General features: G+C 44.0%; 1 protein-coding gene and 1 pseudogene across 1 annotated transcript; one reads left to right on the top strand and one right to left on the bottom strand.

Moving 5' to 3' along the window:
* Positions 1-108,448: 108,448 nt before the first annotated feature.
* On the bottom strand, positions 108,449-529,383 carry SUCLG2 (succinate-CoA ligase GDP-forming subunit beta). Its single transcript, XM_086939039.1, has 11 exons — positions 529,072-529,383; positions 431,730-431,871; positions 346,214-346,313; positions 327,379-327,469; positions 319,728-319,880; positions 318,266-318,355; positions 306,453-306,549; positions 295,774-295,935; positions 276,622-276,764; positions 142,573-142,693; positions 108,449-110,077 (listed from the first exon to the last, which is right to left on the bottom strand). The coding sequence occupies exons 1-11, from the start codon at positions 529,150-529,152 to the stop codon at positions 109,962-109,964; spliced, it is 1,296 nt and encodes a 431-aa protein (XP_086795165.1). The 5' UTR covers positions 529,153-529,383; the 3' UTR covers positions 108,449-109,961.
* LOC147692819 (annexin A1 pseudogene) lies at positions 484,452-485,452 on the top strand (annotated as a pseudogene).
* Positions 529,384-576,716: the final 47,333 nt, after the last annotated feature.

The following is a 576,716-nucleotide window of genomic DNA, read 5'->3' as shown; positions in this document are numbered from 1 at the left end:
TATCTTCAATGTCTGCATCAACTGAACTGTGAATGGAGCGCAAAAGAACTACCAAGACCAGCATGCTGTGCAGAGTAATTAAGAACCAAGCCAGTCCCACGTATGGCAATTAACAATGGAGCATGCTTTAAAAGAAGCGCAGTTCAGTGGATACAGGAGAACGCCTCTGATGAAGTGGAAATGGACCACAGAAATGCGTCAGGCGAACCTAACTACCCGGATGGTGGGGGCGAGAACATGAAAGCCCTTTGAGGTAGCGCACTGTTGAGTGCACCCTGAAATTCTGAGGCCTTTGAAACAAAAAATATGAACATGGGAGCCTCCTCATGCAGGATGCACTGGCTCAAAAAATCGAGCGGCTGAGGTAGAGGTACTTTCCCACTCGTGCCAGCACAGCACGCGTTGTGTTAAATGACTCGCTCTCACAAATAGGATCCAACTAAGGATTATAATACTATCTCCAATGTCTGCATAAACTGAACTATAAATGGAGCGCAAAAGAACTACCAAGAACAGCATGCTGTGCGGAGTAATTAAGAACCAAGCCAGTCCCACGTATGGCAATTAACAATGGAGCATGCTTTAGAAAGAAGCACAGTTCTGTGGATACAGGAGAACGCCTCTAATGAAGTGGAAATGGACCACCGAAACGTGTCGGATGAATCCTAACTGCCCGGATGGTGGGAGCGAGAACAGGAAAGCCCTTCGAGGTAGCGTGCAGTTGAGTGCACCCTGAAATGCTGAGGCCTTTGAAACAAAAAATATGAACACGGGAGCCTTCCCGTGCAGGATGCACCGGCTCAAAGAATCGAGCGGCTGAGGTAGAGGTATTTTCCCACTCCTGCCAGCACAGCACGCGTTGTGTTAAATGACTCGCTCTTGCGAATCGGATCCTACTAGGGATTATAATACTATCTCCAATATCTGCATCAACTGAACTATGAATGGAGCGCAAAAGAACTACCAAGACCAGCATGCTGTGCGGACTAATTAAGAACCAAGCCAGTCCCACGTATGGCAATTAACAATGGAGCATGCTTTAAAAGAAGCGCAGTTCAGTGGATACAGGAGAACGCCTCTGATGAAGTGGAAATGGACCACAGAAATGCGTCAGGCGAACCTAACTACCCGGATGGTGGGGGCGAGAACATGAAAGCCCTTTGAGGTAGCGCACTGTTGAGTGCACCCTGAAATTCTGAGGCCTTTGAAACAAAAAATATGAACATGGGAGCCTCCTCATGCAGGATGCACTGGCTCAAAAAATCGAGCGGCTGAGGTAGAGGTACTTTCCCACTCGTGCCAGCACAGCACGCGTTGTGTTAAATGACTCGCTCTCACAAATAGGATCCAACTAAGGATTATAATACTATCTCCAATGTCTGCATAAACTGAACTATAAATGGAGCGCAAAAGAACTACCAAGAACAGCATGCTGTGCGGAGTAATTAAGAACCAAGCCAGTCCCACGTATGGCAATTAACAATGGAGCATGCTTTAGAAAGAAGCACAGTTCTGTGGATACAGGAGAACGCCTCTAATGAAGTGGAAATGGACCACCGAAACGTGTCGGATGAATCCTAACTGCCCGGATGGTGGGAGCGAGAACAGGAAAGCCCTTCGAGGTAGCGTGCAGTTGAGTGCACCCTGAAATGCTGAGGCCTTTGAAACAAAAAATATGAACACGGGAGCCTTCCCGTGCAGGATGCACCGGCTCAAAGAATCGAGCGGCTGAGGTAGAGGTATTTTCCCACTCCTGCCAGCACAGCACGCGTTGTGTTAAATGACTCGCTCTTGCGAATCGGATCCTACTAAGGATTATAATACTATCTCCAATATCTGCATCAACTGAACTATGAATGGAGCGCAAAAGAACTACCAAGACCAGCATGCTGTGCGGACTAATTAAGAACCAAGCCAGTCCCACGTATGGCAATTAACAATGGAGCATGCTTTAAAAGAAGCGCAGTTCAGTGGATACAGGAGAACGCCTCTGATGAAGTCGAAATGGACCACAGAAATGCCTCAGGCGAACCTAACTACCCGGGTGGTGGGGGCCAGAACATGAAAGCCCTTCGAGGTAGCGCACTGTTGAGTGCACCCTGAAATGCTGAGGCCTTTGAAACAAAAAATATGAACACGGGAGCCTTCCCGTGCAGGATGCACCAGCTCAAAGAATCGAGCGGCTGAGGTAGAGATACTTTCCCACTCCTGCCAGCACAGCACGCGTTCTGTTAAATGACTCGCTCTCACGAATCGGATCCTACTAAGGATTTTAATACTATCTCCAATGTCTGCATGAACTGAACTGTGAATGGAGCACAAAAGAACTACCAAGATCAGCATGCTGTGCGGGTTAATTTAGAACCAAGCCAGTCCCACGAATGGCAATTAACAAGGGAGCATTCTTTAAAAGAAGCGCAGTTCAGTGGATACAGGAGAACGCCTCTGATGAAGTGGAAATGGACCACAGAAAAGCGTCAGGCAAACCTAACTACCCGGATGGTGGGGGTGAGAACATGAAAGCCCTTCGAGGTAGCGCGCTGTTGAGTGCACCCTGAAATGCTGAGGCCTTTGAAACAAAAAATATGAACACGGGAGCCTTCCTGTGCAGGATGCACCGGCTCAAAGAATCGAGCGGCTGAGGTAGAGGTACTTTCCCACTCCTGCCAGCACAGAACGCGTTGTGTTAAATGACTCGCTCTCACGAATCGCATCCTACTAAGGATTATAATACTATCTCCAATGTCTGCATCAAGTAAACTATGAATGGAGCGCAAAAGAAAACAAAAAAAAATAATATATATATATATATTTTTTTATTTTTTTTGGGGGAATGCTATGTCACAGTGAAAAGAGAGGAATATGTCAAAAGCACCATTGAATATGAGACACTTTTGAATCAATGGAAAAATGAGGGTATGATTAGCCCTGAAGAATTCTCTTTCTTGCACTGTGATTCCCCTACGCTCCCCACATTTTACCATCTGCCAAAAATCCATAAAAATGCCAAAAAAACACCAGGGAGGCCGATTGTGTCGGCAATTGCCAGCCTGTTAGAAAACACTTCTCGCTTCATTGACACTTATCTAGCACCAATTGTGAAGGACTTGCCCTCTTATGTAAGAGACACACAGGATTTCCTGCGCATAATGGACAGTGTTTCTTGGGAAAAGGATATGTTATTAATAACACTTGATGTTGTTAATTTATACACATGCATTGATCATGAGAAAGGCCTATGGGCCACGAAGTGGTTCCTAGAGAGGAAACAAGCCAAATATCGGGCACACAGTGACATGCTTTTGTGTATGATGAGATTTTGTCTCTTTAATAACTTTTTCCTTTTTGCAGGCCAATTGTATAAACAGATCAGGGGCACTTCAAAGGGCTCGTGCTTCTCTCCCAGCTACGCAAATTTATTCGTGGGCTGGTGGGAGAAGCACGAGGCATGGGGAGGCAATAACTAGAAGTGGAATGAGAGAATATTGATGTGGACCAGATACATTGATGATCTGTTTATTGTTTGGCGGGGAGACAGGACCTCGGCTGAGGAATATGTCTCAACACTGAACAATAATGACCTGAATTTGCAATTCACCTGTACAATCAGCGAAAAAAGTGTATGTTACCTAGATCTAGAGGTGTTCGTGGAAAATGACAATCTCCACACCAGACTCTATAGGAAGCCAACGGCAGGAAATGCCGTATTACATGCGGCTAGCCACCACCCCAGGAGTCTGGTTAGGAACGTACCTTATGGTGAATACTTACGACTCAAGAGAAATTGCTCAGGGGAAACTGATTTCAAAGATGCCCAAAAAGAAGCCAGCAATAGATTTCAGGCTAGGGGTTACTCTAGTAGCATCTTACAACAGGCAACCGCAAAAGCAGATACCATCGACAGGAGGGATCTCCTGGTGGTAAAAGAGTCGCAAAAAGATAATGATCAGGTTAGAATGATCACTACATTTAACATTAAATCTGGGGACCTGGTCCAGGCCTTTAAGAAAAACTGGCATATATTGAAAACAGATAACATCTTGAAGAAACATCTATCTGACAGACCTATGATAACATATAGGAGATGTCAGTCACTCTCTGACCACCTGATCCACAGTCATTACTCCCCTGAAATAGTGAACCCGACCACCTATAAGATCAAAGGCTTTTTTCCATGCCTGCGCTGTAAAGCTTGTAAGCATAGTAAAAAAGTCAAGGTATACCCAGGAAGAACAGGAGAGGACAAACCAAACAGAATAATTATGAAACATCTGAGCTGTAACTCAGAATACACAGTTTACTGTTTGGTGTGCCCATGCAAAAAACGCTACATAGGAAGTACCATTAAACCTACCAAAATGAGAATCCTGGAACACATGAGGGCTATCGTGAACAATGACAAGACCTATCCGATAGCCCGTCATTTTGCTGAACACCACCATAGCAACTGGGATCTACTCAGTTATTACTGCATAGATCAGATTTCACGGTCAGAACGTGGTGGGAATAGGGAGAAAGCCCTCCGCATCATGGAATCTAGATATATTATGGACCTCAAAACCATGACACCGTGGGGTCTTAATAATGATGCAGAAATGTGGGTACACCTTTGAAATATCCTGATCTAGAGCACTGACAATAATATTCTGTCAGGTAGCTATAATAACATCCTGGAAGTAAATAGAACCAACAATTGAAGCTGTGTAAATATGTATGTTTGCTCCCCATCAATGCCTTGTAAATATATGAATATGTAAAAAGTGGTACCATACATTCTTTGGTCACTAGCCCATACAGGGCTTCAAAGTAAGAACTGTAATTGAATTGTTCCATTGCTGTGTAGATAATACTTGTAAATATTTGTATAGGACTTATAGGGCTCTATAATGTAATATACTATATATGTAAAAAAATATCTGCACAGACGTCTGTGATAAGAATTAGGGGATACACCCCCACACAACGAATGGGTAGGAACCCAAACGGACTGAACTTATTTGTAAATACATGGTACCGAACATGATATACCAAAAGTGTGCACTCTATGGTAATAATATTTGTTGTTGACAAACACTTTTAATTCTGCACTTAGCACTTTATCTTTCGTCATTTTTGAACACTGTGAAAACTCTTGTATTAACAAACTACAAGATGGCCGCCACGAAAAATGTAATTGACCGTCATCTATTTTGATGATATGAAGGAGGGCGGATAGTTTAAAATGGCGATGAAGTTTGCAAAATACTGACACTGACGAAGCCTGTGAGCGAAACGCGTCTGTCGGGGGTGAAGGGGGTTTGGAAATAAATTAACTTTGGTTCACAACATCGGAGTGCTTGCCGTTTTTCCAGACGAAATAGTTTGGAAGTGCGTGGCGATATATATATGTATATATATATATATATATATATATATATATATATATATATATATATATATATATATATATATATATATATATATATATGTTAATCCAATTGCCCTGAAGCTTGTGGAAGCGCACACGACACCACTCTGCCATTCGGCCATTCACATGCAGTCTGCCTTTTCTGCTCCACTTAACACTCTGTTGCCGACGCGTTTCGAGGTTCGACGACCTCTTCTTCTTGGGCTGAACAAACGGCATTCAAGATGCGCATTGATTTTTTTTCAGGTAATTTATTCATTTGTGTGACTGCCCCCAGTGGGCGTAACCTTTTCGCGGTGATTGTTCAAATGCCTGATGGGACACGGAGTCCCCAATGCAACAATAATTATTCTTATAGTAAGTTTGAAATGTTCCGTTTGTGATTAATTCACCTTGTTACCTATAGTAGGCAGTTTCACAGAAGGCAAACTCAATCCGCATATTGAGTGGTGTGCTGTTTCTCTTCTGGAAGGTACAGAGCGATAGCCTCGTTCAGCTGGTTGTGGGTTTCTCTCTCAGCTGGTCGATGGTGCAGCTTCCCACGGCCAGGCTGCCGTGTTGAAAAATGTTAATCCAATTGCCCTGAAGCTTGTGGAAGCGCACACGACACCACTCTGCCATTCGGCCATTCACATGCAGTCTGCCTTTTCTGCTCCACTTAACACTCTGTTGCCGACGCGTTTCGAGGTTCCACGACCTCTTCTTCTTGGGCTGAACAAACGGCATTCAAGATGCGCATTGATTTTTTTTCAGGTAATTTATTCATTTGTGTGACTGCCCCCAGTGGGCGTAACCTTTTCGCGGTGATTGTTCAAATGCCTGATGGGACACGGAGTCCCCAATGCAACAATAATTATTCTTATAGTAAGTTTGAAATGTTCCGTTTGTGATTAATTCACCTTGTTACCTATAGTAGGCAGTTTCACAGAAGGCAAACTCAATCCGCATATTGAGTGGTGTGCTGTTTCTCTTCTGGAAGGTACAGAGCGATAGCCTCGTTCAGCTGGTTGTGGGTTTCTCTCTCAGCTGGTCGATGGTGCAGCTTCCCACGGCCAGGCTGCCGTATTGAAAAATGTTAATCCAATTGCCCTGAAGCTTGTGGAAGCGCACACGACACCACTCTGCCATTCGGCCATTCACATGCAGTCTGCCTTTTCTGCTCCACTTAACACTCTGTTGCCGACGCGTTTCGAGGTTCCACGACCTCTTCTTCTTGGGCTGAATAAACGGCATTCAAGATGCGCATTGATTTTTTTTCCGGTAATTTATTCAATTGGATTAACATTTTTCAACACGAACAATCACCGCGAAAAGGTTACGCCCACTGGGGGCAGTCACACAAATGAATAAATTACCTGAAAAAAAATCAATGCGCATCTTGAATGCCGTTTGTTCAGCCCAAGAAGAAGAGGTCGTGGAACCTCGAAACGCGTCGGCAACAGAGTGTTAAGTGGAGCAGAAAAGGCAGACTGCATGTGAATGGCCGAATGGCAGAGTGGTGTCGTGTGCGCTTCCACAAGCTTCAGGGCAATTGGATTAACATTTTTCAACACGGCAGCCTGGCCGTGGGAAGCTGCACCATCGACCAGCTGAGAGAGAAACCCACAACCAGCTGAACGAGGCTATCGCTCTGTACCTTCCAGAAGAGAAACAGCACACCACTCAATATGCGGATTGAGTTTGCCTTCTGTGAAACTGCCTACTATAGGTAACAAGGTGAATTAATCACAAACGGAACATTTCAAACTTACTATAAGAATAATTATTGTTGCATTGGGGACTCCGTGTCCCATCAGGCATTTGAACAATCACCGCGAAAAGGTTACGCCCACTGGGGGCAGTCACACAAATGAATAAATTACCTGAAAAAAAATCAATGCGCATCTTGAATGCCGTTTGTTCAGCCCAAGAAGAAGAGGTCGTGGAACCTCGAAACGCGTCGGCAACAGAGTGTTAAGTGGAGCAGAAAAGGCAGACTGCATGTGAATGGCCGAATGGCAGAGTGGTGTCGTGTGCGCTTCCACAAGCTTCAGGGCAATTGGATTAACATTTTTCAACACGGCAGCCTGGCCGTGGGAAGCTGCACCATCGACCAGCTGAGAGAGAAACCCACAACCAGCTGAACGAGGCTATCGCTCTGTACCTTCCAGAAGAGAAACAGCACACCACTCAATATGCGGATTGAGTTTGCCTTCTGTGAAACTGCCTACTATAGGTAACAAGGTGAATTAATCACAAACGGAACATTTCAAACTTACTATAAGAATAATTATTGTTGCATTGGGGACTCCGTGTCCCATCAGGCATTTGAACAATCACCGCGAAAAGGTTACGCCCACTGGGGGCAGTCACACAAATGAATAAATTACCTGAAAAAAAATCAATGCGCATCTTGAATGCCGTTTGTTCAGCCCAAGAAGAAGAGGTCGTCGAACCTCGAAACGCGTCGGCAACAGAGTGTTAAGTGGAGCAGAAAAGGCAGACTGCATGTGAATGGCCGAATGGCAGAGTGGTGTCGTGTGCGCTTCCACAAGCTTCAGGGCAATTGGATTAACATATATATATATATATATATATATATATATATATATATATATATATATATATATATATATATATATATATATATATATATATATATATATATATATATATATATATATATATATATATATATATTCATTGAAAAAAACATAGGTTTCCCACCAGTTATAGTTAGGAATTAGCATTTAAAAAACCTATCAAATTCACTGAAAAAAACATAGGTTTTACACCAGTTATAGTTAGCATAATTTATATTTTTCAATATGTGTTTCATGGGTTACCTTACAGTGAAATTAGGTCTGTCACTCTGTCACAAGGATGGTGTCATCAGTGATGTCATGAGTGATGTCACTGACCATATCATGAGTGATGTAATATGTGACGTCATCAGCAGTGCATTGCACGCGCAAGTTATAGTGAGTCCAACTAACTATAACGTGGGAATTTCAATGGTTTTATGCGAGTAAAACTTCCTGCTAACTATAACTGGTTTGAAACCTATGGTTTTTTTTGCCCTTTTATAGCCCCCACATCAAACCTAGGGGGTCAGGGGTGTCTACTCTGCCCCCTTATGGTCATTTCCCCCTTTGTTTTTGCCACCTCTTGTGTCTCGATCCTACCGAGACACAAGATGGCGGTCGCTCCGGACTGTTTGGAATGTTGAAAGACACCCGAGAGCCAATCAGCTTTCCGCGCGCGAACTCGCGTAGTGCGCTGGTTAGCGCCCCGGTGCGCGTACCGGGGCGCGGCTATAGATATATATATTTTTTGGAACCTAAATTACTCATAATACACTGGAGCACATATCTTGAGACATAGCAAAGGCACCTCAGGCTACCAGTCCCTACAATTTTGCCAAGTTTGGTGGAAATCCATTCAGCCGTTCGGGCTAAAAGTGAGGTCGACCGCCCTATGGAAATTAACATGGGGAAAACACGTTTTGGGACCACCCTTTTATCTTGGCCTCCGCTTTACGAATAGCCCCCAAACGTTCAGGGAAAGACCGGAGCGCCGCGAGGCAAATTTGAGGAAATTTTCAGGCAGATTCCTCAACCGGCGCCAAAGTTATTGACAATAGAATGTTTAGGTTTTGCATTGAAAATAATCCTAACTGTAACTACCTACTGGCGACCGCCATTAAATGATGGGTCTGCAAGGTTTGGAACTGTGCTTAACCTGTCTGCAGCACGAGAAATATAATAAATAAAAGGAACCGGCATGCCTTTCTGAGGCCCACTGGAGGGCTTGAAAAACAACCGGATAATGAACACTGTTTTAAATTTAATCTGCAAGCAAACACACAGACCCCACTGGTGAGGAAGAATTGGGCACAGCACAAAGACTTCCAGCCCCAGAATGCACACGAATTTACACACCTGATAAAGTGAGGCCTCTGGAGAGGTTAATTGATGAAAAAAACGGATTGAAGGCTGGAGAATGTGCTGCGCAGATCTGTGGCTGACAGATTGTGTTTTTCCCTTTTAAAAAGAAGCATGTTGCTTTGAAACGCGTCAGGGAAGGTAATGAACAATAATAAAGCTGAGCCGGTTTAAAAAATAAAGGGTTCTGTGAACTTATTTTTCGTGGAGTGGCGTCCTTAAGCAGAAGGCACTTTTGTTGGAATTTTCATACACGGCAGCCTCACCGTGAAGAATGCACCGCCATTAAATGATGGGTCTGCAAGGTTTGGAACTGTGCTTAACCTGTCTGTAGCACGAGAAATATAATAAATAAAAGGAACCGGCATGCCTTTCTGAGGCCCACTGGAGGGCTTGAAAAACAACCGGATAATGAACACTGTTTTAAATTTCATCTGCAAGCAAACACACAGACCACACTGGTGGGGAAGAATTGGGCACAGCACAAAGACTTCCAGCCCCAGAATGCACACAAATTTACACACCTGATAAAGTGAGGCCTCTGGAGAGGTTAATTGATGAAAAAAACGGATTGAAGGCTGGAGAATGTGCTGCGCAGAGCTGTGGCTGACAGATTGTGTTTTTCCCTTTGAAAAAGAAGCATGTTGCTTTGAAACGCGTCAGGGAAGGTAATGAACAATTGGAAAGCTGAGCCGGTTTAAAAAATAAAGAGTTCTGTGAACTTATTTTTCGTGGAGTGGCGTCCTTAAGCAGAAGGCACTTTTGTTGGAATATATATATATATATATATATATATATATATATATATATATATATATATATATATATATATATATATATATATATATATATATATATATCTCTCCAACACACAGGTCAGCCCACAAGTTGAAATAGAGCCACACAAAGTTTAATCAGCACATTCGGAATTTGCATCCATTTCACCGCTTGCCAGCAGATGCAAAAATACTGGAAGTCTTTCAATAATCGTCTGCCTGACGCGTTTCAGGATTGTCTCATATGGGACGAAGACAAGCAGCGCCATAACAGGATGGTGTGTGTTTGTGGCACTGTTTCACGGCCGAAAGCAAGGCTGACTGCACCATTGGTGATCTTTCTTTCCACTTGGAACTTTATTAGTTGGTACAAAATTGTGAGACTTGTGAAGCTACCCCACTCGGGGAGGACTTTCTGTGTACTGCATTGTCCAGAAGGCTTTGCGCAACACCACGCCCACTGTGGCAGGTGTGGGTAATAACTATTTAAGTGCACGAAAATAAGCTGCTCCACACTCTCCCTACCTATGCCTCTGAAGAAAGGATGAGACGATCCTGAAACGCGTCAGGCAGACGATTATTCAAAGACTTCCAGTGTTTTTGCATCTGCTGGCAAGTGGTGAAATGGATGCAAATTCTGAATGTGCTGATTAAACTTCGTGTGGCTCTATTTCAACTTGTGGGCTGACCTGTGTGTTGGATATATATATATATATATATATATATATATAAATATATATATATATATATATATATATATATATACTCTTTAAGCAAATACTGGGGACTGCAATGGGCACATGCTTTGCCCCCAGTTTCGCTAATATTTTTATAGACCTGTGGGAGCCATTAAAATTCACTTTTTTACACCAGCAATCCTATTGTGTCTGGGTACGTTTTTCATATAACGAAGGCGGTGTGGAACAGAGATTTAGGGCTACCGGTGGCCCCAACTTGGACCATCCTCGAGCTAGCCTGGCAAACACTGGGGACTGCGATGGGCACATGTTTTGCTCCAAGTTTCGCTAATATTTTTCTAGGCCTGTGGGAGGAAAAGATAAGAAACGAAACTGGCTTCTGCCAGTATTTTGACAAAGTCAAAATCTGGTTGCGTTACACTGACGACCTCTTTCTGATATGGGAAGGTAATGAGGAAAAAGCCACAGAGTTCATCCACAAACTGAATACTAACACATATAACATCAAATTAATACATAACATTAACAAGGAAGAAATAGAATTCTTGGACGTCAAAGTCAGAGCCGTCAACAATAGCCTGGAAACCAAGCTATTCTGCAAAGACACAGCAGGCAACGGCATCCTTCACGCTCTCAGCCACCACCCAGACACCCTCAAATGGAGCATAACATACCGAAAGTTGTTGAGAGTGAGTGGAACTGTAGCACTGAGGAAAACTATGAATAACACTACCGTGGATTGGGGGTCAAAAAAGGAACATTTATAGACCAAAAGGTGAAGGTTCCCTATATACTGACAAAACTTACAAAAACACCTACAGTCTTTTTCATTAGTTTACAGATTCACAAAAAATATAGCCCGTACTCTCTCAAAACAACTTCTGCGTCAATTTCATTAAGGGGGGAGACATCCCTTAACCTCTTGGCTGCTAATGACAAGGGTAACTCGTCATGGACTTTCCATTGATTTCAATGGAAAGTATATGGCAATAATAATAATGCCTTAGCAGTAAAGGGGTTAAGGATTAGAACCCTCACTCACCCGAGGGTGACATGCTTCATCATATGGGTCCTCCTTACCAGTGGCGAAACCCTAGTCACCACTGGGAGCTACTACTTCGTAATTAAGGAAGGAGCTCAGAGATGTTTTCAGATTGCTATATGAGGATGGGTGCTATTTCCCATATGTCAGAAAGAGTGTAGTGAGGTTTGCAGCGCTGTGTAAACAGTATAGAATTGTGGGTTAAAACTGTCTAGAGCGGAATCACTAGCACTAGTTTTATTAATGTGTTCCACCTGACAATGGTAAAAATGAAACCGCACAGTGGTATGGATGTGTAACCACTGTCACATTATGGTCGACATGTTTCAGCCTAGTGATCAGAGCTCTGTATCAGCGGCTTTCTTCAGGACCAGGTATTATAGTGATGCTGCTGCTGCAAAATAGTGAATGAAGAAAAAATGTATAATAAAGATATACAACACCGTTATTCCCGTTTTTCCTTTTTTTTTGTCAGGCAATACCCAGGGTATCTGTATTGAAAGACAAAACAAGGAGGAGGGGAAGAAAAGGAGAGAGAGAGAGAGAAGGTGCAAAAATAAATCACATGAGCCACACAAGCATTGTGCATTGTCACAATATCACAAGTAAGTGGGTGCTTCGTAAGTCACATCCATAGGGGACTTACCCTCAACTGTAGGATATCCCTGCCTCACCTCAACCTGACAGACTGCTCAGGAAGGAGGCCCCGCTCTGCGGGAGAAAGAAGGAAGGTGTAATTGGTGTCATAATTTATTTCACCATTTGTACCTTAACCATATTTCTTTGTTAACAAAAGGGGGACCAAATGTCCATTCAGACCAAGTGGATCAAAGAACCACCACTAGTAACCACAGGTTTGCTTAATTGGCACAACCCAGTTCCAAAAGGTCTTCTAGGGGCCCAATATGATGGAATTCCAGGCCCTCCAATTGAGACCATAACATATCACTACCATAGCCACATTATTTAGGCATTCCTACCCAGCCTTCAGATTCAAAGAATATTTAGAGCATATTTTAAAACATATTTTAAAAGGGGTAGCTTACCTGTCCGTCGGTACCTCGTCTCAGTAGAGAGCTAGCCCCGGGAGGTACCGACTCAGACAGTCCCCGCACTTTTATACTGATGCTATCGATAGATTGCAGCTGCGAGGAAAACGGGTTCTTTGTGGCTTAGTTGGCCAACTAATTGCCCGTTTCCTCGTTCGTGCCTGCGTTGCTAAATGGGACACTAATCCTAGATGTTTGTGCGCATGCGCGCTAGAATAGCGTGTTCCCGTTTTCATCGCAGTGTATAATAGTGCCATACTCTTATTTACTGCCTTAGTGGGATCATAACTTACCCAACTAAATGCAGTTATAAGGTAAATGTTCAGAATTACTACTCTAAATCGGCAAAAACCTGTGTCAAAAAACCAGGCACTCCCCACGCATGCGCAGTATGATGTATCACTGCGCATGCGCGAGTGTCAGTACACTGATGTCGAATGTTAAAGATGTATCGGTCACTCGCTACCTTAAAAACGCATCTGACAGGTCTGATATCATGTAAGAAACATCAGATAGTAGCCTTGATTCTTCCCCAGTCTCATACTGCATTGGAAAAAATCACTGTAATTTATATACAGCACTTAGTGCAACAAAAATGTCAGGTCGTGATTACTCAAACCTGATAGGTATGTCATAAGTAATTTAGCATGTTTCCACTCTCATACCATATTGTATACAAGTGCATCATGTGCTAACAAGTGCCTCACAGTCATACAACAATGAGTATTTTTCAGTAAAAAAAGGGGGAACCTTACTAAGTCATATTGCTTTCTATCCCTACTCATAGGTGTAGACACTATTGGGTCTTGTATGTTTCAATAATAGTCAGTGTCCTCGCCAATCTCCTTCCGGAGCATGTAAAATCCAGGCACCCCCAGATGTAGTTCCAGTACTGGCGTTGTCCGTTTCGATGAGGAGGGTCCCGTGTTATGGCCAAACCAGAACCACAAGGCCATATATATCACCGTTTTCCGTGTTCCGCTGACACCCTCTCGCCTACTCGCAGCGCTGCATAGAAACCTCGGACACGGACCAATTAAGCGTAACTCATTTCATGATACAGAGTATGCCGCATGACGTTTCGGCTCCTCGGAGCCTTGCTCACATGACAACGCCACATATCCTGTTGCTCATTTTTAAAGTGCCAGTGCTCTGTTTCATCAACAACACGTGATTAAGCTAAATGATAAACAGTGAAGAAAGATTCATGTAGTTCCAAGGGCTCACCAGTTACTCGACAAAGTTGTGGACTGAGCGATATTGAAACACATAAGCGTATAATATCAAACAATGAAATATTCAGTTAAATACATCAATTTAGTTAATCAAACAAGCTTATATATAGCCAACCATAAAAGCGTTATATAAAAAACATTAAAAAAAGAATGCAGTTCATTAGCAGCAATTCCAAATAGGTGCATAAATATACAATAAAACTCAGAATAAGGCAAAATCTATAATCGATAAGCAATACAACAGTATACCAGAGTGCAATAATTAAGAATAAAAAATAATTTAAAGGAATGATCACATCCTTCCCCAAGTACATAGTCCATCCAGTAAGGGAAAACCATGTGCGCAAATTCATATAAGATGCTTGACTACAGATAGGTGGAGCCAGACTACTGAAGGGGGACAAAAACCTCATATTGCGTCCACCATGCATTCCCACCTACCCTGGTAGACATAAATACATCTTCATCAATTTCAGGGCCATAGAGGTACCAATGGCGGCATGTATACAAGGTCCGTATCCAAAGATCATGTTGTATCTGATACCTGTATCCATTTACGGTTGCAAGGTTAGGGGAATAATCTTTCTGGCATAACAATCTGCTTGTAAAAAGGATGCCACACTACAACAATTCTCCAGGGAAGGCAAAGATTGTATATTTTAATATGCAGGTCAACATTACATTAAGTTTAGGGGTTTTATAATTGGTATAATATAACACTTCCTCTGGTGGTTGTAAAATTTGAAAAAGAGCAGCACATGCATAGTATCCTGTAACATTGCATCATCAGAGGGACAGTTGGATAAAGCTATAGACCATACATTCTTATTTGCAAAACTGACCAGTCTGTGAAAGATGTCCAGTCTTAAACGAGTTAAGAGGAACCCATGTCACATATATGTATATATATATATAGTATATATATATATAGCACTTTCCTGCAGTGTTGTAGCAAAAGCTTTGGATATGTGGATATGTGGAGAAGTGTGGCTCAGGGGTTAGAGGCGGCAGAACCGGAAGCTGAGATCGGCCCTGGACCAGGGTTCAATTCCCCGCCTCGGCGGGTCTTGGGCTCAAAAATTCCACGGACTCGATAATTCTCGCTCCGGTGCCTTCTCAACTCACGGGTTCACACTCTGCGACTCTGGGCAATAGCTTGCTTAATCTCCACAACGGCCCCTCGCGGCGGGATGCCTGGCTTTCACCTTGTGGATACCCTGCCGGGGTTATCTCACAGGGGAATACCAGGACGGGTTCCCTAAGCAAGCGCCGGGAAACCCTTTGTGGGTAGCTGTGCGCTATATAAGCTCAAATACATTTACATTTACATATGTTCGACCCTGACCAAATAATGATGTATTCAGAATAGATATAACTTCCCTTCGGTTTTTCTGGTATCCAACTATTAATTCTGTGTCTAGGGGGAGGAGTGTAACTGCATGTTACCAAGCTTTTCACTGTTGCCCCCCTTGCATAGGTTACTCTTAATTTCTCTGTTATCCAGCTTGCTAAACCTGGCACCCCATGTGGTAGGCATAATATTTTGTAATTCTCATTATGTACTACACTATAGGTGGACACAAAGGCTAGTTTTCTGTCCTTATCCCAGTCAACCTTTTTCCACAGGGTGGTGCTCCTGCTTGTCTGTAGAATTCTGTTTTCTGCATGATTCTATCACTGTAGCCTCTATTTTAAATCTCTTTTTCAGTCTATCTATTCAACTCTTTTTTGAAATCACTGTCCTCAACGCAGTTCTGCCTTATTCTTACAATTTTCCTATATGGTATGCTCTTGATTACATGTTTCGGATGCACACTCTCTGCTCTCAATTTGTCTAAGTTGCTTTCCCAAAAGAGCCTACTACAATTTTTTTATTTTCCTGCAAACAGTTCGGTAAGATCCTTAAAGCAGCTGAAACGATCACACATGAGGCAGGTAGATGTGCAGAAATTCAGGTTTTTTTCAGAGTAAGAAAAAAACTATCCAGGTCCCAGCCAGTTCAGGTAGTAGCAGCCAGTCTTTTGATCCAACACAATTCTATCCCCTGGGATACCAGGACCCAACATGGAATCCCTATTAACCATGGCACCATGACATAAGGAGCAGCACAGATGCCACAAGGTCCACATCTAGAAAGGTAATTGCTTCCCTGCAAATCTTACATCGCATGTTTTTTCATTGAGGTATGTAAAATAGTCATTCCATTCCACCTGTGAATCTGTCCAAATAAGCCAAATATCATCTAAGAACTGTACCCCGAAAAACACATATGGCGTCCATTCTTTGGCCGATAAGGCCCAGACATGCACCCTCTCAAACCACCCCATAAAGAGGTTTGCATAAGCAGGAGCACATCTGGACCCGATCGCAGTCCCTTGTAACTGTTGGAACCAATTTCTATTAAAGAGAAAAAAGTAATTCTCCAAAATAAACAATGTAAACCAATAGCATTTCAGAACGGGCCATGAAGCTCGCACTTCTTGAACTTAAAAAAGATTTCATGGCACATGATCCAAATGTCCTCTGTATAAAAGGATACAGTCCGACCACATCAAGGGATATAAATGACATGGTTTCAACCCAACCTACATCATACAATTTGTTTAATATGTCCATAGTGTCCCAAACATAGGATGGCATAATTATCACTAATGTTATCAAATACTAGTCTGATAATCTTTCAGTGGGGACCCCATTACCCAAAAGTATTGATCTTCCTGGTGGGGAGGCGCCCTTTGGTAAGATATAACTAAAAGGACTGTTCGGATTCATCACTTTTAGATATCTATATTCTGAGTCATTTATGAGTTCTTGATCTTTCCACTCAGTGAATTTAGTAGAGAGGGATCTATTCAGATTGTCCACAGGGTTACCCTTAATTCGTCTGTAACAGGCAGTGTCCCTCAGTTATCTGGCAATTTCATCCTCATAATCCTTCCTGTTCATAATGACGATATTGCCACCTTTGTCAGCCTCTCTTATAATTATACTCTCATCATTTCTGAGATTGTTGATAACCTTTCTTTATTCTCTTGTATCATTAAATTGAGGACATGATCTATTCTTGTTTCTTTGTAAACCATTATCCTCCAATTTAATAAAATTGTCTGTCACTTTTTGAGTAAAAAGATTTATCTCAGTGAACTGTTTGTCCCATGGTGTAAACTTGGAATTTGGTCTCAGACTGCTGTCTCTGGATTGATCTGTTACAATATTCAATTGATCACATAACTCAGCAATCTCTAGATCATCATCATGTATTGCCATTAACATATGTACTTCATTTACATCAGCATTTGACATTCCTCTCAATTCTGGTTCCACGTTTATTTTAGGGGAGAGATGCTGTTTGGGTTTTTTCTTGGAGTAATAAAAAATTCAAACAACATCTGGTTCCTTGCTGGGTAATACGTATGTGTCCAAGAAAGGATGCAGGCACTGTTTCTATTTTTTCTCAGCATAAGAAAAAATTAAAACTAGTTCTAGCTCCTTGATGGGGCATAGAACTAGTGCCCCGCCCACAGAAAGAAGCCAGACACTTAGGATTTTTTTTTTAGGCACAGGAAAAATACAAACAGTGTCTGACCCATTGCTGAAGAAAGAAATGTGTGCCTTTGCAAGAAGACAGGCACTTTGTGGATTGTTTGCCAGGCTAGGGTAAAATACAGTTATAAACTACAAAGAGTTCTGTCGAGTAACATAATTCTTGCACAAGAGTTGTGAAAAAATGTTGACCATTCAACTCTACTGCCAAAGGGTCATGAAATGATCCCTTCAAAGGAAAATGTTGGCTTGCTTTAAAGATGAATCAAACAAACATGAAAAACCACATTTGCAACACAAAAGTCAATTGCTAATTGAATGTATTCATTATCATACATCTAAAATCTCTTCTACATTGTTCACTTATGTTTTTTTAAATAATAAATCCCATGGGAGTAGCCTCTGACCACCATACTCTAAATCAGCCAAGTAGTTTGGAAGCAGAAGCTCACAGAAAAAAGGGAGAAGTGTAAAAGTTGTTGCAGACTTATTGGGTTAGATGGGCTTTGAACTCTGGTTAACCAGATTTGCGCAAACATTGTACACAAGTGTCATGACGAGGATCTGGCTGAATAGGGCTCTTCTCCAGGTATTCCTGATTCAAAGGGGCACTAGGCATGGATGTCCACTGTCCCCTGTCCTGTTCGCCCTTGCGATAGAGCCCCTTGTAACGTGGGTCTGCTGTGATGCACAGATAAAGAGATTATGGTGGGGAGGTGATGCCCCAAAGGACCACATCACTCTCTGGTGCCAATGGTGTAGTCCTTTTTTCTGCTTGCACTCATGTTTTCAGGCCCTCAGGCACTGAATATGCTCACTCTCTATGGCCAAGCATCCATGCTCCAAATCAACCATTCCAAATCCATGCTGATCCCATTGACGGACCCTTTGCAGGTTCATGGCTGATGGGGCTCTATGCCTCTTCACAGGTTGAGGTTTCTTTATCTTGGCATCTGCATCTCCCTGGTCCCTGCCTTGGCATGGTCGCTGAATATAACAACTTTGGTGGTGCGCATGAAAAAAGATCTCGAACACTGTTCCTCCCTGCCCCTAAATCTCAATGAAAGAATTGCACTTTTTAAAATGATACTCTCACCTGTTTTTATACATCTTGCAGAGTTTATGTCACAGCATCTGTATGACATGGTTCCACACCCTTATACGCCCCTTCTTGTGGAACCATGGTATCCCCGTATCACATTCCACAAATGTGTGCAGTCCTCCTTTGATGGGGGTCTGGCAGTGGCTGACTTACAGATCTATTATTGGACCTCCCACTTGCTGGTCTTGAATGATTGGCTTCCCAGGGGGTGCAAAGATCCAGCATATCACAAGGAACTCTCACCCATGGCATGGGAGACAATTACAGATTGCTTGCAGGGTGAACCACAAAAAGTCACTAAATTAACATGTGCTTTACACGTGGTAACTTGTCACAAAAAAGTGTCAGGATGGACTTAGAGACAATAATGTATTTATGCAGCACACAAATAAAGTAAAAACACAACACAAGAAAAATCCCAAACAATTTAGAAAAATAAAATACATTTTTATAAAGTATTTTGTCACTAAAACAAAAATCGAATCAGTAGAACTGGAGTTATGAATTTTGAAAGTTTAAGTTTCAAAATAGCGCATAAAAGATCAATGCACCAACCATGGACATATGGTTGCGCGAGATCAGATCAAAGTCAAAAGGTTAAGACCGGCAGGGATGGAGCGTGGTTCAGAAACAAGAAGTGGATTGGGCTCAGTCAGTGCTTACCTTCAGTAATGGGATGTCAGTAGTGTGGTGGTAAAGTTCAGTGAGGTAAGGCTCCAGGAAGTGTCTGAGGCGGGTGCGTCCACATTGGATGGCCTTGGGTCAAAGCCATAGTGAAGATTTCTATGACAAACGGGAAGTAAAAAAACTCCAGCAGGACATAGCAGAAGGCTGTAGCTGAATACAATTCCATGAGGTTGGATACTCCTTTGGCGAAGGTCAGCTGAAATGGAGTTGCTGCTGTGGAAAAGAACATAGTGGGAGAAGCTGCAAAGTCAATCTGACTGTCAATGCTCCATGGGCGGATAGGTAAGCAGGTTGGTCCTGGTGTCCTCCTGGTTTTCAACGCACATTTTGACCACCTTTTCTCTAAGTCCTCAGTTTTGGAAAAAGGCCATCTGGGTACCTTTAGCACTACAACCAAGAGTCCTGGGTTGATGGGACACCTCTAGGGGATCCAGGACTCTCTCAGACTGGCTGCAGGGGCAAGTTCAATATGGGGGAGCCTGTTATTTCACTATAGCTCTGAATAGGCGGCCAGCAAAATAACCCTTGAGTTGTTTATGGTAGTCTTGGGTTCAGGTGTAGGGTTCAACAGCAGAGTTCAAGACAGGCTCCAGGCAGCAAAGCAGTGCCTCCTGGTATTGCAGAAGTCTTGCAGAGTGCACAGCGGGTCACAGCTTCAGACTGCATTCTGAGGGTCCTTAAGCAGGCCCAGTAGTGAACTAAAGGGTGGGTCTGAAGGTCTTATTTTTATAACCCTGGTGCCTTTTTTGTGGAAAGGGGTGAAGCTTCTGGAAATGTTCTTTGAATTGCATGAAATTTTCTGACTCCCCACCCTGGCTCCAAGCTGTTTGCAGTGACAATGCAGAGTTGTTAGGCCCTTTGTGTGGAGGCAGAGAATAAGCTATGCAGGTATAAGTGGGGATGTGCTCAGCTCTGCCCCCATCCTGCCAGATGAGGGCCCATTCAGGCACACCTAATTCCTTTATTGTGTGACTGTCTAGAATACATTCATTAAGTCTATCTGTCAATTACACCAAGTCATGTGACCCAACCCAGGCTACAGGCACAAAAGGGCTCAGGACAGAAATTGTCAACTTTCTAGAACTGCCATTTTCAAAATTAGAATGAAAAATCCAACATAACCATTAAAGAGGGTTTATTGCCACAAGTTCTTAGGTACCAAACATGAGACATCTACTGCTGCTCAATCAGAAATTACAGCTAATTAACTATAATAGGGAATCTCCAATGTAATCCAATGGAAGGGATAGGCTTTACTGAAGTGAAAATCGAATTTGCAAGTTTTCGCTACCAGGACATGTAAAACTTAATAGTACATTTCCAGCTTTTTATTTAAACAGGCCTCTGCCCTATCAGCTACCTAGGGCCTACCTAAGGGTCAATTTATACATAATAAAAGGGGAGTTTCAGTCTTGGCAAGCAGGTTTAAATGTTAAGCAGAAAAAGCAGTGTGACACTGCATTCAGGCTGCACAGGCAATCCTGGAGTATGGTTTAAGGTGGTCCTTAAGTGGCCACTGGTAGCATTAAATTTACAGGTCCTGGGCATATGGTACACCATTCTATAAGGGACTTATAGATACATTAAATATGCCAATTAAACCTTGTTTAGGGTAGTGAGGACAAGCACCTTAGCACTGGTTAGCAGTCCTAAGGATAAAGATTTGCAAAACTCCTGCAAAAATCAGAGATATGTAGACAAAACATTTGGAGGAAGACCACCCTAAGGCTGACAGGTCTAATAAGGTTCTTTAAAAAATGTTGACAGTTTTTATTTATAACACAATAGACATTTTGTATTTGTCTTGGAATACATTTCAGCCTATTGTATGACATTATAATCATCAATTAAAATAAAATGGTAGGTGAATTCTGGGCTTTGGTGCATGTATTTCTGACTTTTATCATTGTTTTAGGAGATTTTAAATGTCTTAATGTATTCTTCTAATAGGTATAATTAGTATAATGTTTTGTTTAAAAGTTATACTTGTATATTAAATAATTCTTGAGAAAAGAATGTATGTATACAACTACACAGTGATTCTGAGGTTTAACAGATTAATTCAGATAACTGCATTAGGTACCTTATAGTTGAGTGCTAGCTGCACTTGGATTAACAAGATACTGATCTTTTGCCTTGATGCATATGGCTGAGGAACCTGGCAATCCAAAGGGAATAAATCACCTGGTAGCGGTGGGAAAAGAACATTTCCATTGTAGGCATACGTGAGAAACTGGGATGTTGATTAAAGGGGGTGCCCCTATTTAAGCAACAGCCTCAATCCCCATCTGGGTGAGCCACAAAAGTCCTAAATTAGCCAATGCTTAACCCTCTGGTAGCTTGGCACAAAAGCAGTCAGGCTTAACTTAGAGGCATTTTGTGCAGTACTTATGCAGCACTCAGAAAGTAAGAACCTAAAAACACAAGACAAGAAAACTCCCACTACAATAAAAAAAAATACTGGAGATTTTAATAAATGATTTGACACCAGAGCAACAAAACTCCAAACAGTAGAATCGGAGTTATGATTTTTAAAATTTTAAAGTGAAATCTAGAGCCTAAAAGATCAAAGTGCCAACCAGGGATATTTAGTTGCACAAGACTGGGTCAAAGTCGTATACAAAAAGTGGGTTGGGCCCAGTCAGCATTTACCTTCAAACATAGAAGACATTTTGAAAACAAAATTCTGAGAAGTTAAAGTTAAGAGGTCAAAGCTGCAGGTGGTGTCCAAGAAGGGAGCCTCATCTTCCTAAGGAGCTGCTGGATGAAGTTGTGGTGAAGATTTTTATGTTTGGATGTAGTCACTTTTTGGAAGTCGAAAACCTGGAGTGGAACACAGTAAGAGGCTGTAGTCGAGGAGAGTCCCATGTGGCTGGAAACCCCTTGGGCGAAGTACTGCTGAACAAGATTTGCTTCTGTGGAGAACAAAGTAGCGAGAGGTGCAGATAGGCACTGCACCTTGGGTGGATAGACAAGCAGGTTGGTACTAGTCTTTCCTCAGTTCTCTGAGTCGTTTTGGGCCAAAAATGTTTTAGGTCCCATGTTTTGGATTTTTCTTTGTTCCAATGTTTTGGATTTTGACTATCTGAGCACCTTTACCACAACCACCACCAAAGGTAGAGGGGCAATAAAACAGTCTTGTGGAGTAAACAGCAGGCCACAGCAGCAGACGGTCCACTGAGAGTCCTTACACAAGTCCAAATGGTGAACTGAAGAGTGGGTCTGAGGTTCCCCTTTTTATACATGGTGCCCTCTTTGAAGTTCCATTCAGTTGCAAGTAGGGCTGTGCCCAGCTTCACCCCCAAACTGCCAGTGGGGGGCCCATCCAGACACACCTAATCCCTCTCTTGTGTGGCAATCTGAGAGGAATAAACAAAGTCCAACTGCCAACCACATCCAGTCATGTGACCTAGGAGAGGCTCCGGGCACCAGATTGTTTAGAGCAGGAAAATGCCAGCTTTCTAAAAGTGGCATTTTCGAAATTGTAACTTAAAATCCAACTTTGCCTTTAAAGAGTATTTTAATTACAGTTCCTCAGACACCAAACATGAAATGATTTCCTGTTCCTAATCAGACGTTATCATTTATTAAATGTATAAAGGTAACCCAATGTCATCCTATGGAAGAGGTAGGCCTCACAGTAGTGAAAACCTAATTTAAGGGGTTTCACTATCAGGACATGGAAAACTTACAAATACATGTCCAACATTTTGATTACAATTCAACATGCCCTATGGACTACCTTATAGGTAACATATATGCAATAATAGGGGAGCTTAAGGCTTAGCAAGGGGGTTATATTGCCAAGTTAAATTGGCAGTCTAAAACTGCGTTCATACTAAAATGGCAGGCCTGGCATATGTTTTAAGGGCTACCAAAGTGGGTGGTACAATAAGTGCTGCAAGCCCACTAGTAGCATTTAATTTACAGACCCAAGGTATATGCTATACTGCTCTACAAGGGAGTTGTATCAAAATTACATATGTCAATCAGGTGGACGTCAATTTTACCATGTTTAAAGGAGAGAGTACATATTTTGGGGAAAGACCACCCTGCAGGTGACAGGTCAAACAGCATCTGTCTACAATATTGAATGCACAGGCCCATAGAATTCCCTCATGACAGTTCATTGTACAAAGTGGGCAGGTTATCTCCACAAGACTCGATCAGTGATTTTGTCATGGGATCTAAAGTCATTTCCCTATAAAATACCCAAAGAGCAGGAGCGGTTGACTCAATGTGGGATCCCAGTGTAAAGTTCAGCAGGAGTTATTTGAGTCTGACCTGAAATATTCAGCTGTGAAGTATCCACCCTGAAAAGAATTCGTTATAAAACACTATCTTAGTAGTTACTGTTTGGGTTATTGTGGTTATTCTATGTAAGGAGGATTGATCATATCAGTGTTTAATTGATTTAGGCGATTGGTTGTAAATGTCTCAATATTTAATACTATATCTTCTGCTATGCGTGATTAGAAGCAGCCTAGCATGTCAGAAGTTTTTGTGGGACCAGGGCCAGCATATTCACAACATCTAATGTCATCTTTTGGTATTATCCATGCAAATCTATAAATAAATAATGATGTAGCAAAAACACGGGGTACTAACAAAGCATAGACCTTGGTAACAATGACCCCCATGCTCCACTTTTCATGTGCCTAGAAACAGCTGATATTGCGGTGAGGTCTATATAAATACACGCATGCAAATGCATGAAGATATTTTGTTGGATTAAAAAGAGCCACTTGTAGTATTGTTAAGAATGCACAGTAAAGGGCGGTTACTGGCATGTCTATATGTGCTGCCCTAATTTTATTATCGTTACTAATTCAACACCTTTGCAGTGAAAGCTGCTGGAGACACTAGTCTGAAATGTTATTCAGGAGCTAAACGACCTCATTATGCCACGTGCTCCATCACATGAAAAAATCATCTGTGACAAGCCACTTTCCTGGGTGAACAGCTCAAAAGACAAGTGGCTTGGGGCTGGATGAAAGGTATTTGATCTCAATAGAATTTGACATATGCAGGTTTGATAAGGTGTATGCTTTTTAATGATGACCAAAATGCAGTTTAGGAGACTAATATAAACAAAAAGAACAGACAAAAATGTAAATTGCCATCAGCCGAGCAACGTCACCTTTATTCCCACCCAGGCAGCTATTGCTAGCTTTAATGGTTCAAATCTTTCCTTTATTGTACAGGAATGCAAAGTATGTGTGTTATTTCTGCAACATAATGATTATGTGAGGGTATACACTCTTCCGGTTGGTCACACAAACACAGTCTTATTTGGATAAGTCTAATATTAACTTAGAATTCGTTTCTAATTATCATTTGTAACTTTTGATTTGTTGCTTCAGAACCACCTTGATAAGTTACAGTAGGAACAGTGTTTGAAATATCTAATCCCGTTGAATGAGCTCAATCAGTTTTATTATTCGTTTCTATCAAAAATGAATGAGCTAATATTGACCAGTCTTTGATTTCAGGCCTGGCTTTTATTTGCACAACTACAATCAGTTAATTTAGAGCCATGCAACAATTGGAAAATGTGTTGTAGGCTGCACAATATGAATACGGAGTACTCTTTTTTATGTACTGTAAATCAGACCTGAAACATTCAACTCGTTATTAGTAAAAATGCAAAACAGTACTCTCTTTATGCAGCCTTTCTCTATGCATATATTGTATATTCATATTCCTGGAATGTTCCAATTGTATTTCCGTTTTAGACGTTTTGTGCCAATTAACAAAGGCATAAACGAGTATGTAAAAGAGTATTACAGGAGTATTAGTTTACATATTCAAAGACCCTTTGTGAATAGGTTCCTAAGAGGTTTGCCTAAGCTAATACATGGATGTATTCTTGCACATCATGGAGGCCCCTGCAAGGGATCACCAACTCTCCCCAGCTCTATCCAATTTTCATAGCTGAAAATTGGGGTAAAAAGGCGGCCCATGACACTCTTCTGCGGGCAGAAGAGCAAAGCCAATCAAGGCCTCCGAGCACTACAGCAGTGATGGACCATAAACCAGCAGCAAGGACAGAATCCTTTGTAAATTCAGGCCATTTCAACAGACACGTGGCGTCAGCCACCGCAGGAAGCAAGCCCCCAGACAGTGATAGCCACAACAGCAATGCAACCGTGGGTCCTGTCCTCACATGAAGCAGAACTCAGACAAGAGGTCGATGCTGGGGCCAATCAAGGCTACATCAACTGGTCCCAAGCAGGATACACACCAAGTAAACGCGTAAGCCACAACTCAGGACTGGGCCAAATAGAGCCCTCCCCACATAGGGGAATAGTGGCTCCTATCCCAGGCTGACCAACATCAGTCCAAGAGATAATTCTCACTCCCAGGTATCAAAGCACAGGACAGCATGACATCTTGAACAGGAGCAATATACTCCACCTCTTCAAACATCTGGATTCCCTAGATCAAATACAAACAGGTGACATAGAATGGGTGAAATTCCTGAGTACAAAGGGGGACTCACATGGCGACTCAACAGTGGTGGGATTAAAGCAAATAAAAATAAAACAAGACATCGTAAACAACGCTATTCAACTCGCTGGATGGGGCATTGACGTTCAGGCGATGTCAAACCCAAAATATCCTCATGTCCTGGCACCAGACAATAGAGCAAAGGCCCCGTGGTCAATCCTCCACGGGACAAACGGCTCAGGCGCCTAGGGCAAAACTCAGATAGCCCCCAAGGTCCAACGGGGATCAGGATTTCCTGCAAAAACAACCACCGGGTCATCAGTACAGGCCCCCCTGCCCTTAATCTACTAGGAAGGATAAACGGGGTGAACCAGCATTCCTAACATTAGAGACACTAGGCCGGCAGGGGCGGGCATAAGGCAAAACCATTTCACAAAGAGAAATTCAATTTAATCTCTTGGAATATAGCAGGAATAAGCAAAATCAGTGGCAACGAAAACTTGAGGCAATTTCTGGAAACTGCCGACATACTTTGCCTCCAAGAGACCTGGGCCCTGGCCAGCACCTTATTGGTAGGGCACTACAAACACTTTATTTCAGCCACAAAAAAGAATGTGTTCGGTCGACCAGTCGGCGGCCTCTCAGTTTTTATAAAGCATGATAGTGCTCTTGAAGCTAAAACTATCAATTTAAACACAACAGGACTGCAAGCCATACAAATCAAAGGCCTGAATGTGAATTCACATCCTATGCCTCTTCTAATAATTAACTGTAATATGAACCCGGCCCTGTTTACCACAAAAGAGAAGTTGGAGGGGCTGCTGGGGAAATTAAAAGATCTCCTGTATAAATATAAATCCCACCAGGTTATCCTAGTGGGGGATTTTAATCTGAAGGATCTGGACACTAACAACTCCCCTCTCCTGAGTTCTGGCAGGGCAGCGCCCTTGATCAACTTCATCAGCAACCACAATCTGACCTCAACCTACGCACTGAAGAAAGCCTACTCAAACACATGGGATCCCCCTCCTACCTTCAGAGACATTTCAAGAATTGATTACATCATGATCAGCGAAGCACTGGCGGATAGCTTGTATGACTTTGAAGTAGAAGAAAGGTCAGAAAGTAATCACAGGCCATTGAGAGCAGTCTTCCTGGCGACAGTCCCGACAGCTCCACACTATCAAACCATTGGCACATCGAGAGGGGATGAAAATCACAGTGTTTTGAAGAGAATCAAATGGTCGCTCAAGATAGGTAACTCGTTACAAACATGGCTGGAAGAAAAACAGGAAGGCAATCTCTTTACGCCGACATCACCCATAAAAGCCTAGGAAAATATTGTGAAGGACCTACAAGAAAAGTTTGGGAATCCCCAGAAAACATACATCAAGCATACAGGACAACCAAGACAGGGCAGCGGAGGCCTACACAAAGATATACAGGTCTGTAAACACCTCCTGCGTAAGGCTCTATCAAAAAAGAAAAGAGGGGGCGGCGCTTTGGAGGGACCGGCGGTTGCCCCTCTGAGAGCAGCACTAAGAAAAGAAATTTGGGAACACAAAACCGCCATCACAGAAAGGGAATGGCTAAAAGTCTTTGCCTTGATAAAACGAAAGAACCCAGTCCACCTGTGGAGTCATATAAATCAAATGAGCAGCAGAGGAATATCAAGAGAGAATGGAGTAGCAGAAAAGGACTGGCTGACATATGTCAATCAGCTTTATACAAGTACCGCGGCCCACAAAGACAGTCCAGAGGTGGCCAGTGGCATAGAGGGCCCAGACCGGCAAACAAACATCGCTCCAGGTGACACGAAAGCCAGCCAAGACAAAGGGTCAGTATGCTGGCAGAACCATAAGATGAAATACCAGCCAAGCTAAATCCCCATATGGTCAGTAAGATCCTTAAGAATATGAAGAACGATGGGTCCCTGGACCAAATGGATTTCCAGCACCAGTCTTTAAAAAGGCCCCCCGCCTTCTGGGCAGTTTTGCTAACTCCTTTATTCACCCACGCATTCCAATCATCAACAACCCCCGATTCCTGGAGGGGGTCCATTTTGGTCCCCATTCAGAAAAAAGGAGACCGCTTAAAACCTTCGAACTATAGGCTTATTGCCCTGCGTGACCTTGAAGCCAAGGCTTACGCTCGCCTTCTATTAAAGGACTTGGAGGGGTGGGCAGAAGAGAACAGCATTATACCATCTTATCAAACGGGCTTCAGGTCAAAAGCATCGACCATGGATTATGTACTGCCACTGGCCTATTTATCCGCCCAGGCCACCACGAAGAACCATCCCCCGCTGTTCTGCTGCTTCGTGGATTACAGCACAACCTTCGATAAAGTGGTGCGAAGAAGATTATGGTGGAAGCTAGAAAACTGGGGCAATCCACTGAACCTATTGAAGGCAATAAGATCGCTTTATGAAGATACCTGGGTAAGAATCAAAACCAGTGCCAGCACTGTGTCCTCGAAACTCAACACGGAGATTGGGCTGAAACAAGGTTGCGTGCTGGCTCCCATTTTTCTCAATCTTTACACGGCGGACTTGGGCAATGCCCTAAAAGGAGCCAGCCTATTAACTCCAAGACTAGGAAATATGAAGATGCCGGTGCTCCAATATGCTGACGACACTGCCATAATGGATCACACAAAAGTGGGTCTCCAAAGAGCCCTCACTGCTTTACATAAATTTAATAACATCAATAATCTGACACTAAATTCAGGAAAGACCAAGGTTGTCATCTTTGGGTCCTACTATCAGAAAAAGAAAGCACAATGGCATTTGGGCAACCTGCAAATCAAGACGGCGGTGTCATACAGTTACCTAGGGGTCGGGCTGATGGATCGGGCTACGGCGACTGCCCATTTGAAACATCAGAGCCCTAAGGTCAACAGGGTCATATATTCACTCAGGAGAAGAATGGAGGCAGCACCAAGCACGAAGTAAAACAGGACCAAAGTTGTATTAAAAAGTATATTTTTCTTTTTCTCTTCTCATATTTTCAAAGTGCACAGGACAGCCAACGCGTTTCGCTCCCCAACCGTGGGAGCTTCGTCAGGGCAAAAGTACTGTTAGTCTTGATTTAACACGATAAAGTTGACAAAAAAGCTGGCCAATGAAGTGGTAGAGATGCTAATACAAAAATTCCAATATTGGGAATAGAGATGTAAACAAACGTCACGGGCCGTCAGGTTGATGACACCAGTTGCATGAAGGGTAGTTTCTCAATTGAATATTAGTATTGTAAGTGGACTGGACGTAGGGCAACGTATGTGCAGTCCTTGGTAAGCTGCTGCCACACGTGCTCCAGAGCTTCGTCTTACAGCGATGGCCCGTGACGGAATCGATCGAACCATATCTTCACTCAAACAACTAAACAATCAGCTGATTAGTCCAACCGCAGACCCAATACTGAAAGCTATGAAAGCGAAACAGCTACCTGCAATCAGCTATGGCCACCAGGCTTTCCCCGGGTCACCGCAGGCCTACTTAAATACAGCGCAATCTAAAGCTTATAAAACAGTGTTTTGAATCCCAAGGGCAGCAAGGCAAGCAAGGCTAAGATTGGAGCTGGGAATGGCAAGGCCGGACCTGATATGCCAGGGTGACATCATAAAACTCTACCTCAGTATTTTCAGGGCTCCGATCTACTCCTTAAAACTCCAAGTAAAATTAATCTTTGAAGAGCCTTGCACGCCCTGGTATTCTGCAGTCGATAAAGCGATTCAGACATTGAATATAGTGAGAGAAAGCATATCGAGGGCAGACATCCCCCTGAACATATGGAAAACAGTGATAAATAAACAAGTGTGTGAAATCTCATTTGATTTGGACCGCAAATCCCTTCTCTCAAGTCCACTCTTAGTCTACTTGAATAGTTCTTACACAGTAGGAAAAGCCCAGGCTTATTTAAGCGACGCCATTACACCATCAGTTCGAAGTAAAATCTTGTCCATGAGGCTAATCACCCTAGGAATTGTGGATTTCAATCCTGAGTGGGCTTGTAGAGTGGAAGCCACTAAATGCAGACTCTGCCCATACAAGAGGGAATCGTGGCTCCACCTGCTATGTTGTTGCCCCAGTCTTATCAAGGAAAAAAGGCGATTACTGCGTTCGATTTGCTCCACTAATGCAGTGAAGCATCAGCCATGTGTTTTTCCACAAACAGCACGATGATTCTAGCCAGACTGGGGAAATTTGTCCATCATATTAGGACTGACTTAAAACTGGCAAATGAATGCAATAAAACCCGGGAGAAGATCACTGCAAATCCAGCGCAAGGATGCAAGGATGCTGAGGTGGCATAGTCCGTGCATCGATGCTTGTCTGCACTTCCAGCATCCCAGTCAGGAAAACCTTTCTCATGGTGAATGGTCTAGAGGATAGGGGGAAGGAATCATAACCTGACAATTGCACCCATAAAACAACATGGGAGCCCGGGCCAACCTTAAAGCCACACCTCCGTAAACACTAGCTCTGGGGAAGACCGACTTTGGTGGAACTTGGGGAGGGGAGTTAAACTTTCTCTTTTTTTTTTCTTTTTCTTTTTATCAAAATGTATTTTACACCCCTGTTACAAATAATAGTTTTTAATCATTCTTCTAGCTGTAACATGATGAGCACTTTTTACTGTAATGATTTTAATTAATTGTACAGTTAATAAAATATTAATATTAACATCATGGAGGCTGCAAAATAGTAAAATGTTTGATAACTCAGAGGAAATAAATGTGCAAACCATATAGCATTCTCTCAAGATGTTGCTACACTCAAAAGTGGAAAGTGTCTATTTTTCGATCAACATTTCAATTAACGTAGGGAATACAGTAGCACAGTAGCAGGTTTGCACGTGTTATTTATTTTTGAGGAGTAAAGGGTAACATGAAGGTCCAACAAGTGCAAGTTTGGTGTGACCTCTGTGGAGTACCGGGGCACAAGATTTCAGCTGAGGCTGCCAAACCAAAAGTCAGCCTTAGGATAGTTATCACCACATCATCAACTCCCAACAACAGGTATAAGCTCAGGTTGTTTCTAGATCTGTTGGATTTTTATTCCAGGTTTATTCTGGAGTGTTCAGAGAAAATGTTTCATCTTTATAAAGTTTTCAAGAAAAATTAAAGATTTGTTTTGGGAGGAGATTGTGAAAATGAGTTAGCCTCCATTAAGAGGGAGATGTGTGCTATATCCCTTAATCCTTTGGAAATCTGGTCCCAAGTGCGATTGTTATGGATTCTAGCCAGCATGGCCTGGCTTCAGTGTTACTGTTACAGAATGGGAATAATAAGGTGGTGGTTTTTGACCCAAAGAGTCTGCAAGAAGTGGAAGTCAACAGTCAGTTGTGGAATTTGAAGCCCTTTGCTGTTGGTGGGTATCAACCATTTTTGTGAGTGTATAACTAACGAACTGGGCTATTCCCAAAGGTAACTCACACTGAGAATGATTTACACATGTATTTTGATCTTATACTTTTCAGTAATTTTACTACTATTGACTAGTGTCAAAATTGTAAGCCAGATTCAAAAAGGCAATCTGAGACAAAAGTCTAACTTTACGACTTTTGGTATTCACAGAGGTCATTTATGAGTCGTATCTTTACATCCGCAGTAGGGCATAAATCTCCGGTTTGGCCCGTACTCTCCGCACCCGGGTCATATTGCGCTCCCTTCAGTGTTGAATGTAGTGTCAACACTACATTCAACTCTAAGGGGAATGTTGCTCCCCCCTTAGTGTTGACTATACTGTTGACACTACAGTCAACACTGAGTAGAGTGCAATTTGTGGACTGCATGTACTATGATGCATAGGAGCAAACTTTTCTGGGATATGGTGTGGTGTCCGGCCATAAAGTTAGACTTTTGATTACCTCTGTGAATCAGGCCCTAAGTGTATAGTAACGTAAAAGTGCAGATTTACATATCAAGGCTGTCTGAAAAATGAATGGAGTCAAATTTATGAGTAAGTTATTACTACAAACAGTAGTAAGTCAAGAAATAGTTAAAATGATAAATGAACATAATTTAATGTTATCAAAATTTAAAAATATTGGATAATTATTATTTAATCATAACATACTTTAAAAACCTTTTGTGAATTTATAATGACATGCAACATTAATTTGATTAAAATATAGTGTAATTACTTTTAATGTATTCAATACACCACTTTTAAAAAGTCTTGATGCATTATAAAAAATACTTTAGGTGGGATTTTTGTTTTAATTTAAACTTCCTAAAAATATTTTTTCTTTCATTCAATATATTTGAAATAATTAACTTTCTAATTGGGAATTAATTTAATAGTGGTGTAGTATTCTCTTTATGATAGAGAAATCCCCATCCTGACTAGAGTTTCTTCATGGTAAAATAGAGGTAAAAGTAAAAAAAGTTTATTGAACACAAAAAAAATGTAAAAATATTTTCATGTTAAGTATTAATTGTATTTATTTAATGATAAACACACATTGTACAGCATTATTAACTTAATTCTTTGTCAAAATATATATTAAAGTACATTAAATAAAAATATTTTCCTTATGGCTGAGATACCCGCCACCCCCTCTCAACACAATCCCCAAAGGAGGGAAACAGGAAACAGTTCTTGAAGTTTTTGGAAGAGGGAGGGAGTAACCCTCCCGGCCGTATTTATTAAAACAAAATTAAAACATTAAATCAACATTTTATATTATGTACAATTTCATTACCACATTGCGATGTTTGGCTAACCTTAACAGATTCTCTAATACAGAGGTTCTCCTAGCCGAACTAACATCCTACACACATTTACTTGAAATTATGAAATTGTACATCCTAACGTTTAAGGGCCAACGGCAAGGTCGTAACCGGTGTCAAGATCCCTAACCAGAAATACCCCCCCCCCACTTGTGAGGGGCGACAGCACTGAGGCGTACCTCAAGTGCAACTACCAATTTCCCTTTGACTTGACGGGGGCACCAATAAAACTCGACGCCACTTAAAGGTCGTTCGAGGACTCGTGTGAGGAATCTAGAAGGTAGCGTAGACCCCCCCCCAAACCCCGCACAACTTACCACATCTGCCGTCGCAGACGTCACTGGCCCCGGGAAATTCCCCAGGAGGGGGCTGTAACCCCTCCTACACAGGAAGGGGCCTTGACCGCCTTTCCTTTTCTTTCGGCGACCCATCCTTAGAAGGGACCGCCTCCCCGTTGAGGGGCCAATGGCCACCTCTCCCGAGCGCTCCCATCCGTGTTGGGTGACGCCCACTCATAGGGATCTTCCAGTTAGTGCTCACCGATCATGACCTTACCGCCCGACCAAAAATAAATACGACAATGCTAACTAACCTATTAAACTAAAAATACATTGGCTACTACGACCGTAATAAAAGCATGCTTAAACCGAATTCTTTAATCATAAAACATAAATGACATAGACCATTCTTTATTACACACTCAAAATCAACACGATAATACCACAACCTGTAAACGAAATTAGAGTTATCCATCAACTTTTATTCAAAACAACTGGCTGTCTTCAGGGGCTGGTGGGTGGGTCAAAATTGGCTCTTCGTTCCGTCTCGAGCTCACGTGCAGCGAGGAGGTGCAGCTTCAGAGCACAGGAACAAGAGGATGCCTTCTGGTCTTGTGTCCCCTTTTATCCGTCTTCAGGGCGGGCGTAAACCCGCCCCTGCCTGCCCCGAGGGCGTGGCCAGCCGCGTCAGTGTCTAGGCCAGCCCACTCTAGGGCGGGAAAAAGCGCGCCCCGGCTACGCCGCTTCGGGCATACCAGCCGAGACACGCCTCCCGCCCAAGATGGCTTCCCGGGGGGATCGTGGTACTCTGCCATACGTGCGGGGGGACCGAGTGGTCGCCCCTTTCCATATGGCTGAGATACCCGCCACCCCCTCTCAACACAATCCCCAAAGGAGGGAAACAGGAAACAGTTCTTGAAGTTTTTGGAAGAGGGAGGGAGTAACCCTCCCGGCCGTATTTATTAAAACAAAATTAAAACATTAAATCAACATTTTATATTATGTACAATTTCATTACCACATTGCGATGTTTGGCTAACCTTAACAGATTCTCTAATACAGAGGTTCTCCTAGCCGAACTAACATCCTACACACATTTACTTGAAAATATGAAATTGTACATCCTAACGTTTAAGGGCCAACGGCAAGGTCGTAACCGGTGTCAAGATCCCTAACCAGAAATACCCCCCCCACTTGTGAGGGGCGACAGCACTGAGGCGTACCTCAAGTGCAACTACCAATTTCCCTTTGACTTGACGGGGGCACCAATAAAACTCGACGCCACTTAAAGGTCGTTCGAGGACTCGTGTGAGGTATCTAGAAGGTAGCGTAGACCCCCCCCCAAACCCCGCACAACTTACCACATCTGCCGTCGCAGACGTCACTGGCCCCGGGAAATTCCCCAGGAGGGGGCTGTAACCCCTCCTACACAGGAAGGGGCCTTGACCGCCTTTCCTTTTCTTTCGGCGACCCATCCTTAGAAGGGACCGCCTCCCCGTTGAGGGGCCAATGGCCACCTCTCCCGAGCGCTCCCATCCGTGTTGGGTGACGCCCACTCATAGGGATCTTCCAATTAGTGCTCACCGATCATGACCTTACCGCCACAGGCCGGATAGTTGACCGGCTATCCGGACCCCCCACAAAGCTCCTACCTAAAGGTCATGTTTTAACGTTTTTAACCATGCTAAGAAGTCTCCTATGAGTAACTCATTCCCCACCCGAGACAAATGCACACCATCCCCCAAATACATACTGTCATCATTAATACAGCCATGCGAAATAGAATGCAATGTCCTGGAACGGAACAACCTACTCACTTTGTTATTAAGCTTCCTCACAGAGTGATTCAAAGCAGGAACAGAAACAGCCCCTCGCCACACCTTTCGTGGGATCATATGGGACCACGCAATTGTGCACCCCGGAACTCTCCTCGCCAACCAACTTACAGTGGAAAGCATTGCCTCCAGGAGAAGTCGTCTACCGGTGGTGACCAAATCGTTGCCCCCTAGATGCACTATGATTATAGACGGCGGTGACCTCATCCGCCCTCACAAACCCTCGAAAAATGCTTGAAACTGGTCAATACAGAGCCCGCCTCTTCCGTAGAAGGACACCCTGTACCCGTATTCCCCAGCTACGTGAATCATGTCACCTGCTTTGAATACGTCCGCGGCACGCCTCACGTATGAGTGGCCCACGACCCACACCTCCTTCTTCACAGCCGGTGATGTCTGACCGCTGGCCCGGTGTTGGGTCGACTGCATAGTCCGCCCCGCCTCGTAGGCTTGCGCAACTGAAAACCAAACAAAGACAAGAAGCGTGAGTACATCATTACAGCTTCACAACATGTGCAACCGCACATACCTCTTATAACACTTGGAGGACCAACGCCCCACTCGTTTCACTTGTTCAACATTAAGACCCCTAGCTGTAGCTTCCGTAGCAGCCCCTATCCGAAAGGAGTGGGTCCCAAACTCGCCCGGGTTCAAGCCCGCAGCGGCAATTGACATCGCAAGCACCCGCTGAAACTGAAATTTCGTCAGTGGGGTGGCGTCCGCGTGTCTCAACAAGGTCCCCCCCCATGATGCCACCCTTCGTGCTAGGTAGTTTTCTAAACACTTTACTGGACACATGGAGGACCCGGGAATCCTGGGTATGATTATGCAGTCACCCATCCCATCTTGATCGGTCTTGGACCTGACAAAGGAGACAGTCATTGTCTCGCCTCTGACCTGAACGTGTTCCCGGCACAAACCCCCTGTCACATCCCGTTTATTCCTCGCCACCAGTTCGCTTACCCGCATCGCTCCATGAAATGCCAGCGTAAAAGCGGCTCGGAACAACACCGTCTCAAACTGAGATGAACATGTGGCAGGGAGTGTGGCCAACAACTGGGCCAACCTATCCAAACCTATCGGGCGCCTCTCATCTACTCTGCGACCCTCAAGGCGTTGCCACCCACGCAGCGCTTTCTGTACAACGAAAGACGCTGTCGGGTCCTGGATACCATTAGCCCTGGCAACAAAGGAAATGGCAGCACGATGCCTCTGGGCCGTAGCCACCGATTTCCCAGCCCTACGTAAGGACATCAGAAAATTCACTACCCATTCCTCGTGGCCCCAGAGCCCCTCTCCATCAGTCCCCAAAAAGGCTAAATAGGACCGAAACGCCCCTTCATATGCCTTCCTTGTCCTTGGTGCTAGGCTCTCTCCCACGAGGTGACGAAGTTCGGGGCACCGAGAGACCAGAGAGCTTCGGGAAAGGGTGCCGGCTCTGGGTCCGCTGTGGGAAGGAAACCCGAGAAAGCCTGCATATGAAAACAAGACAGTGCATCAGCTGCCTGATTCAGTACCCCCGGGACATGTTTAGCTCTGAATAGCACATTCAGTCGCATACACAGTAAAACAATTTCTTTGAGCAGTCTTAAAATCAGTTTACATCGTGCTGCCTGGCTATTGATGCACTCGACCACGGTCATATTGTCAGACCAAAATACCACAGAGTGATCTTTGAACCCTTCGGGCCAGGTTCTTAGGGCCACCAAAATGGGGAAAAGTTCCAAGAAAGCAATATTACTTGTCAGTCCTTTGTCATGCCACCATGTCGGCCATCTTTGTGCCGACCATTTTGTGCCGAAGATGGCACCAAAACCTATGCTACCTGCCGAATCTGTCCATAGCCCCAGTTCTTCAGAGGACACGGCCGGTTTGTTCCAGACGACTCGACCATTAAAATCCGCCAGGAATGCTAACCAAATGCGCATGTCCTGGCGGACCTCAGCCGATAGTCTCGTGCGGTGATGACCCTCCTTTAGGCCGACCATAGCTTGGGCAATTGAACGGGAAAAGGGGCGGGCCATCGGTATAACCCTCAGGGCAAAATTCAACTGTCCCACCAACTGCTGTAACTGATGCAGCGTAACTTTAGATCCATTTATACACATTTGCAGGGCTGCCCTGAACTTCCCCACTTTGTCAGCTGGTAAACGAAAACAACCCTCACTGGAGTCTAACTCGATCCCCAGAAACTCGAGGCAAGTCGCAGGACCCACCGTCTTACCCGGTGCCAATGGCACACCAAACTGCTTCATTAATACACAAAATTCGGCCAAGGCCTGGCCACATTCGAGATCCCCGGCTGCCCCAAGGAACAGAAAGTCATCAAGGTAATGCATTACATGTTGGAAACCCGTCCTCTTTGTGAAGACCCATTGTAGAAAACTACTGAATTTCTCGAAATAGGCACAAGATATAGAGCACCCCATCGGCATACACCTATCCATGTAATAATGACCCTGAAACATGAAACCTAGGAGACGCTGGTCGTCTGGGTGTACCGGGAGCAACCGGAATGCTGACTCGATATCCGACTTCGCCATCAGCGCCCCGGGCCCCAGGCGATTCAAAATGGCTACGGCCTCATCGAAAGATGCGTACCGCACCGAACACACTTCTGGGTCTATTGCATCGTTTACAGAAAGACCACGTGGAGCTGATAAATTATGAATCAGTCGAAACTCACCCGGGTCCTTCTTGGGGACCACCCCTAAAGGAGAACAAACAAAACTCTGCACCGGGGGTACACTAAACGGGCCGGCAACCCGACCTCGAGTAACCTCTTTCCGGATCTTCTCCTGTACCACGGTCGTATGCTGTAGGACCGAAAGTTGATTTTTACACTTCTCCACACCCTGAAAGTCCCCTACTGGGATGCGGAAACCATACGAAAACCCGTTCCGCAGCACCCCAGCAGAAGTACGATCCGGGTATTCACTGAGCCAGGGAATCATCGCCAAGGTATCAATCGGGGTAGGTAAAGGCGCCCCTCGGACTATGTTAGACCTGTTTGGCGCCTCCTCTACCCCCGTTATCACCCGTTTTGGCTCTGCACGTGGACTCAGGATGGGACGACCCGCACCCACTACATTCATGTCTAAATTTACACGATCCCTGGGGCCTAGTACATTTACCTCTGTTGAAATTCCAGCAGAACCCCCTTTTCCCTGTATTGCTGGCAGGTCTCGAGTGATCGTCGGTACCCGTACCTGATCAAAAGGGCGTCCCCGCATATTGGCGGGAGGATTCGCCAACATTACCCCCTACCAATGGCATTTTCAACATACCTGTCTCCTTCATTTTATCCCATGTCAAAGAATCGTAACAATCCCAGGTTAAGCTTTTGTTATGCTCTTTAGCCTTTCTAAAAAGATTATCATAGCAGAACCAATGGTTACCCTGGTGTGACGTCGAGTACCCCATGATTCGCGACTGATAGGTCGGCAACTCGGAAAGTAACTCGGGCCTACGCTCCCCTAAGATCGACGTAAAAATCCCCCATGCCTTGCCCCAATTGCCAATATTCTCATTCACTTTAAAGGCGGCCATTTTTGCGCGCCAAACACTCGGATGCATGAGGTCTTTCTGGCCCTTAACATGCTCCACCTCATAATGATCAACAAGCAACGAGAAGATGTTTACATATTCCCCCGCCCAAATCTTCTCTTTAATTACCAAAGGCACATGTTGACCCAACCTTTCTCTACGAGAGGGTGCTGACTCATCCCTCGCAATCGGCAATGGCCGCTTACCTGCACCGGACGCTGCCTCTGCGGTCATAATCGTCCCTTGTGGCTTGTCAACTACTGCAGCCGGCGCGGACACCTTGGCTGCCTCCCGTTTCTCACGCAGTTGCTTCATCAGCGCCTGCGCGTCGACAGCCGTGGCGCCCTCACTACCTTCGCCCAACCACGCTGCAAGTTGTGCTGCCAGCTCGGGCGGCATATCTTCATTGGACACCGGGGTGACCACCACGGGAATCGGATTCCCCTCCACGGGTACTGGGGTTGGCGCTTCAAGCGGGGTACGGGGAACCGGGACGTCTCCCCCAGCTGGTCCCCTCCTTGGCCTCTTGGCTCTCCCTCCTGGGGCTGCTCCAGCCGAAGGACGTTCCGGCCCCCCTTCCCCCTCTCTCTCCGCCACCCGCTTCTTCAGCTCGGTCATCTCCTTCATGAGGACCCGAAGCATCTGTTCAGTCGTCATTCTCTTTCCGCCTTTCTTGGGCATTTCTCCGACAGAGTATCTGTAAGACAAAAAGAAGGATTACAACGCTCAAAATTGGCTCTTCGTTCCGTCTCGAGCTCACGTGCAGCGAGGAGGTGCAGCTTCAGAGCACAGGAACAAGAGGATGCCTTCTGGTCTTGCGTCCCCTTTTATCCGTCTTCAGGGCGGGCGTAAACCCGCCCCTGCCTGCCCCGAGGGCGTGGCCAGCCGCGTCAGTGTCTAGGCCAGCCCACTCTAGGGCGGGAAAAAGTGCGCCCCGGCTACGCCGCTTCGGGCATACCAGCCGAGACACGCCTCCCGCCCAAGATGGCTTCCCGGGGGGATCGTGGTACTCTGCCATACGTGCGGGGGGACCGAGTGGTCGCCCCTTTCCATACGTTCAAATTAAAACATCAATATCTACCTAAAGAAAAAAATTAACGTTTATTTATGCAATGGTATTTACTAAAATAGATGCATAGAATTAAAAGTTATGTAATCAATTTATTTGAATGTTACAAAAATTTACAAATTCAAAAAGGGTGTTAAAATATTTTATAATTAAACAATTTAGATATTTCTCTAACATTGAATTAAATGAATATATTTTTAACTATTTTAAATAATTGAATTGAATTTAACATTATTTCATATGAGCTTTCATTTTAGGCAACTAACGCCTTATTTTTCAAAGGCAGGGTTTTGCAGTATCATTAGTTGGTCATGTTTGGTGCTAGACTTACACCCCCTCTAACCGAGATTAACTTACTATTGATTTAGGTCCCATTTTGGTTTTAGTAACTTTAGAAGTGCTGTATATGAATAGCAATAGCCATATTCTTTTGTAGATGGATCTGCTTCCCACGCTGAACACCTCCTTGAACCTCACTAAACACATCATTACTTCTCCATAAACCCCTCCCAATTATTACTAGGTATGCCAATTTATCCAGCCACTCCCCGGTTCTACTAACATTTAATACTAAGGGCCTTACTACGGTGTCGAGCAGACTTACATCCACCCAACACCATTGCGCAATCAGAACCAACCGACCGACCTCCGATCGGTGGTCCTAACTGCAGCTTTGCAATGCATACTTCTTTTTCTCTATGGGAGCTTGTGCTGCAGCCATACACTGGCCAAGCACAAGCTACCATAGAGAATTGGTAGAATCTGTTCATCCCTGCACTGTGTGGCAGGCACCTTGAGGTGCCTTCCACGCGGTGCAGGGATTAACAGGGGGCGCACCATAGATGCTCCTTCGGCCTCCAACCAGAATCCACAGGGAGAAAGGGGCCCTACTAAGGGCCCCAAGGTCACTTTCAGACAGGCGTTCCATGTTACAAAGCCCGACATTGAAAGCCTGTCGGAAACCAACATCGTAATCTCAACAGCAAAAATGCCACCCATAGGGATTACGGTGAGGCCTGTGTCTGACTGGGGCCCATCGAAATCCAGCTGGAATGACCTGCCACTTTCAACTTTGTAATTGTAATGCAGGGCTTGAAAGTGAAGCCCACGGTTTGGTCTTAAGTTAAACTTACGACAAACTTAAGTTTACTTATCGGTCGTGAAAGTTAGGATTTTGTCTCCGATTCCTTTTAGGGATCGGCCCTATGTGCAGTAAATATTGTGATGTCAAAAATATTGTGGGTCAGAATATCAAAGGTAAAAACTTTTTTTTTCATATTGTTTATTATTATCAGAAAGCATATTTTGTATGTTATATTGTTCAATTTATATAATATGTAAGTGTATTTTGTCTTCTTTTCATACACTGTATTTTTTGTTTGTTTCTAATGTTTCAAAATGTTTTGTTAATTTATTCTTTTAAGTTTTACATTTTTTTTATAATTTTTTAATTAAATGATATCTACTGTTTTGTTTTTTATTATGTAATGTGAAGTTTCAATTTCTAATATTTCTTGGTATAATATTTAATAATAAGTTGTTTAGCTCCATGATACTTTAGGATACTTTTTAATTATGAAAATAGTTCAACTTGATTTATTTTAATGTATATATTGGTTTTAAATTAAGGTGCTTTTTTTGCTTGTTGGAAATTAAATGAAAGAATGCGTTTGTTGTATAAAATGGGATAGAACAACTTTACAACAAATACTAAATTTCCACAACAATACAACATAAAATAAAAAAATAAAATACCAATCGCTTGACACTCCTGTGTTGAAAAACAGAACATTATTGCTTCCTCAATTGTTTGTACCTTCCTTATTTTAGAGGCTTCAACTACTTTTTCCTTAGATCAAGAGGTGTCGTGCATATACAAACAATGTGTTCAGTGGTTTTTGTGCTTAAAGTTGCAATTGGTAGGCTTTTGAAGATAGACAGATAGGGCCTGATTACGAGTTCTCGACTGCCGAACCTGTGTTGGAGGTGCAGTGCGGTTGGCGACCGCCGCACCAGTGGTCTGATGGCCGTATTACAAGTATGGCAGTTAGACTATTTTGAGAACGCTGCAACCGATAGGGAACTATGCTCCCTGGCAGTGGTGTAGCAGTCTGGGGCACCAATATGCTTGGCACCAAACATATTCTGAGTTTTCCTACAGATTGCCTTTTCATAGCTGTGAGCCCGTATTGCCCCTGTACACTGGGATGCATGCGGGAGGGTACATCATGTGCCCCCCTGTGTGCATGCACCCCCTTTCCTGCTACATGTACTTAACATTGGGAAAGTTTTTGTAGTAGTTGTGGAAGTGATTGAGTTCACATATTTTGTTTATGAGGCTTCTGCCAGAGAATTTATGTTTAATTTTTTTAAGCACATCTTGCTGACATACGGTTGATAGTTGTTGTTTGTGATATCTGTTTTGGTGTCCCCTGTTACTAAACTTACAAAATAAATAAATTGGACCTTTGCTGCTGATTGCTCCTCAGCGCTAACGTAGCATGAGTGGAAACAGCCACTAGATGAAACTTTGATCTATCGCATAGCAGGATCATTTATTGCCAAAGTTGCCTTCCATTTTTGTTGTTGCCTGAAAACCTCCGAACACACAAGGACATGTTCTTTGCAACAGACATCTTAATCCTCTGCTCTACTTTAGCTTGAGTGGAAACAGCTACTAGATAGATCTCCGATCCAGCAGAAACATTAATAAAAAAAGTTACCTTTACATTTTTATTGTTGCCTGAAAAATTACTGCAATGTGACCTCACCTCTCCCCAACTCAGCTTACATGTTTAAAGCCTGGATCTCCTATTTTACTGCAAGCTTCCTTCCCTCACCTTCCCCTATAGATCATGAAAAAGGTGCACACCACACGTGTCCGTAGTATTGCACAGGTCTAAGGCAAGGTGATGTCTCCCCAGCCCATCTAACATATCCAAAGTGTGAATATGCAGCAATCAGCAAAGGAGCTTACACCTCCTCCACTGGCCCTCTCCTCCCGCTAGTTAGATGCATACACAATACGCGTTGTCACAGGATTACAGCGCTGCTGCAAGGCGGCCTTTCTCCAGCCCATGTTACAAGTTTAATTTGAAACAAAGTAAACAAAAAAAAGCGCGTTTAACTTTCTTAGTTTTTTTATTACAAACAATAAACCTGGCAAGTTCCAAGCGCTCCTGTTCTTTTTTACTATGAGGACCTTTTAATTATAATGCGCACAACTGCTTTCTGCACTACCAGCTGTACAGTTGGTAGCAGATTAGAAACTATTGTCATCCACAGAGGCATTGTTTTGATGTTCTGGTTGCAACACTGACATTTTCCAGTGAGGTATAATTTGTCACCTCAGCACAGCACCAGCTCAGCATCACCTGAGCATCAGTGCAGCTACACCACCTAAACATCACTCAGCACCACTGCAGTATCACTGCGTCACCTCCGCACCAGCACAACATCACCTCAGCACCACCTTAGCCTCACTCAGCACCACATAACTATCGTTCAGTATCACCTGAGCATCACCTCTGCACCAGCACACCACCACCCCAGCATGACGAAGCATCACCTTAATATGTCTTCGGAATCTGGCATCTGTTGATTCTCCCCTAATATCCATCTGCTGCTTATGTTATAATTCATGTAGTATTTCCTAACCCCCACCCTCCCATTGTTAATGCCCCAATAACAAAAACATATATAACAAACAAACACTAGAACAAGCAGGAAGAAGTTGCCAGCATTTCAAGGACATAAAAACTAGAAGACACTTTTTATGTTAATTCACTATTTAATACAGTCATTCAGTTGTACATAATGTCTTCTTGGCTAGATATAAGGTAACAAAAATGCTTTGAAAACTATTTCATTTTAACTTTACAACATAACAGACACACTGCTCTACAACATAGCTTAAAAATATTAGCAAAGCCAATAGCTCTGGCTTAACACTTATAAGGTCCCAAAGGCGAGACCTATTGGCTATGCCAATGCTTGCTTCTTAAGAAGAGAGAAACGATTTAGGCTCTCAATTGTGAGGAACACAGTTAATGTTACAAAATAAAAAGTACTTTCCCTAAATAAATATTGCTTTAAAAATATGTTTACCAATTATAATTTAATATAGTGTAATTCGAAAACACAATATTTGGTAGTCTGGGAGTTAGTGTCTCTTTTGCATGTGTCTTAGTGCAGTTGTTTAGAGCATATAGAATGATGATAACCAAGATAACTTAATATACACTGTCTTTGTTACCAGCGATCATAAATTGTTTTTTAGATGTACTGATGCAGTTTTGAATAAGTGTTTGTGGAAATCCAGGTGACCTAGAATTTCATTACATACCACAATACCCACCTGTCTGTTGGTAGGAAGTGCCTCTTTTTTGTAAGGAAATTACAATTCTTGTGTACTGATTCTTCTGTTTTTTTTAAAAATCTGTACAGCTGGCCACTTATGTCTAGTCTCAGTGTATGTGGTAGTAGCCCTTAAAACATGGTAACATTTAATAACTCCAAATTAGCATAGTTAACACCACGGAATGCCATAGTATAATGTGCAGGAAATACACCAAAAGCATGGAAGTGTTAAATGTCACCTGCGCACTGCAGCACATCTTGACCATCCGCTGGGCTGACAAATAAAATTGCTTCAGGTCTATCTGTTTTGCCTGAATCCTGCAACTTTGAAACAAGCAGGCGAAGATGGCAAAATCATCCTTTTTAACAGGAAAAAATCATCTTTTTAAATACTAAAAAGTCACCCTTAAGTTGGTTTTGTAGCCTGCAAGGTATGGTGCGTAGTGTTTAAAAGTGGTACATGAACGACTTTAGTATTAGCTTGTGCATACAATGTATAGTCTCCAAAACGTATTTTTACTGTAAAAGGGCAGCAGTTTACCTATGAGAAAAATTAAAGTTCAGAACAAAATCATAACTCTGCAATCTTTGGTTTGGGGCATTCTACTGGAAGATTTCAAACACTATTTCAAGTCACTTTTAAAAACCTGGTTTGCCTTTACCTTTAGTAGGCTAATTAGCGTTAGTCTGCTAACACCTGGCCCCTGTTGGTGCTTCCCTTAATTAGGTGTGAGAACTGCTCCCAGGGGAGAAACAATGACTTAGGTCATTTGCCAGGGACATAAGGGTGTGAGTTATGTGACTTCTATCAGCTTAGGAAGAGTACCTGTGGAGGGTTCAGTAACTTCATTAACTTGAAAGGGACTACGGGGAGGACCTCCCATTTACAGTCAAATGTAAATATGTGGTTAAGAAAAGGCTTTTGTTTCCTTGTCACTAGCTCATCAGGAGAGGAAGCTGGTCCCAGAACTAACTGGAGGAAGAAGGGACCACTCATTACCTTAAACACACCTCGGGCTGGCACAGCAGCACCATCCAAGGGCAAAAAGTTGCCAGAATCCCACGTCAACAACACTCTGACGAGCTTTCTCTGCTCAAATAAAAATTTTGGATACCTCACAGCATGGCTTCCGAGCCAGTCACAGCACCGAAACAGCACTTTTGAGCATGACGGAACACCTCCGGACCATCTTGAACTCGGGTCAAACGGCGGCACTGATCTTGTTGAATCTGAGTGCCGCCTTTGACACGGTCTCGCATGCGGTTTTGCTGCATCGACTGGAGGCGGCCGGTGTTGAAGGACTCGCTTTGGAGTGGTTCAGGGCTTTTCTAACTGGAAGATCCTTTCGGGTCTCCACCCCCTGGTTTCTGTCTAAGGAACGACCTATTGAGCAGGGAGTTCCCCAGGGCTCGGCACTTAGCCCTACGTTATTTAATATTTAAGTACAGCCACTAGCTGAGGTCGCAAAGCGGTGGGAGCTATCAATGGTCTCATACGCAGATGATACTCAGCTAGTGGTGGACCTGACGGACGACTCCGTTTTGAGAGCCTCTAAGTTTAAGAGTGGCCTAACGGATGTGGCTAACTGGATGACCTCAAATTACCTACAGCTAAATGCCAGTAAGACGGAGGTCGTATTGGTGGGGAAAAATGCTTCTGCATGGGGAGAAAAATGGCGGCTCGAGACTCTAGGAAACGTTCCCGACCCAAAACCAGAAGTAAAAAACCTTGGAGTCTGGATAGATTCCTCTCTTAGCTTTATCACTCACACCAAGAAAACGGCAGCCCCATGTTTTGGGATCCTATGGAATCTCAAACCTATACTAAAAATGTTCGACCCTTCTACTCGCCAGCTCATTGTGCAATTGACCATCCTCTCTCGCTTGGACTATGCGAGCTCCTTGCTTCTAGGGGTCAACCAGGCAGAGATTGGAAGATTGCAGTGGGTGCAAAATGCGGCAGCTAGAACCTTGATAGCCCTCCCCCGTTTTCATCCAGTTGCGGACACCTTGAGTAAACTCCATTGACTGCCTGTGGCCAAACGGATCCAATTCAAGGTTCTTTGTCTTTCATTCAAGATCCTGAAGCTCGCGACTCCACCTATGCTCTGCCCTCTCCTGACCCCATATGTTCCCCAACGATCCTTGCGTTCGGAAGGCCATCACCTGGTAGCGGTCCCTCGGGTGAAACGCTCCCACATGGGTGGCCGCTCATTCCGCTATCTGGCTGCGAAACTGTGGAATGCCTTACCGTCCCAGCTGCGTGGCTTAATTGATCTCCTGACTTTCAGGAAAGCCATTAAGACTTATCTTTTCCCCTCAGATTAGACCCTTTGTACTGTTATGTTAGGGCCTGCCGCACTGTGCTAGCCAGTTACCCTCCTTGCTGTTTGATAAGCGCCGGGGCGCCCCTTGGCTGGGGCAGCTGAGCGCTATATAAAAATATGCAACACAACATAACATATTGGAGTCGTCTTAAGATAGTGCACTGTGAGACAGTTGAAGTATGGCAAACACGATGTGCTGCAAAGGAGTGATGTTTGCCACTGGGACCTTTTTTTATCATTGGTGAGGTGGTTTTCAGGATTCACGCCCACCCACTAGTGGCTAGTAAATTCTGCAAAGTCGTATCTCACCCATACCTCATCAGAACACTATCTGGAACTGTGGAATGAAGAGCGTAACAATATATGACTCGGTACTACTATTGTTAATTTGCGATGATACATTTCCTCCCCCTTTGAATACCCCTTCCCTATTGTATTGAATAATTGGCTTCCTCACTCTCTCTGATGATGATTCGAGACAGGGTGAAACCATTAAACCTGCTCATACTCACAATTCCTGCCAATCTGTAGTAGTCAAATTTAGATGATACCCACCTACGCTCTTTTCACTGGATTTGTTAGAAAAATTGCTTCACAACTTACATTACAAATGCATAGCTACTGTTTTATACAAAAATCTTTCTCACTCCTTATTTCAAGAGTCTCATGCTAGACACATTTCACTTTCAAACTGCATAGTAGTGCACAGGTATTCAATTAACATGATGGCTGAACACCTAAAAAGCGCATTAAAGTATTACTGTAATACAAACATTGCTTTTCTGTGACTTTGTGTTCAGAAAAAGGCACTGGTACCAAATTTTCTCTGCAGAAGCTGCAACACTTTAGGGAGTTTATTGCATCTAGTGATTGTACCTGCTTCTTGTAACTGAGTTTCCCCTCCTTGCTTCTTTTACAGATGCAGTTAAGCCAGACCATGCGGGCGTCTAGATTAATCAGTTAAATCTTTTCATTACAAGCACCAGTCTGTTACTGCCTTGGAAGTTTCAAATGTGAATCTGGCTTTCTTATCTAGATATCAGTGATGCTGGATACCAATACAAAAGAAGAAGTGCAGTTGTGGTGCTGAAGAGGGAGTGTGGCCGAGATGATGAACATGGAGCACGGCTGAGATGAAGGATACAGAGCACCGGCTGGTTTCAACTTTAGGTAAGGTTCTGAATACTAAGTGCTCGTGTGTGGTTGGGTGGAACTTAAATAGCCGACCACACCTGGCCACACCCAAGCTAGCTATGCCGGGCTACACCCAAAGAATAGCCTGTGTTCCCTAGGCTTGTATTGAGGATTGCATAAAGCCTGACCACTCCCAAGCTAGCCACTCCTGGCCATACCCAAAGAACAACCCATGTTTTGTAGTCTTGTATTGAGGATTCCATAAAGTTGCAAGTGTTATGGCAGATTGTTAATGGGTTGGCATTGCATAGTGTAGGGAAATAGACACACAATCAACTTGATCATGCACCGACATCCTTAACGGTCTTTGGCCTTAAAAACCGTTAAAATTGCAAAATACACAGTTGATGGACAGAATGCAGAACAATGTCTTACTTTCACCCCAGTACAAAGATCTGGGCCTAAATCCATCGTTTTTTTGCACTACACACCACCCTAGGTTAGACACTGGCTATATGCAAATCAGCCTTGACCCTGTGCCTCATGATTTTCACCCCGAGTGGGCTGGGTATGCTCAGACGTGAGTCCCAGGCTCTCCACATCGCTGGAGTCAAGCTATCCAGGCTGAAGAAGGCTGATAGCCAGAAACCGGTCCTTGGATGCTTGATTCCGGTCTAGGAAAGACATGGCTTGGTAGTTCGGGCTGGACTGTTCCCATGAGGCACAGGGTCAAGGCTGATTTGCGTATAGCCATTGTCTGACCTAGAGTGGTGTGGAGTGCAAAAAAACGATGGATTTAGGCCCAGATTTTTGTACTAGGGTGAATGTAAGACATTGTTCTGCATTCTGTCCATCAACTGTGTTTTTTTCTTAAAAACCGTTAAAGCACTCTCAACAGGCTTAAGAAGTGCACTCCAAGGAAGTGACTGACATTGTTTGTGGCTATAACAACATAAACAGCAAGAAACCTTAATTCTGAAGTGCATAGCTAACCAGTAGTAACTGGACTTGAACTGTGCCCTCCTGGAGTGAGCCCTGGTCTGTAAATGCTGTATCTGGGAACCTGGGAGACTTAAAAGTGGTCAAGTATAGCTACTTCAGAGAATCTGAAAAGTTGGGTCTATGAATATTTTTGAACTTCCAAGACCTCCAGAGCATCAGCAGAAGCTCATAGCAAAGATGTCCGATTTCAAGTGGACATTGTCAGATACTGCTTTATGCTTTCACAGGTGGAGAATTTTGAGCTCTATTAAAAAGGCTGAGTCAGACGTTTTAAATTTTGAGCAGGAAAAGGCGTGAAAAGTATACAACTGACTCAAGGACCTCTGCAGCCACAAAAGTTGAATTTCTCCAGCTCTGAGATTTTCTTGCTAAAACCAATGGCTTGAGCAGGATCTCATGCAATGGCTATCTGACTTTGAGAGGACTTACCTTGATACAGTCTCCAGCCTTTCCTTGCTGAAAGATTTTGACTTCCAATTCAGAGACTATGTCAGCGCGTAACATATTGACTGGGATGACCCACTTGGTGAATCTGACCCACGCTCTATCGCAGTCAGCCTGCAAACAGTAATGTCGGATTGATGCTTTACTTCTTTTTAGTTCTATTTTGCCATAATTCTTAAAAAAATCATATCTACGGTTCCCATTTATTGGGTTTTTGTAACTTTGTTAATTTAATTTTCTATTGTTCGAAACTGGTTGTGGGATTATTACTGTGTTTTGAGTTTTTAACTGTTTTGTTTCTGCTTAACACTTTACACATTTTCTCAAGTTAAGTCAAGTCTGTCTACTCTCTGCCATAGATGCTAGGGTATTGAGCCCAGGATTAAATTACTGAAACTGTGTTCACTCAATCAATTAATTTTTATTTCTGAATTAATAAATAATCCAGAAAAAATTTTACATAGTTAAAACAATACAGAATTTCAATCATCAAGTGACTGTTGGATTTTAACTGCTGCTGCTGCTAAAAATGAGCAACAGAATAACATAAACAACCTTCATTCAGCTATTGCAAATACATTAAGGCATGGTGTACTTATCTAAAAATATATATTTTCAAAAAGTGGTCAAATAAATGTTGAGGCTTGAGGTAAAACCCACAAAACATGGTACAAGGTAGCATGTATTGTAGTGACACTATGGGGGTCATTAGGATGGCAGCACCCTAGCATCAACAGGACTGCCCACATGCAATGTGGGATCCCGCCACCCTAATTATGATGCGAACACCACCACGGCGGTCGCATCTGGTGATTTAACATTGCGGTGGGTGCTGCTGGCTGCAGCACCTCCACAATGTGAACTCACCTTGTTGTGCATTTCCCTGCACAACGTGGCAGGCGCCGTGCGGTGCCTGCCACCTTGTGCATGGAAATGGAGGGGTACCATGGGTCCCCCCAGTGCACAGCTGACCCCCCTGGGGGCCCACAACAGGGCCCTAAAGCCAGTCTCCACCTGCATTTTTGTGGCAGGGAAACCACTGCAAAAAGACAGGCAGAGAGGCCCATTTTAATCACTATGGCGGTGCCTGCAAGGCATTGCCGCCATGATTGCCTGGTTCCGGGTTCCACAAGGTGGGAGAAAAAGGACCGCCTTGTGGTACCGTGGCGGTCGGTCTTTCCAACCACAGCGGAACAATAGTGATTCCCATTGCCATCATAATATGGCGGTGGGTAAATTTTGATGGCGGGTGGATCACCACCGCCGGGCCAGCGGTGGCGATCCACCCACCATTGTAATCAGCCCCTAAGTTGCAGCCACAAGATGTACGGTTAGATCCCTCCTTCCAGCTCTTCAGGACCAATAAAAGCTAATGTAATTGATTCAACCTAATCTGTGTCAGTAAAAATCAATGGTTACCATTACTGACGCATGTTAAATATGGTCTCACTGTGATAACTATTTTGAGCATAGACAGAAGGTTTAGATATTTTCTTACCTTCTCAACTGGCTGGACACCGCGTCTATTTTAGATTCACCTTCCTTATATTCTCCGGGCAATATGACAAATCTGAGAAAGCCAGAGATAAGAAGGAACAGGGAGTTTTATGGGCATTATCAAGTGATAAACAGTCCCAAATTATGTTTCGATTAAGGTTTGTCTCAAGCTAAGATTAAATTAAAATCCATTTTAAAAAAGGGGGAAGGTCTAGGGGATCACATTGATAGGTAACTCCTAGTTCTTGAAGCACCATACATTTAGGGATACACTGCAGGACATTTAAAAGACGTGGAAAGTATTTATTTTCAGCTATCTGAGAAGGAGAAACATACATGTAACCCCAGATGTCACTGCCATAGGAGTCTACAGAGGAGCATTTAGCATGGTACATTTTAAAGAGTGCCTTCAATGGTTTAATTCCGAATCTCGACGCAAATGCAGAAACTAATAAGTTAGCCCTCTAAAAACAAATGTTCCTTCATCTTCAATAAAGGGGGCCATTTCAGAGTCAGATTGCACTCCTAAGTGTGAGAAGGAATCAACTTTAGCCACCACATGCCCCTGAATACAAAAGGATTTAACTCTAGAAGTCTTGGACCCTACCACCATCACAAATGATTTTTTTACATTTGCTGCAAAATTTAGAGTACCCATAAAAACTGCAAATGAGCCCATGGTCTTTTAGGGTTCTATTTCTATCTCCTACCTTTACTAGGAAGTTCTTGACTCAGGTGGAAGAGCTATGCTGGTGATGTTAGATCTGTCGGCGGCCTTCGACACCGTCCCCCATGTGGGTCTCTTGAGTAGACTCTATGAGATCGGTCTTAGAGGGACGGGGTTGAGCTGGCTTAGATCTAATTTAGCGGGTCGTCGACAGGTGGTCTGGGCCCCCCCGTACTCTGCCGAAGTACCACCGTTGGAGGTCGGAGTCCCTCAAGGGTCGGTGCTTAGCCCGACCCTTTTTAACATCTTTATGACTCCATTGGCGGTACTGGCGGAGTCTTTTGGAGCCCAGATCATATCATACGCTGATGACACCCAGCTTCTCTTCACCTGTAAAAAGGGTGTTGAGTTTGACGGAGAGAGCATCCGTGGCTGCCTTGGGGCTGTCTTCGACTGGTTTCAGCGAAACAGCCTCAAGTGCAACCCAGATAAATCTGAGGTGCTCTTCTTTGGATGTCAGGCAGACCCGCCTTGGCAGGACTGGTGGCCGGTGAATATGTTTCCCCCGTCATCTTCCTCCTCGGTGGCTAAAAATCTCGGGGTTAAAATTGACAACAATCTATCATTGAAGTCCCAGATAACAGGCCTTACCGGCACATGCTTCGGTCTCCTGAAAATGTTGCGAAAGTTCATCCCTTTGCTTCCTTTGGTCCATAGGAGGCTGACGGTGCAGGCCTTAATTTGTTCCAGGCTCGACTATTCTAACGTTCTATATTTGGGTCTTCCGGACTACCTACTGCAAAAGCTTCAAGTGGTCCAAAATTCAGCGGCGAGGGCCATTTTTGGCCTTACCCGCCATGCTAGATCATCGGAGCTGTTACTCTCCCTTCACTGGCTTCCTGTCAGGAAGCGAATTATCTTTAAGGCACTTACATTGGCTCACAAGGCACTTCATGCGGTTGGGGCCAACTACATTCAGAAACGGCTTACTTTCTATAAGCCTACAAGATCCCTTAGATCTGAATCCCTTGGTCTGGCAACTGTCCCAATCATTAGAAAAGCTAGGATAGGTGGCCGCTCTTTTAAACATCTTGCTCCCAAGTTGTGGAACTCCCTCCCCTTGGAACTCCGTTGCACTTCAAATCTGTTGACCTTTAGAAAGGGTCTGAAAACTTGGCTCTATAGTCAATAATTGGTCTGTTTCTTGTTTCTTATATTCTCTGTTTTCAGCTATGGGTCAGAAAGCGCTGGGACACTCCTTGGAGTAGCCGAGCGCTATATAAGACACCCATAACATAACATAACATTGATGCTAAATCATAATATAAGGGAGTGTCATTGTCAAAACACAGGTGTACTGGCTTTGTCAGGGTGTTGAGAGAAGAAGAGGGTGGAACCAAGAGCCAATCTTTAAGCAGGTCCTGCACTCATGGCTCCAAGGAGAACATGTCAAGCGAGGGGAATGCAGTTCCTAGGGGGTAGAAGGGAAGAGAAAGACAAGCATTTTGTCATATTGCCCTCACACACCCTGAAAGGTGTCATGCTTCATCATTGGGCCTTGCTCCTTGTCGGGCCGGAGCTGCAATGCTCAACGGGCTCACCGTTTCCGGGGCTCTTTGACGGAGATCATTTTAGGAGAAGCTGTTGGGCGTGTGAGGGTGAAGTGCCTATGTGGGATGTGGTGCACATGTAAAGGTGGGCTAAAATAGGTCAGGGTCTGTCCTAGGCGCAATACATTTTTTATGGTAAGGTAGATCCTGCCTGATTAAAAGAGTTGGATGCTCTAACGGATTGTAACTATCCAACCGGGCTATCACTAGTGTGGGGTCAACATGTTCCGTGCCTAAATGTTCCTAGGGAATCGTTTGGCACTTCTTCAGGACCTATGCGTGAAATTGTGTGCACGAAAGATAAGCAGGTAACAGAAAATGTTCTGGGTGTTAACCTGCAATGGGGCCTAGTAGTCCTGTACCGGGCTATGTTGAACCTGTGGTGCCATGAACTACAGCCCGACAGGGGTAAAAAGAAGCTCAAAGTTGCTCCACTCGAGTGGCTGGCGACAACTCACCGGTATGCCTACCCTTGCTCCAGGTCCCCGTCAGGGTGTTGCCACATATGTAAAAGTAGTTGGTGCACTTGGCCCTTTCTGCAGGGTCACCCCAAACGTGTTGCCTTCACCCCGACTTTTTGTTGAATTTCACTTTTGTTGGCATTAGGACTCTGTGTGTGCATGTTACCACTGATTGCCAGTGCAAAAGTGCTTGTGCTCTCTCCTTAAAATATGGTACAATTGGCTTACAGCTGATTGGCATATGTCATTTACCATGAAGTCCCTAATATATGGTGCTACATGTACATAGGGCCTGTAAACTTAATGCTACCAGTGGGCCAGCAGCAGGCATTGTATCACTCACTTAAGTACCACTTTAAAACATGACTCAGGCCTGCAATCACAGCCTGTAGTGCAGTTTTAAAACTGCCAATTTGACAAGGTGAAATACACCTTTTGCTTGCATACCCCTTCCCTTTGTAATACGTATAAGTCACCTCTAATGAGGCCCTAAACAGCCCATAGGGTAAGGTGCATTTTATTTAAAAAGTAGGACATGTGTTTTACGTTTTACATGTCCTGGTAGTGAAAATATCCTACATTTGTTTTTCACTACTGTAGGATCTAACTTTTTCTTTGGATAATATTGGGTTGCCTTATTACATTTGGTAAGTGCTACCTTTACTGAAATGAATTGTAATTTAAAATCCTCTTTTATATTAGACCTCCTGAACCACCTATTGAGTTTCAAATCTCCTTTAATGGTAAAGCCGTATTTTAAGTCCCAACTCTGACAGTTTTAGAAAGTTAGTTTTTTCTTGTCCTAACCATTTAGTCCCTTCTGTCTGTATCCTGGGTCACATGACTGTGAACAGCTTGGCAGTTGGCCTTTGTGTATACTTTTTAGACAGTGAGACAAAGGGGGACTAGCTGTTGGCAGGATGTGTGTGACTTAGCTGCTCCCTGCCCCACTTACATCTTGAATCACCTTTTGAGTACTCTATTAGAGCCGTGGAAGACTTCAGGTAACTGTCCTGCTGATTGAGCCTTGTTTTATTCTTCAGACGTCTGCCCTGCTGCTTGAGCCCTGCCTTGTTCTTTAGAAGACTGCCCTGCTGCTTGATTCCTACCTTGCTATTTGAAGTAGAGAGTACTATCTCCTTTAACACAGGACTACCAGAGTGACACCAAGGGCTAGTTGGATAGCTGCATGTGTGAGCTACAGGGATATAACAAACTGCAGAGACCTGGAACCCTGCACCTGGCCTCTGCTGGAGTGAGTCCTACTCCCAGAGGTGTTGCCCCCAGCCCCTAGAGCTTTGGAAGTGGTGTTAGAGGTCCTGCTGTGGTCTAACCCTTAAAGTTAGGACTTAAAAAATGTTTCACCAAAAAGCGCCAAAAGAAAAGACAGAAGACCAGGACCTACCTGCCAGGCAATCCATCCAAGGTGCATCACCAGTCAGCCTGACTTCATGGGAGCACCCGCTACATTCTTCTCTGCCGCAGAAAAACCAGTTCAGTGGGACCTCCAAGCGATGGTATCCATCCCTCAATGGCTACAGCTTGCAGCTTCATTCTGAGGTTTCCAACTCCCAAAAAGTTTTCTAAGTCCAAAGTTAAAAATCTTCATAGGCTCATTGGCGACAGTCTCCCCCATCAACAACATCCTTTTCAGCCTGGAAATCCAGCTTCTCCCACTCCGAGCTTTTTCCCACCATCATCAATAGATTCACCAGGACCATGTCCACCGCTCCCCGGCAACAATGACTCTTCCTCGGACACAGCCTGCTGCTGTGCCCGGCTGAACTCTACCTTCTCCTCCACTTTTCTTCAAAGTTTCAAGTCCGAAGGTAACCAGAGACTGGGCCCAATCAACCTTTTGTATCTGAACCACGCTCCATCACTGTTGACCTTAACTTTTCACTTTGCCCCAGTCTTGTATGACCAGGTACCTGAAATTGGAGCTTTGATGTTTTAGTCACTATTTGTCACTAAAAACATAAAAGGTTCATAAGTTTGGTTCTACTGATGTCATCCTTTTTTAGTTAATTTATTTATTAAAATGTTCTCTATTACTTTGAATTGGTTTGGGATTTTTCTTGTGTTGTGTTTTCACTTTAATACTGTTTGTGTGTTGCTTACATATTTAACACATAGACTATATTAAGCCTGACTGCTTCTGTACCAATCAACCAGAGGGTTAAGCACAGGTTAAGTTATTTGTTTGGATGGTTCCAGTTGACAACCACCCCACTCAATCAAAAACCTAATTTCTTACAGCAGCCACATGTTATACTTCACCAATGTAACACCCTTGAAGTCAAAATGCAATATATGTTACGACTCATCACTAAGGGCAATGGAAGTAGTACTAACAGTGAATAACCTGCATTATACTGATAAACCATGCCCTTTCATCCATTACAATTGTGAATAAAGCTTTGCATTCAATGCATGTGCCTCAGAGTCTTTATTTTCCTTTAATACATTGCTACATTGGTATGCATATTTGTAGAGCACATGATTTACCAAGGAGGATATTCTGTCTCTAAAGAGTAAGAGTAGGCATTGTGTGGGGTGAAGCCAGGGCAGAGGGCAGATGAAGAACCATGACTTCAGTTTCTTGCAAAATTCAAGAACTGAGGAGAAGGCTCTGAAGTGTAGGGGTAGGTTGTTCCAGGTTTTTGAAGCAATATAGGAAAATGCCTCCCACCAAATCTTGTTCTGCGTACGCTGGGGATGTGTGCAAGTAGTCCTAATGATTGGAGGTGTCGGGTAAATATGTGAAAGATGATGCCATTGTTGAGGTAGGTGGGGCTGAAGTTGTGCAGAGGTTTGTGTATATATGTGAGGAATTTGAAGATTGCTCGTTGTGGGTGGGGAAGAGGCAGCAGAGTGCTCTGAGGTGCAGGGTTATGTGGATGTAGGAGAGAAGTCTGAGTGTGAGGCTATTAGCGTAATTCTGTACAGTATGGAGTCTTCTGATCAGTTGCTTGTTGATTTATTAAAAGAGTGTTTTTCCATAGTCCAACTTGCTGGTAATGAAGGCATAGGTTCTGCGAGTATTGAAGTGAATTCTCTAGAAATGCTTCTTGAGTGTGTGGAAACAGGGGGTGGAGACTGTGTTCATGTGGCCTGTCATAGAGAGCTGGTTGTCGACTATTATTCCAAGGTTCTTCGCATGGTTGGTTGAGTTGGATGTGGGTCTGAGATAAACAGGCCACCAAGTGAAGGACCTTGGCGGGGTGTCTTTACTGAAGATTACTTCTTCGGCCTTGTCCTGCTTGAGCTTCAGGCAGTTGGTAGTTATCCATCTGGTGACTTCAGTGCTTCAGGCAGAGAAGGTGGTTCGGGTGCTTGATGTTTTGCCAGGAAGGGATAGGGCAAGCTGGGTGTTGTCTGCATAGGAGATAGTATGGTTCTGTGGGTGCAAATGATGCTTGTGAGTGAGGGCATGTAAGCGGTGATCAGCATCAGACTGAGCAAAGATCCTGGTTGAACTTCACATATGAGTTTGGTGGCAATTAAGGTGAAACGATTCAGGTTGATTGACTGGGTGCAGCCTGTGAGGAAAGAGAAGATCCAGCCAAGCACTGGTCCCTGAAAGCCGGCATCATGCAGGCGTTGAATAAGGATGGGGTGGGAGATGGTATTGAAGGAAGCAGATGGATCCAGACGGATGAGGGCAGCAGTATCATCTATGTGCTTGATCTGTTGGATATAGTTCATGGCAGTAATGAGGGCAATTTCACTTCTGTGGATGGATATGAAGCCATACTGGGTGGTGTCAAGGAGGTTGTTGTATTTGAGGTGGGTTGCTAGATGTTTGTTTATGATCTTCTCTATGACTTCTGCTTGGAAGGGTAGCAGGGAGATGGCCCCATAGTTAGCTAGTGTTTTAGGGTTCTCTGAGAGTGTCTTAAGGAGAGGGATAAATGTGGTGTGTTTCTAGGCATTCGGAAAGGTGGCTGTGTTGATCACGTCTTCAGGAGCGGATGAGGGCTGAACTGATGGGGTCCAGTGCTTCAGTGAATACATCATGAGTGCAGGGGTCTGATGGTGCGCCATCTCTTAAATGGTGATGGTGAGCCTGATGGTCGGGTAGTCCTAGGGGCATTGGAAGAGATGGACATGGGTGGGAAGGTAGAGAGGTCTGGTTGAACCTCAAAGTTGTTGTAGATGCTTAAGATCTTGCAGCTGAAGGAGTGGGACAGCAAGGTCTCGTGAGGGAGTTATGCTGGTGGACCTTGCTGCCTGAGAAGTGAAATCTTTCACAACGGTGAAGATTTCCTTGGTGCTGTTGGTACTGCTTTCAGTGAGGCCTAGGTAAAATTTGAATTATGCAGGAGTAATTCGAGTAAGTTCGATAAATTAGCATTATCCTTAGACCCTCTGGGATGCTGGGACACTAACCTAGAGAAGTTTGAGATGAATATGGATGATTGCCCCCTTGAGGACACTGTCGCTGACCCTGCTCAGGCACAGATGCATGGGTCCCCAGCCCGGTCACAATGCTGAGCACCTTATAGACGGATCGAGGAACTGAGTAGATGCTTGAACTGGCTAGACCTGGAGAGATGTTTGTGGGGTCACTGACTATGAGACATTCCGATCTCTAATCTGTGATAAATGGCGCACACAGAAGATACAGGCTGTGAGGTTAGATTGAGATTAGTCACATGCACACACGCACACAAGCAGTTCAGAAAGGGGGTTGAGTTTGTATTTTTAAAATTTTTCCTTGCTAATATTGGGATGAAAATGTACTTTAGGCAATTGCCTATTTTCTGGTACGGTGATGATCAAACTGTTTTCTGTCAGCAAGTGCTACATGTTATCCTGGTAGGGTGCTTTGACCCTCCTGAGGCCCAGGGTCTTAGAGGGGAAGGGGGTAAGTGAGCCCACTGCGCGGTATTTGAAGGCATAATAAACATATATGATTGAAATGTATGTGCCTTAGTTCTTTCAATATGGAGTGTTCTTAATGAATGCTGGATGTGGTTCTGTTACAATGCCAATGAAGCAAAAATGAAATAAAGATATTTACAAAAAAATTAATTCGCATCAGTCTTGTGATACAAAGTTACAGAAAATTACACGGGTACTCCTATTCACATAATTTTCATTAATTTGAGATAAAAATGCCTACTTCAAAAGCACAGGAACACAGCACGAGTGATTGCTTGCTGCTGCTTTTCCTGTTCTGTTACATTTAGCTCTATTTTCTTCAGACAAAATGCATCCTCAAGTTCATTTTAGACATGAGGGTGCATTTTGAGCTAAATGAGGGGTTATGCTCATTGAGTGATCTTGCGTGATTTCGCTGTAATTTCACATAATTATGCTACATCAAATTGCGCGAGTTACGCCCAACCCTATTTTCAATTTGCTCTGTCAGGGTTTTCCCATGGAATTCTCAAATAATGTTTTTGGGGTAAGGCTTTTCTTGCCCCAGCAGCCTCAAAGTTTAAGTATACTAAACACAATACCATGCTATAAAGATATAGGCTAGCAACAGGAAGTTCAACCTCCTCAACAAGTTTTGTCAAGCCAAAAACTACACAACCTAATAACTCTGCTAGCACAGTACAAAACAGCAACAATAAAACTTGCTGTTCTGAGAATAATCTAAGACTATTTCTACTAAACATTATAATATAAATCTTGTGTGCAGATTCTATGTGGAAAGAACGTTAGTACATTTAAGAAGATTTAGACAATTAAGAATTCAAATTAATTTGTATCAATCAATATTAGAAATCAAAACAAGAACTGACATTTCATAAAGTTCAGTCATGAGTCTCAGAATACAGTTAAAGATGTATTACAAAACTACATTTAAAATTTAGCAAAGAGTTTCAAGTAAGTCAGTTGAGCAATAATCATCTGCCAACAGCCAGGGCAGAAAGTAGATCTCAAAGTTCACTGAGAGGAATTAGAGTGAGCAGCCTTGCCAGCATGAGCCCACAAGGCAGGAACAGGTAAAAAGGGGAAATAGGCCGTCAGCACTGCAGAAGCAGTACCAACAGTTAGTTTCTCCAGCAGTTAGAAAAAGTCAGCCCCAGGGAACAGGTCAATCTGCATGCCCTATGCGTAAAAGAAGAAGGGCACCCCCTTCCACTGACAGGGAGATCTCCAAATAGTTTCATGAGGCCGGAGGTGACATCAACAGTTACACCATCCACGTCAGATAGGTATTACCTCATCATCAGCTACAAGATGCAAACAGTAGTTACTTCAGGATTCTTTCACATGTTGTTAATGGGAACCAGTTGTCCATCCTGAATAAACAGATTTTAGACCATAATGGAATTATTCAAAAGGAAACTTCTGTAGACAAGAAACAAAAGTCCATCATATATGAAATGAAATTAAATGAAATAGTTTTGTAGAGCGCGTTGCTACCCTGAGGCCTCGTAGCGCTTATGATCGCATGTAGAAGGCAGACAGTTAGAACGTGTTGCAGAAAAGGTACGTTTTGAGGGGCTTGCTGAAAGCCAACAGGTTTGGCTCAGCGCGTAGCGAGGGAGGTAGCCGGTTCCAGAGGTTGGAGGCATTCAAGGAGAATGAGCGTCCACCCCATTTGGCCGGACTTTCCTGGTGGTGGCGTGGAAAATTGAACTAGAACGGAGATTTCTAGAAGGCTGCTGGGGGATGACCAAGTAATGCGCAATGGCCGGACCGGTTTTCCATATTGCTTTGTGAGCCAGGCACATGGACTTGAATTGAATTCTGGCCTGGATGGGGAGCCAGTGGAGCGACCTGAGGGCGGGTTTTGCAGATTGTCTCCGGTAGATTTGGAGCAGAAGGTGGGCTGCGCTGTTCTGGATGACTTGAAGTTTTTTCAGGGTTGCCTGTGGAGCACCCAGATATATCGCGTTCCCGTAATCTAGGCGGGAGAGTATCAGGGCCTGCACCATGATTCTCCTAGCGTTGAAGGGGAGCAGGGGAAGGACCTTTCTTAGCATCCTCATCAGGCCAAAGCAGGTGGCTGCTAGTTTTGTAGCCTGATGGCTAAAGCTCAGAGAACTGTCGAGCCATATGCCGAGGCTTTTTATCTGCAGCTTTGGGGTGGGCATTGGATTGAGGCAGGTAGGCCATAGGTCGGTGGGCAGGGGAGATGGCAGTTTGCCCAAGAACATCAATTCAGTTTTGTCACCGTTTAATTTAAGGTGGGACAGTTTCATCCAGTCGGATACTGCCATCAGGCAGTTACTTAGGGAGCTGGAAGAACCCTCTGGATTGTTCAAGGACAACCCTAGCAGTGTGTCGTCAGCGTATGTTACGATCTGGATACCGAACGGGAGTACTACCTCGGCTAAAGGAGCTATATAGGCGTTAAAAAGTGTGGGGCTCAGGGAGGAGCCCTGGGGTACCCCACAGCTGAGCGGACAGGGGTTGGAGGAGGCATTCCCTTTGAAGACCTGGAAGAACCGGTCTTTTAGGAAGGACTGTAGCTAGGAAAGGGCCTAGCCGGCAATCCCCAGGCTTGTAAGACGGGTCAGCAGGATATTATGATCAACAGTGTCGAAGGCGGCACTGAGATCAAGAAGGACAATAACTGCTGCACCGCCTTGGTCTAGGAGCCTCCGAGCTCCTTCAGTTACAGCCAGAAGGGCTGTCTCCGTCCCCATACCCGGGCAGAAGCCTGATTGTGAGTCATGCAGTAACTTGTTGGACTCTAAGTGCTGCACTATCGTGGAGTTTATATGTCGCTCGTCAGTTTGCTAAGCCAGGGTAGGAGGGATATGGGCCGATAGTTGGCCATGTTAGAGGGGTCCAGGTTGGGTTTCTTCAAGAGGGCCCTTACCTGGGCACATTTCCAGGCAGGGGGGACTGTACCCGATGAGATGGAAGCATTGGCGATGTCCAAAATGGCTGAGCATATAGTGTCTGAGACAAGGGAAATGTGTTGTGGGGGAGCGGGGTCCAATGGGGAGCCCGAAGTAACTTTATTCATAAGTACTTTTAATGCGGCCTCATCTAGCAGGGGGAACTCTGCGAGGGGGTAAATAGTGTTGGGATGGGGGCAGCACCTTAAGTTGGGTTCAATGAGGGTATTCTGCGAGGGGGAAAAGGATTGGGCAATCAGTTACATTTTTTGATGAAAGTATTCAGCTAGCTTGTTGCATCGCACTGAGGCATCCTCAGAATTGGGGATTTTTTGGGGAGTGGTGAATAGGGACTTGCCGATGCGGAAGATCTCCTTCGGGGAATTTTCTGCGGCGTGGATCTTCTCCTCGTAGAAGGAGGATTGGGCGATTTTTATTTCTATCTTATAACTCCTGATAAACTTTTTATATATTAGTTTAGTCTCGTCGTTGGGGTTAGTTCTCCAGTTCGTTTCTAGTTTCCTGCAAGCTTGCATAAGCTCCCTTAGTTTGGTGGAGAACTAGGTGCTGTTTTTGGGGTGGAATTTTTGTGGATGGACCTTTCCAGGGCAAGAATTAGTAAGCCAGAGGTGGAAACTGTTATTTGCCTTTTCAGGATCTGAGCTAGGAGGCAGTGCAGTATTCTCCAATAGATTGGACCAAGAACTGGCAGAGAGATTGGACCATTTCCTTACTTGTACCTTGGTGGTGCACTTGGGGGGGATGTTGGTTAGTGTGTGCCAAGTGATAGGGATTAGAAATTGGTCGGTCCAAGGGAGGGTGATGGGGGGGTCGACCAGGAGGTTCTGTGCATTGCTCAGAACGGGGTCCAGGAGATGTCCTTTTATGTGGGTGGGTGCGAAGCCTCTCTGAGTGATTTGTAAGGCTGAGAGGCAGGAAAGGAGTACGGTAGACATATTATCCGAGGGGTCATCGAGATGGATGTTAATGTCTCCCAGAATCGTGTAATTGGCAGGGTTAAGGGCGATGTTGGATACAGCGGCGGGAAGGGTCTTGAGGAGTTGTCCAGGGGGTCCTGGGGGGCGGTCTAGTAATAGGCCGGAAAAAGTGCAGGTGGGTGAGAATTCTAGAGAGAAATTCAGGCTTTCACAATCTGGTAGATCCTCAATAGAGGACCGACAGTGAATATGGTCTCTAAAAATGATTGCTAGCCCTCCCCCTATTCCTGTTTTGCGATTTGCTCTTTGGATCAGGTAGCCAGGTGGCAAGCTTTGAGGGACGGTAGGGTCTGCTTCATCATGGAGCCACGTCTCAGTGAGAAACATTGCATCGGGTTTGATGTCTTCTATTAACAAAGCAAGTTTTACCGAGTGTTTAGGAAGGGAGCGGCAGTTTAATAAGAATAATTTAGGGGAGGGGCTAAGAAGGGGGACCTTCTCTCCGCTTGGGAGGAACACAAAGTTGCAGAGCGAGCAGCCACGGGTGTTGCTACCCAGCTTAAGAGAGTGCTGGCAGTAGGAGCTCGTGGGTCCTCTCATGCTATGCAGAGCTTGGGCGCTATAGGTGCGGGTGCCTGCCCGGGGACTGTCAGGGTATGTGGCCCCTGGGCCCAGACGGGCGCAGACGGGCTTGCCTTAGGCGCACCTTCAGCGCACATGCGGGGCACCCTCTGCGGCGCTCCCACTGCGCGCGTCCGCTGCGTGTCTTAAAAGGCATCTGCCTTTAAGGTTAGGGCTCGGAAGTCGTGAGTCACTTCTGGGGCCCGTTTGTGTAGTCCTGTGTCCCTCCACTCCAACCAAATAATTAGCGGTGTACCGGGGACTAAGGGACAGGTAGGGTTTGTGCAAAGCGCAATTACAGTCGGTACAAATGGTCGTACAAATAGCATGCAACACAAATTAAAATTAACTAGATTTTTAAAAGGTTACTTAAAAGAGTCGGAGAGAGCCCTCCTGGTGCTACTCCCGTTACAGTGAGGTGACTGTCTTCCTCATGCGAATCTGCAGCGCGTCCCGAAAGGCATCTGCCTTAAAGGTGTGTGGGCCGGGAGCAGCGCAAACTGATTGGCTGGTTAGGGCTCGGAAGTCGTGAGTCACTTCCGGGGCACGATGGTGTAGTCCCGCTTCCCTCCACTCAAACCAAATAATTGGCGGTGGACCGGGGACTAAGGGACAGGTAGGGTTTGTGCAAAGCGGAATTACAGTCGGTACAAATGGCGGTACAAATAGCGTGCAACACAAATTAAAATGAACTAGATTTTTAAAAGGTTACTTAAAAGAGTCGGAGAGAGCCCTCTTGGTGCTCCTCTCGCTACAGTGAGGTGACTGTCTTCCTCATGCGAATCTGACGGACCTCATGGCGCCTCTTGCTGGGTGTCACAACTCATGCAGACTGTGTGAATTCACGATATGAGAACATGTATCAATTGTTACCAACTTCCATGAGAAAGTTCAGAAAGTTACATGAGTGAGAAAGGAAGAAAACTTCCTTTCCACGGTGTAATGTGAACATACAAGTTTCAGAGAGTAAGTCAGTTTAAAGCATTAGATTCAGTACTAAAATACACATGTATAAATTAATCTTTAAGTATGGGAAAATAAGATTCAATGAATACATTAATAAAGCACTTGAATATCATATATCATTCATGAAATTGTTCAATTGCAAGTATGGCGTGTTACCACATTTTTAAAGTACTAACATGCAACTTTAGCTAATAATTATAAATAATGTTTTCGTTTTAGAAAATCTAAGTTGTATATGTTTTAAAGGTTATTCACACAAAAGATTAGCCTTGTACATTGTTGCACCAAAGAGTTGCACCGAATTTTCAAAGTCAATAGTGCATAACAATGAGAACAATAATGTGGTTTGCTGCAACTTATACCTTGGAAATCATTGTTAAATTCGTACAATTATAACTAAAGCTTTAAGCTGTCAACGTATATTAATTTCTGATTAATTTGCATAATTACAGAAATGTATTTTCATTATTTATTATTTCCTTTTAGCATAATCTTTAACTCATAGGAAAATTTAACCATTAGAATGATAGCCACACAATATATTTTTTTGATTTCTGCACGCCAAGCACGCTTATGGTGCTTGTTCACATTTCTATCATTACTTCTTTGATGTGTGTAATAGTGCACATGTATTTTTATACGTACATTTCTTTCTCATATCAGGTTTATAGGTCATGTAAAAACTGATCAGTTTTTATGCAGGATCAATCCCCCCTTTGATGGCGAACCAAGCCATCACATAAAATTCTTTAGCAGATGTCACTGCTCACAGTTTACTTGCCCTAATTCGTTTAAATCTGGATTCTTTCAGAACCTTCATTTCATCATAGTATTGACTCTGTTTGTTTTCTATTTCTACTTCAGTTCTTGATCTTTTCACATCCCATCTCTCTTATGAATGTTTACACAATTTAAAAATCGCTAGTATCAGCAGTATGCACACAAAAATTGTCACTACTTTTCTCAAGATTTTTACCACTAATCAATTCGCTAGATTTCCCATCCATTTAGTAACCGCAGATAATCCTTTCATTATTGATTCCCAGGCACCATCAGCTTTTAAATGTAATAAAAACAAATTAGGAAAGTTGAGGATAATTTATGGAATTATCCTCATCTTTCCTAATTTGTTTTGATTACATTTGATTTACATACCCTGATTTAGTAAATTGTGTCAGGGGTACCCCTATTTTTACAAATACCATCAGCCTTTAACGCTTTTAACCTAAGTCAGTAATATGTTGATGTAACTTTTTGAATCTTTAATCATAGCCGGTTTAAAGGTGCAACATTCTTGAACCTACTGTATCTAACAGACTCTGCCCTATTTTGCGACCAGAACTTCTAAAGCAAGTCTATTCTGGATTACCATTGGATGGATGGAAATCATTTCAGTATCAATAGCTAGAAATTCGCTAGCTGTTAGTAGCAAGTTTATCAACTACAGTAGTAAGTTTTCCAATTTTATGATAGTTTAGTACTACTCCTACAGAAGGAATTAACAGGCACATGCATCAAGCGATTTAAGAATCGCAAACGGTGCAAATCGCAAAATTCGTCCGTTTGCGATTCCCAAATCACTATTTGGGATGCATCAACCTAAAAGTGAAGAAATCGCTATTTTAGCGATTTTTTAAAGTGCGATTGCTTTTAAGGAATCGCAATTTTGCGATTCCTTTAAAGCAATGCATGAAACTTAAAAAAATTGCGATTTCGCAATTATAGAGAAAAAATTACCATGAGGTTGGACCTCATGGTAATTTTGCGAAAAGTTAGAAATATGCAATTTTGTTCATATTTTTAACTTTCATGTTGTGCACACACATGCCCTTAGGGCATGTGTGTACACAACATATGTGCATTGTTTGATTTCAGGGGTGCAACAGGGTTTCCTTTGGACACCCCTGCACCCTTGAAATCGCAATCTCAATTTGCGATTAGCTAATTGCGAATCGCAAATTGAGATTGTCTTTCCATTCATTCCTATGGGCCTCTAGGCCCATAGGAATGAATGGGAAGGGATTCCTTAATTGCGATTCGCAAAATGCTAATCGCAAATAAGGAATTGTAAGGAATCGCAATTTATTTAGCGATTTCTTGATGCATAGGCATTTGCGATTCCTTAATTGCGATTCCTTAAAAATCGCAATTAAGGAATCGCAAATGCCGAGATTGATGCATGTACCTGTAAGGCTCCAAAAATATCTCCCATAATTTTACCTACTCTCGCAGCAATTTTCATTCTCCCATGCAGCTCTGTAGTTGCATCATCAATCTGTTCCACATGAAAACATTTGGGAAAAACTATTCCTGCATAACAAGTTCCATACATTTTTTAAGATAATGTACACAAAGAATTATTTCCACAAGCATAATAAACACCAGGGAACACATGATCCACTCCTGCTCAAAATCATCCCCAATTTTCAAAAATGTCAAATGTAAGTTCACATTCACTAGTACCTACAAAATTTGAATTATTAGAGGATATGTTCCTATGCATACATAATTTCCATAGCTAAAACAGCCATAGTACCTATTATTCTATGCTCTTCCTTCTGGAGCACCCAAGAAGAAACTTTTGAATTAGCTGCAATTTTTCTGGTTGCATTTCTATGTCTATCTTCTACTGAATCTATCAATTTCTTTCCTACTCTTTTTAAAGCAGAGCTTAACTTATTTCTATGTGCATAAGCCATATCTAATGTGAGTGTAAAGAAAGATCCCATTGTCTCAGCTGATGTAGATTCAGAATGTTGATTTTAGCATTTCAGCATAGGTCTTTCTGTAAAGTTCAAGTCATAGTTCGAATAATAGTATTGAAAATGATCAATTCCATTAAATAAAGTTGTTATTAAGCGACGAGAAACTCCATACATTAAGGGAATGTGATGGCAGGTTACGCCTTCATCAACCAAGGCAGGCGCTTGCATACACACGTAACAATCCCTAGTATCCATAACATCCACATATTCATACAATAACCTAGAATATATATTTAGAGAGCAATCTCTCTTTGCAATATCTAAGTGCAAAGTTGTGTTATCTAATCCTCTAAACATTGTACTAGTAGATGAAGAAGTTTTAAAAGGGTGCATACAATTAGAATTGTCGATAGGTATAAGCGAGACCAATTTAGAATAATAAGCAAAGAAATCATAATTGCTAAGGAAACAGCTAAAATCCCAACATATATTTCTTTGCATCTAGGAGAGGTTGTAACAGTAGGTTCCATGAGTTCTCTAGAGACAGTTTAGCTTTAGAAGATTAGCAGCAATTGGTTTGTATCATTTCAGCAAGTTCGGCACAAATAGGAATGACAGAGTTCAAGTGTTCCTTCTCAAGCCGAAAAGATGCACAAATCAGCTTTGTTGATGAGTATGCTTAGAGCAAATTGAGTCAGTCTATTCAAAGGCACTGCAAGTTCGAATTTCAACTCCACCACAATCTCTGATTCAAGAAGGTTCAGGTGGACTCATACTGTTATATCAAAAGGTATGATATTATTTCTCCTAGTCATTGACTGCCAGGTAAATCTATAGAGAAGAGGAGTTGCTTTGGCTGCTACTTTTGCTCTTTTTGATCTCCTCAAAGATGGACCTTCATCAACATTGTCACTCTAGTCAGATTGGCTAGAATCCTCAAGAATGGATAGTGGTACTCACCATTCAGTTAGGCAACGTCTCAGTATTTCACTTCTTCTGGGCCACTGGTCTCCAAGTACAACTCGCTATCTTACAGCACTAAGCCCTTCACTAGGATCTGAATCTGTCATAACCAACTTTTCTGGCTGAGACCCTTCGGCACTGACAATAGTTGACTCTCCTAGACCCCCCAGGCCAAACAAGTGCTGTTCCAGCCAGATGCTTGCTGGCCACCAACAGCTTGACTAACCTGCTCCTCCTGTCTCATTGTAACCACTGGCACATCAGGAACAGGTGCTGTGATATCATCAAGGAGAGATATCATTCTGCGAGTATGGGTGGCATGTACCCCATTCGGGAGACCTTTGCACTTCACCGCAGTAGTGCTGATCAGGATCACCAGGTATGGCCCTCTCCAATGGGGTTCCAGGCACAATATTTGTATGTGCTCGTTCACCATTATCCAGTCGCCATGACTGATGACATGGCACTGCTCCTGTTGTATTGCAGCTGTAGCTTCTCCATCCTGGGGAGACACAAATCATACTACATCAGCCAAACCTTTGCAGTAGTCTAGAAAAAAGTGATCTATGATGTTCAAGTGAGAGGCACCAATCCTGTTGTCCTGTATGGAGTACTCTTCAGACACATCAACACAAGAGGAAACATATCAGGCCACTTCAAAGATGTAGATGCACATTCTTTCGCCAATCTGGATTTCAAAGTGCCATTAATCTGCACCAAAGGTCTAGAAGTAACTGGATGAGAACTGCAAGGGAGTTGCTGTACAAATTGCAATGCTGCACATAACATCTTAAGAACCTCATTGTTAAAGTGAGTTCCTTGGTCTGATTCGAGAGAAGTTGGAAATTCGAACCGTGGTACTCCCTAAAAAAAAATGTACCTACTGAAAAACTGTTTATTTTGTTGTTGATGCACCACACATATATGACACAAATTGTTAAAATAACAATCACAACTTTGGATTAAACTATATCTGTCAGAAGAGGTGCATTATTGCATCTCTTCCTACATGTGCAGGGCCATGGTAATGTCTAGCCATAGCGGTAACAAACTATCAGGTAAAACAGATCTACCATCAGTATAAAGCCACAAATTGTCCTCTTTGGTACAGCCAGCTCTAAACCTATCAGTTGTTCAGCTTCTGACACTTCTTCCTGTAATCGTTTAACTTTCTCCCAAATATCGGCAGCGATTAATAACAGGTTGCAATTTGTGAGGTCTGACGTTTCATTCATAGGTTTGCCATTAAATATATGCGCATTCACAACACAATATTTTGCAATCTCATCAGAATATGTATTGCCAACTGCAACATAAGCAGTGCCTTGCCTATGGGAAACACATTTCCCCACTGAAAATATGAAGGGAATTTGTAGAGACCGCAATAGGTTCCTCATGCTTTCAGATTGGAGAACAAGAGGAAGTCATGAAACCAAGCTGCAACCATAATTGCCCAAAGTCATGTACGATGCCAAATCTTTACTGAATATTGGTGAAAGTTGTGACTTCCAACTGGTCTGAGACACAGCAAGCTCTTGTCAAAGCAATCAACCCTGCAAATTTGCAATGAAAACACTACTTGCAACCAGGATGCTTTAACAACTCCTGCAACTGTAGATACAGCAAAGGCAGCTTTCAGATTTCCTTCAGGGTCATGCAAACAAGAACCATCAACAAACAACACATGGTCAGATTCAGGCAAAGGTATATCTTGTATATCAAGTCTGGGTTTGGTACATAATTCATTCACATCAAGATACTCATGCTCAGCTTAATTAGTCACTGCCTCATTTCCAGAAAGGGGTAGTAGGGTTGAAGGATTCAAAATCACAAAAAACACAGTTGATGGACAGAATGCAGAACAATGTCTTACATTCACCCCAGTACAAGGATCTGGGCCTAAATCCATCGTTTTTTTGCACTTCACACCAAAATCATGCATCTTTTAGGAGTTCCATTTTCCATACCCAAAAGAATCTGCTCATACTTCTTCAGTCAACTATTGTCAGATACTGTGTTCTCGTATGGGTCAACAGTACCTCCACTGAGTGGGGCACGAACATAGTTAGTGGATGTCTCATGACTATGCTTTCATGCTGTTCAAGACTCACACATGCAGATGCAACCTCTTTCAAACATCCAGGCAATGCGGCGGCAACGGGATCAAATGTAGTCAAAAAATAGGCTACAGGCTTTCGTTCACTTCGATGCATTTGTGTCAACACTGAATGAGCACTTCCTTCACTTTCACAGCAAAATAACACAAAGCATTCCCAGAGACGGTGTGCAACAAATGCTTTCACACAGCTCTAGAGAACGCACTCATAAAACTGTCATCACAAGGTACGGGATCAGACACATTTTTGAGTATCAATCTCTGAAGAGGTTTAGCTGTCAGGGAAAGTTGGGAATCCATTGTCGGCCATATCCCACCATTCCCAGAAACATTTGTACTTCTTTCTGCATAGTGGGTGGACTCATATTCAAAATCGCAGAGATTCTTTCTTGGGGTACTTTCCTTGCTGCCTTCTCAGTGTAATGTCCCAGATACAGGACCTCTTGTTGGCGAAACTGAAATTTAGTCAAGGAAACTTTATGTCCATTCTTAGCAAAGTGATTCAAGAGAGCAATAGTATCAGTCTTGCAGGCTTTTTGTGTATTTGACACTACCAATACTGAATGGTGATGCATCATCACAGACTCAAGATTTTTTGGGAGAATCTATTTAAAGATTGAGGGGCTTTCCATATACCCTTGTGCGATTCGGCACCATGCCAAAACACTACTCCCGAAATGAAAAGCAGAAAGGTACTGGCCATCCTCTTGCAAAGGAATAGAGAAATAGGTTTGACACAAATCTATAACAAAATACCATTCTGCTTTGCATGGAATCTTAAGTAGTGTCACAGCTGGATTCGGTACCACAGGACAACAAGGAACTGCAATCAAATTCACCTTTCCTAAATCTTGTACAATACAATACTTGCCATTCAGCTTCTGTAAGCCCATAATAGGTAAATTAGATGGAGTACCCATTATCTCCTTCAGAATCCCTTGCTTATTCATTGAGTTGATCACAGGAGTAATACCAGCAATAGTACAAGAATCAAATTGTGATCTGGAATTCTTGTTTATTCTGCATTTGGCTTCACAGGGATTCGGTCTGGTTCTACACCTTCAATAAGTAGAATGTCTTTTCCTGAAAAGTCCCAAACTTTAGATAATACAGTATCTTGTAATTCTATGGGTAGGTCACTTTTTGTTAAGCAGGAAACATGCCAAAATCACATCTTTGTCTAGTATGCTTAAAGAATATATCTTCATCATTTGTATGAAATTCAATACAAGCTGGGGTACAGTATATGGAAATATTTAATTTGCACAACACGTCTCCTCCACATAGATTCAATCAATGTCGATTCTCAAATGATACTTTCCTAACCGGTACTTTTTCAGAAACTGAAGGGGAAAACACTTGTTTATTTGTAACTCCAACAACTTGGAATCTTTCTCCAGAGACTAGAAGGTTAGTAACCTCTGCTGTTCTTACAGTAGAGTGGGTAGCACCAGAGTCAACGAGGAATGAGACAGGATTCCTAGTCATCTCTCCATCCATATAAGGACCACTCTGGTCTACCTTCAATGATGCACCAAGCACGTAGTCCTCTTCCCCCTCAGGCCCCATCATGCTGCCAGGTCTGAGTTGAAATCATCCATTTGAGTCACAGAGTGAGGGATGTATGCTCTGCCTGGGTTGTGGGTGGGTAAGGTTGGCTTTCCACTCCTTCCACACCAAAGTCAGGTAGTGGTGGCACTGGTTTTGGTGTTGAAGGGAGCTCTGTGTGGTCATCTCCTAACTGTTCCTGAGTCTCACAGGGTCATACGATGATCTTCCTTCTGGCTCTTGCGCTGGGGTATCTGTGACAATAAACAAGACTTGTTTATTGTAAATATTTTTGTACTACTATGACATATTTCACATTACTTTGGGCATTAAGGTGTGTTTATCATCACCCAGTGTGTGTTGTCACTTGCTTGTATTACTTAAATACACATATACTGCTTGGTCATACCTCTTTGCCTTTCCTCTTTTGCCTACAAACTGCAACTACCATAATGCATTGCTGTGTTGCAACAATATGTGGACTGGAGTAGTATTATCAGCTTTCTACCTGCTCTCCCAAATTGGGGAATGTGTTACCCATACCATGTACATGTAGCTTAAAGTTCAAATTACCTTGGGAGGAACTGGCTCCCACAGAGGTGTCTATCTCTGTCACTCCTATGACAGCTTCAGGATGAAGGGTGGACTCAACCATGTCCTCCAAGGGAGTGGAACCAGTTTGTGTGGGTGGGTCGCCTCCTGTCTTCTTTTCCTTTGCAAGCCTTGCAGCCACTTTTCCTTTGCCCTGCTGTGCAGATCATTCCAGCGCTTGCGTAAATCCTCCATTGAGTGTTGCATGACCCCCCACTGCATTGATTTTTCGTTCGATGGCTGCCATATTTTTCTCTTCTCACCCTCAGGGACATGAAGGGATTTCTTTCCAGACAGAATTTCATGGTGCCTGGTCACTTACTCAGTAAGGATTTCTAACTCCTTCTCACTGAATTGTATTTTTCTTTTGCGCATTGCTACCTCCTTCCTACTGTCTAAGCTGCCATAGTTGTTGGATTCCACTGACTCAGCTCTCCAAACAGGCTCCCAGGTGCTGTGGTCCTGCAGTTTCACTCCTCCTCTCACTTAGAATACAGGAGTGTGAGCATGGAATGCCTCACTTCCTGGTTGTGAGGTCATCATGCTGCATCGAATTAGCAAATTTGCCATTCTTGAAATTACAAATTTCCTAATTGAGAATTGCAAATTGGGAACATGTATTTGCAAATGTGAATTTGACCAAATCAGTAGTTTTTTGCGAATTTGTTGATACATTGCATTTTGTGATGACCAAATAGCGATTCAGTAAAATTTGAAATTTGAGAATTGCAAAATGCATTTTTCATACATCTGGCCTTGTGGTAATTCCCTGTATGGCAACATGTATCAATTGTTACCAACTTCCATGAGAAACTTCACAAAGTCACATGAGTGAGAAAGGACGAAAAATTCCTTCCCATAGAGTAATATGAATATACGAATTTCAGAGAATAGGCCATTTTTAAGTATTACATTCAGAACTATAATACATATGTATAAGTTAATTTTTAGGGATGGGTAAATAAGATTAAATTAATACATTAATAAAGCACTTGAATATCATGCATCATTAATGAAATTTTTAATTTGCAAGTATGGCCTATTACCACATTTTTTAAGTACTAACGTAACTTTAGCTAATTATTATGAATATTTTTTTGTATTAGGAAATCTAATTTGTATATATTCTAATGGTTAATCACACAAAATGTCAACCTTCTACTGTGTTGCACTCAAGAGTTGTACCGAATTTCAAAGTCAATGGTGCATTACAATGTGAACAGTAATTTGGTTTGCTGTAACTTATACATTCGTAATCACTAGGTTAAATTCACACAATTATAACTATAGCTTTAATTAAGCTGTCAACTTATATTAATTTCTGATTAATTCACATAATTGCGGGAAATACATTTTAATGAGTTATTTCCTTTTAGCATGATCATTAACTGAAATGCAAATCGAACTATTAGCATGCTAGCACACAATATATTTTTTTATTTCTACATTCGGAGCACGCTTTTATGGTGCTTGTTCAAGTTTCTCGCATTACTTCTTTGATGTTTTTCCAATGTGTGTGTAAATGCACATGTATTTTTATATGTACATTTCTTTCTCATATCAGGCTTATATATTGGGCAAAGACGGATTGTTTTCATCTTGCATTATCAGCATAAGTAGTAATCATCCTTGTTTTTGTAAGTAGGGAGTTCCTAGCTCTCAGGCTAACCCACTGAAGCCATCTTCTGGAGTTGAAGGAGGCCACAAGTGCTTATACCATGACTTGGAGTTCTTATTAGTGAAGGTGTGCATCTTGGTGGAAATTCAATATTAAACAATTTCCCCTTCCTTCTCAGTTAAAATTCTCATCCATGGGTGATTTAACATGTTTTAATATATAGGTTTTCTCAGGTGTTTGAATAACATTTTCTTACTTCAAGCTAGTGGGCATAAGACAGCCACAAGGGACTGATGGGATGTAGGTTGTCTTTAGTCTGACAATGGCTATTCTTTAGAGGGGTGTCCTTAGATAAGCTGTTGTGTTATATTTATTGCTGTGGACTTTTTTTTTGAAGTTCTGTACCTTTAGATACATTTTTCGAAAAAATAAAAAATTGAGCCTGTGTTACCTCTTCAGTTGTGATGGAAAGAATATCCCAATAGATAAGGTGTATGAATAGGTTGTTTGACCCATTATTGGTATGTTTGTTATGAATAGTAACGTGCTAAAATTATAGTTTCCTATTCCTAAAAAGGGGATGGTGGTTGAATGCTTTCTATAATGGAACATGTCCAAATGTGTGATATCCCCTTCTGGAAGACCTTGTTAATTTACCAGTTGCCATATATATTGCATGGGTAGGCATGGCTTGGTTCTTTTGAAGTAGGTATTTTTCTGTGTGTTGTCTTTTCTTTATGACAGTTTGCTTTGACAATGCTGGCAGGCTACCTCAGTTGGCTGATCACCTCCTGCCAGTCATTGTCTTGGATGTCAAGGAGGTCTTTCTCATGTTCATGCATGCATGGCTGTTTGCCTGTTCCTAAACCCTCACTAGAGCTTATGCTACTTCTCTGTCACATTTTCTAGAGGTCAGTTGCATGAAAAATGGACTTCTTTTGTGGAATGTTTATTTTTGGAGATTTGTGACTACGGATATTGACTCACTGTTTTTGTTCATTGTACTATCCATCAAATGTGCCCTAAAATCCATTGGTTTATTTGTGAGCTGGCATATTCGAGTACTAGCTCTCTAGTCTTCCTTTTTGGGGCGTTATGCAGGGCAGGTAGAGATTATTTAATATATAAATACACAAAAACCTGGGTGTCTGATAGGAAACAAATGTGTTTCAGGAACCATACACTGTATTGAGTCTACAAAATGTGTAACTAAATGACGGAATGGACTTTAAATAAAGTTTCACAATCCAACGCATGTAACCATCAGCAAAAGTAGGTGAGATCCAAGATCCAGAGATGGATTACCATCAAAATCTTGTTGGTGATCTGATTTTTCTCATCTGGTCATCCACAGGGCTGGGCTGGTGTGTCTCCAGATCAGCGAGACTACTCCCAGGACCGCCTGGAAGGACTGGGGTCGAACCCACAATCGCCTGTTTGACCATGCGTGGGATCACCAAATGAAACAAAGAGCAGTGCAAAAAGTGAAGGTGTAAGAAAAAGTGAAGTTAAAAAGAAATAGAAAACTGACAGTAAGGAAACTTTAATAGCTGTGAGTTTCTTTCTATTTAATAACCAGAACAGCGCAAAACCGCAGTGTAAACAAATGACTGCTTATGGGCCAACATGTTTCTGCCATACAGGGGAAATACTCCCTTGGCTTTCATCAGGGCCTCTGTTCTTATGGACTTTTGCTACTGCTAGTGAAATTCACACTCTTAAAGAAAAAGAAATAGCAGTGACAACTTTAAAGGATACATTTTCTTATTCCTCCTTGTCAGCTGGTGTATGAATCACCCATCTCGACAGGGGAAATTACCTCACCTCACCTGGACCAAACTCAGAGTAAGGGAGGCCACGCTCTCTCCGTCGTTGCCCCGACCTCAGATTGTGCTCGGGGCAACGACGGAGAGAGCGTGGCCTCCCTTACTCTGAGTTTTTGCTGATGGTTACATGTGATGTGAAATTTTATTTAAAGTCCATTCCGTCATTTAGTTACACATTTTGTAGACTCAATACAGTGTATGGTTCCTGAAACACATTTGTTTCCTATCAGACACCCAGGTTTTTGTGTATTTATATATTGTACATTAGGGGATTACAACCTGGGTAGGTCTATAAACTTCCCTTAGACCCTCCAACCCCCGTTTATGTTTTCTCAGAGATTATTTAATGGCAGGTTCACATCATCTGCAAAGTGAAGGGTTGGTATAGAAGCAGGCATTCAACATGCGCACCACACATGACCCTGCCTAAGCCTCTCCAGGTTTAAATGCCACCAGCCATGCTGTCAGTTCTGCCTGGAACCAAAGCCTCTACTTCTTTACAAGGTGAGGCCCCAACAGGTTGCTGGTTGTGCTCTGCTTGTCATTTATCCCCTTAAACCATTTTGATTTGAGGGAGGAAACTTTATATCACAGTATACCAGCAATCAAAGTTTCTTCATTTGGTTTAATTCTACTGAAAATCATATCACCCTGTGGGCTGTTGTGGGTAAAACTAGGCCCGATGTGAAATATTGACAAAAACTAAAAGATCTGTGCATAGATGGCAACCTTTACCTCTGCTGCATCACAGAAGCATGGATAAATGAAACCCATTTCAAATGAGATACTTCTCGATAGTTATGCTGGGAGAGGTGTGGCAGTGCCATACAAAAAGGAGTTGGATCTTTAATCATAAAGTTCTAACATTCAAGTTGAGTACTCCCACTTGACATTGAGTAGACTACTCATTTATTTATTTATTATTTATTATTTATTTTTATTTAGTATATTTGTAGAGCGCAAAACCTGTCACCCAAAGGGCATCCTAGCGCTTTGATCAAGAACCATAGACTTAACAGCTCAGGCCATTTATGGAAATAGGTGGGCTTTTAATGCTTTCCTGAAGGGAAGGTACCATCACTCACAAGCTCCTACTTGCATGCGTTCCTTTAATATTAAATACATTAGGCATTTTGGTTTTTAAATAGGCGCAACATCCTAATTTTAGGAGATATTAAGTTAACCTCTGGCAGGAATCTCCCTCACTTAAAGAAATACCTACAGTGCCCCTTGGTTAATGGGACTAGAATTGAAGCCCTGAAGGATACAAATGCAAGTGTCATTATGGTTAAAGATACACTGGTTTCCCCAGGACAATACCTCACTGGAAAAACCTATCCGGTCACCACCACTGACAGTGTCACTACAGACCATTCCATGGCTATGGTGATATGAGACTGGGGGGGTTACTGGTATGAAACAGGTAGTGGTCTCTCCAAAACGTCCAGTTGCCTGTCTGCTTAAGGCTGAGGTAGAGTTGAAAACCCATGGAGCCATACTGTACATCTCTGAGATAGTGTGTGTTAAGACCAGCGCATAACACCGAACACATGGTGAAAAATAAGTGTTGGAGCCTGAAAAGATGGCCCGACCTTCTAGGAGGAGAGCTAAGAAGACTGGGAGACCAGCGTCTAAACAGCAAAAAGCTCAGGACCCCTCTCCTTAGGGAGCGCACTTGTCAACCTAAGAAGGAACTGAACCCATGGAACTTGGACTGTACTAGGTTGACCTCCTGGGCCCAGGGGGACCCTCTAAGGAGCAGCTGTGCAGAAGGTCTGTCCCACTCTTGAGAGTTTTCAACAGCAAGCTGTTCAACAGGAAAACTCCCACAGGACCTATTGGGAGGAGGGTCTTCTGTACACTGAGACAAGAGACCCCAAACCTGGTGGCAATCGTAGAGTGGTAGTGCCTCCGCTGTATAGGGAGTTCATACTCACATTGGCCCATGATATATCTCTAGCTGGGCATCTTGGTCAGACTAAAACTTGGTAACGGCTTGTCAGCCATTTCTACTAGCCCAAGATGTCTCAGAAAGAAAAGAGTCTGTCAGCTCCTTTGTCACCTTTCAGGCCAGTGGCAAAACAGGTGGACACTCAAAGGCACCCTCAATTCCTCTACCAGTGGTCGGGGTGTTCCTTTGAAATGATTTGGTGTGGACATAGTGTATCCACTTGAGCCACCCACAGACTAAGGAAACAAATACATACTGGTAGTAGTCAATCATGCTACCAGATATCCTGAAGCACCCCCTGCAGTAGCTAAAGCCCGCAATGGTGTCATCACCAGGGTAGGGTGCCCTCAGGAGATGGTGTCATACAGAGATTCCAACTTCATGTCTGCATACCTAAAACACATGTGGAATTGGTGTGGAGTAAACTACAGATTCACTACACCTTACCACTCACAAACCAATGGTCTTGTTGAAAGATTCAACAAGACATTGAAAGCCATGATCTTGCGGCTCCCTGAAAAACTCAAAAAGAGATGAGATGTCCCCTTGCCATGCATGCTTTTTGCTTACAGGGAAGAGCATCAGAATGGGGTAGGGTGCTCCCCCTTTGAACTTCTGTTTAGCCATTCAGTGAGGGGAACACTTGCTCATCTAAAGGAAGGTCTGGAGAGGCCTCTCCATGAGCCTAAACAAGATGTGGTGGACTATGTACTAGGCCTACATTCCAGGATGGCAGAGTACATAGAAAAGGCATCCAAAAACCTTGATGTAAACCAACAGCTCCAGAAGCAGTGATATGACCAAATGGCCACACTGGTGGAGTTCCAAACAGGACAAAAGGTGTGGATTTTGGAGCATTTGGCTGCAAGGGCCATACAGGACAGATGGAGTGGCCCTCACGCTATCTTTGAGAAAATAAATTTGAGGTCACCTACTTGGTAGACCTGGGCACTAGCAGGCACCCCAAGAAGGTGATCCATGTAAAACACTTGAAGCGTTTCTGTTACAGGACTGTGCTGTTGGCCATGGATGAAGATCAGGAACCAGAGAGTGAACCTCTCCCTGATTACTTCTCTTACAGTCCAAAGATAGGTCAGATGATGGAGTTATCTACTCAGAAACCCACATTGCCCAACAGCAGGATGACTGTAGGTATTTTTATTTTGTTTATGTTTAATAGTTTTTTATAGCAGGAACATGACACTTGTAGGTATCAGAGCGCTCTACAATTACAAAGTAGTAGAAACAGTAAATTCACTACAAATTCAGTAACAACCAAATATCAAAGTTCCATCACTAATACCAACGTAGTATCATAGTTCCTACAACAGCAAGTACCAGGCAATGTTAGGAAGTAGGGGGTAAGTGTTGGAACTGCTAGGATAAACGCACTAAGTTAGCCAGTGATAAATATTCATGCAAGCGACTGAGGAGTCTAGAATGTTGGGATCTAGGGGGAAAATTAGTTCATAAGGAGTTCTTTTACTTATTTCTTGAAGGATATGATCAAGGGATTTGTTCTGACTTCAGGAGGTAATGTGTTCCACATTTTTAGGGCAATCCCAGAGAAGGATCAGTTGTAGGTTTTATTCTTGTCGAATCTATGAGGGTTCAGAAGAAAGGTTTTGGAGCATCTGTGTGATCTGGAGCCGCCAGAGAATGCGAGCTTCTGGACTAGATATCTAGGAGTATTGTGTTGGAGGGCTTTATGCATCATGCAGGTGATCCGGGGTGAGGTGGTTGTATTTTTTTGAATCAGTGATGAGTCTAGCCACAGAGTTGAGCGAGGCCCTTGGAGGAGCTAGTTTGGGCCAGGGTAGTCCAGATAGGGTTGCACTACAATAGTCCAACCAGGAAATCACTAGGGCTTGTACTGCATGTTTGAAGTCATTGTGGGGGGAGGAAAGGTTTTAATTTTCTTAAAATACTAATTTGGTGATTTGCTGCTTTGGTGGCACCACAGATGTGCTCTTGCATGTTTAGATTCTTGTAAAGAGTTATGCTCAGTGATTATGGAGTGCTGTTGAGTTGAGGGCTGTAAGCCATTTTAACCATTCTTTGATGACCCGGGGCGATTAGGAGGAGTTCAGTTTTTTGAGTATTTAGTTTGAGGTAATTGATTGCTAGCCAGTTTTGAGTATCCTTTAGTGTTATGTTGAGGGCACTGACGTCTTCTGGGGTGGAGACCTTTAGGTATTGTTGGGTATCGGCAGTGTACTTGTGATAGTGGATGTTGAATTAGCTCAGAATTTCTGTTAGATTCTCCATGAATAGGTTGAAGAGAGTGGGCGAAAGAGAGGAGCCCTGTGGGACCCCTAATGTGATCAGCATGGTGTGCGATAGTGAGTGATTAAGCTTGAATCTTTGAGACCTGTTTTGGAAACAGGAAAATAACCAGTTAAGGACGGTTCCTGTTAGGCCCACACTGTGTTCCAAAAGGTCTATTCCAAGGGGTGACCACGCTGGTTCCCAAATCTTCCCAAAACTTGCCCTCAGTTTACAGGAAGAGACATGGCTCCAGTGGCAAATCCCAGGGGGAAAGGGGTTGGGATGGGAGACCTGTGTAGAGTCAAAGATGCTGTGGTTTGTCTACACAACAGCAACACTACAGCAGGCATTCACACCAGTGTGATGAATGGTACCTATAAACAAACAAATAATAAGGCTTTAGTCTAGTATTAACTCTAGGTATCCCCTTGCAAAAACTTTTCAAATCTCAAATAACTGTTATTTTGTTGTTGTATTGCTTTCATTTAGATTGTCTGTAGAAGCTCCTTTATCAAAATATTCAAAACTGTAGTGAGTATGATTTCAGCATCAAACCTACAAGCAAATTTGGTTACAGTTAGCTTCGCCAAAGTCCTCTCTGGCAGAGCCCTGCCAACAGTATGTACAAGTTGAACAAAAACACTGATTACCTTTGTTTGCAGCACAATATTGCGACTGAGCTCAGCACATAGTAAAATCAAGTCTGTTAATGCATCTCTCCTTTTCTTCTTCTTTTTACTATCCAGGTGTGAGGATAATGCAGGATGTTCTTTGCAGTGAGGTCAAAGATGGAGGATCACGGGAGCTGGCAAGACAGAGTCCAAGGAGCCGGGAAACAGGTAAATAGCAGGCTAAGAGGCTACGCGAAGAGGAGTAGTGTGGATGGCCTTTAAATAAGATTGCTTTAGCAGAACATTCATAAGGGTCACGTTCTAACTGTTTGTAAAAAGTAACAGGTACAGATAATTAACTTGATGAGGCTGCATTCTAGAAGGTGCTTTAGAATGTTCACAAAGGTCACATTCAAATTGCTTATAGCAAGGAACAGGTGCAGATGATTCATTTGATGAGGCTGTCTTCTAAAAGGTGTTTTAGAATGTTCACAAAGGACACATTTTAATTGCTTATAGCAAGGAACAGGTGCAGGGGATTCATTTAATGAGGACTGTCTTCCAAAAGGTTCATGTTGAGGTCATCTATGCAGGTTGCTTCATGCTTATACTGGTGGATTTTCTGGATGTTTCCACAGCGCCTGAAAACTGACCTTGCATATTCATGGTAAAACATTTGTAAACACTATTAAGCCTTTTCAAACAAACCCAGGAACACCAGCTGCAGCTAGCTATTACCAACAGCATGTAATGTGGTCAAAAGTCAGGGTACAAGGTGATTTGTTCATTTATAAGTGTTGGGAGGAATGATATGAGTCATGCCGCTATATTAGGATAGTGAAGAGAGGTGAGCTGTTGCAGGAATCCTAAAAGCTTTCCTATATCAAATGCTGATAATAGGTCAAGGAGGACAAAGAGACAAGCTTGGTTCTGATCTTTTTTAGTGCATCATACACAATGTGTGTCATTACTGATTCCTGCACGGAAACCAGTTTGAAATTGGTCTAATAGTTGGAATTAATCAATGTGGTTATAGAGTTGTATGTCAACACATTTTTCCAGAAGTTTCGCCAGGGTAGTGATATTGGAAATATGTCAGATGTTTTAAAGACCAGTTAGGTCCACTTATGTTTTTTTTTAAGGATGGGGATAACTTGCCCGGACTTTAGGCAGTCAGGGATGGAGCCTAGCAGGAGGAATGTATTCAGAATCTTGGTCCAGATTGGTAGTATTGTAGGTAAGATTTCCTTGAAGAATTTAGAGGGAAGAGGGTCATTAAAGTGGTTTGAGGGTTTCAGCCCTGTTATGATTTTATAAAAGGTGTCTTCATCGAAGATTCTGCCAGAGTGCCATGAGGCATTTGTTTTGGGGAAATGACCAGTAGAACACACTGGAATGGTAGGCCTGGGAACAGAGTGGCCTGGGTTGGGCGGGGAGGACGTTGCTCCAAGGCTGTCTCTAGGTCATTTCTCATGGTTTCTGACTTCTGCAGAAAGAAGAAGGTGAATTCCTCACAATTTGGTAGCACAGTTTGATTGTGCTTTTATGAGATCAAAATGTTTTTTGGGTCAGTTACTGGCTTGATCTAGTTAGTTTCTAAAAACAAATTGCATTAGAGATTCTGATGTTTTTGTAGTATATGTTCCTCAATGACCTCAGGTGCTGAAGTGCTCAAGGCATGGGTCAGATCTTCATTGACATTTGGCTAGTCTCAAGTTGCGTCAAGTTGCGTCTTTCTGTAATGAGACTACCATTGTACCATGGTTTAGAAACTTTAGTGGACATGCTTTTCAGTTGGAATGGAGCGATCGAGTCAAGAACAGACACAATGGAATGAGTTTAGTGATTTGTAAGATCAAGTGCATCTGAGAGCTCTACGGGGGAAGTCAAGAGCGAGCATTCCCGCTGATGCTGTGCATGTTCCTTTTTCCAGATTCTAGACTTGGATCGTTGAGCTGTGTTGATCAAATTCAGTGATGAGGAATGTAATGTGGTGGTGGTCAGTCCAATCACAGGGTAGGATAAACTCCAATTGAATTGAGTTAGGCTTTGCAATGATAAGATCTAATGTTGAGCCTGTGTTGTGAGTGGGTTTGTTACAGAACTGTGTTGGGTTCTGGTCAGCAGGGAAGGTTTTGAAGCCACTGACTGCTGAATCATTCAGGTTGTTCCAATGTAGACTGAAATCTCTGTGGAAGATTTGAGGGCAATGCTAATCCACGTTTGTTCCAATGGTTTCCATGATTTATTCTATAAAGTCAAGATGGTCTCCTGGAGGGTGGTATATTGTGTGCAGCTTGCATCGAGATATCAAGGCATAGGTATTCGCAAGTGGGTAAGATAGGAATTTGTGCATGAAGGACTGATAAGTTAAGGCTGTTTGTGCAGGCAATGCCTCCACCTGGTCCATGGAGTCTGCCCAGTCTGGTAATACCATGGTTAAGAGGGACTAGACTGTCCATGATAGGGACAGAGGTGTCATATAACCAGGTTTCCTTTAGGATTAAAAGGTCAATATCATGTGTGAAGATCAGATCAGCAATATCTCCAGCATGTTTTGAGGCAGATCTGCAGTTGATTAGCATGCATTTCAGTTGGGCTTTTTGCTGTGCTGGGTGAGGGTGTGTGAGGTTAACTCATCTGAGATCATGGTTGATGACAGCTCTATGGTTGAACCTAGGAGCTCTGTGAGGGTTTATCGTGATGGCATGGATAGTTTCCGGATTATCCATGTTATGCGGAAGTGAAGAGTTGTTTGATAGGAGGAGGGTTTGGATATCATTGTCAGATAGGGGAGCTTTACATCTAGTTGGTTGTGAAAGGGCACTAGGGTACGATCCATTCTCCTAACCCAATGCAAGGGCAGAGATGTAAGGGCAGCGTGAACCGAGAAGGTCTGAAGGCACAAAGGTGCCCGTAATTGTTATGATATGAATGAGTTTATGTAGGCCTACTTTTTAATTCATCTAGTTTAGAATCTAGTGAGGTATAGGGGCGGGTTAGCAGGTCTTGAGGAATTGGACATTGAGGCATAGGGGTGAAGGTAGGGCTCAGGAACAGATATATTGAGGGAGAAAGTACGAGAAAGGGTGAATTGAGAGTAGAGGTAAGGTCTGAATTAGGAGGGAAGAGCTCGAAAGATGGGTGCTTACACAACCTAGCAGAGTATCATTGGGAGTTATGAGAGGAACAACAATCAGGGGGGTCAGAGGTTGAGGGGAAGTAAAGAGTTAGAGATGGAGCGGGTAGTTTGACTATCTAACTCTGCAGTGGTTGCTTTCAGTGTGGGATAAGCCAACAATCTAGAGTGGTGGGCAGTGCTTACCGACTCCATGGTAGATGGTTGTAAGTGGAGAAGCCTAATATGGTATGAAGGAAGGCAACCACAGAGGAATCTGAGATCATTGCCAAATTCTTGATGAGTGGAAAAAAAGTCTTAATAATAATTTAAGGTGGACATCCGGTGCCTGAATGAGAATAATGCCAATGTTGTAGATGGTGATGGTGACTGCTGTTTTATATGCCAAAGAAGGGGCTACCAATTGAGAACATGTGGAGTTTTCGTGGTTGTAGAGATCAAGAGCTTTGAGAGCAGGGCTTTCCTCCATTGTGTGTGTCAATTTGAATAGGAAATGAGGTCACTTATTATCGCTTCTTTGTTGGTACAAGAGTAGGGGTCGGATACCAAGGTTTCTGGGTGAGATTTGAGGAGTCTGTGTTTTAAGGTCTTAGATGCTTTTTAATAGAGTCTGGGGGTAATTGATTTTATAAGCAAACTGGCCCGATGGTTCCAAGATGATGTTGGTAGCACTTTGTGGATCCATGTCAGACAATAGGTAGAGACTGGAGGATCCAATGTAGGGCAATGATAAGAAAAAAGGTATTGGGTTTGTAAGCTGGACTTTTCTCTTGTGAGATGGATCAATTTTAAGATCTTTTAAAGTTGGTCGTTAGGGGCGAGTCTTCTCTCACCATTTATGTTCCTACTATTTAAATCCTTTCATTTTTTTAACCATTGTCGTTAGTGAACTTTTTGAGTTAAGTAGAGCCTAAAAGTTGGTAAATGCTGGTGAATGAGACTACCATTTCAAGATGGCTGCTATTAGAGGAGTTGGATTCTAATGATCAGAGCAGGGTAGATCTTTAGATGTGACATGCTAGTTAGAGTCCTTTCTTTGTGTTTTGTATATGAAGAGCCCTTTTACACTAACGGGGTTGTGAAGTAAGTCCTTCACTGTGCAACTATTACTGTATGTTGAGTCTTTTGTTGTTTCTTTGCCATCCTACCATTTTGAGTGGATGGGGGTAAGGGGATCACAAAATAGTGTACATTTCTCAGGCTTCCACTGTGCTTGCATTTGCCGTGCAGGGTTCCATGCATCTTTTCAGGTACAGTGGTCTCAGTGCGATCAAGCAACAACAGGGAGACCAGGTATGTGTAGCAGTCTAAATAGCAGAAAGGATCAGATGCACTTGCATCCGATACAGGTCCCAAACAAGATTAGACTTATGGGTGTTTGAGTAGAGCGGGTAGTGCAGTAGCTAAATTGAGGTCATACCTTCACTCCTAATCAGGCTACCAGGGATCGCAGGCCTACGAGAGGCAGTAGCAGATCAGCAAGGTCACATGCATGGCCCTCAATACTCTTTTTACTTCTAAGGCAGAATATGCCTTGCAAAAGATGAAAGGTCGTCATTATGAACAAGGGGAGAAGGCTGGTCGATTATTGGCTGCGCAGCTGTGTCAAAGAGAGGCCGCTATGGCGATTCCAGCGATTAAATCAAGTGGTGGCGATATCCTTACTCGGCCACAAGACATAGTTGAGGAGTTTGCCTCATTTTATAGATCTCTCTACTCTCCAGGCACTCAGGTCGATACGCTAGCGATGTCTAAATTTCTAGATGCAGTTCATCTTCCACGACTCTCCGATGATGGAAGAGCTCTACTTGAAGGACCTATCACGATGGATGAAATCTCCTCAGCTATTTCGGCCTTGCCGTACCATAAAGCTCAGGGGGATGATGGTTTTCCTCCTGAATTTTTTTAATGGACTGGTCAGAGCATGATTTATACTCTTCATGCTGCCTTTGGGGAAGCCGTGGAGGAGTCTTCTCTTGGTTCTATCTCTAACAAAGCCATCATAGCGGTTCTGCCTAAACCTGGCAAGGATCCTCTATTGTGTGGTAGTTATCGTCCTATATCTCTCTTGAATTCTGATGTTAAGATCCTTGCTAGCATTCTTGCATCACGACTCCGCAAGATTTTACCTTCTTTAATTCATAACTCCCAAGTGGGTTTTGTTCCCGGTCGTTCCTCTCGCAACCACTTGCGTACTCTCTCCCATGCCTTATGGTCAGCTAAGCATCTTACCGATGATGCCCTCCTTCTCTCTTTGGATGCTGAAAAAGTATTTGACCGCATCGAATGGGAATACCTTTTTACCGTCATGCAAAGATTTGGATTAGGTGATCAGTTCATAGCTAAAGTACGACTCCTTTATGATAGCCCATCTGCTCAAGTTAACTGTGGCGGTTTTCTTTCTACTCCATTTCCTACTCAGTGAGGAATTCCATCTCCCGCCCTCACAATCCTGTCAATATTCCCATCTTCAACAAGCTCTCACAAAACGTCTGGGTTCCCCACCTGACCTGCTGTCCACTTCCCCTATTTTATCTTATTTGAATTTATGGGGAACTTTTAAGGGTGTCACCTCTGGCCTTTATAAGACTTTCTTACATCCTCTATTTTCGCAACCCTTTCAAAAGCTCTTCAATTGAAGTGGCAATCACGTCTTTCTGTGACATACTCAGACGCCCAGTGGGATCTCATTTTGGAAGGATTACATAAGGGTGTTCGAGAAGCTCGCCTTAAATTCTGTATTTTTAAAATTCTCCATGAATGGCACTGGTCCCCGGTCAAATTACATCATGCTAAGTTACTTTCCCATTCTTTGTGCTGGAGATGTCCTCATTCCAGTTGCGATATCACACACATTACCTGTGAATGTCCTCGTACTAGATCATTTTGGCTTTTTGTGCGAAAGACTTTGGCTTCCTCTATGTCATTGCCTTTGCCCCTTACCTCTGCAAATATATTTTTACACGACTTTCGTGGCCTTCCAACATTTACTAAACCACAGACTCGTCTCCTACATACTGCCCTAGCCACGGCAAAAATTTGTATATTGCGTCATTGGAAGTCTTCATTACCACCTTCTCAGGAGGAATGGTTGGTGGCAATGATACAAACAGCTTCTTACGAACGTGTAATTTATAATTTGCAGGATCAAGCTGCCATTTTTCTTCAAGTTTGGTCCCCATTCCTGGAAACCACAGTGGGTAATGACTCTGTTTCTACTCCTTCTTCTTCTACAGCTACTCTTCCTTTTTAATTCCTTCTTCATTCCACCTTTTTCGCACCATGTTCATTCTCTTTTATTCCTCTCTCCTACGTCCCTTCTCACTCTTCTTGATTCCATCTCATTCACAGTTAGTTTTGTTACTCTGGGGCTCCCTTTTTTTTTTTCTTTTTTTTTTCCTCTCTTTCTTTCTTTTTCTCTTCTCTTTTTTCTTTCCTTTTATCCTTCGTTTTCCCTTATGAATTCTAGAGGATTTGTTGTTTATGCTTCCTTTGTTATATTTTATGAATCATTTCCTCATTTATGCTATGTCTAATTTTTTCCTCTGCATGTGTATCTACATTTACGCTTTATCAAATTTTATTAATAAAAAATTTCAACACAAAGAAGGCACCAGTGATAGAAATAGGGCCCTCAGACCCTCTCTACAGTTCACTTTATGAACTATTCGAAGGACTGTCAGAGATCTGCCTGATGCTGTGGCCTGTTGTGTACTCCATGAGACTGCTTTGCTGAACCTGGGAGGGCTGCTTTGATGCCTGGAGCCTGCATTGAACCCTCAGAGGCCCACCCTACTGCTTGAGTCCAGCTTTATCACTTTAACCTAGGACTACCAGAGTGATGCTAATGGCTAGTTTGCTGGCCTTCTGTTCTGAGCAACAGGGACATAACAGGCTCCCACCATCTCAAACATGCACCTGGACCCAGCCTTTAGTGAGTCATAACCCCCTCAAGTGGTGCCCCTCCAGCCCTGGACCCTTGGAGGTAGTTATAAAAGTGCCCAGATAGCCAAAATTCCAAAATTGGGGCTTAGAAAATGTTTGGCTAAAAAGTGCTCTGAGAACACTTTCCCTGTTCAGCAGTCCTTCATTGAAGGGGTATCTGGCCCAGTGGTGTATCGGAATTTGAGCCCCCCCCCCTGCAAAGTACATGCAAGGGGTCCCACACACTCTGAACCCATCTGGAGCTCTCTGGCCAGGGGCCTGCCAGGGCCGGAGGAGGACCCCGGAGCTCACTGCACTGAGAGGGCTTCTGGGCCTTCTGTTACGCCACTAATCTGGCCTCCTGGAACTCTGATTGGCTACAGCCTCCTACCTCGTCCAACTGGAGATTTTCCACTTCCATAAAATATACCATTAATACTCATCACTCAATCAATCAATCAGGTGGCTTGTAAAGCGCGACTACACACCCAAAAGGGTCTTAAGGTGCTCTGGAGGGTGAAAGCTGGTCCGTCTAAGGCATGAAGAGGTAGGTCGGATTATGACCCACTCTCAGTGCTAATTTTGGAAACCGGCCTATTAAAACATTGGTCACAAAATGTTGTTGCGCAATTGGCAAACTCTTTTTGCATATCAAATTTCAGTACGTGACGCGCGGTTCAGAAAATGATTTACTAGTCGCAAAAATCTTATTTGCAAATTGATACCAGTATTTGTGATCAATAAGTACAACATATGATCGTTAAAGAAAGTAAGGGATAAAATAGGCAGGACGACAGTGCCAGAGAAACAGTAGCTGACATGGAGATCTAATAGCATCCAGATTTACAACTGTATCAGACATTTTACAACAGTTTCTGTTTGGAAGTGCATCTAATTGATGAATTTTAAATATATTTCCATATTCGAGGATGTGGAAGCTGTAAGCACATTTTTTGCATCAATATTGTAGGATGTTCCTCTGTCAAATTGTAATTGTAGTGCCTGTTGTCCTATTGGTTATTAATTCAACATACATTCACTTATATGGATGTATCCTCCTTTGCACTCTTCTTAACCTATCGGTCTAAGTTCAAAACAAATGGAACAGGCTTCCTTCGTGATTTATTTGCATGACGGATAGACCAGGAGAGGGAAAAACATAAAAGGAGGGTCAGCGTTTTAAATGTCTAAACTCATAAACTGTCAATACAAAATAAATCTGTATATTTTATATTCACGCTAAAGCAAGCCCATTGGGGTACATTTTTATGTATTAAACGAAGTACTCAGATATATAATGCACGATTTCTCAAATCAAATATGGAGCATAATGTAAATAAAGTCACTCTAGATTACCACGTAATCATAAAACATGCGAGCTGTGTTTCTCGTTTGTAAGCACCTGCTTTTGTAAGGAGTAAAAGTGTATCACAAAACCGCTAGAATCCGGTGATTTACAGGATCTTTTAATCGATGTGGTTTGGAATTCGAGGAGTCTGTCTTGCTTTATGTTTCATTCGAGTTTAGCGAAGTGAGACGCTACAACAGATATGCAGTCTTCCTCCATTCACTCAAACCACAGACTGTGAAATAGACCACTGATAAAGCACAATAAACCCAGGAAAAATGCTGACAAAAAATTGATTCCTATAAGAAGACCTGATGGGAAATCTGTGGTTTTCTTCGCTTGCATTGTTGTGCAGCTACATTGGTATATTTTCCCTTCACTCTCATTCAGTTGTGAGGCAAAAAAAAGGAAATCCGTCCTTTAAGAAGAGTAATCCTCCTTTAATTTAATCTCGTCCAGTCAGTGAACAGATTGTCTGCTACAAGGCTTTGCTGCTGGTATTTCTGGGCCGTGGTTATTTAACAGGCGAACCCAACAAGTGCATTAGCGCACAGCTCTGCTCTCCTCCCACTCAACAATGTCTTGAAACTTCATAGGATGTGGACTTGATTTAGGGGCACTGATATGAGCTTTATTGTAACTGAACCACACAAAAGAGTAAGATTCGCTTCCCATCTTGTTCTTAAAGGTGCACGACATACTTATTACACTTTGAACTTTATTTTTTAATTTCATAAACAAAAAACAAAAGTGAGATTTTGTTTTTGAAAATAGAATAAATTAAAAAACAGGGACCTCTTCACCGTGGGACTTTTTCCAATGGCAACGTGGTTATTTTGCAGTTTTGACTGTCCCTTACCTCAAGGCTTTATTTGCAGTGACGGACAATGAAAACGTGCCATTTGTCCACCCACTCAAAACAGGTCAAGCAGATAAATGGCAAAACCTCCGATGGTCATTGCTCTGTTGCGCTTTTGGAGGTGTATGTAGGCGGCAGAGATGGAGTTGACTTTGGCACTGACATTCTGACGGTCAATCGGACTCTAAAAGAGGCAGGTGGACTTTCAATTTGGTGGAGAGAGTACTCGTTCACTATTGTGCCAAAGTACCCTCTGTGCTAACTTTACATCAGCCCGTAACCTCCCCCTGCTTAAAAGAATCTGACTTTGTGTGATGTAACTGGTGCTTATGTAAAGCAGTACAATGTCGTGTTGTACTGAATAAAAATGCAAAAATGAATAAATGTACAAAATTGCAATACTGGATCAGCCTAGTCATCCCTTTTAATGCTCACATAGACCCAGCTTTACTATGGTTTTGCTCACTTTTTTGGTGCAGCACTGGCACACAACCTATTTTGCCACAAACAACACAATTTGTGTGAATTTATAAAAAGTAATTAAAAAGGTAATGCAACGCATAGTACTGGCTCGTGTTACCTTGCATTGGAGAGGTGAAACATGGGTGGTGCAATGGTCGATCCAGTGCATCCACTCATGCATTCTGATGCAAACTCAAATGTACTAAAATCAATAAATGTGGGCTTGTGCTAAAATGGTGCGCCTCATCAAGGCTTTAGTTTTCATCAATTTCCTTTTTGCTCGTGTGCTGTATAAGTGTGCAGGAAGGTATCCCTTTTAGCGCAAAACCTATTCCGACAACCACGCAGGCACACTTGCATTGAGGTGCAGTGGTGTCTGTGTTGTAAGTAGATCAGGTAAGCAGCAGGACACGTCTTCAAGTTATTAAGATAGGTTTATTAAAATAAGACAACAGAAGACAGCAGAGCATCAAACCTCACAGCTGACCAGGCCATCAACTGCCAAGGCTGGAATCCTCACATACAAATAGAACACTCTTAGGTTATAAGATAGAAACACTAAGAAAGGATTACAGACACCAAGTATTGTGAGGTCTTGCTCGTGCTGCTCTGGTCTTCTTGGTCATTTCTTCTGGTCTGCTGCTCTCGTCTGGTCAGCTTCAGATGTCGCCAAAATGTTGTAAGTAGATTAGGTAGGCAGCAGGACACTTCTTCAAGTTATTAAGATAGGTTTATTAAAATAAGTCAACAAAAGACAGCAGAGCATCAAACCTCACAGCTGACCAGACCATCAACTGCCAAGGCTGGAATCCTCACATACCAAATAGAACACTCTTAGGTTATAAGATAGAAACACTAAGAAAGGACTACAGACACCAAGTATTGTGAGGTCTTGCTCGTGCTGCTCTGGTCTTCTTGGTCATTTCTTCTGGTCTGCTCCTCAGGTCTGGTCAGCTTCAGATGTCGCCAAAATGTTGTAAGTAGATTAGGTAGGCATCAGGACACGTCTTCAAGTTATTAAGATTAAGATAGATTTATTAAAATAAGACAACAGAAGACAGCAGAGCATCAAACCTCACAGCTGACCAGACCATCAACTGCCAAGGCTGGAATCCTCACATACCAAATAGAACACTCTGAGGTTAAAAGATAGAAACACTAAGAAAGGACTACAGACACCAAGTAGCCATATTGAAGAAAGTATGAATATACAACAGTCTGCATTGGTACTAAGAAGCCAGAAATGTGCCATCAGTATGAGAAAGCAGAGCTGCAGCATATTGTAGTAGATATGGCAGATTTCTGCTTTCTCCCTTTGACACAACAGAGTGCAGCAATTTCCCCTTGTTGCGTTAAAATGTAGAAAATCTGGCCATATTTTTTAAGTGCCTCCACTTTGCCTGTGCTGCTCTGTATGGGAATGGACAAAGTCATTCACCACAGTAATTTAAAATTTGCGGTTTGTTAACAGTCACACAACAGTGCCCACAATTTGCATTAGGGTGCACAGGATTTCATTATATTTGAATTACTTTAAAATATTTACAATGAGGATGCAGCTATCTGGGTAGTTAGCAGCAGAACATGTTTTATCCTTATGTCTAAGTCGGAGTTCTCTAATGCATACAGTGCAGCCCGTATTTGTTTTTTATGCTGCATCTGCAACCTTAAAGTGTTTTTTTTATTTTGATTGGTTTCTCCCGGTTAACATTTTTATTTTTCCCTTATCCTACAGACATGGCCTCTGAAATTACTTCCACGCAGTCGATCTGCTGCCCTAAGTGATGTATAACAGGGCCAGACTAGGAATTAAAATCAGCCCTGAGAAAAATCTTCAAACCATCCATGTTGTCTTTCTCTCTCCCAGTGTTTCTTTCTCTCTCTCTCTTTATGTCCATGCTGTACCTGCTGCCATGAATGCTGGAGAGAATGACTCAGCTGGCATCCTTCGACCTCCAATTGCTCCAGTCCCCAAGGGAATTGCTTGATGGATTAAAGACCAATCTGGCCCTGACGTACATCCTCTACACTGGGGCTCTACTTCTGAGGGTCTTTTAATCTCATTTACCTCTCATCGCGAGAAAGATATTGGGAGATGACTTTATGACTGATCTTTCTTTTTAACCTAAAAAATCATATCCTCATGGAAGTTCAACTACTTGCAAATAAATTTAATTGAGAATTAATTCCTAGTCTCTCTTAAAATACTTTGTGTAGTCTTGAACTCAGACCGGGTTCTTCATGATGTCAGAACAGCTCTATACAGTATCCTAAGGAGTGATGTTACTCTTTGGAATGGTGGACTCCCTATGTAGTCTTCAGCTTCATCTTTCCCCCCTATGCTCTTTAATAGCATCTCTTTGTAGAATGCCCTGGACAATTCTCAACACTTAAAGTTCCTTAACCTCACTTAACCTCATCCTACTTTTACCCTCTGTCCGGTACAAATATGAGGACATTTGGAGTCTTACTCTTACACCACCTAGGTCACTATGGCGCCATAGTGCCCGATTTGGAGCAGTCCCCCACACTAAAGCTTTTTGCTGCAGTCACTAGCCCCACATGACTAATACCTTTCCCAAATTTGAGGACCAATACGAGGGTATTTGGGCTCTCTCCCTCACACCATCCAGGTCACTACAGTGTCTGTTGTCTCACAAGTCCCAAGGAGACCAAAGAGGGCTCCAGCAAATCACTATATAGGCCTAAGATTGCATGGGTCACTTCTCACCAGAGGCAACCTGCAGGCCCAGGAAGTGAATCTCCCCAGTGAATCTCCCCATTTGGGACTGATCCAGGACCATGAGACCCCTCCTGTGCTAAGCTTGAGAGGGACATTAATGCAGAAACTACAATATACATGGTAACTGATGAATATTTCCTCCAGAACATGAACTAGACTGACTGTCTAGTCACCCTGCTTCTGCATTTGATTGATCAAACGTATCCTTCCTCTTCGCAAAGAAAACGTTTGATCCAGGCTGATCATTTTACTATTACATCACACAAGTTGCTCTTTGTGGTTATTTCGCATGAGCAAACACATAATCAGTCTGTGAGACATTATCTAAAGATTGAATAAGCTCAAGATTCTGTTTTGTGGCAGGACATTCTTGGTTTTTTAGCTGGGTGTTTAAATTCCCAAAATGAATTTCTGGATTTTACCCACTAATTGGGAGGTTAGATCAATTATTTTCTCAATTTGGACCTTGCAGTCAGAGGGCTCAAAGGAAAAGTACTTCCTAGGTTAGGGTAACTGATTAATACAGTTGTGTCACATTGCCTCAAGGTTTGATGTAATATTTCTTACAATATCGGTCACTCCTGTTCCTAAATTGCTGAGATTATTAACTTATTTGGCAGTATAACCAAGTACAACTAAATCTAAACTTTCTGGTGTTGCCTCATTGGCTGACAACATCTGTGTAATTCCTAGTGGATAATTTCATACTGAGATCATTATTTTTTACTGTTGATCTTGCATTTAGCAATGCTCCTTTAGTATTTATATCAGCTTTTGCTGATTTTATTCAGTCATCATTTCATTTTCTGAGTTCGCTATGATTCTTTTGTAAAAAAGAAGAAAGGCTAGTCACATACAATAGGAGCACTGAGTGGTAGAGATGTAGTGTCAATCATGAAACTATGATCTATATGTATCTTGCCACATTAATTTTTGAAACATACACATCTAAAAAAAGATGCTTGACTCAATGGAGATATTAAACATAGAGACAGTTAAAAATGGGATTGTGCGGGGGGGAACCTTTTCCATGAAGTGACTTGCCATTGGGCCCTGTACACGAACATTTTGACAATTATTCCCTCCTTTACATGTCCTCCCCTTAGGCAGTACATTTCCAGATTTCCTGGAATCCACATTTCCTGGAGTAAGCCTGAAAAACCGCAACAATAACTGACTCCTAAGAGTGCAACTTCACTTTGTGCACCTTATTCAGAAAGGTAAACGCACACATTTGATGTAAGTTTACAAATGTTTTGCATTTCACAAACTATGAGTGTAGTTTTTTCTGTAGTATTTTTAATACTGCAGATAATTCTACACATAAAATGATAGGACAGTCTCTGCAGTTGTAAAAATAGTATACATAAAACTAAGTGCGTAATTTGAGCCGGTGGTTTCCGGTGCTCGGCACTGGCACTTAATTATGAACACTGGCACTATAGCGGTCTGCCACATGGTGGCGCAATCTGTAATTTAGAGATGAGCAGAACATCTGTTTATTAATTTAGCATACATTAAAAATTATTAATTCCAGACACCCAAGACATTCTTGTTGCTTTGGGGGACTGAAATAGTCCTAATAATCACACTTGTAGGTGTGTTATTGTTGGTAGTTGCATAGGTATTGTCGTTGGCAGCACTGGTAAGGCAATGGGTGGTTAAAACTGCAATGGCTACTGGAGAGGGCCCTGGCACATTTTATTACAAATTAAGCACTGGTAAAACTTCACTCATAGTGTGTGAATAGCAAACAAATAGTAAACCTACGCCAAAAGTGTGAGTTTACCTTTATGAATATGGCCCTGAATATTTTTTTCTTTTTTCCCTCTACAAGGAAAATATTGCCATAGAGCAACCTTTTTCCAAAACACCCCAAACGATTTTAGGCATTACCTCTGCCCATGCTCACATAGAGAAGGGACTTATGTCCAATTCAACAGCAAATCTCTGCCCGTTTCCAGGTGGTTATGGACCATGTAAATGTATGCGAATAGCCACAAACAAATAAATTTTTTCCAGGGCACACCAGTGTGGAACGCCATGCTCCATCCCAGAGACAATGGGGCATATTTAAAAGATAATGACGGAGCGCAGAGCTGCAGCACCATGCTCCGCTATTTCCAAAACACAGGGATGCACTGTATTTACAACAATGTGGTGCACCCCTGTGTTTACCCTAGCGCTGGCGCTATAAATAGCTGCCTAGCACCAAAGCAGACAATATAGAGCCATAGTGCAAGGGACCCTGTGTTGCAAGAAATTATAATTTATGTGCAGTTAAGGGACGCCTTCCTGCACATAAACAATCATTAATGGCATGTTGTCCTCTTTCTATGTGTGTTGCAGAATGCAGCACACCTAGAAAAAGGAAAAACGATGAAAAATAAAAGCATTTCTCCTCGTTGCACCATTCTCACCCCTGTTATTGCATGGTTTTAGTTTTTAGCGCTGCCTCAGATTTACACCTCCTTGTGAATCTGGGGCAGCGTCAAAAAGCAATGGGTGTTCCTCATCAATCTGAGGCAGCGCCAAAAACCAATAGGTACGGCGGTTGAATGCCCACAGCAACACCCATTGTATGCCTCTGTCACAGAGATATCTGCATGATAGGGTACCATATTTACAAAGTTGCATTATTCCACAAAACGTGCCTTAACGCCACTTTGTAAATATGGTGCAATATGGAAAGTCAAAAAAGTTATGTCCCGGTGGCGCAATCCCCTTGTTAATATGCTCCAGTATTTGTTCCTATGAAGGTGTGAGAGTTAATCTCCTAGTAAGTGTAAATCAACTTTCTGTGATTCACAAACGTGGATTTACTCTTGTCAAAAGGGCCACTCATGCAGGGAGTTTTAACTTGCAAGAAGAAATAGCTTCATGAATCCTTAAAATCTTGTTTCATTTTGGACATAGTGACCTAATTGTGAGACTGGACTTCTCGAGTGAGTCATGCTAATATTTCTACAGTGTCCACTCAAAAGGTTCACTTAATTTGTGTGCGCTAGGGCAGCTTCATTCAAGGTAATAAGTACTAGTAAAATATTAGTTTCTCTGTTCGTGCTTTCTGTGTATTGACTGTGCACAAAAGGCACATTATAAATAAGGCTCCCAGTTCTCCATTTTTACTTAGTTTTACAGATAAATACAGACAGAAAATCATCTACATTGCTGTCTGTATTTAATTTTAAATGTGGATAAATATGAAAAATAGGTTTTCTTTTGGACATTTCTTACTCCTGTCAATCATGGATGCTAGGCCAATAGCTGTGCAGATTGACAGGCAAGGGAGTGAAACATTTTTTTAAAGATTTCTTAATGAAACTTAAATAACTGCAGCAGGGCAGTGGTTTAAGCTGTTGTGCAATGCAAATGGTGTCAACTGACTGTATTACACTGTAACTGGCTAAACCCCTTTGGACAGGACATTCAAAGAAGAGTAAACATTTGTTTATTAAATATACGTGGAAATATACTCAATGCAGCTTCATTTCTTTACACTCCGTTCAAAATAAATATGGATAAATACAGATACAAGTAGCAAAAAATAAATATGGATAAATACAGACAGAAATGTAAAAAAAAAACACCATAAAACCGTATCTCCTGTTCATTTCGGTACATTATTATTCAACGTCCTTGTTCAACCCAAAGAGCACATTTCTAAATATGATATAAACAAGTGAAGCACTTGATCCAGTGGCATGAACAATAATGGTAGAAAGATCACATTTCTATCCTCGTTTTCTTTATCGTGCATGATAGGATGCCTCGTGCACTTGACTCCTGCAAGGCCTCTTCTTCCAGATTATGTTACAGACAATTCATCACTGTCATCTTCCTGACAACATTCTATTTTTGCCTACTAGTACCAGTATGGCATTTTCCCATGAAAAATAAAACTCAGCACCTAACCATTAAATAACCTTGCTTAGTTTTAGAAGTAAGATTGTATTGTATTCAGGGATTGGCCTTTTTCTGTTCCTTCCCATTGCCTCTGCTGTCACTTTATATTTCCTGCTACGTTTCATACTACCTCATTGAGCATTGCCTTTTTAGACAAAATTTGTATACCCATTTTTTAATTGTGTCTTCCATATTCATTGACAACCCACTGCTCCTTCTTGTATGTGTACGTTATGTTGAAAGTGAGTGATTTTAAATGTTGCGTGATGAACAAATATACCCAACAAAGTCCATATGTAGGATGCAGGAGCTTCTTAAAATGAATTTGAAAAAAAATGTCAATTGTCACAAGACTCGTGTTATTTAAAAAATCATGACTGACAGTTTAGGCAGTGTGTATGTATTTTGGGTTTGCACACCCGCAGTATGTTTCTCTGTGAATTCAGAATTCACATCCTTTTGTATTTTTTTTATATGTGCTTGGAAATATGTTCTGGGCATGTTTGGTGAGGATAGGTTAAAAGTTTCAATTTTAGTGTTATACTGATGCCGGGTCACTATCTCTGTGAATTCAGTACAGCCATCAGTGGCGGCTGTCTCGGAACAGGGGTGGCGAAAATAAATAAATAGATAAATTTACCTTCGCCGCCGTTACATGCCTCTCCTCCATCCTGCGCTGCATAACTCTCCTCCATCCTCACTCTGCTGCACACTGGAAGCACCCAGGCTCCTGCACTTTCCCAGCCAATCACAACGCTGCATCAGCAGCGTTGTGATTGGTCTAAGTGGCCTGTTTGGCTACTCAGGCAGGGCCAGCTAAACAGTCATGCAGTTAGAGAGTGCAAACCATTCCTGCTCCCTCTGACAGCGCGAGCCCAGCACCGCCATGCCCCAACCAGCCCTAACATTACTTTTACTGGTACAGAAACATAAAATGATAATAACGTCTTGTAATTATTATTTTAATTTGTTTGCACTGCTCAGAGAGTAGTGGGGCAACACTCCTCCCCCTTAGTGGAGGAGCCGCTACTGAGGCCTATATCTACGAGTTTCAGAACGCATTTTATCCTATCAGTGCAGACATCTTAGGTTACTGAAGAAGTGAGGCATGGCAGGTCTGTCACCTTCATGTAGTAATACAATTACAAATCATTGAGACAGTCAATAATGTTAGTTTTTGCCCCTTATTCTCCTTATTCCACCTCATCTGTGGCTCAGGTCCATAAGTATGTAGAGGGCCAGTAAGTAGTGTCAATGCCTGGCTTCATGGTCAGTAATGTACTAGAGCAAATTTTAATAAATAATTACCATTTAGTGGCAGGAATATTTGCATTTGTACCCAATCTCCAGCACACCTAAAAATAGTTGTATTTCTTGGATTGGCCAAACTAGGCCCTGACTCCATTATGAAATTTAAACATGACCATATTTACATTCTCACTGCCTCAAAAAGCAGCAAAATGTGTACAGAATTATTGTTAGATGCACTATGTTTTGTGACTCGGACATCCTCCTTGAATGGGATGTTCTTCATGTGCTCCAGGGCACGGGGGCAACTTGACTCTCAAATGTAACTGTTCACGGATCTCCCTGCTGATTCCCCAGAAAGCCTATTAATTTCATAAATATGTCATGGTTATATGTGTAACTAGGTTTGAGGGCCAATGGGGGCTAATTATTATTACTTGTTCATACTAAATATTATTGTTACTCCTACTTTTAAATACTATGAACCCTGCCTTATGGGCAATAAGGCCTGCTTTTGGGTGACTCAAAAATGTAAAAGGAATGTTTTGACCTGTCAAACAGGGTTATTTTGTGGATCAAATTGGCATTTTAAAACTGCAATACCCAGGCTACAAATGGTCGACCTGCAGCCACGTTTCCGCTATCTCTGCAGTGGGTGGTGCAATGGGTGCTGCAGTCCACTCGAGGCATTTAACTTAGAGACCTGGGTACACTTTGCACCATATACTAAGGACTTGTAGTAAGTTAAATGTGGCAATCCTGGGTAGTCCAATTTCATCATGTAGAAATGAGGGGGCACATGCCCTTCACATCTGGTTGGCAGGTGTAAAGTGCACAGAGTTCTCCAGCCACGAAAAAGAGTCAAGTAAAAATCAGCTGGTACACCACAGAGAGGAGGGTCATTTCCTACAAATGTTATTTGGTACAGTATCGCTGGAAGACTTGATACATTGATATTTTCAGAGGCTCGGAAGACTTGCATAAGGCTCCGGTAGATGATGGAATGCAGTGAAGCTAGAATTGTTAGTGGTTTAATTTGATTCAACAGGTATGTGACATAAAGGAACCTGAAAGGTTTTTTTCTGTGACATCAAGGATCTGAAAGGTTCTTTCTAGAAAAAGTTAAGGAGGACTTCAAAAAACTTCAAGTGCATCCATGTTTGCACTTTTGGTAGTATCGCGCTCTTAGATTCTGCAAAATAATTTTAAGATCTCTGGTTGCTTTGGATGTTTCTAAGATGCATGTTGAGTAAGAAGCCTTTCTTGGACTGCAGACCTACTACTCTGTGATACCCACATGTGTAGATTTTCTATTGGAATTTGTCCTTTGTGTTTTTGAACTTTTTTGAATATGTGCTCGACCTTTTGAGCTTTACTAATTCTAGGTATTAAATGAACCATTTATTGTTCTTTTTAGTCAATGAGTTAAAGGGTTCTTTAACTATTTTGAGGCAACTGCATTTAATGTGCTGGTGTACAGTGCTTTTACATGATCCCAGGGGGTACACCAGTTTGTAAATGGAGTAATCCTAAGTTTTCAGAAGGACTCATCAAATATATCTTGGGAGAAGTTCTTTATTCATTTGTATGGGATCAAAACCTAGTATCTAGGGCCCTTAAGTTAGTAGCGAGTTTCAAAGTAAATGCAGTTAGATAGAGATACATTCATGAATGAAGCGTAATGACCAGATGAGGTAATCATGCCAAGAGCAACCCCTATATCAAAGGTATATCTTGATTTAAGAATGGGAACTGTTGGTAGTGGTCCTTTTTAGGGTGCCTTCATTTGTCTTTTTGCTTTTGTCCCAACCAGTTTTCCGCGGATCCTTTAGCCTTACGACTTTATGTGCTTTTGGCACTGCCATTCAGTGCTAAAGTCATATACATACTGGTGGTTAGTGTAAACATGAGTGAGCTGTCGAGGGGCAAGACATATACCTAGGGCATGTAACTCAAATGCTCCTCTGTGGGACTGCAGCACTGGTTGGGCCACCCACAGAGGGAGCTCCTTAAACATGCCACAGGTTTACCATGGTGGGGCCTGTGTGTGCAGATTACGGTTTTTCAAATTGGCATTTAAAAGCTACTTGGTAAGGTTCTGCATGTCTGTCGCTATATTAGAGTACTCCCTGGGGGAAGGGCGTGGTGTGAGGAAGAGGTAAGGCATGTCCACACGGGCGCTACATGCACTTGTAGTGAATGGGACCAGATGGTGTGTTCAGTATGGTAGGGCCTACTTCTCATATTGGATTGACATGAGGGATCAGTAGAAAGGCTAATTAGCTGGATTTCCTACATGCAGAAGAGTAGCAGTATAGTGTTTGATATTGATGAGTTAGTAATGGCAAATCCTCTCAGGTAATGTGAGTGTATTCAACATTACTAACATGGAAATACCACTTTGGGAAAGTGCGCATTTTTGTGTGCCGTGGGCCTGTCAGCCTTTCTCCAATTCACATCTGGGTGCTGGGGGACAGCTACATCTGTGCATTCCTGATAAGACAGCCATAAACTAGGGGCTCTAGGGAAACTACAGACCTCGGACTCTGAGTGGCCCTCCGGGGTCGAATAAGAGGTGGTGGAATTGGCATTCCAAGGGGCGGGATCTTGGCCCCACTAAAGATATTGATCAAGAATCCTGGGGTAGGATGGCAGACAGGACAACATTTATAGAGGGCCTGTGCATTTCAAAGGTGACCTTTTGAACTGATCTCATCTTCAAAGGCCATTGTGAGTATAACTAATGCAGCTCTGCCCTCAGAAGTGAGAGAAGCTTGGGAGAACCAGTTGCAGTCCCTCCTACCCCAAAAGTTCCTCTTATTGATGTCCCAGCGTCGAACCAGTGCAGTATGGATTATCCACAGACTTGTAGTGGCCTGGGGCTTGTCGTGCTCTACGAAGGGGAGTATCACTTGTTGGATTTTGCCTGGAGGTTGCTGGCCTGCATCTAATTGCCAACTGTTATGGACCAGTTCCCTAAGCAATCTCCAAGAGTCAGTTGGCTTGCCTCCTGCCCACAAGATTCGAGGGACAAAAAGGATCTCCCCATTTCCATGAGATTGTAAGGACCGCCCATGGGGCGGCGGACATGGGTGGTATTGATCATCAGTTGGGACAAGGGCCATCCCGTGTGCAGTAATCATACTGTGCTGAGGAGTGTTCTTGTAATGATCAGCGGCCCACCTGGTGGCGCTGTAGTGTGAGGAGTTCGAGGAGCGCTGGGGAAGTTTGCTCAGTCCAAGGAACCCAAGCTTACAACCGGAAACCTGTGCTAGCTCACACTCCATAGTGTGTGGTGTCCGAGGGGTGTTGGGGGAAGTTTGCTGAGTCAACAGGACCTGAGCTGGTAGCCTAAAGTGTCTCCGACATCCAGATCAATAGGAAGATATTGCCTAACATTGCAGCTTCAGTCCAAAGTCACTGGCTCGGTTTCCCTGGGACCATGCCACAAGGTACTCTGTCATTGAGAATATTGTGACTGGATCAGAGGGCTCCAGTTGCACCTTGGGTGCACCCATGGCTGGCTTCCTGGAGCAACTGCAGCTCACACCTCCGACGGAGGGGAAACTATTCTCCAAAATAGGAGCGCACCAGCTTCAGGTGTCACAGTTTTTTGCCTACGGGGTATAGATGCACCTGGGTGCATGAGGACCTAATCTGGATGGACGAGAACAAATAACTGTTTACTTCTGTTTTAGGTGGCTCCAGCAATCTAATCAAAGTGTTTGCCAGTGGGTGCAACGTGTGTCGTTGGCTGGTGTAGTTTGAGTGGCTGAGGCACTAGGTCACGAGGCGTAGTCGAAACCTGTGATTTCTTGATCATTTCAACGGTATGGGGAATGCGATTTTTGGATTGTTGTGTTTTGTGCTAATGTGTTAATGGAAAAACTAGGATACTTCTGAACAGGCTGCACATGATGTGGAAGGGATTGTTTGGATCATGAACATCTCAGGGAAGTACGCACCTGGGTTTATGTTGCTTACAAGGCTGAGGGGATAGGGGGGAAAGTGAATACCTATGACAAGTACTATATGTTCATGCGGTTCTGCTGCTAAGGGAAGAGTTCGACAATTGCATATAACTGTAAAGTATATATCCAATGTGTATGCCATTTTGATTTCAATGTGTGTGCGCACTATAAAGACCAGTGTTTTATACATACAGTGTGAAGTCTTTTTCTAGTGTACATGGTGTATTGCGAGGCTGGGGGTTGTGCCAATACTTTACACTTTGACCCTGAGGATATGCCTGACTGCTCTGAGCCAGGCTACCCAAGGGTGAAAACTGGTTATCAAACTCATCCGATTTAGGACAGCAAATTCTGCCTAGCTTTTATGCATCCCGGCAAGACAGAACTGCTGCAACATGCTAACAGGAACATTGATCAGATGATCAAAAGTCTTTTGCTAAGGGGGGTATTTGTGCTGCTGGGTGCCTGAGGACCTAATCTGGAGGGACGAATACACCCACTGTTTCCTTCCACTTTAGGTGGCCTGGCAATCTAATCAAAGTGTTGCCAGTGGGTGCAATAGCGTTGGCTGGTGTAGTTTGAGTGGCCGATAGACTAGGTCACTAGGCATAGTCAAAACCTGTGATTTCTTGACCATTAAAACTCTGTGAGGAATGTGATACCCGGGAATGTGGTGTTTTGTGCTAATCTGTTAGCGGGAAAGTGGGATACCACTGAACAGCCTGGATAAATGTTTCTGTCGCATTTGATGTAGGAGGGATTGCTTGGATCGTGAACACATCAGGGAAGTACGCACATGAGCTTACAAAGGGTGAGGTGATAGCGGGGCAAGTGAATACCTACGACTAGTACATATAAGTTCATGCTGTACTGCTGCTAATGGAAGAGTTTGACAATTGCATATAACTTTAAAGTATATAATCAATGGGTATGTCGTTTTAATTTCAATGTTTGCATAATATAAAGACCAGTGTTTTATACATATGCTGTGGAATATTTTTCAAGCATACAAAGCGTCTTGCGTGGGCGGGGGTTGTGCCCTTGATATGCCTGACTGCTCTGTGCCAAGCTACCCAAAGGTGAACACAGGTTTTCAGACTCATCCTACTTAGGATCGCAGATTCTGTCTGGCTTTGATGCATCCCAGCCAGCCAGAAACTGCTGGATCTAATAGGAAAATTGACCAGCTGCTCAAAAGAAGACAAGTTATTGCCTACTTATAACCCTTGTTTGTTGTCATCTTTTCCACCCTATGGTTTTGTAAAGAGATTAAATATGCTGGTAAGAATTAAAAAATATATATATTTGGTTTGGGCTATTATATATACAGTAGTTATCATTTTTATACCTCATAGCTTATTTTTCACCAGCAATTACTCCTTTTTAACATTGGCATGTAATTATTTCTGTAATGTTCTATTTTATTTGTGTGTTATATTTTAAGAGGTACTATTTTTATGCTGTAATTGTATGTACTTCATATTTACTTTGTGTAATGTTGACGTACTCTATTTTGTGTTTTAATAATTAGACAGTAAGCCCTTGGTTGTATATATACACATGGACGGAGTTACTACAATGACGAGGGTCCCAATAATTAAAAATGCAAGTACACAATGACGTGGTTGCTTACCTGGTCAGTAGAATACCCCATGCAACAATGGTTGCGAACATTTAAAAAAATATACTTGTCCAAGGGACATAATAGAAGACAAAACACTTCAGTGTCAAGAAGCCAAGTAAATCACTAAGCACTGTAGAAATAGTTAAAACTTCAAAACATAGACTATTGGGCAAAAAGCCCAATAAGGATAGCGTGTTTCTTGGTAATGTTATTTAATTGCCCGGTTCACCTTTTTCCTCTACATTATTTTTCTTTCTTCAGCTTATGTTTATTTGACTGCCCTTTCTTTCTCATATCAGATTCTTTCTTTAACTCCAGTCGGTTTCCAGGTGGTCTAACCTGTCTCATACATCTTGATTTTACCCTCCGCACGCTTTATTTTACTTACTACACAGCTCATTCTTCTTAATGCCCTTCTGGTCTCACCAGAGCTAAAACATATGTGGGACCTGTTTCTGATGTTTACTAAAAACTGAAATTTTGATCAGCACTCACACTATTAATCTAGCTTAGAGCTAAATGTAAGTGGCCCTTTCTAAACTTTTGCAGAGAGACTAACAAATATGTATTTACTATATATTTACTATCTAGGGATGTACAAGTATGGGAATGTTTAATGTTCCCACCCGAGCACCGCAATATATGTATTTTTTCAAATGATTGTTTCCACAGCACTTTACTGTCTTTATTAGAGGCAAGGTAACAATAGAGAAGCTGGATTTCTTTTTTTGTCATTAATAGTCAAGGAACCCATTCAGAATTGTTTTGGTACCACTGTTCTTTTCAGTGATTATTCACTCCCACCAAATACACATTCGTAAAAAGGTAAAATTGTTCCATTAAATAGTGGAAGCATTTTTTCTCCCTAGCCCATCCGGAAAAAGTATGCACTATTTTAGAAGGTGTAGGTTACCAGCCATCAGCATTTCCACTTTGGCCGCAAATCTGCCAGCTGAATGGGCACAATTGCATTCACCTTAGGGTATGAGTACATTTGATAGAAGGCCGTGATTGTCCAGTTAGATATTTGACCCGATAATGTTATCCAATCAATGTGATAATTAATGTCATATAAGAGAGCATCCATTGTTTTACATTGTTTTACTTTGTATAATTGATATAAATGGCAATTTCAAATAATGGTTTCCTAGGAGGTCCCTTTTTTGTCTGAATAAGAATCAAGGATCATAGGAAACATTATGGGTGTGAGGTTAAGTGAGAGTATGTGATACAACGGGTGCCCTAAGCTCTAGGGTGAGTTACTATTCTCATGATAGGAGGGGAAATAATGAAATGAAGCAAAGTGATTGAGGAATAGGAGTAATGGTTGAAATGGAAGTTGTAAGGGTACATTATCAGTTCATATAGTCCCTCAAAGTTCAAGTTTAACTAATTCATATGTAGTGGCCGAGTTCTAAATCTTCCAAGTCCTGGTGAAGCCCTGAATTGTCTCGTTTTTCTTTTCTCTCTAGTTCTGGTCCAACAGATGGAAGTAGCCAATGTAACTATATGTAATGGAAAGCAGCCAGTTTATCTTACAATCTATCATTCTTCCAAATATGTTTAGCCCGATACAAGAATGAGTGAACAAAGTGTTCTGTTATAAAAAGACATATGGATGAATGTGTGGTTAGCCTCAACCGGTTCAGCTTCTAAGGTGTGTGCTTTTGATTTTTCCCTTTTAGGCAGCTTGTTTTCAACGCTGTGCTGGATTGTCAGGTACTTCCAGTTGTATGAGCTGTCCGCTTGGAATTTTGCCTGTAGTGTCTGGAAATATTAAAAACAACATACCCATCACCTTCTCATTCTCTGTTGGACAGTGCAGAGTTGTGGCACCCATTCATACTCCGATGTTTATCTATGTAAAAGCCAAACTATGTAATTCTAGGCCCTACTACGATTACATATGTATGGGATTCAAGGCTTCTCTATTGTGTTTACTTACTGGGCTATCTGAGTTCAATAGAGACCTGCTATTAAAGGCCATTGCTAATCCACAGTTAAGTGATGAGAGACCTTTCACTCCCAAAAACACTACACCCATTTAGCAGAGTATGATAAACTGAGGAAATCTTATCAGAATCTCAAATACGAAATAACTGGAAAATCTCAGAAACCTAGGACCAAATTACCTATGTGAGGAGGCCCAACTCCAGCCTAAGCGGTCTGACTGTGAAAACAGGTAAAGAAAAAAAAAGGTTCAAACTAAATGGTTCCAGGGGGCACCAATGCGAATGCTTTTCAAAGATCAGCACTTCAGTTCAATGCAGTGGTAGTGGAATCACCTTATTGTTAAACTCTTTTAAAGGCAGGAGCTTCGCCATCCAACCGTAGCATAGATCAAAACTATTGATAAAGGATCTAAGCACCTATAACCAGATACTGTATTGTTCACATGTTCACCCCACTTCAACTTTGATGAAGAAGGTTATACCAGAAACTTTCAACAGCATTTTTGGAACACTGGGGCCTAAAAAGCAAACACGTAAGCTGCCTGAAGACCAGCACTTTGATATTCTGCATGGTTGTGATGAGTGCAGTATTGCTGAATTTCCATTCATAAGCAACCATTGGGACAAATCATTGGCATTACAATAAATATGCAATATCTAGAAACACATTTGAGAGAAAATGAGGAGGAATTTAGCATGACTTGAGGTTAGACTGTGAGAAAAAGGCCAAACAGCCTGCAACTCTACACCAGCTATAAACATTTGTATGTTTGAGGTTTTTCTTTAGCACTAACATAGGCAAAAGGCAGTGGCGCATCAAACAGGGTCAAAAACCAGCATAACGTCAACAAGAGCACAAGAGAACCCAGGTGCGGCTTGTTAATGCACTGTAATGTAGTGTCCTTTAAACAGGTACATCTCCAACTCAAAGTTGAACAGCTTTGGGCGGTCCGGAGGGATGTTATTTGAGATCCTGGTGCATAGATGGGTGTTGGAGGTCTGAAGCAGAGGAGACTTTCAGGTACATTTGTATATCATCAGCATAATGGTTAATCTTGATGAGGTTATCTGTGAGAAGAACACTACACAGCTCCGTGTAGAGGTTGGAGGCGACAGGGGACAGTTGGAAACCCTAGGGCACTCTGCAGTTGATTAGGACCAGGGGGTGCCCATGTGAACAAATGGTTGTCGCTTGGAGAAGAACCAGTGAAGGACAATGTCGGTGAATCCCATAAGAGAATCCATGGTGGGATGGTCGACTGTGTCAAAGGCAGATGAGAGGTCAAGCAACATTGAGAGGCAGGTGTCATCTTCTCTGTGGTCATGAGGGCATCATCTATGATGTGTAAGGTACCAGTTTCCATGCTGCACCATCATCTGACACCAGACTGGTAGTTGTGCAGGAGATGGTTAGCATTGATATGACCTTGCAATTAACATAGATTACTTCTTCAAAGAGCTTGCCAATAAATAATAGGTGAATGATGGTAATTGTTAGACATAGCATTCTTGGCGTGGTTTCCCCTGACTTTTTGCCTTCTGACTTCCTGTTTTGCTGACTTCATTTGTAGTAGCTTAAGGATTCTGGGCACTTTACCAGTGCTAAATTGCATATGCTCTGTACTAAAACATTCTCACATAGGCTTATCCACAATTGGCATACTTAATTTACTTATAAGTCCCTAATAAAGTGCACTATATATGCCCAGGGCCTGTAAATTAAATGGAACTTGTGGGCCTGAAACTGGTCCTAGGATGGTCGTTTCTGGTCCAGGGAGGACCTGGCTTAGCAGTTCAGGCTGGATTGTTCTCATAAGGAGCAGGGTCAAGACTGACTAAACTGAGGTGGCATGGTGCGCAAAAGAACAATGGATTTAATCCAGATCTCTTGAATGGGGGGGAATGTTTGATTCTGCATTCCATCCATCATTTGTGTGTCTTTTGCTTTCTAGTCCTAAGTGCGCCGGATGAGGGTCCCTGGCTCACTGTGCCACTGGATTCAAGCTAGCCTGACTGATGAGGGGTGATATCCAAAACTGGTCCCAGGATGCTGGCTTCTGGTCCAGGTAGGACTTGGATTCGCAGTTCGGTCTGGACTCTTCCCATAAGGAGGAGCAGGGTCAAGACAGATTTGCATATAGCTGGGTCTAAACTAGGGTGGCATTGTGAGCAAAAGAATGATGAATTTAAGCCAGATCTCTTGACTGGGGGTGAATGTTCAATTTGTTCCGCATTAGGTCCATCATTTCTGTGCCTTCTGCTAGTGGGCCTGCAGCACTGATAGTGCCGCTAAGGCCTGCCATTGCAGATCATGTGAGTGCACTTTTAAACTGCCATTTCAACCTGACAAGTTACCAGGCCCAAGGCTTTCTTTTATTACATGTAAATCACCCCTAAGGTAGGTCCGAGGTAGCCCCATGGGCAAGATGAAGTGTATTTAAAAAGTACGACAAGTACTTTTAAGTTTTACATGTCCTGGTGGTAAAACACTCTTAAATTTGTTTTTCACCACTGCAAGTCCTCTCTCTCCCATAGGGTAACATTGGTATTGCCTGAAACATCTTTTAATTTATTCATTATGTTTCCATTTGTAGAGCGCATGGTTACACCAACGGTGTGTCCCCGCGCTGAGACATCGGATCCAGGATTTGAGGAGGTGTGCCTTCATCTACTATCACGGTACAAAAGGGGGTGGTGATGGACGGAGCATCTGAATCAATCAATCACTCACACCCAGTCAACAGATCTGGGTTTAATCCATCACCGTTCTTTAGCCCACTCTGCCTCCCCAGTTCAGACATGGCCATAGCAAATCAGTCTGACCCTGTGCCTCATGGGAACAGTCTAGCCCGAACTGCCAAGCCATGCCTTCCCTGGACCGGAAACAAGCTTCCTAGGACTGGTTTCTGGCATTCCAGCCATCTTCAGCCAGGCTTGCTTTAATCCAGTCGCAAAGTGAGCAAGGGACTCACGTCTGAGCGTACCCTGCCAACTTATGGCGAACAAAGCGGTACAAAAGGGGGTGGTGATTGAAGGAGCATCTGAATCAATCAAACACTCACACCCAGTCAACAGATCTGGGTTTAATCCATCACCGTTCTTTAGCCCACTCTGCCTCCTCAGTTCAGACATGGCCATATGCAAATCAGTCTGACCCTGTGCCTCATGGGAACAGTCCAGCCCAAACTGCCAAGCCATGCCTTCCCTGGACCGGAAACAAGCTTCCTAGGACCAGTTTCTGGCATTCCAGCCGGCTTCAGCCACGCTTGCTTGAATCCAGTGGCAAAGTGAGCAAGGGACTCACGTCTGAGGATACCCTGCCAACTCAAGGCGAACAAAGCGGTACAAAAGGGGGTGGTGACAGACGGAGCATCTGAATCAATCAAACACTCACACCCAGTAAACAGATCTGGGTTTTATACATCACAGTTCTTTAGCCCCCTCTGCCACCCCAGTTCAGACATGGCCATATGCAAATCAGTCTGACCCTGTGCCTCATGGGAACAGTCCAGCCCGAACTGCCAAGCCATGCCAGGCTCTTAGACTTGAAATGGGATTTGGATATTGTTTACAAATTTCTTTTAATACATATTACCTTCAAATAAGTCAATTGATTGCTCAATCTGTGGAGAGATGCTGTTACACTGAAATATTACAAATGCCTATGTATTAATGAGTTTAATGGGGTTTAGTCTAATTAAAAACATGAAAAATGTACTGTACAGAGTACATTCTCGAATATGACATTCGATGGAAAAAATAATAAGATTAAAGCACTACGAATTGTATGCAAGTATGTTGACACTGGGTAGCTTTAAAACACCAAAACATCTGCTAGGAGAAGGAAGTTACAACTTTAGCAATTTAGAAATACAAGTATTTTATTCGATTCAAATGGAGAGAATATATTAGAAATGTACGAAGACAACAATTAACATATTTCATTTCAATGAGAATACAGTGAGAAAACAAGATTGCTTTTTTAATTCAACATTTTTAATTTAAAAAAAAAGGGATATTGTATATTTAATATACATGGAAAGGCTAAAGTGAAACTCTGGTAGTTGAGCAACATTAAGCCCTTGGACAGTAATTATTTTAACCCATGACCAAAACATTATATATTGTTATCAAATTTGAATTATATTATTTTAGCACACTTTAAATTGTAATGTGTATTCATTATGCCATCTAAACCAAATGAGAACCACATGTATGTGATACTGACTTAAGGTATACGTTTTGCTACTGAACTCATAAGTGTTTGCCCTGAAATATACGTTTTTACTAGATGAGTTTCAAGATACTCTTACCCACCAAACAAAGAGAGGACAATAACAGAGGGATACAAAAAACATTTGGGTTTTGTTTACAACTGATGAGATTGCAGTTTGAGAAGGTGAGTCCTGTCTCATTTAACGGAAAGTTTTTGTATGGAAATTTCCAGTAGAGCAGAACCAAAGAAAAATAAAATTGAAAGAATAATTATCACCTGACAGGAAATGTTGATCATGTTGATGATAACTGCATATCATAAGATATTAAAATACATATAAGCACAACTTCTGTATTAAAATCAAAGTAATAATAAATGTAAGTCAAATTCGGGAAAATCTTACAACGGGGCATTTCATGGGTCAAGTACTAATGATAAAGTAATACTGTAAAAGTGCAAATCATTAAAAAAGTAACTGTTGAAATATTCATGCTGGTATGCATTTACATGTTAAAAAGTGTACAGTACACAATCCTTTAAAAGGTTAGCAGCTGCTTTTTACTTTTGCATACATATGTACATACAGTATAGGAGCGATTAATACAAAACCGTATTTAGATTTAGGCTGTGTATTGAGGAAATATGAAACTTGGAATACACTAGCATATGGGTAACGAAAATACTATCAGATAGTTTTTGCTTAGACATGAGGTATCCTTTCTGCACAAAAACAGTACAGCGTACATTATTAGTCGTGTGAGGTAATGATCTATATATAAATCATTTGGGCTCTCTGAGCATGTACAGCTTACAAATTGCAGCAACAACAAAACAGTATAATGAATATTTTCACTTAACAGCTATGGCAATATAATGTTACAGTGATGCATCTTTCTTCTGTATGTCCCTTCCTTTTACATAAAATGTACATGTAGTGTAAAAGATAACTTCAAATGGTATAGGCAGTAATCAGTGATTCGGCCCAATGAAATCATGAAAATTTAGACAGCCCTTTACCCCCAATTTGAAGAAAAAAAACAATGGTTGCTAAAACATTCAGTTGTGATAAGTACATAAGTTACATTCACCAAACAATGGGAAGATCATCGTTTTTCGAGTAAATTTGAAAATTCCAATGGATGACTTTGGACTGCATTCGTTCACAGCTTTGCAACACTGGCCACTGCTTTCTTAGCTGCATCATCAAGGTCACTGGCAGCGCTGATTGGTAATCCACTCTCATTCAAAATTCTCTTTGCTTCTTGCACATTAGTTCCTGTCACAGAAATAAAGGAAACACTCCTTACATGCCTGCATTTTATTTTGATCAATGCACAAAAATAGCATTAACTTGTTTTAATATGAATCTTTGCTTACACAGCAAAATACTGACATTGTCATGGTCATTCAGTACAGTTTTTCTTCATTTTTTTATTTGAAGACACATTAAAATAAAACAATTGAAATAATTCACAATGTGTTAACGCATTCAGCAAAATCACAGTGGAAGCAACTGGGCAAAATATAGACAAAAACCGTTCCTCTTGAATTCTTCCATATATCCTGAAATAAGTGGGGCAGTAAAATAGCTGATGTTTGTGATATTAAATTTGCATTTGAAAACGTATCCTGCAAATGACTAAAACACTATTATTCCAAGGTGAAAACAAGGCCAGCCTATTCATGGAGAGTGAATAAAGCAATATGCACCCAATTAGTAAAACATGGAGAGTGAATTAAAAAAAAGCTGTACTCAATTGATACAACTGTAGATTTTAAGCAACCACTGAAAAAGTCTCACTTTCAACTGGCATTAAAAAGGTAAGACAGCGTGAAAAACATCTCTAGATGCAAAATTCAGGTTCAGGTTAGTTGGCTACAAACAATTCTCAAAAAAATCTTTATATATATTGCTCAAAATATGAATTTCAATACCTGGACTGATTGCTAAAAACAACAGCAAATGATCTGATATAATCTCCCTAAAGCAGAGCACATCGTTGGATGATGGAGCTACTGAAGGGAGAGCTCAGAATGCAGTAGTTCCACAAGCAGTCATACCACAAGGGTTGTACGTAATTCGAAAATTAAAGTTTTAATGCAGTAGAATAAAAAATACTGTGCAGTCTTGGGAACGGTTTTACAAAATGGAAAAACCAAGCAAAAGATGTTTTCAGGGCAAAACAAGCTAAGATATAGCAATTAACATTAAAAGTAAGTTTTCAATAAACAGAGCAACGAAAAAAGAATAACATATCAGCAGAAATGCATATTTTATTTGTTAGTTCTTTGACTGACCCCAAATTAAAAATCATAGTGCTACTGCTAGTAGATCAAATGTGTGCTTTTTATAGGATTCCCGAGGGGACACTGCCTTCAGAATTCAAATGTGTGTATCCATATGTGTGATTGGGACAGATGTAAATCATGCAGGAGCTTAGGATGAACACAAATGAGCATTTTTATTTTAAGACAACTGTACATTCTACAAGCATTCTAAAAGAAACAGAGTATTTCGGGTTTATTAGGGCTGGAGAAAACAGTTCGGGGGGGGGGGGGGGGGGGGGTTGAGGCTCTCTCACAATCTGAATAGTTAACCAGTTGGATAATTTCGTTCAAAGACAGATTGGGGGGGGGGGGGGGGGGGGGGGTTGGTCCAAGTGTGACTGGTAATTGTGCCTAGTATTATGCTGGCTACTCAAAACATGCCTCGCTCTGGAGATGATAATCGAGAGAAGAGCATATGGTCTAAGTAGATTAAAGATTAATAAGTGAACATCTCATCGCATATGAGGTGGTCAGCACTATTAATTTCAAGAGGACGACGTGGCTGAAGTTCCCAATGCACCTTCCCCTTACAGCACTCAGAATTATTCTCATGCAAAAGAGAGATTTGGGGGAAAGGTATTAGACAATAAGAGACTGATTCTAAGGTTTCACAAAGTACTGTGACCCTTCATCTTTTTTGCTCCTTGTATAAAGACTCTAGAAACCGGTTTATTAAGCCTGTTTTGTTAAATCGTGGATCCCGTCATTATAAAGAGGGTTATGAGTATCTATTGTCCTTATCAACCCCAGTTATATGTAGTGCTGTACTTAGCTTTATTAAATTGGCGCTTACTATTAGAAATCGTTATTAAATAGCATCAATGTAAATCTTTGTGACTTTTTGGTATACATGTAACAGAATATTCTATAGATTGGTATCTAAATGGAATGCACAAGCACTTTATACCAATTTGTTTATATACGCGATCTTTTTATATTAAATGAATTGTATACCCATTTTGGTCATATAATATGTAATTATGGATGTAAATGTTATTGTATGGTCTTTTTAATAATTTTGTGTAATGTTTTCTTTTAAACTGTGTATACTTTTATGATTCTATGTTATGAATCGAAATAGATTTTATTGAATCGAATCGAAGGATTCTTTAAATTCAGCCTTCCTGGCATGCCTCCCTGACTTCTTTTGATGTAGAGTTATTGCCGTTTACTATACTATGTTGCTGGGCTAAATAAACAATAGAATAGGACAATTACTAGTAGTACCAACTTACCATTCGATTTGTAACTTTTCAAAAACAGGCTATACGCAATGCCTATTAATGAGAACAACCCAGCTCCTCTTCTATATGTGACCTTGTGAACAGTAACTATGTCCAGTTTCTTTTCTGTTGAGTTCATCGATAGATTCTGATCTCCAACTGAATGTTGTTCTTTCTCTTCCAGTGCATTTCAATTTTCTTGGTCCAGTCTTATTTTTCAAACACCAATATTACTTAGGTTTTTATAAGTGCACTAAGCTTATCGCCCTGTTTTGACTGTTTATACTGCTATTTCGGAATCACTCTCTTACCTTGTTTTATCCTCACAGACTCAACAAGCCTCTGCACAGGCCATGCCAATGCCTGACAACAAACTATTATGGTAAAGCTGACTGGAGCCGAAAGTTAGAGAAATGGTTGAAAATGCTGACAGGAGCCATAGCCAGATAGAAAGCTAAACTAAACAATACGATTGGAAAAGCGAAGCCGAAAACACTGCCTCCCTCTAGAAGCATGTTGAAGACCACAGTCAGATACTATTTTGTGCCATTCTCTTGAAGTAAGGGAGCAAGAAATTCTGTCCTGCGTGCCCAGTGTTTTCTGTCTTGGGATTCGTAGGTAACCATCTTGTAGTTTTCTGCTATGTCCACTGTACCTGTAGGATACTCCACGCATTCACTGCCTGCAGGATACTTTGGTACACCTTTGTAATACAAAGGAGTTTGAATTGCCTCCTAGGTTGATGAACACGCACTGCATCAGTGCCCCCTGCACTTTATGATCCCCAGTGGGCTTTTTTCCTGAGACAGCGTAGGCTGGCAGCTCAAATAATTTGACCAGTGACTTTTTCCCCTATCTATTGGCTGATCGGTCCAGTGGTGTTCTACACACATAGCTGTATAGATGCCAAATAATAGAGGGTAGTAGTGAGAGGGAGAGGGGCTAATCCTGGCAACAGGAGGGAAATGAGACAGCCAAATGAGACACTACCCTCTCCCAAGCTGACAGGAGCTTCAGGGTGCGAAACTAAATAAAGTATTATTTTGTTTTTTCAAAGCACCAAAATTCATCCAAAGTGCATGGTGCACATGTGGACCTTTCATGCTAACTCACTTGCAATGTTTCCGGAGGTGCCAGCAGATGCAGGCAGCCGGGTGGTGAGTAGCCAATCAAACCAAGATGCAGGAACTGAGAGAGCCTACTCAGTCATCACCAGCTGATAGATGTCAAACACCACTTCAGGGCAAGAACCAATATGAAGATTACAGTTTTTTAAGGAGGAGCAGAAGTTCATTCGAACTGAAAGGTGCACATGTACACAACCAAGCAAAATGTGAATTTGCAGATCTCACTTTTTTTTGTTTTCCCATATCTCTTTCCATACACCCTGATTAATGTTGGGGCCTTTCTTCCTCATTCACATATTGAAAATAGATTTACTCCTTTCCCTTGCCAGGAGTAAATCACTGATGACTTCCAAGGCGGAAAATTATCTGAATGTCATAGCCGAATACCTGCAAACATGTATTTGTTCCATGTGAAAGTATCCAAAAAGGCCTACAAATGTACCCTTAAACCAGGATCTGCCAATGCAGAAACCCACCATACTGGAGGAGTTTCCATACTGGTTAATTATATTTGCTAGGTTAGATGTCTGCCATCATTGTTTGTACAAATCAGGAATGTGACTTTAGGTCTCACAAACCTATTTGTGCACATGTAAGAGGAGGTGTTGAGATGTGAAGGCATAAAGTGTGTGTACTGGTAAAGGAATATAATGTAATTTAATTGTATGACATGCTGTGAACTCGCATTTGGGATAGTGTGGGGGGGGGGGGTATATGTGAATGACAGCACTATATAAGCTGCAAACTAATTATTGCAATTAAGTATTATTTTCCATTTGCAGCATGTGATGCCAAGCTCATGAGGTGCTCAAGTCCTCTTCCTGTCTACATGAGGGATACGCAGGAGTGGGAGGGGGGGCGTAAGGAAATATCTATGTTCAGTTGATCCACCAAGCATTGCCCCTGGATTACCGGTGAAAACGGCACTCCACCAATACTAGATTGTCCCACTGTTTGTTCCCATGTGACCACTATCTCGCAAGTCACTCTGCCGAGAGTGCATGTGCAACTGCATGTTTGGGACTAGTGTAATGTAAGATGCCATAATTCACAAACCTTTCATTTTCTTGTTCCCAAAGAACGGGCCGTCTAGTAAAGGGAAAGCAGTGTGGACATGTCATCACTCTCTCATTGCTGGGATAGGCTTTGCCAGTCAGTGTATTATATATGGTGGCTGCCAAGAACGCTTGCGTCTGCTGCTCTTTAATGGCCAGTAATTAAGGTATGGAACGACATCAATGCTGCTTCCTTGAAGATACACTGCTACTACTGCCAGGCATTTAGTAAACAATCATGGAGATGTTGCAACCAAGAGAGGTAATACTTTAAAAGACAATCAAGTCCACTTATCACAAACCTGAGGCTCTGCCAATGAGCTTGGTGAATGGGAATGTGGAAAAAGGTGTCCTTAGGACTAAGTGTCACCATGTAGTCCCACAGCAAGGCAGAGGAATTACTTTTTGGAGATATATTATTTTGAAGTGCTCTGATATGATGTAATGATTGACCAGTTGGAAGTAAGGTGTCAGTTGCATCTTTCTTTGGGATAATCAAGCACACAGAATAAACTCCAGGACCTTGCTGATTTGGTGTGACAGGTTGTATAGCTTCTATCTGGAGTAATACCTGCACTTCTTCTACCATGGATAAACAATTGGTTCTGTTGGGTGCGTATTATTTCTCTGAACATTTGACAAATTATCCAATCATTTTCAATGGAATGAATCCAAAGAAATATAAATCCAAACCATCTAGGGCATCACATAAGTTTTTTTTATAAATTGCATTCATTTATAAATGCCCTTATTTACATATTTACAAGGCTGTTACCAGTACAAGGTGACGCATAAAGTGAAGTAAGTGACATTTCAGTGCTCAGTGATATTTGTGATAGTGTAATATATACAGAGGTGATTTGGGTAAAAGGGGAAGAAAAATGAGGGGAAAAAAGTTGGCCAGTAATGCAAAATCCTTAAGATAATTCTGCGGACCACATTAGTTGGTCTTGCTGCAGAGTCCTTAAAACTGGTCCAAAAAGTTCTAAATGTCGACGTTTCAACCCCGGGAAAGCACTCCTGAAGGGTCAATGTGGGTCTTCATCAGGACTGGATGGGGGGTGGAGGGGGGGGGGGGGGGCGGGGAAGGAGGGAGTTGGTTTTTTGTGGCAGTCTCACAAGAGGCCCGGACTGGCTCTCCTGGGGTTAGCTTCAAGCTACGCCACTTATGGTGTATGGCTGGCAAGGAGTTCAGGCTTCCTTGGTGAACGATTCTGGAGTATAGAAGTAGCTGATTAAGTGCAAGACGTGGTCTTTAGGATCAGCGCTAGTATTCCAAAGTCGCTCGGGTGCTGTAAATACTGTTCACCTCGTACGCGATCGTGGGGAATGACAGTGGTTTTAAAGATCAGAGTGATAGTAACGGAGCTGTAATTGCTTTGACTCCGTCCTTTGGGATCAACGTGAATGATCCAGGGTCGCTGGGCAGCTCTAATCACTTTTGGCTCCATCCAGGATCGCTGTGGGAATAACAGCAGCTGTAGTCTATCTTGGCTGATGTTGTGCTGGGGAGGTCATTTACTGGGTGTAGTACCTGCGGGCTATGATGGAAAGCATCTACTGATCTAAGGTTATAGCATTCATCTGGGCACGGTATAATCTCATGGGTCCCTCGACAAGTGTTGAGCAGTCTAGAGGAATGTATGGAAGGTCATTGTCTGGAGGTGGAGTCAACCTTGTTTTGGGCACCTCTGGCTTTAATGAATCTGTTACTATGTCTGGTGTATTGCTTGGACGACTGACCTTCCTAAAGGGGCTGCTATGTCTGCTACTGTGTGCGTTATGGGGACCCTGCTGTTTCTGCCACAATCCGCAACTGTTGGTGATGAAAACCAGTCTTCTGTTGCTAGTTTTGGTTCACTGCTGTTGACTTTGCATTGTTAGTGTCTTTTTTATTTTCTTCAGCATCGAGTCAACTTGTGGTACGAAGAGGTGCATTCGTCACTGAATGGCAAACCAATGAGGTTCTGCTGTATTCAAGGTGGAAGCCAGAAATGCTAAGCCAAGTGTGGCAGTGGGTGAAGCAAGCTGGTGTTGGTCTTGCGGAAGGATATATCAGAGGCTTCGAGCATATATCGGATGTTGGAATTAAAAACTATTTTGCCATCTTGTAAGTATTTAATTTTCTCGCTTTCATTTAAGAATTGGATGATGCTTTATAAGGGCTTCCATTTGCTCTCACTGGTGTCAGCTGCACTTGAAAAGCAGACTGAGTTAATGATTAGCCATTGAGTGGTATTCCCAACAGTTACCCTCTTGCCTGTGGCATTAATCAGTTTTCTCTCTTTATCAGGTGGAGCGGTGTTGCTCGTGCCCTGCATTAACACCCTTTTATGTGCTGTGTGGACAAAAAGTAAATTGGGTGGAAACAAGCTACGCCAATGAAGATACAATCCTGTCTAGCGGACATATATTTCTTCTCATGTACGTTTAGACTAGGTATTTAAAGTTGTAAGTGGAGCATCTGAGCATCTTTTTAAGCATCAGCAGGTATTGTACAGACTGCTCTGTTCTGGATCTCTTTTTTTTTGTTTTAATATATTTTTCTTTTATACTTTACAACCAAAGCACACATTTGAGAAAAAAAATATATATATTCCATCTTACATTTGTTCATCTCACAAAAACAAAGAAAAGAAAATCCGTTACATCAGTGTATAATATTGTAGGATTTCAATAGAATCCAGGGAATAAGCACAAAACAGTAATAATAACAAAGAACCCTCCGATCAACCTATCCCTGCTCTCCACCTCGCCAGGGGCCCCCAGATTTTAATACCCCGAGCCCTCCCAATCCTACCTTTTCTTGCATATATATGTTTCTCTAAATTGTGTATAGAAATTAGATTTGATAACCATATTTGCATGGATGGAGGAATCTTATCTAGCCATACTCTAGCTAACATTAGTCTATAAACAGCGGTCGCCATAAACAAAAACATTGCATCATTTGGAGCTATTGAGGTATTTTCAGTACCAACTCCCAACATAATCAAACTCGCTGTAAGGGTTATCTTTATCCTTAATGAGTTATCCAAAAAGTACTAAATATCCTTGATTAACGTATATAGCTGAGGACATGTAGCAAACATATGCACAATATCTGCATCAACCGAGTTACATCTGGGACAAGTAGTACCCTCAGTACCCCCCCATTTCACAATCCTGGCTGGAGTATGGTATAGTGAAAATAAGGTTTTATAATGTTGGGATTGCAAGGGAGCAGAACAGAGAATGGACCGACCTAGTTCCAGGGATTCATGAAAAGATTCAGAAGTAATCCCTACTTTCTCCACCCATTTTATCCCTGTGTTTATCCATATCGTCCGACCTGCTTTTTGACAAAAAGGCATATGCCGACCTAATGGAATGTTCCTCCCCCGTAGTTATCCCTTCCATAAAATCATTAGATTCCAACCACGCCGGTCCCCCTCGCTTATTTCTCAAAAAACTCCTAACTTGAAGGTATTTAAAAAAGCCTCTTCTACTTATTTTATATCTACTTACCAAATCCTCAAATTGGACTATCCCCACTGAATTTCTTAAATCCCCAATCTGTTGTATCCCTTTATCTTCCCAACCTGCCATTACTGAATCCGCGAAGATCTCCGCAGGGAAGAATTTATTTTGGTATATTTTGGTGTACCTATTGAATCTTCCCAGACCTGTCTTTTTTAAAAAGGAACTCCACATTTTAAGTGCAGCACTAAGGGTCTTATATGACTGTCTTCTAAGATAGCCCAGATCCGTATGGTACAGGAAGCAGTTTTCTGCATCTTGGCCTAGTACGGCTGCGTAAACTTCAGTTGACATAGTGGTAATTTTCGGTAGCCTACCGCCCCCTCCTATTAGCCCCTGCATATAGTGAAGTGCAGCAGCAAGATAATATAGTCTAAAATCTGGTGCACCCCAGCCCCCTCTATCCCTTGGTAGAGTAATACATTTGTAAGCCCTGCGCGTCTTTCCATGAGCCCATATAAACCTATTTACTATACCCTCTAACATATTAAACCATTTATTCTCGAAAATTAAAGGAATTGATCTAAATAGATACAAAAATTTAGGTAAAACCACCATTTTCAACACATTAGTGCACCCAACCAATGACAAATGTAGATTATTTATTCTTTCTAAATCTCTTTTAACCTTCGCCAGCAATGGACTCATGTTTAGCTCGATCACCTCCTCCAAATTTGTAGTAATTTCAATCCCTAAGTAGGTTGCACTGTTAACCACCCTATTATCCATACTACTTGCAAAACTGTTCAAAACTATCTGGGTTTTTGTCTTATTTAAGCTGTATCCTGAAACCTGCCCAAAGGCATGTGCCTCTGTCTCCACTCGTACCATAGCTAAATCTGGATTCGGGGTCAATATAGCCACGTCATCGGCATAGGCAAGCGTTTTCACTATACAACCATTCAATGACATAGGCTGAATCTCAGGATTTCCCTCCAGTTTGCGAAGTAATGGCTCGATATATAGGGCAAAAAGCAGCGGGGATGATGGGCAACCCTGTCGAGTCCCTCTTTGTATATTAACTATCTCTGAATGCCCTCCGTTGACTCTAATCCTTGCAGCCGGATCTCTATACAGGGCTTGTATAGCAAGTATATAACATGGCCCTATACCACACCACTTCATAACCTCCCATAGATATTCCCAGGCGACCCTATCGAAAGCCTTCTCGGCATCTAGGAAGAGTGCTGAAATAGGGTCGCCTGTGACCCCTGCTGCATCAATCATAGTTATCGCCATCCTGATATGCTGGGTAGTACCCTTCCCGGGTATAAAGCCGTGCTGTGAGGAGCTCACCAAATGTTCAATACAACCTGCCAACCTCTTTGCCAACATCTTTGAGTAGATCTTAACATCTGAGTTCATCAGCGTAATTGGCCTGTAAGAACCAGGGAGAGATGGGGGCTTTCCTTTTTTAGCAATAACAATTATATCGGCCCCTCCCCATGACTCTGGTGGTTGCCCCCCCTGTTGTACAAATAACATAACCTCAAACATGTATATCAGCAAACTTTTACGAAATACTTTGTAGAACTCGACCGGAATTTGATCTGGCCCGGAGGCCTTTCCTGATGGTAAACTACCCAATGCCTCAATAAATTCCTCCAAACGTAAGGTAGATTCTAATATTTCTCCTTCCTCACTTGAGAGAGATGGGGGAATTATGTCCCTAAGATAGTTGCTAATTTTTACAATTCCCCCTGTATCTTCCCGTGCATACAGCTCTTTATAAAATTCTCTGAAAACATCTCTTATCCTATCTGGATCTGTGGCCATATTCCCCTGCGAATACAGTATCTCTTTTATCTCTGCCGCCGCTCTCTGCTGCCTAGTTTTAACCGCAAGGATATGACCCACTTTCTCACTACACTCATAGGCCTCCTCCCTTTTAGCCAGATATTTCTCCGCAGCCTTTCTAGAAAAGCTTTCAACAGCTTCTGCCTTTAATGCTACCAGCTTTAATAACAAATGCTCCAGACCAGACTTGGATTCTACCGCAGTAACTAACTTCCCCTCCTCAATAACCAACCTTTGCCGAATAACTTCAGCCTTCACCCTCTCCTTCTTACGCCTTGTCAAAACGTAGCTCAATGTTTCTCCTCTTACCCCTGCCTTAAAACAATCCCAGGTTTGTCCTACGGGCGCAGTACCATGATTAATTTCCCAATAGAACTTAATCCAACCTTCCATATGTTTCTGATATTCAGTATCTTGAAGAAGGTTCCGCTCAAAAGTCCACGTCGACCTCTTGCTCTGTATCTGAGGAATCCTCACTGTCAATACTAACGGACTATGATCAGAAATGATCCTAGGTTGTTTTTCAATCAATGAGCCAGAAATAAATGCCCTTGAGATTAGGAAATAGTCCAGCCTAACCAAAACCTGGTGTGGTGCCGAAAAAAAAGTGCTACTATCTACAAAGGGGTGTTGTATCACCCAGGGATCCACCAATGACTTATGCTCAACCATGCTGGAAATAGCCCTATATACCTTTCTCTTCCTTCCAACATACCCCCCTCTTGTATTCAAGAATGAACTTGTTGGATCATGCATATTAAAATCTCCGCAGCATATCACTGGTTCAGGCCACTGGGCTAATTCTGCATCCATAAATTGCCATATCTCAGGATCATCCTCAGTAGATCCATACATAGTTACCAGCGTTAACCTGAGACCTTTAAAGCATAGTTTCGCCATAGCCCATCCCCCCCCATTGATCCTCCTTCTTCCTTTGAACTACCACATCCCTTCTTCTCCCTAAAATTGCCACCCCTCTTGTCCTAGATCCTTGCCTACTAGCTGCTAGTACATCGAACCCCAGCTGATTCATTAAATATATCTGCGTTTCTTCTATGTGTGTCTCCTGTAAACATACTAGATCCGCTTGTAAAGTTCTGAGATAGGCTGCTACTTTTGACCTCTTACTTGGGTCATTTAGGCCACATACATTTATTGAAACTACCTTACAAGACATTGAGAAGTATCATAAAGAACTCTCCTGCATATCCAACTCGTGTTAACACTTCCATCAATTGTGCTTATCCAACCTCCAATATCCCTTCTATCTTTTCTACCCTTAGAACAGACAACAAAATACATGAAAAAAATGTGCGCTAAGGAACTCAACAATCCTACAAACTGACACTGATTTTCAACCCCCTCCCCCACCCTTTCGACCCTTTCTGACCCCCTCCCCCCCTCACAGGCAAATAGGTCAACAATGACCTATGTGTGGCCGCTTCTGGGTTGCGTTAGTCGCACCCCTCTCCCACCCTCTCCAACATCCCCCCCCCTTTGGCCGCTCTTATACCCCATTCATTGGCCCATAGTACTAACCCTACAGCAATCCTAGAAAATTACACTTTCCCTATAACCTCCTATTTTTTCAACTCCTGGATGAACTGCTGGGCTTTAACTTCCGACATAAACATCCTAACTCTTCCCTTTGTAATGACTTTCAGTTTAGCTGGGAACAGTAGGTATGCCTCTGACCCCAGAGCCTGGAACTGCGAGATCAGTTGCCTGAGCCTCCACCTCCTCTCAACTGTCACATGGCAGAAGTCTGGTCTAGAGAAGAAGGTAACTCCCTCAACAGTTCTTTTGCTGTCTGGTCTAGCTTTCTGAATAATTTCTTCTCGAAGCAAAAAGTTTCCCACATATACTAATATTGCCCTGGGGAAGGTCGCTTTGGAGCCTCCTTCTGCCCCATATGTCTTCCGCTGGACAAAGGGGAACCTGTGCACCCTCTGGATCTCCGTCTCCCACTGCCACTGGGACTCAGGGAATGCACCTTTTAGTTAGTTGATCACAAACCCCCTAGGATCCTGCCCTTCAAGCCCTTCTGCCACACCCAAAAGGCGAACATTGTTACGTCTCTGACGATTTTCAAAATCCTCCATCTTCCAAAGGAAATCGTCTGCCCTCTTCTCCTGTTCTGTTTTAAATTCCCAAAAGCTATCAAAATCATCCTCCATCTTGCCAGTCCTTTCCTCTACCTCAACAACTCTCCCAGCCAATTTGTCGTATAGTTTATTTGTTTTCCGTAGTGTTGTTTGTATCTTCTTGAAGTCTTGCCTTGTTTTCCGGCTTGTCGATCTTGCTTCTGTTTGAATTTGCTTCAGCATATTGAACACCATTCCAAATGGGTCTTCCTGCCTTGGGGCTGCATCTTGCTCTTCCCGATAGGTCTGTGATGTCGCTGAGTAATCCCAGACCAGTCGCTTCTCAGCTCCCCTTGTAGGCGACCCTCCGCGTCTGCACAACCTGGTCTGTTTCTTCTTTTGCGTAGAGTCTTTGCCCATGTCTGTTCCCGAGGAGGTAGTGGCTGACCATGACTCCTCATCGTCTTCGTCTTCCTCCTTTTCAACCTTCTCCTCTTCTGATATTTCTTCTTCATGCTGCATGGAATCAGAGTCCTCATTTACTGAAAAGAAATGTTCCCCCTCCAGAGAGCATAGATCTTCCTTCTCCCTAGGGTGTCCGCCTGTCGTTCTTGCTGCCACCAGGCTTACAGAGCTTCCCCATGAGGATTTAGGGGTTTTAGATAGTAACTCAGCTTCGACCTGCATTATTGCCACCAACATATCAGCATTTACTTGCCCCCCTGACTCCCTCTTACCGGCACCCAAATCTTCCTCAGTAATCCCTGCTGAATTTCCTGGAGATACAGTCTTTTGCAGAGCCTCCGTTTCCCCTTTCTCACCAGCGCTCGTGTCAGCGCTCTGCCCGGCAGGCACTGAAGGCCATTGCCTAGCAACGGCTACCTCGGCGTCCAGCACATCTCCTACTGCCGCTCCCGCTGCTGCCGCTGCGTCCTCGAGGACGCTTTGCTGATTGCTGCTGATGCCGCTTTCCTCGTCGCGGGGGCTTCTCGCCGCCGGTTCTGCTATCGTTGGGCGTGAGGTAAAAGACTCCGGTAAGGTGGGCTGCCTAAGGGGGTTCCTCTGTTTTTAACTTTCATGCCGCCTTCAGTCCCAAGCTTTCCTGGCACTTTTGAGCGCGAGTCCAGTGTAGCATTATCATCGCCGCTGACTGTCTTCCCCTTTGAGTCCGTTTTTTTCTTTGACGGGGGTGCGATCACCTTCCTTATTGCACCCAGATTCTTCATTGGCCCCAGACTCTTTTGTGGTGCAGGTGTCTCCAGCTCAGTAGGGGTCGTTTTCGTGACCTCAATCGCATCCTTCGCCTTCACTTTGTCGGTCCTCGCAGGCCGGGGGGGCATTTTCAGGAACAGTGAAAGTACTGAAACTTTAATTCTTCGGTCGGGCGCAGCCTTGACGTGTGGCAGCAAGCTACTTACAAGGAACCTTAGTTTTGAGCCTGGCAAACTCACAAATCACACTGCCTCTAAGCCAGACACCAAATGGCTGTGGTGTATCAACGGATAAGCACTCTCCTGCTCCAACAAAAAGAGAATCATAGGCCATCAGGGGGGTCTCGTGCTATCGCTATAGCATTCTGCTACTGCTTACTGGTGGGAGAGAGGTTTGGTGCGACCGTTCACCACAACCCTCCCGCGGCCATCTTGCCTCCCCAAAACTTAGAGAGGTATCTGTTCTGGATCTCAATATGGAAATCATCTTCATGTTCCTAAACTAGGAGTTGGACATTGTACTGGTCTGCAGTGAGTTGTTTGGCAAGTGGCAGTGTTGTCGCTGGGGAGGGTTTGTAGGTTATGGCTAAAAAGATGGGTCATCAGGAGGTTCCACACTGTAATCATGTCAGGGGTCACACGAGTCATCCAATGGGGTCGTGGTATATTTTTGGTTAAAGTGTAGGTGGTTCCTGGTCTGAGTTTATCAGATTGGGCTGAGCTGGGGGTAGTGAGCATGAGGATTATGGCACAGATGGCGGTGTGGGTTCCCTTATCCTCTTTTTTGGTATGAGAAAACCTGCAACTCTTTTTCAGAAATCTCATCTTTATGGGCAAGGCAGTAATTCTGGGCGTGTAGTTACACAGAAGTTGGCCAGGAGACCAGGGTGAAGGTGGCCGTGCGAGGACGTGGCTGGAGACTGGGTTAATGTAAATTCTCCTCTGCCGTAGGCCAGGATAGCAGCTTTTTTCGTTGGCAAGGAGTGGGAGCTAGAGGGTGGATTTTGAGTCAATTTAGGTTCCAATACTAGCTCGGTTTTCTCTGGGTGTCTTGGCATAAAGGATTGAAATCTAGGCGTTTCTGAGGCCAAAGGTGTTTTCGGCTCAGAGTGGCTTCAGGATCAGTGGGGGCGCCGAGCATCATGCCCTTCTTTTGAGGTGGGTCTGGGATCAAAGGTATGGCACTGTCTGGGCCACTTATTACTCTGGAACTAATGCTTCATTTGAAGTTGAACCCTGGAGGAGAGATCCGTGGTATGAGGTCTGTGTGTGTAACCCTAGGTGTTTTTTTCCTGGGAGTGGGTTCCACTGAGGGCCCTGGAAAAGACGTCGCCAGCGTCGCTGGAGGACAGGTATTCAAGACTCCACTCCCCATGAGTCACCAGATTACCGAAGTACCTGCCTCTTTTGTCCCCAGAGTAAGCCAATTCAACGTCTTCAGTCCAGATAGTGGTTCAGGAGAGCACAGACACGGCATCCTCTGAGTCCCTCTCCAACTATCATGTGAATAGTCTCTGTGCAATGAAAGGATTTCCATTGCAAAAAAAGGCAGCCTTGTGATTTCTCATAAGGCATAGGTTGCGAAAACCGGATGCTGATCCGACCACAGCAACTTACTACATTTAGGCAAGGCACAAGTCCTAAAAAGAGAAGTGGGGGGACTAACCAGGTTAGGCAGTATGCATGTGAAATCATGACGCATGCCATCACAGCGCATGATGTCATGACGCGTGACATTGCATGTCACATCACAGAAAGTGACCTCACTAGAAGTGACACCACAAGAAGTGACATTGGGTATTAAGACCTCACACATACGTTTATCAAGTATATCATGAGTAAATTTAAGAACATTATGAGATTTAACAAATAAGATTTGGCGTTGGGGTTGTGCCAAAAAAGTGTTTCAATCCTGATGCAAAATCTGGGCATCAACTAATACATTTTTTTTTAACCCGGCCACAAACAAATTGGCAACAAAGAGAAGCATGGTAGTAGAAATGTTATGCTCAATTGGTTGCAAAGTCTACATTTTAAAATATTTGATTAGGTTAAGGCATCTGCTGTGAAGATATCCAGTAAATCTCAGGGAATCGTAATAATGGTGAGATAACTCTGGTGGTTAATGTACTTGCTGGAGAGATCTGTATTTTGGCAAGTCCCAGATTTTAATGGAAGTAGTAGAGAAGATAAATGTGTCTCCTGCAAAGCACATTATATAACAAGCAGATGACAGATTTGTATTTTATATAGATAGTAAAGTGGGTCACTGCTTTTAACAAAGAGATCCTTTTGTTACCTGCAGTTCATTAATTGTAATCCTTCTAAAACACCACAGAGACGTATAAAAGACATGTGACTCTTACACCTTGTAACCCCACTGTCTCATGTAACTCCTCTTATACATTGGTTTACACGGGTACATGATTTATTGTCAAAGTATAATGTGTATGTTATGTAAAGGGCTCCGACACCCTGCATTAGGTTGCATAGCGCTTTAAAAAAATAAAATAGTGCTATTAAAATTGTTATTTGTGTAAATACTGGGACAAACCAACCCACCTGACATTCTTACAGTGCATGCATGTATTATATACAGGGACTGTCACTGAACAAAGCCAAAAGCATACCTCTCTTAAGTACCTGTTTAGAGATAACAAGCTGTGTGCCTTTGTATTGTATTGTATATTGGATTTATATAGCGCTTATCACCCAGGGGTCTCTAAGCGCTTGCCTTGGGTACCCGTCCTGGCTTTTCCCTGTGAGATAGCCCCTACAGGGCATCCCCAAGGTGAAAGCCAGGCATCCCGCCGCTGGGGGCCGTTGTGGAGATTAAGCAAGCTTAATGCCCAGAGTTGCAGAGTGGAACCCATGATTAGTTCAGGCACCGAAGCGAGAATTATCGAGTCCGTGGACATTTGAGCTCAAGACCCTGCCGCGTCGGGAATTGAACCCTGGTCCCGGGTCTGACCTCTGCTTCAGGGTCTGCCTGCTCTAACCAGTGAGCCACACACTTCTCCTATCTGTCTCATTTGCTTTTAAGAGTGAGGTTCTAGGCCGCCTCCGGTCAACATATTCAAACAAAAGGAAGCCTGATGGCCCCTTAACTTTGGCTTTTTTCTTTGGCCAAGCCGGAGGTGAAAAAAAAGCCCCCTTGCCACATGCACGTTGCTGCTGGCAATCGAAAGCAGACAACCTGCAAGTGCTGCTGAAGAGTCCCGGTGTCTGAAAATTACACTGGGAAAAGTTCAGCCTATTTCTGTGGGGCCCAACTTCTTGGCGGGTGGGGCTGCGTCCACCCTGGGAAAAGAGAGGGTGGACTGTGTGTACCTCCGACTTGGGCCCTGCATTTAGGGCAGAATGTTAAAGGTGTGTTCGCCATGCCCTCCGCCCACAAGTCATTTCATGCAACCTGGCTCGTGGCTTCTCGGTAGGATCTGGCGCCAACGAGGCCAACATGAGCACAAGTTTCTCACGTGTTGAAAGTCATCGCTCCTTTGTCTCAGTGCCGACGTTTTAGGATGTTGTAACTAGATGGTCCCAGAGCACCTGTAGATAAGTCAGACCAAGATTGTGGGAAAAAGCAATCTAAGTTGAAGTCTGTGTCCTGGTGAATGAGGGAATCACGAGGCACATCAAAACAAACATCTTCTTTGAAGAAAAACAACTAAGAACATTAGTGCCCAGGTTATGAGGGATGACAGCACCAACACCAGTCACACTCACACAGTAAACAATTAAGACCTCCTGCCTACAGTCATACAGACCCACATACTAGACCGGGAGCGTTTGATGACACTTGGTGGGGGGGAGAGATCTGAAGGGAGCGGGGGGAATCTTTTACCAGTAGTGTAGTTGGGATGATCATTTATAGGCACTACAGTGAGGGGGCTGGATAGGGTAAAAATTAAAAGCGGACAGTGGATCCCTTCAAATGCACCGTACAGTGACTGCTGATTGTGCGAACTTCACCGATTTGTGATTTTTGCCGCCCGACCTCCGGGATGTGGGCTGAATGGCTGTGTACAATAGGTGGGTACTCGATAACGAGAAGGGGGATCTCGCATTAATAATAGTTATCCTGATTGATATACTATGTGATTGGTTCAGCAATAAAAACGGTTTTCAAAAAAAAAAAATTAGTGCCCAGGGTTTTAAGTGGGGTGAAAAATAACGGGGCGGTCTTTCAAAGCGGCGTGGCTGTTGTGGTTAGGGCGTGGCTTAAAACATGAAAGTTAAAAATCTGGGCTTAGCATAATGTGCTGCCTGACTGGTAAATTGCTGCTTCTGTCATTGCAACCAGATGTATAATACAAGTAGTAACATTTCATCTGCAGTGAAGAGTGGTAATGCTGCATAGTTAAGGATTGTTTTTTTCATCCTGGAGATGAGAAGAAAAATTGAGAACCTGATTGAGACCCGTCTCAACACCTGCTTTTTAGAACTGCTGGTGCTTAGTACCGCCAGGACACAGCCCACTTAAAGGCCAGTTCGTGCCCAAAGCTAGTGTGCACAGCATGTAATCTAAAGCAGCACATGTTGCAAACTGCACCTACATTATGGTGCCTTTGACTTGGAAAGCACATTGGTGAGTTCTAAAATGCACTGCCTATCATCTTTGCACAATTCATGCTGGCCCAATAGAAAGAAATTACAGTTTCCTTCAATTGACAGGCTGAGCGCAGACACACTACAAACAGAGCATTTAAGACAAATTGTACTGCAGAAGACAGGACACGATCCCATAATTCTTACTGTATTGTGGGCATTTACGATAGCTCACTCGGATTACAGTAAACAGGCAGCTCAATGCAGGCTGGTTAATCGAAAGAAGAGGTAGCCGATTGTCTTTCATATTGTGAGGCTATTTGTACAAAGGGTCTAATGAGACATGATTTCAGATGTTCTGGTAGAATGATCACATAAATATTAGTGTACGATACGTCTGATATCTATTTAAAATGACTAATTTACCTCCCTTTGCGCCTACCCCACTGAGGGTGTAGGTTTGCTCTCGGTAAGGGAGACGCAAAAAGCGTGGGGTACTTGTTGGCAAGCGGCTTCCTATGGACAATTTGCTGAGTAATATTAGGAGCTCAAATAATTACTTGATCCCGCTGCAGAAGACGGGTCATACTATCCTCTGTCAGGAAGATGGGTCAACTATCGCAGGAGCTATTATTGGCGCTGCCAATGCGACGTCAGTAGCTACATCTAAAAACAATGTAAGTAAGCTACAATGCTGCAAACATAAGGCGGAGGGGAGCCTTTAATTTATGTAAGCATAGTTTCCTCTCAGGTGTACAATGGCTTCCGGTTCCGGATAGAATCAAGTTAAAGTCTCCGTTGCTGAACCATAACTCGCTTTTGCCATTGCACCTGCATACATCAAAGCCGGGTCGCTATGCCTCGTTGCTCAAGTCTTGCCTTAGTTCTGACAGCCAACATCTTTTGGTTCCTCACAAAACAAATCGGAAAAAAAAGCTGAGGGCAAATCCATTCCGATAGTTGCCACCTCTCCGTGAAATGCTCCCCACCGGGGAACTGGCACAGAGTTCTCAGCTCAAAGCAGCTACAATACGTCTTCCTGCATTCACATTCTGATTTTCCTAAGTTCATAAAAGTAAATAATACAAAACAAAAAAGTAGGACGCAGCGTCCAAGACCAGGATATACTAACACGACGGGCTATCTTGCAGTTTTTGTTAAAAAACGTTATCCAAACACCAGAGTGAAAAAACTGTAAAGAGAAGCAGCTGGATTCGGATATAATTTTCTTGTTCTAAAAGATTGTCTTCTCTTTGGAGACCTAAGAACTTAAATACACGGTGGCAGCAGAAAGAGGCAGATAGTGCAGTGGTTGAGGACGCGGGTCGCATGTCCACAAAGCAAACTACAATCTGAGAAGCATTTAATAAAACCCTTAAAGACAAAGTGTCCCGGTCCTCTTTTTTTTAAGCCATCACTTCAGTAAACAATGCTTATAACGTGTATGCATTGACACCAATGGTCGTATACGCAGCATTCAATTACAGAAATGGGCATAACCGAATACGGCAACAGCGCTCTTCAGCCACTAGGTGGTGGAAAAGAACTGCAAACAGTTTCACGTTCCTGGTAATTCTCAACTTGTGTTGTTGTTCACTTAAATGGTAAAATGCCATAGGTTAATGCAACTGTAAAATCCATCTCACACTACTTTTTGGTTCAATGCAGCTGAATCCATGTCTTTTACAGAAAGGAAACAGGAACAACACTTTTTGCTGTGCTGTGACACGAACACATTAGTAACACGGACGGGAAAAATCGTGAACTTCGCAATAAAGAGCACGTGATGTTTTGTTTTGTACTACGTGTGTAGCGCTTATCATCATTATGTGGAGCGCTTGTGCGCTTACTCAAAGGGATAGCATGCAAAAAAGTTTAAGGTGCAAGGTTTAAATGGTGTTGAGTTTGTTTTCAGTCCACTTGGGAAGTGTTTTCATGTTGTGAATGATTATCACCAAGGTGCGATTATCGTGCCGTGTGCCGTCCTATCTGGCAAGTACAGATGCACGGCCTACCAAATACTTTTTTGCAAAGAGGGGGCGCGAGGGTGGGCATACAAGGGATGCAAATGACAGACAACGCTCGGCATCGTAGTGACGGGATTTGAACCACCTGCGGGCCTCCCCTTTTACTAAACCCCACGTGGGTACAACATCTGGCTTTTGCCATAAACACAGGACCGCTAACGGTTACATCCCTCCCCAACTTGGATCTTCAAAGTCCAGTCCAGGAAAACCCAACTAACACTTTGTGGACGTGCTGTTATAAGTCTGTGACGTGTGTAGCACGCAAAGTCCAGAAGATGCAGGTTGGGCTGGGGATTGGGTCGCAAACCATAGCGGTGTTGTTGACCCCTGATGGAGGGTCTGCATGGTGACAGTCAGGGCCGGCGCTAGGCATGGGCAGCATGGGCGGCTGCCCAGGGCCCCGAGCTCAGCCCATCAACAGGGGGCCTCGCAAAAGTGTTTCCCCACCAGCCTCGCGCCTGTGGTGAGCACTGCGTGGCCCAGGAAAGGCTGCCTCTCCTCTGGGCTTCGCAAGCCTGTGTAAGAATCGGAGAAGAGGCCCCCCTCCCCTGTGCCTCGCAGCACTGGTTAATGGCTGTTAACCCCCAGGGAGGGGGCCCCTTTTCCCCAGGGCCGTGCAGCCCACATGTAGTGCGAGGCCCGTCTGCATTTGTAGCTTTGACCTGTAATTGGCGACAGGGTCGGATTGCAAGGCAAGCAGTAGAGCATTGGCCGATGGGCCGGTGCTGAAAGGTGTGACATGTGGGCCGGTTGTTAAAGGGCCTCAGCTTCATTCCTGCCTCCCAGGCCATCACACTTCTGGCTATGGTGTACAGGGCGAAGGTGTTAAGTGTGGCAATTAGCCTTAATTGTGGCCAGGTGTTGCTCTAAGTGTTGTGTCATTCTCCCCTCAGCCCCCCATTGGGGCCGCAAAGAAGTGTCTTGCCCCAGACCGCTCCCCTGCCAGGCAATGGTGGGTGGGGGCAGGTGGGAGCATGCCGGGCCGTCACTGAGGGAGCCGGATTTAGGCTATGGGCAATTGACACCTTAGCCTCCATGGTAGCAGCAGTAGCTGTGTCCTTTTTCTTGACCCCCCTCCCCTGCAAGGTCATCACCCTGAAGAAATGGAGGGCTGGGGAAGGAGTGAACTATGATAGGCCTTCCTGGAGGGTGTGGGTGTATTTACATGGGCCTCCAAGTGAGATAATCTTTGTTAGGCTTTTATTAAACTAGAGAGGATGTGGCGTTGTGTCCTAAGCTGCCTACATTGGCAGTCAGAGACCAGGTTCTAGTCCCAGCATCAGCTCAACATCCTGTCATTCCTGGCAAATCACTTAATCTCACCAAAGATTAAAGTAAAAATACATTTGATCTTGTGCAGTGTAACTGTTGCCCATGTAAATCACCCCCAATGCCCTAGCACCGAGTTCACCTTAAGTAAACTATAAAAATCACAGACCGATCGCAAAAAGACATTTTTCTTTTAGTTAATTCCAGCTATTTTAATGCAGACTAAGGGGCAGATTTATGTTAACTGGCGCATCCCCAGGGATGCGCCAGTTAACGTGCGCCACAGCTCCGCCACCCATGGTGCGCTGCATTTATAATGTGGCGCACCATGGTGCAAAAACGGCACAGATGAGTGACGCATCTGTGCCGGAAATGTGGCGCATTGCTGGAGTTGCGTCGCAAGCGCAACGCAGCTCCAGCAAGGCTCGGGGGTACACCATCTGCACAATGCTGCGTCAAGACCTACGCCTGCTTCAAGCAGGTGCAGGGTTTTGACGCATCATTGCCCTGAAAGTCACTGAGTGAAATCTCATAGATTTCACTCAGCCACTTTCAGGAGGCGTTCCTGCGCAGGAACGCCCCCCCCCCCCCCCTGCGCAGGAACGCCTCCTTATGGCGCAGTGCTTTACAACATGACGCATCTCCTAGATGCGTCACGTTGTAAATAGGGCGCATTGTTTGCGCCGTAGTTGCGTCAAATAAAGTGACGCAATTGCGGCGCAACGGCCTCATAAATCTGCCCCTAACTGTCTGATCGGCTCGCACTGCAACAATAAGGAGTTCAATCCCCAAGCCATAGTTTCCACTTGCCTTGAGTTTGCTTGAGTTTGTTTTGTGCTCAATGTGTCCATGTATGCATATAGCACCGTATGTAGATTTGCATATACACCTGGCACATAGCACTCCATGAATTATCCTCACTGGCCTTTGCTGTTCCCCAACTATGTATTTTACCAAAAATAAAACGTGAACAAAAAGTCGGAATGCTTGTTATTTACTTTGCATGTTTGTTGCCTATGAGTAAAATTAACTGTGGTTTTTGCGGGAGACAGTGTAGGAATAGAAACTGTCTATGAAGAGAATGCTGCAAAGCGTTCAAAGCAAAGAGAAAATAAAACTGCAACTTATTATGTTATAAGATTCTGCAACGGCCAGAGCATGATAATTAGAGAGCACTATTTATATATAAATATCCATATTATTTTTAAAATGTCCTATCTGTCTTTCTTTAGTTTAACTATTAGTCATAGTTATGTAAAGCAGCTTAGGAACATATTTTAAAGTGCGTTCAACTTACGTTGACTGTTTACATACTAATCAGAGAAAAAAATAGAGACTTCCGCATTTTTCTTAATTTTCACACCGGCCAGGATATTAAAATACAGGTCATGTCAGTAAAAAAATGAGCCAGGTGGCAACCCTAGCCAAATCAGGTATTGTGGCCCTTGTGCCATTTTATTTCACCTAGCCAGCCGATCCCGCCCCTCATTACCTTACAGGATTGCCCCCCTTTATGAGGCAAAACTGGAAATTGTATCATGCACTCATCTGGAAACAATCAGTTAACAAGGAGTAAATAATAGACATCTTTGTGAGACCTGCACCTAGCTTTTCCATCCAATGTGACAAATGTAATCCATTTAATACAGTTTTAAAATATATGGACTTATTTCATTTGTATATTTATTTTTTTGTCCATGTTACTGCTATCCATGTTAGGTCTCTTCAGAGATGCCAAATAAGATCAATAGTCCTGCGGTGTAACTTTCTGTTATGCCACTTCTTGTGATGTTACCAAAGGCGGCTCCTCCACTAGGGCGGAGGAGCGTCACCCCACTGCTTTCTCGCAGAGCGAGAAGCAGAAATATAAAATGCAAAAACTACCATTTTATGTTTCTGCTACTCACACTGCGAGAAAGCAGAAGTGTTTGGTTGGGGGCAGGCGGGTCTGCATTAGGGCAGGGGAGGAGTGCCTTGCCCCGTGCTAAGGGCCCTGACTGTTTGGTCGGCCCTCCGGGACCGACCTAACCAGTCATGCACACTCTGGCCTTTCTCCATGTACGCACCAATGCACCCTACATGGAGAAAACGGCCTCCCCATAGGCGCCTGGCTGGTCGGCGTCCCAACCAATCACAATGCTGCCATTGGGGAGGCAGGCTGCCTGCTTCCTGTTCCTGCCAGAGGCAGGAAAGAAAGAGAGCAGGTCAGGAGCAGAGATGATGCGAGACCTGGGAAGGTAAGTTTATTTTATTTTTTGAATAACCCCTGCGAGACCTCCCACCCGCGAGTCATGCTAGCCGCGACTGGATTTTACATGCAAATTAGAGGGGCCTCACATCTTCCCTTTCGCCCGGGGCCCCAGAAGTTCTAGGACCGGCCCTGGTGACAGTGATGGTGGTGACAAGCCAGGAGGCAGAGGCCCTGATGAGACAGAGTCTAGGATATTGGTCGCTTCATCCGCTCGGCAGGGGCGATCTCTGTCCGGATCCTGAAGGTCTCGAGGGTCTGACTCTGATGGTACCTGCGGGACCTCTTTTAACCAGGAGATGTTGCAGGATATTTCCTCACTGCCTTTCCAGGCTGTCACCACGGTGCCATTACTGGCGACGACAGTCCATACACCTGGTTCATGGGCGGTCCCGAACTTTCCTCTCGGTCGGCGATCTTTGAGATGGTGAGGCGTCGGATGCTTGATCTGCAATTTTGCCGTTCACCCTCGCCTGGGTTTCTTGCACGTCGTGTGGCGGGGGTGTCCATCCTGGACACGTGGGGCTTAGGTCTCTCCGCGCCCCTCTGAACATGAGTGTCCAGGGGCTCTGTAGCGTAGTGCAGTGTGGAGTGCTCCTATATGCCCGAAGGAATTCGTGGAGGCGCCGCTCTGGGTCTTCTTGTTGCGCATTGATAATGCGTAGCATTTTGCTTACTATCCTCATGAATTGCTCCACCTCCCCGTTAGCTTGGGGCCATTGGTGCGTGACGTGGCAGTGGTGGATTCACCGTTGTTGAAGAAAAGATGGCAAAGTCAGACCCTTGAAAAGGTGGCCTAGTGTCGCTTCGGATCTCGGTGGGGAACCCAAATGTGGCAAACACTTTAGCCAGGATGGGTGTCACCTGTGCGAATGCAGTCGACATAACTGGTTCCACTATGGGGTATTTCGAGAATGTGAGCGTATGCTTCCCTCCAGGGAAACTTCCAAAGTCTATGTTGACTTTCGACCATGGGACGTTGCAAGCTTCTTCAGTGATGACCGGATCGGTCGCTCAAGTGTACTTGTCATCTGGTAAGCTGGGCAGCGGCGTACAAGATCCTCCACCATTGTTTCGAGTTCTGGGAACAAGACCTTTTCGCTCATTCTTGCTTTCATTTTCGTCACTTGTTGACCCCCATGGGCTAGTTGGGTTGCTCGTTGCCTCAGAGCTTGTGAGATTACCAGCCTCGGAGGATTATTCCTTCTGACATAGCGCTCAGCCCGCTTCACACTCTCCATATTTTTGTCAATTCTCCACGATCCTCGGGCGCCCGTGTGTTGGTTTGCTGGAGGTATGTCTTCCATGACCCTTCTTGAACTGCTTGTAGAATCCGGGTGTAAACAGGATCTTGCTCAGCAGCTTTCTTAATGTCCTCCAACGTCATTGCCTGGGGGCATGCTGCCACGGAGATCATATTTATATCCTGTTCCACCTACTCGAAGTTACCCATTTCCTCCTTTGTGGGCGGGTGTTGGGACAGAAAGTCGGCGCGGTTTCTCGCCCCAGGGCGGTAGACTACCTCCATCTGGTAAGGCTGGAGCTGTAAGGCCCATCGTTCAATTCGGGGCTGATCCTTTGAAGAGAGGGACTAGAGGCTGGTGTGCGTAATCTATTGGGCACATTTGTCGCCCTACTTTAAAAGTACAATTCGCGGGCCGGTCTGCTTCCTTTCTTCCATTCACGCAGACCAGACCCATGGCCCCCAACAGTTGCCCAAGCTCATCATCTTGAGTTGAGATGTCACAACGGGGAAATTGTGCAAGCTCTATTTTATATACTCCTAGCAGATTCCTCAGCCAGGGGCCCGTTTTAATGGGATTTAATCTATGATTAAAGTCCCTCAGTATCATGAGCACATCTCTTGGATAACAATCACATAGGTATTCCAGGTCTGATTTTAAACGTTCCAGGTCAATCTTATACTCGTTTATTTTCCCTTTCTGTATATACACATTTAAAATACATAGGTTTTCGACCCCTGACATATTGTTTAGGGTTCGCACTCTACTACCCAAAGCCCAATTACACTTGAGTTCGAGGGGTTCCATGTCTTTGGCTATCCTTGTTGAGACCAGCGTCATCTGGCCGCCAGAAGGTCTACCTGATATGTTCTTTTTTGCAGGTTTTACGTGGTGAGTGAAGCCTTCTGTTACAGGGGTTTCATCGCACAGCCAGGTTTCCTGGAAGCATACAATATAATTTTTCCTCAAGATGTTTTTAAAATCTTCCTGTGACACTATTCTATTTTATCCGTTTACATTCCAGGACAGAATGAATAGGCTGTGCGACGGCCCTACTTCCTAATCAATGTTACTCCTATAACCATCTTCCTCACCGTTCATGTATGCCAGTTCTCTATATCTATTCCCAGCAAGGACATCTTCAACATCCCACCTCTGATCTTTTGGTTTTATCGTAATTTCAAGGGCGTCTTTCTTGCCTATCCCCAGGCTAATCATTTTTATTTGTCTTTCACCCAGGGCTGCATGGTTCCTAAGGAAGGAGTTCCATATTTTGTCCAGTAACACCTCCTCCCTTTTTACTATTCTAATTTCTTCCCAAAGCATCTTGGACTCTGCCTTTTCTATTGCGTCTTTTATTAGGGCTGAGTGGAGTAGGACCTTAGTTATTTCCTCCCCCTTGCTTTTCGCCATAAACCCAACTTCTTTTAAATCAGCAGTACTAACATATCTTAGGCTGGGACACACTGCAAAAGACGATAGGAGCTGGGAGCGATTTAAGGGGTTTAGTTTCTTAGTTCTTTTCCTCCCCTTTTCCTGTCCTAATGGCTCTACGTATACCCAATTGTCTGCAGGCAATTCTGGCTGCCAATGTTGTAATGTTCTATCTGGCATTTCTCCCCTTATGTGCCTGCTTGCTTTTTCTCTGCCTCCGGTTCTAATCTCCTTCACCTGGATTGGGTTAGTAGGCCCCACATCTGGAGACTTGTCCATCCCCCATTCTGCTGCTGTGCTCTCCTTTACCCCAGATTGAGTCCTCCTGATAGCCTTTTCAACTTTTCCCATTCTATTCCTTGTTATCCTCCTGTTTTGGTCATCAGGTCTATTGCTACTTGCTCCTATTTCTGCAAAGTTTAGTTTTTTAATTCCTTGCCGTAGCTCCTTATCCGTTGTCTTATGTGTAACCCTATGCATGCCTGCACGGCACAATATTGCACGCTCAAGCACATTATAGCTTAGGCCTTGCGTAATGTCGCTTCACCACATACTCGCTAATCACTTGACCCCACACCTCAGGCAGCTGCTAACCTCGCTCGGCAATAAAAGTTATGAGACCGCAAATTTTTATACGGCATCATTTTATGGCACAATTTATATTGTCTTTTATATTTTGTGTCTTTTTTTTATGCTATCACTATAGAAAAATCTTTTAAGTAACCATACAATAACGATCATTCATTCATTCATACAGAATCTGTACAGTTGATGCTACAGCTATGCTTTGTTATTCTTATATGTTTGTATTCTACTCAATAAAATAAAAAAAAATAAAAAAAAATTAAAAAAAGAGGAACCAAATTTGAACATCCTTTAAATGGCCCCACTCATTACACGGGGCTGCATTAAAGAAGATCACTGTCACTAAGCAATCCTCTCAATGGAAACAAGAGTCTCTATGCCTGCAGAACAATTAATGGTTTGCGTGCCAGAAGACCCTGCCCTGTGAAACTACAATATCCCCATAAACGTCCAAGCCAACATAGAGAATACAGTTATAAAATTAAAGACCTAATGGATTGTTACAGGATGCCAATATAGAATCAATAATAAAATCTGACATTTCAAAGGACATAACTACAAATATGCACATAGTCTGACTTTCACTGTCAAAAATTGATACCTTGACATACGTTTTATAGCAAGTATCAAGAAGCATTAAAGATATTGATGAAAAGTGTATTCCTACCATTAAACCAGTCTGTTTAGCAGCCACAGAGAACCAGGCATTCAATAGGTCCCTGCATTCCTAGGGGACACCAAAAGGTCAGCCTAAGCAAAACCTAACATGTAACAAAACTTCTCCCAGGGTTAGGAGCTTGGGTTCGCGAATTTCGGAATACAGAGGCGATTTTGATGGGAGGCCTCGTTTGTGCCCTGTCGGCCTGTCAACCACTCAAAACATTTCTTGTGGTGCCACTGGCCTTCAGGGACAGCACTGAGAACAATATGGCATTATTTTAGAGCTCCTGCCAGGGACTATGCAGTGCTTCTACCCCTCAGCTAAGCCTTCAATGCAGCCACAGCAGGCTGGTTAATTTTCTCTTTTTTCTTAGGGTTTAGTGCACCACCAACACTCTAGTGCAGGTGGGTCTGCCCTTCCTGTGGTATCATACTCCCAAAAGTTCAAAGAGTACTGCTTGGTGCAGATGGTGTATGGGATACGATGGCTCCCTTAAAATTAAATGGTCTAAGTTAAATTATATTTATAAATTGTATTGTATTTGCATTTATATAGTGCTTACTACTTCTGACGAGGCGTTGAAGCGCTTTTTTGGCGAGTAGCACGCTACTCCGGAACCCATAGAGGATTAGTGTTGAATTAGTATAGTAAAACATGCAAGTACATTTTAAGTGGTGGATAGGTTAGTCAGTTAATTGGATTTGGAATGATAGCAGAAGGATAGAGGAGGACAATGTTTTTTTTTTATATAGTGCTTCTTGACGCACGCTAGTCAGGAAGCCTACAAAGGATTAGTGGTGAATTAATATGGTGAAATATGAAGTAATTTCAGTGGTGGATGTTAGTCAGTTACTTGGAGTGAGAAGAATAGCAGAGGGATAAAAGGGGAAGAAAGATTTGCATTCATATAGCACTGGTTACCCCAGATGGGCGTTGAAGCGCATTTCTGGCGAGTAGCACGCCACTTCGGAACCCATAAAGGATTACTGTTGAAAATTAGTATAGTAAAAAAATATGAAGTAATTTGAGTAGTGGATATGTTATTCAGTTATTTGGGTAGTATATTAGTATAGTTTAATATGGAATTTGAGAAGTGAACAGGTTAGTCTGTTAATTTCGATTGAAAAGGATAGTGGAGGGATAAAAGAGTGAAGGACTTTTAGGTCTTAGCAGTAGGAGGAGGCTTTTGGATGAGTACAAAGGAGTTTTGGAGGGGAGGACTCAGAGGGAAGAGTTTATAAAGGTTTGTTTTAGGGGATCGGCATAGTAAAAGAGGTGTCAGATGATGCAAGGAGGGGTAGAGTAGGAGAGAGTCTAGAAAGGGTTATTTTGGCAATCATTGTAGTGGTATGGGGTTTGGGATAAATGAGAGAGTGGATGTAGAGGATATATTGATAGATGTATAGGATGAGAGATAGGGTAGTGCATTGGAAGGAGTAGTAGAAGAAGTTTGAGATGAGTCAGAAGGTTGGGCTGGAAAATAAATTGAGCGAAGTATAGGCTGAGAAATAGGGTAGTGCATTAGAAATGCTAAATTAGAAGAAAGTGATAAATATAGATCCATAATTACATTGAAAGTATATAGATTCATAAAGGAGGTAAGTATAAGTAGATTAAAGATATTGATAGAGGCACAGGATGAGAAATAGGGTAGTGCATTGGATATGCTTTTTCAGGAGAAAAGTTCCAGACATACAGATCCAAGTACATGGAAGGTACATAATGGAAGTATGTACATGTAGATCAAAGATGATTTTTATTTATTTAGTATTATTATATTTTTCTTTAAACAACATAATTATTTTACATGTTTATACAAAGTGATACATAAAGATAGGTACATATCTATAGTGAAAAAAAATGCTTGTATACAGAGGGATATGCTGTAAATTTTTGTTTGCGTATGGTACTTATGTGGGGAAGAGCCAAATATTGAGTAGTTTTCGGAAGATAAGGTGGTTGTCGGTGGACCTTATGTTGGGGGGTAAAGAGTTCCATAGTTTGGCTGCTTGAACATAGAAGGATGTGCCACCCATGGTTTTTTTCTTGTATGGTGGGATTTGAGGTAAGATGCTTCCTTTGTTGAATGTGTTTGGTGATTTTATTCCTGATGAAGAGTGGTCCCATTTCATGTATTGCTTTGTGGGTGATACAAAGCAGCTTGAACGTGGATCTTCTGGCAACCGGTAACCAATGCAGGGCGTTCAAGGCAGGGGAGATGTGGTCTTGCGGTTTGATATGCAAGAGTAGTCTGGTAGCCGAGTTCTGAATCCATTTTAGTCTTTTTCATGGTCGTTAAAGGTGATCCGTGGTAGAGGCTATTGGAGTAATCAAGTTTGCACAGAACAAGGGAGATGGTAGCCTGGACCTTGTGTGGAGATCCCAAATGAGGGAAAATTTGTCGCAGCGTTTTTATAGTAGCAAATCTTGATCTTGCTAGTTTATCCACTTGTGCATTCATCGACAGCTTAGAGTCCATGGTCATTCTGAGGTTTCTTACTTACTTCGATACTTTAGGCAGTGATCTTAGTTCATCAGGCCATGCGGCAAGTGGGTTGTAATGTTTCCAATCGCCACACGTGAGTATTTCAGTTTTTGAAGCATTCAATGGGATGGATCCAGGTGATCCACTGATCCATTGCTCTGAGACAGCTGAAAATTGGTGATTTTTCAATGTCTTTGGGGTATTCCAGTTGAAGGAGTATTTGCGTGTCATCTGCATAGTTATAGCACGTAAGGTGAAATTTATTGATCAGTACTGGTAATGACTTCATGTAGATGTTGAAAAGCATGGGCGAGATGATAGATCCTTGAGGGACCCCTGCTTTTGTGGAGCACGGTTTGGACGAGAAAGGTGGGGTATAGATGACATTAGTTCTGTTTTAAAGGTAGGACGCGATCCAGTCTAGAGCAGTTCCCTCTATTCTGGCTTCATAGAGTCTTTGTTTCAGAGTGTCATGGTCAACCGTGTCAAAGGCAGCTGAGAGGTCCAAGAGGAGTAGCGCAGCAACCCCTGCGGTCATCTGTATTCTTTAGGTCATCCCAGATGGCAAGGAGGGCAGATTCAGTGCCTTTTCCCGGACGGAATCCTGTTTGGAAGTCTGAAAGTATGTCATTCTCTTCAATAAATTGTGACATCTGGGCGACCGCTGCTCTTTCTATCAGATTGCCCAGGAACGGCCCATTTGTAATGGGTCTGTAGTTGTCAGGGTTCAGCGGGTCCAAGTTTGTTTTCTTCAGTACAGGGCATATGTATGACTTTTTGAGTTCTTCTGGAAATATTCCAGTAGTTAAGGAATCGTTGATGATTCTTCTAACTGGAGTGGCATCAAAGGTTGTTAAAAGAATTGTCTTGAAAGCTTGTGGTGGACAGGGGTCAGAAGGGTTGCCGGCAGGCCTGCTTGCTTTGACCAGGTCCATAAATTCATCGTGTGAGATGTGTTGGAAGGAACGGAGAGGCTTGATTAGAGCATTCTTGGATTGTTGTTTTGTACAAGGGTTAGTGCTGGTGCTTTGTTTCTGTTTTAAGAACGATTCCAACGTGTAATGATTTGCCACTTTGTCTGTGAAATCTTGAGTAACAGGATGAGTTCCTTCTAGGCAATTTGGTTTGCGAAATTCATTGAGTATTTTATAGAATTATTTATTTGCACATTTAGCGTTTTGAATTCGGTCTGAATAGTACCTTTTCTTAGCTTTTTTGATAGCAGACGCCTGCATTTTATTCCAACAAAAAATTGAACGCCCCCAATATGGCTGAAGGCAACTTTTCCGATATTAGGGAAAATACGATTACTGTCAAAACATCTGGACTCGCTGTTTGTAGGAGAACTTCAACCTCATAGCCAACGTTTTCATAAACAAAATTCCTCAAATCTCCACCACTTTGTTGACCCATATATTGTCGCTTTTCTCCCGCTCTTTAATGCAGAATAGTGAACACGCTGGTTCTTCAGCAGATTTAATAACAGCTCAGATTCACAAAAACTTGTCACGTGTAGAGCAGCCCATTCCCATAGCTATGATAAATGTCTATCTGTCATCAGGAGTTGGTACCAACTGCCGAAGCATGCATAAGCTACTCTACTATTGAAAACCCCATGTCCGGACCCAGAGAACTTGACCAATTATAGTCAAATTTCTCAACTACCTTACCTGACCAAATAGTTGGAACAAACAGTTTTTCTCCAGTTGCAAGAGTTTGCGATAGCTAACCAACTCTTACATCTTTGACAATGGCCTTCCGCACTGGCTAGAGCTCAGAGCTAGAGGTTGGTTCGTCTCTGGATCAGCTGCATTGCTGCACAGAGAACAATCACCTGCCTGCTCTAACCCAACTAGATCTTTTAGCAGCGTTTAATACAGAGAACGACCAAATTCTGTTGTACATACTTGGGTATCAGACATGTAGCTCTTTTCTTGTACTCAAGCATTCTAGTTGACAGAATTCTGCAGGTATCGATTGCCCCCTTTACTTCATCAGGCATAGCTTCGGGGTGCAATGTTCCTCAAGGATAAATACTGTCTCAGCATTTATTTAATTTACATATGATCCCTTCGGCCTAACCAGATTCAATTCTTGGGCTTCACTCTTTTTCTTTATGCAGCTGACTCGCGGTTCATCTTTGAGATCTCAGATGATATGATTGATGCGGCTACTCAGTTGTTTGACTGCCTTTCAAAGGCTGAGAGTTGACGTAGTTCTAACCACTTAAAACTACTTACCGGAGAAAAGCCATAGATTCTCTGCAATGTCAGACATTCTACTTTCAGGAACCTTCCTTTTTAGCCCTCATTGTTGGCCTTAAGTCGACAGTGGCAATCTGTGTGAAGAATCTGTGACTCAAAGTCGATTCTGCCTTGTCGTTGGCAGACTAGGTTAAAGCTATTGTTAAGATCTGTTTCATACAGTTTCACGCACTGAAAAACATCTTGTACCTGTTTTCATTATCATATAAGGCATTCATTTAAAATGAGTTTATTTTGGCACGCCTTGATTATTGTTATTTACTCTACCATGTCCTGCATGGTCATGTGATCCACAAATTATAACCTATTTAGAGGCCATAGACATCTTGGGCCCAATTTCGTCTTGAAATTTCCGGTATTGGTATACAAAAAAAAAGTGTAATTTTGAAGCCTCGGCAACAGAAAGGAAGTATCTGTCTTTACATAATCGACTGGATTACGACTTCTGTAAATTCAGAAATGCAATATAGGCCTTGTTAATTTGCCCGTTCTGATTTAGGCTTGCTACAGTAGGATGCTAAAGATCCCCTTTATGGTGTACTTTATCCGATACAAACAACATATATTAACTTAACCAGTCGTGGATAACACAGACACTTACTTTAAATATAAGCAGTATGCTCGCTTAATATGTTTTCAAAACTTCAATTAAAACTACTGACCTTCAAGTCTGACCACCAAAGGCACCCTAAGTCCAAGTTCTCGGCAAGCCTTGGTAATGCCGTTTGCAATAATGGCACAATTCACAATTCCACCAAAAATATTGACAAGGATAGCTTCAACCTAAAATGAGAAAACAATGGACATTATTACATTTGAAATGAATACTTCTAAATACTTTTAGCAAGCATAAAACAGGTACGTGTTCGAAACAGCAAACCAAGCTTTCATCTTTTAGAACAATAAAAAAGAGAAAAAGAAAACACATAAAATCGAAGCCAAGTGTAGGATTTTTTTCTGATACGGAATGAAATGTAAGTCTGAATAGTATTCACGGTTGCTCACTTAGTGCAATCAACTGATGTTTTCAGGGCCCATGCAACCGTTTGTCTTGAGGCACAAGCTGCAATAATTGAGTGCTTTAACAGGAAGCGGTCTGAAAAAATAGGTCTTCAGCAATTTTCAAAATCGTAAGTGGCCCTTCCTTCAAGAACAGCCTCTGGCCGTGTGGTTTGATCTCTGGACTGACAGATTTTGACTGCCTCTTACAGCCAGATTCATCAATCAAATTTGCACTCGCAAAGGCCAGATTCTGAGAATTTGGCCCTTTGCGAGTGTAATTTTTGCATTTGGGATTCATCATCCCAAATGCAAAATTCGCTATTTAGAAACTCGCAATTTTGCAAGGAATAGCATTTAAGGAATCTCTATTAGAGATTCCTTAAATGCTATTCTTGAAACATTTTAAAATTGCGATTTTGCAATTTTCGGCCGCTATTTACCGCGAGGTCAAACCTCGTGGTAAATAGCGAAAACTTAGAAAAATGCTTTTAAAAGCATTTTGCTAAGTTGCATGTTACACACACACATGTCCTTTGGACATGTGTGTGCGCAACACCTGTTGAAATGTGCATTTAGGGGGTGCTACAGGGTGTCCTTTGGACACCCCTGGCACCCTTCAAATCGCTATCTTATTTGCGATTAGCAAATTGCTAATCGCAAATTAGGAATAACTCCCCATTCATTCCTATGGGCCTTTTGGCCCATAGGAATGAATGGGGAGTTATTCCTTATTTGCGATTAGCAATTTGCTAATCGCAAATAAGGAATCTGTAGGAATCACATTTAATTTTGCGATTCCTACATGAATCCCGTTTTGCGAGTCTGTAATAGCGATTCCTTATGAATCGCTATTTCAGAATCGCAAAACGGGTCTTTCATGAATCTGGCCGTAAGTCTTTTTATTATATTGAGGAACAGCGAGAAGGTTGGGAGAACTGGTCTCTGTCTTCTGACTTGGGTTTATAAATTTAAAAGCTCCAGAAAAAACAGCGCCATTGTTTTTAAAAGGTCAATGAGTGATAACAGATTGTAGACCTGTGGTGGGTCAGAAATGCTTGGAATGTTGTGTCATGGAACTGATGTAAAGGAATTTTTCAACTTCTTTGAGATAGCCAGCTGAGATGCAAAGTTTTCAGCTGCTTTGCAACTCAAGGTAGATCGGGGATTCCGTGGATAACCACTGTACATTATGATCAGCCTCGGCATTTCTTTTTCTTAACAAAAAAAACCCCACAAAGCATGAAATTAACATGTAAAGAGCATGCATTTGTTACAGTGCGGTGTTCAAATGGTAAGCGATGAAATTCATGGTGGCACTTATTAGGTAAAACTTGGTTATCAATAAAAAATGATTTTAAACTAGACCTGCCATTTTCTGGCAGCTAGTACAAATGTTTGAGAATCGACTTTACAGGATGTGATATTTGCCTTTAGAATTAGCTTTGCTGTTCTCTCTTTTATTTAGCCTCGGAATGTGTTGCCTGGAACACAGACACTAAATCAACAGCAATAGTTTGATTAGGATAAAATGAGGATTCGACTGAAAAAAGCATATATTAGGGCTCAAAATAATGGAATACTACTTAAGGCCACATTTAAATAATTGGCTCAGGCTTAAATCCCTATCAAACCAGGGATATGACGTAGAATGTAATTGACAAAGATCTCCAATAGTTACTTTCCCTGATAATAGGTAGTTGATTGGCTAGCTGGAGTCTTATGTTTCTGACTGCATGTAGGCCAGTGCATAAGGCACAGTACTAGTTCAGGCTTAACCTTATTATGACGACTCTGATTAACGAGGCTATCAAGTTTGTTACCAAGAAAGAACTAAGACATTAAGCACGAATTAGGTTATTAGTTCATTTCTTAACTACGTGCCCATGTAACCAGAACATCTAAAACAAAAGATCCTTGTTTTCGAACCATCTTCCACATTCCTGTGGCTGTTAATCACACATTGCTGGAATGGAAAGTGGACCAGTAAAGAAAAATGGCAAAGATCCGTTGCAAGCAAAATGTAGCTACAGCTACCTATTTACGTAACAACTATGCCATTAATCTTTATTTTCTCTTGAGGAAGAAAACAAAATAATTGCCTTTTGCTTTATTTGCGGGGCCCAATATTAAATTGTGGGTGTCCTTTGGGGATCTCAGCGCCTTGCTACTGTGCCCGTAGGCAATGCCTTTGCAACCCTGGCCTCAGAGGTACTAAAATCTCTGCCCACCCTTATCGATGTGGTGACTGCCACCTTCTTATTTTCTTCTAATGTTAATGATGCTAATATTGAATAATAGTTTATTATTGAGCAATGCTGCTGTTTTCAATGTTTGGAATGTAACCTCTTCTTAAGGGCAGTGTTAGACCTGGCATTATTGGCGTGGGGTTCCCCTGTATTTTTGCCTTTGTCTCCTGTGTTTTTGCTGTGTGTTGGACTTCGTTTTTGCTGGTCTAGATGCTTTGGGCTCTTTGTCACTGCTGTTCAGTGCCAAAGTGCAAGTGTTCCCTGTAAATTGTAGTTATGGATTAGTGATTCCATTATTGGCATATTTTATTTACTAGTCAGTCCCTAGTACAGTGCACTGTGTGTGCCCAGGGTCTGTAAATCAAATGCTGCTAGTGGGCCTGCAGCACTGACTGTGCCACCCACATAAGCAGCCTGTAAATGTAACTCAGGCCTGCCACTGCAGTGTCTCTGCGCAGTTTGGCACTGCCATGTCGATCTGGAAAGTGCACCCACTTGCCTGGCCCTAACCATCCCTTTTCTTATGTGTGAGTCACCCCTAAGGTAGGTCCAAGGTACCCCTGTGGGCAGGGTACAGTGTATGTGCAAGGTAGGACATGCCCTGATGTGTGTGTCACATCCTGATAGTGAAATACTGCCAATTTCGTTTTTCACTATTGTAAGGTCCCATAGGATAGAATGGGGAGTTTGCTCATAACATCTTATGAGCATTACTGTTCATGGGAACAAATAAAAGCTTGATATGCCTGAACTCAGCATGTTAAGATGCATCTTTCAGCGAGGGTGATTTTTAAATTCTGGATTTGAAAATTTCACTTTTAGAAACTAGGAATTGTCTTACCTAACCATCCAGTGTGCCTCTGCTAGGTTGTGTATTGACTATCTGGCTTTGGAGTGATAGGGGCGGGGGATGTGCATTCTGTTCAGACAGCCACTTGGGGGGTTGAGGCGTGTGCTGTCTTTTCAGGGTGACGGAGGGCTGGGCTGAATAGATGTGGGTTGGATTCAGAGTAGGAGGAGGAGATTTCTTTCACACCTGAATGGGCCTGGTCTGCCAAGGACAATGCTGTTTCCACCTCCTGCCAGGAAGCTGCACCACAGATGATAGAACTGGTTTCGGCTGGGCAAAGAGCTTCTCTGCCACAGAGAACAAGGGATTTTGTATTATAAAAAAGAGGGGCCCAGACTTTAAGATCACTTTTGGAATTCAAGAGGAACTGTTGCCAAGGAGAAGAAGCTGGAGAAACTGAGGAGGCGTACTGCCCCTTTGCTGTGTGCTATTTGGGGTTGGCCGGCAGTGGCTGTTTCCTGCTAAGGAAAGGACAAGGACTTTGCTGTGTGCTGGGTCCCCTGCTTGAAGAAGATCTCCAAGGGCTTGAAGTACAGCTTGCCTCCTGTTTGGAAGTCTCAGGGATCCAAAGACTTCACCATAGCTCCTCTGAACTCTCTTGCTGAGAGGTCTGACCTGCTGCTGTTCTGGGCCTCTGGAGGTTGTTTCTGCTGTTGGGAGCTGGAAAAGTAATGCCACGAGGAATAGCGCAACGCTTCCGTACCAGTTTCCGACGCATCACTGAAGAAACTGACGCAGCGCCTGCCCTGGCTCGAGAAATCGCCACACGCCGCATCGATGCACCAATCTACGAAGGCCGAGATCACCACACCGAATCTGACACAGGCCCCGCTGTGCGGCTGCAAGAACCAACGTATCGTGGGACCGCAGCTGAAGAAATCAACGCAAGTGCCGTTGCCACCGCCGCATCGAGAACTGGTGGGCACCAAATCTACAAGGACGCTGGGGCCGCAGTAAGAACCCAAAGCATCACCTCCACGCACAGTAAGAAACCGAGGCATCACCTCCCCATCAGTAAGGAACCGACGCATCACCTCCCCTGGAGTAAGGAACCAATGCATCACCTTCCATGCGACTGTTCTTGCTTTTGATTTTCACGCATTCAAGGTACTTTGTGTTGAAAGTGTCGCACCTGCAATTTGCTTTGAACAGAACTGTTTCTACCTTCTGAAAGTCATATTTCTATTACTGTATTGTGGATTTTTGTCGTTTTGGTCTTCTTTGGTTTGGATAAAGATTACTTATTTTTCTAAACTTTTGTGGTGTCCATTTGTAGTGTTTTCACTGTGTTACTGTATGGGTGCACAAATGCTTTACACACTGCCTCTGAGATAAGTCTGTCTGCTCGTGCCAAGCTACCAAATGGATGAGCAGGGGTTATTTTAGTAGTGTAAGCCTCTTACTCAGACTAGGAAGAAGGGTCCCCACTTGGACAACGGTGCAAGACATTACCAACTAGAGACCCCCATTTCCAAAAGTCAGCAACACACAGCTTTGAGTCCTGCACTCTAATCATCTCTGGGTACATTAGGGCACATTTCTCACACAACACCGGGTCGTGCATGGAGCCCAGGCACCAAAGGCACATGGTGTGCAGGTTTGAATCTAACATCTGCTTCATGAAGTTACAGCACAGTTTGAATCCTGTTGTCTTTTATACATCGTCCCTAGCACACAGTCTGAAAATGTTATTCTCATTCTAGAGTCATCAGAGAACAAACAAAATAGAGAGTGGATCTCGGGATTCCTGTCAAAAAGGAACAGACATCAGCAGACAAGGGTGACATGTATACGAGACCCCACTGTCACTTTCAGAGCCATAAGAGATCACCACCTGTTTCCACGCATTTTTGGATCCAACCTGACACATAGGATATCACACAGGTTAGGAATCAGCAGTCAGAAATATCCATCAAAAGCAGGTTTGTACTTCCTATGTAGGGTGGCTGAAGAGGTGAGAATGTGTGGCACTTGAGACAGAGAGTGGTTTTGAACCTTTATTAAACATGATAAAATGAGGGAACGGACCTTTGAAACCGTAGAACATGGGCACAACTCACGGTGTTGGACATAAGGTGGAGGAGTGGAAGAAATATGCTGGGTATGAAAGAAAGATCCTGTGAAACGGAAAGGGCAAGGATTTGTTTTAGCTGTTTCGGAAAGACTGAGGATTTAGTGTGATCTCTCACGCTATGCACTTTGCACTTGTGATTGATGAAGAAACGTGTGTTTGGAGGCTCCCTACCTACTATGCTATATCTTGCACTTTACAGTGGCCCTTCAAAAAACCTTTTGCCTGCTTTCATGTAGGCAATATATACAGTTAACTCGATGAAACTGCCCATCCTGTATAATGAAAAAAATATTACAATAAAAAAACTGTAAAAACTTCACAATTATCAGTTTGTGTAAAGCACTACAGTCCATTTGTATTAAACTGCTCAGTTACACAACAGTAATCCGGCATGCTTATTTAACTTAAGATCCGGAGTTATTACACAATAAATATATGCAATTGCTATTGCAGGCATCCTCATTTAAAGATTTCTTCTTGTTTCTTATTTCTACTTGTGCTTCAAACCAGTGACAGGAACAGAAGACAAAATATTGAAGAAGATCAGATGCAGCTTGTATAATTGATGTGCATGTGCCTGACTAATAAAAATACTCTCGTAAATTAGAAAGGAGTCTAAAAGAATTAAATCAATAGGAAAATGAATCAGGTGGAGAATTCAATCTCCGGCTTTATTGTAATCTTATAAATAAGCCAACTGATCAAGTTAGACTGCACATGATTCACTTGTATATACTGCAACAATTTGCGTTAACATTGTTTATATTTGCTATTCGAACAGTATCAATCTGTATAAACTATTTTTGAAATATCATTTGGTTACTTCAACACTAACATATCACACCTAGCTTTACATTAGCAGGAATTTGAACCCCAAGGAACAGACAGTTATTCCCGAGCCTGCAGAAGCAGCCGGTAAACGATGGAAGGTAAAATGAACACTCCATTCACTTCGGGGCTGGTTCACAGACGTAAGTTGCACTTTTGAGGAAGTTTACACTTTGTGTTAAGTTTACTACTTTCGGTATTCACAAACTCCAGGAGTAAACGTCCATGTCTCTGGGTCATAGTAAAGCAATTGGTTTACTCTAGGATGGGTTAGTGACGTCCCTCCTCATACCCTTCACAGACCCTTTCAAAACCCCTCTTACTCCACCCTAATCTCATCCCCTTTAATATTAAGTGTAAGAAATTGGGTTGTTGGTTGAGGATTGAGCCCTGGCCGAGCAGCAACCACAATCCTTATCAGGGAAAGGCAAGAGCCAACCCTCAATAAACCTGTTCTCAAACCTATGGTAGCTTTAAACAGAGCAGTCAGGCTTAACTCAGAGGCAATGTGTAAAGTATTTGAGCAACACTTCAAACATTATAACTGAAAATGCAACTCAAAAAGGATCCCATACTACGTTATAAGTATAGGATGGTTTTTTATAAATAAAACAAGACCAAAATGTCAAAAATCCAATCAGTAGAACTGGAGACGTAATTTCGAGGATTTCAGTGAAAATTGCACCAAAAAGCACAAAGCGAAAACTGTGGATATCTGGTTGTGCTAGACTTGGGACAATGTCAAGCCGACCACGATAGAGTGTGGGCCAGCTACAGGGACCCCAGTTAGGCCCACTTTACATAGTACTTAAAATCCGGGTTTGTGGACTGTTGCAAGGCTGCGAAGCATGGTCCAGCGTTTTTGCTGAGGATCCAGTCGATGCAGAAGCGTTGCACAGTCGAGGCAATGTGTCGGTTCTGAGAAGGTGTGAGGCTGCGATGCAGAATCCGTCTTTGTCGTTGAGGCTGCCATCGACGAGGGATGCAATAGCCTTTACCAAGAATGTGTTGCAATTCTGAAAAGGCTGCAGAGGCGATGTGAGTCACAGATGGCAGAGTCCAAGTGCAAGGTTGATGGAAGCCTGTTGTGTCCCTGGGGCTTCTGATCAGGAGGTCAGACAATTAGCCCTTGGAGTCGATCTAGGTTGCTGGTTTCAAGAGATGCAGGTCTAGTCTTTCTCCCCCTAGCAAGATGGCTGCAGACAACAGTCCTTCAGAGCAGTTGTCTAGCAGAGTGGCAGTCCTTACAGCAGCACACAGCCACAGGTTCACATGTGTACTGAAGAGTTGGTGTTTGAGGTCTAGTATTTATGCCCAGGTGTGCATTTGAAGTGGGAAGAAGCTTCTAGAGGCATCTCTTTGAAATGCACATGTGCCCTGCCTTCCTGGCCCTTGATCCTGGCTAACTGCAGGGGGTATGCAGCAGTTTGCGTGGAGGCAGGATACAGCCCATTCAAGTGTGAGTGGGGCTGTGTCTAGCTCCTCCGTACCATCCTACCAGTGATGGCCTATTCTGAAACACCTAAGGTCCCTATTGTGTCTGGCTATCTAGTGGAAATACACAAAGCCCAACTGCCAACTAAACCCAGTCATGTTACCCAGAGACCGGCTGCAGGCACAAATAGCTAGAGCAGGAAAGTGCCAACTTTCTAAAAAGTGCATTTTCTAAACTGTAATTTTAAATCTGACTTCACCATAGGTTAGAATTTTGCATTGCAATTCCAAAGACACAAAACATGAAATGGTTACCTGCACTCATTTGGAAATTAGTTTATTAAATGTAATAAGATAACTCCAATGTAATCCTATGGGAGAGTTAGGCCTTGCAGTAGTGAAAAAAGGTTTTAAGAGTTTTTCACTACTAGGACAAGTACAACTTAAAAGTACATATCCTGTGTTTGAATGCATTGCACTCTGCCCAGTCCAGGGCCTACCCTAGGGATGACTTATATGTATAAAAAAGGACCTGGCAAAATGTTTATTTTGCCAGGCTGAAATGGCAGTTTAAAACGGCATACACAAAAATCAATGCGGCCTGCGACATGTTAAAGTGCTACTTAAGTAGGTGGCACAATCAGTACTGCATACCCACTAGTAGCATTTAATTTACAGACCCCGGCCACAGGTAGTGTCTCTTTAATAGGGATGTACAAGTAAATTAAATATGACAATTAGGTATAAGTCAATCTTACCACTGCTTTAAGGAGAGGGACACACCCTTTATCACTGGTTAGCTGTGGTACATTGGGCAGAGTCCTAATGCCAGCAAAAACGAAGTCAGTAAAACAAGACGGTTGAAGGCAAACAATTAGGGGGAATCCACATCAAGTGTGCCAGGTCTAACAGTAAGTCTGGTCCGTTTCCCATCCACTCCCTTGTTGCTCCCACATTCACTACTAAAGTATTTTCTTACATGTGCTGAGACTCCGCAGTGGGAGTGGAGAAATATGCACACATAAGTATAGGCAAGACATACATTTTAAAGAGCATTTTGTTCTATGTTTTCTATTACTACAAAACATACTGCAAAGCTCAATTTGAGAATCAGGCCCTATTGTATATCTTATGTACTGAGGCATATTATACATATTCCATGCCCACAAAACAAACCTCAAAACATATAAGGTAATGGGTAAACTAATATAAAACAGGGAAATTAGCAGTTCAAGGTATCTCATATTTTTTATGTGTAAAGGGGTTGGACTGAGGCAAAAAATAAACCAGGGTGTCAAAATAAAAGTGGCCCACATTTATGGACTGGGTAGTAAAACAATAATTGGATAAATATATCTTCCTGCTTTTGACAGGAATAAATCACCAAACATATCAGGATGGCAATGTGCTAGGCAAAACGTTTGTGAATACCCAAAAACGTTCTAGGTGTTCACCTACTCAGGAAGGCATCTGTGGTTTAGAATGCCTACAGACCTCCCCTTGGAGTAGACTTGTTCATGTCCAATTATTTGCAATAGTAGTGAAATATTACAATTGAGCAAATACATTAAGAATTCACGTTTTCTGAAACAAAATAGTCAACTACATTTACGAGTGCAAATCAAGTTTTGTGTATAAATAAACTGAATTTCCACTGACTCATGAAATAAGTTATTTGCATACCTAGGATCAACTTAGAGACACAAATACCTTTAAGAATCTGCTCCTTTGTGAGCCCATGACAAGGAAAATTTCAATAGTCAAGCCTTGTCCTTAATAATTCTTTATTGCCAGTGTATTTCTTTCTCCTTCACAAAAGATTATGCATTGTGTAATATCGACATAAAATATGGCTACCAGTTACAGTTCATGGTCATAACATGCACTTGTTTTTACGCCAACGTATTACAGACTCCAGTGTCAACTGTAGTGAGTCCTTTGGTACCCAGTCGTTCTCAGCAGTTTCTGCAGAGACAACAGCTACTTTTCTGAAACGGTTGCTAGACAATTTTATGACAGATATAATTAAATGAGCTTGACAATCAAGCATCACTAACATAGATGACTCTTAATTGTCGGCCTTGAGTTGTAGCTACTCCATAGGCGGTCACTGTAATCTGTGCCCCCCTACTGGTACAGAAGGCAATCTTCTATCAGGATGGAGAACCTATGAGTAGCATCGATCTGCGTATGCATTTTGCCAAATTTGGAGGTTGTGTACGCATGCGCTACTTCCTTGCTTACCGGGGTCTCAGAGGGTTGAATACTTTTTTAATTGGGACAGCTGTCACAGATAACACGAGGGACATAGGGATTTGCAATCTTTTTGTCTTATTGCGGTTTCCTATTATTTAAGGGAGATCATTTGGAACGAGCCAGGGTGACCTCTACTACTTTGTCATCCCTACATTTGTTTTCACATTAATATTATCTGCCTTATCAGACAGGGTATATAGCTCCTTCTATTATTGTCTTCTAAAGATGATAAATCTTGAAGAAATACATGGTTTGACCTACAGTAATTGGGACAATGGCTTATCGAAGAGGACCCTTGATCGCACAGCATTTGAAATATTTGCAGAGTAAACTTGCCTGGCCTGTAATATCTGTTACTTATACTGAACAGGGCATGGTCTATAGGAGAACTCTCACTAATTTATGTAATTTGAAACCAGATATTTACAGTTCCTTCTTGAGCTTTTTCTATTTAACAATTTTTAATTTAGTCATTTAAGGTATCCTATTCTTTAGAGAGGACATTAATTTTATGCTGCTACATTTGTAATATCTTTGCTTTGCATCAATATATATAGATGGTCATATCCGTGACTTGGAATAGAATATTTTCTTAGGAGCCTAAAAGTTGTAGATAGTAATAGTTGAATATTTCCCAAGTCCAGATTTCATGAATTACAAGATGCAATTCCTGCTTTGATACCTCTGGGTAGAAGTATCCTGCATCGCACCTTCAGCCTGATGCCGAAATCTCCAGCTATAACCTATCACCTCCCTTTCTTGAAATAGCTGTGTGATTACTGTGATGTCCCTCTAATATTCAAAATAGAGTTCCAGTTGATATGCAGGTTTAGTTGAAAAGGTTTTGGGTGTGTCCTTTGTACCCTCTCATCCTTCCTAGACTAGTAAAGTAATCCCCAACTCAGTTGAGAAGTATCCTGCCAACAAGCCCTGGGAAAGGCCCTCCATCCGTCAGCTTTCTCAGTTTCTAATAATGGGTGATGAGTAGCAGGTTAGTTACAATAGCTAATGGCATTAGTACATTTGGATGCCCTAATTCATCCATCATTGAAATTCCAAAGTCCACCTGGTTATAAAGAGCTTTACAAATCCTCCAAAGACTAGTGGGGAAGACGTGAAGCAGATACACCTAACAGACAGCGTTGAACAATACAAGCTAACAAGTAGTGGGCAAAATCAACTTGGTGTCCTAAATGGATATTCACCAATACTTTCAAGACAAAGATAATCACTTTCGAACATCAAGACCGATAGTGAAAAATAAAATGAAGATGTGAGTGCTACAACAAAAGTGGTGAATGTGTGGAATTTAGAACTTGACATTCTTAAGATAGTCTTATTCGTGGCAAAGCTATATAGAGCTTTGGATTAAGAACCAGCGCTTCACAGCAGTCAGCATGGAAAGAAAATGATATAGCCTTAAAATTGTATGAGGACTCCTCTTAACACAAGGGCAAATTCAGAGACAATAATTATGAGCTAATAGATTAGAGATGTCGTGTAACTGGTTTCCTCATGTTTTAACTCTCTCTTCAGAACTATCTTCAATACAGTTGTCACCATGCTCATAATATCTTGACAGTTCAGAAGTAATGGCTGTATTTCTAAACATAGTAAAAACTATCCAGCATCCAGATGTTGACAAGTCACCCTGCCTGGACTTGATCAGCAAAAGATTATGATTTTGGATGGAACTGAACAGGTAAATAATACCGAACAAACATTCAAATGAAAGCAGGGCATTGCTCAAAATGTAGAAGCTGGTTTTGTACAAGTCTCCGATGGCTATTATGAAGTAATACTCCTGTCTATTAGGGAGTTTGTGTATTTCTGAAACAGGGGACCAGAAATAAGCACACAGGAGGTTAGAAATGTACAGTGCTACGTTGTTAAAAGCATAATAATCTGACACTGTAAAAGCATCTACTGCACTGCAGGTTTGAGATTTAAAATGAAAGTCAAAACAGAAGGTAACCGATCTATTTTTCAGGCTGATCCCTTTAGATCTGCACACAGTTTGGATTCACAAAAGGTTCCCAGATCAGTCAAGCACATATTTTAGAGTGATTGCTGTTGGAATCTTTGGAAAGAAAGAACTAGCACTTACCAAGATGTGCTGGGCCACAACATAACAACAAAGACCGTCAGCTGGGGCACTATAAATGCAGTAGTAGGTAGCACAGAATAGACTAATTATGATGTCTGAAAGCTTGCAAATGAGGTTAATCAATCAAAAAAGCTGCACTTTCAACTTTTTCAAGAAGGTACAATAACACCCTGTGCTGACTGACTGGCTGTATGAAAGCAAAGGGCAATGCAAATGACAGTGTGACATATGATTCTCTGCCTATTACATGACAATTCTTTCGAGAAGGACCATTAAGACTGATGAGTTCTCTAGTCACATGAAACTAATCTGACAAATGTCAAGCCAATGCAGACTCTTCTCTGCTAAAGAAGGACGAGACTGAGACACAAATCTGTAAGCCACAGTTATTGTGACAAGAATGTGATTAATGTGAAATACAGGAATGACCTTTGGCGGGGAAGGGGGTTTTACCACAATTCAGGGCATACCTTTTTAAAAATAGACTGTAAGGAACAACAGCAGATGTTTGCACTTCGTCAATTCTTCTAGCAATGATAAAAGCAACTTAGAAAATTGTCCTGAAAACAAATAACAATAGCACAAGTGTTCAAAGAGTGGTGGGTAACACCCATGCACGTCTTAACTCACACTGAACTACACAGGTGCATGAGGCAATAAAGCAGCTGAAATAAATGATGAAAGAACTTTTCAGACCGCTGTAATATAAAATAAATATTGTCATACAGCTCTCTCTTAATATTCCTCAGCGCTGAAAGATAATCCAGGATAGTGGACTTTTGAAACCCTACTTTAGACAAAGAAATTTCCAAATGATTCCAGCAGAAAAGGTAGTTCAATAATGTTTTTGTTACCACATACACCACCATTCATCTATCACCTTGCATACAAAGGCAAATGTAAGAGAGATATTAAACAAGAAACATAGCTAAACCTTCTTAGATCAATGTGGACACAATACTTCATCCACTCTGGATTCGAGAAAATAATTGCAAACTGCTAGGCTTGAGTTTCAAAACACTATAACATTCTAAGGAAACAGGTTGGGGGAAGTCGTCAAAACCCACTCACACATCTGAACAATAGGAACGGGATTCAAGTACTGCATATTGATTTCTCATTTCATGGAATCAAAATCAATGTAAGTACAAAGGTACTTGGACTCCTACCTGGTGCTGGAAGTTGGGGAATGAAGCTGAAGCAAACACAAAGAAGAAGTCACAGATCATTATAACAAAATCCTGCCAAGCCCCCGAGGAAAATCCAAGAAGCAATAGAAGGTATTCCTTGCTTTAAATCTTTTAAATAGGTCCACCTGGAGAGTCAGTCATCGAGATAATACTGACCTATCAGATCATAGTTGAATTCTCGTATGGGGTATTCCTTCCCAATAGACTTAGACAATTTCTTTCTCATATATATGATGAGACCTAACCAAAAATATGGAACTTGTACAAGATGTAATTGTGTTAAACAATTCCATTAACTCAATATGTTTAAATAACAGAGTAAATGGTGTACTCTATTGCCCTGATAACAAACGGCCTCATGTACCTGTTGCGATTGCAAACTCGGAGATCTGCAAAATCATAGGGTTTGATACCGCATAATGAATTTTCTGAAAGTGCAAAAGACCTTTTACAAGTCAGAAAATGCTGTTGACTCATAAAAGGGCTTTTGTGACACTGTCCAAATCGAAAATACGAGAGACCACTGATCAGATACCAACACCTCAAAAAGGGGTGGTATCTGATGCACAAAAACAGGTAGCTCCCCTGCTGCTGTACAGCTCCACCTGTGCCCCAGCGCCTCCCTTGCTGCAGCTGATCCTCCTTCTGTGTCAGCCCATTCCCGCTGCTGCTCCCCTGCAGACCCGACCCCTCGCCACCCCACTCCCACCTCCCAGCTGCTCCTCCCTCCCTACCCGCCTTAAATGGCAGACGCTGCACAACTGTGTGCAGCGGGCACGCCGCTAGCGCGCCGGAGGCGCACCAGAGGCAAGCCCGTCTGCGCCCGTCCGCGCATGGACCGAGCCCAGCGCCAGAACCCCTGGATCCCCCACACACCACAACGCCAGACTCCGATACGACGCCAGCACTCTCCTCGCACTCAAGACTGGCCGTGACAACCGCTGCTTCCAGGCCCCCCCGTAGCGCACCCACGGACCTTTCTCTTGCCGCACCTGCAACTTCACCTGCAACAGAACCACCAAACCTCCAAAGACCGGACCAACCACATTCACTGCATCCTCCTCAACACCCGCTCCGCACGCAAACACGCAGTCAAGCTCTGGAACCTGCTCGACACCTAGGCCCCAGATGTTGCATTCCTGACCGAGACCTGGTGGAACGACTCCTCAACGCCATAGCTATCCCGGAAAGCTACAAGATCACCTGCAGGGACAGCGACTACAGAACTGGAGGAGGTCTAGCCATCATCCACAAGTCCACCCTCCAGTGCTACACCCAAGCAGACGACACCCTCAACACCGCCAAACACCCGCACTTCCGGATCCACATCCACCCCAACACCACCCTCAGAGGAACACTCTTCTACAGACCCCCCCCGGACCCCGAGCTCAGTTCTGCGACTCCATCGCCAACCTCGCCAGCACCTACGCAGTCGCTTCCATGGACTACATCCTCCTCGGGGGACCTGAATTTCCACCTCGAGAACAACAACGACGCTAACTCTGCCACCCTCATCGTCAACCTCACCAAGCTCGGCCTCAGACAACTCGTCACCGCACCCACCCACGCCGCCAGCCACACGCTTGACCCCGTCTTCGCCACATGCACCCACGTCACCTTTAACCACATCCACTCAGGATCACCATCGGACCCCTGCCCACACCACATATTCAACAAAGCGGACGCAACCATCGCACCCCAACTACGGAAGGTCATCAACATCTCCTTCGAAACAGCGACATTCCCGGAAAGCTCGAAGCATGCCAAAATCAACGCCCTCCTCAAGAAACCCAAGGCGAACCCCAAGGACCTCAAGAACTTCCGGCCCATCTCCCTGCTCCCCTTCCCGGCGAAGGTCATCGAGAAAATCGCCAACATGCAACTGACCCGCCAACTCAAGGAGAATAACATCCTAGACCTGACCCAGCCCGGATTCAGACAAAACCACAGCACCGAGACAGCCCTCATCGCCGCCAAGGGCGACATCAGGAGCCAACTCGACAACGGCGAGACATCAGCCCTCATCCTCCTGGACCTGTCAGCCGCCTTCGACATGGTCTGCCACCACACACTAAAGACACGCCTCCAAGAAGCCGAAATCTGAGCAAAAGCCCTGGACTGGACCAAGTTCTTCCTCTCCGGCAGAACCCAGAGAGTCCTCCTCCCACCCTTCCGATCTGTAGTCACCGACATCATCTGCGGCGTACTTCAGGGTTCATCCCTCTGCCCAACCTTGTTCAACGTCTACATGGCCCCCCCTCACACAAGTGACCCGCCAGCACGACCTCAACATCATCTCCTAGGCAGACGAAACTCAGCTCATCCTCTTCCTCACCAAGCACCTGCACACCGCCAAAACCAACCTCCACGAAGGAATGAAGGCCGTCGCCGAGTGAATGAGGAGCAGCCGTCTGAAACTTAACTTGGATAAGACAGAGATCCTCAGTCCCAACCCCTCTGCCTGGGACGACTCCTGATGGCCGACCACACTGGGAACAGTACCGACACCCACGAACCACGCACGCAACCTAGGATTCATCCTCAACTCCTCCCTGTCCATGTCGAAGCAGGTCAACGCCATCTCCTCTACCTGCTACAACACCCTCTGCATGCTCCGCAGGATCTACAAATGGATCCCGACTGAAACAAGAACGGTGACCCAAGCCCTCGTCAGCAGCAGACTGGACTACGGCAACGGACTCTACGCAGGAATCCTTGCCAAACATCCAAAACGCCTCCGCCCGACTGATCGTCAACATCCCTCGCCGAAGCCACATCACCCTCCACCTGAGACACCTGCACTGGCTCCCCATTAACAAGAGGATCACCTTCAAGCTTCTCACACACACATCGCACTACACAACACTAGACCAGCCTACCTGAACAGCAGACTCCGCTTCTACACCCCAACCCGCCAACTCTGCTCGGCCAGCCTCGCCCTCGCAACCGTCCCCCGCATCCAACGAACAACCTCCGATGGCAGATCCTTCTCCTTCCTCGCCGCCAAGACCTGGAACACCGTCCCTACCCACCTGCGACAGACCCAAGAACTACTCACCTTCAGAAAACTCCTCAAGACCTGGCTCTTCGAGCAGTAGCAGCACTCCCCTCCCCTCAGCGCCTTGAGAACCACACGGGTAAGTAGTACGATTTACAAGTGACCGATTGATTGATTGATTGATTGATTGATTGATTGATTGATTGAAGGGGTCCCAGTGGAACCTCTGGCTGTGGCCAGTGGCAGGGGATGGCAAACTGCGACTTGCAAAATGAATATTCATTAGGCAGGCAATTCTGCAGAGGGTCCTGGTCTAGGAAGCGGGCCGCAACAAGGCTTTAACAGCAGCAAGAGCGGGCAAAAACATAAAGCGAAGCCGTAAGGAAAGGAAAACAGTGCCCCGCCCACGATAAGGAAACGAGTCGGTGCAAGACCAGAGCTGTTGTGAAACCACGGCAAGGAAATTAGGCACCGACGACAGGCAAAGGAAAAGGAAAAGGCCAGCACGTTTCCTGGATGAGGCAGGGAAGTGGCTGGGCCCCAACTGAAGAAGCATATGAGGCCCTGGGTGGAAAGTGGTCCAGAACTAGACAACAAACTACAGGTGATGCTGGGAAAGGCGAGGGCACTAGCAGCACAAATGGGAAAAGATTGGAAGGTCAAGGACATCTCAGGGAACACGGAGGAGAGGACAACTAAGGGAAGCCCATGATACACCATGCAGGGCTGGCAACGGCTCTCCAAGAACCCGGTGGGAAGGGGCATGCAGCCAGAATGGCAACCCTCACCTGGCTGAGAAAGAGCAAAAACCCGGAAGCCCCTCTAAGCGCGGAGGCAGGTGACTGCAAGGGGTGGTATCTAATGCACGAAGAGGAAAGAGTCCCGTTGGAACCAGTGGTTGAGGCCAGTTGCAGAGGATTGCAAACTGCGACCTGCATAATGAAAATTCATTAAGAAGATAATTCTGTTAATCCCTGTGATTTAAGCACGGGCGACTGTCAGTGGTTAGACAAACTGAAGCTTTCCTCTCTTCAACTTGTGTGCGTTTGATGTAACGCCCCAAGTAGCAACGGGTACGCCCTAGGCAGTATACGGTCTTATCAGCACAGAAAGTGTTGACTGGAATGTTCTGAAACTCCACCCATCATTACTGGCTTGTTCCCATACACATTTATCGTTCTATTTTATACAGCACTGTGCATCAGCTCACAAATAATTCACGCTGCAGGAGAAGAGTAGTTCAATAGGCGCCTGGAGCCGCGATCAGACATTTGCTTCCCCCATTTTTTGAGGCGTTCAGATAAAAGCAGTGCAAAACAATCCAGTTTTAGGGACTTTCAAACTGTCTCTTTTACAAGTGATCATAACACAAGGCTATCACAGCAACAGCAGGTCTGTCATGTTTCCACCCTCCCTCCAACTGTCCCTAGCTTCAAACTTCCACCGTACACCTCACACGAACATCACATGGCATCATTCACACTCAGCATGGCAGGTACCAGCGTATGCTTACAGGGAAGGGAAAGGGGAAACACAAGATACTGCATGCACAAAAGGAAACACATGATTTCACACACCCTCTACTTCTAACACACCAATGTTCACATGAAGGTCACAAAAGCAGGACTGCTTGACTGTGTTATGCAGTACTTTAGTGCACTTATATTGTGTGCTACTGAGGCAGAATCGTCTGCTAAACAGTGAGACTCCTTGACAATAAGTCTTATAATAAGCTATTGTCATTAGGTTGGAAATTTATATGAGCATCCGTAAAGTCGAGCACTGTCCTAAGAGTCCATTTATAAATCCATAAAAAGGACGTCTAGCTGTCTGCGCTTCTTACACGAGTCTGGCTCGCATCCTCTAAATACTACACCAACAACCTAAAGGTGAAATATCATGGCTGGGAGATAGCTCTTAAAGGAAAAGAGATGCCATCATAAAGCTTTACAATTGCAATTCTTTTTTTACATTGTAAAATAAACTGAGGTCAAAGCAAAACAATGAAATATTCACCTAACTGCAGGTCAGTCAGGTGGGCTGGCTGGCAGCCAATGCAGTCAAAGAAACATGGCACAGGTAGAAAACAAAAATACGTAACAAAAACAGTGACAATTTTACACTTTGAAAGTTTCATTGCATGGTATCGGCCACAAATGTTTGCTCTTGCACAAAATGACTGCAAGTCAAATGAGAGGCCGCTGTTTACTGGCTGGTTTGGCATGATTCTGCACAACATAAAATCCCTGATAATGTGCAGGACAGCTGTATTGTACCCAAAATACCACCCTTCTGAATTTAGTGGCATAACAAACACAACTGTCTACAAACAAAGTTGTCAATCCAACTATATTCAGTAAAATCAATTCTTAGTTTTAATTACCAGGAGAACACGAGGAGCGTCTCAAGATTTAAGCTAACCTGCTTGAAAACAAGATGTGTTCACTAATGAAAATACAATTGTCTCTCTTGGTTTCCACTTTAATGGATATGAGCACATAAAGAACGATAAGAATCAAGGTGGAATGAAGACTCGGGTTAACAGGGGGAAAATCCAGTGAAAAGAAAGACCTGAATGCAGGAATTGTAAAGGACTGGAAGTGTGCCGCTGAGCGGTCCTTGGGTTCCGGACTCCTCCACTGCACGCCCAGAAATTACTCTGGGAGGGGACTAACATATTTAATGAGGCTTTGCTGAATTGTACAAAGACCTCTTAATAAACTCTATTCTTGACTGCTTTCTTAACACTTGCCCCCACCACCGATCCTTCATTAAAGCCCCTAGCTGCCTGCTGCTGGTTGCAGCCCCCTTCTAGATGCCATACACTGCTCTGTGGAGAAGACTAGAACCAGAAAATGGCCGAAGGCTGCAGAAGGAGGAGGCAGGTTTTACCTCCTGCAACGGCTAAGTCAGTTTTAGAGAGCAGGAAGGTTGGGGACTTTCCTTCTATCGAGTACTTTTGTCACCAAAAAGAACTGAGCTGGCCTGCAGTAGGTTGCGTGGAATGCCACCCTCTCCACTGGAAGATGTAACAGGTTTATTCGTCAACACCGCACACAATGTAATCTCCCTTCGCCGATCACAGAGTAAGTGACTCCGTTAGAACCTTGCCCATGAAGGGAGTCAAGGGACCAGTGATGGTAAAAACATTCTACAGGAGGATGGTGCGCGAGCACCCATTACTACACGCTTCTTGTAGGACTGCTAGAATAAAGAGATGGGTGGGATGTCTGAACAGATCTCAGCCACTGGCAATGACTGTGCTGTTTTCCAGACCATTGTTTGTTAGCTCTCTGTGCCACAACAGACATGGACCACTCTTTTAAAACAGCCTTGGCTCTGCTCCCACATCAACAGTCTGGCCCCATCTGCTGGGCCATGCCCCATCTAGAGAGGAGCATAAGGACCCCCAGAACTTCTTTGGGATGGCCAGGTATTCCTATGAACGCCTGGAATATATTTCAAGGCTCCCAAATTATTCAGGATAAAGCCTTTCAAAGGAGGAAAACTGATGTTCTCCAATTGTGCAAATCCCACAGGTTCAGCAAGCTATAGTAAAACAGGGAAATATAATTTGGGATAAAAATGCAAACAAATGAACTGTGTCATACAGTTATGCTTCGAGGGCGATTCAATACGTGGCGAGCATTTGAGTTTTAGGTTACTGGCAATTGATTGTGTTTTGATCAGTGGAAGCTGCTTGCTTGTGGCAGAATATATTGTACTGCGGCTAAGAACGAACATAACAGAAAAAGCACTCCATGCGTGGCACTTGTTGGCACCAGTTTTGAGTTAGCCGAGAAATCTAGTATTAAATAGGGTTGAGTTTGAACTTAACTCTGGTGTTTGTGAGCAATCTTTATGCGCTCCAGCACATATGGGATCCTATACTCAGCTGTGGATAAATTCTAGTTCTCTCTCTCTTAATCTGCACTAATTATAAGTGTTAAATAAGATTCCCAAAATTCAATGTATTTCTTGTTCTTTTGGTAGGAAACGCATCACCTGGTAAACACGAATACAGAGGGTGTAATATTTCGCGGTTGTGGAATTACGCCCTCCTCCAGTAAAAACTCAACTCCTCGAAATGAGAGGAACACAGCAATTCTTCAGTTATCCCCAGTTCTGAGCTGCAAAACTCAGAATATTGCAGTATTTCCACGCACAGTTTGCGCTCTGGGTTTAATCTCGTTTTGGGAACAAACTCACGACAGTTCGCCCAATGGGATTAGGGAATGGACTGCAATGAGGGCCTTAAAATAATGTTATTTCACAAAGAGAACAAAAGCATTCTCAGTGCAAACTAATCGGTCAAATTATTAGATATACAATTATGTTCCAATGACTAAGTTTATAAGCAATTCAAATGTTAATCACACCAGTTGCTGCAAATATAGTAAAAGCAAAGTGAAACCAAAGAGAGATCGATCCTATGCAGAATGATTCAAACTAATACGAGAACAGCTCAAGTAATGTTAGGGACAAATCTCATTGTACATAATGTATGTTATGACAAGCAATTAAAGAAGTTAATTACAACAGTACACAATCCTGAATAAACAGGGCGGATGCTAATGCTCTCTTTGTAAAGTACTACAACGGTGAAATGAGTGATTTCTAATCTTGTAGCATAATGAGAAGATAATCTTCTGAATTAATGCTCCATCTATTGGCAGCATCAGTTGCCATGACCACGCCGCCACCGCAGTCATCCTGGTTAAACAATTCCACGCACTATATCTTTGCCTGACCTTGCCATAATCTTTTGATTTGATGGTTTAGTCATTTCTTCAAGTGAAACAGGACGTTTGACAGAGGACAGAACGTCCTGCCGGCAACAAATATAAAAGCTGCTCCAAAAACCCAAAAATCTCCACAAAGATTGTAGTGATTGACATTCAAAGATGTCCAATTCATCAGCTAATCCACCTTCACCACTTTTAAGATTAAGGGCCTGATTAAGAGTATAGCGGTCGCCACCCACCACATTACGCCTTCTTAAATCGATACGGCGGTGGACCTTCAGCTGTGCCACGGAACAGCCATTCCCTAAGGAGCGCACCTGCGCAATATGCTGAGCGGGAACTGGCGCAGTCCCCCTCTGCATATTACGAGTTCCTGGACTGCCAGTCTTGCCCTGCCATGAAAAGGCTGGCAGTGCAGGAAAAAAGGTGACCCTACAGGCCCCCCCCCATGGTCCCTTGCCATGGGAATACATTAGGGGGGGGGCAAAACTTGCCCCCTTGTCTGTACCCCCACACAGTTCCAGCACGGCATGGCACCCACGCAGTACTGGAACTTTTTTGCTGTTCCTATAGCGGTGCCTGTTTTCCAGGCACCGCCATGGAAACAGCAAAGAACCGCCGATCTCATTACGAGTTGTGCAATTCCAACACGTAATATAGTCGGCGGTCGTTGGGTGGTCTTGCACATGTTTTCCGCAGCGGCGCCAAACTCCTAATCAGGCCCTAAGTGTTTACTCGTGATTCATCCTCAAGAAGGTTTATTTTTTATAGCAACGCATAAGAAGGTCAGTTGATAATAAAAATAACCAGTTAAGCTATATAAATCTAGATAAATAACCTGTCATATAATATGTCATAAGTAGCAAGCAACCAATCAAAGATGTCAGAATAGACACTGGTTAGCCTACCACATAGTCCACTAATATTTTAATAAATTCATGGCCCAACTCTTTGTCAAAGCCCAGTATGGCCGATCTGGTACACTGTATTCTACTTTATACATTCTACAAAATTAAGGATGTCCTTAAGGGATGGTCAATGTAGAATCTGGTAAACCATGGAGCAGGACGCTAGCACCATCTAGAAGCAAGAGTACGAAGACTTGCACAGCAGCTCTGAGTCCACTTCCAGAAGAAATGGATTCACTTTCTTTAGAAGATCGAGCAGGTACAAGGTATTTTTTTTTCTCGCAATGTGAACCTTCAGTGTGAATTTGGAGTTCAGAGTCAATCCAAGTGACCTGACAGTCAGTGAAAGTGAGGAGTCGAAACTGTTTAAGGTTCCTTTCCCTGAGTTAGGTGCCTACTCTTTCTTGTTTGCTGTTTTTGGCCAATGACAGGAATCCTGTCTTGGTGAGGTTGAGCTTTAGGTGGGCGCTGGACATCCACACCTGTAAGAGGTGTAGGCAGTGTTTAAGGCATTGGATGTCTGGGGTGGATGAAACTTTTAAGTAGAAGTAGGTTTCCAGGAATTGTAACTGCTGTGGTGGAGTTGGGGAATTTGGAGACTCGCATTTCTTGGTATGTAAGGTCTCCTTTCTCTCTACGTTATGTAATTTTATGTTAAGTTATATGGGTTTGCAAGGTGCCAAATTAGCACCTTAAGGGATATCCGGGAACAGTAGACCTCTACACAACCTACAAACAGGAAGGAACAGCCACCATGGTGGCTGTTTGAACTGGCAGGTCCTTAATTTCCATCTGCAAATAAGAAAATTGTTGGGGAGATAGAGCTGGGAGAAGGGTTTTTTTTTGGGGGGGGGGGGGAGGGGCTCGAGCAGGATCCCATTGTGAGCCACAAAGTAAGAATAGGAATGTCCCCCAGTTCGCATGTGGTGGATTAATGGAACAATTGCAAGATGAAGTGTACTGGAGAGGAGAGCTCTAGTAGGGCCGCACAGTGTGCCCCTGCTACTCAAATAGTGGGGTCCAGAGGCATAAAGTGGTTTGTTTGTGAAAGAGCAACCTAAAAGTGGCATGTTTGTAAATAAGAAGCCTATGTAGGCCTTTGAGGTGGGGGGAGTCATCGAAGTGCGAGCAGAGTAGCTGAGAAACAAGTGGAAGTCTGTACAATCTGCACTCTCCCTATGAGGTACTCCGGAATGCCTGCAAAGAGCCTGTCACCGTAATCAGTCAATCATCAATCAATCAATCAGGGGTTTATAAAGCGCGCGACTCACCTGTGAGGGTATCAAGGCGCTGATCGAGGCTATGGCCTTGGCCTTTCAGGTTCAGGTGCTGATGGGAAGCCTCTTGAATATTCTGCAAAGCATTCTGTGGGTGCTGAATAAGTAGAAGAGACAGCGGTGATCTGCTCCCTCGTGGAGTGATTGCTATCCAGAATGATGCATGGGTTCCAGGCTGAGTTAGTACGTAAAGACAGTTTACCCAGTTCTTTGGCCAACCATGCCTCGCATCAAACCGGGGTCGACTCATCAAAGAGAATCAACTCAGGCTATATTGCCTTACTAGTAGTAACCCGGATACCAACAACGACAGTACCAGCAGTAGTGTTAAAAGTACTAGTGATTGCACTGTATGGCACAACTGATAGTATTTCCAATAGATATGACACCACTATTAGTGGCTGTAATACTAGTAGTGGTTCCAACAACAAAGTATTAATACTGTCAACAGTAACAGCAGCCCCAGCCATACCAGGACGAATGGCACAGGTAGTATTATTGTTAGCAGTTAGATCGGTAAGGAAGTTTGGAAGGGAGATTTTCACGTAAGCACATTAAGCCTGAAAAAGTAATTGCCAAGCATTTATCTAATGAGTTGGAGGAATAACACTGCAAGTTAAATACATTTGAGAAGTTGTAAGAGGGTAGTATCATCACCAAGTGTGTAGAATGTAGTATTACAACATACGTCAACATTTATGCGCAAAGTATCTGAAAAAGCAACATTTTACTTTGCACCTCGGAAATTTGCACCCCATACTTTTTTAAGTAGTATAAAGTTACAGGCAGTTCACAAACTTGAGTGTGGTCCAAGTTAAGAAAAAAAACACAAAATACGATAAATGGAAATACTTTGTACTGAAAAGCCATGCAGATATTAATGAAAAAGTGCAGGTTTACTGAAGCCTTTTACATGAAAAGGTGTGTTTAGCCTGCTTAAACAGAACAAGGACTTCTTTATATTAGTCAACTACAGAAATGTACACTTTTCCAGAGCAATGGGAGCGGCACAAATGTCAGAGAGGATAATAACACACACCTGTGCACAATTAAAAAAAATGCTTTGATTTCATAAACACAGAGAGCAGAGTTTATTTTCCGGCAGCACACCGGTCCATGTATTTTTAACCGCGTCTCCCTCTCCCCATATGTGAAATTTATGGCCACGATAATGACAATGACGTTCAAGTAAAATACTTGGAGAAATGCTTTGTTTGTGCTACTATGGGTAACAATACGATTAGAGGATAACACATGGCTGACAAGCAAAGAATAATACTGGATACAATGGAACAGCAAACAGTCACATGGCATGGCCATGCCTCACTGCTAGGCTGATCGAGTCTACGAAGGCAGAGCTACGTTCTATTTTAATTATATATCTGGTTTTCCGAATTCGATAAAGATTTGAGCGTGTTGGCAGACAGCAAAGCAAGCAGGGCATGAGATCTGCAGAAAGCCTTGCACGCGGACTCCACTAGAGGGCAGTGTGATGCAATGTGCGAAAGGACAGCGTACGAGAAATATCAACTCTTATTTCTGCTGCATAACCAGGCACATTTTACAAGCGGGCGCAATTGATATGTTTTAAATGAAAACAATATTCCAACTTTGCAAGAGTAGTGGTAGTTACTTCGCCAAAATAACAGAATTAGATCAGACTTTGCAAACAACCCAAACTTTTATGGTTAGAGCGACTTGACGGAAAAGCTCGTTTTAAACCCGATGGCAATTACAAAACAAAAAAAAAGGTGTGTTCTTTCCTTATATTTATCTGGCAAAGACTAGTGTCTCAGGTACTTTGAGTGCCACTAATTACACTGCCCGTGCCCACATAAACAGTTTACTTTTTGTAAATGCCAAATCGCGCATCAAATCTGGATTCTAAGAAAGGCGCAAAAACTACTATGTGTTCTAGGCATTACATAATAAAGCTCAGATAAAAATATGTCGCATCATCTAAACATTTTGCTGCAAACTGTGGGGGCTGGGTGAGGGACACAATGCATGCAATTTAAGAATCCACATAAAAAGCTAACCAGCCGCCGTAGTTTTATACACCAGTAACCGCCCCCATCAACTGCAGCCTAGCCATCATTCAAGCCAGTAATGATGTCTACATTCACCGCCCTTACTATATATTTGTAGGAGAATGCCCCTTTTGCGTTGTCTTCTCCATTTTTTTCTAGATTGTTTGGCTATTTTTTGAATCTGCACGCTGCTGTCCAGTGCCAGTGCTCTGACCCCTAAAAACATGTCACATGGGTATGCACCCAATTGGCATGTTTGACTTACCTATCACCAGGGCACAAGTCCTAAATAAAGAAGTGGGGGGACGCTCAGAGACGGAAGTGACGTCACGACAGGAAGTGACGTCACAGAAGGTAAAAAACCTAGAAGTGGGGGGACGCACAAATACGTGAAGTGACGGCATGACCGGAAGTGACGTCACAAAAGGTAAAAAAACCAGAAGTGGGGGGACGCTCATGCATGGAGGGGGCTATCTTTTGTGTGAAGGGGGCTTGCGGCTCGCTGGTGTTTCGCATTCCGCCTGTGCAAACCCCAACCAGTTCAAAATTCAGTTAAAAAATAAATAATAATAATTTACAAAACGGCAACGAGTACCTAATATTGCAGAAACCTTTCATATATCATTCTACAGAGCTCATCTGAAAGTGACGCAATGACCTACTAAGAATGTCCGTAATCGAGAATAGTCTTACTTAGTAGACAAAGTTTGCAACAGCCCAACTTTTGCCCAGTGCACTCGGGTAAAACTAGATGGCAGAAGAGTGATAAAAAAAACATGAGCCTTGCAAGGCATACACTGATCTCTAATGCAGTTGCTTTTACTCACTGAGCTAGCTAACCAGACAGTTTACCCCGAAGAGGAGGAGCGCGAGAGAGGCGGGGCGAGGCTTGGATTCGCACTCGAGGAGCTTTTGAAGGGGCTGTTTGTGCTTTTGTAACCTGACTCCAGCCATGACGTATCACTGAATGGGCTTGCCGGGGGGTGCCTGTGTCGGTAATGGCTCACTTGCTGGAGTGGAGGCGCCCTGCCTGGGGCCTTAATTATACTGTCTTTGGGAACTGTCGGCTCAGCACATGACCCGGAGCCGTAGACAGCGCTAGCGCCAGCTCAGCACAGCTTTTGCACAGGGGGGACGGCGTCCACCGGGTAAGACCCCTTAAAATAAGTGGGAGAACGCCGTCCACCCGCGTGGTACCCCGACTCGAGCCTTGCCTATCACCCCACAGTATATGTCACAAAGTGAATCCATAGCCTTTGAGTTCAATGTCACAAGTGAACTGCAGCATATATTGTGCTACCAATAAATTGACAATGCAAAGCATGTCTTCGGGCCTGCCACAGCAGACTGGGCATGCTTTTTTAAAACTCCCAATTCGGCCTGGCAAAATAATAACCAGTTGCCAGGCCTTAACATTCCTGTTTGATGCTTGTAAGTCGAACCTAAGGTAGACACTAAATGCCCACAGGGCATGGTGCATAGTATTTAAATGTAGGACATGTATAGTTTATGCATGACATGCATATTTTATGTTTTACATGTCCTGGCAGTGAAAAACGTCCAACGCCATTTTTCACTGTTGCAATGCTGGATCGCCCAAAGGATCGCAATGGGTTTCATTATAACATATTAAAGCACAAGTTACTACTTGTGTAACTATATATCTGTAAGAGACATCAGTTAGTGATAGATTCCTTACCTTAGAATATCCCCAGGCGTCAGACTGGATCCGGAAACTTTTGCGTAGCAGTACCCTTGCGCGTCGGTAGGCATCGTCTGCGGCTCCGCGTCCGCCGTCGGCGTCGTGGGCGCCGTGATGACGTCGTCGGAGTACTTAGACGCCGCCTCTGCGTGCTGACGTCAGTTCTTAGCCACAGCTTTTCCACGCCAGAAGCGCAGAGCCATGACAAAAACCAACACTGGTGCCAAGAAACTAGGGCCCTGAAAGGGGATGACCTTAACCCTAGATATCGGTTCGCAGAACGGGGAGGATGGGTGGGTCGGTAAGGAATCGATCACTAACTAATGTCTCTTACAGATATATCGTTACACAAGTAGTAACTTGTGCATCTGAAAGAGACACGTTAGTGATAGATTCCTTACCTTAGAATAGATACCCCAGCAATACCATCCCCGTGGTGGTGGGTCTGCGAACCAATATTCACACCAGAAAGTCCTGGAGGACGGAACGGCCAAAGTAGCCGTCCCTCCGGACTTGACTGTCCAGGTAATAGTGTCTTGCAAACGTGTGCAGCGAGGCCCACGTAGCCGCCTGGCAAATGTCCTGCAAGGGCACACCTCGGCCCAAGGCAGTTGTAGTGGCCTTGGCTCGAGTGGAATGAGCCCTCGGCCCAGCAGGGTGTTCCTTCTTAGCCAAGGAGTAACACGCCTGGATGCACAAGATAATCCACCGGGAGATGGTCCGCTTGTGCACCGCTTTCCCTTTCTTAGCGCCCGCGTATCCAACAAAGAGTTGATCATCCACCCGGAACCGTTGTGTGCGGTTCAGATAAAATGAGAGCGCACGTTTTGGGTCCAAACGGTGGAGCCTCTCCTCCTCTCTCGAGGGGTGCGGAGGTGGAAAGAAGGTGGGCAACGTGATGGATTGCCCAATGTGGAAGGCGTGACTACCTTGGGAAGGAAGGAGTGCCTCGTCCGCAATACAACCTTGTCCGGATGGACTGAAAGGAAAGGAGGCTTACAAGACAGAGCCTGGAGCTCACTCACTCTCCTGGCAGCGGTGATGGCTACCAGGAAGGCAGTCTTCAGAGAAAGAAGGCGAAGAGGACAGTTGTGAAGTGGCTCAAAGGGAGCGCACATCAGAAACGTTAGAACCAGATTCAAGTCCCACTGAGGCATCACGAAGGGAACAGGAGAGAACGTATGAGTGATGCCCTTCAGGAATCGATTAACGATAGGGGACTTGAACAAAGAAGGTTGGTCAGGCAGCCTCAAAAAGGCTGAAAGAGCCGAAAGATAGCCCTTGATAGTGCCCAGAGCAGAGCCCTGCTGGGCAAGAGAGAGAAGAAAGAGGAGAACCTCCGAGAGAGGGGCATTGAGGGGATCCACAGCCTTTGCTGTGCACCATGCCACAAATCTGTTCCACCTGCAGGCGTATACCGACTTAGTGGAGGGACGCCTGGCTGCCAGAATGATGTTGCAAACTTCAGGAGGCAAGTCAAATGGCCTCAACTGTCGCCGCTCAATCTCCAAGCATGGAGGTGGAGACTGGACAGGCTCGGGTGGAGGACCGTCCCCTGCTGCTGCGACAGAAGGTCCTCCTGAAGAGGCAGACGAACCAGGGGATTGACTGACATACTGAGTAGCTTGGGATACCAGTACCTTCGTTCCCAGTCCGGAGCCACAAGGATGACTTGTGCCCGGTCGCGCTTGATCTTCTTCAGCACTCTGGGCAGAAGTGGTATAGGCGGAAAGGCGTACAACAGACCGCAGCTCCACTCGCGACGAAAAGCGTCGCCGAGCGAGTGCCGCCTTGGAAATTCCAACGTGCAGAACTGATGACATTGCGCGTTCTCTTCGGTGGCGAATAGATCTAACCAAGGCTCTCCCCATCGCAGAAAGAGGCCTTGCGCCATGTCCGAGTTCAGACGCCATTCGTGATCCATCGAGCACCGACGGCTGAGTTCGTCCGCCCTGGCGTTCAGAGAACTTGCCAGGTGTTGAACCACCAGAGTCACGCCCTGATGTTCCAGCCATTGCCAGTGGCGCAGAGCCTCCTGGCAAAGGGTCCACGACCCCACTCCACCCTGTTTGTTGCAGTACCACATGGCGGTGGTGTTGTCCGTGAACACTTGCACTGCACTCCCTCGGACAGACGGGAGGAATGCCTTCAGTGCCAGACGAATCGCCCGCAGCTCCAACAGATTGATATGGAGCCGGGACTCCGCCGGATACCAGAGTCCTCTGATCTCCGCCTCTCCCAAGTGGCCTCCCCAGCCCTGGAGGGACGTGTCCGTCACAACTACGTGCTCCGGTTGGGGAAGGGAGAGGGATCTGCCGTTGACCCAATCGCGGTCCGTGAGCCACCACTGCAGCTGTCGCGCAGTGCCCTCCGAGATCAGGACATGGTCGGACAGGTTGCCCTGATGCTGGGCCCACTGAAACTACAGGTCCCATTGCAGAGCCCGCATCCGCCACCGTGCGTGATGCACCAGAAGGATGCAGGAGGCCTTCAGCCCCAGAAGCCGCAGCGTCAACCTGACCGAAACTCGGGATAACGGTCCGAAGATCGGAGTCAAAGCCTGTATATCCTGAACCCGATGTTCGGGTGGGTAAACCCGAAACTGCGCCGAGTCGAGAACCGCTCCGATGAAAAGGAGCTTCTGAGAGGGGCACAGGTGTGACTTCGGCTAATTGATGGAAAATCCCAGCTGGTGCAGGAGATCCGCCGTAGTCTGGAGGTGGCTGACGACTGTTTGGGGCGAGCCCGCCTTCAACAACAGTCGTCTAGGTAGGGGAAGACTGACACCCCTAACCTGCGCAGATGAGCTGCGACCACCGCCATCACCTTCGTGAACACCCGTGGGGCGCTGGTAAGGCCGAAGGGGAGCACGGTAAACTGAAAGTGCTCGTGGCCTACCGTGAACCGCAGGTAACGCCGGTGGGCCGGCAGGACGGGGATGTGTGTGGATCTGCAAGTCCAACGCTACCATCCAGTCTCCTGGGTCTAGGGCAGTCAAGACCTGAGCCAGTGTCAGCATTTTGAACTTCTCCTTCCGGAGGAAGCCGCTGACGTTCCTCAGGTCCAAGATAGGGCGTAGGCCCCCTTGGCCCTTCTTGGGTACCAGGAAGTAGTGGGAGTAGCAACCACGTCCTACTTCTGGCCCAGGAACGCGCTCGATGGCCCCTTTGGCCAAGAGGGCCGAAACTTCCTCCTGCAGGAGCCGCAAGTGATCCCCCGATACGCGGTGGAGTTGCGGTGGCATGGCTTGAGGGGTCGTCTCGAAAGGGAGGGAGTAGCCCCTTCGGACGATCTGCAGCACCGACCTGTCCGAAGTGACAGTGCGCCAGTGAGAGTGGTGATGGCGAACCCTGCCTCCCACTGGCATCACATGTGCCGAAAAGCACGGACTAGGAGGGTTTAGAGGTGGATGCTGCGGGGGCAGGTGTGGATTGACTCCGCCTGTTTCCCCGACCGCCTCCACGGCGGTTTCCACGGCCGCCGCGCTGGACAACCGTTTGCGGCGAGTGGCTGGCGGCACGTGTGGGGACGCCCCTTCCGTGGTCACGAAAGGAACGAAAGGCACCCGTTTGCTGGCGCGGGCCGAAAGGCCCAAGGACTTGGCTGTAGCCCTGGAGTCCTTAAAGCGCTCAAGCGCGTGGTCTGCCTTGTCGCCAAAGAGGCGACAGCCATCGAACGGCATTGTCCATGAGTGTGTTTTGGACGTCTGTCGAGAAATTGGCGGATCTCAGCCAGGCGTGGCGTCGTACCGCCACCGTCGTAGCCATCGCTCTGCCCAGCGAGTCAGTAGTATCCAGTCCACACCTGATTGAATACTTGGCTGCGTCCCGGCCCTCCACAAGGGATTGGCCGAGTTTGGCCCATGCCTCCAACGGGCACTCTGGCAGCACTTCCGCCACCGTCTCCCACAGAGAGTGGGTGTAGCTGCCCAAGAGGCATGCGGTATTGGAAGACCGCAGTCCCAAACTAAGGGACAAGAAGATCTTCTTGCCATAGTTCTCGTACCTCTTGGATTCCCTGTCCGGCGGGGCCGTAGGGAATGCGGTCTGGGAATTAGAGGCCTGGATGACCAGACTCTCGGGGGTGGGGTGGGAGGACAGGAAACATGGGTCGCCCGGAGCCGGGCGGTGGCGTCTGGCCACGTTCCTATCTACGGGCGAACCCGTAGCGGGCCTGGACCAAGTGCCCAAAAGAACGTCCGTCAAGGCCTCATTAAACAGCAGCGGCTCCATGAAGCATGACTGCGGCTTAAGGACCTCAGTGAGGAGGTTAGTCCTCACGGCCGCGACGGGGAGCTCAAGGCCCAAGGCCTTGGCAGCCCTCGTCAACATCACACCATAAGTAGCTCCCTCCTCCGAAGCCACGGTAGGAGGAGAGACAAATCCAGTGTCTGGAGAGGTGCCCAGGCCACTGCCCTCCCCAAGGTCTCCTGCCCAGTCCATGTTAGACTGGCACTCCCTGGCCAGAGGGTCCTCCTACCCCTCCCAATCCTCCTCATCCCTCAACTCCTGAGATTCAGGGTCGTAATTATATGAGGTCGGTTCGTAGAAGCTAAAATCTCCTAACGGCGTCGGGATCGGCGCCGATAGGCGTCGTCCCGACGTCGGAACCGAATGAAAGGAGGCATCAGGGACGGCGCCGCCCGAGGACGGCGCCGGAGGGGACACCACACGGGCCGGGGGGGTCGTAAGGTCCACCAATGATCCATCGCCCGAGGAGGGTTTAGCGGCGCCCTGCGGTGCCGGGCCCGAAGGCGCCGGGGCCGCTGCACCCTGCGGCGCCGGGCCCGAGGGCACCGGCGGTGTCAGGATCGTGGGGCCCTGCGGCGCCGGGGCCGAAGCACCCGACGGAATCGGGGTCGAAGCCCCCGACCCACTAGGGCCCCCAGACATGTTCACTGGGCCCGAAGGCGCCGCGGAACCCGTCGGAGGAGAAAGGGACCTCATGGCCATGAGGAAACGCTCAATCTCCTCCGGCGTCGCGTTTAGCCCAGGGACCGGAGGGTATGGGGCCGAACGCGGCGCCCGCGACTCCCGAGGAGCCGCGTGGGCGGTGTCACCCGAACCCCCGGCCGCATTGCGCGAGTGTCGGGTGGAGTCAGAAGAGTGATGATGTCTCTTCGACTTCTTATACTTCTTACCTGACGACTTGGACCCGGAGGAGTGGTGCCGACTCCCGGAGCTGTGACGGCTCAGTCCCTGCGACCTGTCCCTCGACCTCCCGTGGGACCGGGACCTCACACGGCACGGGGCCGACTGCCGGAGTTCGAGTCGCCTGCGGGACCGCTCCCGCCTGCCCTTCCTCGAAAGGGCCTGACAGTCGGGGCAGGCCTCGTCGTCATGGTCGACGCCCAAACACGTCAGGCACAGACGGTGGGGATCCGAGACCGACATGGTACGGTCGCACTCGTCGCAATGCTTGAATCCGGGCATCCCTACAAGCACCGTCGGAGTCGTACAGACTTCGAAATGGATCAAAAGATCACCAAAACTTAGTCAAAAAGTGACTAGGGAACTGCTCTTTCCAGATCTGGCTGGCTGGCGCGGAAAAAAGAAGAACTGACGTCAGCACGCGGAGGCGGCGTCTAAGTACTCCGACGACGTCATCACGGCACCCACGACGGACGCGGAGCCGCAGACGATGCCTACCGACGCGCAAGGGTACTGCTACGCAAAAGTTTCCGGATCCAGTCTGACGCCTGGGGTTATTCTAAGGTAAGGAATCTATCACTAACGTGTCTCTTTCAGATATGCTTAACTTCAGTTTGGGAGAAGAAGGAAAAAGTCCATCTTAACGATCAAGTCAGATTTTATATTACTATTTGGAAATTTACAATTTTAGAACATTGGCATTTCTGCCCGAGCCAAATGTGCCTTTCTGCCAGTGTTCATTATCACCCATAAGCTGAATGCTCAGTGATTAGGTGTGGAGTGGCTCCCAGAGCTGAGAGTAAGAGAGAGAGGTTGGCCTTTCCCTGATAGACTGACCACCTGGGCTGTGTCCAGGAACTTAATTAACTTCAAACGACTATCCTGACACAGGCAGCTGCAGCTCACACATAGGCCGGACCCCCTTTTCTTTTTATAGCCAACTTGACTCCAACCCCAGTGGGAGAGAGAGCTACCCCAGATCTGATTTGGAATTACCAAAGGGAGGGTTTGACCATTATCATAGCCACACCTATGGGTGGGCACAGGGAAGCAAGGTTCAGCAATGGTGGTTTAGGTGGAGAGGGCAGTGTGTGATAGTTTACACTAAAACACACGGGAAGTGCTACAAAAGTGGGTAGGGTCAATCTGGCACCTTTTAGACCACTGGCTAGGGAGTGGCCAGATGTTTCCCGCACCCATGGGCTGTGACTGGGCATAAATGTGGTCCCTCCATTGCCCTCATCGGAACACTGTTGGAACTGTGGAAGACAGCAGAAGGACTGCACCTGCTGTTGTGACCTGTGAGGAGAATACCAAGGGCTGGACCTGCTCCCACTAGTACCCAGGACCAACAACAAACAAATCATAAGCGCTAAGGCAGACTACTTCAGATACCAACTTTATCAAGCCGCTAACCGCCCCAAGAAACTTTTTGAACTGGTTAAATAGTAATCAGAGGTAGCTTCAAACCACTATGATTCTGGAGGCAGTCCACCTTCAAACGATGAAATGGCTGCTTTCTTCACTGAGAAATCAAGACTCATCAACATTGAACTCGCCTCTAAGAAGGCTCTACTGCCATCCTCTCGAACCCCACCACCTCCTGACCTCTCAGAGAAGTTCAAACCTATCAGCCTGAATACCAAGAACAATGAATCATGGGGTACCTTTACTCCCTTCAGTCAAAAAACATCAACAAGATTCTTCAGAATATCAACACATCTAATCACTTCAGCGACCAGTTGCCCTCTTCCATCTCCAAAGAAATCAAGAATCTCCTCATCCCCACCAGGACAAAGATTGTAAACGCTTCACTGTCACAGGGCACGATCCCAGACTGCCTAAAAGCAGCTCAGGTATCACCTATACTAAAATAAAATTATGCAGATAGGGCTGACTTCAACAACTTCCGCCCTATCTCTAACATCCCCACCCAAGCCAAACTCCTAGAAAAATGTGTCCAATCCCAACTCTGTGCTCACAGAGAATTTCCAACTCCTAGGCCAGCAGCAATCTGGCTTTTGGAGGGGGCACAGCACTGAATCGTCTCTCACTCCCGTTATGGATGACATTTTGAAAATACTTGACCAAAATGAATCCTGCCTCCTAATCCTCCTTGACCTTTCCTCGGCCTTCGACATGGTCAATCACGTCAACCTCCTGTCCATTTTGAAGACCAGGATGGGCTTCTCTGGCCGGGTGCTACAATAGATCTCGTCCTTCCTCAACCACAGATCACAAAGAGTCAAGGCGAACCACTCTTTATCCCAGCCCTCTCCAGTACTCATGGGGGACCCCAAGGGTCCGCCCTATCTCCTATACTCTTCAATCTGTTCTTGGAACCATTAGCTAAATCACTTAACTCTACAAACATTCTCTTCCATATGTATGCGGGCGATACGCAACTTTATTTGAAAATCTCCTTCCGGGTTAATATGATCTCACTCAACACTACTCTAACTTCTACTCAAAACTGGTTAACCGAGAACCACCTCCTGCTCAACACCTCCAAAACAGAATTCCTTCTCATTTCTCCTCCGAATCACCATCCCCAAGTTAGACCTTTGGTTGAATCACCTCACTGCCTTCAACTGCTCCCCCTCATAATAGATTCAGTCAAATCTCTCGGAATCACCCAGGACAAGCATCTGAAAATGAAGAATCATATCAGCAATGTGTGTAAGGGAGCTAATCACTTGATGAGGATACTCAGAAAGATCAAACCATTCCTTCCACAAACTGATTTCATGCAGGTGGTCCAAGCGCTTGTTTTGCCGAGATTAGACTGTGGCAGCGCTACACTCTGTGGCCTCCCCAAATATACCTTGGCTCCACTAAGGGCATCACTGAACGCTGCGGTTAGACTGGTTACAGGTGCCAAAAGAAATGCGCACATATCCCCAGTCCTAAAATCCCTTAAATTGTTGCCCTACAAAGCTCAAATTCAGCTAAAGATTGCTAGTCTGGCGCACAAAGCCCTCCATTTAAAAACTCCCAGTTACCTAGCGAAAAAACTTGATTTATCCGGTGGTGGTAGACCCTCAAGAAGTTCTAACACTTTCCTATTGAAACCACACATTTTTAGCAAAAAGAGAACCTGCCACCCAGCCTTCTCCGGCACTGCCCCGACGATCTGGAACTCTCTTCCACCGGAAAGCCGCAGAATCTCCTCCATAGTGGCTTTTCAAATTGGAAGACAAAAGATTCCTAATGAACAAGTTCTTACCGTAAATGGGTTAGGATCACCTGCTCCAAGTCAATGAACCTACAACTGTTACACCTTCACTGGATGCCACTCATCTCTACGTTATCGCTTGCCCCCTCTTAGCCCACTATGTACCTGTTATTGTATTACTCTCCTTTGACCCGTTTGTCCTGTAATTATTCATGTATGTTATTCTTATTGATGTCAATATTGCATTTATTACGTTCCTTCCATCCTTTTGTAAAGCACTCTAATATCCTCCGGGATCTTGTTTGCGCTATATAAAACTTTATAAATAAATAAATAAACCAGTGGACTGCAGGGATCCGTTGGCTTACCTGTTAAGCTACAGCAACAAAAAGATGCAAAAAGCGCACCTTCCTGAAAAGCTCAGCTGGCCAGTTACAACTGGAACTGCCCTTGGCACTGCTGGTGGTTTCGAATGGACTGAGACCGGACCCCTAAGTAGGTTCCCTAAGGACTTGGGGCCCTTAGAAAAGCATCAAAGCATAGTCCCCTTGCCTGACTCTAAAAGCAGAGACTTAAAACATTTTCAAGAATTTTTGTCTGGAGTACTGGGACAAATCTGACAAGTCAATCCAAGAAATATGTATTGTCGCTTGGCCAAAGATTCAGGTTGCTCCTGCTCAGAACTTTTTAAAAGCAGCAAATCCATTTCAGCAGAATGTCGTGGAGAATGTATCAAGCATCGAGGAGCCCTGTTTGACAACAGCTTTGAAGCACTGGCGAAATCTGAGCTCTAAAAAAGCGACTAAGTCTGAAGGTAGAAATCTCCACTGGCGAAGGCACCAGAAGCATTCGGCCCATCGATGGCACAAATGTAGAATTTCTCCCACTCTGAGCTTTCCCGCCAACAATCAACGGCTTTACCAAGACCTTTTTTGACAGCCATCTGCCATTGTGGATTTGATCTCGGCCACCACCTGCTGGCTTGCCCAGCTGAGGATTTCTGATTTCAATTCAGATACTAAGTCCGAAGTAACACTTCCGGTTGGGACAAACCTGGTCTTTGCATCCGATCTGTGCTTTTTCGAAGTCAGACTTAATTCATGTAAAGGTATTGGTCAAGCTCAAACAGATCATCTTAATTGACGATCTATGCTTTTTAGTGCTTTTCTTTTCAGTGAAAACCTTTTAAAATTAATGTCTCCGGTTTCCTTTATTGGATTTTGGCAGTTTTGGTGTCAATTTGTTAATTGAAATGTTCTATTTTTTTCTAATTATAATTTAGAGGGGGATTTTTATTGTGTTGTGTTTTAGACTTTATGAATGTTTTGGTACTTATAAATGCTTTACAAGTTTTCCTAAACTGACCTAACAAGAATGGTGCCATTATTACCTGTGATGGACTATCATCCACCCCAACTAATAATCCACTTCCTCACAGCATCAATTTGAGATGAGCGATGACCAATCCTCCCATTAGTGTCTCCTCTATCTTCTGTGTCTGAGTCACAACCCTAATGAGGGAAGTCCTTTGCATACAGACTCTCTCAAGAACTGCCTTGTACAAAGGTAAAAAAAAAGTTCTCCACTAAAATAAAAATCCCTGGTGTTACCCTTCATTTTCCTTTTCAGTAAGTTGCTCCCTTGCGGTGCAGTGTAAGTTGGTTCAGTATAAGTCAATGACTAAAAGGTATTAAAGAATTTCAAGCCATAGTTCCGACAGGTGCCTTAGAGAAGAGGAGGGCGGGGTGGGGGCAAGCAATCCAAGGGTTTCAATGAGAAAGACTTGGACATCAAGTATTAAAGATTAATGTTTACTGGGACATTAACACCCCATCTTCACGTGTGTGAATTAGCTATATAAATGCAGAGTCCAGCAGGTTCAAGATTGCCCAAAGCCTTTATAAATGACTAGTGAGCTGCCATTATTACAGGTGGCAGAAGGCAGCATCTGCCCTGTCTTCTTTGGTACTCTTAGACTGGAGGAAGTGAGCTGCAGACGTGCAGGGCGTGAGGAATATACTCCCAAAAGTTACACAGAAAAAGGTAACCATTATCCTTTTTAGGTACTGGAGAGTATATTTTGAGTGGTCAGAGAAAATCAAGCTCTATTCAGTTACAACGATAAACTACCAAAGTTTGAGTGAATCTTTTGCCACAGAAACTGCTTATTTTTTAGTAACTTCCGAACTAAAAATAACCCATCCCATACAACTCTCCTTCTGATCCAATGATCTTGTTTTTTTTATTTTGTAATTAACTGACATGTAATTTCAACATTACACTACCTACGTCACTGAAAACATTACATGTTCCGTACTGACTAACACAGAAAGTTTACTAGGCCACATCGCCAATCAGTGAGACTCAAATAATATGCAGTCTCTGACGCTGTTTTTGCAGGTTCCGGGTACATAAACATATACTTTAGTGGGATAAGACACTCCTATGTGCAGTGGCTGTCTCCACAAACACACGGCAGGAGAATATTAGGTCTTCTCCCACTATATGTGCATGGACTTGGTAAACATAGGGAGAGGTGTGGCGCAGCGGCCAGAGTGGCTGACTCCGGAGCATGGGGCTCACAGTTTGATCACAGGCAGCAGCTCAGCAGCATGTGACTCTGTGCAATAGCTCACTTAATCTCCCAGATGGCCCCCAGCACCTTGAAACCCTTAAGGGGGTGATATGTTCGCACTTTACAAATAGGAGCTATTATTATTATAAACACTGTAGAGAAGGCAGGAGACTGCAGTGGGAAAGAGGACTTTTCACTGAGTCAAACCAATTAAGAGTGAGTGCTCAACTCCTCTAGGTGCTCGGGGGCAGTTGAGGACGGTACAGGATTACAATCAATTGATTCAGATCGCACCTAAGTCATGAACCCAAGCGAGTGCCTTACAGAGTGCGGGAAAGAACTGAAGCTCCCAGTGAGGGAGAAACCTAATGAGGTGTCAAACACCTGAAAGGGAACATAAGACAAAAGATGGGGCTGTGTTCCAGGACGTTCAGTACTGCTAACTGAACTTGAAGCTGTGTCAGAGGATGACACTACAACAGACTCACTGGTGAGCCTAGAATGGACTTTGGTTTATTGAAAAAGAAGGATTTCGAAGTCTTTTTCCGTGTTCATAATATGAAAAGATACTACAACAGCGCGTTTATAATATCCTTAAAGGAGTTGAGATTTTAATTAGCCTTAAAATGCAAAAGCCTATTGTTGTAATCTTACTCCTTTCTCTTCTCCCCATTTCCCCCCTCTCTCTCCCCTCCCTTGGTATGAACCACGCTCCATCCGGGAGTGCGGGTTAGAATGTTCGGAGAGATTGTTGAAGCCGCCAAGCCGGGAGCACCAGTTGTACTTATGACAAATAAACTTAAGATTAGAACCCTCTACAGTAGTGACTTATTACTACATTTATGGCGACGAGGATGGGATCCGAACCCACGCGTGCAGTGCAATGGTAAAATGCGATAAAGATTACAATAGACGAAAAAAAGCAACCAGTCCATTTGCAATGAGATGCGGCAAAGAATTAAGTTGGCTGGGTTCAGACCCAAGATGTCAGAGGAGTACATGGACAATTGTGATCCGGAAAGAGCGAGGGGTGCAAGTTACATTGAGCCAAAAGGAGAGAACAAAGATGTATACATACAAGGGATCGAGTATGGAATGAAGGAGAGGGAGATTAATATAACGCGGAGAAACCCAAAAGGATCCCCACTAAAAGTCATGGAAGGGAAGAGGGGTTCAGTCTATGATCATTGGAGGAAGCCGAAGTGCAATGGTCCAGAAAACACAGATAAGTTCTTTTAGGGCAAGCCCAAGAGGGAACAGGAAGACATACTTATGCCTGATGAGACTCATGCAAATGATCGGGGGCTGTCGAAAACAAAATGCGATAAAGATTACAATACTGGTCATGGCCTAGGAAATGAGTGCAGAAGAAGGCTCAGTCCCTGCATGGACAAGGACAGGGAAACGGAGGCTTAATTCATCAAGAGGTAGTCTTGGGGTGTGTCCTGGCTCAAGCTACTGTCTAGGGAAAAGAACTGCACAGCCATTCTCAGTCTTCCGAAAAGGGATGTATTCTAGCATGAGGAGTTCGGAATCCCAGGGAGAAATTGACGGCGTAGCAAGCTCAGACATAGGGGAGACAAGGGTGAAAAGGTGGTGATAAATACTTGTGGTCCACCTATGCCAGGATGCCTTAAGCATCACCTCGTGCATCCATGGAATTGTATTACCCATACCATAACGGTGCACGCCCTGTTTGCTCCAGACCGTCAGTGTTGCTTAATGTTGGTTAATGTAACCTGATAGTTTTACCTATTACTTGCTGAATTTTAAATGCACTTGACAGTTACTGTTGTTTAACGTTGGACAATGTAACCTGAGAACTTTACTCATTACTTTCTGAATTCTTAAGAGCCTTATCTTAATTCCTGCAGATAAATGTGGACTAGAGCCACTCATGAAATCTTTACATTACGTGCCTTGGGATCAATTGAGCATTATTCTCCAGCCACGTCTACTGGAAAAAGAAAACTACTGTTCAGAGCTAATGTACCACAGTTAGTGTGCAGTGTTGACTGATCACCCATTTAGACTGTAGCAAGGGGTTCCCTTTTTTCCGACCCCAATGTTGCTGTGCTGCATCCTTCTCTCACCCCCCCCCCTTCCCTCCTTTCCGTCCCGCACCCACCGTGTGGAGTCCTTCAGTTTCTCTCCTCCCCTCTTTTCCTTAAGGAGGGAGGTGTGTTGTAATCTTACTCCTTTCTCTTCTCCCCATTTCCCCCCTCTCTCTCCCCTCCCTTGGTATGAACCACGCTCCATCCGGGAGTGCGGGTTAGAATGTTCGGAGAGATTGTTGAAGCCGCCAAGCCGGGAGCACCAGTTGTACTTATGACAAATAAACTTAAGATTAGAACCCTCTACAGTAGTGACTTATTACTACACCTATTTAGAAAAAAGTGGACGTAAATCTTACTGTGATTGTAGAGACAGTAACAAATGGTCGTGATATGAATTCCAGAAAAGAATGATTATGGTGATAAGACAACAATATTTTATGGCTTGTTAGCACGTAAAAAGCAGACTGAACAATGGAACGAGGTCAACATATATTTAAAATTCTGTCTACATCAAAAGAGGTGGAAGGCTACGTAAAAATGTTAAGTTATTACGAAAACAAAATCAACAATCTTTAAAACTGCATTCAGCCTATAAAGATCTGGTTCGAATGACAGTATACTAAACAGAAATACGAAACAGCTGATGAAGCAAGAATTTAGTGCGTGGGTGTCCATTCTTTAGCAACAAGGCAGGAAGCAAGATGGAATTAATGTTAAAAATGTCACCACCAGAGGTTACAGAAAATATTAATGGAAAAACTATGTGAAAAGAAACAACATGTTCACAAAGCTAACCCAGGAGTACAGGAAAGTACTGCAGGCAGTTTTTCACATCTTAAAATATAAAGCCTATTTCCTTCCGTATCTCGAGATGCATAACTTCCAGCACGCCCCACTTGTCCATTGGACTCTCCAATCAATCTGAAACAGGAGGCATATTTCAGGTCCAGAAAAACAACCTTGCAAATGAGTTGCTTTGTCTAAATCCAGAATTTGAGCGGGGGAATGAAGTGTTTATTAAGAACACGCAAGGTGACTCCTTTTATACATTTGATAGCCCCATCATTCAGGTACACGGAAACGGTTTGGGGAAGACACAGCCCTAACATGGCTCCTTATTCCGATGGCCCGGTCGGTGAATACCTTCATATCAGATACGTTTTGGAGTTTGTTGTAGATCTGATGGCCGGGATGAACTCTCTTCCTCTTACAAAAGTCTTTGATTTATTGAGCCAGAGTGAAAGTGGGTTGGAAAACAGACGGAACGGGGGCGGGCACGTTTCACCTGCTCTTGTAAACTCTCGCAGCTCTAACAGGGCGCCTGGGGAGCACAGCGCTCTGTCACTTGAGAAGCACCCGGGCACATACTCCCCAGGCGTTCCCCAGCACCACCGCGCGGCAGAATCTAGGTCACCGCGATCCCTTTCCGAAGAGAGTCAGTACATTCTAAACGGCGAGAAGTTTAATTAAGGGAAAAAAGCCGACCACCGAGACCCCTGCGTGATCTCGAGCCGCCAAACGCCTTGTTAACCCCCCGTAAAATATCACTGACCTCTTTTAGAACAGAAATGGTTTGCCTTGAAAATGGAACCCCTTTCGATTTCAAGCTGTTAGCAGATAATGATCCTTTAATAGATTAAACGCTTGCGCATATATCTAATTTACTGAAATAGTTTACAAAACACTGCAGAAACAGACACCCTGCTGATGTACGAGGTACCATTTACAGTGTTGCTCACCTAAACATTCTTTATGACCACATTAACGGCATCAACACAACTCACCTAATGAACCCTTGGATTGAAACCACCCAGTGGAGTGCTTCTAATCTCAAATTACATCTCGGGGGGGGGGGGGGGGGGGGGGGGGCAGTTCACTTGAGCCAGCTGTAAACTTTATATTAGTATAGTCTCAAAATAATGTTTTGGTGGGGTTTACTGTGGTAGCATTGGCAGATGCATGTGGGGTCTGTATGAACCTAAATTCTCATAATGTAACAGAGCACTACAATACTGCAAGAGAGTGCTAGTCATAAATGGGGGTTTACACACAAAAAAGTGAGAAGAGAAGTGAAGATACAGCAGCAAAGGCAGGCTGCAATAAGGGGTGGACGAATGCAGAGACAAGAAATGCAAGCAAAAGGGAAAGATGTAAGTGGGAGAAGAAGTTGGTGTTGTAGGGTTGGGAGTGGCAAGTGCTGATTCAGCAACCTTGTAGTTTTCCCGAGAAAGTGTGTAAATTATATGCTAGTAAAACCAATGCATTAGCTGGTAATGGATGCCTCCTAAATAAATCAGTGAAATTGCAATATAACTAAATGCATGTATAAAAAAAGTATACTACTGCTCAAAATGTAAGAAACAAGAAACAACATGGAATCTTCATCCACAATGTAATGATGTAATGATGCACAATAAACAAGGAAGAGTCCTGTAAGAAACTGGGTTATTATTTGAGGGGGTAAGTGTCCACCTCAAGTAATATTCAAATTCGTTGTCAGGGTGAACCACCAAAGTCATCAATTTCACCTGAGCTCAACGCCCTGGCAGCCATGACAGAGCAGACAGGCCTAACTTTAATTTTTACATTTAATTTTTGAAGTCTCTAAATCCAGAGACGAGTAGGGTGTTTGCCTCCCGTTTTTTTGATTCGGTGTGGCCCTCTCCCCATTGCACTTTTACAGACGACTTTTAACTTTCACGTCCCTTGGTAGGGTGGGCCTTAGCGTGTCCATACCGCCGGGGTTTATTCACCATAGGTCCTGACGAATGCCAGGTTAAGTACACCGACATTGGCAGAAACATGTTGACCATCACTTAATGATATTGGAAACAGACCATTCAATTTAGTTGGGCGTGTTTACCAACACATTTTTTAATATGTCCTTGTTGATCAGTCATTAAATTAATTTTGTGATACAATCAAGGCATTTTTAAATTCACCACGTAACTCTTTTCACGTAATCTATCACTTAGCCTTCACATCTTCACATTACCCGCTCCGCAGTAAATCTGGATTGAAGCACACTGGGGTGACATTCGGTCACTCCCAGTGGGGCCCGATGATGAAGCATGTCACCGACCAGGTCGGTGAGTGAGGGCTTTCTAAACAAACCTAATAGGTGTTGTTTCTCCCTTGTGCTCCATTACTTGTGTATTCTCTAACCAAGTAACACTCTTTCATTGTTATTTTTTAGTCCTATATGTCCCAAGCCACCACAGAAGTACACGTCTAAGGCCCCCAGGGAATCAAGAGAGGCACTTAGATACTCAGGCAGAGGCCTAACAGCAGGGTCAAGCCAGCCCAGGTCCAGTTGCCACTGGTCAGCTGGGCAGTTGCAGGAGAAGCCACTTGAGGCTTGTTGTGTCACTGTAGTTTTAAGAGGAGATAAGTCTTATAACTCTTGTAGTCCTGTTCTTTCTCCTGGGTACAAGAGAGAGAGCAGGTCCCGTCTTCTAGGCTTTTATCAGGTCAAAGACATCAGGTCCAATCCTCTTCGATATTCCACAGGGCCAGGAGTGTTCTGAAGTGGGTGCCTGGAGGTGCTGCTTTTATGCCAGGCATGAGCTACAGGCTGGGAATGACTCCTGGTGAACCCATAACCAGTGATGCAAAGGTTTTTGGGGCTAGACCTACATACTTAGGCCATTTTTATTATGGCTGAAGTCTTCAGACACACTAATCTTATGCTCCGAGGGTGGTTTTTTTTTATGTAGAGTGTACTAAGGTAATCCTGGTGCCCTCCCGCATCTAACACTAAAATTCAGTTTTAGGCAGTTCCTGTATATCCAACAAACTAAGAGACAGAAGTTTGGTAATAATCATAGCTGAAAGAGACAGGAGTGTGGTAATAATCAAAGCTGATCTTTCAGCATCCAGAAGGATGGATACACACAGTGTTTCCCTTTGAAGTGTGCCCCAAATGTTATATGTAAACCCAGCAGACCTGCCAGAAAGGCTGTGACAATGTATTGTCAAAGAGGGTTCCACTCTGAATGGAGCCTGTTAGACCTGTCAGCCTTAAGGTGGGCTTCCGCAATACGTTTTGCCTTTTTTCTCCATTTTTGCTGATCTCGATTTTGCTGGCCATAGGACCACTGCTAACCAATGCATGTGCTCACTCCTTAAAGAATTATAACATTTGCTTATCCACAATTGGCACATTTAATGTACTTCTAAGTCCCTGATAAAGTGGCACCACATGTGTCCAGAGCCTGTAAATGAAATGCTTCTAGTGGGCCTGCAGCACTGATTGTGCCACCCACGTAAGTAGCCCTTTAAGCATGTCTCAGGCCTACCATTGCAGCCTCTGAATTCAGTTTTAACTGCCATGTCGACTTGACAGAATAAACATTTTATCAGGCCCAAACGCTTCCTTTTTAAATATGTAGGTCACCTCTAGGGTAGGCCCTGGACAGCCCAGAGGATAGAGTGCAGTGTATTTAAACAAGTAGGACATGTACTTTTAAGTTTTACATATCCTGGTAGTGAAAAACTCTTTAACTCCTTTTTTAACGACTGCAAGGTCTACCTCTCGCAAAGACTAACACTGGAGATACCATACTACATTAAAAAAGCTATAATTTCCAAATGGGAGCAGGTCACCAGTTCATGTTTGGTGTCTGAAACTAAAATGAAAACTCCTAACTGATTTTAAATTACAATTTTGAAAATGCCACTTTTAGAAAGCTGGCCTTTTCCAGCTTTAGCCATTTATTGCCTGTAGCCTTTGCATGGATACATGACTGGGAGAAACTGACAGTTGAGCTTGGTTTATTCCTCATAGACAGCCACACACAATAAGGAGCTTAGGTGTGCCTGCATGGGCCATCACTGGCAGGATGGGAGGGAGGAACTGGGCACAGCCACACTTACACTTGAATAGGCTGTGTCCTGCCTTCACACCAAGGGATGCATGTCTCCTGTAGTTAGTCTGGAACCAGGAGAGGCAAGGTAGGATGTCAAGGGACTTAAATGGGAAACCCAGAGAAGCATCTCCTCCAATTTAAGGGCACAACTGGGTATAGGTACCGGACCTCAGACACAACCACTTCAGTACACTTCTGGACCTGTGAATGCTCAGCCAGAAAGAACTGGTGAGCTGGTGAAAGACTGCACTCTGCCAGACTGCTGTCCTGCTGGACTACTGCCTTGCTGTGCTGACATACTGCTGGCTTGTCTGGGGAAAAGGGATGGATCTGAATTTCTTGACCCTGAACTCCCGAGTGACTCAATGGGCTAGTTGGCTGGCCTCCTGACATGAGCCTTAGGGACTTAGGGCTCCAACAACTTTGCTGCTGCACCTGCCATCTGTGAGTCTAAACTGCCAAGTGGTGCCACCCCAGTCTTGTACCCTTAGAAGTGGGCCTGAGGTGGTCTGCCGGCCCCTGTGGATCTAGCAGAACGGACATCTCCTCTGCTGCGTGGCCCATCTCCGAGAACTGCCACATCGCCGCTTCTGAGTGGATCAGAACCGCTGCAAAGACCAGCATCGCAGCCTGTTGCCGAATCAGAAGAGCTGCTGCAAAACGCATTCTCCAAGCATGCCTTCAATCTCTCGCCGATGGCAGCCAGACACCGTATTCTGCATCACAGCTCCTTGGAACCAACGCATCCCCTAGACAGTGTGAGGCATCCCAGACTACGGACTTCACAACGCAAGACCTCATTGATGGGTACTTCTAAGATGACGCAGAAGGACCTCGCAAAGCAGCCTCGCTACATCTGTGAACTGACGCATCTTCGAGAATGATCTCCACAACACTCCGCAAACCAGAATTTAAGGTAATCTGTTCAGCGGGCCTTACTGGGAAGCTGTAGCCGGCCACGCTTCATCTTAGCCAGCCTGAAGTTGTGATTTGTACAGGGCCGGTGCAACCAGATATCTGCTGTTGGCACTTTATACCCTTTTAGTGCTATTTCCACTAAAATATTTAAATATTGAACACCTCCTGTTCTATTAATTGGATTTTTGTTGTGCTAGGCTTTTTTTATTAGAAATTACTATATTTTTCAAACTCTGTTGGGAACTTCTTTTGTTGCACGTTTTACTGTGTTAATGTTTGAAGTGTTGCACAAATGTTTTACACATTACCTTAAGCCTGACTGCTGTGTTCCAAGGTAACCAAGGGTTGAGCACAGGTTCATTTAGGGTTGACTTTTGACTTCAACCTGGGGAGAATTGTGATTGCTGCTTGAGAAGAGTTTCACCCCCCTTAACCGAGAGACCAACATCTGAAGGACAAAAGAAGGGCGTTGTCCAAATGCCGGCAAACATTTCCCTGTGACAGGTAAGGCCTCTTTCAAGTGCACCCCAAAAGTCAAAGGAAAAATTCAAGCAGACTGGTCAAGCAGGATGTGACATTAGAGCAGGACGTGACACTTTGATGTCAAAGAAAATCTTCCTAGCCTCCCTTTCATATTCTATCAGGTTCAGATGTGCCATCTCTGCCGATTCAGGCTAGCCTGTATGTGTTCCTGGGAGAAGTTCGTACCTCATCACAGGGGAGCTGAAGGCAGAGAAAGTCCTTTTAAGTTTTAGGCAGGCAAAAGGTAACTTTTCTAAAGTACATTTTCCGTAATAGTGAGAGAAAATCCGCTCTACCATTAAATTGGATTTGTTTTACTATTAAAAAGAGTTCTTGAAATATTTGTCTATCTGTTTCCTAGGTGAAGATAACACTTATTAAACTTAATATTTTATCGCAAAGTGTTCCTAGGGAACATCTTACCCTGCTACAGTGAAAACAGCCTTTAGGACCTTTCCACAGAGGAAATATTTAATATTAAATTGTTACATGTCCTACTTTTAAATATCATGCACCCTACCTTAATGGCCCATCAAAAGGAGTATTTTGCAGGTTGAATTTGCAATTAAGACCAATTTATGAAGCAAGTCTTTGGAGAGAAGGATTTCGGAGGGATTGATAGAGGCAGGGGGTATTGGACTAGCCACCCTTACCTTTCAGCCTCCCAGAGATATCAGTTCAGGAAGCCGTCCCTATACAAGAGCAGAAGTAGTCTTTTTTTTCCCCCACCCAAGGAACTAGCAGAGACCTTGGAGGTAGAGGAACCCTCAGTGGCGCAAACCATGCATCAGGTGAATTCATAGGTAAAGAATATCCTAGCTTTCAAACCAAAAGTTGGGGGAAGTTTGAGGATTCCTTCACGAGTGGTGGAAAGTGACGGGGGACGCCTTGGTGCTGCAAATAGTAGCAGGTTTTCAACTAGAGTTCTATGAAACTCCATTTCAGTGGAGAAAATCCAACTCTTGCCATTTTTCCAGTCTGCTGCATTCTTATAGACCAAGATATAGGGGTTCTCATGGACAAAGGGGCAATTCAGAAGATTATCTAGTACAACAGGAAGTTCATCAGCAATCTATTCCTGGTGAAAAAAAAAAGAACAAGGGCACCGCCTAGTAATACATTTAAAGGAGCTCAACACATGGGTCATGTATCACTACTTCTAAATAGAAGAGACGCTTCTCCTTAGAGGCATTCTAATACCAAATCATTAAATGGTAAGACTGTATTTGAAGGGTGAATACTTGATTATCATGATTATTGGTTGCACACAGAAGATTCTTTCAATTTCTATTAAAACAGCAGATTTACAATTTTGTCGCCCTCCCCTTCGGTCTTTCCTCAACCCCGTGGTGTTTCACCAGGGTGCTAAGACTAGCCATAAAAATAATGAGATCCAGGCGTAAAAGACTCATCGTCCATCTGGACGATATCTTGATGATTAACCAAGATCTGGCACGCCTACAGGAAGAGCTGGAGTTAGCGGTGTCATTACTTCATAGACTAGTGTTAATAGTCAATGATGACAAGCCAGCATTCAAAAAGGATAACTTTCTAAAGGTATGTCATATAAAAAAAACACAGTGCATCTGCCACAAAGGAAGATGGCTCACATTGGGTGGGACCTGAGGAGGACACTGGTGAGGAATCAAATCTCATTGAGACACTTAGCCAGGATAGTCGGACTCTTGATGTCATCCATCCAAGCAATCTTCCTATTTCCCCGTCATTATTGAGCTGTTCAGAGGTTCAAAGCATTGCATCATCATTGGTGGGGTTACTATTATAGGAAAACCTTGGTTACAACTACAGTAAAAACTTCACATCAACTGCCTGGAGCATCTGGGGGGGCTCCTTCACTGTGAAATGTCTGAATAGGGACAAAAACTTGTGATCAATCTGTCTGAAAATGCACAATTGTAATAAAAAGGGGGTAAACGCCCCACCCTGTCAACAACCACAATAATGGTTAGGATGAACGACAAAAGTCCCTAAATTAACCTGTTCTTAACCGTCTGGTAGCCTGGCACAAATGAGTCAGGGCTAACTTACAGGCAAAGTGTGAAGTATTTATGCAGCACACAAACAGTAATAACAAAACAAGAAACATCTCAAACCAATTTAGTAACAATAGAGTACATTTTAATAAAAAATGTAGTACCAGAACGAGAAAATCCAATCAGTAGAACCGGAGACCTGCACCTTCAAAGTTTTAGTACAGAAAGCCTAGAAGCCCAAAGAGCCACTCACAGTTATCTGGTCGTGCTGGACCGGGGGAAAAGTCAAAATTTCGGGCTGACCGTGATTTTGAGCGAGCCAGATGCAGGGAACATGTTAGTCCTTCTGAAAAAATTACCTCCCCAAAGTCAGGCGTGAAGAGTTCCATTATCTGTGGAGAGGGGCGCGAGGTGCAGGGAGAGTGTCACAGATTGTCCTCGCTATAGCACAAACAGCTCGTCTGGCATAGCGAACGATTGTTGCTGCAGATCCGCATTGGTGGTCACTGGGGGCTGTTGTTGCTGTAGTGAGAAGTGCAGCTCTGGCATTGATGGTCATTGCTGGCAGTCACTGTAGGGTGAAGAGTCTGGTTCATCGGAGCTTCGAGTTGGCGGTCAACGCTTGCAGCAGTGTCTTGGTGGAATGGGCCAGTACACAGTCGCATACAGCCCAAAACATCAGAATGTAATCTTTCTTCACAGGAGGAGCTCTACCGATCTCAGACAAGGGTCCAGGAACTATGGAGGCACCTCTTGGCGATCAGGAATTCACTTTAGCAGAGGCCAGTAGGTTTCAGGTAGGTCCAGTACAGCAGGTCAGCTGGGCAGTTGCACGAAGGCCTCTGGAGCTGGGTGGGTCACTGTAGCTCAGACAGGAGGTCAGCCAACTGACCCTTGGAGTTACTCAGGTTTGCCTGGGATTAAAGGAGCAGGTCCAGTCTTCTTTCTCAGGGAGCAGGGCAGCCCTCTGGGGAAGAGGCAGCCTTTCTTCTGTAATGTCAACAGGTCTTGGAGTGTACCGAAATGTGGCAATGAAGTCCATTATTTATACCTGGTGCGAGCCTTTGAGGAGGAGGGGGGCACTTATACTACCCCTCCATCTGGTTCTGGAAAATTCTTCCCTTCCCCTATCAAAGCTCCAGGAAGTCTGGGATGACAAAAGATTAATGTTGGGTTCCTTTGTGCAAGCCCTTTAAAGTGTAAGGGGGCAGGGAACAGCACTGCACTCAGCCACCCTGGTAGGATGCCCCATACTGCCCACACCTAGTCCCCTTTTGGGTCACCGTTTGTGAGGAATGCACGAACCCCAACAGCAGAACCATTAAGTCATGTAATTTAGGATACTGGTAAAAGGCACAAATAGGACAAGAAAATACCAAGTTTTTCAATCACAATTCATTATGGAGTAAACACCATACATCTATCTGCTCCAAATCAAAATGTATCACTCATTAAATATATTATGGTAACTCAGTGTTAGTCAATGGGAGGAAAAGGCCTCACAGTAGTGAACAAACAAGGTTTCCCATATTTGAAATCTACTGGCGTTGTCAAGGTTTTTCACTATTGCACAGCAGCTGAGCAACATGGCTTAAAGTAAAAAAATGTATTAAAAAAAGTGCTATGCATGTCCGGCATTGACTGCTTCATAGCACTTTTTGTTTTACCTTTAAGCTAAATTGCAGAGCAACCCGCGCTGCTGTGCAAGATGTTAAAAAAGAGAAATAGTGCACAGGTGTTTGCGAGGACAGGGAACACATTGGAGACTGGAATAAGGTTGGGGGTAGGTGGATCGAAAATCCACACTGAACACATACAAGACAGCACAGACCACATATCACATACATTAATATGGCACATACCATCCACACACCACAGATAATGAACATAACAAACATTGCAAGAAAGGTATAGAAGTTAACACACATCACAGATCACACAGTCAAGGATCAACAACTAATGCATTTCAATGGTCACAAGCTACTTTAAAGCACAGCACATCGCAGCCCTTAAAAATGGCAGAACTGCTTTTGCAGCGCCACACACCATAACTGCACATAGCAGCTGGAGCTTTCTGGCATCAGATAGGGCTGCAGGTCTGTGGGGCTTTGAAAGGAATGCGCTTTTTATGATCACATTTCTGTTAGCTCAATAAAGACATAAAAACATGCATCGTTTGCACTCAACATGATCAAGCAGAAGGGGAGTGGGTATTTAAGGGTCTTTGGCCATTAGAGTGAGCTTTCATGTTAAGTGCAAATAATGTATGGTTCATTCTTTATTCTTCAGCTAAAGAGAGCAAGGAGCCAGAGAGGGGAGATGATGTGGCACAATGACCAGAGCGGCCTATTTCGGAGGTGGGGAGCCATGACTGAGTCTTGGCATCGGCACAACATCCTGTGATCCTGGGCACTTAATTTCCCCATGCATTAAAAGCAAAACACAAGAAACAGTATTTCAGTGGGTGCATGTCCTCTACAGCATCCGCTGTTCTCCTTTAAGATGCACATTCCCATTATCTTGCTTTTGGCGGACGGGAGAGCAATAGGTGATATGGGGTGTAGTTTACAGCAGGAGGAGGGAGTAGGGCACGTCAGGAAAGCAAAACAAGAGTGGGTGGGGGAGGGAGGTTTGGGCAAGACCACAGCTGGCAGGAGGTAGTCAGGAAAAGCAGTGACAGAAGGGTAGGGAGGAAGACCGAGGACACATGCACTCTTTGAGCTTGGACGAAGATTCACAGCCAAACCTAGGAGGAGAAAGCCAGAGCCCAGCAGGAGCGCTGACCAATAACAAGCAGGGGAATGAGAGCAACGTGGGAGCTAACCAATGGTAAGTAATGGGAAGGCTCTTAGCCCTTTTAAGATTTTTTTTTAAATTTACAAGCGATTTCGCAAGCACTGTGCTGGCGAAACCTAAAAACAACAATAGGAGATGTTCACTACTAGGACATGTGAAACTTAAATCCACATGTCCTATTTTTTATAATTTAAAATGTATGCTAGACTTTGGGCCTTTAGGGTCTACCTTTAGGGGTTAGCTATGTATTAACAAGAAGGTTTAGGCCTGGCAAACAGCTTATTCTGTCAGATCGAAATGGCAGTTTAAAACTGCACTACAGACTGCAGTGGAAGGCCTGAGACATTTTTAAAAGGCTACTTCAGTGGGTGGCACAATGAGTGCTGCAGGGCCACTAGTAGCATTTCATTTACAGGCCCTGGGTACATGTATTACAATTTACTAGGGAATTACAAGTACATTGAATGTGCCACCAGGTACATGCCAGCTTTGTCATTTTTGAAGGAGAGCGCACAAGCACTTTAGCACTTGATAGCAGTGGTAAAGTGTACAGAGTCATAATCTCAACTAAAACGAATTCAGCAAAACAGGAGGGTGAAAGGAAAAGGTTTGGAGGAATGCCACATCAAGGATGCCAGGTCTAAGCACAATGCACTGGTAGTCTGGTACATAAGGTCAAAGGTCCTTGTGGAGTTAGCCAAGGACTTTTGCAAAATCTGTCTGCACATGAGAATGTTGTACACAGTAGAGTATCTACCTGGAAGACTCAACTTGATTACGGAACTCCAGTCCTTGTATATATGGGACTCCAGTGCATGACAACTGGACCAAACTCTTGTCACAGAATAATGGACCGATAAGGACGATGCCAGACAGACCCTTTCCCATTGAGACTGGACCACCAGCTTCCTCAATTCCTCAGTTGGAAGCCGAACCCAATGCTGAAAGAAACAGATGTATTCCTTCATGACTGAGGTCAGAGCCTCTGTTATGCTTTCCCCTCGTTCTCCATGATTATAAGGCTTCCGGCACAGGTTAGGAAACATAAGACGAACCTGGTGGCCGTGAACCGGTGTAGAGATCGCAAATTTGGTTCTTCTAGAATTTGTTTACGGATTATGCAATCTCATTGCCGAAACTCAGAACAGTAACCAGGATGTTCAAGGCAGCTCACACTCACTGATAATGCAGGGAACTGTCCTCCTCATGGCATTAAAGACCATACCGGGAATATCCCAAGCCATCTGAAAAAGGGTTTCCATTAGGAAAGCACGGTCTGAATCTATAGTAAAAAAACATAGCTCGGCTGGGCATACATACAAGTGTTGGTATAAGGATCATATGGGAACAGATGTAGTGCAGGAAGCTGGCTCTCTAAATATTATACCAAAATGAGGAATTGTGTGCAGAGGGTCCAGTGGATCTCCAGAGGCTTTAGAGAGGCTAAAGTAGATAATACAAATGCTCTCTCTTGTGTGGTAATGTGGGCGAGCACTTAGGCTTATCAGAAGGCAGTGCTAAGCATTTGTTGTTCACACAGTGGCAATAAATGATGCACATACTCAGTGAATACATCCGAGACCAATTTATAAAAATAACACTTGGCTATATTTATTTTGTAGAACCACAGAACTACATCTTAGGTAAATACGTTTTGTAATAGTAAAATGAAAAGAGGATTTTCAGACTTTGCAATGTTAACCTATGGGAGGAAGAAAAATTCAGCATACAGATAGGTAATATCGACTTCGAAAACCATACTTCGGGAGTTACGATCAGTATTGGGCAAGGTTCAGTCCAGCATCAACAGTACACCATCAGCAACACTGGGGCGGCTGGGTGTAGATTGCAAATAAGGTTTTGGGCACTCAATACACCTCAATGTAGAATGGGGCAATCAGACAGATCCTGCTTATAAACAAGTAACAGTGGTTTGGGGGGGGCAGTCTCCAGGGATTGAAGCAAGCACTGGGAAGGGCCCAAGGCAGCAACAACAATACACCACCAGCAGCACAGGGATGGCTGGGTGCAGGATGCCAACACAGCGATGGGCGCCCAAAGTAAGTAATGGAGAAAGGCCTAATAGAAAAATGGCTGCAGCGTCAGGCCAGGCAGCCGGTATAGAAAACCAACAGCTGGCGAAGTAAGTTACGATGCTCGGATACAGTGGGACACCTTTGGTCCTCTTCACCAAGGTCTAGGGCAGACAGATGCAGGGGTGACCGAAACGGTTTACCGGAGAAGGTCACGGTTGAGGGGGGTATCTGTGCAGCGGCTGCAGGCGACATCAAAAAGTCCAGGAGAGGTCAGCTCACAGTGGACACGGGCTCTGAAGCTTTGGGGAACCTCGCTGGAACCGGTGGGCCACTTGGACTCAGGCCGCAGGCGTCGAGTGGAGAGGGGGACCCGGGGGTCAGACTTCACGGTTTTTCAGGTCACAGAGTCTTTGCCTGAAGATAGATGCTTTTGAAAAGATCCGCTGTTCTCCTGAGATCTTGATCTTGGTTGAAGGCATGCAGTCCTCCAAGGGTTTTGAACGTTGCTGGCCTGCAGGACGAGTAGTCTTTTGGCGCAGGATCGTCTAGGGCTGCAGATGGGCTGGTAGGGCTGGGGTCAAGTCAGTAGTCTCTGCAGTCTTCTCTGCTGGTGCGATTCTGTGGTGTTCGGCTCTTCTTGGGTCGCTAGGAACTAAAGTTCAGGGTTCAGGGGGGCCACCTGAATACTACATTTTGGGGTGTTTAAAGGGAGTACCAGGTAGTAGCCAATGAGCTACTTACCTTGAGGGGGACTACACTCTCTAAATGCTCACCCACGTGATCCTTATTGGAGGAGTCCCACCATCTTAAAGATGGTGGGCACTAAAGAGTGTACTTCACCTCACCACCAGCACCTGAGGGGAAGATGTGGCAGAAGGGAGCACACCTCCTATTCCGACTAAGTTTTCCCTCCTGTCTTCTTGCCAAAAAGGGGAAGGACAGGAGGGGTGCCTGCTCCTTCTAACAGGAGAGGCTGAGGGGCGCGTTACAAAGGTGGCAAGACCTTTGAAGCTCCCCGCCACAGATGGCTCTTCCTGACCAGGGGGAGGTGTGAACACCTCCGCCCAGGCCAGGCATTGTTCTCGACCTCTGAGTGCACAGGCATCACCCCATGAGGTCAGAACACTGTCTGGTGTTAGCAAGCTGGTATAGGCCAGTCGGTTACCACACTAAGGGTTCGTAGGTTTAAGCGACCCATCTAAAAGTCTGTGTGCAATTTTTAATAAATGTGACACTGGTATCAGTGCAGGTTTGTTATGCTGAGATGTTTGGTACCAAACATCACGTACTTCAGTGAAGCAATCATGGAGCTGCGGAACTGGTAATGACAACTGTCCAGCACATTTACTTACTATGGCTTTCCTGGTCACTTACAATAATTGACATGGATATTACAGGTTATTTCAAGAGACAAAGGTCCTAAGCACATTAGAAAATATAAACAAATATAATATATAACACAATAGTTACTATATATTTCTCCTGTCCAGCCGGACCAGGGATTTATTTGGAAGAGTAATATTGAATACAAGGCAATAAGTAGGGCACAGTCCTGTACCGTACTTGTGAGGAAGACAGAGTAATAGAGAGAATTCTAGAGAGAATTCAAAGGAAGAGTTACAGGCAAAGAAACTGAGCAACCTGGACACTTTTAAATCAGTGTAGGTAGTGTTCTCCAGCGTAGACTATACATAATAATAAACAATGGTTACATGTATGTCCACTTAAAAAAGTCGACCACATTTCGATCCATTGCTCTAATAAAAAGGATCATCATCAGGACTAGAATAAAATTATTTCAGCAAAATAATTTTATTCTAGTCCTGATGATGATCCTTTTTTATTAGAGCAATGGATCAAAACGTCGTCGACTTTTTTAAGTGTACATACATGTAACCATTGTTTATTATTATGTATAGTCTACGCTGGAGAACACTACCTACACCGATTTAAAAGTGTCCAGGTTGCTCAGTTTCTTTGCCTGTAACTCTTCCTTTGAATTCTCTCTAGAATTCTCTCTATTACTCTGTCTTCCTTACAAGTACGGTACAAGACTGTGCCCTACTTCAGTAATTATTGCCTTGTATTCAATTTTACTCTTCCAAATAAATCCCTGGTCCGGCTGGACAGGAGAAATATATAGTACCTATTGTGTTCTATATTATATTTGTTTATATTTTCTAATGTGCTTAGGACCTTTGTCTCTTGAAATAGCATACACCCTTGGTCCTTAGCTACCTTTTGGATACCCCTTGTTTTCTTAAAAAAAATGGATATTACAGGGGCATATCTGCTCATGCAGATATGCCCTAGGAGGAGATATAGTGTAGCCTGCCTTAGGGCTCAGGCCTGCTATCTTACCTATATCCCAGGCAGTGTCTTGTGGGCATGACAGACATGTATGTGTGTCGTGTCATGTCTACTCTTCAGTTTTGTCTGCACCAAAGCACACAGTCTGCAATAGCAGAGTGCAGGGCCTTGGTGAGGGGGCCCTAGGATGGCACCATTTGTGCTTCTACCCTTGGGGTCCCTCTTCGGTGCCAATGTCCTAGGTACCAGGGGTACCATTTACTAGGGATTTACAAGGGGGACTAAATTGGTGCCGACTGGGAAACAAAAGCTACAGTTTAGGGAAAGATACTGGTAACCTGGTTAGCAGGGACCCAGTACTCTTCAGTCATAGTTGTATCAAAAGTCAGGCAAAAAGTGAGGAGGGTGTACAGAACCAGAAACAGTTTCCCACATGTAGTCATTAGTGTGAATTTTCTCACGTAATTGGCTGAAAAGGGCCTGGCTTAACGTATCGTCAGTGCCTTTGTTACTTGTTGGAATAAAAAAAAGACCTGCATACCATCATCTGTGGAACTTCAATCGACGATTGTATAAGAAACTATTACTGATCAAAGAGACGTTTTTGTTTGGATAAGAGTAACAGTACTTTGTGTGCCTCAGTGCGCTGTTGGAATTAACGTGGTACAAAAGGGGGTGGTGATGGACGGAGCATCCGAATCAATCAAACACTCACACCCAGTCAAAAGATCCGGGTTTAATCCATCACCGTTCTTTAGCCCACTCTGCCACCCCAGTTCAGACATGGCTATAAGCAAATGAGTCTAACCCTGCGCCTCATGGAACAGTCCAGCCCGAACTGCCAAGCCATGTCTTCCCTGGACCGGAAACAAGCTTCCGAGGACCGGTTTCTGGCATTCCAGCCGTCTTCAGCCCGGCTTGCTTGAATCCAGTGGCAAAGTGAGCAAGGGACCCACGTCTGAGCATACCCTGCCACACCTATGGCGGCCAAGGGCCAAATTATGATAAGAGTCTCATCGTGGTTTCAGTTTTGACTGTTGCATTACGATGCAGGCGGTCAAAAGTAAAACCGGCCAGAGGTCAGTCATTCCTGGACCGCAACATTGTAATTAGGCCATAAATTGTGAGTTGTTCAATGTATGGAGGAGCTCAGGCCTCAAGGGACAAAAAGACTCCTAACTGCAGGCAAGTAGCCATGTAAACCAGTTTCTTTACCCACTATAGTGGGATGGGTCTGAGGAGCAATGAAGGAGGTGGGAACAGACACCTCTATTTTTGGAGCTCACTCAGTCAGAGGTGCCATGTTTCGGGGGCCATCTAGAGGATATTTTCAATACAGCAGACTGATCTTTGGATTTGATTTCAAGGAAATGTTATTTTAAACCATTAACTGAGTTGGCATCATTGCTGATCAACAGACTTTAAACCTGCATAATCTGAGCCATCAGTCCAGACACAGAATGAAAACATTTTTAACTATAATGAAGCAAAGTTTAAAGATTGTAAGTGACACAAAGGCAAGGAATATTCCACCCTATGAGTCGAAGTCTCTAGTTATTCACCCAGGACTTTTTATCTGACTCTTTTGGTAGGTATAAGTATTGTGCACAAGTATTATTCTTACATGTTGTTATGCTGAAATAATTACTGTTTTGTAATCAACATGAAATGATGCAGTGTAGTTAAAAAGGTAGAGAATGGAATCTTGTGCTAGTCTCTCCTTATAGGGACAGAGAGGAGGCAAGATTTCCAATAGAGACCTTGTGGAATAATCTTCTGCACGAAGAAGGAAGTGCTTTTCTTTGTAGGGTTTTCCACAAGATAGCCTTGGATCATGTTCGGTGGACTGTTCATCTCATTTTAGAACACTTGGGATATGTAGTTCCAATAAATTTTATGTTGTAGTTAGAATGTTTTTTAGGTCAAGTCTGGGCAGGGCATGCATGCACTGCTTTGCGAGGCAATTCTGTATTAAGGTAGGCCCTTGAAGCTCCGCTCACTCTCAAGAAAATATTTTCATTGGCTTGTGTCATTGTCCACTGTAAACTGTGGCTGCTCATTGGTCAATAGGCTTAGTAGTCCTGCCTTAGTACTGCATTGTCTCATTTTATAACCCTCAATGGCCATACCCTGTTACGTGTGTTGTTACTTGATAGGCTTTAACTACAGCCATTGAGCACTATTTTCTCAAATAGCTTTGTCCTCCCTGCTGTTGCAGGCAGCACACGCTCTCTCCTAATCCTTTATGTTTTATTTTTATAACATGGGGGCCAAACGCATTTGCAATCCAATAGGTCTTGCATTTGCGTGAGTTTAAGATTGACAATGTCAATGCCTTTTGTTTATCTGTTTTAAAAACAACACATAAATAAAAGGCATTGTCATTTACAATGCCAATAGCTCAAATTCTCGTAAATGAAATACCTATTGTATTGCAAATGTTTGTTTAATGAGCCGCTGACTAAAATAAATGAAGAAAGATATGCATAATATTTGCCCTCTGCGTCCTTACCAGAGCTGAAACTTTCCTTCATGATAGCTATGAAAATTGACATTCTTTTGTCTGTCCATCAGTTGAAACACTGGCTAAAGGTGTGCCACCTAAAACATATGATAAAAGTACGGTCTATCAAAGGAGGAGAGCAGGGCACTGAGCTATACATAAGGATGAATTGGAATTTATTCACTCCCTTTCATATGTTTGAAGAAGGTTTAATCCTATTAAAGGTTTAGAAAGCACATTTTCACAAATAACAATAACAATTTAAGAATAGGACATATCAATCAGATTGGGGATTCATTAAGGGTTGGCTGCATACAAAGATTCGAGTGCAGGCCTTTAACCTTAGAAAGGCAGTCAGCGGTTGCTTGCTAAGGAATACAGAGCCTAATATTGTACATTACTACCCCGAAGCAGTGGAAAAGCTTTCATCCTGGTGACATCTGAAAATATTCACAAAGCAGAGACCAAAGGATTTGAATAGCTCAGCCTAATTAAAATGTTTTACGCATTTAATTACAAGATGCCAAAGCCGAAATATGTAAAGAACTTTCCAATACAACAGAGAATTTGCAGGGAATTAAATTCATTTTTAATCAAACCCTTGGCAAGTGTTCTAGGTGTCTTATTTGTAAACGGCTATAATAATGCTAAACATGTTTATTCACAACTTGACAAGAAAAATCACCCTGTAATTAATCATTTCCCCATCTAATTCCAGCCATATATAAATACAACAAGAGAACGTGTACCCTTTTCATTATCAAACCACATCCTTTGACACACTTGAAAAATAATAAAAAGTATCAATTATCTACACCTGTGGTATTCTTTTCAGCATTAACAATAGCCGATCCCTGAGGTATGTTGGCAATCTCGAGAGGTAATCTCCTTACACGTTTAATACTGCCTACTAAAACCATTGTTTCATCTTATCTATTGACTGCAGCTTTCTATTGGTATTCATTGTAGAAGATAATTCATTATTAATTAGAAATGGTTAGATATGAAACTTAGTGGACCCCGATGAATCAAAATCATAACATTTAAATGTATCCATGTACATTACTTAAACAATAGTGAAAATAACTTAATAAAGGCATAGGAATTAAACAAAATGCAAAGAGGGTTCAATTGTCTTTAATGATAATTGTGAATATGTTTTCACACCCGGTGAGACGGTGAGTTGCATGGTATATTAATAGTTACTTCCAGCTAGGTGACCAAAATCCAACTGACAACGCTAGCCATTTAGCTTCTATTACTAACATTTATAGGTGCAGTTGACATGAACTTACGCCCACGAATGGATTTTCTCAACTGGAAAACTACACTAGTATGGTGTACTTTAATGCTTGAGTAACTCTCCTCACAGTTTTGACTTGAGTGCTTTCTAGGGTAGGATAACTGGCAACGTTCACATCCGCATGCGTTTTTATCACACAATTTGCAACTAGTTTCCTCACACGGGGAATGGATGGAGATTGTCTCTAGTCAAGGGCAGCAGTACAACCCTTTTAGGATGAGATAAGGGAGTGAACTATCCCAAACTGTTGTGTGATGTAGGGAAAGAAGTTTATTCGGGCAGGGGTGCCTTTTTACACGGCAGAAAAAATAATAAAGTTAGCACGTGCAAAGGAAAACGCGAAATACATTATTATTTCTTTGGGAAAACGGGTCTGCTGGATTTACTACTCTGTAAATGTTTACACACGACTTTGGGGCTGTTAAAGTCACAATTTTCACCGAATACACAGCTGGAATTCTTGACGAATTCTAGATTTTTTTTTTGATGCAATAAACAGATACAGCGTAGTTTTTTAACCAGGGGCGGCTCCTCCGCTGAGGTGGAGAAGCGTCGCTCTAATGCTGTGCAGCAGTAAAAAAAGGCAACATAAAAAGATAATAACTATGCTGCGGCAGCTTTGCTGGCGGGGAGGGGCTGGGCTCCTCACACAGGAGCAGGGGGATGAGTGGTTTGCACACTCCAAGAGAGCATGAATGCATTCATGCGTACTTTGCATGGTATTCACCCAAGCTGCACTATAGCCTGAGTGGAGAACATGCCTAGGCTCCCACTGCCTGTCTGAGCACAGAGCCACAGTGCTCAGACCAATCACAACACGTTAATGCAGCACTGTGATTGGCTATATGGAGCCAGTCCTGCTCTGGCGAGAGAGACTATGGAGGTAAGATGAGGAGAGACGTGGCAATCAGGTAATTGTTTTTTTCTTATTTACACCTCTGCACCCTCGCCCCTCGCCCCTGATGGGTGCCAGCCGCCATTGGTTTCAACTCAAAATAAGTGACCACACAAACACAGACTGCTTGTAGAATGCCTGGTACAAATAGTAACTGCCTATCAATTATTTAAAGCTTGAAAAACATTTACACTCCTCTCATCATCCCAAACTCACCTCTCTATTCACAGCTGGCTAGCTGCAATATACGGCAAGAGTGCAATTCACTATAAAGATTAACTTAAAATCCCCCATTCAACCTTATGTCAAGTTCATAAATTGTCTATACAAGCTACCAAGTGAAGTCTGCTGGGTATTCAAAGCACTCTGTAATAAAAGCAATCCACTACCAGAACTCCAGTTAATTAGCAGATATTCTAGTTATGTCTTCGAGATGCTTCAAAATCTTACGGAAACTTTTCCTCGCTGGAACTCGACATCCTCCCTCTTGCCATTCTTTTCAAGAAAGAACACTAAGTGATAAATAAGGGATAATGTAGCTCCTGCTGCACGAGTTCCATGACCATATAGAGGAACGAGGCCGACTAACTTCAGAATGACCCCAGCTGGAAAATACTTAAAAAACTAACTGTCAAAGTTATACAAAATCAAGATTAATGTCAAAGTCTAATTTTGTCTTTTTGAGAAATAGTTACTTGAGAAAGTCAATATGTTTCTGCCTAAAGCCCCCACAAGACATTCCAGAGTTGATCCAAAACTGTCAACTGGCAACCTGGTGGCACCCTGCAAGGAGATGTGAATGGCTCCCAAAAAAGATCAAAGGATGACTTGTGAATGATCCTACCAACTGCACAAGCTTTAAAAGGACATCCTCTGTCGCAGGCAGATGTAACTAACACCTAGGCCTGTCTTCTCATTTTCCAAATGGTCAGGATGGCACCAATCCCAGTGGGGGGGAAACCAGTATCAGAACTGGTTTGCAAAGGAAGTTCCTAATTTCCCTAGTCTTAGACCGGGCATCCTTGATGTGGTATTCTCCCAAACCTGTTGCCTTCATCCCTCCTGCTTGCTGTATTCGTTTTTGTTGGCTTTAGGATTCTACACACTTTACCAGTCCTACTGTGACGAGTCTCAAATCGAGATCCCAGGAAACGGTGTGAAGAAATTCAGAATCCAGGGTTAAATGTGAGTGTGGAAAAGGTTTCAGAGGTATCAAGGTACAAAGAGAATCCAGACAAAGAAATGGACAATATAAGTCATGTTCAACAAACTAAGGTTCAAGAACTTGAAAGAAAGGAAGACCTAAAGTATGGTGAAAACAGGACAAAGTAGACATTCTATAGATTTATTTTCTATCCTTACCAAAAAGAATTTAAAAAATGCTGTCACAAAGGAAGAGAAGGAAGAAAAGGAAAATTCAGAAAAGAGGGATGAGAGTACTGCGTTTGGAAAACACCTCTGCCGATAATACCCAGAGTAAAGAGATAGAAGAAAGACTGCAACTCAACCTACTTGCAAAACATTTCCTCCTAAATACAAGGAGTAACAAAGAAGCTTAGAAATGTATTTCTGGAACTTTTTCAGACGGAAGTAAAAATGAATGGAACAAACTTGAAGAAAGAAAAAGAACTCATGAATTAAAAGTACCCAGTTGGATCTGGCCTTTTTCCTTTTTCTTTTGGAGGTACAGTGCGTTGATATCCTATTTACCAAAAACGAAAGTCCATACATTTCATAAATGCAAAAATACATAAATGCACAAATATATAAGGTGCTTTAGGATGCTATCGACCATTAACAAAATCACCCCAAAGTTCCAACCACTTCAGGTCCTCAATTTACTTACAAGGAACTACACATTTTATTAAATGTCTTTACATTGCCTGACCTAGCCGCATAGATCTTCTCGCTTTCCCTAACCTTGTTCATTGTCTTCCACCAATCCACAAAGCAGGGTACTAGTTTAGATCCCCATCTCTGCCGAATCAATGCCAGGGAGACCAACAAGGTAATATATACCAGCTCTGGAATTTTATTGGGCTACCTGACATAGGGATGACAACAACAAGAGCCAGCATGGTGTATTATGGGTATTTGGATTTTCAGCTGATGTTCTTTTCAATCTATAGATATCCTCCCAAAATTACCCAGCTTTTCCCAGACATACTAAGTGGGCTCACCAACTCTCCGGCTAGCATACCACACCTACAACCTTGGTTCTGACAATCCTGATTTATTTTATTTAAAAACTGGAGAGTACTGTATATCAGCATTAACAAAAAAACTGAATTTGACAAAAGTTGCCCCCCAAGGCCGAAACATTAAATTAGTTAATTCCTAACCACACATCTTTAGATATTACCACATTCCTGGCTACCATTGCAGGATCCATGGTGACCCCTCCCTCTGATTCAAGCTGACTGAATTGAGTCTCTGAATTAACATAGGGATTGCCAAAAGATTTAAAAAACTGTGCTCTTTTCTTTCTTAAGGAGCCCCTGTAATGCCTTACATCAAACTGTTAGGATATTTAGTAAGTCTTGGAAGGTCTCTTATTTGGTGTTCTCCCAGCATCCTATCCAGCAATTCATTCTGAAGGTAGCTATATGTGTGTGTATGTCTTATGTGTGTGTGCCCGATACTGTGAAAAGTGAGCAAACTTTAAGTCTTAATATAAGGGAGGGATAACCACCATTCTTCCGTACGCCTAAATAAAGTGCTCAGTGCTATACTTGGGCTGGCTTTGTTCCATAGAAAAGAAGAGATCATTGAATTTGAAAAATGTTTTGCACTAATTGTGGATGGAGCAGCTGAAAGTAATAAATTAAGTAAAAAGGGAACTGCCACTATTATTAATGCAATCCGCCCTAAGACTGTGAGAGGAAGCAAAGTCCATCTGGTTAGTAAACATTTAACTTTGATAAGCAGCAGTTTATAATTCGAATTATATATTTCGTTCACAGCCTCAGCAAAATATACCCCCAGGTAGTGCTTAGGCCGAACCTGCACACAGCCGCTAAGCCCGACAGGAGCTCCTCGGCTGTGCAATTTTTCAATGGGAGGGAGTGCGCCTGGATATCCAGGGGGTGTTCATTAAAGTAAAGTGCGGAACATGCAGAAGTCTCCCCGCCACGCTGAGTGTCTGCAGGGTGCAGCACAGGACTTTTGTCACAAACCAGACCAGACTGTCTTCCCTTCAAGAGTTGTAAACTGGGACTTCCCGGTCATCGGACATCATCCCCGCCCCACTATCTGAGCACACTCGGATTAGGCCACTCCTTCTCATGCAAATACTAGAGAGGGGTTGGGCCTTCGCTTTCAGCTTACAACGACCTGCAAAGTGTCGACCGATCTCCCTTGTCTGCAGAGAACAGTTCCCCATTATCTGCAAGGGGCAAGCCCGGCTGGACGCCGCCGCCCCGTATGAGCAAACACTTCTTAAATAATAGCGTGCTTCAGGGAAAATGGCGCTGCAATAAATAGCTTGTGCTCCTCATGTATTGTGCTCAGCAGAACAAAAGGTACGCCTGGCCCAAAGTCACAAGCAAAGAACGAGCAGGAGCCTGCAGTCAGGTCAGGTTAACCAAGTGTGCCAGTAGCCCTTTCAGGTGGCAAACAGATCAACAAGTCCTGGCATGAGCAGAGCGGGCCAATGTGCAAGACTGAATGTGTCAATGGATTCTAAAAGGTGGAAAGGTAAAATCAAAATGACTTTAGAACTATGAACATTTTTGACAAAAATAAAGTCGTTCTACTTCAGGTAATGATTCACGTGTAAAACATGGAACACAAATTGACATTAATGCACAAATCATCACCACAGCCAACTTAGGACATGAACCTTTTTTTCTTCCACTCTACCTGCTAAACACGCAGAACTCACGGGGCGGCAGAAACCCACAGAATTTAGCACATGCAGGTGCCAAAGCCAAAAGAGGCACCTCAATCGGACCCGAAAAAACGTTTACACTGCAAGATACTCCCGTCCGGAACTTCTTGGGAAAAGCATTGCCAAGCGGTGCATTAAAGCACACTTTCCACACACGGTCTAAAAGGTCACAGGTTTTATACTCGTTCGGAAGGCTACTTCCGATACTGGTGTCTGCTACAGTATTCAGGCTCTGCATTACTACGCGGCAGATATTAATATCCGGAGCTCGAACATCAATGGGAAAGCGGAGCAGTCCCATGCACACCAGTAGCGCCCCATCTCAAACGCGCTCTCTCTGGCGAAAAACCTACAGCTGCCCAGCCCACTAGAGCTGAAATGTGCCCAGGCGCACCGGGGCTTGCCCCGACCTATGGCGCGTCAACAGGTCACTCAAGGGTTGACCTCGCTTCACCGACCATAGCGGCATCCGTTAAGATTCTCTTGGTCTCTGTGAAGGACGAGAGATAGCGCATGGCTGGGAAGCTTCTGAGGGGAATTAAAGGAGAGTGTGGAACCACCAAGAGAAACAAGCACGCGAGTGGTACACGCGCACCACAGCGAGACATCTGTTTTGTATTATCGTGCAGGCGTCTGGGCACAATAATTCAAAACAGATGGTGCCTGTGTGGGTAACCGCAAGCAATAGGCCGTGGGCGGAGCAAAGGCAGGACATGCACCCACCTTTGCCCAATTGCGTGCTGTGTTTCTTAGAAAGACGCATGCAAAGTCCAATAGCCTGAGCCAAAACAAAAACGCACGCACGAGCATCTGGTGAGCTTGGTGAGCTTTCGGAAGTCCCTTACTAAAAGTCTCGCAAGCAGCGCATGCGTGCTGCTCTAGGCTCGACCTAAAAACACAAAGAAAAAACCCACAATCAACAACGACCCTACAGCTCAATGAGGCTTTTCACCAGAAAATCTTCGAAGTCAGAAGGTAAACTTTTCACCGGGACAGACACGGTTCCTCTACCCGAACGGCAGTAGCTCGCGGTTCGGCTTAACTTTTGACCTAGATCAGAAAACCGTGATTGGCCCCACACGTTTTTAGGTGCTATTTTGAGTTAAAACGTCTGAAAGTCTGCCTACATCTAATTTTTGTTGTTCTGGTGTCTATTTGTTCATTAACCTTTAATCAAGTTTTTCACAATGGGTAACAGCTGTTCGCTGATTTACAACCAGCAAAACAACAGCCTTGAATAGGGAGGAGGCACAAGACCCCCAAAAGTTTCCAATTGCTTGAGCTGTGTTTGGCGTTTTAGAAGGCGAGGGTTTTTGACATGATGCTTCCCTCAGCAATAACGGAAATCAAACAGCAACAATATGTCAATATGTTTTTATCTTCCCAATTCATAGGAACCTGCGATCTATGGTTTAATGTTTTTGCATTTCAATGAAAACCACAAACCTTAAAATTCTCTCCATGAACATCTGTGGGCTTAACGATACCCGAAAAAGGCAAAAATTAGCTCAAAGTTTACGATTATCTGGGGCTAATCTAGTATGTTTCCAAGAGACACACATAGAAGGGTCACAACTATACCTTTTAAATAGCTTAGGATACAAGGTTATTGGGGGAACTACACAAGGGACGCGCACCAGGGTTGTAGCTATTCTTGCCCGGTATAACCATCTTCCTCAAATCATTAGAACTAAAGCAGATTCTCAAGGGAGATGGATCCTCACTGAATGCCGTATTACTCCCACTTTTTCTGTTTACTTTATGCTCCATTTATGGGAGTGTTCTAGATAACCCTATGGTACTTAATCAAGTATCCGCAGAATTGGCTCACTGGCCTTTGCCCATCATCCTGTGTGGGGATCTCGATATTAATGCTCCGGCGAACTGGGGTAACAACCTGTAATTCCCTCAGACCTCTCGCAAACTTAAAGAGCTTTTGGCTTTCAAGAATCTTCTGCACACCCATGGGCTGGTTGATATTTGGTCCCATATGCGGCTAGGGTAGGTGGTGGCAGCTCCTACTCGGACCCGTTTGCTCTGCAGAGGCAGTACACGCTTTATTTTGCTCTATTTTTAATATTGTGCTTTTACTGTGATTGACACTGAGCTTGAGTCGCACACTAAGGCGCTCGCGCTCACTTTTACTTCCTAATCAGTTGCTCCTGACTGCTAACTTCATTCTGTGACACCGCTTACCTGTTCTTCTATCTTGTGGTGCTAAGGTGTGCCTCCCCTGCCCCGTTCCACCGCGGCTTACTGTGCCGATTGAGTGGAGGGCAGGCGGCCATCTTGGGAGTAGTCCCAGACCCCGGCTGGACTGGTGGCAGGGCTCTAGCTGGGGGAGGGAGATTTTCACATAAATTGCATATGTCATCCCGGACACTCAGCGGACGCGCGCAGCGGGTGCACTGCTGGCGCCCCAAAGGCAAGCCCGTCTGCGCCCGTCCACGCCTCAGGCGCGCCTGGCGCTGGCCATGCTGCCCGATTTTCTTCCAAGCAGATGGCAGGCATGAAGAGGTACAAACGGGAGGAGATAATGGCACTAAACACTGCTGAATGTAGAGGTGATATGCCGTGGGAAGTTTCAGACTGTTCTTCTAGAATCTGTCCCTTATGCAATTTTTGCTTTCTTCAAACTACGGCTGCTCCCGCCTCTCAAACATATAACAAACAAATGATCTCAGCAGCGCTAATAAACACCCGGTCTATGGTTAACCATGCTGCAGATATTTTTGAGCTTCTGTCAGATGGCCGACTTGATATTCTGTTCGTCACCGAGATATGGTTAAACAATGTGCCCCCCGGTGGTGGTGCTCGCCAACCTGAGAGGCTTTAAAATCATTCGGGCTGATCGCTCAATGGGGAGAGGAGGGGGTTCTGCTCTTGTGTTTAGGGACATTTGGTCCTTTTCTAGCGAGGCTACGGAAGAACTGGGCGAAGGGGAGGTTCTCCACTTCTCTCTCGTCCTTACACCTCATTTTACGTTGGGAGGCACGCTGGTCTATCGCCCCCCAGGCCCTCCTGGGCCTTTCTTTAAGGCTTTGGAGGATGTTTTTGTGCCACGGGCCTTGTGGTTTCCTAAGTTTTTACTTTTGGGGGACTTCAATGTCCATTTGGATGCTTCTGACTCACCTGACGCAAGATATCTGCTGGACTCCTTAAATCTAGCCCAGCTAACACAGTGGGTTATGATGCCTACGCATTCGGGGGCCATCTATTGGATTTAGTCTGTTCCAACTATGACTTATCGTTATCATATCCCGAATTTGTTACCTGGTCTGATCACCATCTGATTAGGTTCTCCTGGCATTTAGAAAAGCCGTCTTGTGCCTATGCCACCACGCCTAGCATATGTCCCAGAAGATCAACCTCCCTGCTTTGTCTGATGCTCTACTTCAGAGCCACCCAATACTGCTTTCTGTGGCTGTGCAGCGTTTTAACACCTGGATTGGTTGGGGCGTGGGATCCTCTGTGAAGCCGGGTGTCAGTTCTAAAAAACGCCCTGTGCCTTTTAAGTCTTGGTTTTCGCATGCCCTGAGAGAAATGAAGCTGGGCTGTAAAAAACTGGAGCGCTGTTGGAGACGTGTTTACTGCCAAACGGCCAAGGGGGATCTACGTGCGGCCCAGAGGGAATATTATGCTGCCATCAGGGTGGCTAAGAGCAACTACTATGCGGGCAGGGTCACTAAGGCCAATACCAACAGCAAGGAAATATTTGCCATTGTAAAGAGCTTTCTGTCCCCCTGTGCTGAGCAACCTACGCTGCCATCCACTGAGCAGTGGTGTGGGGACCTGTCCTCCTTCTTTGCTGATAAAATAGCTGGGATTCAGGATAGCCTGCACACTGACTGTCTTAATCAGAGTAATACCTCCTTGGCTCTTCCTCCACCTCTTAGCTCCCCCACCTACGTATTTAGGGAATTCTCTCTACCAGTTGAAGCTGATATTATGGCTGTCTTGAAATCTATGAAGTCCGGGTCACCCACCGATCCCTGCCCTGCTCGTGTTTTAGGAGGGGTGGCGTAGGTGGTCTTCTCTGAGGTGTCTGAGATTATTAGTCTCTCCTTTCGGACAGCAACAGTTACTACCTGCTGGAAGCAGGCCAAACATCTGCCGCTTCTCAAAAAATCAGGATCCGTTCCCTTGGTTCCTGCTAACTATCGACCCATCTCCTTGCTGCCAGTGCTGGCCAAAGTGTGCGAGAAGGCTGCATTTCGCCAGTTGGATGCCTTTGTGGAGGCTTCCTATGCTTTGTACCCTGCTCAATCTGAGTTTAGTGCTGCTTACAGCACCGAAGCAGCCCTGGTGGAAATGTCAGAGGCCATCAGGGAGTACCTGGACGCAGGCGGCAGAGCGGCTCTGATATTGTTAGACCTCTCTGCCGCCTTCGACACGGTACCCCATCAGCTTCTTCTCACCCGGTTGTCTTTCATCGGCATCACCGGTTCTGCTTTAGTGTGGCTGACATCGTTTTTGGACAACCGGACACAGCCGGTGTGGATGCCCCCCTATTCGTCCTCGGCCAAGCTACTCTCCACCGGGGTGCCACAGGGGTCTACTTTAAGTCCCCTGTTGTTTACCATTTATCTGACCCCCCTGATCTTTTTGGCAAAAGAACTGGGTGCAAAAATTATAGCCTATGCGGTTGACACCCAGTTATTATTTACCTGGCCAGGCACGGATCTGGATACTTCATCTGTAGAGACCTGCCTTTTATCGGTCTTCCACTGGCTTGCACTTGCCCAATTGAAGTGCAACGAAGAAAAATCGGAAATTCTCCTCTATGGACAGTTCCCTGCCAACTTCAGGGAGCCTCTGCGGCCCTCTGATGTGCCGCGCCCTAATTCTGTGGGAAATCGGGCAAAAAATCTGGGGGGGGGTGGTTTGGGGAAAACTTAAAATTTGACGAACACATTAAAAAATTAACCAGTGGATGCTTTGGTATCCTCAAAGCCCTCAGAAGATTTTCCCCCTGCTCCTGAGGGAGGCCAAAGAAACGGTGGCACGGGCCATCATTCTCTCCCAACCTCAATTATGCCAACGCTTTGTTCATTGGCATTCGGCCTACCTGACCAACCGCCTTCAGATTATACAGAATGCTGTGGCCAGACTTCTCGTCAACAGCTCGCGGAGGTCTAGTGTCCGGCAGCATCTGCGCAGTTTGCATTGGCTCCCAGTTGCTCAACGGGTTCTGTTTAAGACCCTTATCCTCTCTTATAGAGCTATCCATGGTCAAGGGTCTCTGTACTTGAGGAGATGCTTCACTCTGTATGCACTCAACCGCCCCCTCCGGTCGGCTATTCAATGACGGCTGGTTGTTCCACGTTTTAGACAGGCACGCCTATCTATCGCAGTGAAAGCAGCCGCGGCATGGAACGCCCTTCCTGTGCAGTTACAAGCTTCTCAGGATTTCAATATTTTTAAAAAAGCACTTAAAACTCATCTTTTTAAAATGAAGGTTTAACCTTCCAATCTATCTGCTTACTGCCTATCTGCTTGTGTTCGCGCCAGGATACTCCTGAGTAATTGAGCGCGCTTTAAAACTACTTATAACATAACATAACATATGTATCCTAACATACCGGGTTACACATTTTGTTCCGCTCCCCATAAATCTTTTGCACGGTTAGATTTATTTCTGGTTTCTTCATCCTTAATCCATTGTAGCGAAATTGAACTACTCCTCCGTATTCTTTTTGATCATAATCCCCTAAACTTTAACATCCGGGGGCTGATTACATGCAAGGAAATTGCTTCCTGGAGCTTTGAAAGGGCACTCCTACAGGACGAAGGCTATCAGTCTCACATGAAACGATGGCTAAAATCTTTTCTTGACACCAATCTTGGTACTGCCCCTACTAGGATAGTTTGGGACACCTTAAAAGCTTGTGTCCATGGAGAAACTCTACAATACTCACTTAGGAAAAACAAACTAGAAAAAGCTAAACGGGTTGATTTACAAACAAAACTATCTAAAACTGAGGAAAACCTTATCGCAGCCATTCAGGGTAATTTGGAGATCGACCTTGCACAATTGTCGGTCGCGGCGGCAAAGGCTGAGATCTGCTCATTGCTGGCTGATAAAGCCGCTTCCAAATGGGCGGCGGCTCGCGAGAAAACATACAAATTTAGCGAAAGAATTGGCCACCAATTAGCTATACGAACTAGGCTACAGGTTTCTGCTAGCGAAATTCAGAGAATCAAAACACCCACAGGAATTATCACCAGCGACCCTGAGGAAATTCGCGCAGCGTTCCTTAAATTTTTCCAAGACTTGTATTCTGAGGATGAGCAACTAGACCTTAGCCGCCACCTAGATATTTACCTAGACTCTATCTCCCTAGCGACTTTGAGTAAAGAAGATCGTGAGCTATTCGAACTCGCGCCATCCTGGGATGAGATAACAAATGCTCTGAACAATCTGCCAGATGGGAAAGTTGCTGGGCCAGCCTGTATCCCAGTGGAATTTTATAAGGTCTTCCTTCACAAATCCAAATTATCCTAAATGAATTTGTGATTCAAATCTTTCAGAGTATCTCTCCCCCCGAGTCCTGGTCTAACGTCAAGATTATAGTGTTCGCCAAAAAAGATAAACCACCAATAGAGATGGGCTCATACCAGCCGATCATCCTAATTAATGGTGATTCTAAAGCATACTCTAAAATTCTTGCCTTGCGGCTTTCGGCTAGAATTGAAGGGCTAGTATCCAGCTGGCAACATGGGTTCATTCCTGCGAAGGATACCACCGAACATACTCGCAGGCTTATTACTCTGCTTGATGCCTCACAGGTTTCAGGGGACCCTATGGCAGCAATCTTTTTAGATGCTGAAAAAGAATTTGATCAGGTCTCCTGGAACTATCTGTGGGGCATCATGCAGAGAATTAATTTCGGGCCCAAAGCCATCCAAGCGATAAATGCTCTATACATCACCCCTACGGCTAGGGTTTCCATCAACAGGGGACCCCATCAAGGTTGTCCCTGCTCCCATTGCTTTTCGCAATCTATATCGATCCTCTCATTAAAAAACTGGAAATTAACCAGGCTATACCATTGGTGAGTAGATTCGGCTTAGAAACCAACATCATGGCCTATGCCGACGACCTGGCCTTGGTCACATCGGATCCAAGAAAGGCTATCCCTGTAAATGAATCTGAGGCTCATCTATTTGGCTCTTTATCAGGGTATAAATTAAACAAGGGAAAAACTCAAATAATAATCAATAGTAAATCAGCATGGTCGACGAAAGGGTAGTGGCTAAAGCCAAATATCTGGGCATTAACATCTTAGCTAATACTGACCTCATAGTACATCACAACACCGACCCTTTTATGGCTGACTCAAGGAAAGCCCTTAGTCGCCTTAATAACTTACACCTTTTCATTGATGGGCGCTGTAATTTACTAAAAATGATTTTCCCTAAAATATGATATCTTTTTAGGGCTATACCCTTAGAATTTAACAAACTGACCCTCGCAAAGGTCGAAAGACTGTTTTCCAAATTTGTATGGGCATATTCTCAGCCCAGAAGGGCATTTAAATTTCTGTCCCTTCCTCGAGATAAAGGGGTTGGGCTCTTCCTAATTTAAAACTTTATTATTGAGCTACATTACTGCAATCTTGCCCTATATTACTACAAGATATTCCCCCCTCACCCACTGTAGGCTTGCCCTCGCCTTGTGAACTTCTGCTAGGACCCGATGCCTGGGGTTGCCTGTGGCGGCATCTAGAATTGGGGTAATACAAAAGGGTGAAATGTAAGTCTCTCTTCAGGGCATTTAAAGTCTTCCCAGCCATACGTACATTTCTTGGCATAGGTAGATAACATTTTGATACCCATATTAGAAATAACACTAACCTCCTGGATATTTTTAGCTCATTCTAGTTCCAAAATTGGTTAGACAAAGGTATATCTAAACTAGGCGACCTATGTTCAGCTGGTAAGATCTTGGCGTTTGAAGATCTTCAGTTATTATATAAGCTAGACAAGGGGGATTCTTTGAAATACTATGCTGTGAATTATTTCTTCACTCGAAAGATCGGGGGTCAAATGGGTTTCACTAAATGTAATCTGATAGATAAGCTTTGTGGGGACTCAATACCACGTATCAGAGTTATGTATAACTTATTTAATACCTTGATGCCTAATGATTTGCTTTTAACATCTTCTAAGTGGCAACAGAAATTGGACATCACGGAAAATGCTTTTCTACTTGCTTTCGAGTCCGCACAAAGAGATCTGCTATCCTCTAACCTTCAGGCACAATTTTATAAGACTTATTTTTTCTTATACTATACCCCTAGTAAGATCGCAAAATGGGGCTCGGGCAAAGGAACCTATTGTCCTCGGTGCTCCGATTTCAAAGCTGATTCAATCCACATGTTTGCCACATGTACCAAATTAGAACCTTTATTAAATAGAATAGACAGGTGCTATCTTTTGATCTGGTGCTGGCCCCTCCTACGATAATGTTGGGTATAGCGGATTCGGTTGATCGAAGAAAGGGAGGAGCATTAATCTTCATCGCTATGGCTGTTTTTAGGCTTTGTATAGCTGCCTCCTGGCTGGATCCAGACTATCCAGTCTTTGCACACTGGTTAGCTCGTTTTTACTCAATTTACACGTTAGAGAAGGCAATATACGTGAAAAAGGGACGCAGAGCTAAGACAAGGGGACTAATAATTTGGGGTACACTGTCTCACTGGCTAACTAATCAAGGATAGCTGTGGGATATCCCACATTCTGAGGGTTTTTGACAAGATGCTTCCCTCAGCAATAACAAAAATCAAACAGCAACAATATGCATATCTCAGCCATTTGAATACATCATGGGACAACCTTGGAGGGGCATATAAGAACAAAGGAGAATGTTATAATGTACCTATTGAATTCTGCTGTAAAAGAAATACAAATAATTTAGAAAAAAAACATTTACTATGTCTTATATAAATTGAAATGGGATTTTTTTGTGCTGTGTTGTCTACTTTACAGTTTCGGAACTGATAATTGCTTAACACATTTCTATTAAGTTAAGGTTGTTTGATCTGTGCTACGGCTACCAAGGTTTGAGCTCAGGTTTAAAATATTGAGACCTAACTGGACCTGGCACAGATTTGTGACATTATTCCTTGGTGAAGACTAACATCCTCTCCAACTAATAATTCACTTTCTCACAGCAGCATTATACCACAATATCACAAATGTAACTCTCCAACTGATGCTTGAGATCAAGAAAAAGGTCAATATAGAATGGCAAAAATAAAAGCTAACCAAGAAATCAGATTAAAACATAGCAGAATGGGAAGCTGTTCCACGATATTACAAATCACATTATGTTAAAAAAACAGCTGTCAAAGTTTGAAATCAGCAAACTTCTCCTAACTCCACAAAAGAAGTGCCTGATAAGTAGATTGAAGAAAAGTAAAAACTCGCCAAAGGGCCACGGTCCGCAACAAAAAAATAGAAGCGTTGGAAGCCGTAGGCAGTACTGAAAGGAATAAACAGATCCCTGAATGAGAAAGAAGCAGCCAGAGGTCAACAAATCAATGCGAATTGCAAAAAAACATATTCAATAAGGAGTCCACATTCCCTTTCCACAGCTACATGCAAATGTCAGAAATAAAATGTCACCTGAAAATCGAGATGGGAGTGCTCTAATATCCATTTTGGTATAGTAGGCCTCATGCGTTAACCCAGACAATTTCAGGAAAAAACAGCAACTGTGGTAGGTCTAGCACCCAAAGGCGACTCCAATGACATCAACCAGCGCCAAATTCATGTAAGGAGAGGAACCTCTATTTTCTTTTTTTTTATTTTTTTATTTTTGAAAACCTTTATTGGTGCATCCACACAAGTACAAATACGGGCCAACAACCCTCAGGCCGGCCACAAATACTGTTTAAGCACAGGTGCATGCAGTACGGTGTTGCAATAGCACATCAATAGCAATAAGCAAGCATTCAACAGTTACACTGTAAAGGACGTGCTATCACGCCTAAGGAGCAATGAAGGTTAATTTTAAAGATTTTTTATAGCAGCTATTAAAGTCCAACTGTTCCGTTTTAATAGAAAATAAAAATATAAGCTGAAAGAACAAGGTCCGTGTAGGCGTGATATAACAGTAGTGACCGGGTCACACACAGCCCAGCAACCCAAGTGTCCAATCTCCCCAGGCGGCATGGCGGTCCATAAAGTGTGCAACAAGGTATCAGAGCCAAGATCCCAACAAATGTCTACCGCCACCCGCCCTCCAGCAACATCGACACGGACCCAAGATAGAAAGGAAGAGAAGAAGAAATTAAAGAAGAAAAACAAGGCACCATAGAAACAGAAAAGAAATTAAAAACCCATCCCCCAACCCCCACCCTACACGCATGCGAAGGCTACGGCCTACCCCCCCCAGCAGTGTGTCTGTCGCCCAATAAACCCGAAATATAGAATGAGAAAGGAAGAGAAGGAAAGAAAAGAAAAATCTCATAACACCTAAAATATAGGGAGCAAGAAAAGAGTAGCCTAATCTAAAACTCCCATGAAACACCTAACCCCGGAGGAGGGCCACAATTACTGAGTCCCGGGCCCCACTACCCGCACAACACCTACAACCCATCAACAAGGCCAGAAAGAGTACAGAAGTTGTAGCCACAAATGAGGAGGGATATCACAAGGAGAGCCCCTGCATATACCAAAATAGCGTTCCAATCCGGGTCCCCCCCAGCAGATCAGACACAAAGTCCGAGACCACCAACCGCAACGCTTGCCCCCGGACCCCCAGCCCGCAAAAGCAATCACCCCGTAAGGAAGGGACAAAAAAAAACCAATACAGCAATTGCAACCTGAAATGGAAAAAAGACCAGTGCACATAATAGTAATTGCAACCTGAAATGGGGGATAATTGCATATACAACGCGACCAATATATCAACAAGTGTTCCAGTCCAGGGTCCCAGCCAGCCAATCAATCAGAACCAGCGAGAGAAACAACATCAGCCCTGTCCTGAACGTCGAAACCCCTCCAAGCATGGCCACAGCTGTGAGCGCACTTCAGGCAGAACAAAGGAGCAAGATGGCCGCTCTCGACATAGAAGAAGCAGAAGAAGAGGAAGGGAGTGTCCCCAATCACCAACCAGATCAGCGTCCAAGTTGACGGACTCTCCTTTTTTCGCAGGATGGCACACACTCCGATAGTGTAGAAAAGACGATGGCAGCATTCGTATAGGCAAAGTCTCAGTATTCGGAGTGGAGGGAGACTTTGTAACTGTAGCCTCGTCAATAAGGAAACACTCGACACTGTAGCCAGGGATATGGCTGCCCTCCGTATTCTCATGTTGCAACACTGTATCTACCTCGGGAGCAGTGAGAGGCAGCAGGGGGCCAGCCAGCCGTGGTTGCTCCATGTCAGAAGCAGCTTCCTCGATCTTCCGCTCCAGCTCTCGGGCGTTCCTTCGCCATGTCGCCCTTAGATCTGCAAGGGCTACCAGGATGTCGCGACAAGTCAGGTCCCTCCGCAATACTGGCCGGTCAGCTCTGCTCAGCGACGCCCTCAGGACAGCCTCGAGCTCTAGGACAGGCAGGGCAGCAAATACTGGAGACAGGGGAGCAGCCACTTTTTCGTTCCGATAGGCAGGCGCCATTACCACCCCTACAGTCAGCCCACAATGGAGGGAGGGGGGCGATTCCATTACCAAGCGAAGCAGCAGTTAGAGCCACCAAAGGTAACGCGGCTCCCAGTCCGGGGGCTGCGCGGAGTGAAAGCCCCCTCGCTTGCCGTTGGTGCGGGCGTTCCACGGCGGAGAAGACGCTCCAAGATGGAGTCCGCTCAGATTGCCCGTCTCGGAACAAAGGAAAGCGTCGCTTGCACAGCTCAAGCCTCGCAAGTAAACACTCCGTCGTTAATTGGGGTCTCGTCGCAATAAATAAAAGCAAATCCACCAATCTCTGCAATCGGCCACGCTCCCCTAAAAATCGGCCCTGTCCCAGCTCGTCCTACCGACTAAGTCCAGCGGCGTCCGGCGGCGACCATCGGGACAGATTCCAGGGGCTGCGTCGGAGGTCGGCAAACGCCGCGAGTCCTCAATCAAACTAGCCGGGAGGGACCTCAGAAGAACGCGATTAGCTCCAGCGCGTTCATGGCTCCGTTTAAACACGGTATAGTCGAGGATAAATATCAGGATTTTGATGTGAAAGCAGACGGGTTGCGGAGCCGGGAGCTCACACGTCCGTTCCGTCCGCCATCTTGGCTCCTCCCCGGAACCTCTATTTTCAACTCAACTGGTGAGGTCAGCTGGGAGCAAGGTGATAAAGATGGTCACTGATAAATGACATGAACCCAGTTAAATAAACTGCTGATCAAAAGGATCTGCAGAAATTATCTTGTATTAGAAACCTGTTCATTAAAAACGCAGCAGCAACAGGAGATCCAGAATCGCTGGGCTCCCTGAGAAGCAAAACTTTATGCTAGCTATCAAGAAAGCACTGGGAAGGGACAATTCTGCATAAAGAACTAAGATTTATTAAACTAACCAATCCGCAAGGAGAGGGCCCATGTGCAAGATGTGATCTTCATGAGAAGAAGAGTTCTATAATAAACTTGATTCAGAAAATAAACCTACTGTGCATGCCTCCGGAAGAAATAAGAGTCACCCTATCACTAGTGAATACTGTAAAGCAATTGGTAACAAAGTCAGTACAGGCAGGGGGGCATGGCCTAACAACATGGCGGAGTAGACGCGTCTACAATCACTCCCGATGATCACTTCTCTATTCGAAATAATCCCGTGCTCCTAGATGCAGTCAACCCCCTGGCCACACATACAAAACCTGCCTAACCTTCAGTGACTCTGCATTGATCCACACGGCGGGGGACAGCAGTGGAGAATCGAGGCCGTGGTATGTCAGGTGCTGGCCGCCATCTTTCCTCCTCCATGGCTGGAACGGACTCGGCAGATGAACGCTGGATTTAAAGCCTAGCCCGACTGCAGCCTGACCGGAGCGGAAGCCTTCCCGCGCACACCCCCTCCGCAAGTAAGTGGGTCGTGGTGAAGGTACGAGATGCCGAAGATAAGCGGACGGACGGGGGATCGTTGCGGGCTGGAGCTGCACCTCAGAAGCCTGTTGGCTGAGATGACGGCCTCGTTATCACCGTAACCATCAGCTGGAAAGGACCAAGAGGGCCGGATGAGAAATACAAAATCAGCAGCTGAAGCCTGACCTTCCCTAAGAACGGACGCGTAGGGAGGGGAAAACGGACTGTGCCATTCTACGCCACCCCTCCCCCAAGAAGTGTTGGGCCTTACGTGAAGGTCTGGCCTGGGATCTCCATGAAACGTGGAGCAGATCTGATAAGTGCCTGTTAATGGAAAAGTCAAGTATAAACCCTATGCCAGAGGAAAGGGGACAAGCATGCCCAAAGTTTACCAGGAAGTTATTCTGTGAAGGTGTGGCTTGAGGAAGGGGAAGAAGGCACCAACAAGAGCACAGGAATCCTGCCACATATGAGACTCTGGCAACAAATTACAGGTTAAGAGCGAAGGGGCAATCAGCATAGGCGGTAAACGGTATTGGGAGATGAGGAGGCTTACAGATGCATAAAGCTGAGCAGCAGTAGTGAAGGGAAATTGGCACAATAAGAGAAGCGATAACAAAAAAGCCAAAACGAAAGGAAGTAGGACGAGCATCCCATATAGACCCAGATGATAACAGATTATATTGGTGACATAACGGAGAACAACATCCTCTGCTACAATATCTGGAATAAAGGTGCAAGAAAAAGAAACCGGGTAGCCCAGACAAATAAAATCTCAAATTATGCACAACCTGCTTCCTGTTGAGAATGAGGTACAGGCAATAACTTAGACAGACCACGCAGAGATGTCGCAAACGGCAGTGGACCCGGCTCCATCCACACAACGCTCGATGAAATGGTGCATAAAATTGATACAGTCGCCAACAAGGTCAATCTGCTACACTGCGATCTCTGCAAAATGTCGGAAAGAGAGACCACGACTGAGCAAAGGAGGAGGTTCAAACTCTTGGGATCACGGTGACAGAACTCAAGCATAAAATGATACGACTGGATGAGTGTGCCGAAGACGCGGAAGGGAGATCGCACAAGAATAATTTACGATTTATCAGCTTTCCTGAGAAAGAAGAGTCTGCTGAACTTTTTTTTTTTTAAAGAAAACTGGCTCACAGCCACGAAGGCCCCCATGAAGATGTCCAAGTTCTTCACCATTGAAAGAGCTCATAGAGCACTGGTGCCTCCCCCTAAACCAGGAGACCTGTCAAGGGCAATGATAGCCAAGCTCTTTAATTTCCAGGACCGGGATGCAATTCTGCAAATTACCCATACTTAAGGCCCACTTATGTTTGAAGAACACCTGGGGCCAGATGTAGGTAGCCAAATACCGGTAGGTAACGGCCGAAAATACCGATTTTCGGCCGCTACCGACCGGTATTTGGATATTGAGATGTAGGGACACAAAAAATACCGATTCGGTAAAAACCAGTCTGTAATTTTACTGAATCGGTAACTTTACCACTTCGATAAAATTACTGATTCGGTAATTTTACCGAATCGGTAATTTTACCGAATAGGTAAAATTACTGATTTGGTAAATAAGAAATGCTAAAAAATTATTTTTTAGATGTAGGTAACTTCTAAAATACCGAATTTCACTAAATTCGGTATTTAAGAGTCGGCATTTACCATGGATTGAAAGCAGGTGGTAACCAGGCGCAGGCTACAAAAAAGGGCCCAAAATGCAACAGTGTGACCAGAATGGCTGAATTCTATGTGATAGCAAGGCGGCTACAGGCAGCAGGAGAGAGGGTCTGGAGAAGGGAGGAGCAGTTCTACAGGCAGAGGATAACACTATTTCAACTAACTGAGCCAGAGATACTGCAAAGGTACAGGCTACACCCCAACATCACCCTGGACTTGATCAGGGACCTGCACCCACGTTTGGAGCACCCAAACCCAAGGGCGCACACCTTCCCACCCCATGTGCAGGTGCTGTGTAGCCTACACCTGCTTGCTTCTGGGAGTTACCAGAGTGTTATTGCTGCGGTAGGTGGGGTGTCCCAGAGCTGCCTGTCCTGTTTCTTCCACAATTTCCTAGAGGCCATGATGCAGAAAATGCATCATTACATCAGCTTCCCTGAAACTCACGCCGAACTGCTCAAGACCAAGACTGACTTTTATCAAATTGCACATTTCCCACATGTCATCGGCATTATCGATGGCACCCACATCCCAATATGCCCACCTGCTGCCACAGAGTACATTTACAGAAACAGGAAGTCAACCCACACAATTAATGTGCAGGTAATCTGTGATGCCAAGTACATTATTATGGACATAGTGGCTAGGTTTCCAGGAAGTACCCACGACTCCTACATCTTCCAGAACAGTGGGATCTACACACACCTGACAGCGGGGGAATTTGGCGAAGGATACCTGCTAGGTAAAACACTATGTGACACTCCCTTGATACAAAAAGCAGATGTATGTGTATGTGTATGTGTGCATGTGAGTAATGGCTTTCTCATTTATAAATAGGGGATAGAGCATATATCGTCCGCTCTTTCATCCTGACACCCTACCTCAACCCTTCAACCCCCAGCCAGAGACGATACAACTTGGCACACAAATCTACTAGGAACATTGTGGAGCGGACCTTTGGGCTGTTAAAAAGCAGGTTCCACTGCCTCCACAAAAGTGGAGGGGCATGGCAGTACTCACCAATCATCTGCTGTAAGATGATTGCAACTTGTGCAATGTTGCACAACCTTGCTACTAAGTGGGCACCGAGGTGGAATTGAGCAACCATGAGGACCATGATGATGAACATGCACTGCCTGAACCCAACACAGCAGGAGTTGCAAAACCAACAGTTGGCAGACACAGACGGGCAGAGATCACACTCAACTACTTTTAAGTAAGTAAAGAGACACAGCCAGGGGTTCAATGTGAAAGACGTAGTTTAATGGGCACTACGGTAAATGTCAAAAGACATCTTACTACTCCAAAGTGTGCCTAGCCTAAGTAGGCGGACACGGGCTACCTCTCCCTAACATGTCCTCTGGAGTGTGGGCAGCATTACTGTCTGCGCCCACGCACAACACTGCGGGATGCCTGTGGTTGGAATTGTACATTGGCTGTTGAGCCAGGGCCTGTAGTTTGTCGTCTGCTGCTCCTCCTAATGTCCTGTATAGGGGTGCTGCTCCTGCTAGTGGTGTCATCAGTGTCCCCTACACCTTCATCTCCTGCGTTGGCTGACTGGTTTGTCAGCAGCACTTCCATCGCTGTTGTAACTCTCCTCATCCCCCTGGTAAGATCTGTGCAGCAGTGCACCAGCCCCTCCTGCATTGCAACAGAATGGCGACATAAAAGGGAAGATGCTGTTGCAAGACGGTTCATGGCCTTTATCTGATGTTGCATGCACTGCCTCTCCCTGCGCCTCTGTGTGCGGTCTTCATGCAGTTCGTCACAAAGTGACATCACGCACTGGGACATGTCCCTCACCCCCTCTGCCATGTCCCTCATACTATCCGCCATTGAGGAGATTCCCCGGTTCATGTGTTCCATGTTACTATTCAGGTGGCGCATTTGTCTTTGTACTGCAGTAATTGCTTTTGCCTGCAGGCGCTGCACCTTGACCATCGTGGACTCCAGCCCACAGAAGACCCCGTCACCATGGCCACTTGTGCTTTCCTCCCGGACCCCTAGGTGTCTTGCGCCTCTGTGCACAGATACTGGAGTGGACGGAAGACCAGCAATGTTTGCCTCCACTGGCTCATTTTGATTCTCCCCCTCCCTTTCCTCATCAGAGGAGGTTTAAAGGATTTGTAGCGGGGGAACATCATGCCTGCTGGGCCTGAAGACTTCCGACACCTCTGAGGCTGCTGATGGCGAATGTGTTTGTGGGTCCTGCTGTGGAGCGTCATAGAGCAGATGCGATGATGGATGTTGTATGGTGCCTGCCTCTGGTGTGGCAGCTGCATGTGTCCTGGGTGCTGGAGGTGTTACAGTGCTGGGCCCTGCACTCCTGGATCCATCCTCACTCCTCTCCCTTTGGGGTGCCCTCTTCTCCCTCTCCTACACAGTCTTGCGCGATGACTCTCCTGTGGACAGATAGGTACATTGGCTTAGTGGTGCTTTCACCGTGTATTTCTATATTAAATCACAATTCAGTAACACAATTTCATTGTCCTCAACTGCCTCTAAATGTAGTGTGTGGCATGCCTGATATTCTTTCATGATGACTGGACTGATGTATGTTGAAATGACTACCACTCCCATGATGCATTGCTGGCGGATGCAAAAGCCTGTACTGGAGTGTGAAACACACATCCACATTGGGGGAGGGAGACAGGCAAGGGGGGAGGAATTATGGACATGTCACTTACCTTTTTTTGATGCAGCTCGGGCTGAACTGTCAGCATCACCAATCCCAAATATGCTCTCTGGCTCCAGGGTGGACTAGATCCGTAAGGGCAGGTGCCCTGTTCCTTCCTCCACCTGTAACATTGGCCGCTTTTCTCTGTAAAGCCAACTTCTTCTTCGTGATGATCCGCAGATCATACCATCTTTTCTTTAGGTCATCCACTTCTCTTGTTGTCACCCCTATGGCGTTCACCTTAGCCTGAATACCCAGCCAGGTATTCCTCTTCACAGCCTCTGCTACCTGCAGAGACTGTCTTCCAAACAGCTGGGTGTGGTGTTTTTCCACCACCTCCACCAACACCTGCAGTTCACCTGTGCTGAACTTCAGTTTTCTTTTCCTGTCAGCACCTTCCCTCTGGGAGTCTTGTGAATCCATCCTGCACTTCTGCACAGCTCAGCTCAGAACAGCCAGTCAGTTGCTCACAGCTCTCCTGGATATTCAGTTAGTCTGCACCTGCATCGGTGTGGCCACTTCCTGGTTGTGGGGTGGATGCACTGGATTGGTTGGTTCCTCTGTTGCTTGGATGTAGGGTGGGGTGGGGGCACGTGATTGGTTGTTAGCTCAATTGCTTGTTTTTCGTAAATATTGAATCAGTAATTCCCATTCATTCCTATGGGCATCGAGGCCCATAGGGATGAATGGGAATTTCCGAATGGGTATTTACCGATTCAGTAAATACTGAATCGGAGATTCCGAATTTTACCGATTCAGTAATTTTTACCGATTTTTTTCCTACATACCATTTTCCATTTCTAAAATACTGAATCGGTAAAATTCGGTATTTTAGAATCAGTAAAAAAAATGTACCTACATCTGGCCCCAGATCTTTTTAGCGGTGAAGCGACGCCTCAGGGACCTAGACCTTAAGTACAGTGAAGCGGAGTGTCAAAAACTAAGGAAAAGTGTTTTTCTTTATTTCAGATGCTGAAGCCAACAACTGGCTGGACATGTAGGGCCCCTCCCGGGGAAAAAGGGCCTTCTCCACGGCCATGCCGAAGGGCCGTGGCATACATCAGCCACCACGGAATACAGGGGCGCAGACTGCAAGAAATAATGACAGCCACATGCGCAGCACTGGCAGAATCCGGGTGAGCCCTGATGGCTCATTACAGGGGACAGACACGATACCTGAATCGGGGGACTCTGAACTGGTCCAATTGCTGGTTACTAATACAAGTGAAGAAGACGACAACTAAGGGGACCTCTACATTCAGCAGACATGAAAGGAGTAGCCTGGAGTAGAATAGTATTTCTAGGCTGGAGGGGAGGGGGTGGAGATGGGTGGCTTTTTTGCTTGCAACAATTTAGTAGAGTCACATATATGACTATACAGTCTGGGGCTCCAGAAGCTAAGACCTCTCCGATTGGCGGGGCTCATGCTTCCACATAGAGGTTGGCAATCAGATGGGAGCTGGAGTGAAGTCCTCACACCCCTCAGGTAGGTCCACCGCTTGCATGGCAAGAGATTGTAATGCTGTTAAATCGAACATCAATAGACAGTACAAGACTGGGACTTTGAAGTGTTGTTGGAACACTGTTGTTGTATTGCTGTTTTACGATTGATGTTCGGATGGGGGAGTGGGGCGGCACAGGCAAGCCTCATCGGTACCAGGGTTTGGGAAGGGTCCTGATCTGCCCATGGGGAGGGGGGCATTTAGTTTCAAAAAGGGTTGGGGAGGGGTGTTTCTCCCACTTGTTACGGATACTACTAGACACAGACTGATGCTTCAGGCTTTGTTGCATTACAATCAGAGAAGGGATAATTGGACTTATGGAAAGGAAGACAGCAGATTGTATATGGTATGGCGCCCGTGAAAAAGCTGATCACATGGAATGTCAGTGGTCTTGCAGCTCTGGATAAGTGTAGAAGAGTGCATGATTATTTGAAACGATATGGAGTCGCTATAGCGTGTTAACAGGAGACGCACCTCTGGGGGACTCACTAATCTGTCTCAAAAAAACAATGGAGAGTGCAACTGCCATCTCATTTTCTGCGTTTGCCAGGGGGGTCCTCACATGGGTGGCACCGGGGGTCCCTTTCCAGCACCTACACCGTGTGATTGATCCCGAGGGACAGTATGTTATCTTATATCGGAGGCTGGATGGGAAGGAGTTATGTATCATTAACATGTATGCCCCAAATGCTGATTCTCCCACCTTTTCCCCTAATGTGATAAACGCTGCGTCCCTGTATCTTAGGAATTAAACGTTTTTTACCAGGGAAGTTCATTGTGTCCTCAATGGTAACTTGGATCGAGAACCCCCGAAACCCCATACATAAGCCACGAATGATGGATATCCTACATGACTGTGGTGGGAGTACAGCTGCTGGATATATGGGTATGCATTAAAACATCATACAGGGTGAAACAACAATTAGAAAAAGATATAGCCAAACGGGAAAACGTACTGGGGGAATTAGAGAGAGCTCACCCAGAAGCCCCACACAAATTGAAAGAGTGGCAGGAACCACAAAAAGCAACGCTACTAGATTTTCACAGACTAGAAAAGCACATACATACAGCACGCAGGCGGAGGCTGCACATGGAGGGGGATAAAACCGGGGCACTGTTGGCGCACTTGATCAAACAAGAGGTAAATGAAAACCCTATCGTACAGATTCGGGCCAGACAAGGTGAGGTGGTATTCTCACAGACAGCAATTGTCGAGGCCTCGCAGACCACCTAGAGGGAGTGTATACACAACGATCCCCCCACCGCAAGACAAGATCGATGGGCTTTTAGATCCAGTTGAGCTTCCTCGGTTAGCAACAGAGGAGATGGAGACACTAAATGCGCAGATTCAGAAATAAGAACTTCTGAGCCCTGGAGCGGATGGACTGCCCGCAGAGTTCTATCGAAGGTTTGCCCTCTGTTGGCCGATTAACTACTAGAAGTTTACAACGAAGCGTATGAAGCAGGTGTGCTTGCCCTGGTGGCCATGATACCAAAACCAGACAGGGCCCCTCTATTCCCTAATTCGTATAGGCTAATCTCCTTATTAAATATCAATGTAAAAATATTATGTAATATTATGGCAGCACGCCTTCTTCCATGGATACCCCACATAGTTAAAACAGACCAGGACGGATTCATACCTAAGCGGAGCACAATGCACAACCTGAGGAGACGGGTGCATATTTGGCATGCCCCCTGCTTAATGGAAGATGACTATGCATTATCCCTATTAGACATAGAACAAGCTTTCGATTCTGTGGACATATTAATGGCAGGTTCTACAGAGGATCGGGGAGGGAAAGGGCTTTCTCAAATGGACCAGGGTACTCTATACATCCCCCTATGGCATAGATAAAAGTGAAAAATATGGTGTCTAGGCCAGTAGCGAACAGCAGAGGCACCCGACAAGGGTGCCCACTCTCTCCACTCTTGTTCGCGCTGAACATGAAACCATTGGTGGCTGCCCTAAGGGACAGGTTGGGGGCATGGGGTGTCCGGCTAGGCATGCTCGGACACGTCGTCTCGCTATATGGTGATGACACCTTAGTTTATTTACGTCAGCCATCAACATCGCTGCCACGCAAGTTGCCAATGCTACAGGAATTCGGCAATGTATCTGAACTTAAGCTCAATGAAGGGAAATCTAAGCTAATTCCCATTGGTAGACTAGCAGGGATACCCAAAGCAAAGCTACACCGAAGCGAGTTACAATGGGCAGATGGAACAAGCTATCTCGGAATTCGATTGGCAAATACAGCGGCCGTCTATCACGCCCTGAACATAGGGGGTGTAATACAAGGGTTTTGGAGTTCCATACGTTTTTGCCGGGGACCTACCACTCTCCCTTATTGGTAAAATAGAAAAAATAAAAATGATTATCTTACCAAGATGTCTGTATGCGATGCAACATACACTATTTATCATCCCACAACACTATTTCAGGACCCTAGATCTGCTCCTGACAGACCTTTTATGGGGAAATAAATATAAGAGAGTGAGCCTGACAAACCTACAGAGAACTTGGGGATGAGGAGGACTTGAGGTTCACTGTTTGGAGCTCTACTACACGGCGTGTCAACTACAACATGCAGTACATTGGTTGGATACTGAAAGCAACTGGAAGACTGATCTGTTGGCAGGTACATACAGTGACCCCACCCTGCTAGAAATCTTAGTGTGTGGAAAGCAGCCCCCACACTTGACTCCATATGTTGTCCAGCATGTCGCCCTTGTGTGTGATACGGTAGTCCATAGAGTAGTACAGCGGACCCCATACGCCCCTGATATGCCGATTTGGGCAATGCGCCCCTTTGCCCGGAATAGCGGACTCTATGTCCGTATGAGAATGGAAGGAAGGAGGGTGTCAAACACTGGGAGACCTGTATGTGGATGGCAGTTTTATTACCCGAGATGAGGCATTCAACACCTTCGGTCTAGGACTGGGGCAATTTTTACAATACAAAAAATATCAAGCGTGACGTGAAATATGGTAGCGGTTTCCAGCAGAACCACCCACCACCAATATACTGTTGGTAATGCTCTATATGGTGCAAGGCAAGAGATTAATATCGCACTTATATAGAGCAACACAAGACTACTTGCAGAACACAACATTACCAGTTAAGAGAAGATGGGATGCCGTGATGGAGGAAACATTATCGGATAAGGAATGGGAAAAAGTTCAGGAAGGGGTGCGTACAGTCAGCTCCAATGCACTTTTTAAGCTCCGACAATATAACATGGTGCACCAAGTCTACCTTACTCCGACCACCCTACATACAATCTTCCCGGCGCGTAGCAACAAATGCCTGGGTTGTAAAGCACAAGCGGCAGATTTCCTGCATATGGTTTGGGCATGTTTATAGTTGAGCTCTTACTGGGACACTATAATCAAACATTTACCAAGGGTAACTGGCTGGACGATCCCCAAAAATATCCGGCAGGTATTGATGGACTTACTCCCCACCCCCAAAAATAAAAAATTAAGCTGACAATTAATAACACTGGGTTTAGTGATAGCGAAAAGGCGCATAGCTGTCAGCTGGCTCAGACACCGGCCACCACAGGTAGAGGAATGGATGAGAGATATGAGAGAATGGGTTACTGCGGAAAGAATGCGAATTAAACTAGTGCATATGGATGCAAAAGTGGAGGAGGACATTTTGCATGGTCCCAGATGTTATCTGACCTTGACGAAAAGCAAAGCTCTGGAACTCAAGATATGGGAACAGCGGCATAAGCTGGCACGGGGAGGCAGGATCTCGATGGGCAGAGGACATGTACCAATGATTAGCTCTGGTTGTTGATGTGTAATAAGGAGGTATATTAAAACTTGACATGGCGGTATGTACGGGAGATGGGGGGGAGGGAGGGAGGGGTGGGTGGGGGGTAAACAGTTGAAGTTGGCCTGACTCATATAGACAACACAAGATGAATAATATGCTTATGGAATATTATGGAATGAGCTAACAAACCGAAAAACTATTGCTCTTAATGCCAGTTTTTCTCTGAATTGTGGATTGGCTCTCCCCATAGTGGGATGATTTATGTTACAGAATATTTGATTGTGTCGGATCTTGGTCTTATAACATTAATGCCAATACAGTTATTTACAACAACAAAAAAAGTCAGTACAGGAAAGTAGAAGGGGTGTAAACATGCACTTTTAAAGACAAAAGGAAATGATGTTTTATAAAACGCTCTTATTTTGTTCTCAAGTTGTGGCGGTCCACTGTACAAGAAAAGCATATAGTGGCAATCCAAAACATACTGAGGAGGCCATTTGCAGCCTTAACCCCTTGCATGCTGATGACGGCCCCCATCCGTCATGCACTACGGCGCTCGTGTGCTGATGACGGCTGGGGGCCGTCATAAACCCGCCCACTCGCGATTTTGCCGTACAGGCGCAGAATCGCTGCAGCATGCAAGGAGTTAAAGCAGGGGTCTCCAAACCGGTCCTGCAGGGCCGGATCCATGCCAGATTTTTGGGATATCCCCATTGAGATACATGTAGTAATTTTAAAAATCTGGCACGGATCCTGCCCTCCAGGACCGGTTTGGAGACCCCTGGGTTAAAGTATAACACCCTTGTGTCAATTCTCTTTCCAAGCAAACCGTTCACATGCTTTCAAGAAAAGTGGGTGACAACCCTGCAGAAACTCTTTCATCTCTGCATATAAAACTGCAACTTCCCAGAATCAGGGCTCAATAGCATCATAGAGCCCATACACAAGAAAGGCTAGATGTTAGACCCAACAAAGCAAGGGCCCATCAGTCTAATAGATGTGAAAGCCAAAATACAAATACATGAAACAGACAAAAAAAAGTTTAGGTGCAACCTCCCTTGATTTCAACTGCACAAACTAGAACAAACCTTGGTTAAATCTGGAAAAACCTTCTTGAATACACACCTTATCTTGCCGATGAATACTTTGTACACAGATACAATTGTGCAAGTGAGGTATGGAGCAAACTGGCACAAAATGATCCCATAAAAACAGGGGTAAAACAAGGCTGTTTGCTGGACCACTTATTTTCAATGTTTACATAGAAGTCTGTCCTTACAACTTCCTTAGAATGTTCTTGGCACACCAAATATTCACACAAGATCCCATTTTTTATTTCACTTTAAACCAACGCCTGTGGCTCTGTCACATACTACAAAAGTCCTGGTGAAACTCCTTCATCTAACAAAAAAAAGGAGGACAGCATCAAGATCAATCAAGAAAAAGGGATTGTGGTTGTTCAAGCCACTAAAAAAAATCAAAATCGAAACAATTATACCTGGAAGGGTATACAACAGAAAGAATGTAGACCGTTACATATCTCAGCAGACTCTCACTCTTGGAAACCATATTTGGAGAGTTCCTCAACAAAAACTGAAACAATTGCCAAAGGGATTCTGTGGTACACTCACAATTTTAGAAGAGGCAAATGGCTCTACTTACCATCAATAACCAAAGCAAAAATGTACTTGAATAACAACAACCGGGCGAGGGTCTAGAGTGCTATAGAGAGACTCTCAGTCTGGGAGTCCTGCACAGGAAAATTAAGGACATCCTTCCTCCATCTATCACAATCAACCCTGACAGCAGCCCTCCAGGCAGACTGTGAATATACCCCGTTTGAAAGTCAATGGTGCAAAAGGGTGGTGGGATTATGCACCCAAATGCATCACAGTGTACCCGACCCACCTGACTAATTCATGCTGTGAGGAGTTCATTAGAACTAACAATAAAGCCCTCAAGAAAGTCCAGTTAGTCCAAGAAGCAAGGAAACTGAATCTCTCACCTCAAACGTTCATATTGTGCAGATTTTCATAAAAATTAATGACAAGCAAATCAACACAAAAAGTGTACATGCTACTAACCGACTGAGAACACCAAGAAGTTGAGAAAATGGCCAAAAGCATTCTATGGATCAAGATCTGTGAGCTTCAATTAAAACAACAATACATCTAAACTTTATGAAGGAAAGATGACTGCAAGAACTTTACCATACCAAGATGCAAGCTGTTGGGACTCCCATGAACATAGTCAAAACACGCAACTAAGGCAGAGTGCATCAACAATAGAAGCTCAAGTGAAAACATCTCTCATATTTTCTTTGAGTGTGAATTGTACTGCAGAAGACTAACATTCTTTCTACAGGAAATCCTGTGGTCCGGTCAGTCCAATTTGAGGACCACTTCATCAAGATCTCATTCCTCCTGGGAGATCATTTTCCAGAAAGTTGCAGTCTTTCTTCGGGCAATATGTAAAACCAGAAGCTCATATTTGCTACCAATGATGCCACCCGTAAATTCAATCAGCAACTCATTAAAGTAATTCTGCATTTCCTTGATGATTGAACCTAAGGGCTGTACCAGAAAACCTCAATAAGCACTGCCACAATTCTTTTGCAAGACTACCATTTTCTAAAGCCAATTTAATCTACCTCTCTTTCCCCTCCATCCTTACGCATCACTGCATGTATACATTTCCTAGTTCACTGGACACCCACTACCATTTCTTGGATAAATACGGATTGATTGCGGAACTGTTGCTTGACATAAGGAGATCAAAAAATACCAAGACCTGTGATAAAAAAACAGAAATATTTTAAAAATATATATATTTCTTACTCTAACACCACTCACAATCTAGACTCTAGTGCACTTTGTGGCCTCCGTACCCTTAATCCATCTTCTGCATTTATTTTAATAATTTGGCTTTAATATGTGTTTTTACTATTTGATATGAAACGTTTGAAATGACGGAATGCCTAATAAAAATATGAAGTTAAAAGTGTCTCAACTTTGGCTAGAGAAGGATGTTGGCTGGGGTTTTTTGCAAGATAGGCAGTTAGGTTCAGACATGTACTAGACAGAAGGATATGGAAACCTTCATCTTTGGTGGTGGGATCAGGCCCATACCGCTTTGGTTTATGAGCTGTGTGTGGGCCAGATGAATTGGTGTTTAAAACTTTTCCGAGATAGTGTGTTTTTTTCTGTTGCTTCTTTAAGGGGGAAAAGAATGCTATTAACACCATTGAATATATCAATGTTGTTCTACTGTCTTATATATGGGTTTAAGTTTCCAGCTGGGTGACTCATACAGCCACTAACTAATGAATATTCATTTAAATATATCTGTAGTGAATCGCTGTTTTATGCCTTATTGTAAATTACCCTTAGTTTCTGATTAGGTGACGCTTGCATTACATTAATATTTGCAGCAGTTATGCATCTGGGTTTGCATGAAGGCACATACGTAATGCCTATGGATGAAAATCCCTAAACTAATAACCTTTTTATTATGTAGAAATGCCTTTGGGCCCAAATACAGCTTTTTGCTTGAGGCTTTACCCAAGAAATGTTTTAGCGTTGCGCATTCGGCTCTTTATTGAAGTTGTTAGCCAGACACTCTGAAGTGGACACAAAGCGGCATACTATAGGCAATGTCAGACTGGCGGCTCCCTTTGCTACAGCAGGTGATACAGCCTTCTGATACAGAGAACTCACAGCACCACCGTTTTTCATGTTTGAATGATGAGGTGTGCCAGTGACAAGACAAGCCCACCCCCCATTTTAGTGAGAGAACTCCTAAGACAAAGCAGAAACTGTCATATGGCAGCCTCCTCCTACTCTACTACATTTGAAAATATGGGGCGAGTAAAACATGATGATATATAATAGACTTAAATGCATGTTTAAAAAAAGCATATTTTTAATAAAATTATCATGTGGCCAATCACATAACCTAGTTGAATGTATTTATTTGAAGGTCAATTATGCCAATGCCACTAATTCAATGTGTAACTGATGTTGGCAGCCAGTGACACACTAAAAGGGCATCTGTTCTTTTATCCCCAATATTACATTTTACCTTCCATCCTTTAATAGTACTTCAGCGAAGTCGGTCTGCTGAGGGAAACACATCTAGTCGCAGAAAAATGTAGATTCTCTGCTGCCCAGTTATTGGGATGGTCTCCATAGGTTTCCATGACATTGCGTATCGCAAGCACCGCGCCGGTTCATTATTCCAATGGGATTTACCTCCGCCGCATTCCGTAAAATAATTTTGACATTCCATAAAAGATAGCTGAAAACACAAGCTTTATCGGATTATACATTTATATTGGCAGTAAAGTAACACAACCGTGGAAAGGGGTGAACAATCGAAAGTATGTAATCCTATGCCCTTATAAAGGTACGTATTCAGTTGAAAAACAGTGCCTGTACGACACGACAACCACATGAATATCGCCGAGACCTTTACCCTGTGTCAGATGTAGGATGGACATTACCTTTTCTTTTACATATGATAAACCAGCTCAGAGACTTTTCCAAAACAGCAATCCAAGAATACTCTAACCTAGCCTCTCCATCCTTCCAACAAATTTCACACAATGAATTTATGGACCTGGTCAAAGCAAGCAGGCCTGCAGGCAGCCCTTCTGATGCTTGTCCACCACAAATCTTCAAAAGAATTCTTTTAACAACCTCTGCTGCCACACCAGTAAGAAGAATCATCAACAATTCCTTAACTACCAGAATATTTCCAGAAGAACTAAAAGAGCCCATTACTGAAGAAAACAAACCTGGACCCGCTGAACACCGACAACTACAGACTGATTACAAATGGACCCTTCCTGGGCAAACCGATATTCGCCCAGATGTCGCAATTCACTAAAGATAATGCCATACTTTCAGACTTCCAAAAGGGATTCTCTCTACGAAGAGGCACATAATCTGCCCGTGTTGCCATCTGGGATTACCCTAAGAACACAGTTGACTGGAATGGGGTTGCTGCTGTACTGCTCTTGAACCTCTCAGCTGCCTTTGACATGGTTGACCATGACACTCTGATACAAAGACTCTATGAAGCAGGCATAAAGGGGTCTGCTCTAGACTGGATCACATCCTACCTTCACAACAAAACAAATGTCATCCTTAGCCCCCCTTTCTCGTCCAAACCACACTTCCCAAAAGCAGGGGTACCTTAAGGCTCAATCATCTCATCCATGCATTTCAATATCTACACAAGTACATTACCGCTACTGATCAATCAATTTCACCTCACGTGTTATAACTATGCAGATGACACTGAAATTCTCCTTCAACTCCAATGCCCCAAAGACATTGGAAACTCACCAATTTTCAGTTGCCTTAGAGCCGTGGAGCAATGGATGACATGGAACCATCTCAAATAGAATGCTTCTAAAAAGGAAGAAAGAAACCTTGGAATGACCATGGACTAAAAGCTATCAATGAATGCCCAAGTGGACAAACAACCAAGATCAAGCTTTGTTACTATAAAAACTCTTACACATCTTCCCCATCTGGAATTTCCACACATGGTCCAGGCTATCATTTCTCTTGTTCTGTCCAAACTCGATTACGCCAATAGCCTCTACCACGGATCACCTTTAACAAATATGAAAAAGACTACAACAGATTCAGAACTCTGTCGCCAGACTACTCATAAATATAAAGTCACAAGCCCACATCTCCCCTGCCTTGAAAGCCCAACATTGGTTACAGGTTTGTATCACCCACAAAATGACTCATGGAACAGGACTGCCCTTCATCAGGAATAAAATCACCAAATACATTTAACAAAAGGAACCTCTGCTCTAGGTGGGCACCCCAGGACATTGCTGGAGCCGACCCTGGGGGTTGGCGGTCCCCACGGCCATTTACAACTCCAGCAGGAGGGCCGCGTGGCCACAACTCCCATCTTGGAAATAACCCCCAGGAGGTAGTGGTCCCCGGGGCTGAGTGGAGTGGTATGAGCACTGCAACACTTTCTTTTTTAAGGTAGCCCTGGGGAGGGATACAGGGGGGCCACATGGCCTCCTTCATTTAACAAAATTAGCCCCGGAAGGTGGCGATATCCAGGGCTGCGTGGGGGGGGGGGGGGTCAGGAGCCCCACACATATTACTAAAAAAATAAAGACCATGGGAGATGGCGGTCCCCGGGGCTGAATGAGGGAGCAGGAGCCCCCCACACATCTGTTTAAAAAATAAAGGCCCGGGGAGGTGGCGGTCCCCGGGGCTGTGGGGGCCGCCTGTATTTTTATGATTGCCCCCCCCAGTCCTGGCCCACCCGGGGTCTTAAAGAAAACAAAGCTTGAGAGTCCGCGCTTCGTCTTTTTTAATTATTTTTGGCAGATTTGCGGACCCAAGACGAATCCCGCAGATAGTTTTTTTAATACTTTTTTGGGCCCTGCCCCCTGCGCAGGCGTAGGGGGTCAGGGTGTTTCTACCCTGCCCCCTTTTTTCAATTTTTTAAATTTAAAAAAAAAGTTTTTTCAGATGTTTTCTGCAGTCACTATTACATTCAAGACAAACTAACTTCTATCACCTTTTACATAGGTTTTTTTAATGTTGCTTATTTACTTTGGTCAACTAAGCATGAAACAGAGTCTTTCTTGCACGCTGTAAAACTGTTCAAAGAAATGTTCTGTCAAAGGCAGAAGAAACAAAGGAGCGAGCTCCAGGTACCCATCTGAAGCCCAAGAAAAAAAGGAACAGATGTGAGCACTTAGTGTGGCACCTGTAGCTCCAGCGTCATTTCCAGTGTGAGACTGAGTCAACATAGAGCCATACTATGCCACCTAGAGGTGCAAAAGGGAATTGCTGAGAAACATTTATATATCCTCTCTTGGCACCTGGGGATATTCACAAGATGAGGAATCTGTGATTGAAGGACCCATCAGGAATTTTATTGTAAGTGTTTGGCTGTGTGAGGGAGGTGTATGTTTGGTCCTTTTAAAATGTTGTTGCAATGCTGACATCCCAAACATGGGTAAGCTCTTTTCTTCTGTTTTACCAGATACATCTGATGATATTCTTCTCTTTCTGCTCTAATCAAAGCATTTTTCAAATTCAGGTATCCATTACATACAAACAGCGGAGGTTCTTTAAAAACCGTTTCATTTCAGTGTTCTCCTTTATCTACTTCAAATGCTAATTATCTTTTTTTGTTTTGTATAAAGAGGTTGAGAATTTGTTTGTGAACATAACCAATCTTGTTTTTTTCCTTTTATATAATATTTATAAAATAATTAACCTCCGTTTAATTGTTTTGCACTTTCCTTGGCACTATTTTCTTGCATGAAATTACTTAATCAATTTCTCTACATTTGCCTCACTGCAATATAGGTATTAGATCCACAAGGATAAATGGTAAGACGTGGCATTTTTCCAATCAAATGTTTTTCAAGTTAGATGTGCAGAAAAAGTACAGTCTTCTAATATTTACAACAGTACAATCGGTACTACATTGAATTAGGTTTCACTAGCTAGAAACACTACTCGTGAGCCTCTGCTCACTTCTCTTTTCTCACCCTTGCCTCATCACCAACAATTCATTGTGTAGCGAACTCTATTCAAAACAATCAACTCACAATTATTAAGCAGGAATCATTTTTAATTAGCAGAGGAAACGCAACTTTTTCAAATGTAATCATTGAAGCCAGCAAACAAGATGATACTTTACTGGAACACATGCCAATGGTCAGTGTTGGGCTGAAATTTCCACTTGCGTTAATTACGGTAGTAGACAGGGACAAAACAGTTTACCTGATGCAAAGTTAGACAGACTTATCAAGCTGCCACAGAATAAAAAAAAAACGAGTGTGCAGTTTAGAGCAATGATTATATTTATAAATGTTTGAGCATTACCATTTTTCAAGCTATGTATGAAAAACCTATTTTCAATCTAGAACTTAACAAAAACATCCCACATATGAGCATTGTACCTAAAAATAGACCAGCATATTTCGTTTAACTGCTTTAGAGCAGAGGATATAATCAAGCTAGGATTGGCCAACTTGTATATATTGATTAAGGGAGGCAACCTCCCACCAACGGGAAATTTCTCTCTACTTTAGCCTCTCAAAGTCCTGCAACATTTTACTAAGTTCATTGTTATTAGCTGAAACTCTCTCCCCTGTTACTTCATTTGAAGTTGTGGATATGGCAATTTCAACGAAGAGCTTATTGGCTTCCTGCTGTCTTGCCGCACACTCCGCATCACTAATTTTTATTCTGTTTAGGTGATTTACTTCAATCTGTTATGTATCTCTCTCTTCCATTCACTTGTGGAGAGAGTATCACAAACAGCCCTGCTCCCGCCTTCCCTCCGTTTGCCCGACTTACCAGAGCATTCAAGCATTCCAACGTCGACCGGTATCCTCCGATTCCAGCACTGGGGATTCTCTTGCTTTGTTACACTTTTCTTTACGGGCTGCTATCACGGTTCAGCGGGAGGCACGCCTGTCTTTGAACACAATTGCTTCTGGCAGTTACCTAGCGTGCTTCCAAAACGCTGGTGGTGCTGGTGGTGAGACGTCCACTACGTCCCTATTGTATTGAATTTACAAATTCCTTCTATCCAAGGAAAAGACCGGAACTAAGTAAGTTTCATCCACTCAAATTTTTATTTCAGAAGTGATGGCATATCTAAGCGTGCCGGCTGCCGCCTACAGCCTTGGTCACGATAATAAGCCATATTTTTTCTGTTTTGAAATACATATCATTTTACTCGACTAATGACGGGCAAAGGACAAAAAGTTTACATTGAAAGAGGACAATTCAAACGTGTACATGAGAGGCATTAGGGTCAACAAGTTTAGGCGCCATCTTTGGACACGTTTGTTTCGTTAATCCTAGTCGCAAGTAATAACACCTTCACATTCCTGTCTTAGTAATTACTGTTGTACTCAACAACTTATTCCTGATCATACCTTATGCATAAATTACAAACGATAAAGTGCAATATAAATATAGCATAATAAAAAACAATTTTAAAACCTCAAATTTAATAAATAAAAATGGGACAGCCCCCCCCCCCCCCCCCCACCCCCCACATAAAGTGCCTTAGTGCTTCAGATTGAAAAATATTTCTTTTTCACATAGTGGAGGTATTTGTTCTATTTGATTTTACATTATTTATAATATAGCTTACATTTTCTGTGTTTGATATATCGGAGAACTTCCGGAGTGTGAAATTATGGTCTTACAAGTAAAGTGGGAGGAGACAAGTGTTAAGTCCCATTCTCAATAAAGTGCATAATGCGGAATGTTCCACATGCTGCCTTAATTTATACAACCATTATTTTAAATGGATTACTCTCATCTTCATACCTCTCATATATAAAGTGCTAGTGAATAATTAATGTATTACCTTCATACATAAAAATCAATAAAGTGCAAGTGCTTACATTAATTAACATATATATATATATTTTTTTTTGGAGGGGGTATCATGTCACAGATACTGAAAGTGAAAGTAGCTGGCGTCTTTGGGCTATGGCTGCTCTTCACCTAAATTGTCCTTCAGCAGCATATGTCAGCTAGGCCTGGACGAAATGTAAATTACGCCAGCGTAATTCAAGTAATTTCTGGAATTTCATGATGAGCTAATTAAATACAATTCCTGAAATTGTTCCATAATGTCACTTTGCATAATTATACCCTGTTTGTTGTAAAGATATCCTGCGCCAATCACTTTGAAAATGTACCACAAAAGCACAGGAAAAACAAAACTGAAGTGGCTGTTGTATACAGTGCTTTTGTTTAAATGCATCCAAAATATAGAACACAAAGACAGATTTGATTTTAAGGAATTTTGCATAATTTCGCTCGAATTTCGTGTAGTTATGTGAAAGTAAAATATGCAAATTTTGCACAACCCTAATCCCAACGCTTCTGAGCACCAATCACAACGGGTGGGGTATAATTGGGAAGGAAAGAATTTCTGCAGGAGGATAGTCTTGAGCATGTATCTGCTCCGTAATCACTAGCTCTCTGCAGCCCCTGCTCTCTAGGACAGTCAAGATTGACACTGATGTCTTAATAACACTCTCTGCAGGACCACCGAGGTTCATTGTCTGCAGTCCTCAGAGTCAAGTGATCAATCAAGTGAAGCAGCTTGCCAACATACATTAGCCGTAGGATCTTGTAAAGGAGCCAATACTTTGGATAACAAGACTGGTTTTCTACTTAAACTGCTACTTATCAATTAAGAATAGTCAGGCCAAACCAATACCAGTCTTAAAAGCACATACGCGAGGCAATGTCCACCGAGAAAAAACACTGAATTAATTATATTTTAGTTATCAAAAATTAAACAAGAAAAGTTCCATTCTTCAAAAGCAGTCTATGTTTAAAACAAATTGGTTAGATATTGTACTATAACAAGAGTAATCAGTTTATAATCACGGTTTTGCTTGATGAATACGTGAATGAGGAAAAGCAAACCTGTTCCAGATTAAGGTAGGTATTGGCTTTTAAAGATACACAGAAGATAAATTTTGAATATCCATAACACTATTAAGTCAAACGCAGTTCATGTGATCTAAAGCTGGCGATGTGAAAGAAGTGTGTTGTAATGCAACAAAAGTCACAGGTAAGGTTAAAAAGGATGTTAAAGTTAGAGATTGGTTACTCAAGCAAATGAACAGTAAAATGCATAATGGTTTTCAGGATGACCAATAAAATAAGCATATAGCAGCCAGTGAAATGAATTATATTGGACTTACAGGCTTGCATATTCATTGCAGAAATCATGATAACTGAACTGAATGAACAAGTTAGTCAACTTAAATAATGCTCTTTGTGGTGGATACTCTATGTAAATGCAGACTGCTTACCTTTAGAAGATTCCCAGTCGTCTGACTGACAAATTTAGGAGAAGAGCTCGGGAACCGCGTAAAGGGCATGGAAATAAAGAAACTTATGTCATCATGAATGGTTTGCCCCTATATGCTCTGCTCAATCACCTACTGGGTGCCAAGGGGTCACTAGGGAGTCATGCGATGCCACCTATCGGCACACTGGAACACAACTCAAAAAAAGTTGTATCCAGTCTGGCACCAGAAGATATTCAAAGGGTGAGGAATCTGCGGTTAGAAGTATTCATCAGAAATTATAATTAAGGGTTGACAAGCCCACCCCAACTTACAAAGGTAAAAATCAGTTTAAAAATGCAACTTCACTTTAATATTTTCATTTTTCACTGGCTCATCCAAAAAACAAACTTACGACATATTTAGGCATATTGATACAAGTTGTAAGTAAAAAGAGCATGCTTGGTTTGTAAAAGAAAGTCTATAAAATGACGTCAGATTTGAAAAGAAGCCATATAATAAAAATAGAGTTGTCTACATGACTGTTTTGCAAAGTTTCAACTCAAGAGAACCTGCACTGGTGCATAAACTCAGAGAAGGCACGTTGTAAAAATTGCAAGGTCATTGTTTGGAAAAGTGCAGAGCATCCCTTCCAGAACACATTTAAAGCAATTTTCTCCAGTGACATGTTATGTTTTGTCTTACTGAACGCTTAAGCTCGGGAGTTGGCCAGCACACATTTGGTAAAGGCACATTTCTTATGGGAGCACTGAAATGGTTACTTCAAGTGACAGTTTTCAATTATTCTGTCAAGCCGCAATCCCTGAAGTTCCAAGTTCCACAAAGCTCTGAGTGGCAGGGCAATCAGTGCTTTACTTAAAGCCTAAGTATCAACTTCTCAGTGGCAATCATGTCTTGAGGAATGCTTAAAAAGGAATTTCTAACATGATTGTGAAAAACTGATGTTCTTGTAAGTGTAACTATTATTGCAGTTTACCAGCAACTGCATCAATCTAGGGTGAGGGATGCCATTTCACTTTCACAATATTAGTAGAGGTGTACCTATAATATAAGATGAAAGTACTTTGCTTTGTGAGCCACTTGCAGTTTGTGTTCTACAACAATTTTTGACAATTATTGCACGTTTTGGACCATTTTTCACATTTAGGTATATTAACTTGTTTTTTTAGGTCTGGCTAAAGATTGCTTTAATTATTTTATAAAACTCATATTATTACAAAAAAATATTAAAAATCAGTATAGAGTGGAGTTTTGGTTCCGTTCATTCAATGATCTTCTTTTCGGGCATTTCCTTGTGTAACAGTTACGTGAGCAAATCTATTAAGAAGTTTCAATACTTGTAACTGATAAAGACATTGTTAACGTAGATGCTGTATCAAATAGAAAGTTTTGCATGTTGTACCATATATTAAAATAGGAAACCGTTGTACACTGGAAACACTTTACCAAATACAAAAGGAAAGGGTTTACATTGTAATCTTCATGAAAAACACGTAGAGTAGTGCCGCCCAAAGTTTTGAGAAACACAACCAAATTTTTAGAACGATAAACTCTTGCACCCCACCTAATTTTAATGGCCATCAGGTGGGGGATTTCTGAATGTAACTAAAAGATTTTGTGGCAGTGCATTGTCATTTACAGGCAGCACATTTTCCTTTGAAATGGCTACTAAATTTGAGCAGACATATAGTTTTGCTGATAAAACTATAGCACACAAATGAATGTATGGTAATCGGGTTTCTATAAACATTTATCATTTGTGCATCACCAAAGAAAGTGTCTTTATTTATTCTGAACCTATTAAAATCTGTTTCCAGCACACGTCAAAATTACAAACCGAATGTGCTTCATTTGAGTTTTCCTAAATGCTGAATGCATAGTTCATTTACATGTATTCACGTTTTGTTGCAAAAAAAACTTCAGCCTTTCATTTCACACTCCCTGTATTCCAGCAAGATTATTACATAATTCACGTTAAAATCTCCTCTCAATTAGCAATCTGAGAAAGAAAACACAATTCCCCGTGTTAGAAGAATAAGCAGCAATCTGTCACAAAACAGAGTTTGACATTGGACCTCTGTCTTTGAAGCACCAGTAAATGTGACAAGATAAACACAGAATTTAAAAGCATATTTAATCATTGCTCAGACTCCCGACCCACCAAAACTCAGCTCCTAACCGACAGTTTGGTAACCACTACATTAACGGAAAGAGCTTTTCACTGTTTAAAGATGAGAACACTATGTACAAGGATCTCTAGGCCAGGAGTGGCCAGAGAAGTCTGGTTTTCATTGCATACACTTGCAATTTTATATTTCATAATTTGTTGTACGTGATTATTTTTTCTATTTAAAAGTAAAAGCCCTGGGTAGACATTGTTTTATCAAGTGTTAATGAGCGCTTTACAGATATCCAAGTTTCTGCCCACACCACCCTCCCTGAGCAAGTCATGAGTTGTTCCGGTTAGCTAACCTGAGGGTCAAGTGTTACAAAGATGTGTATTTTGTGCTCAGTTTAGGCCAAACTGGAGTGTGGAGCCAGCACACCAGAAATAAGAGACTCCAACTGTCAGAATTTGAATTTAGTAACCCCAGCTTGCAATTAAAAACCCTACAGTCCACATTAAACTGCAATGGAGGGGCACTGTTATTTCCCACTGCCTCATTCAAAAACAGCCCAGCTACCATCGGTCTCCACCAGTGCCTCCCTAGGGGCATCTCAAGCTCTAACAGCTGCAATGATGGCAGTGCATGGGTTTGGAATTTTTAAACAACTGTACTTGTCCAAGGGGCAAAATGTTACTGAAACCTGCCTGTCCCATAAATAAACCCACTTGTCCAACGTACTAACTGTATCAGTTAGCTGGTCTGAATATATTTTTATTTTAATGAAATTGCTTGACAAAATGAATACTTTGCAACTGGAAATATAGTTTGCTGTATTGGGAGGTGCTTTTGGGTGTGATATTTACACATTTTGAAAATAAGTATTTCAATCTGTATTTTTTCTTAAATTTTAATCCCTGAACTTTACTAGTATCGAGATCATATTGTCAGTGCATTACTGATATAAAAGTACTTCCCTAAAATGACAATCTCTGGTACTAAGGCTACATAAAGATCCATGCAGTAGGTGCATTAATCCACTTATCAATGCACTGATTAGAATCAGTGATCAAAAAATGACAAGCAATTGTTCCGTAGGTGCATTAAACCGGCCGAGTTATCACTGTGGTATTATAAGATGTGATCTTAAGGAATGCACGACGATCTGTGCATAGTTCTGAGATTAAGACCTTTCACTTGCTCACTAAAGATGCATCTGTGCAGCCCGTTATGAATCCACTGAACTGTCTCTGGAGGGCTGGAATCAGTGAAATGCAGATTACAGCTAGCAGTTTGTGACAGGCACGTTCCATTTGGCATCTGACTCAGATTTTACCCAACAACATACTGATTATCTTCTTTGCTACTTATTAATGTTCATTTTTCCTGTCGCTCTTCTCTCATGTACCCTGGACTTTGGTTTCTCATTTCCTATACCTTTGATAATATACTTTTTTTTAACTTTCATTACTTTTCCTCTTGGTTTTATGTAATTGCTACTTTACTTTTTAATAGTTTATCTTTTCTCTCCTTTCCTCTTTTACATCAATGGGTGGGTGCTGACGAGGTAAAGAGCAGAGCAGAATGTTCCAGGACCAACTGTTTGAGGTTCATATTCTAAAGATCTCTAAAGAGTGCAGAGGGTCAGGGAGTGCTCAGGAGAGACGCACACATGTACACACACCCCCCGCCGCACCCTGATCAGATGTGCAATCTCTGCAGCAAAACAGACGGTCCCTGCAGACACAGCTACTGCAGATTCACACACCCTCCAAAGGGAAACATACCCAATAGGCAGGCATGCGATCCTGCAGTCAACCTATACAGACAGCCTCCTGATATGGCACATGGCACACCCTGTAATTATTCCTACCTGCCTTCCACCCACATTATTCAAAGACACAGAAACACCCTACAGACATATGTACATCCACCCCTGTGTGCACAGTTACACCTATGGGGGAACTAGACCTACACACACCATCCTCCAGAGTACGCACACACTCGAGCTCTTGGAAAACTGCAAACATACTTTACAGACAAACAGCAGCAGAAGTCACATCTCAGCGGAGTGGAATCCCAGTAATCTCTGGGGTCTAAGGCTAAAGGCAACTGCCAGAGTCAGTGGCTGGACGAGGAGGACAGAGGTGATGAGAAGGTAAGGGCAGAGATGATGAAAAGAAGGTGGTGAGGTGCTAAAACTTCCTGCATGGTGTTCTTTACTCAGTACCTTTAACTCTGACTATGGTCCAGATATTTGATAACAAAAGGTGCCTATACTTCAGGGTTACCCAACCTGACAATCTCACCCACAAAATATTATTGTTCTACATTCACTTTAGTGGGATGACCCGCCACCAACCCCAAGTGACCATACTCCTTGAGTCTCATAGGTTGAACGAAGAATTTCATCAACCAGTTTGTTACAGTTTTCTTGTTCTAGTGTACTTATGAACATCTTCTGTGTTTGCTTTGATCTAAATTGGTCTTCTGTATATAACACCAATGCGCCATAAAGCTTAAATTAATTTTAGAAATAAATGCCATGCTGTATTGTGTTCAGCTCAACTGTGGCCTACTCTGCAAACCATAAACTTGGAAAGAGTCTATTACGAAGCAGCACAACGGTATTTGAATAGATGTATTTATCGCGGAAAACAACCTCTGGCCACATGAGCTCAACGATCTTCACATCCACAACATTCCAACTGTCACTTCAGACTCGTGAGGCAAGGAAGGTACTAAGGGAAGAAAGGGTGGGGGCGGAGAAGAAGAGAAGGGAATCATAGCAGGAGTGGAAAAATGCTTAGAACAAATTACAACACGTCTCCCTTCCGTAATAAAAATGAGAAGGATGCAATGAGAAAATAATCACAATAAGAACGGAAGATGAACTTGTACTTGAGATAACATAATGCAGACAGCAATATTGGCATAAGGAGAACACAAGTAAAGCAGGTGTCAAAAGAGAAATAAACTTATAAGGCTATCATTGGATAAAATTATTTGTGCTACAGAGGAGGCCTGCGTGACCTATTGTTGGAACAGCTTGCGTTAAAATCAGTACTATCTTGAGTACCTTCAGGGTTAGCATAGCGATTCAACATTTATGGAGAAGTCACCAAAGAGTAAATAATAATATGGTCAGAGTAGTCCTGAGAAATCCTATCCATACTCTAGGTTCTGCTGTCCTCCAGGGTTACCACATTCTTTTTCACCTCAATTACTCTCATGGGCTTGGAAAATTTGCTGTCACATTTACGTCGGGAGACAACAAGCTTGACCACTACTCAATCCCCTACCTTCCAATTAGTTCTCTTAACTCCATGTTTCTGATCATATGTTTTTTTGTACTCTTCCTGGTGTTGTTTGACATGACAACCCATTTTGTCCCTACACACCCACCTAGGTTGTCCTCCCCCTAACCAGTTCGAGTTCATTTTAGTCCCTGGCAACCTACCCGAGGGCCAAAAATTGAGAAATCTTAGTGAAAAATTAGGTGTGGTGTGATAAGACCAAAGCATGTTTTTTAGAGACATATCCACAGGTCTCCCAAACGTATGGGCTAATTGGATACATTCTTTTATCATGCGATTTACACGTTCCATTAGTCCACTGGCTCTTGGGCAATAAAAGGCAGTCTTAAGATGGTGTACTGACATTCTCCAAAAAAATCCTGCATCTTATCCAAGGTAAATTGAACACCATTATCAGTTATGATAATGCTGGGCACAGCTTCTGTAACTAATGCGCCTGTTGAGAATTCTATCAAACAAATAGTATTGATTTTGGGGACCACTTTGGTTGTGACCCAATGTGAATGGTAATCCACAAGCACAAACATTAATTTGCCTTCCCACACAGAAGCTCTAAGAGGACCAATAATGTCTAAACCAAGTTTGTCCCAGGGTTTAAGAGGAACACTCACAGGAGATATAGGGGCAGCTCTTGTGACCTTGGTTTTTTCGCATAAAGCACAAATCATGCAATCTTTGACTTTATTCTCTACAATTGTATCCATTCCTGGAAACCAGTAGGAAGTTCTAACCTTGGATTTGGTAAGATTCCTCCCTAAATGTCCCTCATGAGCAGGTTCCGGAATTCTATCCCAAAGGTCTTTAGGTGGTATCAGCTTATCGCTCCTCATACCTTTGTACTCAACAATGCTTAATTCTTGGCGGACTGCCCAGAAATCCTTAAGATCATACTCTAAGGACCCTAGTATGATGGGCCAATCCTGAGCGGAACAATTCTTTCTTTCACCTTTTTGAGAGACAAATCATTGACCATGCTAGCCTCTCACTCTTCCTTAGATATTCCAGGAATCTCCACTATCAAAATTAGATCTGTAATTTTGTCACATTCCGCTCCTTCCCCTGAACAAGGTAATCTAGCTAGGCAGTCAGCCACTACATTCTTTGTGGCAGGTATGTAATCAACTTTAAAATAACCTTCTAAGCCAATAAGCCATCTGCCTATACGAGTGGTAGTATTTTCCCTGCCCTTGGTAGAAAATATGTATAATGTGGCTTGTGGTCCGTGTGTACTGTGAAGGGTAATCGCCCACAGGAAGAATTTGAAATGAGCAATAGCCCAGGCAAAAGCTAGGGCTTCTTGCTCCACCATGGCATAGTTACACTCAGCGTCTTTTAGTGACCTAGAGGCAAAAAGCTACAATCCTCTCCTTACCATCTACAACTAGGGTAAGAGCGGCTTCAATCCCTTTTCCACTGGCATCAGTGGTTAACACCGTCTTCCACCTAGGGTCAAAATTTCCTAACGACGGTGCCTCAACAATGGAGTTTTTAGTGTGCTTGAACGATTATTAGCATTATAAATTCCACTCAAACTGCTTTCCCTTTTTTAACAAGTTCCTCAGCGGGCAGTGATCTCTGCAAAGTACTTCACACACTTTTTCATGTTCTCGACCAGACCAAGGAAGGACTTGACCACCTCCTTGTTGGTCGGCAGAGGTGCTTCCCTTACAGCTCTTACAAGGTCTAACTTAGATTTGACACAGGTTTTTGAAATTGTGTGCCCCAAATAATCAAGGGAATCTACATCAATTTTGCACTTATCTCTCCTGAATGTTGAACCAGCATCCACGAATGCCTGCAAAACTTGTTTTAAAGTGTCATTATGATGAATGCTCAATAGGCCATAAATCAGTATATCATCTTGGAAGCAAAGTCTGTTTTTTATTCCTTTAAGTGTCTGCTGCATGACTCTTTGAAATACTGTCTCTGCTGATGCAAGGCCGAACGGCATTATGCAGTACCTAATGGCGCCAAAAGGTGAAATGAATGATGTGAGTGATTTAGAGTCGGAATGAAGTTCTATCTGATGGTATGCGGAGGAAAGATCCATACACTAAAATGTTTAGCTTCCTCACTAATGGTTTCAATAATTCTGGGGAGGGGAAATCTATCTACCCAGATATTTGCATTGAGGTCCCTTAAATCAACACATACACGTAGACACTCTTCTACCTGATTTTTCAGTTACTACGATAGGGGCTAGCCATAAGGAACTCACAATGGGTTCAATGATACCTTGACTCACCATTTTGTCGAGCTCCTCTTTGAATGGGCTCCTGCATCAAGATGGGAATCGGCTTGACCTTATGTATAACTGGTGTAACATTGTCTTTCACTTTGATTCTGTGCTGGAAATTCCTCAAACGGTCAATTTTTGCACTGAATACCTCTGGAAACTCGTCACATAAGGTTATAAATTCATCACTACCTTCAATAGTCAAAACTTGTTCCCGGCTATTAGGATCAAGTTTGATGCCTTATTCCCTTTGATGAGCCCAGCCTAGCAAGTTGGACCCTTTTTTAGCTAAATATCCCTTCCCTGTGGTGGTACGATCTTTAAAGGATATTTGCATACATGACATTCCAGCTGATTGGTATATGATCCTTATTGTACCCTCCAGGTTTAATGACAGTTTGTTGAATGACTTAGCCCTTTCCTCAGAATTACTCTTGAAACATATCATAATCAACTAAGGTGTAAGGAGAACATGAATCTGCATTAACTTTCACTTCCACCCCATCTAAATAAATGTAACATGTGGGATATTTGTTCTCTGTCCCCCATGGCCTTGTTCATAACCTGGAAAATAAATGTGTTATCACTTCCACTCTCATCTTCAATAATATGTACATTATTTTTCTCAATCTTAAAGTTTTTACATAGTCTGGCAAAATGCCCTCTCTTATTGCATTTCATACAAACGACAGAGCGGGCCGGACAGGTAAAGTTTTTGGCCAGATGGTTGCCATTTCTGCAGTGATAACTCTTCATCCTTTCTCTCTTTTCGTCCTCTGCTTCATTTTTGCTTGTGGATTCATTTAACTTCAACACTCATTCGCTAAGTTCTACCTGCTCTCCTTTTCTGAGCGGTTTCTTATCACATGAACAGTGTCAGAAATGCTGCTTTGCTTCATGTCTCTTATGCACTCTTCTGTGTACTCAATGCTTCTGGCAGCATTGATAGCCTCTTTTAATTCTAAATTACTTGTTAATAGCTTCTCTTGGATTTACGGGTTGCTTGTACATCTTACTAGTTGATCTCCGATTAGAGAATCACATAATGGAATAATGGAGCAAATTCACACATATTAGCCAGGCCCTGTAAACTGCTATGTAAGTAGTTACTTTTCTTTTACCCTGAACCCTAGAAAAAATGGTGTCTCTCTAACACAATGTTTACCTTCTGACCAAACTGCTTTTCCAATTTATTGATATCTGTCTGGCATACGTATTCTTGAAAATCCTCTCCTTCTTCCTCACTTTCAGAATATACTAAACTTTCATAACCTTTCCTTCTCTGTACACCTAAATTGGGCCAACATATATGTTGCTTTATTAACAACTTTCCCCATTCTTTCCAAGGTATGATTGGTGCTCCCATTTCATCCAAGAATTGTGGGGACTGTGCCATATTTGCTACAGCCATGGTTACAGATTAAAGGTAAGAAAAGGAGAGAAAAGTAGAATATGTACTAATTAGTAGGATAAAAAAAACAGACAAATAAGTAAGAGAGAAAGACTTAAATATGCTTGCACTTTTCTAAAGGAAAAAAAAGTTCTTTAGTAAAACACAGACCAAGGAGTCCGGTTTCTCTTTTCTTCACTAGAAAAATGAAGTGTTCCTTAATAAAACACACCAAGAGGTCCTATATCTGTTTTCTTCACAGAGTAGACAGTGGGTGAAGGACAATAGGCAGAATACAGCCAACTAATGTGAGGAAAATATCATATAAAATACAGTTAAGTCCTGTTTCTAGGTCTTCCATAGAAGAGTCAGTAGGTGGAGCCAGGCAAGGAGGAGCAAACCAGTTCTGAGGAGCAGAAACAACACCCTTAGACAGTAGCCGCTGAACAATTCTTAAAATACGTGTGGATCCTTTCGCTGATATCAGCGATATGCAGAGGAGACTCCCTCATGCTCGTGCGTGCGCTCAAAACGCTGAGCAAAAACGATCTAGGTAAGGTTTGTAGAAGATATTACATTTTTCGATTTTTTTTCTTTATTGAACCCACACATGTGAGAAAGCTGTGCCTATCAACGTTGAGTCACATCTTCCGATAGGCGATGTTTAATAGGGCTGTGCGCATCAGCGTCTAGAGTATCATGAGACAATAAGAAAGTTGCGACAGGCTGTTGCGCAGTAATTAAAGTTGAACAGCCACCGTCGAATGCACCACAGCAAGGCGTGAAGGGAGGCACTAGCGCAAAGACGCAGTGCTTAGGGTGAGGCTATGGGCTGACGGACGTGGTCATTGCAATGAGGCTGCTGGGCACACCAACCACACACCTTTGAGAAAGTACGCAGAAGCGAACTGTAATGTCTCTGTAGTGCGTACTTGGGGACAGCGCCACTCGATTCCTTTCAAAATGCCCTTACCAGTAACTCATTCACCGGAAAGCGCGCCCCCTTCTGCACCTCACCTCGCCTCATCTCAGTCCTTGAGACAGTTGCTGAAGCTCCTACTATCCTGCAGCGCGTACCAAGGGCAGCACGAGTCCTAGTCTATTCCTAATGCCTTAGGCCCATAAGTTGTGCGCCTTCCGCACTTCACCTGGTCTCAACCCTTGAGACGGTTTCAGAAGCTCTGATTACAAAGTAGGAAAAAGCATATGTCACGGGAGCCAGAATCCTTAGTGGCACTAATAATCAGGGGAAGAGGTTGTATAAGCTGTCCCCAAACAGCGATTCATCGCCAGTATTACAAAGCAGCACAACAGTATTTGAATAGAAGATTTATTTATCACGGAGAACAACCTCTGGCCACATGAGCTCAACGATCTTGACATCCATAACATTCCAACTGTCACTTCAGGCTCGTGGGGCAAGGAAGGTACCAAGGGAACATATGAGAAAGGGTGGGGGGAGCAGGACAGAAGGGAAGAAGGAAATTATAGCAGGAGTGGGAAAATGCTTGGAACAAATAACAGAATCTTATCATGTTCAACTACGAGGTCTGTACAAAGATGGCGATTAAATGGTAAACTATGGCTCATTCAAAATCAGCCACTTATTCTGAAACTACAGTAGATAATCAAAGCAACTCATAGTTATCAGACTGTTTACTGTTAATTATCAAGGATCTCTACTTTAAAAGCCTTTTTACAGCTTTTGCACGAAGACATGGTGCCCACAGCAATCAGGTGGTATAATTTTACATTCTGCTGTTTTTTTTAACGAACACGTTTTATTGCATGGCAAACAAAAATCATTTGTCTTTTCTTAATATAACTGCCTGTTTTGGAGTTCTTGCTGCAGTATAAGCTGATCAAAGCAGCTGAGGCAGGACAAGGCAGATGCCGGGCACACTGAGGCCTCTCCAATGTATATATTAACCCCGGGCACGACACATAGGAGGCGTGGTCAGTTTATTTACATTTGTATAGAACATTTTACTCCTGACAGCGCCTGGCGTACACCGAGACTGCTCCATAATGCTCTACTTCTCAGGGACAGGAGCGGGTGTAGGTGAGGGAGATTGAAGGCATAAAATGGAACTCAGCATTATTCAGGGCTACTGTGGGTGCACATAGGTTGTCACAATTACGAGGGGCATCTGACTCTGCCCCTAAGTAATTGCATGTTGCAAGTGGGCATGCTACCTGAATCGGCGCTCTTATGCATCTTTATTGAAAGTGCAACCTGCACTCGTAATGAAGCTCTGGAAGCCCCACTAATATTTTCAGCACAGGGTGCATTGTTTTATATAATGGAGCGTATCGGTGCACTTCAGGAGCGCTCAGACAGCTGTCGGTTATCGACTGCTGAGCACAGGGAGTATGCCGAAAAAATTAGCAGTCCTCGACAAACATAAAGAGAGGACCCTAAACAGGTCTCCTCCTTAAAGAAAATGGCTTGCTATAACAAGCTGGCTTGAAGAAATTTCGGGGTCGGGTTGGGCAAGAAGAGGCATGAAGAACAAACAGTTACCAGTCAAGGCCTAACACACAGGAGGCATTAGATTATTGGGAACACAGACCCAGGGCGGGGAGTAGTCAATGAGAAGGCACGAGGAGAAAAAAGAGCTGAGAGCAACAACCTGGAGTACGGGCAACGCCCCCTTCACTACCGTCCCTTCACCCTTCTATCACACACAACTAGAGACCTGAGTTTTACCATTAACTGTTGCAGCAACTTCTGAGCTAGCAGTTACCAGCGTGCGTTAGGGAAAACGCAGAAAAGAAATAGTTGTTTCTTAATCATGGAACTACCTATGGCCAATAGTGGCACAGAGAGGCCACCCCAAGGCTTTATTCACCAATGGAAATTAAGTTGTTGGCCTTGGAGGCGGACTCCTGTTTCCCCAACAAACAGGGCCTAGGGCCAGACCTCCAATCATGTGCTTTTGTAGATGCCCAATGGTTATGAGATTAGTTAAAGCCACAGTCATTGGTTGGGAATACCAAAATGCCTCAGCTTATCCCTTTGTAGCATGATTTATTGTCTAGTTGTTTGTAGGACAAACAAGACCTTGGATCTTATTGTCTCCTGTGGAAATACACTTGGTTCAGGCGATATAAATCCCCCACCTCTGATATCATTGGAAAAAAAACAGCAATAGTTTGTGTGCGCCAGCAGCAGGGCTGATACAACAAGGCATAACATTCAATGGATTCTCTGCTCCTGACATAGCTGCCACATGCCAAACTAATAATGCAGAAGCAAGTGGAGTAGGTGGGTGGCCAATGTGTGCCTCAGTAAACAAAGAAATGGCTGAGCTGCTGGGATGTGCTCCCTGCCTCTCCCTAGGAGCGACTGTGTTGCCCCTGCTTGGCCTTGCCCCAGAATCGCCATTCCTCCATCCTAGCGTGCAAAGACAACAGAGGAAAGGTCTCTGCTGTGGTGCGCTCGCTTACCTAGTGCACAATTATGGTGCATGCATGCGTACATGCTCTAATGCCCAAGTGCAGTATAGTAATCATGACTGGGGGCAAATCTACTGCGCACTTCAGTCTCACTGTAATGCCCATGCACCCTATGTATGAAGGGAACTAGGCTCAGCCACAGCAGATGCTAGAAACTGCTCCGGAGATGCTCATTTGAGGGCGAAGGCAGATTCCTGAAGAACTGGGTGAGTGTCTATGAACACAAAGGAGATCTAAGGGAGGGCTGACTTTCAGTGGCATTACTGGTGCATTGTGACACTGCTAAACACAAGGGATTGTGCAAATGATGGTGGAGCGGTCTATGCTGTGATCCATACCAGGGGGGTAAGTGGGTGGAGACTGCCTGGAAGAGATCACTGGGCAAGGTTTCTCGAAAGTAAATAAATGGACAGACTGGCTCACTATTAACCCATTTCTATCTTGGGGAAGCCTCAATAACGAAAGCAGACAGTAAAGACTCACAAGCTGAAGTGGTGGACTTCACTTGTGAGCAAGTGCCGCAGCCCTGATTCAAGTCTAACACTCAGTCATTGTTAAATAAGTACACAGCATGTCTTCAGCTATTGCATGAATAGAAATATGAGAGGAAGTGGTAACGTTTTTGCAATGGAAAAGCCAACGAATCAAAATAGTGAAATACAAACAGCACTCTCACACCCTTCTGAGATAAGGCACCAGATACACAGTACCAGAAGCGCTCTCACACCCCTCAAAAAATACCAATCACAGTCTACCAGAAGCATTCCTAACCCATACACATAACTGCAGTCTCGAGGTTGAAAGCACTGCCACACATGTCAAAGTAGAAGTTGCACAATACAGGCAGTACTCAAACCCCTCTGAAGAGTTAGTCTGACCCTATTGACAACACTCTTACATCTCTTGCAGTCTCATACTACTGACAGCACTCTGACAGCCATCTCAGAGTAGCCGTCACACAGTACAGGAAGAACTCTCACATCCTTAAAAAAACTAACAACAAAGCCAGTAGCTTTGGTTGACAACTGAATGTTCTCCTTTACTGATTGGTGATTTTCTGTGTGTGTGTGTGTGGTAATTTTAATAGGCAAGTAGGTGAATACCATAATCACGCTCCAGAAGTTGGGGTATTGTTCAATGTCTCGGTCTCTCATTATGATTCTGATGATAGATCGAAGGATGAGAAACTTTGCTTGGTTGTTTGTTGCATGTCAATGCTATTTGTCAGTCTTTGGCGTGGTCAGAATCTGATACGCTCTTCATCAACTGTTTTAAGAACTAGTTTTGCTTCAACTACCACTTCATATTATTAATCGACAATATGATTCCTCAAGTTGATAGTGAAATCAGTAGCTCTCAAACAACTATTACTTTCAGCTGTCTTAATGGGAGGAGTGGATGGGACTAGCAGTATATCTCTTATAATTGTTTGCTCTTTTTACCTGGATGTAGATGTAAGTCTAATCTATGCGTTCTCTTTTGAGTTTTTGCTTTGTGAGAACTTTAATGAAACCCATACTTGTGATTAAACTAGTACACTAGACAGCATATTCACAGGTAGCATATCAAAGGAACCCCAACCTGCAACACGAGTCCATCACAAACTTCCTCTTCTCTGTACAATTTTTTTGGTTTGCACGGTTTCAGCACCTCATATCTCTTTAGAGGGTCCATTGTGGAAGCTAAGTTCTCACTGGCCCCTGAATGAACTTCTGTTGTGAATGACCCTCCTTGCTTTTTGACAGATTTTTTAGAGAGCCCACCCATCAACTTTCTTACTATCTCTACCACCCATGTTACCTTCAATGTATCGGCTACTATGCCAGACTGAGAACTTTTGATTGTGCCTTTTCCTTGATTAGAAAAGAAAGCATCAGTCACACATGGCCTGAATTTATCCAGAATTGGGAAAAGGTTGAATAAAACTTACAAACTGCTGTCATTTTTTCTCTCACTCACATATTGGTTTCCAGTGCTGAACTGCGCCACCTCTGAACCACCATGGCGGGGTTAACCTGAGTATCCACGTCCTTTCGCCCTCTTTGGAGATAGGTAGCTCTCCAGCTGCAGCTTGCATTTTGTCCTTCCATTTGCCCATATATTTAGCTTTCTCCTATTTCTCACCAATTTACTGGAATGCATCTTAACAGTCAGAGAGCACAAATCGCAGTGGGCAGGCTTATCCTTTTATCAACCATTCTTATATCATATATGCTATTTCAACAAAGTTTTTGTTGGCCAGTCCATCCAACTGTAAGCCTGGACAGTTTCTGCCGGAGAGCTGGTGGCTGAACACAGACTCCCCTACCATTCTTCCCATGCCATGTTTCTCTTCCATGCCTTTAACAGCAGAGGCACTGCAAGACTCTGTGCTTTCTTTCAGTGAGCACCGTCTGTCTCCTTTGAGTGCTTGGATTACTATCTCCTCTTTAAGGAACTGAACAGTGATCTTCATTGCCAAGGAATTACTATGGAAAATATCGACTATCCCTAACATTAGTTTACCAAGTTTCAAATTAGTCTTGGAGGTGATTGGCCATCTGTAGTAGCCTCATCTGCATGCCGCTTCCAATCAAGCTCAGATGCTGTCAGAGGACTGGACATATCCATTGCCACTGCTGCAGACTTGATTTAGAAAAGGGGGTGGTGATGAACAGAGTGTCTGAATTAGGCAGACCACTCTTACCCAGTCCAAAGATCAGGGCTTGATCCATCACCGTTTTTTAGCTCACTGCACCATTCCAGCTCAGAACTTGGCTATATGCAAATTAGTCTGACCCTGGCCCAGTGCATCATGGGAACAGGGCAGACCAAACTACCAAGCCAATTCTTATACTGGGAAGGAAACAAGCTACCGGGGACCGGTTTCTGGCATTTCAGCCGTCTTCGGCCCGGCTTGCTTGAATCCTGATGGTGCAATGAGCTAGGGACTCACATCTGAGTATACCCTTCCACGCTTTATGGTGGACAAAAATGATTCAGAAAAGGGGGTGGTGATGAACAGAGTGTCTGAATTAAGCAGACCACTCTTACCCAGTCCAAAGATCAGGGCTTGATCCATCACCGTTTTTTAGCTCACTGCACCATTCCAGCTCAAAACTTGGCTATATGCAAATTAGTCTGACCCTGGCCCAGTGCATCATGGGAACAGGGCAGACCAAACTACCAAGCCAATTCTTATACTGGGAAGGAAACAAGCTACCGGGGACCGGTTTCTGGCATTTCAGCCGTCTTCGGCCCGGCTTGCTTGAATCCTGATGGTGCAATGAGCTAGGGACTCACATCTGAGTATACCCTTCCACGCTTTATGGTGGACAAAAATGATTCAGAAAAGGGGGTGGTGATGAACAGAGTGTCTGAATTAAGCAGACCACTCTTACCCAGTCCAAAGATCAGGGCTTGATCCATCACCGTTTTTTAGCTCACTGCACCATTCCAGCTCAGAACTTGGCTATATGCAAATTAGTCTGACCCTGGCCCAGTGCATCATGGGAACAGGGCAGACCAAACTACCAAGCCAATTCTTATACTGGGAAGGAAACAAGCTACCGGGGACCGGTTTCTGGCATTTCAGCCGTCTTCGGCCCGGCTTGCTTGAATCCTGATGGTGCAATGAGCTAGGGACTCACATCTGAGTATACCCTTCCACGCTTTATGGTGGACAAAAATGATTCAGAAAAGGGGGTGGTGATTGGGTGAGAGCTTTCTGCTTAATTCAGAGACTCTGTCCCTCACCACCCCTTGTTGTAAATATTTTTGTCCACCCTAAGCGTGGAAGGGTATACTCAGACATGAGTCCCTTGCTCATTGCACCATCAGGATTCAAGCAAACCGGGCCGAAGACGGCTGTAATGCCAGAAACCGGTCCCCGGGAGCTTGTTTCCTTCCCAGTGTAAGAATTGGCTTTTGTAGTTTGGTTTGCCCTGTTCCCATCATGCACTGGGACAGGAACAGACTAATTTGCATACAGCCAGGTTCTGAAACTGGGATTGTGCAGTGAGCTAAAAAACGGTGTTGGATCTAGCCCGGATCTCTTGACTGGGTGAGAGCTTTCTGCTTAATTCAGAGACTCTGTCCCTCACCACCCCTTGTTGTAAATATTTTTGTCCACCCTAAGCGTGGAAGGGTATACTCAGACATGAGTCCCTTGCTCATTGCACCATCAGGATTCAAGCAAACCGGGCCGAAGACGGCTGTAATGCCAGAAACCGGTCCCCGGGAGCTTGTTTCCTTCCCAGTGTAAGAATTGGCTTTTGTAGTTTGGTTTGACCTGTTCCCATCATGCACTGGGACAGGAACAGACTAATTTGCATACAGCCAGGTTCTGAAACTGGGATGGTGCAGTGAGCTAAAAAACGGTGTTGGATCTAGCCCGGATCTCTTGACTGGGTGAGAGCTTTCTGCTTAATTCAGAGACTCTGTCCCTCACCACCCCTTGTTGTAAATACTGCTGCAGGCTAGCACCAAATCTAGGGATTACTTTGTAGGAGAATAAGTGCGGGTGCCCAAAGCTCTGCTCAGAAGCCCGCAGCCGGTACTGTTGAGCCGAATAACAAGGCAGCGCAGTCTAGAACCCACGTCATGTCTCTTTAGTCCACTGCCACACACTCCCTGCCCCTTTCTCTTGCTCTAACAGGTGCCTGATTACACCATTCGTGATGTTTTTTCCATCTTTTTTTTCTCTTTCTCCTATGTGTGTTTTTCGTCTTTTTCTCTCTGCAATGTCTAAAGAGGAAACATAAGTGCTGGCCCCTAAAAATAAGTGCCAGTATGCACCACAGGAAAATTAAGCACTGATCAAGCCTAAGCTGGTCCTCCTTTGCACTGCCATGCTAACAGCAAAGCGATTTGAGTATCAAAGGAGCCAACAAAAATATGATCTGACTGTCCAGACAAGTCTAAGAAAGCTAAAACTACACCAAAAGCTGTTCACATCTGAGCACGGTGGCAGAAAACTTCTCCAACTGTTGAAATTACCTTGCTAAATTAAAGATTAGATTGGAAATTGCATTTGATGTCCAATGAATGTTCACAATCTCCACTGCACTTACATAGGCTTGGGCAGGGTCACATTACAATTGTAGCTGGAAAATAGTTCTGGCATTCCAAGTGTACATCAGGAGTACACGTCTACAATCCCCCAGGACCTCCAGAGTGGCAATTAGAGACTTACAAGTTGTCCGGCAAAGTCCAACAGCAGGAGCCAGTCTAAGTACAGTTTTCAGCAGTCAGCTTGGTACTTCCAGAAAAAGGCCTCTTGAAGCTTATTGTATACCTATAGCTTGAACAGGTAATCAGCACTATGACCCTTATAGTTCACTTATTTGTCCTGGGTACTAGACGGAGCCGGTTCAGTCCTTTAGGGCTCCTCTCAGGTCACAGGGACCTTATCCAGTTGTCTACTGATCTTCCAGAACTCCAGAAAGTGTTTTGAAGTGGGTGTCTGAAGGTGCCACATTTCAGCCTGGCACTCGTAGTAGGTGAGAATGGCTCCTAGGCAAGCCCTAACCAGTGGGGTAAAAATTCCAGGGGCGAATACTACCCACTTTGGACATTGTCAAGATAGCACAAATCTTTGGCCTTCCTAAATTTGGGCTCAGAGGGCTGGGGGTATGTGTGAATACTGTATTATGGTAATCCTAGTGCCCTCCCACATCTATCACTACATTACAGTTTAAGGCAACCACTGTACCCACAATAAATACAGACACAGAAGTGTGGTAGGACAAAAGCAGATTTCTTCAACAACCAGACAGAGCATCTAAAAGAATCGTCTTGGAAACGTGTATTCTACGCCTTCAAGTGTGTCCCAATTGCTACATGGAACCCAGGAGGCCTGTCACGCAGGATTTGGCACTATAGTGTCAGAAAGGATGCCGACAACCACAACCATGCATATTCAGAGGAGTCATCTCTGCCCATTCAGGCCAGTCCATTGTTTGCTTCTGGAAAGCATTTCACACCTATTCAATGCTAATTACTGGCTAGGAGGATCTGAAGAACCAACACAAATTAGCTTCCAAGAACATCAGGCACTGGAAAAGGTAACTTTCTGAAAGTTACTTTTCATTCATGTTTATTTAAAAAACTAACTTCACCATTGAATTGGATTTTTGAGAACTATAAAAAATAGTTGTTTATTTATTTTTCTAGCTGATTCCATTCCTGAGACAACATATTGGTATTTTAATCTGTACTCTGGTTTTCTACATGGGACAGCTAGGCTGGCCACAATGAAAATAGCTTTGAGGTGCTAACCACTGTAAGGACATGTTAACTTTAAATTTCTACATTTCCCTACTATTAAATACCATGCACCCTGTCTTTTGTAAATAAAGTCCTACACTGGGGAGACTTATTAATATTTAACGGAGAAGTCAAATTGCAGTTTTTACACTGCTACAGTCAGGCTACAATGGTAGACCAGAGACCATATTTGCACATCCATTGTAGTGGCTGGCACAACAGGTGCTGCCTCTCGCAAGTGGCATTTAACTGTCAGGTCCTGGGTACACTTTGTACATATACTAGGAACTTACAGGTAAGTTAAATATACCAATTAGGAGTATGTCAATTCGACCATGAGCCCAGACACTTCACTATTGGTTAGCAGGAGTAAAGTGTAGAGTTCTAAATCGAGCACAAATATAGGGCAAGCAAATAATGAAAAATTTGGGGTTACAACTACAAAAAGGAGTATTTCCTACAAGAAGCATGGACAATTACCTACACAATTCACTACAACGGGGTAAGACTAAAAAACAATCTTTTTTAGCGCATATTTGTCTGCAGAAAGCGTGAGGTTGGCTTGATTCATGCTTTATCAAACTTCAAGAATTGGGGAATCAACAAGTGAGGGGCGCCCGGGTGGGACAATTAAAGGGGAATCAGGGATGTAGCGCCACAAAGGAGGATTGCATCCAGCTACACTATCTTCTATAACAATTTGGATTGTGTTGTATTTAGTATTGTTGAGTGATTAAAGTATTTTCTTTTCCCTAAAATACAAGCACTCGGCTAACCACTTAACGCTATTGTGTCTGTTAGTTGACTGTTGAGTGCTGACCTCGGGTGACCCACAATACCACCAGAGTTTTGTGACTGCTCACCCCTTATACCCACAGTGTGGAAGAGGGTGTACTTTGCCTAGCTTGGAGTCATAGTAGGAAGGACTCGAAGTCACAGTGATAAATGATCCTAAACCCCACAGTTGGGGCTAGAGAGGCCCAGTCTGTCCTGTGTCCTACCCCACCTTCTAATCGAGGTCTAGCAGATGCTATTCGACACTTGTGCTGAAAGCAATGGCATCTAAACAACATCATTAAAGACCTACTTTGAGAGGTCACCAACAATACTACCGCTGAAGTGAACATAGGAAAAGTACAATACACGAGGGAAAGGCCCTTCGCACTAAAATATAGCAACAAGTTTCAAGCACAAACAAAAGAACTAAACACATAAAACAGGTTGCTATGATAGACTGCTATTTGTAGAATGAAACTTAAGGGAATGCTAGACATTAAAAGCAGCAGGTGTCAAAAATCCAGAGCCCAGCGGAGATCTGAAACCCTTGGAAGGATTTCAACAGTTGCGAGGATACCAAAGTCTGCAGTAAACTGCAAATCTCTGCACAGAAAACTGTCCGTCCTGAAAGTGACAGCCATTTAATGAGAAAAGATGACAGGGCCGCGCTGCCAACAAAGCCCGGGCGCAGTCTACAGATTTCTAGGATATTTTTACAAACTTAGAAACCCCGGAGCATCAAATGAACCACGATCCTCTGCCTACAAGCAACAGTTGCTGAGAAAAATAGCACGGGCGGTTAGAAAAGCTGCATCATCTAGATGGGGATGTTTTAACAAGGAGGAAACGCAGAAGTTATTTATTTAGAAAGTCCTGCAATCTATAAGTTATTAGCCATATTATATTACTGCAATCAGTGTAAAGTGAACTGCGATTATTAGCACCTTTAAAGGCACAAGAACCATGGATGATGAAGAAACCACATTTGTTCCCCGTTCCGGTGCTATACTTGGACTACGTCTGATATATCAAAAAATAAAAATGCAAAACTGTTTTAAGGCACATTGAAACCGCTTAACTAGCGATCAGGATTTATATAGTTTCACGTTTTTCTCTTGATTGAGAACGGTTCAGGGAAACTAAACCATATCAGTCTCGAGGTATGTCCCTTTATTCCGTACTGAAAGTCAACAATGTATTAGTAATAAAAACAGTTCATACAGAAAGGAACAGGCCAGGAGGACAGACAGAAATTTCTATGCCTTCATCTGGCTGCACATTACTAGGAGCTCGTATGTTCAGCCAGAAACACACGAGATGCGGCACTAAGAGCATTTCTGATTGAACTCGGTTCTGAGTGTAAAATCTGTTAATGGGGATTAAATTATAAAGAAAATCACAGACGTTTTGTAAAATTAACATTAATCGAGATCACTTGGATTAGGGGTTTTTTTGCTTATTTTTTTTAATGTGATTACACACACACCTAGTACGTTTTATCCATAAAAACAATGCCGGTATGGAAAAAATATATTGAAAACAGGAAGTCCAAGAGAAAACCTTATTTTTCTAACGATGATACACAGATCGTCAGTTAGCTTACCAAGTTATAGGTGATTTGGGCCAGATAGTGTACGGTGCAGGAACACCAGCGCTGTACTTCTACAACTAGAAATACCGGTACCATAGGTGTCGGTAACTCCAGAGTAACAGCAGTACCAAGGCCTGAGAATATTGCAGAATTGCAAAGATGCACCCCAGACGGTGCTACAAGAAATGATCCGGTATTATTGCAACAGAAACCTGCATTCATTTACCATTTTTAGTCCTTTTCCCAATCATAGATCAATTTATTTTTAGTTTTGAGGAGGTGAAATATTAGCGGTGGAGGTTAGGGCATGGTACAGCCGTATCGCCAATATATAAAAAAATTAATAACAAAAACAAGCGTTTGCAACGCAATCGGTCTCCCCTTTGGGACCTTATATGTACCCTGGGTGCTGAAACATCTACTGTTCTTTAACAAGGAGGGAAAGTAAGCACTAAACTGCGTGACATGCCAGATATGGGAACACATTGAGAGAAATATTGCCTTTCAGTGGGAAATGGTTTAGTCCAAAGCTCTGTTTTTAATATAAAATCAGGACCTTCGGTGGTCATATCACTGAAAATACAAGATTTGAAAAAAATATTATTGTCTACGGGTGCTTGTGGAAGACAATTTTTATGGACTGGAATCTACAGAATGCTAAAGTGATTCTGGTATTTTACTGACCTCTGCTGGTCGTTTTCTATCAAGAAAGTTAAATAGAGGCAGTTGAATAGAAATAGAAAGTCCATAAGCAGAAGCAGACAAGTCCCATGGCTGATCTCCAGAGCCAACAAAGTACATACACGTATAAGTATATACTAGAGGTCTCAAATGCTCGACCTACAAAATACCAAACCAAAATAATAACAAAGTAACGAGAAGTAAGAAGCTAGAAAACATTCAGAGGGCTCAGAATAAATAAAAATAAAAAACTGTGAAACTACGGAACGTTTTATTTTTGGTGACTTTTGCAGTTTCTTGTTCACACTTGTGTGTGGTGAAGCAGCTGGAAAACTATGTTGCCAAGCATTTCTTTATTGCGGACACAATATGGAGTTAACACATTTGTCGTTGGCCAATCGTGCTAGCTGTTTGCTCGCAATCAATGTATGAGTCAGGGTAAAGAGGAGGTCATAGAATGAGTAAGGGTTTATAATTAGCGTTACTCAGCAGCTCTAAAGTTACCGTAATAATGCTGTAGGCACGTCTTCCTTCGTTTTCAGGCCTCCAACCTCCACAAATCTATTTCACTCTCCAGTTAAATAAAGACCAATATTTCATGGCAGCAGAAGGTGTGAAATATTAAGCAGTCTGCTCTCGTAGAGTTAGAAAGCGTATATGCTCCTGTAACGCAGACCTTTCAATTCACAGTATGCTGGGTGACTTATCTTCTGGTGCAGTGCTGGGAATTATTTCTGCTTCTGTACTTCCAATGTTTGTGACTTTCTGCACTGTTTCTGATCAGACCAGTTAATGGCACCTTTCCCCACGTCACATTTCTAAAAATGCCATATCTGGGGTCCTAAAGTATGTTTGTTTGTGGTGATGACAGATTAAGGAAAGTAACACATTTTGTTTTTCAGATACTTCTGCTACAATGAACTTTGTCTGTGTAGAAATCTAACATTATCAAGTCTTTAAACAATTACAATAAGCAAGAGTATTGATAAAAAGAGTGCTATGCATCAGCCACTCCTTCAGCCATTAGCATGTATGTATTTATCATGGTTCGCCATTGCCTAGCTGTTTGTCCAGCAAGGGCATAGCATTTCCTGGGTGGACACATAATGTCATTTGTGTCATCTTCAGGTTTTGGTGATAGGGCTCTTAGAAAGGACTTTTACATTGTGAAAATGTATGTTGCATTGCAAACCCCATGATTTTGTGCATCGCAAGCTTTGCAACTACTACATTATTTTGAACATCAGTGCCTAAGTTCCTCTTGAGCGAGTTAATCAAGGACAACAACCAGGGTGAATCAAAATAACAGTCAAGAGCAGGGAATTATTGTGAGCTCTTACCACTCAGTTCTCCCAAAGCTCATCCAGAGGCTCTGCACTGCCGCAGTTATATTTCACATCGGCACCCTAACATAGGTTTAGAGAACATCGTACTCTTTCCATACATCCTCTCCCCTTCATTGCATATGAACAAGCCTTATAAGGACATAACTCCAAATAAGGACAGAATGCCTTATAGAGACAACGCCTTATAAGGACTGACGCCTTTTTTAAGGACTAAACCTTTCACCTGGTTCATGACGAGAGTGGGTTCTGCCTGATCGATATTGCTAAGACGTCATCCTTAGCACATATGAATAATTTATGAGAACACTCCCCAGGGGGCATACTTCACATCTCTTATCTACGCACAAAAGTTTGCTTTTGGCCCTCTTCTGTCAGCAGACAGAATGCACATAAATATCTCACTGTTAGGGAATATCATGACAGAGGGGTGTAAACTGTGTGCTGAAATGCAATGCAAAGGAAACAAAGAAATATTAATGATGAAAAAGTACGCATGAACGAGAAAATCAAGAGAAAAAAGTATGAATGACAGAAAAAAGATGTGAAAAAGACAAAGGTTAAAGTACTCCTATAGTTAGGTGAGAATTCCAGTGACAACCTAATGTGTTATAAAGTACAAAACCACTGAAATCCACCAGTTCTAGGCAGCTCTGGTAACTATGACTTTTGCCCAAAGGTAATTATAACTTTCCCTCCACACCCTTTTTAATGGCATGTGGCCCCTTGGGACGGGGTCCCCAGGGCCTGTTAAGGCTCAAGGGGAGGGGCCGCGTGGCAGGTTTGGTAAAACACTGCCAAAGAAATAAGGAAAGCAAAAAATGCATTTGTTACGGAAACACGATCATAACTATAACCACTTCCCCTGGGTTTTATATAGAGATGGATGGATGAATGAACAGTCGGAAAATAAAAAAATAGAAAGGAGGAAGACAAATCGAAGGAGAATGAAAGGGTTAAAATATTTCTGCTAAGAAATATTGTGTCTGCTCACTTTAAGTGCTATTTATGATTTAATGTAAAGTTCAAGTTGGGGTCATTTACAGACTATTCCCAAGGGAAATGGGACCCATACTCATTTGAAAATGATTTACTACTACCTTTCATTAGTCCGTAAAGTATGAATGTTTTGAAGATTTCAGTCACAAAACATTAATACACACAATCCGAATCGGTATTCGAAAGGGAGGCCCTAAACACCCCTTCCAAATGCAGATACAGACCTCCGCCACAAACCCAAATTATGATTCAGTAATGAGTTACCAAACTACAATTTGTGGTTTGCGCACAACAAAGGGCCTTATTGCGGTCACAACTTGCCCAATTCTGCAAAATGGGCCATTTGCGACTGAAAAAGGCTTTGTATATCTGGGCCTGAATGCATTACAGACTTTGAAATTGTCTGTAACAAAGTATAGGTTTCTATACTGCAATCACAGATTCACAGGCCTATTGACAGCCATGCACAAGTTGTACAAGTAGATGGACTCACACTTTCCATCTTATTCTGTGTAACGAAAAACCCTTTCAATGAACAGGCTAAAGCAGTGCAAGGGTACGTGCTTGGACAACGTTTCAACTGTACTAAATTATTCTCTGCAGTTCTAAAGTTTCCAGTTTGCTTTGACACTCCTTCAAGTTGACTTCCTGGTCCCAAAGAGAGCTACTTACTGAGTTGGCTCGTTCGCCTGTTAAACGCCGTCTTCTAGTCCTCGGTTCTTGAGGAAGAGAAGACGTTTGGCTGATTTCCCTTCTGACAGAAATTGCTTTTTGGCTCCTTTTCGCAAACATAATGAGTCAGAGGCACTTATTCCTTTCTCATTTTAAATGGATTCATACCGAAAAGCTGAGATTGCTTTAATTTAGCTAACCAAGCAATTTGTACTCCACTCAACATGTATAAAAGTTTGGTGGCTGCAGGTCGAGCGACTCTAGATGTCAGATGAAAATTGTTAGGCTGTATTCCAAACAGGGCAATTCCACACAGAAATTAAATGCAATTAACGCTGTAATTTTAGTGGCATAGAATATTTTGTCAGTGAATCAGTAATTTTAATAATAAATCTGTGGAACTGAGTCCACCTATCATCAAATAGCAGAAGCAAAACTTTCTCTCTTCGGACTCCAGTTCTGAGCCACTAATGTGACTGCAATCTGTCAACTCTACAAATGCAGTTAAGTATTATTTTTAAGTATAATGAATAGCTGAGCAACCAACCTCTAACTCCCATTTAACCCAATGTTTGACTCGGTTCAACTGCATTATCATTTAATGGGTAGCAGGGTTATCACTCGTAGTCCTGATGCAACAAACAGCTGAAAGTGCCTCAGCTCTACATGTCTTGCAAAAGAAACACGAAAATAGTACTTGTCAAAGGGTGGGCAATATAGAATTGCATTTGCTTTATCAAGGCGTCCAGGATTGGGCAGCTTTCAAACCTTACAAGAGCTGTGCAGATACTAGTATCGGTGCCAGGAAGGGACCTTTGACGAAGTGTGACTACAAGGCCTCCCTCTCATGCCCCCGTGGGAGTTGGTGCCCCCCTTGAAATTGGGTAATTCCCTAATAATGCTGCAGTAAGTAAATGCCTTTCTTTAATTTTCTCGCTTGCAAATTGCATGTGCACGTCAATCACGTCTTGGGGGGGGGCACATTCTTCGCTACCCACCATGATGAAAGCCCAGGACCTCGCACAGGCAGATAGGACACAGCTGAAACATGTTGGTGATTTAGGGTCATAGGAGCATTACATCCTTTATACATTTTTAACCTTCCCTCCCACCCCACTACTAAAGGATACATTTGGAGTGGGTGAGGAATTTTATCTTTGAAGTTACACCCCGATACAGCCAATCTTTAAAAGTGCTCCTTGGAATAAGGTTGAGCCCACCCCAAACTTTAGGAGTTGGGGTGAACTTGATGATGAAGCATGTCACTATTAGAGTGAGTGAGGGTTTTATAAAGAAAAGGGTTCCTTTCCCTTCCCACCCACAATAGTGGGTGTGCTGCCACTTGGCGTACAGACTATTTCCATCTTTCGCTGTTTCCAAAGGAGCCATCTTGGTTCAGGAGGGGATACTTAATTTTTATCCATGCCAAGGCAGGCATCGAACCAGCAAGGAGAACACTTTCTGACAGTTAAGTGCCATCTGGAGGCTAGATCCACCACTTTCCTATTTCCATGCCCACTGTCATTGCTTTAAATGGAAACATAGAAGTGCTGGTGCTCACTATCCACAGTACCCATTTGGTCCTCAGACGTGCAGGTACTCTACCACTAAGTGTATTGTAGCAATCCTGAGAAGTGCATATACTTTGCTATTGAAATAAAGAAGTGCCTGCCCATTTAAAGTGCTGATCACTGTCTTTCTCTTTCCAACCACTCCAATCAAGAATAGTTAAAGAATGCATTCTACATCGCAGGATCTTCACACATAAACAATAAAATAATTTCACTGTTGCGTACAGGGTGACACATTAGATCGCAATACAATTTTACACATCGCCAGCAGTTAAGAGTGGGAGAGCAGTCCTACTCTGTGGAGTCTCCAGAGGACTAGATGCTAGTTCTATTAAACTTTGAAATATAAGAATCTTAGTCAAGCTTGCCTGAGGAATAAATTAAGTGGTGAGCAGGGGGACAATAGTCAGCAAAGTAATCCAGGCACAGGGATATTTCCTAGAGTCTGAAGGCTTGCTCAGTTTGTTTGGAGAATATGTAATGAATTAACTAACAAAAGAGAATGAAGATAATACTCTTAATAGACCTGCATGTCACAAGATATTATTTGATCAGTGAAACAGGTAGGAACACAAGATATGGGGGCCAAGCATCGTCTCAGGCAGTGGGATAGTAGTTGATATTTTCTGGCAAAGCCCTATTTAAAAAGAACTGTCCCAGCAAGTTCGGGGAGATGCGGTGATATTTTTTGTACCAGTTTAAAGCCTAGCAGCGGAATTGAGGGTAGCCCTAAGAGGAGCCATCCTCACTCTAGGCAGGCCACAAAGTGTTGCACTACCATAGTCCAGCTTTGAGATCACTAATGCTTGTACTGCAACCTTGAGGTCATGAGCAGGGAGGAAGGGTTTGGGTTTCCTAAGTAAACTGAGTTGAACGTTTGCTCCTTTGGTGAGGGAACTGATGTGCTTCTGAATGTTCAGGCTTTTGTCTAGAATGATACCCAGAGATGATGCCTAGTCCACGAGGTGCGGACTGCAGTTAAGACAAGACAGCTGATTCAACAATTGTTCCATGGCGAGGGATTGGTTGTGGGGTGAGATCAGTAGGAAATCAGTTTTAAGAGCATTGAGCTTCAGGTGATTGCGTGTCAGCCAGTTTTGTGTTTCCAGCAGGACTGAGTTGAGGGACTGGATGTCTTCGGGGGAGGTGATCTTCAGGTATAATTGGGTATCACCTGCATACATATGATAGCTTAGGCTGGATGATTTTAAAATTTCCGTCACAGGCTCAATGAACAGGTAAAAGAGTGTGGGGGACAATGCTGAACCTTGTGGAGCACCCAAGGTGACTGGTGCATGGTGGGACAAGGGTTGGTCCACCTTGAAATATTGGGATCTATTCTGAAGAAACAAAGGGAACCAGCTTAAAACAGGTCCGGACAGCCTTATCCTGTGTTCTCGGAGGTCAATTAGGAGATCATGTTTGGCAGTGTCAAATGCTGACGAAAGGTCGAGAAGGATCAGTGAGCATGACTCATTGTGATCCTTCATTCTAAGCGCATCATCCACGATGTGCGTTAGCGCCAACTCTGTGCTATGACCTGGGCGGAAACCAGATTGACATTGGTCCAGGAGTTGGAAAAGGTCAATGTTCTGACAAAGTTGGGCGAGCACACATTTCTCGAAATGTTTTGCCAGGGTGGGGATGTTAGTGATTGGGCGAAAGTTAAGAAGGTCTGTGGGATCAGCATTTGGTTTCTTTAGGATTAGGGCAACCTGACCTGATTTAAGGCAATCCGAAATAGCACCTTGCATAAGAGAAGCATTGACGTTCGTGGTCCAGAGAGTTAGTAAGGGGGATCTCACATTTATGGTGGCTGCGGTGAAATACGCAGAGGAACTGCCAAGGTAAGTAGACAGTATCCATACTTTACAACAGTCAACACCTATTATCCTTGATTGGAAAGTGTTTGACAGGGTGGACTGGGAATTTATGGCAAATCTGCTGAGAGTGATGGAGTTTGTGGAGAGATTCTGCGGCTGCTAGTCTCCAGCTTTCAAGCTCCAAGAGCAAAGATCAGAGTCAACGATATGAAGTCCAATGCGAGCTGCCAAGCACCCCAACAGAAGGCAGAGCACAGTCCGTGTGCGGCACAGCCCCCACACAGCAGGACAGCGAGAAGCTGGAATAGCGCAGGTAGGTTGCAGCTGAGGTGGCAGAAAGGGATAGTGGGACCTGGAATCCCCACGGCTCTACCCTTAAAATGCAAGCAGATGATCAACGCTGGCAAGGGAGCATCTCCCCAATGATAGGAAGTCCAATGGGAGCTGCCAAGCACCCCCAACAGCAGGCAGAGCAAAGTCTGTGTGCAATACAGCCACCCAAACAGGGTCAACACTTCCTACTCTCAGTGGATGTGAATTAGAAGGGGTACGAGCCAGGAATGCACCTTCTCGCCCCTTCTTTTTTGCCCTGACCCTGGCACCTTTGGCTCAAGGAGTTAGATACAACAGCAACATACAATGGGTCAAATTTGGGTCATAGTAGACAAAACTTACAATGTTTGCTGATACTATTCACAGTAGTAGACCCACTGAACTCCCTACCACATCTAAATACAAAACTCAGAAAATACCAGTGGGTTTAAACTTAATCTAAAATAAACAAATCTGAAATTTTAAATATCTGCCCAAGGAACGTATCCTGGAAATACAACGTCTGACTATGTTTAAATGGGTTGACCTATGTATCAAATATTTGGGTATATATTTAACTAACACCCCTGAGAAAACGAGGGAGCCAACATTCAATAGTTAAAAAGAGCTGTGAAAGCAGAACTAGATATATAGAGGCACAAATTGCTGTCACTCCGAAGTAGAAGGGTAGCTGTTAAAATGTCGGTCCTCCAAGAATATTGAACTTCTTCCAAATCGCAACCCTGCATATCCCAAAGGATTATATACTTGAACTCTAATCAGTCTATTCCGACTTCATGTGGCAGGCCAAGGAAGAGAGCATAAGCAGAACCACTGTAAACCAAAGCCACAACCAAGGAGAATGGTGGTTCCTAATCTTCTTAATAACTGTTTTGCGGCCACCCTGTGCTTCTTGGGGCATTGGAGCAGGCGAGAGATGGAAAAAGACTGTTGTATGATGGATCATTCATTAAGCAGGGGCACCTCTGGGAAGTTCCCTAGAAATATGGAGCACAAGGAGACCCCAGACTTTACAAGTCACCAGTGACGAGGACACCGTTACAAGTCTTGGATACCACAGAGAGGAGTGGCTGTCATTGTTTCCCTCACTCTTCACACCCCTTTTGGGAAATCATAGATTTACACAGGGCTTGAACAGGCCGGATTGGGTGAAAGGGGATGTAAAATTCCTATGGGATATGGTAGTCGAGGGAGAAATTAAATGGTTGGAACAACTGAAAGCGGAATTTGATATACTAGATTTGTGGATATCCCTAGATGATAAACAATAGAAATACATTTTCTTTCGCACAGACAATTTTGTCACTGATGCTTGGGGGAAAGAAAAAATTGCTAAAAGTTTTATATAGATGCATACTTCGGCACATTATCTGATCTGGGCTTCAGACGCAAACATTCTGGGGGTAAATGCTATGTACAATCCAGGAGATAACAGGGTCTGCACTGGCAAGATGCCTGGAGTGGCACGTCCGTTTCTTTTGGGCCAACTGGTAGCTTCCACCGAGGGCAGAAGGATGGAGAGAATCAGGCGGATACTGAAAAGTTATCCAAGACGGCCCATGCTAAACAAAAGGACTTAAACAAATTATGGGGTACCTTGTTGGAATACTTAGAATTACTATGTTTAAGAGACTTGGATCACTTATTTCATTTGGAGGTATACAAACTACAATGTTTCTATACAAAGGCTACTGGAGAAAGGCACTAACTAGCCCAACGTGAGGTTCAGATTAATTTGAATTGACCGGACGCTCTACAGGATAAGATGCAGTGGGGGGAGGGGAGGTCTTGAGGAAAGGGGAAGGGAAGAAGGGGAAGGGAAGAAGGGGAAGGGAAGAAGTGAAGGTATAAAAGGAAAGAGGGGGTGCTGTTTTGTTAATGGATTAAAATGGTAATAAAAAATGTATTCAAACTAAATCTTGCAACTTGCGTCTTACTGCAGTTCTATCCTTTAGGGTCACCGTTGTGTTTTTTTTTTTACCGACGTCACAATACTTTATTGAATGAAAATCTCATTAAGGGGTTATTATTCTAACATTTAAGAATTCGAGAAGATTGCTACGATGCGGAGCCAGGCCTACAAGTTAGTAACCATTACTTCTATCTTAGGACGTTCAAGAGCATCTCTCGGTATCTGGAGAGTAGCCACAGATAGGTTACTGAGGGCAGTTATGCACTCTAGCACTTTGTCGTGATGCCAAAAAGCTGGTAGTTATACAACAAAAAAGATAAAAATAGAGAGCTATTCATTCATATTCAGGCTGCAAAACAAAACGACAGGAGAACTGGTTCTAGGCGCTCTCTGGCAGTTGATGGGAGCTTATAAAAGGCCATCATCTTTGCACTAAAATAATGATGCTGTTTCTGCAAGTGTTTCAGTAAACTATCTGTGAACGACTGTTAGACGAACCTTTTCCTGTCCTGAAAACAACAGTGGAAGTCTGCAATATCCTAACAAATACGCACAGAAAATATTCACAATAACAAAGACATTTTGGTAACCAATAAAATATTTCACTTAATGAAAATACACGTGGTAACTCTTTCCAAAACCCTGTCATGTATGTCATGCTGAAGGCCAATGAACTTGGATGTTACATAGGAACATTAGACCCTGAGTTCTTGGAATGAAAAAAGAAGATATGATTCTTGTGCCCGAGTCTCAGGCAATCCAGGATCAATATCACCTTGTTCTGAAACTTTTACCATTTAAAGGATCCTGAATGTTACAACAGCTGTAGCCACATTTACAGAAAATAAAAGGGCCTCTTGGATAGTTTGCATAACAAAGTGGTTCAAATCTACCCTTTACCTGCGTGTCATAATCTCTACATCTCAAAAAGTTAACAAAAAAGAAAAATGGAAACAGTGACGAGCTGTAGTCATTGAACCGATTGTGCCTTGGAAACACTTACTAAGCGTATTTATATTAATAGTCATCACATACTAGTCCCGTGTTATCGGCTATGCCTGATTTAGGGAAAAGGGTTCCATTTCTTATTTCAATGTGGCATTACATCCTTCTCCTCTCTATTCCTATGTGGTCTTCTTCGCCAGTTTGATCCTAGGCAAGAAAACACCACGGAATTGAAGAATATAATACTGATTGTAATGCAAAGATTGTATATGACTATGTTTTATCTTAGTAATGCCTTTATTTTAAAAAAATAGAGCTCACTTACATTTTTGGTAAGGTAGCAGATAAACAAAATAATAAAGACATCCGAGTCTCACTGAACATTGAAGGTTTTCATTTTGGGAGACAATTGTAAGTTACAGTTCACTGAAATCAAAATCATAAGAGCTCATTTCCTGGACACCCAATAGAAAGATTACATACTTATCTTTTTTTACTAGCGGTATCCGAAACTCAAAGGAACAGATACATCTTAGGACAAAAAATATTAGTTAGTTTTAAATAAAGCATGTAACTTGTGGCGGGATCGTCAATTTACAGTTCATGAAGTGCCTAGAGCACCCCGAGTTATGCATTCTTTATAGATTGTACATGGCATTGAGATCCTACTAAATAGTCGAGGCTTGACATGAATGGAGAGGTAGTATTCTCTCATCTGATCCAAAGTAGCCTCGACGCCGGGCAACATGGGAAGGTGCCGGGCAGATTCTCGCTCCAACTCTGTAACCGTGGGCATATGCAGTAAAGACGGGAAAGACCGCAGCACCCACAGCCTACGGCATAATTTACCAACCAACAGCAAAGATGAAGAACTGCAGGAGCTGGCCCTGGAGAAGTCTTCAGAGGGAGATGAGGACCGCGACCACCATGTCGCTAAATAGCATCATGCAGCGCTCCTGCAGCACCAACGACCAAAGCTGAAGACATGAGCCGCACACTTCGGAGTCACTGTGCCGGTCCAGACCCCACATGCAAATAGAATGTGGGTGCGAGGTCGATATCCTAGTCCATAGGACCACGAAAATAGCAAGAAAAAAGCACACTGTGTACTCGACAGATGTCAAAGTAGGCCAAAATGGCCAGAGGTACCACTCTCCGTATCCGCATGTAAACACAAAAAGGAAGAAACTGACGTCAGTGCGTCAGGGGAGGGTTTATATGGACACTGTCGACATCACATCCGGTGGACATTGTCGTAACGGAGTCGCTCGATGCCCCCTACTGATGCTAAGAGGTACTGCTGTCGAAAAGTTTCCAGATCCAGTCTAGTGCATGGGGATAATTCAAAGGTCAGGAGCCTGCATCTTGATGCCTCCATCGGGCCGAGCTCTTGCTAATAGTGGATTTTAGAAGGAAGTCTGTGCTACCTATACCAATTTTGGAGAGCTGACATGCTGGTCCTGGTTGAACTGTTATTTCTCTTTATGGCTACCCAACATGGATGAGATGCATATTAATCAGTATTAGAGACCGTCCGAGTGAAAGAGATGTTTCTCACCGTAAAGAGCGGAAACATGGTCATGCACCTCCTAATGGCTTAAAGAGGTCAGGAATGACTGCATATATCCGGGTTGAGTCTTCTGACAAGCAAATGCTAGGCTATTCTCATCAAACGTTGTAACATTTTAATCTTCTAAGTTAAGATAAGATCAAACAGGACTCTTGAATTCATAATACTCAGTATGATTGTGAAAGACAACTTGATACATTAAAATCCAATTAAATTTCAATAACCATTCTTGTATCACTAAACTGAATTTGACTAAACTAAACTGAGATAAGATGAGAGAAAGGGGTTGGAGAAGTGACTCTCAGCTTCAATATGTTGAGCAATAGGTAAACACAATTCTGGTACCCCGTTTCCGCTCTATTAGTAAACTTCACGGCAAATTGGGTGCACTCTTGATGACTGTGTCAGTTTACATCTTTGTGTTGTGTTTTTGGAGCTTACCGTGTCTGTGGAAGCTTGGTTTACTGCAACAGCCTTTATCTGGCCTTACATCAATACCAGAGTAAACAAAGTAACCAAATCAGACTGTGAGTGATATTCACACATTCCTTGTTGAACCCAGAGAATTACATGACATCGGGTACAAATATGGCTGCTTAACCAAGGGCAGTCACTGTTTTGGTGAGACAAGCATCAAGAAGGATCTATAACATGTTTCAAGCCTACATACTATACAGACTCATTAGATCAGTTTCACTCTAAGATTTGAATTACAATAAGATGGAAAAGAACAGTCATGGAGTCGAAAAGGGACAATTTACTGTCATGTAAGAATGTGGATCACTCACATGACAGGAGATACACCAGGACTGTACAGAAACCATTATATAAGCATATAGCAACAGACAGAAATGCACATATTTCTAGCACCACTTCTCCAGTGCAAAACAGAATTTCTCTTTAAACCGATCATGGAACCATGGTAGGAACAATGGCTTTGCTTATAACAGTCTTTACTCTCATCTTAGGAGTGGACATAAAAGAAAACATTTTTGTGCTGTGTAAGGAAGAACTGATGTGATGATGTGAACAACGTGAGAGTACAAAGGGATTTATAAAGCAAAACCAGTGGTAATAGCTACATAAACAAGCATTTGCAATGCAATAGGTCTTGCATTCAAGCGAGTTTGAGCTATTGGCATTGTAAATGACAATGCTTTTTATTTATGTTTTGGGTTTTAAAACATAAATAAAAGGCATTGTCATTTACAATACTAATAGCTTAAACTCTCGCAAATGTGAGACCTATTGCATTGCAATAAAGGGCCTTCTCGACTACTTGTTAGACTACTTGCTAGATTGGAAATATCAGAGGAAGTGACCGGCCTGCGAAGTAGTGATAAATAGTGCAGTGAAGAAGATGTGTAAGTGTTGTAAATTACACAGACACAAAGTGTGAAGTGAGAGTTACATATGATCCGAGCTATAAACACTAAAAAAGTGCTCCAACACCTTTCGCTCTGTGATTGCACTGTCGCGGCTCAGCGGAAGAGCGGGAGGGGGAACTACTTCCTGCCCTCTCCGTGATTTGAGTGTGCAGTGTGGCATTGCGTAATGTCCTTGCTTTCTTTGGCCTAATAAAAAACACTACAGCTAAAGTAGGGCCCTGGCTTTACCTCATGGTGCAGGGCGGGCTGTGCTTCATGGAAGGCATGGAAGGCATGGAGGGATGGAGGGATGGAGGGATGGAGGGAGGGTTGGGAGGAAGGGATGGTCTCGCCTGTAGCTCTGGCTTCGTACAGTCCCCTGCTATTACTAGCGAGCGAGAGGCGCTGAGTTGGTGGTGGTGGTATTAGTGGTATTGGTGGTGGTGGTATTGCCGGTGGTGGTATTGGTGGTACTGGTGGTGCTGGTATTGTTGGTGGTGGATTTGTGGCAGTATAGGTATTGGTGCTATTGGTGGTGGTGTTGGTATTGGTGGTACTGGTATCGGTGGTGGTGGTAGTATTGATATTGGTGGTGGTATTGATATTGGTGGTGGTGGTGTTTGTACTGGTGGTATAGGTGGTGGTGGTAGTATTGGCGATGGTGGTATTGTAATGTATTGGTGGTATTTGCGGTGGTGGTAATGTTGGTGGTGGTGGTATTGGTAGTGGTATTGGTGGTGGTATTAGTGGTGGAATTGGTGGTGGTTTTATTGGTGGTGATGGAATTGGCTGGGTTAAAGTGATTGAAAGCGGGCGCCCGTGTTACCGGGGCGGTGGTGCTGCTTAAAAATACACAAGCGGTTTCAGCTGAAGCAGCGCATGTCCGACCTGCAGTTAGAGAAACTCAATAAAGTAAATAGCGCCTACAGAAAAAATAACAGGTCCTGTGTAACAACAGAAGTAAAGGGCCAGGAGCCATGGGAGATTACAAATGAAGACAAGGCCATACCAAGGAGGGACTAACAAGCCTATTAACGAATCCGAAGGCAGCATTTACGAAAGATCATGACACAAGCCAATGAAAAATATGGGCAGAGAGTGGGCGCTGGTCCCAAAGACAAGACCAATTGCATTGCAAATGCTTGTTATAGCCTAGTGTTCTCATTCCTCTACTCTACCAAAAAACAACCACTGAAAAAGTCTTGTGGGGGGGGGGGGTTCTTCTCTTTTATTAAGCAATGTGTTTCAAGTATGAAGATGTTCTGTACTGCTTCATATGGCAGAAGAGGAGAATGAAATTTCTGAGTGGTTTCAGCAGAGATGGCAAGAATGTTACCTAAAGACTATGGAAACTAAATGGAGAACATGATGGCAGTCAAAACTAAAACATCAAAACTCAGCATTCTCTTTCTATGGTCCTAAGAAATGGTACTCCATGAAGACCCAGGTACCTAACTTCATTGCTTGCATTCTGAGACTTCCAAACCTAACTTTTCAAATTGACATATGCGTTGGCAGCGGAAATCTGACACTACTTTGAAATTCAGACCTGCAATCATCCTCTGTTGTTTACACTGGTTTCTTCCCCTCATTTTGTTTCACTATGTTGTGCTCACACTGTTGTTCTACAGAAGTGATCGGACACATTTAAATATTAGAATACATAAAAGTTATTCACAAGCAATAATTCAAGGGCAAGAAGAGTGAAGTTCATAAATGCTTGGCAAATGTATAATTAGTTTGGGATCCAAAAGCTCTTTTTTTAATGCCATAAAATATCTCAATGTGTTTCTCGTAAGGAAGAACATGGTTCGAGTGGTTATTCAACAATCATCCCTATAATAGAAAAAAGAGTAGCACCAACATTTAAGGTTTTGTGTACCTAGAAGCTTGTAGTGAGGGTATGAATTCTAATTGGATACGTGGCTAAATCTCATTTCACAGAACTATGCCGAACTAATCGAATGTTTTCAGTTGAATGCACTAGGAACAAACATGAAACAACATCTAACCCTAATCAGACTACAAAGCCTATAAATCAAAACACCCAAGCCTCACTCTAGACAAAATACTTCTCATTACACCTTTGTATTTAATGACAATATATCATATATCAACATGCTTACACAAGCATATTTAAACAATAAAACGGGTTATGCAAGTTTTCCAATTAATATCCCAATTACAATATTATATTACCTTAGGATCAGCAGTGAGCAATTTGAATGCCTGATATACTTGGGCCTCTTTTACACCACCACCAAGATCCAAGAAGTTTGCTGGTTTGCCACCATGAAGGTCAATTATATCACATGTTGCCATGGCAAGACCTGCTCCGTTCACTGTTTAAGCAAGAAGAAAAAAAATGAAATCATAAACAAAGTGAAGCCCAAGGCTGAAAAAAATTATGGGATGCATATTATTGTAAAATTATAGAATTCTTATTTTTATGACCAAATGGAATTTCACTAGCTGCTAGATCTAGTGGAAACTCTGTTTGCAGTCCATGGCGTACTAACAGCAAAAAGCAATTAAAACCAAGTCAACAATTCAGCTACTGTGCGTACTGACATGCAATATAAATCGGCTCTTTTTAAAAATATTTTCAAAACAATCATTTTGAAATCATCTCGTAACAGAATTAATACCTCAATGAAGTAGTTTGTAAAGATTTGGTTCCCATTAAGCTTTTTTAGAATTAGACAAATAAAGATAGTATACATTGAATTTGGAAGCAATTTGTTTACCACTTCGGGTGGAGGGGAAGGAAATGTAAATGCATAATAATTTGTTAATGCAGACATATATAAATATATATTTTATTTTCATCAGTTACATCACATCAATTGTTGCAAGGTTCATAACAGTAATTGTTGCAAGTAGCAAGCGTTCGGATTAAAATATCTAGTTTCAAATTTAGAGCTTCATAAGCGGTGACCAGGTTCTCAAAAAAAGTTTTTTAAGTGGGCCTTTCACTTTGTATGGCAGACTAAAGTTTAAAAAAAGTATCACATTTGATACCGCCATTTTTACATGTTTGGAGATAATAAATACATCAAATTATTTGCAAAACACAATTTAACAATAGATGCAGCAGTGAACAGAAATGGTGCAGCCCTTTATGGTATGTTCTCATCTGATCCCAACATAACACATCTGGAGATTATTATCAAACACTGCTGAGTGATAATCGATAACAATCTTGCAATATACGACCAAGATCTTTTCTGTTTGGTACATACAGCAAACTTGAAATTCGTCCGTTCCATGTTCATCACAACAAGGGCACTTATAATAGGATCAACCTTTTAATTTGAACAGCTTGAATGGGGTATAACATTTACAACTGAAAATTGTTGCAGACATAGGTTAACAGCTCTAACAGTATTGTTTCTTATAACGATTGTACATGCAATCTTGTGCATATGAATGACAGAACCTAAGTTCATGGACCATTTACCTGTCTAATGCTCAAATGTCATCAGTAGGACGCTCAAATATAGCTTGTATAGGTTTTTTTTTTATTATTAATGCCTTTATTCCTGCAGGCAAACAAATCAATAAGAATTTGTTCCAATAATTGTAAAACCATATTGGCGAACAAAATCTCTCACATGCAAATACTTAACGTGATTTTTGGTAGGTTAAATTCTCTTTGGGGTGCTCAAATTATCATGATAAAGTTTAAGCAATGTAGTGCCCATTTATCTGAGATAGAACCACTAAAGATATTAAGAAGAGATGAATTACCTCGCAGAGGAGTGTATCTGCTAGCCGGTATAATATTAAACATTTTGCACCTTTTTTTCATATATGTCGGACTACAAGAATTAACTTAAATCTTATACTTTTGAAATAATTCGAATCAAAACAGGTCATGTACCAACCACAGGCATCGCGCCCGATCTTGAAAATAAAGAAATTATCGGGAGCGTCAGTAATTAAACAATGCAGCTATTGTATTAACAAGGCCCAATAATACAATTTAAAATCAGAAATAGTCCATCCGTCGTTTTCTGCAGGAAGTTTCACAAACTGAATGGCTTTCCTTGCTTTTCAATACCCCAGTGTGAAACTACCAGCCATAGAGTCTACAGGAACAGACTAAAATAGATATAGGAATTTTGTTAAGATGTCAATTTTCATTATATGCCATCAGTCAATCAAGGAAGAGTCTGTTCCATAAAACTGCAGCACAATTTTTAAGGCGACTTTTATGATTCAGGTAATATATGCTCCAAATTACAACCTACTGTTATACCCAAATATATTGCTTCCTCGACCACACTACTACCTACCTTATCCAATTTGCAAGTATTTATGTTGGCTCAACATTTAATGTATATGCTGCCACCATTCCAAATAGCTTAGACTCTTTTGAAAAGGCTACCACAGCCAAATTCACATTGGGGAAGTAAACTGCTATGTTTTATTGTCATTATTAAGGAGGAAGGATTAATTTTTCAGTGAAAGGACAATGAATACGGGTCTAAGTAAAGAGCCAACAGTATGTAGTTAATATGCTTGCCAAGACCTTGCTCACAACAAAGAACCTTCAACTGGGATTTTTAATATGTTTGTATTTGTTGAAAATATACATGCCCAAGAACCCATCTTTTTGTTTTTCATTTCATTTTCAAAAAATCAGCATAACAGTATTCAGAATTATGCATGACTTTGGTGGGTAGACACAGGAGGTATTCAATAAAACAGTATCAATGCACATAAAACATGTTCCTCCCTTCTCTCATGCCCCTCATCGTCTAGTAACAATGTAGGTATACAGTTGAGAATCTCAGTAAATAAAGTAAAAGATTAAGAAAATGAAAACAGAATGTACCTAACAGCAACAAATTAAAAAAATAGAATTCAACTTGGGAGAGAGAATCAAAAAGATACCACAGCTTGAGAGCCACACACTTGTATTTGCAACACACAGAGCACAGGTTATTCGAACACACCTGCATACACCTTCCCAGGACCAGCTGAGTAAATCGCGCCCCCCCCCCCCCCCCCCCCATCACATATTAGCTGAGGTGCTTTATTAAGCAGGTCCAGCAAAGATATGCATACATGGTCATGGCATCAACTAACATACGAATTCTTCAAGGGGTACATCATCAGACTTAGCATTTATACAAATCATTATTATGTCCCAGTCCCAGTGTAGGATAAGGTGACCTAAATTACTGCTATTATCTATTCCTGCCCAGATTCTCACATCCTGCAGCCTATAAACCAGCATACCTGTTTATTCTAACTGGTTCTAAGCAATTTTCCCAATATTCATTGCTCCGGAAGCCACTGCATGAGCCGTATCCACAAGTTCATTGATTACCGAGAGGACCCATGTCCAAAACTGCAATATTATCCCTCAATCCCAAACCATGTGATTAAAGTCAGCCTGAGAGGCTCCGCATTGCAGACATATATCTGGGACCGCCGGGTTAATTTGATCGATTCCGGCCAGAGCTAAGTAGGCTTGATGCAAGTAATTAATATGCCTGAGCAAAATTACACCAGCCCAAGAATTTCTCATACTCGCCACGTCTAACATGACAATTGTGTGGCTAACGAGTAGTAGTCTCATGTCGGGAAAAAAGCCAAGTTGTATAGTGGAGACCAACTGTTGGATAACTTTAGCTAGGCTAATCACAAAAATTTGAATACATTTTGAGATTAGAGCTGATCAACAATATAGGTCTAGAAGAGCTACATTAACATGGGGATTTATTTTACTTAATGAATACTGCAATGTTGATTTTATCCCAGCGTGGCATCCTTATGCGAAGTTTTAGCATCGTATCCATCTTGCACCACAGCACTGAGAGCGTATCCCTCAGCAGAGCGAGCACAGCCAAGACAAGTAGAAGTTGGGCGTTCGCTTCACCAAAACTGTCTTTTTCAAGCACAATCAGAGAAGAACTCCATTCTATTGATCTTGCCCATAATGCTCCCTTCAAAAGTTACTTTGAACGACAAAAACAGCAGAAGGCACAAAGCAGCGCCTGCGATCCGCAAGCTGCCATCTTTTGACAGCCTGTCGAGAACCACAGACTTTTTCCTCAAACTGAGCTTACACAATTTACTTGATAAAAAAGTGCAAAACTGTTGTTCGTCATTTCTTTAAAAACCAGCGAATGTTTACTTGTTTTTAGATTTTCTGAAATCTACAGCTGCAGTCTTGAGAAATGTTTTCTTTGAGCTAAAGTTTTACTCGACTGCTTGTTTGGTAGTCTGACTGCATTCTGCATATATTCTTTGCTTTCCTTTGTTAAAGGAACATTTTTGTTTCAATCAACTTTTTTAAAGTTTGAAAACGGATATGTTTTTTCTGACAGTCATTTCTATATTTGTGATAGATTGAAGCTTATTCTGAAGTCTCGATTTTTAAACTTTTTTTAGATCTCGAGAAAGGGTCACTCTGAAGGTCTACTGTCGTGTTGTAAGCAGTTTACAAAAGGGGGTGGTGATGAACAGAGTGTCTGAGTTAAACAGACCACTCTTACCCAGTCCAAAGATCAGGGCTTGATCCATCACCGTTATTTATCTCACTGCCCCATCCCAGCTCAGAACCTGGCTATATGCAAATCAGTCTGTCCCTGGCCCAGTGCATCATGGGAACAGGGCAGACTAAACTACCAAGCCAATTCTTCACCAGAAAGGAGACAAGCTACCGGGGACCGGTTTCTGGCATTTCAGCCTTCTTCGGCCCGGCTTGCTTGAATCCTGATGGAGCAGTGAGAAAGGGACTCATGTCTGAGTATGCCCTGCCACACCTATAGTGGCCAAAAACGATTTACAAAAGGTTGTAAGCAGGGCAAAAACCAATGCTTCTTTAAAGTGTGCAAGAAAAATAAATACCTATTTATTTATTGTTAATCGCAGTAGACACCCCTCTTTGGTTTAGGTTCCATTTACTTTAAATCATATTTTTTCAAAGATAAATTCGAGATTACCTCTGAATGAGATACCAAAGGAATATCATCCCCGGAGGAGGGTCCGGGGACCGATCCCACGCAAGATCCCCAACTAGGCAATCCAGTCTGTCATAAGAAAAAAAAACAGCTATTAGGAAGGGAGGTGAGGAAGAAGATATCGCACGAGAAACATCGTGGGGAACCCTGTACAGAACTAAAAACCACAACTGTGCAAAAAGATGGGAAAAGACACTGTGGCATAAGAACAAAGATGAGTTAGAAAGACTTCATATACACATAATACTATATCGCTCCACTAATGCCAAACAGGCCGAGAGAAAGGAGCGGAAGCCCAAGAATAATAGCTAAACCCAAGCGAAAGGTCCTAGCCACAGGAGAAAGCAATGCAGAGAGCAACAACCAATTTTTTAAGAAAAGCATTGCAAACAATAACAACAATTAGGCACTAGACCGCGCATGGACAGAGGAAACACTTAGAGAGAAGGGAACCTACTGGAACTATCCAACATAGAACCTTCAGGTGGTGGGGATGTAGCTAGTGCAAAGCAACAAACATGCGGAGGTCTCTCCAGGGCACGAGGAAAACCACAATAACGTAAGCAAAAACACATTCCTCCTAAGGAGGCAGAAGAGCACGGCTTACTATAGATATACTTAGTAAAAAGTGGTATATAACACGCACACACACATGTATACACATATATATATGTATACATATATATATATGTATATATATATATACACATATACGGGGGGGGGGGTGTACACAAGCGCACACACACACACACATATATATATATAGATAAACAGAAATGATACAGTAAAATAAAATGTTCCTAAGAAGGGTACATTTAACGGCCACAACATCAGTCATGGGAAAAAGATGGAATAGAGGCGAGCTGGCAACCAGCACATGGCCCCGTATAAAAAAGGAATAGAGGGGGTGGAAACCATACACTTCAGAAAGCAAAGTAAGCAGACAGAAAACAACACTACCGACTGAACGATAACGATCAGGCAGCTGAAAGACAGTTGAAAAGAAGACAGCAGGGAAGAAACAACTCCACTAGAATAGAGAAAGAAAGACTACTATGGAGGACTGTAAAAAGGGTCGAGTTGAACAAGGCCAACACAGGATAGGCCTATTCAGACAACTAGTCCCCATCTTAAAACAAATAATAACAGATGGAGAAGGGACCTGGCTCAAAAGGGGGGACAAGATGAAGGAAATAGTATGGAAAGACCAACGCCACAAGTGAAAGTCCATATTGATAAAGTGGAATGCGAGCTGCAACCAAAGTTGAGACTTGGCCCAGAAGACTTAGAAGAGCTGGGGACCAGAGGTAAGTACACAGGAACCCCACCGAGGGTATATGCAGAGTGGAAACACAGCTGTGTACTCAATGCAAGTCAATTGGAAAGTCGTGTTTGCAGTTTTCAAAAAGAAGGACCCTGAAAAACCCCAGTGGAAGATGGAAGGTTGGAGAGTCACCCCACCCGTGGATACCCCAGGAACTATAATACCTACACTAGGGAAGCCGGATGCATAGGTGTGAAGTGACGTCAGAAACCGCTGTAGACCACAATGGAGGACTTCAGTAAAGAGAAGTACCTGCAAGCAGAGGGGACAGAGTCTATACCACTCGGGAGTGACCAAGAGGGACTGAAGGCCAATGACCACAGACGACGGAAGATGCAGGAGAGTCGACGGATTGCTGCGGATGTGTGGACAAGGCGACGCTGTGGAAAACTAAGACCCATTCACGAGCTGTTCCACATCGGAAGTCGAGAACCAGGGGGTTGGTGTCCGGCGTGAGCACCAACCAGCATTGCCAGGAGCAATAGATGTGGAAAACGAAGAAGGTGCAGCAAGGCCTGGGGACTCACCAAAGGCAAGAGAGTCCGAGAAGGCCCAGAGTAAGCAGGGAAGCCCACTGGAGCCAAAGTAGACCCTCAAGAGCACCCACAGGCCAGAGGCACAGGAGTCACAAGAGGACCTCAACCAGCTCACCAAAGATGCACCAAAGATGCAGGCCCACGGGGTAGAGGATGCGGTTAGGACGAAGATCTTGGCAGGAAGAGATGCTGGAGGCTGGCGCTTCTTGGAGCCCAAAGATCTCGGCTGAAGAGAGTCATCAATATGATGCGGTGCATAGGTGTGCTGTTCCAGCAGTTCCGACGAGGGAAACTGGCCTCAAACTCAATGAGAAGACAATGAGAAGACATTGCAGGCCTCGAGGGAGTTACAGAACCACCACCTGTGTTGCTGGGCCTTTCGGAGACCAGAGCTCGTCAGGAGCAGCAGACCGGTCAGCTTAGTTGCAGTGCGTGCAGATGCAGGGGAGTGTCTACTTCACTCCAAGGGAGATTCCTTCAGATGTCTTTGATACCCACAGGCCTGGAGAAGAACCAGGATGAAGCCCAGACTATGCAGTAGACTAGCAGGACGACGAGACCAGGAACAACAGGAGTCTTCCAAGATGCATTCTCGGTTCCCAAAGCAAAATCCAACGCAGTATAAAGTGCCCAGATGGTAGAAGCAGAAGTGGTTTCAGATCTCAATTTTGTCCCATGACGAACCTGAAGAGCCACCCACAGGTAAGCCCTTAAGTACCCAAAGGAAAGAGTTGGGACGATTCAGGGGTCCCTCCCAGAGAAGGGGCTGGACAGAGGGGAGAATACTCCCATGACCTTTGTTCAGTTTTGAGCCAGAGTGGGAGCCAACGGCTCCATGAACTGGTTTCTGCTGGAGTATGCAGGGAGGGCACCAAATGTCCCTTTCAAAGCAGCCTTGTGGTGCTGGCAAGCGCCCTCACCCCGGCCCAAAACACTAAGTCCTGTCAGGGAGGTGGTCACACCTCCCTGTGACAGGAAACCTATTGCTCTACCGTCCCCTGCTCGAGCCTGGCTTAGAAAAGGAGGGCAAAATTGTGTCTGTGGTTGGCAGCAGCACTAGCTTGCTGTTCGACCCTGAAAGGCTGCTACCGGATATACGGAGGGGCTCCCCTAGGGGAGCCCCCCAGGACATGGGATTCTACATCCAACGCTGCAATCAGTGTTGTAGTAGGACTCCCACATGTTTGATACCAAACATGACTGGTTTCGGTGCAGCTAATATATGGTTAGACATCTCGTAATTGGCTCAATGTCCACTATATGTATAAAATGGCTTAACACACTTACAAAGCCTGGAGAATGGACTCCTGGGATTCTAGGGGGTCTCCTGTTCATGCAGGGCACCCTCACACTTATACCCAAGCACCCTGCCTTCAGGATTGAAAGGCCTGCCTTAGGGGTGACTTATAGGTTTTAAGTGGAGAAGTGTGGCTCAAGTGGTTGGAGCGGCAGACCCTGATGCAGAGGTCTGGCCCGGACCAGGGTTCAATTCCCCGCCTCGGCGGGTCTTGGGCTCAAAATTTCCCCGGACCTGACAATTCTCGCCTCGGTGCCTATTCCAATCATGGAGTCCCACTCTGTAACTCTGGGCAATAGCTTGCTTAATCTCCACAACGGCCCCTCGCAGCAGGATGCCTGGCTTTCACCTTGGGGATGCCCAGTAATGGGTTATCTCGCAGGGGAATACCAGGACGGGTTCCCTAAGCAAGCGCTGGGACGCTTCCGGGCAGCCATGCGCTCTACAAATCAAATTTCATTTCATTCATTTCATTCATTTCATTCATTTCAAGTGCAGTGACCTCTGATATAAGGAAACGTATATCTGCTGTGAGTGGTGCTAGCACCATCTCACAGAGGCTGGAATGGCAGGCCTGTAGTCCCAGTTTGAGTGATCCCTCATAGGTGGCCTAATACATGCTGGTGCCCATGGGAGACCCCTGGTGTACCTCTGCCCTGGGTACCTTAGTACCATATAGTAGGGACTTAGAAGGGAGCACCAGTAGCCAATTAGGAAGCTACCAAAGTAATTACCATAGTCCAATTTAGGGAAAGAGCAAAGTGACTGGGGTCCTGGTTAGCAGAATCCCAGTCAGACTAGCCCGAAAACAGAATGACACCAGCAAAAAGTAGAGGTAACCATGAAAGCAGGTCCTACTTTCCTACAGAAGGGCAGCAGATGGAGTAGAAGGAAAGAATCCCCTGGCTAGTGTAGAAAAATACTCAACAGTGGGGTTAAGGAGCAATAAGAACCTCCCCTGCACAATCGTCCAACTTGCTCGGTTGCACTGCATGTGGAGTCCTGTATAAAGGGTATTACTGTGTCAGAAACATATGAAGGAATGCCTGTAAGGAATACAGGCGAAGTTCACTGTAAGACAGGGAACAAGACAACAGTGCATCTGCACAACACCATGAAAATACTCCTATCAGAAATTGGGAAGATAGCAAAAGAGCACCCTGTAGACACCGGCGTAGAAACCAAACGGGGCCAAAAAATAAGATGCATCCCAAAAAGCAACCAGGGACCACAACCTGTCATAAATAGGTTAAGAATGCAAGAAAAGGAAATACCCACCGGTACAGGAGCACCATAGGGGATGCCACTCAGAGGTGACGAGTGTAAAGAAGAAGCCAACAGGCACTGCCCTAGAATGGCTAACAGAGAAAAGAAATCAAGGAGACCATCCCCAGACAGACGGAGTATGGGAGGTGGGGTACAGGTTAGGGGGGTTGCAGGGGGCAGGTCGATAGAGCAAACAGGGCTTAAGATCCCACTCCACCCCAACTGTCCCAAAAATGGGGCAAAACAGAATCAGCATGAGCACCAAACAGACTATGACCATCAAAAGCCACTGTGGACTGAACAGCTTCCGAAAGTGCGAAGTGCCTCTGAAAGAGCCATGGCCCACTCAACAGAATCCATGGTATCCTTTGAATCAGCAATTTAGCTGCCTGTCGGCAAACCTGAAGTATCTTCAACGAATTCGAGAGCACTCCAGCCCTTGTCGTGGGAGACAACAGTACATCGTCTCCTTGTGAAATGGTGAGTATCTCGAGCCTTTCATGACTTTGGTGCTCCTTATTTTTTGCTGTTGTCCGCCCCGGGGGATATCTCTTTATAACGCGAGGTTGCGCCCACAATTTGGAAAGGCGGCAAGCGTGTTCCTGGCTCCAACAATGCATGGAGAATTACCGTGCTCAGATATTTAATAATTATATCTCCTCACAATTGCATGCTTCATCCCTGGTGGCCTGTATTTCTCCGTACAATTTACATTCCTGACTGAACGTAAAGGTGCACGATCTACAGTTTTTAGGTCAAGCCAAGGCAGCGCATGCGCTACTCTGCGAGGCATGCTGTATTCCGAATATGTGCTTAAAGCACATCCTATCTTTTCTATTGGCTTCTGTTAGTGCCCTTCTTAAATGCCTGCTTTTGTTTGGTGGATATGCTTAATTAGTCCCGCCTTTTGGTGTTTCATACCCTCCCAGCCTACTGTCCCATCACGTGTGGTCTTACTGTTTTTTTATGTATGCTCCTTCTTTGCACTCTTTTTTTTTATTTTTGCTTTCTCTCGGCTTGTGAGCTTGCTCTTACTTAGGATTTTTTTACCGTTTCTCATTTTGTTTCCTTTCGCTATTGTTTTAGTGACGATTGTTATGTATTTACATTAAATATTGTTTTTAAGGCACAGTTTTACAGACACGGAGACTCAAACCCGGTTCCCCAGGTCCGAAGTCGGCAGCTCTGGAGGTTACGTCACAGCCTCTCTCCTGCTAGGCACAGGCGTCAGTGTTTGGCTGCAACATTCGGATTCACTTTTTTTCTCAGTAGAAGTGAGCTGCTGGCGGGGCAATGCCTGAATTCCCAAGGATGTTTCCCTCGTCTCCATTGTGACGTTCTTGTCGTCCCTCCCACTCTCCAGCAGTTGGATGCGATTGGACTGTTTTTATTCCCTTTACCCTTGCTTTTCCAAACAAGATGGTAACCCTGCACTTTGATTGCAGCTCCGAGGCAGGATTGTTGTGCAAAGGTGGAAGCTATCAGTTTCAATGGAGAGGCAACGACAACTTCCCACTGAAAATTATGTATACCAGGCCCTGCTTGTCAGTCTTTCCGTCACATTTCCAATTGGTAATGCCAGCCTCTGCTCAGCTGCTGTAATCCGTTAACCCCCAGATTGCCGGCCATGTTATCTGGTTTTCTACCGCTTGCATTGCATTAGGCCACGTTTCAGGGGTGGCAGCCATGCGTCTGTCCGGGGCGGGCAGGCAGCAGAGGAATTTTTGACACTTCATGAAAAACAAGTCATCATTAAATATTATTATTTACATGTCTTCTTATCTTAGGTGCCATTTGTAAAGCGCACTAACGCCGAAGCTTCCTGGCACTGAAGACAGAGTGGGTGAGGAGGAAGCGCAGGGAGCGGGAAGCCTAGCTGAGGGGGGGAAGAGATGGGTTTTAGCAGTTTTCTGAATTTAAGAAGGGAGGGAGAAGATTTGATTGAAAGGGGAAGGAGGTTCCAGAGCACAGGAGCTAGGTAGGAAAAACGGCGGCCGCCGAATTTCTTAGTTTTGTTTTTGGGAGTGACTAGCAAGTCACGGTAGGCTGATCGGAGGTTGCGTGTGGGACAGTGAGGATGAATGAGGGATTTGAGGAACCCAGGGCCAGAGCAATGAAGGGCTTTGAAGGTGAGCATGCCACATTGAAGGTAGACCTTTGGTCTATTGGAAGCCAATGGAGGCTATGGAGCAGCGGCTTGGCTGATTGCCATCTGGGGGATCCATGGATCAAGCGGGCCGCTTGATTCTGGACGACTTGGAGGCGGTGCAGCAGAAATTGTGGGAGACCGTGATAAATGGAGTTGGAAAAGTCCAAACGAGAGAGCACAAGTGAGGTGACAGTTTGAGTGAGTCCCGCGGGGGGGAGAAGATGACGAACTTTGCGGATCCTCCGAAGTTGGTGCATGCAAGATGAGAGACTACCGCTCCAACTTGGGCATTGAGGGAGAGTTCGGCGTCAATGATTATGCCCAGACTCTTTACTGTTTTAGCTGGGGTGGGGGGAGAGCCGAGCTCCGGAGGCCAGTACTGTGGGCCCCAGAGGGCGTGACTGAGTCCAGGGAGGAGGAGCTCGGTCTTGCCGGGGTTCAGCTTTAACTGATTTTGGTTCATCCAGAGTTGGATATGAATCATGACTGCGTGGAACGTATTGATGGTATGAGGTGAGTTGAGTGGGAGGATGAGTTGTAAGTCGTCGGCGTAATTAAAGACTATGATATCCCATTTCAGAAGAGATTGAATCAGTGGCCGGAGATATAAATTAAATAGAAGCGGGGAAAGGGAGGAGCCCTGGGGGACACCACAGGTAGTGGGGGATTTTTTGGCGGTGAAAGGACCCAGGCGGACCGCCTGTGTTCTTCCAGTTAAGAAGGACTTGACCCACTCAAGAGCTGTGCCCTGGATGCCTGCCTGCTTGACACGGTGGAGGAGGATGTTGTGATCCACCGTGTCGAACGCGGCCGACAGGTCCAGAAGGACGAGGGCTTGGGGGCGCCCGCGTCCGCGTTGCTCCTGAGTGTGTCAAGGACTGCCAGGATGAAGGCCTCTGTCGAGTGGGCAGGTCGGAAGCCAGCCTGATTAGGCTCCAGATGGCAGGAGGATTCAATGAAGTTTGACAGGTACCGGGTGACATGGGCTTCCATAAGTTTGGAGAAGTAGGGGAGGAGGGAAATGGGGCGATAATTCGACGGCTCTGCAGGGTCGGCGCTGGGTTTTTTGAGGAGGGGTAATAAGATGGCCTCTTTGAAAGAGGTAGGAAAGGTGCCACTGCTGAGAGATCTGTTGAGTAAGTTTAGCATGTAGTCTGGCAGGTTGAGACATATACTCCGCAGGACAGATGGTGGACAACAGTCGTTAGGGGAGCCAGATTTAACACGGGTGGCAAGTTCCGCTAGGGAGGTAGGATCCAGAGCGGGAAAGGTGGTGAAGGTCAGAGGGTTATTAGAGGAAATATCCGGTGGAGATGACTGGGGAAGGGGGGATAGACTTTTTAATTTTTATGATCTTTTCCACAAAGAAAGAATTCAGAGTGTCGCAGGCCTCCTGGGTTGGGGTCTGAGTTGGGAGGGTTCTGTTATCTGTAGTTAGCTCATTCAGGACTCTGAACACCTCTTTGGATTGGTCTGCTGCCGATGAGATCCTTATAGAAAAGTGTTCCATTTTGGCTGATCTGATGGCCGCTTTGTAGTCTTTACGTGCAGTCAGATAGGATTGTCTGGCTGGGTCTGAGTAGTTACGTCTCCAAATGCGTTCTAACTGGCGCGTTTTTAGTTTGTGAGCCTTGAGATCATCCGAAAACCACCTGTGGGAATTCCGATGCCTGGTGCGAGGGAATTTGACTAGGGGAGCAAATAGGTCGCTGGCCGACTCTAGCCAGGAGCCTAGGTCTTGTTCTAGTTCGTCGATGTCATTGGAGGGGTGAGGGCCTATGCGGGAGTCGGCGAGGGCAGTAAGGAGGCCCTGAGCATCGTATGTGCTCCATTTCCGTGACAGGCCACCGGCCATCAAGGGGACGGGGATCTGGCTGGCCACTGTGATGGTGGTATCCACCAAGTGGTGGTCTGACCAGACACAGGGGAGTATGTTTGGTAGGGACAGGGCCAGGTTGCAGGACCAGATCTGGTCCAGAATATGTCCCTTAATATGGGTGGGTTGAGAAACATGTTGAATGAGATTCAAATTTGTAAGGGTATCGAAGAGCTCGGTGGCGTGGGAGTCAGCGTTGGTGTCATTAAACCAGTAGTTTAGATCGCCAAACATAGCGAAGCATGAGTGCCTCGTTAACAGGGTGGACAGTTGTTCGCTTATAGTGGAAGAGAAAGAGGGCATGGAATGGGGGGGCCGGTATAGGAGGAGGAGAGTGAGGGGGCCGGTGTCAGTTTGCACACTGATGAGTAAGTTCTCCACCTCCGGGAGGGGGAGAGAGGGAGAGGAGATAGATGTCAGGCATTTAGATATAATGGCTGCCACCCCGCCACCGGGCTGGTCATCAGGGCGATCGGCGTGAAGAATATAATAGTCAGGGGGGAGGGCAGCCAGTATGTCTGGAAGGGACTCTGATGTTAGCCAAGTTTCTGTAAGCAGGAGCATGTCTGGGTTGGAGTTAGATAGCAATATGAAAATGTCCTCGGAGTGTTTCACTAGCGAACGAGTATTCAGATATAATACCCTGATGGACGTGGAGTTCCTAGTTGGCGTAGCTGAAGGTGAGCGTCCGCCTAGGTGGATTTGGTCAGGGCGCGTGAGGCCAGCAGCGGATATGCATCGGAAGGTCGTTGGGGATGGCGTGGTGGCGGTATATTGCAGATCTCTGAGGAATTGAGCTGAATACGTGATAAATTGGTCAGCATGGCGTGCCCTAGGGCGTGGAGTAGAATTGTGCCATTGTAACTCGTCTTGCTGGTTGCGGTGATTAACAGACTGCTCCTTCCCTGAGCTTGAACAGGACACGGCCGATTGATTCCCGCACTTCTGCCCGGACAGTCCGACGGCGCAGCCCTCCCTCCAGGAGCTCAACTCGAGTCCAGCTGTGATCTCAACTGCTCTGGCTCCAGGTATATAAAGAAAAATTTACAAACATGCGAGCTGTTTCCTGAACAGCACACCGCGACTTGGGCTCTCGGTATCCAGTCATATTCGATACCACCACAGAACAACCTTCTGCGGCCTCAATCCCTTTCCTCGTGCAGTCCCTGCGCTGATGGAGAAGGCAAACGCTTAACCAGTCCCTGTCCTGAGGAGAACCCATACTTATGACGGTTCGAAACGCGTTGACCCCCAGCCTGTGCCAAGAGAGAAGGGTGCAGTTAGGGATTAACTAACACCACTTGAGTGGCCCTTTCTGTCAATCTAATAAATTTCCTACCACAGGTGTTGAGACAGGCAGGCAAATCTATTCCTGATCCGCCTGTCCACTGGTTGTGCAGTCATAGGACTGGTGCTTTCCACCCATGAAATGTTCTTTTTGTAAATATTGTTTATGTTGCAATCGCGTTGCTATGCAATTTCTTTCAAATGTTTTTCGGTGTCTTCAAAATTTTGATTTTCTCGCTTTGAATGTTCACTTGTATATATTGTATATATTGTACATAATCTTGCATGTTTTTGAACTGACTGTATAGATAGGAAAGTTCCTTTGATGTCATACTTTTCACATTAATGCAAGCTGAGTATAAGAAACAATAAATTTGTTTGGAAATATAAAATCCCTGTCACGCAGTACGTTTTGGCTGCGGGCACTCTTATTCATATTGAAGTTATCCTGGTCAGCCACGTTGTTCTGTTTTCTCATTTAACTGGATCTAGGCTGATCAGTTGCGGGATCCAATACCTTCATTTGTACACAGTTTGGTATTTATTAAGCCATGCTTCCGAATCATTATTCCATGGGTGGGTGGAAGTCTAGGAGGGGGGAGGGGGGTGGAGGTCAGGAGAGCGGAAAGAGGAATGCATGAAGTGTCACTACATCTCATCCGACTCCACACAGCCATTTGTATACATTTCTTTATGGCAGTGTAGAGAGGAGTAAGTCGCTGAAAAGCATATTTATTTTACTCAGGCATGGTGTTGTGCAAAGCCCTACACCAACTCAAGAAAAACACACTCCATGGAGGTATTGCGCTCCCCGACCTACAGCTCTATTATTGGGAGGCACAGCTAGTGACTGTCAATAGATGGATATACCTCCCCCTGGAGCATCAATCGTATGCACTTGACCGATACCAAACTGATCGCTTCGGATATATGGGGGCCCTATATGTTAGTGACAGGAAGAACAAGGGATGATTTTTCGGGTACACTTTGCACACGTTACAGGTTTGGCGGACAGTGAACTCGCGCCTGGGATGCGCTGGTGTCCTAACTAAGGTTGCTCCACTTTGGAGTTAGCAAAAACTGGGTATGTTATGTTATCAGCCCAGGTTTGTTCAGTGGGACCTCATAGGTATCTCTGTGGTAAAAGATTTGGTTAAAAAGGTGAAGATACTCCCATTTGAGGAACTCCAGAAACAGTATCAACTGGCTCAGGAAGAGACATATAGGTACCTGCAGATACGCCATGCTCTTAGAGCGGCCTTCTCATCTTTTACAGACATTCCAGACTCTTCACCGCTCAAAGACAGGTTGTTAGACTGACCTTTGGACTCGAAAATTATCTCACTCACATATAAGAAATTTTACAATAACCTTCCAGATGCCTTCCCAAGACTCAGGGAGAGTGGCAGGACGATTTGGGGGTGATTAGGGATGAAGACTGGCAGGAGGCCCTGATGTATCCTCGGGAGGCGGCAATCACGCAAAAGTTCAGGTTGATTCAGCTCCGGATCCTGCACCGCTCGTATATGACGGGACTGACTTTGGTGAAGGTGGGTTCGCGGTCGGACAATCTCTGCCTAAGGGAATGTGGCCAACAGCCCACGTTTTACCATATGCTGTGAAGCTGCCCGGGGTTGCGGTCCTATGGGAGGGAGCCACGGAAAACATGCATAAAGCCCTACATAAGGAGTTGTTCCTAACGCCACGACTGGGTTTGTTAACTATCTGGGAGGCAACTGACCTGAGGGAAGTAGAGAAGCAATTTGTGACTCTGGGCTATACCCTGGTTAAAAGGGAGATAGCGAAAGGGTGGGGTGGAGCAACCATACCGAGCGTCCATATGTGGGCGAAAGAGTTGGATAGATGCATGCTGGCGGAAACGGAAGGGTTTATAGCAAGGGGATGCCCCAAGAAATGGGACCGAAAGTGGTCGAACTGGAATAAGTACCGGGGAGATATTGTGGTGTCCCCAACAGTAGAATTAGAAATGCGTCAAAGTACAGGAGGTGCTGTAGCTATGTAATGTATAAATGATGTTCTATAACTGTCCAAATCCAGTATTCTGTAAGTGCTACAGTGATGTCCTTGTATGCACATGCTTTGCTGTTACTAATAAAAACATTTAAATTAAAAAAAAGAAAAACACACTCCAGACCGGCGAAGATCGGAAATCAAATGAAGGTCAGTAGTTCAACTTCGTTTTTCCCCATAATTGCATGCTGTTTTGTAGCAATCTCAGTATTTAAATTGACAGTGTGAAAACGTGTTCGCTTTTTTGCTTAAATAGAACACATGGGTGAGTAATGCACAATGCACTGTACTAAGTAAACAACGCTGCTCTACTGTACAGCTTAAATACACTGGCAAAGCCAAAAGCTCTGGCTAAACACTTATAAGGTCCCAAAGGCAAGATCTTTTGGCTATACCAATGCTTGTTTCTTCTTGCACCAAGAAGGCCTTTTAAATCAAAAACTCATCTTACTTTGTGTGGCCATGTTCTGGAGCCCTTTCATATCTGACAATGCTGTCTGACACTGCCAAAGGCTATCATATTATAGAACTTTACTGCATACTTTCCAGGATTTATTCCTCATGTTTCAGAGTCTCCAGTTTGCTGTTTTCCCTCTCATGGTGAAATTACCTTTTCCTAAAAGGGAAATAAGGGCTCTTATTTTTCCGGAGGATTTTTCTTTTATATGCTGTTCTTTGTTTCAGTGTTTATGCCTGCGGTTTCTCATGCGCTATTAAAGCTCCCAGTGTGTTTTTCACAATTTTCAGCCTCATATGCATGTTGAGAACTTAATTTACATTTCCCCGCCCCCTTCAGTCTTTTTTATCTGACATGGGAAAAATAAGAAATTGTAAACTTTCTGGTACCTCCAACAACAATACACTATCAGATTCAGACTATAACCACAAAATGGTTGACGTAACTTCCCACTAATCTGAATCTCCTCCAGGTACCATTCCAAAATCACTGTTGCAAGGTAAAATGCTTGTGGGGTCCAAAAAAAAAGCCAAAAAAGGATCCAGTCTCTAGTGACATCTATACCTGCTTCGATGAATGTGATTCTTGAGAAATGTGCGTACTAAAACTCTCCATGGAGGAAACTAACAAGAGATTACAATATCTGGATGACAAATGATCTTCTTTAGAATTACAAGTTCTAGTGGTGCAAAAAAAAAAAAGTCCTCAGATTGCGAGTTCACGTAACTCCCATTTGGAGTCAGAAGTAGCTCTTGTCACAAAAATTTGCTGAGGATCTTGAAAAACGGAATCACAGGAATAAACCCTGTCTATATGGTCTTCCTGACAACACTGAGGGCTCTGATCCGTCTGTCTATTTTCAGACTTTTCTCGCAAAGTTTCTTGATAGGTCTACGACCACCCCCCTCAATATAGAAAGGGCTCACAGACTTGGGCCCAGAGTTTCAACAAAACCACGAGGAGTAATTTTATTCTTCTTGCAATATACTGACTTGTTACAAGTTATGTCAGATGTCAAAACTAAAAAACTCATTTTTTGGGCTGGTCATGGACTGTTTTTTTCTCAGACTGTTTTTTTCTCAGGGCGTAGCGAAAGCTACTGCAGATCACCAAAAACTATTTCTAGACATGCGTCCTCAACTGAGAGCTATGAACACTATATCTGATTTACTCCATCATTGAGAAAAAATATTTCGAAATCAAGCAGATTTGCGTGAGTAGCATAGGTTACATAAGCATTTGTACAATGAACTACTATGCTTTTCTCTCTGTAAAAAACAAACCTGTATGTGTGGTACATTAATTAATTGATTTAGAGATAAATGTAATTATTCCGAATATTTCAAAAAATAGATTTTGAGGTGAAAATAAGCTATAGTAATGTATGGATTTGTATGATGTTTTGATTTGTATTATTTTTTATGTATGCAACATAATAGTATAATTAATCTTCTAAGTCCTTTTTTTTGTCTTTAAGGATGGTTGAGCATTTGTTGTGCAGGCTGTGACAAAGACTGTTAGGACGAAATGCGCTGCATTTTCCAATAAAAGCGTCAGAACACATCCTGGACTGCATATGAGTGGTTTTTAAGACTTGGAGGCAAGCATTATTTACAATAACTTAATGGGACACACTGACACCATGAATGGAAGCAATCAGTGATGTGCATGTACTGGAGGCATATATAAATATTTGATTTGACATGGTTTTTTCCTCAACTATATACTCTTGTTTTCAGTAATAAAGCACCAGAGAATCCTGATGGGGTATTAATTGTTCTCAATAAGTACCCTTTTATCATCATCACCTGAAACCTAAAAAACATGTACCTCCCTTTACCTCTACCTGCCTCTGAACATACCTTATCCTAGTTCACCTCTACGCTCCATATCATTTGAGACACCACAAATTATAACAATTTTTTCCCATTTAGGTAGCTCTTGTGACTCCAGTGTATCGTTAACTACAGAGGATATGCGCTACTCTAGGTTCTACCTACTTGGTTGTAAATCAGGAAGTAACTCTAGTTATAGTTTTAGCAGTCACTTTTCAATACACAGTAGGGGTGCCCAACTTCAGAACATTTTATGAAGATGGAGCAGTCTCAACAAATTATAAATTGACAAGAGAAATCCTATTGTTTTCCTTACCAAAGCAAGCAATGTTTCCATCCAATCCAATGTATTTCAGGTCATAGCTAGCTGCTTCACTTTCTATGGGATCACTCTCTGATGTATCATCCATGGCAAATATTTCTTTTTGTCGAAATTCAGCATTGTCATCAAAATTAATTTTTGCATCAAAGCAGACAACTAGAAAACAGGAAAACATTTCAATGAACGAAACATACTACACATCTTAATCTAGGTAGTATAATTAAACAGGAATAATGTGAAGACAATAGCAGTGATGATATTCTCATTTTCCTCTCTGAAGGCTATCAATGCACTTCACAATAAGTCATGGAATCAACACAATGTATTGCCGAAAGTGACCCGTGATTCATCAATTCAAATTCACCCTGTCATGAATCAAGAAGAATACCTATAAAAGTGCACTATTTTTATGAAGGCAGAAGGCATCATTTGAAGTCTTCCAGAGATGAACTCCCAACTAACCAACATTGGATGGACATTTACGATGTGGACTGAGCTAATGATTATTATATTTGTTAGATGAGTGAGAAAAAGTCTATTTTTAGTTTTTAATCATGGTACTTACAAGGGCCATTTGTTACATCAAAAGGTTTATGTTTTGTTGCTTTTTACTGGAATACGTTAACACAACAAGATGGGACAGTCCATACAATTCCAAAATACCGAAGATTCTGCACTGTGACAGTGAGCTGCTCCTGCATCCACTGCAACATAATGTATCTTAGGAAGGCAATCTAGCCCCACCTGGTAGGCATGCCTATTACTTACTGTTAATGTACAGTCGATAACCTGGAGACTGTTTGGCCAACAAAGGTCAAAATATTAAATTAATATGAGCAGACAGAAGCGGGACGCCATTTAAAAATTATCGAGACGTAATGTTTAAATTAATGCGCAAAACAAATAAGACTTAAAAAGCAGACTTTCATGCAAAATTGCACTAGGCCATCATATTTCAAAGTGCTAGTCCTAAAACGCGGAGATGATGCCATATTAAAGTTAACAGAGCTGAAGAACTATGAATTCAATATTTAATTTCACCTTGCCATTTCCAACTACATTTTATTCAAATTAATAGTTGCTGTGCAAAATGTTTTCTTTTCGAGATGTTTTAACTTCCAAAGAGGCCTTTGTTAGCTAATGAATAAAACTCAATATTTAGAAGGTTAAAAACAAAGTTTCACAAGTAGGACTGAAGACTCGAATGAAGCATGATTCATGGGAAAAGTAAGAAATTATTCACTAAGCTGCAGTGTAGATAGCTGGCTCTGTATATAGTATAGCAAAATGAGGTATATTGTGCATAAAGTCCAGTGGATCCCCAGAGGCTTTACAAAGGCTCAAGTAGATAATACTACTGCTCTCTTTTGTGGTAGTGTGGGTGAGCAGTTAGGCTTATCAGAGGGAAGTGCTAAGCATTCGCTGTACACACGCAGGCAATCAATGATACACACACTCAATTACTAATTCAGAGGCCCATGGTTTGTAAAAATAATACTTTTATTTTATAGAACCAAAGATACTTTGTTGCAAGTAAATAAGTTTTGCAATATCAATGCTTTTCAATGTAAAATAAAATGGAAGGAAACACAATCAGCAACATGCAGGTAGGTAAATGATTTAGGATATTGAGTTTTGGGATAAAGAATCAGTACCAACTAAGGTTCCAGAAAGTGACGAACCCGACCCACCAGCGGCACTGGGGTGGCCAGTTGCAGATGTCAAACTCGGTATCTGGTGCCAATGTTATCCTATGCAGAAAGGGAGCTATCAAAGGGGTACTACTAACAGGTAAGCAATACGGTTTGGTAACCCAGTCTATAGGGCTTAGGGTAAGCACGGTGGGGGGACAAGGCAACATTAAACACACCTCCAGTGGCACAGGAGCGGCCTGGTGCAGCGTGCCAACACATCGTTGGGCGCCAAATGTAAACCAATCGGTAATTTTGAAGTCGGGTAAAGGCTGCAGGCTCAGGCAGGAGGCCGATCGCAGGAGACCTACAGCAGAGCAGGTAAGTTGGGCTGCGCTGGAGCACTGGTTGATCAACACGAGGCCTACGAGCGTCCTTTGGATTCTGAAAACGGGGGGGGGGTCACTTCAGCTTAGGGAACCCTAGGTGTGGCCTTGGCTGAGAGGGGGCACACCTCACTTGCTTACTATTATTCCTGCCAACCTTGCTTCCATAAAAGGGGCTTGGTCAGGGGAGCGGGCATCTTCACTAGCTGGAGAGGCCCTGGTCGGCAAAACAAAGGACCGGAAGACTTTAAGGCTCACCACCTTTCTAGGCAATTCCTGCTTGAGGTTAGGTGTGAGTCATCTCCATCCAGAGGAGGCGGTTTCTGACCCACAAGAGCAAAAGGCTACCACCTCAGGGGGTCAAAAACATGTCTAGAGGTAGCAGGCCGGTGGAGACCAGTCAGTCACACACTAGTGAGTTGGTAGGATTTTAGGGGGCACCCCTGAGGTGCACTGTGGGTGCATTGCTTAATACTGACATCAGTGTGGATTTAAGAGGAGATGTTTCGTACCAAGCATCTTGGAATTCGGTGAAGACATGGAACTGTGGAACTCGTAGTGACAAGCTCCCAGCCCATGTCCTCCGTATGGCTTTACTGTGCACTTATGTCGAAGAATGGACTTAGACACTATATGGGCATATCTGCTCATCCAGTTATGCCCTCACATTAGGCACAGTTCACCCTGCCTTAGAGCTGTAAGACCTGCAGTAGGGGTGATTTACCTATGCAGCTTGCAGTGCCGGCAGGCCTGGCACACTGGGATGTGTGCCAGACCGACTCTTCACTTTTATCTGCAGGTTGCTGTGGCAGTATGCCTGTGGTTGGTGAGGATCAATACAAGCTACTCCAATGTCACTGAGTCTTGAGGGTTCTTTTAATCTACATTATAGAGAAATAACACGAATTTAATTGACTTAGCTCTCTGTTGACAAATCTCCTTAGGTGTATCCATTCACTTAAAAAGAACCCAAGAACTCTGGCAGGAGGAATTGAGCAGTGTAGTAGAATAGTCATTAAAATAGGATTCGGTGAAGGCCTAAATGCCCCTTCCCATGCTTGGGATTTCAGTTCAGTGTTTCACCATTGATCTTTCACCTGTACAACTTAATAAATAGAGCTTCTGGTTGGTTGTGGCTTAAATGAGCAATCTGAGCATTGCTTGAAAGGTTGAAGTACACTGCTAATTTGTTGTATATTCTTTCCTGGGTTATAGTATCATTGGGATTTTAGTATTTCCTCATGATTGAACCTGCAATGGTTTCCTTTAAAGGGCTCATTAATTGCTTTAACTGCAAGGTGGAAACATTGTTTTCAAGGTACTTGTTAAAGTCTTGGTTCATTGTTGTAGTGATGAAAGCCTGTTCTTTTTTTATTCAGTTTTCCTTACTCTAGATACCTAGAAGAGTATATTAGTTGCACTAGTAATGTACACAATTTTGGGAGTCACACCTTTGCTCACTGTTAATCATTTTAATTGCAATGAACCCCCTTTTGTTTATGATAGCTCCCTCTTAATTTCTCATGGAGAAAACAAAGTCTTGATCTGCTGATATTCTGCCACAATTGGTTCAGAGGGGGACCTTTATCCTTAAGGTGAGTACTATTGTAGTAAATAAGGTGCAGAGGCGGCAGGTGATTCTTGCAGGTTCCTTTATTCAGGTCAAGAGACAACGTAAGAGCAGACCACCCACAGCAGCAACAACCGGTCAACTGCCACAGGGTGGAACATACAAGGCAGAGTGGAACATGGAATGTGGAATAGAGAAGGTAAGCATTAAGCATTCCTGAGAAAGACTAGAATAACAACTCACATGTACTACACATCTTCTCCCTTTCTGTTGTTTGAAAACAAAAAAAACAAAAGAACAAATGAAACTTAAATAAAATCTTGCAGGTAAGTAGGAGGCCGCCGAGGCCTAAGAGGGCGTGCAGAGAGAGAAGAACCTTGAGCAGGGACAGGACCCTGCAACAGAGCAGGAGCATCGCCCCCACCAGAGACAATAACTTCATCTTGTGCATGAGAACCAAGGGACGCACCATTAGAAGGTAGAAAATCATCAGTGTCATTGGCAAGCAAAAAACCACTGGTAACAGAATCATCAGAACAAGAAGTGGAAGGAGCAGAACCCTCAGAGTGCAAAGAAGACAAAGGGGAGGAGCCCTTTTCCCTCTTGTAGAGAGCCACTCTCCTGAAGTTCCAGCATTCGCCATTATTTAGGATGACACAATAGTTGAGCACCTTCTTGACCTTAAATGGGCCCTTGATCTTGGACAAACCTTTTTGTAACCTTCCCAATTTGATTTTGACCAGATCTCCCACGAGAAAAGGAGGAGGAGAAGGAGAGACATTAGGGGTGGATTCAACCACATCAGTTTGAAGATCATCTGGGAAATTACCCTGAGCCTGCAGAGTAACGACATCCCTCATCCAGGACGGAAATAACTTTAAACCAGGATCACGTCCTCTCATCAACTGAAACGGAGACAGATGTCCATTAGCCAAAGGGGTGGTACGGTATGCCCATAGCATTTCATTCACCATCTTCCTAACAATATGACCACCACTAGATGCCATCTGTATAATACCCTTAACAACTTTATTGGCTCTTTCGCAAACTGCATTCCCCTGAGGGTTGTATAAGGATGTATGGTGATGGGAGACTCCACACTCCTTCAAGAAGATCTCCATGTCCTTGGAGGTGAGTTGTGGACCATTATCTGTGATTAAGACAGAAGGCAGGCCCTCATCCTTAAAGAGGTTACCCAAAAACCTGATGGAGTTGGAAGAAGTGATATCATTGGTAAAATGAACAACCAACCACTTGGTGAAAACATCAATAACAACAATAGCAAATCTATCACTCTCCCCTAACTCACCCATTGGGCCAATAAAATCAAGGGCAATGGTATGCCAGGGCAAATTTGGTGAAAGAACGTGTGCACCATCAACGAGCTTTGGACCAGTCTTCAACCGTTTCTCACCTTCCCTGCAGAGAGAACAATTTTCAACCCAATCTACTACTTGGGAGTCAACGCCAGGCCACCAGAAGTGATCTTTTAAACGCCTTTGGGTAAGGGTCTGGCCCATGTGCCCCTCATGTGCTAAAGCCAGTAGCTTAGTTCTTAACCCAAAGGGGGGTACAAATTTCTCACCTTTAAAAAGAATGTCCCCAACAATAGAAAGATCATCTAGGACCTTAATGTAAGGCCGAACAGCGACAGGGACAGAACTCTCTCGTCTAGGCCCCAACCTTATAAGTTTGATGACCTCCTGAAGGGTGGCATCAACAGACATCTCTCTAGACCAGTCACTGGAAGAGAAAACACCCTCGCCTACAAAAACAGCATCTTCCACCGAGGCCACAGCTATATCATCCAAGTCAAGTGAAACAACTGAATTGTGAGGAGAACGCCAATCCATAGATAGTCTCGAAAGACAATCGGCTTGGACATTCCTCCAACCTGGGATGTATTCCACCGAATACTGAAACTCTTGTAGTCTAGCCGCCAGCTTCATAAGGCGGGCAGAACCCTTACCTGCCCCACCAGGTGAAAGAACTTTGATCAGGGGCTTGTGGTCAGATCGTAGAGTAAACTTCATGCCCCACAAGTAAGTACGGAAATATTCAACAGCCCAAGAGGCCGCCAACGCCTCCCTTTCGATAACGGAATAGTGCTTCTCCGTATCAGTAAGGGTCCTGGAGGCAAAGGCGATGGTGACTTCTGATCCCCCACACAATTGAGACAACATAGCCCCCAGACCATGTGCACTAGCATCAACAGTGACAATAGATCTATTGCGTACATCAAAGGGAGATAACATTTTAGCATCGCAAATTTCATTTTTGATGTTTACAAAACATTTCTCTTGCTCAGGCCCCCAAGTAAAACTTACACCCCGTTTAAGCAAAGATCTAATAGATACAGTCTTATCAGAAAAATTCTGTACGAACTTAGAGTAATACTCTATCAATCCCATGAAGTAACGAAGCTGGTCTTTGTCAGAAGGTGAGGGTGCAGAGCGAATAGCCTCACATAGGTTTTTTTGGGGTTTTATACCAGAGGAAGTGATGGTGTAGCCCAGATAGTCTACTTCACACACACCAAACAAACATTTGTCCTTTCGTAAAGTTAGACCAGCATCAGATAACTTCTCAAGAACAACATTCAGAGTGAAATTGTGCTGGGATTCGGTTAGACCATAAATCAGGATGTCGTCCTGAAAGTAGACTACCTTAGGCACACCTTCGAAGATACCTGACACCATGCGCTGAAAAACGCTAGCTGCTGACTTGAGACCAAATGGCAGACGAGTAAACTGGAAGGTACCCCGGGGAGTGATGAAGGCTGTCAGGGATTTGGAGTCTTTGTGAAGGTCAATTTGATGGTATGCACTCCTGAGGTCCAATTTTGAGAAGAATTTTGCGCCATTGAGAGTAGTAACTAATTCAGATATATTAGGTAGTGGGAAGGTGTCGGCAACAACACAGTGGTTGAGAGACCTGAGGTCGACACAGAAACGGAGCTTGCCGTCAGACTTCTTGGTGACGACAATGGGCGAAACCCAAGGGGAGGCTTCAACAGGCTCAATGACCCCAGAACTCAACATGTCATCAAGGAGACCCTTGACCTCATCCCTAATGATGATAGGAATGCGTCTTACCTTGTGTTGTACGGGGACAGAGTTGGGTTTGATTATTATTTTATGTGAATAGCCCTTGAGCCGACCCAAACTCTCAAAGACATTTTTAAATTTAGAGAGTAAAGAGAATAGATCAGAGTCCTCCACGACCATGACCTGAGGATCAGCTCGGGGATTCACGACAATGCAAAGGTCATATTGGTGTATCCAACCAAGTATAGCGGGACCAGACTCTGAGACATATACCTTACCAAAAATGTGTCTGGTTGAGAACACAATGTTAGCCTCAAAATACCCAAGAATGCTGAGTGGTTCCCCCTGATACCCACCAAGAGAAATATCCGTAGGAAAAAGAGGACCCATACCCCACAAATCAACAAAAAGGGAATTGGGAATGATTGTGTACCGCGAACCATTGTCCACCATCAAGTAAACATTTTTTTCATTAATAATGAAAAGAGCCTTAGGCCTATTCCTACGTTTGTGGTCTTCACGTTGAAGATCACTGTCGATACCAACTACCAAAATTTTGTCAGTGTCATCTTCACCTACTGTGATGTCACTAACATATGAAACAGAAGGACGGGCTTTACTTCTGCAAACACGAGCATAATGCCCCAATTTACCACATTTCATGCATTCCTGTTTGGCTGCAAAGCAAAACTTTGAATCAGAAGCATGTGCAAGACTACCACATCTAAGACATTGCCTAGAAGAAGATTTAACAGTGTTATTAGGCTTAACATTAACAGACTTCTTGTTGAAAAACTTTCTCTTCTTAAGAAGAGCAACTTCGTCTTGGTCATCATCTTCCTGACTTGGAAACATGTGTGAATGACAAGACACCTCACCAACGTCACTTGAAGTAGCTCTCTTTTCCAACTCTTTCATACACCCTTGGGACTGTTCAACAACCTTTGCTAAATCAATTGCTGTTTGTAGGTTGGGATTCTTGGCTGCCCAAAGACGTTCCTGAATTTTTTTGTTATTGCATTGTACGATAAGCTGATCCCTGATCAGCTCATCAGTCATGTTGCCAAATTTGCATTTCACTGACATTTCGCGCAGTCTAGAAACAAAGTCATCTATGCTCTCACCAGTTTTTTGACTTTTGGTGTAGAATTTATACCTGTTCATGACCAGGTTCTCTTCTTTGGCATACCTGACTTCAAGACGAGACACAGGCTCCTTATACTCATCCAACGGGGCTTGTGCACCAGCCAAAAGGACTTTCGGCAAGAACCTGAACACACGTTGTCCTTCCTTACCAAGAGAACCCAGCAGAGGTGCTTTTTTGCGTTTGGCAGAGAACTCTTGAGCATCCAGTGCATCAAGGTAGTTCTCAAACATGGGAAACCAGTCTTCCCACGATATGCTGGGCTGGCCAGGTGAAGAAAGAAAACTGGGTGGTAAAACCACAGAGCCAGATTGAAATGGTGACTGCTCAGACATATTAAAAGTTGTGGTGAGAAGCACAGAGCGAAGTTAATGTTATAAATTGTCACACAAAAAAAAACGGAAATGTCTGAAAAGGTAAACGAATAGTTAATTAAGGCAACCTATTCCAGGAAGAAACGCTACAAACAGGAATAAAATCGAAGCTTTACTTGTCATGAAGCTTTACTTGTCACGAATGTGCACAAGACGAGCGCATCGTCGTTGCTGGAGTTGAATCCGTAACCATGGCAATTCAAAATGGCCCCCCGGCGTGATGACGTGGACGTACAAACGCGCTTGCTGTCTGGGAGAGAAGGCGCGTTGAGACGAGTCACGCAGAGTGAGAGGAGCGCATGCCAACGTCACAAAGAAGATCGCTGACTCCCACGGAAAGTTTTAAGACGTCATCAGTATCAGGGAGACGGCAGGAGGACTAAATGACGGGAAACAGAGGCAGAAGCAGGTAAAAACTTGCTGGTTTCGTAGAAAGTCCGAAGCAGAGCAGTCGGGTCCCCTCCGGCAGTATGTAGGAGCGTAAACGGGATTCGGCTCAACACGGTCTGCTCTTTGGTGTCTGTCCAAGGTCCAAAAGGTGGCGGAAGAGCGCAGGGTTCGAAGCAGCGTCGCCAAAATACTGTAGTAAATAAGGTGCAGAGGCGGCAGGTGATTCTTGCAGGTTCCTTTATTCAGGTCAAGAGACAACGTAAGAGCAGACCACCCACAGCAGCAACAACCGGTCAACTGCCACAGGGTGGAACATACAAGGCAGAGTGGAACATGGAATGTGGAATAGAGAAGGTAAGCATTAAGCATTCCTGAGAAAGACTAGAATAACAACTCACATGTACTACAACTATCTTTCTGATGGAGGTGTTATAAGACCTCTGGGGCAGTGCGATCAATCAAGCAGAGCAGTTTGGAGTTTATGTCTTGGGAGCTCATATACAATTTCATACTCCTTGGCTTAGTTGTGGCACTTCTTGGAGATACCAAGTCATGGGATGGCTGGGATGAGAACAGACAATCCGCATGTTGCGGTATATAATACTGTGGTGAGGATGTGGGGGATCTAGTTGCTGTGGTTATTCTAACCTGTTGGTGCTCAGGTTTATTTTACAGATTGCAGATGGTGCCTCAAAGCTTGCACAGCTATTTGTCACTTGCTTGTTTTAATCATTACAGCATCAGCACCTTTTATTGACTATGAGCAGTCTCTCTCCCAAGAGCAGCCATGCTGAGGAATTAATATAACATGGACAAGGAAAAGAAGCTTTCACTGCAATTATCAAGGAAGGAACATCTAACTAGTTCTGGGATTCAAGGAAATCTGTTTTTTCTAATACGGTGGCCAGAAAGATTAAGATAACCTATAATTAGCAAGACATAAAGCTAAGAATTGTTTTTTATACAAGCAGCCAAAAAGATATCACAAACAATCTGCTAACTTGTTAATCTTGCACTCGAAATTAAACATTTTCATTATTTTTCATTAAGGTGTAAAAGGTGATTTTAGATCAGAATTCGAATAGTGGCATATAACTATAAAGAAAACACTACTCCAGCGTCAATATTAATCAATATTAATCTATTGGAACTATTGGGCTGGAAAAGATGTATTTTGAAGGAGGGCTGCCTAAAATTCGGCAGGATTCATTTAAGAAAGGGATTTTTTTGACAAAACCTTGCTCGATCAGTGCATTTCCGATTGCAAGTGAAAAAAATGGATTACTAAAAAAGAAAGCCAAGCTGATTACCTGCATTCACAAAGAACACACCGAACTACCAAGCTGTTTGGAAGTGAGAGAAAAATTGTGCTAGGGCCTTTTCTCAAAACTCTTCTGCCAAGTTACATGGCATTGATTTAGCGAACCATCCCATGATAAATTAATTTTACAGAAGCAGCGCACATTGATCTCTAAAGCATTTGAATCGTGCTTGCCAAATAACTGCTCTTGCGCGGCTTGTGATACAGACTCCAGACTACATTTCATTACAAACCCTACTAGAGCCACAGTAATTATTTTTGCACTTAGCATTCTTGGCTAGACTTTCACCTGATATTGCGAATTCCCACTGGAATCGCTGCAAAGAATTGCTGCTAGCGGCAAACTAGAATACAAAAAAAAATGTTGCACCCATCACGACTAGCAAATAAATAGCAGAAGAATGAATACAAATGCATTCTGTATTGGTGTGGGTACGAGCGCCCACGGCCCACCGAGACAGCTGAAAGGACGTATCTTGCAGGCAACTCTTGTAAAACTGCAGTAATGGCGAAGCCTGGAAGTGCAGCACAGAGCTCCCTGGTAGGCAGGGCCTCCCCGCAGAAATGAAAGAAAGCCTGCAAGCCTATGCATAATGCCCTCGCTGCTTCTATTTCTTTTCAGATGTTTGCATCAATTAACAATAGATATTAAACTATTTACGTCCACAAGGAGGAACTTCTACAACAGTTCAGAAATGCAATTAAACAATGAAATAAATACAAAGCTGGTGTTTGGATCCCCCACTCCGGTTTGAGGGTTGCATTCTGACAGAATAATAATAGCATCATTTGAGAGGCTTCACGTCTCACCTTGTCCTTCTGGAGTTTCGCCAAAGGGATTTATTTCCACCTGAGTAGCATCAACTTTGAGAAAGAGATTGTAAAGCTTCTTAATTTGATCCGCTGCCTACGGTTTATCAAAAGAGATGTAATTACAAAACTGAAATGTCAAAACATGATTTGCATTTGTAAAACAGGATAAGTTTTGCAATGGTTTACCATTTGTGTTAATTAAAATCACTGCTTATAAATTGTGTTAGTGCACAACATTCATTATTCCGCATGCGGCCTGCTAGCAGATGTTAGAAACGAAAGGTAGTCGACTAAACTAAATATTGTTCCTTTAAACTCCTAATATATATCTACTGGAAATCGGTAGTCTGGAGTCAGGGAATCGTTGTTGCCTCGATGAAACGTGCCAGCGCTACCAAGTACCACGCATCAGGCGTTAGCCAATGACACTCAAAGTACGGCCCGGGGGCAGCAAGCGGCAGTCCAGACCTGTACATGCGGCCCCTGGTTGAACAGCAGCAGTCGGCTGCTGTTCATTTTACAAAGTACTAATTCTTATAGAGATATTACTTAAATGGAAAGCATTTATTTACAGTCTAACAGAGGTAAAATTAAAAAAAGCACAGAAGCTGTCCTGCACCACTTAATTTTAAGAATACTTTAAAGACTTCTTGCAACAAAAGTGTAAAAATATGATAAAGTTCCTTCAAAATTCGAAAGTTTCACCATAGTACGTAACATTATAAAAGTACATTGCAATTTTTGTTGTTGTGTGTGACAGTTTTTAAACATGAATTTTAGAAACATTCATGCCTTCCCCACACCTTGAACACAATGACAATAAGGAAGGGGTGTGGCGCCGAAGGAAGAGGTGTGGCGCAGCAGCTAGGGCGACTGACTCCGGAATCTGGGGATCACGGTTCGATCCCTGGCACCGGCGGAAGATTATCTCAGCACCATGTGACTCTGGGCAATAGTTTGCTTAATCTTCCCGACGGCCCCCAGCGCCTAGGGACCCTTACGGGTGATTGTGCGCTTTACAAATATGGATTATTATTATAATAAGCAAAGTGAAACAAAACAATTGCTTTGGATCACGCAGATTTGTCCAGTGCGGAGGCTGGGATTGATCCCAAGGTGGAAATTCAGCCACTAGATGTAGATGAGTCGCTTCCCCCTATGCCCACCTTACACCTCCTACGCCCCAATCGCCACCACGCTGGCATCAGTGCGGCCATCGGTCACACCACAGATTAGCTTTTTGGCCCCTGGGAAAATGTTTACGAGTACTCATGCATTAGACTAACGCATTTCAGTGTGGTGGTCTGCGCCTACTCCGCTTTCCAGCCTGAGCTCTGAAGTACCACTGACTGGTAATTTGGTTTTAGCTGACAGAGCATTGCTGCAGCAGGCTTTGCGGCTTGGGGGTTGGCTTAAGCAACTCGCTATGGCCAATCAGGGCTGGCTACAATATGTTTCAGTCACTCGGAGGCTAACGTCACTGACGTGACATAGAGACTGTGTCTTGTTAATTAATTTGGCCAATCAACTGCCACGGCCCAGGCTGGGCGCATATTCAGTTTGTAGAACCAGGAGCTCGCAGGTGCAGCTGAGCTGAGCTCACACCGCGCAGCCTGCATAAGATCATTAGAACCTTAGCGACCCTTGACCCCACCAGGTAGGTGGCTCCCTCTCCGCACAGCACCGCCTGTGTCTCCCTGCCCCAGCCGCCGCTGTTGAGGAAGTTCAAGGCCCTCCACCACCCGCAGGCTACTCACCTGCGGCTCATCCCTGGTGGCCAGTGGTAGGCCGTAGGTAGGTTTGTTCATCCTCCGCTTTATTGCTTTTATTGTATTGCCTGTATTTTCATTGTTGTGACTGTGACTGCTGTTGTCTGTCTTCCCCCGCTGCCTGTACGTGGTCCGTGCCCCTGTTTTCTTCTCTCTGTTCCCCTCGCTGCCCCCATGCTCTCTCTGCCCGGTTTTTCCTTCTGTTCCCTCACTGCCCCCGTGCCTCTCTGCCTGTTCTGCCTTCTTTTCTTAGCTGCCCCTGTATTTCTGTACTCTGTATTCTGCCTCTGTTCCACTCGTTTTTTGTGCCCTTCCAGACCCAATTGTTTTTCCTCGTTTTTTGTGCTTTTCTGCCCTCTGTTCCACTCGTTTTTCCCTCGTTTTTTGTGTCTTACTGCCCTCTGTTCCACTCGTTTTTTGTGCCCTTCTGCACTCTATTCCACTCGTTTTCCCCTCCTTTTTGTGCCCTCCTGCCCTCTGTGCCACTCGTTTTTCCCTCGTTTTTTGTGCCTTTCTGCCCTATTTCACTCGTTTTTTTTGCTCTTCTGCCCTCTATGCCACTTGCTTTTCCCTCATTTTTTGTGCATTTCTGCCATCTGTTCCACTCGTTTTCCCCTCCTTTTTGTGCCCTCCTGCCCTCTGTTCCACTCATTTTTTTGTGCCCTTCTGCCCTCTTCTGCCCTCTGTGCCACTCGTTTTTCCCTCGTTTTTGTGCCCTTCTGCCCTCTGTGCCACTTGTTTTTCCCTCGTTTTTTTGTGCCTTTCTGCCCTCTGTTCCACTTGTTTTTGTGCCCTTCTGCCCTCTGTGCCACTTGTTTTTCCCTTGTTTTTTGTGCTTTACTGCCTCTGTTCCACTCTTTTTTCCCTCGTTTTTTGTACCTTTCTGCCCTCTGTTCCACTAGTTTTTCCCTCGTTTTTTGTGCCCTTCTGCCCTATGTTCCACCCTTTTTTTTTGCCTCTTTTGCCTTCTGTTCCACTAGTTTTTTGTGCCCTTCTGCCCTCCGTTCCACTTGTTTTTTGTGCCCTTATGCCCTTTGTGCCACTAGTTTTTCCCTCGTTTCTGTGCCCCTTTTGCCTTCTGTTCGACTCGTTTTTTGTGCCCTTTTGCCTTCTGTGCCACTTGTTTTACCCTTGATTTTCTGTCCCTTTTCCTTCTGTTACCTTCGTTGTCCCTCACTGCCCTCGCCGCTGCTTTCCCTGCGGCCCCGCCCCCTGACTGCCCAATGCCCATTCCCTGCCCCCGCCGCCCAGCTGCTCCTCCCTCCCAGCTCCCCATAAATGCCAGCAGCTGCGCGTCCGCGCAGCTGGCACGCCTAAGGAGAGCCCGTCCGTGCCTGGACCGCGCCCAGCGCCAGAACCCCTGGCCCCCGCACCCGCCACGACGACTGCCGCTACTATGACGCCACACACCTGCTTCAAGGTCGCCCCAAAAGGCACACACGGCCCCTTCACCTGCCGGAACTGCAGCTACACCAGCCTCAGAGCTGACGAACCACCCTCCAAGAAAGACCCCAACCACCTCCGATGCATACTACTGAACACCAGCTCCACACGCAAGCATGCCGTCGAGTTCTGGGACCTGCTCGACACAACATCCCTGGACGTCGCCTTCCTGACAGAGACCTGATTTAACGACTCCTATGCACCCGACATCACCATAGCCATCCCAGACGGCTACAAGATCACCCACAGAGAACGCACCAACGGAGTCGGAGGAGGAATCGTCATCGTCCACAAGAACAGTATCAGGGTCTCGAATAGCACTGATGACGCGCTCAGCATCGCCGAACACATGCATTTCCAGATCCACACATACCCTAATTCCACCCTCAGAGGCACCCTCGTCTACCGACACCTCGGACCCCGCCCCCAGTTCAGTGACTCCATCGCCGACTTGATCAGCATGCACGCCCTGAGCTCCACCAATTGTATCCTCCTCGAAGACCTGAACTTTCACCTTGAGAACAACAACGACAACAACTCCACAACCCTGATCGATAACCTTGCCAACCTCGGACTGTAGGAACTCGTCACAATGCCCACCCACTCCGCCGGCAACACGCTCGATCCAGTCTTATCCTCAAGCCCGTATGTCTCCATCAGCCAAACCACCGAACTCCTCTGGACCGACCACTGCTGCATCCACTTCGCCTTCCAGAAACCCACCACACACCACCGCACCCAACAGATCCCTCGCCGCTGCAGCGGCAAAATCATCGAAGACCAAATACACGCAAACCTCGTTCTCAGCCCACCCACCAAACCCTCCAACACTGACAACACTGCCCACAGCCTCAGATCCTGGATCGAGGACTGCGCCAACACCCTCGCCCCTCTGAAGAAACACCTCCACAGAGACACCAGGAAGAGGGCCAGCTGGTTCACCCCAGAACTCCTAGCCTTCAAGCAAGCCTGTCGGAAACTAGAGAAGAAATGGCACAGTGACGAAACTCCAGACAGCCACTCAAGCACACAAGGACGCCATCCGCAACCACCACCACCTCATCAGGGTGGCCAAGAGGACCTCATTCAAAGACTGCCTCGACACCAACGCAGACAATAGCAAAGAGCTCTTCAACATCGTGAAGGAACTCTCCAACCCCAGCTCCAACATCAGCGACATCCCGCCGTCGCAAGTCCTGTGCGACTCCCTCTCCACCTTCTTCCACCGCAAGATTGCAGACATCCAAGAAAGATTCAACACCCAGACAGCCCCAACAGACAGCAACACAACAGACCCTCCATACACCATTGACCACGACCACCTGCTAGCCTGGGCCAGCATGAGCATCGATGACACCATCAAGACCATGCGCTCAATCCACTCCGGCAGACCCATTCCCGCACCACGTCTTCAACAGAGTAAGCAGCTCCATCGTAACCCACCTGCGCAATGTCATCAATCTCTCCCTGGAGACAGCGCCCTTCCCAGAGATCTGGAAACACGCCGAGATCAACGCCCTACTCAAAAAACCTAAGGCAGACCAAAGAGACCTCAAGAACTTCCGTCCCATCTCTCTGATCCCCTTCCCGGCCAAGGTCATTGAGAAAACCTTCAACAGACAGCTAACCCGATACCTCGAAGAAAACAGAATCCTGGACCCTTCCCAGTCAGGGTTCCGCAGCAACCACAGCACCGAGACTGCCCTCATCGCCGCCACCAATGACATCAGGACCCTGCTGGACAACGGCGAGACCGCAGCACTCATCCTCCTAGACCTCTCTGCCGTCTTCGACACCGTCTGCCACCGCACAATACGCGCACGCCTCCAAGCCGCAGGGATCCGAGACAAGGCTCTGGATTGGCCCACCTCCTTCCTCTCCGGCAGAACCCAGAGCGTCCGCCTCCCCCCATTCCGTTCCAAAGCCTCCGAGATCATCTGCGGCGTACCCCAGGGATCCTCCCTCAGCCCGGCGCTGTTCAACATTTACATGGCCGCATGCACACGTAGCCCGACAGCACGACCTCAACATAATCTCCTACGCCAACAATACTCAGCTGATCCTCTCCCTCTCCAAGGACCCCATCACCACCAAAGCCAACCTCCACGAAGGAATGAAGGCCGTCGCCGACTGGATGAAGACCAGCCATCTGAAGCTGAACTCAGACAAGATGGAGGTCCTCATCATCGGCTCCAACCCTTCAGCCTGGGATGACTCCTGGTGGCCAACGGCACTGGGGGCAGCCCCGACACCCACCGACCACGCACGCAACCTGGGAATCATCCGCGACTCAACGCTCTCAATGATCAAGCAAGTCAACGCCGTCTCCTCCTCCTGCTTCAACACCCTCCGCATGCTCGGCAAGATCTACAGATGGATCCCGACAGATACAAGAAAGACAGTCAACCAGGCCCCCATCAGCAGCAGACTCGACTACGGAAACGCCCTCTGCGCGGGTGCCCCGACCAAGCTCATCAAACGACTAGAGCGCATCCAAAACGCCTCGGCACAACTGATCCTCGACGTACCACGCCACGCCCACATCACCCCCCATCTGAGAAACCTGCACTGGCTACCCGTCAACAAGAGGATATCCTTCTAGCTCCTCACCCATGCACACAAGGCACTCCACAAGACAGGCCCAGCCTACCTCAACAGACGGCTGCCCTTCTATATCCCCAACCGCCAGCTACACTCCGCCGACCTCTCCCTCGCCACCGTCCCGCTCATCCGAAGAACAACCACCGGGGGAGAGCCTTCTCCCACCTCACCGCCAAGACATGGAACACCCTCCCACTGAGCCTACGACAGACCCAAGACCAGCTGGAGGATACTCAAGGCCTGGCTGTTCGATCAGCAGCCCCCCTCCCCCAAGCGCCTTGAGACCCTTGCGGGTATGCAGTGCGCTTTACAAATGATTGATTGATTGAGCGGCTGCTACGGGACAGTAAGTATTGCAACCATGAATACAGATGGAGTGAGACAGCCAGCGCTGCTTAGACCAGCGGACCGGACGCAGCGCTTCCTGAGAGTTTCAAGTAAGTGTGTCTATGTCGATTAGGCTGCTGATGTTAAAGAGTCTGATCATGACGGGTCTTCTGAGATCAGAAGCTGAGGCCAAGTGTCCCAGTATTCTCGGACTGTGAAAGAGACAAGCTGATGTCTCTGTTGCTTAACCTTCGTGTTGCTTCACTGAACCTCCTGCAGAGATAATGAGGAAAAGGTGCACTTGTGCTCTTAGCTGCAGTGGTGTGGAAGATGCCCTTTACTGAGTCACAATGCGCTTGGACGCTGGTGCTTAGAACTTGAGACCCCTGCCCTGTTCTCCAGGTGTACTTCTTAGCAGTGACGTACTGATCCTCAACTCTGCAACTGCCTCAGAATAGGTAGGGCCTGTGAGACTTTGCTGCTGCCTTAAGCAAGCTACGTTTATATATGTATGGAAGGGCTTTTCCCCCACTCCGTTCATGACCCATAGGTGCCGACTGGTAGGAATGAAGTCAATTGGGCATGAATACAACGTTGCATGTTGTGTGCTTGCTGAGCAATTCGAAAGCGTCACCATCTGTCCTCTCTCCATTCCTGCACCAATGTCCTTGAAAGTCCATGCTGGCCGTATGAAAAGAAGCGTTTTCTAAAAGTACTGCCAGCCCAAGGCCTCAGAACCCGCAGCAGCGATGGATCGCCCAAAGGGCCAAAGCAAGGCAGGTTATGCATGCTGCAATCCAATCTGTAGAGCACCGCCTGCCCCTCTGCCACGCAAGGCCCAATGAAGACCCCCTGGCTTCCATCCTGGCACTAAATCACTGGACAGTCCTTGTCACTGGTGAGTTGTACTGTGAATGTGTCATTGTGAAGTGGGATCGGCCAGTAGCCTCGCCACCTTTCCCAGTAAATTATGTTGTAAAATTCTTCTAAGACCCACACATGATAAACTGGAGTTCATACAAGATAGTCCGTATTCATTTTTAACACTGCTTTTCTTCATTTGTTCACTTTATCATCCACGGACCATTAAAACAGCTATGGAACACATTTTAAAGGGCTTTACTCTCATGTTTCCAGTTTGTAATATGCGCTGATATGAGGGACAAATACAGGCTTTAAGGGATTTAAAATATTTATGCTGGGACATTAATAAACTGGTCAGGCCAATAAAAAAACACCTTGTTAGCAACTCTATTGGCTGGTTCTGGTGGATGTACAAGTAGCTGGATTGGCTTGATCTAGTTGGGTTGTATGAATATTTACGGCGTGTGAACAGAACTGCGCAGGGCAGGGATGTCCAGGCTTGGAATGGGGCTGGACATGGCCAGATTATCAGAGCTTGGATGAGGGTTTTACGAGAGTTCAGCAGGCGCCACTGAAAGATCCTCCTGAGAAGGCGTATTGTCCAGAAACACGAGCCACAAATGAATGTTACTGGGGAATGTCAAACATGAAAGAGCTTACTCGAGCTGAGAACATCTTCTTGAGAAGTTTGATGTCCCTCGGTCCATCTATCCCCATTCTGCCATTGCAATTGGACATGGGCTTTCGGGCGATTGAAGACCAAGCAAAGCTACGCCCTTTGCTTCTGTGGGCCCGCATCTGGAGAGTTCCTGAGCTCTCTAGTTATGCGGATGGCCTGCGGGAGATAATCAAATCTCCAGGTTGGGCAAAGAGACATCAAAGCACTACTTGCCAATCTGGGGCTGGAAGAAGCATGGCATCAACAGACAGCCCCGCCCAAATCAATGCTAAAACAACTCTACTGGAGATGGGTGGCAAACAAAAGAAACTCTTCTGCAACGATTTGTAAATCGACAAGAAACTTTATGGAGTCTAAAGATGTCCCCATTAGAGAACTGTATTTGGACATTATCTCAGCCCCATGGGAAAGATCCCTGTATTTTAAATTTAGAATAGGTCTTCTCCCCGTAATGGAACTCACAAGTCACTGGAAAATTCCTCACCAGACTGCACCGTGGTGCCCCTTCTGCCCACAGCGCCGTGAATCTGTCCCTCATTTTTTATTTGAGTGTCCTGCCTACAAGGTTCCACGGATGAAATGGCTAAAACCCATGTGTCTCACACTGGGTACAAGACATTGTAACGTGGCACTAAGGATATTACTTTCAGACACTCGCACCTTTTATGCATGCGCCACCTCGAAGTTTCTTGGGTGGGCATGGCGGATTCGGTCAAAAAGGCTTAGACAAATTGTTTAATCATGTTTTTATTCTTGCGGTCTGTTTCACAAACATACCTTTTTTAGGTAATTTATATAATTCTCCCCCTAAAAATAATAATAGTAAAAATCGCCGATTCCTATCATGCAAGGGGTTTTTTATACTTTTTATTTTCAATGCTTCGAAAAGAATTTTATATGTATGTATGCTTTTTAAGATATTTTGTATGTCGAAATAAAGCCTATTTGACTTGACTTGACTTGAATGTTACTGAGTTTCTGAGTGAAGGAGCCGGGTCAAGGTTGGTAAGCCACCATTCATCTGTCTAGTGAAGCTGTGCTTTACCGAACAGTATCTCTGTTTTGTCCCTGTTTAGATTAAGACAGTTCAGGGACGTCCAAGTGACAATTTCCCTCATGCAGGTGATAAAACAATGCTTAACATTCTCAATGTCCTGCTCAAAAGATATAACTAATTTGAGTATTGTCTGCATAAGAGAGTATTTCAAAACCGCAAGAAATAACTCTCTCTCTGTCAAGGGGAGCGACATAGATGTTAAAGAGCGGAGCCCCGAGGAGCAAACACTCTTGCCCAGGGACAGAGGCTTAGATTGAAAAGGGCGTAGAGTAATCCTTTGAGTCATGTCCTTAAAAAAAAAAAATCTATGAGCAAATTTAGGGCGGAGCCCTGAATCCTTATCTCATAGAGGCTTTGAATCAAGATGGAATGTGAAACGGTATCAAACGCTTCTGAACAGGTCAAGAAGAACCAGAATAGCTGGTGTACATGCGTCAAAGAATGCGCTGAGTGAGTTTACTACCGCTGGGAGAGTAGTTTAAGTGTTGTGGGAGGGTCTAAACCCCGATTGAGAAACATACAGCAAATGGTGACTCTCCAGGCAGGAGGAAAGCCGTTTCTTAACACGAGACTTTAGAACCCTGTCTGTGGAAGGAAGGCGAGAGATAGGACGCTAGTTTCCTTAAGATCAGTATGCGTTTCTTTAAAGATCAGTTTAACATGGGCGGCTTTCCATTCCCGAAGAATGGCCGCTGAAGACAAAGATGGGTTGCATAGATGTAACTGATGGAGCAAGAAGGGTGGAAAGTGTATCTATATGTTGGGGGCAAGGGTCCGAGGGAGAGAGCTAGTAAATCTAGCAATTGAGTTTCTGCAAAAGGCTCAAACCTCTCTAACACTGCAAGAGTTGTGCTACAAGCAGATTTAGCGAGACAGATAAAGATTAGTGAAGTAGAATTATGGATATTACAATAGATATTCACTATTTTAGTTTTAAAATGGGTAGCTATGGTGTCACAAAGTGTCTGTGTGGCGACATGGTTTAGTGCAATCCTTTACGACCCTAAATAGGTCTTTGGCGGAGTTCCTTGCTTGGTCAATTCTGTTTATAGTGTAGCGTCTATGTGTTGTTCTAATTCTACTGTGATAGGCTCCTAATTCTTCTTTATATTGATGTTTGTCTAGGTCGTCCTTTCGAGTACCAGCAATTATGCTCTAATCTTTTACAGTTTTATTTATCAATTCTTAGTTTGGCTGTATACCTTGGAGCATTAGGTCTACAGGATTTAGTGATGTGAGATCTATAGGGAGCAACTGTGTCTAGGGCACAGGGCAGGGACTCTAGAAACGAGGCCCACGCTGAATCAATATCCCATTGGCTGTCTAGATCTGTGGGGCTTAAAGTACATTGAAAACCTTCTAGTAACCTGTTTCCAAGGTCTTGATCTCAAGAAATTTGCCATTTTGCATTTAGTAGTAGTAGTCCCAATAGGGACTTTAAAATTACTTTAAAAAATGGTCAGTCCAGGCAAGTGGTTCATGAATATCAGCATGCAGCAACGTGTAGTTCAAAAATATAACTTCTAAGGTATGCCCAGCTGAGTGTGTGTGGGCCAGACTTTATCTAATGGAAATCTACTATTTCAAGACAGCAAGGTGGATACAACTGGGTCGGAGGCTACAACTACATGATAGTTGAAGTCCCCTATCAAAAGAAACTTCTGTGAAGGTAGCACATAAGGAGCTATTTGTTCTATTAATTTAAGGCTAAAGTCTCCCATTCTGTTGTGTACAATAAGAAAATAGCAGTACAATGATCAGTTTGGTAACTTTATAAATGTGCACAGGTCCAAAATTAGGAACATATTTTTTTTATAATTAGTGGATATAGTGGTATCCAGTAGATCTAATCATTTTCTTAAATGATACTCTCCAGCTCATGCGCCCACATGCTCAATGGATATCATATTTTACAGAACTATTGCTGTAAAAGTAAAACAGGTTGGTACATTATCTTTTTTTAGGTTGAACCAAGCCGGCGCTTGCGCTGTCTGAAAGATCTGTGGTATGTACTTTGTGTGGGCTTTGGAGCATTGCTCCAAGAGACTGGTCTGCTTCCGCTTTTGCTTAGGGACTACTTTTTTCTAGCAACTGCCGCTATTTAACTGTCTTGATAGAAAACAACCCCTAGAGGTCAGTAAAATACCAGAGTCGCTTTCTGCTTAGGGACTTTCTTTTTTAACAATGTTTTTAGCAACTACGTCTATTTAACTGTCTGGATAGAAATTGACCAGCAGAGGTCAGTAAAATACAAGAATTGCTTTACCCAGGATAATGTGCTCCATAGCTAAAAACTAATAAAAGTTCCAAAGGCGAGAACTATTGCATTGCAAATCTTGTTCTCTTGAGTGTTTGTCTTGCCTTGCTATGGACTCTTATTTACCTCCTCTCGCTCGATTAGTCCCTTTTCATATAATATCAACGCTATCTGAGGGCACCTGACGAACAACCCTTTCTTGGATATTCCAGCCTTTTTTTCTCAGCTCTCTTTTTCTTAGCTAATATTCACTATTGTTTTTTGTGATTTCCTATCATCTACTCTTCTATTCCCTTGATTGCCCGATCCTAACAATTATTTATCTGTTTCCTTTGTTCTTTTCTTATTTATACTCAGGCATTTTCAAACGTCCTTTTTCTTCATTGGACCCCTCGTACATTTTTTCAACCTACCTTAGTTTTTGCGTGTAGATGTTTTTAATCGTGTGAGGAAAATGAAGAACAGTAAAAATTAATATTATAATAATGAAGATAAAGCAGGACTTATAAAGCGCATGGCGACCCGCAGGCATCCCAACGATGGCAGAGGAAAGGGGCTGTCTATTGAAGCAGAGAAAACATTCATGCGCTAGTTCTTAAAGAGACAGGTCTAGGTACTTCCGAAAGCCTAGCTCTTTCAAAAAGAATGGTAATAACAATAATAAAAACTTTACCACTAATAACGCTAATATGAATATAATAATCATCATCATCATCATAAAAGCAACAAGTAGGACAATCATATCTATCTTTACGATGTCTACGACTTTCTTTTAAAAAATTTAATGTTGTTTTGTGATGTTGACTTTGTTACCTGACGCTGAAGTGGTCCCTTGAAACCCAAATTATCTGCCATTCTCATTGCTTGGCAGTCCTTTACTCCTTCAAATATATCTATTTCTTCCTATGAGAATAAAAAAGTAACAATATTAGACTTCAGGAAAGCAGGAAAAACATAGGGGCATATTATCAAGGGGGTTTATCTCCGCTTTTTTGGCTTTAAAAGACAAGAAAGCAGAGACAAAATTATCTCCCTATTACCTAGCTGTCGCTAACACCAGTTAGCGACAGCTAGTAGGAGATAGCGACCATCTTGGGCCCCACTTTGCATGTCAGTGATATTTATCACTAATGACATGCAAAGTGGGCGTGCCAAGATGTTAGCGACTGAAAACAGTCGCTAACATTGCTATCTCCTATTACCAACTTTTGGAGATATTCGCGCTAAGCGCGAATATCTCCAAAAGCGAACACCTGCCTTGAGCAGTTCTTAGCCATGTTATCCAATGGGAGGTGGATAAAATGGCTAAGAGCATTAGCTCGGTAATGCATGAATATCGCGGACTTTTCAGCGATATTCATGCTTTGCGGCGATTTTTATCGCATTTGCGTTAAACCTTGGTAATACCAAGGTTTATTTGCGGTAAAAATCGCCGCAGCTCAGCAGTAAATTTTTGTCTCTAACCAAGCAATAGCGATAATTATCGCTATTGCTTGGTAATATGCCCCTGAATCTACCATTCCAAAAGAATATACTTTAAGCGCTGATTACGAGTGCCAGGCATCTCCCAACGCAGCAACACTACACGAGGAATTCCATTCCTGATGAGAATTGCCACGCTCTGCCGCATGCGGTAATACCGCCCCCCCCCCCCCCCCCCCCCGAAATCCCAATACCACAGAATCTGGGAATTATCCAGTGCGGTATTACTAAACCGTCATGGCAGATATTTGTACCAGAAGGCACATTTATTGAACAGAACGTTATTTCCACCGCTTTTCACAGGATGCCTGCCATCTGGTTTTATGATGCGAAATGTTCATGTCGAAATTTGTGCCCAATTTATATCCCAATTTGGCCAGCATATCCATTTCTAGGCCAAATAAGGATTTACAAATCTAATGCAGACCTTAGCGAAGGCTTACCTATACACTATGAAACTAATGACCAAATTAAGGCAGAGATTAAATTATTACAGCTGCCAAGATAAACGTGGAGATTTAACACGTTTCCAGAATAATAAAAAGCCTGGAAAAAAACATACCTAAAACCTACAGAACTCTTCAGGGTACAACATTCATCAAGCAATGCGACACACCATTTTACACTTAAGCAAGCCACAGAAAAAAATTACATCCTTGTTATTACTATCTATGGGAACCTACGTCAGAAATATAAAATACAATGCCTTGTATTATTTTCTGCACCCAAAATAGAAATATTCTTGGGTAACTTTTTGTAATCTAATGAAACCTTTTGATAAACTGCTGATTACCTTGAAGATGAGTTCTGGGCTTTTGGCTGCCACTTCTTCAATGTCAACACCTCCCTGTGGGCTGCCAACCAAAACGGGTCCATTACAGGCTCTGTCCATCAAAATTGCCAAGTAGGTTTCCCTCGAAATATCTAATGCTTCAGCAACCATTACCTAAATCAAAAACACATTGAATATGGTTAGTTGAAAAAATAAATAGTTACAAGTTTCATGTATAGGCATTGCAAACACACACACATAAATATATATAAATACATATAAATATACACACACATACACATATATACATACACACACACACACACATATATATATATATATATATATATATATGTCTTGTCTGAATAAAGCAACCTGTTAAAATCTACCCGGGAGTGCGGAGAATTCTTTGTTGGAGAACGAAGGAATTTGAGCAGAAATTATATATATATATATATATATATATATATATATATATATATATATATATATATATATATACACACACACACACACACACACACATACATATATGCCACTGGGTAGTCAGGATCGTGTTTCTACAGGAAATGCATTTTATGTGTAGCTAATAACTGGTTCCGTTCGACGAATCTTCCTCAACCAGGAAGTGGTGGCAGTCATCCCGATCCTGAATCCTAAGAAAATTCAAACAAACGCTCAAGGGGGCATTGTAGGAATACCCTGACTCCCTAGGCCTGGTGGCGGGGTCCCAGAGGGCTCCCAACCGCAGCCAAAAACATTTAAAACAAAAAGATTTGCTGTGAATTAATAGAAAATCCACAAAGATGTGGAATTTTTTTTTTTTTACATTTTACCATGTTTTTTTCTTTAAACTCCTATGGTGGGCTAGGTCCCCCCGAGAACAAATGTTTATATTGGGAGGTGGGGCGGCGTTCCTAGCCGATTTTGGCCCCAGAGACCCATCCTGCAGAGCCCAGCACTATTTCCTGGGGGAGAGGGCATGCGGCCCGCCCCCCTACAATTTCAGCCCAGGGGACCACATCCCCCAATTGTATTCTAAAAGGGGAGTGGGCACATCTACAGACCCGGCCTCATGTGCAAAGGCCTCCCTCTCTGAGTCATAGATGGTCCTAGAGACCCCATCCCAAGGGTCAGCTCACAGGCTATGTCCCAAGGTGCACACATAGTGAGTTCCCTGCCTGCACTGGAGCAAGAAGGGAAATCTGTTTTTGCGTTTGCTTGCCAGGAGCATTTTCAAATCTCCTGCCAAGCAGAAGCAAACATCAAGTCTGCTCCCAGTGGGAGGGAGCTTGAAAATGCTCCCGCCTGCAGGAAGCAGACTTTGGATCGGTTTCCCTGCCCGCAGTGAAGCGGGCATGGAAACAAAACTAAATATTGCTCTTGCTTTGAGGAAGCAGCATTATGAGCTGCTCACTCCGGGCGGGTGCAATGCCGGCTGGGCCCAGCACCCTCCAATGTTACTGTGCCAGACCCTGGTGGATGGGGTCCCCTCCCCTTTATTATGATACCAGGCCGCTGGGGATGGGGTCCTGGGACAAAATCAGCCCGGTAGGGGAGAGCCATATGCCACCCTCCCCTAATGATAACGCTGGGCCCCAGGGAATGGGGGTCCCCTGAGCTAAAATGAGGGAGGAGAGGCCGTGTGCCCCCCTCCTCTTCATAATCACGCCAGGCCCTAGGGTCCCTGGGGCCTAAAACCGCCTGAGGAGGGGAGTTGTGTGCCTCCCTTCCCCCAACAATAATGCCAGTCCCCAGGAAATCGGCCAGAAATTGGCTTGTAAAGGGGTGTCACGGGCCCTCCTCCCCCTAATTATCATGAGGGCCTTGGGTGATGGAGTCACTAGACCCTGAGGCCAATCACCCACAGCTTATTCCTAAAGGCTGTTTGCAGTGTTGGGTTGGCTGCCTTTGGGGGTTGGCTGCCTTTGGGGGGGTTAACCACAGGGCCTGGCCACAGGCCAGCCCTTGTGGCCCACCCTCCACTATGCACACCCACAGTGGGGTTGGCTGCATGTGGGGTGTTGGCCACAGGCCATGCACGGCTGGGCTGGATTTATGGCATGGGGTTGGATTTAGGTATTAAAATTAGATTGTATTGTATTTAAGGATTACTTTCCACCCAAAAAAACAACCTAGAAATTCACTGAAAAAAACCAAAGGTTAAAGTAACGTTATAGTCACGTGAAATGTTCACCTAACTATAACAATAAAACTCTAAAACCCAGAGAAATTCACTAGTTATAGTTAGAGTTATCTCAAGTAATAATAATCCACATTTGTAAAGCGCCAACAGTCACCCATAATGGTCTCCATGCGCTGGGGGCCGTCGGGAAGATTAAGCAAGCTATTGCCCAGAGTCTCATGGTGCTGGGCTAATTTGCCGCCGGTGCTGGGGACCGAACCGAGATCCACAGATTCCAGCGTCAGTCGCCCTGGCTGCAGCGCCACACCTCTCCCAAGTAACTATAACTTGTGCCCTAAGGTAACTAGAACTCACCTCACCATGCTCTGCTAATTACCTCACATATTACATCATTCATGACATCTTTTATCCCATCATTGATATCAGTGCAATATTATCAGTAAAATTATTGATGAGAAAAACTGTGATTGCAGTGGCGCGAGTTATAGTTACCTTTGGGCACAAGTTATAGTTACTTGAGATAACTCTAATTATAACTGGTGAATTTTTGTGGCTTTTAGAGTTTAAAACATTACGTTGTTACTGAAAATTTGGCCTAACTTTAACTTTACTTTAACCTTTGTTTTTTTCAGTGAATATATATATATATATATATATATATATATATATATATATATATATATATATTACAAAAACTCTAACTTAAAATTGTTGTGTAGCCTCACATTACATATTATACATTAGCTCACATATTCAAAAGGTCTTAGAGAAGGTAATAACATGCGCCTTCAATGGTTGCAGTCTCACAAAATAGCAAGGCGTGGGTAATCATTTGAAGTGCAGAAAAACACAAGGACATTTTACGTCCTGAGGTAATAATTTCATTCAAACCCTCCTTACTTACCAAATCGGTAGATTGAGTAGTCTTGACTTAGATATCCACCTCTTAATTGCAATTGACTGAATATCATTAAATATCTTCAAAGAAAAACATTTTTGCAGTATTGCCTATAGTCTCATACCTGGGATTTCTTAGAACTTCTTCTAAACCAGATTCATAACTTGCATGTTTTGTTAATGTTTTTATTCTTTTCTTCCTGCATGCATACTTGATCTTACCTTATTTTTTAATATATCTCTTTAGGGTGTGTGGCATCTTGGTTATGCCTACTCTAGTGCCATGGTAACTTGAAGTATGTTTACTTGACATGGTTCTAGAATGGTAGTGGAGAGACAGTTAGACGAAGCTGTGGCTGATAGATGCACTTGTACCTGCTTGCCCCAATAAAGATACTTACTTCACCTACATTGCCTTGGAGAATCATCCTTACAATTTGACGACGATCGACGGGATATACACGTACTCAGGAGAGTAACTTCTACAGGATTTCTTTAAAAAAAAAAGTTTCTACAATTTTTGCATCTTTATTCAATTAACTATTCAGAGCTATCCTAAATTTGACATATACCCTCCAACGCCCAGAGCAAACAGAATAGAAGATTACCCATATTGGGACAACTATGAGGGCATATTTTTGCGCAGAGTGTCCGTTTTGATTACATTGATAACTGACTTTGTTGGGAACATTGTCGGAGTATTTCGCGCTCACTTCATACTCAGGACTCTGCAGGATGAAATTTACGTTGTGAGTAAAGACTAGAGCCATTTAAACTGGGAGTAATTTCACTAATTGGTACCTGGTTGTCGGCGACAGTTGAACGACTCCTATCTCGGCCTCTTTTTTCGAGCGGCCGGAACGTTCCATTCTTCTTCTTATTCTTCAGTATTCTGAATACGCAAGTGTATTCCGACATTCCTGACGTCAGTTTGTCTTCGATGGACATGAGTTGCTCATCATGACGCAAGGTAACGCAATAATAATCCACATTAGTAAAGCGCGAACAATCACCCGTAAGGGTCTCTAGGCGCTGAGGGCCGTCGGGAAGATTAAACAAGCTATTGCCCAGAGTCACATGGTGCTGGGCTAATCTTCGGCCAGCCCCGGGGATCAAACCGTGATGCCCAGATTCCGCTGTCAGTCGCCCTGGCCGCGGCTCGCTCCAAGAAGCCTTGGTTCCACCTGATTGGAAACACGCCATGGTCCTCCCATTGTTGAAAAAGGCAAATGCTGATCCTACCCAGCCATCCAACTTAAGGCGCATCTCGCTACTTCCTATTTTTTCCAAAATCTTGGAAAAACACGTAAATTTACAACTAACAAAGTTTATTGAATCCTCTAATTATTTACATTCCTCTCAGTCCGGCTTCAGAGCAGGTTTTTCAACCGAGACAACTCTCCTTGGGGTTACCGAAATGTTTCGACAACGTTTAGATGCAGGTAACACAATGGCCCTTATATTATTAGATTTGAGTGCCGCATTTGACACGGTTTCTCATACCGTCTTAATGAAATCCATGCAGTCTCTTGGCATTACCGAGACAGCACTTGGCTGGCTATCTTCTTTTGTATCTAAGCGGACCTTACAAGTTTTTCATCTAGGGCTACGTCTAAAATCCACTCTTCTCCTTATGGGCTACCACAAGGGTCGATTTTAAGTTCTTTCCTGTTCAATGTATATGTTCAACCTTTGGCAGCAATTGCAGAAGAGGCTGGGTTGTCTCTTTTTTCCTATGCCAATAACACCCAAATCATCTTTTCCCTTTCTGCGGAAAAGCTACAAGGACCTTCAACCCTTCAAGTGGGCTTGAGTATTATTGCATCTTAGATGCAATCCAACCTACTCAAGCTCAACAGTGAAAAAACGGAGGTCCTTATTTTTGGGAAAAATATCGACCTTTGGGGTCCCCAACATAGGCCCACCGAATTGGGGCCTTTAACCATGCCCACCTCTCAAGTCCGCAATCTGGGATTCATCATTGACAGCAAATTATCTATGAAGCAACATGCGGTACGAATTGCAGCCACCTGCTTTACCATTTTAAAATGGTTGAAGAAAATCACCTGGATGCTCCTGAATGCCACCCAAAAGACTGTAGTCCAGGCACTCGTAACATCCAGACTGGACTATGGGAAATTTTTTTGGGGGGGGAGCTAATAGGGATGTATTACGTAAGCTCCAGGTGGTGCAGAACTCTGCCGCTAGACTGCTTTGTAGAATCCCAAGAATGGCCTCTACTTCTAATGCCTTAAGAGATCTGCGTTGGCTTAGAGTGGAAAATCAGGCAAAATGTAAAGCTCTGAACTATATGTTCAAGATCAAGACTGGCACCGCTCTTCAATACCTACAAAATCTAGTCCACCCCTATCAGCCTTCCCGCCTGTTATGCTCCTCGACTCTGGAAAAATGTTGTGGAACTCCCTATCCACATAGTGATCCGCAAAGAAACACTTTAATTTTCGAAAGCTACTAAAAACTTGGCTGTTTATTCAATATTCTTCACCTTTCAAATTTCTTGTTTCCTCCAGGTTTGCGCTGGGAAACTCTTTTTGGGTAGCTGTGCGCATCATAAAATTAATTTAACATAACACAACATAACATGCATTGATTTAAGAGACCAAAACAACAATATCATAATCGATAAATTTCCCTTACCTAGGATAGATGAATTATTAGCACAGTCTAAGGGCATTAAATGGTTCTCAACTATTGATTTAACTTCGACGTACCATCAGATTCAGTTACATGACAGCAGCAAGAATTTAACGGCATTTATAACTCCATTTGGGTGCTACCGTTTCATTACAATGCCTTTCGGTCTAGCTTTGGCTGCTGCCGTTTTTCAAAGACTAATGCATAAGTTATATAAGAATCAAAATGGAGTAACTTACTTTCAGGGTGGCATATTAGTCATGGGTCGCGATAGGAATGAACATGACATTCGCCTTAAAAGTGTTGTAAGTAAACTAGCTGAAAAAGTATTCCTATGAAATCAGTCACTCACCTAGGGCATGAGGTTGGGAGAGATGGTATTTCACCCAAAAGACTTTATTTAAGGCGATTAGCAATGCCGAAAGACAAAGTAAGATCTTTTCTTGTCGTAGTTGAGTTTTATTCTAAATTTGTCCAAAATTTGCAACAAAAACGTATGGAATGAGACAACTTCTCAAGGTTAAGCAAGAATTTTTCTGGAATAGGGAATTACAAAGTGATTTTGACAAAATAAAGACAGATTTGGTTTCTTCTTTATCACTACAAGGGTTTGAGATTGTGCCCATAGCATCATTACCACTGATGCTAGTGTGAAAGGCCTTGGGGCAGTTTTGTCACAGGTTAATGACAATGGTGAAGAAGTTACAATTGCATTTGCATCTCGATCTCGGTATCCTTTGGAGGAGAAATTCTCCGTTATATAGAAAGAGATGTTAGCTACTGTATGGGCCATGGAGAAATGTAGACAGTTTGTTTGGGGTACAAGGTTTATGTTGCGCACAGACCATAAACCTTTGCCTAAAGTTTTGACTTCACAAGGTATACTTAAAGCCATAACTAGAATTGCTACAATGAATTTGAAATGGTTAGACTTTATGTGTGATGTAGAATATTTACCGGCTAAGGAAATCCAAGTGTCCGGCCATCTCAGTAGATCTCCTCTAACCCTGGTGAAAACTGGGCATACTGATTGAGATAAATTCAATGTTGCAGTGATATATGACAAAAGTGCTATCTCTAAAGAAGAATGGAACCCAGAATATTCACAAGATAAGATTTTAAGTGATTTATGTAATTTTGTCATTAAGGGCTGGCCTAATAGAAGTAATCTGCCAGGTGATTTAAGAGCCATGTGGGAAATCAAGGAAGAATTGTCTGTTGACAATGCCAATTACATTTGCAGAGGTGAAAGAATCACAACCTAGTCACTCACCCATACATTCACTGAGACATCTAATCACTCACTTATAGAGTCAGTCACACATCCGCTGATTCATCAATACACCTTTGTATACATATTTAACACTCATAAACGTTTTTAAAAACTCACAGTCACAGGATGATCTCATCAGTAATGTCATTTGAGATGTCAAGAGTGATGTCACTGACCATGTCATGAGTGATGTAATATGTGAGGTAATAAGCAGTGCATTGCGGTAGCGCACTTTATATTTTGCTGACTATAATCTCCCTGTAACCTTTGTTTTTTTCAGTGAACGTATATATATATATATATATATATATATATATATATATATATATATATATATATATATATTCCACAAGTAGAATATTGTTCAAAAGTAAATGAAGTTCCATAAGCCACACAGTCTGCAGTATTATGGTATTTTTTTTAGGCAAAAAAAAATACGCGTTTCGACCACAGTCATGGCCTTGATCACACACACACATATATATATATATATATATATATAATTACATTATATTACAGTGAGTCAGATCTCTACAGGCTCAAAACAAACAATTACAACTACTACTTTTTAAAACTTGATGTTGAAAGTGTGACAATATATTAAAATAAAGCTCTTAAAATTGAAATGTTCACTCAACATATCAAAAAGGGAGATGCATGAGCATACTGTATAATTGCTAAAATGTTAACCTTTTCCTTACTTTATTGACTTTTACACCTCCCATTGGAGTTTGCTTTGTTGTAAGATTATAACCGATCATCTGCTTCGTGAGAGGTCCAATATCATCTGGACTAGAAAAAACAAAGTATATGAGTAAAAACTCGTATAAAAAGAGAACAAAAATCATAAGTCCACTGGTAAACATAATTAGAACTTAAAAGTGCCAATTCCACAAGTAGTAAGGTTCTTTTTTTTAAGTCAGGAGAGATGTTCAATTGAACTTTTAACACAACGCAACAAAATGGAATGCTCCTCAAAAATATGCACAGCAGGAAGGAATGGTTAGAAGTTATTTCATGAGCTTTGCCACCATTGGCAATTGTAAAGACAACATAATACAGATCTAACATTTGTGCAAGTAGTATAAACATTAATGCAAAATAGTTGCAAATGAAAAGTATACAAATTAGCAGTAACAGAGATCCAGTGAAAGTGTTTGCTCCCCAAAGAGAATCTTTTTTTTCCTTTTGTTTTTCCTTTTTTTCCCTCCTTTGTTTTTTTTTTGTTTTTTTCTTTTCCTTTTTTTTTGTCCTCATTCACGCCCTTGGTATCCGAATAGTAGTGCGTAGAGATAAGCATACTGTCACAGATAAATTGGTATGGGCATTGGATGTTACGAGGTGGTTCGCCCATCGGTACTTTGATATACTCCTACAACACCACATCAGGATAACCATCAGGGTAGTATGCTGCAGTCAAATACCCAATCTTGTATCGAATCGCCCTATTGGGTATGCAAACGTAAAAAAAGAGATTGACAAACAGCGTATTCATTGGACTTTGAAGGGGGGGGGGGGGGGCGATCACATGCTCAACTATGGCCAGTGTAGTAAAGACCAAAAGTTTCTCTTATCTGGATTGCCTGATCTTAGTAGGTCCATTTTTGATGTTTGTAGCACTGAAGTGCGCCAGTCCTGCAGGGAGGGGGATAACGCCCACAATGTGTCGGGCAGATGGAACTCACTATCAACCTCCTCCCATAGTAGATTATACCAAAATGAAACCTTTTTCTTTGTCGGAGGCTTATCTATTAAGAGGGAGACCATGTTGCTATTACCCCCTAACAAAAATCAACCCTTAGCAGGAATCTGTGAGTGTGCCCAGCTTCGAATTTGCAGGTATTTAAACCTGGAGAGCCTTAGCCCTATCCCAGAGATTAACATCTCCCTTGGGAGTAAGCTACCCTCCACAAAAAGGTCCCCCCACTCCTCCAATCCTGCCTCTCTTAGAGGTGCTGCTAGACCATCCAGAAGCCAACTCGGAGACCCAGGTGAGTTCCAGAGTGGAGATCTACCAGAGAAATATTCAAGTTTTATGGAGCGCCTGAGTTTCACCCATGTTTTAGATATATCTCGCAATACCTTCAATTATTTTTTTTTTTTTAACTTGGGGTCGCCAAACTTAAACAAAAAAGCATGCTCAGCTAGTTTTTCCCCTCTAAGCAATGCTGCAAACATATACCCACAGGCAGAGTTAATGGGTGATTTTAGCAACATCCTGGCATGAGAGAATTGAAAAGCCCACGTATATAGCTGGATATCGAGAGCCGCCAAACCACCCTTTTCCCTACGGCGCCTTAGTTTCTTCCAAGCTATTCTAGGGATGTGGTCATTCCAAATAAAAGAACTTATATCGCTTTGAAGTTTGGCTTTCACAGAGGGTTAAAAAAAAGAGGGATGGTATTAAACAAAAAGAAACTTTAGGGAGAATAGACATTTTAATTAAGTTGGCTCTACCCGATGAAGATAAAGGAAGTGAAGACCATGATTTCATCAACCTACGACACTCCTTAGCAATGAACGAAAAATTTGATGGAACTATTTCGTTTATATCATTATATATATTTAGGTCCAGATAACGTAAAACAGACTCAGCTGAGCCCCTGCCACAGGCTCAGGGTCGTTCCAGACCATGATATCAGTCTTCAAGGCATTGATTTCATACCCAGACACATTACCATAATCCTGGGTCAAAGCAATTATAGCTGGAAAAGCCAAGCGGAGTTCAGAGGTGAAAACAAGGACATCATCCGCATACAGGGATACCTTCTTCTCCCATCCCTCGAAATTAAAGGGCTTGATGTTACGGTCGTCACGTAGCCGTTGAGCGAATGGCTCAATATATAGGTCAAGAGAATCTTGCTACCACTTTACTTGAGGACAAAATTACCACCTTGGGAGTAGTAAAACAAGCACAGGGGCATTCAGACATAGGATCACCTCAAAGCATAAAACGAAAAAAATATGCTTGGGGGTATCTAGGAGGCAAGTACACTGAACACTCTCAGAAGTGGAGATGGATATGCCAACTTTGGACTCCAAGGTTGATTGCTTGGTAGGTAGAGCTTGAAAGTGAAAGAACACACGAAAGATTAAGGTAGATTCAGAGGCAAGGTGGGATGCACAATGTGTATACTGGACAGTAAAATAGAGGTGACTGTAAATGAATGGGAAGCAGACAATATCTGCATCCCTGGTTTCCTCAAGTACCACCTGAAACAACTGTAGTGATGCACTAGTTTTTCAAGTAATACCTGATACAGCAGTACAGGGAGAGGAGAGGAGTTGGTGAACAAAGCTTCTAGACTTTCACCCAGCTCACTTAAATTATCTGGAGCTATGAATGGTAGGAGTATTATAGTTTTGTTTCAAGACATGGATCTCAGGCACTCTATACTACAGGAGGAAGCTACAATGAAGGAGGTCCTCCAAGTAGATAGTAAAAAACGTATTTTCATTGAATCCAGTGGCTCACTGCTCAAACAACAGCTGCAGTCAAAGCACAGAGAGTACCAAAATGTTGTGTATAGGCACCAGTCTGGTGCCAGGTTACTCAAAAATTTACACAAGGATAAAATGATTGCTGGAGGCACCATCCTTTGGAATGGGCGTTGGAGGAGACCTTTCTGACACGTTCCTTAATGTTCCTTGCTTATCCTCTTGTGCAACAACATAGATATGAAATAGGCCATCAATGGAGGAGATGTGTACAATTGGATAGAGCTGCTGACTCTGGAACTGTCGCTTGGCTTAACATTATGGGATTCTGGGCAAATCACCCAATCTCCCTTAGCTAAAAAAGGTGACATGTATTTGCCTAATGCCCACTTGATGTACCTGATCTTGTAGATTACTCTCCCAACACCACAGGTAATGTACAGCACTCTACTGATTCCTAGCCAAGTTTGTGCTATCTAAATAACAATACATATATAAGAATATTCTCTTAAATAATATGGTGTATATATCTGAAAGATTAGCTCATGGTGTTTCTTTCTTCTCTCCCTCTGATCTCTCCCCTGGATTGCCCATCTACTTATCTCTTGTTTTCTACTTTTCCTACCCTTTGCCCATCAACAGGTTCATTTACAGCCTGCCCATTGCTTACCATTAGTTGGCCTTGTTGTTACTCATTTGCTTGCTTCTTATTCAGTGATTTCTTTTTCCTCTTTCTTCGGTTTATGCCTTCCCTGGAACCTACACTCTAACTCTTTACAATCCTGTAGGTTGGTTGACTATCATCCTTTTACTTTTCACAACTAGGGAACTACTTTTTTTTAATTCAGCTCTCCGTGAGAGCCAGCTCTCTCCTTCATGTGGTGCTTCCTACACTCAAATACCAGCCCTGATCATGTGCCCGGCAGCAGTATTATGGCTATCTGCTGCACTCACACAAAAGTATAGTTCAAGTTTATTTTATTTGTTTGACTCTAAAGTATAAACAAATGTGTTGGATGGCTTGCTTGAATTAATCTCAGCCACTGGTAAGTACTCTGGCCGCATCCCAGTTCATAGTTATTGTGTACACCATGCCACCTCAGTTTTGACACAGCTATAGCTTGACCCTGCTCCATTGGGAACACTTCAGCCCGAACTGCCAAGCTAGTTCCTCCCTGAACCAGAATACAAGCAATCCAGGACCAGTTTCGTCCTAGTAATGGGCTCATCTGCAGGGTAAAGATTGGTTCCAGTGAAACAGTGTGCTCGGGACCCACGTCTGGGCATACCCTTCCCACTTAGGGTCACAGACTAAAGTGCCCAAAAAGGTTATGGATGAAACGCTTGAATTAATCTCAGACACTGGTAATTAATTACTCGGGCGCATCCCAATCCATCATTATTTTGTACACCATGCCATATCAGTTTGGACCCAGCTATATGCAAATCAGTCTTGATCCTGATCCATTGGGAACAGTACAACCTGAACTGCCAAGCCAGGTCCTACCTGACCCAGAACAAAAGTAACCCAGGACCGGTTTTGCCCTAGTTATGGGCTCATCAGTTGGGTACAGCTTGGTTCCAAATGACACAGTGTGCAACTAAAGGAAAGGTACAACTGAAAGTGAAAGTAAATTTAAACATTGGCAAGTGTTCCCCTTTACATTCCGACAGTTCCTTATTGTTTTCAAGTTCTTTTCAGATTTTCCCGAGTGAAAAGTATTTAAAAAGGTGCAACAAATCAATCAGCTATTTATAAAGTGCAACAGCTACTCAGAAGAGTGTCCTGACGGTAGGAGGAACTGCAGAATCATCCAAGTACAGAACAAACAACCCTCTCAGAAAGCAAGGCCCAATAGCCAGGCTTAGATGCCTTTCTGAATAGTGGCTCTGACTTAATCTTCCGAAGATAGAGTGGAATTTGATCCCAAGCACGCAATGTCTGATAGGTGAATGATGTGCCTCCCCACTTTTTCCGTTTGATTTTGGGGACCTGTATTAAGCAGAGCTCTGATGAATGAAGAGATCTACTTGGAAGATAGTGCTGAAGTCTAGCGGAAAGGAGGTTAAGACCAGAACCATAGGAAGTGTGATGGGTCATGGTCAATGCTTTAAATTGCATCCTACTCCTTATTGTTCAACTAGTGGAGAGTTTTCAGATAAGATGATATGGATGCCTTTTGGGGGACCTTTAAAAGTAGTCTAGCAGCTTCATTTTGTACTATCGGTGGTTTCTTCAAGTGGTATTAATGCAGGACAATATAGAGGCTGTTGGTGTAATCAATGTGTGACGCAATTACCAAATGAATCACCAACCTCTGAGCTTGAAACAGGAGTAGTCGTAAGATTTTTTTTTAATTATCTTAGTAGCACAAAACATGAGCCCACAACAGCCCCAAGCATGCATAGAAAAGTTTAAATCAACGTTAGCTCCCAGATTCCAAGTCAGAGATGTTGGTATGGAAAGGGGGGATTTTGCCCACTCTGGCGAGCAGTGCAAGCCCCAGTTAGGTTAGGCATGGTTGATCCAAAATTACAGATTTGAGTTTTTCTCATGTTGCATGTAGATTGTTGTACTACCTTTACTTAAAGACGGCCGCCAAATAATCCTTGATGGCTGAACAGGCCTCTGGTGCCTTTTTAACCATAGTACGAAAAAGCTGACTATTATCAGCATAAAATATAATCCTGACTCCAAATGATTCCACTAGAGGGGCGAGCGGTGCCATACAAATATTAAAAAGGGTAGACCTAGTGCCAAACCCTTTGACACGCCAAACTTGATGGTTTTACAGTTCGAAGAATAAGAAGGCAAGCAGGCTGCTTGACTGCAATTTTCCAGGAAGAAGCAGGGCATGTCTAGAGCAGAACCAGAAATGCCTACTTCCGCTAAGCATCGTATCAGAATTGGGTGAGACGTGCTATCAAAGGCTGCTGAAAAATCTTACAGGATCAGGGCCACCTATTTGTCCCGATCCAGTGCCAGTTTACTTGAGCCTACCACTACTTCTAGGGTTGTCTCCATGCTATGTCAAGGTCTAAAGACGGATTGTGAAGAGTATAGCAGGTTCCACTGTTCTAAATAGTAAGAGAGCTAGGAATTAATAGCTTCTATAGCATCTGAGATGCTGACGGGAGCAAAGAGATAGGCTTAAAGATGGACCCTTGCATTTGATTCGCAGACTTTTTTTTCAGTAAAGGGATCAACATAAGGGAACACTAGCAGATTTTGATTGAAGATTGGATTAATCACTTTCACTACAGATGCTAGGATCTGAGGCCGCAAGGGCCATCGGAGATCCGGACTTGCACATCAAAATGGCCTGCTCCGAATCTGCCCAAAAAATATGTGTAAATTCACATAGATTAGCAGAAATTGACCACCTAGGACCAACATGGATCATCTCTAAGTTGCACGATGTTAGATTTACCTCTAGATGAGATATAATTTTCAGGATCTTCTCTGCAAAGAAATTGGAGAGATTATTGGACAATTTTGTTGAAGCTGTGATAGGCTGTACTAGAAACGGTGGATTAAGAAACAGTTTGACTGTTAAAAATGGTGCGTGGATTGTTTTCCACTGAAAGTATACACTCAACAAAATACGCAGTCTTAGCCTCTCTAACTGACCCATGGTATAGTTTCAATGCTTGCCTATAAATCTCCTGATCCTCAAAGCAGTAGTGTTGTCTCCAATGTCTTTCCAGATTGTTGCTTTTTTTCTTATATCGGACAGCTCGGTGGTAAAACACAAGGCAGGTGGAAGGCATCTCCCTGAACTGCAACCTTTTTTAGGGGTTCCCTTATCTGCCATAACTATTGAGAACATGGACCATTGAAAAGACTGAAAACAATGAATTCAATGTACCAGTTTGAAATACCATAAAATATGTGTGTGCTTTTCCTTTAGTGTTTGGACCTTTTTGTTTTAAATTTTTCAAACAGTATTTTACAGACAAACATCGGCAAAGCTGGAAACCAATTGGCTTTGCTTGCTTGATCCGGTTAACATGACCTTTTAACCCCTTCGGCGCTTGTGACGGAAACGTTCCGTCACGCGCCTCGGGTGAGCTGTGCTAGTGACGGAACGGTTCCGTCACGGCCCGCTCGACGCGCCTGCGCGGCGCTGATTTCGCGCCTGCGCGGCGCGTTCTATTGAGCGGGCGCGTTCGTGACGGAACCGTTCCGTCACTAGCACAGCAAACCCGAGGCGCGTGACGGAGCGGTTCCGTCAGAAGCGCAGGTGAGCCGTGCGGCCCCCCCCCATCCCCTAGCACTGCGGCGGAATTCCCGCCGCAGTGAAGGGGTTAAGGGATTTGTTTATGTAAGATGTATTTAATGGTTTAAAATCTTAATAAACAGCATTGAATTCTAATAATAATGATGCTTAAGGTTCTCAGATTTTGACATCAACTCTTACTGAATTCCTAGTCTAATCCACTGCCCCATCTCTGTGGGGGAAAAAAACACCATTAAAGCTAGCACTAAGTTACAAAAGGCGTTTAAAAAAAATAAAAATAACATGCACATACAGACCAAAGCACATATAGGCTTATCAAAAGTAACTAAAAACCAGTACACGGAGGAAGATAACCTAACACTGCTTCTGTAACGTAACTGAAAATCACACAAAGCCGGACACTTATTTAAAGGAGGGAAGCCTAACACTGCAAGTGGCTGCACAAACGTAAGATATACCTGGTCTAAAAGATCATTCGTACCAACTTGTCACAGGAATCAGAGGAGTAACAAATCAGATATTGGGTGATGGAAACAAGAGCTTTGTCTATGCAATCATCTGAATGTTAGGTTAATAATTTCAAACTAAGACACTACTAATAACCAGTAGGATGGTGCCGCCTGAACAATAGGTCCCTTTTTTGAGGATACTATTCAAATGGACAATGGTACTCTGCATGAACTGTAGCCACTGGTATCCGAGACGCTTCTGTGCACAACAGTTCAATAATCTATCTGGAGGTTTATCATGGTCCCCACCAAAACACGATGATTAGGAAGTAAAAATGCAAGCACTTTTTATAGTGCACACAGTACAGACTTTAGGCCAGTCTTGAAATTTTAAATATATGTTTGTGCTTCCTACTAAACAGAATGAGAAAACCTAATCAGACTAAAAACGTTGAAGTATTTTTCTAATCATTTCCTAAGCACAGGTGAAAAGTAAAGAATGCAAGCCCACTAGGTTCATTAGGGAAAAGTCTAGCTTTGCCTGCATAGTGAAATAGATCTTGGGTGTTATTTAACTGTGATGGCACACTAATCCCGATATGTAAAGTGCCCTGTTCCTATATATCAGCACCCGGCCTCATGGCTAACAAAACACACCTAAGTGGGGACTTAGAGAAAAAAAAATCAGCTTTTCCTACATTGTAAAAACATGTTTCCCTGGCGGGTGCCAATGCAGTGCATTTAAACTATAGCCTGTCCAGGACACAGTGGTTCTCCTGGCAGAAATATTTTTTTCATATATGAGGATGCTGTAAATACACACTGCAGCCCAAATATGACATTTCCATGCCATAGGTGCACCTAAAGTATTATTTACAGTGGACCTATACGTTCATTAAGTATATCAAACAGGGATTACAATGTACAGCACATGCTTCAAAGGGAAAGCTCAAGCACTTTATTTCATTTTTCAATCTTTATTTCGACCATTTGGTCATAAAAGATACACATACATTAAAATCACGTAAATTCTGTCACGTTTGATAAAACATCAGTGCATGATTTAAAGATCCACATCAAACATTATTAACAGTGTTAAAAATAAAACAATTCTACAGACTACCCAGCATTTTTTAAAAGACGATTACGCGTATACCAAACATTTGTAAAGAATTTGGCAAGCGCAAAAACAATTGGGCCGGAAACATCACATTTTAAAATCCTGTACATAGGTATGTATTCCCTGCCACCCAAGTTCTTAATCAAAGGCAGCAGCCAGTACTTTCTGGCTGCCTTATATGCTGGGCAGAAAAAGATCACATGCAAGTCATTTTCCTCTTTGTCAACACAAAGAGGGCAGTACTTGGTGGAATGGACTTGCGACCAGGTGCTAGAAAAGGAGCGCAAAGGCAATGTACCGTATCTCCACTGGAGAAATAACTTTCTAGTGAGTACGGGATATATGGGATCAAAAGCCTTTTCAAATGTGTAAAGATCCTTATTTTGCAGGAATTTGGAAGAAAGGGACCCCTCTGTCTGGGTAGCTAAAGCCCTTACCCTTTTGTGTTCATGATACAGATTCGCCAGAGATCTCTTAGAGATTCTAGGTGCTGTATCTGCTGGTTTAGTCCACAGTTCGGGGAGCCCCAGATCTGTGCAAGTTGACTGGATATTTTGGACCCAGGGAATACTGAGCGCCTTCGGGTGTTTTAATAGTTCGACCAGCTCCGCCCTATAGTCGGCGAGCTCGTCGCTGCTCCAAAGCCTGCGCCAGAAGGCAATGGGTCTTAGACTTATCTCGTCCGCAAGAGGCCGTAGCCCTAGATCAAGCCTCAAAGGGAGAAGTGGGGTGCTAGGAGGAAGTGCGGTAATTTGTCTTATGAATCTGTTTTCCGTGGATGACAGGTTCCGACAAGGAGTGTGGCCCCACAGTTCAGCCCCATACAGGATCGCCCCCCTGGCCTGTGCCTTATATATCTGAATTAGGGCCCCCAATGGGCGATAGGTCGAACCGGTCATCATCCGGGAGATACCCCCGGTAATTTGTACTAATTTAAGGTTAGCCCTGGTTTGATGGGTCCCCCAGGTCATATTTTCGTTGAGTGTCATGCCGAGATATTCAAACGTGGCTACTCTTTCCAGCCGTGCTGCTCCCAGCAGGGGATTCAGGCGCTGTTTGGGGCTTGGATTCAATACCATATATTTGGTTTTTGTGGCATTGATTTCCAGTCCTCTGTCCTGACAGAAGGCCACAAAGGCATCAAGTATCCTTTGGATGCCCATGGGAGTTTTAGATACCAACAGCGTGTCGTCCGCAAACATTATTGCGGGCACACTGTTGCCATTTAGTTTGGGGGCATCTGTGTAGTCGGTGGCGTTCAGATGAGCGATTACCCCGTTGACAAAGAGGCAAAACAGGGTCGGCGCCAGCACACAGCCCTGTCTTACCCCTCTGCCCACGGGGAATCTATCAGTCAGCTCCCCCGACCTCCCACACCTCACCTGGGCATAATTGTTATGGTGCAGCCTCTGCAAGGTCAATAAGATGTCTGGTGGTACGCCCATCCCTGCCAGAATGACCCAGAGTTTTCCCCTGGGCACGAGGTCGAAGGCGGCTCGTAGGTCCACGAAAATCGTGTACAAACTGCCACCCTCGAACCTCACTGTCTTCCAGTAGACCAGATTCAATCTAAAGACCTGGTCCACAGTCGATACCCCTTTCCTAAAGCCTGCCTGGTATGGACTGAGGGCGCCTGCCTCCTCAATCCATTCCTGAAGCCTGTTCAGGAGAACCCTGCCGAACAACTTCTGCGCTACATCTATCAGGCTAATCGGTCTGTAGTTGGCTGGGAGGAGGGGGGATCCTTTTTTGTAAATCGGGACCACCTCAGCCCCCAGCCAAGTACTAGGGATTTCCATCCCACCGAGGATACCATTAAAAAGAGCAGCGAGGTAGGGCGCCCAGACGGTGGGCTCCTGCTTGTACAGGTCTCCCGGTAGCCCATCCAGCCCAGGGGCCTTCCCCGAAGCCAGGCCTGAAATGGCAGCAGTGACCTCGCTCAGTGTTATTTGATCCACCTGAGAGCCCTGCCTCTCTGGTTCAATTGACACAGGAAGTTCTCCGGACTCAGCGCTGTATAAGGACTGGAAGTGGGCCTGCCACCCTCCAGGAGCTATGTTAGGCTCCACTGCCGAATGTAAACTCCCTGATCCCCCGTTCACCATTCTCCAGAACAGGCGTTGATCTTGCACTGCTAGGGCCTTAGTGAGTTCTTCCCACTGGTTTTCCTCCCATTCTATTTTAGCCTGGGCGAGAAGTTTCTTATAGGCTTGCCTACATTGCTTAAGGCGTTCCCCTCCTTTGCCCTCCTTTATTACTCCGAGTAGTTCTGTTTTGGCCCGTCTACAGGCTACATTGTACCATTGAGTTTTGCCTTGGCACCTCTCTCTTGGCTTTCGTACATTACATGTGAAGTGGGGTGCCGCAACTTTTATAAGTTCCTTGTGGGCATCAGACAATTTACTCCTTATATCTATTTTACTTGCCACACTATCAAGGTCCCCAACAATTTCCAGGATGGGGGTAATCTCTGCATAAAGCAGTGGGAGTTTGTCCTTGTTTGTGACCAGATGCTCCCACCTAATTCTTCTCCTACTGTTATCTATGAGGAGCGTGGGGTGGTTCCCTTCTTCCTGGGTCACTAAGCCCTGAGGTGCTGGATGAACAAGGTCTAACTCAAGGGCATTGTGGTCACTATCCAGCCTGTCTATTACCCTGAAATCCTGTATAGTTGACCACCTCGCTAGTTGGACCAGAACATAGTCCAAGAGTGACTCTCTTCCCCGGCGGTTATAGGTAGTTTTACCTGGTGTGTCCGAGTTAACTCTCCCATTACACGCTCTAAGTCCATACCTTAAGGTAAGGGCAGTGATTTGCAACGCTAATGGGGTCCAAGCTTTCGGAGATGGGACATCAACCCCTGGTACTGCCCACCTAGCTTCTTCATCTGATAAGAACCCTTCCTGGAGGCCGGGGAGTGGCTCAAAGTGAGAATTAAAATCCCCACCCACCACATAGTATGAATCAGTCGACAGTTCAGATAAAAAGTTCGAGAGTTCATTAAAAGTCGGTGATTCTTTTGCCTTTCCCATCGGCCTGGAATAGATGTTAACCAACAAGAGGTTGGCTTTGTTTGGCCATGTTAATGAGACCGCCAGGATGTCATCAGAGTTGCATGGGAGCCGTGATGCCACACAGCCCAGGTGAGCAGCAACCCATGTCGCAAGGCCCCCTGAAGGGCGGCCTTTGCCTTCCCACCTAGCTGGAATAAAGAATGATGTGTAGCCTTGGTGTCCATGGTCCTCTCTAGCCCAGGTTTCCTGGAACATGCATATGTCACCAGTTTCTATATACTTTTCCCAGGTCCGCTCTTCCAGTTTGTTTGCTAGTCCCGCGATGTTCCAGGAGATTATCCTCAGATGTTCAGAAGTGGGAGATGTCAAAACGCAAGGGTTGGAAGAGGTAGGTCCTGGCTCCACTTGTGTTGCAAGGCATGTAGCGGGGGCAACATAGGTTACATGTGGCACCATAGATCCCCGCTCCCCCTCGCCCGCAGGGAGGGGAACCAAAGTTATCCCCTCGGCAGCAACTACTCCATCTGTGGCTAGGTGAGAAAATTCGATTCTGCCGTGATCTATGGCAGATGGACCATTCAATGGGCCAGAACTTGGACCGGAGGACAAAGTGAAATGGTCCAACGACCCACGGGAACCCAAAGCCCCTGGCGCTTTCTTACAGGCAGTAAGTCAGTCGACCCCATCCAAGCCGTCCAGGCAGTTGAAGCGATTGAAATCACAAAAAGGTGTATCCGGTGGTTGAAAATACGGGCGTGGTACAGAGCCTTTGTGATTGCGTCTATGTTCCACCCTTGTCCAGTCATCGTATATTGGGGCCTGGCGCCTAGGAATCGGGGGAAAGAAAAAAGATACTGGGAGGGTCTGTATGGTGGAATCTAGGGATCGGTTCATTCCTCTGCAAATGTGTCGAACCGTGCCTGGATCCTTAAAGGTTACCATGATACAGTCCCCACTATAGTTTTCCTGGTCTTCCCTAGCCATGGAACCCTTCTCACCATGATGATTTCGTTGTTATATTGGGGTGGCAAGGGTCGGTTCCAGTTAAGCCATTTGATTACCTTTTTCTTAAGGGACTGGTAATCCTCATTTTCCCCTGATCTTAAGTGAGGGGCACCAGCTAAAACTACCATTAATCTATTGGCCTCAGGTGGGAGGTCTGGCCTCCGTGGTCTGGGAGTTGGACAAACGGGCGTGAGTGGGGGAACATTGACCTGGTCTTGATGCATTCCAGAGGACTCTATTTGTGAGCTGTGTGGGGTTAAATCCACTGGATGAGTGGGTCTGGGGCTTTGATTGTTGTGCCGTGCCTGGAGTTGAATGGCCATAAGGGGTTGTAGAGGGGGAGCAGATGGCATGCTTCTGGGGGGAGCTCTATTGGCATTAATTGCGACATCTACTTTGGGAGGTTCCTCAGCCGAGGGATGGATTTCCACTAGCTTTGTCTGCTTACTTACTAGAGTGCTCAGGGTAGTGAGAGAAGTTTCTAGTAAGGTGAGCCTAATCTCGACTTTTTTTAAGCTGTCGGTGATGGGCTGTAGAAGGGAGCGGAGTAGGAATTCAATGTTCCCCTTAGCAGAGAGTGGATTGTTTGGATTTGGCGTAATACCCTCTTGTTCTTTGGTGGTGGCAGTGGTACCGGGATTTGAGAGCTTAGGAGGAGGCACTATCTCCGTATGCTTCCCCGGTAGAACAATGTTTGGCCTTTTCTTGCCAAAATCCAGATGGGATATTTTAGGTTTCCCCAGCCCCCCCCGTTGTTTTCCGAGCACGTTTACTGGGTGGGGGCCTATGTAACTCCACCACTACATTTATTTTGGGCTTGCTCTTATTGGCCAATTGGATAGGTGGAATTTGGGTTACCAGGTTGACAGGAGAATGAGAAGTCTCTAGGGGGACTGGCTCTATGTTTTGTACAAGCGCTATCCCTGGAGTGGGGGGGATTTCCCTTAGTAGGACAGGGAAATCCTCTAGTGTCGAAATATTTAGACTGCTGGGTAGCACGTCTCCCTCTTGAGTGGTGGGGAAGGGGCTGATGTCAATCAAGGGCCTATTTTTCATAGATTCGATGGAGCGCCTGCGCTCCGCCCTGCGTTTCTCAAGGGAACCGTCCATGTCCGCCTCACCTTTATTGGGTTTGAAATAGTTATCCAAAGTCCCGGAGCTGGAGGCTCCATCCCTTGAGGGTGTTTCCCGGTGTGTAGGCGAGGGCATTACCTTGGTTATGGCACAAGAAGGAGTCAAGAGAGAGGGCCCAGCCCGGCCTCCTTCGGCCACTGACGGCCTAAGACGGTCCCGCCCTTGTCCCGGGCTTCTCCCGGTCGCTCCCGCTCGCTCCCGCGAGGCCGGGATACTGTACTCCTAGTAATACTACTGCTGTGCTGTCATTCGGTGATAGGCGGGGGGGGCGTGGCCAGCGGGGAGAGCAGCCCAGGTGTTGCTGGTTGGGCGCGCAGGGGCTCCTGGTCACTGGAGTCCCCTGCCTTGCTCGCAGCCCCGCTGGAACACTTGCCTGCCCCCGCGCTCCTCCTTTGGTCCTGGTACAGCCCTCTGCCGGTTGACGCGCTGCGGGACCCGCGAAGCGGGTCCGGCGAGTCGTGGGTGGTGGTGGTGAAGAGGGAAAGGTCCGCTAGCAGCAGGTCCGCTGTGTTCCACAAGGTAGGCAACAAGAATCCGATGAGGTGTCCCACAGGCGCTGGGGAGAAGGCTACTTTTCAGTCCGTGTGCGGGGGGCGTGGCCAGCGGGGAGAGCAGCCCAGGTGTTGCTGGTTGGGCGCGCAGGGGCTCCTGGTCACTGGAGTCCCCTGCCTTACTCGCAGCCCCGCTGGAACACTTGCCTGCCCCCGCGCTCCTCCTTTGGTCCTGGTACAGCCCTCTGCCGGTCGACGCGCTGCGGGACCCGCGAAGCGGGTCCGGCGAGTCGTGGGTGGTGGTGGTGAAGAGGGAAAGGTCCGCTAGCAGCAGGTCCGCTGTGCTCCACAAGGTAGGCAACAAGAATCCGATGAGGTGTCCCACAGGCGCTGGGGAGAAGGCTACTTTTCAGTCCGTGTGCGGGGGGCGTGGCCAGCGGGGAGAGCAGCCCAGGTGTTGCTGGTTCGGCGCGCAGGGGCTCCTGGTCACTGGAGTCCCCTGCCTTGCTCGCAGCCCCGCTGGAACACTTGCCTGCCCCCGCGCTCCTCCTTTGGTCCTGGTACAGCCCTCTGCCGGTCGACGCGCTGCGGGACCCGCGAAGCGGGTCCGGCGAGTCGTGGCTGGTGGTGGTGAAGAGGGAAAGGTCCGCTAGCAGCAGGTCCGCTGTGCTCCACAAGGTAGGCAACAAGAATCCGATGAGGTGTCCCACAGGCGCTGGGGAGAAGGCTACTTTTCAGTCCGTGAGCGGGGGGGCGTGGCCAGCGGGGAGAGCAGCCCAGGTGTTGCTGGTTGGGCGCGCAGGGGCTCCTGGTCACTGGAGTCCCCTGCCTTGCTCGCAGCCCCGCTGGAACACTTGCCTGCCCCCGCGCTCCTCCTTTGGTCCTGGTACAGCCCTCTGCCGGTCGACGCGCTGCGGGACCCGCGAAGCGGGTCCGGCGAGTCGTGGGTGGTGGTGGTGAAGAGGGAAAGGTCCGCTAGCAGCAGGTCCGCTGTGCTCCACAAGGTAGGCAACAAGAATCCGATGAGGTGTCCCACAGGCGCTGGGGAGAAGGCTACTTTTCAGTCCGTGAGCGGGGGGGCGTGGCCAGCGGGGAGAGCAGCCCAGGTGTTGCTGGTTGGGCGCGCAGGGGCTCCTGGTCACTGGAGTCCCCTGCCTTGCTCGCAGCCCCGCTGGAACACTTGCCTGCCCCCGCGCTCCTCCTTTGGTCCTGGTACAGCCCTCTGCCGGTCGACGCGCTGCGGGACCCGCGAAGCGGGTCCGGCGAGTCGTGGGTGGTGGTGGTGAAGAGGGAAAGGTCCGCTAGCAGCAGGTCCGCTATGCTCCACAAGGTAGGCAACAAGAATCCGATGATTACTTTTTAGCAGTTGTAAAGTGCACAGAGTTCTAAAGCTAGCAAATCTACACATGTAGAAATTGGGGGACCATAATAAAAATGAAGTAGTTTCTTACCCACTACCTAGCACAGGTTAACTATGATCTCTATGTCTCACCCACATTCCTCTTCTTGAAAGTCTTTGAACCTTGAAAACAAACCAGTTAACAGCACACTTCCTACCCTCCAAAGCATGCACACTACATGCAATAATGTGCTCTCACATCCACAAATGGCTCAACATCCAAACCCTTGAATGACTGAGAATATACACGCATTTGGGAAAGAGGTGTGTTTTGAGTTTTTTCCGGAATGAAAGAAGGTTTACAGTATGTCTCAGGTCTACTCCACAAACTTCCGATCTCTTTAACTTTGGCTGACGCTCCAGAAGCATACTCATGCCAACCATAAATATGAGCCGATGATAGGCCACATCCAACGTTTTCACTCCACAGATCATCAATATGCTAGTAAAAATGTCATTGCTCACATATTCATTCTGAAACAAAACTGCAGTCGTAATCCCCACTAAAACAAATACACAATAAAAGACGTATGCACCCTGCTCCTCATCAATTACCAAAACACATCTCTTATCATTCTATTCCCCAAGAGAGTGACTGTCATTTATGTTTTCTGGCACAATCCCTGTAACCAGGGACAGTTTTACACACTCCAATTCTGTCAGCAACACAGAGGGACTGTTTTTTTTCTATGTCCTGAATTAATTGGTGCAACACAACTCACTGTAACCACTTTTCCATCAACATTCTCCAAGATCTTACAATAGTCTTTGACATACCGGACCACCAGATCCCTTTTCTCCATCTCTCTGCCTGACCTATTCCTTTGCAAACTGCATCTTCTCCATATCCTGCTGCTTCTACAACACTTCTACCCACCCTCTGTGTGTTTCCCAAGTCCCGGGCCTTAGTCCTCTGTTCATCTTCAAGCTCTGAGATATTAGTTGGCAAGATTACCTGATCTGCGGGTTCATGTACTACCTGTTTCTGAATGACACCCAAATATATGTCTCATTATCATCTTCACTCCCCACTACAATCCAGGTGGTGGCAAACGTGTTTTATTAGGTCACTAATTGGATTACCACTCCTTGATTCTTAACTATGGTAAATCTGAAATGATATACAACCTCTCATCTACTGCACACAAGACATGACATATGCTTCCCCATATAGAATCACCTTCACTTCTTCAGCCTGGAACCTAATGCTTAGAGTCTACGTCAGTGCCCACATGAGATGAACTATCTTTATCACCTCCATTACATAAACTATACAGTTCCCATGGTGCAACATCTTCAGAGTCTGTTCAAACTTTTGTTTCCACTGTGGCAAGACCCTGATTAACTATTTTCTTTGCAAAACTGGGCTACTTCCCCTAGATAAAGTAATTTACTTTGGAACATGCAGCATGGCCAGCATGAAATAGAGTACTCCTTAAGCTACTCACCCTTCTTTACAAATACCCTTGCAACCTCTTCTGCTCACTACCTTTCCAGCAATCTTTGTCTTTACACTCTGACCTGCTAACTATCCTTTGCACTTCCTCGCCATTATCAAACCTCCACACGAGCCATCCCACCCCCATGCGCTAAATCTCCTCCTCTTTATCTGCTGACTAAGCCACTAAGGGCAGACTTCGACTTGACTGAGGTTCACAGTTTATGGTGCTTAAACTTTGACACAGAAACATACATTACACCCCCTTCCTAAACATGCTATCCCTTTCCACCTTTCTATATCTTCTAAGGGACTTTCAGCCTGATTCATCAATCTCCCATTTTGCGAGGCCCTAATAGCGAATTATAGCGATTCGCTATTAAGGACTCGCAAAACGGGATTCATGTAGGATTAGCAAAATTTATTGCGATTTCTACTGATTCCTTATTTGCGATTAGCAAATTGCTAATCGCAAATAAGGAAAAACTCCCCATTCATTCCTATGGGCCAAAAGGCCCATAGGAATGAATGGGGAGTTATTCCTTATTTGCGATTAGCAATTTGCTAATCGCAAATAAGATTGCGATTTGAAGGGTGCCAGGGGTGTCCAAAGGACACCCTGTAGCACCCTTCAAATGCACATTTGAACAGGTGTTGCGCACACACATGTCCAGAGGACATGTGTGTGTGTAACATGCAAAAGTAAAAAATTCACTAAAGTGCTTTTTACTCTTTTTTCGCAATTTACCACGAAGTCAGATTTCGTGGTAAATTGTGACCAAATATTGCGAATTCGCAATTTCAAATTGGGTGATGAATTGGATTTAAGGAATCTCTATTAGAGATTCCTTAAATCCAATTCCTCGCAAATATGCGATTTCGGTAATAGCGATTTTTTGCATTTGGGATGATGAATCCCAAATGCAAAAATCGCACTCGCAAACGGCCAGATTCTCAGAATCTGGCCATTTGCGAGCGCAATTCATGTTGATGAATATGGCTGTTTGTTTCCTCTACCTCTGCAAATAAGGCAGTGGGCCTAGAGTCTCTTCCTACTATCTTTTACACATCTTTCTCATTGGTTACCTCTCTTTAATGCCCCCCTTCATTGCTGAGGTTTCCCCATCCACTACGTTTGTAGACACTCTCCATGCTGGAAACTGGTGACTACTGTAACGGCAGCAAAGCAAAAACAAGGGGGAAAAGCCTACGAGCAAGTTTGACGCACCCATTTCCATCACCACTGAAGGAAACATGGAGATAGCTAGAGGACTACTGATTGTGATCAGTAAGTATGCTTTTAAGCGCAATTATATTACATGCTAGAGTTGAACAATAGGATTTGAGGTCTCCGACCTTCCATTGTTAGGAGTACCATTCTCTTAAAATATGTTTTTTTTTTTCATTTCAAAGAATTCTTAAAATATGTTTTTAAAGTATGTTGGTCACACCTTGCGAAGATGGTCAGCTATTGTTTTACTTCTGGTCTTCGACATACTTGAACATATTGACAACAAAGTAGAGTTTCACAGCAAGAATCTGCCTACTGCACCACCATTAATGGCAGACCCAACAAGAGATTGCAGAGACCTTCATGTTATATTTATAAGCACCCATAATTTACAACTCATCAATACCCCACTGCCTTCTATCCTTAGCGCATTCACTTAATTAACAACCAATCATTTATGTACAGCCTTAGTACTATTACACTTTCGTTCTTTAGCTGAAATTCTACATCTAAACTTAAATAATTATTATGGTTACCCTCGAGCACTAGCTCTCTGAATATATTTGAAATACTTACTTCTTAGTAAGATGCACTCCTCCTTTCAAACCACTGCTGAATACGCCTTTTCCTCTCCCTCCAGCTAATATCTGAGCCTTCAAAACAATTTCACGAGCCTCTATGGAGCAAAAAATAAAGTTTTTCGTTTAGTTTTCTATTTGGATACGATTTGACAACAGTAATAACAATTCGCCCAATGTTAAATGCACTTTCGAGAACAAAGGATATAGCAGAAATGTAGTCTTTCCCACAGGCACCTTCTTCATCTTTGACGTTTAAGAAATTGGAAGAACAATTGATGGTGTTAAATACATGTGTATGTTAAATACATTTATGGTGCTGTTTAGTTGCTGAATTCTTGTTTTTTTCACCTCCAAATGTCTAGTTGCAGTAATTGGGAAAGTGTACAACATCGCAGACTGAAGGCATCGATTCAACAAACATTGGGAAATCCAAAAGGTCCCCCCTTTGGAACCTTCTTGTTTTTTCTAATGTTTTTGACGATGATGCGGAAAAAAAGGGCCCAATGCTTCATCATTCTGTAGGCATGCACATGCACCACTATGCATGGGAATCTATTTTTTTCATTTACTGATCCAAGGTAATTCAGTACATTTAAAGAAAAAAAAGTATCTCAAAAGCCCTTTTTTAAAGGCAGCATGCCAGGTAGAAATGTGCTGCCTAGCCTCCCCCTCCAAATATTAATAGATATATATATAAAAAAAAAGACTGGCAGTGCAAGGGCAATGGAGGAACGGGTAAGTGTAGCTATAAGGAGTAAGGAAGCTATAAGGAGTAAGTGGAAGGCAAAAACAGGACACGAGGAAGAGCAACACGGGTGGGACGAGAAACGCACAAGTGCGCTTGCAACCGATGGGAGTTAGTGATACTATGTGCAGAGAGTAGATATTTGGTGGGCAAGAAGCACATGAGGAAAAAAAGTGACGTGCATAAGCAAAAAACTAGTTCCGAAAAAGTGAGCAATGGAAAGACAGAAGGTAGTCATTCAGAGAGGAGGTAAAATTGCAATGCTCCGGGGGAGTGACAAACACACGATCTACAAGCTGGGTCAAGGAAAGTCAATGAATAAGACGCAAGCGAGTGAGTGACAATAAAGCCAACCAATGATAAGCAATGGGTGGGTTGTAAACCCCCTGTAAAGTCTTAGTAAGTACACAATATGTCTTTAGAACCAGACAGCTCGTGCTGTCCTGTAGGCTCGACCTAAAAGAAGTGGACAGAGTTCAGTTATAAAAAGAAACTAGACATTTATGTACTAAAGGCCAAATGAAGTTTGGTAAATTTGGCACCTGGAAACACCTTACCCCCAAATGCACATTCTGGCAGCGATAGAACCCTAGGCAGCTTCTCCGACTTTGCAAATAGTGGATAGAGCAAAAAAGTCCTATATCTGATCTTCCTACATTAAACAAGTCCTATGTCCGATCCTCATATAGCGAACAAGTGCTAAGTCTTACAGTCATATAAGAAACTACTAAGTGCAACCAATTATCTCCTTATAATTAATCATCTTGACGCCACTAGATATTTCAGCAACTCCAACTGTACTGTGTAAGGTATACATGTAGCCAATATGCGCTTTCAATTTTACACTGCAAATTCCCTGAATACAAACAGCCATGATGTAATTGCATTCAGCAAACCACCCCCTTTTCTGAATCGCTTTTGGCCACTATAGGTGTGGCAGGGTATACTCAGACATGAGTCCCTTGCTCACTGCACCATCAGGATTCAAGCAAGCCGGGCCGACGGCGGCTGAAACGCCAGAAACCGGTCCCCGGAAGCTTGTCTCCTTTCCAGTTAAGAATTGCTTGGTAGTCTGGTCTGCCCTGTTCCCATGATGCACTGGGCCAGGGACAGACTAATTTGCATGTAGCCAGGTTCTGAGCTGGGATGGTGCAGTGAGCTAAAAAACGGTGATGGATCAAGCCCTGATCTTTGGACTGGGAAAGAGTGGTCTGCTTAATTCAGACACTCTGTTCATCACCACCCCCTTTTCTGAATTGCTTTTGGCCACTATAGGTGTGGCAGGGTATACTCAGACATGAGTCCCTTGCTCACTGCACCATCAGGATTCAAGCAAGCCGGGCCGACGACGGCTGAAATGCCAGAAACCGGTCCCCGGAAGCTTGTCTCCTTTCCAGTTAAGAATTGGCTTGGTAGTCTGGTCTGCCCTGTTCCCATGATGCACTGGGCCAGGGACAGACTAATTTGCATGTAGCCAGGTTCTGAGCTGGGATGGTGCAGTGAGCTAAAAAACGGTGATGGATCAAGCCCTGATCTTTGGACTGGGTAAGAGTTGTCTGCTTAATTCAGACTATCTGTTCATCACCACCCTCTTTTCTGAATCGATGATGTAATTGCAAGCATGTACATAGCAACATTCGAACATAGTGTAAAAAGTACAACAACATTTTTTTTAAAAAAAGGTTTCAGTTGATGAGATATGAAAACACTGCTTAGGAATACCGATGACCAGGGGGTAAGCTTTAGAGTACATGCCGGGAAAAAGTACTCTTATTTAGGCTTTTGATGGGCACTTTTAAAGTGTACTTATTTACTATCCACCAGGGGCCGTATTACACATAGTGGCCCAGGGGTGCAATGAGCGTTTGCGCCCGCTTTGCGCGGCCCGAGGCACTTTGGTTTTTATTACAGAAGGGGCCGCAGGTTCTTGTGTGCACTCTTCTTTAATACCGCTAGCGCTGGTGAACATAAAGCGCCAGCACCATCTTCAGAGGGCATTCCTTAATTTGCATGGATGGCATGCCCCATGTAAAGGAAGAATACCGCGCTATATTACAGCTGCGGGCGCAGAGGTAAACAATCTCTCAAAAGCCACACTATCAGTGCACCCCCTGATGGCTGCCGTCTGGAGGAGAAAAGGGGGTCCCATGGACCTCCAAGCCAAACCCTTGCAAGCAGGTGCAGTCACTCACTACACCCGCCTGCAAGGGGATCTCTATTCCCCCTTCAAAGTGCAGGCGGGTTGCCGCATGCACTGTGAAAACACGGAGCGGCTTCAAAGCAGACACTCTGTTTTTCACAGGAATGTGCTGCCTCCAGGGCAGCACGAGTTTGCAGTTGCGCTGATGGCAGCGCATTCATCATAATAAGGTGCACTCTCCTTCATAGCGCTGGGTGCACCTTTTAAAAGGTGTGCCCAGCGCAATGAAGGAAAATGTGCTGCATGTATAATACGGCCCCAGTTGTACATGCTGATGGAGGGTGAACCTTTAGGGACGATTGTTACTGCACAGCGCTTGTTAATAGCATGTTAAAACAAGTCATGCTGTCCACCTCAAAAACGCAAGTGTGAGTTGATGGGCAACAACTCATTTATAGAACTTCTAAGAGACTAACATGAAGACCGGGACTCTAGCATTGTAACAGGCAGGTAGAAGTTGAAGCAGGTAGAAGTTGAACTTGTAAGGTAAAATGTGGACGGTTATACATCTCATTATTAACTGAAGGAACTGCAACACTTTCTCTACAATTAGATCTGCCGTTACCTCCGATGATGTTAAAATTGTACACTCGATCATATTTAGATGAATTCACATGACGATTTTTATGGTTTGCAAAAATAAATTGTCAGAATGTGTATATCTACATATATATATATATATATATATATATATATATATATATATATCGAGAGAGTTAGAGAGAGATTTTGATAACCTTTGATTAAACTATGACTACAATTTAAAAAATAGGAACACTTGCTTATTAAACCATGTTCAAAGGGGAAACAGTGCTTACAACGCTGTCAATACCACAAGGGTAGGTTACAATGCGGACGTTACTTCGTCCGCGTTGTTATCGCGCATGGTATTTGTTAGACCTGACATCATTGGCTTGAGTCTCTCCTCCATTTTTTCTGTTTGCCTCTACTGTTTTACGATGTTTTGCTGGTATATGCTTTGGGCGCCGTGTCACTGCTGATCAGTGCCATAGCGCAAGTGCTCCCGATGTTAAATTGATGTATCTATTGTATCCATGTATGGCCTATTTTGGTTTACTGTCAGTCCCTAGTCTAGTGCACCAGGCGTGCCGGGGCTTGTAAATACAAATGCCGCTCGTGGGCTTGCAGCACGTGTTGTGCCACCCACAGGAGCGGCCTCGTAAAAGAATGTCTACGGGTCGGTCATTGCGAGACCCACGTGCAGTCTTGTACTGTCACGCAGGCTGCGCAGGTATACCTACTTGCCAGCCCCTCCAACCTTCCCTTGACTTCATGTTAGTCACCCCTATGGTAGGCCCACGGGCAGGGTGCATTGTACGTCTAAGGTAGGACACGCCTGACCAAGTTGGCATGTCCTGATAGTGAAGTACCGCCATCTTCGTGCTTCACTATTGTGAGGTAGCCTGCTCTCCGTTGGATAGAATGGGCCGCCGGGATTGTTAACGCTATGATCCTAGCTGGCTCGGGGAGCATGGTGCAATGTCGAGTTTGGTATCCCTGAACTCGGGGTTTAACTACGCATCCGTTGGTGTGGATGGTTTTTGGGCCCTGGGTTCGAAAATAGTACTTTTAGAAAGGGTCTATTTTCTTGTCTAATCATATCTGGTTTCTGCTGGTCTTGCGTGTGTGTGACAGGAGCTGGGTGGCTCCACAGGTCTGGATGAGTCAGTGTGGGATGAGTGGGACATTTACGTTGAGAGTAGGGGGAGAGTAGTGGTTGATAGCCTGCCTTGCCTGATACAATGCTGGCTCCACCTCCTGCTAAGCGACTGATGGCTCTGTGCCTGCCATGGACGATCCTAGCCCCACCTCCTGCCAGGAGGGCAATAGCTCTGCTCCTGCCAGTATCAATGCTGGCTCCACCTCCTGCTGGGCGTCTGAGGACCCAGCCCTGCTCAATGAATAGGCCAGGTGCTACTGCCTAGCTCCACCCACCACAGACCCAGGAAGTTGGGAAATCCCCGGCATGGACAAAGGGATCAAAGACGAGAAGGGGTATAAGAGAAGGACCCCTGAACTAGGAAATCAGATCACTTCTGACAAGGAACCCTGTAACCAAGGACAAGAGGCCTACTGATCTAAGGACTGCCTACCCCTTCTGCCAGTGTGCTGTTGTTGGGGGAATCCTGCAGTGCTTCTTTATTTTTGCCAAGGAACCAGGAGAGAGGAACTGTGTGTGTACTCTCACGCTTGCTAAGAAAATCTCCAAGGACTGGAAGAGTGCCAGTCTCCTGCTGAAGTCACAGGGCTAAATGACTTCATCTGCTAAGGTGCTATTTGCTGGAAGTGTGAATCCAGCGCCTCTGAAAGAACCAGCAATCACGACGACCGGACGCCGGGCCCGACCGACGCCAGCAGCAACGCCAGTGAGTGGGAGTACGGCTCTAGCTCCAGAGGACCTCGTGTCTGCACCGCTGCTGATCGCATCAACCGTGTGCCCACCGACGCCGTGAGCGCTGCTCACTCTGTGCAACCGCATCATCGACGACGCCTGCTGAGGCCTGCTTGACACCGAAGGCGCGACGCCGGATCGTTCGACGCCGCTGATCATCGTGTGCTTCATTTTCCAAGGTACTGTGTTGTTGGGGGTCCGTGTGACTCCGGGCTCGACGTAGCGCTCCTCGCGGTCGACGCCGAACCCTTGGATTAACTTTGCCTCCACGTCGTGTAGCCCCCGTGTGGGTTACCCCGTTGCTAAGAACTGTATTGCCAAGAAGAAGATTGCTTGATACTAAAGACTTTTCGTGCTAAAGAAGAAACTACCTTTGAACTATCCTTTTTCCTTCCCAACGTATTTATTCCGATTGTGTACAGTTTTGTCGTTATTTGGTCTTGTGCTAAGCCTTATATAAAAATACTTATTTTTATAATACTACCGTGTCGTGTCCATTTGTAGTGTATTCACTGTATTACTGTATGTGGTCATAATTGCTTAGCACACAGCCTCTGAGATAAGCCTGTTCTGCTCTGCCAAGCTACCAAGGGGGTGAGCAGGGATTATCGAAGGGTGTGATCCCCTTGCCCTGACTAGAAAAGGAGTGTCCCTATTTTGTCAGAAGTGCATACCTCTGCCAACTAGAGACAGCCGGTTCTAACAGTATTACATTCGTAAGTCGTTTCTACGACTTGCGATAGATGGCGCGCAACACCAGGAAATGTGTTGGATTTTAAATCCAACACATTGCCTGCTGTTGCGCTAAATGGAGTAGGAATAGTAATTTATAATATTCCTAAGTCCAGCGCGCCATCTAGTGCAATTCGTAGAAACGACTTGCAATGTAAAACCAAGCGTGGTAACAGTGCAGACGATGTAACGTCCGCGTTGTAACCTACTGCGTGGTAATGTATGGCGTAGTAGCGTCATACATTCTGTTCAAAGTGAACTGCCAGAAGCCCGGCTTTTTAGGCAATCCACCTAAAAAAAGCAACTTGAAAGTTGAACTACAACAGGCTGCTGTGGTGATATCGTAGTTGAAAAAGGCCCCATTCAAAAGCATAAATAAGAACTAAATGAAAAATCACTACAATGAAAATGTTGGGCAAGCTTGAAACCATATTCAAAAGTTCAGCAAAAATTCAACATGCACTTCAATTAAATGGGCATTTGAACCTACTACGGAAAATAAATCAATTGAGTTACATGAGAAAATCCCCGAAAGAAAAGGAGTCTCGTTCAGAAAACATACATGGATTAGATTCTATAAGCATAAAGGAAAACAATCTGTTGTGATCTACATTGTATGGAAATATTTGAAACCTATATAACCATGTTAATAATACTGGACTAGTGGATGTGTTTTGCTCGATTATCATAGCTTCGATAAAATGACAGCAAAAAGAATCACGTAGAGCAGGCGATGGCCAGTAATCTATTTAGGAAATTAATGCAGAAACCAAGGTTTTTAGTATAAGTATCATCAATCAGGAGAGTTTAGTTAAAACTTTGAATCCTACACAGAATAAAGACTAATCCGTACATGGCTGAATTGAGAATGAGAGAATTAAAGGGCATTCAGCATGGGTGTAAACATTCATAAAATGTCTACTTGTCCAAGGGACAATGAACAGAAATCAACTGGTCTTATTAAAAAATCCACTTGTCCCATTTTAGTAGTTACCTACCAGACAGCACAGCTGTCTGTGTTATGGTGAAGATATCTTGTGGCTTTCAGAAAGTTAATGTAGTAATGCATTACGCCAGGTTGCTTGCTGTAAGGCTTTGTGGTTTGTCCCGTTTTCTGCCTTTCAATTTCCTGGCTTTATTTGTGCTAGGCTGTGCAGCTTGAGTTCATACCTACACATGTTAAAGCCATGTGTAACAGTATTCATCCACAAATAAATAAATCTTATTTAGTCACATATGCAGGGCATTCGCAGACCGAGGTCCAATGTCAAGCTGTGTTTTCGTGGCAGCCTGGTATTTATTTTGCTGTCGGCTGACTTCAAAGTGGGAGCGTTTATAGGAAAGAGGAATGCAGAGTACTTTCTACATGGAACCCGTTTGTGCCTTTAGTTTTTTTGTTTATTTTAGACTTATCCATCTCAAAAGATATAGCTCTCTTCAACTGCACAAAACATTTGCAGGTTTTTTGCAAAATTCCTCTTCTTTAGTGAATCCATTTAATTTGTTAAACTGCCTTGTTAGGAACAGAACGGCATTACAGTCTCAGCGTCAGCCTACCATATGGTGATCTTGGGCAATTTACACTGTTTATGGTCCATTCACTGTCAAGCACAGGATAATTTATTTTCACCGGAAAGAGCCAGCCACATCATAATCCAATTCAACAATGCTTGCTTTTCACTTTGATGTGTAAAGCATATGCTTTATTTATGACATCTGTGGCAACTCATTTTGGAGAATTGGATACGTTTAAAGGCACATTTTATGAAAGCTTCTGTGTTCATGTTTTGCTACAAAATAATGATGATTCCGTCTGCAACTGTGCCTTTTTCGGAACACATATATTGCTGGATGTAAACGAGTTCTTCAATTGTCCATGCAGGCACAAGAGTCATGATTTGAATGGTGCAGCGGGTACAGTGGCACAGGGGCCACAAGGTCTACGAAACCCACTGAAAAACGTTTATTGCTATATTTTACTTCTAAACAAGCAGTCACAAGTGCATTTACCATGCAGAGACTAGGTTCATGATTTGAATGGTGCAGCAGGTGCAGTGGCACATGGGCCAAAAGGTCTGGAAGACCCACTGAAGACTGATTATGCTAGATGTTACTACTAAAAAAGCAGTCATGATTGCAGTTACCTTACAGGCAACAGGATCAGGATTTGAATATGCAGCGGGTGCAGTGGCACAGGGGCCAAAAGCTCTAGGAAACCCACTGAACACCGATTATTGCTATATTTTACTACTGAACAAGCTGTCACAAGTGCATTTACCTTGCAGGAACTAGGGTCATGATTTAAAAGGTGCAGCAGGTGCAGTGGCACAGGGGCCAAAAACTCTAGAAAACCCACTGAAGACAGATTATTGCTATATCTTACCATTGAACAATCAGTCGCAAGTGCAGTTACCTTGCAGGCACTATGGTCATGATTGGAATGGTGCAGCAGGGGCGGTGCCACAAAGGCCTCAAGGTCACGGAACCCACTGAACACCAATTATTCCCACATAATAATACTAAATAGGCAGTCACAAGCGAAATTAACTTACAGGCACTAGGGTCATGACTTGAATAGTGCAGAGGCACAGGGGCTAAAAGGTCTAGGTAATCAGCTGAACACCGAGTATTACTTTATTTTCCTACTAATCGAGCAGTCCCGAGTGCAGTTACCTTGCTGGCGCTAGTCATTATTTGAATGGTGATGCAGGTGCAGTGGCACAGAAGCCAAAATGTGTAGGAAACCCACTGAAAACTGATTAATTGCTATATTTTACTACTAAACAAGCAGTCAGGCGTGCTTTTTGGGTTCTTTTGTAACCATTGCACTCAAAGAAACACATAGCCTAAAGCATCACTGCAGGCCTTGCACTTTGTGCACCTGAAAACATCCTTTTTACAGAGCATATCCCGGAGTGATTTGCCTTTCCGAAAGGGGCCCCAGGACCAACTTTATAGAATCGGGGTATTCCTACTCTGCCCCTTTTTCTTTGTTTATATTTTTTGTGACTCGGTTGAAGCATGTGTGCATACATGCCATCTAGAGAAAGCAAAACTGATTTTCTGCATTCACCCCTATGCCAGTAAGCCACCTATGCCTCCACCAGTGCTACTATATTTTGACTTGCAGCACTTCCTACTAACTTCCTCATAACTTCAAATTCATTAAAAAAATATATATGGAAAAAGGTTGACAATTCATGAGGGATGACAGCTGCCCTACTGTGTCTCTGGTTTGGGTTCTATATAGCATTAAAGAAATGCAACTCCGATAACTTCAGATGAGAGACAAGTTATAAGATTCCTTTCTTCGACTAATAAATTAATCATTTTTATACTAGAAGATACTCTCAGATGCATCTCGATTTATATCCCTGCAACTTAAGTCTATAAAAGAAATTTGCCACAAAACTGGAAAAAAATCACTGGCCTCTCGCGTAGAATATCGCAGACCCGGTTATAAATGGTTGAGCAGTGGCCAAGTAGCAGTGCACTCTTCCCCCTCCAAGCACTGCCATCTAGTTAAGGTCCACCAGGCACACTACCACTGCTATGCATGATTGGATTGGAAGTCTCAGAAAAGGGTCTGTAGTTGGTGGGAATCCGGCACCTAGGAGGAGGCCGTTATTCTTTATACGAGCGACAACAGTGGGTTGCCAAAAGAGAAACTCCTCTTTCAGGTCCGGTACAGTAATCAATATAACAAAATACTCAATGAACCCTGCCAAGTACAAATTGCAAAAGCAGAAACAGGCACACCCTTTATACAGGCAATTATTCTAAATGAGTAATTCTTAACAGCATTCATTGTAGTGGTCCTCAACCTACATTCAGTTTTTTACAATCGTATAAATCATGCGTCTATAACATTGTATACTTGAATATGTTGTATATTTATTGCCAAATTATAGGCCTCATTAAAACCTATAATGATATATTAGGCAGTCTCTTGATTCTGTCACTTACATTATTAATTGCATGCTTTGCCATTTATTATCGCACACTTCGCTGGTGCTACACATTTTACAGCTAGAAGCGATGGTTAAGCTGAGGCTGAGCATCAGGAGTGAATTATTACTATGCTTCTGCATAAGTAAAAAAAACACAATTACCATGTTTCAGGGCAGGCTGTCAACAGACACAGTCCCATGGTAATAACTGCACACTAAAGCAGAACGAGAGCTGACAATACATTCAAGGGAAATGTTCGCCGCTGTATTTTTATCCCCATGTGCAGGTATTTAAAAAAACAAAATGAGGAAATACCCGAATAATCTAAAGTTATTTAAATTAAGTACCGTTCACTTACAGAACATAGTCTTAAATCAAAATTACCTTTTTAATGTTGAAATATTTGGCTTCACTATTGAAATGTGCAGGATTTGATAAAGCAAGCATGCACTTTGTAGCCATTTTAAATAAATCAAATACAAGAGTACACAGCCAAACATTCGAGAATCTATCTGTTTCAAAAGAACAAATCTGTATAACAAACCAATAATTATTGCCATGGTAGGAACCATCCTCTCTTTAAGAGGAAATTCATCCTGGCTGATAGGTAGGAACTGTACATAAGTATGTTTTTCAATATACGCCACCGCTATAAATATGGGCATTTTCTGACCAAAGATTAGATGGTGCCTATTGTATTGGGTAGTCCGGTTCGTTCACAAGGAAATATCCTGCACCTTATAAAGTGCTGGGCCATTAAATGGCCACCAAAACGAAGCTGCACCGTAGGCTTGTGCCTGCAGTTGAAACAGCAGGCTGCTTATCTACAGCAGTGGTGCCCAATGTAAAACCAGAATGCCTGGATGCAGTCAGATTTCCATGCACTGCCTCAGTAAATGAGTTTCCTTTATATTTTTTGTATGACCATTTTTATGTGAAATCCATGGAGGGGGGGGGGTACCTGTCGATAGAAGGGACATCTGAAAGCTAAGAAAGAGCTCCCGACGATACTACAGACTTTAGATGTAATTGGAATAATTTCCCAATGCAAAATCACAGGAGCGCATTGAATATGTTACTCCTTAATAGAAGGAGGGATGGAAACTATCCTGGACAGGCAACGTGTATAATAAGAGTCCAATATTGGCATCTAGGGGTTCTTGTGACATTTACAAGACTTAACATTTTTATCGAAGAGTCTCTACGAAATCAGATACACTCTTGGCATGAATTCTTCGCTGTAGGGTCCTTAGTCCCTTTCATCGTGAATTTTCTCTTCAAATATCAGCAATATTAGAAGAGCGAGAGAAGAACTATAGTAAAAATGTTCAGATCTGAGCCTACACTGCTCCACCAATGGAAATGCTTGTAGTTATCACCGCACAGGAAGACTGCTGGATACCAATCCAGGCAGACATCATAAATTTGTACGTGGAATACTTTAAGGACATCACTGTGAAGACTATGAGAAATGGAGAGCATGAGCCAGAAGATCACCAGCATTCTACTCAGCAGCAAACAGTTTCTAAAAGGAATGTGATAAATTCTGCACCTGTTAAAGAAACCCGCACAAAGCCTACCCACAGAAAGACTTTTCGGTTTACCTCTCCAGCATGTAGACACCAACACAACAGGCTCCATTTTCACAGCAAACAGTGCATGATATAACTATAATGAATATGGTCTCAGCTAGTAAACAGGATGTTGTTGCTAATGGGTTTTACAAGTCAGAATTCCCTAAAAAGTTATGGTTCTCAAAAGGAAGCACTGACGTGACAACCCTGCCAATCAGACTTTGAATTCCAGGAGAACAGGCACATTAATAATGCAATTGTGTTCAGATGAGATGGCAATAAAGCGTGAACCTGATAGCGACTGGTCATCAGTGACTCATATCAACCAACGCATATGGTTAATAACCGCAACATGACCGCCCCAGAATCATCAGAAAATTAAAATATAAAAAATTAAGTGACACTTCATTTTGCAGCTGTAAACGAATGACGAGTGCTGAGGGAGCCACTCAAACCAGCCTACGCGACTCGAGCTGCGGCTGTCATTTATTTACAGCAGCTACCAAGGGACAGAGGGAAAACACCCAGGATGATGCAAGGGTGTTTTTTCTTTTTTTAATGCATCTTGTGGCTTCTGGGTATGGCCCCTGGCTATGGCCAAGCTCGCATCCCCTCCCTCCCACGCCACTCATTCTCGTTCTGTGATGGGGGAGCTGAGAAAGACGGGAGAGTAGGAACATGCTAGTTGGGGACTATCAAAACCCCCTCACCCCGGAGGAGCAGCATTATTCTTAAAATAATTGCCACCAGCTCTGAATGACGAGCTTGAGTTGCTAAAAAGTTTCGAACTCAAGCGCCCACATCCTGTATCACTAAGGATACATTAGCGCCAATGGTAGACCGATTACAACTTCAGTATCTTAGTCTTCCAGAACACAACTTTAAACTTATTTATCTATCTAAATGCAGAGAGGGAGAACAATTCTCTGCTAATTTACGACGGAGACCGCGGAACAGGCGCTGCCCCCGGCCAATGGGGGCCCAAGAGCAACATACAAACCCCCCAATGGGGACAAGGCAGCAGCTAGGTGGAATAGGCAAGGTGAGATCCATGTTCATGTCCGGAGCGAGGGAGCAGCACCACTGGCAGAATCTTTGCCCACCCACCCACGCCTAAGGAGCAGCTATGTTGCAGTGCTGAGGAACAGAGACAAGCAAACCGAGAACTACGCGGATAATGGTTGGTAAAGTGGCACACCGGAGGGCGGTGTGTCAGAATTGGACCACTAACCTTGGGATGCCTCATGGCTGGGAGAGCTGGCCGAAGGGCAGCGGGTAAGACCACTCACATTCAGATGCCTCACGGCTGGGTGAGGTGGCTTACCAACCAAAGAAGGGGGTTAGCAAACGGAGACGGCGCTGGCAGCCCAGCCCCCGCCGGATGGCAGGGCACAACAAGAATCGGACAAGGTAGTGAGTCGTGGCCTAAGTCCGGGGACAGAAGCTACTCCCTCCCCCGCGCAAAGAGAGCCCAAACTCAACCTACCAAAGAAAAACGACCCAAGAGAGACTAGACAGCAAAAATACACAGTAAAAGTAAAAATGTATGCATGTTGTCATTGTATTCCAAAAAAAACTGCGACCAACAAATGACCACCAAAAAGAAACGTGTACGTTGGTTCTTTGACAGAATGAGGAATACAGTATGGGGGAAATTTGTAAATGCACGGATGGGGAGGTATGGGGCAAGTGCGAGGGTTATTAACAGCAATGTGGCTGAGTGGACAGTGTAGCCATGATATTCACACTGCACTTATTAACAAGAATAGAACCAATGCACAAGGAGGTAGAATTACTATTCATATTCAAGGAAAATATCTACTGTAACATTGAGAACACTTTCAAGAACACCAGCATCCCTCACTAGTACAATTTTTAGCCAGTAGCTTCTAGATAACAACTTACTCATCAAATTATTCACAGCTGGTCTTTCACCCTTCAAGCGGAAATTCAAACTCACTGAACTAAGACTCTGGAGGTCCATTTGCATCAGCCTGGTAGCTGAATAGCCCCCTAGATGGGGTGTAACCTCTGAGCCTAGAGCAACATACGCCTTAAATGTGAGGAGGTGTTTCTGCTCCTCTTGCCAAAGTTGGTGCTGGTGACCGGATCCATGCCAGATTTTTAAGATAACTACATTTATCTAAATGAGGATATGCTCAAATCTGACATGGATCTGTCCCTCCAGAGCCGTCTTTGGAGAATCATGGGACGATCTGTGCTGTGCCCTGAAACTTGATTCACTTCAAGAGCCCTACCATGTCACTGGCAAATGTTAGCCAATACCTCAGCAGGGCCTTTCTTTGAGCAGTTAATCAGAAAGGTACCAATTCCAAATGGGAGAGGAGCTGCCCTCACAACTGGTGTGAAGTGACCACAGAGGAAAGGTTGCTCATTTTCCTGGCCAAAACTCTGGGGTGGGCACCCAGGCTCTGTACAAGGGTAGAAGGGAGTCACTATCTTCCATCTGGAGAGAAAGGGGCATTGTGGAATTTTATGCAGTGGGACACAATGGTACTGCTGGGTAGAGTTACCTCTGGAAATGTTTTTTCCTATTAGTTACAGAGGGCTCAGGAGTCATCTCCACACACAGGATAGTGCCAGGCATACATGTGGAACCCCTGGGCACTCTTCAGAAGACTCAGTCCTGTGGAAGAACAGAAAAAGGACTGCACGTGCAGGTTGAAGCCTTTGAGGAGACGTGAAGAGCTGGACCTGCTCCCACTTGTACCCAGGACAAAGAAGTGGACTCAAAGGATCAGTTGGCGGACAACCTGTTAAGCTACAGGAACATATCAAGCAGCTAGAAGCCCTTCTCATGAAAAGCCCAGCTGACCAATTCCAAATGGACTTGCCCTGAGAATGATTTTGGCTTCTATTAGAGTGAGTCTAGACCACCAAGTGTTGTTTCTCAAGTCCTAGGACCCTTGGGTGTGTCAAAGTGTACACCTCCTAACATCCTGAACAACCTGGGGCTTCATTTCTGGCACCAAAGAGTTCCAGGGGACTGTGACAAACCTGCAAAGTCAGTCCCATGAAGGTCCATTGCTACTGGTCCAGAGATTCAGGAAAGTGAATAAGTCCAAATGTAGAAATCTTTACTGGGCAGAGGCGCTAAACTATCCAACTAGTGAGGGATCTTCCTTGAGGGCGAATCTTGAATTTCTCCTGCTCTCCCACCAAAAGTCACCAAGTTTTGCCGCAGCCTCATCCGACAGCTATCCGGTCCTGTGGAGCCCTCCTCAAAAACACAGCCTGCTGTCTTGCCACACGGAGAATTTTTGACTCCATTTCAGAGACTAAATCAGAAGGTAACATTTTTGACTGGATAGAACCTGGTTTCTGTATATGATTTGCACTCCATTATGGTCGTCCTTAAATAAAACCTAGGTCCCGGTCGAACACCGCGGTTGGTGCCCAACGCATTTTGTTCCTATTTTTATTTAAATCTTTACAAATCATTCAAATCTATATCTTTTTGTGATTTTGTCCATTAAAGTGTTCACTACTTTTAGAAATTGGAGTGGGATTTTTATTGTGTTAAGTTTTCGACTTTTTACAGTTCTGGTACTTCTAGAGGTTTTCCACATTTTCTTAAATTAAGCCTTTCTGCTCTGTGCCATAGCTTCCATGTGTGGAGCACAGGTTTAAATTACTGAAACCTTTACTGGACCTAGCAAGTATAGTGACATTATTACTTGTGGTGGACTATCATCCAACCCAAATAATAATCCACTTTCTCACAGTGATGTTAAAAAAGCATCAGTTTTAAAGAAAGACATCAAAGCCCTATCTTTTTTGCTAGACCTTAGGACTGACTGGTGGTAGTATGTCGTGTTTAGCGTCAAGATGCTGAAAAGCATAACATTCCGCTCTATAAATATTCATCTAATTTTATCCTATTTATCCAAATACATTGACCTAAATATAATTAAAACTTTAAAGGATACATCAACCTGATAGGTACTCACCTGCAACTTTCTGCTTTGGGTCTATGATAGAAGTTGGGATATTCCTCAAAATAACGTGTGCGCACAAAATGTGTAGCGACTCACATCAAAACACTAAATCTATGTTTGCCAAGCATCACCCTCAGGAGTTATTACTTTTATAATGTAATTTATTTTTCCAAATACAGAACTCTATTCTGCATAAGTGAAAAAAGAGAAAGCAAGTAAGAAATGCATCTTTACTTCCCACTATCACTGTGCCACTGTATCTCCACAGATGTTCTATGCAGTGATTTTTTTTTAAGTAAGGAAGAACTGCTGTGAGCCAAGTAAAAAGGGCTGAATGTGCCTGATGTTCAGGGTGTGAGCATCTAATCGGAAAACAAATGGCAGAAAAACATTAAAACTATGGCCCTGTTTAACGTGCTCGGATAGCTATACAAGCAATCATTACCAGGTTACCCAATAACCTGTCGTAAGAAAAAACAGAATTTAAAAAACGCATAAGTCTAAACAACAGTTTCCAAGTACAGTGGTTAATAAAAATAAAATGCGTTGGCCCAGTTAGCTAATCAAACAGAAAAACAAAAGCAAAAATCAGGCTATTCCCCCATGGACGCGGACATGTGAATCTGAGCTTAAAACTGGGATACAGAGGTGATGTCGTTCTGCTACAGTAAATCAACCCATGACTTCTCAATCGGCTTCCGTTATCATGTTTATCACTTGTAAAGGATTCAGCGTCGACTCTGAACTGATAGCCCAGCTGCAGAAGCGACCAGAGCACATCTGTAAGCACACAAGAGATTAGAATACACCATTGAGAAAGCGCGACCGTAGTACAGTGTGTAAATGTTTTACAAGCACAAGACATTTTGCATATAAAAAGTATAATGTGGCCTGAAAGAGAACAGTTGGGAGGTAAAGACCTCCGCTGACTATATGTACACAGCTGCGCCTGATCTCTAATTTCCTCCATAGCATTTAAACCACATTTATTTTTTACACGCAAAGAATAGAAAATTAGTTTTAATTGTTAGTTATGAGGCACCATATGGCTACTCTATAATTTTAGCTTCCCGTGGAGCTTCATGTGCATATGGAAAATGAAATTAATTGAAAACAACTCCCTCAGAACTATTATTAAGCTAATAAAACTAACAGGTTGCAGGGTGTCCGCAAGCACAGCATGATGAAACTGTTTATACTTCAGATTAGCTATTTATAGGTTCAAACAGAATAAAAGACGGGCTAGGGGTGTTCAGGCAAAGGAACAAAGAACTTTGGACCGTGATATTTATCCTTAATGAAATTGTAATTGTAAATGCGATGACAACTTGCATATGGTGAAAACCATCTATTACAGCTGTGGATTAAAAATACTCTGAAGAATTAAACGAATAAGAATGAAACCAGACGGCCTTTGGCAACCAAATATGCTTCTGACAAAGTCAAAAATTACCACAAAAGGAGATGTAATAGTTGTTCATTCTCTGTCTAGAGCATCATTTATTTTTAATTTCAATGCTTATCTCGATTTATTACAGCTGAGGAATGATCAATTCATTTATAATCTATGTTTATACACATTAACAAATCTTGCTTTATCGTATTTTTAACTCCATAAGTAAAGTCATGTTTTGAGGGAAATAAACATTGGCATCCATTTTAAGCTTCCCAGATTTTTCCAAATGAGCCACATTTCAGAAGACCTGGAGAAACAAGATGACGTCTATACGAGGTGTTTTATAAAACAACCAAATAAATAAATAAATGCTGAAGGTGTCCAGAACTACATTCCTGTAAACAGGCTTCCCATAACAGTTAAAAACTGTGAGAGCCTAAAAAATATTTATGAATTTTATAAACTTTATGAATGAGTCTCAAGGGAATACCTCATTGGTGTGTTTTATAATAGTTACGATCAACCAACAAAACCAGGCAGCACTGGCCTTGTAAAGTGTCTGTCTCTGTGTGCTTGGGCCGTGAGGCTGTAATGTTCAGTAAAAATATGCAAGGATAACCCTGAGGTTGGTTGCTAAATGTCATCCATCAGAATGCCAGTGGTGAGAGCCATACCTGTCCAAACTGAGGGGGCATGGAATGCAAAGTAATGATGGACTTGGGTGTGAGCCTGAGTAATTACCAGTGGCTGAGATTCAAGCAATCCATCCATCACCTTCTAGGAATACTTCAGTGCAACGTCCTAAGTGGGACGTGTATGCCTAGACGAGTCCCGTTCACAGTCGGCTACTGGAATAATGATATACCCAAATGATTTGCCCTAATACGGGCGAAAATGGTCTTGGGGGGCTTGTATTCCGGCTCTGGGAGGATCTGGCCTGGCAGTTTGGGTAGGACTGTTTCAATTTGAGCAGGGTTAAGACTGACTGACCCAACGAGAAATGTCTGTTTGGACACCACCTAGCCCCTTTGAGCATACAGAGCAGATCATCCAGTCTGTCTTGCCAAGTACGACTGATGTAAAAGGGCACAGCTCATCGGTGGTCAAGTGTCTAAAGCCGTTGATCTTCCTTCATGGGATGATGAGGAGGAAGGAAGGGTGATGTGCTGGTGATGGATTAATGAGAAAAGCATATACCACCTTAGGATGGTCCGGTGGGAAAAACCTCATTTGAACAGAAAAGTGTGAAAGGTGGATGAACTGCGAGAACCAGAGGTTCCCCTACCAGACTGGACAAAGTTATAGCCGCTAACAGCACAGTCTTCAGAGTAAAAAGTTGAGCCTGTCAACTGCATCAGATCAAATATAGATGCCCTAGGGAAAGTCAATACAAGATTGAAATCCCGCTGATTACTAATGAACATAGTGTGATGAAGTAAACAATTGAACAATGTAGCATTAGTAGCGATCTACACAAGAATGGCTGGTCAGGAAGACACAAGGCAGGGCAGCCTAAAATTTAGGCTCTACTGGAAAGAGAAAAAGCAAATTGTATTATATCAGAAAGAAAGGATTAAAAGGGATTCACGCCTTCAGACTTGCAATATTGAAAATGTGAAGTAGTGTGGCTCACTGGTTAGAGGCGGCAGACCCGAGAGCAGGGGACGGCCCGGGACCAGGGTTCGATTCCCGGCGTGGCAGGTTTCTGGACCAGGGTCAGCGGACTCGATAATTCTCTCGCCTCGGTGCCCACTCTGATCAGCGATCACACTCGGCAACTCTGGGCATTAGCTTGCCTCATCTTCACTAACGGCCCCACCAGACCGCCGGGGATGCCTGGTCCCACCCTGGAGATACCCATTAAGGGACCATCTCTCAGGGAAGCCAGGAAGGGTTTCGCAGCGGTCGAAGCGCCTTGGGACCCTACGGGTAAGTAGTGCGCTATATAAATGTCTATACATTTACATTTATTCCAGCAACCCACATGAAATGATTTTTTGACTGGTTTCTTGGCTGCCAAGATAGTGGCTGGACCTTTGGCAGAAGCAGAAACCATGAGAGCGCGTACCCCAGACATTGGGACCAACTGAATCTGAAGGAATCTGCAGTGGCGCAGATCTGAGGGCACTTCCTGTTCCAGGCGTAGTAAAGAGACATATCTACGAAGACTCGTATTTGGAGGAGATTACATCTGTCACTTAATACTGTCTTCCCACATATGGTCCCAAAGAGAGAGGTGAATGAGAGCATCCACTCTTACACTGAATGAAACTCACGATGATCCACAACAGAGAAAAATTTGTAGCGCTGCACCGACTTTCACAGGTGAATCACCTCCCAATAAAGGGTCCACAACCCAACTGCCCTATCTGCCTTTGTAACGGATGGTGGTCGTGTTTGATAGAATCTCAACGATGTTCCTCAAGACGGTAGGGAGAAAAAGGTTTGTGGCAAGATGGAGCACCTGAAGTACCAACACATTTATGTGCAGACACATATCTGACACAGACTCGAGGACTTTCACTGTCACGATGTCCTGATGGAGAGCACAGTACAGCAAAGACAGTCTGTGACCATGTTAGCCTGCACAGTGCTTAAGGGGCGGCCAAAGGAAAGGCTAGAGGGGTCAATCACCAGTGCATAAACAGGGTTAACTGGACCTTTGAGACGTGCATTAACTATTGAAAACACAGTAACATTATATTATATAGCTTACGGAGTATTAAAACGAAAATGGTGCATAATCAATTAGATGTAAACACTACATATCCATGCTGGTAAAAGCAGAATTCACACACGGCACTATAGACCATATTACCATTGTATTATTCATCTGATTGACACGGATAGGGATAAAGGCATTTGCAAATGCACCAAGTATTAGTATGTGTGTCGTCAAAATGAAACCTACGCATACATTTTGAAGAAAAAACATGCAAATCTCCTGTTGCAACATGTGTGTATTGATAAACCGGGGTGAACAGCAGGTACAGGTATTGTTGCATTGCTTATTTGCCCTGAAATGCAGTGAAAATTGTACCAAGCGCACAACAAGCAACACGCTCCATCCACTAGGACAATTCTGCTTGATGCAGGGCTTCTACAGATGAATGTGCAACATGGAAATACAGTGCCAGCACAGCAGGTTCCTGTGCTCCACTGCTCATGGAAGATGTGGAGCACAGGAGCACATTCTTATCTCGAAAACAGATGAAACAAGCATTGGCAATGCCAATCAGTCTTACTTGTATGTAAAGGGAAGGAGTGGTTTGGTAATATAGTACTAGCAAAAGACATGGGTGCCCATTCATCTCACAGACACTGTCTTGGAGACGGATCCATGGTCTGACCGGTGCTTCTATCACACCAATATTACCAAACCACATACCTTTACACATAAACAAGACCGACTTGCATTGCCAATCGCTAATAACTTACTCTACATCGACTCATACAAATATTGCGAATTGTGCCAGATTTTGTCGCACAAAATATTTACTTTTGTGTATACATAAGAAATATATACAAAGGAGTATCTCTAGTATCAAAGAGTTTAAGCAACACATATCTTTGCCATTAGAAAGCAATCCAAAACAAATATGAAATCATTAAATCCCAATGCAGTTGTGTTTTCTTCCTCAATTCAACTTTATTATCTCATATGCAGACAATACAGCCTGCGCGTTTCGTCCCTTCATGGACATCATCAGGGCTCCTCTATTCAGAAAATTGGGAGACTTTTCCAATTAGGATTGGAAGATACTAGAGATACTCCTTTGTATATATTTCTTGTTGTTTAACAGCAGTGTTAACGGTGGGCTGCTCAAAGATGAGTATCGACTTATTTGAAATAATCAACAATAATAATTAATGAATATCCTGCTGTGCACACAATTCTAGTACCCTCCTTGTTTTAGTATCTTTTGTGTATACATACCAAGCTAACAGGGCTTGTCTACATGTGGTCCTGTGGTGCCACGTCATGAAGCCTAATGACTTTCACCACCATAGTTTCACCCTGTCAGACTAGACTCACATCTAAAGATCTTTTCCTAATCTTAGGTTAACAGTGGTCAGAGTTCAGTTTAGAATAAAATGAGCTCTACCAGTGAACCATTTGCAAGACTTGTACACAAAGTACATTAGAATAAAATTGCCTTCCGCTCTCCATGTTGTGTTCAGCTACCTCTATGCCAACTACCCCAGCCAGCCTCCTTCTTGACACTGTAGTGTAGAAATCGGAGTGGTTTGTCTGATACTCAGCAATCGTACGTTTCTGAGGCCCATGCACGAGTAGCTTATGCAATGCAGTTCTTTTTTGCTATGCTTTCTGGGATTTGTAGACCTGTTTATCCCTTTATAAAATCAGGACCACTCATTGCAGAACACTAAACAAAAACCTTGCTTGTACAACCTACTCACACATTGAATTGGAAAAACTAAGACATCTGAGTATCAGGTACCTCACTTCCTATTCTACCACCTACTTATACGTATGTTCCCCCCAATGGCAATACACCGAGAGTCAATGCTACGAATGGAGTCCCTGATTTCACTCTCATTTCAACAGTTTTACACTGCTCAAAGTTGCAAACTAATTTGGCTCAAACAAATGAGACTCCTGGCTGCTAGACAATTCACCAAATGTGTACCAGTTGAAATACACAGTACAATCATCTTTTAAAAAAAAACAACCGAGTTTAAATACCAAACCCACAATAAAGAACCATAGGTATGACAATTCTCGCTTTAAAGAGGTTGATTGGGGTCTATACCGCACCCACATCAAAAGAGATCCTCCCTCATGGGAGATCTAGAGGTTAGCAATCCCCTCCTTCATAACAGACTAGCATCTATCAAAGGCAAAGAAACAGAGTCACACCACCACCATAGGAAACAATAGAATCTGGACCATAAAGGTGTGGGGCAGAAGAAAGACCATAGAACTAAGTGGTTATGGAGTCCTAAACTTTCATGGTAAAGCAGTAAGGACAATAAATATTGGGTCAGCAAAAACAAGCCCCACCATTGAAAAACTCAGTACAGTAGGGAGTCAACACATTTGCAAAGATGGTGGCTTAAAATACTTATCCAGAGATCAATCTTTTAATGTGTTGTATATTTGACATTGAACAATGAATGATTATGAGGAGGATAGGAACAGTACCCATTAATCTCGCAATTTTCCCAAAAGTGACTTATAACTTCTAAAATGTAGTCAGATTAAATAAAGACAAGATATTGTAAAAAATGTAAGGCTATTTAAATAAAAGTTAACATGCTCATGGCCCCATGGTTACATAACATGTTGAGAGTGTTTGTTTCAGCTACTTTCAAGGAATCCTAAATGGCAAAGAGAATGGTAATTCTACTGATGGTGGAACCAAAAAACTCCTGTGGACGGATCAAACACAGAAAAGGGACGAAAGTCTCAAATGAGAGCAAAGCCACTGAGATTGAAAGCCACGTAGCCTTCTGCAAGGGGTGACGTAGTGGAGTATTGCATACAGTGTAAAAAGACAGCTCGCGCTGTCTGTAACGAAAGAGCAAAAAGGTATGCCCATGCATTTGCATGAACTGGGCCCATGGAGGGGTTTGCTAAAAAAAGTCTCCCATGAGCCTTGTGGCTGAACAAGCAGGACTCCACTAATATCAGCAGAGACACTTTCCACCTCCCACATTGCTCATGGGAGCAAATGTAGGGCACAAGAGCGGGTGCTCCTCTGCTGCTCTAATCCACAATGATTCTCACCCTGTTGCTGAGAGGCAGGAGTTGTGGTGGCCAGGTTCTCTTTTCCACCCACAGTCAGTTTTATTTTTTTATTTTTAAGTTTATGTTGGAATTAACTAGGTCTTAAGGGAGGCAGAGGGTGTCAGAGCGCCTCAAAATAGTGTACTTACAGCTCATAAAATATGCACAGTTGACAGTAGTAAACATTTTATTTAAAGATAATTGACAGAATACAAAGAGAGTTCGCAGTATCACTGCATTACAATTCTATAAACTTTTCCTACAGCGAAATTATCAAAAAAGCATTGGGATTTAATTTCCAGAAGGTTATGCTTTTTATCCAAGGGTGGATGAACTGCAACCACCTTAAACTGAACCCGGACAAGACCGAATTGGTCCTGACGGGGGGTGGTTGCAGTCCCTGGTCTCCTTCCTTCTGGCCCTCTGCCCTTGGTCCTTCCCCTCTTCCTGTTTCCAAGGTTAAAACCTTGGGTATTTTCATTAATCCCATGCTTACCCTTCATACGCAGATCAATGCAGTTGTATCTGCTTGTTTTTTCTCTCTGCGGATTATTCGAAGGGTTGCCCGCTTCTTCTCAACTGCTGCACTCAAGCTCATCCTCATGGCCATGGTGCTTTCGCGCCTTGACTATGGGAACGTCATCTATAATGGTGCGCCGGCTTATCTGCTCCGCCGGCTTCAACAGATTCAGAATCAGGCGGCTCGCCTGATCTACGGTCTCCCCAGGTTCAATCATACGACCCCTCTGTTGCAATCTCTCCATTGGCTCCCAGTGAGGGAGAGGGCCCTTTTTAAGCTTGGATGTATCACCTACCAGGCCAGATCAGGGACCGCTCCCGTTTTCCTGTGTGAAGCCATTTCCCCTTACCTTCCCTCCCGAGAACTCCGTTCCACTCACTTGGCCCTTCTGTCAGTCCCTCGTTTCAGAAAACAGAAGTCCGGTGGGGCCAGATTTGCAGTGCTGGCTCCTTCTTTCTGGAACTCACTTCCATTTACTCTTAGGTCGTCATCTTCCTACTTGGAATTTCGCAAACATCTTAAAACCTTCTTGTTCTCCAGATCTGTAGCTGTATAACCCTTTCCTCCGCACCCACTGGTCTTCTGCCATCTAGCGCCATGAAACCGATTCTGGTATAAGAGCGCTCTACAAATATTTTAAAATTCAAAATTCAAATTCAATAGACAAAATCTCTGGGGATCCCTGAGGTTATGACCCACGATATTCTCATTTCCCCCACCTCCCCCCGATTTGAGACGCGGCCAGCCCTTCGGGGTTGTAGGCGGCTTGCTGTGTTAAATACCGTTTGCATCACTGTCATCATTGCAACACCTGCACGGTACCACGATCTCAAGCTGGCCCATCGGGTTGTAGGCGATTTTGTCATGTATGTTTGCTTCTACAATACTAATAAAACAGATTTAATACTAACAAGCATTAGAAATGCAATAGGTCTCGCAGCATTAGAGTTAGTGCTTTTAGAATTGTTAATGGGTTTTTTTGTAAATCTTTAGCATGAGGTTGAGGGTGAGTGAGGGTGAGTGAGGGTGAGTGAGGGTGAGTGAGGGTGGGTGAGGGTGGGTGAGGGTGGGTGAGGGTGAGTGAGGGTGGGTGAGGGTGGGTGAGGGTGGGTGAGGGTGGGTGAGGGTGGGTGAGGGTGGGTGAGGGTGGGTGAGGGTGGGTGAGTGTGAGTGAGGGTGAGTGTGAGTGGGGGTGAGTGTGGGTGAGTGTGGGTGAGTGTGGGTGAGGGATTGAGGGTGAGGGGTTGAGGGTGAGTGAGGGTGAGGGGTTGAGGGTGAGTGAGGGTGAGGGGTTGAGGGTGAATGAGGGTGAGGGGTTGAGGGTGAATGAGGGTGAGGGAGGGTGAGGGGTTGAGGGTGAGTGGGGGTGAGTGAGGGTGAGGGTTTGAAGGTGAGTGAGGGTGAAGGTGAGTGTGGGTGAGTGTGGGTGAGTGTGGGTGAGTGTGGGTGAGTGTGGGTGAGTGAGGGTTAGGGATTGAGGGTGAGGGGTTGAGGGTGAGGGGTTGAGGGTGGGTGAGGGGTTGAGGGTGAGTGAGGGTGAGGGGTTGAGGGTGAGGGGGTGAGGGGTTGAGGGTGAGGGGTTGAGGGTGAGGGGTTGAGGGTGAGGGGTTGAGGGTGAGTGGGGGTGAGTGAGGGTGAGGGGTTGAGGGTGAGTGAGGGTGAGGGGTTGAGGGTGAGTGAGGGTGAGGGGTTGAGGGTGAGTGAGGATGAGGGGTTGAGGGTGGGTGAGGGTGAGTGAGGGTGAGTGATGGTGAGTGAGGGTGAGTGTGAGTGAGGGTGAGTGAGGGTGAGTGAGGGTGAGTGAGGGTGAGTGAAGGTGGGTGAGGGTGAGGGGTTGAGGGTGATTGAGGGTGAGGCGTTGAGGGTGAGGGGTTGAGGGTGAGTGAAGGTGAGGGTGAGGGTGAGTGAGGGGTTGAGGGTGAGTGAGGGTGAGTGAGGGTGAGGGGTTGAGGGTGAGTGAGGATGAGTGAGAGTGAGGGTGAGTGAGGGGTTGAGGGTGAGGGGTTGAGGGTGAGTGAGGGTGAGGGGTTGAGGGTGAGTGAGGGTGAGGTGTTGAGGGTGAGTGAGGGTGAGGTGTTGAGGGTGAGTGAGGGTGAGGGTGAGTGAGGGTGAGGATGAGGGGTTGAGGGTGAGTGAGGGTGAGGGTAGGTGAGGGGTTGAGGGTGAGTGAGGGTGAGTGAGGGGTTGAGGGTGAGTGAGGGTGAGGGTGAGGGTGAGTGTGGGTGAGGGTGAGGGTGAGTGTGGGTGAGGGTGAGTGTGGGTGAGTGTGGGTGAGGGTGAGGGGTTGAGGGTGAGTGAGGGTGAGGGATTGAGGGTGAGGGGTTGAGGGTGGGTGAGGGGTTGAGGGTGGGTGAGGGTGAGGGGTTGAGGGTGAGGGGGTAGGTATTTTGGGATGCGAGGTGACACCGCCACGAGACCTTGTCATAAATGCATAAAAACATATCCCTATAAAAAGAAAACAAAACACGAGATAAACAACATCCCTTAAGGAAAGTTACGTGCTGTGAGCCGCGGGGAGGGCTGTCGGAAACACCTACGGAACTGACATTTTAGAAACGCGTGGGCTGCAGGAAGGTCCCCCGGCACCTTGCAGAACAGAGCCTGCTTGTGATTGTGAACAGTGTGTGGTCGAATCTGCCCTCCAGCGGAAGGAACGCATCACATTGTAAATGCACGCAGCAGGGGGCGTAATGATTACCAGAGTGGGCACAATAGCACCGGAATACCGCCTATGGAGGGGTGTGGGCAGTCTGATTCTATCAGGCAGCCCCCTGCAGGTGCTGCGTGGGGTGGGGCTTGAACCCACGGTTGGGCCCAGTAACTTGCTTGCCCCATGCTCCTCTGAACGGAGTTCGGATACCAGTAAATAGAAAGACAGTAAATAGGAATGAAAAAACACAAAGCAAATGGTAAGCATAGGAGGAATGCATTCCTAGGTAAGCTTTAAGCATGTCCCCAACATGTCTTTGCTGTGCTGTCTGGCAGTTTTCGAATTAAACCCTAAATGCTTCCGAAACCATCTAAAACATTAACAATCTTTGAAAAACGTCTTTGTACAACTTGAAACATTCATTAAAACGAGACCTAAAAAGAGGTGAGGAACTTGTAACCGGTACAGGGCTTTAAAAAGGGCAATGAAAAATAACTCGAAGTGCCAGAGCTAGAAGCCTTATGGAAGGTCCTAAGTTTAATATGGTGATCTAAACGGAGATTATAATCATAAAGAACAGTGCAGGAAATGATCCCGTGTAAAGCCAATAAGGGAATTAATAAAAGTTCTATTTCCCTTGAAAGTGAAAATTCGCATCATGCTTGGCTTGTATACGTGCACTACAATCGTGGTGCAAGTTCCCTCATAAGTGTATAATTTTGACATGCTTAGCTTATAAACGTGCACTGAAAACAGAAAGTATTAGTGATATTTATAGTCAAACCGTGACTGTATAGTTTTTGTGCTAACGGGAAAATGCAGCTTACTAAGAAAATAAACTCTAAAATAAATGTACCGTCTATGCCAGGTAAAGAGATCCAAACTTAAGCGGTGAGATGTTTTTTTATGATGTTACCAGAGAGATATCCTAAAAAACGCAACATGCGATCCCACGGGCACCTCGAGTGAGTTATTAGCCGATTAAGATGGAACTTTTTTAAAGGGGCTTACCGATATTGTTATACTTATATAATTCCAACTTGTAGTAAGTTCGTCAAGGAAAACAGTTATTCTGTGCAAAGAGGGGAAAAAGAAAACGGGGAAATGAACACGGGAAAAATTAGGGGTGGAGGGGTTCTTAGGGCAGTGAATGGGCATTAGGGCGGTCGGAAGCTTACCTGGTAATCACGGCGCAGTGCTTAGTTACTCCTCTATCGAGTCGCATAGCAAGTAGGTCAAGAGGCGTCCTGACCGAATGTTTAGATAATCCTGTTCGAAACCGGAAGTAGTGAAAATACACAGGCGGTCGCCATTTTAGAGTGGTGACGGAGAGTATAGGGTTCTAACACGTGATGTCAATATACAAAAAATAAAATATTGTGTAATGATACATGTGCATCAAATTATATAGTCGTAATCCTGGTAATCACGGCGCAGTGCTTAGTTACTCCTCTATCGAGTCGCATAGCAAGTAGGTCAAGAGGCGTCCTGACCGAATGTTTAGATAATCCTGTGCGAAACCGGAAGTGGTGAAAATACACAGGCGGTCGCCATTTTAGAGTGGTGACGGAGAGTATAGGGTTCTAACACGTGATGTCAATATACGAAAAATAAAATATTGTGTAATGATACATGTGCATCAAATTATATAGTCGTAAGGATGGGTCCAATCAAAATGAAAGGAGGGAAGAGAGGGGAGGGGGGAGGAGAAATGCGACACGGCGGGAAGGGGAGGGGGCGGAGCGGGTAAACAGAGACGGACGTGCACGCGCACGCGCTTTTAAGGTCAATGCGCATGCGCATAAGCTCAATGCGCATGCGCATTGACCTTAAAAGTCACGGGCACTGCAAGGAATCGCCACGATTCCTTGCAGTGTAGATAAAGAGTGGATAAGTCGCAATAGTCTCGCTTGCTCGATGCGCATGCGCATCGACAGGCGAGACCTAAAAATAAACTATGACATAGCAACACACGTTCATAATCTAACTACCTTTAAACGACAGCAGGCAGGCGTATTTTGAATATAATTAAAGCATCGTGTGATAGAGTATAGTAATTTACAGGCAGCACATGTTCCATTGAAATGGCCACTAACTTTGTTAAGACATCTAGTTTACTGATAAAACTATATAGCACACAAATGACAATGTGTGCAAATCGGGTTTGTGTGAATATGTTTATGCATTATTTGTGCATCATCAAGTAAACTGTTTTGATCCCATTAAATGTCTGTTTCCAGCACACTTAAGAATTTCAAAAATATTCTTAATTTTTATTTTTCCTAACTGCTGAATGCACACAGTTACAGGTATTTTACATTGTACTATGTTGTAAAAAACACACAGCAAAATGTGTGTTGCAAAAAACAGGACATCATCCAGCCTTTCCTGTCGCACTCCCTATATTGTAATATTGTCACATAATTCACTTTAAAAACTCCTCTCACTTTGCAAAGAAAGAAAACTGAACACCAATCAAGTTAAAAGAATAAGCATCAATTTGACAGAATACATAGCCTGACATTTTACCTCGGTCTCTTAAGCACCGCAAAGGTGACAATATAAACACAGAATTAAAAGGCATCTTTATTTTTGGTTCGTTGTACAGGTCCATTACCATAGATCTGTATTTGGTCCCTAGCCCGAAGCACATCGGAAAGACTCACACTGGGTAGAGGCACCAGGCAAGGCTGCCCCCTCTCACCAGGCCTCTTCCTCCTAGCACTAGAACCACTACTAGCCAGAATAAGAGACAATAACAAAATAGCAGGCGTCAAAATCAAAGAAAAAACCGTCAAACTGGCAGCATACGCGGATGACATCCTCATCACAACCACCAATCCGTCAACGTCAATGACAGCACTCATGGACACAATAGGAGAATACACTGAAGCCTCGGGATACAAGCTCAATAAAGACAAATCAGAATGTAAGCCAATGAACATCCACACCACCAGAGAGGTGCTCGGAGACTCAGGACTGGCGTGGCAGACGAAACCACTTAAATACCTAGGCCTGCTTTTCGGGAGAGACCTAACATCCACACTAGAACACAACGAGGAGTCAACCCTGAAGAAGATAAAGGAAAGACTAGACCTATGGTCACCCAAATACATAAGCTGGTGGGGCAGGATCGAAACAATAAAGATGATGGTAACGCCGGCCATCAACTATACGCTCAGCATGCTACCGCTCATGATGACAGACACATTCCACAAAAAACTGGACAAACTCATAAACAACTTCATATGGAGAAACAAAAAACCCAGAATCAACCTAAAGAAGCTGAGATTAACGAAAGACCTTGGAGGACTCAACTTAGCGAATTTTAAAAACTTTCAAACCGCATGCCTAGCAAGGCAAGGAATCTTCTGGCTAGACAACACCCAACGCTACGAACCTGTTTGGTTAGAGGTGGAAAGGAACATCTTGGGGGGGCTAAACCCCGTAGCGTTTCTAACCGCGAACAGACACCCCCTAAGAACAAACCCGATACTGAGACACACCAAGGAGGCACTGATGAAAATAGACAAACGTATGGCACGGAAACTGAAGGGCACGACATGGGAATAGATCTGGTTCAACACAAAGATAACTTACCAAGGAGCAACAATGCACAATGATACATGGATAGAGAAGGGAATAAACCTCCCAAGCCAGCTAGAAACTAAACAGTCACCATTAACATTCCAAAACCTGCAACAACTACACGAGCTCCCGAACCGGGAACTTTACACCTTCCTGAAGATCAAAACAGTCATAACGAAAGCGAACCTAAGCAAGGAAGAACTGACCATCATCAAATACATGCAAAGCCTAAACTCGACAGGCCGCCAAACGGCAAAGATATACAAGCTCCTCAAGCCATCCACATCGTCACTGAACAAGAAATCAACGTGCACATGGGAACAACTCCTGGGAAGGCAGCTAAACGACAGCGAACAATGCAAACGGTGGCGCTCGGCATCGACAAACAAGATAACCCCACAACTAGCCCAGACAAAATTCTGGCTCCTCCACAGAGCCTACTGGACACCGACAAGACTCCACAAAATTGGCATTACAGAATCAGGCAACTGCTGGAACTGCGGGAAAGAGGAAGGAACTCTAGAACACCTGATCTTCAACTGCACCACGGTCAGGAAGTTCTGGATGAAAGTGAACAGCTTCCTGAACGATATATTCAACAAAGACTTAACAATCAGCTTTGTAAGCCTGGCCACAGAACACATGACAGCAGACCTAAACAGCAAAGAAGAAAGAGACCTACTAGACCTACTGCTCACAGCGGCCCTAAATATAATCCTGACGAACTGAAAAAACACGGCCAAAGCTAACTTTAAAACGTGGATGAACTGGGTCACCTTTTTCAGAGGAGCAGACAACATAACGGGGAAATTCTCAAAGGAACAGAACTCAAAAGAAGAGATGTGGGAGCTCCTAGACGCACAGCTGACGCGAGCCCAGCCAAGGACATACAACTAAGGCCCCCCCCTCTCTTTCTTCTTTTTCTTCTTTTTCTCCTCTCTCCCCTCGGAGAACACGAAGGCGAAGCGTACCACATTTTGTACTGTATATAAGAATGCCAACATGTATATTCTACTTTTTTATATTTTAATAAAAAGTTTTAAATTAAAAAAAAAGGCATCTTTATTTATTGCTCGACATTGCTGGCCCAACAAAAATCAGCTCCCAACCCACCATTGGATCACAATCCATAGTTTGAAAAACGCCGATATTCGATATCATGTAATTTCTAAAGAAGGCGTCATTTAAGAGAGCGTTTAAATACCATGAAGTATTTAATTACACAACCGGAGGCTAATATTAGGCAATAATCCTTTATTGCTGCCACAAGATGCATTCAGACCTTTCAAGAACATCACTACTTCACAAAGCAAACAGACTGTTCAGAGTACATATATATATCCAGAGCACATAGGCATCCTCCTCTTTCATTAGCTGCTCCAGACAGCATAAATACTTCCTTTTTAGTGCCTTTTACATAATTGAGTGCATATTGCTTACATTTTTATATTGAGTATGGTGTTGCTTAGTCTCATATGCCCATCCAATTTACGGACAGGCCATGTAAGTTAAGTTTCCTTTCTGTCTTTTAAAAGAAAAGCTGTTGTCTTAAACATTTGCTATGAACTGCATTACTTCCTGCTTGGGCCACTGTGCCAGATACGGAAGCAGAGTGGTTCTTTTGTCTTCTGCTATGCACCCGTAACTGCTACAGAGGACTCCTTGCCTTTGCGAGAGACTCCTCCCTTACTGTGGCCGGTGGCTTACTGAGCTGCTGTTTTAGGCGTAGCACGGTCGCATTGGGCTTCTCTCCGACCAGCTGCCCGAAAGGACCTTAAAGGCATTTTGCCTTAAAGTCGTTGCCCAAATTTTACTTATGGGAATCCTACCAATGATACCTCAAGGGCATTGCTAGGCAGCATCCAGGACCCTAGAACGTGTTGGAGCGAACGAGCTAGCAAGGAAGCAGCCATGTCGCTTCCAGCCTAGATCCTTTGTTTGTTTTTCCCTTCCTAGTGATGCACTGGCTTGCGCATTGCCTGGTAACCTCCTACAGTTGCGGTTTCAAACACCACGACTGGCAACGAGGTGAACTAGCATCCCATTTTTGCTCTGAAATTGCAAACTGTTTGAGAATCAAACCCTACAGGCATTACCAGGGCTCCCTGCTGGTTTACAGGGTTATTTCTAGGCAAATATTTTTCTATTCATTACCCGAGTTTGGATAAGGGACGCAAAATAACCTCTCAGACAGTTACGTTTTCTAAAATGTCTTATTGTGACAATAAAACAGAAAGCATTAGTTCTTTTTGGCTGTAACTGTGTGGTTGGGAATTTAATTCATTACAATGGTAGGGTCTAAGACACAGGCCAACCAATAGTGGATTCCATGGGGGCATCCATCAATGAATCTCCGGGAGAGGAGCTTAGGTCCTCTATAAGAGAGACAGTGGATGCTGCACTAGATAGGAGGAAGAGGGACGCCCCAAGTGAGGACATTTATTTTTCTCTTCCCCTTCTACCTCTGAACCCTGTGTTGGGGGAAAGATTCCCTATAAGAGGAAAAACAATGACAAGGCCTTAAAACACACCTATGGCACAGGCAGCTTTTGAGCTACAATAGAGTTGAGTGCTCTTGGCAGCAAAAGAGGAAAGGGCCACCTTAACGGGGTACAAAGGAAAGTTGTCCTTAGTTGAATGAGTGGTATGAGTGACCTTCATGGTCCAAGAGAGTTACGAGCCAATTTGAATTCTACGGAGGATGACAATGATGATGGCTGCATGGAATGGGATGAGTATACCTTTCACCACCAAGACACTTGAATTATTGGGTCGCCTGGATGAGGACCTGGAGCACATCTCTGGCTTCATTGAGGTCAAGGATCCCTTCGGGGGAGAGATGTTCAACCCTACAACGATTAGATACCCACGGAATGGTGGCCTATGCACTACATGGCCAAATATTTGAGTCATTAGGTAAGGAAGTCTCAGGATAGGGAGATATGTAATTTGAGCCAAACAGTGTACCAGACCGTCTACGGAAGATATCATTTGTATCACCCCAACTTAGTCGATACCCTTTTTATTCAAAATCGGGAAAAACCTAAAGAAAGGAATTGAAAACTGTCTCAAACAGTGTCATGACAAAGCCCTTGACGTCCTGGGTCCACTTACTCACATCCTAGACATGGCAGGGTGAAGAGTGGCAGAGTTAATCTGGATATGCTGAAAGGTCGGGCACAATATGCCATCTGCATGTTAGGCAGTACCAATGACAGCATAATAACCATGAGAAGGAAAGGCGTCCTGCTGCGAATGCACCCTAAACTGGCTGATCTAGCCACTAGGGAGACAATGGGAGATTTCAAGGGGCATTTCATTGGAGAGAGTTTCGTGAAGTCTTTGGGAAAATAAGTGTCCACAGTCACCATTTTCAATAAGGTCCAGACAAGTATGCAGAGAGTTTTCAGCTCCAGGGCTGTTTTTGGAAAGGATGACAGAAGGGGACTGACAGTCATGCCGCAGTGCCTTCGCGTACCAGTCTTTCACTCAGGAGCCAATACGTTATGGCATGGTACCGCCAATACTTGAACTTCTACCCCCAGAGAGGGAGAAGCTCAAGAAATTGTGGGGGACGATCTAGATACTCAGGCTCCAGATCACAAGGGGAGAAGTATTGGTTCTTCCCAACTTAAGGGCAGGGGAAGGCTGAGGTTCTTCACTCAAAATTGGGAAAGGAACACCAGAAACCCCTGGGTGCTGGAAACCATCCGAACTTTCAAGACAGATTTTCGGGATTCCACAGTTTAAATCAAGCAACCCAATGAGTTGTCTTTAGTCACATAAAAGACGTTTCTGATTCAGAGGTGAACCAGATGTTAGAGAGGGGGTCTTTGATTCAGGTTACAGATCTGGGAGGATCAGGAGGTTTTCCTCGTAAAGAAGAAAGACAAGGCGTTTGTGTCTTGTCATAAAGGTACAGGAATTGAATACATTTCTGACCTACAGGTATTTCAAGATGGAGGACATCCATCTATTGAGAGACATCTTGCAATCAAAGAATTGGTTAGTAAAGTTGGATCTGAAGGATACATATTTTATGATAGCCATGGACGGAGACAGTCAGAATGACCTGTGTTTCAGGTGGAGAGGTGCCCTTTATCAGTTCCTTTGCCTCCGCCTTCGGGGTGTCCTCGGCTTTGTGGTGTTTCTTCAAGGTGCTGCGTCCTGTGATGGCATTTTTCAGAGAGTAGTGAGGCTAATTATTTATTTAGCTGAGATTTTGATAATGTCCCAGGACAGGCTTTAACTTCAGAAACATTTGACATTTGACCGGAAGGATTAGGGGGCAAAATAATGAATTTGGCCCAAGAAAGACACCTGGGCAAGAACCTCACTAAGGCAAGAGTGAGAGAAAGCTATTGTTGGCTTTGTCTTAATAGACAGACAGAGGGCCTGGTGAGAAATTGTTGGATGTGTTTGAGTAGTGACAAATCCTAATTTCTTAGGATTCACCCTGGATAAAGACTTGTCAATGAAGGAGCCCATCAAAAACTCAGCCGAAGGAGCGATGTACACACTAAAACGCCTTAAAAACAAATCAAACCATTCATTCCCTCAGATAACTTCCAATGATTCAATCAATCTCTGGTCCTCTCCAAACTTGACTACGGGAATGCTATCCTCACAGGGACCCCGAAATCGCACTTCGCTCCCCTTAGATCAGTACTAAACATGGCAGCCAGGCTCATAACAGATATTAAACGGCATGATCACATCACGCCTGCACTCAAGACCTTCAAATGGCTTCCTATTGAAGGAAGATGCAATTTCAAGACTGCCTGTATCACCCACAAAGCCATTCACTCACACATCCCTGAATATTTAGATAACAAACTAATTAAAGCAGGAAGAAACAGAGCACCGAGATGCTCCAACATACTTCTTCTCGTTCCTCCCAAACTAAAAAAGAAATCTACTCGGGCTAGCTCATCTCAGGTAAAGCTACCAGCATATGGAACTGCCTCCCGAAGGACTTCCGATGCAACTCCTCCTTCACTGGCTTCAAAAGAGACCTTAAACACCATCTCCTCAAAAAATTCAGGACACTTGAACAATTCTGGACCTCGGTTCTATCAGTCTCTCTATTTGACCCATTAAACAGCTGGCTGTTTACTTCTGTATGCCTCTTTTTACCTTGAAGGTCATTCTCTCACTGGACTCACAAGTGGTGACTTGCCCATAAGCAGTAACTGCCCTCATGGCCGAGTTGCTGTCTGTGTACATATTGTATTCCACCTGCATTGCCTAATTTTTCCATGTGTATTTATTGTTGTTTGTACATGAGACTTGGATTGTTGAGCGTTAGTTACTAAGTGACTAGATTATTACCTGGCTCTTGGTTCTGTAAAGCGCTCCGATACCCCCGGGTCTAGCGCTATATAAAAATGTATAAATAAATAAACATTCCATAGTGGTAAGAGCTACACCCTTGTCTCCTGTGGAGGTACCAGAGATGCCATGGAACAAACTAGGGCTGAACATAGTTGAGCCTTTAAATTTGCTGGCCCCTAAATAAAGATACGTGTTTTGTTGGTCGACTAAACGTCCAAATGGGTGACTGTCTGCTGTACTAGTACTATAATTACCGTGAGTGTGTTGGAATTTTTGGGATAATGGGGTCCAGTTTGTTTCAGACGAGATGAAGAGTTTTCTTGATGAGTTTGCAATTGAGCATCATCGCATGACGCTATATTCCCCCTAGGCCAATGCCCTCGACTAAAAGATGAATGGGTTAGTGAGGTATTGAGGTCAAGCTGCAGTTGCGGGCAGAGGATCTCTTAGGGAAATCTAAAGAGAAAAGTTATGGGTGCATCATACCACTCCTAACACAGTGACTAAAATATCCCTGTTCCATTGTTTGAAGGGGTGGATAGCTGGTTCTAACCCAGGTGGTTGAAACGGAAGAGAGAAATGGTGTTGACTGGATAGAGTGGTAGATCATCAAAGAGGATATAAAGAATGGTATGATGTGAAACATGGTGCTATTCACAGAGTTTGGAAGGTTGGAGAATATGCGTATTTGAAGAAACAAAGGTGGATTGCCAAGGGTGAATACAAGTTCATGGGGCCTTTCTGCATTGTTGAGGTCAGAAAGAATGCAGTTGTGTTGCGGAATAGCGAAGTGTGGAGCATGTCATGCCAGGCAAGAAGTACCTTGCGGGTGGAGAAGAGGCAGATTTACCCAAAACAGTATGCATGAAAGGGGTGCAAATCCTGAACATGGTTTTAAAGTTGAGCTTAAATCAGGTTTGGGGTTACCACTTACAGGAGCTCGAATTAGAAGACGGCCTACCTACTTCAAAGATTACATGCAGCACCTTTATAGAAATGTAAACTTAGGGAAAAACTGTGAGTAATTAGAAAATGTTGTGTACCCCGAGTCCTGCAATTTCTAGTCCATCTGTGAGACTGCGGTTATTTAAGTGCATTTGCTCAGTATGGTTTTTTCCTGGGTTTGTATTATAGTTACCACCATTTGTGATATGTATTTAGTGTTATGGTCTCATGTGTACTCCGTTGTTGGAGGGTGGGGTGTTGTGGCCTATGGCTTAATATCTATGTCCATGCCTCTTTACTGTGATCTAACCTGTTAGATTCCTGTGGGCATCATGTCCTAGGCAACTAGATCAGTTGATGAACAGATAATGGATTCTTCATTAAATAGAAATGAACAAGACAACATGCATATGTGTTCTTAAACATATAGCCTACAGGAAGTATGTAACAAACTTAAGAAAATGAAACAATTACGAGCAGTGACACAGAAATAGAAAGAAATACAGAAAACAATACACATACTAAAAAGCATAGTTGATTTGCACAATACATTCAAAATTGCTGTTTGTTGAAACAGAGAACTAAACAAACTGTATGATCCCCAAATAAGACAGACATCTTAATATTAGGTATGGATCAAGTCAAGTTTGACCAAAACAGAGGAAAATGTCAGATTTTGCCTCAGAGTAAGATCACTAGCAATGAATGAGTGGGAAACCAAAATGGTTTGCTATAAAGCCCACAACTATATGCATTTTTGTTTACTTTGAACAGTATATAATAAAGTCCAATTCTTAAAAGGCAATAGGTCTCGCATTCGCGAGAGTTTGAGCTATTGGCATTGTAAATGACAATGTTTTTTATTTATGCTTTAAAAACAAACATAAATACAATGCCAATAGCTCAAACTCGTGCAAATGCGAGACCTATTGCATTAGTATTGGTTGCAGATTTGTTTGGGCTGTAGAGATCGGTATTGTTTCTGTGTTTTCTATTTACGGGGTTCCACTGTCCTAGTTCTAGCAGCCTTCCCTTTAAATAAAACTGACACTGGCTTGATTTCCTGTACAAATGTGATTAGCCACGAAGCATTTTTAGACCGCATTATTCATGTGAGGTTTGTTCTAGAGTAAGAAACTGAACAGCAATTTTATATCCAACCTATATTTACAGGGTACCAAAGTTATGGTAGTAAATGCCTTGCCTGTAAGTGAAAAGTGGCACCGTTTCTGAATGTTCTAAAAACGGGATTAACTCCATAGTGTTTAAAAAATGCAAAATAAAAAATGTTGTTTAGAAATTATGTGTATTAGCGGCCCCAGCTGTATTTTTGGGTATAATTTAAGCACTAAGAAGGCGTCTTGAGCCACGTAACTATTAACGTTTATGAGTTACCCCACAAAAATGACAATAAGCAGTACGCTATAAAGGTTGTTAAAAAATACGCAGTTCTTAGGGTGACTGGTGTAGCTGAGTTCATAAATACGATAACATTGTCCTTTGTTTTGTAGAAAGTAAGGCAGCCTAAAAGTCTGCAGTCGTGTTAAAAATCTCCATACAGTTGTGAAAGGAATCCAAGACGAGTTAATTGTCTGGGTACAAGCCTCCTCGTTGTAAAGTTCCAAATGTTGTCGTTTGCACCATGTGCGAAATGCTGATCAGCAACTTGAGACAAAGAAAGAAACAGCAGGATGCACAAGTAGCGAAACTTAAGTGTAGGTTACAGGTAAAAGCTACAAAAGTAAAGGGTAAGAAACAGAACCCACAGTTACAACTGTTTTAAAGTTTACTAAACAACTTACCAATACCACACATGCTGTGAAGTATCCCAGTTTAATATATTCACACAAAAGCGTGCCTAAATGTTCTTAAAAGCGAGTCTTGATGCGTTGTGGTTGGTGCGCACGTCGTATACGTGGAGTTGGGGAAATAAAAAAAGTTTGCAGCGGCTTGGATCTTACCGCTGGGTGTAGTTCTGCGCTTGTGCTGGAGCGCGAGCACCGCCTCTGGGGCCACCCGGTCCTTGACGTTTGTATTGATGGAGTTCATGGTTTTTATCGAACTGGGGGCGAGTGGACCAGAAATCTGAGTGGACCCGCTTGGGCACTTTTATTTATTTATGCGTTTTTACATCGCACAGACTTTACCCAAAGGTGCCAGAGCGCTTCACAATAGGTACGCCGGGGATAGACGGTGATGGGGAGGAGGGTTGCACGAATGGCCATGGGCGAGGGAACTGATGTGCAGGGTGGGCGTTGCGAACGCCGGTCAGGTAGGGGCAAGTGCTGGTGTGTGGCGTGGCGGCAATTTGCTCAACATACGTAGAAGATGGATGTTTTGCCTTGCAATCCTAAATCCTTATGTTTAGCAACTGGTTCTTATGTAAGGCGCTCTGACACCTTCGGGTAAAGTTCGCGCTATATAAAATCGCATTAAATAAAAAATAATAAACGCCCACTAGCATGGGGTTATTTGTGAAGATTTGAGAGGGCTACAGAGGGTGCGATGAGCAAGGATAGCGGGGGATTCTATCTCAGACTGCGGGAGGCTTGCTGTGGAGGTTGTTGATTGCAGAGGGGGGGGGGGGGGGGGGGTCGAATTGGGAGTGCATTTTTAAGCGGGTGTTGGTGGGCGGTGTAGGAGTCCCTGAAGGGGGTGCAGGCGTTGTGGGCAAGGCGGTCGAACTTGGGGCACCAAGATGGGGTTCCGGTTTCTGGGAGGCTCCGCCGGGCCCTGCAGAGAACGCTGCCTCGAGTGAAGGGGGTTGGCACAATTACAATTGAGCATTGAAGACAAGAGAAACATTTGTTTCTGAAATTACACACAATCAGGGAACACAACTCTAAGACTATCTTACAACTGCTTCAAAGGGAGCTTGTTTCCTTCCCAGTGTAAGAATTGGCTTTGGTAGTTTGGTTTGCCCTGTTCCCATCATGCACTGGGACAGGAACAGACTAATTTGCATACAGCCAGGTTCTGAAACTGGGATGGTGCAGTGAGCTAAAACACAGTGTTGGATCTAGCCCTGATCTCTTGACTGGGTGAGAGTTTTCTGCTTAATTCAGAGACTCTGTCCCTCACCACCCCTTGTTGTAAATATTTTTGTCCACCCTAAGCGTGGAAGGGTATTCTCAGATGTGAGACCCTTGCTCATTGCACCATCAGGATTCAAGCAAACCGGGCCGAAGACGGCTGTAATGCCAGAAACCGGTCCCCGGGAGCTTGTTTCCTTCCCAGTGTAAGAATTGGCTTTTGTAGTTTGGTTTGCCCTGTTCCCATCATGCACTGGGACAGGAACAGACTAATTTGCATACAGCCAGGTTCTGAAACTGGGATGGTGCAGTGAGCTAAAAAACGGTGTTGGATCTAGCCCTGATCTCTTGACTGGGTGAGAGCTTTCTGCTTAATTCAGAGACTCTGTCCCTCACCACCCCTTGTTGTAAATATTTTTGTCCACCCTAAGCGTGGAAGGGTATTCTCAGATGTGAGACCCTTGCTCATTGCACCATCAGGATTCAAGCAAACCGGGCCGAAGACGGCTGTAATGCCAGAAACCGGTCCCCGGGAGCTTGTTTCCTTCCCAGTGTAAGAATTGGCTTTTGTAGTTTGGTTTGCCCTGTTCCCATCATGCACTGGGACAGGAACAGACTAATTTGCATACAGTCAGGTTCTGAAACTGGGATGGTGCAGTGAGCTAAAAAACGGTGTTGGATCTAGCCCTGATCTCTTGACTGGGTGAGAGCTTTCTGCTTAATTCAGAGACTCTGTCCCTCACCACCCCTTGTTGTAAATATTTTTGTCCACCCTAAGCGTGGAAGGGTATTCTCAGATGTGAGACCCTTGCTCATTGAACCACCAGGATTCAAGCAAACCGGGCCGAAGACGGCTGTAATGCCAGAAACCGGTCCCCGTGAGCTTGTTTCCTTCCCAGTGTAAGAATTGGCTTTTGTAGTTTGGTTTGCCCTGTTCCCATCATGCACTGGGACAGGAACAGACTAATTTGCATACAGCCAGGTTCTGAAACTGGGATGGTGCAGTGAGCTAAAAAACGGTGTTGGATCTAGCCCTGATCTCTTGACTGGGTGAGAGCTTTCTGCTTAATTCAGAGACTCTGTCCCTCACCACCCCTTGTTGTAAATATTTCTGTCCACCCTAAGCGTGGAAGGGTATTCTCAGATGTGAGACCCTTGCTCATTGCACCATCAGGATTCAAGCAAACCGGGCCGAAGACGGCTGTAATGCCAGAAACCGGTCCCCGGGAGCTTGTTTCCTTCCCAGTGTAAGAATTTGCTTTTGTAGTTTGGTTTGCCCTGTTCCCATCATGCACTGGGACAGGAACAGACTAATTTGCATACAGCCAGGTTCTGAAACTGGGATGGTGCAGTGAGCTAAAAAAACGGTGTTGGATCTAGCCCTAATCTCTTGACTGGGTGAGAGCTTTCTGCTTAATTCAGAGACTCTGTCCCTCACCACCCCTTGTTGTAAATATCAAAGCGCCAAAAGGCGAGTCCGCCAGGCGCCTCCTTTTGGACCACTGGAGTTCTGAGAATGACCCTCGGCGCCTTGAGCCGTCTCTATGCCGGAGGGCGGGGGCTTCCCGCGCATGCGCGCCATTCCTAAGTTTCGTTTTCAGTAGCAAGCCCCGGAGCAAAAGCGAAGTGGCAGCTGAAGTCCCGGGTCCCAGGAGGGGGCCCGGGTGAAGACCAGCGGAAAGCACTGCGGGGCTCCCATGCCTAAGGAGAGAGCCCCACGTCGTGCTGGCCTGGCAGAGGAGCTCGAGTGCTCTGCGGGGCTCCCATGAGAAGCCCGGCGTGTTCCAGATGGTGGGAGCCCGGTGAGGTAAGGGGGGAGGGGTGTGTGCCTGCGTGTGTGTGTGTGTGTGTGTGTGTGTGCATGCGCGTGTGTGTGTGCCTGTCTGTGTGTGTGTGTGTGTGCGTGTGTGTGTGTATGTGTGTGTTTGCGCACTTCAGGGAATCTGAGGCAGGAGATGTGCACGGCGCTGGCCTGGATGTGCGCGTCCACAGACACCAATCGCCGCGCGTGCCCGATCCATGTCTCAGATTCCCAGGACATTACAAAAAGGGGGGTTGAACCCATGCAGTCGCGGGGACCTGGGCGAAATCTGGTACATATAGAAGGGGTCCCCGCAAGAGAGACGTGTTGTGTCTAACAACCATCAGCTGCAGATCCGATGGGGTACGTGGCAAACAGTGCAGTTTTTGCTAGTAATCCTTGGTAATTTACTGTCCTTGCCCCTAACCGTTAATCCCCATTTTCCCTCAGACTCACCTCGTTATCGTGACTGACGGTGTGGCAGCACGACTCACGCCGGTTGTAAGTTATCGGATGCCGGCGGACTACCCGGATATTTGGCTCCAACAAGTGTTTAAGGAAAGACGGTTGGAATTATCCGCCCCGCTCTTTATTTAATTACAGGTATGTCAAGCCTTTGCAGTTGGGCGACACATGCCGCGCGTTTTGTACAATTGAAGAATGTTTCGGTTATCACCCTTAACATGGGGCTGCCCACAATGACAGTCGCTCATGTTGAGACCCCTAAACCAATCACCTTAGCCTCAATATAATTGACAGCATATTGCTTGGCCCCGCTTGCAATATTAGGCCCTCTGTATTATATTGTTCTGTGGATAGTTTTTAAGTAACAGATAAATCTTCAAATTTAGTGGGCTTTATCCACTAGTCCAAGCATCTTAGGTACTTCCCTGACCTTTATTCACCAGATCAGACCCAGGTCTTGATTAAGTAATTTTCACCTATAGTGTATATATGATGTTAAAGGTCCCCTAATTACTGGTTGTCCTCTCTCCTCTGTAGCTCTACGAATTAATTATGCTGTGATCGACCTGTGACCATTACACAGTCCATCATACCTCCACGTCCTGAGCCCAGCAGGGCCACGACTCCATGGTAATTAATCTCTCCAATTATCATTTTAATTCCTCATCGTAGTCTAAATCACATGGCTATGGTGTAATATCACAACGGAGAACATTGACTAATCTACTATTAATTTATCTGACAGGATTGCCCCTTATTTTTCCCTGTTCCATATGTCCTGATGAAGACCCCGCCTAAGGACTGAACGTAGCCTACACATAGGGGTCGAAACGTCGACGGCTTTCCTCTTAAACTTCCGGCACAAGCCCTCTACAGTTTTAAATTGACTGTGTGTCCGCTGAAAGTTTATCTGTTAAATAATTCATCATTGTGTGCCCTGATTTTTGGGCTTATGTATTTGAACCACTTTGATCATCTTGTTGTAAGCTTCTGTACTCATCACTTGTTTCCTTAACTGTGTTTATCCCTTCCTTTATCTTACACTCCCTTGAGCACTTTCCCTTCCCTTTCCCTTTTTCTGGGGCTAAATGTTTGATTGTGCAACTACCTCATGGTATTGATAATAAATTACAGTACCTATTTTGATTTCTTTCGTGCATCTCTTGTTCTATGAAGTTGTTTAAACAATAGTTGATGGTTGTTAGACACAACACGTCTCTCTTGCGGGGACCCCTTCTATATGTATCAGATTCCCAGGAGGCGGACAACATTAGGTACGTCGCTGGACGCAATGCTTCGCATTGCTTTTTCCAGCTCGACCTAAAAATAAAGACGTGTAGTATCGTGTGCAAAGCAGCAGGCAAGCTGCAACGTGCTCATGCTAAGTTAGTGAAAAAGGGAAAACGTGCCTATGGATCACGTGACAGCTGTACTTGGTAATACTGCCAACAGACGGCGCAGAATAGCTGTCAGTTTTTGCTTTTGTTCAACCCTTGACAAAGCTTCACCAATTGCACCAACCAAACAGCCATGAAATTATATGGATGCATTATTTCTAGTTTAAACAACAGTAAAGCAAAAAACTACATTCCAATAACTTCTACACAAAAACGTAATTGCATCATTTTATGCAGTAAAAAGAAAATAATCTACAATTTAATTAAATGTTTGCAATAGTACCAAGTCAAAGTAAGCAAAAGTTACAACATATTAGAGAAATTAAAAAAATACATAGTAGTACTTTTGAATTTAAATGACACTATGTCAACCTAATTTCAATTATGAAATTTAGGCTTTGAATTTGAAACCACTTTAATGATAGAATACCTTACAATTGTTAAATAGGTTTTTCATATTCGATATGTATTCTAGATGGTAGACAGCGAGAAAATTCAGTTTTGTGTTTTCAACAGTTACTCTGTTGCAGAACATCCAGCGGGTATTTTCGTAATTTTATATGAAATATAAAACATAAAACAATAAGTCAGTACAACATTAGTGTCAAATATCTGAAATGAGATTTTGATTTGTTAGACCCATGTCCATTATTCTCATTACTATAAATCTATTGAACAGCACGACACATACCAACCAAAATAGTTATAAAATAATACAACCACACACACGGACAAACAGACTGTAGTTATGATTTGTGCGGGCTTGCTTATACTGCCTTTACAAAAAACAAAGCACTAAAAAACACGGTTGGGTTTACCGATACACTTTCAGATCAACATCTACATCAAATTCATGCTGAAGTCCGTATACAACCTAAATGTGTATATAGTCATTGCACTGCTTACTCGTTATGAAAGCAATCCTAAGATAACTGTGTGCTAATAATGCAATGAATGGAGTCTTGTAATAAACAGCAACAAACAGTATTACAATAGAGCAGATAATGTGGAAGTTAGCTCTGATATTGCTTAGGAAACCTTTTCAATTCGGTTGGATTTGCGTATGGGACACAAGCCTACAAGTGACTTTTAAAGCACTACTCTCTAATAACTAAAGATGTAGAAACATACAATATACCATGATATGCCTTCGTATTTAGGAGATGTGTCACTTTGCAAAAAGTTCATAAAAGGATTGTTTAGTTACATTTAACTTCGTGTCCCATAAACCCACTGGTGTTTCCCATTCAACATTTGAACACCACAAACTGACGATACTAGCCAATGCAGTTAGTGAGTGTGCAGCGGATTTATTTGAAGATGAGACAATGCACACAACCTAAACGTGTTTTTATTAGTATCTTTATTTAAATAATAGAATTTGAGTCCTAGAATTTGCAGTTATTTTAGCACATTTGAAAAAACTGTGGAGGTATACATGGGGCTATAAAACATTAGAGCATAACATGCTCTAGGTTACAAAGTATCAAAGGATACTGAATCAAAATGTGCCTAGGTTACTGACGGTAAGTTTCAATTCTATTAAGGACACAGAGGCGTTGATTATGCTATTTCCTTCTTCGCTTTAATAACAATAGTTTTTCACAGTAGCCTTCAGAAAAGTCAAACATCTTTATCCCAAACTAGGGAGAAACGATAATCCAGCAAAATTAGTACAACAGATTTGCATTAAACTATAACTCCCATCAGTCCATGAGTTGCTTCTGATAATAATCCTTCTTTAGTGCCCGCTCATCATAGAAAGGCCCTTCACAGATGTTGTCCCTGCTCTTTCTTCGCTGCTTCGCAGCACAGATAAATCACATTTCTCTTCTTTCTGTGTTTGGTGCAGACTTGTTCTTACTTGGTTTGTTTGTTGTCTTGGGGTCCCGTGCTGTGTCGGGGGAGTGGGATTGGAAAATCCCAAGAAAGTTCCAGAAGAACTGGAAACCACACTTGGTACCTCCAAACCGGTGTCACTGCCACCACCTCTGCCTTCTGACGAAGTACCTAGGCCGCCAATCTCACTATCATGGAGAACGGAGGGAACGCATAATTCCGTTCCTACCCCCACTCTTGCAAAAAGGTATCCGTTTCCTGCGCCAGAGGGTCCGGCCTCCAACTGAAAAACCTCAGGAGCTGGTGGTCCAGCCGGGACGCAAACAGATCCACCAAGAACGGGCCCCAAAGGGTGTCCGACCACCGGAAAACCTGAACGTCCAGCTTCCATTGGCTGGAATCCTGTAAGTGACGGGAATGCCAATCCGCAACCCGATTGGCCTGGCCCAGAAGATACTCTGCCATCACAGATATGTGATGCTCCAGGTAAAAACCCCAAAACTCCTCTGCCAAGTTCGCCAGAGTCTGAGACCGAGGGCCTCCCAGGCGGTTGATGTAACGCACCGCCGAGATATTGTCCATCTTCAAAAGGAAACAGGAGCAAACTCTGTCCCTGGTCCAGCACCGGACCGCAAAGGACCCTGCAAGAAGCTCCAAACAATTAATGTGAAGTGCTTGTTCGTCTAATGACCAAGTGCCACCTGTGGAGAAAGCGCCGCAGCGGGCAACCCACCCTGACCTGCTGCCATCCGACTCGATCACAATGTCGGCAGCGGTCCCGAAAAAGGCCCTGCTATTCCAGGCGTCCATATGGGAGAGCCACCAGGACATTTCCTCCTTGACCTCCTCCGAGAGAGGGACCATCTGGTCGTAGGACAAACCTCTTCTGAGATGGTGCGCCTTTAGACGTTGCAGCATGCGATAGTGCAGGGGTCCCGGAAAGATCGCCTGGATGGAAGAGGAGAGGTGACCCACAACCCGGGCAATTTGACAGAGGGAAGTGTGCGACTGGACACGGTCTGCCGGAGCAAGTGTCGATCTTGGCAATTTTCCGAGAGGGAAGGCTCAAAGACTCGTGAACAGAGTCCACCACAAAGCCCAGAAAGACTATCTTCTGTGTTGGAAGTAGAATTGACTTGTCGCCGTTGATTATGAACCCCAAGCCCTGTAACAGGGAAACTGTCTGCTGCAACTGAAAGGTCAACCTGCGAGGACATTGGGCCATGAGGAGGATTTCGTCCAAATAGACTATCATCCGAACACCTTGGCTTTGCAGGAACTCCACCGCTGGGTGGAGGACCTTCGTGAAGCACCATGGAGCAGAGGATAACGCGAACGGAAGGACGGTAAACTTGTACACCTGTTGCTTCCACTGGAACTACAAAAAACGAGGATGGGGAGGATGGATCTGGACCACCAAATACGCGTCCTTGAGATCCAACGCACCACCCAGACGTTTGGAAGGAGAACATCCCCAAGGAGATGGATGCCCTCCATTTTGAAATGACGGTACATCAACCAACCGTTTAACTCCTTCAAGTTGATGACCGTCCGCCATCCCCAGTCTGTTTTCTCCACCAGGAAGATATTACTCAGAAAACCCCGGGGATACAGGGTTGACCAACATACTTCCCCTTTGCGGAGCAGCTCGGAAATTTCCTTGTCGACGAGACGTGCATCTGCCATAGAGAAATGGATAGGGTGAGGGGTGCCTGCTTGACGGGGTGAATCATAAAACTCGATGTGGAAACCCTGAACGGTTTTCAGGACCCAAGCATCGTTTGTGATGGCTCTCCAGTCCTCGAGGAAGCCCGCCAACTGACCCCCAATCCGGACTTGAGCTAGGGAGATGAGACTTACCGTTGGGAGCGGGATCTCCTGCGTTGTTCTTGCAGCCTCCTTGGCCCCGGAATCACTGACCTTTGGTTGGATAAAAGTTGGTATAATTGGCTGTTGAGTTATACTGGCCTCGTCCGGAGCCTTGTCCCCTGCTGGGGTTTTGCTGTCCGCCAGGGCCCGTCACGCGCCCCCTGCCACGACCGGCCCCACCGGAAAAAGCGAAACTGAAAAACCCGCTTGATATTGGACTGGGCCTTGTCCAAACTCGTGAAAGTGGCCACAAACTTTCCAAATTCTTTCACAAAGGGTTCCACGAAGATGCCCCCTTGTGCCACAGCCCCCGCTTCAGACGATACCAGGTCACCCAGCTTCGGATCCAACTTAATTAACAACGATCACCGCCGCTCCCTCGAGAGGGCACAGTTGGCGTTACCTAAAAATATTATCGCCCGCTGTGCCCAGTTCGAAAGAACATCAGGCGAGATTGGTGGACCCTGTGACTTTGGCTTCCTTAGCAATGTCCAAGATTTTTGTTAATGGCCCGACCGCATCCAGCAGTTTATTCTGGCATGAACGGCAGGAGCGGTCTATGCCTTTACGGGGATATTTTATGTATTTGGTCAAGAAGGTGGCTATCTTGAAGTCCAGCTCCGGAGTGTGGGCCACCTTTCCGTCCAAAGATGGACGAGGACACTGCACGCAGACACTCCCTCGCCTCCTTTTCCAATGGCTTCTGGAGGCGACCCGCCACAAACTTCGCCACCTTGTCCCCAGGGGTCCAGGCCGCCGACCGAGGATGAATAATTTCATCCGGGTCCAGCATGCCCGAGGAATCTTGAGGCAACTCAGTGGCAGAGCTGGTTGGGGGCCAAGACCGAGAAGACCCCTCACCGTCGTCATTGGTATCCATGGACCCCGCCGGAGCTGGGGAAGGCGCAAGCGGTGGCACCGACGTCTTTGCAAGGAACGCGCTCTTTAGGCGATCAAAAGCGTCCATTTCCACCCCCTGCGACTCTCCCAAGCCCCCCTCCATGCGAACCGGCTTAGGTAGGGGAGATCCTTCCTGGGGGGAGGGGGTTGGGAGTGACCCTGAAGGGTCTAAATGGGCATATCCCAACTTAGCGCACTCAACGATGATGCGGTTTGACAGGCGCTCCTCCATAGGCCCCACAACATCATTCACACACTTAAAGATTGACTCATCCACTGCCTCAAAAAACTGATCATCCAAAGGCAGGTACTGAACCTGCTCCTCCTCATAGTACTCTGTATGGCTCATTTTGGCGTGGGAAGTAGGCTCCCTCATAGAATACCCAGCAAGGTGATGAACACAGGACAGGCCCCAAAGGACGCTGATAGGTAACTAATATAGAGTTACCAAAAAGCTTTCCCTAGTAAAACCTGCCTCCTGGACGGAACCCGCAAACAAGGCTGTAGGCGGCTCACAAGACAGCAAAGAACTTTATCGCGGCGCAAAAAACGCAATTAGAGACTGCAGAAACACCTCGCGCCACAGACCCTCAGCTGACTGACGGGGCCCAACCACCACCCAGCCCGCAGGCACTCAGCCCTGCAACGCTGCAAATACGGACCCCCACCGGGACATAAAGCTCATAAAATGTGGGGAAATATGGACCCCCGAGGGAGCGTTCAGGTGCGGCAGTGTGGGGACAAGTCTCACAGGACCGTTCGTCTCGCCGCGCGTCTCCTCATCTGAAGAGACGAGCCGCGAGAGGAACTAGACGCTGGAGCGCCCCCTAGTGGCCAAAATGGAAGGCCGCAAGTACTGGACGGGACCGCAAAAGGAACGAGAACGCTCCAGCGGTCACAAGGAATCTAAAGGCAAACCCTGCAGCGGTTCCCAAAGAGCGAGTAAGGGTCCCGATTTACACAGCACGGGACCCCGAGATAACAAACAAACCGAGGAAGAACAAGTCGGCACCAAACACAGAAAGAAGAGAAATGTGACTTATCTGTACTGCGGAGCCTCAAACAAAGAGGAGGGAAAACTGCTGTGAAGGGCCTTTCTATGATGTACGGACACTAAAGAAGGACTATTATCAGAAGGAACTCATGGGAGTTATAGTTTAATGCAAATCTGTTGTACTAATTTGCTGGATTATCGTTTTTCCCTGGTTTGGGATAAAGATGTTGTTTGATTTTTCTGAAGGCTGCTGTGAAAAAATGTTGTTATTAAAGCGAAGAAGGAAATACCATAATCGGAGCCTCCGGTCCTGACATAGAATCCCATATTTTATTTCTTAAAATCATGGTTAGTAATAAAAATAATACACTTAAAAAATTTTCAGTGAAGCTAAATGACCCCCAAAGTCTGCAGTAATGACTGAGGACTCAAGCTCTTTAACATTCTGTCTGGGATGGCCCATGGATATTAAAATACTAGAGGGAAAGCTCAAAAAAGTTGTGCCAGCCTTCTAAGTAGGTGCTGGAGGACTTCAACAAGAAAGAATGTACTAGGGCTCATTCCATGTAACATAAGGCAAAACATATATAGTAGTTTTACCAACTAGCATTACTATGAGTCAAATGTAGATGTGATAATTGTCATACTGAATTCTGCAAAGTGTCTAAATACAGGTTCCACAGATCATTCTAAATGACAGAAACCTCCACATTCCTAAGAATCAAACCTTCACATACACAGTCCACAAGCAAAAGTGGAGGTCAGTCAAGCGTCATTGATTCTCTAGCCAGGTGTGGGCTATCAATCGAAGACTTTACTGGAGAGAGGATATGTGGGGGTAGGTCTAGGCACGGTGTAACACAACTGTCCCAGCAAAAATATAGTGTTCTGATAAAGGATTTGTATACATTTCATTTTAAAACAGAAAACAGTATTATTTCTAGACAGTACCAAGAATATGCTCTGAGTCTGGATGAGGTTTATAAGTAGCAATATAAAGTTGGCAAAGTCTGCAAATCTCCTCTGGATGTAGCCCCAATACTACCTGAGGTACTTGTCTGAAATCTGCATGTGAGGGGGTTGGACCTGACAGTACCAGGTAACGCCTGATAGAATTCACTTTTCGATGCCCTAATTACCCTATGATGATGTGCGAGTTAGCATCATATGACTAACTAATGCAGTTCGTATATGCACTTATGCTGAATTTATATTCTCACTCATTGCTTATATTCAAATGTATGTGTGACCATATTAGTTTCTTAGCTTAGCCTGTGTGCCACCATTTTGTGTAACTCTCTGTGCCTGCGGGCTCTGCTCGCTCATGCCCCTCCCGCAGGAATACAGAAATATACTAAGACAGCAGTTTTCGTTTCTCGGCTTACTGTGGCCGAAACTAACAAGTCTCGTTATCAGTAATGTTCTCATGCCCAGAGACGCCGAAGCCTAGCTCCATGGCCCTGAGCAGAGATAATAATGTATCCCTTGCAGGTGCAGATGCCTGCTGTATGAGAGCATTGTTCACTGGTCTGAGGCTCGGTAACTTTCCACAAGGGGCGTACCCCTCGTTACTGTATTGCATTATAATGTATTGCTGTGATGCAGAGAGTCAGTCCTCTCGTTCGCACTCCTAGGAGTGAGGTCGGACAGGGCCCTCTCATATGAGTGTTGTTTGGCCTAATAAAGACTTTTGTTTATTCTTCTCCACTGTCCGGCTGACTTCCTATATGGTAACTATAGGTGAGTGCGGTAAGTCACTCGGGTGGATTTGAGCCACGCTTATCAGATGGCGCCCGAATAGGGACCCCGCGATAAGGATCTTTCTCACCCGTAAGTGGGTAGCAGAAGACCGGGGACCCGCTGGTCGGCACGGTGGGCCCGGGATCCCATCTGATGCCGAGCTTGGTTCTCGCAGCGCTGCCCCACCCTGCTGATCGGGAGAGGTCCCGGTTCGGATCTTACGCCGGGGTCCAGAAGGCGGAACTTGAAGCTGACCGTGTTGGTCCTGGCAGCCGGAGGTGGAGAACGGTAGAGGTCGGTGCCGCCTACGGAAGGTGAGTGGTCCACCTGTGATTGTTTGAGGAACAGGAGTGTTCCGGGAGACTAGGGTGTCTTCAGTGGTTTGAGGAGCCGGTGTGCTCCTGGGGCTATTGTGCTCCGGGGAACTCAGAGTACGAGTTGGTGCTCTGACAGACTTGACGAGGTGGGGGACGTACTTAGGTGTAATTGTTGGTAGCGATCCGACCGGATGGTACTGTGGTGACGGCGTGGCTCATTGTGGGCAGACTCTGGTGCGCTTACCCTGAACTCCTAGTGTGGTGATTCAGTGGAGGTGTGATCCGGGTTTCCCGCGGTAAAGTGCGCAGCGATCCATAGTGCCGCACGGGTGGCGGATCTGTTCCCCGCCCTCAGAACAGTTAGCGTACTGTTCGGTCTGCGGTAGAGTCCAGGTTCCCCAGGACTTGGTCGACGGGCCTTGTCCCATTTGGTAACACGTGTTTGGAGATATTGTATATGTGTACGTGGTTCTCTGATGTCCGTCTATATGTTTGTGTGTGAATGAACTCGAGTTGTGATTCAAGGTAAAAGTAGTCAGTGGAGAAGTGCTACTTTTACATTAAAGTAAAGATGCCGTGTTTTAGTAAGTTACGATGTTTTGGATGCTGTTGTCGACCCTCAGATACTAGACTGGCCGAGAGCCAACCTGCACCCCCTGAAGGGACACCGAGTTTTGATATGTATGTTAAACATGGACTGGTCCCGATTTTGTTTGGTACTTTGTGGCATCGGTACACTGCTGATAATGTGGATTTACAATGGCCTTTGACGGGTTCTTTTGATGAAGCTAAGTTGGATTATTTGCAAGACAAACTGTTTGCTAGGCGTAGCCGTCAGAGTATGTTCGACTCTTTGCGAGTGTGGCAGAAAGAGGCCAGGAAACGCAAGATGCGAGAGGAGAAAGAGGAGTATAAAAAGTCCACCCAGACTATGGCGCAGAAAGCGAAGGAACAGGTGGGGAATGAGAATGCACTACGTATGGAGCGCGCAGATAGACTTTGTAGGTTGAAAGAAAATAAAAGTTATGTAGTGCGAGAGGACGACCCAGATGAGATGGAGGACATTTTGAATGCCCGACCCCCTCCCCCTTATGCCCCACAGCCCTTGTACCCCTCCTTGCCACTTTCGGCCCCTAGTAGTGCCGTTCCAGGTCCTTCAGCGAGTGCCCCCCAACTATCCCTGCCCTCGACACCCCTCGTTTCTCTACTCCAGACCACTTCACCTGCACCCTCACCATTTTCTTTAGCACTCCCTACTGTTTCAGCTAGTACCACCCCCAGTCAGGAGATGCTAACACCGAGTCGCGGCGCAGGTAGCGGATTGTTTTCACAGGTACGGAAGCTGCTTACACGCTCTACAGTTGGTTTAGATGAAAAAAGTATGGTGGCTAATCAGGCATGTCAATGGGCCAGGAATAATATTTATTCGTTCGAAGATATTTGGTCCACCATGAAAGATTTTGAGCCCTTGATGCAGCAGCACGCTTTGTGGCACATGTCTAATGTATTGATACCGCTATGGGAGCAGGGATATGGAGGTGTGGCTCTGGCGGTTTTACGAGATATACAGGCTGGAGCGTACAGAACGAACACGGGGGTGAAGGAAGTGATGAGTAGTCTGCGCGCGCTATTGCAATACAGGAATGAATTACCCTCTGTTGGTACACCCCACTTCCCAGGTCTCCACCCAATGCGCGAGGTGCACCCTATTTTTCATCCCGAGGTCCCCGAGTTGTTAGACCCGGTCACGAGGGCTGTTACAAGGAACAGAATTGATGCACATTTTCAGGAGCAATGGGTGTATACGCCATGGAAGAGAAGTGAGGTGTTGTCATTGAAGGCTCAGCTGCCGGATTCCAGAAAGAATCCGACCGCCTATTACAAAGAGCTTACGGAAGCGGCGTCTTCTACGGTGATGACGTTAGCCGATGTTGAATTGTTTTTCGGGCTTTTGGTCCCGGTTGATGTGTGGCGGCAGGTGAAAGGTACGGATCATAGGGAGGAACTGGGAGGTACATGGCAGGAGTTACAGGATTGGGATAAGGAGCGTAAGCCAGGGGAGAAGCCGAAGGCTGAAATATTAGCTTTACCAGGGCGCATAATTAAGTATATGCACTCCCTTATCCCCCCGAAAAAGGTAGATTGGGACAAGTTGACGGCTTGTAAGCAGAAAAAGGATGAAGCGGTCTCAGATTTCTTTACGAGGTTTGAGGAAACGTTCATGGATTTTAGTGGGCAGGATGTGTCACAGGATGGAGGGTTACGGCTCTTTGTTAACAGGTTTGTCACAAATTTATTACCTGAAATATCAGCTAGACTGCAAGCGTCGGAGAGCACGTGGACGACGTCCTCTCCTTCGGGAATACTAAGTATGGCGCAATATTACGAACACAGGGAAAATGAGAACAAGGACAAGCAGGAAAAGAAGGCTAAGGATTTAAAGACGAGGGTTTTGTTGCAGCAAGTGGCAAGAGGCAGGGGGAGAGGTGCGGCGCTGAGTCGCGGAGGTGGTTTTGGGAGAGGTGAGAGTAGGGAAAGGCTGGGACCGAACCAGTGCGCCAAGTGTAAGCAGGAAGGGCATTGGTGGCGAGATTGCCCACTGCTCCAGTCAGGTACCGGTCCAGGAAGAGGACGAGGACGAGGTAGTGGTGATTTTGGGAGACAGGCTGCGCGATCAGAAGGAGGCGGGAGACCGGGAGGCAATTACTTTGACAACGGGGCAGATAGACAACAGTCGCAGAGGAGCGGGGGCCAGTATTACAACGATGATTACTCGGTGGACGACTTGACAGGGTTCTCCCACAACTAGGACAGCGTAGGACAGAGCATGGGACCAGTACTTATGGAAGTTGATCAGAGGGGACCTTATGTCGAAGCTGACTTAATGGGGTCTCAACAGAAATTTCTAGTGGATACGGGTGCAATGAAAAGTTCAGTGGCTCGTTCTCGGGTCCCAGGGGCGGCTCTGTCTGGCAAGAATAACATATCCGTGGGTTTCGCAGGAACTCCGGTGATTAGCCCCATTTCTAAACCTCTCACGTTAACGATTGGCCCTTTTACTGTTGATTCACCGTTTTTATTGACATCAAATTGTGGAGAAAATTTGCTGGGTTTAGATTTATTGAAGAGATTGCATGCCACCATCTATTGTTCTCCGGATGGCGTGTACCTTACTCTAGGCCCGAATGTTGCCCGCCCACTACAGTGCTTTTCAAAAGACGACCCGCTGCCACCTGAGTTCCGAGGCATACCCGACAGCTTGTGGGCTGTCAGTGATAATGATGTAGGGAAAATGGATATTGCCCCGGTGACAATAAGAGTGAAGGTGGGAGCCAAATTGCCCAGAGTTCCACAATACAGAATACCTAGGGAGGGAGAGAAGGCCTTGTTACAAATAATACAAGATTTAATACAGTCTGGAGTAGTGGAAGAGACTGATTCGAATATATGTAACAGTCCTATTTTGCCTATACTTAAAAGACGGTCACCTGATGCTACTGATAATACTCCTGATGTTTATAGATTTGTGATTGATTTGCGGCAAGTAAATAGAGTGGTGGAGCCACAATATCCGGTGGTCTCGGACATCACTACAATATTGACTATGATTCCACCTTAGGCCAAATATTTCTCTGTCCTAGATTTGAAAAACGCTTTCTTCAGTATTCCAGTACATGAAGACAGCCGTTACCTTTTCGGATTCTCATTGGCTGGCCGAAGCTTCCGCTTCAAGAGAATTCCCCAGGGGTACACGGAGAGTCCGAGCATATATAGTCAGGCTCTAAAGGCACAATTGGATGACCTGGAACTTCCACCTGGCAACGTCATGTTGCAATATGTGGATGATATCCTAATAGCATCGGACGATGAGCAGGGTTGTCGGGATGCTACTGTAAAATTGTTACACCATTTGGCTAAAAGGGGGCATAAAGTGCCCCTCCCGAAATTTCAATACTGTCGAACGGAGGTCACCTATCTCGGTCACCTCCTTTCGAAAGTAGGGAGGAGATTGACGCCGGAGCGCATAAAAGCGATCACTAACATGCAAGTACCTAACACGCAGCGAGAGGTGCGCGCGTTCTTAGGCATAACATCGTATTGTCGCCAGTGGATACCTAACTATGCGTTACTAACAAAACCCTTATTGTATCTGACTACCAAGGAAGTGCGCGAGCCCCTACCCTGGGCCCCCGCATGTCAGGAAGCGTTTGAGTCACTAAAAACGTCTTTGTGTTCTGCGCCAGTTCTTGGAACACCTGATTACCAGAAGCCTTTTGTTCTTTACGTGCACGAGGCGGAAGGTTGCGCGTTGTCTGTCTTAACTCAGTGTTTTGGGGGGAAGCAGAGACCATGCGCGTATTTTTCCGCCATGCTTGATAATGTGGCAAGAGCGCTGCCGAGCTGTTTGAGAGCCACAGCGGCTGCTGCGGTCTCCATAAGACAATCGGCAGGGCTCGTGCTGGGATCAGACCTCACAGTAATGGTACCGCATGCTGTGGATATTTTGTTGAACAGGACACAGACGCAGCATTTAACAAGCGCTCGTCTGACGGGTTACGAGATGACTTTTTGCACCCCATGTAACAATTAAAAGGTGTGCCACATTGAACCCCGCCACCTTGTTACCTATCCCCACAGATACTGACACAAATGATGATGACATACATGACTGTCTGTATAGGACTGAAGAAGAGACAAAGGGGAGGGTGGATCTGACAGACAGGCCCATGGAAGAACCAGACGGGGAATTGTATGTCGATGGATCCTGTTTTAAATTACCAGACGGTACATCGACAGCAGCATATGCAATAACAACATTACAGACGGTGGTAGAGACTTCTAGAATACCTTACAATTCTGCCCAGGCTGCCGAGATTATTGCCTTACTGAGAGCATGTGAGTTGAGTGAGGGGTTGGATGTGAACATTTATACTGACAGCCAATACGCCTTTGGCGTGGCTCATAATTATGGGCGACTTTGGGCAGAACGGGGATTCCTGACCTCTCATGGACAACGCATCCAACATGGCCCCCTGATATTACGACTGTTAACGGCCCTGACATTACCCAAAAGATTGGCTGTGATAAAATGTAGCGCACACAAGACAATAGTGGACGATGTAGGGCGAGGCAACGCTTTCGCCGATGAAACAGCAAAGGAGACTGCTAGAGAAAAATTACCACGAATGTTTGTGGCAGGACCAGCAAGATGGGTCCCAGATGTTCATATGTTCGCAGACACGGTACAGAGTGTCAAGAACATACAAGGCAAAGCGACGGATGAGGAATTGAGAGCATGGAAGGATGGGCAGGGACGACTGGATGCGGATGAATGTTGGACAGATGTGACAGACAAGAGACGATGGATGTTACCGAATGCGTATGTCCTTCCAGTAGTGACGATGGCACATGGGCCTGCCCATGTGAGTGCCAAGGGTATCTGCAAATTGTTAGACCCAGTTTGGAGCAATAAAAACATCTCTAAGATGGCCACCAATTTGGTTCGTCAGTGTATGGTGTGTTTGAGACACAATCCTGGAAAGGGTACTCCTGTCCCAACTGGAAACTTTGCACCCCCTTCTTTCCCTTTCGAGGTGATCCAGATGGACTACATCGAAATGGAAAGGGTCAATAATTTGAAATATGTCCTTGTAGTCGTATGTGCTTTTAGTAGGTGGGTGGAGGCATATGCTACGAAGGATTGTACAGCAATTTCTACTGCTAAAATGTTGATCAAAGAGTATTTTTCCCGCTTCGGATTACCTAGGGTGATCTGGAGTGATAATGGCACATCCTTTAATGCTGAATTAGTGAAAAATATATGCAAAGGTCTACACATCACCCAGAAGTTCCACTCAGCCTTGCATCCCCAGGCGGCAGGACTGGTGGAACGGTTTAACGGCACACTCAAGTTGAAAATGGCCAAAATATGTGAGAGTACAGGTCTCCGTTGGCCAGACGCACTTCCCTTAGCTTTGCTTTCCACGAGAGTCACTGTAAATGCAAAAATGGGCGTCTCCCCGCACGAGGTGGTATTTGGCCGCCCGGCCAATATCTGGGGAGTGCCCCGACCTAAATGTTTTACAGAAATTCCTTACCCTTTGTTGACAGATTATCTGTATGCTTTGACTAAAGATCTTCGTTCTATTCATCAGCAGGTAGCAGACACTCTGAAGCCGTTGCCGGAGGGGCCTGGACACACCATCCACCCAGGGGACTGGGTGGTCGTCAGAAGATACCAGCGGAAGTCTTGTCTGGAACCGAGGTGGTCAGAGCCGCGCCAGGTGCTTCTCACCACGCGTACTGCACTTCGGGTCGACGGAAGGAAGGCGTGGACCCATGCCTCACATGTGAAGAGGGTCCCGCTCCCGTTGCCCTATGATCAATGGGTAAAGGATGGCATTGCTGATGAAGAACATGAACATATCCCGAGGTATGTTCCTTTCTTGGATGCTTCACTGATTGGAGAAGAGCGAAGCGGAATTGAGAATACTGTGAGCTCTACCACTCCCCTTGTTGCTAGTGAAGAGACACCAGAAAGTCCAGCATCTGCCACTGATACACCTGCTTTGTTTACTGATCCCGAAGTGCCAGGGAGCACTCGCTATGATTTGTGGCCCCGAAGAAAATAAGAAATAGTGCTGAAATGTGATGGACTAAACACTGGAAGAAGGGCTTAGTGGACATTCTGAATAATGAAGATTTAGTGGCAGGGATGGACTTGTAAGAGCCCTGGTGTTTAGCCGAAGATTGTGTTCTTTGAGACTATAGAGTGGTGCGGGGCCCAAATTAAGTGCTTCCCTCGTTCCAAATTGTTGAACACCAACGGTGGAATTAGGTATGGACGGTAAAAGCCTGCCTGTGAGGCTTTGAAGGACACAGGGAGAAGATCCCTTTTTAAGGGTTGAAGAACTCTCCGGCCGGTTGAGGATTGTCTGGGGCTATTTTTTTTTAGTAGTAGTGTGATTTTTTTTATTTTTATTTTTGATTTTTGGTGCTAAGAGTATACAGAATGTATCCCTTTGGGCGGCCCATTCCTGATGAGGAGCAGCCCTTTGCAGCTCCCCCGAGACCTGAGCCTGATTCCCCCTGGTTGGCCCTTACCCGAAAGGGAAAAATAGTGGTTATAATTGTCATTTTGATTGCCTTTCTAGTGACTCTTGGAATACTGTTTTTTCTAGATAAAAATTATCCCGTTCATGTTTTTGCACCCACACCCACCGCTGTTCCAGAACATAATATGGTCACTGTTGATTATGGTGAGAGAATGATGAGAAAAAATTATAAGGACAATGTTTTCATTAAGACTTTGCACCATGCACACGCCACTACCAACTTGACAGATTGTTGGGTTTGCGGGCTTTTACCTTCTGCTGCCTATAAAAAGGATAGATTCCTCGCTCTCCCTTTAACGCCAGTGAATAGTTGTGTGGGGTGGTATACTCTTATAGGTCTTGTTAAATATTTCCAGCAGCCAGATTCTCTGACTCCACGCCTGCAGAATAGGGGGTGGACAATGACAATGCGAGTGCGGCCTTTGCCTTCAGCTTCCCTTGGACGAATATATACTGACGGACGTTTTGACCAGACTTTTATAGAGACATGTGAGAAAAAGTTGGGTCGATTCTTGACACCTAATGATACTGATCGACTTAGGGATAGTTTCATGAAATTGAACGCCACTTTGTCTTATAGGCATCCCCCAAAGAGTAACGACAGCTCCAAGTCTTTGATACCCCTGGCTGTGGTGGGTCCTTCTCCATTTTTCTGTATAGAGGGAAGGGGTCCCATAAAAGTTGGTAATAGCTCTTGTAATGTGACTGCTTCAATACGCATGCTCGTTAGCCCCTCTTTGATTGCCCCACCCAGTGTCTATTTTGTTTGCGGTGAAAATGGATACTTATGGTTGCCCGAGGGTTGGGGTGGGGTGTGCTACCTGGCCTATATGATTCCTCCTGTGTATGTGGCTCCCTCTGATTACCGCAGAACTCATCGACGATTCCCCAGTCCTCAGGAACAGCCGCTAGAGCAGCGTAAAAGGAGGGAACTACAGGTAGATGACGTGGATCAAACGGACACCTCATACCAACAATGGACTGATTTTTCGAAGGGTTTGCTTCCTTTCTGGGGCCCTATATTCAACAGTAGAGCTATTAGACGACTGTCTAGGGTAATGGAAAAAGTGGTTCTGACTGAGGCTGACATTACGACTAACATATCTGTTGAGATTCAGGCTATGAGATTATTCACGATCCAGAACAGGATGGTCCTTGACGTCATACTAGCTGATAGGGGCGGGGCCTGTCGCGTCATCGGGACATCTTGCTGTGTTTATATCCCTGACTCCGCCCCGACTGTTAACTTGGCAGTACAAAAATTGCATAGATTAGCGACTGAACTACACCAAGATAATGGGACATGGTCTCTACAAGGGTGGCTCTGGGGTGCCTTTTCTTCCTGGGGTTGGAAAATATTGATGGGTTTGGTTGGAGTGGTGAGTGTAATTCTGTCTTGCTGCCTTTGCATATATTGCCTCCCTCCATGTTGTTCAATGTGTGCTGCAAATATACGTCCGAAAAAGAAGTTACATGGTCAATATGCCACTTCTATGATTACTGAAATTCCTGCTGATGCAAGTTGGTTAATGTTTATTGCAGAAGATGTTCTAGACTGAAGAAATAAAGTCCTGCCCCTAGAATGGATGTCGGCACTACCTTTTGCAAATAAATGAGGCTATAGTTAGCCAATGATGCTAAAAGGAGGGTCTGATAGAATTCACTTTTCGATGCCCTAATTACCCTATGATGATGTGCGAGTTAGCATCATATGACTAACTAATGCAGTTCGTATATGCACTTATGCTGAATTTATATTCTCACTCATTGCTTATATTCAAATGTATGTGTGACCATATTAGTTTCTTAGCTTAGCCTGTGTGCCACCATTTTGTGTAACTCTCTGTGCCTGCGGGCTCTGCTCGCTCATGCCCCTCCCGCAGGAATACAGAAATATACTAAGACAGCAGTTTTCGTTTCTCGGCTTACTGTGGCCGAAACTAACAAGTCTCGTTATCAGTAATGTTCTCATGCCCAGAGACGCCGAAGCCTAGCTCCATGGCCCTGAGCAGAGATAATAATGTATCCCTTGCAGGTGCAGATGCCTGCTGTATGAGAGCATTGTTCACTGGTCTGAGGCTCGGTAACTTTCCACAAGGGGCGTACCCCTCGTTACTGTATTGCATTATAATGTATTGCTGTGATGCAGAGAGTCAGTCCTCTCGTTCGCACTCCTAGGAGTGAGGTAAACACAGATCAGTTTTGTGCATCACTACATTTGTGAACTTGACAACCTCTCTGACCCACACATTTCCAGAGATGACTAGGAAAGAATGGGTTAAGTATCATGCATGCCAATGCTGGTTCTTCCACGCAAAATGTCTAACAAAGAATCAGTGGAATACTGAGAGGAGAAAAAGGAAAGAATGTGTAAAGACTTGTCCATGACAGGAGAATCTACTACTCATTTCCCCATTCAGAAGGGAAAAACATCCACACCTCGGGATGAAGTTAAAAATCGCCACAACCACCTGTGTGATACATTCTTCACGGAACAGCCTTCATCTAATGTCTAGGACACTTTTAATGACCATCTACTCAGTCAATTTCAGACCACTTTTATCAACATGCTAATTGAAATATCCGAAGGAGCATCATTTGAATAATTACAGTTATGTCAAAAATGGTTTGTACTGGGTCGGTCATGGGTAATGGCAGCTTGTTTTCAGAACCATCCACAGGGTTTACTCTGCACTTAACCAGAAAAGTGAGTATGAAAGGACCAATTCACAGCATGCTAACACTACTATTTCAAAAACCAACCATATGCAATTGTTTCTGAATCTATTAAATTTTCAACATTTGTTGATCACAGGTTGCAGATGGTGAAGATCCAATTTTGAGAGCAGTTAATGTTGTAAAGTGGATGGGCCAGCCACTGGATATCAAGAACATTTATAACATGTAGTACTTCACAACTCAGGCCCACGTTCCTGTGAAAAGGTACGGCCTTAGAATACATGATATCAGCTCACAAAAAGAACCAAAAAACACTCCTCTTAGACCTATATTTCTTTAACCAATGATTCAATCTAGCATAGGTAAGAAGTGTTGACAGACATCAATATTTATAACATTACATGCAGATCATTTTTTATATAAAAACTTTATTTATTTTTTGTCAAATTTCTTGCTTCATATTTCTTTTCTTTTTCAAAAAATATAACTTTTTTGTTATAAATACATATAACTAATAATACAAAAATGTATACAACATGAAACGTTCCTGATTAGCAAATCTATTTCTACTCATACATACTTCACATACGTCCACATTCATACAAGACACTTATGCACATCTAGAATAAACAAGAAACAATAAGGTGAAATTCATTTCCATCAAGATGAAAAATGATATAAGGTCGACACGAGGTCGACGCGCGTTTCAGTGGGTTAACACAGGATGTGAACCACCTTCTTCAGGACCTTGTCCAAGTCGAGCACAGTGACATTCAAGCACATATACTTAGGGAACAAGATTCAAAAATCAGAACTCCAATAGCGATGGAACAGACGATAAATGATGATAGTTTTACTATTATCACTAAAAATGAGCATCAGCTCTCAGGTGATCTGTTTAAATATTTTCCGGAACCTGAACGGGGATAGAAGTCTAGCAATTATTTTCAATTAATTTGTAATTCTCTCACTCTTTTTTCAGACTAATTGCAAAGGCATGGACTGCCTAAACTATGGTTGGCAGCACCACCAAAAGTTCGAAATGCTGAGTAGGTAGAATAAACGTAAAGGATGCCTGGATGTATCGATGGATTCCCACAAACTGCTCCGCGTCCCTCACTGCAGCTCCTACATCAGTCGTTGGAGGTCTTCAGAATACAAAATTGAAGGACAATAAATCTTTATCTTATCACTATTCACCACGAACCTTAAATGCGTGTTGGCCTTTAGGCTAATCTGCACTAATGATATACTTATGATATTGGCTTGTAATACCACATCCTTTAGGTTAAAGTTTTCCAGGAAGCAGCTTGAATATGCCTGTGTGTACAGACTCAATCCTTTTCAATACATGCTTCTACTTCACCAGGATTAAGTAGTTCTTCAAAATGGTTCATATTTAGAAGCTTTTTGAGTAAACTAAGAAACAGTCGCAAAACATTCTGCCGGCAAGTGTTGAAAAACATATCTCTTCAACAATAATTTTGAAAAGATGGTAAACGATTGAGGTGTACACTGGCCTCAAACTTTTTGTATTTACCTGTTTCAACGTAACCTCGTTTTATGCATGGCTTCTGAAGCAAGAGACAATCCTCTTGACAAACAGTTGAATGCCTGTTTCTCCAGACTAGGAATGTGTATTAGTGATGCAGACAATGTGGAGGCAAACTAATGCAACATTCAAATAGATATGCTTTAAACCTCTTGACCAGATTACAAATGTATGAAATAAATAATGTTTTACTTGTCTCATATTATAATGTTAACCCAGATGTCACTGATGTGAACTTCCTACTGACAAACAGACCAGTGCCTAGATTCTGTTTGGGCTTTCTGTCTACAATTGCAACTCAGCCTCTAGTGTGCACACAAGAGCATGTCATCATGTGCACAGTCTGGCATGTATTTTTAATCTCCCCTTTTGCCAAAACAACAGCAATGCTCAAAAACACTCCCTTCCGCAATATGCGAGGACAGGAGTTAGAATAGAAAATCAGCTTCTCGAATATTTGGGGTTATTTCTAAGACTCCCATCAGAGTATCAAGGGAAGCCTAGCAATACAGTCACTCTTGGGGCCATAAACAGAAGGGGAGCTTGAACGGTCAGAATACTGCTGTGGACAGAGACAACTTGTGTGTGGGTTACTGTTTACATGAAAACTGCAGCTCCTCAAGAGAAGGGCCTTATGCTACCTTATAGCTAACAGTAACAAACCACCGGTCAGACAACAAACGTAAACGAAAAAAGTTTGCCTTTTTAACCAGGAAGTTCAAAGAATGTCTTATGCCATACCTTCATTATCATTAAAGTAAACCAATGTAAGCACCAGTCACTGTCATGCTGTAGGACCAAGAGTGAGCAAGATGCATGCCCCACTGCACCGGGCCTACACAAGGAACAGGATTCTGAACAGCTAATCGCAAAGAGAAATTATACCAGCTTGGCCACAGGACAGGTGGAACGAATACCAAGGGCATCTTAAAATCCTCGAGAACTTGGGAATGAAAATAACAAATGTGGGAAAAAAGAACTGTTTAAACAACCACTCATATAAATGGCAATGTACTGCTAAACCGCTTATAAACAGGCAACCTCATGTGAAGTCCCACAGGGCTCTTCCATCTCGCCTCTTCTTTTCAACCTGTATCTTCGGCCTTTGATCCACTCTTTAAAAGATATGATGGTTACCACTTTCAATTATGCGGATGACCACCAGTTGGTCTTTACCCTGGACAGTTCCACCGACTCCATTTTTCAATTCCAAACTACTATGCTCCATATTCAGAGCTGGATGGACCGAAACCGAAACTGAACCCGTGCAAGACTGAATTAATCTTGCCCGGGAAGAGTGAACTTGCCTGGGGCCCTCACTATTGGCCGGCGTAATTGGGCCCCTCCCCTTCTCCTTCTTCATCGGTAAAAAGCCTAGGGGTCATCATCAACACCGACCTCTCTCTCAGAGGCCAAGTGGGCGCAGTGGTTTAATCCTGCCTATTTCAGCTACGCAGGATTAGGAAAATTGCCCACCTGCTTACCCACTCTGCTCTGATACAGGTTGTGATTGCCTTGGTCTTGTCACACTTAAACTTTTCAAATTCCATTTACCTTGGCCCCCCTTTGGGCCTACTCAAGCGTCTCCAACTGGTACAAAATCAGGCCGCTAGGTTAATTCATAAGCAACCTAGATGGCTATCCGCTAGACCTATGTTGGATAAACTTCATTGGCTTCCTATGGCTCAACGCATCGCCTTCAAGACTGGGCGTATTATCTTTAAAGCTTTGCACGGCAATAGCCCAAAATTCAGTAGCTGTAGAATAGTTAGGCATGTACCTCCCCGTAACCTTCGATCTGCCCATCTTCAGCTCTTGTCTATCCCTACTCTCAAGCTCAGACGCCAGGGTGGGTGTAGGTTCTCTTATCTCGCCCCAACATTCTGGAATTCTCTGCCACTACCAATCCGGATGAACAATAATCTACTGGCGTTCAGAAGAATGCTCAAAACTTGTTTATACGAGCAAGCTTTCGGGTGACTTCCCTTGGTGTGATGCCTGCATGATCAGTGCCATGAAACCTCTGGGTGATCGTGCACTCTATAAATTCTTATTAAGATAAGATAAGAAACTAAGTAAGCGTCCTTTCAATTTTTGCATAATTATAGTCAGCAATATTAAGAAGAAAAACGTTAACATAACACTCGCAACCTCCCACATTAATAGACTTTTAGAAAATAGCCAAACTGATCGCTTTTACCTTTTCTAGTGTGCAAATCGCCATGTAAAAGTTGCCCACTTTTCTGGAATCAAAAAAATATAAAACCCATCAAGAGCCCATACATTGGAGGAGGCTGGATAGGGGTGTAGGCAGAGAGAGGGAACAGTCAAGAAAGTGGGAACTATTAATTAATTAATTAATTGTGGTTTTGTAATGCCGCTAGAATCGACTCCCGAAGGAGTATCTCTGCGCAGTAGACCGCTGGGGAACCCGTCCTGGCTTTCCCTGTGAGATGGTCCCTACTGGGTATCTCCAAGGTGAAACCAGGCATCCCCGGCCTATGTGGGGGGCCGTTGTGGAGATGAGGCAAGCTAATGCCCAGAGTTGCCGAGTGTGATCCCTGGTTAGAGTAGGCACCGAATGAGCTACAGTGTCACTGTGGAAGCATCAGTGATGGCATAAGGCTAGCCAGTAACTATGCATTCCATTTACAAACTCCACTGCCAAAGATATTGACAATGAAAGGTGCTATAGAGAAACTGTTAAAACGGTTGCTTTGTCTCAAACAAAACACAATTTTCAAAACTGTATTCGGTCACTTCACTCAACAAAGATGTCCACATCTGCTGAAAACAACCTCAGTCCAGTTTTATGGAAGAAGAGCACAAACATTGCTTTTCTGATCCACTGCAGGCCCCTGCTGCAGAAAATCAGGCGTATCTGGCAAACCTCTGGTACGCTAGGATGGCTCGGGTATCTCATGTACCAGCCAAAGGTCGCTACTGACACGAGTTTTGAATCGTTATTAAATATTAGAAAGTTATGTGTGTGCTACAGAGCATCCAACCAACAGATCACGTTTGCAGTGTTATGATAACATAAGGGGTTAATGCTTATGTTGCTGAGAGCCTGTGTTACAGAGAGGACACAGGTTTTCTATCCTGGTAAAATATATCAGTTGGCTAGTGGTTTATTCACCTCTTGCAAACGTTTGCATGGAATATTTTGAATACTTGAGTGTTTCAACTCAAAGTTTCATCCCTCAGGGTCCACGACTGCCATTAGGTTTGATAATAAATTAGAAGCTTTCATTTTCAAACACACTTCAGTTTTATTGTGTGCTATATCAATTGAGATTATTAGTAAGATAATTTATTTGTTTTGCATTTGTATACACACAGAATGGCATTCCTGTATTACATATGTGTTGAACAGTTATATTACTTTGTTCAACTACCTTAAACACAGTACACAACATATACCAACATACTGATGAACCTGTGATTTGAACAGCAGATCCCCTGATGGGCTGCGGAGTCTGGTGTTAAGGAGCAACATTGTCGGGTGTGGCAGCCTTTCATTTCTGACAGCAGCTCCGAGTGAGGCCACTGTTACAAAAGACATTAATAACTGTTCTTGAAGTGCGGCGCGCACACTGCAGTGAAAAACATTAACCAGCCACCAACCGCTTGCTACCTCTATCCAATCACATCACAACAGTCTGAATCCCAATCCACTGCCAGCCCTGGATGCTCCTCTACCAAACAATCCATACTTCATCGAAGATGAATAGAAAAGAAAGACAGGAGAATGGAAGTACAAGTTATTTACCTTTGGTGACACTCTTTCTGCTAGTCTCAATCTAGCTGCAGAGCCCTCACATTTTGAATATTCCCCAGGTGTCATAATGGATCCAGAAACTTTTCAGCAGTAGCTCTGCATGCCTGAAGGTGGTGCCATGTGGGTATGCACTGTTGTCACTCCACTCCGGAAGCGAGAGCGGAGCCTATATAGGTGCCACTGCCGTCTGCTGACCTGTTTGCAAAGTTCTAGACAGTGAACCTTATTAATGGATGGAACCTAATCACAGAATGGAGAAGACAGGAGGGTCGGTGTTCTTCTTTTAGAGATTTCTAGCTACAGATTCCTTATCTTTTGAATAGATGCCGAATCAGGACCTATTTGGAGGTGTCTATGAAAGGACTCAGAAAGTCCTGCAGTACCAAGCGGGCAAAATGTCCCCGTCAGCAAACCGGACTGTCCAGACTATAGTAGCTGCCTAGCAAATGTCCAGGACAGGGACTCTTCATGCTAATGTACTGCTAATGCAGTTGTAGCAGCTTTGGCACTGGTAGAATATGCCGTATGACCAGTGCATAGCTGAGCACGATACTGCAGGAGATGGTTCTCTTCGGCACTGTCCTTGATTTTTTTTGCTCCCGAGGATCCCATTAATAGCAAATTGTGCACCCAGTAGTCTTTGGTACAATCTATATAGAAGTTCTTAAGCAAAAAAAGGCAGCCGAAAAACCGCCCAGTACAAGAGGCATACAGAAAAAGGATACTAGAATATCTAAGACTATCAGAATGTAAGATTTTCCTTGTCCAAGAACCTCATCTACTCAAAGAGGAATGGACAATGGTTTTAAAACATCAGAAATGGATTGAACATTATATCTGCAAAACTCAATCCTGTACAGCGAAAAGAGTAGCCATTCTAATTAAAAAATTGGCGTCAGCAATGTTGGGTGAGTGTATAGTTGATTTGCTGGGGAGGTAGGCAATTGCTAAATTAAAAATCAGTGAGGTCTGGATGACCTTTGTAAGTTACTATGGACCGAATTTGCATGACCCGGCCTCCTTATATACTTTACTTCTCCATCTAACTAAAGCCAATGACTACATAATCCTAGGGGGTGATTTTAATCTGGTCCTAGACCAGAGTCAAACTCTACCTTTCACAGAGTAGCATCTAACACACAAAAAATGAGAAGGGCTTTAAGACAACTAATGTCAGACATAGGGCTAGTAGGTATTTGGAGAGAAATGGCCAATAAATCTAAAACAAAAGGTGGAAAATGTACGTTCCACAATTAAAAATGTGGACATCGGTCAAGTATTGTTTTCTTTTTTTTGTGGGTGCAACAGCAAGCAGAAACACTATTCAAGTTAGCCATGTCCCTGAGCAAATGTTAAACCACTCTGCAGTTATTTTAAAAATAGCTATGTGTAGTGCCTATCAATCGAGCATTACTACTAGAAAACACTATAATTGAAAAATTAAAAGTAGAAACTAAAGAGTTCTTTGACATTAATTTTAACTCTGCCCCAGTTCAAACAATGTGGGACACTTATAGGGCCTTCTTGAGGGGCTTGTTAATAGCTATATCTTGTTCACAGGTTAAGAAAATAAAAAAGGAGACCATAAAGTTAGAGAATGAGATATATAGACTGCATGAAAAATTTGATAGGGATCAGGGGAACATGGATATTTCAAGAAGTTTAACAACTGCAAAACATAAGCTCACTGACTTCTTAGAAACCATAATTTAAAAAAAATGGGATGCTAGCGAACTAGCCCATCATGAATATGGGGAGGAGTGTAGTAAGCTCCTGGCTTGGAAACAAAAACTGACCAGACGAGAAACTGGATAAGGGATCTTCGATGTTTAGACACTGGCAGTATAATTACAGATGATGCCAAAATCGAGGAAGCCTTTGTCCAGTTTTTCATAATCTTATACACAGAGGAGAAGATAATTGATGAAAATCTTATGGATGATTTTCTATCAGAGTTAGCTCCTCCTACGCTCCAACAATATGAAAAAGAACAAATAAACCGTCCTATATCTGTGGAAGAAACAGCTCAGGCCATTAGCTCTCTAAAAAAGGGAAAAGCGGCTGGCCGACTCTATTACCAATGAGATCTATAGCATATTAAAAGAAGAACTGGCACCCATTCTTTCACAATTATTTAATTATTCCTATATAGGTCATTGTCCCCCTGTTTCATGGGAAGAGGCAACCATTACAATTCTTTTAAAACCAAATAAAAACCTACGTATCTGCAAGTCCTACAGACCTATTTCTCTTTTAAACTGTGATCATAAAATCTATACACAGATTATTACTAAGCGTCTGGACAAAGTAATAGGCCCGCTCATATACCCAGATCAAAAAGGATTTATGAAAGGGCGGCAGCTTAGCGAATGAACACAGGACCTTATTGCAGCTATAGATATGGCTCAGATGTATAAGACCGCTTTGGCAGTAATGACATTCGACGCTGCCAAAGCTTTTGATAGGGTCAACTGGTCGTTCCAGTTTAAAGTGATACAGCGTTTCGATCTGGGTGAAACATGCCTGACAGCAATTAAAGCCATCCATAAAAACCCCTCAGCAAAAATTCTTGTTAATGGGTAATTCACCAGATCTATACAAATAGGAAGAGGGGCTTGAAAAGGTTGCCCGATCTCCCCATTACTTTTTAATATTTACATCTGATCTTTGGCTTGTAAACTTACAGCTTGCCAGAATAATATTCCCTTCAAATGCAATGGAAGGGAGAAAAAAATTGGGTTACATGCGGACGACCTGGTCATCTACACTGGTAATCCAGAAACATCGTATACAGAAATTTGGTTAGAGGTAGAGAATTTTGGAAAGGTCTCAGGGTACCTTCTTAATCAACAAAGAACAGAATTAATAAAGTGGAACACAACTTTTGGGAGTATTTACACAAAAAAAGAAATAAGATATTTGGGAATCCAGATAGTCCAAAACATTGACAAAATAGCACAAGTAAACTTTGAAAAAGTGACAAAGAAAGTAAGCTCTCAACTACAATCATGGGGGGCACTGGCCCTTTCCTTTTTGGGTAAATCCAACCTATTAAAAATGTCAATACTCCCAAAATACACGTTTCTGTTTAACACAATCCCCTTAGAGTTCTCAAAAGTCTGGTTTAAGAGGGTCCAAGGACTCTTTTCAAGCTTCATATCGGGAAGTAAAATCCCAAGAATAGCTTTAAAAAAACTCAGAAAGAGAAAGAAATATGGAGGAATTGCAACTCCTGATTTGTATCTATATCTGTGTGCTTTCCAGCGAAAAACCTTTTGGCAATTAATGATGGAAAGCTTTACTTTTTCCCTTCTTTATAAAGCTCTAACAACCGATTTTACTCAACAAGCCGGGTGCTTTCTTTTAACATTTGGTCACCCAAAATTGTTTTAAAAGGTAAAATTGAAGATTTTGTTATCTGCAGTAAAGCTTTGGTCCCAGGTGAGATGCCTTTTAAAAATCCCTTACTACAATGATATTACCCCAGTCTGGGATTCTCCAGGGATGCCACTTTGTTTAGAAGATGCCCTTACGGCTCCTTTGAGGAGCTGTGGGATCACCACTTGGGGGCAACTTCTATTTGAGGCAGAACTTATCTCTTATTTTCTTGTGTGTCTTTTATAAAGCGCGCAGCTACCCCAATGGGGTGTCCCGGCGCTAATGATCAGAAAGCTGTAGGGGAGGAAGATAAAATGCTAACAGAAAAAGAAAGTTTTGAGGGATCTGTGGAATTCAGGTTCAGACTAAATCAGACGGAGGGCAGATGGAAGTCTATTCCAGAGATGGGTAGCACAAACTTGAAAAGTTTTGCCTCCCGATCGAGCTTTTTTAAATCTGGGCGTGACCAATAACTGTTTAATGTTGGAGAGAAGGGCTCTGGAGTGACTATATGGGCAGAGACTAGAGGTAAGGTAAGCTGGTCCTAAGCCTTTAGTGGCCCGAAAAGCCAAAATCATGGCTTTGAATGCAATTCTCATGGGGATAGGCAGCCAGTGTAGTTTACCAAGGTAGGGAGAAATGTTATGTCTAAGTGGAATGCCGCAAACCAAACGGGCCGCGGCATTCAGAACTATCTGGAGTTTGTGACATAGACTAGCTGTCAATCCCAGATAGAGTCCATTGGCGTAGTCCAAGTGCGATGTAATGAGGGCCTCGACTACAGTTATTACTGGGCATGTAGTTGATACATTTTTTATCATTTTAATTTTGGCAAAGCAGGCAGCAGAAACTGTGTGGATTTGATTGGCAAAGGACAAGCGATTATCCCATCTGACCCCCAGGTTTCTGACCGAGTCCTTGGGGTAAGGGGCCATACTCAGGTCTTCCGGCCACCAGAGGTTAGATGCAAGAGGGGATGGTTGATTGAAAAACAAGACCTCGGTCTTACCGGCATTTAGTCGTAGAAAATTAAGATCCATCCACTTCGCCATATTTCTCATGCATGTTTTTAGAGGATCAAAAGTCAAAGGGGATGAATCATTATAGGAGAAAAGAATCTGAATGTCATCCGCATAGGATGTCATTTTAATTCCAGACTAAGATAACATTTTAGCTAAGGGAGTGAAGTAGATGTTGAAAAGGAGCGGACTCAACGAGGAGCCCTGCAGGACACCCCACCTGAGAGGCCTAGCTGAGTAGGTGTAAGGGGGGGGGTGTACATTTGTTGTTTACGGCCCGACAGAAAAGATGCAATCCAATTAAGGACCGTGCCCTGAACTCCAATAGATCCCAGCCGTTTCAAGAGGATCGTGTGAGAGACGATGTTGTCAAATGCGGCCGAAAGATCCAGCAGCACCAACACCGCCCTCGATTACTGGTCTAGAGTCCACCGCACAGAGTCGGCCATTTCGATCAGGGCCGACTCTGTGCTATGGCCTGCACGAAATCCATGCTGAGAATTGTGGAGAAGGCCCTAAGACTCTATAAAGCTGGATAATTGGTGATGGGCAAGCCTTTCTAGGATCTTGGCCGGAGCAGGGAGATAGGCCTGTAATTTCCCGGGATCTCTACATCTGCATTAGCCTTTTCAGTATCGGAACGAAGAAAGCATGTTTCCACGACTCCGGATAAATACCGGAGCTCAGGGATGCATTCCATATGGAATTGAGATGAGGATTAAGAAATGCTGCTAAAGCTTTGTATTGCTTTGCTGGCCACGGGTCACTAGGAGACCCAGATTTACATTTAAGAAGCTCCTGAAGGGAAAGATCCTCCGACATTTCTGAGAATTCCGCAAGTACTGAGGTGGAGGCGGGATTGTCTAACTGTTCTTCCCAAGAATCACAGCCATCTGTTTCAGGGAAGGAAGCATAGATAAGAGCGATCTTCTCCTCAAAAAACTCAGAAAGTTGGGTGCATAAAGATTGAGACACAAGAGGACGACTATTCAAGGCCTGTGGGTCTGTAAAAGATTTAACAATATTAAAGATTTCTCTTGAGGAGTTAGTGGCTTTCTCAATTCTATCCGATAGAAAGTTTCTTTTATGTATAATGATCAGCTTACAATATTCTTTGAGGGCGATCCGGTACTTGGTTTTGCTTTCTGCTATATAGTTCATTCTCCAACAGCGTTCTAGGGATTTGCAGGCGGACTTTTTTTGTCTCAAATCCTCCAAATACCAGGGGGCGGCTGGTGCAGATCTAAAAGTTTTAATGGGTCTGAGGGGTGCCACCGAATCCATAGCTTCGGTTACCCACTCATTAAAATTACGAATGCGTGAATCAAGGTCACTGAAAAAGGAAGGATTGGAATCTTTAGTGTATTCTGACAGAAATTCTGGAGAGATTTTGTTCCAGTTTCTACCAAATTCCTAGGGATTAACAATGGGTCTTTCATGATGAGTCATGATGACGACGAAGGGAATAAAGTAGTGATCCGACCATATGACTGGTCTAGGATCCTTAATCGAAATGTCGGGAAGGTTAGAGCAGATAAGATCTAACGTATGGCCCGCTTTATGAGTAGGGGAAGTTACCAACTGAATGAGATCCTCAGCTGCCAATGTGGAAATAAAGTTAGAACTAAGTGCACAAGAGGCATCGTCCACATGAAGATTCAGGTCTCCTAACACCGTAAAGTTTGAATACCGCGTGCCAGCCTGTATGATGTAGTCCATTAGAGACGATAGATGAGAGAGGTTAGAATGAGGGGGGTGGTAAATCAAAAGGCCAGAGCAAGCGGCAGAAGCTGATAATTTAACCCCTTCCATGCTCATGACGAGCTCAGCTCGTCATGAGGCACAGTTGAGCTGTGCTGATGACGAGCTGAGCTCGTCATGAATAAAGCCAAATAGCAGTTTCCAGCACAGGGTAAAAATAACCACAGCAGCGATGTGGTTAATACAGAAGGGAAGGCCCTCAATACAACCAATTTTTTCATAAAGGGGCGACGTAATTTTCGATTTGGATTTGTAAATAATGGCTACCCCTCCTCCCTGTTTACCATTATGACGATTGGCACATAAAATACTGTATCCATCTGGGATGGCCAAAGATAGAGCAGGGTTTGTCACCTCACTAAGCCAAGTCTCTGTCAGAAATAAGAGGTCCCAATCATTATCCTTAAGGGATTGGAAAATATCTAGAGCATGTTTTGCCAGCGATCTACAGTTTATTAGTCCGGCTGAAAGAGTTATAACTACTCCGGGACCATGTGACAAAGGCAGAGCGTGCCTCATCTATCGGCGATCTGTCGAAACTTGGTCTCAAAGTTCAAGTACTATCAATTGCTAAGCTGGACAAAATCTTATGGAAAAGAGCTAAAAGGGAATTCGAACTTGGCACTAAAGATATGCTCCCGTAAAAAAAAAATGGCAGAATGGTATTGGTTACTTGTTCAAAATGGGGAAGAGGAGCAGGCCACATTCATGGAGATATGGAGAAAGGACCTGCCGGACGAAGATATCGAAAATATTGGGCAAGTATCTATGTCTTCTCTATGGTCTTGTATAAATGCTGCACCATTAAAAAAGAACCATCTTTTTACAGTTCACAAGGCCTATTGGACTCCCGAGAAAATATCGGAAATGGGGAATAGAGAAATCAAGAAGTGTCCTAAATGTGAAGAAGACAAAGCAAATGAGGTCCACATGTTCTGGAGCTGCCCGGTAATACACTCTTACTGGAATAAAGTGGGTAAGACCATATCAGATATTCTGTGGCTGGATATGAAATTGACAACTATGTCTATAATTTTCGGGTTACCCCCAAGGGAGGTTGATATACAGGTATTAACAAAAAGCCACAAAGCCCTCTTTTTCACTCTGATATTACTAGTTCGAAGGGAGCTTTGCATTAAATGGATTGTGCCCTGTCCCCCCCACAGAAGAATGGATTAATTCCATTCAGAGGATGTCCTCTTTAGCTCAATCTGGTAAATGTACTAAAAAGACAAAATACTGGGAAAATGGGAATCTGGGTGGAGGCAGGGGCCAGGCACATGTAAAGTTTCTATGATGGGCGTTGTCTTTCCTCTTTCTCTAAACTCTGATAAGTGGAGGGTAACAATTCTTTGGTTTTGTTTTTTTATTTTTGTGTTATTATGATTTTTGGTCCAATGATTAAGAATATGCTCTAGACAGAGTCCCCTGGATGGGACTGATTTTATCCTCTGTAAATAGGGAACACAGAGGTTTATCAATAATTCAACATTAAGGTCGAAGCCCATACAAGTAATCGAAGGTGCGGCTCTGGAGATACGTTGTATCCCTCTCCCCTTCGGGGTGTGACCAGGCCAGTAATTTAAAAGAAAACTTTTAGATACTGGAAAGGGTCAGAGTAACCTCTTCTTGATTTTGGAGCATATTTTGGTTAAATGAAGACTAAAAACAAAAAAAAACAAAAAAAAGAAGAGGCATACAGACGAATAAGCAGAGGTTCCAAGTGGAACAATGTCCAATAATCATCTATTTTGTTAATGAATTAATGCTAGAACTGATCATATGCATTAATGACAGGAAGAATAATAATAAAGCTGGACCCTTACCTTCAGTATACAATATAGCGTGCATTAGCAGTATGTTTCAAAATAGGTGCTTTGTGCTCAGGTGATCACATGCTGCATAAAACCAAAATAGCCTAGACACCTGAAGTAGAAGGAATAGCAACCAGATCCTACTTCTGGCAATAGCCCCTTTGGTCAAAAGGGATTGCACTTCCTGCTGCAAAATGGAGATATGGTTCTCTGTCAGTCACTGGGGGGATGGTAGAAGATGCTGTGATGAAGAAAGAACAGATAAGACATAACCCCCGAGAAAGATCTGCAGGACCTACCAGTCCAGTGTTATTACCTGCCAACCCAAAAGTAATCTGTAGATTCTGCCTTCTACCGGGTGTATGTGCTACTGTAAGGCCACGTTATAAAGGGATTGGCAGGTGGGTCTGCAAGGGTAGCAGTAGACTGGACGGTATGCTGACTTTGGTTGAGGAAGTGGTGGGCACCTCGACCTCGAAAATGCTGCATCCCCTGTGGAGGACGGATAGGCTGGTGATTAGGGACGCCTTAGCCCAAGTCACAATAGGAGTGGTGGAGCTGTTGCGGTTGGAGAGAAAGAGGAGATGCACAGAGAGCTAGCAGTAGCCTTGCTCTCCTTAAAAAATGCTAGAGAGTGGAACCAACCTTTTTCCCCAAACAGACGTGTCCCATTGAGGAGCATGTTCTTCAGGGAAGACTGAACATTACTGGAGAACCCAGTCAATCAGAACCACATATGGCGAAGAATTGCAACATTGGTGTCTCTGGCTCGCCTGATGGGATCAGTGGTTTCCAAGTCACAACAAATCATGAACTTGGTTCACGACCATCTTGAATCATTTGCCAAAACATAGGGTGAAGGACTTCAGGCACACGGAGGAGGACTTCTGCTACTGAATCCCAAAGAGTGTGGGAGGAGCGTGCCAACAAACAGTTGGTGTTAACAGAGCACAGGCCAAGCTGGTAGAGGAAAATACATTTTTATCAAATGTTTCTACCCACTTAGAGAACCCCTAGTAGGGGGAGGGGTAGACAATATGTTGGAATTAGAGTGGCTGGACCACTAGGCTTTCAGGTGAGAGGTGATGTGAAAGAAATGCTGGGTCGCCTCGAGAAGGTTGATGGCAACTGGTAATCTGTCGATTGACCGGTGGGCCAGAGCATAACTCGGTGCAAGCCCCCAATAAAGTATCCGTCAGTGCCTCGTTGAATAGAAGAAGGGGCTCCAAGAACGTCTGTCTTGGTTGGTAGACCACCGCCAAGAGATTTGTCTTAACCTTCAAGGTAGGGAGCTTGAGGTAAAGAAGTTTGTCCGCTCTACGCATCACCATGGCAGACTCCTGTAAAAACTCACACCAATGGTCATCCTAGTAGAGCTGAGCGAATTCATCACCTAGTTTGCAGTCATTATCAGAATTTGTTCCCTAAAGAGAATGCAGAATCTTGTCTCCCTTATCGAGGTGGCCAATTAAATGGGGGAAGTGGCATCTCAGGTGGATTCGGGACAAATTAAATCAAAGTCAGACCGGCGTCGACTCAGTATTGGAAAAAACTATTTAGGTCTCATCCTAGGGCATCAATGGATCCACATCATCATCATCAGTGTTGAGGTGCCCGGGGCTGGCATAGTTCATGGCATTGGAAGTGTGATCCGGAAAGGAGCCGGAGTTAAGATAGGCTTGGGGTCCAGCTTGCGCCCAGGGCACACCTGCTGGTGGTATTCCAGGAGGAGAGGGTCAGCAAGGTACTAAAGTGACAGAGCATGGCTGGGTGGAACTCTTCAATCTGTTGCAGAATGGCTGAAGGCCCTGGAAACTAAAGTTGTGCCAGAACCAGCGGAGGTATCGGCTCCAAATTCGTCAGACATCAAGAGTGCGATTGAGAAGTAAGGCGCTGCTCTCAGGCCTGCTCAGGTGAATGCAATGGCGTGTGAGCAAAATCCTGTTTCTTTTTCTTGAGATTCTTTCACTCACCCGAGGATTTCGAGCACGACAAAGACCGGCTTCTGGAGCGGCTCTGCCATCTCCAGGAACGAGATCGAATTTTAGATGTGGAGGGGGACATGGAACGATTCCAGCAGGAAATCTTTCTATGATTGGCAATGTAAAGCTTCGCCTTGTGGACCCGAAGACCTTCAGATTAATCGTTGAACCTTCAGTCCAGGCCTTGGATTCATGGCTCAACCCCAGGCTCCACAGCCACATATGATTGGGATCCTTCACAGACATCTGCAACAGTCCCTAGAGGTCTTGAAACCTGTCATTTCTGGGAGGTTTTTGGAGGGGGGCCTCCATTGCACGCTGAAGAAAAAAAATTGTGTCAAAAGTGTCACAAAGGGAGCTCCGGATCTCTGTCTGGTGGTGCGGAAAGGCAGGAACAGGCGTCGGTGATCAGGAGTGGCACCTATATAGGCTCTGCATGTCACTTCTGGAGTGGACCGACTTTAGTGCAGAGCCAATAAGTGCCACCTTCCGGCCCACAGAGGCACTGGTCAAAGGTTTCCAGATCCTGTCCGATGCATGGGAACATCCAGCAAGTGAGGACTTTCTGCCTTGAATTCTCCATCAGAAATTGGGCTAAAACCATTCATGAATTTAATAATTTGTTACATATATTAAGTGACAAATGAAGCTGAAGAATAATGTAAGCCTCTGCGCCTTTCCATAAAATAGCTGCCCTTGCTATTCGGCACCAGCAGAATGAAGGCCGGTGGCTACTGTGTACATGTGAACTTCGGGATGTTCTCTAATCTGTCGTGTACAAATCCTTGCCTCTGTTGCATTTTACATGGACTTGAAAATGGCATCAACCTGTAAAGAGGAACGTGCGAGCATATTTTCTTTTAATTAGAGGAGGGCTCCTGGTTTTCCTCAATTATCTGTTCGCAAATTGTTTATGTTAAAAGAGCTTTCATGTTGCGATACTCTTTGACGCTGCATTAATTATACACAGCTCTTCATGGGGTAAAATAGCAATGACATAATTATCCTACATCATTAGTTTCAGAAAACAACTCTAGCCTTCCACCATCGTCACATCAAAGCGGTTTCTTCCTGAGTGGGATGTAGAGAAAAACTGAAAGCAATTAAATGCGAATTTATGTATCGCTTTTTTTTTAATGTCACACAATGATTGGTTAGAACGTTAGGCTAGCTTATCGAGATAGGTTACCAAGAGTGAAAAATATTTTCACGTAAATTTAGCCAGCAGATGACATGAACAATTGAATTACAATTAAGGAAATTGTTTGAATAAGTTCAAATAAAGCCCAGTTACGTAGGTATGTTGCATATAAGTAACCTCTATCAGCCTGATTCATCAAGCTGAATTGCGCTCGCAAAGTGCCAGATTCTGAGAATCTCGCCCTTTGCGAGTGCGATTTTTGCATTTGGGATTCATCATCCCAAATGCAAAAATCAGTAATAGCGATTTCGCTATTTTGCGAGGAATTACATTTAAGGAATCTCTATTTGAGATTCCTTAAATGCAATTCATCATCCATTTTTAAATAGCGAATTCGCAATTTCGGCCCGCTATTTACCGAGAGGTCAAACCTCGTGGTAAATAGCGAAAACTTAGAAAAATGCTTTTAAAAGCATTTTTCTAAGTTGCATGTTGCGCACACACACATGTCCTTTGGACATGTGTGTGCGGAACACCTGTTTAAATTTGCATTTAAGGGGTGCTACAGGGTGTCCTTTGGACACCCCTGGCACCCTTTAAATCGCTATCTTATTTGCGATTAGCAAATTGCTAATCGCAAATAAGGAATACTCCCCATTCATTCCTATGGGCCTTTTGGCCCATAGGAATGAATGGGGAGTTATTCCTTATTTGCGATTAGCAATTTGCTAATCGCAAATAAGGAATATGTAGGAATCGCATTTTGTTTTGCGATTCCTACATGAATCCCGTTTTGCGAGCCTGTAATAGCGATTCCTTATGAATCGCTATTATAGACTCGCAAAACGGGTTGTTGATGAATCAGGCTGTATGTTTCTTAAGAGATAATATAAGCAGTAAAACAACGTTAATTTTGTAGGGTTGAAAGCCCCTGGTGCAGTAGCCGTTGTTCTTTTCTGTTCCTTATTCCATCATTCTGACATGCCCAGCATGTAAAGTTTGGGATAGCATGGCTAAGAACGGAGCAGAGACAGTGGGGTTCGAGTGCAAATTAGGATGAAAGGCATATTAATATCTGTTGTAAATTCATGCGCCAGTGCGTATAAGGGACAAGTCGACTTGCGCTGTAGCTTTGAAGTGCACCTGGATGGGGTTGTTTAGGACAATAGCTTACTTACGTTAATAGGCAAGACATACACACAAGTATCCCTCATGGCCTTGAACAAAACCTTGAAAAGTATGACTTACTCACTCTTAGTCCCCACCAAATGAGCTTGCATAATTAGGGCAATTCAAGGAGAAAACAGTTGGACTGGCCAGGCTTGACAAAGCTAAGAACCAGACATTTGAGGCCCATTCGAACGACCTAAAATTATATTAAATGACTATGTGGCCTGAAACCTTTTAGGCAAAATGAGAACAATTCAGTTGCTTTATATTCGCAGTAAGCATTTAAAGGGAATTCGAAAAATATGAGAAAATCCACCAATTGCAAGGTTTGTACTACACTTCAAAATGAGCAAAACTGCCCCGATAGTGATTCAAGTTAATTCTATTGTGGAAGTTGCACGATTTAGGACTGTTGCCCTGTGGAGGAGGATATGGTCAACCCCGGAACTCACATCCTTTGCAAAGGAAATTCAAGATATTAGATCCATAGTGGGCTCTGGTAATCTCCCTTGGTTTAAGTCTGTTACATTTATATTAGAGAACATGGGCTTAAGTCACCTGTGGTTGGACCCGGGAAATAATGTATTCCCTTCTAAAAGGGCATTTAAGGATCTCTATTGGGCGGCCCTAAGGAACCAGCTTATTGCCCAGTCTGAGTTAGTTTCTTTGACTGGTAGGTTTCTGAATCATAAGCTCGACCCCTCGCTAGAAAACTACTGGGATGTCATCACTAAGGTAGTGACAGGAAGCTCTACCACCAGTTTAGAGTTGGGTCGTTACCACTAAGATCCTTTACAAATAAATGGCGGGGTCAGTCAAAGGACACCTGCCCGTGGTGTAGAGATCAGAAAGAGTCCATTGGTCAAGTCTTTTTTGCCTGCACCGCATACCTTGCCCCCCGGAGAAAATGGCTAAAACCAATTTGTAACAACTTGAGAACACGGGTGGGACGGGAGGCTCTATGGCTGCTTAGGACAATTAAATCTGTCCCCGTGGCCATAGCTGTAGCAACATTTTTGGGTTGGACTTGGGTTATTAGAGCTAGGCACCCATCTGACATCTGTTAGTCGATTAACTGATTGTTTTAAATAGTAATGTATTTTTTGGCACGTCTTTAATCGTCAATTTAATCCTGTTTTATGTATTTTAATCAATTAACTTTCTTGTATTTTTCTAAATGTGTAATTTATTTCTGGTAGGAGATGTGTTCTGGAATTAATGGTAAACTAAGTTTTTATGTACTTTTTATGGTATATGCTGTAACTAGTTAGAACACAGTGTTTCATGATGTCTTTTATGATGAAATGTATCGAAATAAAGACGTATGAACTGACCTGATTCAAGTTAATTCATATTCACACCATAACTGCCTCTAGAGTCACTTGCAGGGAACGCATAATTATTAAATGTTCCTAAACAAAGCAAGTTGATTGGTACAATATTCCTAGAAATAAGAAAGAAGAGTCAAGTCCCCGAGATCTCAACTGGCATTGTTTTTCTTTGTGATTGACACGCTTTGTTTCTCCAGAACAGTAGGCCAAGAAGAATTAAATGTAATCAATGGTAACAGAATGGTTTATCTTTCCTTTTTTCAATGATATCCCAAGTGTATTTGGAAACTAAGCAGGATTATATAATTTGCAAAGCTCATTCATCACAGAATACTAACTGTGGTATAAAAAAAAGTGCAAATGTAATTTTCTCTACAAGCACACTAGAAGTAAAAATGTATGTCCTTATTTTGAAATTAGAAATGCTAACCATTTTGATTGCCTCGATGTTCCCACAAGAACTTCAGGTACATCTAATCAGTACTAATTACAGAAGGATGAAATTGTATACCAGAACGTTTGAAACAATATGAAGTTCTTAAAACCAAGCCCCGAGTATTCCACAAATAATATTTTTAGAACTCAAGCCTAACATTCCTAACTTGAATGAGCATTTCCAAACAGTAATAACAACTAATCATGGAAAAATGCAATGTTTTGAAGCTTTACAGTATTAACTTAATGTTAGCACGTGTGTCTAGAATGTCCGAAATTCGTTGTGCTGATGGCTTGGAGAGATTTTAATTCCTTACAAAACCAAGCAAAAAGTATTGTATTTGTTTTCAAAAGAAAAGCTCAGAATAGATTTTCACATGGTCCAGATACTGAGGGGAAGAAGAGGATTTAAAGGCCAGAAAAGGAAAATATATGAATCCAAGTGAGGAAGAGGATAATGTGCAGTTTTTAGTGAAAGCGTGTGTTGAAAAAACTAGTGGAGAATTAATAAATATATCACTATCGTAGAATTTGAGGGGGTAGTCTAAAAGCATGTAAGATTGAACATGGAGTTGAACACTGTTTGATCCTTTGGGGTTAATAAAAAATACTTTAAAACTACATACATTGTCAATGAAATCATCAAGCATTAATGATAAATGAAGAACCGAATGTGTGGCATTAGCACTTCACTGACATTAGCTTTTGTATTTAGTTAGCACCAACTAACCCTGACAAGAAGCTGAAGTGCTTGGCAGACTAACATCACACTATTCCATGGGATTTTCAAACCATCATTTTTGTGATGCAGAGAATTACTGGCTGCCTACTGATTGAAACATAGATATGTATGTGATTTTATAATATCTGGGTATATAACAGCTGTCCCCTGCATAGTGTGGGGATACCCTGTCCTCATTGGCCTCACTGCATGAGAAACTGGCACCCTGACATTTTGATGGCCCAGCCAGCAAGCTACTATAGAACGCGCAATGAGGCCTAGGCCTCTCTACGGTAATTCTAAGGTCCTGAAAATGTTCTGTGGCACGGTGGGCCGCCCAAGGCGCGCCCTTAATTACGACCTGTGAACACTATTGAGGTCATGTCCTGGGTGGCAGAAATAGAGCAGTGGTGGCAACAAAACAATATATAAAAATTAATAGTACCGAGTAGACTTTATTTCTCTACTAGAAGGGACAGCAAGCTATGGTGATACTTATGTCAAAGTTCCTATTCAGTGTAACATCTATACCCTTGTGCTGACATTCCATATACATGCCACAAGAATGCATTCATTATATATGTGTAGCAACGAGACAGTGTGCAATACAAGTATATTTGCTGGAACCCGTAGGATCCATTTTCAAGGCCCCTTAGATATGGCACAATATGGGTAATGGATACAGATTCCCAATCCAATGGAAATGTACTAATTGCATTCCTGAGGGTGAAGACCTAGAAACTGATGTGAGGGTGGATGCAAGGCTACCCTTAGAAATCCTGTGAGAACGTTTTAACAAGGAACTGCTAATTAGACCCTCCTGAATCCTGTTGTTTGGTGGAGGGTGGGGAAAAGAGGGGTGGGTCAGCAGATTCTGTGGTTAAAGGTTTCAAGGCAAGACCTTCTTTTTTGGCTTTCCATTAATGCTACTTCAGCTAGGATGACAGCAGACATGTGCAGAGCTTATCCCACTTCATTGCCCTCAGGTTCTGGATACTCCAGTCTCAACCCAGCTTCATGACTACTCACTGTGAGAGCCAACACCTTGGACAGAGGGTGTCCGCACTACAGCTAGAAAATATCATTTGAAAAGGAGCCATCTCAAACTGTTTCTAGAAGCTTAGATAGTGGATCAACATTCCCTGCCTGGAAAATAATGATAAAAGTGGGACCTAAGCCACCCCGCTTTGTTCCAATTCTAATCAGCTTCACTGGCAAAGGAAAAGAGCTTGACTGCAATCTTAGAGAGGGAAGGAGTGTGCCTGGACCTGAAGGAGAAGAGACTGTCCTGGAGGAGAAATACAGCCATAGTATAGCTATAGTATGGTGGGCCCCAGGATACAAGTGACAAACAACCCCAACCATTACAGTTTTGGCCCGTATCCCGAGTCTGCTCTTTGGGTGACTCCCGCCCTCCAAACAGGATCTCATAACTGTCATGCAAGTTGAGTTTGAAGGTTGCCAGAAAACGTTGTGACAACTTCCGGCACACTCTCAGGCAGCACGTCCTGCATATTGCTAGTTATTCATCTGCTGTTTAGCAAAACAGCTCATGCTCAAGCACATTGATCTTGAAGATGATCACATGATCAACCAGAAAGAGCATTACTGAAAGCAAGTAACTTGTTCACCAGAACAGAGCAGAAAAACTAATAGCATCCCATGGAGGCGCACCAAAAGAAAGGAATGATGGATGGCATTGAACTGTTAAGTGGAAGAGTGCTTTAGGGCCCCATTTATTGCTTTTGGAAGTAATGTGTGCCTACCACACTATGGGAAAGCAGCCTTATAGTGTGGTGGTCTCTCAACTGGGATCAAAAGGGGTCGTATTCTCCTCTTTCTAACTGAGGCATTGATTTGACACTCATGCATGCACACAAGAACAGGGGACAGGCAACTGGCCTTCTCTTGTACAGGATTTGTAGTTCATTCAGCTGCTGTGATATGATGAGCAGATTCCTCACCTTTAGAATATAGTCTGGCACCACAGCCTGAACCACCGAATTCTTCTAGCCATTCTTCAGTGCCACAGTAGGTTTCACCATATGGCTTCCTGGGGAACCTATACTGTCCCAGAAATGAGAAATGCATCAGCGCCACCCCGGCACTGACAACAGTTTCTTGTGCTTTTCTCCTTCATGACCTCCGACGCATAGCATAGAAAAAAGTATCTGAGACAGTGTGCCAATTTATAACTTGGGACCTTTCTGGAACATAAAGGGGCATTCCACAAAACAGAGGTGGGAAGATTGTGAGGGATCTGCAGTACGTTAGGATATCTATGAGAAAGAGTGCTATACCGATGGATACTTCTAACTGCAGATTCATCACCTTTAGAACAGATACCATAGCAGTACCACTCTCAAGATAAAGACTCTGGGACATGGACTCAGACTAAAAGGTTTGACAGAACTCAGCAAGAAAAGTGACCTTTCCAACATACCAGACTATCACAGAAACATATCCCCACCATGCCTATGTCGCAGTCTGGCAGATGGTTACAACAGACACATCTAGCACCAAATATGACGTATATGTGCTGGTGGAATTGCCCTCAGGAGATCACTTCTTGGCCAATGCACAGCAGATTTTATTACAAAGTACTACCCATATTGATAGGGTCCCCTTTTACCAAGCCACCCCTTTTTTTGCTCCAAGAAACCCACAAAGAGTTGATCATTAGTGCAATGGTCTTTTGTACTGTCAACATAAAAGCCCAGAGCTCTTAGGGTCAACTCGATGGAGTCTCTTCTCATCTTGCAAGGGGAGGGAGGGCACAAAATGCTGGCAGAGTAATCAATTGGCCAACGTGGAAGGGAGTAAGGACCTTCAAAAGGAACTGCTCCTGTTCAGTGCCAGTTTGAGCAGAAAGGAGGAGATATAAAGCGGTTGTGAGCGCCTGCAATTCACTCATGTGTCATGCCGATGTAATCATAATGAGGAAAACAGTTTCAAACGTCAAGAGTTGTGAGGAACAGCTGTGCATTGGCTCTAAGGACCTGCACTTGAGGAATGTCAAGGCCAAATTCAGTCCCACTGAGGTATAACAGTTTGGGGGAAACAGATGCACCAAACCTTTTATAAAACGCATCACAATTGGCGACTTAAACAAAGACAGTTGGTCAGTTAAACATAGGGAAAACAGAAGAGCTGTCAAATACGCTTTCACAGTGCCCACAGCAAGGTCTTACATGGCTAACAAAGGAACAAACAGAAAATCTGGCTTGTAAGGGGTCAGTGGGGAAGAGAGAGTGGCCTGCTACAGGTCAGGTTGACATCTATTTGCCACCACTGCATATCCTGAGGTGTCCTTTAGGATCTAAATGGTGTTAGAGAGGTAGCCCTGATGCTGGGACCACTGAGTTTCTTGTTGGTTAAAGAGAGAAGGGGACGGGAGCCGTTGTTTAAACAGGTCCTGCACACAAGGCTCCTAGTAACAAGTGTTACATGGGTGTGCAGTTCCTAAGGGGGGCAGGGGAAAGACAGGTCTTTCTCCGTGATGCCCTCACACGCCCGAGGGATGTCATGCTTCTCATCGGGTGTTGCTCCTCGTCGGGCTGGCGCTGCAATGCCCGACGGGCTCACCGTAAATGGGACTCTTTGCCGTGGGGTGAGTGCGGGTGAGAGGGAAAGGGTAGTGTAGTGCACAGGAAATGGATGTTTAAAATAAATCTGGATCAGTCCTAGAGGACTATCGCTGTGTGATGGGTCGTCCATCACATAGCGATAGTCCTCTAGGAACATTGTATCCACATAGGGCATCCACACACTTTTTAATTCAGTTGGAACTACCTGCACCATTAAAATTGTTTTGAATAGGACTGATCCAGACTTATTTTAAACATCCATTTCCTGTGCACTACCTATCCTTACCCTCTCACCAGCAAGCACCCCAGGGCTTCTTCTAAAAAGATCTCCAGCAAGAGCCCCGTTCACGGTGAGCCCGTCGGGCATTGAAGCGCCAGCCCGACAAGGAGCAATGCCCGAGGATGAAGCATGACATCACTCGGGGTGTGTGAGGGCATCACAAAGAAAGACCCCCTTAGGAACTGCACACCCCACCACTGAGTTTCTGACAGACCACTGCAGGGTCTGCATGTGACAACCACCATTCAGGATTCAGAGGAAGGGACCTGAAGACCAAGAAACCTCAGAGCCTTCTTCAGAGCCAACAGGCAAGCAAATGTATTCTGGCTACTACCAGTCAGGCATAAACCTAGGGGGGGGCAAACTAAAATGCTTGTCAACCTATGGAAAAGGGAGAAAGAATCTGAGGATTGCTGCCCCTGCTTTTTGAGCGATGTCTACCAGTGCTCCAGTCACAAAGGCGAAAAAGCTGGGTCGGTTGCTGCAGTACAGATTGGGAGGGCTGAAGCTGCCTTCAAAACTAGCATCCTATAATAGCTACTGGACTTTCTGAATTAGTAGGGAAAATGTTTATTTGGTGTCAATAACCGTAGCTAATGTGCTGGTGTGCGACAGTCCTTGATTGGGTTCCAGCGTTGAATCAGCTTTTTCCCTGGAGTCTAGAGCCATCGAAGGGCATAGACAAAAAAGGAATGCCTGCAGGTCTCCAGAAAACTTGGTTGATCTTTTCCAGGTGTGCTTTCTGAGCACAACACTGTTACCTTTGTTTTTTTCAGTGAATACATAGACCCTAACTATCACGTCCCTGTAAACTTTTGATTTAAGTGAATTTCTAAGGTTTTTTTCATTCTATTTACTAACTAGATCTTTCCAGTAACCTTTAGCTTTTTCAGTGAATTTCTACGTTTAATGCAATCTCCTAACTATAACATCCCTGCAACCTTTGTTTTTTGAGAGAGAGAGAGAGAGAGAGAGAGAGATAGAGAGAGCGTGTGTATATATATATATATATATATATATATATATATATATATATATATATATATATACACACACACAGAAAGAAAGAAAAAGAAAACGTTTAAAGTAACATTATAGTTAGGTGAAATGTTCAGTAACATTTGCAACTCTAATAACCACATAATTTCACCAGTTATAGTTACCTCAAATAACTGTAACTCATTCCCTAAGGTAACTATAAGCTACACCCCACCATGCAGTTTTCTCACAATAATTTCCTTACAAATGTTGTAGTGATAGTATCAATGATATCATAGAAGAGGTCATGAGTAATGTAATGTGTGGGGTAATCAGAAGTGCATGATATATATATATATATATATATATATATATAGAGAGAGAGAGAGAGAGAGAGAGAGAAAGATATATATATATATATATATATATATATATATATATATATATATATATATATATATATATATATATATATATACAAAGTATAGAAGCCCATCGTTCTGCAGCAAATGTGTCTTTCAACAAATGCTCTTCGAATTGCCAATCTGCTCTAAAAGATCTCATGCATAATAGGGATCTTCAGAACACAGTTTCACAGATGTAATGCAAGTAAAGAAAATGTTTCTAGGCGAGCACACAATGAAGCAGATTTTATCCATCGTTAGTTAACTTACTGAGTCTTTTTGCTGCCTCCAGGGCCTCATTTGCATTGTCAGCCACAAAGAATCTCTGAACTGTGACCCCATGGTCTGCCATCAGTTTCTTGCTTTGGTATTCCTGAAGGTTTAGCCATCTTTGGGAGGTTAATTGAACACCCTACGGAAACGGGAGAAGAAAATTCGCATTATTAACAGATCAGGCAGCAGTCAAAGTGGATAAACCCATGCGGTCAACCAAAAAACACGGCTATTAAACCCACTGCTTGTTTAACAACACGCATGTTTAAGTTACATGTGGGACTGTGGTACTTTTCTATATGTTATACCAGCAAGAAGTACAATATAAGATATAGGTTTGTGTGGCGTTTGTTCAGCGGTGCAAAAGGTAACAATATTCAAGTACAACACAACACAATAAGATAAGAAAAAAGCAATTAATTATGCATCAAAGCTTTCTCTAGACATAAAATGGAGTTCTACATATTCACAAGCCAGCAAATCCAAATTAACTAGCATTACTGCACTGTAAAGAAAAGATAGAACTCCGTATCAACCACCACCAAACAATGCTCATGTAGCACACTCATTTCTAGCATGATCGTTTCAGATCCAAATGATATGGCTGCTGCAGGTCTCTAAATAAAGCAAAATAAAATAGCTACTAAATAATTCCTTTAATTTCTATTCCTGTTATTGTGAAAACCTTCAACATAACTTCTATTTGTAAAGTGAACGTTCACCTTTAAGGAGCGGTCATTTTTGGGAGCTTGAAGGGTAGCGGTCCAGTCTTTCGCGCTGCCTATTTAAGAGGCATGCTGACGTGGACGCGCGGTTTGCTTAACCGGAGTCGGAGCTGCGTTAAATGCCCGACCGGTTACTACACTCTGGAAACGTTTTTAACCCTTTGCCATATTTGCACTGAGGAGACTGTTTTAATTGGGATTTTTATGTTGGTGTATTTGTTGATACTGCGGACCTGCCGTTTTACACACTTTACATTCTCCAAGTAAGGGGCGGCCATTTTTGGGAGCTTGCAGGGTAGCGGTCCAGAATTTCACGCTGCCTATTTAAGAGGCATGCTGACCCGGACGCGCAGGGGACGCGCCGCTGGCGCGCCTAAGGCAAGCCAGTCTGCGCCCGTCCGAGCTCTGACCGTGCTCAGGGCCAGTCCCCCTGCCGGTGAGACTCTAGACATTAGGAAGTATTCTAAACAGGGGCTCTTAAGGTTAAGGCCGCGAGCAGGCGTAGTCAACTGCCCTAGGCTCACTTGTGAGGCGGTAGTTAAGGACTCGTCTGGGTTTGTGTCAATTGCGGTTTGAAATTGCCTATTTTTCTTGATCAACCTGCACACGGTCCGCAATATAATCTCTATCTAGGCCCAGTCAAGAATGTCAGACCCATTGTTAAATGTGTGCTTTTTAATGCTAGGTCCTTAGTTAAACATAGTGCAGCATATGCACTCTTTTTCAAAGAACATGATATCAAATTAGCATTTATCACGGAGTCCTGGACAGATATAGCCTCTGGACCAGACCTTGTAAAGGCCACTCCCCCAAATTTTGCCTGCTTCTCTTTGGATAGACACAGGGGGGGAGGGAGCACACTGCCGCTCACCCCATTGCATCCTGGTAACCTCAGTTGCTTACTTTCAAAGTTACTGTAGTCTCCATGTTTCTGGGTTTAGCCCGTCATCAGTAGAGAGCAAATAGTATTAAGGAGCAGAAAAAAGTCATCAGGGGTTGCTGAAATGGTGCCCAAGTCTTCACAGGTCACAGTGGAGCCTCTCCACAGGCAAACAGGTGCATTCCAGGAAAGCTCGTCAGCTCGTTGGCTCAAGGGTGTCTTTTGAACACAGGGGTGGAGGGAGCACACTGCCTTTTATCCCAGCACAGTGTACCCCATTGCATCCTGGTAAAAAGCACCCCCCAAAAAAAGTGTTGCTCTCTACTGAAGAAGGACAATTATCCTGAAACGCGTGTCTAGAGATACACAGCACTGGCTGCACCCACAAGAGTGAAAAACTAAAGCCTGACACAGAAGAACGTGTTCTCATGCACTGCATTTATTATGATGCATCGGGGCAAACTGAGTGCTGAAGTGTGAGGCAGGGTGGGCCCACCCCCTCCCTTCTCTCTGGATAGACTTTTAAGGAAAGGGGGGGGGTTTAGTGGTCATATATCACCATTCCCTGAAGCCAGCATTTTGTCCAGCATCAAATCCCTTCTGTGAAGCTCTATCCATAAACCTTAACCTCGAGCATCATTGCATCTTTAAAGGGATACTCCTCTATCGTCCTCCAGGGCCGCGAGGTGGGTTTCTGGAAACGATAGGCACGTTACTAGAGGAAGGTTTGTGTCTGGATACGGTCACAGTTCTTGGTGACTTCAATTTCTATCTTGAGGACATTGAGGATCTGGATACCATCAGTTTGAATAAGATAATGGAAGCTGGGGATCTTAAGCAGCTGGTAGTCGGCCCTACACATCTCAAAGGACACACTTTGGATGGAATATACTCTAACAACTCAGATATATCCTGCATAGAGGTTCTTCCTTTGGCCTGGTCCGATCATAGCGATATTATTTTCGGGCTGAAGGAGCCATTAGAGTTGAAACCAAAGAGGGCCCCACTTAAGCAGGTGGAAAAAAGGGCCTGGAAAGATTTGGATAAGTCACAACTTGAGGTGGAACTTAAGAATACTTTATTTTCTCCACCTGGTGATATTGATAAAGCAACCAACGCGTATACAGACTGGCTTGAGACAGTGTGCAAAAAACTGGTGCCAATAAAGTGTTGGACTCCTAAGAGAGCTATTCCCTCTGCCCCTTGGTACTCGGACCAACTTAAACTTCAGAAATTAGTCTATAAAAAGCTGGAACGGGCTTGGAGGAGAGGGTATGGTAGTGATGAAAAAGTGTTATAGAAACACAGCCTTAAACAGTATAAAGATCTATTGCTGGAAACTAAAAAGATTTTTTTCTCAACTGAAATCCTCCAAGCTAAATCTAATTCTAAAGAACTATTTAAAACTGTAAAGAGGCGTACCTTGCCACACATCACTAAAAAAGACAGTAGTCCCGAACTATGTGTTAAACTGGCCAACTGTTTTCAACAAAAGGTGGAGGTCATATTTTCTACATTCACTCCTGAGTTGAAAGACTCTAATCCCCATTAGGGGAGCTAGACCCTGGTTGTTGGTAAAGGTGGATCAGATCTGGATCATTTTACCCCTTTAGGGATTGAAGAAACTGTAAAACTTCTGTCTTCCATACGTTCAGGCTCTCCTACTGACCGCTGTCCAGTCCCGGTAATTAAATCCATCTTAGAAGTCATCTGCTTGGTGCTAAATCCTTTGATTAACAAAATGTTTACCTCCGGGTGCTTCCCTAAAGCCAGGAAGCAGGCTTCAATCTTGCCCCTTCCTAAAAAAACCTACTTTAGATCCTACTGATCCGGGCAACTATCGGCCCATCTCAAGACTCCCCTTGCCCGCAGAATTTATCGAAAAGGTAATGAATGCTCAGCAGCTTTCTTTACGACAATAATGTACTTGATCCTACCCAATATGGGCTCAGAGCTGTGCATAGTACAGAATCCGCCTTAATTAAATCTTGCGAGGAGGTAAGGGAGGCGCTGGACTGTGGTGGGAAGGCTATACTAATTATGTTAGATTTATCAGCAGCCTTCGACACTGTCCATCACAAAGTCTTGATGGACCGGCTGCCGGAAGTGGGGGTAAGGAAAGTAGCCTGGAAACTCCTTTATTCCTTCCTATTGGAAAGATCTCAAACAGTCGACATGGACAAGTCACAGCCTTTTAGACTGCCTTGTGGGGTACCCCAGGGGTCGTCACTGAGCCCTATGCTCTTTAATATTTATGTGATGTCCCTGGCAGCCTTGATAAGATCGTTTGGTTTTCAGTTTACCTCGTATGCCGACGATACTCAGATTGAACTATCCTTCAAAGACGGTCAGATAAAAGAAACAGGTGCTTGTTTTCATGACTGCATGAGGGCTATTGCACGTTGGATGTCCGCAAACTGTCTTAAATTGAATTCCAACAAAACTGAGGTGATTGTTTTTGGTAACAACCCTCATGTTTGGACTCCAGATTGGTGGCCAAATGACATGGGAAACCACCCTATTCCCACCCCTAAAGTGAAAAACTTAGGAGTAATGGTTGATAACAGATTGACTTTTTGTGATCACATCAGCTCAGATGTGTCCTCCTGTTTCCCGATTTTACGAACTTTAAGGACGTTAATTTTAGGACAGTAGTCACAGTTCTGATAATGTTACGCCTGGACTACTGCAACAGCATTTTTCTGAATGCCCAAAAACAACTCCTCAATAGGCTTCAGATAGTCCAAAATGCTGCTGCCAGACTTCTGTCCAGTACACCCATATTTATTTCGGTCCGAGGAGAACTCATACGTTACATTGGCTTCCGGTGAAACAAAGGGTTTGTTTTAAGGCCCTTTGTATAGCCTTTAGGGCCCTTAATGGTATTGGCCCCGTCCATCTGAGGCAAGTATTCAAATGGTATAACCCCACCAGAACCTTGCGATCCCTGGGATCCAAATATGTTCAAATACCCACCTTTAAGAAAGCCAGCTGGGGAGGAAAGAGCTTTGTTACCTGTGCTTCCAAGGCCTGGAACGAACTGCTGTTTCATCTGAGGAATGCTGATAATCTCCTCTCTTACAGAAGGGGTCTAAAGACCTGGTTGTTTTCTCATTAACCGCGCCGACAAAAGGTTAGGCTGAACCTAGCGCCAGGACACCCAAAGGTAATCGTGCGCTTCTTATAAATCCAACTAACATAACATAAAATTTGGTACTCATTTTTTTCGACCTCAGAACAATGAAAAGCTGAGTAGACCCACCGAAACTTGATCCTGTGACTATGAGGTCAAACATGGACCCCCTTGAGCAGGTGCACCAGTCCACTGAGCGACCAGACCCAAGACCTCTGTTCTAGAACAAATCATCAATTTAGAGCCCTAGACTGTTAGAATCTGCAAGTGATAGCCAAGCATACATCTGATACGAAAGTTAAGGCTTGGTCATGTCTGAGTACCCTCCAGGGCCCACATAGTTCTCCCTTTTTTTAGCCTAACTGCAAGTTTTAGGCTGCTTTTTACACATTGCAATCAGCACGTACATTTTTGTAAACACTGTACATGTTTTTAGGTCTTGCGCCTAGCTTTGCAGTGCGCAGGCCACTTGAAAGGGCTTCAGAAAGCTACGCACATGCTCGTGCGTGTGGGTTTGCTTTATCTGTCTGTAATTGGCTTTCACGTTTTTTTTTAAACAAAAACGGCACGTGATTTGGAAAAGGCGGGTGCATGGCCCGCCTTTGCTCTGCCCATTCCCACCGGTGGCCAGCACGCGCAGGAAGCAAGCTCTATCTCAAGCCCTTGGAGATCCTTTAAAAGTTGATTTGAAAGCAGCACAAAGTCCTTTCTCCTTTCTTTGGCAGTCAGGCAAACACTGCAGGCCAATCCCCCAAACAGCCTGCCGTGCTCCCTCCTCCCCTCTCTCCTCTGTGCACAACTAGTTGTTGAATGGCGGCACCCACGCTTTACTTTTAACATTAAAAGTAAAGCGCGGGTGCCGCGATTATACCAAAATTAAAGAAACAGAAAAAAAACATCTATTTCTTTACTTTTGATATCATCGCGGCACCCGCGCTTTACTTTCAACATTAAAAGTAAAGAGTCGGTGCCGCGATGCTTGTCACTCAATGTGGCCATATGGACTGGGACAAACGTAGCGGAAGTCAAGCAGCCCCAGATAACAGGACTTCTTCCTGTGCATCAAGGGGAGGAAAGGGTTGTGACCCAGAGAGACTTAACAGTAGGTTACAGCCCTAGGTCTACCTGGTTCGATGACTCCCTGAAAGCCCTTAAATTAGCCTGCAAACAGGCTGAGGAAATGGAGGCAAGGATACTCCGACACTAACAAGCTACTTTGGAAAAACAAACTCCTGGAATACAAATCTGCTATTATTAAATGTAAATCTATCTACTTCTGTTCCACTATAATAATAATAATAACTTTATTGCGTGATTAATAAAAATCTTTGCAATGACTCTTAAAAACATTGGAGTAGATACATAATCAAAGAGTTTTACAAACAAAGTTAAAACAGTAAAAGAGGGTAAAAGATATGGACGAAAGAATCGTGCAAACTGATGCAACACATTGTGTTTGTAAAAGAGAAAGTTTTGAGATTTACTGAGTCTTTGTTCATCAAAGGAGAGTTTCTTGAGATGCAGAAGCGAGTCTTATTGAGTCAAGTTCAATCGCTGTCCTCTGGGTTTTGGATTGTGTTAACTGTTTTCATGAAGCGCACTAGGCTGCAGGCTAATTGAATATCTTCTCCCTTGAAGCTGATCAGCAAGGCTTGCCTGCGAGTTCGCACACCTTTTTGGTTCCAGAGTTGTGTTAATTTGCCGCTTCGAGCACTGTCTAGAGCTTTGCAGCTACATAACAAGTGCAGAACATCCTCCTTTGGATATTTGCATAGCCTGCAATTGGAATTCTGTTCCAAGCGTTTCCATGGGGGAAGATGCACTTTTGATGGAATTACCCCCATCCTCAGCCGCAGGAAATCTTCCTTCACCTTCCTTGAGAAGCTGATGTTGAGGTATGGCTGAGGTAGGGCGCTAGTGTAACCTTGGATCACAAACCACAAATGTGATCTCCTGGTTAGGGCGGCTTTGTCTTCTTCCATGGAAAGAATTTTTACTGACTTGTTGACAAGGCGCTTGAAGCACTTGTGTGAACAGCTCGAGTGCCACAGGTCTTCCAGTGCAAGGGATTTTATAGCTGCTTGAAGGTACACTGTTGCGGGGGATCCCTTGTTTGTCTCTTGCTCTTTCCAAAGGTGGGCGTTCAAGGAGTCTGGTTCAGCATTCTTTATTTTGTGCCAGCATTTAGCATATGCACCTTTACGTGCGATTTGCTGCTTCTGTAAACCAAACTCCAACCTTAACTGTGCTGGGGAGGTGTAGGGGGGGAGTGAGAAGAGTATTCGGAGTGTTTTACTGACCACATTGTTTAGAATGACCTCATCTCTCCCTCTCATGCATTCACTGCCGTATGTTATTGATGGCAGTAATTTTGCGCGCAGTATATCCAGCAAGGGGATTAAGCTTGGGCCCGCTATTTTATTTTTAATGTTTTTTAAAGCGATGGCCAGTGAAGTCCCTCTGTTTTTTATTGTTGTTACATGTCGCTGGAATGAGCCGTTGGAGTCAAAAGTTATCCCCGGATATTTGTATTCCTTAACTGTTTCCATTTTTAGGTCGTGCAGAGACCATTGAAATGTTTGCTTTTTTGATTTTTGATTGAAAACCATCACCTTCGATTTGTCCATGTTTATGGTCAGGCCGTTTTTATCCGAGAATGTACTTGTTGTATTAATAAGATGTTGCAGGCCTACTGGGGTGTGGCTGATTAGTATCAGGTCGTCTGCATATAATAAGTTCGACAGTGTAAGCCCCCCTAGCTTTGGGGAGTGATGGTTGCAGTTGTCCAGATCTTTAGAAAGGTCACTATAGTTACAGCCGCCAACAGCTCCAAAAGCATTTTACAGATCCTTAACATCCTCACCCACCCTGACTGTGCCAAAAAAGCAATTCCTCCTACACAAGCACTCTGCCACAATCTCGCACTGTTTTTCAAGGACAAAATTGAGACCATTATCCATAACCTGAGCACCTCCCCTTCACTGGGCCGTCTCAAAGGCCCCGGGGCCGACACTACTGACTATGATACGGCGAACCCAGGGTGCCAACCCACGGACTGTTTGCGAGAATTTCCCCCCATTTTGGAGGCGGACTTCGATAGACTGGCTCGCTGGATTTCTTTGGGTTCCCCTCTCGACCCTCTGCCTCCTAAAACCTGGAAAGCTTTCGGAGTGGAACTCTTCTGCACTCTCTGCAATCAATCCCTGCGCTGCGGATTTGTTCCGGCTCCCTGGAAGCAGGCTCTCATTACTCCTCTGCTGAAGAAACCCTCCTTGAACCCCGAGTGTTTACTGAACTATCGGCCTATCTCCCTGCTACCATTCCCGGCAAAAATTGCCGAGCGCTGGGTGAGCTCTTGTCTCTCTAAACATCTGGAGCAGAATCACATCCTGGACGAAATACAATTTGTTTTTCGTCCGGCCCATGGCACTGAAACAGCCGTTCTCACTGCCATGGAGGATCTTCGTATGCGTGCGGACAGGGGCCAGGCAGTAGCCCTGATCCTGCTGGACCTGTCTGCCGCATTCGATACGGTCAATCATGTGATTCTGCTGAAGAGACTAAGGGAGGCTGGGGTTGTTGGCACCGCCCTGCTCTGGTTTCATTCCTTCCTGCGGGATAGGAAGCAGGCGGTTTCCCTTCCCCCGTTTCAATCTGCCTTCTCCCCAGTACCCCATGGGGTGCCTCAAGGCTCGTCCATCAGCCCCATTTTATTTAACGTCTACCTTAAACCTTTGATCACGTTAATAAAATCCCATAGGCTAAAAGCCATAAACTATGCTGATGACACTCAGCTCATCCTTTCTTGGGAGGGTGAAGAATCGATCCCTCTGGAATCGTTTCACGACTGTCTGAGAGATACAGCTGGTTGGCTGCATAAAAACTCCCTGCAATTTAACTCCTCCAAAACCGAGGTTCTGTTCTGTGCCGGAAGCCGGATCCCCCGCCTGTTCCCAGCCGGATTTTGGCCCCCGGAAGCCCCGGAAAAGCCACAGACGGTCACCACCGTCCGCAACCTGGGTGTCATGATGGACAACAAACTTAGCATGGAAACTCAGGTGGCAAAAACAGTGTGCACTTGCTCGGCCTTACTGCGCTCTCTACGCAAGATCATGCCACTTCTCCCCTCACAGGCCCGGGCGTTAATAGTCAGGTGTACTATTCTTAGTCGCCTTGACTATTGCAATGCAATGCTGCTCGAGGCCTCAGCTGTACTGCTAGACCGACTCCAAAGAGTTCAAACGGCCGCTGCCAAACTGGCCCTTGGCTGGGCCAGGAGATCTTCGGCCACAGCGGCTTTGGCCGAACTCCACTGGCTCCCTATGAAGCAGCGAGTGGCTTTTAAATCACTCGGTCTTGTTTTTAAAGCACTGCACGGAGTCGGGCCCAGCTCCCTGCAAGCCATGTTCACCTGGTACATCCCAACCAGAGCTCTCCGCTCCTCCACAGCCTGCCTTGTCACAGTACCAAGATTCAACAAGGTCAGGACCGGGGGAAGATCCTTTAGAGTTGCATCTGCAAAACTTTGGAACAGCCTGCCCCTTGACATTCGCCAAACAACGGAACTCCTTCCTTTCAGAAAGCGGATCAAAACCTGGCTTTTCCCTAAATGTTAAACTCTGGTTACCTGTCTCTGTTGTTCCCCTCTACCTTCCACCTTAGGAGTTACTTCCAGCGCCAGGATACCTGCAAGGTGACATCCGCGCTATACAAGTGTTTTAAATAAATAAATAAATACCTGCCTGTCCAAGGCATCATCCCTACTGATCCCACACCACCTCACTCTGAAGGGTTCTTTGGGGCACCCTCACCTCACTCGTGGGAGGTGGGCACTACAGGGCACCCTCACCTCACTTTGAGGGGTGGGGCTGGGGGATGCTTCACTTACGACACTGCCTGTAGGGTCTTCTAGCAGACCTTGCTGCATGCCTGCAGAGCTGATGTAAATATGCACAGCTACTCAGACCAGCCATAAACAGGGCAGCTGCGGCAAGGCACGGTATAAACTGGCACGGGGCGCCGCGCATATGTGTAAACACGCGCTCCATCTTGGCGCTGCATATAACACGCCTTATTGGGGCACACGGGGGTGTTTCCCTCTATGGACGGGTCCCGCCAGTCGAAATGCTTTTTTTTTAAATCATAAGTCGCAGCCAGTTGACGTTAAGCGTCCAGAGACTGTCCGTCCCATTTTCTCTGTGCCCACTTCCTCTGTGCCATCTCCCCACCCTCTCATTGCCTCGCTCTGTGCCCTGCACCCCCACGCGGACACAGCTTTTAATTCAGATGCATGGTTTGACCCTGGCCTCTTTGGCTCCACCGCCCTTGTGCTCTAATGTTGCAGAATCAAGAATACGTTCCCTCCGAGGAATTACATCTTCTATTTCATCTTTTTTTTCATAATCCTTTCCATCGATTAAATGGCAGTGATACAATAGATCGCTATTATCACCTGGAATGGAACGTTGGGAGCTGGCCAGCCAATCAGAATCTCCCTTGCTAGCTTTAGCTACAGTTACAGCCCTGCAACGGGATCATATTGTGGCTGCCAGCTCCCAAAGTCCCTCTGGTGTGCTGTGGAAAGCACTTCTCGAAAGGGGGACTACAGTCAAAGTTCATTTGGCTTTCCCTCTCACCAACAGCAGGGGAGGTGCCAAGAGAAACAGCTGCTTCAGGAGAGACCAAGGAAGTGCCTTAGGAGATTAGACCATTTTTTTCACCCAGTTATTCAGCTGCGAGGGAGTCTCTATTTTTGGTGGTAGTGGTGGGGGGGGGTAGAGGTAGGTGGACCAATAGCTTATTGCCCTTATCAGCAGGACAGTATCTTCTATTAATTAACCCCACTCTCTTGCTAGGTACCCTCGCCTGCAGCTTGTACTCATAACTGAAGGAAGAAAGGTTAACAGTCATCATTGCCCGCACATTCGGCTGGTGTCAAGAGGTTTATTTGGAACAGAGAGTCAATTAGTCCGTAACCTCCCGGCCCCACCAAACTAATAATTCAAAATTTAAATATATGGTTTGGATTTCACTACAGGCGCAATAAGGAAATATTCTATATTTCGGAAGATTACACTTTTACACTGATTGTGCTGCAGATCTCACCAATGCCCCAAAAATCTGTATATCAAATTCAGATGGATAGTCTGAAATATTTGCAAAGTTTACACATCATCCATTTGAACTCTAAATACACTATCATTCCTATCGTCCATTTTAATTGATAAATTTGATAGTTCACCGATTTCTCTTTGGTAACTTTACTTTTCGCTCTAAACATAACCTTTCAGATGACCCCAACTTATGAAACTGCTTGGAAGAAGTATTGTCCTACAATGTACTATCAAGTCTCTGGGAAGCCAACAAAAGGCGGGAGATTCACTTTAAACTTTCATGGTCATAAAATGTTTAAGATTGCAGGTCCCTCTGAAAAAGAAGGATAATAAAAGGCTGGTGTACGCCATTTCACAGCGGTTACAAGTTACACCGGAGATGTACAGCATATTTCTGCCACCAGGCCTGGAGCAAGAGTACAGCGTCAGCGTCAGCGTAGACATCCCTCGCTCTCTCGACGGAGAAATGCATAATGTGAAGTTTCAGCCTAAAGACCAACCGTGACAACCTTATGGCCCACTGTGCATTCAACTACTGTGCGATGGCAAAATAAAGTTAAATACAATCAAAAAAAGAACAAGCTTCCTCATTCAACTCGGGGGGGAATCGCGGCAGCTATAAGCAATAAAAGCATATTTAGTGCTGCAATTCTCCGTGAATAGCCAGAAGCATCGAGGAAAGAGAAACATTATAAAGTTTCATATTGCGCCTATTGGGCGCCTCCTTCTTCTGCCTGCCCATACTGTAAATCAGCACAGGGTTCCATTGCATCTTTACGGAAGCGCGTGCACATACCTAGAAGCGTTCTATTGTATTGTAGTTCGGTTTATGAGGCACTTCTCATCTTCGACGAGCCGTTCATAGACATTTACGGATGTAGCACGTCTGTGCGTGGCAGTGCCCCGATGACAGAGAGTGTGACATGGTCAATACGATTAGTGTTTAAATGTCCTACGGGAGCGGCAAGGTTGTGCCCTTAACAGTGTTTCTGCTGATTGATTATGTTGAACCGAGCAAAACAATAAAAACGTATTACAAAACACAGAATTAGAAACTGGCGCATGGATTGATGAAAAGGGCTTGATGGTACAGTGGTCTATGTGGGAAGTGTTTTGCCATCATGCACCTATTACAGAGATTACACGCAATAGGTATAGCTGTGCATTAGAATGGGTGTAGGTGACAAGGTTGAAAATAGACGTTGTCGATCGCCCATGGCTACTTAGCACACAAAGTGGTTTCACGTAGCAGTTTAAACAGCACAGAGGACAAACTGCTCAGAGGAAAAGTGATAACCTTTGGGAGGTAAACTCTCCCATCAGCCGTTGAAGATGCTCTGTAGAATCCATTAAAGAGTGGCATGGGGGCCTCCTTACCAACAAAAGACAATGAGGAGGAGGAACTGACGAGCACGGAACACCAGCACCACACTAAAAACATAGATGACGTACACGTATCACTAAAATGTACAGTTGATATGATGATAAAATTGTATACATACATAACAGCGAAATTAGGTAATTTGTTGGTAACTAATTATGTTATGTACACTGTGATCTTCTGTAATATGTAAAAAAATTGAAAAATAAAGTAAAAAAAAAAAAAAGTAGCATGGGGGCAACTCCTACAAATGGACAGTATACAACCAGAAACAGTGTATGGTGGAAGAGTCCACCCAAGAGCAGCAAAGAGCAATCCAAAGTATTGGGTAATTATCAAAGCTTTGTTATCAGTTTTAATACTAGTGCCCAGGAATATCTAAGGAGCAACCCCTAGAAATGGACCTTGTACAACCAACCATGGTTCACATTCTGATAGGTCAACCCTGGATTGTCAGAGGAATGGCAGTATACAACGAGCCCTGGTATATCCTCGATGCAGTCTGTAGCGTCCTCCCCAGCCTGGGTATCCACCAAAGACTACGCCACACACAGAGCTTAATATTACACGTCTTTAGTTGTCTGCGTGTAACTGCAAACTCAACATTCTAAAACAAGCTTTTATTGCATTCCGCTCTGACACCAATGTCACAGCTCTACGGAGTCAGTTAGAAGCCAAAAGGATTCCATCATAAAACTCGCAAGACACTATCTCCCGCTCCGTTAAATAAAAAATGTAACTTTTAACAAATCAGTATATATATATATATATATATATATATATATATATATATCTTTTAAGTTGATGATGTAACATTGATGTTGGTTTTGCAAATGCTTTCTTGTTACGCTTTGTTAAAAATATAGATGAAAAATACTGGCAGAAAAGCAAACAGGTATTATAATGTATGTTGATATTGAATTTAATATTTTCAATGTTGCCAACAGGAATAGAGAAATGTTTTCAGTTACTCTTCCTCCTCAAAGAAATGTTGAGTGAAGCAGCCTACCCCTCCCCTAATACCATAAATACTACCTCTGTGTGCCGTAGCCTGGACTTTAATGCAAAATGGGGAAAGCAGGAGACACATGAAAAACAACATTATGTTCTGTAGTCAAACCTGAGAAAAATACACCTGTCGCTGTGCTTTTACGAAGGAGGTGGGGGGACAGATAGTCAAGGAGGGGCAGGGATGTGAGCTGGAGTAGCAAATGGGGAACAGAGAGCAAGAAGGTACATGTGTTCCCAAGGAGTGCTCATAGAAGAACAAGGCATAACCCGATGTGGGCAGTGGAAGGATACAAGTTAAGCAATCAAAAGGATGGTACAGAAGCTATGCTCCAGGGGAGGGTCAAACAACAAAGGAGGAAGGAAAAGCAAATGAGAGAGACAAGAAAACCAACAAATGATAACCAATGGGTTGACCCAAAGGCCACTCGAAGATTTGGATTAGTACACAATAGGTCTTCAACAATTGCTAAAAGCTGACTGTAGGAAAGACCTTTAAAAAATATATATATTCCTGAGTGACCTCCGACAATTAACAACCAATTAAATAGTCAATCAATGTACAAAGGCTGATTAACAGCTCAAAGCTTATATATATTTCGTTTTATGTGATTTTACAATGACATGAACGCTGTTAAAGCGGTCTCTTGCGCAATCTAAAAAGATGATCTACTCAGATGAACAAAGATGAGATGTGACTATTTTGCTGGATGCAGACAGGAATTAGAATACTGGGGCATGTTCACTGAGCTGTGTTGTGTTAGGGAGGGGACAGAGAAGAGTAATTTACTTTTATTGAAGTTAGGAAAGACATTGATCACTGGTGGTATACTGGCTTTAGAAATAAAACAGCTTTGTTACAATGATACAATTTGCAATATTATAATGGATTGGGACATCCCTTCTGAAGTCTTTCTTGTTTTTTGCCATTATTTCCAGAGGATGGGTGGGTGCATCCTCTTGGTCGTAGTCAGGGCCTAGTCCATCGTCACAGGCCAACTGTACACGGGACCTAATACAGCCAGTGAGTACAACCTGTAGCACATTGATACACTTTGACAGACGTTTTCTGGGAGAGTAAATGGATGCAACACCACATCAATGGTGCAGTAAAATCTTGCATTATTTCACAAAAATGCGCGACAGTGTTCTGTGGGCATTATTGTACACTCTCACTTGGACTAAAGCAGATAGGCCATCAATCTACAGGATAGAATGAAATTTCAACTTTAGGCTCATACTGCACCCCACAGTCAGTGAAAAGAACCGTGCAATGAAGCAAGAAACATAGATGGAACCAGATTTGCAATTTCAAAGAGTGCTAGTTCTACTGTAACAACACAAAAGGGCGGGCCAAAACACAATTTTGAAATTTCCAGTAAACATGGGATATTTATGTAATGTAGCTGTGAGGAGCTATTTTGGAGTCTTTGACGTATAAGAGTACCATACCATCAGAGTTGTTTTCATTCATTAACAATAATAGTACTGAACACGTTAATTGTGTAGTAATAAATATCATATAAACATTTACAGTTCAAAAAGGCAGGCCAAGACATGTGCATTGTTTTGTTCAGTAAAATGCAGTACAAATATTTCCCGACAAGCTTTCATAATATATTTTCCAGCTCGGCCATCACTCTCGACTAACCTTCAGTCCCATGGACATTTCCATAAAAATGCATTCACAATGTGTGTGTAAAAGGATTACAAAGGATCACAAAATGTGCAGCCAGCATATACCTTCCAGGATGATATGTTACAGATTCAAAAATAGTCGAGATTGAACACGATTAAGTTTAGAGTTATGTGTGGAGGCATTCAGAAAGCAGGTTTAATATTAGGTATGCTGCCACTTACTTTTTTAACTTTGCTCAATGAGTCTTAAAAATAGTTCTCACAAACTATATATTCCTTTATATTTCCTTTGAAGGAAACCAATTAGAGAGCAATGTTATAAAAAAAAAATGCCATTTAAAAAAAAAACACTGATGCATCAAGCGAATCATAAGGTTTTTTAGTTCAGTTCAAAATGCTTTAGAAATCCAAACGCTCGCACATTTATAACTACTGCATGAATAAAACGCAACCGCCATTTATCTTTAGAACATCGGCACAATTACATCTATTCATAGTGGGGTACGCACTACACTCCATTTTGCTGAAACAAGGCTTAATATTACCTTCAAACATAATGGTACGCTGCTCATAAATCAAAGATCATTATTTAGGAAAAACCGACATAAGCCAACCTTAAAAGACGGGCCCGGCGGGCGAACACCACCTACGATATATACCTGTGGAGTAGAGCCATCTCAGGTCTCTAATTTGCATTAGCACTCGGCATGATACACCGCAAAGCATTTACTGCAGTAGCAAGCTCGGCGCATCGAAGATCCCCAGGTAGCCATTTCCAATGAATAACTCCAAACGGGCTTTTGCCCACAGTAAGCAGCAAGGTAAATGGGGGGTTCGATTTCTTTATCCTTTTCGACAGCTGCTGCTATTAAGCAATACTCGCTCCCATTCAAAGTGCTTAATTTTAGCACGTTTTAGTTTTTTAGCTCAGCCAAAGTTATCCAGCAGTGTTAAAATCACACCCCCTTTTAGTCAAAGGACGAAATTGATTTCCCTGTTTCACCTATTATATTGCGGCACTGTAACAGAATAGCCAGTCTGGTGGAAATCTCAACTAAAACAGTTTTCGGCCTGCCTCCCCCTTCAGGGTTAGATAGGTAGGTGTAAAGAGTAAAGAACCCATTATCTCTCTGTTCGTTTTCCTTGTCTCATTCCTTACTCACATCCTGAAGTTGTCCTCGGAACACAAAGGATTTACCTACCTCAGCCCTAGTCAAAATATAAAAACAACAAGTTTTGTTTTACTAATAATTACATTACACGACATTTCTAGTAAGAAGGGAAATCTTGTGTATGTGCTTTTACTAACAGTAACCAGAGTGTCCTTATATGGCCGCCAAAAACGCGGGAAACTTTCTGCGCATGCGTCAGCCACATCTACGTGGTGTGACGTGTCTTTCGCTCTTGGTGGGAATTTCTTGCAGCTGCGTACTAGTGCCATAATGGCCACTTCAAACCTCACATGCTAATGCTTATGTCATGCTTAAACTAAACCTCGTGTGTTCTGCTTAACTGTTAATGCTACAGTTAAAATAAAGTAATGGGGTTAGAGTAGAAATAAGTGGTATACAGTGCATTCATATATTTTTGTATTCTAAAATGTCTCTCTTTGACTTAATCAATAGCTCGCATTTGGGCCTGAAGGGTGACTTGAATCGCCATTTTGAAATCCCTCTGCGCATGCACCAAGAGCATTGAAAGGCCTCGAGCAGTGACATTGAACCAGTGCCAAAAGACTGTCTTTTCCACAATGCGCCTGGGAACCTCACCCATAGCCTGGGAAAAGGAAGACAACTTGCAAATTTGTATGACATTGTGTATTAAAGTGAAATAATATTGATGGGTTGAATAAAACCATGGGAAATTAAATCATGGGCGGGAACATTGATCAACTATATTGAATGAAAATGGGAAATTAAATCATGGGCGGGAACATTGATCAACTATATTGAATGAAAATTATCTCATCTTAGTATGGTCTGATGACCTCTCCCCGTCTTTCTGACCAATCCAAATGAAGGGAACACATCGAATTTGCAACATTTAGGGGGGGTACACACTCTGAAATGGTATAACTAAGGTAGGCTTAGTCAGTTAGTTTGTCCGGCTTGTCACAGGCCCGTCACTTACCCAACGTATGCTGAAGGAAAATCGAGAGCAGAGTGCTAGTCGAGCACTCTGTCAGCAGAAGATTCAGGAGTTTTACTGAGGGAGAAGAATCGATGACCCAGTCGGGGTCTGAATGTTAGCCGCAGAGAGGTGTGTGACGCTGGTGTGGCACTTAGTGGAGGATACCTGTCCTGTCCCGTTGGCACCTAATCAATCGGGAGCCCTTTCTCTTGACCCAGCCCAAGGCCAGGGTTAGTCCTCACACCATTCTAGGTAAATATAATCTATGTGGGATGTCATTGTACTGGTTCCCTTTCTTATCCTTCCCAGGTACCAATGTCTAAAGATGTGTCTTTAAATTTTTGCAGAATTATTGCTTTAATAATTTTTCCTTACTCGAAAAATCTTTGGTGTCCCTGATGTGGCTGTTGACTCATACAATATTGCATAGATCAATACCAGAGTCTGTGGTTATTTTATGAAGGTAAATGTTCAAAGCTACCTATTTCTTTAAACTCCTTTTAGATCCTTAGGACTAAGAGCACAGGTGACAAGGATTTGGTAAGTTATGGTGTATAGGTGTAAGTCCTAAAGCAGGATTACTGGTTCAATGTGTGAATGTTTATGGGCCCAGGTAAGTATGGTAAACTGAGTTGGTAATCCAGCACGCCATCACAATTTTGTACTGTCTGTCTGTTTGGTACTAGAGGCCTACTTTCCCTTTTGGTAAGAGTTCTCACCTTCTCTTTTTATATTTTCACCCTTAACACTTCCTGTACCAGTGGCAACGTACCCTGCTTTAATTAACGGAATACCATCCTCTGGTTTGGAAGTAAAAAGCAGCTATAATTGGAGTCCAGAGGATACCACATAACACCTGGAAATGGTGCAGCTGTATCTGACACAATGTGTACAGCTACTACCCTGCAGTGTCCTTACCCTGTGGCTCTGCCATAGCCACACATGGTATGTCGGCTGATCTGGCTGAAGGGGTCCTGAAAGGTTCTCTTCACACCCCCACGCTTTTGCACCTTGCCAGTTCCTATTACTTCCACTCTGCAGATGGATGCTTTTCATCTCCTTGTTTGCTCAGCCTCTGAACTTGTTCGTGGCAATGTGAGGGTCTGTAGCAGAGACGCTCATGGGGAATTGGGGGGAGAGGAGAAGGTCTCCTGCTGGGCTGTTGGATCCAGGACCCTCTTGCCTTCAGTGGACTTCCTGTGCATTGTAAGGCTTTCACGTGTTAGGGACCGGGAAGATGTATGGGTTCCTGGACATTTAACTAGGCTTGCCTTAAAAGATGAATGCCTGTTCCACTCCAGGGTTGGCATGTAATAACCTAATGCATTCTGCGTGTGCTTCTGCTAAATTAACTAGGCTAATTAGAAAGGATTTATGAGTTAAAGATTCAGGACTGAGGGGGTCTGGGGAGATTGCGTCCAAGGTGGCATGGAGTTGGGTGGTGACCCAAGGTACTATACAGACTGTGTGCCATGCACCACTATGTTTTCCTTCCTCCACACAGAGGGCATGTATCTTGTAAGGGTGATACAGGGCTGAAGACCCAGTAAAATCTGTGCTTTGTATCTCCCAAGGAGTCACTGCATTTTTAGTTTCACTGACTGTTAACTGTTAAATTAAAATGCCACTCCACTTGTTCTCAGCCTTAAGATTGAGACCAGTCTCTCCAAAAAAGAAATAAAAACACCTGGTTCATGCCATTTATTCAGAGTAGCTGTTTATTTGGTTCATTAAATGATTTTTCACCGACAGATGCCTGACAGTAGGATTACACCAGGCGATAAAGCAATATATCAGGCTTACTTCTTGAAACACAGTGTTTGCAAGAATATGAGTGCATCATGTTTTTAATATTGTTTAATGAAACCCTACTGCCAACTGCAAAATGTATACTTCTCTTACTTTAACTCTACTTTGCATGTTTACAAGGTTGAACAAAGGCAAAAGCTCAACTGTTCAAGACCCGATCGCCAGCAGCCTCATAATTCATAAAATAATCTTCTAATCAATACAAATGTGCTATTAAGCACTATGGTGCAAGTGAAGTGTAAGTAATCGGGTGATTGGTTGAGGTGGGTGGAAGCCTCACTCAGGCAATAACAAGAATCTTTGTCAGGGTGAACCACAAAAGTCACTAAATTAACCTGTGCTTAACCCTGTGGTAGCTTGGCAAAAAAACAGTCAGGCTTAATTTAGAGGCACTGTGTTAATTATTTATGCAGCCCTCAAACGGTAAAAAAGTAAAAACACAAGATATGAAAAATCCCACACTAATTAAGAAAAATAGAATAACATTTTATTTGACACCTTAGCAACAAAAATCCAATCAGTTGAATCGGAGATGTCCGATTACAAAGTTTTAGGTGGATATAGTGCCGAAAAGCACAAAGCAGCAAATCGCTGTCATTGGGTCATGCTAGACTGGGGGAAAGTCTCAAGTTTGGGCCAACCGAGATGGAGCGCATGCTGGATAAAGGGACCAGGTTAGTCCTGCAGAAATAGTTACCTTCTCAAAGTCTGGCACAAAGAGACCAGGTCATGTTGGACAAGGCCGCAAGGAGCTGGGAGAGCATCTCAGAAGATCGTCGCTATGCTGCGAAGATCTGCTCAGGGGCAGCAGAAGGTCGTTGCTGGAGCTTTGCGCTGGCAGTCACCTCGGGCTGTCATTGCTATATGAAGAGTGCATAGCTTCAGTCACCGTGGGCAGCAGAATCTTGTCGCAAACAAGCTGTTGACGGTTGAGATGAGCCCAAACCTTCAAAACTACATCATTCTTTACAGAGGTGTGCGCTCTGGTGCCAGCGAAGGGTCCAGGGCCTGGGGAGACACCTTTTGGGGATTAGGAACTCACTGTAGCAAAGACAATGGCTCTGGAGCTCATAGACCTGTAGCTCACACAGGAGGCCAACCACCCATCCCTGGACTTGCCCTAGTAGTCTTGGGTTCAAGGAGATGGCCCCCCTTCTGCTTCAAGCGACAAGGCAGGTCTCAAGCAGCAGTGCAGTCCTTTAGTAGCTGTAGGGCAGTCCTCGGAGATAAAAGCCAAGCATCAAGCAGCAGGGTAATCCTCTGGAGTACAGGGAAGAACATCTGAGGAGTTCCATAGGTCCGGGAGTGTACTGAAGATGTAGTTCAGGAGGTCCAATATTTACATCTGGTGCTAGCCTCTGAAGTGGGGGTAACATCCTGGCAACCCCCACATATGGTTTTGGAAAGTTCTTCCCTTCCCCTTACTTCTGTTAGCGGCTTTTACCTCCTGATGTAGCAATGCACAGCAAATGAGCACCATTAAATTTCTTTTAACCTTATTTTGAATGTTCCATACTTTTTTTTTTGGTGAAAGATATTTTTATTGAGAAGACAGGAAGACAGAAATAACAGAAGAGAGAAGGGATGGAATCACATGAAATGCAAAAAAGAGTGCCCTCGCAGGGGCCAACTCAATAAGGCCAAGCAGCAGTAATAGTGATGAAGGGTCGTACAGCGTCATCGCTCAGGGCAAGAAAAAGCACAAAAATCCACCCGGGACAGTATCAAACCCCCCGAGAAGTCCCGGAGGGGCAAAAGCCCTTACTGGCACCGGGCAAAGCTGTCCAAATCAGAGGCTTATTCGACCAAGTCCATTTGCGCCTCCAAGCGTCCCGGCCATGATGAAGACAGTGCGGCAAGGCCAAACATGAAAAAACTAAAAATCCCCATCCCCCTCTAGAAAAGAAAAACGAACCAACCCCCCCCCAGAGGCTCCAACTTCCCAGCTACTTACCTCCCCCAGTGGTGGCAGCCTAGCAACAGACTTTCGCGCAAGCAGACTTCACACCTGGAACAGATGTAGAGCGCGTATGGTGGGTGGGCAGACCGCTGACGGCAACCCTCGAGAGAGAAAGCGGACCAATGGGCCCCATCTGAAAGTAAAGTTCTTAAAGTTATTTCTGAAAATGTCCGCCATACGATCCACACTCAACAACTTCCACAACCTAGCGAACCAAAGGGAAAGAGCAGGGGCCTCCTTCTTCTTCCATGCTGCAGCCAGGGTCAACTTGGCCTACGCAGAGCCAAAGGATGTGTTTGTCTGCCCTGGTCTGGTGCTCCAAAAGCGAGTCCCGAAGGCCCAGGAGCACGAAGCCTATGGAATCTGGAATCGGGTAGCCCAGGATCTCCCTGATATGAGACAGTATCTCCACCCAATAGGGGCGTATGATGGGGCAATCCCACCAGATATGGCGAAAGTCCCCAAGGAAACCACAGCCCCGCCAACACCTGTCTGATGCAGAAGGAAAAATCTTTTTCAACCGGGTCGGGTACAGATACCAATCTAGCATAGTCTTCATATGGGCCTCCAGAAGATCGATAGAATGGTTAAATCTGTGTAGATCACGCCAGAGGTGAGACCACTCCTCGTCGGAGATATCCCGCCCCAGGTGTTCCTCCCACAAACCCATGTATCTAGGGCGAGGTGAGATAGCAGTGGTCAATAGCAAATCATAGAGGAATGAAATCACCCCTTTCATAGATGATATGCGAGTGATATAAGATTCGAAATCCGTGGGAGGCCTCGTCGCGGCATCCCGTACCTCAGGTGACATTGCCCAATGCAGCAGTTGGGCGTGCCGGTAGCGCTCAGTAGGTGGCACCCCATAGTCACGCATGCAATTTTGGAAGGTAAGAGGCTCATAACCATGGAACAAATGTGTGAGTGCGTGGCAGCCCCCCGCCCTCCACCCATCAAAGGGCCCCTCAACAAGAGCCGGCGGAAACGCTGGGTTAAAGTGAATAGGTGTGAAGGGGGAGGGGAAGGAGGTCCACCTTTCATCACTAGAGACCGAATCCCAGACCTTCAGAGTAGTACTCGTAGGGGTGCTAATGTAGGCGTTGCGTGGCCGATCCCCCTTCGCCTTCCAAACCAGGTCCCATATGGAACGACCCGCCACACTCCTGTCCATATGTAGCTAGTGCTTTTCCGACTCCATTTGGGTCCATTCGGCCAACACCCGGAGTTGCGTCGCTTTATAGTAAAGAAGCATGTCTGGAAGGCCAGCCCCGCCCTTCCGCAATGGCCGGCGTAGCGTAACAAAGGAGAGTCTAGCACGACCTCCCTGCCAGATGTAGCGCAGAATCATAGATTTAAGACGCCGAAAAAAGCCCCCTTCCAAAGTAATAGGGAGGGCTTGGAACAGATAAAGGAGCTTGGGGAGCATCGTCATCTTGACGGCATGCACGCGCCCCAACCAGGAGATAAACATGGGCTTCCAGCGATTAAGCTCGGCCTGTATCTGGGTCAGCAGAGGAGGGAAGTTGGCTGCATATAGGGTAGCGACGGATGAGGTCAGCCGGACCCGAGATATTGTATGGAGGAGCTAGACCAGGACAGGGGCGTGAGCGGTCGGATGCGCGCTACCTCAGTGGGTGGCAGCGTGAGATTAAGAATGTAGGATTTGCCAGGATTGACCCGAAAACCCGCCACCGCTTCGAACTATGAGAGCACGTCCTGCACACGCGGGAGGGAAGTCCCGGGGTCAGCTAGCGACAATAGGACAGCGTCAGCAAAAAGAGATATTTTGTGCTGTTCCCCCGAAAAGGGGAGGCCCACAATATCCGGGTCTTCCCGTATCCGAAGGGCAAGAGGCTCGATGCTGAGCGCAAAAAGTAGAGGAGATAGGGGGCAGCCCTGCCTCGTACCCCGGGAGTGCGCAAAAAAGGGTGAGACATGACCATTCACCATAACCCTCGAGCGCGGACCATGATAATTGGCCCTAAGCATATCTTTAAACTTGGGAGAAAAACCGAAGGCCTGCAAGGTACTAAAGAGGAAGTCCCAATCCACCCGATCGAACGCCTTTTCAGCATCAAGGCCTACCAGAACCGCTGGGATCTTAAAGCGATTAGCTTTCTCGATCAGATGGATTAGCCGTCTAGTGTTGTCATGGGTCTGGCGACCCTTTATGAAGCCCGATTGATCGGGGTGGATGAGGGCAGGCATGAGGTCCTGGAGCCGGGCAGCTAAGATAGAGGAGTACAGTTTAGCGTCTACGTTTAACAGGGCTATGGGCCGGTACGATTCGCATTTAGAGAGGTCCTTCCCCGCTTTGGGAATGATCGAGATCATAGCTTCCGCCATAGTGCCCGTAGTGTGGCCCGCCTCCCTCATACTGTTGAAAAGAGTCACCAAGTGGTCCCCCAGCTCAGACGCAAACGTCTGATAGAAGGAAGCCGTGTAGCCGTCCGGGCCCGGAGCCTTCTGCGGTTTAAGGGACCAAATGGCGGTCAACACCTCCTCCCTAGTAAAGGGGGCCTCCAAGAGTTTGTTCCATTCCTTGGAAACCTGTGGAAGCGACAGGGCTTCCAAGTATTCCCGCTGAGCGGCCGGCGCCAGGCGGTCTGCCGAGTACAAGGCGGCATAAAAGTCGCCAAAAAGCTCTGCTTTAACCGCATCCCTATGTTCCACGACGCCAGAAGGCGTCCGAATGCCACCCACATATTCCCTTTCACGTTTATCACGGAGCTGCCGTGCCAGATGTTTCCCCACTTTGTTGCCTGAGCATAAGAAAGGCGCCGTAGGCGCAAGAGGGTATATTCAGCCCGAATATTATAGTGCGCCCTGAGCTTCGCCTGTACCGCAGCAAGAGGGCGAAGGGTCTTTCGAGAAGGATTCTGCTTATGCGCAGTTTCCAGTGTCGCCAGTTCTGCCTCCAACGCCTCCCTCTCCTCGCGCCTAAGCTTGTTCAGGGCGGAGTTCAACGCAATGCACGTGCCCCGCGTCGTCGCCTTGAAGGCGTCCCATTGGGTGAAGACCGAGGTGTCACCAGCCTTGTTAAGCTCAAAAAACTCACCAATAGCTGCCCTAAGCTTTTTGCAGGATTCCTCATCTCGCGTAAGGGATGCAGGGAAATACCATTTGTGGTGAGGTGACGACTCCGGGGCCCAGATCAAGCATGTCGCCAAAAGGCTATGATCGGAGACCGAGAATGGAAATATTTTGCTATCCCGCAAGTCGCCCTGCAGAGATTGATGCAAAAAAATGTGATCAAGGCGGGAATAAGTGTGGTGGACATGGGAATAGAACGTGTAGTCCCTAGTGCGGGGGTGGAGGGAACGCCAGCTATCAATAAGGCCCAGACTTATCAAAGTATCACGCAGTTCCGGGGAGAAGAGACCCGCCTCCGTCCTCTGCTGATGTGAACAATCAAGACATTTGTCCCAAACCAAATTGAAATCCCCCATCACTATCAACGCTCCCTCCCTAAAGTCCCCCACCACCCTCAGAAAGGCCTCAAGGAACCCATTTTGGCCCGCATTCGGCGCATAGACAACCACCCGCGTGCAAAGCTTACCCATAAGCATCCCCTTCACCATCAGCCACCGCCCCTCCTTATCTCCCCGCACCCCCAAAGGTTGAAATTGAAGTGTAGAGTGGAACAAAAGCGCCACTCCTCGGTGCTTAGTAGTGGCAGAGGATTTGTAAATCAGGGGATATTGCCTGTGCTTAAGTCTAGATTCATCTTTACGGGCCAAATGAGTCTCCTGCAGGCCCACCACATCTAACTGATGATCAAGAATATACTTCCACACTTTCTGGCGCTTTTGAGGAGAGTTAAGGCCTTTAACATTCCAGGAGCCTATTGTAACAGGCGACATCGAGTCAAACACCTCCCCCCATCGCTCCAATCAGTGCACCCCATATCGCCAGAACCAAACCAAACACACTACAGTCATACCAAGTCCCCAGCCACCACCACTGGGTCCCTTCCCAAACAACCCTCCCACAATCAAAAGGAGCCTCAAAAACAAAACACAAAAAGGAAAGAGTCAGAACTAGAAAGAGAACAATGAAAGTCGGACATGACCTTAAGGGTCGGGGGTAGAAGACCCTGGTAATGCCCCCCTCGAGTTCAGGGTCAGGGTAACCCTCCAGTGGAGAACTGTCCCACAGAGTACCTGAGATGGTAGAGCCCCCCCGGCTCCCACGGGCCGCCGTAGAGGGAGCCTAGGCCGCCGAGGAGCTGTCCACTCGGCTCGACTCAGTCACCAGGGCCAGTGAGGCCAAAACTTCTCCCCTTTCACTCTGGCTCGCCGATGGAGTCGGACCCTCTGCCATACCATGTCAGCCCACTCTCTGCCATGCTGGGGAGCGGGAACGGCGACATCTTCTTCGGGAGGCGCCGGCGCCCGCCGACGCGGCTGCTTCCCCCATGCCGAGCAGTTCCCTGGCGGCTGCTAGGGATCTCACTTGCACCAGTCTATTTTGCCACCTGAAAATGAGCCGAAAGGGGTGACCCCAGGAGTAGGATACACCGTGCTCCCTCAGGAAGGCCGTGATCGGGCGGAAGTCCCGTCGTTTTTGCAAGGTGGAAGCCGCCAGATCCTGAAAAAGCTGAGGGCTGTGCCCACGAAAAAGCAAGTTATTGGTGTCCCTCGCCTTCCGCAGGATTGTCTCCTTCAATTGAAAATCATGGACACAGACCAAGATGTCGGGAGGCGGCGAGCGCGCACCACGTGGCTGGCCTACCCGATGTACTCTGTCCATCTGGACCTCTGTGCGATCGTCCTCTGCCAGAATTTGCAGAAACAGAGCCTCCACGTACTCCCGTAGGTTCCCACCGTCTCCATCCCAGGGCACCGCTCGGATTCGAATGTTATTACGGCGGGACCGGTTTTCCAAGTCCTCGCAATGGGTCTGAAGATCCAGATTTTGCTCGCGGAGCTGGAGCAAGTCCTGCTGTAGCTGATGGACATCCCCACTGAGGCCCAAGTCGTGGTCCTCTAGGGTCGCTACCCGTTCGCCGATGCCGTCCACATCTCAGCGGACCTCACGGAGGTCGGAAGCTAGTTGCGATTTCAGTTCCGTGATATCGTCCTTGATGGAGGAAAAAAGCTCTATCAGGAAGGCCTTCTGGACCGGGCCCTCAGTGGCGTCCTTGGCCGGCGACTTGCTAGGGCCGGGGGGCGATCCGCCCCCTTACCAGGACCATCCTTCCCCGGCTTATTCAAGCGATTTCTAGTCGACATGGTGCGACTCCTCAGCTTAGATCCAGGCTCCTCAAGACCTCCCAGAGCGTCCCGGATAGCCAGCTATGTTCCTCCACCTTCAGCTATTTCCGCTCCGTAGACACCGGGGGACCGATGCGATTAGAGGGCAGCACTCGCCCCTTCGCTCAAAGTCCGTAGGGTCGTCCGTTGGGTCGCCCCCAGGGCACAGAGGGTGAGAGGCAAGATGGCACCACCGCTCCTTCCTTCAGCCATCCGCGCTGTCCAGCAGCCGCCAGACAAGTCGGCGCCTCTTCGTCACCTCCGCTCGGCATCAACAACCAGATAGATCGCCGGGGTCACAGGCAGGCTCGCTACAATCCCAGTGGGGGGGACCCGCAAAGCAAGCGCTTCAGCCGTCAACTTGCCAGAGTTAAGGGTCCCCTCGTATTAAGAGCCGATGCAGCCCAGGCGAAGCTCCGTAGGCCGCTCCGGTACTCGTGCGTCACCACTCTAACACCTCGGCTAAGTCCGCGTAGCTCAACGGGAGAAGGATCAAACCAATTCAGGACACCTCAGCGACCCCAGGAGAGTCAAAGCCAGGGCTGAAATCGCCCCAGTGCAGCTAAACAAAGCTATGAAAGGCTCGGGGTGCCAGAGGAGCTCGCAGGCACGTCTTACTCCGTCGCCATCTTGGCCACGCCCCGTTCCATACTTTATATATTTATCATTTGTTATATTTTTTATGACCCCTGGTTTTTATAGCTTCTCCCTGTTTAAAACATAACGTTTTCTGTGCAACTGGTGCATTTACCTAATTAACTATTTTTAAATGAGTTACGTTCTTTGCTGTAAATACAGAGTCAGACGTCTAGAGCTTACCAAACTCTACTACACACTGATAGGGATACAAACAATAGAACTAATTTCATACCATAATCTTTAGTAGGCAGCGAAGTCACATAACAAATATGGGAGGATTAGAGTTTCCAATGTTATTAAACTATAAGTAATAGATAGCACAACCTCATCATAGATTATGTCCTAATTAAAATTACCATAACCAATTAACATGTCTCACAGCTAATTAGGGATAAGGGAAGAAAGAGTCAGTGGGTTGGTAACTTGTAGACTGGGTTCAGCTTAAGTTACCACACAGGAATAAGCACCATGATATTCTCATCATGACATCTGCAGGTACTACCTCTGGTTAGTGTGCAGTGATGATAATTAAGCTGTTGGCCAGGCCTGGCAACGGATCTGTTCACATTTGGCAGTGTTATTCTGCACAGATACTGTTTGTGGCCCTGGACATTCCTTAAAAAACTAGGTGCATTTTGTGAGCTGTATTTTCATTGCCTTTTAGTGAAACCATGCTAACTTACGCACCTAACAATTAGGTTTTGTAAAAGAGAAGAACTGGAAACATGGGGCCATGCTGACATGGAGCAATCTGGCAACCCTGGGTAGGGATAATCGGATGGTCCACAAAATTCAGCTTAGTTGGACCCTGTCTCCAATAAAAAATATTTTTTATCTTTAGTCTTGCTTAATATTCTGAACAGTATACTCCGCAGACATGTCTAGCACAATAGGCCTTCTGTTTTTTTTTTATTTTGCAATGACAACAATTTTGAGGGCCACTACTACTCCCAACCCAGCGTTTATACGTTGGCTCCGTCATTCTGCATGAAATAACTTGAGAAATTATACAGATTGTGCAGAAAATGTTTTCATTGGAAATATATCTCTTTTTGAGCAATAAAGGAGAAATTAATGAGGGGTCACTGGTCTTTTTTTTAATCCAATTTTGGGGGTTTGTGCATGTTGGCCCAAACCCCTAAAATGAATAAGAACAATTACAGCTTCAACAACATAATACTGCAAATAACTGTCAACATCTCCTTAGCAAAAGAATTTCATCCACCACCCCTTTATTTTTTTACAACTTCTTTGCTTTGAAGAATAAAACAAATAGAAGGATTCCTCTTAGCCAACAGAAGCCAGAGAGACTTCTCCTTTGAGGCACAATAAGTTCATTTTCCATAGAGATGAGGATGATTTTTTGATTATGTGCACTAACACTCAAGTATGTAAAGTACTCATATCACAAGTCGTCCTGAGACCACCTGTTTCACATGTTCACATGGACCAGTTATGTGTACACTTGTTGGTGGAAGGCCTCGTAGCAGAGAGCCCATTCATGTTGAGACACCACTGTTATCCTGGTTTGTGTTCAAAACAATCATAACCAGTGGAAGTGTTCTTCTGCATTAAAAACTGAGTTACCAGAACAGTTTTTACTTTTGGTGATTTGGTTGCACATCAGACATTTTTATGAAGTATGTGCTATTGATTATTAGAAATGGGGGTCTCTAGTTTGCAATGGTTGGCACCTTTGTCCAAATAGAGACCCTTCCTTCTAGTCAGGAAAAAAGGCACATACTACTGAAATAATCCCTGCTCACCCGCTTGGTTGCGTGGCACGAGCAGTCAGGCTAATGTCAGAGGCATTTTGTGAAGCATTTGCACATAACATACAGTAATACAGTGAAAACACTACAAAAGGACACCACACCAGTTTTAGAATAACCAATATTTATCTGTGCAAACAAGACCAAAATGAAAAAAAGACCAACATACAGTAATCAAAAATTTGCACTTTGCAAGAATAACTTTAAAATGCAGTTCCTTGAAACCGGTAGCTCAGTCCAGGGTTCCAGCGGTGCTGAAAACAACAGAATCCAACAGTTCCATCCGACCACGTCAGAGCTGGCCGGCGTTAGTGTCAGCAGACTCGGAAACAGTACCTTTGGTTCCGGGAGACCAAGTCAAAGCGGGCTGGTCATGGTAACCATCACAATTGCGATGTGAAGCATAGCGGTGCGGCGTGCGGTGCCCTCAAGTCGCAGTGTAGGCAACAGATGGGTGACGGTCATCCAGTAGCGTCGGCGAGACCAGGGCTGCTGTGAGGAGTGAGGCAGTGCTCGTTGCAGTGCTGACAGGCCACGTTGCAAGAGACCGTGCCGGCTGATGGGAGCTGGCATCGTTCGGCCCAGACTGCAGTGTGGGACTTATGGGCGGTGCCCCCAAACCGCAGTGAAGTCACAGGTGTCGAGGTCAGCATGCAGCAACGTCATCAGTGAGGCCAGTGGAGCGAGGTGGTGCAGAGTGCGGTGCCCACAGGTCGCAGTGCAAGCAGCTGTTCAGTGGAGACGGTGGTCGTCATTGGTGAGACAAGGGTTTGCGGTGTGAAGTGCGGCAGTGCCTTTAGGACACGGAGCCAGCAATGGTGTCATTGACTGTGTTGGCTGCTTTCCCCCTCTGTGGCAACTGAACCCCATGGTTCCAGAGGCGATACCCAGAGATAAGTGAAGTCTTTGCTGTCCCCGATATATTTATATATAACAAGGGAACCCCAGTCGTTTGACCAGGGGTGAATATATATGTAGAAAAAACAAAAGGTCAAAGGAGGCAACGTGGGACCTTGTGTAGCCTAGGCTACTAACTTATTCTTCAGCAGCGTTAGTCGGGTAGAACAAAGTAATGTAGTCCATCCGGGACTAGTTAAGCAATATATGCTCAGACACAAGGTTTGGTATGACATCACATTTATTTAACAACATAAATGGAGTATCATAGGGTAGTTTCTTGACAATAGTTCTGGTGCTCACACAGAAAGTGGAAGTGTGTGAAGTGAGGGTTGTTTGTGACATAGTGAGGGTTGTTTGTGACATTTAAAATTTACATCGCATTGACAACAATAGTACACAAAACTCCATATTAATTAGTAGCAGTAATGGAGTTTTGGTTGTAAAGGTCGATGGTGTTTCAATCTTATGAATGTACGGTCTGGGCCCCAATAGTTATACTCAGTTTCTCTTTGTTATCTTGAGCAGAGTGTGTCTGTGCTTAGTCCAAACCAGTTTGGTCCTCTCTGGCCCACTTCCCAGCAGGAGGTAGAGACAGCATTGTCCAAAGGAGACCAGACCTTTTTAGATGCAAGGAAATCTCTTCCTCCTGTGTGTCGATTTAGATACCGTATATAGGTTTCCCGATTTATGCCCTTATATAGGCACAATTCGCACTGCCCATATTTAGGTATAGAAATCCAACCCTTATTTAGGCATTATCCATACTAGCCAAATACAGGCATGGCCACCTACATCCGTCCATCCACGTCACAATGAGTTCTTGGAAAACCAGACTCTTAAGCCTTTAGGACTTCCCCTAGCTTGGATTATTGTTTACTCCAAGAACTCATTTATCATGCATGAACATTTATTCCTTAGGGGTTCATTCATGACGTTCCTCTGCCCGACTTTTACGTCAATACTGGCATTCCTTAAACCCGTTCAAGGTATAAATATGCCTTCACTTGCCACGGCAAATTACGGCTCGGCTACACAGCTCTGCACGGCTCGCCACTGCAAATTCGGAAGGAATTCGAGTCCCCGCCTGATACACTGACCAGACGCTGTCATCCTCCTCACAGAGAATCCAGCTCCAGTGTTTCTGACTCCCCTTGCAGGGTGTTAGAGATCGAGACCCGGAAAGAGATTCCACCTCTCTCATTCTAAGGTATGGAGCAGACTAGAACCTAGAGGGACTTTTGGCAAATCTTGGCAACACCAATCCTAACTAAACTAGACTATAGAAAAACAGCACCTACTTCTTACCTCGTACTACACTTAGGTTAGGTACACTGGGGTAGAACTAGTTAGAAGCACCAGACGAGTATTCACATTTTAGCCTGTGTTATTTATGTATGTACTTTTATGAATATATGTCATAGCTACAAACCATTCTATTGCAGTATTATCTAATCTTACTGCTAACGACGGACGTATTATACTTCGCATTCTGCCTTACGATTGTAGCAGTTCATATCTCTTGCACGAGAAATAAGACTGTTCAATAAACCCTTTTTATTGAAACGACTGTCAACCTATTTCTGTGTAAACTCTGTAGAAACGAAGCATGCACAATTGACTGAGTGAAACTGTTATCTATTGCTTCCACGATTCTGAGACTGTTCCCATTCTAAGGGAAACAAAGTTGTCATGTTTATGCAGTTGTCAGAAACTAATCCTTTCTTGTTTATTCAAGAAGTTTCTAGTGACCTCTGAGTTAGCTGGCATACTGACCTCAGTCCTATGCCACAACTATAGTGTATATTAGTCCAATGCGCAGAGCTGATCTGGGATATAGGAACTACATTACACTCCCACTACTCTAAATGCAGCCCAGGTCTATTCAGTCCAGCCCAAACTCCTCCAGGAAAGGCAGGACACACCTCGACCCCCGCACCCTCGACTCCCCACCCCCGCCCCCCAGTGACTGTCTGAAGAGAATGCACATCCCCAACCCCTGCCACTCTAAAGCCATACAGTCAATCCACAACCCGTCAGAGGCACACAGGATGGATAAGCAAAAAAATACCTACTTTCTAATAGTGGTATTTTCAAACACAGAACATAAAAATCATCTTTGCTAAAAGATGCATTTCTACATTCTGAGTTCAGGCAAACTTAACTCTAATTCTCCATCTTGTCCCAATGAGAAGATATACCTGTAAAATATTACAAAGTATTCCCCATCCTATCCTATCCTATGGAACAGATATCCTTTCAATAGTGAAAAACAAAATATACTGTATTTCACTATCAAGACATGTCACCAATATCAGTACATGTCCTACCTTTCAAATACACTGCACCCTGCCCATAGTGGTACCTTGGGCCTACCTTAGGGGTGACTCACCTGTAATTAAAGGGAAGGTTAGGGGTTGGGAAGTGGGTGCACTTGCCAAATCGACATGGCATTAAAAACTGCATGCAGTGGCAGGTCTGCGAACCCTTTGAGAGGCTGCTTGTGTGGGTGGCACAATCAGTGATGCAGGCTCACTAGCAGCATTTAATTTACAGGCCCTGGCACTCTCAGTGCACTTTACTAGGGACATACCAGTAAATCAAATATGCCAATCATGGAAACACAAATCCGTAATACAATTTACAATAGGAGCACTTGCACTGTAACACTGGGCAGCAGTGAGAAAGTGCGCAGAGAAACTAAACCAGCAACAACAGAGTCAAAGCCAGGTGGTCAGAAAGTAAAAAGGCGGGGGGAAACACGGCAAAAGATGCCTGGTCTAACATTAATAGCATTCCTCCACCACACCACTTCTAGCAATATGTACTTTTCAGAAATTCCATCCAAGGAACACCACTAGATCCTACACCACCAAACCACAATTCTATAGAATGAATCTGTCCCATTTTGTACACTCACTCTTTAGGTAACTGTCGTATTTTGCAGACAACATATCTATTGAGTCGACGTTGATGGCAGCACCCGCAGTCTGAAACTTGTTCCAGCACCGCAGTCTGAAACTTGTTCCAGCACCGCTGCGCTGTTGCCTCCCTTTTTTTGTAAACGATGCAAATAAATGATGACGGGGAAGGTGCACTAATGCATGAACCCTGAGAGAAAGAAGTAACTACATCCAATATGGCTATCAAATGTTGATAATTTCCATCCCTTGAAGATGCTGTCCATATGCACCAGGCCACATGCCCCCCGGATTGCAACTGGTAAAAATCTACTGCAGGAAGAGACAAATGGGAGCCAAGTGCTAGCATCACACAGGGGCTGAAGTCATGAGGGTTGGAATCAGACTTTTAACTTGTACATTACTTAATTTTTTTACAACACTGCCACAAAGAAATTAGTAACAATGGCAAATGAGATAGTAAATCTCCTCACGCTTACTTAAATACTGCAGACACGCTGCATTATAAAATAGCATACGGGTTAAGGCATCTGCTGCAGAGATCGTTGTGTAGCAGGGAATTTAAGTGGCAAAGGGGGAAAAGCTAACTTAGATGTCCAATGTAATTGTGGAGAGATTTGCAACTAGTCTAGCCACAGCTTTGACTCATCATAAAATTGAATGGAACGTTAATGTGGCTTCTACAAAGCACAGCATGTAGCAGGCAGGCCACAGATTTGTAATTTAAGCAGATAACTCAGTGGGTTACTGTCAATGTTACAGAAATCCTGGAATTTCACAAATGTTACAATCCTTTAAACATAGCATACGGAGTTATGAATTGGTTTCAAAGAGCTACATGCAAACACCATTGCAAGAGTTTAGAGCCCCACTATTTTCCCTTTAATGATTTTCTATTCAAAGGTTCCTAAAAAAACTTCCTTTGGGCAGTTATAAAGGTATATCATATCAGTGTGAGCTATATAAATGGTATCTGACGTTCCTACAGTGAATACATATCTCTTTCATACAAAGTTTAGACAACTCAAGACCTCTCCCTAAATCATAGGTTAGCTCTTGAATACCTGTGAAGTGACAAAATGGTTGACTTTGTTACCTGGCATTAAGGTGTTAAATCTCCAGTTAACACCCCGGCAGGTCAGACTCGAACAAAAGGAGTACTGATGATGCTTAATTCAGGCATTTATGTTGTGCGCAGCTGGAACTAAAATTAAGCAGTCGCGCTCATCACCTACCTGCAGGTTGAGGATTAACAGGAGTAAAAAAAAACAATACGAATCCCGTCAGGAATTTACTATCAAAGAAAAATGTTTAGTTAAAAACTTAAGTTAAGGGGGCGTGGCTTGGACACCGACCTAGATGGCGGTGTAGCGCGTCAGCTCCGGCACAGACCTCCGCATTTATTTACATTTCGGCAGCCTGGATGAGTTTTTTCCGGGAATGACTACAGCACTGCAAACCGGAACGTGAGGAGAGTTCAATACCCTCATCGTTTCCCGATTTCATCATCATTTCGCGAATCTGCTCGAAAATGCGGATTCCGACGCTCGCGGCCGCCATTTTGAGCGCTGCTCGCGTTTTCTGCCTTCATTGAATGTCCTCAGCCTGCTTCTTCACATGGAGGAAATTCGCTCGACTTTTACAGCTCCTGCTTGCTTCTGCAATAATTTGGTGAGCCCAAATGGGGTTTTGGTGATTTTTCCTCTGCATTTCTCTTCAACAATCACCTGTAACTTTCCTCAGGCGCCATTTTGTTTTCCTCATTAACTGGACTCCCTCATAAAATGAAGCCTTCTCTTCTGTACTCATTACTTTTCTGGCTTACTTTACTACAATTATTCTGGTTACCACATTATTAAGCCTGCTTTCCTATACCTCTTCTGCTGCAACGTGCTCCTCTCCATTGGCTGGAACTTTTTCTTCAAGAATGTTGCTTTTGCCGCCCAGAGCTCCTTTCTTTGTGGGCTCCTGCTATTATTCTTCTCTTCAATGTAAGCAGGTCAGAGGTTACTAATATCTTTCTACAGGCTTACTGCTGACTGGTTGCCTCATCACATTTTCTTTTTGGACATCTATGTAATCTCTTCGCATTGGATCTTCAGCACTTCAGCTTTATCTTCACGGGTCATTCCTTTTTAACCTTGTTTGGCTTTACAGACTCTCTGTTTGCTGGGGTTTTCATGGGGAAGCTCCGTACTCTGAAGATCACAACTGCTCCTAAAATTCCTGTTGGATCAGATTCAGACTCTCCTTCCTACGACATGGCGGACGGCGCACCTTCAAAATCTGATGCATCGCATGGAGCAGTCCCTAAAGCTCAAGCTGGAGGCAAGCTGCCGTCCTCCTTAACCTGTTCTAAACGTCTGAAAAAGGATCCGCCTTCTCCAGGGAGCACCTCCCCCTCATATTCATCTTCTATGGATCTCATCTTGGAAGAGCTGCGTGCTTTTAAGCCTTTTATGGAAGCTACCACTAAAAACATGCAGGCTATGCAGGAGAAATGGACATCTTTGGACTCAAGGGTTTCATCCTTGGAACAATCCACAGACTCTTTACGGTCCTCATGCTCCCACATCTCATCAATGGAAGCGGAGATATTGTTACTTAAGCGTCACACAGATGATTTGGAGAACAGGAATCGTAGAAATAATCTACGCCTTTACGGCCTTCCGGAACTTTTAGTATCTTCAATCAACATCCAAAGAGCTCATAGTCTTGGCCCTAAGATTGCTACTAAACCCAGAGGTGTCATTATGTTATTTTTGCAATACACTGACCTTCTTCAGGTACTTTCAGCTGCAAAGCTCAAGAAGCAAATCATTTGGGAAGGTCAGTCTATATTTCTCTCAAGATTTCTCAAAAGCCACTGCTGACAGGAGGAAGAGATTCTTGGACATGAGACCACAGCTTCGAGCCATTAATGCTAGATATGGCCTCCTGCATCCTTGCCTCTTTAAAGTTACATATAAAGATCGAACAACCACGTATGAAGATCCTGCGATCCTACAAGATTTTCTTCGACAGCTTGGCCCTGAAGCTATGGATTTATCCAGACCTGGCTGATAGCATGTTCCGACTATTTTACTTTATTATATTGTGATTCTGATGTTTCTCTTTATGTCTTCCTGTTTTGACACATCTTTGTTCTCCATGATAATCGTCCTTTCTCTCTATGTTTCATATTGTTCAAATTGCTGACATTTTATGTTTTTCGTTGACCCTTCTATTTTCTTGTTATGTTTTTTCTATTTTTCAGATGATTCCCCTCCCTACCTCACTCTATTATATCATACTGTATCCAAGTGCTGCCATCCGATTTTCGACATGGAGGTCTGGTGTTCGTTCTGGTCGCTCTCGTCGTCTTCCCTCGGTGTCACAACCCCCACCCTTGTTTGCGTTTTCTGTTTTCGTAAGTATGTTATTCAGTCGTTCTTTTTGGACATGTACTGTCTTCTTGTTCATTATTGTATCTGTCCTTTCTCTCCCTTACCTTTTTCTGTTCCTTAAATCTACTCTCCTCCTCCTTTCTCTGTTCTTTTTTCCTATTCATTCTTCTTCCTTTCTCTACATTGTATTTCTTATGCATTACTGAGCATGTTACGCTCAACTGTTTTTCTAAATTGTTTCGTTCCGTGTAACGACATGGAACGTCAAGGGATTAAACAATACCATTAAATGACAAAGGGTACTATCACATTTAGCGAGACTAAAAACTGATATTGCCCTACTTTAAGAGTCTCATCTTACTGAACCGGAGGCTTTGAAACTTAAACGTTCTTGGGCGGGTAATGTTCTTTGTTCTCCTACGACGTCTAGGAAAAATGGTGTTGTTCTTTTGTTACATAAAAAGTTAAATGTTTCCTCGATTACCCATGAGTGTGATGCTGATGGTCGTTGGCTTATTGTTAACTTACTTATTGATAACATCCCACTCACTCTATTTAATGTATATGCCCCCACTGGGATCGATAGATCCTTCTGGCCCGCTATCTCTTCCAAGTTGTCTTCCCTTTCTGGAGATTATATACTTCTCGGAGGAGACTGCAATCAGGTTGTTGATCCCTTTCTCGACCGACACTCAAAAGTCACTTTTGTTCCTTCTAGAATGCACACACAGTTTGTGAACTCATTTCAAAACAATGCTTTAGTAGATATTTGGAGATTATGCAATCCCGACCTTAGAGAATATAGTTTATTCTCCCCTCCCCACCAATCATTGATCATATATTTCTAAGCAAATCCTTGTCCCAACACGCTATACGTTCTGAAATTGGTTCCATCTTACTTTCCGATCATGCCCCAGTGTTTGTAGACCTTGACTTACTCTCATTTTCTCCCCACTCTGGCAGATGGCGGTTTAACAATGCTTTACTTTTGGAACATTCCTTCTGTTCTGAATTCACTGCCTTTGCCAAGGAATTTTTTCTTTTAAACCAAACCCCTGACTCCCCTTTTGCTATGGTTTGGGATTCATTTAAAGCAGCCTCTAGGGGTTTTATTATCAACTTTGTATCCCGTCGCAGGAAACTTCGAGAGGCCAAGTCGGAGAAAATTTTGGCTGACGTTAAAGCCCTTGAACTTGCTTATTTTGCTTCTAAATCTGATTCCTCTCTTAAAGCTCTTATTGACGCGAAAATCTCTTTTAACAAATTCACTACAGAAGCTGCTTCTAATACTCTACTAAAATGTAACTCTAGATATTATGGGGGTAAGAATAAAATGGGGAAGCTTTTGGCCAATTACTTAAAGATTCGTAAAGAACGCACAAAAATTCAATCTATCAAAACTTTTTCCGGGGAATCTACATATAAAGATAAAGAAATTCTCACCGAATTTGCCAAATTTTATGATACTCTTTATACCCCAGAACAAGTTCCTACGTCTGATGATCTCCTTTCTTATTTTCAATCTCTTCCACCTCCCTCAGTTTCACATGTTGACTTTCACGCTTTGGAACAAGACATTTCACTTTCTGAAATCTCTCACGCTGTATCTAAACTTCGACATGGTAAATCCCCAGGCCCTGACGGGTTTACTATTGAATTCAATAGTCACTTTGCTTCTCTCCTTCTTCCTAAACTCTTACTTTTATTCCAATCCTTTTCCGATGCCGGTTAATCTAGTGGTTCTTTTCAGCAGGCTTTAATTTGCTTAATTCCAAAAGAAGATAAAGATCACTCCTTGTGCAAAAACTATAGGCCAGTATCTCTTGTTAACACTGATTACAAAATTCTAGCAAAGATATTAGCTCTTCGCATGGATCCTCTCCTTCCAGATATAATTGGCCCAGAACAATCTGGTTTAGTAAAAGGGCGTCTCTCCTCTGATAATTCCCGAGTTTTTCTTAACATTCTTAGCAAATCTTCTTCCTTGCCTCTTCCTTTTGCAGCTATCTCCCTGGACGCGGAGAAGGCTTTTGACAGGATCGGTGGGATTTCATGTTTCAGGCTTTGCGTTGGATTGGTATTCCTTCTAAATTCATTTCTATTATATCTTTACTTTATTCTGACCCTCAAGCATCTATTTTTGTAAATGGGATGTCCTCTGATTATTTTTCCTTACACAGAGGAGTTCGACAAGGTTGCCCTTTATCACCCTTACTTTTTGTTTTAGCATTAGAACCCTTTCTTACCAAAATTCGTTTAGACGACTAGCTCTGGTTTTCATTTTGGTTCCCAACAAGTCAAACTTTCAGTTTATGCCGACGATATTCTATTTTATTGCTACGACCCTGCCACCTCTATTCCCTCTTTCCTTAAACAGGTCTCTTCCTTCTCTACAGTTTCCGGTTACCGCCTAAACGCCGACAAGTGTGAAATTTTACCTCTGAATCCTCTCTGTCAGAAACTTCTCTTTTCTTCTACAGGGTTTTCTTGACAACCATCTAAAATCAAGTACCAAGGGGTCTGGTTTACTCCTTTATTATCTGATACTCTCAAGTTCAATTTTGATTATATTTACAAGAAAATGGGCACAGCTATCAATCGATGGCATCCACTCTTTCTGTCCTGGTGGGGTCGACTCAACTCTATAAAGATGATGCTATCTCCCTTGCTCCTTTATACTCTTTCCATGCTTCCTTTACACATTCCTCTTTCTTTCTTTAAGAAAATTGACTCTTTATTATTAAAATTCTTATGGAATGGCAAGCATTCTCGAATAGCGCTTACTACTTTGCGGAAAGATAAGGCTCAATCTGGAGTACGTTTTCCTGATTTTAAACATTATCACCATGCTTTTTCCATGAAACAATCAACTCGCTGATTTTCATCTACTTTGCCTCACTACCTCCCTGTCTGGCTCAGCATGGAATCCTCTTACATCTCTCCTTTCACCTTCCGTGAATTTCTGTCCTTCACGTCTTCTTTAACTCGTCTTCGTTCGCCTATTCTTTCACATTCTCGCACTCTTCTTTCTCCTTACTTAACTTCATCTTTTCCTTCCCTACTATCCACCCATGAGCAACCAATTTGGAATAACTCCTCTAAAATCTGTAATCGTACTTTTTATTGGAAAGCTTGGCACTCCCGAGGAATATGTTGGATCTCTCAATTACTTTCCAGAATACGCCTCTCTCCTTCCAGGATCTTCAATTTATTTTCTCTTTACCTGCTTCTGCCCGTTCGCAATATAATTCTCTTCAACCTGTCTTGCTCCCCTATCTCCAATCCCTTTCATCCTCCAACGATATTCCTTTGGATCGCAGACCTACTTCCCTTTTGTTGGAAGCATCTCCTTCTGCATCTGCTTTATACAACTCTTTCCGTTTTATTACTGATAAGTTGAAATCTTGCATTGAACTTGCATGGGAGCTTGATCTTTCTCAGACCTGGCCTGTACTTTTGTGGGATAAAATTTGGACTAAACTTCATAAGACCTCTAGAGCTGCTAACACCACCCAAACTTTATTTTTTGTTTATCATAGTACTTTATTCACTCCCCTGGCTTTGTCCCATTTTTCACCAGACACCCCTTCTACCTGTTGGTCCTGTCCCTGCCCTTCTGCTGACCTTAAACATATGTTGTTTGAATGCCCGCCTACTTCCCAGTTCTGGCAGTTGGTTTGGCGGCAGATTCAGAGGATTTTCCATTTTCAGGTCCCCTTTTCACCCTCACTAGTTTTTCTTGGCTCTCTTTGTTCTGACCTCCCTCAATCTCCCAACCACTACCCTTTACTCGATCTTTTCATTGCTATTGCCTTTCACATTGTTACCTCTAACTGGAAACAAGCTGCAAATATTTCTTATCAGTCCTGGTGGAATGCAATCTGTTTCAATCATCGTTTAGACACTAATTATGTATCCCCCATTTCCCTAGCTGTAAAGCGTGACCTGATCTGGCTCCCTTTAGTAACATACCTCTCTTCCTCTTCCCCCGTTCATCCTTCTCCTGCATCTGAAACAGTTGAAGTTCGCAAACCTCCATGAATTGCTTATTACCGGTTTTGCTCTTTTTACTTGATTACTAGATTACCTATCATCGTTAAGTCCGACTGTATTATGTTTTACTTATGGTTTTCCAGTCTAATGATATGTTCATAATTTTCATGCTTGTAATGCTTACTTTTTATGAAATTATTATTGTTATTACACTGTTTATTTCCTTGATCCATTTATTGTAACTCTTCTCCCCCCTCCTCCCCTTCCCCCTTTTTTTTCTTTACCTCAATAAATCAAACTTAAAAAAAAAAACTTAAGTTAAATGAACCGCTGATAAATAGCTATATTTATATAGCATTAGTCTGAGGAACACGGATATTTGGAAAGATTCCTTGCCGGCCTGCTGCAGTGTCTTTCGTAAGCGTGCGCGTGCATTCATTCATCTTTTAAAAGGATTCGCTGGTTTGCCTCTACAGGGCCGGTGGATCACAGAGGTGGCACTTAACCGTAAGCAGACCTGCTCTCCACCGCCCGAGGTGTGTTGGACAGTCATAAGCAGCGTGCCTCGCACTCTTTCACTTTCTCTGTCATTAAGAGGCAGGACAAGGCTCCCTCCACGCTCAGCACAGTGGGCAGCGAGCACGTGCAAAGCAGCGATGGCCACTGGACATGGACAGGCACGTGATGATTCTGTTCTGCGAGGGTTGTCACAGGTGTAAACAAATGTAATTTGTATTCACGCCTGTTTATGAGCACAGGCCTCCTAAAAGGTAATGTTGGGGGCCCATAACGCAGGAAGAGCGCCAGAACATAGTAATGGCAAGGAGTGTCGTGGCTTGATATCAATGTTCACACATGAAGACGCCTGTATACTTTAAATACAAGAGACATACGCCCGAAAAAATAAATAAAAAAGAAACCCCATTTTCAAATCCCTTTTTCGCTTTTGTTTCCTACATGTAGTCCATTTTTTCTATATGGCACTGTAAATATGAAATATATAATTGTCCAAGCCTAATCGCTGTCAAAATGTAATCCTGAGTGAATTTGCAATGTGTATATATATATAACTCTAACCACTAGTATATGTAGTAGACTTTTCTACTTCCTACCATTCCTATGTGATTTTAGAGTGTATCGGTTTGTATCTCTTCCTTGAGTTTACAACTTGTACATTTGCAATTTTATGCATCTCTTATGGAACTCATTTAATCCAAAATCCTTATGTAACGCAACTGGTTCTTTTGTAAAGCGCTCTGACACCTTCCTGTAATGTTCTCGCTATACAAAATCGCATTAAATAAATAAATAAATAAATAAAATAAATAAATAAATACATACATGGATTGTAATCTTAGCATTGCTACATTTTAAGGGAACTTCTGATCCTATTCTCTCACTGCCATCGAGCCATCTCTAAGCCCTGTCAATTATGATAAAAAAAAGTTATGTCATAAAAAGGAATATGCGACTTTCTGGTTAGGTATCAGATTATTTCATTCATCCTTATGCTAAAACTGCACAACTGCCACTGCTGGAAGTTAGGAAGACCCATCGGGCAAATATTAAGCAACACCCACGGTCGGGACCGGCCTCAGTGAAAAATGTTTGTTCCGGTGCAATTTGCCGACTATGAGGTCAATTAAGCGGCGCCCATACTTTGTAAGCTTTGCTTTTTATAGCAGCAACTGCAGGAGGTGGGGGGCCTTCTTATTTGCAGTTTTGTGGCGGACACGTTGAACCTCTATGCTATTTTAAGAGGAGGTAAACTAGTGACTAGATTGCAAACGGATTTCTACAGCAAGTGCAATAACCCCCAGTGTTACCTTATATTTAATACAACCCTGCTGGGTACACAAAGATCGCTAGTAAGTTATGTGCTTTACCTGGAAGATATTTTAAAATGCAGCTTTTTGTGACCAATTAAGTGAGCCAGAAAAGACTTGCTATCACGATATCCTTGTTGATAATTTCTTTGGGGCGAAGTTTTTAAAAGAAATGTATGTGATGACTGTCAGGCAGCGCCCTTCATGACTCCATACCCTTTCTGCTGCCACCCATTGACTTCCAATTTACGGGATGCTAGGATACTTTTTTCCACTTACACACTGACCAAAGCAATAAAAGGCTCTAAACAAGTCTTGCAGTCCTTGAAGGTGTAATCTCAATTGTATTTCAGGGTAACAGTATCACATTACTGAATGGAAGAGTTTATTTATCCATTGATTAAGGTAAGCCCGAGAAGTGATAAAGCAAGTGTGATAAGGCCAAAAGGTCAATACATAAAAATACAAGTGTCCACAAACGTAAACAGATTTTTGCGTTTTCTCTCTAAAACTTGCCTCTTTTTTATGCCTATTATCTTTTTTTGAAGTGGGGATGCTCAAGTGTAAAGGAAAGGGCTGGGATGGGCAGACAGAATGCACCACCAGACTTACTGCAAATTCCACGCAGATGCCAGGTTTTCAACGTTGCCCTTAATGCATTCTGATCAGATGACAGCAACTCAAACCCCACCATCAAACAGGCTCATTTAGAAGTTAGCAGAATCTGCTAAGGCAAATGGGGAGTTTGGGTTCAGTGAGGGGATCCGAAGAGGGTGTAGAGTAAAATGAGTTCTACAAAGAGGGAATTTAGGAGGGTCTATAGTGTGCATCAAGAGCACTTCTTAAGTGTCTTGGCGGAGTAAAAGCCACACATATTATGTGAAAAACAGGATTTGCCGCCCAATTTCAAATAAATCGAACACAATAATTTATTAGAACTCAGTCTCTCCCTTGAGCTCCCTTAGGTTATATTAACAGCAACTTCAACGGCAGCTCCCATTAGCACATCCATCTACAGTACTCTTCTGAAGTGATGGTGGTTATCAACAACTACCCTTGTAGAAGTCAACTCTATATTAATTTCAGGGCAGAATAAGAGAATCTGAGGGGGTGTTAAGCACGATGCAGCTTAAATACCTACATGTTTTAGGTGAAATGTAGCACACACACGATCGGAGGCTCGATTGTGTAAAACGTTTTTTAAAACAAGAAAAGTGCACTAAACTACAGGGTTCACAGAGAGCCACCCTTGGCTTTCAAGCATATTCACCTCGAAATCCAGACTTTGAAAACGCACTGACGATAAAAAGATGCTAACCTTGTTACGGAATAAATACAGACGACGACTACATACAGTCCTCCTACAGTCCGTAGCCAAAACAGAGTATGACAATCCAAAACAACTTCCAGATCTAACGAAAATTAGCCAGAATAAATGTGAATACTTTTTCTGGAGCCACACATGAGTAACTGAAACGTAAGAGGGAGCCAACGGGAGTATCTTAGACTGGTAGAGGTCTGGTGGGAGATACAATCAACAATTACTGCTTCATTTTCATTCTAAACATATCAAATCATGCAGTAGATTCCACAACATCACGTTTCATGTTACCTAAAGTCTACTCACAGACTTTTGCAGCTTACTAGACCCCACAGCAGAATGAAAAGGCACGTACCTAAATCAACTGAGGGTAACCACTCACACCACAAATGCTTGTCTAGATCACCTGTGTGCACATTAAAGGATTAGGAAGGAGAGTGGGAAGCAGCACTAGAAAATTAAGGGTCTTCTCGGCAGCTGGGAGTGCGAGTATTAGCCAGTAACTTCCAGTCTTCATGGAGCACTGACAATGAGATTGGCAGAGTAGGGCTTACATACCGACTGACGCAAATGGGGAGATATACAGGCATAGTTGGAAATTACATTCAAGAGCTATTCAGAGCATTGTATGAGTACAAAAATAGCATAGAGTGCAAAACCATAGCATTTACCATTCTAACAGGTTGAAGCTAGCAAAATGGCGGACGGTGAACATTACAAGACTCACGTGAAACCGTTACTAATGCGAATGAGTAAGAGCAGATTGAAAACATAATAATGAGAAACCTCTAATTAAAATTAACCCCTGCATTCTAATACATACCAACCAACGTAACCTCCGAATTTGAAATGCTACTAACAGCAAAAGACCGAGCTCATTTCTTTTTAGAAGATTAAAAAAATTAAGGTAAAATATTTAACTACTGCAAGCTGTTAAATAAAAAATGACTTCAAGATTAAGGTCCCCTTCGGGCTCAATAAAGAAACTGGAAAATAGATGTGAAAAATCATCTCTATACTGACTTCCCAACAAGAATGTTTTAATAAGCTCAGATAAGGCATACTTGCAGACAAATTTGATTAAAACGTATAATAATCCAAAGTACCCTCAATTTTAAAGTACATCATGAAGATTTTTCTTAGTGGGATGCCACAGAAATCACAAGAGAAAGGGATGTTTTAACCAAATGATCTGAAAAAAAAGTTTTACCTATTGAAGGATCTTTCGAACAGCAGTACAAAGTGGAAAAAGAATGCACCTACATCATTGTATTGGTATACTATTTAATGGGCAATCCTCAACCTTTGCAAAAAGTGCCACATTATTTGTCAGTGTCACGTGATGAACCCCACACAGACAAATGTCCTAAACTACAACTAGGCCTTCCCAACCTTCAAGATCGAGTCACATAATGTTGAAAGACGTGCCAATGACATAGGTCCTACAAAGGCTGCCACTGATGGACATTTCAATACCCTACTTTGCTCTTCACAAAACTGGCTCCAATTAAGCCCACCTCTCATCATCAATCCTACCAACATCCTTGCTCAAAGGCCCACAAAGGCTGCCTCTAATCAGGAATTTAGGCTTTTCAAACTTAGCATTCATGAAATGCTCTTATGTATGAAGTGCCCTCATCCAGCTGCCAAGGTCTAGCTGAATGAATAATGATCCTCAAACCTAAAAACCTTTGATTACCTCTTATCAAGGAACATGGGGGCAGATTTACAAGCCCCTTGCGACACTTTTACGCCGCCGTTGCATCACTTTTGTGACGTAGCAGCGGCGTAAACCATGCGCCACATTGCGACTTATTTACAACGTGACGCATCTAGGCAGATGTGTCACGTTGTAAAGCCCGCAACACATGAAACCTGCGTCAGGTTTCATGTGGGCGTTCCGTCGCAGGGTGGGCGTTCCCTCGTAGGAAAGCCACGTAAAACTGACGTGTTGAAATCTATAAGATTTCACTGAGTCAGTTTTACGACGCTGCTGCGTCAAATCCTTACGCCTGCTTGAAGCAGGCGTAAGGAGTGAGGCAACATGTTGAGTATGGGCAGCCCCTGTGCATTGCAGGAGTTGTGTCACGCTTGCGACACGACTCCAGCAATGCGCCACCCGTGCGCCTCAAGATGCGTCACGCATCTGCCCCTCCTTGCACCATGGTGCGCCGCATTGTAAATGCGACGCATCTGTGGTGGCGCAAGTGGGGATTACATGACGCATCTGTTCTGGCGCATCCCTGCTGATTTGCAGAGATGCGCCAGAAGACGTAAATATGCCCCATGGTCTTTACGTATCTAAAGCTGTCATCTTGTACAAAAAAAAATCCTAAGGATTTTTAAAGTAAACCATAAGTCTGATGTATCATGAACTTGTGAGAGATAGAGAGTGAGTGTGTGTGTGTTTTTTTTAGGTTGAGCCTGGGCAGCGCATGTGCTGCTTTACGAGGCATGCTATATTTCCCGCCCATCTTTTCAATTGGCTACGGTTATTGTGTTTGCAAAATCGCTGCTTTTAATTTGTGAATAGGCTTAGTAGTCCTTCCTTGGTACCGCCTTGTCTGCATTTGTAACCTCCCATAATGACTGGACTTTTTACTGGTGTTGTTACACGGTCTGCTTTATAAGTCGGTGAGCACTATTTTTGTTTTGGGTTGGCCAGCTCTTGCAATCTGTTGCCTCTCGCTCGCACTCCCTCCCCAAACCCTACCTTCCGTCATTGCTGCACTTAATATCCCCAGTGCCGTCCCCACACCACTACCTCCCATCCTCCCTGCTTTAGCATTCCTCATTTTCTTTCCCTTACATCGTCATGCATACTTTTAGCGTGGCACCCGTTTAACAAGCGCTGCACTTTCTTTTGCTTGCAGCTTCGGAGCTGCATCTCCCCCCCATTCACAAAGCAAGGAAGTGGTGAAGTACAACAGGCAGTTACTAGATGTCACTGTGGAGTTATAAACAGATCTCAATTACCAACATAAGGCTCTGCACCCAAAGGGACACCTAATAACATCCTGTGCTACTGCACCCTTTCCTTGCTTCGTGCATTTGCTTTTTTCTTACTTGTGTTCGGCCTTGTGGTTTGGCGGTACCTCGCGCATTTAGAATAAATTAATAGAATAAAATAAAAGATTTGCAATGCAATTGCTTTAGCATTGCTGAAAGTTTGAGCTATTGGCTTATCATTAGACCTAGTATTACTCTTGAGGCGGAAGCCGGGAGCTGTGTAATTCTCTGCACGCTTTTTAAAATATTCTCTGCACGTTTTTAAAACAGTAAAATTGTTCAGCAACTCGCTACCTGTGTTATTTTAGCCGCAACCACTGCCTGCATTCAGCCGAGTAGGCGCTGAGTGTTTATGCCCACAGAGGCTGCCGGTGAGAGCGAGCCGCCATCTTGGGGAGGCACACAGGGTGGCGGACTAGTCTCTGGGACGCGCTCTGAGGGAGTATAAAGCAAGCTACCTTGGCGCCCGTGTTCAGACCTAGTATTACTATTGAGGCGGAAGCCGGGAGCTGTGTAATTCTCTGCACGCTTTTTAAAATATTCTCTGCACGTTTTTAAAACAGTAAAATGGTTCAGCAACTCGCTACCTGTGTTATTTTAGCCGCAACCACTGCCTGCATTCAGCCGAGAAGGCGCTGAGTGTTTATGCCCACAGAGGCTGCCTGTGAGAGCGAGCCGCCATCTTGGGGAGGCACACAGGGTGGCGGACTAGTCTCTGGGACGCACTCCGAGGGAGTATAAAGCAAGACGATCATGTCTCCGTGCAGCTGACGCACCTCCAACGCGCCGAAGGAGCGCCAAAGGAAAGCTTGTCTGCGCCCGTCCGCGCCAGGACAGGGCCAGGGGCCAGTACTTTTGGAAATAGTACGTCTGGTAAGATCAGATATAGTAGGGAGCAGCTGAGAAATCTGAGAGGAGAGACAATGTCTATATTTGAACACTCATTCGCTCCAGGAGTACAACAGACCGGTTGCCCGCATTGTAACTTTAACATCTGGGCAGCAAAAACGCTCTCTCCAGAACCCGGAGAAACAAAGTCGTACTCCCTTGCACTTCTTAACTGTCGCTCCCTTCCCAAACAGGCGAACGAAATAGGTATGCTCTTGGAAGATGGAGATCCTGACATTCTTTTCTTGACAGAAACATGGATGAATGAGGCCTCGGACCCCGAGGTAGTCCGGGCCCTACCCCCAAACTACGCTATTAATAGGCACGATCGTGCAAGAGGGCGGGGGTAGGGATTGCAATCATTCACAAAGCAACGTTCAGCAGTAGAATTACCAGCTGTTCTCTGGTTGAATGTGAGAGTGTTGCCTTCGCTATCTCCATCTCCCCCACTTGCACCTTCTCGGGGATCCTTCTGTACCGCCCCCCAGGACCATACTCCAATTTTTGCACAGACCTGCAAGACATCATTACCAACTTCATTAATACTGCTCCCAATTTTTCTATCTTGGGTGATTTTAATATTCATCTCAACGAACCTGATGCTCCCCCCTTGCAAGACCTCATGGGAAGTCTTAAGATGCTTCATCTCAACCAAATTGTGGTTGGTCCCACTCATAAAGCAGGCCATATATCTTCTTCACCAATCATGATAACATTCGTTGGGAAGAGTCTGTTATTGTCCCGTGGTCGGATCATGCTCTTTTATCCTTTATTTGGACACCGTCTGACCAAGCGCATCCTGTAAGAATTAAGAAAAAATTGAGTTGGATCTGGTCCAAACTCTCCCTGGGTAACTGGGTAGCTAACCTGAATAGATCTCCCCCAGCCTTCAGTACTAGTCCCATAACGGCAAATCCCTCATTTAACAGTTGGCTAGAGTCCTCGCTGGATCTCACTCTGCCTAAAACAGAATTTTGCCACCGCATTACCCCTAACAAAAAAGCCTGGTACTGCCATGAACTAAAAGTGCTCAAACAAAAAGAAAATGAAGGAAGGGTTTCTCCGAGGATAGTATGAGTAAATACAGAGCAGCAATAAGGTGCTACAAAAATAAAATAAAAACGGTACAATCTTCCTAATATCAAGATAAAATTGCCTCTGCCTCTAATTCCCCTAGGGAATTTTTTTAATCATTGATAACACCTCCTAGACCCCCTAATGAATCATTGGACCCCCAGAAACGGTGTGATGAGTTGACCAATTTCTTTGCTACGAAGGTGGCGAATATTTACTCAACGTTCCGCCAAGTGGATTCTCATCCCTCTCCCCTCGCCACCTTCCTGCCGGTCGAGCTGGAGAATTTCCCTCCGCTTGACTCAGCTCCCGTTGAAAGACTTCTGGGGAATCTCAAGTCGGGCTCCCCTGCGGACGTCGCACCGCCCGCCGTACTAAAATTGGCTTCGGCAACCGTGTCCCCCAGTTATCAGGGACGTCATTAACTCGTCTTTTAATGCGGGGCTGGTTCCGCCTCTGTGGAAACAGGCCAGAGTGAAGGCACTCTGAAAAAAACCTAGCCTAGACCCCCGGGACTGGGCAAACTATCGCCCCATCTCGTTGCTGCCTGGGTTAGGAAACTTGCTGAGAAGCATGCTAATTCCATACTATCATCATTTTTAGAGAACAATGACGCCCTACATCCCACCCAGACGAGTTTTAGAAGTAAGCCCTGGTTGCCGTGGTCGAGGAAGCAAGGACAATTGTGGACGCTGGAGGCTGCACTGCTGTTGTACTTCTGGACCTCAGCGCAGATTTCGACACAGTGAACCACCTGCTCATGATTCATCGCCTGAGGGAGGTAGAAGTCACAGGAACTGCCCTCAAGTGGTTGCAGTCCTTTCTTGCTGATAGAACCTTTACTGTGTTTGAAGATGAACTAACATCTAAGCATCTCCCACTGCTGTATGGCGTTCCCCAGGGATCATTTCTGAGCCCTACCATGTTCAATATCTACATGAGGCCTTTGGCGGATGTGGTGCTTCCCTGGGGAGTCCAACTGGGCACCTACGCCGATGATACGCAGCTGGTGGTCTCTCTTTCTCGGGCTGATACAGCCAACACAGGGGATAACAATCTCACCCCCTGTCTCAGCAGGGTTCTTGAATGGATGGACTCCTCCTTCCTCAAACTCAATGGCGCAAAAACGGAAATCATGATGTTAGGGTATAAGGCCCCCATTAATCTAGATCCTTGGTGGCCTGGGTGTCTCGGCCCTTCGCCTCCCCCAAAAAAACAGATTAAGAGTCTGGGCATATGGCTAGACCCTAAATCTTGGTTTTCTTTTCCAAGCACCTAAGGTTGCAGTAACTTGCTATGGTTTGCTTAGACTCCTGAGGAAGGTCCTTGCTCTTCTTCCTTTTGAGGCTAGACGCCTGCTAGTCCAGGCTCTTATTCTATTGCGTCTGGACTATTCGAATGCGGTCTACTTGGGTGTACCACAGAGTACGATCAAAGTTCTACAAATCGTTCAGAACTGCGCAGCCTGACTTCTCATGAACGTCCCATGACACAGCACTGCCAAAGCGGCACTGCGACAGCTGCCCTGGCTTCCAGTGCAGGAAAGGATTTGGTTCAAGGCCATGTGCATGGCCCACAAATCTATCACTGATAACGGCCCTGCTCTGCTACGTCCTCTGTACCTTCAGTACAATAGCGCTCGACCTTTAAGATCGAACCACAAAAAACTGTTGACAGTCCCTGTGGACGTCGCTTTTAATTTCATGCAGCGAAATTTTGGAATCAGCTCCCCGATGCTAACCGGCTCGAATCGAATCATCGCACCTTCAGGAAATTGTTGAATACCTTTCTTTTCCCTTGAATGATGAACCTCGATGTTGGTCTGAATGCGCTGGGATGCCGCCGGGCAGCCATGCACAATACAAATGTGTATTCTATTCTATTCTATTCTATTATTATTAGCAACGCCAATACCTCACACTTTCAACAGTGTGAGACCTATTGCATTTCAAATGCTTGTCTTCTTTTTTATGCCTGCTCTGAAGAACCTTTGACTAGGACTGTGTGGTGGGTTTAAGATCCATCAAACAGACAGAGAATGCATGCCACCACCAGCACATTTACCTTATGGAGAGAGCAGTGCTTTTTTCAAAGAGTAAAAAAATCACTTATGCATAAACGGAGTACTTTATGCTGAAAACATCCATCTCTGCCTTGCCAGTTACTTTCCAAACGATGATCCCTTACGTTGTATCTCCCATAATTTTCAAAACATTACCTGCTGTAAAATGTCTCGGGACTGTGCACATTTCTGTGTGTCTCCTGTTGTATGCATTTTGCTGCAAATGTGCTCGAATACGGGGTTGCAAGCTCAACCTGACAGCACACCACAAACGCAAATGTGATTTTAACATTTACCCAGTCCAAAGTATATGCATTTACTCGACGTCACTACATGAAATTATGAAAGACTGACCATAATAATTGTACACAAAAGCACCGTGGACATGGCGTGGCGAGCGTGCTCAGTGATTTCAACAACACTACAGATAGAAATCTACTTAATTTAAGACATGAATTAGGGTTGGATTATTTTACCAACCCATAATAGGCAAGTGGCAAAGGTCTGTCTTATTCAGAGTATACATTGAGTCTGTTAAAACCTTGCACATTCGTCCACATTTCCGATTTGGCTTTTACACTTATTAGACAGTTCCCCGGTTTATTTCAATAATAATAAAAAGAGAAACCAAAGAAAATCACCAATTCTCAAATATTCTACTACTACTATTTGCATGTTGGTTAAAAGGGAGATTTGCATTTATTTTCCAAGTATACAAAATAATTATGCACTGCTGTTCCCATTACATAAAAAGCCCATCACTAACAGGCCTATAATTTCCAGTCTGTAATGAAAGTAGTATTACTTACGTCAAAGCTCTTTCGCTGAAAAAAGTAAATTGGTAGCCAGTGGTTTCATAACGAGCCTGTCACTTGCTTTACAATCATGAACATTTAAAGCAGGGTCGGACTGGGACAAAAAATAGGCCAAGGCAACAGGCACCAAAATAAAAGTGCCCCACGTTAGTGAACCAGATGGCTAAAAAAGTGGCCTTCGTATCCAAATTAAGCCTGTTTTGAACCTGCAAGGACATGCTCTATTGGTATTTCCAATATCCCTGGCGTCCAGACGTGGTTAGGTCCCACCTTCCGTCATAGCTGCGGTTGGTGTGGATGCACAGGCGGACGCCCTCGCCCCGGAACCTATAGGTCCGTGAGAAAGGGCGGATTTACTCAACTTGACATTCTGCCCCCCCCCCCCCCCCCCCCCACTCGGATTACCTTGGAATCCTTACCATAGGAACGGTACACCTTAGGAAATCCTCTGACCTTTTCCTTTAATCAGAGATTACATTAGGTACCAATTGCACCCCGGTCCCGAAGAAACGCCACTCATCCGTTAGGAGAACAAAGGCGTGAAACAGGTCAACCTTTCAAAACCTATCCCTTCACACTACACATACTGAGCTGTAGCAGGTTTTATTTTTCTGCCAGCCCTTACTCTTGTAGTCTGTTCTTAGCCATAGCATTAGTATCCAGTTAATAAAGTACATACCGGACACTTGTAGCTATTTTTAAGACACAACTCACACCACTCTACTCGCCACACGTCGGCCCCACTGCCTCATCACATAGGGCCTACCGGTTCAACAACATAGAAGATCTCTGGCAAAGAGCCCCCCCTGCGGGGCCCGTCGGGCATTGCAGCGCCGGCCCGATGAGGTGCTGTCCTATGATGAAGCATGACACACCTTGGGGTGTGTGAGGCCCTTGCTCCTATTGGAGCTCTCCCCTTCCCTACTAGTGTTCCTTCTCCGACTGGTTGTCCCCCTCCCCTTGACCTCCCGTCGCTCCCTCCCGTAGGAACTGCATACCTGGTTGTTGATCCTATATGTTGCAGGGCATGTATGCTGGGCCTAGATTATAAAAGCCCTTGTCTCCTTTTGGTTTATACTTTTACACTTAGACAGTTCCCCGGTTTATTTCAATGATAATAATAAAAAAAGAAACCAAAGAAAAACACCAATTGACAAATGTTCTAATACTACTACTTACACGTTGGTTAAAAGGTAGATTTGCATTTATTTTACAAGTATACAAAATAATTATGCACTGCTGTTCCCATTACATAAAAAGCCCATCACTAACAGGCCTATAATTTCCAGTCTGTAATGAAAGTAGTACTTCTTACGTCAAAGCTGTTTCGCTGTAAAAAGTAATTTGCTAGCCAGTGGTTTCATAACGAGCCTGTTACTTGCTTTACAATCATGAATATTTTAAGCAGGGTCGGACTGGGACAAAAAAATAGGCCAAGGCAATAGGCACCAAAATAAATGTGGCCCCAGTTAGTGAACCTGGCTAAAAATGTGCCCTTCATTTCCAAATTAGGCCAGTTTTGAAACTGCAAGGACACACTCTATTGGTATTTTGAAAGATATGGGCGAATGTGTGCATTTGTTTTCACTGCAGGAAATTTTTGCGGTAATATCAGGGAAATTAACTGTAAAAAGCGGCCAACCTGGCCAGAAAAAAGGCCCACAGATAGCTAAACAAGCATTGGCAATGCCAAAAGGTCTGTCCCTCAAGAAATGTTGTATGTGAAGTATTATCACTAAATCGCATGGAAATGGATATATATTTGAGTAGAAACAAAGATCTGTAGAATAATATTGACTTACATTAAAAGGTCAGTTGACTAAACGCCATCTGTGCTGCAGATAGGAAGAATACATCATAAATTGTCTAGTTCTCTAAGACACTTATATAGCATTACAATGTCGTGCGTGCCCTGAATGTTCAAGGACAAGCAGGTGGATAAATAAATAGAATGATCACAGCTTTGTGGAGGGCAAGCAATTTTTTGAGTGGAAGCCCACAACCCGTGCCCAGTCAAAACATATACTCCCGTCTTCTGACTCGGACCTTGCAGTGAGAAGCTATCCGTCTGCATCACAGCAAAAATGAGCATTGTATGTACTTTTCTTCGGATAGCTTGCTTTCTGGATAGCCATGCAGACCTAGTTAAACGTGATGATGCTGCAACAGTTAAAGCATCCCCTGGTTTCAGTGCTGCTACTAATGCTGCAACTCTGGACGAAGCGATAAAAACTAAAGGTGTTGATGAGGCAACCATTACTGATGTCTTGACAAAGAGAAACACTGAAGAGCGGCAACAGATTAAAGCTGCATACCAGCAAGCCACTGGAAAGTCACTTGAAGACCCCCTGAACAAAGCTTGTTCCGGTCACTATGAAGAAGTTGTTCTGGCCTTGCTGAAGACCCCTGCTCAGTTTGATGCACAGGAACTGAAGCAAGCCACTAAGGGCCTGAGAACAGATGAAGACAATAGGTGTTACAAAGAAGCATGTAAGTGTGAACTCTCCAAAGATCTTGCTGGTGACACAAGTGGAGATTTCCAGAAGGTCCTGCTGGAACTAGCCAAGGGTGAAAGGAGTGAAGATAATCGTGTGAATGATGAACTTGTCGATAGTGATGCAAGGGCCTTGTATGACGCAGGAGAAAGGAGAAAAGAAACAGATGTTAAGGTGTTCAGCAACATCCTTACTACAAGAAGCTATGCACACCTTCGTAAGGTCTTTCCGAGGTATACCAGCTACAGTAAACATGACATGAACAAGGCACTGGATCTTGAGCTAAAGGGTGATATTGAAAAATGCCTTACAGCTATTGCGCAATGTGCAGTAAGCAAACCATCTTACTTTGCTGAACGATTGTACTTGTCTATGAAGGGATCTGGAACTTGCGACAAGCAATTAATGAGAATCATGGTTTCCCGATCTGGAATTCATATGGATGAGATCAAGGTACATTACAAGCGGAAGTATGGCATATCACCCGGGCAGGCTATTTTGGATGAAACCAAAGGAGATTACGAAACTATTCTGGCGGCTCTGTGTGGCTTTGGCTATTAGATGGCCTCCTTCCAGCTGGTGGACTTCTAGCTGACCAAAACAAAAAGTTTTGCGGGCTGCTTGCTTCAGCGCTGCTCAGCGAACAATAAAAACCCAGCATTTATTCCATTAACTCTTTGCTAGGAGTTAGCCCGCGTGCCTGTAATCCCAAAAGGCCTCCGATTTCCTGTTTTTTTTAAGCCATGCATTCTATTTAGAAGTTGTAAATAAATTGCAATGTAAACGCTAAATTCACTTAAAATATTGCATTGTATGCTCGAGATACAGCGGGTGCTCGATTTATGATACACCTACTGCTAGGAGCACCTCACAGCGCTTGTTACCACCAAGGAACATGGATACCATAAGTGCTTATATTGACCTCATTTATATCATGCTTGTTTCGCTATTATTTTTTTATAAAAAATAAAACCCTTGCAAAACTAAAAAAAAACATATACTCCCAACATGTGGGCAGAGCCAAATCCCCTCTCTAGAGATGCTTACATAACTGTCTGGTGACAGCTGTGCTGTCAAGCCAGGCAATACAAACGGGCCCACATACTGATATGTCAGATCAGCCCACAACTTGATTGTCCCATTGACAAGTCCGACCCTGATTTTAAAACTAGTAGCCGGGCCATTTTTAGAGCCATAACTTACACAGGTTTTTCAGGAATGGCGAAAACAGGAAATGTGAATTATTTAGGGGAAAAATTATAATGTCCTGAGCTTCATTGTCCTCAGGTACCGACAGTGACAGTGGTCAGAGGATCTAAGCCTTTGGTAATGGACAAGCGGTAAAAAATCACCAGCATTTTCAGATTTCAAAGATCTGTCAGGCGGCAAACATATAAGTAGGCCAACACCTTTTTTTTATTGCTGAATGAGTGATTCCATTAAACTAAAGTCATTGAAAAGATGCAAATGTGGAGGAACACACAAATCACATCACACTAATCCAGCTTTGCGACTTTGCCTTCGTTCATCTTTATGGACTCTCAATAATAAAAAGAATGTGAATAAAACACAATGATACATCACTCCCCATTTCATTTGTACTTATTAAAATAGAAGTAAGGGGTAGCGGTTAAGGCGTGATTGAAGTGTGACATGCCGTGTGACTCCTCCACCTTGGTCCACCAATCTCAGCAGTGCTTAATATGTAAAAATCTGGAAGTGTCCACAATTTTTTCTAGGAGGTCACCTCCCACTTTCCCCATTGGCGCTGACCATTTCTCCACTGGCCCCACACAAATCTAACATGCACAATACTATAAGTCAATGTGCACCGACCAAAACTTTCTCAAAGAAGGGTTTGTTGTTCTAAATCCCTCATGTGAGCAACAATGGCCTGTTTTTTTCTGCCTCCATATCCTTAATATATAACTGTATGTGAAAACAGAAATCAGGCTGTATACATTTTGCACTTACCAGCCATGCCAAGTGCGACACATCAGCTGTTGGAGCAATGCATTCTGGGAATTCTCCTGCATGAACATAAGGTTCCAGAATGCACACACAAATTGGCTGATTTAGCCTACTGTATGTTCCGAGCACTGCCGTAATAGTAGCCATACAGAGTTTGACACTTTCTTTATCATGAAATAGTGTGGTAGCCAATGGCAATCATGCCATGAACATCGTCATATATGTACAGAGTGATTGGGTCGCAGGCAGAGCATTGCAGCTCTTCTGCCAAATCCCTCCTACCCTGAACAGACAAATCAACAGCATCCTTCAACTCAAGAAGTTACCCAATAATGCTTGAAGGCATCACATCTATCTTTCTGCATTTGTCACAAAGCCAGTGTTGAAATGAAAGAAAGGCCCCAAGCATGGTAGAAAAACGTTTTATTCCGAATAGGTAATCAACAACCTCAAGCAACAGGGCCTGACAAGCATCTCAGGAGTTGTAGTTGTAACTGTCAAAACGGACATTGGAATGTACCAGTAACCAGGGAAGGGAAAAGGGCATACCACTGAGTGAGCTAGGGGACACAGATACACAATGAAATAAGTAATACTAAACAATATGTACAATTAGAATACAGTGTGAAATATAAGGAATAATCCCTCATAATTTACAACACTTCTTCCTCCATATCTAATGAAAACTATAATCATTATGCCAAGTAGGTACTTTACGGTTCCGGGCCCCATGATCGGACTCTGGCTGATCTGAGCGCAATGCCTAAGAACTTTCTGAACTACCACTTCCTTCAGTTGCAGAATTGTCACAGCACGAAATCCTGTCCATGCTCCATACTCTTCTATCCTCCAGTGTTACTACATTCCTGTTCACCTTGGTCACTCTAAATGGTTTAGAATATTTACTGACACCTCATTTATTGGAATCAGGGATTTTAACTACCACCCAATCCCCCACGTTCCATCTTCTGCTTTGGTGCCATGCTTCAAATCATACATTCTTTTAAAATACTCTTGATGGTGCTTGCCCAGTTCACCAATACTGTCCTTATGGACCCATCCTGGCTCACCTCTACCCAACTAATTCAGGGTCAATTTTGTGTCTGGAAGTTTGCCCTTGAGCAAAAGGGATGGAAAACTCCCTGTGACAGAATTGGGTGCTGTGTGATATGACCATAATTTGTTTAATGGCTTTAACAGCAGGTTAGCCAGACACATGCACCAAATGAATGCACTCTTTCATCATGCAATTCAATCACTTCTCTAAACTATTTGCCCTGAGGCAATACAAGGCAGTTTTGAGGTGTTGAATTGACGTTCCGAATAAAAACTCTTTAATCTCCTCTGAGGTGAACTGGACCCCATTGTCGGTTATGATAGTACCAGGCACACCCTCTGTCATAAATGTGTCGGTTAAGAAAGTTACGAGGGTTGCACGAAGGTACAACACAGGTAAATACTTTGCACGTCTTTGCCATACATTTTTTAGCATGCATGTTTTTACCCCGAATATGCATTTACACAACGCATGCCAATACGACACATTGTTTTTAGATTTAAAAACAATGTATTTGTGGGCGGAGACCCCTCTAAAATTACCTTAAATGCGTGGTATTGGCATGCGTTGTAAATACATATTCGCGGTAAAAATATGTGTGTTAAAAAATGCGTGGTAAACATACAACAAGGTAAAAACCTTATTGTAAAGGCTGTTTTCCCTTACGAGAACTTGTGTTGTGATGTGACACACGACCTTAACGATGATCCAATGGGAATGATAATCAACTAGTACAAACATAAATGTACCTGCCAACAGAGGCGCGGCTTATCCGTGGACCAAGATGGCTGCAATGTAGAGGAGCTCCGGTCCAAGCCCGAGCCATCCAACCGAATCCTGGTCCCTCTGGGGCACATATCCTGCCTGAGGAGCTGGGGGGAAACGAGAGGGGGGGGGGGGCAGGGTCCCGTGTTCTTTTCCCCTTAATCTGGTCTAGTTGTGAGGCGTGTGTAGTATGTAGTATATGTTTAGTTAATGTATTGGTTCCTTTAAGCATGTTGCATCCTTTTGAATCGTATGTTCCACGTTCTACTTGACTCGTGGTATTCACCACAGTTCAGTTGCTGTAGTCAGCTGATGTGTATTGACGTGCCCTTTTCATATGGAATAAATCTACTACTTAAACCAACTGGATTCCGTTAATTCATGCATACTACAGCGTAGTTCTTGAGCTTTTCTGGAGGCCCTAAGCTGCGTCTGACGCGGCATCAATGTGTTCCATCAGCCCTGACTCCTCAGAGCTAAGCTGTAGTGGTGGGCGTGGCCGCGGCTCCAAGACTTGCCCGAGAGCTTTGTCGACGTACTGGGCGGAGGCGAGTGAAGTTTAGTGTTTGCGGACCTGCTGGCGGTGTGCATCAGGACGAGTGGCCGGAGTTCCGGGCCCCGCAGGCCCGGAATGCACAGCCAGGTCCCGCAAAGAGACATGGGATCCGGCACGGGGAGCTTGGAATCAGATTCCTGGAGCGAAGTAAGAGCCCGCTGACGTGGTTAGCAGTCAAGGTGGAAGCACTGCGGGACCGCCAGATGAGAGGAGCGGGTCTGCGAAAAGATTTCTACAATTGGGCTACGCGTCAGTAGATCATTGCTCCTGCTGACCCGAGGTGGACTTGTCAGGGGAGAGGAAAGGAGGGCTCCCCCAGCCTTGGATCACCTGGCCTCTCACTGTCACACATCTATTGGACGGAGGAGCATCGGAGTGGTAGTAGGTGTGGAAGCTTCTGGGCCATTGAACTTCTCCTTGATTGAAGCGGGTTCTCCCGGACTCGGGAGGGTTTTAGGCCTCGGTCTGGGGGTTGCACCGGAGCGGCATGGATAGTCTACTCTTAGATTAACAAACCCCTCCCTAAAAACTAAACTTTTTCCAGGTGAATAGACATCTAGTTATACTTAGTTTTTTCTTCCTCCAATTACTTAAAAAGGATCTCTAGAATGAAACATGATTTTGTACAGCCTTGTTATCCAATATATTAAGGGTCCAATTCTGAAGTCAAGGTCAGGAAGAAATAAACACTTGAAAGCCCAATCATTGCTGCACTTAAAGTTCCTGTGAACATAATAATTCCTTTCTTGAAAGAGAACTTTTAGCTAGTAAATATGCCTGGGAGGAATGGAGACATTTTTGTAATTGGTACTCATGAACCTTTCAAATGTAGGCTGAATTACAGGAATCTACAGTGCCTTCGTAATATTCCTAACATGCAATGCTTCTTTTTTCCCCAGTATTACTTCTTTATCACATAAATCCCTGGCTCTCAGAGTGTACTTGCTTATATCGTCTTGGCAACATACTGAACATCCTATTTCTCAGGAACAATATTACATTGCTTCTAACCACGTTATAGGAGTTGTTCAGGTTGTCTTAGATAAGGGGAAACTTGCAAAAACCTTTCTAGACCATTCAATATTTTTTTTTAATATTCTTTTTATTAATTTCGATTAACAATACGATACAGGTCATACTAGCTTTCCAGTTAAAAACAAGAGTCAGTTCTCATCATAGCAAAGGCAGCAAATATAGCAGCATTGTATGGGATACAGTTTGTTACAACAGTCGATTCATCTTCTGCCTCTTCCTGCTATTTCGATAGATGGGGAGATACAGATCTCTCCTCTGTACGAGTTCTATTTGCCCCACTTTTTGTCCCTTTTTTTAGGGCATCCTCTACTTTTGAAGACCTCCTTCTCTGCAATCATGCATTTGTCCATGTCGTTCGCCCAGCCCCTCGTTGTTGGTGGGTTCTCTGCCTCCCATCGCATAGCTATATTGCACATTGAGGAGCCCCAGTTTGGGTGTTAGCGTGGCTTCTTTCCCCATTGCATTTTGCATTTGATGAGCAACCTTCCCCCAGAATGGCGATATGTTGGGGCAGCTCCATAGTACATGATGGAATGTTGCTTCCTCCGTGCAGTGTCGAAGACATGGTGCATTTTCCCCTAAGCCCTAGTTTGGTTTGCGTGGCCCCCGGTTAGGTAGGATCTATGTTCATTTTTTAACTGGATAAGGCGGAGTCTGAGTGGTGTGGCTGCCTCTCGGGCGGGACATTAACGCTGTTTGCAACTCATCGTCTTCGAGCGGCCCAATGTTTTCCTACTAATGGTCACGGAGTAGTGTGAGTGGGGTAGGTAGGTTATTACTGAGTTTTTGATAGGTCAAGGATATAGCTTTCTTGGTCAAGAGCTCGCAAAGAAGCATATCTTCTAGCGGAGACGCTTCCAGTACCTCACCTTGTGCAGGGATGGTTTAATTGAGTTCATGTCGGATTTGCATATATCGAAAGACTTCCTGTTGGGCAAGATCATATACCTTTTGAAATTCTGAAAAACTGAGAATTGTCCCTCTTTTCCACAGGTCCCCTACAGTAGAAATTCCAATGGTGTCCCACTTATCAAATCCGGGCTGTGTGCTCAGCGTACCCAGTCGCTGTGTTGACCATAGTGGGGTAACTTGGGTTATTATTCTGAATATTTTGTTTTCCTGCTGCCAGATGTCAACAGTTAGAGCAGCAGTCTTTGTTAAGACCATTCAATTTTTAAAGAACTCTAACCTACCAATCTGATAACGCAACACAGAGACTTGTATTTGCTTGAGCGTGACTTCAATGTTCCAAAAGAAGAGCTTCAAAGAGACTACTGAGAATGTGCTATTTTCAGCTGTCTTCAGACAAGGAGGTACCAAATCAACACAAAATGTAATGTTGTGTACCTCTTGGTGGCCTTAAGTAAAGACTGATATCTATTTAACACTATGCAGAGACATGGTCGGACAGGGATTAAAGCAAGGCTCAACATACCAGACCTCTTGGACTCTCACTTCATCTTCATCTTCATCTTCATCTTAGCTTTGAGAATAGGAAAGATAGCAAATTGGAAATTGAAGTGTGTCAACATCCTGAATTTGTAGCAAAACCACCCATACAGATGTCTCTGAAGCATCAGTCTACCGGATGATTCTTGTAGATGGATGTGGGTGATGCTAAATTGGTTCTTGGGCAAAACAGTACTTGGGGTTATGGACGGCTTCTCCAATGGTATTATACCATACAAATCCATTTCAAGTTCCGCTTCTTGATTACCTTAGTAAGTGGGCAAAGTAAGCAATGAATTGACACCAAAAAAAATAGCAAAACTGAGAAAGCACTAAGTTTCTTCTACAGTAGAAGATCTTGGCCTGTCAAGAGTAGCATACATTTTCTTAAGGATCATACCAATAACAGACAGTGTAAGGAGATAGCAATGGTATTCAATTCTCATCAAACTCACATTTTATGACTTACAAAACAGTTGAAAGTAACCCATAATCAAGAAAAAACAGAGGTATATGAACTCAAAAATCATCAATACTGAGAAAAAAGTCAAAGTATTGTCAAGCAAGGTGTCAAATTTCCACCGGAGCTGCCCACAACATATAACTTGAAGGCAAAGACAAGCTGTTTCCATGATTATTTTGTCCCCCTGACATTTAGACTAGAACCCCTTTAACACAACCCATGTGACTGTCTATATACAGTGTTCAATATGATTGTGGAAAAGAGGATCATCTTCTGATACGGCAAAATAGGAGTTCATATTTACAAGATGTTCAAATCCATATATATGGTTCTGAACTGCCTTCATTATTAGGGTGGGTTTTGCAAAATGTAACTATTTGCGGCTACTGATAATGCTCCCAGAATGCTATTCAATTATATGCAGCTTCACTCAGAAGAATGAAAGCAAGATTTGTGATTTGATTTTCATTATAAAACGCACCGAAATAATATTTGCAATTTGAATAAAAAAAATGAAAGTCACAAGAAGTTTTGCTATACTATAATGTTTATAATGGACAACTATAAATACCTTTTCTCAAAAGCGTCAAATAATAAATCATGCCGATACATGCCAGCATTTTTCAAAAACTTTATAATGGAGAGACGATGTAAAATAATGACAGGCAATATGTCAAAGCAAATAATAAATAAAAGTTAGGTGCTCCAGTCTCAAAGAAATCACAAAAGTGCACCTACAACTCTTGGATCTTGCATTCACAAAGGTTTATGAGTTCCAGGAGATCGTAAGGGCTTTCAGAAGTAGGCTGGAAGCCATAATCCTCACCACAAACTTTTGAGAATTCCATTTTGTAGTTAGCAAATGCATACACAAACACTAACTTGCTAAAAACTTTAATATTTCTCTCGTGGGGATGCTCTTCCCTACAACTGCAGCTTACTTTTTGGGCAAAGTCGCCCCTTTCAACCACAGAAAGGTTGTATTTCTGCCATTTTCATGAGGGTAGGAATGGATTTGAGAAGAGTTTGTGAATGCTTAACATGCAAAGTTGTGGGTGTTCACACATTCACATTGCTTTCTAGCCCTGGTGCTACCATTTCCCACTTGCTTCCAAGCCCAGTAGTTTTGCTCACATGAAAATAGGTATATAATTTTATGAGTGCAAAATCAAAGTTTGGACATGTAAGAATCAAGTTCATAACATTCTGACTCTGCCAAGGTCTTGCACATTTTTTCTAGTTTTAAAAAGTAAGCCAGTCATTACCCAAGTAGTTAGTAGTACATGTTCACAATTATGATAAACAAAAATGAGGCACAATGATATGAAGTTATTTCGAGAAATAACACAATGTGCTCAAGAGGAGATGGTCAGACTGAGTGGTCTTGTTGATCCTGCGTTGACAACTAGGCACAGGACCACCGGCATAATCTGGGATTATTTACAGTACCATTTTGTGAAATTTAGGGAAAATCTGAAGGTAGATTTGCTAAGCATTTCACAAAACATTTTCTCAGAAACTGAAGTGCCAAAAAGAGCAGTGATACAGTTGAACAGTGGTATATCAGAACTGTTATGTTCAGAACTCCATCATAACGAAAGTGCTAGTATATTCATGGCAGCACTGTGATAAAAAGCTACCCTTAGCAGGCCACTCATAAACAAAGCCCTTGAATATTTAAATATTTTAGACAGATACGACCCTGGAATGTTCAGGAAGAGTTCAGTATATTCCGAAATATGGCATAATCCGAGTCTGACAGAATCCAAATCATCAAAAGAATGTAAGTAATAGAATGCAATCCTATATAAAACAAACTTCACAATTTATAACATCAGTGATAATCAAGGTTTGTGGTGTGCAGCCTTGGTGCTCGCTCTGTCCGAAACACACATAACAGTCTACAGACAATTGCTGGTGACCAAATGGTTAGCCTGTCCGAAGACGCGCTCCCTTCAGGCCCACAGGCTTCAAAGATAAAACAAGTAAACTGCTTCTAATAAAAACGAAACAAATATGTACAAATTGTTCAATTGCATTCCTTTATTAAAGTCATGAATGCATGAATCGTTTGAACATTGAAGATTTATGTATTCAAGATTTCAATGAAGAAATTGCATTGAAGAATTGACATTTGAAACCCCGTGGGCCTGAAGGGAGTGAGTCTTGGGACTGGATAGCCATTTTGTCACCAGCAATTGACTTTAGAATCTAAAGCATAATATAACATAAGACCTGGCATTACTGAAAACGATTTTAGCAGAGCTCTATTGTGAGAACGCGGTCACCCACTGTAAGGCATCAAATGGGACAGGTGGATTTTTATAGGGAAAGTAGATTCATAAAGCATTGGACAAGTCGATGTTTCATGAAATTCCACACACCTGTATACGTGGTTGCTTTGCTACACCAAATCTTTCACATATTTCTCTGAAAACTGGCTAGCTGCTCACAACAAAGCACAAAAGGGTAGCAAGTCAGCACTTAAAGTGGGATGAAGAAGTGAGGAGCCTCTAACTGGGGTACGGCCTAACGTGTACTTAAGAACACTGTAAAAAGGTATGGGCTGTGTAAAAAAGGCCTGATACATGTCATACTGAGCTTAACAATTTTATAGGGTCTTAGTCAACAAAGGACAACTGACACAAGAGTAGCTGATGCAGTCCAAGTTTGTCCTTTGCATTCTGGTACATGTAGTTTGATTTCAATTCAAAAGTCTTAATTTCGATAAAAATCATAAAAGACACATTAACAGGGCAATTTACATTTATGGCTGATTAAAACAAATCCAGCAGCAAATAGCATCCAAAAAGCAGTAAGACATTACATAAAGTCAATCTCCATCGTTAAAAATATAAATAATTAATTAATTAAATAGTGGTGGATTTTATGACCAGTTTAAAAATATTCGAATTATTTAAAAACAGAGAAATAATTCCAACTCTGTATTGCTCTAAGACAGTAAAGTGACAAGTACAATTTTATGTGATTAGATAAATACACACTGCACATCAATATGTGCAAAGACCTCGGGCTCGTGTGATCCACATCCAGTGGAGAAATTTTGCAACAGCTATAACCACAGGCTGTGAGTTGTTTGTTTTTAAAATCATCAGTGCCTCACAACCTGTTTGAATACCTAGCTGGAGGCAAATGGGTCTCAACCATGTCCTTCTTGGTACTTTATATTTCGGGGCAAACTAATAGTATGTGGCTAATACTTTCCCTTTCGGAGGGACAAAAAGGACAAGTGGCACCGGAAGCACTGAGCCATTTGGCAGTGTAACTGTTAATGGGTAACGTACCAATCCTAAACTGATGGTATCTTTTCCTATATCCGAGAACAGTTATATTGTCCCAATAGCCCTCTAAGGCTGCTGTATGCTTGATGTCTGAAAAAGCAGCTGTCAGGGAAGGGCCACTACAGCAACTAAACCTTTTCTGGGCTACCAGATTCCAATAAAGTTCGCTAAGGCGATTCCTCGATGGGAAGACATTGGCCTCAGGATCTTGCCAGAGAGTTAATAACCCCATTGCTTTATATGTTACCCCAACCTCCCTCATCCTGTCTGCATTTCGTACATCCATAAATGCCTGAGCATACTGGGAGAGTTCTGGGGTAACCCACAGTCTTCTCCAGTAGGCTATCGTTCTGTAGCGAGCCATGTCCTCCAAATGCAGGCAGCCTAGGTCATAGAAAAGAGGTGTCAGGGGGGTTGACGCCAGAAGGCCTGTAATTCCCCGTAGGAATTTATTTTGTGCTATCGTTAGACAACTGAGGTTACTAAACCCCCACAATACTGCCCCATGGAGAACAGCTGAGCTAATTTTCGCATCATAAATGTTAAGAACTGGACTAACCGGCCTAGTGTGGGAGAGATAGAATTCCTTTGTTAAGGCCCCTGCCAATTGTGCGTGTTTTATGGCCAATTGGTTAGTATGGTATTTCCAATCCATTTTGGAAGCCAGGGTGATACCCAAGTATGAGAAAACCTCTGTCTGCTCGAGCTGTACCCCACTCACAAGTGCCCTCCCTCTAACTTGCTTAGATTTATGTAGGACCATAAACTTGGTTTTATTAACGTTTATAACAAGTCCATGGTCTTTGCAAAATAATTCAAAAGCACCTATGGCCTTCTGTAAGCCCTGCTGGTTTTCTGAAATTAAAAGGGTGTCGTCGGCGAACATCAACAGGGGGATCAGCTTCCCATCCAACTTGGGGGCATCAGTTGGTTGGTTATCAAAATAGCTGATCACCCTGTTGCTGTACAACGAAAAAAGGGTTGGTGCCAAAACGCACTCTTGGCGCACACCCCTGACGATTGGGAATTTTTCTGTAACGCTCCCCTGTTGATTCCAGCAGACTTGGGCATAATTACCCTCGTGTAACTTAATTAAAAAGGAGAGAATGTTCAAGGGCATACCCTGTTATAAAAAGACAGTTCACATTTTATGACGGGGCACCAAGTCGAACGCTGATTTCAAATCAATAAAAGCAGCGTACAATGTACACCCCCCCCAAGTACCACCACCCGCCAATAAATTAAAACAAATCTAAATACTTGATCGATTGTACTAGTGTGAGTACGAAAACCAGTCTGGAACGGAGAGAGTACCTCTTCCTCCTCAATCCATGCTTGTATCCTCTGAAGGACAAGCCTAGCTACTGCCTTTTGAATACAGTCAATTAAACTGATAGGCCTGTAATTTCCCGGGTCTGAGCGATCCCCTTTCTTGTGTATGGGAATTATCACAGCGCCCTTCCAGGTTTCAGGTATGGGTAAACCCTTTGCGATACTGTTAATTAGCGCTAATATGTAAGGTGCCCAGACCTCCTTGTCATGCATAAATAGGTCATCAGGGATTGAGTCCAAACCTGGTGCCCTGCCTTTGGGGATGTTATCCAACACCTTTCTAACTTCAATTCTAGTGAAGAATAGGGTGATGATATCTTGCTCGATGGTGATGGGAGCCTCGCTAACACCCAGCAGCTCAAAAGGGGCAAACTGGGTGGCATAATGGGAAACCCATAAGTTCGGGGGAACATGGTTTGTTGGTTCAGCCCTTTTGGACCCCCTACCCCACCTGACCATATCTCAAAAAGTACAGATAGAGCTTTCTTTGCTAGCTCCCAACAGTTCACCCCAGTAGTCCTCATCCCATTTCTTGTATAATACTCTAGCGCTCTTAATGTTTTCTCTATCTTTTGATTTAACAGCTTGTGCTAGACCTTTGTATGCGGCCCTACAGGACTTCCCATACCACTGTTCTTCTTTTCTAACAGGCCTTTTCTGTTTGTTTAAAATCTTCTTTAAAAAATAGCTGCTCAGCTGTCTAAAAAATTTGGAATGGATGAGATTGACATTAGACTCAACTTCCTGCTTGGTGGAACAATTCTGAATTTCCTCTGTTGCCTGAATAGTCAGCTCTTTCATAGCAACTATATTCTCTTCAATCGCCACGCAGTCGGCCCATTTAATTCGCCTAGAATCATTAGAAAGGACTATTTCCACAAAGCCCAACGGGACATCCTGAACTTTGGACTTAAATAACAAGGACATTAGTAACGGGTCATGATCACTCTCGACCCTCTGTTCAATCTTCATATCCTTAATATGTTGCCAGTACTTCTTGTTTGTAAGGATGTAATCAATACGGCTCCTTGAGGTGCCATTATGTAAATTGATGTAAATTGATACTTGTATAGCGTACTACTCACCCGCAAGGGTCTCAAGGCGCTTGTACGAATACCGCTGTGGAACCCATCCTGGCTTTCCCTGTGAGGCGTCCACTCCTGGGCACCGCCAAGGTGGAGGCCAGACATCCTTAGCGTTGTGGGGGCCGTTGTGGAGATTAAGCAAGCTATTGCCCAGAGTTGCAGAGTGGGACTCCATGACTGGAATAGGCACCGAGGCGAGAATTATCAGGTCCGTGGAATTTTTGAGCCCAAGACCCGCCGAGGCGGGGAATTGAACCCTGGTCCCGGGCTAGACCTCTGCATCAGGGTCTGCCGCTCTAACCATTGAGCCACACTTCTTTCTTTATTGAAAGTAAACGCTCCCTGACTATCCGAGGCAGTGCATCCATTAGTTGCGTGCAGCCCATGCTATACACAGAGGGTTTTAAGCTGAAGCGCAGCCTCCGTCCACTTTTTAATTGGCACCAGTAACAGCGAGGGGATGTTCCAAACTGTGTCTTCTTCTGTGGTCAGGTCAATGTCATTCCTATCCAACGGTTCGAAGCAACAGTTCAGGTCCCCTCCTACAATAATATTTCCTTTACTACGATAGCTCTCAAGAAGAGCATCTAGTTGATCGGTAGGGAGGTGGTGGCAGCTTCTCCTGACCCCGCTTGGCGTTACAAAATCAAATAGCGGCGATAGAATTGTAAACGGAAACTGATTTTGAAAAACGACCGATTTATTTTAATTGATGCTTTTAAAATTGTGTTTACTGTATTTTAAATTGAATTGACTGAATTAGGTTGTGAATTACTCAGAGGCACACTGCAATAATATCGCATACCCGCAAACACCAAGGCTACGATAGTTAAAGTTAAAATTCCTACCTAAGCCTGCACGCTCGGCAGCTAATCCCGGTGTGTGGAGGGCGGGGCTGAGGCAGGACATACAGGAAAGCGAGCGGTTAGCGCTCTAGACTTCCTGGGCTATTTAGCCCCTCGTCGGCTGTAGCGCGCAGCGTTGGCGCGCAGGGTGGCGCCTACTACTGCGCCTAAGACGAGCCGAAGACCAGCCCGTCTGCGCCCGTCCGCGACTGGACGGGGCCAGGGGACTATGGCGGATTATACTACTACCCTCGCGCCTCTCCATCGCCCAGGTCTCATATACACCAGTCAGACCCTACTGACCTTAAGCAGGTATTCCACCTCATTGTGTTCCCATAGGATACAGGGGAGCCTGGAGGGACCGTTCTCCTGCAAGGTTTGTTTTACACAATTTACAAGTAGTGCTGTAATCACGCCTTGTCAGCTAAGGTCTACCTCCACTATCCCTACCAACTGTCAGCAAAATCTGATTGACAGTCCTCCCAATGACTCATCTTTGAATTGCAAAAACCTCCTGTGTAATGTCCGTTCTTTAGTTACCCATTCCACTCAGGTCTGGGATCTTATAACATCAGAAAAGCCACATTTTTGCTTTCTAACAGAGACTTGGTTAAAGCCCCACTCCGTACCGGCCATTACTATGGGGGTACCACAAGGATACAAATTAGTAAGGATGGACAGGCCAATTAAAACTGGTGGGGGATTAGCTATTGTTTTTAAACAAGAAATCGAGGTAGTGGTCACTGAGACCGTATGTAACCCGCAAATGGAGGTCCTCATCTTTACTATCAATCCTAACTCTAGGGAAACCAGGAAGGGAGCTTTAGTCTACCGGCCCCCAGGTCCGCCGGGGAATTTCTCTCTTCAACTTGTTGAAACACTGGCCCCCCACATACAGGTGAATTCCGACTTCATCCTGGTAGGGGATTTTAATGTTCATAGTGAACTTACCTCTTGTGTGGAGGCACAGACAGTCCTGGCTGATTTAACCATCCTTGGTCTGCATCAAATTAATCAGGGACCCACGCACTTAGCCGGTCACACCTTGGACCTTGTGCTATATAACTCCACTTCTATAAAATGTCTCCCTCCCTGTCAAGTGGACTGGACTGACCACTCCATTATTGAATTTTATACGCGCTCCAACCATGAGGCTAAGGGGGTCCAGAGAACCTTGGCTGATGTCAGAAGACCTTGGAATAAATTAACGACTGAGAGCTTTAGGGAGAAATTCACCGAACCTAACTGGGCTGAATGTGGCGACAATGTCACCGCTGTACTAGCCATTTTTAATGAAGCGGTAACTACCTCCATCAACCACGTTGTTCCTTTTAGAACATATAAACCACGACCTGCCCCAAAACAAGAAGTCTGGTACACAGACGATCTCAGACAACTAAAAATCACTGCACGGAAATCTGAAAAACGATGGAGAGCTACACGCAAGGCAGAGGATAAAGAAACTTATAGGACTTCCCAAACACATTATCATAAAGCTATTAGATCTGCTCGGAAACATCACATAGCAGCCCAAATATCAGCAGCGGGTAAAAATGCTAAAGTCCTTTACCAAATCTTACAGACCTTTGTCAAGCCTACAGCCTGTGAAACGGAGGGGATTGAGTCTCAGGAACTCTGTGATAACATCTCACAGTTCTTTGTTAGGAAAATAGAAGGCATTTATGCTAAGATCTTAGCCTCAAAATATACCTCTAACACCTTGAGAACTGATGACAATATGGCTCCGCCACAGCTCAGCACAGCAGAAAACAACGCTAGCAAGCTTGTTGAATTCCCTCCTATATCAATGGAGGACATTGACACTCTAATTAATCAAACTTAGAGTGGATGCCCTTCAGATATCATTCCAGCTCGGATCATGTCACTTTTGAGGGATGATCTAGAAGTGGGTATTCAGTGGGTAGTTAATCTATGCTTAGGATCAGGGGAAGTCCCCCCTGACTGGAAGCGTGCTTTGGTGAGGCCTCTACGGAAGAACAACTCCATTCCATGGACTGACCTCACTAATCTGAGACCCATCTCTCTCCTCCCTTTTTTAGGGAAGCTCGCCGAGAAGTTTGTTAATCGGCACTTATCCAACTACATCGAGAGTGCAGGGGGACTAGACCCCTCTCAATCGGGTTTTAGGCCCAGGCACAGCACTGAGACCGCCTTGCTGTCCGTCGCTGACAATCTCCATATGCTTCAGGATAAGGGGTATTCCGTTATCCTGGTGTTATTAGATTTGTCAGCGGCGTTTGACACTGTGTCTCATGATATCATGACCACCAGACTAGTTGACATCGGTCTGGGAGGCAAGGCGCTGGCCTGGTTAAGGAGCTTTTTCACCAAACGCACTCAGAGAGTCATACTTGGTTCCTACCAGTCAGAGGAGGTGGAGATCTCAAAGGGGGTGCCACAGGGCTCCTGCTTGAGCCCAACATTATTTAACATCTATGTGGCACCCCTAGCTAACATCATGAGATCCCACGGGTTTATCCCCGTATCGTATGCAGACGATACTCAACTCCTCTTCCCGTTTATAATCATGACTCCTGAAGTGCGTCACTCCTTCGCCCAAGGGATGAAAGAGGTGGCACATTGGATGGCAGCAAACTTCCTTCAGTGTAACGTCTCCAAGACGGAGGTGAGGCTCTTTGGGGAATCCAAACGTCTGTGGACTCCTGACTGGTGGCCTTGTGATCTAGGCCCAGTCCCGGAACCGAAAATGGTAGTGAAAGATCTAGGAGTCAAACTGGATCAGGAGCTCACTCTAAAACATCACGCTACTCAAGTAGTAAGCTCCTGCTTTCATGTTATTGGGCTTCTCCGAAGGGTGTTCCCCCTGTTACCTGATACCACCAGGAAAACCTTAGTTCAGTCGCTCGTGTTGAGTAGACTGGACTACTGTACTGGTTTGCTGCTAGCCGCCAATGAGGGGGTCATCGCCAGACTTCAAGTTGTGCAGAACACGGCTGCACGCCTTGTTCTCAATGCCCCGGTCCGGACTCCTTCAAAGCCCCTTCTTAAAAAACTCCACTGGCTCACGGTAAAACAAAGAGTGATGTTCAAAACTTGTTGCATCATTCACAAGTGCCTTTCCTGCAGAGGCCCGGATTATCTAACTAAGCAATTTATCCCATACATCCCGGCAAGATCCCTGAGATCTGGAGACCGTGAATTGCTATGCGTCCCCAGATTCTGGAAGACACGACAAGGTGGAAGAGCTTTGTCAGTGGCAGGCCCGAAACTTTGGAATGAACTCCCATTCGAAATCAGAGCATGCAGGGAACATTTTCCCTTCAGGAAAAAATTAAAAACTTTCCTGTTTAATTATTGATTTTGGTTAAACATTAAATAAACACATGACAGGGTTATTTGCTTTCTGATGACGCCAAAGGCGCGGAGATACTCCCCAGGGAGTCGATTCCCAGCGCGGTACAAGCTTGCAAATAAATAAATAAATAAATAGTATGGGAGGATTTGCCCCCCGGTTGTCCCCGTGAGTAAATATTAAAAATATAAAGGTCATTAAAATCTACGCTAGAAACATGAATTAAGAGGATATCATTGCTTTTAGTGTCCAATTGATGGAGAATATATCTACTGTCCTGCTTAACCCACGTTGTTAGGCCCCCCTTTGGTCTACCTTTTAAACTTGGGATAGCTGGGATAAAGAAATTAAGATATCCATCTCTATACTCTGGCTCTAGCAACCAGGTTTCATGGAACAGGATAAAACCCATTAAATCCACGAAAGTCAACCTATCTGAAGAGTTTATCTTACTTCGAACCCCAGCAACATTCCACGAGATCAGTGATGTGAGAGGTGTAACTTATTCCTTGTTTTATAGGCCCACTGTTCCATTCTCAACTATCCCACTAGTGTCCCTTACGTTACTACAGTTGTCCAACTGGATTTGATTAGCAGTGAGCACTAGGGTACTTTCTGACTCATCTTGTGCAAGTAGGGAAACCTTTACTACAGGATTACGTAATCTGCCAGATTGACCTGCGATACCATTACAAGCCAAAATGTCTCCCCTCGGTTTCCTACTTTCCTTTAAGGGAAGTCAATCATTATCATTCATTGAGCTAAAAATATCAAATCTGTTGCTTGTTGGAAACAGATTGGGTGTTGGAACTGCCTCTAGTACATAATTTCTGGGGTCATGAATTCCAGAGTAAAGAGGTGGTTGATAAAAATAACCCAGAGGTAAGACATTGACACTATCATGATGGATCCTAGCAGAACCTGCCTGCTTCAGAATGTGTCCCACTAACTCAGGGGAGCCACACAATCCCCCTCCAGTCTTTTCCTGGATTTGCCCACCCATGTGACCCTTCTGACCATCTTAAATGTACTATACAACTGCTCACCTAACACTGTTTTATTGTTTAAATGGTGGAGAGCCTTATTCTTAAGTGTTGACCAATGCTCCTCCTCTGTCTCCGGTATTTTGGGAACGTTGGCCAATATGATGGAAAACGGGCATGCCTCGGGGGGGAGATGGAGGGAGATGTTCCTGGGAGAGTAATTGCCTGTCAACTGGAGCCTTCCAACAGGGCCCTTTGAGCCGGACTTTACCCCTAGTGTAGTGTTAACAGGTGGAGCCATCTGTTTTAATACTTGGGTGTTATGGTTAACAGAACAACTTCCCGTGTCCATAGGCACTTGTACTATGACACTACCAGAACAAGCACTAGTGGATTGGGACTCTTTGGTAGCAGTTATATGTTTAATAGTAATGGGCTTTTCTAGATTACCCAGTCTTCTATCTAGGGATTCTAATTTCTCCATTACTGGGAATATGAATGCCTTAAACATATCCTCAATATGCCCAATAATCTCTGGTCTGACAGCCACACTATAAGGGTCAGCGTTAGGTGCCAGGGACTTACTACCTCCTAAGTGTAAAGGACATCTACTCAAGGTAGTTACTATCTCTGTTTGGTTACCCAGCCCAGATGTGACATTTTTGCGCCTTGGCATTTTTGCCGGTAGACGACTACCTTTCGGGGCACAATTTGCTTTCCTTTTCCCTATGGCGTCTTTAGATCTAACCACAGCTGGTGGGGCCCGGAACGGCTAGAGCGTGGCACCCGTGGTGAGGGAGGAGGACTGGGTTCGGGGGAACTAATTGAACCCATCATATGGCCCACTGACCCCGGGGTATCCATTACAGGTGGGACAGCTACCTGCGATGGTTCAAGCAAAAGTCGAGAAACCGGACTAGGTGACTCATGGGCTAAAGCAGGAACCGTCAAATCACTAAATGGTTCCAGTGATAACCTTTTCTCAGTGCGTTCAATCTCTTTTGACAATTCAGTTTCAGCCTGTTTCAGGTAGTCTTCCATTGTCCTTACACCCCCCCTAGCTGCCCCCCCTCTGCGAGTAAGCTTACTCATAATTGTAAGGCAACAGTAATATACTAGCAATAAGTTATCAAATCGTGAATAATATATACAGAGGGTGATGTTTACATACGCACAATATCAGGATTTTGTTATGTCTCTAGGGAGAGTTTAGATGGTGATGTTAGGAGGGTGGCCGGACCGGCCTCCTCTGGCCCCGGATGGCCACTGATGGCCCCGCCCTTGTCCCGGGCTTCTCCCGGCGAAGCCCGCGCGCGTCCCGCGACGTGGGAGTACTCGCGGTCCTTTGTGCCCCACTGGGCGCGTGATGGAGTGGGCATGGACCTCAGGGCTTATGGGAAATGTAGTTTCCCCCGCTCGGCGGCCGCTCGCGATGTCCAACAGCGGCAGCGGCAGGGGGAAACCGAAAAGCAGTCCAAAGGATCCAACCAGGGTGCAGAGAGAATCCTGGTGAGTCTTGCCTCAAAGTAACAGAGATACAGTTTGATTTCATTAATAATAAACTCAGGGCTAAATGATACAAACAAAAGGCCTGACCTGGAACACAGACTCAGGTTTGGAACTGGGAAACTTGGGAACTGTAATCTTCAAGGTACATATAAAATTCATGACGGCCTCCTAAAGCGTTAAGAACAACCGGAGATTCAGAGAACCAGCCTGCATGCCTTTTAAGAACCGCAAATGCAGGGATAGTACCCCTGACTGCCGGGGGCAAAACCTGACATACTTCAAATAACGGCGGGGTCAGAAATGGTTTCTCTTTGCTGTGGGGGCTTCCTGAAGTGCCCGCGCTAGAGCCTGAACTGGCCCGTGTTGGAGCAGAAGACACCACCAAGCTAAAGGGTTTGCAGATCTCAGAAGGGGGCACCGCCTGCCATCCGGAAAAAAGCCAGGGAGATATCGCCAGGGTGCTGGGAACAACGGAGCCTGCGTAGGGGGAGGCAAGTACCATGAATGTCAGTGGGGTCCGAAGTGCTGAGCAAAATGGCGGCACCCTGGAAAGCCAATGCCACTAGAAGACCGGAAAGGCCACACAGTGCAGTCACCTAGTGCCAGAGCTCTCACACAGGAACCCCTTAGCAAAGAGCCACTGCTGGGGAACATGTTACACACCGACTCCAACCGTGCCTGGAGTCAAAATGGCAGGCAGAGAGAGGTGCCCCTCAACAGCACCAGGACCACGTCAGGCCCTAGCAGCAGCTCGGCCAGCAGCGGGTGACGGTGTGCTGGAGTAAAGCCAATGCACAGCACACAGAAATTGCCACAAAACTTGACTATTTTGCAACAAAAATGGTCTATTTTGCTCCCCCTGCTGGCTATCTCAACACTTCATTTCTGCAAACTCTGCTCTTCTCTTTCACCAATTCCTTGTGCTTTACTCCAATCACGGACGTCTGCTAAGATTGTTTACTGTTTACTTCCCATCTCATGCTGCCCCCTGCTGGCTGCCTCAAAGTTTGTCTACTCTGCTTTATTAGATTTGCTAACACCTTGATCACCTGGAACATGGTCCGCCTGGGTTATTTCCTATTTGCCCCTCTGCTCGCCTGCTGCCCCCCCCCCGCTGGCCAGCTCAACCCCTACTCTTGCACGACTACTTCTGGAATGACCTGTGCTAGGCTTTTACCTTAGAGATGGGGCAAACTCATTACCACAGTGAGAAAATAGTCTGTCCCCCATACTGATGCTGTTTGTTCCCATTTAGTACACTTTCTTTCCTTGTCTAATTCCTTTGCTCCTATCCGCTCTCCCCTGAATCTCTCCCCTTGCCTGCTACACCGCCTAGCCCCCTGTCCTTTTGTGCCCTTTGACTAAGCACTCCTTCTCCCCTTGTTGGGGAAAGATCCAGTATTTATACTCTGGAGTCTCAGCGAACCCGCTGAGAGAGTCCAAAGCGCTAAGGGAGCCACTCACAGTTGAGGTATGGTATGGCACCCCTTGCCAAAGCACTCCCTCTCCCCTTTTTGGGGAAGGATCCAGTATGTAGGCCTTGCGCATGTGTGAAATTACTAACTTTAGTCCACTAGCTTATGCAATACGAACAAGGCTTGACTAGTGTTGCCATTGAGGATACTATACATTTTTCAGTTACTGAAATTGTGCCTTGTTGTTTCAACAATATTCCTTGGCTTTGAGAAAAGAAAGCAGCAAGCACAAAGTGTGATCCCCTACCTAAGCAGGACTTGGCTCTAATCAAATGTGTGAGACTTCTCCCTCTTTTTTTATTTCAAATAATTTTTATTGAAATTTCAAGAACAAGAACATAGATCCACAAACAGAAAATCACTTATTAGCATGACTTGAAATACAGCTACATATGCGATAGTCAAAGTCAAAATAAGCTTTATTCGAATTTTGATTACAAAATCATAAAAGCACATGTTAAAACAATATTAAAAAAAGATCTGTACCAATTTAAAAAACGTTTCGATATTAAAATGCTAATATACAATTCATACGAGCCCCATATATTATTAAGATAATCGCTCTAGACAGTTTGTTTCATTTGGCCAATGTCAGAGTAAAGACGAAGAAGCGTTGTGTATACATATTCAATTCAGAGTATTACAATTTAAATATGTACTATATACATTCATTCAAGTAACATTCCAATAAGGAATGAAAACATACACATACATCATATGGTATTCCGGTAGCTGATGAGTAGCTTTCAAAAGGAAGATACTGCCTTAATTACATATTCAGTCTCTAGTTGTTTTAATTTAAGAAAGGCGCAACTCTACTGCTCCTCAGCCCCAGTTCTTTAATATTGGTATCAGAAGCCTTTCCCTCTGAATCAGGTAAAATTTGCAAAACAAAATACAGTGAATGTTTGATTGGTGGGAGATATCATCACATGGGCAGATTGCCAGGTCCTTTGACCAATCGTTACATTCGGAGAAAGTTATCAGTCTAAAAAATGTATCAGTGCGATAACGGGTCAACAACATACGAGTGTAACAACTTGGATCTAATAAAAAATAAGGGTGGATCCCTTCGCAGATGGTGAGTAGCTGATTTTCCAAAACTGTACATTTACCCTTTTCCGAGAGCCACCTTGTGTTGCCTAGATGTTCCAAGACCAACTTTTTCAGTGTGCTTCTAGGCACTGCTTCCATGCTTGTTGGGGTAACAAAGAATTCTGGGTGCCCAATCTTAAACATCATGTCTTTTACATACTTGATCCATTTTATGTTAGCTACTCCATCTAAGTTAAGGCAGTCTGTGATGATATCTCTATTTAAACTGGTTTCAGGCGTTACCCAGATTTTATGCCATAAGAGTAAAGGGGAGGTTTTGATGGTGTCAGATATATATGATAAACCCACTTCACTGTGGCAGATGTAAGTGGCTGTGGTTTTGGGAACCGCTAATAAGTAACGGATAAAGTGGTTCTCACAACGTTGAATCTGCTCCACCTGTTCAATCCCCCAAATACCTGCCCCGTAGGTAGCGGTAGAGACACATTTAGATTTATAAATTTGTAGAAGTTCTCGTACCGGTCTCCCACCCAATTTCTTTGCAAAATTTATCAATGCTCCTATGGCCCTAGAGAAAGCTAGTTTCCTTGCTGTCACTGCTGCCTGCCATGTTCTCTTCCTATCAAAATTGATTCCTAGGTAGGAGAATCTGTTGGTGCTCTCGATCTTATTCTTGTCGAGAAAGGTCGCTCGAGTGGTCTTTGTCCTGTTTCCGCAGGTCATAGAATAAGTTTTAGAAACATTGACTTTAACCCTCTGGAGATCATATATTCTGCAAATTTAGTTACCGCCCTTTGGAGACCAATCATAGTGTGTGACCTAATTGCGGCGTCATCCACGTACAAAAGGATTGGGGCAGGGATACCCCTGGCAGTTGGGTAGTCAAGCTGAAATTCACTAAGATATTCTCCTATGCTGTTAATATACAGGGTGAAGAGAAGGGGTGCTAAAATGCACCCCTGTCTCACACCTCTCCTTATTTCAAATTTAGCTGAACACTCTCCCTTCCTGCCGTACCGTACCTTAGCACCCGCCCCCCTGTACAATTCCTTGATAAATAAAAGAATCTGTCGATCTACGCCTATGTCACTAAGTATCTCCCATAGCTTTTCATGTTCCACGCAATCAAAAGCGGAACTTAAATCGGCAAGAAAGATTTCCTTTCCTAGCCTGCGTATATTTGGCTATTAACAACGCTAGATTGAGACTGTTTTATTGTTCCTCTCCCTGCCCAGAAACCATACTGTAAATTAGAAATAACATCCATCTCCTCCGCCCACTCTTGTAGCCTATTTAAAATTATCCTACCTACCACCTTCATTAAGGCATCTAATAAAATATGGGGCGATAGCAGGTAGGATCGTTCCTGTCCCCTTTTTTAAAAATTGGGATCACGATGGCTTCTGGCCAAGTTGAAATGAATCAGAGACTGTTAGAACAATTAAACACATTGGTTAACATGGGTGCCCATAGGTCTATTTCAGATTTATAGACGTCAATCGGGACGCCGTCCGGCCCTGGCGCTTTTCCTGGGGCACTTTCCCTAATCGCTCTTATAACCTCCTTACAGTCAAATACAATTCCCAAAGGGAACATGCTAACTGGGCCACTATCGTCAGATGTTCCAGTTAAATTATCATTTTTATTTTCGTAGTCATCTATGTTAACTTTGTCATAAAGACCCATAAAGTGTGTAACCCAGATTTCACCTGGGATGGCTAGATCAATTGAATCTGTATCCTTATCTGATAGGAAAGGAGTGTTAACCGCTTTCTAAAAGGCTGTATTGTCGTTCCTTTGGCATGCTTTATGTAACGTCTACCAAGCTTTCCTTTTTAATTGTTTTTTTCCTGCTACTATAGCAACACGGTAAGATTTTCTAGCAAGCCGTACTAACTCTATTGTTCTGGGCGCTTCATGTAAGGCACGTTTCAACTTAATATATGCCTTAGTGCAAATCTTGTCAAACCATCTATGGGCTTTATTGGTACTGTGGCTATATTCCCTAGTTAATGATTTTCTTATTTCCTCTATTAACTAACTTTTGGAGAAAAGCCTCTGGTTCAATTTTGTCCCATTTAATGGAGTATCCATTTGAACTCATAAGGCTAATAGGGGGATCGTAAGAAACCTTTCCATTCAAGTGATCTTCCACCCCTTTAATTTGTAATCCAAAGGAAATGGGATAGTGATCGCTCCGCAGTGTATTGAGTATTCCCCATGAGGACACGAGTGCCGAATACCTCGATGATAGGAGTGCAAAGTCGATAATCGAGTTGCACCCTCTCCCATTAAAAGTGGGCTGGAAAGGTTTCGGTGGTGAGCATAATTCATTTACATATGATAGGTCAAAATGAAAAATCAAATTGTTCAGCAGGTCCCCTAGTTTTGAGTGGGTGAAGTGGGTGGGAGTGTCCTCCTCATTATCCCCTAGGCCACCGGTGCCAGTCATACTGTATAGGCACACAGTGCAGTTACAATCGCCCACCCATAATAGGACCATGTCTCCGGTCACCTGTTCCTCTAGGCTAAGCAGATCACTCTCATAAGATTGTTTATGGCATTTTCCAATAAAAATATTGGGATGTTATTATAAAAATGTATTAATGCCATATTTTTTGCTCCTCCCCAAATAACTAATAAGATCTGGTAATACTCCATCATGATAAATTTAGCGACTGTAATCCCTCCTGAAGTTGAGACATAGATGCACAGCCCCCCTTTTTTTCTACCCTGCGTACTAATGATGGCTGGTGTATTAAAAGGTTTGATACCCATTTATATGGATTTCTTGAACAGACCACGTTTCCTGGAGGCATAGTATGCTATGATTATTTACTATATCCAGCCATTGTGGGAGGGCTACTTTATCCGAGAGGCCCACGACGTTCCAACATAAAAGTTTTGGCCTCTTAGATGTTGTCCCCACGGCGGATACCCTTTCGGGGTTCCCTTCGTTTGTACCATTTTTCCCTCCCTTCGTAAGTGATGGTCCTACCCTTATTGGGGGGGAAGAACTAGATGCTGATGTGCTTTAGAGTTTTCTAGATATGTTTTTTTTCGGGTATTATAAGCATCTGCGTCTAACCTACATTTGGCCTCCTGTTCTATCTCGTGGCTTTCTACCCCTCCCATCTCCCAATTTCCATTTGGTTGTATCAAAAGTGAGGGGGACACCTCAGAGGGTTGCTCCCCCCTCTTGTTCCTCCCTTGTCAATCATGATCATCCAAACATGATAAAGCTTCATAATGATTGTTCAAGGGTATGCTCCACCTTGGTGTATGACTAACCTGCTGCGTTCTGCCCTGATAGTTTGTAGGGGGTCTGGAAGTGAGTGAACTCGGAGGATAAAAGGCCCCCAATGCATTAATACTGATAGAGTTATACTGTATGGAAATATGTCTGGTTCTTAACAAGATTTCATGTACAAGTCTGGGGTCACTAAAAGTCGGGACTATGCAATCTCCAGGCGAAGTCTTGTTTTCCCTACCCACCCATGCTACCTTTCTTGCCATTTTAAAACAATTAAATAATTCATTGTTTAACCCAGTTTGGTTCCTCAACCAGTGGAGAGACTTAATCCCGAGTTCCCTCCAGGTTTCATACTTCGCTGGCGGTAGTATGGGGGCGTTAGCCAGCACCACCACGTATGGCGTGGCGGCAGGAGGTAAATCAAGATAGTCTACCATGTGGGGATTTTTTAGATTAGTTGGTCCTTTTAAGATAGTAGCAGGACTTCGGGTATCATTGGGGCCACTGGCCTTAACCCCTTCGTTGCGGCGGCTATTCTGCCGCAGCGCTAAGGGGGCGGGGGGCGCGCGGCGCGCCCATGCTGGTGACGTACCCCGCTCCGTCACCAGCCGCGGTCACGCTGTGCTCATGACAGAGCGGTTCCGTCACGTCCCCGACCGCTTAATGGAACGCTCAGCGCAGGCGGGGAATCCGCGCCGCGCAGGCGTGCCGAGCGGGCCGTGATGGAACCGCTCCGTCATCAGCACAGCGCGACTGCGGCTAGTGACGGAGCGGTTCAGTCACCAGCAGGGGAGGGGTTAATTAGAGGGTCTATTGAATCAGTGTGCACTGATGGTGTGCTTCTAGTTGCTGTTGATCTAAGGCCTGATTGCGTAATGTCAGCTAGTGAGGGCATTGCCTTTGCTGTGGGTTAATCAGCTATGGTCTGTAAATTAATAGTAGCTATGTCTTGGATGCCAGACCGCATCAGCCTGTCACTACTTCCTCTGATCGTGAGATGTTTCTCGTTTACTGCCACCTCCAGATTAGTCATTCTGTTAGAAAGAGACTGTAACGCCTCAACCAAGGTACAACGAAGAGTATCTATGCCTTTTGTGAGGCTTTCAATGGCGATTATGTTACGTTCAGATTGTGTTCGCTTTACATGAATGTTTATTGGTCTTACGGATATGTGTTTTAAAGGGAAGTGGTTTCCCTTTAGACTTTTTCCTAGTGGGATGCTCCTTAAATGGACTTATGGGAGTAATACTCGAGTTTATGATGGAATTATTACCCACCACCGAGCTGTCTGGGTTCTTAGAACGTTTATTCGGGGTTTGGGCCTCTTCTTCTAAGAAGCTCACTTCTATGGCCTCTACTGGCGGTTGTATGCATCCATTACGTGCAATGTCCTGCAAATGGATATCTTTTGTAGGGCTATCCAAACAAAGAGTGTGTAGATGCGGTGGGTTCTGAGTCCAGATTACATGTCAATTTCCCCAGAGTCTCTTCTACGGTATTGATCTGTTTTTCTTTGACCCCCATAGCCCCCACAAGGTACAAAAGCAGTGACGATTGGCCCCCTGTTTGTGTCTCTAGGAGGCCCTTTGCGTCAGCTTGGGTCTTCTTTCTTTTACTCATAGTTCTTCCCTTGTGTTATCCTCCCAATATCGCCAATATACGGCTTACTTAGACAAATGAAGCAGAAATACAAAGGATGTACCAGTTCTGGAGCTGATGTTGGGGAATGGGCCCAGCAAAGCCTCCTTCAGGCACCGATGGGCGCGGTCGGACCCGCCCTTGGCCCGGGCTCCCGTTTTGTTGGTTCAGTGGCTCCGCCCCTGTCGCGTTTATGAAGGAGAGGAGACTTGGGGCGGCGAGGGTAGGCAACAACAGGCAGGGTCCGCTCCCAGCAAAGGCCTCCTTAAAGATCTCGCTGTAGAGCAGAGAAGAACCAGGTAAGTCCAAACAGCGTCCCGCGTCGCGGGAGCCCCGCTCCCGTTTTATTGGTTAAGTGGCTCCGCCCCTCTGGCGAGACTGCGCTGCCTTGTAGGTGTTGTAGTAGGCAATGCGCGGTCCGCGGTTATGAAGGAGAGGAGACATGGGGCAGCGAGGGCAGGTAACAACAAGCAGGGTCCGCTCCCAGCAAAGGCCTCCTTAAAGATCGTGGTGTAGAGCAGAGAAGAACCAGGTAAGTCCATACAGTGATAGTAAATGATAATAACAAATAAATAACTAAATAAATAGAAATAGAGAGAAAAACAAAGGGCAAAGGAATTGCAGAACGGCTACGAATTAAAGTGGCATTAGGAATTGTGAACAGATTAATCATGTACAGTTTTAGTTTTTGACATTTTTATGTAGGTTGACCGTAAGGTTGTATGTTAAGCACATAATTGAAGGCGTAAAAGTTTGCATAGGATGTAGTGTAAGGATATCATGATGGAACGTCCAATCTTGTAATATAGTAAGCAGACACAAATCCTATGTACAGACTTAATGTCAAAACAAGTAATTCTCACCAAACCTCCACATTACATTCGCATTTATCATTTTCGGGACAGTGAGGCTAGCGGGAGTTTCGTCATGTGTGAGACAATACCCATGTGGGGGGTAGGCAAGAGGGTTCACAAACGAGGTAGCGATCAAAAGGGGGAATGTCTTATTTCAGGTGTTTGTGTTGTGGTTGTCAACAATAGGTACAATAAAAGGTAAGAGATGGTTTCACAAGGAGTCGTTTGATTCAAGGAGGATCAAACTTGAATGAAAATGCATCAATGAACTTCCACAGCTTCCTATGTGAAGGAAGCCAGGGAGAAGAGTGGAGAGGAATATTATCCGCTCCTCTGAGAAAGGACAGCCATTCCTGCCATTTTCTGAAGGAGACTTCTTTGAAGTTCTTCCAATTAATGAGTAATATTTTGCAAGCTAGTGTGAGCATAAGGTCCAACAGGTAGAGGTCGGTCTCAGACGGTAGTGTTGGGTCTAAAAATCCCAGAAGGATGTAAGAGAATTCCCTGGGAGGGACAATGTTAAATGTTTTGTTTATGCACTTGTAAATATTATCCCAATATGTTTGTAGAATGGGGCAGTGGAAGAGCATGCTAGTTAACCGACATGTACTTTAGAGTTCCAGCATGTAGGGCTCTGCCTGAGGTTAAGTTTGAAGATCCTTTCGGGGTCCAATATGTTCTATTAATTAGCATGTGTTTTGTCTGGGATAATACGGGAGAGATTTTGTTTGTAAAGGGAGTTTTATGTATCTTTCGCCAGTCAAAGGGAATATTTCTAGTGTTCCGATCAGCTTCCCATTTTGCTACATTGATCAGGTGTGAATTATGTGGATTTGGGGTCTGTAGTTTGTAAATTTTAGACACCATGTGGACTGCTTTCAGTAGATGGGATATTCTAGGGAGGATCGAAGGGCTGGAGTGTAGTATTGAGTGTGACATGAGCTGTGCCTTTAGTTTCAGGAATTTATAAAAATCTAAGGGGTCCAGGTCAAACCGTAACGGAAGTTCAGAAAAGGAAGAGGGAAGTGTCCATGTAAAGAGTTCTTTCTCTAGGTTCATGCAATTTTTTGACTAATTTTCCCACAGTAAAATTTCTTTATCTATCTTCAGGAAAAGGTTGTGCCATAGAGAAGCTAAGTTGGATTTGTTGAACTTTACCGCTGATATTGGGTCCAGTCGTAGTAGGGCTCTTTTCGTATTTTTAATAATATATTTAGAATGCCGGATGGTAGAGGTATCCATGGTTAGGATAGCGAACAGAGGGATTCCTTTGATGAGTGCTCTTTCTATGTCCATCCACACTGGGATATAGCCAGGGTCAGTTAACAGCCAGTTGGCACCTTGCTTGCAAAGGTATGCCGTTTGATAGTCCCTAAAATTTGGAAGGCCCAAGCCCCCTTTTTCTTTGGATAGTTGAAGTTTTTTCATGGAAATTCTGGTTCTCTTGCCTTAGGAACGAGTTGAAGATCTTGCCTATCTTAGACAAGAACTCATTAGAGAGTGTCATAGGTAGCATACTGGCCATATAGTTAACTAATGGCGTGATCATATTTTTTATTGTCTCTGCTCTTCACCACCAGGATGAAAATTTCGGTGACTAACCGTCTAGTAGCGTAGAGATTTTTATGAGAAGGGCATGCTCATTGACCTGTAGGGTGGTGAGTAAGTCTCTGGTGAAGTCCAAGCCTAGATATTTGATACAATTTGGTTGCCATGTTAGGCCCGAATTGCCAATTATTTATTTGCTGCCGATATTTTTAAGCAACTTTATCTTAGTCTTGTCCTTATTGAGCCACGACCCTGATACTGTGGAACAGTCAGCAATTGAGGACATCAGGGCTGTTATCACAGACTCAAAAAACAAGGGAGGGTTTTGACTCCTAAACTCAGCAGGCTGAGCCAAAATGAACCTTAACGAAACTACACAATTGCCAAAGCTGAGAGACTGATTCTATACAACTCCATTATAAAAAAGCATACATGAAAAAATAGCATGGACGCTGGCTTTATAAATTGCACCATTTTTGCTTTTAATTGTTCAAGAATTATTTTAGTTTTTTGTTATTTTTCTTTTGTGCACAGAAATACAAAAACATGAAAAAATATATATATACAATTATATACAAACATGTAACAAACAGTTAGGTATGTACAGTGATTCAGACAACCTCGCAAACAACACATTCATGGCCAACCATTCATCCTATGCCACATTCATACTGGTCCCAGTGTCAAAGAAAACTTTTTGATGTAAACGAAAACGATCTCAGTTGTTGTGTTTTTACAGTTTGTTAATCCGGGTTTGGAAAGAAGTAAAAAAAAAAAGATCGTAGTGCAAACTCCAACCGGTTGAAGGGGAAGGAGCGGACAACTGTCTGAATCTTTGTAGTCCCGGCGTGGAGCACGGCCACGCGGTTTTTTGGCGCCCAAATCAATCAAACGGACGGATCCCACTCGTCCAAGGAAACCACTTGCAACAAGCACTCACTGCAGCTCAGTACCCTCCGCTCCACCAAATCGGAACATCCCTGATTGTACTCACGGTTGGAGCCATGACCCAACAGTAGAGAGTTACTTTTTGGTCCTGAGGAGAACCCTGGCACTCACAGGGTTCGAAACGCGTCGACCGACCCGGTCCAGTGTCTTCTGTGTGAATTAACACTGGAATTGATTTGTCAATGCACTACGATCTTTTTTTTTTTTTTGACTTCTTTCCAAACACGGATTAACAAACTGTAAAAACTGTAAAAACACAACAACTGAGATAGTTTTCGTTTACATCAAAAAGTTTTCTTTGACACTGGGACCAGTATGAATGCGGCATAGGATGAATGGTTGGCCATGAATGTGTTGTTTGCGAGGTTGTCTGAATCACTGTACATACCTAACTGTTTGTTACATGTTTGTATATAATTGTATATATATATTTTTTCATGTTTTTGTATTTCCGTGCACAAAAGAAAAATAACAAAAAACTAAAATAATTCTTGAACAATTAAAAGCAAAAAAGGTGCAATTTATAAAGCCAGCGTCCATGCTATTTTTTCATGTATGCTTTTTTATAATGGAGTTGTATAGAATCAGTCTCTCAGCTTTGGCAATTGTGTAGTTTCGTTAAAGTTATCACAGACTCAGCATTTTCGGAGATAACTAATACATCATCAGAGTTATTTTAATCGTATTGTTGTTGAAACGTATACCTGTGATGTCATTGTTGTTCCGTAAGTGATAAAGGAATGGTTCTATAGCTAGTAGGAATAAGGGAGGTGAGAGTGGGCACCCAGCCTAGTTCCCTGCTCCAGGTTAAAAGAAGTTGCTCTTACTCTGGCTGATGGGTTAAAATACAGTGCCATCACCATTCGAATAAAATTGTCTCCCAGAGTACATTTTTCAAATGTCGCTGAGATAGGACCCATCTATTTTATCGAAAGCCTTTTAGGCGTCTAAAGTGATTGCCACTGTGGGGGAGTTTGTTAGTTTGGCTTACTCAAGGGCATGGCGTAAAATCTGTGTATTTTCACTCAAAAGTCTGTTTTTCAGAAATCCCACTTGTGATGGGTGGATAAGCTTGGATTTGAATTTTTGAAGACGCTTAGCAAGTATCATAGGATACATTTTGCAGTCAATGTTCATCAGGGACACAGGCCTGTAATTCTTCGGTAATGTTGGGTCCTTCCATCTTTGGGTAGCACCGCTATGATAGCTTCTGCTAGTGTACCGATTATCTGGCCCGATTCACTAAATTGGCTGAACATGTTTAGAGGAGGGAGTAGCAAATGCCTTGTAGAATTTTGCATTGAACCCGTCAGGGCCAGGAGCTTTCCCTAATTTGAGGGATTTTATCGTATCCTCAATTTCTTTAGCTTTTTTTGGCCATTAATTACTTCCTTGTCCTGTTACGAGAGAGCCGGTAGATTACAGTTGCTTAAAAATTCACGAGCGATGGCAGTGCTTAGGTCATGGTTTTTACTGTACTGTATAAGTTCTTAAATATTTCCGCTCTTTTGTCAGGATCAGAGTGGGCTTCACTCTTTGGGTCTAATAGGGACTTAATCATATTTTTTTTTAATTTTAAGTATGAAGCTAAGCTCTTTCCAGCTTTGTTGGATTGGCAGAGCCTAATGCTCTTTTGTTTGGTATTCCAAATCCCTGCTCTATTACTCAGTAATTTATTATACTCATATTTCTTTTTCACCAATTCATTTAGGAGAGAGGCAATGTGTTTCCCTTCTAGTGTTGATATCTCTTTTTCTAATTTTTGGAGATTGCTATTGGCCTCCCTGTTGATGGAGGGCCTAATTTTGATGATCCCACCAGTTAGAGTACTTTTTAGTGCCTCCCATCTCGTGAGGTCCGAGGTGTCTCCAATTTTATTTTCAGTGAGGTAGTTCTGGACCAAACACTCAATGCTTTGCCTGTTTGAGTCCTCATTGGTGAATCTCCATAAGATTGTCTTTTGGAAGGAGTCAGGTCAAAAATGGATAGGCTGATATAGGAGTCGTCAGAGATCACTCTTGGCTCAATGGAAGTTTGATCTATTCTGCTGCCAGAAGTGAGTAGATAGTCAATGCGTGAATAAGAGTAATAGGGAGATGAATAAATGGTGTACTCCCTACCTGTGGGATTCTGTAATCTCCAAGTATCAATCACTCTTGGCTCAATGGAAGTTTGCTCTATTCAGTTTCCAGCGTTGCCTCCTCCATCTTTTTAGTTTGAACCTCCAGCATGGTTGTCGCAGGAGTTGTGTATGTGCACCTCTGTGAACAGAGTGCAGTTATAATTAGAGGTGGCTATCACCACACCTTCACCTACAGCATTTTTAATAGTAGTGCAGCTGCTGTGTAGGACTGAGTGTCTTATTGATAAGTGTTTCAAATGGGATAGAAGAAGCCTCCCGTCCTCAACCAATAGACTCTTTTTAAAGTTAGAGGGTTTAGTATGCCTCTAGATTAACCTGAGACAACATAAGGAGGAACACATGCGGCACAGCAGCTACAAAAAGCTGTGCAAAGTGCACATAGGCGCAAGGTTAAAAAGTGCACACTTATTATTAAACAACAAGACAGACATTTTGGGAGAGAGAACTATTCCCTAATAAATAGAAATAGAGAAGGATGAATGAGGGTAGTTTTGTGCTCACTGGGACAAAATGTGCAGTGAGAGCACAGAAATCCTTTGTAATAATAACCTGTAATTCAGAACCTACCTTTACTGATTGTGCAAAGCGCATGCCAATGGCCACCAGCACATTTTCACATTAGAGGCAGCTGTTTGACAACAGCTGGAAATAACCCTCCATGTCCGTGCTTTGTTGATCGTTGTCACAGAGAATTTATATACACTTGGGTCCTGGGGCAGAAAGGAGACTGCTGTTTTCAAGTTCCAATTCTCACAGTGGATATCAATTGTAAGACGATTCCTGTCCAGCCCTCAGATGCACTTCTCGCAAACTGATTTTTTTGTTTATACTGGTAAAGAATAGAAAAACTGGACCACCAATAAGAACTCTTTTCAACGTTCACTTTTTTTGGTTTGTCAGTGCTGAGCACCAGACCACTTTCAAAATAGGCAAAGATACCTTTAAGAAACACTGTGCAACCCTTATGGGTCTCTCTCTTTAACCACTTGGCTGCTAGGCGTATTCCCCCCCACTGTGCTGGAAATTGCCATTTTAGTGGCACCATGACGAGCTCAGCTCGTCATCAGCACACGACACCCGTGGGTGATGACGAGCTGAGCTCGTCATAAGCATCGAAGGGGTTAAGTGGTTAGGAAGCGTAGTCAACTCTCATCAAATCTGTGACTGTTCTTCCTCAGCTTGCAAGATGGATTACATAAAGACACAATACTTTCATTATATTTTAGTAAGATATAAGAAAGAGATGCAGATTTGTAGTTTCTACATTTGAAGTGGCAGAGTAAAATGGATTGCTCGCACAGTCATAAAACCACTGAAAATGTAAATAACATTTCATTGGAAACAAATAAGAAACCCACCAGAATTCACCCCCCTTATCTTATATTTCTATATCCTCCTCCCATTTTCCTTTCCACCTGTACTATTGTGCTCCCGACCATGTTCTCCCCAAATACCCCCCTCATGCCTTGTGATCCTGCTCTCTCCAGACATGGCCCCAACTCAAAGATCATGTTATACCCGTCTAATCTTTCCAAAAGCGCCAAGAAAAATGTCCAACATAAATTATTGATACGTCACCCTGAAACACTGGTCGTGGTTTTCTACCACAGCCTGTTCTCTCCAATGAAAACAAACTTTATTATCTACTCCACACGCCCTACTAAATGGAAAAACACTTTCTTTCTCCATCTTCCTATCACTAAATCATGCAAAATTCCCTACGGATTCAAACTATCAACAACACTACAGTGAAATTGACATTTCCATATTTAAAACCTGTAACATTCTTATTCAAAAATCTGAATACCACCTCAGCATTATCGACAACCATTTCAGTACCTTGTCCTACCAACTCTCCCAACCAGCTCCTAACCCTTCTGTAACCCAACTGCCTGAAGCCCATTTATCATCTCCCTTCACCCTGGCCCTCCTTCCCCTACCCTTCGCAACTTCACTCAACGTTTCTTATGAGGACCCACACCTCTGAGGAGGACTGTCACTCCTTAATCCCTCAAGATCATTTCATCTTTCCCCTAATCAGACCTTTGTCTACCCCCCCTACCATCTTCTCTGAGTCTCCCTTTGAGTCTTATCCTATTCTCTTACCCCTCCCCGGGACTCCCCCTGCACGCTCCTCTTTGTCCAAACCTTCGTCCCCTCATCTATGCCTAACATTGATCTCTCTCCTCCTACCCCTACCACCTTACCTGACTCTCCCCTTAACTCCCTACCTACTCTCTCACCCCTGCTGGGGATACCCTCAGCACTCTCCGCTGTGTCTCATTCTCTGACATCTCATCTTACCATTGATCGACTCCCTCCTGACCCTTCCATCTTTCCAAAGTCTCCCACTAACTCTTCCCCAACTTGCATGCCTCCCCTTGAAACTTCCTTAGCACAGTCCTATAGGTCTTATGCTCCTACTCCTACTCCTTCTTGCGGCTGATCCCCATCAGCCCCGATTAGCCTCCCTGTCCCTCCCTCTTACCCTACACCTACTCACTGGCCCCCTCCCCCGGTATCTCCTACCGTTCTCTCCTCTACGTCTAATCCTCCCTCTCCAAATATTATCCTTCTCACTCAAACAAAAGTGATTGATCCCTGTAACCCTCACTCTCTCTTGCTCTCTCCTACAACAATTCCTGACTCTTCCACTGACCAGTCTCTCTCTACGCAGAACCCTTTCTTCAACAGTCTGAACATGCTTCAAACCCCCTTCTATGGCCCTTCTCCCCCGCCCCTTGTGAAACTGCCTCCCTCTGTCAACAAGGACCCCACCTCATCCCCTTCCTCCTCCTCAACGAGCCGCCCCTCAATCTTATAGTACAGGCACTAAACAGCATAGAAGACAAACGTCTGCTATTACCATTGAACTAACAAGACTCAGAGGGGATATCAACACCCTAAACCCCAGAACCCATCCTAAACATGCTGATGCCTGTCACTCTTACGACCATAACTTTTCCTAACACACCCAATGGCTGACTACTCCCCTCACTGTGCTGTTAGCTGCCTCTCCACTTCTGACCTTATTAACCTATGTAACTCCTACCTACCTAAGCCCCTGTTAACGGATATCCTCCCCCCTTACTCCAGCATCTCAGTCATTGTGTGCGTCAACAGAATCCCCTCTACACCCATTTCACTTAGACCCCCAGCTCAACTCACCACTGTCCAATCTCTCATTCCTGCTAAGGATAACCACAATCCCCTTTCTTGTATGCTTGTTAACGGCAAATCGGCAGTCCTCCATGCTAGTAAAATATCAGAAACCATCCTCAGCGAGGTTATTGGCATCGCCTTCCTCACCGAAACCTGGCTCAATGACCACTCTACAGCTATGCTTGACCTACTCACTCCCCCCGGTTACTCAATCAATAGGCAGGACAGGCTTAACAGAAAAGGGGTGGACTAGCCATAATCTATAAAGATTCATTGAAACTCTCCCTTTTAAAGACTAAGGAGCACTTGACATTTGAATACCTTGGTGTTGAACTCACTGTCAAGGGCTCTCCTCCTATTAGACTACATAACTGCTACCACCCTCCAGGTGATCCTCTCCATTTCGCAGATACATTTTCAGATCTTATCACTCACGCCTCCCTCGCTGCCTCGAAATTTCTCTTTTTAGGAGACTTCAATATCCACTGGACTAATGCAGTGGATCCCACTGTCATGCACCTCCTCAACCTTCTGGAGATAAATGACCTTAAACAACTATGCCATAAACCAACCCATAACAAAGGGGCCACACACAACGCTATCATCTCCAACAATGACTTAGCCTCACTTTCCAACATCATGCCCACCGACTGGTCCGACCATCACCTTATTCTGTTTAAGATAGCAACCACTGCCCTACTCCCTCCAGCAGCTAATAAAAACCCATGAAGTAGACCAGAAACTTTAAACAAGTCCACCCACGTGAACTTGAGACTAAACTCCAAGCTCAACTTCATCTCACCCCTCTCTCCCAAAATGCTAATGAGCTCATTGAACACTTTAATAAGACCATTAGTGATGTCCTTAACCAAGTCGCCCCTCTTAAACTGAAGCAACAAAGAAAAATCCAATACAAATCATGGTTCAATCCTGAACTCAACAATGAAAGAAGACAACTTAGACTCTCAAAAAGAAAATTGAGACAACACCCTTCACCCTCCCATCTGGCCTGATGGAGAAAGTATTCGCACGTGAAGCGACTTGCTTGTATTCATGAACCTCGAATAACGTTAATGAATTAATCAACCTGTTTGTTTTACTAATATCACATTTTACATAAACATTTGGGTGTCCGAGAGAAGCTTGCTTATGTGTTTTACTAACTGTAATACGCTTGCATCTAAGATGGCTGCTGATACGCGAGGGTTTCTACTGCGCATGCGTCTGTCATACTCACGTGACATGACGTATTCTTTGCTTTGGAGGGAATCTGTCGCTTCTGCGCACTAGTATTAATATGGCTGCTCTATGTTTTCACATGCAAGAAGCTTGCACTGCTGCTTTTGCTAAGCTGTTTGTTTTGCCTAATCCTAATGCTATAGTTAGAAATAAAATAATGGGTATAGAGTAGAGATGCATGGTATACAGTGTATTCATTTATTCTGTGTTCTAAAATTGTTTCTCTTCTACTTTTCATGTATCGTAATCTTTGGGCCTGGGAGGTGTTATCACTCCATCTTGAAAAATCAATCTGAGAATGTCAAAACTCCAGAGGGAGCTGAAGTCATTTGTCATTGAATCTGAGCCAAGGACAGTCTCAGCCAAGTTGCACCTGGGAAGATCTACTAATGACCCCACGAGAGGAAGACCAAATAATACCAATGTTAATACAATGTATTTACCAATAGAACATTCATTGTTAGGTGGAATAATAATGTCATGTGAAAATAAATTGATGGGCGGGAATGTAAAATTAATATTCAACACTGAGGTATCAGAATTTGGTGTGGTGTGAGGACCTCTCATCACTCTTTGACCAATCAAAATTGGGGATCCTTACACTTGCAACACTGGGGGTGGTACACTGACCTGGAAAATAGTATAACTAGGGTAGGCTTAGTTAGTTAATTTGTCCGACTTGTACGAATAGCTGACCTGTCACTGACCCAACGCACTCAATAGGTGACTAAGAGCAGAGGGCAGCGGAGCACTCTGTCAGAAGATTCGATAACCCAATCGGGGTTCCGGGAAGCTGAGGTGCTGGTGAAGCACTTTGTTGGTGAATTTGATAACCCAATCGGGCTTCGGGCTGTTAGTTGCAGAGAGGGAGTAGCGCAGGCCTTGCAACTGAACTGCGGGTGCTGGTCTTAACCTTTGGTGGTCCTGTCCTGATCCAAATCTGGTTTTCCTGTCCTGATTCTGATCTGCACCTGCTGGCAACTGCAACGTTTGGGGTTTCTGTCTTTCAAACGGACCCTTGGCCAGGGTTGGTCTTCACACCATTTTAGGTAAATATAAATCTGTGTGGGTTTGTCATCGTGTATCTTGTTCCTTCTCTTTACCCTCCCTATACGTGAAAGCTTTGATTATATATATATGTTCCTTTTTCTTACCCGCCCTATGGTTAAATCTTTTAAGAAAATTCTTGAATAACATGTTCCTTTTTTTTCTTGCCCTTCCTTTTAGTAAATGATCAATTTGTTTTAGATTTTATAGTGTGTTCCATTTTTCTTACCTTCCCTATAGTTGAATGATAAAACCGTTTTACACAGCTTGTTCCTTTTTTCTTAACCTCCCTTTAAATTGACTGCTCAAATCGTTTGATTATATAGCATGTTCCCTTTTCTTACCTTCCCTTATTCGTAAATGAATAGTATAATATATCTTTTGCATAATTCTACATTAATTCTGATTTTCATTATTGAGAGTCTTTTTGTTTTTAATCTCTGGATCATGACCATTTATGAAATTTAGATAAAGAGTTTAAACCTTCCAGAGTCTGTGGTTATTATATGAAAGCAAATGCTAATGTTTATCGAACTATCTTTAAAACTAACTCCCTGATCCAATAGGTTACAGGTACCAGTGACAAAGATTGGTAAGTCAATGGTATATGACTTAATAGGTAAAAATATCTGATAGTAGAGCGAAGTTTTTCCTGATTAAGTAAATGAGTTAATGATTATGGGCCCAGGTAAGTATGGTAAAATTATAGTCGGGTGACCTGCGCGCTCTATCAGGCCCTCCTCAGAGCTGCTCGATCTACTTATAAAAAGCACATTTTCAATGAAAAGGCATCTTTCTTTTGAGCTCCACTTGATCATGCTAAAAACAGGCCCAGGGAGTTGTTTAACATTATCAGAAAACAAACGTTATCTGCCGACAGCCTCAACTGAAAAATTTGAAGAAATTGCCTACTTCCTCCCTGATAAAATTGATCAGCCTTACCCAGCCTACAATATGCCTTAGGCGTTACCATTAACACACTCCCTTGTTCTGTTCCGTCTCTAGCGCCAAATCCTCCCTCTCACCTACCCAACCCAACTTTGCCTGATGTCCTCCTTTCCAACTTACAACTGAAAAATAATGCCACCTGGTATGATTTTCGTCCTATGAACGAGCTTGAAGTCTTTAACATCATTGGTAAACTAAAGCTAACCTCGCACACCAAAGAACAACTCCCTTCTAACCTAGTTCATAATCTAAACCACATCATTGCCCCTTGTTGGACTAAAATCATCAACACCTCCCTTACCACTAGTTGTGTGCCCGACTCCCTTCATCTCTGACAAATCACTCCCATTCTTAAAAACCTTCTGCTGGCCCCAATGATCCTAACAATCTCCGCCCCATCTCTAACCTCTCACTCCATGCCAAAGCCCTTGAAAAATGTGCATTACTTCAACTTGACAATCACAAAAGTATTTTCAACTTACTTGACTCCTTTCAGTCCGGTTTCAGGAAAGGCCGCAGTACAGAATCCGCCATGGTGAACATTGTGGATGATATCCGCAGCTCCCTAGACAATGGAGAAACTTGCCTGCTTATTCTCCTTGACCTCTCTGCTGCTTTCGATACTGTCAACCATTCTTCCTTACTTAACTCGCTTAAAGCTAGCTTTGGCCTTAATGGGTCTGGCCTCAAACGGTTCTCCTCTTTCCTCCACCACAGAACACAACAAATAAAAATCAACGCCTGCCTTTCCAATCCTTCCCCTGTCTCCCTAGGTGTCCCCCAGGGCTCAGTTCTCCCCCCCACTCTCTTTAACCTCTTAATGGAACCCCTTACCCTCATTTTGAAACAAGCTGAAATTAACTACCACCTCTATGCTGATGACACCCAACTCTACTAGATTAAATCTCATTCCGATGCACTTCATTTAAACAATATACGGAGCAAAATCCAATCCTGGTTCTACTCCAACCATCTCAAACACCAATAAAACTGAAATAATTATTTTCTCTCCCAAAAACAACTGTCTCCAAATCCAAGTCTGGATCACGGACCAGCATGCCCTAAATTGTCGGCTCCCCCTGTCAGACTCGGCGAAATCCCTAGGTCCACTCTTGATAAAAATATGTCTCTCAAAGACCACATAAAAATCTCGGCCAAAGGAGCACTCTTTAAACTCCGGCACCTTAAGAAAATCAAACCCTTCCTTCCTCCAGACGATTTCAAATGGGTTATCCAATTTTCTAGTCCTCTCTAAACTGGACTACGGCAACGCTATCCTCATCAGAACCCTTAAAGTACACCTAACCCCCCTTAGAGCTGTGCTAACCTTGGCTGCCAGGCTCATCACTGACTTTAAACGGTTTGACCACATCACACCGGCCCTTAAATCCTTAAACTGGCTACCCATTGAAGGTAGATGATTTTATAAGACTGCCACACACAGAGCTTTTCACCAACAATCCTCGCTATACCCAACTAACAGACTCAATAAAGTGGGCTGCTCCAGACTGACAAGAAGCACCAATGCTCTCCTCCAAGTCCCTCGCTACTCAAAAAGAAAAACATCCAATCTTGCTCCTTCTCTGGAAATGCCCCGAACATCTGGAATGATCTCCCAAGGGACCTGAGCTGAAACCCATCCAACCTCAGCTTTAAAAATACCTAAAACATCACCTCCACGACAAATTTTGGGGTCCATAAATCACTCCTAAAACCTTGCTTTCTGTTTCCTCTACACTGGTTATCTTTCTGTTCTTCCCAGTCCTCTCTTCACCCTCCTTTTTTACATTTTATTCCTGTCTACCCTTAGCCTACCCACTTTTGCTTGTCACATACCCTTCTCCTTCCCTTACCCCCTACCCAACAATTTGTTCTTCCCTGTTGATTCTCTCCTCTCTGCCCTGATTTGTTCCACCATCTTATTTTCAGTCTTATACAACTTGTCAATTACCCAGATGTTGTCCCCCTTAGCTTAATGGGATAGGTACTCGCTTGCTTTGATTACCCCGAATACTTGATTTCCTTCATTGCTTCTACTCATGTCAAAAGCGTATTGCCCCTTTTTAACTTAATTGTATATGTACTTACTCGTTTTATTTTTTTACCCTGAACAATTGCTTTTCTTGACTGCTTCTTCTCATGTAAAGCGCTCTGATACCTCCGGGTCCAGCCAGCGCTACATAAAACCTTTCAAATAAATAAAACGTGTCAAATAAATAATGCTTTCAATTTGTTTCCAGTTCGACCTATTGGAATATAGGACTGGTTTCGAGGCCTGCACTTCCATGGGTAATCTAGAACGTGTCTGCTCACAAAAAGTAAACCTAATGCCCCTAAACTGTGAAAGATTGGTAATGTAACTCATTCAGTAAAACACAACTGCTCGTAGGAATCAGAAGAGGTGACGATTGTGATTATTATACAGAATTTGTTAATCAGCACTTAACTTAAAAACACGGAATTCCACCTTCTGTGACAATGTCATTAAGAACAAAGGTCACTTTGCCTACAAACAACAGCTTGTCTAACTGGTGATGAACAGGTTCAAACCAGAAAAGGGACGTTCCTGCAATGGCAGGTGAATTTACAGAGGTCAAAGTACAAAAAGTCATTTTACAACAGCAAGGACTCCATAAAGCGCGCACAGTAAATGATTAACAGTTTTCTCTAAAACATGGCAAAATATCGGGTGACCAGACGTCCCAGATTTGCCCGGACAGTCCCAGTGTCCCGACATTTTCTCCTAAAGCAATATATGCCTCGGTTTTTAACGGAGGTTCTGCTGAGCTTGCACATTTATCACAGGGCTGTTCAGTTTCACTTTTCAAAACGCCCTCTTAGAAACCGCGGACACAAGTCCTTTAGACTCTCCTGTTGTGCTGCCTGTCTCAAGCAGCAACGAAGGATTTACCGAGGTGTGAATCAGGGCTGCAGAGCCCTTACCTCAAGGCCAGACCCACCAGCAGACGGACACTGGAACTCCTCACAGAAATATAATGCCCTGAGCCCTAATCGGACATTTAGTTCTATTTCTCTATCTGTGTCCGTCCCGGTTTTATGTTCTGAAAATCTACTCAACCTAGCAAAATGTATAAAACACAGGGGCCTTGTCCACAGGAATGGCACAGTGGTGATTATGGCACAACCTAAAGAGTGCCAACAATCTACAGACAACATTCCACTGAGTGGCGACTTCAGGTAATAAGATAGACCTATATAAGCTGCAGCTGATAGCATTATGCTAAACAAGCTTAGGCAATGCCAAAAGGTTTGGCTTTAAAGTAATATTGAATGGTAATGTAAAGTATTACAAGTAAATGCATTTGGAATAGATATGTATGTGTTTGGAAGCAAAGAGCTGTATAATATTTGTGTAGTTTAAAAGGTCAGGTGACAGTTGCACTGTCAAGGAGACCTAAAGGTCCATGTAGATAATAACTGCCCTACTCTCATCTGTGCTGCTGCTGCTGCTGGGTAAAATTACATTAATTATCTAGTGATCTAAGAGACTGTAGCTGCATTACAATGTCATGTGTGTGCCAGGAAAGTTTAAGCTTACGTGGCTAGATAAACAAAATGATCACAGCTGTGTAGAGTGCAAGCACTTTTTTGTGGAATCACCTAACTTCTGTCCAATCACAAGTACTCCTAGGTTCCAACAGATGGGAAGAGTCAAAGCCTCTCTCTAGTGCTGCACACGTGATTGTCTGGCTACAGCTGCACTGTCAAGCTGGGTCTTAAAAAGGGATGTACCCATTTCATATATCCCAACTCCCACAGAGGGCATCTGCCTCCTCTGATTCAACTTCACACTCCCAGTAGACCAAATTCCATTAATCAATTACAATAGTCACCCTCGCGACAAAATAAACCTTAACATATCTCCAAAAATGACTTCACCTAATTGATTACCACGTGCTGAACTAGCCGAAACATACAACTTCATTCAGTGCAGGCAATGAGGGGAATCCAGACAGATCCAGGAACTATCTGAATCAGTGATCCAGGCTGGCCCCAGTGAAATATTCTGAATTTGTCCTGGTTTAATTTGTTGACACCAGGATACATTCAGCAGCAGGTGCACCATGTCTGCCTTCCATTCGATTAGTGTAAACAAGGGAACCTGCAAGGTAGGAAGGACCCGGGGTATCAACTAGTTATGAAAAGCAATACAATTCAATTAACAATAAATATAGACCAGCATCAGTACAATATTGTATTAATGATATCCAGCCGGACAATTGATTTAATGGATCAAGGCAATAAGTAGTGATCAAACACAAAGTGATCGATTGGGACACAGTTCTGTATCCTACAAGAACAAACAAAAGACATTCACAAATGAACACACATTTTTCAGGCAAAAAAAGGAAAAGCTTTTCGTCAATACAAATAATCTGGGCAAGCTTTTTAAGTCAACAGCTTTTGCACTAGTTTTACCAAATCAGTTTAAAGTGCAAGCCTTTTAAAATGTCGACGACGTTTCGATCCATAACTAGATACTTGGATCTCACAGGGACAGTAGGAACGGGTTTTCGCCAGAGACCATGTACGTGTTGTATGACGGCAGAAACACTAGGTGTATACGGCTCAACATGAGAATATTGCAACAGCTAGGCACTCGTGCATTTGAAACAAATGCCTTTAGAGGTGTCTGGACCAATATAACTGTCAGGTCGCATTTACATGTACAGCTGAGTAGCTCTCAGAGACACACTGGGGTTATCTGGTACACTCAGGCACACAAGATCACACACATTATTAAGACAGATGGCTTACACACACACACACTTGGCACAGTTAGGTCACACATCCTGGGGCTGGTGCATCAAAAACCCTTTACTGAGCAGTCTGGTCAAAAACAAGAGTGCCAGCAGGGTGACAAACTCGCATTTGCAGAGCTACGATCTATACATTAAGAACACGAACTCACTGATATGGGATGCAGTTTAACACAGAATCGCAGAAAATGCATACACAACGTCTACAGAGTGAAAGGCACGCCGTCAGACAATCACAAATGTGCACAGAAGGTACCAGGGCAAAAGATCCCACGCGCGCACACTTTTTGTACGTGTACATCCCGCAAGCTGAGCTCTTAAGGACACAGTGTGTGCAAGCTGGGCTCTGGTGCTCGCAATATTCAAGACATTGTCTTGGCTCGGTCGGGAGCTGAGCTTGCACGGTCTACTCAGACGGAGCTTTTTCTTACCTGGTTACTGCTCAAAAAACACCTCCTTGCTGCTAAGTTACGGGCAACTTTTCCTGCCTGACCTGCCATGGAAGTCGCCATCTTCAACCGGAAGTGAGCTATGCCAAATGTCAGAACAGACAGCTCGAGCAGCGAGAACGTGGCGTGCGAGACGTGCCTGGGGACTGGAGGCGGAGCGCTGGAGGGCTGGACTGGTGCTTCGAGGATCCATTCACTCTTTGTCGTTGAGGTCCTGAGTTAGAATTGCCTTTTGCAGAAGCAGCTCGAGCAAGGCTGTGTTGACTGCATTTCGTTTTAAACTATTGTTTTTTTAGTTTTGGCTCGCATAAAGGGCTACAGTTAATAAAGTTAATTAAACGGCCGAAAGTATTAAAGTTCCAAATCTGCCTATGGTGGACGGAGCCTGCGCTGCAGCCTCGTACCGTGCACCTAATTGAAAACAAATATTAACTTAGGCTTCAAAAATAAAGCCAGTCTCACGAGGAACTACAGTTTCTATTTTCTATTTAGGTTCTGTAGTAGAACCGGACCCATGACGAGTGAAGGGAACAGATTTTCAGGCCAAATAATAGGGAAGGTCATTCATTGACAGAAAAATAGGACTAGTTGTATTCACTGCCCATACCCGTGATTTTTGAAGGACTACAGTGAAAACATGAGGATATATATTTATATTAGAGGTGGGCGAGTTTTTGAAAGCACGAGCAGGCTCAAACCTATCTTAGTTCGAGGTCCCGTTGGAACTTCCTTCGAGGGAAGCTTTAGTGTGGGTTATGTCTGGTACTCTCTCTCATAATACATGTAAATAGACCCGAGCCAGCCGGGAGACTCCCGATGTTTAAAGCCAAAAATTATTTTCTTTTGGCTGCCTCTAAATTGCATTTCCTTCAATAGAAGTCAAAGAAAAAAATACGTTCTCCCATTTTTTTTTTCTTTTCATTTCTCATTTCCCCTTAAAAAATGTTGGCATATGTGCCCTCATGCACAAATATTTAAAAACAAAGCATTAACATTTCAGGTAAACAGGTAGAGGTGGGCAAGCCAACAAATTAACATGGAAAGCCAAGCCAAGCATCTTGCTCAGATCTTAGAGCCCATGCACGTTTCAAGCCCTGAAAATGTTTGCTATGTAAATCATAGACCAAACATGATTAAGTCTCTTCAATTTCCAAAAAGTTTAATCCTGTCATAGTCCGTTAGAAAACTGTTTATTATAAGGACTAACCTGTTAAATCCAGCCAGTGGGGATGATGGTGTGAAGACAGTCCGACCACTCCCCTCAATGTACCACCAGAAGAACAGATTCACTGCTCTTCAGGATGCGCACCCTCAGGAAGCGCACCCAAGTGTGTGTATGGGGGGGGGGGGACAAAGAAACAACAGCCTACTGGCTCTCGGCAGTGAGGATTGATCTCCCTTGCTGTGTCACCTGGATACATCTCACGGATCAGCTTGTGAGAAGAGACAACTTCACTGGTGTGAACTGTAGTCAGTAGAAAGCTAGGGAGATAGGGGGAACAGTATAAGGAGGGTGCTCTTACGCGCATCCTCTTCGACCCACACTCATCTGCCACATTCACTGTGATGAAGCGAGATTTAGAAATTAAATACGTTTACACTCGCAAAGTTAAACTTCCATAATTAAATAATTATATTAATGAGTTTTTGCACATTTTTGTATTAATCAACCTAGTTTTAAAATGCATTCACGAACATGTGGGTTTAACATTATGTGCTTTTTGCTGCACATGCAAGTACGTTACAAAATAATAAACTAACTTTGTCTATTTGTGTTGTCAAACATTAAGTGCGGCTGTTTAAATAATGGCATGTGCTTATTTTTAGATGTGGTTTTGTCTATGTTGTGTCTTTTATGTGGCAAAGGCTCGTGGAGAATCCTGAGGCTCATGTGAAGAAGGTCTTTATAATCGCTGCTTAATTGTGCTTAAAGCTAGATAACATAAACTAATGGGTTAACATTAGTAGAGGGGGTGGGTAACAGAATGACTTTCATTACTTAAATTAATTAATGTGTTGTGTTTCTTTGCATACTAGTTCTTGAAAAGAGGCCTGAGGCCTAGCTTTTAAATGGATGTTTGGAATCCTGTCGTGATGAGCCGAGCACAGCAAAAGAATGAAAAGTTTGTCACATTCATAATCATCAGTAAACAAATAAGATGAACTGTGCAAGATGTGCTCCGTGTTGAATAATTTCCAAGGACAGGAACCGACGGAATTGCCAAGCTGAGGAAGCAGCGAACTGTTATTTAATAAGTTGTTGCAAAACACCTCGGAAGCTAATGTCGCTTGTAGACAATGGACAAAGACGTTTTAGAATGGCACGATTTTGGTTCAAAAAGGCAATGATCTCATGTGGACTGACGGCTGTCAGCCAATGAAAGCGCTGAATGCCACATAAAAAGTATTCTTTTAATTAGTTTACGATAGAGAAAAGGTATAAAACTTGGCCCCTTGGGAGAAGCTGGCTGGCTCGTTCCTGAAACCTGAAGGGCGTGAGATGCTGTTGGACTTTTGACTCACTTAAGGATAAGCAGAACTAATGACTTTTCTTTTAGGTTTTAAATAAGTTAGATAGGGAAATAGAATTTAGGGAATGAGACCTTTTTCAGCTTTAGTACTTTACATGCTGATCCGTTTTAAAAATGACAGTCTAATGTGCCTTACTTAATAAATTAAAAGATGGTTTGAAAATGCTAATAAAGTTTATCTTTACTAAAATGCTCTTTATTTGAAAATAAAATTAATAAAATAGATTTTGAAATGACAAGCTGGTCTTGTTTATTCTGAGTCTAGTTACCATCAGTTAATCCATTACATAGGTGACTTAATTAAATGTTTCTGTTATTATTTTATAAATATGATGATGACAAACTGCAGTTGTATATAAAGTGTAAATAGTTTGTGAATAGTTCCGATTAATTAAGTCACATGATTCAGTTGGCCAATACTTGTCTCAGTCATTTATGGGCCTTGTGAAGAGTTTATGATTAATGGTGAGTATTTTGGTGTTGGGTAGTGTTGTTGAGACAGAATTTCTGTAGGGCCGCTGGATCAACTGTACACACTTGCTTACATGCCAAAGGAGACTGTTGCACACATGGATGAGACAAACAATGAGCTAATGAGCCTTACTTCTAGATAACAAAAACAGTCTAGAGATGGGGAAGTTATACCTCTCACTTCACCCTTTGACCAATCAAGTTTCAGTCAGACACTCTGTCTTTAGTTCATAGTTCTCCTAAGCAAATGTCAAGCAATGTTCAGAGATACAGCTCTCTGTCAGAAATGCACATCCTGGATGAAAAGGAAAAAAAACAGGTATGCGTGTGGTAGGGCCGGCCCAACAAGTTCTGGACCTATTCTAGAATCATAGTTTGAGGGTTCTTTTTTTCAGCATGGAAGCGTCGAGGGGAGAAAATTCGTTATTAGTGCCAATCAATTAAACAACATTTTTTTTGAACACATAGTAACCATAGACATCCATGTAAGTTTAGTTAATTTATCACAAAACCAAAAATAACTGAACATAAAAACACCTCAAGATGAGGGTGCATAAGTACATCAGAATCAGCATAAATTCAAATCTGCGTATCCAATTTTGACGATGTAACATAAACAAAACAATTAATTCAAGAAGCAGGATGCAAAGGATCAAAAAGCATGAGTCCACGATTCCCTGCATCGGGGGGTTAATGAGTATAAAGCATTAATCTATCCCTACTCTATCACTAAGATTGCATCCCTACTTAGACATCTTTAGAAAATGGATGAAAAAAAGGTGTCAGTATGTTGAGTCTTCCTAAGAAGTCTCTCCACCATCCATGGGTCATGTAGCATAACGCTACAGAGACAGAGCTTGCTCTAAGATGCTCTCTCTCCGAAAGCAATGGAAAAAGTGGCCACTCTCCCTCCGTCGAATATCACATTATTTCAGGTGTGTTTCCCAAGAAGATTTGCGGGTCATGCCATCTGCTCTGGCTACAATCCTAAAAGTAGTTTTTCATTAGATTACAGTGTTCTTGTTTTGCAACAAGTTGTGCTTGGTTCCCAGGCCTTCTCCTGTGTGAAGCACAACAGCCTCCTTTGATCGATGTTACGATGTAACTTCTTCTCTCCTTGCCTTACTAAAAAACAAAGACATTATTCTAGCTAACAGGAGCGCTTCTTCCACCTCCAACACAAATCGTGACAAAGAACAAATTCCACAGCACACATGAAATTCCGCTAATATTTTTAAAGCAAGAGTTTCCAGGGAAATGCATTTCAGGCCTTCAAAATTCAACTAACATAAGAAACCAGCATATGAGCTTCATAAATTTGCGTAGGAAAATAAGGAACAATCAATTAAATGCATTTACCTACATTAAAATCACACGATTAATAAACATGTATAGTACATGAATAATTGTTAGTTTCACAACATGATTTCTTCACTTTAATGTTTTCTGCTGGTTGCATTCACTTTCTGTGTTTATTCTCCATGTTACTTTTGAATGACCTAAGCACACATTTTAAGTTAATATTTTTAAACTTCTAACACTTCAAATTAATACGACAATAAATTATATGCGGGTGCGCTCTACACGTGCGGTTATAATGCATTCCTACAAATAAAATGCGATTTCCGTGACATCACGTGCACATGCCAAAACATGAAGAAGATAAGTATACGCAGCACTTAGCTCCCTGGAACTCCTTAAAGAGTGACAACTCCTTCCATGCATCTAGGGGCTGATATGTGCTTCCTATGATCTCCTTTAGAATGCCCTGCGCAATCATGGACTCAATTACAGGTGTAATCCCTGCCACCGCCTCTGGGGACAGGTTGTACTGAGGTGTTCTCGGAAATTCTGCGTCAGGCTTAATCTGTATGTGGACTGACTCGACTCATCGAATCAGTCCGATTTCCTCCCCTGAGAAGTCCTGTACCACTGAAAAGACAGTGTGTCCCAGGTCCAGCGGCATGTCTTCCACTGTCAGAAACGGAAACATAGCTGTATAATGGCTTTGATATGCCAAATTGAAAGCAATGTCTTCATCATTAGTCTGCAATTAGATTACCTTTGACGTACAATAGATGGTAGAATTCAGTTTACACAAAGGTCACACCCTATTAAACAGACTGGACTCGAATCACACACCGCAAACTGATGATGATCCTGAAAGGTTCCGATTTTCACCAACAACTCTTCTGTGAAAAGATTTGTCATTCTTTTGTTAGAAACTCCTAGAACTTGGATACATTTTCGTGAGAGGGGCTGGTTTGGGACTACTGCAGATCTCACAGTAAAATGGGTAGCACCAGTATCAATCAAGAACATAATGGGATGACCATCTACACCTGCCTCTACATATGGTCCACTCTGGTCTACCTCTAAGACTGCACCAAGTGTACAGTCTTCCTCCCCCTCAGGCACTGTAATAAGGATGGGTCCTGTTCAAATCCATCCAGCGCTTCCATTAGGGGCATCCAATGATACGTTTGATTGCCCTGGGAGACCCTCGGAGGTTGGGGGACTTGTCTTAACTGTTTCTAATTCCCTACAGCATTAAGAGATCTCGGCCTAGACACATGATTCACCACATCTGTCACTTGCACAAGTTCTCCTTCCGACACTTGATTCGCAGGATTTAGATGACACTCGCTCTTCCAATGCCCAATCTTATGAAAAAAAAGACAAGCAGTGGTCTTTTTCAGGGTCACATCTATCCCTGTCGTAGGATCTGTGGGGATACCTCTTCCCTTTCCCTGTGCTGTCGGTCCTGCCACTGATGTAACTTTTACACCTCCTGGAAAATTCCCTTGACTATGAACTGCTGTTCCCCCTGTTGCTTGTACCTGCTCTCCCTTCTGTGCATTTTGCATTTGAACCAGCATCAACTTCTCCTTTATCCTCCTATGCATGGAATCGACCTCATCACTGAAGTACCTGGCATACCATAGAATTTGTTCCACTGACTTATTCTGCCAGCGGAGTAAGTGTTGTTGGATCATGAAGCTGACCTCAATCCAGTCACAAATTTAGATAAGAATTGTTCCATGTCTTTAGGGCCGAGTGTGTCTAACCCACTGTACTGCTTAAAGGCTTGCAATAGTCTTCCGTAATAGGCATGCATATACTCTTTAGATTCTTGGGCCGTTCAATCTATCTTACCCCAATCAATGTCTTGAGGGACTATTTTGGACTGCAACCATGTGATCACCTGATCTTACTTTTTCATAACCAAATGCGAAGGACCATGAGATACTGAATCCCTCTCTGGCTCAGCAGCAGTCCACTGATTTTACAAGCAGACCACAGAATACTAGGCACCACAATTTCGAACAAGGTATTTAAGTCAATCCACAACACTTTCGAGATCTTAACAAAGTGATTGACTTGCTTATACCACTCAGCAGGCTTCTCCCCGAGCCTTGGGAAGTTGTTTGTGAATGCAGCAGGTCACCTCACTCCAGGGAACATGCATATGCCCTCCACTAGGCCCGTCCCGTAATGGATATACCTCTACTCCCTGCACTCCCCTTCCCAGTGGTGGTGTCTCTCTTGTTGCCTTTGTCCATTATTCTTCTTTGACCACCTCTCTTCCCACTTATCCAGCATACTCCAAGCCCTTATTCCTACGACCAACCTTCGGATATGTGTCTTCAATCCTGTTACTCTCTTTTCCTCCTGCTCCTGGTCACTGCAGTTAAGCCTATGATTTCCCTGTAACATTTTTGTTTGAGACAAATCTACTCCATACCTCTGAGCTAACTCTGCCAACTTCTCATTCGCTCTTCTTGCCCTGCGGGTGACATCCTTCACTTCAAACAACAGGTCATCTGGCTCATAGGTTTCTATCCGGTCCAAAGGTAGATTTGTACTGATGATATTGTCTACCTCAGCCTTCAGCCTCACCACATCAAATTGTTTCATCTTCAACACAGCTTTGATGGTACCCTGACTCGATGCACTACTCTGACCCTCCTTGCTGTTATTGTGGTCTCTGAACAAGGATTCCAGGTCTGCAACATCTAAGACATGTTGATTTCCAGAGGCTCCCTGACATGTACTTGCTTCTAAAGCTCCACCAATTGGTCCTCTCACTGGGGTTTCCCACATTCATAAGTCTGAACAAGTGCGTGTCATGGGTATAGATCGTATTGTGCTGGAGCCATTGATTACTCCAGAAGGATCGGCAGTAGCCGCTAAAGGGATACTAGATTCCACATGCATCAAAAGATGGACAATTCCCATTCATACTCCCTGTTCTTCCCAATACAGTCCCTTCAGCCATTACGGGCTGACTCTGAATAAGGCTTCCCACTAAGCTCAGGACATATACAGGAACAACAAGACCAATGGTAAACGAAACTGTGAGAGCTTCCGGCAACTGTGAAGCAGCGCTAGCTCCGTACTGTTCTATAGCTTCCAAGGTGGTCACTCCTGTTCCCCCATTCCTGTGGATATCCTTCCCACAACTCCTATACCAGGACCCACTTGAGCTGCTGCACTTCCCATGTTTTCTGCACTTCCTGAAACTCGCTCTCAGTCCCCTGATTGTGGACTGTAAGGTGGATGATGCTCAGATGACAACCCATCCAACAAGCAGCCTTCGTTGTCACTACTGTCACTTCCATTTGCCTTTTTGCTCCTGTCCTGGGAATCTCCCTCTTCTACCAGGACTGGGTATAGCATTTCTCCTTCTATAGTATCCACTCTCTATTTCTTAAGCTGTGCATCCAATTGTGTGTTCTGATATGACCTCATAGTTTTCTTCATTCTTCCTTGATATCACCCCCTCTGTTTAGCATGTGCTGTACGCATCAGGCATCTAATGCTTCAAACTGTGTTGGTCTCGACAAAGGTTCCAACTCAAACATTGATCCTTTCAAATGATGCAATATATCCTACAGGAATGAACCAAAGCATGGAAAAGACAATTCACCCTCGTGTTCAGTGACCTCATGCCAATTTTGAAGCCAACTTATAGTGTGGAGCCAAACTTTTGTTGCCATATAATTTGCTGGAGAATCCTATTCACCCACTTGAGTAACAACCCCTACATCACCCCTGAACATATCCTGCAACACCCTAAATCATCACTTGATTTGAATTACAATTTGTTCAAAATATTTTGACGGAACAAATCTCTTCCAACCACAATTTCCCAATGGCTACCAACCAATCCCAGTGCTGCATTATATCAACCAACCAACCTCAGCACGACACTCTCTCACATCACCTTCACACCTCACAGCAGCTCACCCTCCTTCACAATTTCTCTATATGCATTCACACACACAGTCATGTTAAAATCTATAATTGTTTGTCATCTAAAAGATCAATAGAATTCAATCATCCAAGAACACCTACATACAGTGACCCTCGACCTCCGCTTGTCACCCAAATCAGTATAGCTCACTTCTGTACCCAAGGTCCACTAAACGATTCCCATACATCCCGTTCACACAAAGTTCCCTGTCTTAGGTGGAACTGCAGATGACATCTCACAACAACTCCTCAATTATTTAGTCAGATAATCACAATCTCAGTCTCTGTGTCGTCTGCACCTTTAATATATCCTGGGCTCTTAGGCCACTTCGAGACCGGCAATTAAAATCTCAATCCTTGTACAATGTCTGGCCTGAAATCACATTCACTTGACTCTCACACCAACTCCGCAAGACATCACACAATGAAATCATCCCACAATCTAACACACAACATACACCCTATCAATACTCACTCCTCCACTTGCCACTGATCTTGCCACACCATCAAAATCCAGCAGGCTACGCCGGATTCCAGCGCCTTCCTTTCTCGGTCATTGAGCCTGATTTTGGGGCTTTGGGTCTGGGTTCCACTTATTCTAGACTAATTTTAGATTCTCCCCTTGCTTCATGTGCGAAACATTCTACAGTACTACCAACTGAAAGGGCTGGCCCCTTAAATTCTGGAGCTGTTCTAGAATCACAATTCAATGGTTATTTTTTGCAGCATGAAAGCGTAAAGGGGAGAAAATTTGTTAGGAAGTCAATCAATTAATCAATAATTCTCCCTGACACATAGTAACCACATTTGTATATAGAACAAGGGGACCCGTGAAGGTAGCGAGGGACCTCGGGTAATTTGTAATTTAAGGCAAACAAAAGGTCCTACGCTTTTAGCGGATGTTGCGTGAAATAATAAGCACAGAATTTAAATAAGGACTGTGTGTCTTTTACTCCAATGTCCAGCTGGACAAGGAGGTATTTATTTCAAGGTTTTAGTGAATATACACAGGATTAGGAAGTGGAGCAAGCCACAGTTAACTGGGCACATACAAAAAGCATTACAGTTCAAGACATCCGAGTTTCACACTTAGAATGATACATCGGGTGAGCAGCTCGCACAATACAGTGAGCAATATATCCATTCTCATACCACAATCTTCAATTTAGACCATTTCAGACCTGAAATCCATATGAATCATCGGGGGCGAACAATTAGCAGGGTCCAGCCAAACATATCACATCAGAGATATACATTTTAGAAATTATACAATAGCAAGGCATTCCACACTAGTACTGGGAGACAACACAGCACTTATCATCTTCAATGGGTCTGGGTTCAGGGGAATAAGACCTATTTTGCGCCCATTTTAAGAATGGTTCCCATATGTCACGTGGCCTCGAAGTCAGGGGCATTAAATCCCAGAAAATGCTAAGATGTGTGTGACCATACGTAACATCATTCAGCCAATCCTTGATACAAGGTACTCTCTTTCTCCCCCATCGAATAGCAACCTGTCTTCTTGAAAATTGTAAGAGAAGTGCATGTAGTTTGCTCTGTTTTGGTGGTGCGTCTTTCACATAACCCAAGAGACCCAATTTAGGGGAAGGAGCATAAGTCTGTTAACAATTTGGTTAACTACAGTAAAAACCTCCTGCCAAAATGCAGTAATGTGTGGGCAATCCCACGCTATAAGTAAAAAGGATGCAGGAGCGTATCCGCAGCGCCAGCAGCTTTCATCTTCCCTAAGCTTCATGCGATATAAGCTGATAGGTGTCCTGTAATACCTATGCAAACATTTTAAATGAATCAGGCGAAGCCTATAGTTTGGGGAAAGCTCTGTTAGCTGTCTACAGCAGAATTCCCACTGTTCGTCTGTCAATTGAGGGTCAAGTTCGCTGTTCCACTAATGGAGTGACTTTGGCTTAACCACAGGATTTGTGTTTTGCATATTAGTATATAGGCGTGTAACTAGTTTGCGGGGGGAAGGTGATTTCAGAATTTGCTCTAAAGCTGGCAATGATGGGGGAGCCTCGGGAAATCCTACCCAAAGTGCACGACATGCAGTTCGCAGTTTCTGATACAAAAACAGCTCTGCAAAGGATGCAGCCCTATACTCAGTCTCAGCAGGGGGGGGCCTAAACTCACCATTTGGGTATAAATCTGCAAATGTGTACAGGTGCATATCTTTTACCAGGGTCTTACTCACCCTGTCTTTAATGCAGGGAAGCATGGGGTTTTGTGCCAACGGTATAGATGGCGCATACGGCAGAGGGATATTAGCTCTCCTCTGAAGTGCATTCCATGCCCATCGCAGAGTGCCCACCGTATCCACATCTCCCCTGGGGTGGTGTGACGTTTGATACAGAGCCACCCCGAGTGGCACTGGGGCCACCACATCAATCCCTACTGCTATGTGAGGCTGAAACAGCGTTTGGTAAACCCAGAAATAGAGGAACTGGACCTGGGCGCACCTAGCGTATAGCTGCATATCTGGGGCAACCAAATTGCACTCCGGCAATAGGTCTCATGAAACCCTGGCCTGACCTCCAGCCCAAACCAGGGACAGCAGTTGTGATTGCAAGGGTGAGAAAAAGTATTGCGTAAAGGGAATTGGCAAATTGACAAACGGATATAGGAACTTCGGCAATATGACCATTTTTGTCAGCGCTATCTTCCCAGCAATGGACAAGGGCAGTTTAGACCAAAGTTCAACTTTACCTTCTAGCCACGTGAACACCCTGCCAAATTTCAGGTTTCAGATCTCCTGCAGGTCTCGGCTTAGCCACACTCCCAAATATTTGACTGCCTCGGCCTCCCATCTCAAGGGGAATTCAGATGGTATTATGGGTGTACCATCAGTCAGTGGGAAATTTACTGATTTCCTACAATTAATGGAGACGCCTGCAAGCCCTCCAAATCTAATAAATTCTCTAAGAACCTGGTCTAGGTTTTCTTCTGGGTTGAGAATGTACAAGGTCATATCATCAGCATAAAGCGAGATCAAGAGGCTCCGCGTACTGAAACCGATACCCCATGCTGTATGGTGTTGCCGGATTCTGGCAGCCAGGGGTTCCATAGCAATAGCAATGAGCAGGGGCCAAAGAGGACATCCCTGTCTGGTGCTATGCGTTACATGGAATGGGTCAGATATCAACCCATTTACCCTGATCGGCACCATCGACATAGTATACAATTACCGTATACGGTTTATGAACAGGGGGCTGAGTCCCATATGTGCTAGTATGGTGAATAAATAGGGCCACTCAAGCGTATCAAAAGCTTTTGTTGCGTCTAAAAAAAATGGCAGCGGCATGCACGTCTGGGTGAAGGTAGTGTAGCACCGAGAACAGTGTGCACAAGTTGTGTGATGTCGGCCTTCCAGGGATAAACCCAGATTGGTCAGGGAGTGCAATCATGGGAAGTAGCAGCTGTAATCTATTTGCCAGTAGCTTAGCATACATTTTTACATCCAGGTTTATCAAGGATAACGGCCTGTAGGAGTCTACCTCCATTTCTTGTTTCTCGGGTTTCAATAGAGTTATAATTATGGCTTCCCTCATTGACCCGGGAGGAGCTCCCACCTCCAACGTCTCCTCAAAGACTGCCAGCAATCTGGGAGCCAGTTCATCCGCATAGGTCTTAAAAAAGGCAGTAGTCAGGTCCAGGGGCCTTGTCCAGTGATAGACTCTTAATAACCTGGGCTACGTCTTCCACTGTGATGGGGAGGTCCATATATTCTCTATGAGTATTGTTGAACCACACCAGGGCATTGGAGTCTAAAAAGTCTTGCAGGTCTGCTGGGCTGGAGTCTTGGGTGGCAGTGTACAGGAAGGAATAGAAGTTGGAGAACGCACTAAGAATCTCTGATTGACCCCTAACAGTGTCTCCGCTAGAGGTGTTAAGCTCATGCACAAACATAGTGGACCTAGATGGGCGGATCATACTGGCCAGTGTACAGCCCGGTCTGTCACCTTCGCCATATCTTCTCGCCTCTGCATATTTGCCCAGGAATTTAACCTCCCGTTGCGATTCCTCAGTGAACTCTAGTAGTTTTGCCTTGAGGAGCGCAGCTGATTTGGAGTCGTTCGTAGAGTAGAACTGTTTCTCCAGTTCCTTTATCTGCCCTTCCAAGGTAGCAATAGTACCTCTAATAGCCTTCAAAACCCGGCCTGCCTGGTGATAAATTGACCTCTGATAACCACATTAAAGGCCTCCTAGAGCGAGACGTCAGTGTCTACTGAGCCAGCATTAAGAGTAAAGTATTCAGTAATGTCAGAGTGGATTTCCTCCTTAAAGACCTCGTCTAGGAGCGCATGGGGGGGCTACTGCTAAGTGAAAGCATGAGTGGGTGTTCCTGGTGGCCATAGCTTAAGCAGACAAGGGGCATGGTCTGACAGCGAGCGCGCCAAGTGTAACACTTCCAGCGTCCAGGTAGCGATGTCACGTGAGACCAACCAATAGTCCAAGCGGGACCAGGCATTGTGATGGCTAGAGATGCGTGTCCCCTCTCTAAATTTTGGGTGACGAGTCCGCCACATATCCAGCAAGTCCCCGTCTGACATAATATCCTGCAGTACAGCGCTAGCCTGTGGGTGTAAGGTGCGAGCTGTGCCCTGTCTATCCATGTCATCATCTAATATGGCATTGAAATCACCACCGCAAATGATCGTACTGCAGCCGGTTGCTCTAATTCTAGACCAAAGATTGCGAAAGAACTCCTGGGAGTCTACATTTGGGCCATACACTGCCACCAGCACTATGGACATGCCACCCAGCCTCCCATGTAAGAATATGTACCTCCCTTCTGGATCAACATAAACAGTTTCTTCCCGCTAGTCCACCCCTTTCCGAATCAACACTGCCACGCCCGAGTATAATTTGAATAAATAGATAAGTGTACCATTCCCCACCTACTGTGTCGCAGTCGGTGTGACGGTTTGACATTTAAATGCGTTTCCTGCAAGATACATATATCAATGTTGTGTCTAGATAGAAACGCATGTACAAGCCTAGCTTTCCTACCATCGTTCAACCCCCCTAATAATCCATGTAAGAACATTCAATGTATTAGTGTGTGGTCAATCAGAAAGTGCGTGCATCCACCCTCTGCATCTAACCAGCGTAGCTGCCCCTCGCACCTATTAAACACTCCAATATACTCTGTATCAGCATGCTGGCTTAAGAACAAAAAAACAAACCCCATCCTCCACCCGCCACCCACTCCAACCCCCCAATCAGGTTGTAGCATACCTTTCCCAGTTCGAACCTGTGAAAACATCAAAGATAATAAAGGGAGACGTCCCATGAGGGCGAGGTAAATCCGGCGAACTACCCTGGGTGGCCGGGAGTAATGCGGAAAGGCAAGCAGTGGTAACCAATAATCATGAAATAACATTTGTTCACATGCCTCAAGGCCGCCAGGCACCAGCATCCAAGTTTGGGGAGTTAACAAAGTGAGGAGCACATCAAAAAATTAACATTGTTAAGCAAGATAGAATATCTTCATAGCGTGCTATTACATCAATGAATAAAACAGACAGAAATGTAATAATGAGTCAGTCATTGTCAATGAGATGGCCTCCCAAACTTAGACCTCTTCCCGCCGACATGTTTAGAAAACTTCTGGGCGGATTTCGCATCCGTAAAGTGGTGAGCAGTGCCATCATGCGAGACCTTTAGTTCGGCCGGATAGAGCAGGGAGTAAGGAATCTGTGCCTGCATGAGGATTCGTTTGGCGGGAAGGAACTCTCTTCGTGCCGCCTGCACCGCCCGAGTAAAGACAGGGTAAAAGGAAATGGTGTTGCCTTTATGAGTAATTTGCCCTCTCTCCCTCGCCAAGCGCAAAATAAGATCCCTGTCCTGATAGTTTAGTAGCTTGACCAGGATTTGTCTCGACGTCCCGCCAACAGGAGGTTTTGGACCCAGGGACCTGTGGGCTCTCTCAATTACAAAGACCGGGGACAAGTGAGGGTCAAAGAGCTCATATAGGAGATCCGTAACAAAGGCCTCCATTTTAGAAATAGCGGTGATCTCCGGAATGCCAGTAATTCGAAGGTTATTCATTCTAGTCCGTGCCTCCAAATCATCATTCTTGGACCTTATAACACCTAACAACTTCCCCATATGTAGCAATTGTTCCTTAGTTTCCACCTGGAATTCGTGGAATTCTGTGTGTTTATTCTCAAGTCTGTCCAATCTAGTGGGTAGATATCTGTGTCTTTACGGAATCCAACTGCACGGTCAGGGTGTCCAATTTTGTATCTATGTTCCACAAGCTGGAGCGCATTTCCAGCATTAGGGTCCGCAAGTCCTCCCCCTGATCTTCAGCCTGTGAGTCTCGATGAGTATCGCCCTGAGTATCAGGGTCGGGGTCTGTATGCCTTGTGGAGCGTTTATTTTCAAAATTCAGCTAGGGCTGCTTTGCATCTGGTTTACCCATATCGCCGGTAGCCAGCAGGTTTCACAGGGCCCGCTGTCTCACTTGCGTATTTCTGCCCTCACACCGCCTCACAGTCAGTTTCAAACCAACAGGCCAAGCCCAATTCCAGAACTCTGCAGACCCCCACTCCAGCAGTGCCTTCGGTTACGTCTGGCCACAACCAGCTCAGGATCAAGCTATAGCTGTCCAACTTGTGAGGTCAATCCGGGTATAGTCACACCTCAACCAGTGCCAGCGCCCCGCGTGCTAGGTTTCACCTCCAGTATAGGCAGCAGGGTAGACCGTGCGCGAGCAAAGCCGAAGCACCGATCCTACGACTGCACTTCACTGCCCAGGTACCTCAGTTGCCGCATGTATCAGTACACGTTAGCTTGGCGCACCTCCCCCTCCTGCGTGGCTCGTGGCAACACTGGGCGTGGAAACCCAGGCCTCAACAATTATACTTCGTCTCACTGACACAGCCTCCGGTGCATTATAGCGAGTTCAACAGCCTCCCAGAGTCAATGAAGGAAGTATGGCCCAATCTTCTGTGCTGGGACTGTGCGTACCATACAGCCCCCCGGCCTGCGCCTGTCTAGCTCGGGCTTGTATGCGCTATGCGGGCACTCGACCAGCCGCCTTTTATCCCCTCACTGCTGGGCTTTTGCGTCGATCCACAAAATGGCGGTCACAGCATCCTGGGCTGCGCCTTCCCGAGCCTCGCAGACGGTCGTTGCTTCCCAATGTCACCCCACAGCACCTCGTACTTGAAGGAGAGGCTGCCTATTCCAGCCGCAACTTTGGGACACCAGCTCAGCCCTCCGCCGCCACTCGTTCCGCCCCTAGCCCAGTGGGCCTCCGCAGCTGCGGGCTCGATTTTCAGGGTGGCCCAACTGCCGCAAGGGCCAGGCTCCGACAGGTCAGTCGCCGCTCTGCGTGATTGCCTGCAACTCCGTCAGGTGATGCACCTCGCTCTTGAAAATAGCAGCGATGCAGGAGCAAGTGCCCCCATAGCTCGAGAGGCTTTTTCCAAGCTGCTATAGCCCTCCGTTTCCAGGATTGTTTTAGGATTTTCTCCTGGCCGGTGGAGCACGCTTACAAAGCGGCCATTCCGCGGCTCAGCTAGCCACGCCCCCACTACTTGAGGTTAGTTGATTGATTCCAAAGCCAAAAATAACTGAACATAAAGGCACCTCTATATGACGGTGTAGAAATACATTGGAATTAGCATAAAGCCAAATCTGCGTATCCAATGAAGACGATGTAGCATAAACAATACAATTAGTTCAAAAAATAAAATGCAGAGCATCAGAAAGCATGAGTCCAGGTTTCCCTGCATCAACCGTTGATGAGTAAAATCATTAATCTACCCCTATACTTACACTAAGATGTCATCCCTACTTGAGTATATTCAGGAAGAAATGTAAAAGGTGTCAGCATGTGGAGTCATCCTAAGGAGTCTCTCTACTATCAATGAGTCATGTAGCATGAAGCTACCATGCCAGAGCTTGCCCTCAGATGCTCTCTCTAAGGCAAGAAAAGAAGTGGGCACTTTCCCTACTCCCATCAACACATTATTCATAGGTGACTTTCCCAAGATCCATTCCGGGTCACCTCATCTGCTCTGGGTACAATCCTAAATGTGTTTTTCCATGGGACAGCGGTGTTCTTTCTTTGCAACATTTTGACCTTGGTTCCTAGGTCTTCTCCTGAGTAAAGCACAAGCTCAAGCCACATGATTGTAACTTCTTCTCTTCTCGTCTGAGTAGTAAAACAAAGACATTATTCTAACTACAAGAATGCATCTTTCCCATGCAACCCAAAACGTGAGAAAGAACAAATTCCACAGCACACATGAAATTCGACTTGTTAATTCTAAAGCAAGAGTTTCCAGGGAACTACATTTCAGGTCATGAAATTCAGCCAATATAAGAAACCAGCTGTTAGAACTGGGGTCACCAATTCCACCACGGTAGCTTGGCGTGAGGCAGGAAGACACCTGAAGGCAATGTGTAAAGCAGTAGTACAGCACACACTCACACTGACTCAAGAAGGCACACGCAATAAAATGACACCACACTAGGTTGCTGTTTAAATCAAGACTCTTTATCTAATCTCTTTAGTGCAGGTAAGTAACTCTTCTTTTCAGGCAAATGGGGTCAACATCTTTCAAATACTACTTCAAGGCAAACCACATTTATCATAAGCAGGATCATGGAGTTTGAACATCAAAACATCTGTTATGCATGGGGATCATTGAAAAAACTCAACATATGCATAAATGGCATTTTCAGCCAGTTTTGCCAGTACTGGATAACGGTACTGCATACTTGTGCGTACTTTTTCTTCTTTCAATCTGAGAGAAATTGCTCAGAATAAGTCATTCATTTAGTTTTTCTTCTTTCAATCAAAGAGTAATCTCTCAGAATAAGTCATTCAGATCAAGTCTTAAAAACAGGAAAGCAGACAAACCGTCATTAAAACAAAGTGTTCAGGTTTCTGAGTTTTGTGTCTCCATGCTCTTTTGCATTCTAGTGCCTCCTGTGCTATTGTGCATTGGGCAGTGCCTTTTGTCTTTTGTGCTTTTGAAGTGTTGCCAGTGTTGGTAGAAATCCATGTGACTGGTTTGGACTGAGTTGCTCTGAGCTGAGCCAAGTTGAATCAAGTAGTACACTAACCTTTCGTGGGGTATAATGGTAAAGTAAAATATGACCAAGCCTGACATTGCACAAGACTTTTTCCAGGTGGACAGGGATGAGCATTTGGAGCACCCTTTGGATGTTCTCTCTATGAATCAGAGCCTGAACCTACAGTCATCCGTTTTCTCATGTACTTTTTCAATCTCGATTTCATTGTTTGTCTTGAGGTCTTGAGCGGTGAAAAGTAGAGAATTAATGAAAAGATGGTGGGCCACAAATTCATCTAGGTACTCAATAAAGACCTATATGCACCTTTTTTGAAAGAAGGATCATTACCATTATTTTTTCCAGCAAATTAGTTTCGGGAGGAGGTGGTGCATGCAGCTGACCCCAATAAAACTACGAACCTTTTACCAACTGATTTACAAACATTGCATGTTTTGACCAGTAGCACTGAGGAGAAGTCTGAGGCTCAACCATAAGTTACGAGCCCAACAAAAGCATTGAGGTCAAGGGTGTAATCAAAGTGCAAGCAGAAGTTCATAGCAATGCGGTTGTTGTCCAGTTGCATGTATTCAATGCGTGCACAGGTTCAGTGGGTTAAAGAAGAGGGATTAGGGGCACATTAGTTTCAACTTGCCCCAGTCCGACTAAAAGTTATTCTTATAGTGGTCATGCACATCAGAATCCTGCTTGCTCCAAAAATGTAAACATGTTTGAGGCAAAGCTAGGGAATTCTGATCAGGGAATAGTTATGACTCGGACTGCCAATCCGATTCAAATAAGTGAGCAAATAAGTAATAAGTCAATCTTAGACAACTTAGAAAGGGAAATGGATCCGACAGACATGGCCGACATGCCTTTTTGCTCTATGATTTCAGGAAATTTAAAGTTATGGGATATGAATCAGACCTCAAGTCCCTGTGCTGAATCTATAGACCAGCTACAATTTTAAACCCAGGGGGCCTGATAAAGTAAGAAAAATCTCCCAAATCTAATTGACTTTTCGTTCACACAGGAGGTCAGCAACAGCAACCTGCAATTTAATAAATCTCAGTCTCTGAACCTGGACCCATTGCTAGATAGTTACTCACTAGCCCATAAAAACCAGTCTTTGAGAAAACATCCCTTAAATAATTAAAGATGGATCAGTTCAATTAATAAAATATTGGGGTCTGTTTACCATTTATTGCCTGAATTGGTGAAGCTCACAGAGGATAATGTGGACACATCAGAATTAAGGATGATGGACCAGTAGCACAAGTGTAAGGAAATCACAGTCCCTTTGATAAATACGGTTGAAGCGTCTGTGGGCCCTGTGTTCGGTGTGAGGACAGTGGTTAAAACTACCCGTCACAAGTTGACCCAGACTGACACTATAGAGGTGACATATCCCAAGGTGCTTTTAAGGGAAAGAGGAAAATCTGTAAGCATGGCCAACGACTTTGGCTTACACATTGTTCCTACTGAAAATAGCTCCTTTAGTCCACTGGTAGCTTCAGAGTTTGAAGTGGATGGGGTAGAATGTGAGAGAGAGAAGGAAAGGACAGATAAAGTGTTCCCACTATTTCAGAAAAAAATGAGACAAGGGCCACCGTAAATAAAAATAAACTAAAAGAATGCAGAAACACATGATTGCTAAAAAAAGGAAGAAGGTGCTACAGCTTGAAAACACATCAGTAAGTGAACCAGAGGACCAGGTTGTGGAAGAACAGCAGTAGAGACCTGTGGCTCCTTTGGTCCCAGAGTCAGGGGAGACCAAGTTAAAGGAGCAAATGGATCCTACATCATCAGTAGGTCTAGGGGCAGAAAAAGATTACATAGGGGTGGCAGGACCGGTATTTGTTTGAAAATGTTTACAGTTATGTGGCCATCCCCAAAGTTATTTCAATAGGGATTCTGATAAGGTAACTAAAGTTCATTGTAATGGAGGTCCAAAGGCTCAGGTAGGGCCAATGTTTTCTCAGTTTGTCAATTTTTGCCCACGGAGTAGAGGTTTGCAGGCTAATTCTTACATTACAACTGACTGGGTTCTCCAGCTGATAGATATTTTTGCAGATCATATTCCTGAAGATTTCCTAATAGATCTAGATTATTATCTCTCTTTAATACAATATCAAACTTGTCCAAGATAGTCTCCAAGGGCTCATCTACTCTGGTCCCTGGGCTGGTGGCACCCGGCACTAGGTACTGCCCTGTATCCAAACAGGTTGTGAAGTACTTGGTGTTCTTCTGGACCACGGTTTGACCATGAAAGAGCAGGTTCTTGCCACTAGGGGCACATGTTACCATATTACGCGCTTGCTGAGGGAATCTCTTCATATTCTTCCGGTCTCAGCAAGGAAGACATTGGTATAGAGTCGACACTTATAATGAGCAGATTGGATTATGGCAATGTATTACTTGCCTCAGCCAATTAGAAATTATTAGTCATACAAGTCATCCAGAATACGGCTGCCCCTCTCATCGGCAACCTTCCACCTTGCTCTGTGTCCATACCTCCGATCTTTACACTGGCTGCCCATCAAGAAAATAATAATTAAAAAAAAAAATGTTGTCTTACCCACTAGGCATTGTTGGCAAAGACCCCGGCTAACTGATTTCAAAGCTAAGACTTTACTGTCCAGCAAGGTGCGTCAGATCCAGCAACACAACTTTGCTTGCTGCCAGCGTATTAGAAAATCCCGAACAGGAAGCTTTTTTTATGACTTACCTCTGCTGTATTGGAACACGTTAACCTACCACATGGACACATGCACTGAAATAAATATTTGGAAATGATGGCTAGGCCTCCCAAGAGCTACAGACAATAGTGCACTGAGGCTGGTGTTGGGCTTGGCTAATATAGTATTTAAGTACCAGCAAAGGATCATCACATTTTGGGCCTGTCTCACTAATGCAGCTAACGGATCGCAGAGGCAGCTAATGAAAGATTATTTACAGTTCAATAAAAATAGCACCATAGACTATGAATGTACACAATGTTAAGGACAGTATAGATATATTGCTATCGTTTGATACACAGTGTCCAATGAAAAAATGTAAAGGTGAGTAGTTAAAGATAAATCCAGGAATTGTTTTAGAAGATAATAATAATAAATAATAATAATCCTGAGCTCTTACAGCACCTAGTTACAATAGCCAGTGTGTCCCCGTGCTTGTCATTGGCCCCCAGCACCCCACTGTTACAGCCTCCCCAAGCCCGCCCCAATGGAATTAGTGTCTAGGGAATAGATATGTTTTTAAATCTTTGCGGAAAACCACCTCAGAGGTTTCCACAAGATGTGGGTAAAAGAAATAAGTTGACCCATTCATCAGATACTGATTACTGAGGTGTTCCGCAATCCTATTTGTGTGATATGAAGAGTATAATTGTCAGAAGGAGGGCACTGAAGGTTAGGCGTGGCCAGGTGCCATACTTTTTTTTATTGGAGGATGACTAATCATGATAGAGTAGATATTTCTCTTTCCCCTTTTTAAAGAATTTTTCTGCTGATATTGGGCCACTTAATTGTTTTTTTGCAGGACGTTTGTGGCAGAAAGGAAACGTTTTTACCCCAGATTTTTAGAGTTTCAAAGGTTTGTCATGTCCATGATCTTTTTAAAATAATTTTAGATTGTAGTAATATGAGATTATGCTAAGGGATAAGGAAAGGTTTAGCTATTGTATTGGATCGGGTAAAAAAACAGGCTGGATTGTTTTCAGAATAACATCTTCCAACTTTATATTGATTATGATAACTTTTATTGGATTTTATGCACCCTAAAATGACTTTAGAAGAGTGATATAATGTTTTATAATGTATTGTCATTTTGAGTGTTTTACTATATTGGTTTTGTACGTGGTCATTACAGAAATGTAAGTATTACATTGTATAGCTCTTTATCTTGTTCAATATGTTGCATGTGTTGTTTGTGTAGGCTGGTCAAACAATTAACTTAAATAAAAAATAGAAATGGATCATTAAAATTTTTTATGTAAATCAGCGAATTATATTGCCTGTTACTTTGCTGTTATTTATTTCTGCATTAAGGTCTGCTAAGCACTAGCCCAAAATCACCCCTAAGGCCTGGGAGCGCATTCCACCAAGGCAGCTAGAGTGACATTTACATGAGGGGCGTCTGTTCTTGATATTTTTGCCAGGGTCAGATGTGGGCTTTGTTACATATGTTCACAACGCGCTGCTGCCTTGACAGTGATGTTTGATGAGAAGGTCACTTTGTTTGCTCATTTTGTTTGGCCTGGGTCCACTCCTCAGACTTCCTACCTTTGGGTATGTACTGCTTTGGTATCTATTCTAAAAATAAGGAATCAATAGTTAAAAGTATATCAGAAGAAAAAGTTGTTACATTCAGTAACATTCTTTCTGGTAAATACTTTATCTAACTGCAGATTCCGCACTGTCCTCCCACCTCCCCATGCCATGGAATGGGCTCTTTAACATGTTAAAAAGGTTCCAAGCTAGAGATCGGCACACTGCCACCAACAGTTGTTCTCTGCTCCATGTCTAAGTGTGCAAAAGGAAAAAATATAGGAAGCTGTCATCAGTGCATAGGAGTTGCACGCTCTATCCATTCCAAGGCACAACGCCACCTACCAAATTATGGGGCAGATGTATCAAGATACCATTTTGCACTTCTCAAATAGCGATTGTTAAGGAATCGCTATTTGAGAAGTGCAAAATGGTATGTATGTAGAATTTTGCTATTTATTAGCGATTTCTTAAAATTCCTTAATTGCGATTAGCAAATTGCTAATCGCAATTAAGGAATAATTTCCCATTCATTTCTATGGGCCAGGAGGCCCATAGGAATGAATGTGAAATTATACTCAATTTGCGATTAGTAATTTGTTAATCGCAAATTGAGAATAATTTCAAGGGTGCAAGGGTGTCTTAAGGACACCCTGCTGCACCCCTGAATTTGACATGTGTACGCATATGGCGCACATACATGCCCTAAGGGCATGTATGAGCGTCATATGGCACCTTTAGAATTTTTAAAAAGTGCTTTTGAAAAGAATTCGCCAATTACCACCAACTACAAGTTGATGGTAATTTGCGAATTCTAAGTCAAAAATCGCAACACTGAAATGCTTAATACATTTCAAATGATAAATCGCAATTTGCCATTTCTTAAAAGCCTCGCAATATTAAGGAATCGCAAATTTAGCGATTCCTTAATATTGCGAGGCTTTTTGCATGATACATTCCAAATCTCGTTTTTTTTGTCGCAAACGCTGCTATTTTCCGATTCGCAGCGTTTGCGACAAAAAAAACGGATGATACATCTGCCCCTATGTCTTGCACCACGAGATACTCTAAAAGTGAGAAATCTGCAGTTAAACTATCCACCAGAAAAAGCGTTACCGAAGTTAAGTATCTTGTTCTTTTTGCAACATTTTATCCAGCATTTTAGGAACAAAGAGATAGCTACAGTCTTTAATGTGATAAACTTTATTTGTGCTTGCAAGGCATATAAGCAGCATTTAACATTGCCACATTAAAACCAGTCCTATTGGCATTACCAGTGCTGGGTTCTATTTGTTTATTAGTATCCTGCTCCAATGAGAGTTTCAAAACATTGATCTGGTCTGCCAGAAACATTAAAAACAAGCAATAAAGCCATGCAATACAAATGACTACAAGCAGTTCCATAAATATAAATACCCTGAATAACTACCTAGCTTCAAGTTTATTTATTTATGTTACGGAACTCTGAAGAGGTCCACATAAAATCTCTAAATTAATCTGAATATGTATCGCATAATATAATTATATATGCAAATTCATACCCACAGAAGGCCCATGATGTCACTTATCTCCATATGTTTCAGCTACTGATGTTTTGGGAGCTGTGAACAACCTAAAATGATGCCTTATTGACCTCTGTGAAATTTCAGGAACCTTAAGTAAGTGAATAAAGAGAAAATTACCAAATCCTCTGAGCCGTGTGTTGGAGAATTTTTCCACTGTTCACTTCCTAAGCTTGCAGTCGCCTTAAGGCATGGCAATTACAAATGAAAAGCAAGGAGAGAGTAGCTGCTTGTGACACCCATTTGCTATGGTCATCTGCAAAGTGCTAAAACCCCACAGGGGGATTGAGACACTCATTGCACATCAATGACGTGGAACATGAAGTAGGTCCTGCTTAAATGGAAGTTCACAGCCGTCTGCCCAGTTGTCTGACTGACTGATAGGGCAGTGTGTTGCTTTCTCATAAATGGCAACATTTGTGAGAATCTAAAATGGAGATTTGGAGAAAAAAACAGGGGAGTTTTATTTTCTGTTCAGGAGTCTGGTTGGTGTACTACAGAGAAGAGATCCGTGAGCCTCACACTTAGATAAGCAGTGAGGTTTTTGATGTATATTTATGTTTGTTAAATGTGCAGTTGCCCAGGGTGATTTATGTGTTGCTGCCAACGTGTCCCAAGCTCTTCCTGACCTTCAGCAGCACACTTATTTACAGTCTTCTGTTATCTGGACATGAATCGTTTGTTGATTTAGGGGTGCTCAAATTGTGATAAAGTCCTTGTTTTCTTCCTATGGGTATTGTTGTATTGTGTGATGTGCTCGTGTTGCAGAGTGTGTCTGTTGTTACGCAAGTCGTACATGTTTACTTTTTGCTGTTTGTCTGGTCATGCTAGCAAATTATTTGGTATGTTCACGTCATATTTTGTGGTTGTACTCACTGACCTCTTGATGCTTGTGCGCACGTACTGTGCTGTAGTTGTATTTTTTGTGTTGATTTCCTTGTTTTGCCTTGACATATGCTTGATAAGTATTTTAGTGTTTATCTTTGTTGATAGTGGTTGCTCTGTTGTTAATTTGCTTTTTGATTTGTGTCGATGTGTTTTACATGCTTCTGATTAAACAAACCACTTTATTTTATTTTATTGAATATTATTCAGCATTTTCAGTTAAATATGAGTTTCCATCAATAAATTCTACCTTATAGATCATACCAGATACCATGAGATAGATAAGAGGCAAGCAATTTTCAGAATACATCCTCTCTCTGCTCATACCTAGATAAACAAATGGTACTCTAGGGAAGGATATGGAACCCCTATGTTGTGCTCTGCAGCTTCTATTCTTATTCCGTTGTTTACCCCAGGATTGGGGCGGGAAGTTGTCAAGGCGTGCTCGACTTGTTTGGCTGAAACCTAAGGTAGTAGGTGAAGAATCTAGTGACATGATCAATTAAAGCCAGCTTTATCATAGATAAGTACTCTGCCCCTCATTAGTTTGATTACATTTTTTTTACTTCTCTACTTCAATAACAAAGAACCTTGCTTGCATTTGTCTCACCTGCAGAATGAAAGTGTATAGTCAGCTATGCATAGATCAATATCTTGCCCCTTTGATCTAATTTAAACAAGGGAGCCACTATACATCAGTAACAAGCACCATCGCTGGAAACTTAAGATCAAAATTTTGGCTCAAAAGGAGACGGTAAGTAAGTATTCAAATGTTTGGGCACATTTTCTTACCCAATTGTCATTCAGTCCCATTCTGCAAAGCCAGAAGGTGCTGAATTCCCAATAAGAGAATTTCCAGTGATAGTAACATACATACATACATTCTGCCTCATTCAGGTGGCAGCGAACATCTGGTTATGTAATTAAGGGTGTTAGAGTGTATACTGGAAATTGTATAATTTGATTTGAGTGTAGGCTCCAATTTTAGATCTATTTCGCCTCGATCAACCCATAGGCTTTTTTATTGTAATTGTAATTATATAGTGCTTGCTACCCCTGGCAAGGCGTCAAAGTGCTTTTCAGTGAGTAGCACTCTACTCCGGAACCCACAAAGGATTAGTGGTGAGTTAGTATAGGGCAATATATGTTAATTTGAGCAGTAGACATATGAGTCTGTTAGTTGGATTGAATAGGATAATGGAGGGATAGAAGAGGGAAGAGTCTAGAAGTTGTTATTTGGGAGATCATAGTAGTATGACCCCTGACGAGGCTTCAAAGTGCTTTTCAGCAAGCAACACACTGCTTTGAAACCCAAAGCGGATTAGTGGTAGGAAATATGTGTTAATTTGAGTGGTGGACATGTGAGTCTGTTAGTTGTTTTGAATAGAATAATGGAGGGATAGAAGAGGGAAGAGTCTAGAAAGTGTTATTCAGGAGATCATAGTAGTAAGATGACGCTTGAGCAAAAGGAGAGATGGAGGAGGGACAAGTCTCTAGAAAGAGATTAGTGAAATCATAGTAGTAAAATGAAGTTCGGGATACATGAGGGATGAATTCAGAAAGCGTTGCTTGGGAAATCATAGTAGTATTTAAATAAGATTGTAGGTGAGGCAAGCAGAGATTTGTCAGCGTTACTCCTCCTTAAAGTAATGTTTCTATGATAACTAATTTTGTATGTAAATAGTCCCTGCATGATGGTAGCTTCACCGTGACCAAGCCGTAACTGGCGAAACGTGTCGATAGGCAACCTTCATTTTGCCAATAAATTAAATCAAGCATCCAGAGGTGTCCTGTGCTGTTTTTCCTTTAAGGAGGAGAAACGCTGAAAAATTTTGGGGTTTACCGGTACCCGCACAGGACCGCCGCGCAACGAAGCCGAGAGCAACCGGAAAAAAGTGGTTTGAGTCAATTTAAATGCTCTTGGCTTCCCGCAGAACCTACTTCCAGAAAGAAGCCTGGAAAAGAGTGCCATCCTAAAACTGCTAAATCGTTGGGGCTGCTGGAGTAACAGGAAGGCAAAACTGCAAGGCGCTAGAAACAGCGTGCAGCTAAAAGGTATCGGTAAGACCCGGAGTGAGAATCCAGGTACAGCGGTCGAAGGAGGTTGTGGTTCTTCCCGACTAACTTTGCTGATATCGCTTATTCTGGTGGGGGCACGATCAACAAATTCTGGCAAGTTTGCGGTAGCGGAGCCGAGTCGGGCAGAAATATTACTGCCTGTACGACGCGTCTGGGTGCGAATGCACAGGATACTGTGTGGATAACATCGTTATTGTGGCAATAGGATGGCAGCCCGTTTGGAAGCTAAACAAAAAGAAGTGTCGAATCGACTATTCTTCACAGAAACAGCACAAGGAGTAATTGTAAATGGCTAAACTCCAAAAGAACACTCTCTTTTAAACAGCGAGGTACAAGTACAACAATTATTTGAAAAACTTGAAAAATTACACCGTAAGTCAAAGTGGTGGGAGGCAGAATCACTCAAGAAATATGTAGACATTGGAAGAGTCCCCAGAGGCCTAAGAATATATACTATTCCCACGTACGAAAATCCAGGCCCGGAGATGCTAGATGAATGGTCTGGCAACTCGAAGGACTGCTCTTTAACAATGATGCAAATTTTAATCAAATACGCCCTGAAGGACAGAACTAAGCTATTGGAAGAAATGGATGGTATATTCTTGGAACTAAACAAATTGACATCCAAAGAGAAAATTGAAGAGTTCATGACGAAACTGGATGCGCGTCTAATAAAACTGGAAGAAGACATTACCAGTAAAAAACAGAGAACAGTTATTAGAGATTATAAGGACTATCAGTCAGGCAGAACCTTAACGTTCCATAAGAAATATGATCACCTATTTCAAAAAGCGAGTAAAGTCAAACCATTAGGAGCATCAGGAAGCGTGGTCACTGAGGGTGATGATAACAGCACAACTGCTGAAGAGAGTGATGTGTCTGATGGGAATATGTCGAACGCGTCCGGAGGCCAAGACAAACAACCACCCGAGTAAATGAACGAGGGAGAATTAATTTCTTGACACAATTCCATATGCTGAACTAAGCTAAACAGAATCCGCAACTAGGTAAAGAGGATCCGGATTTTTGGAGAGGCCGAGAACGAGGATTTCGAGGCAAAACCAGAGGGTTCAGAGGAACAAAAAAACAAGGAGGAGAAGGAAAAGACGATTCCAACAAGCCCAGCCCAATGGTAACCAGAGCCAAAAGAGGAATGAAATGACTGTGGTCAACCTATCGAAATGTGAGTTAACATCTATTGACATTATCTTATTGGCTCTGGGGTTATCTTTTTGTCCCACAAGAAAAATGGACTATGTACAAACCCGTATTGATACATTTTGTTTTGTGCACAAACTAAAACTAAAGAAATGGTTTCAACTGCATGCGCCGAACAGGGAAAGGTCAGCTAGAGCATAATCACAAGAAACACTTTGTTTATCGGACATTGAGATGCTTCAAACAGTAGCTGAATTAAATTTAGATATTGACCATTGTTAGAATCGGCTGGTCTCTAGTTGGCAGAGGTATACACTTCTGACAAATAGGGACCCACCTCCTCTAGTCAGGGCAAGGGGATCACACACTCAGATAACCCCTGCTCACCCCCTTGGTAGCTTGGCAGAGCAGACAGGCTTATCTCAGAGGCAGTGTGTTAAGCATTTATGAGCACATACAGTAATAAAGTGATTACACCACAAATGGACACGACATAGAAGGTATTATAAAAATAAGGATGTTTATATAAGGCTTAGCACAAGACCAAATAATGACAAAAATATACCACAATCTCAATAAATACTCTTTGGAAGGAAAAGTTCTTGGCAACAATGTAACCCCCACAGGAGTCACACGACGTCGAGGCAAAGCTATTCCAAAGGTTTGGCGTTGACCGCGAGGAGCGCTACGTCGAGCCCGGAGTCGAAACAGACTCCCACAACACAGTACCTTTCAAAATGAAGAAAACGATGATCCCCGGCGTAGAGAAGTGTCGGCGTTGAGGTGTCGTCGTCGATCGAGCCTCGGAGTCGGGGCGATCCGCAGCGGCGTCGAAAGATGTCGGGCCGGAGCAGCGCTCACGGTGGCGAAGCAGGATACGGCGTCGTTGTCGATGTCGTCGTTGCAAGAGTGAGCAGCGCTCATGGCGTCGAGAGGGGCTGCAGTGTCGAGGCGATCAGTAGCGGCGTCGCTACTGGCATCGATCGGGCCCGGCGGCTGGCGTCGAAGGTGCGGGACACTCGAGCCGTACTCATGATGTCGAGCTGGATTCGGCGGCATCCGTCGACGTCGAGATTGCTGGTTACTTTAGGTGCGCTGGACTTCCACGTTCCAGCAGCAGGCAATTTTCAGCAGATAGTAAAGTCCTTTAGCCCTGTGACTTCAACAGGAGGCTGGCACTCTTCCAGCCCTTGGAGTTTTTCTTGGCAAAGCTTGAGAGTACACACTTAGTTCCTCTCTCCTTGTTCCTTGGCAAAAATAAAGAAGCAACTGCAGGATTCCCCCCAGCAAACAGCACACTGGCAGACGGGGTAGGCAAGTCCTTGGATCAGCAGGGTTCTTGTCCTCGGTATAGGTTTCCTTGTCAGAAGTGATCTAAATTCCTTGGTTCAGGGGTCCTTCTCTTATTCCCCTTTTCTGCTTTGATCCCTTTGTCCATGCAGGGAGATTTCCCCCATCCTGGGTTTGTTGTGGGTGTTGCCAGGCCGAGGCACCTGGCCTATTGACTGTGCAGGGCAGGTTCTTCAGCCGCCCGGCAGGAGGTGAAGCCAGTATTGTCACTGGCAGGAGCAGGGCTATCAGCCGCCCGGCAGGAGGTGGAGCCAGAATTGTGTCAGACAGGGCAGGCTATCAGGAACTACTCTTCCCCCACTCTAAATGCAAATGCCTCATTCACCCCACATTGACTCATTCAGACTTCTGGAGCCACCCAGCCCCTGTCACACACACCAAACCAGCAGAGACCGGTAAATAGTTAGACAAGAAACTAGTAACTTCCAAAAAGTGCTGGTTTCAAACTCCGAATCTAAAAACCATCCATCCTAAAGGATGTGTTATCAAATTCTGAGTTCAGGGATACTAAACTCGACTTTCTACCATGCTCTTTGAGCCTGCGAGGATTTACATAGTGTAATAATTCCAGCAGCCCATTCTGTCCTAAGGAGAGCAGGTAGCCTTACAATAGTGAAAAACGAAGATGGCTGTAATTATCTATTAGGACATGCCACACACATCAGGGCTTGTCCAACCTTATGCTTACAATGCACCCTGCCCTGAGGCCTACCATAGGGGTGAGAAACATGAAGTTAAGGGAAGGTTTTAGGGACCGGCAAGTAGGTGTACTTGTACAGTCAGCATGGCAGTACCAGACTGCACGCAGGTTCTGCAATGGCAGACCTTAGACATTTTTTACTAGGCCGCTTCTGTGGGTGGCACAACCAGTGCTGCAAGCCCACCAGCAGCATTTGTATTTACAAGCCCTGGCACTCCTGGTGCACTATACTAGGGACTGACAGTAAACCAAATAAGCCAAACATGGAATCCAATTAATGTACCAATTTAACATAGGGAGCACTTGCACTGTGGCACTGATCAGCAGTGGCACAGTGCCCAAAGCAATATTCCAGCAAAACATCGTAAACAGAGGAGGCAACCAGACAAAAAATGGAGGAGAGACTCATGCCAATGATGCCAGGTCTAACACGTGTCCCCTCCAGCTGAAATGTGGGGAGAACTACCCTTCACCTAGGGAGTCCTCACCACTAAGGCGGAAAAATCTGGACAGACCATCAGCGTTGGCGTGATCTGTACCAGGGCAGTGTTCCACCGTGAATTCCATCCCCTGTAGGGAAATGGACCACCTCAACAGCTTTAGGTTCTCACCCCTCAGCTGCATCAACCATCTGAGGGGCATGTGGTCTATCTGAACCTGGAAGTGAGTCCCAAACAGGTAGGGTCCTAGCTTCTTCAGCGCCCAGACCACAGCAAATGCTTCTCGCTCTATTGCACTCCACCTCTGTTCCCTGGGCAGTAACCTCCTACTGATAAAGGCTACAGGAAAGTCTCGGCCCTCCTCATTCATCTGTGCTAGAACAGCCCCCACGCCATGCTCTGAAGCGTCCGTCTGGACAATAAATTCCTTGGAAAAGTCGGAGGCCTGGAGTATTGGTGCTGTACACACTGCAGTCTTCAGGGTGTCAAAGGCCGTCTGACAGGCGTCAGTCTAGATCACAAGTCTTGGCTGCTTCCTGTAGCCCATGAGACCTAAGAAGGCTCTCACCTGAGTCTGGGTTTTGGGTGGTGCCCAAGCCAGGATGGTATCTATCTTGGGTTGCAGGGGGGCCACCTTGTCGCTCCCTACTTGGTGCCTCAAGTACACCACTGAACCCTGCCCAATCTGGCATTTGCTGGCCTTGATTGTGAGGCCGGCTCTGCCCAGGGCCATCAACACTTCCTGGAGGTGGCGCAAGTGTTCCTCCCAGCTGGCGCTGAACACTGCTATGTCATCCAGGTAGGCGGCGCTGAAATCCTCCAGTCCAGCCAATACCTGGTTGACCAACCTCTGGAAGGTGGCAGGGGTATTCTTCATCCCAAAGAGCATAACCCAGAACTGGTAGTGCCCATCTGGTGTGGAGAATGCAGACCTCTCTTTTGCCCCATCAGTCAAGGCGATCTGCCAGTACCCAGACTTTAGATCAAACGTACTAAGGTACTGGGCAGCCCCCAACCGATCCATGAGCTCATCAGCTCTGGGGATGGGGTGCGTGTCAGTCTTGGTGACTGAATTGAGTCCTCAGTAATCCACACAGAACCGAAGTTCTGGTGAAGCACCAGGCGCTGCAGCCTTTGAGACCAAGACCACTGGGCTGGCCCAAGGACTGCTAGATGACTCAACCACCACTAAGGCAAACATCTTGGAGACTTCCTCCTTGAGTAGGCTCTGACCTTATCAGTCACTCTGTAGGCCTTGTGCTTCAAAGGAGTGCTGTCCCCGGTGTCCACATCATGGACACACCACCGAGTGACACCAGGGGTTAAGGAGAACAGATCAGGGAATTGTCCCAACAGTTGGCGACAATCTTGCTGCTGCACAGGGGTCAGTGTGTCAGAGAGGACAACACCATCCATTGACCCATCTAGCTCTTTTGCATACAGGAGGTCAGGAAGAGGCTCACTCTCCTCCTCAATTCCAGCATCTGTAGCTAGGAGCATGCCCACTTCAGACCTTTCTAAGTGGGACTTTAACCGGTTGACATGCAGGACCCTCAAGGGGTTCCTGGGAGACTTCAAGTCCACCAAGTAGGTGACATCGCTCTTTTTCTCCACAACCTCAAATGGTCCAGTCCACCTGTCCTTGAGCGCACAAGGTTCTACAGGGGACATGACCCAAACTTTCTGACCAGGTTGAAGCTCCACCAGAGTGGCATTCCGGTCCTACCACCGCTTCATCTCTTCCTGGCTGGCCTCCAGATTTGCCTGAGCAAGATCTTTGAAGCGCTGAGTCTGGTTCCTAAAGGCCAGCATGTAACTGTATACATTCTGGGGAGGTTTCCTGGGAGATTGCTCCCAGCCTTCTTTGACCAGACTCAAAGGTCCTCTTACCGGATGTCCATACAAAAGCTCAAAGGGGATGAACCCTAGAGACTTCTGGGGCACCTCACAGTAAGCAAACAGCAGGCATGGTAAGAGGATGTCCCATTTACGCCTCATTGGTTCTTCAAGACCCATGATCATGCCTTTGAGGGTCCGGTTGAATCTCTCAACCAGCCCATTACCTTGTGGGTGGTAAGGAGTGGTAAACTTGTAGGTTACCCCACACTCCTTCCACAGGGACTTCATGTAATTGAAAATTAAGTTGGTGCCCCGGTCTGACACCACCTCTCTGGGGAACCCCATGCGGGAGAAAACACCTTTCAGTGCCCGTCACACCACGGGGGCCGTCACTGTGCGGAGAGGGATGGTTTCCGGATACCGGGTCGCATGGTCCACCAAGACCAGGATAAACCTGTTGCCCATGGCTGTCTTGGGGTCCAATAGCCCCACAATGTCAATCCCCACCCGATCAAAGGGGGTACTGATGACGGGAAAAGGTTGGAGGGGAGCCTTCTGCTTTCGCCCGCTTTTCCCACTTGCCTGGCAAGTTTGGCAGGTTTTACAATGGATGTCTGCATCCCTTCTCATCTGGGGCCAATAAAAATGGGTGACAAGCCTATCATAGGTCTTGTCCTGCCCCAGATGTCCACCTAACAGAACGTCATGAGCCAACCCCAGTAGGGAGGCTCTGAATCACTGGGGTACCACCAGCACACGGGCTGACCCAGGCTCAGCAGCCTTAGGCTCGCTATACAGGAGGTCGTTCTCCCAGTAGACTAAATGTGATCCTGACTGATCACCTGTTGTTTGAGCTGAGGCCTGCTGCCTCATACCCACAAGAGAAGGGCACACTTTCTGCTCAGCACAAAATTCTTCCCTGGAGGGACCACCATCCTGCTGCCAGTGGGTCAGCTCGGGCAGGTCCCCCAGTTCAGCAACTTGTTCCCTTGTAGGGTCCAGGGCATCCCCATCAAGGTCTGCCTCCTCCTGGACCGTGGGAACTAGGGGGGACGGTTTCCCGCGCCCCCTGCCTCTTCTCGTCACAGCTGGGTCCTGGGCCATACTTTCAGGCTCCAGAACCCCATCAACACCCTTACTAGCTGTCATGGACCGAGTGGTTGCACACACCCACTCCGGCACACCCAAATTTCCAAATGTTTCTCTCGCTCCACCTTAGCCCAAGAGGAGTCCTCCAAATCATTGCCCAGGAGACAGTCAACAGGCATGGCGGGCCTCACAGCAACCTGAAGAGTACCTGAGACCCCCCCCTTTCAAAGGGACCCTGAGCTACCTCACACTCTCTCTGTGAGTTGTCAGCAGCTACAACAGGGTAGAAAGCATGAGGGACCACCTGCTCTCTGGACACCAAGTGACACTTGACAGCTGTCACACTTGCTCCGGTGTCTCTGAGAGCCTCCACCCTATGGCCATTAATGGTCACCCACTGCCTATATTTCTTAGTGTTGCTAGGCAGAGGGGGTGGAGGGACCATTTCCATGTCTACTAAAGAGACCAGGGACATTTCTGCGGGGCCCCTCCCACCAGGGGCAACCATCTCCTCCCCTCCCAGGGCTACACTCGCCATCTGACGGGGGTGCACATGGTGGTGCATTAGAGTTCTTCATGGGACGCTGGGATCATAATAACGGTGTCCCACCTGCTTACAAGCATAGCAGGTCATGGGGCCCCTAGGAACAGGTTTACCTGTCGGGCCTCTTGCTTCTTTACTGGGGGAGGCTGGGAACCCTTCCCTTGGTTCCCTTGGGGATTATTTTGGGGCCCTTTCTGAAACTCCCTCTGTTTACCCCTGTCCCCCCACTCTTCTGCTGGGGACCCTGCCCACCTTTGGCTGAGTCTCCCACTGGACCCTTGTGGACCCTGGTACTGACCCAGCGGTCCGCCTCCTTAGCAAGTTTTCTAGGGCTAGATATCTTGCTATCAATAAGATGCTGGCGTAGCTCTGGAAAACAGTTATTAGACAAGTGCTCCCAAGCAAACAAATCATAAAGAGCATCATAACTTTCCACTTTGCTACCCTTTACCCAACCATCCATGGCTCTGCAAAAAAATGACACATATTCAACCTACGTAGTACCAGGTAACTTCTTACATTCTCTAAAGGCTTGTCGGTACTTTTCTGGAGTTAGGCCATACCATAACATTAAAGCATCTTTCATATGAGTATAAGACATCCTATCCTCAACAGGCATGTCCAACAAGGTATCTCTCCCTTCATTGACAAAGCGACCCCACAACCCCGCTCCCCGCTCCCCAATCCTTCTCAGGGACCCGGTGGACCAACAATGCTAACTCATATGCTTTGAACCATTGGCCAATATCTTCCTTCTTATGAAAATCTTTTATCACATCTTTGGGAAAATAAAACCTACTTTCTGCAGGCACAGATGGAATGCTGCCACCAGAGGGATTCAATTCTAAACTCTTAGTTTTGAGCTACATCTCTCTCACCCTTTTCTCACGTTCAAACACTAATTTTTCTCTTTCAAAATCTAACCTTTTGCTCTCCATTTCAGCATCTATCCTGCTTCTTGCATTCTCTAACTCCAACTGCCCTCCTAATTTAAGTTTTGCCATTTCTAACTGGTACTCTCGTTCCTTCGCCCTGTCTGCCAATTCTTCAGGAGAAAGACGTTTGGAGGAAACGCTACTGCCGGGAGATGTCACCTGCCCATTCAGGGGCTCTTCCGCCTCCTCATCCTCTGTCGGTACCACTACCGGATCAGATGTATCTCTGGCCTCTAACCAGGCCTTCAGCGCTTCTTTATTTTTGAGGCCTGTGGTAGGAACCTTCAACTGTTGGCAAAATTGCTTCAGCTGATCTTTCTTGTAGTTCTTGATCAAATTTTTATCAATTTCCTCCACAACAACAGGGGTAGTGACTCCGGCATCACTCATGGTCAAAACTGGCAGTGTTCAAAAACAAGCTCCAGGAAAGCGGAGAACAAAAATAGAATATCCTACCAAAACAGATTGTGGCTGCGCTATGGTCTGCTCTCACTATGCAGCGCACACTAATCACTGCACATGAGTCATAAATGCAAAGTTCAAATCCTCACCACTGACAACCAATGTTAGAATCGGCTGATCTCTAGTTGGCAGAGGTATACACTTCTGACAAATAGGGACCCACCTCCTCTAGTCAGGGCAATTGGATCACACACTCAGATAACCCCTGCTCACCCCCTCGGTAGCTTGGCAGAGCAGACAGGCTTATCTCAGAGGCAGAGTGTTAAGCATTTATGACCACATACAGTAATAAAGTGAATACACCACAAATGGACACAACACAGAAGGTATTATAAAAATAAGGATGTTTATATAAGGCTTAGCACAAGACCAAATAACGACAAAAATATACCACAATCTCAATAAATACTCTTTGGAAGGAAAAATAATAGTTCAGGAAAAGTTTCTTCTTAGTAAAAAGTTCTCAAGCAACAAAAGTAACTCTTGTTCTTTAAAGCACAGTTCTTGGCAACAATGTAACTGCCACAGGAGTCACACGACATCAAGGCAAAGCTATTCCAAAGGTTCGGCGTCGACCGCGAAGAGCGCTACGTCGAGCCCGAAGTCGAAACAGACTTCCACAACACAGTACCTTTCAGAATGAAGAAAACGATGATCCCTGGCGTCGAGAAGTGTCGGCATCGATCGAGCCTCGGAGTCGGGGCGATCCTCAGCGGCGTCGAGGGATGTCAGGCCGGAACAGCGCTCACGGTGGCGAAGCAGGATACGGCGTCGTTGTCGATGTTGTCGTTGCAAGAGTGAGCAGCGCTCACGGCGCCGAGAGGGGCTGCGGTTTCGGGGCGATCGGTAGTGGCGTCGCTACTGGCGTCGATCGGGCCCGGCGGCTGGCGTCGAAGGTGCGGGACACTGGAGCCGTACTCACGATGTCGAGCTGGATTCGGCGGCATCCGTAGACGTCGAGATTGCTGGTTACTTTAGGTACGTTGGACTCCCACGTTCCAGCAGCAGGCAATTTTTAGCAGATAGTGAAGTCCTTTAGCCCTGTGACTTCAACAGGAGGTTGGCACTCTTCCAGCCCTAGGAGATTTTCTTGGCAAAGCTTGAGAGTACACACTTAGTTCCTCTCTCCTTGTTCCTTGGAAACAAGAAGCAACTGCAGGATTCCCCCCAGCAAACAGCACACTGGCAGAAGGGGTAGGCAAGTCCTTGAATCAGCAGGCTTCTTGTCCTCGGTATAGGTTTCCTTGTCAGAAGTGATCTAAATTCCTTGGTTCAGAGGTCCTTCTCTTATACCCCTTTTCTGCTTTGATCTCTTTGTCCATGCAGGGAGATTTAACCCATCCTGGGTTTGTTGTGGATGTTGCCAGCCAGAGGCACCTGGCCTATTCACTGTGCAGGGCAGGGTCTTCAGCTGCCCGGCAGGAGGTGGAGCCAGTATTTTCACTGGCAGGGGCAGGGCTATCAGCCGCCCGGCAGGAGGTGGAGCCAGCATTGTGTCAGTGAAAAACGAAGATGGCTGTAATTCACTATTAGGACATGCCACACACATCAGGGCTTGTCTCGCCTTATGCTTACAATGCACCCTGTCCTGGGGCCTACCATAGGGGTGACTAACATGAAGTTAAGGGAAGGTTTTAGGGACTGGCAAGTAGGTGTACTTGCGCTGTCAGCATGGCGGTACCAGACTGCACGCAGGTTCTGCAATGGCAGACCTTAGACATTTTTTACTAGGACGCTTCTGTGGGTGGCACAACTAGTGCTGCAAGCCCACCAGCAGCATTTGTATTTACAAGCCCTGGCACTCCTGGTGCACTATACTAGGGACTGACAGTAAACCAAATAAGCCAAACATGGAATCCAATTAATGTACCAATTTAACATAGGAGTGCCCAAAGCAATATTCCAGCAAAACATCGTAAACAGAGGAGGCAACCAGACACAAAATGGAGGAGAGACTCATGCCAATGATGCCAGGTCTAACAACCATCATGAGGATCCTTTGTTAAATCTTGATAACCTAGGCATTACTGTAGATGAATCGCGTGTAAGTGGTTTTAGACCCAAATCCACTTTCCTACCTACGGTAAATTGCGAGGCAATCGAGGTTTTTGAAAAAAGTGTTATTAAAGATCTGAAAAAGCTACGGTATTGTAATGAAGGTTTGGCCAAACACAATCTGACACCTTCCCAGATCACTTCATTAGACAGCCTTAAGAAGGACACGTCCATTGTAATCCATCAATCAGATAAGGGCGGTAATGTGGTGGTCTGGGAAAAAACAGATTATTTACAGGAAGGTTTGTGCCAACTTAATGATGATGTATCTTATCAAATGGCATCTAAAAATGAGGTATTAGCATCCAATTTGAAATACGATAAAATGCTTTGTGGTTGGAATGACATTGGCCTACTGGAGAGGGAGGAATTTAATAGTTTGAGATGTAAACATCCCAAGATCCCAATACTATACCTCCTCCCTAAACTACATAAGAACCCGAAATTACCACCAGGTAGGCCTATCGTGTCATCCATGGGCTCACAACTTGAACTGACCTCTAAATACATAGACTTCTTCTTAAGACCCTTCGTTGTTGCACTTCCAGCTTATTTAAGGGATACCATGAACTTCCTCAATGTCATCTATGGTCTGATATGGGAACCGGATTTCATACTCGTTACATTAGATGTAACAAGTTTATATACATCTTTCAGACATGAGGATGGAATCCAGGCTATTCGCCATTTCCTTAGGGCAAGGTCTATCACTAAGTTATTATACACAGAAATGTTGATAGACATGGTTCAATATTGCCTAACGAACAATCTTTTCTTTTTTGATGATAAACTGTACAGACAGAGACAGGGCACGACGATGGGCACCTGCTTTGCCCCCAGCTATGCGAACTTGTTCATGGGCTGGTGGGAGGAGCAGGCGTCCAGTAGCCAGGATGCCTTTGGTGAGTAGGTAGTCCTATGGACTCGATTCATAGACGATATTTTTATGATCTGGAGGGGAGATGAGTCCAGCGCTAGGAAATTGTTATCATCTTTAAATCTGAATAAGTGGAACATCAACCTGAAGTAAGAAAAAAAATGTGTTACTTGATGTTGAGGTGGAAGTATAGAATAACCAGTTGGTGACCAAATTGCACAGAAAGACAACAGCAGGCAATAACCTTCTGTACACCACCAGTGCTCACCCATACAGTCTAATCCAAAGCATACCTTACGGAGAATTGATTAGAGCTAAGAGAAATAGCAGTACCCCAGAGGAATTTGAAAAGGAAAAATCAATTATGTGTCACAGATTTGCGGCCCGAGGCTCTACTAAAAAAACAATTGACCAAGCAGTAGGTAAATTTGGTAAACTGGAAAGATCCGAGTTACTGACACCTAAACAAAATGACACCGAAGGTAGCTAGAATAATGTAAGGTTTATCAGTACATATTCAAGCCAAGCATATAAAGTTCGCAAAATCTTATCAAAAAATTGGCCAACTTTAAAAACTGATGGCCTTTTGAACAAATGTTTGAATGACGCTCCTCAAATAACTTTCAGAAAGGGGAAATCCTTGAAAGATGAATTGAGTCACCACGCAGTATCAGCTGGGATGGTCAATAAACCTAAGAAAAGCACAGGGGGCTTTGAATGTTGCATGAAGTGTAAGGCCTGTAAAGGCAGTAAAAATTGTACTAGTATCAAGGTACCGAACAGTACAAGATTGTTTACAATCAAAGGGCCCTTTGATTGTAACACTGAATATTGTGTCTACTGTCTGATCTGCCCATGCCTGAAATATTACATAGGCAGCACAATACATAGAGCCTAAAAGAGAGTACTGGAGCATAAGAGAGCAATTCGTAACAACAACGAACAATCCCCGGTTGCTCGCCATTTTAAGACTTGCCATGGCCAAAATGAAAACTTGTTGGCCTATGTTGTTCTGGATGCAATTAAACAGGGTGTAAGAGGAGGAGATAGACTACATGAATTGAGAGTCTTAGAGTCTAAGTATAATATTGACTTTGAAACCCTACAACCTGTGGGTATTAATTCCAGTGAGGAGTTGGTCGTGTGAATTATTATGTGTCAATGACTGTAACTGTGTGGAAAAAGTCTTCTCCTAATCAGATATGAACCATGTTTTTATATGTACATAATTGTTTTTATAATAGTATGCACTTGACACCATCCCCTTTTTCTTTTCTTTATTGTTTTATTTTAGTTTTGAAATCAGGACGTAAAATTAGCATGGGAGCACTAAGCAGTATTAGGAGTTGCCCTGAAGAAACAATGTGCATTTTGAACTAAAGATACGAACATTTGCCCACTTGGGCTGAAAGTTTACATCATAAAAGCCCACTTGGGCGGGATTGTGATAACAACAGATCGGACAATACTCAGAGATTAATGTATATAGCACTCGATCTCGAAGAGTAATTGCTGTCTAGTATCATTGTACAGACTGAGTGATATACTCGTTCTCTGTGAAGACATCAATAACAGTATTTTGGTTGCAATTATGAATGCACATTGTTCACGAAATATACATATGTATTTTTTTTGTATTAAACTTTAAGAACTATGAAAAAACGACGAATAGAGACACTAACCTATTACAAGATGTCCGCCATGCATAGAGCTACGATCGCTGGTTCAGTCCTGTTTCTATGATAACTAATATTGTATCTAAATAGTCCCTGCACGATGGGAGCTTCACCGTGACCAAGCCGTAACTGGGGGAACGCGTCAGTAGGCAACCTTCATTTTTGCCAATAAATTAAATCAAGCATCCAGAGGTGTCCTGTGCTGTTTTTCCTTTAAGGAGGAGTAACGCTGAAAAAAAAAAATATATATATTTTTTTTGTTGTTGAACAAACAGGGTTCTTCCTGAATCACTCCCATTTTCAGGTGGCGCATTTGCAGGCAGAGCCCAGAAGCCGGTAAAAATTTCAAACGAAGTTCAAACAAAAGGAAAATGCGCACTCAGCGTGAGGTTAGATAATCACCAATTTAATCCAAGTTACCGCCGGTAACTTGGATTAAATTGGTAAAATTGGCCCCCTACATCCCAAAAACCCATTTACCGGTCGGTAATGGCCGAAATCGGCCGTTACCGGCCGGTAAATGGCCACCTACATCTGGCCCATAGTGCCTTAAATAACACAGGATCATATATAATTAAATGACATGGGCAGGTGAAAAGAGAAATAACACAAAAGAACCAATAAAGGTGGCGAGTAAATTTATCATAGAGCAGCATTGCTATTACTTAGCCTACATACCAATGATTCCTACAGAAACATCTAAATGAGGTGTGTTATTGATAGCAGACCCTGATCACTCGGATAACACACAAACTGCTCCATAGTGTAGAGCTAACATAGATGGTAGGATATTGACTCGGTGCAACCTAGGAGGGTCGGTAAGTGGAAGGGTATTAGTGGGCTGGCTGTGTCGGCGTCCCAGGGAAAGAAGGCACTGTTGCAGCATTAGTGTGTAAGTGGGCCAGCCATAGCTCCCAAATATCCTTGGGTCTAGACCGAGGAGGCAAAAAAATCCCCAAAAACGGGGCAGTGCTCTGAACAAAATGCTCCGTCGGTCAGCCAAGCAGCCACCCTACTCTTCGCCAAAAAAAGTGACATGGCAGTAAGTCAGTGGATTGCAGGTGGCACATCCCTGATGTACCGCAACAGCCCAACCAGGTGGGTGCTAGGAGGGAGATGTCTTGTGAGGTCTCATATGACGGAGCAAATTTCCCCCAAAAATTCTGCCACCACAGGGCAATGTCATGCCAAATGAAGAAATGAAGTCTGCGGTACAACACAGCGAAGACAGTGGGAGCTGGGCTTAAGGCCAATTTAAATAGCTGTACAGGGGTGCAATATGTACAATATGTACAATGGAGGAATTTAAAATGAAGGAGACGTAGTCTGTAATTAGGCAACAGTGATTCTAGTTGACCACTGCTGGTCTGTCAGTGAAGCCCGCAGGTCTGCTTCCTAAGCGACGCAGGGTCATACTCAGGTAGGAGGATTTCAAGCAATTATAAAGACGTCTTTTTGTCTTACGGGGAAAAGTGTAGTCAATACATGCTCCAGTGTCTAGAATATCGGGGGTGCGCTGGGAAAATGTCATGAAGATGTCGACAAGTGGCTCTGATCTGATAATACAGTAGAAGGTCCACTTTAGCTGATGTGGGTGGGGTGGAGGCGTCAAGGGGCTGTAAAAAGGTTTACTACTACTAAATTGAGAAAAATCTTAATTTTAAGATTTGCGGTATTCACAGAAGGAATTTAGGAGTCCTAAAGTTAGGAGTCTTAACTTTACTACTACTAAACTGAGAAAAATCCTAATTTTAAGACTTTCAGTATTCACAGAAGGCCTTTAGGAGTCCTAAAGTTAGGAGTCCTAACTTTACTACTACTAAACTGAGAAAAATCCTAATTTTAGGACTTTCCGTATTCACAGAAGGCATTTAGGAGTCCTAAAGTTAGGAGTCCTAACTTTTCTACTACTAAATTGAGAAAAATCCAAATTTTAAGACTTTCGGTATTCACAGAAGGCATTTAGAAGTCCTAAAGTTAGGACTACTAACTTCTGTGAATACCGAAATGAGTAAGTGCCTTCTGTGAACACCGAAATGAGTAGGTGCATTCTGTGAATACCAAAATAGTAGTAAGTTTAGGATTGAGTCTTAAGTTCATTCTGTGAATCGGGCCCACAGTCCTAATCATCCATGCAGTGCAATATTAAAGGTGCTAGAATTTTAGTAAGCTGCAGCTATGTGCATGTTATGTCTAGAGCATGGGCCGATCAGCCCGAAACACAGCTTACATTGTTATGATAACCTTGGAGGCTTCTGCACACACTGTACAGTCTAGTGATGTTCAAAACAAGCTGTTCTCACGTGAAGAAATTCTGCAGTCTAACTTACAACAACAGTTACATTCAGTGTTGTGTACAAAAGCAGCAAAATGGCGTTTAAACATCTAATAAGCTTATGCTAACATAGCAATGTGTGCATGCAGGGCTCTGCCTTCACTACACCCTCCCTTGATCGGAACATGCACAAGAAGGGAGGCAATTTAGGAATGCAGAGTTCAAGTTCGAATGAGACAGAATCAAGTTCAAAAAATTGCCCAAAAATATAATTGGGAGTAAAAAGTTCAGAATATCAGTAAAAATTGAAAAAAACAAGAAGGGAGAACATTCCACCCAAATCTAAAAGTGAAAAAACAGTAAAAAATTGTTTGAGCATAGGCAGTGGTGGAGATGGACACATGCCAAATCAATCCAAAAGCGTATAGGCACAGTACGTTGCAACTGCCTCTAAAAAGAAGTCATTGTTATTGTCCCAAAACATTTCAGCCATCCAATTCAATAACGTGAAGGAACAAACATGTTCTTCGACAGCCGGAGCCTCTAGTACCATCAGTGGACAACTCAGGTGTTCATCGAGATAACTGCGTGCCAGGTGTGGAACTGGTTTAAGTCTTTTCTGACCAACCGCCGACAAGTGGTCTGGGCACCCCCGTTTTCCGCCGTAATGCCACCGCTGGAGGTAGGGGTTCCTCAAGGGTCCATTCTGAGCCCCACCCTCTTTAATATCTATATGGCCCCTCTAGCGGCAGTGACGGAATCTTTTGGTGCCCGGATCATATCCTATGCTGATGACACCCAGCTCCTTTTTACGTGTAACAAGGGTGAGGATTTTGACGGCGGACGGATTAAGGAATGCTTGGGCGCTGTATTTGAATGGTTCCAGAGGCATAGTCTGAAGTGCAACTCCGATAAATCGGAGCTGCTTTTCTTCGGATGCCCGCCTGATCCCTGCTGATCCCTGCTGGAAGACTTGGTGGCCTCGTGATATGTTCCCGCCTGATGCTGCCTCGTCAAAAGCCAAGAATCTGGGTGTCCTGTGTGACGATGATCTTTCCTTTAGACCCCAGATCATAGGGCTGATAGGGAAATGCTTTGGCGTCCTGAAAATGTTGCAGAAGTTTCTTCCACTACTGTCTCTGCAACATAAAAAAATTACGGTCCAGGCCTTGATAGGCTCGCGCCTTGACTACGCGAACACCCTCTACCTTGGCCTCCCCAAATACCTGATTGCACGCATGCAGGTCGTGCAGAATTCGGCTTCCAGAGCCATTTTGGGATTGAATCGATGGGCAGGAGCTTCGGAGCTGCTCAAGAGACTGCACTGGTTGCCAGTCTCTAAAAGAATCACTTTTAAGGTCCTGACCCTCGCCTTTAAGGCCCTCTATTCTATAGGTCCAAATTATCTCAGGAAGCGTATGGCCTTCTATGCCCCCAGGAGGACTCTAAGGTCTGCTATGCTGGCGAAAGCTGCTGTCCCTACCATCAAACGTGCTCGCATCGGAGGTCGTTCCTTCCGGTACCTGGCACCGCGTTGTTGGAATGAGCTTCCCTTTTCTTTGAGAACAGCCAACAGTTTGCTTTCCTTTAAAAAGGAACTTAAGACCTGGCTTTTCTCCCAGTAATTTTTTGTCGGCCCGTAGTCTTTTCCTTTCAGTCCTCTTTGCCAAAGCGCCGGGACACTCCATGGAGTAGCCGTGCGCTATAGAAGAGACCTTTTATAACATATAACATAGCATATGTCCCAATTGCCTAGGACTCCATGTGCCGCTGCACAGGCCATTATTCCGACACCAGAACAGTCTAACTCATGAGCAACTAAGGGACTCATCAGTAGATCATAATCCGGGTTAGGAGACACCATATTGCAGAGACACAACTCCAAAGCCCATTTAAAACAGCAAACCAGGCAATGGAAAACAGGTTGCACGCATGTAAAGTAGGAGAACCGGAAGGATAATCCATATGCTACACTCAAAGTGGCTAGAGGTAGCGTTCCATAGTATTCAAGCATCCGGTTACGAAGCTGGAGCAGGGGGGGCATGTTGTCTTGTGACACAGGATGTACAGCCATTTTGAAGCAGACGAATTAGAAGCAGCACACCAGTAGCAAAGGTCAGAATTAATGGTAAGCCGCCGAAGAGGCTGAAAAAAATAGAATGAAAAAACGCTGGTTTCAACCCAAATATAGTTTGGAATGAAGTCACAAGGCCAGAGCTTACTACTTTAAAGAAATGAGCCAAGCCTGTGGTCGACGAGGCATTGAATATAGTGTGAATCAAAACGCCGAAATTAAGTGGGAGATCATTATTTAAAAGTGCATGCACCTCAGTGCGAGTGTTTGCCACATGAAGGACTAATGTTTCACGGGATGAAGTAAGGACAAGTTCTTTCTGTGACAATTGAACCCTTACTCGACTCATCTTGTTGAACTCTGCTTTCAAGGTCAGAATGGAAGGCCAGATGGATACATTGAGCTTTTCATGCGGAGGGGGAAAAAGCGCATTCTTACAGCAGACTACACATTGGGAGACAGTTACAATGTACGGAATCCCTGCCAGCATACCGCAGCAATCTTTAATATTTAAAAGCAAATAGCTACCGTTAGCTAGCAACGTGAAAGTTGGTGTTATAGCCGGGGCGGGAGTACTCTTTAAAATGCAGGCCAAATTTGGCACGTTTGAATTACAAGAGCTGTGCAATTGTATGTTCTTGCAAACTACTGAGAGATCAGGTGTGGAAGTGCACTCTTCACCATTTAAATAAACTTCTTTACCCTCCCTCAGGCACCTATAGGTAAATGGTAGAGACCAAACTTCATGGAGATAGGCGCTACCCAAAGGTTAATATCTGCCTATGGCATAATGTTTCATGCACAAACTGAATTTAAACAGAGGAAAAAGAAGCGTTATTAACCCATGAATTAGCCATACAGCTGAATTAATTTCGGCAACAGAAAAAGGTAATGCTTCCAACTTTTCGATATGCTAAAGGGAATATACAGCATCCTTCACTGACATAATTGCTGTTTTTTCAGTCAAATTAAATGGCAAAAATAGTAAGCATGGGCAAAAAATCTGTTCCACTGGCGGATTTTGCGGATTTTCAGTAAATTCGCAATCCGCGAGATTCGCAAATTTCCCGCAAAATCCGCAAGCAGAAAGGATTGGGTCAAAAGTTCAAGCTGACTTTTGTAACTCTTTTAGAATGGCGCCGGCAAGCTGCCAGAGCTTTTCTAAAATAGTTACAAAAGTCAGCTTCAACAGGAAGCTCTAATAGATAAAGTAAAGCAGGTGCTTCTCAAATTCAGTTACACAATCATTAATCACCCCAAACTTGGGGTGATTAATGATTGTGTAACTTAATTTGACCTTCAACTCGAGCACCTGCTTTACTTTATCTATTAGTGCTTCCTGTTGAAGCTATTTGTAGCTATTTTAGAATGGCGCTGCCAGCTTGCCGGCGCCATTCTAAGTGGGGCTCAGGGCAGAAGGGCACAAAAGTGGGACAGAGGGCAAAAGGGGACAAAAAATGAGTGGGGCAGAGGGCAGAAGGGCACAGAAATGGGTGGTACAGAGGGCAGATGGGCTTAAAAAATGAGAGGGTGGCAGTGTTTAACCAGGCAAAAGAAACCCCCGCAAAATCGCAAAGCGCCTCGCGAACACGCAAAGCGCCCCCCGAACACGCAAAAATAAAAAAAATTCGCACGAATTCGCGAATTTTGCAGATTGCGAATCCGCAAATCTGCAAATTCGCAAAATTCGCCTATGCTTAAAAAATAGAGAAGATGTGTTCATGTAGTCCCAAGGCACTTTACCAGCTTTTAAAGTTTGCAAAGTCCAAGCAAACTGCATAATGGAACGTAATTGATTTTGAACATGGTACAAAACAGACACTTCATCTGAACGATCTCAACAACTAATGAAACAATATTATCTAATGTAAAATTTCGGGAGGAAAGGGTATTAATGCTATTGTTAACAACTGCAAGTACTTTTTCTAAATTGGCTTGATCGATATCCCGCAATCTATATGGCTGAGATACCCGCCACCCCCTCTCAACACAATCCCCCAAGGATGGGAAGACGGAAACGGTTCTGAACTTGTGGAAGGCGGGAGGGAGTTACCCTCCCGGCCGTATTTATTAAAATATGAAACAAAATTAAAACGTTAAAATAACAGTTTCATATCATGTACAATTTCATTTACACATTACGATGTTCTTGGCTGACCTTAACACATCTCTAATACAAAGGTTCTCCTAGCCGATACTAAACATCCTGCAAATGCATTACTCAAACTTTGAAATTGTACATCCTAACATTACGGGCCAACGGCAAGGTCGTAACCGGTGTCAGATCCCCAATACCAGAACTCCCCCCTCACTTGTGAGGGGCGGTCGCACAGAGGACTGTACCTCTGTGCCAACTTCCAATTTCCCTTGTCTTAGCGGGGTCCCCCTGTTAACTCGACGCCATCTTTAGTGGTCGTCCGAGGACTCGTGTGAGGTGTCTAGAAGGTAGCGTAGACCCCCCTCCCACCCCACACAACTTACCACATCTGCCGTCGCAGATGTCCTGGCCCCGGGAAATTCCCAGGAGGGGCCCTAGCCCCTCCTCCCCAGGGAGGGGCCTATGGCCGCCTTCCCTTTCGGTGTCCCCATCCTTAGAGGGGACCGCCTCCCCGTTTGAGGGGCCAATGGCCGCCTCCCCCCGAGCGCTCCCATCCATAATGGGTGACGCCCCACCTCTAGGGATCTTCTAATTCCTGCTCACCGATCATGACCTTACCGCCCGACCAAAATAAATACGACAATCTAAGACTAAAGTGGAGAAAAACAATATATACTTAAGCAAATCAAAGTATAATCTCTACCGAGTATCCGGCGCAACTACTCTGTTGAATAAAACATGCTGAAAATGAAACATTATCAACTTTATTACACACCAAATTACCAACTTTATTCAAAACAACCTGTAAGAAAACAATATCACGACACTCGACTTTATTCCAACAAATCGCTGTCATCAGGGGCTGGTGGGTGGGTCAAAAATGGCTCTTCGTTCCGTCTCGAGCTCACGTGCAACGGGGAGGTGCAGCTTCAGAGCACAGGAACAAGAGGATGCTTCCTTGGCTTGTCGCTCCTTTTATCCTTCTTCGGGCGGGCGTGGACCCACCTCCAATCCGCCTCCATGGCGTGGCTAGCGGTGTTGGTGTCTAGGACAACCCCCTCTTGGGCGGGAAAAGGCACGCCCCGGCTACGCCGCTTCGGGCATACCAGCCGAGACTCGCCTCCCGCCCAAAATGGCTTCCCGGGGGGATCGGGGTACTCCACCATACGTTCGGGGGGACCGAGTGGTCGCCCCTTTCCATATGGCTGAGATACCCGCCACCCCCTCTCAACACAATCCCCCAAGGATGGGAAGACGGAAACGGTTCTGAACTTGTGGAAGGCGGGAGGGAGTTACCCTCCCGGCCGTATTTATTAAAATATGAAACAAAATTAAAACGTTAAAATAACAGTTTCATATCATGTACAATTTCATTTACACATTACGATGTTCTTGGCTGACCTTAACACATCTCTAATACAAAGGTTCTCCTAGCCGATACTAAACATCCTGCAAATGCATTACTCAAACTTTGAAATTGTACATCCTAACATTACGGGCCAACGGCAAGGTCGTAACCGGTGTCAGATCCCCAATACCAGAACTCCCCCCTCACTTGTGAGGGGCGGTCGCACAGAGGACTGTACCTCTGTGCCAACTTCCAATTTCCCTTGTCTTAGCGGGGGCCCCCTGTTAACTCGACGCCATCTTTAGTGGTCGTCCGAGGACTCGTGTGAGGTGTCTAGAAGGTAGCGTAGACCCCCCTCCCACCCCACACAACTTACCACATCTGCCGTCGCAGATGTCCTGGCCCTGGGAAATTCCCAGGAGGGGCCCTAGCCCCTCCTCCCCAGGGAGGGGCCTATGGCCGCATTCCCTTTCGGCGTCCCCATCCTTAGAGGGGACCGCCTCCCCGTTTGAGGGGCCAATGGCCGCCTCCCCCCGGGCGCTCCCATCCATAATGGGTGACGCCCCACCTCTAGGGATCTTCTAATTCCTGCTCACCGATCATGACCTTA

The sequence above is a fragment of the Lissotriton vulgaris genome, chromosome 9 (assembly GCF_964263255.1).
Source record: "Lissotriton vulgaris chromosome 9, aLisVul1.2, whole genome shotgun sequence".
Classification (NCBI taxonomy): domain Eukaryota; kingdom Metazoa; phylum Chordata; class Amphibia; order Caudata; family Salamandridae; genus Lissotriton; species Lissotriton vulgaris.
The sequence above is the reverse complement of the archived record's forward strand: the minus strand, read 5'-3'. Positions and strand labels throughout refer to the sequence as shown.

Coding starts and splice junctions, on each gene's coding strand:
- SUCLG2 (XM_086939039.1), bottom strand. CDS start 529,152: ATGGCGACTTCCATGGCAGGTCAGGCAGGAAAAGTTGCCCGTAACTTA. Junction 319,881..327,378: donor GAGGTGTAAAAGTCAATAAA/GTAAGGAAAAGG, acceptor TTTTTGATTTAG/GTAATGGTTGCTGAAGCATT. Junction 295,936..306,452: donor CGAAACTCCAGAAGGACAAG/GTGAGACGTGAA, acceptor CCTGTTTTCTAG/TTGTCTGCTTTGATGCAAAA.